This window comes from Triticum urartu, chromosome 5A, assembly GCF_056163025.1.
Source record: "Triticum urartu cultivar PI428250 chromosome 5A, HENAU_Tu73, whole genome shotgun sequence".
Taxonomy (NCBI): domain Eukaryota; kingdom Viridiplantae; phylum Streptophyta; class Magnoliopsida; order Poales; family Poaceae; genus Triticum; species Triticum urartu.
In genome coordinates, this window is record NC_141877.1 from 150,728,105 (window position 1) to 151,304,820 (window position 576,716).

Sequence of the window (576,716 nt, forward strand, 5' to 3'; positions counted from 1 at the left end):
CACCAGATCGAGAGGAACTGAGGAGACAACACGTAGCAGCAAGTAGCACGTAGCAGCACCAGATAGGAGCAGTACGCTCCTTTGTTTTTGACGAAGAAAAGAGCTGGGGCTGGAGAACGGCAGCAGCGGACGAACACCTCAGACTGCACGTCTTGGGCTGCGGCGGGTGACCCAGCAGGCGGGGAGTGGATCGAGGCGACCCGATCTGGAGGGCGCGACCCGATCCGGACAGGCAGATGGATCGGGGCAGCAGCGGCCAGCGGAGAATCAGGTGCGGACGAACACAACGGCGATCAAGAGAGTTGTGGTTGTGCGTACACAGATGAGCAGCAGCAGTCGGCCGGAGAGAGGAGCAGCGGCAATCGACGCCGGAAATTGGAACGAAGAGCACGAGTTGCACGTGCGAAAAAAAAACCCTAGGGCTCTAATACCATGTTAGGAATATGCAACTTGCATTCCCATGAGGCCATAGGCCGATATATATACATGTACAGGTGTGGAACATATGCAGGAAACCCCTTATACAACGGGATAAATACAACGGGGTACATGACTTATATTATAACTCTAACACTATGCATAGAGTTCTGCTATCTGGCGCCAGCTTGATTCTCTTCGTAGTGCTGGGTGTCGTACCTGCCCCTGTTGCCAGGCTGTCCAGGCCAATTTGGAGTTTCATCGCGTCTATGAGTTCTTGTCTCGGCTCCGTAAGGAGTTTGAGCCCCGGCGTGCTCGGTTGTTTGCTCGTGGCCGTATTTCTCTCATGGAGGCGCTTTCTGAGATTCGTGCTGAGGAGACTCGCTTATGTGGTGCTGGTTTGCTGGAGGTTCCCTCTGTGCCCGCTACTCGTGCTCCTACGCCACTTGCTCCACCGACCCCTTCTCGCTCAAGTGCTCCGCCGCTCTTGCCCACTCCTTCTAGAGGCTCAGGTCGCCCCCGTCCACATTGCGCCTATTGCAACAATGATGGTCATCTTGAGTCTCAGTGCTACACGAAGAAGAAACACCTGCGCAAGGCTCGATCATCATCTTCCGGGACTTCGTCATCTACCTCGACAGCTTCAGCCATTGCTTTGACTGAGCAGGATATTCTGAGACTTAAGCGTCTGCTCGCGGCTTCAGGTTCTTCCTCGACGGGTACTGCCGGTTCTGTGACTGATGCTTCCCGCACTGAGCAATCACCCTCTACACAGTCAGGTACATCCCCCTGGGTTCTGGACTCTGGAGCTTCTTTTCATATGTCTTCTCATTCTTCCACTTTGTCCTCTCTTCGATCACTGGATTCTCCTATTCATGTCTTCACTGCTGATGGTACTCCACTTTCTGTTGCTAGTAGAGGCAATCTTACTACTCCTTATTCTGTTCCTGATGTTGCTCATGTTCCTCGACTTACCATGAATTTGTTTTCTGCTGGTCAACTTACGGATTCTGGTTGTCGCGTCATCCTTGACGTTGACTCTTGTTCTATCCAGGATCGTCACACGCACACTCTGGTTGGGGCTGGCCCTCGCCGCCGTGATTCTCAGGGTCTTTGGGAGTTGGACTGGCTTCATGTTCCTTCTGCTGCCACCACCATCGCCAGTTCTTCCGCTTCTGTCGCCTCCGTCACTGGTTCCTTCCAGCAGTGGCATCATCGACTTGGTCATCTGTGTGGTTCTCGGTTGTCTTCTTTAGTTCGTCGAGGCCTTCTGGGGTCTGTCTCAAGAGATGTCTCTTTAGAGTGTCAGGGTTGTCATCTTGGCAAGCAGATTCAGTTACCATATTCACATAGTGAGTCAGTGTCTAAGCGTCCTTTCGATTTAGTCCATTCTGATGTATGGGGTCCGGCCCCTTTCGCTTTGAAAGGTGGTCATAAATACTATATTATTTTCATAGATGATTTCTCTCGTTACACATGGCTTTATTTCATGACTTCTCGTTCTGAGGTGTTGTCTATTTATAAGCGTTTTGCTGCCATGGTTCATACTCAGTTCTCTTCACCCATTCGTGTTTTTCGTGCTGACTCCGCTGGCGAGTATATCTCTAAGATGTTGCGTGGTGTTCTTGCTGAGCACGGGACTCTCTCTCAATTCTCTTGTCCTGGTGCTCATGCTCAGAATGGTGTGGCTGAGCGAAAACATCGACATCTTCTTGAGACGGCTCGTGCATTGATGATTGCTGCCTCTCTCCCGCCTCATTTTTGGGCTGAGGCCGTCTCCACATCCACCTATCTTATCAATATACAGCCTTCCGCTGCTCTACAGGGTGGTGTTCCTTTCGAGCGACTTTTTGATCGTTCTCCCGATTATTCGATGCTTCGCTCGTTTGGTTGTGTTTGCTATGTTCTTCTTGCCCCTCGCGAACGCACCAAACTGACCGCTCAGTCTGTTGAGTGTGTCTTCTTAGGCTACAGTGATGAGCATAAGGGCTATCGTTGTTGGGATCCTATTGGTCGTCGGATGCGTATCTCTCGAGATGTGACTTTTGAAGAGTCTCGTCCCTTCTACCCACGCCCATCTTCCTCGACTTTTTCAGTGCAGGATATCTCTTTCCTCACTTTTCCTGACTCACCTATCACCCCCGCCGAGACTGTACCTCTCCGTTCCACTTCCTCTCCTTCTCCACATCTAGTTGATTTGCAGCTATCATCCTCCCCGGTCTCCTTGCCTAGCATGTCACCGGGTTCTCCACCTTCATCTCCGGTGACTTCCTCCCCGGTCTCCTCTCCCAGCCTGTCACCGGATTCTACACCTTCATCTCCGGTGACTTCTTCGTCGCCACCCCCTGATTCTACCTTGCCGACTCCTCCTTCTATTATTCCATCTTTTCCTCAGCATTACACTCGTCGTCCACGACCAGTCGATGCCTCTGTGGATGGGTCGTCATCTTCCTCTCAGCCTACTTATGGCTTGCGTTCTCGTCCTCGTCCGCCTGTTGATCGCTTTGAATTTCCCACCGCTGGTGCTGCTGTTCTTGAGCCGACTTCTTACCGTCAGGCTGTTGTTCATCCTGAATGGCAGTTTGCGATGGCAGAGGAGATTGCTGCTCTTGAACGCACTGGTACCTGGGATCTTGTTTCTCTTCCTCCCGGAGTCCGTCCGATCACTTGTAAGTGGGTCTACAAGGTTAAGACTCGCTCCGATGGTTCTCTTGAGCGTCACAAAGCTCGTCTTGTGGCTCGTGGTTTTCAGCAGGAGCATGGTCGTGATTATGACGAGACTTTTGCTCCTATGGCTCATATGACCACTGTTCGTACACTTCTTGCCGTTGCCTCTGCACGCCACTGGTCTATATCTCAGCTTGATGTTAAGAATGCCTTTCTTAATGGTGAGCTGCGTGAGGAGGTGTACATGCAGCCACCACCTGGGTATTCTGTTCCTGATGGCATGGTATGTCGTCTTCGTCGCTCTCTCTATGGCCTTAAGCAAGCCCCCCGCGCCTGGTTTGAGCGCTTTGCCTCTGTGATCACTGCTGCTGGTTTTTTAGCAAGTGCTCATGATCCAGCATTATTTATTCACCTTTCTCCTCGTGGTCGGACTCTTCTTCTTCTTTATGTTGATGACATGATCATCACGGGGGATGACCCCGAGTATATTGCCTTTGTCAAGGCCCGTCTCAGTGAGCAGTTTCTTATGTCTGATCTTGGACCTCTTCGCTACTTTCTTGGGATTGAAGTCTCTTCTACCTCTGATGGCTTTTTTATATCCCAGGAAAAGTATATCCAGGATCTTCTTGCTCGTGCTGCTCTTACTGACGAGCGCGTTGTTGAGACTCCTATGGAGCTCAATGTTCACCTCCGTGCTACTGATGGTGATCCTCTCCCTGACCCGACGCGTTATCGTCATCTTGTTGGCAGTGTTGTCTATCTAGCTGTCACTCGTCCGGACATCTCTTATCCGGTTCATATTCTGAGTCAGTTTGTCTCTGCCCCCACCTCGGTTCACTATAGTCATCTCCTTCGTGTTCTTCGATATCTTCGAGGCACGATCTCTCACCGTCTATTCTTTCCTCGCTCCAGTTCTTTACAGCTCCAGGCCTATTCGGATGCTACGTGGGCTAGTGATCCTTCCGATCGCCGTTCACTTTCTGCTTACTGTGTTTTTCTTGGTGGTTCTCTCATTGCCTGAAGACGAAGAAACAGCTTGCAGTTTCCCGTTCGAGTGCCGAGGCTGAGTTGCGAGCAATGGCTCTTTTGACGGCAGAGGTGACTTGGTTACGGTGGTTACTTCAGGATTTTGGTGTTTCTGTCACTACACCGACTCTGCTTTTATCTGACAGTACAGGTGCTATCAGCATTGCACGCGATCCTGTGAAGCATGAGCTCACCAAGCATATTGGCGTTGATGCTTTCTATGTGCGTGCTGCTGTGCAGGATCAGGTTATTGCTCTTCAGTATGTGCCTTCCGAGTTACAGTTGGCGGATTTCCTGACGAAGGCTCAGACTAGAGCACAACATGGCTTTTATCTCTCCAAACTCAGTGTTGTTCATCCACCATGAGTTTGAGGGGGGGTGTTAGAGTTATAATATAAGTCATGTACCCCTTTGTATTTATCCCGTTGTATAAGGGGTTTCCTGCATATGTTTCACACCTGTACATGTATATATATATCGGCCTATGGCCTCATGGGAATACAAGTTGCTTATTCCTAACAGAACTGTGGCAGGAGCCAAAGTGAGATGCTTCTAAGGTTTTTGCAGCACTTGGATAGTGTAATCATGTCACTGTCATTTAGGCCATTGATATACTCCAGACGCAGTTTCTCCAATGCTTTGCACTTCCCCAAGAGAAAACGAAGTCCTATTCCTGGCTTAGTTGCAATGTGTGCCAATGACAAATCCGTCAAACTCTAGCAACAAAAATCATATTTATATGGGTAGTGAGCCACATACGAGAGATCATCACTACCATATATATTCCAGGAACAACTCATGGGGTCAGGGTCAAATTTAAACCTCAGGAGCTTCATCCATCCCGGTCCAAACTTTAGGAGGTCATACTGGCTGATTCCTTTGCAGTTCTCCACAACAAGCTCTTCCAATGACCTCTCACATCCAAGGTTCTCCAGCCAGCCCTCGCTCCCGATTTTCTCACAGTCAATAAGGTGGAGAGCAGATAGAGTCTTGCAACCAACTACCACTGAGAGGATCCCGCCTGAAGTTATTTTTTGGACGGAGTTCAGCCTCAGAGAAATCAATTTCTTGCAATTAACGAGATATCCAAGACCAGAATCCTTTATGCGTGAACAGAAGCTTAAGGTTAGATCAGTTAGCGAGGGGCAGCATGACGAGATCACAAGGAGGCCTTTATTGCCCAACTGATTCCCATGGCCACTGGTCCAACGAGAGTAATCAATTTCCACTTTCCACAAATTGGGGAACCGGGAACACAGTGATGCCAAGGCTTTTCTAGCAGGGTGAAGGCCAGAGCCGACACGGATGGCACCCCTTTGTGATGCCTCAATGGAGTAGAGCTGCTTTGACACAAGGGAAAACGAATTCAGATCACTTCTCTTGGCAACCTTCTTGACAATCTCTGCTAGCAGTGGCTCTGGGAGATCCTCCATCGAGGAAAGCAGCTGTGCTGATGGGTAATCTTAACGTTTAGCAGGTATACATCATACTGCACTGAAATTAGAGACATTAGAGCGAAGCATACGAAGATTATTAGGTTACAGTACCACAGGACATCAAGAAGCATATGTATACCAACAAATGTGAACCTTTCCCTTTTGACACACATACATAAAGAAAAGCAAATATGTGTCCGCAAGAACACTTATCTGTTGAACAGACATAATAGGAAGTGTTTAACTGAGCACTGTGAAAACCACAACATGTAATGAGGACTGAGTTGTCAGTGCTACTTAGACCTGGGAATGTTGCACGCATCAATGGAACCAAAGCTATTAGCTATATCATGCATGCTCTGAGATTTCTAGGTTTGCTTCTTGACATTTACAAAATCAAGGTCAAAAAAGGATCGAATTTTTTAAGCATGTAGGATAATCAGACAGTAGCGAGAACTGATCTCATGAATTTTGACATATTTTACTGTAAACTTTGGAAATGCCGGTGTCTAGATTCAGAAAGAACATTAATTAAAGCATCTGGCATAACTTGCAAAGAACAAAGAACATTAATTCGGGCCTCTGTGAAGTAAACAGTACAAGTAACCTAAAAGCAACAAGATCAAACAAAATCACAACCCTAGGCATCTGGATTGATGGAACGATGCTAGAGAAAACGCCTTCACGAACAATAGGACTAGAATTATTGCAAGCTACAAGATAGTATAACGCCCGTCTGCTGAAATCAAAATTGTAGGGGCCCTAAGTAGCTTACAAAATAGTATAGGGTGTCGCCTTCAGCCCGGCCGGGAGAGAAGAAAGGGACAAGATGACGGCGCGTCGGTCGCGGTCGCGGTCGTGAATTGGGCGGCGGCGGGTGAGAAGGAGTAAGGCAAGAGCAGAGCTCCACTCTAATCTCGGGGGAAGGACCGAATGAGTTCGGCCGCAGATCCTATACAGCGCGTATGGCCGGCCCATTTTGCGGTTTATTTCCCACCGGTTTTGGGAAAGTTCCAGAAGCTTTCCAAAATCCTTTTTTTTTCTCTACCCGTTTTTCTATTTCATTTTTTCTTTCCTACTAATTTATTATGTTTCTTTCGTAACTTTTTATTTATTTTCTTATTGTTTTCCTTTTTCTTTTCTATTTTTTATTCTTTAACTTTTCACTTTTTCGCATTATTTCTTTTCAAATTCATAAACATATTTTTGTTCATTATATTCAAAAAATGTTCAACCATGTAAAAAATGTTCAACAATTTAATTAATGTTCATCAAATTATATTTTTTGTTCATTAGGTTAAAAAAATTGTACATCAAACTAAAAAGATGTTCATCAAGCTCTATTTCTGTTCGTAGTTCTCAAAAAATGTTCATCAAATTCAAAATTTGTTCTTTGAATTCAAAATTTGTTCATCATTTTTTCAAAAAGTTCTTGAATACAACTTTTTTTCATCAAGTTCAAAAATTGTTCATCAAATGCAAAATTTGTTCAAATACAAAAAATTGGTCATCATTATTTAAAAATGCTCATAAAAATGGTTCATAAAAAGTTCATTAAAATTAAAAAAAGATCATTCTTTTGTAAATTACTAACATTTTTGAATTCAAGAATGGTTTTTGACAATTCACAATATTTTGAAAATTTAGAAATTAATCCTGAATTATTTTAACATATAATAAAACAAAAACAGAAAGTAAAAAAATGAAAAAAAACAGTCAGCATCCGTCACGCGCATGGGCTGGCCCAACATGGCGAGCAGGGCAGGGGCGGGGGGGGGGGGGGGGGGGGGGGGGGGTGCGCTGTAGGGAACGTGCTTTCACGACCGAGGCGCCCATGTTGCCAAATAGGAGCGCCCGAGTTTGGTGATGGTCGTCAATGCAAAACAAACCTGGCCACAGCCATAAAAATGCCTAGCACGACACAACCCATGCCGGACCATTTTATATAAGGGTTGTGCCGTGTCGGCCCGAAAGCTTACGTGCGCGGATCGCCCTGCGGCGCCTACTAAAAGGCCAACATGCCTATAGGACGACATTTGTTTATTTTCTGCCTTGTGAGCCGTTTCGGTGAGCTGGTACATGCGACGATCCACGTGACTTCAAGGATGAAGAGGAGCTACTCGATAGTGTTACCGCATATCTAATTTTCAAGTGAATTGTTTGCAACATATTGTAGTGTATATTCATCACATATGGCTGGTACCAATTATGCAAAAACAACTTTGTTCCATTGCTTCTGGTCAATGCTATGCTCAGCAATGATTTGGATCTGCCCCATACAACGGTAGGTCGCGCGTTAGTGTCGTAGCGCGCACCCCTAGAGCTCCCGATCAGCGTATAGGCTAGCCCATTTTGCGGTTTATTTCCCACTGGTTTTGGGAAGAACCTTCGCAAAACAATTTTTTCCTCTACCGATTTTTCTTTTTGTCTTTCTCGTTTTCTTTTCTTTCCTATTTTTCTTTTTATTTTTTCCTTTTTCTTTCTTTTATTATTTTTCTTTCATTTTCTTTTTTCAATTTTTCTTTCCTTTCGGTTTACCTTTTCCTATTCTATTTTTTCTTATTTACCTTTTCACTTTTTTTCTTTTCAAATTCATGAACATTTTTTGTTCATTTAATTTTAAAAAAGTTCAACCATGTAAAAAATGTTCAAAATTTTAAATAATGTTCATCAAATTCAATTTTTTTATTAATCAGATTTAGAAAATGTTCATCAAAATTCAAAAAAAACATGAAGCTAAAAAAGTGTTCATCAAGTTCTATTTTTGTTCATCATTTTCAAGAAAATTTCATCACATTCAAATTTGTTCTTTGAATTCAAAATTTGTTCATCATTTATTAAAAAATGTTCTTGAATACAAATTTTGTTCATCAAGTTCAAAAAATGTTCATCAAATACAAAAAGTTGGTAATCATTATTAAAAAATGATTCATAAAAATGTAAAAATCATTAAAATTAAAAATGTTCATTCCTTTGGTAAATCATAAACTTTTTTTGAATTCAAGAACTATTTTTGATAATTCACAATTTTTTGAAAATTTAGAACATTTTTGTAGTCCCAGATTATTTTAACATAGAATATAACAAAAACAGAAAATAAAAAAGAAAAAGAAAAAGAGAAAATGAAAATAAAAAACAAGGAGTGTCCCGCCCCACGCATGGGCCGACCCAACAGGGCGGGTGGGGGGGTCGCCCAAATAGGGGAACCTGAGTTTGGCGATGGTCGTCGGCGCAGAACAAGAGAAAAGTATAGTTTTCCCCCTCAAATGTGGCTAATCGGATCAAATGCCCCCAAACTCTTAAACCGGTTATTTAACCCCCTCAAATCTGGAATACCGGATAAATCTCCCCCTATAGTGGTTTTGGGGAGGATTCAGATGGTTTTGCCTTTGACATTGTGCTGACGTGGGAGTGCACACCAAAAATTCCCAATTTGCTCGCGCCCGCCTGCAGGCCGCTGTCGGCCGTCATGTCCGCCACGGGCCGCCTCCCTGCGCCCCCACCTTCGGGCGAGCTCCACCCTTCACGTATGACTGCGTCACGTTCTCCACCAGCAGGCCCCGTAGCCGCCGTGAGCAGCACAGCTGTCTTGCCTCCCCTGCTTCGCCTCGCCTACCTCATGTAGTCTCCCACTCTCTGTCACCGGCCGCGTGCGCACCAACGGAGTCCATGACCGACACACCTCTTCGATCTGTTGTCGTCGAGTTCTCCCGCTTATGTTTCTGGATCGGTGGTTGATGACCCACACGTATAGGGGATCTATCGTAGTCCTTTCGATAAGTAAGAGTGTCGAACCCAACAAGGAGCAGAAGGAAATGATAAGCGGTTTCCAGCAAGGTATTCTCTGCAAGTACTGAAATCAGTGGTAACAGATAATTTTGTGATAGGATAATTTGTAACGAGCAACAAGTAACAAAAGTAAATAAAGTGCAGCAAGGTGGCCCAATCCTTTTTGTAGCAAAGGACAAGCCTGGACAAACTCTTATATAGAGAAAAGTGCTCCCAAGGACACATGGGAATATCGTCAAGCTAGTTTTCATCACGTTCATATGATTCGCGTTCGGTACTTTGATAATTTGGTATGTGGTGGACCGGTGCTTGGGTACTGTCCTTACTTGGACAAGCATCCCACTTATGATTAACCTCTATTGTAAGCATCTGCAATTACAACAAAAGTATTAAGGTAAACCTAACCATAGCATGAAACATATGGATCCAAATCAGCCCCTTACGAAGCAATGCATAAACTAGGGTTTAAGCTTCTGTCACTCTAGCAACCCATCATCTACTTATTACTTCCCAATGCCTTCCTCTAGGCCCAAATAATGGTGAAGTGTCATGTAGTCGACGTTCACATAACACCACTAGAGGAGAGACAACATACATCTCATCAAAATATCGAACGAATACCAAATTCACATAACTACTAATAGCAAGACTTCTCCCATGTCCTCAGGAACAAACGTAACTACTCACAAAGCATAATCATGTTCATAATCAGAGGGGTATTAATATGCATATAGGATCTGAACATATGATCTTCCACCAAAGAAACCAACTAGCATCAACTACAAGGAGTAATTAACACTACTAGCAACCTACTAGTACCAATCCCGGACTTGGAGACAAGAATTGGATACAAGAGATGAACTAGGGTTTTGAGAGGAGATGGTGCTAGTGAAGATGTTGATGGAGATTGCCCTCTCCCGATGAGAGGAGCGTTGGTGATGACGATGGCGATGATTTCCCCCTCCCGGAGGGAAGTTTTCCCGGTAGAACAGCTCTGCCGGAGCCCTAGATTGAATCCGCCAAGGTTCCGCCTCGTGGCGGCAGAGTTTCGTCCGAGAAGATGGCTTATGATTTTTTCCTCATCGAAAGACTCCATATAGTAGAAGATGGCCATCGGAGGGCCACCAGGGGGCCCACGAGGTAGGGGCGCGCCCCCCACCCTCATGGGCAGGGTGTGGCCCCCCTGGTGAAGTTCTTGCGCTCGGTACTTTTTATATATTCTAAAAACGTCTTCCGTGAAGTTTCAGGACTTTTGGAGCTGTGCAGAATAGGTCTCTAATATTTGCTCCTTTTCCAGCCCAGAATCCCAGCTATCGGCATTCTTCCTCTTTATGTAAACCTTGTAAAATAAGAGAGAATAGGCATAAGTATTGTGACATAATGTGTAATAAAAGCCCATAATGCAATAAATATCGATATAAAAGCATGATGCAAAATGGACGTATCAACTCCCCCAAGCTTAGACCTCGCTTGTCCTCAAGCGAAAGCCAAAATTGAAAAATATGTCCACATGTTTAGAGATAGAGGTGTCGATAAAAATAAAATACGGACATGAGGGCATCATGATCATTCTTAGAACAACAACTTATATAATTCTTGTCATATAATTTCTTATGCTAGAGTAATAATTCAGTCACAATTTCAAGTATGAATCGTAAACTTCATTGAAAACTAAAAAACTATAATCTCAGTCATTGGAGCAATTGCAATTTATCATAACATAGGACAGAGTCAATATATAAGAGCTTTTCAGCAAGTCCACATACTCAACTATCATATAGTCTTTCACAATTGCTGACACTCGCGCAATACTTATGGGTATGGAGTTTTAATCGGACACAGAGAAAGATAGGGGCTTATAGTTTTGCCTCCCAACGTTTTACCTCAAGGGTAATGTCAACAATAATAGTTCATGAAAACTCACATCCAATTAGCCATATATACCAGGATCTTTCCAACATACTGTGCTTGCCAAAGGATAAAATGTAAAAAGGAAGGGTGAAAATCACCATGACTCTTATGCAAGGTAGGAGATAAAAGTAAACGATAGGCCCTTTGCAGAGGGAAGCAGAGGTTGTCATGCGCTTTTATGGTTGGATGCACAAAATCTTAATGCGAAAGAACGTCACTTTATATTGCCACTTGTGATATGGACCTTTATTATGCAGTATGTCGCTTTTATTTCTTCCATATCACACGATCGTATAAAGCTTATTTTCTCCCACACTAATAAGTCATACATATTTAGAGAGCAATTTTTATTGCTTGCACCGATGACAACTTACTTGGAGGATCTTACTCAATCCATAGGTAGGTATGGTGGACTCTCATGGCAAAACTGGTTTAAGGGTATTTGGAAGCACAAGTAGTATCTCTACTTGGTGCAATGAATTTGGCTAGCATGAGGGGGAAAGGCAAGCTCAACCATGTTGGATGATCCATGACAATATAATTTATCTCAGATGTAAGAAAACATAACCCATTATGTTGTCTTCCTTGTCCAACGTAAACTCTTTAGCATGTCATATTTTAATGAGTGTTCACAATCATAAAAGATGTCCAAGATAGTGTATTTATATGTGAAGAACTCTCTTTCTTTATTACTTCCTATTAATTGCAACGATGACCAAAACCATGTTTGTCAACTCTCAACAACTTTTATTCATCATACTTTTCTATGTGAGCTCATTACTCTCCATAAGATCCATATGATCTCTTTGTTCCCTTTTATTCTTTCTCTTTTCTTTTATTCACTTAGGATCATGGAAAAATAATCAAGCCCTTGACTCAACACTAATCTTTATTATATATAGCTCACGGACTCGATTACATAGAGGGATCATAAAGCAAAACTCAAAACTAGATCATGCCATAAACTTTATTCTACTATATCAAGATATTACCAAAAAGATCGAACTAAGAAAAACGTAAATATAAAAGTGATGGTGATATGATACCGGGGCACTCCCCCAAGCTTGGCAGTTGCCAAGGGGAGTGCCCATACACGATGCTCAGTTCTTCTTTGTTGGTGGAGAAGATGGAGATGATGATGGATAGTCACACATCGAGCGTAAGAGGTCCTCCAGCTTGCGGATAATGCCTTTGAGTGCAACAATATGCTCCTTCAACAAAATATTTTCACGTGTGAGATACTTGTTTTGTATACGAGCTAACTCAATCATCTTGAAAGCTTCGATCTCAGTTGGGGTAAGAAGATTGTGATCAAGTTGAAGGATGTCTTCTGCTGCCGGAGCGTGATCCTCCGTGGCCTTCTTGATCCCTTCATCCTTGTTGATCTCCATGGGTTCTTCCCTCTTCAGCTCTATCTTCATTAGCCAAGCATCGTTGTCACCATTGTTGGAGGAGGGGGACGACATGATGCCTGGCCTTGACGACCCTGACAGGAAACAGCTCGAAACAAGAACATAGGATATTTGTGTGATACAGGAGTCAAAACCTTCGGGAAATTATATAATGATTTTTTACCGACCAAATTACGTGTCGTGTAAGAAAACGGAGTCCGGAAACCGCACGAGGTGCCCACGAGGTAGGGGGCGCGCCCAGGAGGGTAGGGCACGCCCTCCACCCTCATGGAGCACTCGTGTCCTTCCCGGACTGCTTCTTATTTTTCTATTTTTCTAAATATTCCAAACCAAAGAAATATTGCCTTAAAAACTGTTTTGGAGTCAGTTTACTTACCGTACCACATACCTATTCCTTTTCGGAGTCTGAAACGTTCCGAAAAGTGTCCCTTATGTATTCCTCCGGGGTTACGGTTTCAATAACATTGGTTTCAACATTTATGGGATTACCTGAAATATAATGTTTGATTCTTTGACTGTTCACCACCTTCGGATTTGTGCCTTCGAAGTTGTTAATTTTTATGGCACCGGAACGATAGACCTCCTCAATAACGTAAGGACCTTCCCATTTAGAGAGAAGTTTTCATGCAAAAAATCTTAAATGAGAGTTGTATAGCAATACATAATCACCTACATTAAACTCATGCTTTTGTATCCTTTTATCATGCCTTCTTTTAACTTTTTTTAAACAACTTGGCATTTTCGTAGGCTTGGGTTCTCCATTCATCGAGTGAGCTAATATCAAATAACCTCTTCTCACTGGCAAGTTTAAAATCATAATTGAGCTCTTTAATAGCCCAATATGCCTTGTGTTCTAGTTTGAGAGGTAAGTGACATGCTTTTCCATAAACCATTTTATACGGAGACATACCCATAGGATTTTTATATGCAGTTCTATAGGCCCATAATGCATCATCAAGTTTCTTGGACCAATTCTTTCTAGACCTATTGACAGTCTTTTGCAAAATTAATTTGAGCTCTCTATTACTCAATTCTACTTGACCACTAGACTGAGGGTGATAAGGAGATGCAATTCTATGATTAACATCATACTTAGCAAGCATTTTACGGAAAGCACCATGAATAAAATGTGAACCACCATCAGTCATTAAATATCTAGGGACTCCAAATCTTGGAAAAATAACTTCTTTAAGCATTTTAATAGAAGTGTTATGATCAGCACTACTAGTTGGAATAGCTTCTACTCACTTAGTAACGTAATCAACAACAACTAAAATATGTGTATATCCATTAGAAGCAGGAAAAGGTCCCATATAGTCAAAGCCCAAACATCAAATGGTTCAATAACGAGTGAATAGTTCATAGGCATTTCTTGACGTCTACTAATATTACCAATTTTTTGACATTCATCACAAGATAAGACAAACTTACAGGCATCTTTGAAGAGAGTAGGCCAATAAAAACCAGATTGCAATACCTTATGTGCAGTTCTATCTCCAGCATGGTGTCCTCCATAAGCTTCGGAGTGACACTTGCGTAGGATCTGTTCCTGTTCATGCTCAGGTACACAACGTCTAATAGCACCATCTACTCCTTCTTTATAAGGATGTGGGTCATCCCAAAAGTAATGTCTCAAATCATAGAAGAACCTTTTCTTTTGCTGGTATGTGAAACTAGGTGGTATGAATTTGGCAACAATGTAATTAGCATAATCAGCATACCATGGAGCAGTATGAGAAGCATTTATGACATTTAATTGCTCATCAGGAAAGCTATCATCAATAGGTAGTGGGTCATCAAGCATATTTTCTAACCTAGACAAGTTGTCTGCAATGGGGTTCTCAGCTCCCTTTCTATCAACAATATGCAAATCAAATTCTTGTAGCAAGAGAACTGATACGTCCATTTTGCATCATGCTTTTATATCGATATTTATTGCATTATGGGCTGTTATTACACATTATGTCACAATACTTATGCCTATTCTCTCTTATTTTACAAGGTTTCCATAAAGAGGGAGAATGCCGACAGCTGGGATTCAGGGCTGGAAAAGGAGCAAATATTAGAGACCTATTCTGCACAGCTCCAAAAGTCCTGAAACTTCACGGAAGACGTTTTCCGAATACATAAAAAATACTGAGTGCAAGAAGTTCACCAGGGGGGCCACACCCTACCCACGAGGGTGGGGGACGCGGCCTACCCCCCTGGGCGCGCCCCCTACCTCGTGGGCCCCCTGGTGGCCCTCCGATGACCATCTTATGCTATATGAAGTATTTCGATGAGGAAAAAATCATAAGCCATCTTCTCGGACGAAACTCCGCCGCCACGAGGCGAAACCAATCTAGGGCTCTGGCGGAGCTATTCTGCCGGGGAAACTTCCCTTGGGGAGGGGGAAATCATCGCCATCGTCATCACCAACGCTCCTCTCATCGGGAGAGGGCAATCTCCATCAACATCTTCACCAGCACCATCTCCTCTCAAAACCCTAGTTCATCTCTTGTATCCAATTCTTGTCTCCAAGTCCGGGATTGGTGCTAGTAGGTTGCTAGTAGTATTAATTACTCCTTGTAGTTGATGCTAGTTGGTTCAATTGGTGGAAGATCATATGTTCAGATCCTATATGCATATTAATACCCCTCTGATTATGAACATGTATATGCTTTGTGAGTAGTTACGTTTGTTCCTGAGGACATGGGAGAAGTCTTGCTATTAGTAGTCATGTGAATTTGGTATTCGTTCGATATTTTGATGAGATGTATGTTGTCTCTCCTCTAGTGGTGTTATGTGAACATCGACTACATGACACTTCACCATTATTTGGGCCTAGAGGAAGGCATTGGGAAGTAATAAGTAGATGATGGGTTGCTAGAGTGACAGAAGCTTACATCCTAGTTTATGCGTTGCTTCGTAAGAGGCTGATTTGGATCCATATGTTTCATGCTATGGTTAGGTTTACCTTAATACTTTTGTTGTAGTTGCGGATGCTTGCAATAGAGGTTAATCATAAGTGGGATTCTTGTCCATGTGAGGACAGCGCCCAAGCACCGGTCCACCCACATACCAAATTATCAAAGTACCGAACGCGAATCATATGAACGTGATGAAAACTAGCTTGACGATATTCCCATGTGTCCTCGGGAGCGCTTTTCTCTATATAAGAGTTTGTCCAGGCTTGTCCTTTGCTACAAAAAGGATTGGGCCACTTTGCTGCACTTTATTTACTTTTGTTACTTGTTGCTCGTTACAAATTATCCTATCACAAAACTATCTGTTACCACTTATTTCAGTACTTGCACAGAATACCTTGCTGGAAACCGCTTATCATTTCCTTCTGCTCCTCGTTGGGTTCGACACTCTTACTTATCGAAAGGACTATGATAGATCCCCTATATGTGTGGGTCATCAAGACTCTTTTCTGGCGCCGTTGTCGGGGAGTGAAGCGCCTTTGGTAGGTGGAATTTGGTAAGGAAAATTTTATATAGTGTGCTGAAATTTACTGTCACTTGTTACTATGGAAAGTAATCCTCTGAGGGGCTTGTTTGGGGTATCTTCACCCCGACCAGTAGAGCAAAGAGTTGCTCCTCAACCTACTGAAAATGAAAATTAAAATATCTGCTTTGAAATTCCTTCGGGTATGTTAGAAAAACTGCTAGCTAATCCTTTTGCAGGAGACGGAACATTGCATCCTGATGAGCACCTAATATATGTTGATGAAGTTTGTGGATTATTTAAGTTTGCAGGTGTACCCGGAGATGTTGTTAAGAAGAAGTTCTTCCCTTTATCTTTGAGGGAAGATGCATTGACATGGTATAGGCTATGTGATGATACAGGGTCATGGAACTAGAAACGATTGAAATTGGAATTTCATCAGAAGTTTTATCCTATGCATCTTGTTCATCGTGATCGCAATTATATATATAATTTTTGGCCTCGCGAAGGAGAAAGCATCGCTCAAGCTTGGGGGAGGCTTAAATCAATGTTATATTCATGCCCCAATCATGAGCTCTCAAGAGAGATGATTATTCAAAACTTATATGCTCGGCTTTCTGATAACAATCGCACCATGCTCGATACTTCTTGTGCTGGCTCTTTTATGACGAAGACTATTGAATTCAAATGGAATTTATTGGAAAGAATTAAACGCAACTCTGAAGATTGGGACCTCGACAAAGGTAAGGAGTCAGGTATGACACCTAAGTTTGATTGTGTTAAATCTTTTATGAATACTGATGTTTTCCGTAAATTTAGCACTAAATATGGACTTGACTCTAATATAGTAGATTCTTTCTGTGAATCTTTTGTACTTATGTTGATCTCCCCAAGGAGAAGTGGTTTAAATATCATCCTCCCATAGAAGTAAAAGTAGCTGCACCTATTAAAGTTGAAGAAAAGACTATCACTTATAATAATCCTATTGTCCCTACTTCTTATGTTGAGAAACCACCTTTCCCTGTTAGGATAAAGGATCATGCTAAAGCTTCAACTGTGGTTCATAAAAGCAATATTAAAACTTATACACCTCCTGAGCAAGTTAAAGTTGAACCTAATGTTGCTATTGTTAAAGATCTTTTGGCTGATAATATTGATGGGCTTGTTATTTATTTCTGTGATGAAACTGTTAGAATTGCTAAACCTTGTGCTGAAGATAAACCTAGACCTATGGTAGGCATGCCTGTCATTTCTGTTAAAATAGGAGATCATTGTTATCATGGCTTATGTGATATGGGTGCCAGTGCTAGTGCAATACCTATTGGCCTATATAGAGAAATTATGCACGATATTGCACCTGTTGAGTTAGAAGATATTGATGTCACAATTAAACTTACTAATAGAGATACTATTTCACCAATGAGAATTGTTAGAGATGTCGAAGTCTTGTGTGGGAAAACTAAATATCCTGCTAATTTTCTTGTTCTTGGTTCCCACAAGATAGCTTTTGTCCCATTATATTTGGTAGACCCTTCTTAAACACTGTTAATGCTAAGATAGATTGCAAAAAGGATGTTGTTACTATCGGTTTAGATGATATGTCTCATGAATTTAATTTCTCTAAATTTAGTAGACAACACCGTGAAGAAGAGTTACCTAGTAAGGATGAAATTATTGGTCTTGCTTCTATTGTCGTACCTCCTAGTAATCCTTTAGAACAATATTTGCTAGACCATGAAAATGATATGTTTATGGATGAAAGAAGGGAAATAGATGAAGTATTCCTTAAACAGGAACCTATTCTGAAACACAATTTGCCTGTTGAAATCCTAGGGGATCCTCCTCCACCCAAGGGTGATCCCGTGTTTGAGCTTAAACCGTTGCCTGATACTCTTAAATATGCTTATCTTGATGAGAAAAAGATATATCCTGTTATTATTAGTGCTAACCTTTCAGAGCATGAGGAAGAGAGATTATTGAAAACTCTGAAGAAGCACTGTGCCGCTATTGGGTATACTCTTGATGATCTTAAGGGCATTAGTCCCACTCTATGTCAACATAAAATAAATTTGGAAGAAGATGCTAAACCAGTTCGTGATCATCAACGACGGCTGAATCCTAAAATGAAGGAAGTGGTAAGAAAGGAAATACTAAAGCTCCTTGAGGCAGGTATAATTTATCCCGTTGCTGATAGTTAGTGGTTAGTCCTGTCCATTGTGTCCCTAAGAAGGCAGGTATTACTGTCGTTCCTAATGATAAAGATGAATTGATTCCTCAAAGAATTATTACAGGTTATTGGATGGTAATTGATTTCCGAAAATTAAATAAGGCCAGTAAAAAGGATCATTACCCCTTACCTTTTATCGATCAAATGCTAGAAAGATTATCCAAACATACACATTTTTGCTTTCTAGATGGTTATTCTAGTTTCTCTCAAATACCTGTGTCGGCCAAGGATCAACCAAAGACTACTTTTACTTGCCCTTTTGGTACTTTTGCTTATAGACGTATGCCTTTTGGTTTATGTAATGCACCTGCTACCTTTCAAAGATGCATGATGGCTATATTCTCTGACTTTTGTGAAAAGATTTGTGAAGTTTTCATGGACGATTTCTCTGTCTATGGATCTTATTTTGATGATTGCTTGAGCAACCTTGATCGAGTTTTGCAGAGATGTGAAGAAACTAATCTTGTCTTGAATTGGGAAAAATGCCACTTTATGGTTAATGAAGGTATTGTCTTGGGGCATAAAGTTTTTGAAAGAGGTATTGAAGTTGATAAAGCCAAGGTTGATGCTATTGAAAATTGAAAAGATGCCATGTCCCAAGGACATCAAAGGTATAAGAAGTTTCCTTGGTCATGCCGGTTTTTATAGGAGGTTCATTAAGGACTTCTCAAAAATTTCTCGGCCTCTGACTAATTTATTACAAAAATATATACCATTTTTCTTTGATGATGATTGTGTAAAAGCATTTGAAATACTTAAGAAAGCATTGATCTCTGCACCTATTCTTCAGCCACCTGATTGGAATTTACCTTTTGAAATTATGTGTGATGCTAGTGATTATGCTGTAGGTGCTGTTCTAGGGCAAAGAGTTGATAAGAAATTAAACGTTATTCAATATGCTAGTAAAACCCTAGACAATGCTCAAAGAAATTATGCTACTACTGAAAAAGAATTCTTAGCAGTTGTATTTGCTTGTGATAAGTTCAGACCTTATATTGTTGATTATAAAGTAACTATTCACACTGATCATGCTGCTATTAAATATCTTATGGAAAAAAAGATGCTAAACCTAGACTTATTGGATGGGTTCTCTTGTTACAAGAATTTGATTTACATATTGTTGATAGAAAGGGAGCTGAGAATCCCGTTGTAGACAACTTGTCTAGGTCAAAAAATGTTCTTGATGACCCACTACCTATTGATGATAGCTTTCCTGATGAGCAATTAAATGTCATAAATGCTTCTCATACTGCTCCATGGTATGTTGATTATGCTAATTACACTGTTGCCAAATTCATACCACCTAGTTTCACATACCAGCAAAAGAAAAAGTTCTTCTATGATTTGAGGCATTACTTTTGGGATGACCCACATCTTTATAAATAAGGAGTAGATGGTGTTATTAGACGTTGTGTACCTGAGCATGAACAGGAACATATCCTACACAAGTGTCACTCCGAAGCTTATGGAGGACACCATGCTGGAGATAGAACTGCACATAAGGTATTGCAATCTGGTTTTTATTGGCCTACTATCTTCAAGGATGCCTGTAAGTTTGTCTTATCTTGTGATGAATGTCAAAGAATTGGTAATATTAGTAGACGTCAAGAAATGCCTATGAATTATTCTTTTGTTATTGAACCATTTGATGTTTGGGGCTTTGACTATATGGGACCTTTTCCTGCCTCTAATGGATATGCACATATTTTAGTTGCTGTTGATTGCGTTACTAAGTGGGTAGAAGCTATTCCAACTAGTAGTGCTGATCATAACACTTCTATTAAAATTCTTAAAGAAATTATTTTTCCAAGATTTGGAGTCCCTAGATATTTAATGACTAATGGTGGTTCACATTTTATTCATGGTGCTTTCCGTAAAATGCTTGCTAAGTATGATGTTAATCATATAATTGCATCTCCTTATCACCCACAGTCTAGTGGTAGAGTAGAATTGAGTAATAGAGAACTCAAATTAATTTTGCAAAAGACTGTCAATAGGTCTAGAAAGAATTGGTCCAAGAAACTTGATGATGCATTATGGGCCTATAGAACTGCATATAAAAATCCTATGGGTATGTCTCCGTATAAAATGGTTTATGGAAAAGCATGTCACTTACCTCTCGAACTAGAACACAAGGCATATTGGGCTATTAAAGAGCTCAATTATGATTTAAACTTGCCGGTGAGAAGTGGTTATTTGATATTAGCTCACTTGATGAATGGAGAACCCAAGCCTACGAAAATGCCAAGTTGTTTAAAGAAAAGGTTAAAAGATGGCATGATAAAAGGATACAAAAGCGTGAGTTTAATGTAGGTGATTATGTATTGCTATACAACTCTTGTTTATGATTTTTTGCAGGAAAACTTCTCTCTAAATGGGAAGGTCCTTACGTTATCGAGGAGGTCTATCGTTCCGGTGCCATAAAAATCAACAATTTCGAAGGCACAAATCCGAAGGTGGTGAATGGTCAAAGAATTAAACATTATATCTCAGGTAATCTCATAAATGTTGAAACCAATCTTGTTGAAACCGTAACCCCGAAGGAATACATAAGGGACACTTTTCGGAACGTTTCAAACTCCGAAAAGGAATAGGTATGTGGTACGGTAAGTAAACCGACTCCAAAACAGTTTTTAAGGCTATATTTCTCTGTTTTGGAATATTTAGAAAAATAGAAAAACAAGAAGCAGTCCGGGAAGGACACGAGGACTCCATGAGGGTGGAGGGCGCGCCCTACCCTCCTGGGCGCGCCCCCTACCTCGTGGGCACCTCGTGCGCTTTTTGGACTCCGTTTTCTTACACGCTACGTATTTTGTCCGGTAAAAATTCATTATATAATCTCCCGGGGGTTTTGACTCCCGTATCACGCAATTATCCTCTGTTTGTGTTTCGAGCTGTTTTTCTTACAGATCGAGGACGTCATGTCATCTTTAAGTGCCCCAAGGACCAGTTCTTCGAGAAGGTCATCAACCCCTACCTCGCGGAAGTGTTGCAACACCCTCAAACCATTGAGATGCGTGAGGGGTTGTTGCAAATCCGCGATGTTGAGGGACCAAGGAAGACCGGAAGCACAGAGGCAAGACTCGATGCATTGGAGCAAGATGTTTTCAGGTGTCAGGAGATGGTGGAGTGATGACCCACAAGTATAGGGGATCTATCGTAGTCCTTTCGATAAGTAAGAGTGTCGAACCCAACGAGGAGCAGAAGGAAATGATAAGCGGTTTTCAGCAAGGTATCTCTGCAAGTACTGAAATAAGTGGTAACTGATAGTTTTGTGATAAGATAAATTGTAACGAGCAACAAGTAACAAAAGTAAATAAAGTGCAGCAAGGTGGCCCAATCCTTTTTGTAGCAAACGACAAGCCGGAACAAACTCTTATAATAGGAAAAGCGCTCCCGAGGACACATGGGAATATCATCAAGCTAGTTTTCATCATGTTCATATGATTGGCGTTCGATACCTTGATAATTTGATATGTGGGTGGACCGGTGCTTGGGTGCTGTTCTTACTTGAACAAGCATCCCACTTATGATTAACCTCTATTGCAAGCATCCGCAACTACAACAAAAGTATTAAGGTAAACCTAACCATAGCATGAAACATATGGATCCAAATCAGCCCCTTATGAAGCAACGCATAAACTAGGGTTTAAGCTTCTGTCACTCTAGCAACCCATCATCTACTTATTACTTCCCAATGCCTTACTCTAGGCCCAAATAATTGTGAAGTGTTATGTAGTCGACATTCACATAACACCACTAGAGGCTAGACAACATACATCTTATCAAAATATCAAACGAATACCAAATTCACATGACTACTAATAGCAAGACTTCTCCCTTGTCCTCAGGAACAAACGTAATTACTCACAAAGCATATTCATGTTCATAATCAGAGGGGTAATAATATGCATATAGGATCTGAACATATGATCTTCCACAAAATAAACCAACTAGCATCAACTACAAGGAGTAATCAACACTACTAGCAACCTACTAGCACCAATCCCGGACTTTGAGACAAGAATTGGATACAAGAGATGAACTAGGGTTTGGAGATGAGATGGTGCTGGTGAAGATGTTGATGGAGATTGCCCTCTCCCGATGAGAGGATCGTTGGTGATGATTTCCCCCTCCGGGAGGGAAGTTTCCCCGGCAGAATAGCTCTGCCGGAGCTCTAGATTGGATCCGCCTCGTGGAGGCGGAGTCTCATCCCGAAAGGTTCCTTCTTATTTTTTTCTCATCGAAAGACTTCATATAGGAGAAGATGGACGTCGGAGAGCCACCAGGGGGCCCACGAGGTAGGGGGGCGCACCCCCCACCCTCGTGAGCAGGGTGTGGGCCCCCTGGCCTTCATCTTTGGCGAGGATTTTTCTTTATTTATTTTAAGACGTTCCGTGGAGTTTCAGGACTTTTGGAGTTGCGCAGAATAGGTCTCTAATATTTGCTCCTTTTCCAGCCCAGAATTCCAGCTGCCGGCATTCTCCCTCCTTATGTAAACCTTGTAAAATAAGAGAGAATAGCCATAAGTATTGTGACATAAAGTGAAATAACAGTCCATAATGCAATAAATATCGATATAAAAGCATGATGCAAAATGGACGTATCAACTCCCCCAAGCTTAGACCTCGCTTGTCCTCAAGCGAAAAGCCGATAACAATAAATATGTCCTGATGTTTAGAGGTAGAGGCGTCGATAAAAATAAAATACGAACATGAAGGCATCATGATTATTCTCATAACAACAACATATATAGATTTTGTCATATGCTTACTTATGTTCAAGTGATGATCTATCCACAATGCAAAAGTATAAATCATAAACCTTATTGGGCTCCAACAAACTATAATCTCAGTCATTGAAGCAATTGCAATTTATCATAACATCAGAAAGAGTCTATGTCAGAGTTAAAAAGCAAGTCCACATACTCATCTATCATTTAGTCCTCCATAATTGCTAACACTCACGCAATACTTGTGGTTACGGAGTTTTAATCGGACACAGAGAAAGATAGGGGCTTATAGTTTTGCCCCACAACCTTTTAACTCAAGGGTAATGTCAACAGTAATGGTTCATGCTCCCCTACATCCAATTAGATATATATATATATATATCATGTTCTTTCCAACATGCTGAGCTTGCCAAAGGATAAAATGAAAAAGAAAAGGTGAAGATCACCATGAATCTTGCATGGTAGAAGATAATGATAAAGGATAGGCCCTTCGCAGAGGGAAGTAGAGGTTGCCATGCGCTTTTATGGTTGGATGCATAAAATCTCAATGCGAAAGAACGTCACTTTATATTGCCCCTTGTGATATGAACCTTTATTATGCAGTCCGTCGCTTTTATTACTTCCACATCACAAGATCGTATAAAGCTTATTTCCCCCACACCAATCAATCATACATATTTAGAGCAATTTTTATTGCTTTGCACCGATGACAACTTACTTGAAGGATCTTACTCAATCCATAGGTAGATATGGTGGACTCTCATGGCAAAACTGGTTTAGGGATTTTGGAAGCACAAGTAGTATTTCTACTTGGTGCTGAGAATTTGGCTAGCATTAGGGGGAAAGGCAAGCTCAACAAGTTAGAGGATCCATGAAAATATACTTTATCTCAGATATAAGAAAGACATAACTCATTACATTGTCTTCCTTGTCCAACATCAACCCTTTAGCATGTCATATTTTAATGAGTGCTCCCAATCATAAAAGATGTCAATGATAGTATATCTATATGTGAAAACCTCTCTTTCCTTATTACTTCCTATTAATTGCAACAATGACCAAAGCTATGTCTGCCAACTCCCAACAACTTTTAATCATCATACTCTTTCTATGTGAAGTCATTACTCTCAATAAGATCAATATGAACTTTTTGTTTCTTTTTATTCTTTTCTTCTTTCTCTTATTCACCCAAGATCATGGCAAAATAATCAAGCCCTTGACTCAACACTAATCTTTATTATATATAGCTCACGGACTCGATTACAAAGAGAGATCAAAAAGCAAAACTCAAAACTAGATCATGCCATAAACTTTATTCTACTAGATCAAGATACTACTAATAGGATCGAACTAAGAAAACCGATAAAGATAGGAGTTGTGATGGTGATACGATACCGGGGCACCTCCCCCAAGCTTGGCAGTTGCCAAGGGGAGTGCCCATACCCATGTGATTATGTCTCCTTCTTTGTTGCCGGTGAAGAAGGTGGTGGTGATGTTGGCTTAGTTGATGGCTTAGGCTTCTCCCTTAATTTGCGCTTGAGGACGGCATTTTGATCCCTTAGATCATCAATCTCCCACTCCATGGTTAATATCTTTTTGCATAGGTCCTGCTTATTTTCCCGCAAGAGACGAAAAGGGATAAACTCAAACTTGGGTTTCTTTACCCTATCAAGGAGACTTGACTTTTTGAACTCCACGTGCATGTCCCTAGGTTGAGGTAATGGTGCTTCATCTTCATCTGAGCTCGTCTCCTCCTTCCCTTTGGGTTCATAGTCCTCTTCTTCCTCCGTGGTCCATCCATCGTGTTCCACATCTCCATAGACCTTGGGATTTGCTAATTAATCATCCACATAGCTTTCTCCTTCTGAACCCTGGGAAGACATGTTGATTTAATCTGCAACGGGACAGCTCGAAACGAAAACAGAGGATATTTGTGTGATACGGGAATCAAAACCTCCGGGAGATTATATAATGAATTTTTACCGACCAAAATACGTATCGTGCAAGAAAACGGAGTCCGGAAGGCACACGAGGTGCTCACGAGGTAGGGGGTGCGCCCAGAGGGGTAGGGCACGCCCACCACCCTCGTGGGGCCCTCGTGTCCTTCCCGGACTGCTACTTATTTTTCTATTTTTCTAAATATTCCAAAACAGAGAAATATTGCCTTAAAAATTGTTTTGGAGTCGGTTTACTTACCGTACCACATACCTATTCCTTTTCGGAGTCTGAAACATTCCGGAAAGTGTCCCTTATGTATTCCTCCGGGGTTACGGTTTCAATAATATTGGTTTCAACATTTATGGGATTACTTGAGATAAAATGTTAATTCTTTGACCGTTTACCACCTTGGGATTTGTGCCCTCAAAGTTGTTGATTTTTATGGCACCGGAATGATAGAACTCCTCGATAACATAGGGGCCTTCCCATTTAGAGAGAAGTTTTCTTGTAAAAAATCTTAAACGAGAGTTGTATAGCAATACATAATCACCTACATTAAACTCACGCTTTTGTATCCTTTTGTCATGCCATCTTTTAACTTTTTCTTTAAACAACTTGGCATTTTCATAAGCTTGGGTTCTCCATTCATCAAGTGAGCTAATATCAAATAACCTCTTCTTACCGGCAAGTTTGAAATCCTAGTTAAGCTCTTTAACAGCCCGATATGCCTTAAGTTCTAGTTCGAGAGGTAAGTGACATGCTTTTCCATAAACCATTTTATATGGAGACATACCCGTAGGATTTTTATATGCAGTTCTATATGCCCATAATGCATCATCAAGTTTCTTAGACCAATTCTTTCTAGACCTATCAACAGTCTTTTGCAAAATTAATTTAAGCTCTCTATTGCTCAACTCTACTTGACCACTAGACTGTGGGTGATAAGGAGATGCAATTCTATGATTAACATCATATTTAGCAAGCATTTTACGGAAAGCACCATGAATAAAGTGTGAACCACCACCAGTCATTAAATATCTAGGGACTCCAAACCTCGGAAAAATAACTTCTTTAAGCATTTTAATAGAAGTGTTATGATCAGCACTACTAGTTGGAATAGCTTCTACCCACTTAGTAATGTAATCAACAACAACTAAAATATGTGTGTATCCATTAGAGGCAGGAAAAGGTCCCATATAATCAAAGCCCCAAACATCAAACGGTTCAATAACAAGAGAATAATTCATAGGAATTTCTTGACGTCTACTAATATTACCAATTCTTTGACATTCATCACAAGACAAAGACAAACTTACGGGCATCCTTGAAGAGAGTAGGCCAATAAAAACCAGATTGCAATACCTTATGTGCAGTTCTATCTCCAGCGTGGTGTCCTCCATAATTCTCGGAATGACACTTGCGTAGGATCCGTTCCTGTTCATGCTCAGGTACACAACGTCTAATAACACCATCTACTCCTTCTTTATAAAGATGTGGGTCATCCCAAAAGTAATGTCTCAAGTCATAGAAAAACTTTTTCTTTTGCTGGTATGTGAAGCTAGGTGGTATAAACTTACCAACAATATAATTAGCATAATCAGCATACCATGGAGTACTACGAGAAGTACTTATAACATTTAATTATTCATCAGGAAAGTTATCATTAATAGGTAGTGGGTCATCAAGAATATTTTCTAACCTAGACAAGTTGTCTGCAATGGGGTTCTCAGCTTGTAACACCCTCGATGCGACTATATCTCCCACGTGTCGAGGCACGACTTAGAGGCATAATCGCATTGAAGGCATATGTCGCAAGTTAGGCAATCTTCACAACATCCCATGTAATATAGATAATAAAAGGGGAGATAACATAGTTGGCTTACACTCGCCACGTCAATCAAGTACATAAACAACATTACATCAACCAAACACTCATGGCCCGACTACGGCGCCAAAATAAAAGATAACCCAACATGGGACACGGTCCCGATCACCCCCAACTGGGCACCACTACTGATCATCAGGAAAGGAAACATAGTATCGTTGAGAGTCCTCGTCGAACTCCCACTTGAGCTCAAGCGCGTCACCTGGAGCGGAATCATCAGGCCCTGCATCTGGTGTAAAAGTAATCTGTGAGCCACAGGGACTCAGCAATCTCGCACCCTCGCGATCAAGACTATTTAAGCTTATAGGTAAGGCAAGGTAAATATGTGGAGCTGCAGCAAGCGACTAGCAAATATGGTGGCTATCCTGTTCGCAAAAGAGAGCGAGAAGAGGAGGCAAAGCGTGAGCGAGAAACTAGAGAGCAACCTGCGCAAACATTACTCCAACACCGTGTCCACTTCCCGGACTCCGCCGAGAAGAGGCCATCACGGTAACACACTCCGTTGGTTCATTTTAATTAAGTTAAGGTTCAAGTTATCTACAACCGGACATTAACAAATTCCCATCTGCCCATAACCGCGGGCACGGCTTTTGAAAGTTCAAATCCCTGCAGGGGAGTCCCAACTTAGCCCATGACAAGCTCTCACGGTCAACGAAGGAATAGACCTCCTCCCGAGACGTTCCGATCAGACTCGGTACCTCGGTTCTTCAAGACACTTCGACAGGTTAAAACAAGACCAGCAACACCGCCCGAATGTGCCGACAAATCCCGATAGGAGCTACACATATCTCATTCTCAGGGCACACTCAGATGAGACATCCTACGAGTAAAACCAACCCTCAAGTTGCCCCGAGGTGGCTCCGCAGTCTACTCGGTCGGACCAACACTCAGAGGAGCACTGGCCCGGGGGGGGGGGGTTAAATAAGATGACCCTCGGGCTCCGGAAACCCAAGGGAAAAATAGGCTAGGTGGCAAATGGTAAAATCAAGGTTGGGCATTGCTGGAAAAGCTTTAATCAAGGCGAACTATCAAGGGGTTCCCATTATAACCCAACCGCGTAAGGAACGCAAAATCTGGGAACATAACACCGATATGACGGAAACTAGGGCAGCAAGAGTGGAACAAAACACTAGGCGAGAGGCCGAGCCTTCCACCCTTTACCAAGTATATAGATGCATTAAGATAACATGGCAATATAACGATATCCCAACAAGTAAATAAATGTTCCAACAAGGAACGGCCTCCAATCTTCACCTGCAACTAGCAACGCTATAAGAGAGGCTGAGCAAAGCGGTAACATAGCCAATCAACGGTTTGCTAGGACATGGTGGGCTAGAGGTTTGACATGGCAATTTGGGAGGCTTGAAAGCAAGAGGTAGGCATCGTAGCATTGGCATAGCAAAATAGCGAGCATCTAGCAAAGCAAAGATAGTAGTGATTTCGAGGGTATGATCATCTTGCCTGCAAAGTTGTCAGAGTTGACTGGATCCTCGAAAGCAAACTCAACGGGCTCCTCGTTAGCGAACTCGTCTCCCGGCTCTACCCAAACAAGACAAACAAGCAATAAGGACACAATCAACCACGTGCAAAGATCAAACAATATGATGCAAGGACGGTATGCTATGCGGGATGCGATGCGGGGTGCATATGCAAGATTTGACAAGGGATGCATGAACCTGGCCTCAACTTGGAAATCCAAGTGTTCCACTGGAAAGATGAGATGAAATCTCTTGAAAACGATATAAAGAACGCCAGAATCGGAGTTACGGTTTGGAAATGGCAAGCAATTCAAATATGACACCGGTCTGCGATTTACAGCAAGTAGCCATCTAAATGCAATGAGATGAACAAGCTACAACACCCAAACATGGCAACAAAATACATGGCAGGGGTGCATTCAAGATGCTTAACAAAAGTCTAGCACTGAGCTACGGCCAATTTATCAATTAACAGGTTCAAACAAGCATGGCAAAAATGCAAATGGTAAACAGATCTCAGACTTGGTGAAATTAACACTTGTCTGGAATTTCAGATCAGGTAGCACTCTTCGGAGCAACAAAACTACATCCTACAGGACCTGAACATGGCAAAGTAAAGCATGGCATGGAGCTACTCAAAGAGCTTAACAAAAGTCCCTTAGTGACCTTGAGCCAAAAGGGATCAGAAAATACAATTGCAAGCATGTGAACATGGCAAAAACATAATCAGTTCTCAGACTTAGTGAAAACTGGAGCATGCTGAAAACAGATATCAAGTAGGCATGTTTACGAGCTCGATGCACTCACCACGGAGCAAGTCATGATAATCTAAGCATACATCTATCAAGAACACACAAAATGCAAGCTATACATGGCAAGAACAATAACATAGCATGCACGGATCAACTACAACATCATCGGCAAAATCGCTAACTAGTAGACAATCTGCCCAGATTCACAAAGTAGCAAAAGTAGAGCTCGATTGACTCAAGCTAGGGTGCTCCATAATTGCAAACAAAGACATGGATGGATAGAGCACTACAAGATTAACAAAACATCCTTACTGATCATCCTCAAAAGAGGCACGGATCACTAGGAAACAACATGAACATATCGCCATATGAGATAAACAGCTCAAGGACTTAGTGGAAATGCTAAGTCCCTGAAATCAGCATTACCAAGTGCCTCACTTTGCAAGCTCGTTCTAGTCACCACACACATCACAAAAATACAAGGGTTGCACCTCTGGAAAGATGGCAAAACCCTTGACAAAACACATGTAGAGCTCATGGGCATATCATGCACACATTAATCATGGCAAAAATGACAAATATCTAAATGGAGCAGCAGATCTGACAAATATCTCAAGTAGCCCTCTTCTAACGGCATTTCGGGCATCAAGATGAACTCAAATGAAAATGATGCAATGGAATGGAATGATGTACTCTTTGAGATGAACATTTTGATATGCTATATGCCCAAAACGGAGCTACGGATGCAAAGTTACGATGCGATGAACATGGCAATTTGAAATGCAGACTTAGGAAAAATCGACGTCAACCCTAGGGTTTCAGATCTGGATCCGGATCGAGCACGTTTAACGAGGAACGCCGGAACAGGAGCTTGAGGTCGCCGGAGTTTGAAGAAGCTCGCCGGCGCGAGGGGCTTGCCGGATCTAGCTCGTCGGAGGGCGGCGTCGTAGCCGGTGGAGGCCGCGGAGCTCTCCGGGCGGTGGCGCTCGGCGACGGGGCCCGCGGCGGCCGGAGTTGGCGAGGGGGCGACGGTCGCCGGCGTCGAGGCAGGCGAGGCGGCGCCGGCGCGGTTTTCGGCGGAGCAGGGCGGCGCTTGGGCGGTGCGGTGAGCCGGTGGAGGCGGGTGGCGGCGTGGGCCTCGGGGGCCCGACCTGGGCCCGGGCGGGCCGACCGGTGACGAAGTGGGCGTGAGGGCGCGGGCGAATGGGCGGCTGCCACGTGTCGGCGGGCGGCTAGCCGGACATGTCCGTTGGCGCGGATTTTGTCCGGTGCGGCGCGGTGGAAGAGGAGCTAGGTTTTTCGGGAGGAAGGAGAAGGAGAATTTCGGGGGGGGGGGGTCTTTATATAGGCATAAAGGGAGCTAGGAGTGTCCAAATGAGGTGCGGTTTTCGGCCACGCGATCGTGATCGAACGCTCTAGATGATGGAGAGGTTTTTGGTGGGTTTGGGGCCAACTTGGAGGGGTGTTGGGCTGCAACACACATGAGGCCTTATCGGTCCCTCGGTTAACCGTTGGAATATCAAACGAAGTCCAAATGGTACGAAACTTGATAGGCGGTCTACCGGTAGTATACCAAGGCCGCTTGGCAAGTCTCGGTCCAATCCGGAAATGTTTAATCCCCACACATGAAAGAAAGGTAGAAATGACCACCGGAGGAGAACGAAGCGCCGGAATGCAAAACGGACAACGGGGAAAATGCTCGAATGCATGAGATGAACACGTATGCAAATGCAATGCACATGATGACATGATATGAGATGCATGACAACGATAACAACACACGGAGACAAAAACCCGAACCCGAGAAAATAAAATAACTTAACGCCGGAAACGGCAAGAGTTGGAGTACAAATTGGGAAAGTCATATCCGGGGTGTTACACAGCTCCCTTTCTATCAACAATATGCAAATCAAATTCTTGTAGCAAGAGAACCCATCTAATAAGTCTAAGTTTAGCATCTTTCTTTTCCATAAGGTATTTAATAGCAGCATGATTAGTTTGAATAGTTACTTTAGAATCAACAATATAAGATCTGAACTTATCACAAGCAAATACAACTGCTAAAAGCTCTTTTTCAGTAGTAGCATAATTTCTTTGAGCATTGTCTAGAGTCTTACTAGCATAATGAATAACATTTAATTTCTTATCAACTCTTTGCCCTAGAACAGCACCTACAACATAATCACTAGCATCACACATAATTTCAAAGGGTAAATTCCAATCAGGTGGCTGAACAACAGGTGCAGAGACTAATGCTTTCTTAAGTATTTCAAATGCTTCTACACAATCATCATCAAAGACAAATGGTATATCTTTTTGCAATAAATTAGTCAGAGGACGAGAAATTTTTGAGAAGTACTTAATGAACCTCCTATAAAATCCAGCGTGACCAAGGAAACTTCTTATACCTTTGATGTCCTTGGGACATGGCATCTTTTCAATAGCATCAACCTTGGCTTTATCAACTTCAATACCTCTTTCAGAAACTTTATGCCCCAAGACAATACCTTCATTAACCATAAAGTGGCACTTTTCCCAATTCAAGACAAGATTAGTTTCTTCACATCTCTGCAAAACTCGATCAAGATTGCTCAAGCAATCATCAAAAGAAGAACCATAGACAGAAAAGTCGTCCATGAAAACCTCACAAATCTTTTCACAAAAGTCAGAGAATATAGCCATCATGCATCTTTGAAAGGTAGCAGGTGCATTACATAAACCAAAAGGCATACATCTATAAGCAAAAGTACCAAAAGGGCATGTAAAAGTAGTCTTAGATTGATCTCTAGCCGACACAGGTATTTGAGAGAAACCAGAATAACCATCTAGAAAGCAATAGTGTGTATGTTTGCATAATCTTTTTAGCATTTGATCAATAAAAGGTAAGGGGTAATGATCTTTCTTAGTAGCTTTATTTAATTTGCGGAAATCACTTATCATCCTATAACCTATGACAATTCTTTGTGGAATCAATTCATCTTTATCATTAGGAACAACAGTAATACCTCCCTTCTTAGGGACACAATGGACAGGACTTACCCACTGACTATCAGCAACGGGATAAATTATACGTGCCTCCAAAAGCTTGAGTATTTCTTTTCTTACCACTTCTTTCATTTTAGGATTCAGACGTCGTTGAGGATCACGAACTGGTTTGGCATCTGCTTCCAAATTTATTTTATGTTGACATAGAGTGGGACTAATGCCCTTAAGATCATCAAGAGTATATCCAATAGCAGCACGATGCTTCTTCAGAGTTTTCAATAATCTTTCTTCTTCATGCTCTGAAAGGTTAGCACTAATAATAACAGGATATATCTTCTTTTCATCAAGATAAGCATATTTAAGATTATCAGGCAAAGGTTTAAGTTCAAAGACGGGATCACCCTTGGGTGGAGGAGGATCCCCTAAAATTTCAACAGGCAAGTTGTGTTGCAGAATAGGTTCCTATTTAAAGAATACTTCATCTATTTCCCTTCTTTCATTCATGAACATATCATTTTCATGGTCTAGTAAATAGTGTTCAGAAGGATCACTAGGAGGTACGGCAATAGAAGCAAGACCAATAATTCCATCCTTACTAGGTAATTCTTCCTCACGATGTTGTTTACTAAATTTAGAGAAATTGAACTCATGAACCATATCATCCAAGCCAATAGTAACAACATTCTTTTCGCAATCTATCCTAGCATTAACAGTGTTCAAGAAGGGTCTACCAAATATAATGGGACAAAAGCTATCTTGCGGAGAAGTAAGAACAAGAAAATCAGCAGGATATTTAGTTTTCCCACACAAGACTTCAACATCTGTAACAATTCCAATTGGTGAAATAGTATCTCTATTGGCAAGTTTAATTGTGACATCAATACCTTCTAACTTAGCAGGTGCAATTTCATTCTTAATTTCTTCCTATAAAGTATCCGGTATAACACTAGCACTGGCACCCATATCACATAAGCCATGATAACAATGATCTCCTATTTTAACAGAAATAACAGGCACGCCTACTACAGGTCTATGTTTATCTTTAGCACAAGGTTTAGCAATTCTAGCAGTTTCACCTTCGAACTGAATAACATGCCCATCAATATTATCAGACAAGAGATCTTTAACAATAGCAATATTAGGTTCTACTTTAACTTGCTCAGGAGGTGTATAAGTTCTAATATTGCTTTTACGAACAACAGTTGAAGCTTTAGCATGATCCTTTACTCTAACAGGGAAAGGTGGTTTCTCAACATAAGAAGTAGGAACAATAGGATCATTATAAGTGACAGTCTTTTCTTCAACTTTAATAGGTGCAGCTACTTTTACTTCTATGGGAGGATGATATTTAAACCACTTCTCCTTAGGGAGATCAACATAAGTAGCAAAAGATTCACAGAAAGAAGCTACTATCTCAGAGTCAAGGCCATATTTAGTGCTAAACTTACGGAAAATATCGATGTCCATAAAATATTTAACACAATCAAACTTAGGTGTCATACCTGACTCCTTACCTTTGTCGAGGTCCCAATCTTCAGAGTTGCGTATAATTCAATCCAATAAATTCCATCTGAATTCAGTAGTCTTCATCATAAAAGAGCCAGCACATTGATTTAAGCCTCCCCCAAGCTAGAGTGATACTTTCTCCTTCGCGAGGCCAGAAATTATATATATAATTGCGATCACGGTGAACAAGATGCATAGGGTAATACTTTTGATGAAATTCCAACTTCAATCTTTTATAGTCCCATGATCTCATATCATCACATAGCCTATACCATATCAATGCATTTCCCTTCAAAGATAAAGGGAAGACCTTCTTCTTAGCAACGTCATCGGGTATACCTGCAAGCTTAAATAATCCACAAACTTCATGCACATATATTAAGTGCTCATCAGGATGCTTTGTTCCATCTCCTATAAAAGGGTTAGCTAGCAGTCTTTCCATCATACCCAAAGGAAATTCAAAAGGAGTTTCATTTTCAATAGGTTCAGTAGGTTGAGGAGCAACTCTTTGCTCTACTGGACGGGGTGAAGATACCCCGAACAAGCCACTTATAGAATTACTTTCCATAGTAACAAGTGACAGTAAATTTCAGCACACTATATAAATTTTTCCTTACCAAATTCCACCTACCAAAGGCGCTACACTCCCCGGCAACGGCGCCAGAAAAGATTCTTGATGACCCACAAGTATAGGGGATCTATCGTAGTCCTTTCGATAAGTAAGAGTGTCGAACCCAACGAGGAGTAGAAGGAAATGATAAGCGGTTTTCAGCAAGGTATTCTCTGCAAGTACTGAAATAAGTGGTAACTGATAGTTTTGTGATAAGATAAATTGTAACGAGCAACAAGTAACAAAAGTAAATAAAGTGCAGAAAGGTGGCCCAATCCTTTTTGTAGCAAAGGACAAGCCGGAACAAACTCTTATAATAGGAAAAGCGCTCCCGAGGACACATGGGAATATCATCAAGCTAGTTTTCATCACGTTCATATGATTCGCGTTCGATACTTTGATAATTTGATATGTGGGTGGACCGGTGCTTGGCTGTTGTTCTTACTTGAACAAGCATCCCACTTATGATTAACCTCAATTGCAAGCATCTGCAACTACAACAAAAGTATTAAGGTAAACCTAACCATAGCATGAAACATATGGATCCAAATCAGCCCCTTATGAAGCAACGCATAAACTAGGGTTTATGCTTCTGTCACTCTAGCAACCCATCATCTACTTATTACTTCCCAATGCCTTCCTCTAGGACCAAATAATGGTGAAGTGTCATGTAGTCGACGTTCACATAACACCACTAGAGGAGAGACAACATACATCTCATCAAAATATAGAACAAATACCAAATTCACAAGACTACTAATAGCAAGACTTCTCACATGTCCTCAGGAACAAACGTAACTACTCACAAAGCATAATCATGTTCATAACCAGAGGGGTATTAATATGCATATAGGATCTGAACATATGATCTTCCACCAAATAAACCAACTAGCATCAACTACAAAGAGTAATTAACACTACTGGCAACCTACTAGTACCAATCCCGGACTTGGAGACAAGAATTGGATACAAGAGATGAACTAGGGTTTTGAGAGGAAATGGTGCTGGTGAAGATGTTGATGGAGATTGTCCTCTCCCGATGAGAGGAGCGTTGGTGATGACGATGACGATGATTTCCCCCTCCCGGAGGGAAGTTTCCCCGGCAGAACAACTCTGCCGGAGCCCTAGATTGGATCCGCAAAGGTTCCGCCTCGTGGCGGCGTAGTTTCATCCGAGAAGATGGATTATGATTTTTTTTCCTCATCAAAAGACTCCATATAGTAGAAGATGGCCATCGGAGGGCCACCAGGGGGCCCACGAGGTAGGGGGGCGCGCCCAGGGGGGTAGGGCGCGCCCCCACCCTTGTGGAACGTCTTCCGTGAAGTTTCAGGACTTTTGGAGCTGTGCATAATAGGTCTCTAATATTTGCTCCTTTTCCAGCCCAGAATCCCAGCTGCCGGCATTCCCCCTCTTTATGTAAACCTTGTAAAATAAGACAGAATAGGCATAAGTATTGTGACATAATGTGTAATAACAGCCATAATGCAATAAATATTGATATAAACGCATGATGCAAAATGGGCGTATCAGTGGTGATTGCCGGTGAGAGCGTAATCCAGTGTCAAGAACGGAGCATGTTGGCGTAGGCGCAACCTCGGCGAATGTACTTTCCGGCAAGCCTCACGTATAAGCTGGCTACTGCCTTGTGCTTTCCGGTCGGATGTGTCCGAGAGGCGCTCACGTACACAAGCGACAGCCAGGCTGGCAAATGGATCAAATCGCATGTGAAGCTAGCTATAAATGCTTCTGCGAGAGAGCCCGGACGAACGACGCTAGCTGCCTCTTGCAAGAACGGTGGTAGCCCAATCCGGCCAGATGAGGTGGACGAAGGTCCGATCGGGGCGAGGCCGGGAAAGGGCAGCCTCCCGGGAGGAGATGCACGATGTTCTATCCACCGGCGTCGCCGACAATCATGACGGCGGGCCGTGTCCTGCCACTGCATGCAGGGGCGGAGCCACTGGGGGGGCGAGTGTTGGGGAATGTAGTAATTTCAAAAAAAATTCCTACGCACACGCAAGATCATGGTGATGCATAGCAACGAGAGGGGAGAGTGTTGTCTACGTACCCTCGTAGACCGAAAACGGAAGCGTTAGCACAACGCGGTTGATGTAGTCGTACGTCTTCACGATCCGACCGATCCAAGTACCGAACGCACGGCACCTCCGAGTTCAGCACACGTTCAGCTCGATGACGTCCCGTGAACTCCGATCCAGCAGAGCTTCACGGGAGAGTTCCGTAAGCACGTCGGCGTGGTGACGGTGATGATGTTGCTACCGGCGCAGGGCTTCGCATAAGCACCGCTACGATATGACCGAGGTGGAATATGGTGGAGGGGGGCACCGCACACGGCTGGGAGAGATCAACTGATCAACTTGTGTGTCATGGGGTGCCCCCTTGCCCCCGTATATAAAGGAGGGAGAGGGGGAGGTGCGGCCGGCCCTAGGGGTGCGCCTGGAGGAGTCCTACTCCCACCGGGAGTAGGACTCCCCCCTCTTGCCTTGTTGGAAAAGGAAGGGGGAAGGGAGAAAGAGGAAAGGGGGGCGCCCCCCCTTCCTTGTCCTATTCGTACTAGGGGGAGGGGGCGCGCGGCCTGCCCTGGCCGGCCCTCCTCTTCTCCCTTATGGCCCATGTAGGCCCAATAACCCCCGGGGGGGTTCCGGTAACCCCTCGGTACTCCGGTAAAATCCCGATTTCACCCGGAACATTTCTGATATCCAAATATAGGCTTCCAATATATCAATCTTTATGTATCGACCATTTCAAGACTCCTCGTCATGTTCGTGATCATATCCGGGACTCCGAACAACCTTCGGTACATCAAACCACAAAAACCCTAATTACGATCGTCACCGAACTTTAAGCGTGCGGACCCTACGGGTTCGAGAACTATGTAGACATGACCGAGACACGTCTCCGGTCAATAACCAATAGCGGAACCTGGATGCTCATATTGGCTCCTACATATTCTACGAAGATCTTTATCGGTCAGACCGCATAACAACATACGTTGTTCCCTTTGTCATCGGTATGTTACTTGCCCGAGATTCGATCGTCGGTATCTTAATACCTAGTTCAATCTCGTTACCGGCAAGTCTCTTTACTCGTTCCGTAATACATCATCCCGCAACTAACTTATTAGTTGCAATGCTTGCAAGGCTTGAGTGATGTGCATTACCGAGAGGGCCCAGAGATACCTTTTCGACAATCGGAGTGACAAATCCTAATCTCGAAATATGCCAACCCAACAAGTACCTTCGGAGACACCTGTAGAGCACCTTTATAATCACTCAGTTACGCTGTGACGTTTGGTAGCACACAAAGTGTTCCTCCGGTAAACGCGATTATGCAACTCCCGTTTGCCAGAGGAACACTTTGTGTGCTACCAAACGTCACAACGTAACTGGGTGATTATAAAGGAGCTCTACAGGTGTCTCCAAAGGTACATGTTGGGTTGGCGTATTTCGAGATTAGGATTTGTCACTCCGATTGTCAGAGAGGTATCTCTGGGCCCTCTCGGTAATGCACATCACTTAAGCCTTGCAAGCATTGCAACTAATGAGTTAGTTACGGGATGATGTATTACAGAACGAGTAAAGAGACTTGCCGATAACGAGATTGAACTAGGTATGGGATACCAACGATCGAATCTCGGGCAAGTAACATACCGATGACAAAGGGAACACCGTATGTTGTTATGCGGTCTGACCGATAAAAGATCTTCGTAGAATATGTAGGAGCCAATATGAGCATCCAGGTTCCGCTATTGGTTATTGACCGGAGACGTGTCTCGGTCATGTCTACATTGTTCTCGAACCCGTAGGGTCCGCACGCTTAAGGTTACGATGACAGTTATATTATGAGTTTATGCATTTTGATGTACCGAAGGTTGTTCGGAGTCCCGGATGTGATCACGGACATGACGAGGAGTCTCGAAATGGTCGAGACATAAAGATTGATATATTGGAAGCCTATGTTTGGATATCGGAAGTGTTCCGGGTGAAATCAGGATTTTACCGGAGTACCGGGAGGTTACCGGAACCCCCCGGGAGGTATATGGTCCTTAGTGGGCCTTAGTGGAAGAAGAGTAGAGGCGACCAGGGCTGGGCCGCGCGCCCCTCCACCCCTAGTCCGAATAGGACAAGGAGAGAGGGGGCCGGCGCCCCCTCCTTCTCTCTCTCTTTTCCCACCCCACGAATCCTATTCCAACTAGGAAAGGGGGGGAGTCCTACTCCCAGAGGGAGTAGGACTCCTCCTGGCATGCCTCTCCTGGCCGGCCGGCCCCCCTCCCTTGAACCTTTATATACGGAGGCAGGGGCACCCCCTAGAGACACAAGTTGATCCACGTGATCATATTCTTAGCCGTGTGCGGTGCCCCCTTCCACCATAGTCCTTGATAATATTGTAGCAGTGCTTAGGCGAAGCCCTGCAACAGTAGTACATCAAGATCGTCACCATGCCGTCGTGCTGATGGAACTCTTCCCTGACACTTTGCTAGATCGGAGTCCGGGGATTGTCATCGAGCTAAACATGTGCTAGAACTCGGAGGTGCCGTAGTTTCGGTGCTTGATCGGTCGGACCGTGAAGACGTACGACTACATCATGCAAGTTAACGCTTCCATTGTCGATCTACAAGGGTATGTAGATCACACTCTCCCCCTCTCGTTGCTATGCATCACCATGATCTTGCGTGTGCGTAGGAAATTTTTTGAAATTACTACGAAACCCAACAGTGGCATCCAAGCCTAGGTTTTATATGTTGATGTTATATGCACGAGTAGAACACAAGTGAGTTGTGGGCGATATAAGGCATACTGCTTACCAGCATGTCATACTTTGGTTCGGCGGTATTGTTGGACGAAGCGGCCCGGACCGACATTACGCGTACGCTTACGCGAGACCGGTTCTCCCGACGTGCTTTGCACATAGGTGGCTTGCGGGTGACAGTTTCTCCAACTTTAGTTGAACCAAGTGTGGCTACGCCCGGTCCTTGTGAAGGTTAAAACAGCACCAACTTGACAAACTATCATTGTGGTTTTGATGCGTAGGTAAGATTGGTTCTTGCTTAAGCCCGTAGCAGCCACGTAAAACATGCAACAACAAAGTAGAGGACGTCTAACTTGTTTTTGCAGGGCATGTTGTGATGTGATATGGTCAAGACATGATGCTAAATTTTATTGTATGAGATGATCATGTTTTGTAACCAAGTTATCGGCAACTGGCAGGAGCCATATGGTTGTCGCTTTATTGTATGCAATGCAATCGCGCTGTAATGCTTTACTTTATCACTAAGCGGTAACGATAGTCGTGGAAGCATAAGATTGGCGAGACGACAACGATGCTACGATGGAGATCAAGGTGTCGCGCCGGTGACGATGGTGATCATGACGGTGCTTCGGAGATGGAGATCACAAGCACAAGATGATGATGGCCATATCATATCACTTATATTGATTGCATGTGATGTTTATCTTTTATGCATCTTATCTTGCTTTGATTGACGGTAGCATTATAAGATGATCTCTCACTAAATTATCAAGAAGTTTTCTCCCTGAGTATGCACCGTTGCGAAAGTTCTTCGTGCTGAGACACCACGTGATGATCGGGTGTGATAGGCTCTATGTTCAAATACAACGGGTGCAAAACAGTTGCACACGCGGAATACTCAGGTTATACTTGACGAGCCAAGCATATACAGATATGGCATCGGAACACGGAGACCGAAAGGTCGAGTGTGAATCATATAGTAGATATGATCAACATAGTGATGTTCACCAATGAAACTACTCCATCTCACGTGATGATCGGACATGGTTTAGTTGATTTGGATCACGTAATCACTTAGAGGATTAGAGGGATGTCTATCTAAGTGGGAGTTCTTTAAGTAATATGATTAATTGAACCTAAATTTATCATGAACTTAGTACCTGATAGTATCTTGCTTGTTTATGTATGATTGTAGATAAATGGCCCGTGCTGTTGTTCCGTTGAATTTTAATGCGTTCCTTCAGAAAGCAAAGTTGAAAGATGATGGTAGCAATTACACAGACTGGGTCCGTAACTTGAGGATTATCCTCATTGCTGCACAGAAGAATTACATCCTGGAAGCACCGCTGGGTGCCAGGCCTGCTGCTGGAGCAACACTAGATGTTGTGAATGTCTGGCAGAGCAAAGCTGATGACTACTTGATAGTTCAGTGTGCCATGCTTTACGGCTTAGAACCAGGACTTCAACGACATTTTGAACGTCATGGAGCATATGAGATGTTCCAGGAGTTGAAGTTAATATTTCAAGCAAATGCCCGGATTGAGAGATATGAAGTCTCCAATAAGTTCTATAGCTGCAAGATGGAGGAGAACAGTTCTGTCAGTGAGCATATACTCAAAATGTCTGGGTATAATAATCACTTGATTCAAATGGGAGTTAATCTTCCAGATGATTGCGTCATTGACAGAATTCTCCAATCACTGCCACCAAGCTACAAGAGCTTCGTGATGAACTATAATATGCAAGGGATGAATAAGACTATTCCCGACCTCTTCGCAATGCTGAAAGCTGCGGAGGTAGAAATCAAAAAGGAGCATCAAGTGTTGATGGTCAACAAGACCACTAGTTTCAAGAAAAAGGGCAAAGGGAAGAAGAAAGGGAACTTCAAGAAGAACAGCAAGCATGTTTCTGCTCAAGAGAAGAAACCCAAGTCTGGACCTAAGCCTGAAACTGAGTGCTTCTACTGCAAGCAGACTGGTCACTGGAAGCGGAACTGCCCCAAGTATTTGGCGGATAAGAAGGATGGCAAGGTGAACAAAGGTATATGTGACATACATGTTATTGATGTGTACCTTACTAATGCTCGCAGTAGCACCTGGGTATTTGATACTGGTTCTGTTGCTAATATTTGCAACTCGAAATAGGGACTACGGATTAAGCGAAGATTGGCTAAGGACGAGGTGAGGATGCGCGTGGGAAACGGTTCCAAAGTCGATGTGATCGCAGTCGGCACGCTACCTCTACATCTACCTTCGGGATTAATATTAGACCTAAATAATTGTTATTTGGTGCCAGCGTTAAGCATGAACATTATATCTGGATCTTGTTTAATGCGAGACGGTTATTCATTTAAATCAGAGAATAATGGTTGTTCTATTTATATGAGTAATATCTTTTATGGGCATGCACCCTTGAAGAGTGGTCTATTCTTATTGAATCTCGATAGTAGTAACACACATATTCATAATGTTGAAGCCAAAAGATGCAGAGTTGATAATGATAGTGCAACCTATTTGTGGCACTGCCGTTTAGGTCATATCGGTGTAAAGCGCATGAAGAAACTCCATACTGATGGACTTTTGGAACCACTTGATTATGAATCACTTGGTACTTGCGAACCGTGCCTCATGGGCAATATGACTAAAACGCCGTTCTCTGGTACTATGGAGAGAGCAACAGATTTGTTGGAAATCATACATATAGATGTATGTGGTCCGATGAATATTGAGGCTCGTGGCGGATATCGTTATTTTCTCACCTTCACAGATGACTTAAGCAGATATGGGTATATCTACTTAATGAAACATAAGTCTGAAACGTTTAAAAAGTTCAAAGAATTTCAGAGTGAAGTTGAAAATCATCGTAACAAGAAAATAAAGTTTCTACGATCTAATTGTGGAGGAGAATATTTGAGTTACGAGTTTGGTGTACATTTGAAACAATGCAGAATAGTTTCGCAACTCACGCCACCCGGAACACCACAGCGTAATGGTGTGTCCGAACGTCGTAATCGTACTTTACTAGATATGGTGCGATCTATGATGTCTCTTACTGATTTACCGCTATCGTTTTGGGGTTATGCTTTGGAGACGGCCCATTCACGTTAAATAGGGCACCATCAAAATCCGTTGAGACGACGCCTTATGAACTATGGTTTGGCAAGAAACCAAAGTTGTCGTTTCTGAAAGTTTGGGGCTGCGATGCTTATGTGAAAAAGCTTCAACCTGATAAGCTCGAACCCAAAATGGAGAAATGTGTCTTCATAGGATATCCAAAGGAGACTATTGGATACACCTTCTATCACAGATCCGAAGGCAAGACTTTTGTTGCTAAGTTCGGAAACTTTCTGGAGAAGGAGTTTATCTCGAAAGAAGTGAGTGGGAGGAAAGTAGAACTTGACGAGGTAACTGTACTTGCTCCCTTATTGGAAAGTAGTGCATCACAGAAAACTGTTTCTGTGACACCTACACCAATTAGTGAGGAAGCTAATGATAATGATCATGAAACTTCAGAATAAGATACTACTGAACCTCGTAGATCAACCAGAGTGAGATCCGCACCAGAGTGGTACGGTAATCCTGTTCTGGAAGTCATGCTACTAGATCATGATGAACCTACGAACTATGAAGAAGCGATGGTGAGCCCAGATTCTGCAAAATGGCTTGAAGCCATGAAATCTGAGATGGGATCCATGTATGAGAACAAAGTATGGACTTTGGTTGACTTGCCCAATGATCGGCAAGAAATTGAGAATAAATGGATCTTCAAGAAGAAGACTGACGCCGACGGTAATATTACTGTCTACAAAGCTCGACTTGTCGCAAAAGGGTTTCGGCAAGTTCAAGGGATTGACTATGATGAGACCTTCTCACCCGTAGCGATGCTTAAGTCTGTCCGAATCATGTTAGCAATTGCCGCATTTTATGATTATGAAATTTGGCAGATGGATGTCAAAACTGCATTCCTGAATGGATTTCTGGAAGAAGAGTTGTATATGATGCAACCGGAAGGTTTTGTCGATCCAAAGGGAGCTAACAAAGTGTGCAAGCTCCAGTGATCCATTTATGGACTGGTGCAAGCCTCTCGGAGTTGGAATAAACGCTTTGATAGTGTGATCAAAGCATTTGGTTTTATACAGACTTTTGGAGAAGCCTGTATTTACAAGAAAGTGAGTGGGAGCTCTATAGCATTTCTGATATTATATGTGGATGACATATTACTAATTGAAAATGATATAGAATTTCTGGATAGCATAAAGGGATACTTGAATAAGAGTTTTTCAATGAAAGACCTCGGTGAAGCTGCTTACATATTAGGCATAAAGATCTATAGAGATAGATCAAGACGTTTAATTGGACTTTCACAAAGCACATACCTTGACAAGATTTTGAAGAAGTTCAAAATGGATCAAGCAAGGAAAGGGTTCTTGCCTGTGTTACAAGGTGTGAAGTTGAGTCAGACTCAATGCCCGACCACTCCAGAAGATAGAGAGAAAATGAAAGATGTTCCCTATGCTTCAGCCATAGGCTCTATCATGTATGCAATGCTGTGCACCAGACCTGATGTGTGCCTTGCTATAAGTCTAGCAGGGAGGTACCAAAGTAATCCAGGAGTGGATCACTGGACAGCGGTCAAGAACATCCTGAAGTACCTAAAAAGGACTAAGGATATGTTTCTCGTATATGGAGGTGACAAAGAGCTAATCGTAAACGGTTACGTTGATGCAAGCTTTGACACTGATTCAGACGATTCTAAATAGCAAACCGGATACGTGTTTACATTAAACGGTGGAGCTGTCAGTTGGTGCAGTTCTAAACAGAGCGTCGTGGCGGGATCTACGTGTGAAGCGGAATACATAGCTGCTTCGGAAGCAGCGAATGAAGGAGTCTGGATGAAGGAGTTCATATCCGATCTAGGTGTCATACCTAGTGCATCGGGTCCAATGAAAATCTTTTGTGACAATACTGGTGCAATTGCCTTGGCGAAGGAATCCAGATTTCACAAGAGAACCAAGCACATCAAGAGACGCTTCAATTCCATCCGGGATCTAGTCCAGGTGGGAGGCATAGAGATTTGCAAGATACATACGGATCTGAATGTTGCAGACCCGTTGACTAAGCCTCTTCCACGAGCAAAACATGATCAGCACCAAGGCTCCATGGGTGTTAGAATCATTACTGTGTAATCTAGATTATTGACTCTAGTGCAAGTGGGAGACTGAAGGAAATATGCCCTAGAGGCAATAATAAAGTTATTATTTATTTCCTTATATCATGATAAAAGTTTATTATTCATGCTAGAATTGTATTAACCGGAAACATAATACATGTGTGAATACATAGACAAACAGAGTGTCACTAGTATGCCTCTACTTGACTAGCTCGTTAATCAAAGATGGTTATGTTTCCTAACCATGGACAAAGAGTTGTTATTTGATTAACGGGATCACATCATTAGTTGAATGATCTGATTGACATGACCCATTCCATTAGCTTAGCACCCGATCGTTTAGTATGTTGCTATTGCTTTCTTCATGACTTATACATGTTCCTATGACTATGAGATTATGCAACTCCCGTTTGCCAAAGGAACACTTTGTGTGCTACCAAACGTCACAACGTAACTGGGTGATTATAAAGGAGCTCTATAGGTGTCTCCAAAGGTACATGTTGGGTTGGCGTATTTCGAGATTAGGATTTGTCACTCCGATTGTCGGAGAGGTATCTCTGGGCCCTCTCGATAATGCACATCACTTAAGCCTTGCAAGCATTGCAACTAATGAGTTAGTTGCGGGATGATGTATTACAGAACGAGTAAAGAGACTTGCCGGTAACGAGATTGAACTAGGTATGGGATACCGACGATCGAATCTCGGGCAAGTAACATACCGATGACAAAGGGAACAACGTATGTTGTTATGCGGTCTGACCGATAAAAGATCTTCATAGAATATGTAGGAGCCAATATGAGCATCCAGGTTCCGCTATTGGTTATTGACCGGAGACGTGTCTCGGTCATGTCTACATTGTTCTCGAACCCGTAGGGTCCGCACGCTTAAGGTTACGATGACAGTTATATTATGAGTTTCTGCATTTTGATGTACCGAAGGTTGTTCGGAGTCCCGGATGTGATCACGGACATGACGAGGAGTCTCGAAATGGTCGAGACATAAAGATTGATATATTGGAAGCCTATGTTTGGATATCGGAAGTGTTCCGGGTGAAATCGGGATTTTACCGGAGTACCGGGAGGTTACCGGAACCCCCCGGGAGGTATATGGGCCTTAGTGGGCCTTAGTGGAAGAAGAGTAGAGGCGGCCAGGGCTGGGCCACGCGCCCCTCCACCCCTAGTCCGAATAGGACAAGGAGAGAGGGGTCCGGCGCCCCCCTCCTTCTCTCTCTCTCTTTTCCCACCCCACGAATCCTATTCCAACTAGGAAAGGGGGGGAGTCCTACTCCCAGAGGGAGTAGGACTCCTCCTGGCGTGCCTCTCCTGGCCGGCCGGCCCCCCTCCCTTGAACCTTTATATACGGAGGCAGGGGCACCCCCTAGAGACACAAGTTGATCCACATGATCACATTCTTAGCCGTGTGCGGTGCCCCCTTCCACCATAGTCCTCGATAATATTGTAGCAGTGCTTAGGCGAAGCCCTGCAACAGTAGTACATCAAGATCGTCACCACGCCGTCGTGCTGACGGAACTCTTCCCCGACACTTTGCTGGATCGGAGTCCGGGGATCGTCATCGAGCTGAACGTGTGCTAGAACTCGGAGGTGCCGTAGTTTCGGTGCTTGATCGGTCGGACCGTGAAGACGTACGACTACATCAACCAAATTAACGCTTCCGTTGTCGATCTACAAGGGTACGTAGATCACACTCTCCCCCTCTCGTTGCTATGCATCACCATGATCTTGCGTGTGCGTAGGAATTTTTTTGAAATTACTACGAAACCCAACATTGATCACACTATCAAAGCATTTATTCCAACTCCGAGAGGTTTGCACCAGTCCATAAATGGATCGCTGGAGCTTGCACACTTTGGTAGCTCCCTTTGGATCGACAAAACCTTCTGGTTGCATCATATACAACTCTTATTCCAGAAATCCATTCAGGAATGCAGTTTTGACATCCATTTGCCAAATTTCATAATCATAAAATGCGGCAATTGCTAACATGATTCGGACAGACTTAAGCATCGCTACGGGTGAGAAGGTCTCATCGTAGTCAATCCCTTGAACTTGTCGAAAACCTTTCGCAACAAGTCGAGCTTTGTAGACAGTAACATTACCGTCAATGTCAGTCTTCTTCTTGAAGATCCATTTATTCTCAATTGCTTGCCGATCAACGGGAAAGTCAACCAAAGTCCACACTTTGTTCTCATACATGGATCCCATCTCAGATTTCATGGCTTCTAGCCACTTTGCGGAATCTGGGCTCACCATCGCTTCTTCATAGTTCGTAGGTTCATCATGATCTAGTAGCATGACTTCCAGAACAGGATTACCGTACCACTCTGGTGCGGATCTCACTCTGGTTGATCTACGAGGTTCAGTAGTATCTTATTCTGAAGTTTCATGATCATTATCATTAGCTTCCTCACTAATTGGTGTAGGTGTCACAGAAACCGGTTTCTGTGATGTACTACTTTCCAATAAGGGAGCAGGTACAGTTACCTCATCAAGTTCTACTTTTCTCCCACTCACTTCTTTCGAGAGAAGCTCCTTCTCTAGAAAGGATCCATTCTTAGCAATGAAAGTCTTGCCTTCGGATCTGTGATAGAAGGTGTACCCAACAGTTTCCTTTGGCTATCCTATGAAGACACATTTCTCCGATTTGGGTTCGAGCTTATCAGGTTGAAGCTTTTTCACATAAGCATCGCAGCCCCAAACTTTCAGAAACGACAACTTTGGTTTCTTGCCAAACCACAGTTCATAAGGTGTCGTCTCAACGGATTTCGATGGTGCCCTATTTAACGTGAATGCAGCCGTCTCTAAAGCATAACCCCAAAACAACAGCGGTACATCTGTAAGAGACATCATAGATCGCACCATATCTAGTAAAGTATGATTACGATGTTCGGACACACCATTACGCTGTGGTGTTCCGGGTGGCGTGAGTTGCGAAACTATTCCACATTGTTTCAAATGTAGACCAAACTCGTAACTCAAATATTCTCCTCCACGATCAGATCGTAGAAACTTTATTTTCTTGTTACGATGATTTTCAACTTCACTCTGAAATTCTTTGAACTCTTCAAATGTTTCAGACTTATGTTTCATTAAGTAGATATACCCATATCTGCTTAAATCATCTGTGAAGGTGAGAAAATAATGATATCCGCCACGAGCCTCAATATTCATCGGACCACATACATCTGTATGTATGATTTCCAACAAATCCGTTGCTCTCTCCATAGTACCAGAGAACGGCGTTTTGGTCATCTTGCCCATGAGGCATGGTTCGCAAGTACCAAGTGATTCATAATCAAGAGATTCCAAAAGTCCATCAGTATGGAGTTTCTTCATGCGCTTTACACCGATATGACCTAAACGGCAGTGCCACAAATAAGTTGCACTATCATTATCAACTCTGCATCTTTTGGTTTCAACATTATGAATATGTGTATCACTACTATCGAGATTCATCAAAAATAGACCACTCTTCAAGGGTGCATGACCATAAAAGATATTACTCATATAAATAGAACAACCATTATTCTCTGATTTAAATGAATAACCGTATCACATCAAACAAGATCCAGATATAATGTTCATGCTCAACGCTGGCACCAAATAACAATTATTTAGGTCTAAAACTAATCCAGAAGGTAGATGTAGAGGTAGCGTGCCGACCGCGATCACATCGACTTTGGAACCATTTCCCACGCGCATCGTCACCTCGTCCTTTGCCAGTGTTCGCTTAATCCGTAGTCCCTGTTTCGAGTTGCAAATGTTAGCAACAGAATCAGTATCAAATACCCAGGTGCTACTGCGAGCTCTAGTAAGGTACACATCAATAACATGTATATCACATATACCTTTGTTCACCTTGCCATACTTCTTATCCGCCAAATACTTGGGGCAGTTCCGCTTCCAGTGTCCAGTCTGCTTGAAGTAGAAGCACTCAGTTTCAGGCTTAGGTCCAGATTTGGGTTTCTTCTCCTGAGCAGTAACTTGTTTACTGTTCTTCTTGAAGTTCCCCTTCTTCTTCCCTTTGCCCTTTTTCTTGAAACTGGCGGTCTTGTTGACCATCAACACTTGATGCTCCTTCTTGATTTCTACCTCCGCAGCCTTTAGCATTGCGAAGAGCTCGGGAATTGTCTTATACATCCCTTGCATGTTATAGTTCATCACGAAGCTCTTGTAGCTTGGTGGCAGTGTTTGAAGAACTCTATCAATGACACTATCAACAGGAAGATTAACTCCCAGTTGAGTCAAGTGATTATGATACCCAGACATTTTGAGTATATGTTCACTGACAGAACTATTCTCCTCCATCTTGCAGCTATAGAATTTATTGGAGACTTCATATCTCTCAATCCGGGCATTTGCTTGAAATATTAACTTCAACTCCTGGAACATCTCATATGCTCCATGACGTTCAAAACGTCGTTGAAGTCCCGATTCTAAGCCGTAAAGCATGGCACACTGAAGTATCGAGTAGTCATCAGCTTTGCTCTGCCAGACGTTCATAACATCTGGTGTTGCTCCAGCAGCAGGCCTGGCACCTGGCGGTGCTTCCAGGACGTAATTCTTCTGTGCAGCAATAAGGATAATCCTCAAGTTACGGACCCAGTCCGTGTAATTGCTACCATCATCTTTCAACTTTGCTTTCTCAAGGAACGCATTAAAATTCAACGAAACAACAGCACGGGCCATCTATCTACAATCAAACATATACAAGCAAGATACTATCAGGTACTAAGTTCATGATAAATTTAAGTTCAATTAATCATATTACTTAAGAACTCCCACTTAGAAAGACATCCCTCTAATCTTCTAAGTGATCACGTGATCCAAATCAACTAGACCATAACCGATCATCACGTGAAATGGAGTAGCTTTCAATGGTGAACATCAATATGTTGATCATATCTACCATATGATTCACACTCGACCTTTCGGTCTCAGTGTTCCGAGGCCATATGTGCATATGCTAGGCTCGTCAAGTTTAACCTGAGTATTCTGCGTGTGCAAAACTGGCTTGCACCCATTGTAGATGGACGTAGAGCTTATCACACCCGATCATCACGTGGTGTCTGGGCACGACGAACTTTGGCAACGGTGCATACTCAGGGAGAACACTTTTATCTTGAAATTTAGTGAGAGATCATGTTATAATGCTACCGTCAATCAAAGCAAGTTAAGATGCATAAACGATAAACATCACATGCAATCAATATAAGTGATATGATATGGCCATCATCGTCTTGTGCTTGTGATCTCCATCTCTGAAGCACCGTCATGATCACCGTCGTCACCGGCGCGACACCTTGATCACCATCGTAGCATCGTTGTCGTCTCGCCAATCTTATGCTTCCACGACTATCGCTACCGCTTAGTGATAAATTAAAGCATTACAACGCAATTGCATTGCATACAATAAAGCGACAACCATATGGCTCCTGCCAGTTGCTGATAACTCGGTTACAAAGCATGATCATCTCATACAATAAAATTTAGCATCATGTCTTGACCATATCACATCACAACATGCCCTGCAAAAACAAGTTAGACGTCCTCTATTTTGTTGTTGCAAGTTTTACGTGGCTGCTACGGGCTTAGCAAGAACCGTTCTTACCTACGCATCAAAACCACAACGATAGTTTGTCAAGTTGGTGCTGTTTTAACCTTCGCAAGGACCGGGCGTAGCCACACTTGGTTCAACTAAAGTTGGAGAAACTGACACCCGCCAGCCACCTGTGTGCAAAGCACGTCGGTAGAACCAGTCTCGCGTAAGCGTACGCGTAATGTCGGTCCGGGCCGCTTCATCCAACAATACCGCCGAACCAAAGTATGACATGCTGGTAAGCAGTATGACTTATATCGCCCACAACTCACTTGTGTTCTACTCGTGCACAACATCAACGCATAAAACCTGGCTTGGATGCCACTGTTGGGGAACGTAGTAATTTCAAAAAATTTCCTACGCACACGCAAGATCATGGTGATGCATAGCAACGAGAGGGGAGAGTGTTGTCTACGTACCCTCATAGACCGAAAACGGAAGCGTTAGCACAACGCGGTTGATGTAGTCGTACGTCTTCACGATCCGACCGATCCAGGTACCGAACACACGGCACCTCCGAGTTCAGCACACGTTCAGCTCGATGACGTCCCGCGAACTCCGATCCAGCAGAGCTTCACGGGAGAGTTCCGTCAGCACGACGGCGTGGTGATGGTGATGATGTTGCTACCGACGCAGGGCTTCGCATAAGCACCGCTACGATATGACCGAGGTGGGATATGGTGGAGGGGGGCACCGCACACGGCTGGGAGAGATCAACTGATCAATTTGTGTGTCATGGGGTGTCCCCTTGCCCCCGTATATAAAGGAGGGAGAGGGGGAGGTGCGGCCGGCCCTAGGGTGTGCCTGGAGGAGTCCTACTCCCACCGGGAGTAGGACTCCCCCCTCTTGCCTTGTTGGAAAAGGAAGGGGGAAGGGAGAAAGAGGAAAGGGGGGCGCCGCCCCCCGTCTTCCTTGTCCTATTAGGACTAGGGGGGAGGGGGCGCGCGGCCTGCCCTGGCCGGCCCTCCTCTTCTCCCTTATGGCCCATGTAGGCCCAATAACCCCCAGGGGGGTTCCGGTAACCCCCCGGTACTCCGGTAAAATCCCGATTTCACCCGGAATGTTTCTGATATCCAAATATAGGCTTCCAATATATCAATCTTTATGTCTCGACCATTTCGAGACTCCTCGTCATGTCCGTGATCACATCCGGGACTCTGAACAACCTTCGGTACATCAAAACACAAAAACCCTAATTACGATCGTCACCGAACTTTAAGCGTGCGGACCCTACGGGTTCGAGAACTATGTAGACATGACCGAGACACGTCTCCGGTCAATAACCAATAGCGGAACCTGGATGCTCATATTGGCTCCTACATATTCTACGAAGATCTTTATTGGTCAGACTGCATAACAACATACGTTGTTCCCTTTGTCATCGGTATGTTACTTGCCCGAGATTCGATCGTCGGTATCTTAATACCTAGTTCAATCTCGTTACCGGCAAGTCTCTTTACTCGTTCCGTAATACATCATCCCGCAACTAACTTATTAGTTGCAATGCTTGCAAGGCTTGAGTGATGTGCATTACCGAGAGGGCCCAGAGATACCTTTCCGACAATCGGAGTGACAAATCCTAATCTCGAAATATGCCAACCCAACAAGTACCTTCGGAGACACCTGTAGAGCACCTTTATAATCACTCAGTTACGTTGTGACGTTTGGTAGCACACAAAGTGTTCCTCCGGTAAACGCGAGTTGCATAATCTCATAGTCATAGGAACATGTATAAGTTATGAAGAAAGCAATAGCAACAAACTAAACGATCAAGTGCTAAGCTAACGGAATGGGTCAAGTCAATCACATCATTCTCCTAATGATGTGATCCCATTAATCAAATGACAACTCATGTCTATGGTTAGGAAACATAACCATCTTCGATCAACGAGCTAGTCAAGTAGAGGCATACTAGTGACACTCTGTTTGTCTATGTATTCACACATGCATTATGTTTCCGGTTAATACAATTTTAGCATGAATAATAAACATTTATCATGATATAAGGAAATAAATAATAACTTTATTATTGCCTCTAGGGCATATTTCCTTCAGTGAGCGGGGGCCAGACCCCCCCCCCCCTATCGCTCAGCCACCCCCATCGATTTTCAAAGGGGGCTGGCTGTAGAACTTTTGTTAACTTGTGATCTAGTACTGGATCATCAAAGTAATAAGCATATTGATACAAGTAATCAAGCCTCAAGTTGGGAAAAGGCCCAAGCCTAGGAAGCAACCCACGTTGGCCCGTTAGTTAGATGGAAACGTACGTACTTTTGGACCGGATGCATCTGCACCTAGGGACCTGCACCTACAGATCTACTGGATGATCGATTAGTCCTTACTTGGCTGCCAGCCGTCGCCCCCATGCGCTAGGGCATCGCCGGCGTAGCGCGTGTTCGTCGACTGTCGCCCCTGTGTGATAGCGCATCACCAACGTCCAGTGGTGAAGCCGTGAAGGGTGTGTTCGTCGATCGCCGCCCCTCGCCAGCCGTCACTTGCAGCCTAGCTATCAGTCTATGCGCCAATATTAGGATATCCCCATGCCAGGAGATTCAGATTTCACAATCAGGACAGCCGGATCTAAGGTAATCATATTCATATTACGTTTCTTCTGTGGGATATCACATGTTATTACTACTATTACAAGATCTGCATAAAATTCCTAGATGCTAGATGCTATTCGTCTGGACGGGTATAAATTATGTATTGGCTATATATATACATAATAACAACATCATCATATTTTGTTTATATACAAACTGCCGATAATATATTCTGGCACAAATAGAAATTATAGAACAAGTTTGAATCCAAAGTACAATATGAGATTCTGAATTTGTTCCATGTGTTTTTTGGTGTTAGTGCTCATCCAAACTAATAAAAATCTACATGTTTTCTAAGTGGAAAATATATACTATCTCGTGTTTCTTTTGTGTGGTCACTAAATTAAAAATATATATATATATGGTCAATGTCTTCTTCGTCCCCCTATGTTCAAATCCTGGCTCCGTCCCTGACTGCATGTCACCCAAGCCATCGATGTCGTACGACTATACGAGTTCATCCCGGCCGTGCGCGACCTCGCCGCCAGCAGCGATGTGCTGCTGTTCTCATGCACGCTGACGGATGAGACGAAGCACCTGGTCAACCAGGAAGAGATGGAGGCGTTGGGGAAGAACGACATGCTGGTCAACGTCGGCCGCCGCGGGAGCTTCAGGTGCAGTACAGCAGGAGGGCATCATCGGCGGCGGCGCCGCACTGGACGTGTTCGAGAGGGAGCCTGACGTGCCGCCGGAGCCCTTCTCCATGGACAACGTCGTGCTGTCGGCCCATAGGGCGGTTGCAACCTTGACGCTGTTGTCCATCTGCGACGTGATCGAGCTCGTCGTCGGCAACCTTGACGTCTGGAAAGTGTTCACTGTTCGGTCAGCAACCTTTAATCAAAACCGCCTAAAATCCTTCCAAAAACCACTCTAGGAGGAGATTTATCCGGTATTCGAGATTTGAGGGGGTTAAATAACCGGTTTTAGAGTTTGGGGAGTATTTGATCCGATTGACCGCATTTTAGGGGGAAAACTATACTTTTCTCGCAGAACAAACCTGAGCACAGCCATAAAAAGGCCTGGCACGGGGTGGCTCATGTCAACTAAAAGGCCTCGCTCGGGACGACCTTAGTTTATTTTCTGCCTTGTGGGCTAGCCCATTTTGCGTTTTATTTCCCACGGAGTATAGGCCACGATTACTATAATTGGGGGGCTCCTGCTCGGAATATCCTAAACGGCGCCCTCAGCGCCCGTTATAGCGCTAACCGTACAAGGCGCACACCCCTTCTCCGCGTTGGGCCGGCCCATACTCTTTTTCTGTTTATTAAAATAGCAAAAAAGACGCACGAACGTAATCATGATTCGAAGTCGCGATCGCTTCGTTTGCTGTTCAACGCTATAACCAAGAAGGCACTCACCCTTGACATGTTTACTTGAAGCTTTTTCTATCTTTTCATCTTTCGTTGTCTTTTTTTCTTTTTCCTTTTTGCTGGAACCGTTTTTGTTATTTTTTCTTCTATTTTTTTATCATTTCCATTTTTACTTTTTCTGCTAATGATTTTTCGAAAATACATGAATTTTTGTTTCCAATTCATGAATTTTTTCTTAAATTAGATTTTTTTTCTTCAAATTCCATGAACTTCTTTTCAAATTTGAACATATTTTCAAATTTGATGAGCTTTTTTCAAAATCCATGAACTTTTTTCATATTTGTGAACTTTTTTAAAATTCGATGTACTTTTTTTCAAATCAATGAACTTTTATTACTTTCTTTTGTTTCTTTTCTGCTAAATGCGTGAACATTTTCTTCAAATTCGTGATTTTTTATTCAAAATTGATAAACTTTTCTTCAAGATCGATAAACTTGTTTTCAAATTTGATGAACTTATTTTCAGATTCGATGAACTTTTTTGGATTTGATGAACTTTTTTCAAAATCGATGAACTTATTTTTTCAAACTTGATGAACTTTTCTCAAATTTGATTAACTTTTTCATGAACTCTTTTTGAAATCTGTGAACTTTCCTTTTTTTAAAGAAAATCATATTTATCCAAATTGACTTTCCTTTTTTTTAAGAAAATCATGTTTATCCAAATTCTTGTCAATTAATTCCAAAAATAGAATTGATACACAAATAGCGCGGCTACTGTTATTCTTATAATGTTCACGGTGAATTAAATCACCAGTATGTGGATAGTCCAGTGGTTCGCAAGATGCATAGAATAATATAGCGAGCGGGTTCAATTCCTCGCTCAGCTTCTTTTTCGAGCGTTTTGGTTGTGAGCAGCGAGCGCTTCGGTTTTTGCCATGTCATGGGCCGGCCCATATTAGGAAGAGCATGGGCGCCAGAAACTCCACCCAGCGCTGAAGGCGCCGGTTAGGAGCTCCCCTCCTACTCAACGCTTTAAGCGCCCGTTGGCGCTGCCGGCGCTCGCAGCGCGGCGTAACAGGCCGGCCCAGCAATCTGCTAAAAAATCCAACGTGATGAAAAAATGAGTTAGAGATTAAATTTTTTTCCATTGAACATACAAAGGATGAAGGGAGTGCTAGGCAGGCTCGTGCCGTCCACGTGTCGCTATGAATAGTGCACAGCAAATGCATCGAGCGAGAAAAAGATTAGGATTGGGGCCTCTCTCTCCCGTGAAAATATCTTCTCTTTCCCTCATCCCACTACTCTTTTCCGTGCCGCCGCCACCCCCCTTCCTCTCGGCCGCAGCCTCCTCTCCTCCACCTCCACCACCTCCTCCTCCCCTGCCTCTCCTCCGCCCGTGTCTCCTCACCCCCTCCCTCTGCCTCCATGCTCAAAAGGAGGAGCCGTGGTCGCTGCCGCTGCGCCTCTACATCGTCCTCACACGCCGTCATCCTCGCCATTCTGCCGGTGGAGAGCTCCTCCATGATGGCATCCACCGGATCTCGCCGGCCCAGATCCACACGCCTCCTCCTTCCTCGGCAGCTCGTGGAGCCCCATGATGCGCCAACGACGCATGACTACACTCGGCCGTGCTTCCCGCCGCTCCCAGTCACCGGGCGTCGTCCCGCCGACGCGGCCCACCGCACGCTGCCACCAGCGTCTTCTTCATGGCGGTAGAGGCGCAGCTTGGGCCCGGGGACCCTGCCGGCGTGGGTGCGCCGGCGCCAGCTTCGTCTCCATGGTATTCTCTCTTCTCCAATCCCCTCTTTCAATTCCCTCTCCTTCTCTTTCTTATGTACTCTCTCCCTGATAAACAGAGAGGGCCGAATCAGGACGGATCCAAGCTGCCGACGTCTTTGCTGCCATGGACGAGCCCTCACCCAGCGACCAAGGAAGGCAGGAGAAATCCCTCCTCCTTGCATTGTTGCATCACTGCATCCCCATGGTAGTCCAGGAGGAGCTCGACTGCCTGCTTTGAGAAGAAGAGATGGCAGGAGGATGAGGCATGGGCTTGACAAGAAGTGGGTTGGAGCAAGAAGTAGAGCAGACAATGCCCCTCTCTTAATTGGCATCTGCACAGCCAAATCAAGGACCTAAGCTCCTGGTAAGATCCTCTTTCATTTGTTTTCTTTTCCTTCCATGCCTGCATATCTCTAACTTTTATTAGTTTATCCTTCTAATTTGTGTGATTAATTTGTTGGTTATATTGTTGTTACTAGCTCCTGATTTGGGTGATGAACAAATGATTTAGATTTTGTGTGTAAATCTGAGACGCTACATTGGTTTGGAAGTGAATTTGTAACCTTTTGTTTAATTTAATGGCATGCTAAAGCTGATGCAGATGTCCTGTATTTGCTTATGTTGTCCATAGGAACGACCCTCCTATGCCCTGCTCCTCTCGCATTGGCGCAAATTCGGCTCCTCCCCGCCTCTGTCTTCATGTGTGCAGCGACGACCCCGGGAGGAGCTCGAGCCGCAGAGGTGGTCCATGGTGCCGTCGCCGTCATCCTCGGCAGGAGAAGTGTGGGCTACAGAGATGGTCGGATCCATCGGATCCTTGCGCTGCCGTCCGTCCACCCTCGAGGTTCGTCCCTGCATCCTCGCCTCCATCCTCTCTCACCATCATGTACGCCCTCGTGGCCGAACGAGGCAACGTGGAAGCTGTGGTAGCGCAATGACATCTTTCCTTGTTTCTGTACTTGTTGAAACAATCAATGGCCTCTTTTTCCCTGCAGGATAATGTGTTTGTTCAGCTGATCTGTATAGTTACAATACCGGGTTGTTAAGGAGAATGCAGATGATGCATATTCCACGAGTTGCAGACCCCCCAACAGCAAATTCAGTCCTACGTTTTTTATGGTACATATTAATATTTTGCCGTGTCCTTATACTGCTTTGGTCAATCCAAATTGGGTTGGAAAGTCTGTTTTAATTTGGTGTTACCTGTAAATCATTTTATACACTATCTACTCTTCATGATTGAAGTGTAAGTTTTTCTCCATAATTGACTAGAATGAAAGAGGCTTGATTCACATAATACCTAATAGAAGATCACTTTACTTTAGTTATGCAAATTCCTGGAGGGTGTTCCATGGTCGTCATGAGTAGCAGCTACTGATATTGCTGCTTTCACCTCCGCGTCAGCCCCGGGCAAAGCTGCAACCTTCTCTTCCCCCTCCCCCTAATTCTCCTTATTTCTTCATACATTTGGTTATATTCTATTTACATCCCAAAGGTTTACAATTAACTGTACTACTATGTTATTTCATTAGTAGTCAAGAGAAGTATGCATTGTGATACTTAGTGTCGTATTCATTGAATTTTTTTGATCATTCAAAGGTTACACAGAGATGGCTGGCTCCGTCCTGCTCCGGCGATGGCTTCCATCCACCCGATGAACAGGACTACATGGGAGATGTATGATGACCTAGCAAACTCCCGTCTGGTCAGCAGGTACAATGCCCACCTTTGCTCGATTTGTGACTTTGGGAGGAATTGGAGATAGGAGATGCGGAGAGAGGTTGCTGGATGGCGATGCAGGCGTATTAACGCCAACTCAAATGCCTGCAACTTGTGATGAGTGGTGTCGTTTATTTACCTGTGATGTATTAATATCTCTAGAATCTTGGGAAGAAGCTATTCACCATGAGGGTTTTAATTCTATGTCATATTTCATTTAATTTTGCTCAAGTTCGCAGCCTCTCTGTTAGGCACTTTCAGTTTGTAACTCGAAGCATCTCATTTTTCTGGTATTTGCATGTTCAGGTCAAGATGTACATTCTGGCTGGGCCAAATGGCCAGTCCACTGTATATAGTTGCTTCATACTGTCTAAAACTGTTTAGCTGATAAGAACATTTAAGCAAGTTGTGTTTTGTACCATACTGCATTGAAATTTTCATCGAGAAATATTTTAAGACTTCACAGTTATTTCAATCTACCTTCACAAAGTAGAGTAAATGAGAAATTTATTCTATTGGTTACAAATCAGTGACTTCTGGTACTTCAAAGTTTAAAGCAGTATACAGTATGCAATGGTCTGTGGAGTGTAATTGCTGAAATTTCTCAGTACTCCCTTCTGTATTTTGCTTTTTCTTGAGTAAGGCCATACCAAATTATGGTTCAAACTTATGTGTATTCACAAATTGGATGTTGGCCTAACAGAGGTCAAAATGTAAAATAGTCAGGGGGTCTGCTCTCTGCCTCGTGTGGATGCAACGTGCTTGTTGAAATTTAATTCTGTAAAAGAGAAATACTGATATAACACAATGATCAATGTGGAGTAGGATAGTTATAGAGTTCTTCCTCGGTTTTCATTGAGCAAAGATTGGACATGTTTGACTCTTCTGTTGCCATAATTACCTCACTAGGTTTGGAGAAATTTATGATCACCATGCACATCCCCATTACTTCCACTTATGATTTTGTATCTATATGTAAAGTCATTTGTCCTGAAATTCTGTGCAGAAGTATTCTGATACTTTTCCTTATGACCCGGTGGCAGCCAATGAGGGTTCCCCATCCGATGCTTGGTGCGGAGAAGGGGCCGTTCTCCTCTCATGCGAGCAGCCCAAGTGCTGCCTGATCCTTCCGTCCAAGATGGAGGTGGTGAACATCGATGTGGCGACGCCTGATGCGTACACGAGGTCGCTATGTGTTGTGTCTAATGTAATTTGGAACTCCGGAATTTTCATGGCTGAATGTTTGTCTTTGTGCTTGAATTCATTTGTGTTTGATGTACTATGAATTAATGATTAGCTTTCCGATTGACTTGGTTGTGTCTTTTGTCCGAATCAATTGAGAAAAATCTGAATATATAGCTGAATGTGGTGGTTTCACACATTCTGAACGAAGCTCACAATGAGTATACCTTGCTTCTGAAATCATGAGCTTATTTATTCTATGAAAAAGAGACAAAGTTGTAGTATAGTTTGCTCAACAGTGTGTGCAGCAGTATAGATTGAGCAAGGCACAATCTGAGAAGTAGAGCACAAAACTAGAAACAATGTGTGCATCACGTGTATGTTTGCTCAACAGTGTGAGAGTATAAGAATATGCAGTACAGTTTGCTCAAAAATATGTGCATCAGTGCAGACCGAGCAAGGCACAATATGAGAAGTAGAACTCAATATCATATACAGTACTTCTGAATAGCAGTACATCAACAATCAGGAGGAGCTACAAAATTCACACTGAATCAATGAGTGCCGAAGCTACAACTTCAGAAAAATATTTACACGAAAAGTTGTAGCCAAAAACACTATGGGCCTGTTTGGTTTGCAGCATAAGCTTGCCACGCCTAACCTTAGTCGTGCCATAATAATTTAGGCATGTGTTTGGTTTATTGCCACACTTGTGGCTTGCCACATTTTTCTAGACACTTGGTCCACATGTCATAGGCTCAACTTTTTCCCAAATCTTGCCACACTTGTGGTGGCCGTTTTGTAAGCCACACTTTGACTAAGCTTAGTTGTGGCAAAGTTAGCCGTGAACCAAACAGGCCCTATGTTCGACACAATTCCCTCCAGAACATGGCCACTAGCGCCACCCAACTTCAACTCTGCGGCCGGTGTTATAAGCGCGTGCTCTGGCTGCCTCACCTCGCGAGCCTACATGCCGAGGGGGCGCAGTGCGTGGCTGCGCCAGTCATTGGGAGCTCTGGATGTAGCTACCTCACCTTGGGGCCCCTCTCCGCCGAGGAGAGCTTCATCTCTGCAGTCGGTGTTGTCGGAAGGAGGGGGTTATATGCTAAGGATTTTTGGTTTTAGGGATGTTCTGGACAAGTTCATCAAGAATTGTGGGCAACTGAAGGATGATCTGCTCCGGGCAATGGCGAAGCTGCTGGAGCTTGTGGAGAAGGCTCTTACTAACACTGGTAACTGGTGTAGTGGACTTGGTAGAGATTGCACGACAATAAAAGAATTTTATCGTATAATAAATTCCAGCTTCACAGCAGGATCAATGCCTGAAGGCAACAATCTGAACCATACTCTATCGCAGGTAAGATATGTTGCAGAATACCTTGACGGTGCAACTTTACAATCCGAGGATGTTCTACACGAAATGAACAAGCATTATTGGGGATTGGACGATGATATGAAAGGCATGTGCTTTGGCCAATGACAACGCACCAAACACACCCACCGGGAAGAGCTGCTTAGACGATGAGGCCATCTTCAATACCGATGGCACATGCAACGATGACTCTACCTGATGTCCATGACCGCATATCTTAGTCATCATAAGCTAAATGACCAGAGCTATATATATGATGAATCTCTGCCCATGTAACTTGCTTTTTAAAAGCAATGTAAATACACTATCATGATCTGATCTCATGCCTTTGTTTTGGCCTATAAACCTTCCATGCAATGTAATATATAATGCTATGCATGAATATCATACCTAAATATCCATTTCCTTATGTTTCAAAGATTTTATAAACGGTCTTTTAATATTCTTATTTACATGGTTTGAATGCTTGGCTCACGCTCGCCCTTTGCGCCATTGGCGCAATGGGTCATCTAGTTCTTTTAAAGAAGAAAAGGAACTCAAACTCTAGCCGCCAATGCGAACTGCACACCGCGCTAACCACTAGACCATGCTTGCCTTCCTGACGTAAATAGGGGAAACGCATCTAGTTAACCTTAGTTCCGTAGTAGTATTATACCCACTTTAAATTGAATAAAGTAAAACATAAATTTGTAAATAATTCACAAAAACAATGAATTGAAAAAATAAAAAAACTGAAAAACATTCGTAGCAATTGGAAAAGTTCACCATAATGGAAAACATTCATGATTTTGAAAAAAAAAAGTTCACTAATTTGAAAAAAGCATAAAATTGTAAAAAGTTCATGAGTTGTAAAAAAATTCATCAATTTAGAAAATAGTTCAAAAGAGGTAATTGATTTGAAAAAACCTTCACCGATTTTGAATTAAAAAAATTGGAATTTGAAAATAGTTCGCGGGGTATGAAAAAAGTTCATCGATTTTGAATTAAAAAACCACGAATTAGAAAATAGCTCACTGGGTTTTGAAAAAAGTTCATGGATTTCAAAAAAATCACTGATTTTGATGAAAAAAAGTTCATGAATTTGAAAAAATGTTCGTCAAACTTAGCAAAAAAGTTCATTGATTTGAATAAAAGTTCACCGAATTTGAAAAAATTTCATACATTTTTGTAGAAAATTTCATCAAATTCGAAAAAAGTTTATCGACTTTGAATTCATTTCTCTAATTTGAAAAAAGTTCATCAATTCTCAAAAAAGTTCACAAATTTGAAAATTTGTCCATCAATTCTTAAAAAAATACAAAAATTAAGAAAAGTTCACGTATTTGTAAAAAAATAAAACAAAAGAGAAATAGAGAAAAAAAACAAGAAAAAACACGGGCATCGCTATCTAGAAAAAGAATAAAAGTAGTAAAATGAAGTTTGTTGTCTCATTTGTCTTGTTGTTCGAATGGTTGTTGCGTTGCAATGTGAAGTTCTTGGTCTCAGGTTCGACTCTGGCGCAGCGCACTCTCTTTTTTAGGGAGCGCTCCTTCGGAGCCTCTCAACAATCAGCGTCATTTGGCGTGTTCTCAGTCATTCTCCACGTGTCTCGTTTTGGGTGCTTCCTCCGAATTTTGTTTTATTTTTATTTTTTCGCATGCGTTTTCGGCTTTTTAAATGGTATTTTCAGGGTTTTTCGACGTTTTGGTTTTGCACCGGTCTTCCTTAGCTTTTCGACAAAAAAATTATTTTGAAAAAAAAAGTGCACGAAAAACACGTTTTTTTCCTTTCCCGAGAGTCACGGTTTTGCTTTCGTGAGAGGCACGGTTTTACTTTCGCGAGAGTTACGGCCGTGCCTCTCAGAAATTAAAAAAAATGTGTTTTTTGTTGTTTTTTTTCTCTTTCGCGAGAGTCACGGTTTTGCTTCCGTGATAGGCACGGGTGTGTTTTCGCGAGAGTCATGGTCGTGCCTCTCTGAAACGGAAAAAATGTGTTTTCTATTTTTTTTCGCGAAAGTCATGGTTTTGCTTCTGCGAGAAGCACGGTTGTGCTTTTGCGGGAGTCATGGCCGTGCCTCTCGGAAACGGAAAAAACGTGTTTTCTGTTTTTTTCACGAGAGTCGCGGTTTTGCTTCCGCAAGAGGTATGGTTGTGCTTTCGTGAGAGTCACTGCCGTGCCTCTCAGAAACAGAAAAAACGTGTTTTCTTTTTTTTCTTTCACGAGAGTCACGGGTTTGCTTCCGCGGGAGGTACGGTTGTGCTTTCGCGAGAGTCATGGCCGTGCCTCTTCGGAAACGAAAAAAACGTGTTTTCTCTTTTTTTCGCGAGAGTCACGGTTTTGCTTCCGCGAGAGGCACGGTTGTGATTTCGTGAGAGGCACGAGCGTGCCTCTTTTGGAAAGGGAAAAAACCCGTGCTCCCGATTCGGTTTTTTCGTCCGGTTTTTTTATGAAAAAAGTTTGTCAAAACCTATTAACATGGGATCTAGTTTTGAAGATCTCGACGTGAGGAATCGAACGGTGAAAGCGGTTCGAGATTTGGACGCATGGTTTGAGAGATAAAACGTTTTGAATAAACGAATGTATGAAAAAAGGGAAAACTCACAGGTTGCGACAAGTGGCGCGCTACATGGGTGCCACTTGTCGCGACCAGGGGAGTTGGAGTGATCTTTGCAATGAGTACTCCTCAGCGGATGAGACTTGCCTACTCCTCGCGCGTGCGCCCATCCGTGCTCCCGTATACGTGGCTTGATTTGATTGGAATAAAATAAGGCCCGACCCCGTCCCCTTAAAATCAGAGAGAAGATGGTTAGATTAGAAAGAAAAAAAGAAAAAAGACAGTCGTAGGATGAAGAGAGAGCACGAATGGGAGCATGGGGAGGTGAAAGAACATGCGGTGCCCCCATGTTTGGTTTTTGGTAATTGATGACAATCTCTATGGAGTAATGGTTGCCTTGAGTTATATTTGAAGGTTTTGTCCATAGGCTTTTCTTGGAGTACATGTGTTGGTTTCAAGGAGAGTTTGTGTTGACCAAGGTGCTATTAAGGACTTATCCAAAGCTTGGTCATGTGAGAGTTGAGCTTTGCAAGCATGCCTTGAAGAAGAAGATTGTGTGATCAAAGTACATGTGTTGGTTTCAAGGAGAGTTTGTGTTGATCAAGGTGCTATTAAGGAATTATCCAAAGCTTGGTCATGTGAGAGTTGAGCTTATTGCAAGCATGTCTTGAAGAAGAAGATTGTGTGATCATTCATGTTTACCTTCAAGACATCATCCAAATGAAGAGAGTTGGAAAGATTCAAGGTTGATCAAGACTAAGTCAAGAGTGAATCAAGTTGATCAACTCACAAAGCGTAGAAGATGTACCGAGAGGGATCAAGTGATCCCATGGTTTGGTAAACATTGTCCATTGTGCTTTGTGTACTAACCCATGGTTTATGTGAGAGTTCTACGTGGGGTTAGGTACGTGTTCATGGGCTTGCGTCAAGAGGAAGATATCACTCAACCCATGGAGAGGATGACATCAAGTGGTGATCGTCATCAAGATTGCCATGTGCAAGTTTAAGTGGATCATCGTGAAGAGATCAAGTGCTTGAAGCTTGCCGTCCATTATGGTGACGATGGACTTGTGAAGATGTGCGGAAGAGTGGCTCACCCATAGTGGACTATGGGGGAGCAATCATCTAGTCTTCATCGAGCCAACGCAATCAAGAAAGGTGGTCCAACTTAAGGGAGTCAAGATCGTCATCATCTAGCTCAAGTGGATCATGTGCAAGGCAAAGGTTTGCCCTTGATAGGTTTTCTATTTTACCGGTCTCATGGTGGTAGTTTGGAGACCGGGTTATAGGATCGTTTGCCGTACTATCAAGGGGGGCTCTCAAGTTGGTAGCTTGATCGTATCGTTAGTAGAGAGCTCAAACCATTGCATCCTTGCATCATCTTTCTTGGTTCTTGTTTGGTTCTCTTTGTGAGTCTTAGAGCTTATGGTCATCTTGATGACAAGCTTGAGTTCAAAAACGGAGTTCGCATGCATCTTCTATGATGTTTTCGGTGTTGGAGGTTTTACCAGTCTTTTCCGAGGAAGGGTTCTCACCTTTTTCTTATGGGCCTTTTCTCAGTTGCTTCTTATTGACATTTCTTTGAAGATTGTGTTAGCCCTTGTCGCTAGCTTTCCGACAAACTTGGTTTCATCGAATTCGGAGTCCGTTTGCAAAAGTTGTGGCAGTTTTGGTGTTCTGAAAAGGCTGCAGCGGTACTACCGCGAATTGGAGCGGATGTAATGTTTTACTACTGCTCCAGAGCGGTACTACCGCGGCTCCTACAGCGGTAGTACCGCTCCGAACCAAAAACTCGTCCCAAGTCTTGCGGTGGTAGGCCCGGATGTATTTTTTTTAGTACCGCTCGCAAGCAGTAGTACCGCTACCATTTGCGGTAGTACCGTGAGTTCGAGCGGTAGTACCGTGAGGACGAGCGGTAGTACCGTGAGGACGAGCGGTAGTACCGCTCCGGCGGTTCTACTGGCCTTTTGCCTCCTCGCTGTTGTTTTTCAAAGGGGTACTACCGCCCTAGCGGTAGTACCGCTCCTTGGAGCGGTAGTACCGCTCTATGCGGGCTGTGAGCATAACAGTTGGATTTTTCTCCACCTATAAAAGGGGGTCTTCTTCCCCATTGAAGCTTATCCTTTGAGCTCGTGTTCTTCCCCCATTATTGACCTTCTTCCAGCTTGCTAACTCTCAATCCCTCCATGGATTCTTACTAGTTTTTGAGGGAAAAGAGAGAGGAGATCTAGATCCACGTTTCCACCAATCACTTTCTCCTCTAGGTGAGGGGAACCCCTTGGATCTAGATCTTGGAGTTCTTGGTGTACTCCTTTTCATTCTTCCTCTCATTTTCCTCCCTAGCATTAGTTGCTTTGGTGGGATTTGGGAGAGAAGGACTTGGGCACTCCGTGTGCCCTTGCCATTGCATTTCGTGCATCGGTTTGAGTTCACGGTGATACGTGGAAGTGAAGTTTGAGAAGCTTATTACTCTTGGGTGCTTGGGCACCCTAGAGCTTGTTCCTCTTGGGTGCCTTGGCGCCCTAGACGGTTGGTGGTGTTCGGAGCTCAATCATTATGGTGTAAAGCTCCGGGCAAGCGTCGGGGTCTCCAATTAGGTTGTGGAGATCGCCCCGAGCAATTTGACGGGTACCGGTGACCGCCCCCAAGGGTTGCCAAAGTGTACGGGTTCAGTGACCACCCCCAAGGGGTGCCATTTATACGGGTTCGGTGACCGCCCTCAAGGGTCCCTTAGTGGAATCACGGCATCTTGCATTGTGCGAGGGCGTGAGGAGATTAAAGTGGCCCTAGTGGCTTCTTGGGGAGCTTTGTGCCTCCACACTGCTCCAAACAGAGATTAGCATCCGCAAGGGTGTGAACTTCGAGATACATCATCGTCTCCGCGTGCCTTGGTTATCTCTTACCCGAGCTCTTTACTTATGCACTTTACCTTGTGATAGCCATATTGGTTCTTGTCATATATCTTGCTATCACCTAGTAGTTTATCTTGCTTAGCATAAGTTGTTGGTGCACATAGGTGAGCCTAGTTGTTTTAGGTTTTGTGCTTGACAAATTAACCGCTAGGTTTATTCCGCATTTGTTCAAGCCTAAACCGTAATTATTTTAAAACGCCTATTCACCCCCCCTCTAGGCGACATCCACGATCTTTTAATTGGTATCAGAGCCTCGTCTTTCTTTGTTAGGCTTAACTACCTAGAGAGTAAAGATGTCGACTAGGGGATTAGGATTCTCTGACACTCGTAGTTTCGATGGCACAAATTTTGATATTTGGGTAATTCGCATGCTTAACCTCTTTAGGGTCATGGACCCAAATTTAGAGCGAATTGTAGATATGGGTTTTTCTCCTCCGAAAGATCCCCAAAGATTATCTTTAGAGGATGAGAAAAACTCTTATCTCAATGCTCAAGTTTCTAATGTGCTTTTCCATGCTTTGAGCAATGTAGTTATATTTCAACTCATGCTGTTCCGGGATGCTCATGAGTTATGGACAAAGCTTCAAGATAAATATGGTGTGTCCAAGATTTGTGGGGATGATTGTTATCCCTCCTCCTTCGGCCGTGTTGCCTTCTCAACTTGTTCTACTTCACCTACATGTGGATTGCTACAAGGTAATGCTAGGGTGAGTAGTGGTGGTCATTGCAATGATGATAGTGTGCTTGTTCTTGGTGATTCTTCATCACTATCTTATTGCAATGGTCCTTCTTTGGACTTTAACACTTCGAGCACCTTACATGTTTCACTTGCTCGTGTTGGCAGTCCTTGCATATCATGTAGAAATTGCTTTCTCAAACCTAATGATGATATGCTTGCTATGTCTTGTTGCCATGATAAGAATGTATCTATTTCCTCGAGTTGTTGTGCTAACAATGTAGAGGAAACTCAACACTCCATGGAACAAGATGTGGTCTTGAATGGTGCTTCAAGGGATCCTACATCATCATCTATTGCATTTTGCCTTATGGCCAAGGCCTCAAAGGTATCTCCCACTTTGAATCCCAATATATCTTGTGATGATATTGATGATGGCAAGAATGATGATGATGTTGATTATGATGAAGAGAATGATAATGTTGCATCCTTAAATATTAAGGAGGAAATGGTTTTTAAAGCTCTTCATAAAAATAAAATTGCTCATTTCAACTTCATGGAATATATGTCCATTGCCATTGAGGACAAGAAATATATTGAGGATTTGGAATCTCATCTCGACGAGCATGAGGTCACCATTGAGAAAATGGAAGATCATGAGCGTGATTACGCTAATAAGATTGCGGACCTCTCTCAAGCTCTTGAACTTGAACAAACCACCAAGGAATCTCTTGAGGAGGCTTTTGCTCTAGAATTATCTAGATTAAGGGAATCTCATGATAGAGCCCTTGAGGTGGCCAATGATTTTGAAACTAAAAATGAGGAGCTTGAAGTTGCGCATGCTAAACTCCTTGAGGACTTTGAGCACCTCGAAAATGGCTCAAGGGTCATTAAGAGTGAGCTCATCAAACTCACCGAGTCTCATGCTCAACTTAAAGCTTCATATTCAAAAGAGCTTGCCAAGTTGTCTTCTCCTCTTGTTGCTAATGATGATGCTTGTGCTACTAACTCTATCTCTTGTGAAGCATCCATATTAAAGGAGAATGTTGAGCTAAGGGCTCAACTTGAGTTGCTATCTAGCAATTATGGGATGTTGGAAGAAAATCATGTAAAGCTCACAAGCTCTCATGATGATCTTCTAGTATCCCATAATGTGCTAAAGATAGCTAATGAGGCCATGATTGCTAAGGTAACATCTACTGAGCCTCATGTGGATACTAGCACTACTTCTAGTCAAAATGATATGTTGCCATGTGCTAGTCCTTGTAATCCATCTACTCACAATGTTGGTACATCTTGTGATGAATTGCTTTCCTTGCCTTGTTGCTCTAACAATGAAGCTTATACTTCCTCTAGTACTTGTGTTGAGACTAACCATGTAGAGGAAATCAAGGAGCTCAAGGCCCAAGTCACTTCTTTGAAGAAAGACTTGGAAAAGAGTCATGAAGGGAAATTCACACTCAACAATATCTTGAGTGTGCAAAAATCCCCCAATGAAAAAGGTGGACTTGGATTCAACTCCAAGAAGAAGAAGAAGTCCAAGATGAACAAAAGGAAGGGCCAAGAACAAGTCAAGAATTCGGCCAAGATTGTTTTCTTCAAGTGCAAAGTAGAAGGGCATCATGTTAGATCTTGCCCATTGAAGAAGAAGGCCATTAGTGACAAGCAACAAGGGAAGCGGCCACAAGTTCGATCTCATGCTCAACCACAAGTTGAAGAAAGTCCTCTTCCCAAGAATCCTCAAGCTAATGCTTCTCAAGTTGAGAAATCAAGTGAGAAGAAAGTGAAGAGCAGACGTTGCTACTTATGTCGTGAGAAAGGTCACCTCGCCTCTTCATGCACTAGTGGTAACTTATCCAACCCAATTATTATTGATGATATCTATTCTCTTGGGAAGGATAAGGTTGGCAATGTGTTTGCCAAAGTTGTTGGTACTCAAAGTGGTGTCAAGAAGAGAACCATTTGGGTAGCCAAGCCTATTGTGACTAACCTCTTAGGACCCAACTTGGTTGGGGACCAACAAGCTCAAACTTGATCAATAGGTGTTGTTGGAGGGCATTGGAGACTTGGCTACTTTATGAAGAATTAAGGGGACTTCATCATTCTAATTGTCTCAAGACAAGTTATTCGAATTATCAAGTTTCTATCTTATATCCAATGTTTCTCCATGCGGTAACTCGTGCTTAAAGTGTTTACATTGATAGTTACTTACCCCTTTGCATGTTTGGTTTTGTTCCTTGTATGTGTTTGTATATGTTGTGCTTCCAACTTAATTATCTTGAGCAATCAAGTATGCGTGTGTTGGTTTGCACATCATGTACGTGTGTGTCATGCATTGAGCCTTTTGCATCTTGTTTGTATCTTAGTTGGCTCTTGTGAGAGATTAATGGAATATCCCATTATGGGGGAGTGGTGTGCTTTGTGCACCTCACTATCCTATAAATGTGTGTACATGAGTAATACCATCTAGTATTGATATTTCAAGATTATCTAGTCGCTATGTGGTATGTCTTCTCATAAGAAATTCAAATTCTAAATATTCCATTAATTATCTCTTGTTGGATTCTCTTATTACCTCTTGTTAAGTTTTTATTGGTATCACATTATAGGGGAGTAATATGCTATGTGCATATTACAAGCCTAGAAAATGTGTACATTTGAGATATTGTCACCTAGAATTGATATTGTAAATTATATTGTTCCTAGGTGGCGTGTTAGCTCTACAAGTTGCAATTTGCTTTTTGTTTGGTGTGAATATGATGTCGGATATCCTTGTTATCTACCACCGGGAATTATTTCCAAATACTTCTTGTCTTTTGACAATTGATACTCACTTATGTGTGGTAGAAATTATTGATCATCTTTACATTGGCTTTGCTTTTATTTGCTTTATCTCTTGCCTAGGATTGTGTCAACTCCCATTGTATTCCATACCACTTGTGGATCTTGTTAATTTCTTGACCATGTCTAGTGTTTTCTAGATATAATGAAAGTGATGATCCCACCTCGTACATTTTGTATTCAAATGCAAATTCTCTATAATGCACTAGTCTTGGGGGAGCTATCCTATTCTCTATAAAACACTCATCTTGTGATCCTTATCAAGTGTGTGTTTGTGGAAGGCAAGCCGTTTCTTTTTGGTACTTTGTGCCATAATGAAACTTTGTAGAGAGCTTGGTTTGTTTGGAACCATCCTCTCTTTTGGGGGTTTGATATTTTTTTAGTGGATATCAATGGGTATCTCATTCCTTGATGTATCTTTTAATTGATATCCTCCAAGTGATGATTTATTCATTTGGTATCTTTTCTTCTCTTGGTATTTCTTTGTCATTTGGTATCGGTTCTTGAAAGTCTTGAGCATGCATATTTACTTCTTGTAGTTTCTTTGGCATGTTTTCTTTCTTTGACCCAATATATAGGGGGAACTCCACCAAGTCTCAAATTGGATGAGATGTGCACGAAATTCATTTTCATATCTATATGCACATATTTATGTGGAGTTTGTCCTATGTATTGTTGGTGTTTCTAACTCTTTGGTCCCAATGAGTTTGGGTACCATTTTGTTTGTGTTGTTGTTCTAGGAACAATTGGAGATGCATTGGATGCTCGGCTCACTCACAAGGAAGGTGTTTCCACCATGTGCTTATTGGAGTCAAGCTAGGATGATCAATGAACTACCATCTACCTTTAATTGGTATCTACTACATCCTTCCAATGGTATCTCGGTAACAAGTATCATCATCTACTTCATGCACACATTTCTTGCATCAACCTTATGTAGGTTGTATCATGGCATGCTATTCATTCCATCTTGTGATACTTGTTTCCTTTCTCAAAGCATCTCAACAATGATCTCATGTTGCTAGTTGTGATGTCTTTGATGGTTGTGTGGTAGGAATTCATTTATATACAATAAGACCATTAGCCATGTGCTATGCTTCCAAGAAAATATCTTATTGGTATATATATGTATGACTTCCTTTTGGATATCTTGTTCCTTCGTGTTGTAACTATTTCGGGTGTACATCCTTCTTTGTAGATATATATCATCATGATTTCGTCTACCTAGAATCTTATACACTTGAGAGAAATTACATCTCTAGATGATATCCTTTCTTTTACGTCCACCTTGTCTTTCTTGTTATTTCTTTGGTGGCTCCGTGAAAGCTTTTGCCTTGAGTGCGTGTCTTATCTCGTTGCATCTTGTTGCACTCTTGTGTGGTGAATATGTTTTTCCTCATGCTTGTCTTTACGAGGCTTTTGCCATCTTAATTGGTATCCCTCATCTTGATGAAGCTTTCTTTTATATCTTCACCACGGGTTGTCACAAGCATAGTTTTTCTTATATGCTTATTAGTGAACTTGTGACCCCTTTTGCTAGTTGTGTGTGGGAATGACAAGCCTTGCACCATGTATCTCATTAATTCAAGACTATATTGATGCTTAATGCTCATCCATACATTAGTCTTCTCAAGTGCATTGCCTTAACTCACACACATCGGTTTTAGTTGAGCCTATTCTTAAGTTTCCTTTTTACATGTTGCTCAACCATGTGTTTGTTGCAAGTACTAGGCTTTGTTTCCTATTTGCTCACTTGCACTTGTTGTAAGTTTCTGTTGATTTGGGGGGAGCTATGATCCTATTTTGTGCACTTTGTATCCAAATACAAAAATTCTTATGTGTACACAAATCATGGGGAGCTACTCTAGTTTCCTTAGAACACTTCTTTGCTCTTATCATAATATCCTTTATTCATGTGGCTCGTAGGATCATTGGACTAGTTGGTTCAATTGGTATCTTTTGATAGCTTGCTTCAATAGATATCTTTTGATTGCTTGTTTCTCTCTTTGTTATGTCTTTGTGGCATATCTTCCTTTTGCAATCTTTGGGCCTCAATATAGTTTGTCTTCCTCCAAGTATTTACCGTTGGATGTGTGTATTGCATTCCATTCACTTGTTGAGAAATACACAATTTATGGAGGACCACAATCTATATTGGCCCTCTAAGCTTTTCGCCCATTTTGGCAATCGATGCCAATGGGGGAGAAGTTTCAGAGAGTTTCATGGAGAAGCTTTGGTTTATGTTTCCTTATCTTTTGCATCTCATTCGCATGCATTATTGGTTGTTGCATTGCATGGTGATGCATAATTCCTTGTATAAACTCTCTTGAAAGTGATTGTCATTAATTACCAAAATGGGGGAGATTGAAAGAACATGCGGTGCCCCCATGTTTGGTTTTGGTAATTGATGACAATCTCTATGGACTAATGGTTTCCTTGAGTTATATTTGAAGGTTTTGTCCATAGGCTTTTCTTGGAGTACATGTGTTGGTTTCAAGGAGAGTTTGTGTTGACCAAGGTGCTATTAAGGAATTATCCAAAGCTTGGTCATGTGAGAGTTGAGCTTATTGAAAGCATGTCTTGAAGAAGAAGATTGTGTGATCAAAGTACATGTGTTGGTTTGAAGGAGAGTTTGTGTTGACCAAGGTGCTATTAAGGAATTATCCAAAGCTTGGTCATGTGAGAGTTGAGCTTATTGCAAGCATGTCTTGAAGAAGAAGATTGTGTGATCATTCATGTTTACCTTCAAGACATCATCCAAATGAAGAGAGTTGGAAAGATTCAAGGTTGATCAAGACTAAGTCAAGAGTGAATCAAGTTGATCAACTCACAAAGCGTAGAAGATGTACCGAGAGGGATCAAGTGATCCCATGGTTTGGTAAGCATTGTCCATTGTGCTTTGTGTACTAACCCATGGTCTATGTGAGAGTTCTACGTGGGGTTAGGTACGTGTTCATGGGCTTGCGTCAAGAGGAAGATATCACTCAACCCATGGAGAGGATGACATCAAGTGGTGATCGTCATCAAGATTGCCGTGTGCAAGTTCAAGTGGATCATCGCGAAGAGATCAAGTGCTTGAAGCTTGCCGTCCATTGTGGTGACAATGGATTTGTCAAGATGTGCCGAAGAGTGGCTCACCCATAGTGGACTATGGGGGAGCAATCATCTAGTCTTCATCGAGCCAACGCAATCAAGAAAGGTGGTCCAACTTGAGAGAGTCAAGATCGTCATCATCTAGCTCAAGTGGACCATGTGCAAGGCAAAGGTTTGCCCTTGATAGGTTTTCTATTTTACCGGTCCCATGGTGGTAGTTTGGAGACTGGGTTATAGGATCGTTTGCCGTACTATCAAGGGGGGCTCTCAAGTTGGTAGCTTGATCGTATCGTTAGTAGAGAGCTCAAACCATTGCATCCTTGCATCATCTTTCTTGGTTATTGTTTGGTTCTCTTTGTGAGTCTTAGAGCTTATGGTCATCTTGATGACAAGTTTGAGTTCATCGAAAACGGAGTTCGCATGCATCTTCTATGATGTTTTCGGTGTTGGAGGTTTTACCGGTCTTTTTCGAGGAAGGGTTCTCACCTTTTTCTTATGGGCCTTTTCTCATTTTCTTCTTATTGATATTTCTTTGAAGATTGTGTTAGCCCTTGTCGCTAGCTTTCCAACAAACTTGGTTTCATCGAATTCGAAGTCCGTTTGCAAAAGTTGTGGCGGTTTTGGTATTCTGAAAAGGCTGCAGCGGTACTACCGCGAATTGGAGAGGATGTAATTTTTTACTACCGCTCCAGAGCGGTACTACCGCGGCTCCTACAGCGGTAGTACCACTCCGGACCAAAAACTCGTCCCAAGTCTTGCGCTGGTAGGCCCGAATGTATTTTTTTAGTACCACTCACAAGCAGTAGTACCGCTACCATTTGCGGTAGTACCGTGAGGACGAGCGGTAGTACCGCTCCGGCGGTTCTACTGTCCTTTTGCCTCCTCGCTGTTGTTTTTCAAAGGGGTACTACCGCCCTAGCGGTAGTACCGCTCCTTGGAGCGGTAGTACCGCTCTGTGCGGGCTGTGAGCATGATGGTTGGATTTTTCCCCACCTATAAAAGGGGGTCTTCTTCCCCATTGAAGCTTATCCTTTGAGCTCGTGTTCTTCCCCCATTGTTGACCTTCTTTGAGCTTGTTAACTCTCAATCCCTCCATGGATTCTTGCTAGTTTTTGAGTGAAAAGAGAGAGGAGATCTAGATCCACGTTTTCACCAATCACTTTCTCCTCTAGGTGAGGGGAACCCCTTGGATCTAGATCTTGAAGTTCTTGGTGTTCTCCTTTTCGTTCTTCCTCTCATTTTCCTCCCTAGCATTAGTTGCTTTGGTGGGATTTGGGAGAGAAGGACTTGGGCACTCCGTGTGCCCTTGTCATTGCATTTGGTGCATCGGTTTGAGTTCATGGTGATATGTGGAAGTGAAGTTTGAGAAGCTTATTACTCTTGGGTGCTTGGGCACCCTAGAGCTTGTTTCTCTTGGTGCCTTGGCGCCCTAGACGGTTGGTGGTGTTCGGAGCTCAATCATTGTGGTGTAAAGCTCCGGGCAAGCGTCGGGGTCTCCAATTAGGTTGTGGAGATCGCCCCGAGCAATTTGACGGGTACCGATGACCGCCCCCAAGGGTTGCCAAAGTGTACGGGTTCGGTGACCCCCCCAAGGGTTGCCATTTGTACGGGTTCGGTGACCTCCCTCAAGGGTCCCTTAGTGGAATCACGGCATCTTGCATTGTGCGAGGGCGTGAGGAGATTACGGTGGCCCTAGTGGCTTCTTGGGGAGCATTGTGCCTCCACACTGCTCCAAACGGAGATTAGCATCCGCAAGGGTGTGAACTTCAGGATACATCATCGTCTCCGCGTGCCTCGGTTATCTCTTACCCGAGCTCTTTACTTATGCACTTTACCTTGTGATAGCCATATTGGTTCTTCTCATATATCTTGCTATCACCTAGTAGTTTATCTTACTTAGCATAATTTGTTGGTGCACATAGGTGAGCCTAGTTGTTTTAGGTTTTGTGCTTGACAAATTAACCGTTAGGTTTATTCCGCATTTGTTCAAGCCTAAACTGTAATTATTTTAAAACGCCTATTCACCCCCCTCTAGGCGACATCCACAATCTTTTAGGAGGGAGCAGGCAAGCCAGATCTCTCCTCAACTAGTGACTTCGCTCTTTTTATCAGTTCTTCTAGAAAGAAAGGGGAAGATGGGCCGGGCCCAACTAGCCGTGGCCTGCAAGCGCTCGTTTGCAAACGGGCGCATAAGCGCCAAATAGGATTCGCCCTTCTATTTGACGCGCTCTGCGGCAAATTTCTATCGCGACGCACACAAGGGGACCCTAACTGGGCCGGCCCATTTAGGCGTTGTGATGATTTAAAAATACATTGAAATATCAGTATAAGATGGGAATAGAGCCGGCCCATTTAGGCTCAGGAGGCATTCATGCAACGCGAATTCCTAAAGAATTTGCAGCTACGCATCCTATTATTTTCAATGTTTTTCGACCATTCTCTTTGAAAATGTGAGCAATGTTTGAAATAGTAAACAGAAATTTGAAATACTGAACAATTTTTGAACACTTATCAAAACATGTGAATTTTTTTTTGAAATTCGAACACAAAAGAACAATTTTAAAAATTGTGATCAATAATTGGAAAATGTGAACATATTTCAAAATTCGGAACATTTTTGAATTTGATAACAGCTACTGAAAACAGGGAACATTTTTTTGCACTTTTGAACATTTTTTTAAAATGCAAACATTTTATAAATCCCAGTAGATTTTTTCAACACACAAACATTTTTAAAATTTGAGAACAAAATTCAGAAAAAAGGAACATATTTCGATGTTTTCAACGTATTTTGGAAAAGGAAAACAAATTCTGAAAATTTCTGCATTTTTATTAAAACCCAAACATTTATTTTATAAGAAAAAAAGAAAAACACGAATAACTTTATGAAACACAAACATTTTGAAACATGATTTTTTTAAATGGCAACTATTTTTGAAAATTATGAACAAAATTTTAAATTCTGAATATTTTTTTGAAAAATATGAACAAAATATTGAAATTCCGAATATTCTCCAAACTTAGAACAATTATTAAAAGTTGTGAAGAAAATTTGAAATTCCGAACATTTTTTCATAAGCACAAATAAATTGTGAACAATTTTTGAAAACGGAAACATTTTTTGATATTCTGTACATTTTCTGAAAGGTTTTGAAAAAAATTGTACCAAAACATGCCAACCAATTTTTTTAATAACTGGAAGTTTTTTTAAAATCGTGAAGAATATTTAAAGAAGCGATGTTTTTGAATTTAAGAGCAAAATTTGGACTCACAAACATTTTTTGACATTTGAACCATTTTCAACAATGTGCAAAAAATGAAGAAAGAGAAAATATACTCCAAAAAGAAAAAAAGACAGGATAAAAAGGAAAAATAAAGAACAAGAATAAAAATAAACCGAAAGGTGATAAAAGGAAAAATAAAAAACGATAAAACATAAATAAAAAGTAAACATGGTAAAAGAAAATAAATCGGTTCAGGGAGATGATGTTGTACGCAAAGTGCATACGCAAAATGGGCCGGCCCATCGCATCGCTCGGTCGCTTCGGCTGTGTGAAGCGCCGGCAGTTTGACGCAGAGCGCGTCAAATAGGGAATTCCCTATAATTGACTCGAGCCCCTCTTTTACGAAATCACTGGTACCACTCCCACCTTACGCACAACAACGTGCGCCACTTGTCACAACTAGTCAATGTGTACGTGCAATGCACGTTAATTTGGAAGTATATTAGGTGCATGCGGATATTAAGTAGGACACTATTTGCGTGTTATTATGTGATTAACACTATATTTGGCATGAAATTAACTGCACGCTAAACGTGTTGAGCACTCGACATTGAAGCAGTCTAGGTCGTTGCATTGACATGATTTGATGACCGAGATTAATTGGATCTGTCATTTTGGGTCTTTTTATGTATAGATATGTGAGCTTTCTTTTTTGTAGACTCAATTTTTTAATATATATTTTTATTTCTTTAACCGTGCGTCCCAATCTTAAATTATTTTCACCGTTGGACCTATCACGTCGAGATATTTAAAACTAGAACTTATTTTAATACATTTAAAAAAACTCTTTTCACGAAAAAACTAAAAAAAATCAGTGGGAAGCATGTTTTCTTTATCTGTTCATGAAGCACATATATATATGCCTCCACGAGATGAAAATGTGTGCTTGTACATAAAAACACACAAAAAAGTTTCCCTTTCTGAAGAATCACAACTTTGTTTCTCGTGGAAGCAAATCTCTACCTTTGCGAGAAACAAATATGTGCTTCTCGTCAAAGCAAAAAAAAAACTGCACCAAAAAGAACGATTCTTGATTTGTTTTCTTTTTTAGAAGTACAATTGTGCTTCTCATGCAAGCAAAAATGTGTTTCGCATCGAAGCAAAAAAATGCAAAAAAATGATTTCACGATTCTTTTCTTTTTCAAGAAGTACAATTGTGTTTTCGCACAAGCAATTTTTGCCTCCACGAGAAGCAAATATATGCTTCATGTGGAAGGCAAAAAAATCACACATAAAAAATCATGAACTGTTTCCCTTTTCTGACAAGCACGGTTATGCCTCTCGGAGCAAATTTGTGCCTCCATGAGAAAATACAGATGTGAATTGACCAAAAAATTATAAATTTTTGTCTTTCCGAAGAAGCACAGCATTGCTCCTCGCGGAAACAAATCCATACCTCCACGAGAAGCAAATATGTGTTTCTCGTTGAAAAAAAAAACATGTGCAAAGAAAAGCTATTTTTTTTAAATAATACACTTTTTTTTATTTTTTAAAAATATTACGCCTTTTTTATTTTTAAAAATAATACAGCGTCGGCTTACTGCAGGCCGACTGAAGCCAGTCCTACTGCTAGCCGATTAGGGTCAGTCGGCTTCCTGTAAGCTGATTAGTACTAATCGGCTAGCAGTTGGCCGACTGATGCATGGCCCATGCAACGTATCGTGTTTTACGTGTGATAGTACAATTTTTTCTGCTCTCTGCTAGTTCTGCCGCGCGCACTGCACGCAGGGCGTTCGACCCAACGCTCCTCCCGAACCAGCCTGACGTACGCGAACGCAGGCCGACGAACCTGTTGATGACGCAGACCTACAACATACCTAGTCGTGCAGCGTGCAGACGAGTGCCGCCGGAGCTGCGCGGCGCGTGAACGACTCGCAGCTAGCATGTTGCCACAGTCCCACGATGACGACAACTTTAATTTCCGGGCGACGGCCAAGACTCAAACCTGGCCATGCAAGAGCTACCTACGTGCTTACCGTACGTACGTACGTGTGTCATGGGCATCTACCATGCCGTATGTCTATATCTATCTATATATAATATCCCAGTACGTACGTTTCATACCCACTCGATCCCATCACACCACCCACGTACGGGTGAGCTAACTAGCTCTCCCTCCGTACAAACACTACACACGCATGCAAGGTTCGACCGCGCGTGGCATGCGGCGGTATGGCGGCCATGCATCAGCCGGCCAACTGCTAGCCGATTAGTTACTAATCGGCTTACAAGAAGCCGACTGGGCTCCCCCGTGGCCGACTGGGCTACCTTGTGGCTGACTGGCCTCATGTCGGCTAGCAGTAGGCCGACTGGCTCCTGTCGGCCTGCAGTAAGCCGATGCTGTATTATTTTTAAAAATAAAAAACGGCGTAATATATCTGAAAATTAATAAAAAAGTGTATTATTTAAAAAAATAGCCAAAGAAAAGTTCTACGACTTTTTTTTTGCCTTTTTACAGAAATAGTCCTTCCCGTGGAAGCAACTTTGTGCCCCCATGAGCAACAAATCTATGCTTTGGGTGGAATCAAAAAGATTCACGTAAAAAAATGACAAACTTTTTTCCTTGTTCAGGAAACATGAAAGGAAATTTGTGCCTCCACGATGTGCTTCTCGTGAAAACAAAACAAATCATAATTTTAATCCAAAACTTAGATAATACAAGGCGTTGACAGAAAAACTTAAAAAATCTAAAACAAAAAACATGTACAAAAATTAAAAAATTTAAAAATTGGAGGGAGCGCCCAGCACACGATATGTGGCGTCGGCTGGGCGCATCACTTGACGCGTTCTCAGCCCACAAAAGTGACCGTTGCGGTGTACCACTTGACTTGTTGCTATCTTTTGACACAAAATGAAGTGTAGCCTATTGGCTATGCGTTGGAGTGCTCGAAGCATGGTTTGACTTCACTTTGTGTGTTTGGTTTTACATGGTTTGGTTTTTATGATTTTGTATTAATAATTTGATAAATACAGTATGAAATTAAGATACGGTTCCGTTTCAGTATATACCATATTTTTGTAAAAACCAAAGTTGATGCGAACTTGAAAATGACATATAATAATCTACAAATTTTATGACTCGAGACACATACCATTTTATACAGAGTATATAACTATATACAAGTATATATGAATGCATGGATTCGATGATTATGGACGTGCTTAGCATTCTTGTGAAGAGAATTATTATTATTTACAAGAAAAATTGGTGTGCTTAAGTGGAAATCTGGCTCCAGCACAAAACATGACGACTTGTATGACTGTCGCCTCAAGATATAAAAATATATATTCTTACTTTGTTAACCGTTCGGTTTTTTTGGTATATACCATAAAAATCAAAAATCAAAATGGTATGAAAATTTTATACCATACCGAAACGATAAACCATAAATGTCGTAAAATTTGTTTGGTTCGGTTCGGTTTATTTTTGATATGGTTTTTCGGTTCGGTTCTAAAATGCATACAGTGACCTTGAGTCCAAAGCAAGGCATTTTTGCTCTGGGTTTATTTTAGGAAATACTCGAGGGTTATATGATTTTATAAAAAAATAGCATGCATTTTAAAAGGGTCGTGTCGAGGTGGCCTGAAGGCTTTAGGTCAGGGAGCGGCCTGGCACGCTACAGGGTAGGACAATCCATGTATCAACGGAACTTGCCTAAAAAAAATGTATCAACGGAACGGTTCAGATGGTGCTTTTCCCATATCCTTTATAATTTTTTGGGGTATTCGAAGCGAAGCAGATAATAACTGGATGTGGATCCTAATGCGGATTATATCAGACCACGGACTCAGAACAGAACTGGAGCAAACTTGACCGAAAATGGACAAAAAGTATCGCATCATACGTGCCAAGAGACATGCTTTTATTTCTACGTAAATTAAACATTTAGAACTCACTTTGACCAGTTTATAGATCTACACCAGTCTATTTTTTTTTAAAAAACACCCCATATATTAATTAATCCAAAGAAATGTTCTTTACAATCATTCGTTACAGTATACACCACACAGGGCGGAACAGAATTAAAAAGAAGCCCATCGGACCTAGTATCGAAATTTAGCAATCTCATGTGCCACCCCATTGGCAATCTGATTTATCTTTGAAATATTAAAATTTTGGATCATCCTGGATATATTCAAAGCCTCATTCATTAGATCGACCAGAGGGGATCTGTCAATCTTCTCATTTGCAAGAAACGAATATACAAAAGCACAGTCGGTCTCTAAGATAATAGATTGGTGAAGTGTGATACCTATATAAAGTCCTGCGAGGCAGGCGCGGAGTTTAGCTTCATTCACACTGGTACACCGATCAATAAAATCCCAAGAAGAAACAATAATTTCTCCGAAAGAATTACGAGCCACAACCCTCACACTGGTTGCATTAAGACTCTCCACAAAACTGGCGTCAACATTGATCTTAATATGGTTATTTGGGGGAGGTGTCTGAAGGAAATATGCCCTAGAGGCAATAATAAAGTTGTTATTTATATTTCCTTATATCATGATAAATGTTTATTATCCATGCTAAAATTGTACTAACCGGAAACTTAGTACATGTGTGAATACATAGACAAACAGAGTGTCACTAGTATGCCTCTACTTGACTAGCTCGTTAATCAAAGATGGTTAAATTTCCTAGCCATGGAAAAAGAGTTGTCATTTGATAAACGGGATCACATCATTGGAGAATGATGTGATTAACTTGACCCATCCGTTAGCTTAGCATGTTGATCGTTTAGTTTACTACTATTGCTTTCTCCATAACTTATACATGTTCCTAGACTATGAGATTATGCAACTTCCGAATACCGGAGGAACACTTAGTGTGCTATCAAACGTCACAACGTAACTGGGTGACTATAAAGATGCTCTACATGTGTCTCCGATGGTGTTTGTTGAGTTGGCATAGATCGAGATTAGGATTTGTCACTCCGTGTATTGAAGAGGTATCTCTGGGCCCTCTCAGTAATGCACATCACTATAAGCCTTGCAAGCAATGTGACTAATGAGTTAGTTACGGGATGTTACATTATGAAACGAGTAAAGAGACTTGCAGGTAACGAGATTGAACTAGGTATTGAGATACCAACGATCGAATCTCGGGCAAGTAACATACCGATGACAAAGGGAACAACGTATGTTGTTATGCGGTTTGACCAATAAAGATCTTCGTAGAATATTGCTACCTCTTGAGTTTGCGTTGGATTTCCCTGAAGAGGAAAGGATGATGCAGCAGAGTAGCGTAAGTATTTCCCTCAGTTTTTGAGAACCAAGGTATCAATCCAGTAGGAGGCCACGCTCAAGTCCCTCGTACCTGCACAAAACGATAGCTACTCGCAACCAACGCGATTAGGGGTTGTCAATCCCTTAATGGTCACTTACGAGAGTGAGATCTGATAGATATAATATTTTTGGTATTTTTGGTATAAAGATGCAAATGAAAAGTAAAGGCAAAGTAAAAAAGCAAAGCAAGATTAAAGTAATGGAGATTGATATGATGAGAATAGACCCGGGGGCCATAGGTTTCACTAGTGGCTTCTCTCAAGAGCATAAGTATTCTACGGTGGGTGAACAAATTACTGTTGAGCAATTGACAGAATTGAGCATAGTTATGAGAATATCTAGGCATGATCATGTATATAGGCATCACGTCCGTGACAAGTAGACCGAAACGATTCTGCATCTACTACTATTACTCCACTCACCGACCGCTATCCAGCATGCATCTAGAGTATTAAGTTAAAAACAGAGTAACGCCTTAAGCAAGATGACATGATGTAGAGAGATAAATTCATGCAATATGAAATAAACCCCATCTTGTTATTCTCGATGGCAACGATACAATACGTGCCTTGCTGCCCCTTCTGTCACTGGGAAAGGACACCGCAAGATCGAACCCAAAGCTAAGCACTTCTCCCATGGCAAGAACTACCAATCTAGTTGGCCAAACCAAACGGATAATTCGAAGAGAGTTGCAAAGATAACCAATCATACATAAAAGAATTCAGAGAAGATTCAAATATTATTCATAGATAGACTTGATCGTAAACCCACAATTCATCGATCTCAACAAACACACCGCAAAAAGAAGATTACATCGAATAGATCTCCACGAGAGAGGGGAAGAACTTTGTATTGAGATCCAAAAAGAGAGAAGAAGCCATCTAGCTACTAACTATGGACCCGAAGGTCTGAGGTAAACTACTCACACTTCATCAGAGGGGCTATGATGATGTAGAAGCCCTCCGTGATGACGGCCCTCTTCTGGTGGAGCTCCGGAACAGGCCCCAAGATGGGATCTCATGGATACAGAAAGTTGCGGCGGTGGAATTAGGTTTTTGGCTCCTGTTCTGATCGTTTGGGGGTACGTAGGTATATATAGGAGGAAGAAGTACGTCGGTGGAGCTCCGAGGGGCCCACGAGGCAGGGGCGCGCCCTAGGGGGGCCCACCCTCGTGACCGCCTCTCTGATGCCTTGGCGTAGGGTCCAAGTCTCCTGGATCACGTTCGGTGAGAAAATCACGTTCCCAAAGGTTTTATTCCGTTTGGACTCCGTTTGATATTCCGTTTCTTTGAAACACTGAAATAGGCAAAAACAAGCAATTCTGGGATGGGCCTCTGGTTAATAGGTTAGTCCCAAAAATAATATAAAAGTGTAAAATAAAGCCCAATATAGTCCAAAACAGTAGATAATATAGCATGGAGCAATCAAAAATTATAGATACGTTGGAGACGTATCAGGCATCCCCAAGCTTAATTCCCGCTCGTCCTCGAGTAGGTAAATGATAAAAAGAGAATTTTTGATGCGGAGTGCTACTTGGCATAATTTCAATGCAAATCTTCTTAATTGTGGTATGAATATTCAGATTAGGAAGATTCAAGACAAAATTTCATATTGACATAAAAATAATAATACTTCAAGCAAACCAACAAAGAAATTATGTTTTCTTAAAGTCACATGGCCAAAGAAAGTTCATCCCTACAAAATCATATAGTTTAGTCATGCTCCATTTTCGTCACACGAGAATGCTCTCATCATGCACAACCCCGATGACAAGCCAAGCAATTGTTTCATACCTTAATAATTTCAAACTCATAAACTTTCACGCAATACATGAGCGTGAGCCATGGATATAGCACTATAGGTGGAATAGAATAATGATGGGGGTTATGTGGAGAAGACAAAAAAGGAGAAAGTCTCACATGAACGATGCTAATCAATGGGCTATGGAGATGCTCATCGATTGATGTTAATGCAAGGAGTAGGGATTGCCATGCAACGGATGCACTAGAGCTATAAATGTATGAAAGCTCAACAAAAGAAACTAAGTGGGTGTGCATCCAACTTGCTTGCTCACGAAGACTTAGGGCACTTGAGGAGGCCCATTGTTGGAATATACAAGCCAAGTTCTATAATGAAAATTCCCACTACTATATGAAAGTGATAACTCAAGAGACTTTCTATATGAAGAACATGGTGTTACTTTGAAGCACAAGTGTGAAAAAAAGGAATTGTAGCATTGCCCTTTTTTTATTTGGCCTTCCTTTTTTTATTTGGCCTTTTTTTATTTGGCCTTCCTTTTTTATTTTTTTATTTTGGGACAATGCTCTAGTAATGATGATCATCACACTTCTATTTATTTACAACTCAATGATTACAACTCGATACTAGAACAAAGTATGACTCTATATGAATGCCTCTGGCGGTGTACCAGGATATGCAATGAATCAAGAGTGACAAGTATGAAAAATTATGAACGGTGGCTTTGCCACAACTACCATGTCAACTACATGATCATGCTAAGCAATATGACAATGATGAATGTGTCATGATAAACTGGATGGTGGAAAGTTGCATGGCAATATATCTCGGAATGGCTATGGAAATGCCATAATAGGTAGGTATGGTGGCTGTTTTGAGGAAGATATAAGGAGGTTTATGTGTGACAGAGCGTATCATATCACGGGGTTTGGATACACCAGAGAAGTTTGCACCAACTCTCGATGTGAGAAAGGGCAATGCACGGTACCGAAGAGGTTAGCAAGGATGGAAGGGTGAGAGTGCGTATAATCCATGGACTCAACATTAGTCATAAAGAACTCATATACTTATTGCAAAAATCTACAAGCCATAAAAAACCAAAGTATTACGCGCATGCTCTTAGGGGGATAGATTGGTAGGAAAAGACCATCGCTCGTCCCCGACCGCCACTCATAAGGAGGACAATCAAATAACACCTCTTGTTTCAAATTTGTTGCATAACGTTTACCATACGTGCATGCTACGGGACTTGCAAACTTTAACTCAAGAACTTCTCAAATTCACAATTACTCTACTAGCATGACATTGATATTACTACCTCCACATCTCAAAACAATTATCAAGCATCCAACTTTTCTTAGTATTGAACACACTCAAAAGAAAGTTTCACAAATCTTGAATACCAAGCATGTTATTATTAAGCAAATTACCATGCTATTAAGACTCTCAAAATAATTTAAGTGAAGCATGAGAGATCAATAGTTTCTTTAAAACAAATCCACCACCGTGTTCTAAAAAATCTAAGTGAAGCACATAGAGCAAAATTATAATTTCAAAAGATATAAGTGAAGCACATAGAGCAAAACTACTTAACTCAAAAGATATAAGTGAAGCACATAGAGTATTCTATCAAATTCTAATTCATGTATGGCTCTCTCAAAAGGTGTGTACAGCAAGGATGTTTGTGGCATACTAACAACAAAAGACACAAATAATACAAGACGCTCCAAGAAAAACACGTATCATGTTGGTGAATAAAAATATAGCTCCAAGTAAATTACCGATGGAAGTGGACGAAAGAGGGGATGCCTTCCGGGGCATCCCCAAGCTTTGACTTTTTGGTGTCCTTGGATTATCTTGGGGGTGCCATGGGCATCCCCAAGCTTAGGTTCTTTCCACTCCTTGTTCCATAATCCATCAAATCCTTACCCCAAACTTGAAAACTTCACAACACAAAACTTAAAGTAGAAAACTCGTGAGCTCCGTTAGCGAAAGAAAACAAAAAAACCACTTCAAGTTACTGTAATGAACTCATTATTTATTTATATTGGTGTTAAACCTACTGTATTCCAACTTCTCTATAGATTATAAACTATTTTACTAACCATAGATTCACCAAAATAAGCAAACAACACACGAAAAACAGAATCTGTCAAAACAGAACAGTCTGTAGTAATCTGTAGCTAGCGCAAGATCTGGAACCCCAAAAATTCTAAAATAAATTGCTGGACGTGAGGAATTTATATATTAATCATCTGAAAAATAATTAACTAAATATCACTCTCCAAATAAAAATGACAGCAGTTCTCGTGAGCACTAAAGTTTCTGTTTTTTACAGCAAGTTCAACAAGACTTTCCTCAAGTCTTCCCAACGGTTCTACTTGGCACAAACACTAATTAAACACAAAAAACACAACCAAAACAGAGGCTAGATAATTTATTTATTACTAAACAGGAGCAAAAATCAAGGAATAAAAATAAAATTGGGTTGCCTCCCAACAAGCGCTATCGTTTAACGCCCCTAGCTAGGCATAACAAGCAAAGATAGATCTAGGTATTGCCATCTTTGGTAGGCAATCCATAAGTGGCTCTCATGATAGTTTCATATGGCAATTTTATTTTCTTTCTTGGAAAGTGTTCCATGCCCTTTTTTAATGGAAATTGAAATCTAATATTCCCTTCCTTCATATCAATAATCGCACCAACCGTTCTAAGAAAAGGTCTACCAAGAATAATAGGGCAAGAAGGATTGCAATCTATATCAAGAACAATGAAATCTACGGGCAAATAATTCCTATTTGCAACAATAAGAATATCATTAATTATTCCCATAGGTTTCTTAATAGTAGAATCCGCAAGATGCAAGTTTAGAGAGCAATCATCAAAATTACGGAAATCTAGCAAATCACACAAAGTTTTGGGGATAGTGGAGACACTAGCACCCAAATCACACAAAGCATAAAACTCATGATCTTTAATTTTAATTTTAATAGTTGGTTCCCACTCATCATAGAGTTTTCTAGGGATAGAAACTTTCAACTCAAGTTTTTCTTCATAAGAATGCATCAAGGCATCAACAATATGTTTGGTGAAGGCTTTCTTTTGACTATAAGCATGTGGAGAATTTCGCACGGATTGCAACAAGGAAATACAATAAATTAAAGAGAAACTTTAATAATTAAATTCCTTGAAATCCAATATAGTGGGTTTAGCAACATCTAGATTTTTATTTCTTTCAATCCCACTTTCATCAATTTCATCATAAAGATCTAAATACTCCGAATTTTTAGAACGCCTTCTAGGTAAAGGAAGATCATATTCAGTTTTATCAAGATTCATATTGCAAAACAAAGATTTAATAGGAGACACATCAATAACTTTTAGATCTTCATCTTGATTTTCATAGGAATTGGAAAAACACGCTTTAATAAAGGCATCTTTGGAAGCACGCATCCTAGCGGTTCTTTCCTTGCACTCATCAATGGAAATTCTCATGGCTTTGAGAGACTCATTGATATCATGCTTAGGAGGAATAGATCTAAGCTTTAAAGAATCAACCTCAAGAGAAATTCTATCAACGTTCCTAGCCAAATCATCAACTTTAAGCAATTTCTCTTCAAGCAAAGCATTAAAATTATTTTGTGAATTCATAAACTCTTTAACACTATTCTCAAATTCAGAGGGCATCTTATTATAATTTCCATAAGAGTTGTTGTAGGAATTCCCATAATTATTAGAAGGATTACTTGTTGGGGAACGTAGTAATTTCAAAATTTTCCTACGCACACGCAAGATCATGGTGATGCATAGCAACGAGAGAGGAGAGTGTTGTAACGCCCTCGATGCGGCTATATCTCCCACGTGTCGAGGCACGACTTAGAGGCATAACCGCATTGAAAGCAATGTCGCAAGTGAGGTAATCTTCACACAAGCCATGTAATACATAAGGGAAAGAGATACATAGTTGGCTTACAATCGCCACTTCACACAATTACATGAATAAAGCATTACATCATCCAAATACAATCAAGGTACGACTACGGAACCAAAATAAAAGAATAACCCCAAATGCCACAAAGGTCCCCGATCGACCCCAACTGGGCTCCACTACTGATCAACTAGAACGAAACAACACAAAGGACAAGATCTTCATGGAGCTCCTCCTGAGCTTGGTTGTGTCATCTGCACGGTCTCATCGGCACCTGCAAGCTGGTTTTGGAAGTATCTGTGAGTCACGGGGACTCAACAATCTCGCACCCTTGCGATCAAGACTATTTAAGCTTATGGGTAAGGTAAAGGTATGAGGTGGAGCTGCAGCAAGCGACTAGCATATATGGTGGCTAACATACGCAAATGAGAGCGAGAAGAGAAGGCAAAGCACGGTCGATAAAAGTATGATCAAGAAGTGATCCTAGACAACCTACGTCAAGCATAACTCCAACACCGTGTTCACTTCCCGGACTCCGCCGAGAAGAGACCATCACGGTTACACACGCGGTTGATGCATTTTAATTAAGGTCAACTTCAGGTTTTCTACAACCGGACGTTAACAAATTCCAATCTGCCCATAACCGCGGGCACGACTTTCGAAAGTTCAAATCCCTGCAGGGGTGTCCCAACTTAGCCCATCACAAGCTCTCACAGTCAACGAAGGAATAGACCTCCTCCCTAGACGTTCCGATCAGACTCGGTATCCCGGTACAACAAGACATTTCGACAGGGTAAAACTAAACCAGCAACACCGCCCGAATGTGCCGACAAATCCCAATAGGAGCTGCACATATCTCTTTCTCAGGGCACACTCAGATGAGCGCTCCATACAACTAAAACCAAACCTCGAGTTTCCTCGAGGGGGCGCTGCACAGGACTCTAGTTTGGACCAACACTCAGAGGAGCACTGGCCCGGGGGGGGGGGGTAAAATAATGATGACCCTTGAGTCCGCGAAACCCAAGGGAAAAAAGGCTAGGTGGCGAATGGTAAAACCAAAGTTGGGCATTGCTGGAAGAGCTTTACTTAAGGCGAACAGTCAAGGGGTTCCCATTATTACCCAACCGTGTAAGGAACGCAAAATCCGGGAACATAACACCGATATGACGGAAACTAGGGCGGCAAGAGTGGAACAAAACACCAGGCATAAGGCCGAGCCTTCCACCCTTTACCAAGTATATAGATGCATTAATTAAATAAGATATATTGTGATATCCCAACAAATAAACATGTTCCAACAAGGAACAACATCTCCGTGTTCCAACAAGGAACAAACTTCAATCTTCACCTGCAACTAACAACGCTATAAGAGGGGCTAAGCAAGCGGTAACATAGCCAAACAACGGTTTGCTAGGACAAGGTGGGTTAGAGGCTTGGTTCAACAATATGGGTGGCATGATAAGCAAGTGGTAGGTATCGCAACATAGGCATAGCAAAAGAGCGAGCAACTAAGCAAAGCAAAGATAGAAGTGATTTCAAGGGTATGGTCATCTTGCCTGAAATCCCGCAAGGAAGAAGAACGAGTCCATGAAGAAGACAAACGGACGTAGTCGAACGGATCCTCACAAACGTGACGTTATCGAATCCAACCCGAAGAAGCAAACACCGGAAAGAAGCACACAACATAGTAAACAACCACCACATAAACAAGACATGATGCGCAAACAATTATGATGCATGTCCGGTTTAATACGCATGGCATGGCAAAGTGCACAAGCAATCCTACAAATTAAGTGGAGCTCAATATGCAACGGTGCATATTGACGAAACACCACGATAAGTTATTTAGTTCGATCTCGTTTATGTACCCAACAATATTAAATGTTGATTAACATGTCAAGGGAGTGAAGCAAAGTAAAACTACCTATCTAGTCAAGTTTAAATGAGGCCGGAAGCAACGAACAACAATTCCGGAAACTCCTCATATGCATATATTAGGTTTGGTACTGTTCTGCCCTAAACATAATTTAAAGTTTTTAAACATGCAAAGTGATGTCACCATGATAAACTAGGCAAAATTCTACCCCATTTACATATAAAGATTATTTAAATCCGAGCTACGGTTAATTAGTTATGAATTAAATTATTTTAGCAAGTAATTTAAGCAAATTTAAACAAACAGCATTTTAAACATTTTAACATGGCAATAAATTGACATATTATTAATCTACACATAATTTTAAACAAGTTTCATATATAAATTATTTTGAACCGATGCACGGTTTGAGAGTTATTATATGCATGAAGTGCAAGGGTGTTTCTGCAAAACTGGCAATCTCTGGAAAAATCGTTAAATCACAGATCTGGGAAAAAAGGGCTATGGGCCGAAACTGCACATGGGTCAATAGTGCAAAAGGAGAGGGGGCGGCTCACCCATGGGCCTCGGCCCGGTCGGCGGTGAGGGACACAGGCAGGCCGGCTTGCGGCTGGGCCATGAAGAGGAGACCGGTGGAGGCAGATCCAGGCCTCGGGTGCTGCGGTGGCCCACGCGGAGCTGGGCCCTCCCTTGCGCTGGAGCTCGGCCGGATCTACAGGCATTGGAGGGGTGGCAGCCCAGGCGCGCGCTTGCGCGAGGCGCAGTCAACGGGGCGAGCGGCTGCGCTCGTCTTTGATTCAGAGGAAGCGGGGCGCAGCGCTAGTCTTCTCGTTCGAAGCAGAGGAAGCAAGCGGCAAGAACTGCAGCGGCAGGCTTGGCGCGAGACGAACCCAGGCGGACGCAGCAGGCCTCCGGCGAGGTCAGCAGGGCAAGGACGGCGGCGATCGGACGCGGGAGCGGGCGAGGGCAGCAGCTGGGTTCGGATCCGGCAGCCGGTGCCTCGTTGGGGAGCAGAGGACAACCGTGGCCTCGGGTCTCTAGCGATGCGACGACGACGGGGAGGCAGCGGCAAGCTTCATGGGACGGCGCCAGATCAGAAGGAGAGGAGGGCCTCGGCGTTGTCTCTCCGACGAAGCGGCGGCGCGGAGATGGTTCTGGCGAGGATGAGGAGGCAGGAGGCGCTGGAGGACCACTTCAACGGGGACGCGGCGGATCTCGCCGAGGACGGAAGAATTGGAGGCGAGGCGGCCGGGTCCGGTGGGTGGCGGCACCAAGGCTTGCCAGACGGGACGGGCTGGCACGACGGTGACCTGCAGGAGCTTGACGGCGACTGCTGCTACAGAGAAACAGAGAGAGATATGAGCGAGGGACAAGGAGAAAGAAAAGACACGGGAAGATCCAGAGGAGGGGGACGCGACGTTCCTGCTAATTGCCGGCGAGGAGTGACTTGGGGCCTCGGGCACGAGGAAAATCAGCGAGTGGCGCGGGTTGGTTGGCTGCAGAAAACGAGGTGGATCTGGATCGGGGAAGAACCCGATGAGAGAGTGGCGGCGGCTGGGAGGATCCCTAAAAATTAGGGTTGTCCAAAATGGACTAGGGATAGACTATATATATAGTAGGTGGGTTGACTTAGGGGTATATCGTCCCTCTGATCGCAATCGAACGATCACGAATAAAATAGCTAGGAAGTCCAAATAAGAAAACGGTGACGATTTGTAGACATTTGGGGATGATCCGGATCCGACGGTGACGACTGCCCGGGTCGGGTCCGGGACAATTTCGGACGCGCACGAGGAGGGCTGCGGGCTGACGAGAGAGGTTAGGTTGGACTTGGCGGTACATAGTGAGCTGTGTAGACGGTCTCGAGCTGAGAGAAGAGAAGAGAGGGAGGCCCGACACGACTATTTTCCGGAGACCGAAAACGTCCGACGTTAGACCGGCTATACTGCCGCTATAGTAAATCGTTTGGGCGTCAAACGATCTCCGAATGCGATGAAACTTGGCAGGCGGCCTACCTACAACATAACAACACCACATGCCAACTTTGAACCCATTCTGAGAACATTTTCCGGCCACTTATAAAATAATATTTCGGACGTGCCGCGGGCGCGTGCAAGTGTGTCTGGGCTCAGAACAGACAACGGACGGAACTGGGGGAACCCGGACGGATGCAAGTTTTGAAAACATGATGATGCAATGCACATGATGACATGATAAGATGCAACACGCAAGTAGATGACATGGCAACAACCACGAATAACTGGACGACACCTGGCACATCGGTCTCAGGGCGTTACCCACTACGAGAGGATCTCGTGCCGAGATCTAGAATGGCACCGGAGGGAAAACGGAAGAGAAAGAGAAGAGGTAAAACTAAGTTGCTCCTTTGACAAACGAGTGAAACCAAAGAACCTTTAGAAGTTGAACAACTTGAAAGTAAGAATGCAACGAAGTAGAACAAAGTTGAAAGCACTCCGGTAGGGAAGAGGAACAAGGAAGAACAAATTCGTATGACACTCCGGTTCAAACAAGATAGAGGGGAAAAGAATGGTATAATTTGGGCAGCACTTCGAGTGATAATGGAAGGAACTGAACATGATCTTGACAACCAAGATGATTGGTTGAAGAGAGCAACATCACAAAGCCTCTGGAACAAAAGTAAGAATGGTATGGGATGAACGACGAGAGAACAAGATTTTGAGGGAGCACGCTTACAACAAGTGCTAGAACGGAGTTGTTGGAAAACCAACAATGAAAAGAATAAGCTTGATATGGTCTTATGGAATACATCTCAAATTATGAGGTGACAACCTGCCACTCACGGGAAAAGAATTGTATTGATATAGACAAGGAGACGAGAAAATATTTCACCGGGAGGGTAAAAGAAGAACTTGGGTCATTTATAAGCACCATAAATAGCAACAATCCTTAGAGAAAGCTTTAGGTGAAACATGACACCAGATAACTCCAACGAAGAGGTTGGTGGATTTGAGATACCTCATTCTTAACAACATGTGAATCATGAAACATGAACTCAAATTATCAAGAATGACATAATACCAGCTCCAATGATATGGTTGAAAGAATTGCACTCCGGATAGCAAGATGAAGAAAACTTGAGCTCCTCGGAAAAGAATCTTGATGAACACTTCAAGAAGGAATATAAATCCTTGATGAACCATCATGTAGAACCTTCATGAGAACTCCGGTAAACAAAAGGTAACGAAAAGAAAGAGAAGTTGAGAACACAAGGTAAAGCCTTGTAATGATTTAGATGAATCTCCGTGGTGAAATAATTGAGAGAACTTGGAACTCCGGGAAAAGAAAGATGAACAAAAGAAATCAAGAATTTGATGAGCCTCCGGAATAGGGAATTGAGTTCAGCTGATGCAACAAGAATAAGAATTACATTATACCTATCCTTCACCAATTAAATTGATGACAAAAAATGGATTTGGCATACTACTCATTCTCGTATCAAGGATTAAAAGAGATATAACATAAACTTAACGGACCACCGGTAGGATTGAAACAACGAATGAATTGATATGATGAAGAAGGAAGAGAACACTTGAGCGAACCACCGAAAGAATTGAAAATGATCGAAGTAGGGGTGCATCACCGGTAAGAATTAGCAAATGAACGAAGGTGCTTGAGACAAACTAGATACATGAGAACGAAGAGATCAAGAACTGATTAGAGGATATTTGATTGATGCACCGGCAAGATAGGAGAATGATAACTGGAAGCTGAGAATGAATAAACCTGAATTGATGGACTCCGGATAACAAACTGAGAAGACTCTTGAATTACTCCGGATAGGTGAAAAGAATTCTCACGATCAAAACAATTACGAGAGGATGGCAACAAGCTAGAATCACGAATCTTGAAGAGAATGGAGCAAGATTAAAGAGAAACTCTTCTTCGGTCTTCAAAATGACGAGAAACATCACCAAGAATTATTTAGACACTCCGGAAGAATCAAAAAGAAGAGGTTGAGCCAACGATGAAAAGAATTGTGAAAGATCTAGGAGAAATACATATGACTGATGATGAATCATTCTTACGTCAAACTTTAAAAGGAATTTAGGATATCTCCGGGAAATAAGAAGAGTCAGGTAAGATCCTGGGAATAGACCTGTGGGTTAGGGCCCACTCAAAAGAAACAACATTGAAATGATTTAAAAGAGAGGTTGCATCGGTTGAATTAAATGACTTGAATGAGATAACATCCTCGAAAGATCTTGAAAGAATCTTGAATGACAAGACGAACCTTTTGAGAAAATTTGAGCATTCCGGGACAATTGAATAGCGAGAGGTGAAAGATTGAGAATTGCACCAGCATGAGAAAGCATTGAAAACGAGGAAAGGGATATGATCAACACCAAAAGCTTGACTTGAAACCACCGGAGAAGATAAAAGAAACGAAGAATGATGAACTAGAAACTCCGTTAGTAACTTCATGAGAATCACCGGATAAGAACATGAAGGAAATAGAACGGAGGGACCTCCATAATAAAATGGATATTTGATAAAGAAATCCGAGTCCTCGAAGAAAAAGGGTGGGTGGATGGGAAAAACAAAGGCAACTTGGAGACGGATGAAACAAACACCGTTGAGAAGAACTGATCATTGATCTTGCGGAAGTTGAAATGATCGTATCCACTTGAAGAGAAGCACACCGGTTAAAAAGGATTGACATGACAATCTCGATTATCAAGAAGGATTAGTATTCACATAGAAATATGAGAAGACCATTTGGGGAAGGTATGGAATCAACAGTTGACATTGAAGCAACTCGAATACCACAACTCAAAACAAAACAAAGGATTGGCTTGCAGAATAAGCCAGAACAAACATATGATAGAGATTTCGTCCGAAGTTTTCGTGGTGGGGCCTACACGGGCTCGATCGTACAGCACCATCATGTACAGGGCAGTACACATGACATACGAAGCATCCTCGAGTCGGCATAGCCAAGGACTCTTTAAGACACAACGAGACCACTATAAAACCGACCGTGAATAGGCGGACCACTAGACGTCGAACCCCAATTTCATATCATACATCTGTCGGAAAGATATCCTAAGGGCTACTTGAATTCCCACTTATAAACTCCCGAAACTTTCCGGTTATGCAATCAGGTGTTGGGGATACAGGGGAAGCATAATATCTCACCCAAACTAACAAATCCTACATCCAGCTGTATCCATCCTTCAACACATAACCAAGAAACCTTCGGAAATCATCTACCTCAACCTTCGAAAAACATTCGTTATACAAGTTATGGCAATACTCCCGAACTCCCGCCCCAGTACTGGGTGGCGTCGAGGTTATCTCACCAACGAACTGCATAAAAGAGATTTTCGATGTCGGCGTACTAAACTCAGGTATTCCGGAACTGCAACGATAAAATTATGACGACAACACCTCAGAGCTCAACTCCCCGGGACACTTCCACAAAACCCCTGACAGGAGGCACCAAGACAATGTTCTCGTCATAAAACCATCGGAACGATTCCAAGATACCCGCATGATCCTAAATTTTTTTTAGTGAAATTTGAGAAGAGAAGAGTCAAAACTCTACGTCAGGATGCCTTACCAGAGCGATGAAGAGACTGGGAAGTAAAAAGAATTCCTAAACTCTCCGATATATAATTCCTAAAATGACTCAAAACAGTTTTCTAGACGCAACTCGGCCGCTAAAAACGATCAAGCAATGGGGCTCCTAAGGTCGGGGAAGGCTCTGATACCAACTTGTAACGCCCTCGATGCGGCTATATCTCCCACGTGTCGAGGCATGACTTAGAGGCATAACCGCATTGAAAGCAATGTCGCAAGTGAGGTAATCTTCACACAACCCATGTAATACATAAGGGAAAGAGATACATAGTTGGCTTACAATCGCCACTTCACACAATTACATGAATAAAGCATTACATCATCCAAATACAATCAAGGTCCGACTACAGAACCAAAATAAAAGAATAACCCCAAATGCGACAAAGGTCCCCGATCGACCCCAACTGGGCTCCACTACTGATCAACTAGAACGAAACAACATAAAGGACAAGATCTTCATCGAGCTCCTCCTGAGCTTGGTTGCGTCATCTGCACGGTCTCATCGGCACCTGCAAGCTGGTTTTGGAAGTATCTGTGAGTCATGGGGACTCAGCAATCTCGCACCCTCACGATCAAGACTATTTAAGCTTATGGGTAAGGTAAAGGTATGAGGTGGAGCTGCAGCAAGCGACTAGCATATATGGTGGCTAACATACGCAAATGAGAGTGAGAAGAGAAGGCAAAGCACGGTCGATAAAAGTATGATAAAGAAGTGATCCTAGACAACCTACGTCAAGCATAACTCCAACACCGTGTTCACTTCCCGGACTCCGCCGAGAAGAGACCATCACGGTTACACACGCGGTTGATGCATTTTAATTAAGGTCAACTTCAGGTTTTCTACAACCGGACGTTAACAAATTCCAATCTGCCCATAACCGCGGGCACGACTTTCGAAAGTTCAAATCCCTGCAGGGGTGTCCCAACTTAGCCCATCACAAGCTCTCACAGTCAACGAAGGAATAGACCTCCTCCCTAGACGTTCCGATCAGACTCGGTATCCCGGTACAACAAGACATTTCGACAGGGTAAAACTAAACCAGCAACACCGCCCGAATGTGCCGACAAATCCCAATAGGAGCTGCACATATCTCTTTCTCAGGGCACACTCAGATGAGCGCTCCATACAACTAAAACCAAACCTCGAGTTTCCTCGAGGGGGCGCTGCACAGGACTCTAGTTTGGACCAACACTCAGAGGAGCACTGGCCCGGGGGGGGGGGGGGTAAAATAATGATGACCCTTGAGTCCGCGAAACCCAAGGGAAAAAAGGCTAGGTGGCGAATGGTAAAACCAAAGTTGGGCATTGCTGGAAGAGCTTTACTTAAGGCGAACTGTCAAGGGGTTCCCATTATTACCCAACCGCGTAAGGAACGCAAAATCCGGGAACATAACACCGATATGACGGAAACTAGGGCGGCAAGAGTGGAACAAAACACCAGGCATAAGGCCGAGCCTTCCACCCTTTACCAAGTATATAGATGCATTAATTAAATAAGATATATTGTGATATCCCAACAAATAAACATGTTCCAACAAGGAACAACATCTCCGTGTTCCAACAAGGAACAAACTTCAATTTTCACCTGCAACTAACAACGCTATAAGAGGGGCTGAGCAAGCGGTAACATAGCCAAACAATGGTTTGCTAGGACAAGGTGGGTTAGAGGCTTGGTTCAACAATATGGGTGGCATGACAAGCAAGTGGTAGGTATCGCAGCATAGGCATAGCAAAAGAGCGAGCAACTAAGCAAAGCAAAGATAGAAGTGATTTCGAGGGTATGGTCATCTTGCCTGAAATCCCGCAAGGAAGAAGAACGAGTCCATGAAGAAGACAAACGGACGTAGTCGAATGGATCCTCACAAACGCGACGTTATCGAATCCAACCCGAAGAAGCAAACACCGGAAAGAAGCACACAACATAGTAAAGAACCACCACATAAACATGGCATGATGCGCAAACAATTATGATGCATGTCTGGTTTAATACGCATGGCATGGCAAAGTGCACAAGCAATCCTACAAATTAAGTGGAGCTCAATATGCAACGGTGCATATTGACGAAACACCACGATAAGTTATTTAGTTCGATCTCGTTTATGTACCCAACAATATTAAATGTTGATTAACATGGCAAGGGAGTGAAGTAAAGTAAAACTACCTATCTAGTCAAGTTTAAATGAGGCCGGAAGCAACGAACAACAATTCCGGAAACTCCTCATATGCATATATTAGGTTTGGTACTGTTCTGCCCTAAACATAATTTAAAGTTGTTAAACATGCAAAGTGATGTCACCATGATAAACTAGGCAAAATTCTACCCCATTTACATATAAAGATTATTTAAATCCGAGCTACGGTTAATTAGTTATGAATTAAATTATTTTAGCAAGTAATTTAAGCAAATTTAAACAAACAGCATTTTAAACATTTTAACATGGCAATAAATTGACATATTATTAATCTACACATAATTTTAAACAAGTTTCATATATAAATTATTTTGAACCGATGCACGGTTTGAGAGTTATTATATGCATGAAGTGCAAGGGTGTTTCTGCAAAACTGGCAATCTCTGGAAAAATCGTTAAATCACAGATCTGGGAAAAAAAGGCTATGGGCCGAAACTGCACATGGGTCAATAGTGCAAAAGGAGAGGGGGCGGCTCACCCATGGGCCTCGGCCCGGTCGGCGGTGAGGGACACAGGCAGGCCGGCTTGCGGCTGGGCCATGAAGAGGAGACCGGTGGAGGCAGATCCAGGCCTCGGGTGCTGCGGTGGCCCACGCGGAGCTGGGCCCTCCCTTGCGCTGGAGCTCGGCCGGATCTACAGGCATTGGAGGGGTGGCAGCCCAGGCGCGCGCTTGCGCGAGGCGCAGTCAACGGGGCGAGCGGCTGCGCTCGTCTTTGATTCAGAGGAAGCGGGGCGCAGCGCTAGTCTTCTCGTTCGAAGCAGAGGAAGCAAGCGGCAAGAACTGCAGCGGCAGGCTTGGCGCGAGACGAACCCAGGCGGACGCAGCAGGCCTCCGGCGAGGTCAGCAGGGCAAGGACGGCGGCGATCGGACGCGGGAGCGGGCGAGGGCAGCAGCTGGGTTCGGATCCGGCAGCCGGTGCCTCGTTGGGGAGCAGAGGACAACCGTGGCCTCGGGTCTCTAGCGATGCGACGACGACGGGGAGGCAGCGGCAAGCTTCATGGGACGGCGCCAGATCAGAAGGAGAGGAGGGCCTCGGCGTTGTCTCTCCGACGAAGCGGCGGCGCGGAGATGGTTCTGGCGAGGATGAGGAGGCAGGAGGCGCTGGAGGACCACTTCAACGGGGACGCGGCGGATCTCGCCGAGGACGGAAGAATTGGAGGCGAGGCGGCCGGGTCCGGTGGGTGGCGGCACCAAGGCTTGCCAGACGGGACGGGCTGGCGCGACGGTGACCTGCAGGAGCTTGACGGCGACTGCTGCTATAGAGAAACAGAGAGAGATATGAGCGAGGGACAAGGGGAAAGAAAAGACACGGGAAGATCCAGAGGAGGGGGACGCGACGTTCCTGCTAATTGCCGGCGAGGAGTGACTTGGGGGCCTCGGGCACGAGGAAAATCAGCGAGTGGCGCGGGTTGGTTGGCTGCAGAAAACGAGGTGGATCTGGATCGGGGAAGAACCCGATGAGAGAGTGGCGGCGGCTGGGAGGATCCCTAAAAATTAGGGTTGTCCAAAATGGACTAGGGATAGACTATATATATAGTAGGTGGGTTGACTTAGGGGTATATCGTCCCTCCGATCGCAATCGAACGATCACAAATAAAATAGCTAGGAAGTCCAAATAAGAAAACGATGACGTTTTTTAGACGTTTGGGGATGATCCGGATCCGACGGTGACGACTGCCCGGGTCGGGTCCGGGACAATTTTAGACGCGCACGAGGAGGGCCGCGGGCTGACGAGAGAGGTTAGGTTGGACCTGGCGGTAGATAGTGAGCTGTGTAGACGGTCTCGAGCTGAGAGAAGAGAAGAGAGGGAGGCCCGGCGACTGTTTTCCGGAGACCGAAAACGTCCGATGTTAGACCGGCTATACTGCCGCTATAGTAAATCGTTTGGGCGTCAAACGATCTCCGAATGCGATGAAACTTGGCAGGCGGCCTACCTACAACATAACAACACCACATGCCAACTTTCAACCCATTCAGAGAACATATTCTGGCTACTTATAAAATAATATTTCGGACGTGCCGCGGGCGCGTGCAAGTGTGTCTGGGCTCAGAACGGACAACGGACGGAACTGGGGGAACCCGGACGGATGCAAGTTTTGAAAACATGATGATGCAATGCACATGATGACATGATAAGATGCAACACACAAGTAGATGACATGGCAACAACCACGAATAACTGGACGACACCTGGCACATCGGTCTCGGGGCGTTACAAGTGTTGTCTACTTACCCTCATAGACCGAAAGCGGAAGCGTTAGCACAACGCGGTTGATGTAGTCGTACGTCTTCACGGCCCGACCGATCAAGCACCGAAACTACGGCACCTCCAAGTTCTAGCGTCACAGGGCTTCGCCTAAGCACCGCTACAATATTATCGAGGATTATGGTGGAGGGGGGCACCGCACACGGCTAAGAGATCAATGATCAATTGTTGTGTCTTTGGGGTGCCCCCCTGCACTCGTATATAAAGGAGCAAGGGAGGAGGAGGCCGGCCCTAGGAGGGGGCGCGCCAAGTGTGGAGTCCTACTAGGACTCCCTAGTCCTAGTAGGATTCCACCTCCCATATGGAATAAGAAAAGAGGAAGGGAAAAGGAGAAGGAAGGAAGGGGGCCCCCCTTCCCTAGTCCAATTCGGACCAGACCAAGGGGAGGGGTGCGGCCACCCTTGAGGCCCTTTTCCTTCTTTCCCGTATGGCCCAATAAGGCCCAATACGTATTCCCGTAACTCTTCAGTACTCCGAAAAATACCCGAATCACTCGGAACCTTTCCGATGTCCGAATATAGTCGTCCAATATATCGATCTTTACGTCTCGACTATTTCGAGACTCCTCGTCATGTCCCCGATCTCATCCGGGACTCCGAACTCCTTCGGTACATCAAAACTCATAAACTCATAATATAACTATCATCGAAACCTTAAGCGTGCAGACCCTACGGGTTCAAGAACAATGTAGACATGACCGAGACACGTCTCCAGTCAATAACCAATAGCGGAACCTGGATGCTCATATTGGCTCCCACATATTCTACGAAGATCTTTATCGGTCAGACCGCATAACAACATACGTTGTTCTCTTTGTCATCGGTATGTTACTTGCCCGAGATTCGATCATCGGTATCTCAATACCTAGTTCAATCTCGTTACCGGCAAGTCTCTTTACTCGTTCCGTAATACATCATCCTGCAACTAACTCATTAGTTGCAATGCTTGCAAGGCTTAAGTGATGTGCAGTACCGAGAGGGCCCAGAGTTACCTCTCCGACAATCGGAGTGACAAATCCTAATCTCGAAATACGCCAACCCAACAAGTACCTTCGGAGACACCTGTAGAGCACCTTTATAATAACCCAGTTACGTTGTGACGTTTGGTGGCACACAAAGTGTTCCTCCGGTAAACGGGAGTTGCATAATCTCATAGTCATAGGAACATGTATAAGTCATGAAGAAAGCAATAGCAACAAACTAAATGATCAAGTGCTATGCTAACGGAATGGGTCAAGTCAATCACATCATTCTCCTAATGATGTGATCCCGTTAATCAAATGACAACTCATGTCTATGGTTAGGAAACAGAACCATCTTTGATCAACGAGCTAGTCAAGTAGAGGCATACTAGTGACACTATGTTTGTCTATGTATTCACACATGCATTATGTTTCCGATTAATACAATTCTAGCATGAATAATAAACATTTATCATGATATAAGGAAACAAATAATAACTTTATTATTGCCTCTAGGGCATATTTCCTTCAGTCTCCCACTTGCACTAGAGTCAATAATCTAGTTCACATCGCCATGTGATTTAACATCAATAGTTCACATCACCATGTGATTAACACCCATAGTTCACATTGACATGTGACCAACACCCAAAGGGTTTACTAGAGTCAATAATCTAGTTCACATCGCTATGTGATTAACACCCAAAGAGTACTGAGGTGTGATCATGTTTTGCTTGTGAGAGAAGTTTAGTCAACGGGTCTGCCACATTCAGATCTGTAAGTATTTTGCAAATTTCTATGTCAACAATGCTCTGCATGGAGCTACTCTAGCTAATTGCTCCCACTTTCAATATGTATCCAGATTGAGACTTAGAGTCATCTGGATCAGTGTCAAAACTTGCATCGACGTAACCCTTTACGACGAACCTTTTGTTACCTCCATAATCGAGAAACATATCCTTATTCCACTAAGGATAATTTTGACCAATGTCTAGTGATCTACTCCTAGATCAATATTGTACTCCTTTGCCAAACTCAGGGCAGGGTATACAATAGGTCTGGTACACAGCATGGCATACTTTATAGAACCTATGGCTGAGGCATAGGGAATGACTTTCATTCTCTCTCTATCTTGTGCCGTGGTCGGGTTTTGAGTCTTACTCAACTTCACACCTTGTAACACAGGCAAGAACTTCTTTTTGACTGTTCCATTTTGAACTACTTCAAAATCTTGTCAAGGTATGTACTCATTGAAAAAACTTATCAAGCGTATTGATCTATCTCTATAGATCTTGATGATCAATATGTAAGCAGCTTCATTGAGGTCTTTCTTTGAAAACTCCTTTCAAACATTCCTTTATGCTTTGCAGAATAATTCTACATTATCTCCGATCAACAATATGTCTTTCACATATACTTATCAGAAATGCTGTAGTGCTCCCACTCACTTTCTTGTAAATACAGGCTTCACCTCAAGTCTGTATAAAACTATATGCTTTGATCAACTTATCAAAGCGTATATTCCAACTCCGAGATGCTTGCACCAGTCCATAGATGGATCGCTGGAGCTTGCATATTTTTTAGTACCTTTAGGATTGACAAAACCTTCTGGTTGCATCATATACAACTCTTCTTTAATAAATCCATTAAGGAATGAAGTTTTGTTTATCCATTTGCCAGATTTCATAAAATGCGACAATTGCTAACATGATTCGGACAGACTTAAGCATAGATACGAGTGAGAAACTCTCATCGTAGTCAACACCTTGAACTTGTCGAAAACCTTTTTGCGACAATTCTAGCTTTGTAGATAGTAACACTACTATCAGCGCCCATCTTCCTCTTGAAGATCCATTTAATCTCAATGGCTTGCCGATCATTGGGCAAGTCAATCAAAGTCCATACTTTGTTCTCATACATGGATCTCATCTCAGATTTCATGGCCTCAAGCCATTTCGCGGAATCTGGGCTCATCATCGCTTCCTCATAGTTCGTAGGCTCGTCATGGTCAAGTAACATGACCTCCAGAACAGGATTACCCTACCACTCTGGTGCGGATCTCACTCTGGTTTACCTACGAGGTTCGGTAGTAACTTGATCTGAAGTTACATGATCATCATCATTAGCTTCCTCACTAATCGGTGTAGTAGTCACAGGAACAGATTTCTGTGATGAAGTACTTTCCAATAAGGGAGCAGGTACAGTTACCTCATCAAGTTCTACTTTCCTCCCACTCACTTCTTTCGAGAGAAACTCCTTTTCTAGAAAGGATCCATTCAAAGCAATGAATATATTGCCTTCGGATCTGTGATAGAAGGTGTACCCAACATTTTCTTTTGGGTATCCTATGAAGATGCACTTCTCCGATTTGGGTTAGAGCTTATCAGGTTGAAACTTTTTCACATAAGCATTGCAACCTCAAACTTTAAGAAACGACAGCTTAGGTTTCTTGCCAAACCATAGTTCATACGGTGTCGTCTCGACGGATTTAGATGGTGCCCTATTTAACGTGAATGCAGCTGTCTCTAATGCATAACCCCAAAACGATAGTGGTAGATCGGTAAGAGACATCATAGATCGCACCATATCTAATAAAGTACGGTTATGACGTTCGGGCACACCATTACACTGTGGTGTTCCTGGTGGCGTGAGTAGTGAAACTATTTCACATTGTTTTTAACTGAAGGCCAAACTCGTAACTCAAATATTTTACTTCTGCGATCATATCATAGAAACTTTTATTTTTGTTACGATGATTCTCCACTTCACTCTGAAATTCTTTGAACTTTTCAAATGTTTCAGACTTGTGTTTCATCAAGTAGATATACTCATATCTTCTCAAATCATCTGTGAAGATCAGAAAATAATGATACCTGCCATGAGCCTCAATATTCATCGGACCACATACATCAGTATGTATGATTTCCAACAAATCTGTTGCTCGCTCCATTGTTCCGGAGAACGCAGTCTTAGTCATCTTGCCCATGAGTCATGGTTCGCAAGCATCAACTGATTCATAATCAAGTGATTCCAAAAGCCCATCAGCATGGATTTTCTTCATGTGCTTTACACCAATATGACCTAAACGGCAGTGCCACAAATAAGTTGCACCATCATTATTAACTTTGCATCTTTTCGTTTCAATATTATGAATATGTGTATCACTACGGTCGAGATCCAACAAACCTTTTTCGTTGGGTGTGTAACCATATAAGGTTTTATTCATGTAAATAGAACAACAATTTATTCTCTTACTTAAATGAATAACCGTATTGCAATAAACATGATCAAATCATATTCATGCTCAACGCAAACACCAAATAACACTTATTTAGGTTCAACACTAATCCCAAAAGTATAGGGAGTGTGCGATGATGATCATATCAATCTTGGAACCACTTCCAACACACATTGTCACTTCACCCTTAACTAGTCTATGTTCATTCTGCAACTCCCGTTTCGAGTTACTACTCTTAGCAACTGAACCAGTATCAAATACCAAGGGGTTGCTACGAACACTAGTAAAATACACATCAACAATCTGTATATCAAATATACCTTTGTTCACTTTGCCATCCTTCTTATCCGCCAAATACTTGGGGCAGTTCCGCTTCCAGTGAACAGTCCCTTTGCAGTAGAAGCACTTAGTCTCAGCTTAGGACCAGACTTGGGCTTCTTCACTTGAGCAGCAACTTGCTTGCCGTTCTTCTTGAAGTTCCCCTTCTTCCCTTTGCCTTTTCTTGAAACTAGTGGTCTTGTCTACCATCAACACTTGATATTTTTCTTGATTTCTACCTTCGTTGATTTCAGCATTACGAAGAGCTTGGGAATCGTTTCTGTTATCCCTTGCATATCATAGTTCATCACGAAGTTCTACTAACTTGGTGATGGTGACTAGAGAATTCTGTCAATCACTATTTTATCTGGAAGATTGACTCCCACTTGATTTAAGTGATTGTAGTACCCAGACAATCTGAGCACATGCTCACTTCTTGAGCTATTCTCCTCCATCTTTTAGCTATAGAACTTGTTGGAGACTTCATATCTCTCAACTCGGGTATTTTCTTGAAATATTAACTTCAACTCCTGGAACATCTCATATGGTCCATGACGTTCAAAACGTCTTTGAAGTCCCGATTCTAAGCCGTTTAAGCATGGTGCACTAAACTATCAAGTAGTCATCATATTGAGCTAGCCAAATGTTCATAACATCTGCATCTGCTCCTGCAATAGGTTTGTCACCTAGTGGTGCATCAAAGACATAATTCTTCTGTGCAGCAATGAGGATAAACCTCAGATCACGGATCCAATCCGCATCATTGCTACTAACATCTTTCAACTTAGTTTTCTCTAGGAACATATCAAAAATAAAACAGGGGAGCTAAACGCGAGCTATTGATCTACAACATAGATATGCTAATACTACCAGGACTAAGTTCATGATAAATTAAAGTTCAATTAATCATATTACTTAAGAACTCCCACTTAGATAGACATCCCTCTAATCCTCTAAGTGATCACGTGATCCAAATCAACTAAACCATGTCCGATCATCACGTGAGATGGAGTAGTTTCAATGGTGAACATCACTATGCTGATCATATCTACTATATGATTCACGCTCGACCTTTCGGTCTCCATGTTCCGACGCCATATCTATTATATGCTAGGCTTGTCAAGTTTAACCTGAGTATTCCGTGTGTGCAACTGTTTTGCACCCGTTGTATTTAAACGTAGAGCCTATCACACCCAATCATCACGTGGTGTCTCAGCACGAAGAACTTTCGCAACGGTGCATACTCAGGAAGAACACTTATACTTTGATAATTTAGTGAGGGGTCATCTTATAATGCTACCGTCAATCAAAGCAAGATAAGATGCATAAAAGATAAACATCACATGCAATCAATATAAGTGATATGATATGGCCATCATCATCTTGTACTTGTGATCTCCATCTCCGAAGTATCGTCATGATCACCATCGTCACCGGCGTGACACCTTGATCTCCATCGTAGCATCGTTGTCGTCTCGCCAATCTTATGCTTCCACGACTATCGCTACCGCTTAGTGATAAAGTAAAGCATTACAACGCGATTGCATTGCATACAATAAAGCGACAACCATATGGCTCCTGCCAGTTGCCGATAACTCGGTTACAAAACATGATCATCTCATACAATAAAATTTAGCATCATGTCTTGACCATATCACATCACAACATGCCCTGCAAAAACAAGTTAGACGTCCTCTACTTTGTTGTTGCAAGTTTTACGTGGCTGCTACGGGCTTAGCAAGAACCGTTCTTACCTATGCATCAAAACCACAACGGTAGTTTGTCAAGTTGGTGCTGTTTTAACCTTCGCAAGGACCGGGCGTAGCCACACTCGCTTCAACTAAAGTTGGAGAAACTAACACCCGCTAGCCACCTGTGTGCAAAGCACGTCGGTAGAACCAGTCTTGCGTAAGCGTACGCGTAATGTCGGTCCGGGCCGCTTCATCCAACAATACCGCCGAACCAAAGTATGACATGCTAGTAAGTAGTATGACTTATATCGCCCACAACTCACTTGTGTTCTACTCGTGCACAACATCAACGCATAAAACCTAGGCTCGGATGCCACTGTTGGGGAACGTAGTAATTTCAAAATTTTCCTATGCACACGCAAGATCATGGTGATGCATAGCAACGAGAGAGGAGAGTGTTGTCTACGTACCCTCGTAAACCGAAAGCGGAAGCGTTAGCACAACGCGGTTGATGTAGTTGTACATCTTCACGGCCCGACCGATCAAGCACCGAAACTACGACACCTCCAAGTTCTAGCACACGTTCAGCTCGATGACGATCCCCGGACTCCGATCCAGCAGAATGTCGGGGAAGAGTTCCGTCAGCACGATAGCGTGGTGATGATCTTGATGTTCTACCGTCGCAGGGCTTCGCCTAAGCACCGCTACAATATTATCGAGGATTATGGTGGAGGGGGGCACCGCACACGGCTAAGAGATCAATGATCAATTGTTGTGTCTTTGGGGTGCCCCCCTGCACCCGTATATAAAGGAGCAAGGGAGGAGGAGGCCGGCCCTAGGAGGGGGTGCGCCAAGTGTGGAGTCCTACTAGGACTCCCTAGTCCTAGTAGGATTCCACCTCCCATATGGAATAGGAAAAGAGGAAGGGAAAAGGAGAAGGAAGGAAGGGGGCGCCCCCCTTCCCTAGTCCAATTCGAACCAGACCAAGGGGAGGGGTGCGGCCAGCCTTGAGGCCCTTTTCCTTCTTTCCCGTATGGCCCAATAAGGCCCAATACGTATTCCCGTAACTCTCCGGTACTCCGAAAAATACCCGAATCACTCGGAACCTTTCCGATGTCCGAATATAGTCGTCCAATATATCGATCTTTACGTCTCGACCATTTCGAGACTCCTCGTCATGTCCCCGATCTCATCCGGGACTCCGAACTCCGTCGGTACATCAAAACTCATAAACTCATAATATAACTGTCATCGAAACCTTAAGCGTGCGGACCCTACGGGTTCGATAACAATGTAGACATGACCGAGACACGTCTCCGGTCAATAACCAATAGCGAAACCTGGATGCTCATATTGGCTCCCACATATTCTACGAAGATCTTTATCGGTCAGACCGCATAACAACATACGTTGTTCCCTTTGTCATCGGTATGTTACTTGCCCGAGATTCGATCGTCGGTATCTCAATACCTAGTTCAATCTCGTTACTGGCAAGTCTCTTTACTCGTTCCATAATACATCATCCTGCAACTAACTCATTAGTTGCAATGCTTGCAAGGCTTAAGTGATGTGCATTACCGAGAGGGCCCAGAGATACCTCTCCGACAATCGGAGTGACAAATCTAATCTCGAAATACGCCAACCCAACAAGTACCTTTGGAGACACCTGTAGAGCACCTTTATAATCACCCAGTTACGTTGTGACGTTTGGTGGCACACAAAGTGTTCCTCCAATAAACGGGAGTTGCATAATCTCATAGTTATAGGAACATGTATAAGTCATGAAGAAAGCAATAGCAACAAACTAAACGATCAAGTGCTATGCTAACGGAATGGGTCAGGTCAGTCACACCATTCTCCTAATGATGTGACCCCGTTAATCAAATGACAACTCATGTCTATGGTTAGGAAACATAACCATCTTTGATCAACGAACTAGTCAAGTAGATGCATACTAGTGACACTCTATTTGTCTATGTATTCACACATGTATTATGTTTCCGGTTATTACAATTCTAGCATGAATAATAAACATTTATCATGATATAAGGAAATAAATAGTAACTTTATTATTGCCTCTAGGGCATATTTCCTTCATTACTAGGATATGGCCTAGGATTAAAATTCCCTCTATAAGCGTTGTTACCAAAATTATTCCTACAAACAAAATTCACATCCATAGATTCATTATTATTCTCAATGAAAGTAGACAAAGGCATATCATTAGGATCAGAAGAAACACTCTTAGTAGCAAATAATTTCATAAGTTCATCCATCTTTCCACTCAACACATTGATTTCTTCTATCGCATGCACTTTTTTATTAGAAGATCTTTCAGTATGCCATTGAGAATAATTAACCATAATATTATCTAGGAGTTTAGTAGCATCTCCTGAAGTGATTTCCATAAAAGTACCTCCCGCGGCCGAATCTAAAAGATTTCTAGAAGCAAAATTCAATCTGGCATAAAATTTTTGTATAATCATCCACAAATTCAAACCATGAGTAGGGCAATTACGTATCATTAATTTCATTCTCTCCCAAGATTGTGCAACATGTTCATGATCAAGTTGTTTAAAGTTCATAATATCGTTTCTAAGAGAGATGATCTTAGCGGGAGGGAAATACTTAGAGATAAAAGCATCTTTGCACTTGTTTCAAGAATCAGTACTATTTTTAGGCAAAGACGAAAACCAAGCTTTAGCATGATCTCTAAGCGAAAAAGGAAATAGCTTCAATTTAACGACATCATTATCGACATCTCTTTTCTTTTGCATATCACATAAATCAACGAAGCTATTCAGATGAGTAGGGCATCTTCACTAGGAAGGCCGGCGAATTGATCTTTCAGAACAAGATTCAACAAAGCAGCATTGATTTCACAAGATTCAGTATTGGCAAGAGGAGCAATCAGAGTGCTAAGGAAATCATTATTATTAGTATTGGTGAAGTCACACAATTTGGTAGTATCTTGAGCCATTGCGACAAACAAGCAAACAAACTAGCACACGAGCAAACAAGGGCAAACGGGCAAAAGAGGCAAACAGAGAGGGAGGATAGAGAGAGAGAGGGCGAATAAAACGGCAAGGGTGAATTGGGGGGAGAGGAAAACGAGAGGCAAATGGCAAATAATGTAATGCGAGAGATAGGGATTGTGATGGGTACTTGGTATGTTGACTTTTGCGTAGACTCCCCGGCAACGGCGCCAGAAATTCTTCTTGCTACCTCTTGAGCTTGCGTTGGATTTCCCCGAAGAGGAAAGGATGATGCAGCAGAGTAGCGTAAGTATTTCCCTCAGTTTTTTAGAACCAAGGTATCAATCCAGTAGGAGGCCACGCTCAAGTCCCTCGTACCTGCACAAAACGATAGCTACTCGCAACCAACGCGATTAGGGGTTGTCAATCCCTTCATGGTCACTTACGAGAGTGAGATCTGATAGATATAATATTTTTGGTATTTTTGGTATAAAGATGCAAATGAAAAGTAAAGGCAAAGTAAAAGGCAAAGAAAGATTAAAGTAATGGAGATTGATATGATGAGAATAGACCCGGGGGACATAGGTTTCACTAGTGGCTTCTCTCAAGAGCATAAGTATTCTACGGTGGGTGAACAAATTACTGTTGAGCAATTGACAGAATTGAGCATAGTTATGAGAATATCTAGGCATGATCATGTATATAGGCATCACGTCCGTGACAAGTAGACCGAAACGATTCTGCATCTACTACTATTACTCCACTCATCGACCGCTATCCAGCATGCATCTAGAGTATTAAGTTAAAAACAGAGTAACGCCTTAAGCAAGATGACATGATGTAGAGAGATAAATTCATGCAATATGAAATAAACCCCATCTTGTTACCCTCGATGGCAACGATACAATACGTGCCTTGCCGCCCCTTCTGTCACTGGGAAAGGACACCGCAAGATCGAACCCAAAGCTAAGCACTTCTCCCATGGCAAGAACTACCAATCTAGTTGGCCAAACCAAATGGATAATTCGAAGAAACTTGCAAAGATAACCAATCATACATAAAAGAATTCAGAGAAGATTCAAATATTATTCATAGATAGACTTGATCATAAACCCACAATTCATCGGTCTCAACAAACACACCACAAAAAGAAGATTACATCGAATAGATCTCCACGAGAGAGGGGGAGAACTTTGTATTGAGATCCAAAAGGAGAGAAGAAGCCATCTAGCTACTAACTATGGACCCGAAGGTCTGAGGTAAACTACTCACACTTCATCGGAGGGGCTATGATGATGTAGAAGCCCTCAGTGATGACGGCCCTCTTCCGGCGGAGCTCCGGAACAGGCCCCAAGATGGGATCTCGTGGATACAGAAAGTTGCGGCGGTGGAATTAGGTTTTTGGCTCCTGTTCTGATTGTTTGGGGGTACGTAGGTATATATAGGAGGAAGAAGTACGTCGGTGGAGCTCCGAGGGGCCCACGAGGCAGGGGGCGCGCCCTAGGAGGGGGGGGGGCGCCCCCACCCTCGTGACCGCCTCTCTGATGCCTTGGCGTAGGGTCCAAGTCTCCCGGATCACGTTCGGTGAGAAAATCACGTTCCCGAAGGTTTTATTCCGTTTGGACTCCATTTGATATTCCGTTTCTTCGAAACACTGAAATAGGCAAAAAACAGCAATTCTGGGCTGTGCCTCCGGTTAATAGGTTAGTCCCAAAAATAATATAGAAGTGGAAAATAAAGCCCAATATAGTCCAAAACAGTAGATAATATAGCATGGAGCAATCAAAAATTATAGATACGTTGGAGACGTATCAAATATGTAGGAACCAATATGAGCATCTAGGTTCCGCTATTGGTTATTGACCGAAGATGAGTCTCGGTCATGTCTACATAGTTCTCGAACCCGTAGGGTCCGCACGCTTAACGTTCGGTGACGATCGGTATTATGAGTTTATGTGTTTTGATGTACCGAAGGTTGTTCGGAGTTCCGGATGTGATCACGGGCATGACGAGGAGTCTCGAAATGGTCGAGGCATAAAGATCGACATATTGGAAGCCTATGTTTGGACATCGGAATGATTCCAGGTGAGTTCGGAAATATACCAGAGTACCGGGAGGTTACCGGAACCCCCCGGGAAGTACATGGGCCTTATTGGGCCATAGTGGGAGAGAGGAGAAGTGTCGGTGTCAAAACCGGCGGATCTCGGGTAGGGGGTCCCGAACTGTGCGTCTAAGGCGGATGGTAACAGGGGGCAGGGGACACGATGTTTTACCCAGGTTCGGGCCCTCTTGATGGTGGTAAAACCCTACGTCCTTCTTGATTTATTCTTGATAATATGAGTATCACAAGAGTTGATCTACCACGAGATCAGAGAGGCTAAACCCTAGAAGCTAGCCTATGGTATGATTGTATGTTGTCCTATGGACTAAAACCCTCCGGTTTATATAGACACCGGAGGGGGCTAGGGTTACACAAGGTTGGTTACAAAGGAGGAGATATCCATATCCGTACTGCCTAGCTTTCCTTCCACGCCAAGTATAGTCCCATCCGGACACGAGACGAAGTCTTCAATCTTGTATCTTCATAGTCCAACAGTCCGGCCAAAGGATAGAGTCCGGCTGTCCCGAGACCCCCTAATCCCGGACTCCCTCAGTAGCCCCTGAACCAGGCTTCAATGACGACGAGTCCGGCGCGCAGTGTTGTCTTTGGCATTGCAAGGCGGGTTCCTCCTCCGGATATACCACAGAAGAGTTCAAATAAAAGGATAGTGTCCGACCCTGCAAAATAAGTTCCACATACCACCGTAGAGAGAATAATATTTCCACAAATCTAATCCGCTGACACGTTTTGGCAACATGACATCATGCCATGGCTCGGCGATTATTCGAACCGTTTTTCTTTAACTAGCCCCGCACATAACGCGAGGCAGCTTCTTGACACGTCTTGTCAAAGCAGAGATCGTGTTCCCCTTATTACGGGATTCTCATTAATACGGGCGTGGGTAACCCAACCGTGCCATCGATTACGGCGCTTGGGGGATAGGCGAGTTTTACCAGGCTAGTGGGGGCGCATAGTTTTGGCCGCCCTTATAAAGGGATAAGGTTTAACCTTTTTCTAGCCATGTCTTCTTCCTCCTTGCTCATCCATTCTCGCGCACTCGAGCCCCAACGCCCAAGTCCACATCTTTCTCCTCAACCTCCTCCAAACATGTCCGGAGCGGGAGGCAAGTGGATGGCTTCCTCCGTTACGGAGGAACACATCAAAAAGCTGCGCGGAGCCGGATACTTAGCCGCAAATATCGCGCATCGGCTGCCCGCTGTGGGGCAGATCGTTCCTACCCCGGAACCTCATGAAAGGGTAGTTTTCCTCCACCACTTCCTCTGCGGACTGGGGTTTCCCCTTCATCCATTCGTCCGCGGTCTCATGTTCTACTATGGGCTGGACTTTCATGATCTGGCCCCGAACTTCATCCTCAACATTTCGGCATTCATCGTCGTCTATGAGGCTTTCCTCCGCATCCGCCCCCACTTCGGTCTGTGGCTGAAGACCTTCAATATCAAGCCGGAGGTGGTGGGCGGCCAACAAGCAGAATGCGACGGAGCCATGGTGGGAAAGATGCCCAATGTTATATGGCTTGAAGGCTCCTTCGTGGAGACCATAAAGGGGTGGCAATCAGCCTGGTTCTACATCACCGAGCCGCGCGACACCAACTGGGCGGCGGCCCCCGAGTTTCGATCCGGATTCCCTACATGGCTCACTTCCTGGAAAGAGAAGGGCTTGTCGTGGGGTTCATCGGTGGAGCTGGACGGACTCCAGAAATGTATCTGGAACATGACAAGCAAGAAACTCAAGCTTGTCAACATAGTCCAGGTCATGCTCATCCGCCGGATCCTCCCGTGTCAACAACGAGATTTCAACTTGTGGGAGTTCGACCCGGCCCAGCACCAAACTTTGAGCAAGCTCTTCGACACGACGCACAAGGACGTCTGGAGGGTGCTGTTCATGGGTGCCGAGGTTCCTCCCTCTCTCACCGAGGACCGCGGGCTAAGCGCGAAGCGCCGAGCGCATTCGGTGAGTTCTATACATCTGGTAGGATATTTATTTCCCCTAGCTTAACCATGTGCGGGGTCTGAGCTCCATGCGTTTGACATGACTAGGTGGAGACGTCGGGGCAGATTAACTATCCGACCCCTCTGCCTGAAGACACTGCGGACGCTCTCCTGACGGAGATGCTGACTCCGGCTCCTTACAAGGTGCCGGAGAAGACCAAGAAGGCCAAGGGAACCCGAAAGAGTTCCCGGCGCCAGGTGTTATCGGACTCATCGTCCGATAACTCCGCGACGCACTCCTCTCCCGAAGACGAGGAGGAAGATGAAGATGCTCCCCTTTAGTCGGGGGAGACAAGAAGAGGAAGGCCGCCCCCACTGGGGGAGCCGGAGGGTCCAAGAAGGGAAGGACTCTCCTTTCGGACTATTCCACCACCACCGCCGAAGGCGAAGACGAGTGGCTGCTCAGGGCCAAGCCCCTGGCGAAGTCGTAAGTATTCGGATACCAGAGTAACTCATAGCATAACTTTGTCGCACTGCTTCTCCTAACACCGAATTATGATTATGAAGACCGCCCCGAGCCCGTATCGACCTATCCTCGTCGGACGGCTCCCTCGACTCGTTGGATATGGATAGCGATCCACTTCCGACCGCCACCTCCCCTTGCCCTACGGACAACGCCGAGGTGTTGTCTCAAGAGGCAGCGGGTCGAGGGGAGATAGTCCCGGAGGTGCCTCAAGGCGACCTTCCGGACTCCGGGAGCAGAGGGAACAAGGCTCCTGAGGGCTCCGAGTTCGGCCCTCAGCTGAACACCGCGGCGGAACCTCCCGTGGTTCCGGACTCAGGCAGGCGGCCTCCTTCCAAAAGGGGCAAGACGCCTATGCCGGTGACCTCTGTCCATCCAGAGGCACCGGATAATCTGCTGGGAGCGCTTCGCAGTGCTTCCATCGACGAAGAGCACCGCACTATTATGAGTGCGGTGGTCCAGAAGGTTCAGTCTGCAAAGAGAGCACTGACTGAAGCCTGTGCCAGCCTTCTAACAGGCTTTGAGGTAAGTTTTTGAAATATAGGAAAAATATTACCGCATAGACAGTAGCCCCTGATGCTCTGTTCGTTGTTCACAAAGAAAAGCCGAACAGAGGATCAAACAATATCGCAGGAGTCTAATATAAGTATGTCTATGTGCGTATGCAGGCTTCGCTACTGGCCTCTGCCGCACTGACTGCGGAGGTCGCCGCACTGAAGTAGGACCTCAAAGGGTCCAAGGAAGAGCTCGACCTTGTCAAGAGGCAGCTTGAGGAGAACAACGGTAAGTAGTACCTAGTCTATGGATATATATAAAAAGAATGCAGTTGCAAAATGACAGGATTATCGTAAATTTGCCAGGGGCCACGACCGAGGTGGCGACCCTGAAGCAAGCGCTATCCGAGGCCGAAAACAAAGCGGCCAAGGAGCGCACCGAGCGGGAAAGGCATGAGGCACAGGTGGGCGAGGTGCAGCAAGAGCTCCACGCTCTCGTGACGAAGCACGAGGCATTGGAGCTTGACTTGAAGACACGAGAGTCCGAGCTTGCCACGGCCCTTGGGAGTGCAAAGAGTGCCAAGGCCAAAGCCCAAAAGGCCCTCTAGGAGATTGATGTGATGAAGAAGATAGCGACGGGTAAGGCATTCTATATGCAAAGCAAGCATGTGAAAGTAAATTACTTGTTACTTACCTGAATCCGGAGCTCTCCAGGAGCATTTGCAAATTTGCCTCGCAGCGTGTCGGATGCCGTGAAATTTTACTGGGCCGAAGAGGGAAGCTCAACGGAGAAGTTGTTCTGGTCTCAGTATACTGGGACCGAACACCCGGTGCCTATGAGCGACCAGCTAAAGTAGTTGGTCGAGCTACACAAGGCGGCCGAACAGGCCATGTAGGGCTTTATAGTCCGGATGTGGCCTGGCGACGCCCTTCCCAACAGCTACTTCGGCCTGGTGAGGCGGCTTGTGGATGCCTGCCCACGGCTGGAAGTCATCAAGCGGTCCGTCTGCATCGAAGGTGCACGCCGGGCTTTCGCCCGTGTGAACGTGCAATGGGCCAAGCTGGACACCGTGAAGCTGATTAAGGAAGGGCCGCCGGAGGGCAAGGAGCATCGCCACCCCGAGATGTACTATGAGGGTGTCTTGAAGGGTGCCCGTCTCGTAGCGGACGAGTGTACGAAAGATGTAATATTTGAGTAAACTTGCTCGTGTAATCCTATATTATGAAAACTTGTTCATATGCGCTATGCAACGCTTGTTTAAATTTAAAATATTACCTTCTGTTCGGCTGTTTATCAAATCTGAGAGATGGCTAGTCATCGGCTTCTGCCCCCACGCCATGAGTGCTGGGGTGTTTGGGATAAACCTGAGCACTCTTGTTCCCATGTTTGGGTCCTTCGAGGGAGGTGCTCAGCACAACAAACAAGGCAATCAGACTGAAATGCTTTATCACTCTCACTTAGCCATAGAATTCTATAATTTTACATTTCGACGAAGCCCCTAGTATTCGGAAGGCCAAATTCAGGGCGCAATACACGCCTTAAGCCGGACAGGGCCGACTCCTCGCCCTAAGAGGCATAAGTCTTTAGGGACTCGAAACCTCTCGAACAGCGACCAGTCTCTCGCCTTATCATGACAGTCAGTTTTAGCTTTCTCTACTGAGGTGCTTAGCCCAGCAGAACCGGGGCACAATCGCAGTAGTTCTCCCAGTGCTACCTTAGCCGATATAGCGGAACATAAGGTACCAAAACATGAGAGCCGGGCAAACCCAACTATTGACCCAAGACATGATTCGGAGCTGATGCATAGAATGCTATAAGTTCGGGGTGCCGCACTATCGAAAGTGTTTGGACTTCTCACGCCGTATTATGGGGTATGCTTAAGCCCCTAGAGTATTGGTCGTACCAGAGTGTACGGGTGCTGGATGTCATGAATGGACATATATATATACATATATATAAAGGAAGAATGCAATAATAGTCTTAATGCTATGCATTGTTTATTCAAAAAGGTGCGTTAAAGCAGAATGATACATGTAGTGTGATAAGCAAAAAGTAGGACTATGTCCCCTCCAAGGGCAAGCTGAGGAATAGTATTAAAGTAAATATTTCACTCGTTATCGTAATCCACCTGGGAGTTCCATGGTGTGACGTAGCATTCTGCCTCCTTGGTTGCTGCATCATGTGTTCGGCAATCCTGCTGCCGGACAGGGTTTCCAGAGATTAAAGTCCTGAAAGACAAAAATAACTAAGCGGGAAGCCCCTAGTGTGGTTTAAGTCGCGTCTTGGAGCCTGCCGCAGTCGTGCCCCCCTCCCCGCCCATGTCCATGGTATTTTTAATGCGTAATTATGTACGCGTGGCACGGGTTTCGCCGTTTGGCTAGGACCGGGGTGGGGGCCGCATTGCTATGCGAGCTCGGAACGTGCCAGGCGGTCCAGTTGCCGATTACTCCGGGCGCACTTGAAGTTGTCCGGGTCCTTGATCGTCGAACTAGTGGATTGCCTTAAGAGGCTGCTTTGCGCTTCTGCTGCGAGGGCCACAGTCTGCTCCTCCGTTCAGAGAGAGCGCTCTGTGTTTCCATTGACTGTAATGACCCCCTGAGGGACCGACTGGATCAACTCGGTGGGACCGATGTGCTAGGGTTAGGGTAAATCCAAAACTCGGTTTGACCGATTACTCAAACTCGGTGGGACCGATTTGGGTAATAAGTGAAATAGAGAGTTGGCCAACCAAACACGGTGGGGCCGATTGCATATCTCGGTGGGACCGAAAATATTGCAATAGGTAACAGAGAGTTTGCAAGCCCATCTCGGTGGGACCGAGATCCCATCGGTGAGACCGAACTGATTAGGGTTTCTGGCAGTGGCTATGTCAACTGAACTCGGTGGCTCCGGATAGAAAGAATTGGTGAGGCCAAGTTGGATATTTTGGTTGAGGTCATATGTGGATGTGGGAAGGTAGTTGAGGGTTTAGGAGCATATCACTAAGCACTATAAAGAAAGAACCTCATCAAGCAACACCTCATCCCCTCTTGATCGTATTGGCTTTTCCTATAGACTCAATGTGATCTTGGATCACTAAAATAGAAAATGTAGAGTCTTGATCTTGAAGCTTGAGCTAATCCTTTGTCCTTAGCATCTTGAAGGGGTTCCACATCCTTTAGTCCATGCCACTTAATTTGTTGAACTTGTCTGAAACATACTAGGTAAAAGTATTAGTCCAACAAGAGATATGTTGTCATTAATTATCAAAATCACCCAGGGAGCACTTGTGCTTTCAATCTCCCCCTTTTTGGTAATTGATGGCAACATACATCAAAGCTTTAGATAAAGATATAGAGAATAGTAAGTAAAGCTTTGGAAATACATGTAACAAGCATAGGCCCCCCCTACATGTATGCAATCATGTGAATATGGAATATAGAAGCATGTGAGAGCATAACCATGACAGAGTAGCAATGTGTTACATGTATCTTGGCTATATGCATCAGAGAAAAAGATATGAATATGGGAAATGTACCTTCATGCCCATGAGTCCTTCTTGCAAACAGTATGTACATCAGCAAGAATTTCTCATACACATGACTATGATGCATATACTTACCTTGTGGTCTTGAGTTGGCTAGGATGGGATGAGCCTGCGTAAACAAGGTTAGATAACACAGATGCACCCACTAGCTAGAGCAAACAAAAGAAACCACAAGAATACCAAGACTGGGATGACATGTAGAGTGAGTACAGAGTACCATGATAGATATTGACATGTACCCAAAGAGAAAGATATGCAATGAATTTAAGAATTTCCTTTCCCTTGGAAGTCTTGCTCCCCCTGAATCTAGCATGGGATACTGGGAGAAGATAGGGAACAGAAAAACAAAGCTAATGCAAATAAGCACATATGAACATGTCTTTCCCCCAAGAAGACATGTGGCATCTCTCCTCTTGAACATCAAGCATCTGGGGTCCTTGAAGATTACTCTTTCCTGGAGTATTCCCTCCCCCTAGAGATCTCTCCCCCTAGAGATATGATTAAGCTTTGATGTGATCTCTCTCTCTCCCCCTTTGACATCAATTTCCAAGAAGAGTCTTCTGGAATTTGTTGTGAATGGGTTCGGTCCTTGAGTTACAGTACAAAGCATTAAGGTAAATGTGATGCTTGCAGAGGACAAGATTCATTGAGTGGAGCTGGATCAAGAATAAATCATGAATAAATGGCAAAATGTTTTTCCTGTAGTGAAATCGGTGTCACCGAGTTGTATGCTTCGGTTGCTCCGAAAATCTTCTGCTAGACCGGAGACATGAAACCGGTGGAACCAAGTTCATCACAGAGAAAAACACTTGTCACCTCAGCTCACTAGACAAATAAGATCTCACAAAGATTTGCAATGAATTGGATGCAGAAAATGCAGAACAAAAAGCAAAGAAAAGAAACTAAAAGATCTAGATGAAGTTTTTTTTGAAAGGGGAAACAAATATGCATGAGACAAATGCAAGAACACAGAAAAGAACACAAGAGAACTTCATCTAGATTTGGGCGGTGACAAAGTCACCTATGTTAGAGTATATTGACTTAGGAGTCAAGTGAGATCACTTGATCATAGGTCGTACTCATCGTTTAAGCTCAAAATGGGGTTACCATTTTTCGTTTAAGTATCTTGATGTTCTCACATCTTGTCGAGTTGCTTTGACTCATGACTTGGAGTAAAGCTACTTTAAGATGGAATAACATACCTTGGGTAGCGGTGTTGATCTTGATCATGTAGTTGAACTTGTGTGGGTTGCTCAAGGTTGATGTAGCCCATCAAGAGTTGGGAGCATCCTTTGGATTTTGAGTTCATCTACCTACATGGGTTAGTTTTCGCAAGGAAGAGCACTTGTGTATCCAACATGACAATCATGAAACTCAACATAGAATTTGTCAAAGGATATGTCTGAAAGGTTTCGTGCTTCCTTGTCATCAACCACCATTGTGTAGAGATTTGGTGATGTAGAGATTGTTCAAGATGTGAGTGAGTTGCAATCTCATATAATTAGATTCATCCAAGTACCTACAAGGGTTAGATAACATGCAACATGCAAATTTTCAAGACATAAGATAATCGTCATAGGAGAAATATCAAGTGATTAGTCGTAAGCTCAAGTCTTGCATGTATCCAATGGAGTTCCTGCTCCAAGTTTGAAGCATCAATGATGTTCAATTCACCTCTTAACATGTAAAACACTTTCTCATCAAGTGGTTTTGTGAATATATCCGCTAATTGCGTATCGGTGCGAACATGCTTAAGGTTTATGTCACTCTTAGGAACGTGATCTCGAATGAAATGATGACAAACTTCAATATGCTTAGTTCGAGAGTGTTGCACTGGATTGTGAGTGTTGGTGTTCTGGGAACGGGGGTCCCCAGAATTGCCTGCCTGCGGCCTGCGGCGTGGCTCAGGCAGGGGCCCAGCGCGGCCCATCTTCATCAACTCAAGCTCAAGACGCCCGCGAGGGGCCAAGCCTCGCGGGGCGGACGACAGGAAGCTTCCTCAGAGGCGGCCTCATTAGGCCGGCTCGCGAGGAGGCGGAGAGATCAATGCAAGGGTACCTCATGAGGAACCCGTGACGCAAGCCATGACGATCGAGACCAGGCGGGCGCCAGGCGGGCGCCGTCCTGCGCAGTGTCCTTGTTTCCCCTTTGGTGCAAAGGGGGCAAGCACAGGCCAAGGCATCAGGCAAAGGATACCATTCTGGTGCAACGAGACCAAGACCAGCCGGACGGCAGGACAGAGGTCACCGTGGAGCCCAAGATGGCATCATCGCCAGTGCTTTTGGCAGCCGAAGACCACCTTTGGTCAGGATAACTTGTACTAGATGTTCCCCCTCGAAATGGCGAATTGTTGGCGCCCTTCCCGCTCATTATTTGGGGAGAGGCCCAGGGCCTCTTATAACACCCTCGATGCGACTATATCTCCCACGTGTCGAGGCACGACTTAGAGGCATAATCGCATTGAAGGCATATGTCGCAAGTTAGGCAATCTTCACAACATCCCATGTAATATAGATAATAAAAGGGGAGATAACATAGTTGGCTTACACTCGCCACGTCAATAGGGTACATAAATAACATTACATCATCCAAACCCTCATGGCCCAACTATGGCGCCAAAATAAAAGACAACCCAACTTGCGACACGGTCTCAATCGTCCCCAACAGGGCACCACTACTGATCATCAGGAAAGGAAACATAGTATCGTTGAGAGTCCTCGTCGAACTCCCACTTGAGCTCGAGCGCGTCACCTGGAGCAGAATCATCAGGCCCTGCATCTGGTTTAATAGTAATCTGTGAGCCACAGGGACTCAGCAATCTCGCACCCTCGCGATAAAGACTATTTAAGCTTAATAGGAAAAGGTAAGGATAAATATGTGGAGCTGCAGCAAGCGACTAGCATATATGGTGGCTAACCTGTTCGCAAAAGAGAGTGAGAAGAGGAGGCAAAGCGCGAGCGAGAAACTAGAGGACAACCTGCGCAAGCATTACTCCAACACTGTGTTCACTTCCCGGACTCCGCTGAGAAGAGACCATCACGGTAACTCACACTGTTGATTCATTTTAATTAAGTTAAAGTTCAAGTTATCTACAACCGGACATTAACAAATACCCATCTGCCCATAACCGTGGCCACGGCTTTCGAAACTTCAAATCCCTGCAGGGGAGTCCCAACTTAGCCCATGACAAGCTCTCACGGTCAACGAAGGAATAGACCTCCTCCCGAGACATTCCGATCAGACTCGGTATCCCGGTTCTTCAAGACAACTCCGACAATGGTAAAACAAGTCCAGCAACACCACCCGCTGTGCCGACAAATCTCGATAGGAGCTGCACATATCTTGTTCTCAGGGCAAACTGTATAAGCTAAGCGTACGGGAGCCAACGTAACCCAAGTTGCCAAGGGACGGCCCCGCACGGTGCTCTAGGTTGGACCAACGCTCAGGGGAGCACTGGCCCGGGGGGGGGGGTTAAAATAAGATGACCCTTGAGTCCACGAAACCCAAGGGAAAAGGCTAGGTGGCAAATGGTAAAACCAAGGTTGGGCATTGCTGGAGGAGTTTTATTCAAGGCGGACTGTTAAGGGGTTCCCATTATAACCCAACCGCGTAAGGAACGCAAAATCCGGGAACATAACACCGATATGACGGAAACTAGGGCGGCAAGAGTGGAACAAAACACTAGGCGAGAGGCCGAGCCTTCCACCCTTTACCAAGTATATAGATGCATTAAGATAACATGGCAATAAAATGATATCCCAACCAAGTAAATAATGTTCCAACAAGGAACGGTCTCCAATCTTCACATGCAACTAGCAACGCTATAAGAGGGGCTGAGCAAAGCGGTAACATAGCCGATCAACGGTTTGCTAGGAGATGGTGGGTTAGAGGCTTGACATGGCAATTTGGGAGGCTTGCAAGCAAGTGGTAGGCATCATAGTATTGGTATAGCAAAAGAGTGAGCATCTAGCAAAGCAAAGATAGTAGTGATTTCGAGGGTATGATCATCTTGCTGCAAAGTTGTCAGAGTTGACCGGATCCTCGAAAGCAAACTCAACGGGCTCCTCATTAGCAAACTCGTCTCCCGGCTCTACCCAAACAAGACAAACAAGCAAACGAAGCACAATCAACCACGTGCAAGGATCAAACGATATGATGCAAACATGGTAAGCTATGCGGGATGCGATGCGGGATGCATATGCAAGATGTGACAAGGAATGCATGAATCTGGCCTTAACTTGTAAATCCAAGTGTACCACTGGAAAGATGAGATGAAATCGCTTGAAAACGATATAAAGAACGCCGGAATCGGAGTTACGGTTTGGAAATGGCAAGCGATTCAAATATGACCACGTTCTGTGATTTACATCAAGTAGCCATCTAAATGCAACGAGATGAACATGCTACAACACTCAAACATGACAACAAAATACATGGAAGGGATGAATTCATGATGCTTAACAAAAGTCTAGCACTGAGCTACGGCCAATTAATCCATTAACAGGTTCAAACAAGCATGGCAAAAATGCATATGGTAAACAGATTTCAGACTTAGTGAAATTAACACTTGTTTGGAATTTCAGATCAGATAGCACTCTTCGGAGCAACAAAACTATATGCTACAGGACCTGAACATGGCAAAGTAAAGCATGGCATGGAGCTACTCAAAGAGCTTAACAAAAGTCCCTTAGTGACCTTGAGCCAAAAGGGATCAGAAAATACATTTGCAAGCATGTGAACATGGCAAAAACATAATCAGTTCTCAGACTTAGTGAAAACTGGAGCATGCTGAAAACAGATATCAAGTAGGCATGTTTACGAGCTCGATGCACTCGCTACGGACCAAGTCATGACAAGATAAGCATACATCCATCAAGAATAAATAAAATGCAAGCTAGACATGGCAAGAACAATAGCATAGTATGCACGGATCAACTACAACAACCTCGGCAAAATTGCTAACAAGTAGACAATCTGCCCAGATTCATGAAGTGACAAAAGTAGAGCTCGATTGACTCAAGCTAGGTTGCTCCATAATTGCAAACAAAGACATGGATGGATAGAGCACTACAAGATTAACAAAACATCCTTACTGATCATCCTCAAAAGAAGCACGGATCACTAGGAAACAACATGAACATATGGCAATATGAGATAAACAGGTCAAGGACTTGGTGGAAATGCTAAGTCCCTGAAATCAGCATTACCAAGTGCCTCACTTTGCAAGCATGTGCTAGGCACCACACACATCACAAAAATATATGGGTTGCACCTCTGGAAAGATAGCAAAACCCTTAACAAAACATATGTAGAGCTCAGGGGCATATCATGCACACAATAATCATGGCAAAAATGACAAATATCTAAATGGAGCAGCAGATCTGGCAATTATCTCAAGTAGCACTCTTCCAACAGAATTTCGGGCATCAAGATGAACTCAAATGAAAATGATGCAATGGAATGAAATGATGTGCTCTCTGAGACAAACATTTTGATATGCTATATGCCCAAAACGGAGCTACAGATGAGGAGTTACGACACGATGAACATAGCAAAAAAAATTAGGGTTAGGGAGAAAGTCAACCGAGTTTTGGATATCAGATCCAGATCGGGATCCGGGCGCGATTTACGAGGTTCGCCGGAGCTGTGGGAGACGGCGGCCGGACTTGACGCTTGGAGGATCCGGCGACAAGGGGAGGAGGAGGCCGGAGCCAGCGGTGGCGATGGCGGCCGCGGTCGGCGGACGGCGGTGAGGCGGCGGCCGACGGGCGAGGCGGCGCGTCGGGCGGGCGCGCAGAGGCCGGCGTCGAGTGGCGGGGCGACTGGCGTCGGCGGCCGCGGTCAGCGGCGGCTCGGAGTGGCCGGGCGCGGGGAAGACGCGGGCGGCGCCGGCTGGGGAGGCTCGGCCCAGTCGGGCGGCGGGAGGGCCGGCCACGGGCCTTGCGGGCCCGTGCGGCGCGGCGATGTGGGCACGGACGGTGGCGAACAGGGTGGCGACACGTGGTGGCGGCGAGGTTGGGCGGACACGTCCGGCACCGGCGGACGCTGTCCGGCGCGCGGAGGGAGAGGATCTGAGGTTAGGGATGGAGGGGATCCGGGATTTTTAGGAGGGGTTCTTTATATAGACATTGAGGGAGCTAGGAGTGTCCAAATGAGGTGCGGTTTTCGGCCACACGATCGTGATCGAACGCTCTAGATGATGGAGAGGGTTTAGCTGGGTTTTGGGCCACTTGAGTAGAGGAAGAAGGAGTAGCATCTCTGACTCGCTTCTTGGAAGCATCACACCTCAGTTGAGCGGCCTCTTGCTTCAATGCCATGTTGTAGAACTCATCGTACCTCAAGGGCTCAAAGAGAACAAGAGCTAGCTGAATTTCTTCTTTGAGACCACCCCTGAACTGGTATATCATGCTCTTCTCATCAGGGACGTCCTGCTTGGAAAAGCGGGCGAGCTTCTGAAACAACTTGTTGTAGTCATAGACAGACAAAGAGCCTTGCTTCAGGTTGCGGAATTCCTCACGCTTGCTTTCAACCACGCTCTGAGGAATATGATGAGCTCTGAAATCTTGACGGAATTCATCCCAAGTAATTACACGTCCACCTCTGGAATCCTTGTACTGCTGGAACCTTTCTGCAGCTTGATCTTTGAGTTGGAAGGAAGCGAACTTGACAAAGTCCTCAGGCCTGACGTTACTGCACTCGAAATGCTTGCACAGATCCACAAGCCAATCGTCAGCATCGGTTGCCTCAACACAATTGCTGAAAGTCTTTGGCCCATTAGCAAGGAACTGGTTGAGTGTAGCAAAGTGATTTTGATTGTTGCCTTGGTTCCCTTGGTTGCCTTGATTACGCTCTTGGAGAATTTGCATGATCAACTGTGTGTTTGCATTGGTTTGCGGCCATCACAGCTTGCCATGCCTCCGGAGGAGGTGGAGGTGGTGGCGGATCAGGATTCGGAGTCGTGCGTGTTGGAGGAGCCATCCTGAAGAGATTGACATCCATTAGCACATTGATAGACAAATATTGAAGCTGAATCCAACGGAATGAAAATTGCAACATATAGTCTTCACATCCGAACAAAATGAACGAATGCATTCCTGTTGAAATGGTCACATATCCATAAATTGAGAAGCCACGTAGAATTTAGGTAGAGAAATAAATCAACAAGGTACGGATCAAGAACGAATAATCGGTAAGAAATCCCAATCTCAAACCAAATATCCGTGGAAGAAGAACTAGAGCTACAAGAATTCCCACCTATGGAACTCCCGAACCTTTCCGGTTATGCAATCAGGTGTTGGGGATACAGGGGAAGCATAATATCTCACCCAAATCTAGCAAATCCTACATCCAGCTATATCCATCCTTCAACACATAACCGAGAAAACTTCGGAAACCATCTACCTCAACCTTCGAAAAGCATCCGTTATACAAGTTATGGCGATACTCCCGAACTTCTGCCCCAATATTGGGTGGCGTCGAGGTTATCTCACCAACGAACTGCATAAAAGAGATTTTTGATGTCGGCGTACTAAACTCAGGTATTCCAGAACTGCAACGATAAAATTATGACGACAACACCTCAGAGCTCAACTCCCCGGGACACTTCCACAAAACCCCTGACAGGAGGCACCAAGACAATGTTCTCGTCATAAAACCATCGGAACGATTCCAAGATACCCGCGTGATCCTAAATTTTTTTTAGTGAAATTTGAGAAGAGAAGAGTCAAAACTCTACGCCAGGATGCCTTACCAGAGCGATGAGGAGACTGGGAAGTAAAAAGAATTCCTAAACTCTCCGATATATAATTCCTAAATGACTCAAAACATTTTTCTAGACACAACTTGGCCGCTAAAACAAACAAGCAATGGGGATCCTAAGGTCGGGGAAGGCTCTGATTACCAACTTGTAACACCCTCGATGCGACTATATCTCCCACGTGTCGAGGCACGACTTAGAGGCATAATCGCATTGAAGGCATATGTCACAAGTTAGGCAATCTTCACAACATCCCATGTAATATAGATAATAAAAGGGGAGATAACATAGTTGGCTTACACTCGCCACGTCAATCAAGGTACATAAATAACATTACATCATCCAAACACTCATGGCCCGACTACGGCGCCAAAATAAAAGATAACCCAACATGCGACACGGTCCCGATCACCCCCAACTGGGCACCACTACTGATCATCAGGAAAGGAAACATAGTATCGTTGAGAGTCCTTGTCGAACTCCCACTTGAGCTCGAGCGCGTCACCTGGAGCGGAATCATCAGGCCCTGCATCTGGTGTAATAGTAATCTGTGAGCCACAGGGACTCAGCAATCTCGCACCCTCGCGATCAAGACTATTTAAGCTTATAGGTAAGGCAAGGTAAATATGTGGAGCTGCAGCAAGCGACTAGCAAACATGGTGGCTATCCTGTTCGCAAAAGAGAGTGAGAAGAGGAGGCAAAGCGCGAGCGAGAACTAGAGAGCAACCTGCGCAAGCATTACTCCAACACCGTGTTCACTTCCCGGACTCCGCCGAGAAGAGACCATCACGGTAACTCACACTATTGATTCATTTTAATTAAGTTAAAGTTCAAGTTATCTACAACCGGACATTAACAAATACCCATCTGCCCATAACCGTGGCCACGGCTTTCGAAACTTCAAATCCCTGCAGGGGAGTCCCAACTTAGCCCATGACAAGCTCTCACGGTCAACAAAGGAATAGACCTCCTCCCGAGACATTCCGATCAGACTCGGTACCTCGGTTCTTCAAGACACTTCGACAGGTTAAAACAAGACCAGCAACACCGCCCGAATGTGCCGACAAATCCCGATAGGAGCTGCACATATCTCTTTCTCAGGGCACACTCAGATTGTCTTAGGTACGGGTAGGCCAGCCCAGAGTTGCCCCTGGTGGCCACCGGCAGCTGACAGGTGGACCAACACTCAGAGGAGCACTGGCCCGGGGGGGTTAAAATAAGATGACCCTCGGGCTCCAGAAACCCAAGGGAAAAAGAGGCTAGGTGGCAAATGGTAAAACCAAGGTTGGGCATTGCTGGAAAAGCTTTAATCAAAGCGAACTATCAAGGGGTTCCCATTATAACCCAACCACGTAAGGAACGCAAAATCCGGGAACATAACACCGATATGACGGAAACTAGGGCGGCAAGAGTGGAACAAAACACTAGGCGAGAGGCCGATCCTTCCACCCTTTACCAAGTGTATAGATGCATTAAGATAACAAGATAATATAATGATATTCCAACAAGTAAATAAATGTTCCAACAAGGAACGGTCTCCAATCTTCACCTGCAACTAGCAACGCTATAAGAGGGGCTGAGCAAAGCGGTAACATAGCCAATCAACGGTTTGCTAGGACATGGTGGGTTAGAGGTTTGACATGGAAATTTGGGAGGCTTGAAAGCAAGTGGTAGGCATCGTAGCATTGGCATAGCAAAAGAGCGAGCATCTAGCAAAGCAAAGATAGTAGTGATTTCGAGGGTATGATCATCTTGCCTGCAAAGTGGTCAGAGTTGACTGGATCCTCGAAAGCAAACTCAACGGGCTCCTCGTTAGCGAACTCGTCTCCCGGCTCTACCCAAACAAGACAAATAAGCAACAAGGACACAATCAACCACGTGCAAGGATCAAACAATATGATGCAAGGATGGTATGCTATGCGAGATGCATATGCAAGATTTGACAAGGGATGCATGAACCTGGCCTGAACTTGGGTATCCAAGTGTGCCACTGGAAAGATGATAGTAAATCGCTTGAAAACGATATAAAGAACGTCAGAATCGGAGTTACGGTTTGGAAATGGCAAGCAATTCAAATATGACACCGGTCTGCGATTTACAGCAAGTAGCCATCTAAATGCAAAGAGATGAACAAGCTATAGCACCCAAACATGACAACAAAATAAATGGCAGGGATGCATTCATTATGCTTAACAAAAGTCTAGCACTGAGCTACGGCCAATTCATCCATTAACAGGTTCAAACAAGCATGGCAAAAATGCATATGGCAAACAGATTTCAGACTTAGTGAAATTAACACTTGTATGGAATTTCAGATCAGATAGCACTCTTCGGAGCAACAAAACTACATGCTACAGGACCTGAACATGGCAAAGTAAAGCATGGAATGGAGCTACTCAAAGAGCTTAACAAAAGTCCCTTAGTGACCTTGAGCCAAAAGGGATCAGAAAATACAATTGCAAGCATGTGAACATAGCAAAAACATAATCAGATCACAGACTTTGTGAAAACTGGAGCATGCTGAAAACAGATATCAAGTAGGCATGTTTACGAGCTCGATGCACTCACTACGGAGCAAGTCATGATAATCTAAGCATACACCCATCAAGAATACACAAAATGCAAGCTAGACGTGTCAAGAACAATAACATAGCATGCACGGATCAACTACAACATCCTCGGCAAAATCGCTAACAAGTAAACAATCTGCCCAGATTCACGAAGTAGCAAAAGTAGAGCTCGATTGACTCAAGCTAGGGTGCTCCATAATTGAAAACAAAGATATGGATGGATAGAGCACTACAAGATTAATAAAACATCCTTACTGATTATCCTCAAAAGAAGCACGGATCACTAGGAAACAACATGAACATATGGCAATATGAGATAAACAGGTCAAGGACTTAGTGGAAATGCTAAGTCCCTGAAATCAGCATTACCAAGTGCCTCACTTTGCAAGCTTGTGCTAGGCACCACACACATCACAAAAATATATGGGTTGCACCTCTAGAAAGATGGCAAAACCCTTAACAAAACATATGTAGAGCTCAGGGGCATATCATGCACACAATAATCATGGCAAAAATGACAAATATCTAAATGGAGCAGCAGATCTGACAATTATCTCAAGTAGCACTCTTCTAACAGCATTTCGGGCATCAAGATGAACTCAAATGAAAATGATGCAATGGAATGAAATGATGTACTCTCTGAGGCGAACATTTTGACATGCTTTATGCCCAAAACGGAGTTACGGATGCAAAGTTACAATGCGATGAACATAGCAAAAAAATTAGGGTTTCGGGGCAAAAAGTCAACCCCGAGATTTCGGATCTCAGATCCAGATCGGGACCTCGCCGGAGTTACTGTGCATGCACGGAAGTCGAGGACGCCGGGGTACTTGGAGCTCGCCGGAGACGGAGGAGATCGCCGGAGAGGGACTTGAGGCGTGGAGGAGGAGGCCGGAGGGAGGCGGAGCCGGCCGGTGGCGGCGGGACGGCGGCGCTCACCGGCGCGGGCGGTGGCCGGCCCGGTGCGGCGGCGCTTGCCGGCGCGGGGTGGCGGCCGCCGGCAAGGAGGCGCGGTGGTGCGGGCGGAGGGAGAGGCGGCTTGGCGGCGCGGAGGGAACGGCCCGAGAGGGCCCACGACGGGCTCGCCGGGCCGCGCGGCGGTACGGACGGCGGTGACATGTGGCGTCACGCCACTGGTGCGGAGCGGCGGCGCGACTTCGTCCGCCCGGGGCGGACGTGTCCGGTGGCGGCGCGAGGAGTTTTTTAGGGTTTCGGGGGGGAGGAAGAAGAAGAATGTCGGAGGGGTCTTTAAATAGGCATAGGAGGAGCTAGGAGAGTCCAAATGAGGTGCGGTTTTCGGCCACGCGATTGTGATCGAATGCTCTAGATGATGGAGAGGGTTTTGGTGGGTTTTGGGCCAACTTGGAGGGGTGTTGGGCTGCAACACACACGAGGCCTTTTCGGTCCCTCGGTTAACCGTTGGAGTATCAAACGAAGTCCAAATGATACGGAACTTGACAGGCGGTCTACCGGTAGTAAACCAAGGCCGTTTGGCAAGTCTCAGTCCAATCCGGAAATGTTTAATCCCCACACACGAAAGAAAAGTAGAAATGACCACCGAAGGAGAACGAAGCACCGGAATGCAAAACGGACAACGGGGAAAAAGCTCGAATGCATGATATGAACATGTATGCAAATGCAATGCACAAGATGACATGATATGAGATGCATGACAACGATAACAACACACGAAGACAAAGACCCGAACCCGAGAAAAATAAAATAACTTAACGCCGGAAACGTCAAGAGTTGGAGTACATATTGGGAAAGTCATATCCGGGGTGTTACAACACTCCACCACTATGAAAGGATCTCGTCCCGAGATCTAGGACTGAAAGAACGCCGGGTACTCAGAACGGAGGTGATCCTCGCGTTCCCAGGTAGCTTCACGGTCGGAATGGTGTGACCACTTGACTTTGAGGAATTTGATTGACTTGTTGCGAGTCTTGCGTTCAGTCTCTTCAAGAATAGCAACTGGGTGCTCACGATAGGAGAGATCTTCTTGGAGCTCAATGTCCTCGAAGTTGACGGTGCGGTCAAGAGTCTTGAAGCACTTTCGGAGCTGAGAGACATGGAACACGTCATGAACATTTGCAAAGTTTGAAGGAAGCTCGAGTTGATAGGCGAGATCGCCTCTCTTGCTAACAATCTTGAAAGGTCCCACGTATCTGGGGGCAAGCTTCCCTTTGATACCGAAGCGACGAGTACCTTTCATAGGAGAGACACGGAGGTAAACATGATCTCCGATCTCGAAAGCCAAATCACAGTGCTTACTGTCATAGTAGCTCTTCTGGCGGGATTGGGCTACTTTGAGGTTATCTTGAATGACTTTGCACATTTCCTCTGCCTCTGTGATTAAGTCATTTCCGAGAAGCTGACGTTCACCGGTTTCAGACCAGTTGAGAGGGGTACGGCACTTCCTGCCATACAGAATTTCAAATGGGGCCTTGCCCGAACTTGCTTGAAAACTGTTGTTGTAGGAGAATTCAGCATATGGAAGACAATCCTCCCACTTCATGCCGAAGGAGATCACACAAGCCCTGAGCATATCTTCAAGAATCTGGTTGACACGCTCGACTTGACCGCTAGTTTGAGGATGGAAAGCTGTGCTGAAGCGGATGTTGGTGCCCATGGCCTTCTGAAAGGAATCCCAAAACTTGGAGGTAAAGATGCTGCCACGGTATGAAGAAATCACTTGAGGAATACCATGCAGAGAGACAATTCAAGAGGTATAGAGTTCCGCCAATTGAGCTGCAGTGATTGACTCTTTGATAGGCAGAGAGTGAGCCACTTTGGTGAGTTTGTCGATGACAACGAATATAGCATCATTGCCATGCTTGGACTTTGGAAACCCAGTCACGAAGTCCATTTCAATGTGGTCAAACTTCCATTCTGGAATGGCAAGAGGTTGGAGTAGACCAGCTGGCCTTTGGTGTTCTGCCTTCACTCTTCTGCAGACATCACACTCATTCACGAATTGAGCAATCTCTCGCTTCATTCGAGTCCACCAATAAGCCTGCTTGAGGTCTTGATACATCTTCGTACTCCCAGGGTGGATGGAGAGGAGAGAATTGTGAGCCTCGTTCATGATCACTTTACGAAGGTCACCTTTGGGTACAACAATACGACCCTCGAAGAAGAGAGTGTCCTTGTCATCAAGGCGGTAGCACTTGTACTTAGGTTGACTCTTGGCAATCCCAATCTTCACCTTTTTCACCATAGCATCAAGAAGCTGAGCTTGGCGAATCTGGTCTTCCAAGGTAGGAGAGACTTGAAGGTTGGCGAGGAAACCTTGAGGAACAACTTGCAGATTAAGTTTGCGGAAAGCTTCACAAAGCTCGGGTTGATAAGGCTTGAGAATTAGACTGTTGCAGTAAGCCTTCCTGCTCAATGCGTCAGCAATCACATTGGCCTTGCCTGGAGTATACTCAATACTCGGATTATACTCTTGAATCATTTCGACCCATCGAGTTTGCCTGAGGTTGAGATTAGGCTGAGTGAAGATGTACTTGAGACTCTTGTGGTCAGTGAAGATGTCCACTTTTCTTCCCAATAAGAGATGTCTCCAAGTCAAAAGAGCATGCACAACTACCGCCAACTCGAGATCATGAGTGGGGTAGTTCTTCTCATTGGGCTTCAATTGGCGAGAGGTATAAGCAACAACTTTCTTCTCTTGCATCAACACCGCGCCAAGACCTTGGAGAGAGGCATCACAAAAGGCCTCATACGGTTTGGATTCATCAGGCGGAGTCAGAACTGGAGCAGTGACCAATTTCTCTTTCAAAGTGTTGAAAGCAATGTCACACTCCGGAGACCAAACGTACTTGACGTGCTTCTGGAGAAGATTAGAGAGAGGCTTCGCGATCTTAGAAAAGTTTTCAACGAATCTTCGGCAATAGCTTGCGAGACCGAGGAAGCTACGGAGTTGCTTCATGTTCTGAGGAGGTTCCCAATTCACAATTGCAGACACCTTCTCAGGATTCACCGCAATGCCCTTGGCAGAGATGATATGACCAAGATAAAGAACCTCATTGAGCCAAAATTCGCACTTGGAGAACTTGGCGTAGAACTTGTGTTCCCTCAGCTTGTCGAGTACCAAACGCAAGTGCTTGGCATGATCTTCCTTGTTCTTCGAGAAAACCAGAATGTCGTCGAGATAGACCAAAACGAAGTCATTGGTGTAGGCATTGAAGATTAAATTCATCATGCGAGAGAAAGTCGGAGGAGCGTTGACGAGGCCAAAATACATGACAGTGTATTCATATGAACCATAGCTTGTCCTGAAAGCCGTCTTGGGAATATCTTGCTCATGGATTCGAATCTGATGATAACCCATACGGAGATCAAGCTTGGAGAATACTTGGGCACCTTTGAGTTGTTCGAAAAGCTCATTGATGTTGGGAAGTGGATATTTGTTCTTGATGGTTTTCTTGTTCAATGGACGGTAATCAACACAAAGTCGGTCCGTTCCATCCTTCTTCTTCACAAAAAGAACACCACAACCCCACGGAGAAGAACTAGGACGGATGAGACCCATTCTCTCTTGAATATCGAGTTGCTTCTTCAGCTCCTTCAACTCTTCAGGTCCGAGCTTGTAAGGACACTTGCACACAGGTTCCGTGCCAGGCTCAAGATCAATAATGAATTCAACTGGCCGGTGCGGAGGCATTCCTGGAAGCTCTTCTGGAAAAACGTCTTGATATTCGCAAACGACTGGAATTTGCGAGATGGCATCCAGTTCACCCTTCTCATTGAGAGAAAATAGACGGATGGTATCGTCATTCGCGGCAAAGACAATTACATCCTCAGACAAATGAGTCAATTGAATCTGCCTGGCTGCACAATCAAGCTGAGCCTTGTGTTTAGAAAGCCAATCCATCCCGAGAATAAGATCAATATCCGAGTTACCAAGAACCATTGGGGAAGCTAGAAACTTGAAATCACCCATCATGATAGAAATATCCAGGACTATTGAAGTAGCCCTCATAGACTTAGCCGGAGAAACCACTCCCATAGGTTTACCCAACATTTGTGAAACGAAGTCATGCTTGGAAACAAATGATCTTGACATGAAACAATGCGATGCACCAGTGTCAAAAAGAACTTTTGCAGGAAAAGAGTTAACTGGAAAGTTACCCATGATGACATCTGATGAGTCCTCTGCCTGAGCTGCATTCAGCAAGTTGACCTTGGCGTGCTTGGGGTTATGCTTGACCACAACTGTACTTGTCGATCTCACAGGAGGAGGAGGAGGGAGACGCCTCTGGTTGAAGCACTTGTTGGCATAGTGACCCTTCTGTTGGCACTTGTTGCACGTGACCTCTGAAAGCGGACGGTGGTATGGAGCACTCGATCTTGGAGCTTGAGATGAAGTCTTGTTCTGAAAGCCAGGGTTGGGTGGGTGGGAAGATCCACTGCCACCTTTGCTCTTCTGCTGATACGGCTGACGGAACGGAGGAGGAGGAAGCCAATACTTCTGCTGCTTGGCCACTGGAGTAGAGGAAGAAGGAGTAGCATCTCTGACTCGCTTCTTGGAAGCATCACACCTCAATTGAGCGGCCTCTTGCTTCAATGCCATGTTGTAGAACTCATCGTACCTCAAGGGCTCAAAGAGAACAAGAGATAGCTGAATTTATTCTCTGAGACCACCCCTGAACTGGTATATCATGCTCTTCTCATCAGGGAAGTCCTGCTTGGCAAAGCGGGCGAGCTTCTGAAACAACTTGTTGTAGTCATAGATAGACAAAGAGCCTTGCTTCAGGTTGCGGAATTCCTCACGCTTGCTTTCAACCACGCTCCGAGGGATATGATGAGCTTTGAAATCTTGACGGAATTCATCCCAGGTAATCACACGTCCACCTCTGGAATCCTTGTACTGCTGGAACCATTCCGCAGCTTGATCTTTGAGTTGGAAGGAAGCGAACTTGACGAAGTCCTCAGGCCTGACGTTACTGCGCTCGAAATGCTTGTACAGATCCACGAGCCAATCGTCAGCATCGGTTGCCTCAACAAAATTGCTGAAAGTCTTTGGCCCGTTAGCAAGGAACTGGTTGAGTGTAGCAAAGTGATTCTGATTGTTGCCTTGGTTCGCTTGGTTGCCTTGATTGCGCTCTTGAAGAATTTGCATGATCAACTGTGTGTTTGCATTGCTTGCGGCCATCACGGCTTGCCATGCCTCCGGAGGAGGTGGAGGTGGTGGCGGATCTTGATTCTGATATTGATTGGTGCTCTTAGCGGGAGCCATCCTGAAGAGGTTGACCACCGTTAGCACATAGACAGATAAATGAAGCTGAATCCAACGGAATGAAAATTGCAACATATAGTCTTCACATCCGAACAAAAATGAACGAACGCATTCCTCTTGAAATGGTCACATATCCATAAATTGAGAAGCCACGTAGAATTTAGGTAGAGAAATAAATCAACAAGGTACGGATCAAGAACGAATAATCGGTAAGAAATCCCAATCTCAAACCAAATATCCGTGGAAGAAGAACTAGAGCTACAATAATTCCCACCTATGAAACTCCCGAACTACTACTGATCATCAGGAAAGGAAACATAGTATCGTTGAGAGTCCTCGTCGAACTCCCACTTGAGCTCGAGCGCGTCACCTGGAGCGGAATCATCAGGCCCTGCATCTGGTTTAATAGTAATCTGTGAGCCACAGGGACTCAACAATCTCGCACCCTCGCGATCAAGACTATTTAAGCTTAATAGGAAAAGGCAAGGATAAATATGTGGAGCTGCAGCAAGCGACTAGCATATATGGTGGCTAACCTGTTCGCAAAAGAGAGCGAGAAGAGGAGGCAAAGCGCGAGCGAGAAACTAGAGGACAACCTGCGCAAGCATTACTCCAACATCGTGTTCACTTCCCGGACTCCGCCGAGAAGAAACCATCACGGTAACTCACACTGTTGATTCATTTTAATTAAGTTAAGGTTCAAGTTATCTACAACCGGACATTAACAAATTCACATCTGCCCATAACCGTGGGCACGGCTTTCGAAAGTTCAAATCCCTGCAGGGAAGTCCCAACTTAGCCCATGACAAGCTCTCATGGTCAACGAAGGAATAGACCTCCTCCCGAGACGTTCCGATCAGACTCGGTATCCCGGTTCTTCAAGACAACTCCAACAATGGTAAAACAAGTCCAGCAACACCACCCGCTATGCCGACAAATCCCGATAGGAGCTGCACATATCTCGTTCTCAGGGCACACCGGATAAGCTAAGCGTACGGGAGCCAACGTAACCCAAGTTGCCAAGGGACGGCCCCGCACGGTGCTCTAGGTTGGACCAACGCTCAGGGAAGCACTGGCCCGGGGGGGTTTAAAATAAGATGACCCTTGAGTCCACAAAACCCAAGGGAAAAGGCTAGGTGGAAAATGGTAAAACCAAGGTTGGGAATTGCTGGAGGAGTTTTATTCAAGGCGGACTGTCAAGGGGTTCCCATTATAACCCAACCACGTAAGGAACGCAAAATCCGGGAACATAACACCGATATGACGGAAACTAGGGCGGCAAGAGTGGAACAAAACACTAGGCGAGAGACCGAGCCTTCCACCCTTTACCAAGTATATATATGCATTAAGATAACATGGCAATAAAATGATATCCCAACCAAGTAAATAATGTTCCAACAAGGAACGGTCTCCAATCTTCACCTGCAACTAGCAACGCTATAAGAGGGGCTGAGCAAAGCGATAACATAGCCAATCAACGGTTTGCTAGGACATGGTGGGTTAGAGGCTTGACATGGCAATTTGGGAGGCTTGCAAGCAAGTGGTAGGCATCGTAGCATTGGCATAGCAAAATAGCGAGCATCTAGCAAAGCAAAGATAGTAGTGATTTCGAGGGTATGATCATCTTGCCTGCAAAGTTGTCAGAGTTGACTGGATCCTCGAAAGCAAACTCAACGGGCTCCTCGTTAGCGAACTCGTCTCCCGGATCTACCCAAACAAGACAAACAAGCAAACGGAGCACAATCAACCACATGCAAGGATCAAACAATATGATGCAAACATGGTAAGATATGCGGGATGCGATGCGGGATGCATATGCAAGATGTGACAAGGAATGCATGATCCTAGCCTTAACTTGGAAATCCAAGTGTGCCACTGGAAATATGAGATGAAATCGCTTGAAAACTATATAAAGAACGCCGGAATCGGAGTTACGGTTTGGAAATGGCAAGCGATTCAAATATGACCACGTTCTGCGATTTACAGCAAGTAGCCATCTAAATGCAACGAGATGAACATGCTACATCACTCAAACATGAAAACAAAATACATGGCACGGATGCATTCATGATGCTTAACAAATGTCTAGCACTGAGCTACGGCCAATTCATCCATTAACAGGTTCAAACAAGCATGGCAAAAATGCATATGGTAAACAGATTTCAGACTTAGTAAAATTAACACTTGTCTGGAATTTCAGATCAGATAGCACTCTTCGGAACAACAAAACTATATGCTACAGGACCTAAAAATGGAAAAGTAAAGCATGGCATGGAGCTACTCAAAGAGATTAACAAAAGTCCCTTAGTGACCTTGAGCCAAAAGGGATCAGAAAATACATTTGCAAGCATGTGAACATGGCAAAAACATAATCAGTTCTCAGACTTAGTGAAAACTGGAGCATGCTGAAAACAGATATCAAGTAGGCATGTTTACGAGCTCGATGCAGTCACTACGGAGCAAGTCATGACAAGCTAAGCATACATCCATCAATAATACATAAAATGCAAGCTAGACATGGCAAGAACAATAGCATAGCATGCACGGATCAACTACAACAACCTCGGCAAAATTGCTAACAAGTAGACAATCTGCCCAGATTCACGAAGTGACAAAAGTAGAGCTCGATTGACTCAAGCTAGGTGCTCCATAATTGCAAATAAAGACATGGATGGATATAGCACTACAATATTAACAAAACATCCTTACTGATCATCCTCAAAAGAAGCACGGATCACTAGGAAACAACATGAACATATGGCAATATGAGATAAACAGGTCAAGGACTTAGTGGAAATGCTAAGTCCCTGAAATCAGCATTACCAAGTGCCTCACTTTGCAAGCTTGTGCTATGCAGCACACACATCACAAAAATATATGGGTTGCACCTCTGGAAAGATGGCAAAACCCTTAACAAAACATATGTAGAGCTCAGGGGCATATCATGCACACAATAATCATGGCAAAAATGACAAATATCTAAATGGAGCAGCAGATCTGACAATTATCTCAAGTAGAACTCTTCTAACAGCATTTCGGGCATCAAGATGAACTCATATGAAAATAATGCAATGGAATGAAATGATGTACTCTCTGAGAAGAACATTTTGATATGCTATATGCCCAAAACGGAGCTACGGATGCAAAGTTACGATGCGATGAACATAGAAAAAAAATTAGGGTTTCGGGGCAAAAAGTCAACCCCGAGATTTCGGATCTCAGATCCAGATCGGGACCTCGCCGGAGTTACTGTTCATGCAGGAAGTCGAGGACGTCGGGGTACTTGGAGCTCGCCGGAGACGGAGGAGATCGTCGGAGAGGGACTTGAGGCGTGAAGGAGGAGGCCGGAGGGAGGCGGAGCCGACCGGTGGCGGCGGGACGGCGGCGCTCGTCGGCGCGGGCGGTGGCCGGCCCGGTGTGGCGGCGCTTGCCGGCGCGGGGTGGCGTCCGCCGCAAGGAGGCGCGGTGGCGCGGGATGAGGGAGAGGCGGCTCGGCGGCGCGGAGGGAACGGGCCGAGAGGGCCCGCGACGGGCTCGCCGGGCCACGCGGCGGGACGGGCGGCGGCGACACGTGGCATCACGCCACTGGTGCGGAGCGGCGGCGCGACTTCGTCCGCCCGGGGCGGACGTGTCCGGCGGCGGCGCGACTTCGTCCGCCCGGGGCGGACGTGTCCGGCGGCGGCGCGAGGAGGTTTTTAGGGTTTCGGGGGGAGGAAGAAGAAGAATTTCGGAGGGGTCTTTAAATAGGCATAGGAGGAGCTAGGAGAGTCAAAATGAGGTGCGGTTTTCGGCCACGCGATCGTGATCGAACGCTCTAGATGATGGAGAGGGTTTTGGTGGGTTTTGGGCCAACTTGGAGGGGTGTTGGGCTGCAACACACACGTGGCCTTTTCGGTCCCTCGGTTAACCGTTGGAGTAGCAAACGAAGTCCAAATGATACGAAACTTGACAGGCGGTCTACCGGTAGTAAACCAAGGCCGCTTGGCAAGTCTCGGTCCAATCCGGAAATGTTTAATCCCCACACACGAAAGAAAAGTAGAAATGACCACCGGAGGAGAACGAAGCGCCGGAATGCAAAACGGACAACGGGGAAAAAGCTCGAATATGAGATGCATGACAACGATAACAACACACGAAGACAAAGACCCGAACCCGAGAAAAATAAAATAACTTAACGCCGGAAACGGCAAGAGTTGGAGTACATATTGGGAAACTCATATCCGGGGTGTTCCACCTCTATAAATAGAGCTAGCCACCATAGAAGGAGGAAGGACCACAACGGCTGGAAATCTGGTAGAACCATAGCAAAGAGAGAGAGAGGCGACTGAACTCACCCTAGCAGTTCATCGCACCAGCTCAAGAACACCTCTCGCAAGGCTGTTCTTCCCTTGTACTGTCCATCATCAGCCCCAGAGGCAATCCACCACACCACACACTGGAGTAGAGTATTACACCTCAACGGTGGCCCGAACTAGTATAAACCTCGTGTCTCTTGTGTTGTTCATCATTTTCATCTTAGTTCGCATGAGAGGATTGGACGTAGATCGGTAGGGGAGAGATCTCCGCGCGCACCCCAGTGTTCGAACCTCAAGGGTCTGCCGGAACCCGAAACCCGACATTTGGCGCGCCAGGTAGGGTTGCGCCGGAATCTTCCTTCCGCTGTTCGCGTGTGATCTTCCGTCGTGTCCATGGCTGACTCTCGTCGGGCTCGCGCCGAGCGCCGGGCTGCTCACGCCGCTCGCGTCGCCCAGACGGCGCCCGTCGGCGCCCCCCCCCCTCGTCGTTCCCCGTCGCCTGCCACCAACGCCGCCACCGGCCCGGCGGGGAACGAGCAGCAGGCCTCGTCCCAGCACCCCTCGGTGCGGCGGGATGGCCGCACCGCCACCACGTCGCTGACTCCAGCTGGCTCGTCGTCCCACACCCGTCGCGCACCCATGGATGCGCACGCCTCACTGCTCTTGGCGCGGGAGCTCTTGCACTATCGCCCCGTCGACGACCTCTACGAGGACTGGCTCGCCCGCATCACTGAGCTCGTCAGTGCCGCAGGGGGCTCCCCCTTGCGGTCCCTCTCGCTGCCTCGCCCTCCGTCCCGTGCAGGGGGCGAGGATCAGGAGGCGCCTCCGCCGCCTCCTCCCCAAGAAGGTGCCTTGGCTCCAAGGCGCGCAGCCCTAGGGCGAGACCCTCCACGTCCGGCACCTGCGCAGCAAGAAGGGAGCTGACAAGAGATCCCACGTCCCCGGGAAGGTGCTCGCGCGTTCCCAGCGCCGGCGCGCCAAGATCGCGCCCCAGCGCCTCCACGACAAAACCCCGCGCTACTCCTAGTGGCAGCGCGTGGTGACCCACAAGAACGAGTCCAGCACCAGCAAAGGACGCCGGTGGCCACGGCGGGCTGCCTCGCCTTCACCCCCGAGCTGCGCGGCGTCACATGGCCAGGCAAGTACAAGCCTGAACTCCCTCCCCGCTACGATGGCACAGCGGACCCCGCGGAGTTCCTGCAGCTCTATGAGTTGGGCATCGTAGCCGCCAACGGAGACGAGAAGGTCATGGCGAATTGGTTCCCCATGGCGCTCAAGGACGGCACCCACTTCATCGCCAACTTCCAAGGCACTCACGACCGACCCCCGGCCGTGAGCGACCTGCGCCGCATCAAGCAACAGCCAGGAGAAACCCTGCAGAAGTACATCCAGCGCTTCAACTACGCTCACCTCAAGATCCCCAAGGTGACCGAAGAAGCCATCATCTCAGCCTTCTCCGACGGCGTGCGCGATGTCAAGATGAAGGAAGAGCTAGCAATCCATGAAGACCTGTGCACATCCCTGGAGCTGTTCAACTTGGCGACCAAGTGCGCCAGGGCTGAGGAAGGGCGTCTCTCCCTCCTCGAGCTCCCGGCATCCGACCCGGAAGAAAAGAAGCTCAGGGCCAAGGACGAAAAAGCAAGGGGGCTGCCGTGCTAGCAGCGGAACCGGACACCAAGCGAGGCAGGGATCAGCCTGAGTCATCCAAGGGCGGACGATACTGCTTGTACCACGACCTCCACACCCACAACACCAACGAATGTCAAGAGCTCAGAGCCGTGCAAGATGGGCGAATCGGCCGACGCCCAGAGCACAACGATAGGGGCTATGGCCGAGGAGGAGGAAGAGGCGGTGGACGATGGGAAGACCGTGGCCCTTGCCAGGGATGGCATGACCGCCCTCGCGAGGACCGCTGGCAGGACCAGCCTAGCGAGGGTGGCTGGAGGGACCAGCCTCGTGAGGACCGTCCCCACGGCAACGCAGGCCTCCCTCCTCTGCCGCCTCCACCCAGGAGGAACGAAGACCAACACCAAGATGATGGGGCTGGGGGCTTCCAAGAGCCGCGTGCAATTGCTTGCATCTTGGGCGGCGCCCAGGACCTAGCTTCACAACGCATCTTCAAGCAGTTTGCTCGCGAGGTGAATGCAGTCCTTCCCAAGCTTGAGGCCACGCGCCCTCTCAGGTGGTCTTCGTGTGCGATCACATTCAGTTTCGCAGACCAGCTCAAGTGTGCGGCAACGCCCGGAGTCCTCCCGATGCTTTGCTCCCCAGTCATCAGCAACGTGCAGGTCACCAGGACCCTCATCGATGGCGGGGCAGGACTCAACGTCCTGTCCGTCGAGACGTTCGACAATCTCCAAGTGCCATACGACCAGCTTCAGCCGACCAAGCCTTTCTCAGGAGTCACCGACGGTTCCACTGTTCCAATTGGGCAGGTTCACCTTCCGGTCACCTTCGGGGAACGCAACAACTACCGCACCGAGCTCATCGACTTCGACGTCGCTCAAATCCGCCTGCCGTACAATGCCATCCTCGGGTACCTAGCCCTAGCCAAGTTTATGGCAGTGACTCACCATGGTTACAATGTCCTCAAGATGCCAGGAAGCGGTGGAGTCATCACCGTACCCTATGCAGAAAGGGACGCAGTGTGCTCGCTCAAGCGTGTGTTCCAAGCCGCAGCAATCGAAGACCCAGATCGCAGGAGCGGGGGGCCTCCCGAGGCGACCCTCAAGAAGAAGAAGACCTCACCTGGCCAGAGCCACAAGGAAGCAGGCACCTCCGGAGGTATTGCGTCAGGATTCGCGCCCGATCAGGGAGCGCTGCCCTCTCGCGCATAGGAAGGCGCGCCCGGCGCCCTCCTCAGGCAGGGCTCGGGGCTCTCTCTTGGAGAGCCACCGACCTTGCCAAGGTCGCGGGGGAGGCGCTCGGGCACCACTTGGAGGGGTGCTTTCAGGCACGCTTCCCTCAGAAAGGTACAAGTCAAAGGAGACAAAACCCTCAGGAGTTCATCGCAAGGAATACCCAAGAGCTATAAGAGTCTAGAGTCATGCGCGGCAGCCGCCTCTTACCTGCCGTGGCCCCACATCCAGGCGAGAATGGGGGACTGCGCGTCTGTGTCGACGTACCAGGGCTCAACCGAGCTGCGTCCCAGGAGCGCATATGGCCTTCGGCCATAGGGCGCTACGTGGGACCACCCCACAACTACGTTCGCATGCCCTTCGGCCTGCCGAGCACGGTCACCGCACATCAGCACCTGTTGAGGAGCATTCTGGAGGCTCAGGAGGCCAGGCATCGCGCGGTCCTGGCGGAGGTGGCGATGATCCCTGAAGACCTGCGCGTGCCACCAGAGCCTCCCGAGGCCCCTGGGCCTGGGGGCTCATGAGGGCCGACGTCTTCACCGCGCATCGCTCACTTCCTCAGCATCACTTCGTCTTCAACAGTACCAGGTGACATCTTTCAGAGTTCTACTTTCAGCTGGGAGCGCCCACAGGGCTGCACCATTCCCAGTCCCTGTGGGTCCGTCCCCGCGGCATGTATCCATTTTGGTTATGCTCTTTACTTACTCTATCGGGGGCGCCCCTCGGGCTGCATCATCCCCACGCCGCTCGGGCCCGACCCAGCGGCGGTTGCTTTTACCTGCGCTTGCTTGAAATTGGATTTCCTCCTATGTGCTTAACATTCCTGACCTAATCACCTGCTCGATCGACGCCTATTTGAAGAGCCGCTCGCTCTGGCACGGCGCGTGCGCACGGGTCCGTCCCTGAAGCGTTGATAAACCTGAGTGGTCGAGCTCTGGCCGCGGCAGCCCCGCACGGCGCCACCTCACCAGGCCCTCAGTGCCCTGACCGCTCCCTCGGAGTGACCATAGGTTAGCCGGTGACCGTAACGACAAGCCTTGTTTCTCCTCATGATTGGTGTGCAGGACCTACTCCAGGAGCAACGTTGGGGGCATCGTGAGCTCTCTCTCCCTTTCTTCGGCACGGACCGCTTGCATGTTAAAAGGGGGGTACCTGAGAATCATGACTCATGGGCTCTTACTGGCTCTCCAGCCCTCCCCCTAGCCTTGACCCACGGCATCGCGACCTGTCATACCAGCGGCGGCTGAGCTCGCTCGAGGGCCGGGACCTGAGGACATAGAGCGTTAAGGAAAGTGCGGGGGAGTGGGAAGAAGCTCGCGAGGGCCTAGCCCAGCAGCACCTCAACCACCGCCTCTCGGGCCAGGCGCCTCTCCGAGGAACTACGTCAAACACACAAGATAAGTCGCGCCGTCGCAAAAGCTAGACCAACGCGGCGCTAAATCCCCGCCCAGTGCAACTCTGTCACGGCGACGCTACCTTCCTTTCTCGCCCAGCAAGGATTGCTTGAGCGCTAAAGGGGACCTCCCGAGCATCGCGACTCAGGGGCTCTTACCGGACCTCGGGCCGCTCACCTCCTGGCCTTGACCACGGCATCGCGACCTGGCATACCAACGACGACTGAAGCTTGCCTGGGGACTGGGACCTGACAGCGTAGAGTGCCAAGTCCTCGTGAGGATAGAAAGGGGGAGCTTAGCCGGAACAGAACGGACACCTCATGCTAATTCATATTAAGGATATAGTAATTACAAAAGCACGGCAGACGCCTTACATACCCCCGCATGGTGTTGCTTTAATTCCTTGCAGGGAACAAAAGGTGCTAACCCTAAGGAACGCTACTTGCTAGCACCTCCCCAGGCGACGCCATCATCAACAGTGGGTTGCCCAGTGCCGGCGCCAACCCCATCCAGATTAGTGGCGTCGGTGGCCTGAGGCAGCTGCCTCACTCCGAGCGCGACGTGAGCTCGAAGGCTCGTAGCTGTCGTCGCTCGTCTCCGGGGTCGCGAGGAGTTCGGGGGAGCCACCGAAGCCCGCAGTCCCTCCGCTGCCTCCTGAGGAGCTGCAGGAGGACCAACGGGCGGGGCTGGTCCTCGCCAGTTCGTCACCACTGCCGCTTCCCTTAGGGCAGCATTCCAGCCGGCGTCCTTCTGCATCAAAGACCTTGAAGAACATCAAGGAGGCGTCGTCGTATTCAAGATGGATCACCAAGGAGCTGTCCGCGCGATAGACTCGGGCAATATCACCCCAGCCCTGGGTCATGAAGACCTTTCCCGGAGCGACGACCGCGACCTCCGCTCCGGTTGCAGGGGTGCCACAGTCGGCGTGCTACAGCCAGAGCTCCAGGGCCCCGCTCGGCGACATCTCAAAGGCGAAGGAGTGAGGAAGGCGAATCCACGAAGTTGGAGGCATGGCGGCGTGAAGCACAAGCTCGCGAGAGGAGCGCTCCGCGTGGACTCGGGGGGGGGGGGGGCGACACGCACCACTGTGACTTGCCGGCATCAGCGGCGACGCTGTCAGTGTTGCTTGGCACCCTCCCCCCTGGGGCCTATGACGCGGGCGTGCAAGGGCAGCGGAAACCCAGGCGGCGGCCGCTCGTACCACGGCCTCGACACCACCTGCCAGGCGCCTTCGTCCCGGTGACAAAGGATTGGCCGCTTCTTCGGCGGGAGGGGGTCAGGACCCTCTCTGGGGGCCTTTCCCTTCTCCTCAGCTGAAAACCGGTGGATCGGTGCCATTGGCGCAAGAGGAAGAAGAAGAGGAGGAGTGACGGAAAGGGGTGAACTGGCGAAGCTCACGCGGCCCCGCATTTATAGCCAGGGAAGGCCAACCGCTGGGCATCATGACCTCAGGTAATCGTGACCCGTATCTTTGCATGCAGGGACCTGTCAAGTCGTGCAGTTGCCGAGGCGTCATGGGAAGTGCAAACGCCCACACCCACGCCCAATCAACCGCCACGCGGCGCCCAAGGCCGCAGGCTGTTAGGGCCCGCGGCGCTTCGCACTTGCCCCTTCGCTTCTCTGCTAAGCCAAGCCCGTGCGCGCCTTGGGCCTGGGGGCTACTGTCGGTGTTCTGGGAACGGGGGTCCCCAGACTTGCCTACCTGCGGCCTGCGGCGTGGCTCAGGCAGGGGCCCAGCGCGGCCCACCTTCATCAGTTCAAGCTCAAAACCCTCGCGAGGGGCCAAGCCTCGCAGGGCGGACGACAGGAAGCTTTCTCAGAGGCGGCCTCATCAGGCAGGCTCGCGAGGAGGCGGAGAGATCAATGCAAGGGTACCTCGCGAGGAACCCGTGACGCAAGCCATGACGATCGAGACCAGGCGGGCGCCAAGCGGGTGCCGGCCTGTGCGGTGTCCTTGTTTCCCCTTTGGTGCAAAGGGGGCAAGCACAGGCAAGGCATCAGGCAAAGGTTACCATTCCGGTGCAACGAGACCAAGACCAGCCGGACGGCAGGACGGAGGTCACTGTGGAGCCCAAGACGGCGTCATCGCCAGTGCTTTTGGCAGCCGAAGACCACCTGTGGTCAGGATAACTTGTACTAGATGTTCCCCCTCGAAATGGCCAATTGTTGGCGCCCTTCCCGCTCATTATTTGGGGAGAGGCCCAGGGCCTCTATAAATAGAGCTAGCCACCATAGAAGGAGGAAGGACCACGACGGCTGGAAATCTGGTAGAACCATAGCAAAGAGAGAGAGAGAGAGAGGCGACTGAACTCACCCTAGCAGTTCATCGCACCAGCTCAAGAACACCTCTCGCGAGGCTATTCTTCCCTTGTACTGTCCATCATCAGCCCTAGAGGCAATCCACCACACCACACACTGGAGTAGGGTATTACACCTCAACGGTGGCCCGAACCAGTATAAACCTCGTGTCTCTTATGTTGTTCATCATTTTCATCTTAGTTCGCACGAGAGGATCGAACGTAGATCGGTAGGGGAGAGATCTCCGCATGCACCCCAGTGTTCGAACCTCAAGGGTCTGCCAGAACCCAAAACCCGAAAGTGAGCAATCTTGATAGCACTTTCATTGTCACAAAGTAATGGAACATGTTTCACGTAAATCCCATAATCCTTAAGAGTTTGGGTCATCCAAAGTAATTGAGCACAACATGAACCAGCGGCAATGTATTCCGCTTCGGCGGTGGATAAGGATACCGAGTTTTGTTTCTTGGAAGACCAGGACACAAGAGATCTACCAAGGAATTGACAAGTACCCGAAGTGGACTTTCTATCAACCTTGTCACTGGCATAGTCCGAGTCGGAGTAGCCAACAAGATCAAAGGAAGCCCTCTTTGGATACCAAATGCCAAAATTTGGTGTATGTATTAAGTATCTCACTATCCTCTTCACGGCCTTAAGATGACATTCCTTAGGAGCAGCTTGATATCGTACACACATGCACACACTTAGCATGATATCGGGATGCGAAGCACATAGATATAATAATGAACCAATCATAGAGTGATAAACCTTTTGATCAACCGGTTCACCATCTTTGGTCAAATCAGGATGTCCACTAGTAGGCATGGGTGTAGTCATACCTTTGCATTCTTGCATATTGAACTTCTTGAATAAGTCCTTGGTGTACTTCGTTTGAGAGACAAAGGTGCCTTCCTTAGTTTGCTTGATTTGCAAACCAAGAAAGAATTTGAGTTCACTCATCATAGACATCTCAAACTTCTCCGACATTAGCTTCCCAAACTTTTCACTAAAATGAGGGTTAGTTGACCCAAATATAATATCATTGACATAAATTTGGCATTCAAATAGTTCTCCATTAACCCTTTTAGTAAAAATAGTAGAATCTATTTTTCCAATTTCAAAGCCTTTTTCAATAAGGAACTTGGTCAAGCATTTATACCATGCTCTAGGAGCTTGTTTAAGACCATAAAGGGCTTTGTGAAGTTTGTAGACATGATTAGGTTTCTTAGGATTGACAAAGCCGGGAGGTTGCTTAACATAAACTTCCTCCTCAATTTCACCATTCAGAAAAGCACTTTTAATGTCCATTTGGTACAAGGTGATATCATGGGGATTAGCATAAGCAAGTAAGATGCGAATGGACTCAAGTCTAGCAACGGGAGCATATGTCTTACCATAGTCCATACCTTCGACTTGTGTGTAGCCTTGGGCGACGAGACGTGCTTTGTTGCGAACCACTTGTCCATCTTCATCTTGCTTGTTGCGAAACACCCATTTGGTACCGATGATGTTGTGGTTGTTGTCGGGCTTCTCGACCAATGTCCACACTTGATTTCTCTCAAAGTTGTGTAGGTCTTCATGCATAGCATTTATCTAGTCTGGATCTTCCAATGCTTCTTCAACCTTCATAGGTTCAATGCGAGAGATGAATGAATAGTGTTCACAAAAGTTAGCTAAACGAGTTTTTGAGCGAGTGATTCTCCCGGTTTGGATATCATTATAGATTTGCTCCACGGGATGATCTTTAGCAATTCTTGCTCGAACTCATGAAAGCTTTTGCTTGGGTCTTGGTTGAACATCTTCTTCATCTTGTTCTTCTTCATTGTTAGCGTTGTCGTTCTCTTGTCGTGGTGGAGAAGGAGGTTGTTGACGTTCGTCTTGGTGCACTTCCTCGTTTTCTTCATCTTGGTGTGTCCCACTCGTGGATGCTTCCGTATCAACTCTTCGTTCACCTTGTCGTGAGGTAGAAGCTTCCACTTGGATGGATGAGGTACTCTCCTTTATCTCCGTTGGACGAATCTTGCCAATAGACAAGTCTTGGATTGCTTCCAAGGGATCTTTGTCTCATACATCAATTGGCAATTGCTCTACTTGCGAGCCATTAGATTCATCAAACTTCACATCTACCGTTTCTTCAACCTTTCGGGTGAAATTGTTGTAGACGCGGTATGTGTGAGAGTTTGAGCCATAACCAAGCAGGAAACCTTCATGAGACTTAGGAGCAAGTTTAGAACGACGATGCTTATCAAGAATGTAGCACTTTGAGCCGAATACTCGAAAGTATCCAACTTGGGGTTTGTTACCGGTGAGGAGCTCGTATGCCGTCTTGCCGAGTAGCTTGTGAAGAGACAAGCGGTTTGTTGCATGACAAGCTGTCTCAACCGCTTCCGCCCAAAAGTGTTTTGGCGTCTTGTACTCATCAAGCATCGTTCTTGCCATCTCGATAAGAGTCTGGTTCTTCCTCTCAACGACTCCATTTTGTTGAGGTGTGTACGTAGCCGAGAACTCATGTGCGATCCCTTCTTCGTCAAGAAAGGTGTCTACATTTGTGTTCTTGAACTCCGTTCCGTTGTCGCTCCGAACCTTCTTGATCTTCATGTAGAATTGATTTTGGGCCTTCCTAGCAAAGTTTTTGAAGATATTTTGGACCTGCAATTTGTCATCAAGAGAGAACACCCACGTAAATCTTGAAAAATCATCAACTATGACTAGACCAAATGAGTTACCACCGAGACTCTTGTAGGCATTTGGACCAAAGAGATCCATGTGAAGTAGCTCGACTGGTCTTCTTGTGGTCATGATGTTCTTAGCGCGATGACTTCCTCCAACTTGTTTCCCTGCTTGACAAGCACTACAAAGTCTATCCTTGTCAAATATGACATCGTTAACGCCAAGGATATGATTTCCTTTAATGAGTTTGTCAAGGTTTCGCATGCCCACATGGCCTAGCCTTCTATGCCACAACCAGCCTTTAGAAGATTTAGCAATTAAGCAAGTTCTAGGTTGAGCCTTTTTAGTGAAATCAACAATGTAAAGATCTCCTCTACGTATACCAGTAAAGACCATTTTATGATTATCTTTACGAAACACTTGGTAGTCTACTTCAGTAAATAGGACATTGAAACCGAAATCAGCAAGTCTAGATACTGAAAGTAAGTTGTAGCCAAGAGATTCAACGAGCATGAAATTTTGTATGGAGCTATCATGTGAGATGGCCACCTTACCAAGGCCAACCACCTTACCCTTTGAATTATCACCAAAAGTGACATACTTTCGAGGGACGTCATTTCCAGCAAGCTCACGGAACATGTCTTTATCTCCGGTCATATGATCAGTACATCCACTATCAAGGACCCATTCCTTTCCTCCAGCCATGTAGCCGTGAAGATTTGACATAAGACCAAAGTGTCTCATCGCATCATCGAGATCATAGTCACTATCATCATCCTCATCAGAGTATCCATGTTCAACATCATCTTGTGATTGATCAATTCCTAGAGAGGGTAATTCATTAGATAAATGATCATTTCTATAGTTATCTTTATGAATTCTAATAGCTCTGGAAATGATATTGCTAATGATTCCAACATCTCCTTTGGCACTCGTAAGATTAGTAAGCTCAAATAAGCAGTCACCAAATTTGGGATCATTGGAACTCATCTTAATCAAGGCAATAGACTTATGGAGGATTTCATCTAGATCTTTCAAGGAATAATTTGGAAAGAGTTCCTCAAGAAATTTCCATATGGTGTAGGCACACTTAAGAGTAGGCAAACATCCAATCAAGTTTCTAGGCAATCCTCTAGTGATAAGATTAATAGTTCTAAGATTGCGAATCATGTCAATTGACTCATCAAGGGTAGGATGCATGGGATCAACATGAGGTGCACAAGGGCTAGCAATATACTTGTTCAAGTGATATTCATTGAAAATCTCAAGCATTTCATTTTTCCACTCATGAAAATATTCTCCATCAAGAATAGGCACTCTACGTTTAAGACTCCCCAAAGTAGACTCATCCATCTTCCTCCAGTGGTGTTTAAACCAAGGCAATGGAGACCAAAGCTCTGATACCAATTGAAAGGATCGAGAAGAGGTGTCTAGAGGGGGGGTGATTAGACACTAAGTACCAAAAGTTGCAGTTTTTAATTTCTTTAAGTTGAAGTGGAGTTTTGGCACAAGTTTAACAAACACAATACATATCAAGCAAGCATGCAAAGAGTATATGAGCAGCGGAAAGTAAAGCATGCAACTTGCAAGAATGTAAGGGGAAGGGTTTGGAATATTCAAACGCAATTGGAGACACAGATGTTTTTGTCGTGGTTCCGATAGGTGGTGCTATCGTACATCCACGTTGATGGAGACTTCAGCCCACGAAGGGTAACGGTTGCGCGAGTCCATAGAGGGCTCCACCCACGAAGGGTCCACCAAGAAGCAACCTTGTCTATCCCATCATGGCCATCGCCCACAAAGGACTTGCCTCACTAGCGGTAGATCTTCACGAAGTAGACGATCTCCTTGCCCTTACAAACTCCTTGGTTCAACTCCACAATCTTTGTCGGAGGCTCCCAAGTGACACCTAGCTAATCTAGGAGACACCACTCTCCAAGAAGTAACAAATGGTGTGTTGATGATGAACTCCTTGCTCTTGTGCTTCAAATGATAGTCTCCCCAACACTCAACTCTCTCTCACAGGATTTGGATTTGGTGGAAAGAAGATTTGAGTGGAAAGCAACTTGGGGAAGGCTAGAGATCAAGATTCATATGGTGGGAATGGAATATCTTGGCCTCAACACATGAGTAGGTGGTTCTCTCTCAGAAAATGTGTATTGGAAGTGTAGGTATGTTCTGATGGCTCTCTCCACGAATGAAGAGTGGGTGGAGGGGTATATATAGCCTCCACACAAAATCTAACCGTTACACACAATTTACCAATCTCGGTGAGACCGAATTGAGAAACTCGGCCGGACCGATTTAGCAAATCTAGTGACTGTTAGGGTTTTCGGTGGGACCGACTGGATCAACTCGGTGGGACCGATGTGCTAGGGTTAGGGTAAATCCAAAACTCGGTTTGATCGATTACTCAAACTCGGTGGGACCGATTTGGGTAATAAGTGAAACAGAGAGTTGGCTAAGAAAACTCGGTGGGGCCGATTGCATATCTCAGTGGGACCGAAAATATTGCAATAGGTAACAGAGAGTTTGGAAGCCCATCTCGGTGAGACTGAGATCCCATCGGTGAGACCGAACTGATTAGGGTTTTTGGCAGTGGCTATGTCAACTGAACTCGGTGGCTCCAGATAGAAAGAATAAGTGGGGCCGAGTTGGATATTTTGGTTTAGGTCATACGTGGATGTGGGAAGGTAGTTGAGGGTTTTGGAGCATATCACTAAGCACTATGAAGCAAGAACCTCATCAAGCAACACCTCATCCCCTCTTGATAGTATTGGCTTTTCCTATAGACTCAATGTGATCTTGGATCACTAAAATAGAAAATGTAGAGTCTTGATCTTGAAGCTTGAGCTAATCCTTTGTCCTTAGCATCTTTAAGGGGTTCCACATCCTTTAGTCCATGCCACTTAATTTGTTGAACTTGTCTGAAACATACTAGGTAAAAGTATTAGTCCAATAAGAGATATGTTGTCATTAATTATCAAAATCACCCAGGGAGCACTTGTGCTTTCAAGGACCATGGGTCGAACTTTGGGGCGACTGGCTCCAACGCATGTACGTCCCTGAGCGCACGCTTCCGCTCCCTCTTGGGGATGTGGGTTGCGTATATCATGTTCACCGTCCGCACTTGTGGGGGGAACCTCTTCTGTCCTCCACCGTTCGGCTGCTGGGGCTCCTCCTCGTCATCGCTATGTGGCCCCTTATCTTTGTTTTCGGCATTTAACTTGCTGGCCTGCTTGAACACCCAACAATCCCTGTTGGTGTGGTTGGCTGGCTTGTCGGGGGTGTCGTGTATTTGACACGAGCGATCGAGTATGCGGTCCAAACTGGATGGGCCCGGAGTGCTTCTTTTGAATGCCTTTTTCTGCTGACCGGGTTTAGAGCCTTTGAATCTGGCATTGACTGTCGTATCCTTGGTATTGTCGTTGTTAATGTGGCGCTTATGTTTGTTGCGACGTGATCTGCTGTTGCCGTCCTTGGTATCCGAAGTACCATGGTTCTTTGATATGTTATTACTGCGAGCCAGCCAACTATCTTCTCCCGCGCAAAAGCGGGTCATGAGTGTCGTGAGGGCTGCCATAGATTTCGGCTTTTCCTGACCAAGGTGCCGGGCTAGCCACTCGTCGCGGATGTTGTGCTTGAAAGCTGCTAGGGCCTCTGCATCCGGACAGTCGACGATTTGATTTTTCTTTGTTAGGAACCTTGTCCAGAATTGCCTGGCCGATTCCTTTGGCTGCTGAATTATGTGGCTCAAGTCATCGGCATCTGGTGGTCGCACATAAGTGCCCTGAAAGTTGTCGAGGAATGCGGCTTCCAGATCTTCCCAACAGCCAATGGACTCTGTTGGCAAGCTATTGAGCCAATGCCAAGCTGGTCCTTTGAGTTTGAGTGGGAGGTATTTAATGGCGTGTAGATCATCACCACGTGCCATGTGGATATGTAGGAGGAAATCCTCGATCCATACCGCAGGATCTGTTGTGCCGTCGTATGATTCTATATTTACGGGTTTGAAACCCTCTGGGATTTGATGATCCATTACTCCGTCTGTGAATCATAAGGGGTGTGCGGCGCCTCTGTACTGGGCTATATCGTGGCGCAGCTCAAATGAGTCTTGCCCGCTGTGTTCGGCCCGGCCGGACTTACTTCCGGCGTGACGATTATCGTCTCGCATAGTGGCGCGCCCCCGTGATCCGTAGATCGATCTTGCGTGTTTTGCTTTGTCCTCCAATACATCTCACAGGTCTGGCGTATTTCTCCATGCCTTTTTATTTGAATGGCGTCGGGGTGCGGGCTGAGCTTTTGGCTGGAATGTTTCTCTGTCGCGCCCACGAGGTGGCCGATCAGCCGCATCATACGCCGGGGATGTAGGTTTCGGCGCTTCCTCCTCCAGTCGGGGTAGCAACCTGTACTTTGGGTAACTCTTGGAGGGGCGTTCGAGTTTATATTCCTCGGCCGCCAGGACTTCAGTCCATCTGTCAGCTAGCAAATCTTGATCAGCTTGAAGCTGCTGCTGCTTTTTCTTAAGGCTATTTGTCGTGGCTATAAGCCTGTGCTTGAAGCGCTCTTGTTCGACGGGATCCTCTGGCACAATGAATTCGTCGTCGTCGAGGCTTGCCTCGTCTTTGGAGGGAGGCATGTAATTATCATCCTCCTCTTCTCCATCTGTCGCTCTCTCAGGAGGGCTGGCCTCTCCATCCTCCTGCCCTAAATCTTGCTGGAGGGGATTGTTGCCGTCTTTGGCACGGTCCGGAGTGCTATTATCTCCTGTGTTGGTATCACCACTTTTGCCTTGGCGGGACTTAGAGCGGCGCCGCTGACGCCGGTGCTTGGGTTGCTTCTTGGAGGGGTCATCCTCCGTTGTCTCGTCGCCATTGCCTTCTTTGGGTGTGTCCACCATGTATATATATCATATGATGAGGTGGCTGTCCAGTGCCCTGCGGGCAGTGGTTCCTCTTTGCCTCCCGCATCGTCGCCCATACCGTCGATGTCTTCGGAGTCGAAGTTGAGCATGTCGGTTAAGTCATCGACTGTGGCTACTAAGTGGGTGGTGGGTGGGCGGCGAATTTCTTCGTCATCCGCATCCCAATCCTGCCGGACATAGTTCGGCCAGGACTCTCCTGACAAGGAGAGAGACCTTAATGAGTTCAGTATGTCGCCAAAGGGCGAGTGCTAAAAAATATCCGCGGAGGTAAACTCCATGATCAGCGCCCAATTGGATTCGACAGGAACGGGCGCAGGCGGTTCGGAGTCCATGGCCGGAGAAGGATCCGGCAGTTTGACAACACGGCTCTCATGAAGGGTAAGGTCGATATTCGGCTCAATCGCCGTTGAGGATACGACCTCTGTGACGGGGTCTATCCACCCGTACATGGATGGCGTAACTGGCTCCGAATTGAGGCTCAGAGCGGCCGCCGGTGCGATCTCCTGAATACGGTCTGATGGCAGAGCTAAATCGTACTCATCGTGACCGCGCGGCGCACAAGGCAGGGGCTCGAATCCGTCGAAGATCAAGTCTCCGCGGATATCGGCCGTGTAGTTTAAGCTTCCAAATCTGACCTAGTGGCCAGGGGCGTAACTTTCGATCTGCTCCAGATGGCCAAGCGAGTTGGCCCGCAGTGCGAAGCCGCCGAACACAAAGATCTGTCCGGGGAAAAAAGTCTCACCCTGGACTGCATCGCTATCGATGATCGTAGGAGCCATCAAGCCTAATGGCGACGACACAGAGGAACTCTCAATGAAAGCACCAATGTCGGTGTCAAAACCGGCGGATCTCGGGTAGGGGGTCCCGAACTGTGCGTCTAAGGCGGATGGTAATAGGAGGAAGGGGACACGATGTTTTACCCAGGTTCGGGCCCTCTTGATGGAGGTAAAACCCTACGTCCTGCTTGATTTATTCTTGATAATATGAGTATTACAAGAGTTGATCTACCACGAGATCGGAGAGGCTAAACCCTAGAAGCTAGCCTATGGTATGATTGTATGTCGTCCTATGGACTAAAACCCTCCGGTTTATATAGACACCGGAGGGGGCTAGGGTTACACAAGGTCGGTTACAAAGGAGGAGATATCCATATCCGTACTGCCTAGCTTGCCTTCCACGCCAAGTAGAGTCCCATCCGGACACGAGACGAAGTCTTCAATCTTGTATCTTCATAGTTCAACAGTCCGGCCAAAGGATAGAGTCCGGCTGTCTGGAGACCCCCTAATCCCGGACTCCCTCAAGAAGGGAGCCAAGGAGGGGGCGCGCCCCCAAGCCCAATCCGAATTGGGTGGGGCCCGGCCCCCCCTTTCCTTTCCCCCTCTCTCCCCCTTCCTTCCTCTCCTAATCCAACTAGGGAAGGGGGGATCCTACTCCCGGTGGGAGTAGGACTCCCTTGGGCGCGCCATAGAGGGTCAGCCCTACCCCTCCTCCACTCCTTTATATATGGGGAGGGGGGCACCCCATGGACACACAACTTGACAATTGTCTTAGCCGTGTGCGGTGCTCCCCTCCATCATAATCCACCTCGGTCATATCGTTGCAGTGCTTAGGCGAAGCCCTGTTCTGGTAGTGTCATCATCATCGTCATCGCACTGTCATGCTGACGAAACTCTCCCTCGACACTCAGCTGGATCTAGAGTTCGCGGGACGTCTCCGAGATGAACGTGTGCAGATTGCAGAGGTGCCATACCTTCGGTGCTAGGATCGGTCAGATCATGAAGATGTTCGACTACATCAACTGTGTTGTCATAACGCTTCCGCTTACGGTCTACGAGGGTACGTGGACAACACTCTTCCCCTCTTGTTGCTATGCATCACCATGATAGATCTTGCATGTGCGTAGGAATTTTTCTGAAATTACCACATTGCCCAACAGTGGCATCCGAGCCAGGTTTATGCGTAGATGTTATATGCACGAGTAGAACACAAAGGAGTTGTGGGCGTGGGTACATATATACATATTGCTTGCCATCACTAGTTGATTCTTGATTCAGCGGTATTGTTGGATGAAGCGGCTCAGACCGACATTACGCGTACACTTATATGAGACTAGTTCTACCGACGTGCATCGCACGCAGGTGGCTGGTGGGTGTTAGTTTCTCCAACTTTAGTTGAATAGGATTCTGTCGGGGATATACCCTGCGGCGTAACCCGGCCGGAAGTATAACCAGGCCGAACTTGGCGATTCACCGGCGACCCGCACAGACCAGACGGTTTACAAGCAACCTGACTGAACATTATGATTCACTGGTAACCAGGCGGGCAGGACAGACGGTGACAAGGCCCAAGGCCCAGAATGCCGGTTCATGTTATAAACAGGGTTCTTTCTGAAGATCAAAAAGCAATCACTATACCGTGTTGTGGTTTTTCATGCGTAGGTAAGAACGGTTCTTGCTCAGCCCGTAGCAGCCACGTAACACTTGCGACAACAAAGTAGAGGACATCTAAATTGTTTTTGCAGGGCATGTTGTGATGTGATATGGTCAAGACATGATGTTAAATTTTATTGTATGAAATGATCATGTTTTCTAACAGAGTTATCGGCAACTGGCAGAAGCCATATGGTTGTCGCTTTATTGTATGAAATGCAATCCCCATGTAATTGCTTTACTTTATCACTAAACGGTAGCGATAGTCGTAGAAGCAATAGTTGGCGAGACAACAATGATGCTTCGATGGAGATCAAGGTCTCAAGCCGGTGACGATGGTGATCATGACGGTGCTTTGGAGATGGAGATCAAAGGCACAAGATGATGATGTCCATATCATATCACTTATATTGATTGCATGTGATGTTTATCCTTTATGCATCTTATTTTTCTTAGTTCGGCAGTAGCATTATAAGATGATCTCTCACTAAATTTCAAGGTATAAGTGTTCTCCCTGAGTATGCACCTTGCTACAGTTCGTCGTGCCGAGACACCACGTGATGATCGGGTGTGATAAGCTCTACGTTCACATACAACGGGTGCAAGCCAGTTTTGCATACGCGGAATACTCGGGTTAAACTTGACGAGCCTAGCATACGCAGATATGGCCTCGGAACACTAAGACCTAAAGGTCGAGCGTGAATCATATAGTAGATATGATCAACATAGTGATGTTCACCATCAAAAACTACTTCATCTCACGTGATGATCAGACATGGTTTAGTTGATATGGATCATGTGATCACTTGGATGATTAGATAGATGTCTATCTAAGTGGGAGTTCTTAAGTAATTTGATTAATTGAACTTTAATTTATCATGAACTTAGTACCTGATAGTATTTTGCATATCTATGTTGTTGTTGATAGATGGCCCGTGCTGTTGTTCCGTTGAATTTTAATGCGTTCCTAGAGAAAGCTAAGTTGAAAGATGATGGTAGCAACTACACGGATTGGGTTCGTAACTTGAGGATTGTCCTCATTGTTGCACAGAAGAATTACGCCCTGGAAGCACCGCTAGGTGACAAACCCGCTGCAGGAGCAACGCCAGATATTATGAACACCTGGCAGAGCAAAGCTGATGACTACTCGATAGTTTAGCGTGTCATGCTTTACGACTTAGAACCAGGACTTCAACGACGTTTTGAACGTCATGGAGCATATGAGATGTTCCAGGAGTTGAAGTTAATATTTCAAGAAAATGCCCGGGTTGAGAGATATGAAGTCTCCAATAAGTTCTACAGCTGCAAAATGGAGGAGAATAGTTCTATCAATGAACATATACTCAGAATGTCTGGGTACCACAACCACTTAACTCAGCTGGGAGTTAATCTTCCTGATGATAGTGTCATTGACAGAGTTCTTCAATCACTGCCACCAAGCTACAAGAGCTTCGTGATGAACTATAATATGCAAGGGATGGATAAGACGATTCCCAAACTCTTCACAATGCTAAAGGCTGCGGAGGTAGAAATCAAGAAGGAGCATCAAGTGTTGATGGTCAACAAGACCATCAGTTTCAAGAAAAAGGCTAAAGGGAAGAAGGGGAACTTCAAGAAGAATGGCAAGCAAGTTGCTGCTCAAGTGAAGAAGCCCAAGTCTGGACCTAAGCCTCAGACTAAGCGCTTCTACTGCAAAGGGACTGGTCACTGGAAGCAGAACTGCCCCAAGTCTTTGGCGGAGAAGAAGGATGGCAAAGTGAAAGGTATATTTGATATACATGTTATTGATGTGTACCTTACTAATGCTCGCAGTAGCACCTGGGTATTTGATACTGGTTCAGTTGCTAATATTTGCAACTCGAAACATGGGCTACGGATTAAGCGAAGATTGGCTAAGGACGAGGTGACGATGCGCGTGGGAAATAGTTCCAAAGTCGATGTGATCGCCGTCGGCACGCTACCTCTACATCTACCTTCAGGATTAGAATTAGACCTAAATAATTGTTATTTGTTGCCAGTGTTGAGCATGAACATTATATCTGGATCTTGTTTGATGCGAGATGGTTATTCATTTAAATTAGAGAATAATGGTTATTCTATTTATATGAGTAATATCTTTTATGGTCATGCACCCTTGATGAGTGGTCTATTTTTACTAAATCTTGATAGTAGTGATACACATGTTCATAGTATTGAAGCCAAAAGACATAAGTTTAATAATGATAGTGCAACTTATTTGTGGCACTGCCATTTAGGTCATATTGGTGTAAAGCGCATGAAGAAACTCCATGCTGATGGGATTTTGGAATCACTTGATGCTTGCGAACCATGCCTCATGGGAAAGATGACTAAGACTCCGTTCTCCGAAACAATGGAGCGAGCAACAGACTTGTTGGAAATAATACATACTGATGTATGCAGTCAGATGAGTGTTGATGCTCACGACGGGCATCGTTATTTTCTTCCCTTCACAGATGATTTGAGCAGATATGGGTATATCTACTTAATGAAACATAAGTCTGAAACATTTGAAAAGTTCAAAGAATTTCAGAGTGAAGTGGAAAATCATCGTAACAAGAAAATTAAGTTTCTACGATCTGATCGTGGAGGTGAATATTTGAGTTGTGAGTTTGGCCTTCATTTGAAACAATGCGGAATAGTTTCGCAACTCACGCCACCTGGAACACCACAACGTAATGGTGTGTCCGAACGTCGTAATCGCACTTTATTAGATATGGTGCGATCTATGATGTCTCTCACTAATTTACCGCTATCATTTTGGGGTTATGCTTTAGAGATGGCTGCATTCATGTTAAATAGGGCACCATCAAAATCCGCTGAGACGACACCTTATGAACTGTGGTTTGGCAAGAAACCCAAGTTGTCGTTTCTTAAAGTTTGGGGCTACGATGCTTATGTGAGAAAGCTTCAACCTGATAAGCGCGAACCCAATCGGAGAAATGTGTCTTCATAGGATACCCAAAGGAAACTATGGGGTACACCTTCTATCACAGATCCGAAGGCAATATATTCGTTGCTAAGAATGGATCCTTTCTAGAGAAGGAGTTTCTCTCGAAAGAAGTGAGTGGGAGAAAGTAGAACTTGACAAGGTAATTGTACCTACTCCCTTATTGGAAAGTAGTTCATCACAGAAATCAGTTCCAGTGATTCCTACACCAGTAAGTGAGGAAGCTAATGATGATGATGGGCTTTTGGAATCACTTGATTATGAATCAGTTGATGCTTGCGAACCATGACTCATGGGCAAGATGACTAAGACTCCGTTCTCCGGAACAATGGAGCGAGCAACAGATTTGTTGGAAGTCATACATACTGATGTATGTGGTCCGATGAATATTGAGGCTCATGGCAGGTATCATTATTTTCTGATCTTCACAGATGATTTGAGCAGATATGAGTATATCTACTTGATGAAACACAAGTCTGAAACATTTGAAAAGTTCAAAGAATTTCAGAGTGAAGTGGAGAATCATCGTAACAAAAATAAAAGTTTCTATGATATGATTGCAGAAGTAAAATATTTGAGTTACGAGTTTGGCCTTCAGTTAAAAACAATGTGAAATAGTTTCACTACTCACGCCACCTGGAACACCACAGTGTAATGGTGTGCCCGAACGTTATAACCGTACTTTATTAGATATGGTGCGATCTATGATGTCTCTTACCGATCTACCACTATCGTTTTGGGGTTATGCATTAGAGACAGCTGCATTCACATTAAATAGGGAACCATCTAAATCCGTTGAGACGACACCGCATGAACTATGGTTTGGCAAGAAACCTAAGCTGTCGTTTCTTAAAGTTTGAGGTTGCAATGCTTATGTGAAAAAGTTTCAACTTGATAAGCTCTAACCCAAATCGGAGAAGTGCGTCTTCATAGGATACCCAAAAGAAAATGTTGGGTACACCTTCTATCACATATCCGAAGGCAATATATTCGTTGCTTTGAATGGATCCTTTCTAGAAAAGGAGTTTCTCTCGAAAGAAGTGAATGGGAGGAAAGTAGAACTTGATGAGGTAACTATACCTGCTCCCTTATTGGAAAGTAGTTCATCACAGAAATCTGTATCTGTGACTACTACACCGATTAGTGAGGAAGCTAATGATGATGATCATGTAACTTCAGATCAAGTTACTACCGAACCTCGTAGGTAAACCAGAGTGAGATCCGCACCAGAGTGGTACGGTAATCCTGTTCTGGAGGTCATGTTACTTGACCATGACGTACCTACGAACTATGAGGAAGCGATGATGAGCCCAGATTCCGCAAAATGGCTTGAGGCCATGAAAGCTGAGATGGGATCCATGTATAAGAACAAAGTGTGGACTTTGGTTGACTTGCCCGATGATCGACATGCCATAGAGAATAAATGGATCTTCAATAAGAAGACTGACGCTGACGGTAATGTTACTGTCTACAAAGCTTGACTTGTTGCAAAAGGTTTTCGACAAGTTTAAGGAGTTGACTATGATGAGACCTTCTCACCCGTAGTGATGCTTAAGTCTGTCCGAATCATGTTAGCAATTGCCGCATTTTATGATTACGAAATTTGGTAAATGGATGTCAAAACTGCATTCCTTAATGGATATCTTAAAGAAGAGTTGTATATGATGCAACCCGAAGGTTTTGTCGATCCAAAAGGTGCTAACAAAGTGTGTAAGCTCCAGCGATCCATTTATGGACTAGTGCAAGCCTCTCGGAGTTGGAATATACGCTTTGATAGTGTGATCAAAGCATATGGTTTTATACAGACTTTTGGAGAAGCCTGTATTTACAAGAAAGTGAGTGGGAGCTCTATAGCATTTCTGATATGATATGTGGATGACATATTGTTGATCGAAAATGGTACTGAATTTCTGAATAGCATAAAAGGATACTTGAATAAGAATTTTTCAATGAAAGACCTGAAGCTTTCTTATACATTGGGCATAAAGATCTATAGAGATAGATCAAGACGCTTAATTGGACTTTCACAAAGCACATACCTTGATAAAGTTTTGAAGAAGTTCAAAATGGATCAAGCAAAGAAAGGGTTCTTGCCTGTGTTACAAGGTGTGAAGTTGAGTCAGACTCAATGCCCGACCACTGCAGAAGATAGAGAGAATATGAAAGTCATTCCCTATGCTTCAGCCACAGGTTCTATCATGTATTTAATGCTGTGTACCAGACCTGTGCCTTACTATTAGTTTGGCAAGGAGGTACCAAAGTAATCCAGGAGTGGATCACTGTACAACAGTCAAGAACATCCTGAAATACCTAAAAGGACTAAGGATATGTTTCTTATTTATGGAGGTGACAAAGAGCTCGTCGTAAATGGCTACGTCGATGCAAGCTTTGACACTGATCCGGATGACTCTAAGTCACAAACCAGATACATATTTTTATTAAATGGTGGACCTATCAGTTGGTGCAGTTCCAAGCAGAGCGTTGTGGCGAGATCTACATGTGAGGCAGAGTACATAGCTCCTTCGGAAGTAGCAAATGAAGGAGTCTGGATGAAGGAGTTCATATCCGATCTAGGTGTCATACCTAGTGCATCGGGTCCAATGAAAATCTTTTGTGACAATACTGGTGCAATTTCCTTGGCAAAGGAATCCATATTTCACAAGAGAACCAAGCACATCAAGAGAGGCTTCAATTCCATCTGCGACCAAGTCAAGGAGGGAGACATAGAGATTTTCAAGATACATACGGATTTGAATGTTGCAGACCCGTTGACCAAGCCTCTCTCACGAGCAAAATGATCAGCACCAAGACTACATGGGTGTTAGAATCATCACAATGTAATCTAGATTATTGACTCTAGTGCAAGTGGGAGATTGAAGGAAATATTCCCTAGAGACAATAATAAAGTTGTTATTTATATTTCCTTATATCATGATAAATGTTTATTATTCATGCTAGAATTGTACTGACCGTAAACTTAGTACATATGTGAATACATAGACAAACAAAGTGTCACTAGTATGCCTCTACTTGACTAGCTCGTTAATCAAAGATGGTTAAGTTTCCTAGCCATGGACAAAGAGTTGTCATTTGATAAACGGGGTCACATCATTAGAGAATGATGTGATTGACTTGACCCATACGTTAGCTTAGCACGATGATCGTTTAGTTTACTGCTATTGCTTTCTCCATAACTTATACATGTTCCTATGACTATGAGATTATGCAACTCCCGAATACTGGAGGAACACTTAGTGTGCTATCAAACGTCACAACGTAACTGGGTGACTATAAAGATGCTCTACAGGTGTCTCCGATGGTGTTTGTTGAGTTGGCATAGATCGAGATTAGGATTTGTCACTCTGTGTATCGGAGAGGTATCTCTGGGCCCTCTCGGTAATGCACATCACCATAAGCCTTGCAAGCAATATGACTAATGAGTTAGTTATGGGATGTTGCATTACGGAACGAGTAAAGAGACTTGTTGGTAATGAGATTGAACTAGGTATTGAGATACCAACGATCGAATCTCGGGCAAGTAACATACCGATGACAAAGGGAACAACGTATATTGTTATGCGGTTTGACCGATAAAGATCTTCGTAGAATATGTAGGAACCAATATGAGCATCCAGGTTCCACTATTGGTTATTGACCGAAGATGAGTCTCGGTCATGTCTACATAGTTCTCGAACCCGTAGGGTCCGCACGCTTAACGTTCGGTGACGATCGGTATTATGAGTTTATGTGTTTTGATGTACCAAAGGTTGTTCAGAGTCCCGGATGTGATCACGGGCATGACGAGGAGTCTTGAAATGGTTGATACATAAAGATCGATATATTGGAAGCCTATGTTTGGACATTGGAATGGTTCCGGGTGAGTTCGGGAATATACCGGAGTACCGGGAGGTTACCGGAACCCCCCGGGAAGTACATGGGCCTTATTGGGCCATAGTGGGAGAGAGGAGAAGGGAGCCTAGGAGGGGGCGCTCCCCCAAGCCCAATCCGAATTGGGGGGGGGGGGAAGCCCCCCTTCCCCCCTCTTCCCCCTTCCTTCCTCTCCTAATCTAACTAGGGAAGGGGGGGAATCCTACTCTCGGTGGGAGTAGGACTCCCTTGGGCGCGCCATAGAGGGCCAGCCCCCCCTCCACTCCTTTATATACGGGTAGGGGGGCATCCCATGGACACACAAGTTGACAATTGTCTTAGCCGTGTGCGGTGCCCCCCTCCACCATAATCCACCTCGGTCATATCGTTGTAGTGCTTAGGCGAAGCCTTGTTCCGGTAGCTTCATCATCATCGTCATCACGCCGTCGTGCTGACGAAACTCTCCCTCGACACTCAACTGGATGTAGAGTTCGCGGGACGTCTCCGAGCTGAACGTGTGCAGATCGCGGAGGTTCCATACCTTCAGTGCTAGGATCGGTCGGATCGTGAAGACGTTCGACTACATCAACTGTGTTGTCATAACGCTTCCGCTTACGGTCTACGAGGGTACGTGGACAACACTCTTCCCCTCTCGTTGCTATGCATCACCATGATAGATCTTGCGTGTGTGTAGGATTTTTTTTGAAATTACTGTGTTCCCCAACAGTGTCCACATCACATTATCTTTAAACAGTGTAAAATCAGCTACGACACTGCTCACTTTCTCATTACCTTTGTTGCTAGCATCCATCTGAACATTGTCATTATTGGATGTGAAGGTGGCCCAATAGTTGCCCCAAAAAAGTGCAGAGGTATTAACAAATTCTTTCCCCTTCCCAAAAATTAAATCATTTCTCAAATTCCATGCTCACCAGAAAAGAAACAAGATTTACTCCCTCTGCTGCACGCTCAATTGAGCCAACAAAATCAACAACCAATCTAGTCCTGAGCACTTGAAAACATCTTCATCCGGAATATTGCACAACTCTCTCAATGTCAGTCGTAGAGCACGCGCTTTAGAATAAGTCACTAGAGCATGAAAAATGTCTTCGTCTTCTACACCACAAATAGAACATGTACCTGAATCAGTTTGATGATGCTTAACTCTATTCATCTGGACCGCCAAGCTATTAGTTGCAACTCGCCACGCAACAATCCTGATCGTCTGAGGGATATTAGCCTTCCAGATTAAATCCCAAATCCCCCTTTCCCCCTTTGGTTCGCTACTAGATTGGCCAAAGGTGTCCTGACTATCCTTCAATTTAAGCGCAAAATTATACACACTTTTAACAGAAAATATACCATTCTTCTCATGGTGCCACGCAATACAATCCCCATCCCTAGAGGCCTGAATATGAGTCTTAATAATTTCCTCCGCATCATATGGGTAGAAAAGATACTTAACCAAATTTTCGGCCCAACACTTATGTCCGCTCATGAATAAATCAGATACCCACTTCAACCTGGTACTATGCCTTCTAGCTGAAATTTTTAGGCTATGCCTGTTGGAGATATGCCCTAGAGGCAATCATGTATGATGATATTTCCTATGTGTTTATGAATAAAGATAGTCCGTGGAAATTATCAATGATGTGTATCAGCAAGTACGTGACTTGTTTGTGGGACTATGCATTGTATGATGACTGTCCTAAAAGGTCCCTAGTCGAAAGGGCTGTATGGACGCGCAGCCAACTAGACTAGCATATGACACGGTCAATGGCTTGGTCTCACTAGCCATGGAGCATTGGATGCTAATCGGATAATATGGACTTGGAAGGATCTGGTCGGATTCGACGTAGTTGGATCCGAGTCGAGATAAGGTCCGAGTCGGACAGACCCAACTATGAGACGCAGCGATATGTCATCTATGAGTCTCTAGTACAACATATGTTCTATGTCCTAAGACCTGAGCTGACGCATGTACTCGGGATGGTGACAGACTTGCTTTGGGCCGACCAAACGCTACTCCGTAACTGGGTAGTTATAAAGGTAGGTTTGGGGTTTGTCCAGAACCATGCTGCGAGACATGGTCGAGCAAGATGGGATTTGCCCCTCCGATCAGGAGAGATATACTCTAGGCCCCTCGTGTGATCCGACCAAGATAAGCATGGCCATGCGACAAGGATTATGAGATAATACGGTTTGTGGTCGGCATCACTGAAATGAGAAAGAGGTCGGGCTAGCACAAGGATGACAGACTCGCCTTGAGCCCGACAAAATATATCGTGTGGGAAAAGGAATGGAAATATGATGTACAGGTTCGCCTAACCAGCTTCATAGTCTGTTTGGTGTTCAACATGCCTTGCTAGAGGCCGCTACCAACTGTGCAGTTCGGAGGTGATCTGAACTGCGACCAAGCCGGCTTGAACCTAAGGGGTCACGCGCTTAAGGGAAGAAACCTACGAGGTCGGATTCGAGGACACTGGTCGGATGTGATCCGAGCTGTATTCGGATTGTGGCCGAGTAGATTATGGGCTTTAGGGTCCGTGCGAGGCCCATGTGTTGAGCCCGTGACGGACACCTATATAAAGTGGAGGTGCCGCACACTCACGCGATTGATCGCTTCGGCGCTGTCACTAGGGTTTGCATGTGTTGCGAATAGACACCTCCACTCGCCACCGGTTGTGTGATCGGACCTAGCAGTCTGCCGCACAACGTTCCTCCTGCACGTGCAGATACCGTTAGAGGCGGTGCAGTTGCGCCGCTCCGGCGAATCTGTATGTGGGAACGGACTACCGGTTGTATGAGGGAGATCGGACGAGGAGGAGACGATCCACGCGGACGCGCTGCCCCAACTCTTCTTTCGCTGCACGGCACTGCGTGTCTAGTGGTAACGAACTGTGATCCATCTCCCGTAGCATGTTCTTGGTAGTTCTGCGCGTAGGGAAATTTTAATTTGCAGTTGACCCACCCTACCGTAGAACCCAACAGTGCCTCCTAGGTATCCAATTATCTCTCCAAATATTAATACTCGATCCATCACAGACCCGCCAGATGATCCCCTTCTTTAGGAGTTCCAGACCATGAGCAATACCTTGCCAAGTCACCGAAGTAGCATGCGGAAACACCGTATCCAGAATATGTCCTTGAGGACAATAATTTGCCTTCATCAACTTCGCACACAACGAGTCGGGATAAACCACCAGCCGCCACGCTTGTTTGGCCAAAAGCGCTTGATTAAAAAGTTCGAGATCACGAAATCCCATGCCACCTTTACCTTTAGGTCTAGTTTGTTTGTCCCACGCCAACTGATGCATTTTTCTTCTATCTTCTTCATCTCCCCATAAAAAAATCCTTATAATCTGGGAAAACTCCTCACAAAGAGAAACCGAAAAATTGAAAATCCCCATAGCGTACACTAGCAGGGCTTGAATTACTGTTTTGATCAAATCTTCCTTGACTCCTAAAGATGCATATTTTTCAATCCAGTCAAAAAGCCTTTTAAAAAAATTGTCTTTAGTATACTGAAACTTACCAGCCTTCATTCTACCCTCTGGGACCGGTAATCCAAGATATCTATCCTCAAACCCCTCCACAGTAATATTTAAGATAACCATAATAGTCACTTGTTTCTCCAAGCTGCACTTTTTCCCAAACATGATGGAACACTTCTCAGGGCTCAATAACTGTCCAGTTCCCTTCTCATATATCGTCAGAATATTTTTAATTGCCAGAGCTTGATCGAGAGATCCCTTGAAAAATAACAGACTATCATCTGCAAATAATAAGTGAGAAATGCCAGTCTATTGGATATGACCAACTAGCATATTTAAGTTACATTTACAATAAGCAAAGAACCTTCTTGTGCTTGAAACAAATTTCACACCTGTATAACAATCTAACCTTAAAATCAGTTCTTTGGAACAAATGGTATGAAAATACAACACCAGTAAGAGACAAGAGGATGTGCTGATGGGTTGCAACCCTGGTAGGAAGTTGTTTGGACGGCGAAGCATCGACGGTGCATCATGACCCAACATGGCTGCTTCCAGTATCTGCACAACAATATCCTCATTTGTGCCAACAAGAATTTGGTTATATCACTACTAAGGAAAAGCCTAGCAGTAGCGCGGGTTTTAGGACTATCAGTAGCGCGGGCAGGAGCGCTACTGGTACGGCGCCACAACTAAAGGTTAGCAGTAGCGTTGGTTAACCCATGCTACTGCTACACCGACTTAGTAGTAGCGCTTTCTCGACGCGACGCTACTGGTAATTATTAGTAGCGCTTCTCCCAGCCCGTGCTACTACTATTATTCCGTATTTTATTTCTTTTTCTATTTCATGTTGCATTCATACACCTCTATACAAGTTTTCATACAGCAGCAATTTAGAGATTGTTTTTACATCATAATGAGTTATTACATCATTGGGTGAAAGAACCGTGGACTAGTTTCAAGTGGATGGACATCCACTTGAAACTAATCTGCGGTTCTTTCACGCAGTGATATAATAAATATCATCATCATCATCATCATCATCATCATCATCATATCATTAACAACTTATCATCATAATACATCATTGTCATATAACACCTCCTCATGATCATCGTTTTGATCGATGAGACATCACATCGCAAGTTGGTCGCTAGTCATAATCACAACTACTCCTCATCATCAACTCTAACACATTGTACCACATAATAAATATATTGTACCTCATAGGACCTACTACATTCTCTTAGGACCTACTATATTCTCTAAGGTAAAATAGCAAAAAACAAGATAGCCCCCTGGCTCTCCATTATGGAGAATTCAGATTATCCTGTCTCCAATTCTTGCCTTTCGCTTAATGTTGCTTCCAAGAACCTCCTTACGAATGTCCAAACATTTTTTCCACTCTTTGATTAGCATGTGTTCACCGGTTTCAGAAATCCGATATGCACAAGTGAGATCCGTAGGATGACCTGGCTGTATGTTCAGAACTTCAAGGCGACCATTGTAATACATCAGATGAGGCACACAATCCATCGGGATTTTCTGTTGAAAAACATAGTAATAACTTCGTAGTTAGCAATGATGTACTAGTTTTAGAAGTATGCAAAAGATGCACGAATGTCGTAATAGTAAAAAATCTTACCAGGGTATCTCCATAGAACTTATCGTGGTTCAACACGTACACTAGTGGCACGTATTCACCATAATTTGGAGGAGTTCGATAATAGGTATTGTAATTCTCAAAGAAAGTACAAAATGCGATCAGATTATTTTTCTCCTTATAAGTTAATTCAGAGCCATCGGTGTAGTGGGTTTTGTCTACCATCTTCCGCACATTCTTTGAAGAATGAAAATAAGTTGTCAATGGAAATAAGCTGTCAACTATTTTGAAATAAACAATATAAATTAGTTAATAATTATGTTTGAGAAACTCACATAGCGGTAGAATCGGAAGAGCATCAACAAGGACCTGAATGTCCATATTGTTTTGCTCGATGTAAGGATCACCAAGATCCATGGTGACAATCATACCCTCATAAAACCATACATTTTGCAAAGTGCCTCCCAATTTTCGCAACCAAAATGGGTTACACTCCGAGAATTGTACAGATTTACTTCAAAATCCATATCATGATGGGCCCTTAGGTGTATTTTCTTTGTTTCAAAATTTTCATGGTCTTCAAAACCCTGCCTCTCCAAGACATAGCATCTTGCATGGCATGGGATAAGCTAGTCGAATTGTAAAAGATGAAAATTAGACGTTGAAATAGTTGAAGTCATGCTTAATTACAAAAAAAACACTTGTCGTCGTTGCGTACCGTTTCAACGTCGAAGATCTCCTCGAGCTTAATGCTGAAGCGCCGATCATCGTCCAGGTGAGGGCACCTGTCGCACAGACCTCGATCGTCGTGGCACCAGCTGCACTCCCCCGGGAGACTTTCGTCATCCGAGTACGACATTTCCTACGTTCATAATTCAAAAATTAAACTTGTACAATTAAATATATGTACTAAAAACCTAAATTAGATCATTATTTTCCGAGAAAATCTAGGCCACTCGATATTTCCTACATATTCTAGCACAAGTCATGCCAGAATTCACGGAAAAATCCGGCATGACCTTTACTAAAAAAGGATAAATCGAGCGCCTGAAATTTCCCGGAATGGAAATTAATCAACACTCCGGCAAAACATAGGCCACTTGGAGGTGTAACCTGAACAAGACCGACCACTTGGGCAACCACATATCCTATTTGAGCAACACAGGATATACATGTTTTTATCTACATCATATATATCTTATAGGACTCATATTGATATGGAGATTTGGCTGGTCTCACCTCGAGGTCGGAGGGGGTCGATGACGGGGACGACGGCGGGGATGATGGAGGGGCTCCTTGATTTCTGCAAAAAGCAAAAACCCTATAAGTTATCACTAATACATCTCGAATAATTGCTTAAAATAAAAATAACAACAAATATGACATGTTCAACTAGTTCTATTAATTCAACTAGTTCTTACTAAATATAAACTTACTATAAATAGAAAAAAACTAGTTCTTTCTAAAATAAAGTAGTTCAACTAGTTTATTAATTTACTTACTAATTATTTTAAACACTTACTAAATAAACTAGTTCTATTAAGCACTTACTATAAATAAACTAGTTCTATTAAACACTTGCTAAAAATTCTACTACCCTAGTTCTACCCTAAATTTTCTCACTTCTATTTTATTCAAAACACCTAAAATAGTCAAAAAAATTATTCTATTAAAAAACCTACATTCTACAATGTCTACATTCTAAAATCTACATTTAAATTACATACATTTTGCAAGAACAGAGACAAGGGAGGGAGGAGAGAGGAGGGGGAGGGGCGGCCGGAGGAGGGGGGGAGGGGCCGGCCGGAGGAGGAGGAGGGAGGGGCGGTGGGAGGAGGGCTGCCGGCGGAGGAGGGAAGAGGGAGGAGGGGGCGGCAGGAGGCGGAGGGAGGAGGGCGCGGTGGGAGGAGGAGGGAGGAGGGCGCGGTGGGACGAGGATGGAGGGAAGGAGGGAGTACCTCGGTGGAGGACGGACGATGGCGACGGCGGACGACGGGTATCGGCGTGGGCGAGAGTGATTGAGAGGGAGAGTGAGTGAGAGAGGGTCGGCCGCGTGAGGAGGATAAGGTAGGGTTAGTAGTAGCGCGTGTGCGAGAAAAGCGCTACAGCTAAGGAGAATAGCAGTAGCGCTGGGCGAGGATACGCGCTACTGCTAAGTTGGGCTAGCCATGTGCGCCCAATTCAAACATAGCAGCAGCGCTTTTTGCTAGTACGCGCTACTGCTAAAGTTATAGCAGTAGCGTGGTTTATTTACAAGCGCTGCTACTAAGTAGCAGTAGCGCATGATTTTGTCCAGCGCTACTGCTAAGATACTTTGTATAACGTTTTCCCTAGTAGTGTATATATGGGCACAAAACATGAAAGTGAAGTTTACATATTTGTCAGTGATCGAAGAGGTGATTTTGAGAATTTTGTGGAATTGTTAGATAACAGAATATTTGACAAAATTAAGAATAATTCAAGTTGCCTTACATCGATTTAGATGGCATGTGAGGTACATTTGCTCAAAGCTTTAGGTGTTGGATCATAAAAAACAACATGCTGGTGTGACAACATCCAAATCATTGCTGAGCACATCATTGACCAAAAGCAATGGAACAAAATTGTTTTTTTGTATAATTGCTACCAGCCATATGGTTTCATGTGATGAATATACACTACAATATGTTGCAAACAATTCACTTGAAAATTAAATATGCGGTAACACAATCGAATAGCTCCACTTCATCTTTGAAGTCGCCTGCATTTTTTTCTGTCCAATTTGATCGGTTTTGTTCATCTTTTTGGCCTCATTTTTTCTTTTTCTGTCCATTTTGGATGGTTTTTATTCTTTTTAAATTATGTATTCACTTTATTTTTCATGAACTTTTCTTTTACAAATTCACGCACTTTTTCCTAATTTGTGAACTTTGTTTCAAGTTCGTGATTTTTTTTCCAAATTCATGAATATATTTGTATTCAAGAATATTTTTCAAATTTGCGAATATTTTTTTACCTTTTCCAAACTCTCACGAATGTTTTTTATTTGCATTGTTTTTCTTCCAAATTTACGATCTTTCTCAAATTATAATTTTTTATTTTTTTCGAACTCTTAAATATGTTTTTGTATTCACGGACATTTTTCATATTCATTATTTAAAGAAATATGAACCTTTTTCATATTCACGAACGATTTTGAAATTCATGTATTTTAAAAAATGTTTGTAATTTTTCAAGTTTGTGAACTTTTTCTAGTTTTGTAAAATTTCTTAAATTCATGATTTTTTTCAAAATTATGATCCTTTCCAAATTCATGTATGTTTTTAAGAAATTTGTGATGTCTTGCAAATATGTGAATATTTTTTTGTATTCATGAAACATTTACAAATTTGTTATTTTTAAATTTTTTGAATCTTTTGCAAATTCACAAACTTTTTCCAAATTCGTGAACTTTCTAAAAATGTGTGAACTTTTTCCAAATTATTGGAACCTTTTTCCAAATTCTTAGACTTTTTAATATGCCTTTTTTGTATTCATGAATATATCTTTCCAATTCACGAACCTTTTTCAAATTCATGAACCTTTTCCAAATTTGCAAGCTTTTTTAATTCATGAAAAAAAACTCATGAATAGTTTTCCGAATTTGTGCTTTTTGAAATTGCATGATGTTTTTAGAAAGTAGTCAGTCAACAACCTTGGTCAATGGTCATGGGAAAGTTAAGGGCAAACCAACGAACGAGCAATCCAACAACTGACCGAGCGAGTCGATGGAGAGCCAACGCGCTAATGGGTCACATCACCGTGAATTCTGCGCCAGCGCCTTGGAGCTTCCAGGTGTCTCAAGCACTAAGAGGAGGCCTCACATCCAAACTGGTGTGTGGATATTTAGAGGCCGCTTTGTATGACAAAAGTGTCTAGTCCACGTGGTCTAGACTTTTACATGCACTTTAAGGTACCGGAGATGCCCTAAGAGCAAGTCTAATAAGGTACACTTAGGACGTGTTCGGATCCTCCCCAGCTTTATAAAACTCCACAGATTCAACTTCTCCTCGCTTCTAGCTTCAGGTAGCGATTCCAGGAGCGTTCTGGACATCGGCAACTTCTCCCGCAGCTGCAGCCCAGTTGAGAGGGCTGTGGCCTGTTAGGCGTAGGTTGGGCCGGCTGGATGCAACCCATTTAGGATGGGCTAGCTATTCGATCGAGGATCGGAGCTGGGCTGACCTTGCTTCTCTTTTTTACATGCAGGAAGGAGCAACTTCGTGAATTCAGCTTCTTAGGCTAAAACCATTCGGGACAATTTCATCTGTGAAGTTTTCAAAGTGTGAAGCCGGAGGACATTAGAACAGGCTCTTAGTAGACTGTAAATATTAAGTTTTTTGCTGAGTTGGATGACATGAAAGATCAGAGAGAAGAGAAGCGGGTTATAGATTAACATCGAGCTGCAACACAGGCTTCAAAAAATATTGTGAGAATGTGAGGTGGGTTAGATATTAATAAAGTAGTGGTCACGCTGTATCATAATATGAGACATTTGTTGAAACTGTGTAGTGTTAAAAAAGGTTTTATATTATGAGATAGAGGGAATATTTCTTAATAACATACTAACATATTGACTATTAAATTGGCTATGAACAACGTGTCAATTTCATATAACCGGTTTTTCTACAATCATATAACCGGTTGTTGCCTATGTGTTTGGACTATCAAAGCTAGGAGACAGGCACCTTGTACAAAGAATCTGACAAAGTAACGGCGCCCAAACGGGCACGCTCTCTGCAATCGGTTGGAACTTGCAGCGTAATACTACGAGTGGCTGAACTGGTCTTGATATTGAGTCAAATTCTCACACCAGATTCTGTCAAAAAAAAAAAATCTCACACCACATCAGATTGTAGATGCAAGACGACTCTTCTCACGGACGGGCCTGGTCGTCGATGGATTGATAGAATATGTTCCATTCGACAGTCACCAGAATACCGACAATAATGTACTAGCACGTATGCACTACAAAGTTTGCTTGTTAGAGCATCTCCAACGGCAGCAACGCGCGCGCGAGGTAAACGCAGTCTTTAGCACGCGTGGGGCGTTTTGCCGCGCTCCAGCGACGACAAAAAAACCACGCGCGCGGGAACCGCTTGCGCGCGCGCGAAAAGACGCCAGCTCGCGCGCCATCTTTTGCGCGCCGCTTCCGCCGCGCCTATAAAGTGCGGCGCGCGCCACGCGTCTCTCCACGCCTCCTTTTCTTCTCTTCCTCTCTCTTTCTGCCACGCGCCGCTCCAGCACCCCGCCACCGACGCGCCGCCATGCCGCCACGCCGCCGAGGAGCGTCCGGCTACCGCGGCGTCCGTCTGCGCCCCAACGGCGGCTACTACGCAGAGATACGCTGCGGCGATCTCCGGCTCGGTCTCGGCACGTACGGGACGGCGCGAGGCCGGCCGCGCGTACGACGCGGCGGCGTGGCGCCTAGGCCGGCCGCGCGGCCAGATGAACTTCCAGGATGTCTACACGCTTCAGCAAGCGCTCGACCGTGCCCCGCCGCCTCGTCTGAACACGGCACAAGACCGTGCGGAGCACGCCGAGCGGCAGCGCCGCCTCCTCGTCGCCCAGAAGGACGAGCGGGTCATGGCGGAGTGGCGCCACGCCACCCGGAGAACGTCGCCTACGAGCAGTCCTACTGGGCAAGGCGTCGCGAGGAGGACACGCGAAGGCGCCACGAGGCGCGGTTGGACAGGCGTCGGCGCAAGGCGTTGGCGAACGCGTAGTCCGATCTCGTTGAAGCAGGTGGGCAGTCGTTCTTCACGCCGGATGATGATCGGTGGTTGGACATCTGGCTGGATAACTCGGACGACACCGCCGAGGAAGATGACGATAGTGATGATAGCGACTTAGACTAGTTTTTTTATGCAATCTATCTCGTGTTTTATCATTTGTCGTTTTTAATTATTATGCAATCTATGTTTCAGATGTAAAATACCTTTCTATCGTTGAAATCTACGCAATCTATCTATTTTTCAATAGTCTAGAATGAGCGCGCGCTGCTTTTTTGCGCACTGCTGGAGCGGTGCGCGCGCTACATTTTAGCGCGGCTGTTGGAGCGGACGCAGCGCGCCACGCCAAACCAGCCGATCCGCGCGGGGCATGTGTGTTTTTTGCGCGCGGCGCGACCGGCGCCCGATGGAGATGCTCTTAGTAGTACTGATCTGGCAGATATACGTGTGTGTATTCATGCGGTTCTTCTTACCTAGGAGTCTGTCAAAGAGGGCCATATGCAGATTGGTTGCGATGTCACCGTACGTCCTTCTCAAGGCTACTATTAAAACATGGCTTTCGTTCAGGAATCAGGATCAAATCTGATTAGCTATCTATATAATGATTTTGTCAAAGGTTGGTGGCGCGCCGGTTGTCGGCTTCCACGAGGAGGTGGTTGTCACTGTCGCAGCAGGCCAGAATGAAGGGAGGCAGGTTTCAGGCGGGAAGGGGACTGCAAGTTGCACGCCCACTTGCGCGGAAAGGGCGAGGAACATACCAGACCGGGCCAGTTGACCACTTGTAGCCGCCCCACTGCCGGTGCTTACTGGAGCTCGGATTTATGTGCTTTCCAGTTGTTTATAGGTCATGAGTTCAGTTCACTGTACATGCCTCGAGACGCTTGAGATAGATCAACGGCCGAGTCGTCCTAGGGTTAGGGTTTGCCCGGCTAGAAACTAGAGCGGGCGGTGCTTATAAAATAAGCTAGAGGATATCCCATGGGTTGCTGTGAGAATTGAATGACGTAAACTTTTGATTTATATTTAGAATACATATGATTTATTATATTCCCACCATTTCTAAATATAAGTCTTTTTAAAAATTCAAATATGAATTACAGATGAAGCAAAATGAGTGAATTTACACTCTAAAATATATTTATATACATCCCTATGTAGTCCATATTGAAATCTCCAAAAAGACTTATATTTAGATTTGGATGGAGTATTTGATTATGTATAGTTGTAACAATATTTTTTAAATATAAGTAAAATAATTGCGGAAACATTTTTCATGCATGGTTGACCTTCGTGGTCGGTCTTTTTTCCTATATGATTGTGTTTTGAGGTGAGTCTTATCTCATTCATTATTGTATGATGAGGTGGCATGCTTATGTTTAGTTAAATAAGTTTGTGGGAGCGACTCTTAGGACTCCTATATAGGAATTGTTTCGTTTCTTTGGAAGGAAGGTCGAGGCCCGGCCATGATGTCCACAACCATCATCATTCATGGAAGTCATGGCATAAAAACAAAACCGATGCTCCGAAGATGCTACTTCAAAAGCATTATGTATTTTATGTTTTTTGCCATGACTTCCACAAATGTGATTTCATGCTGAAAATTTAATAAGCACTCAAAACATTCCTTAATGTTTGCCACAAAAAAATCAGAAGTTTTTTCAATAATTTTTTTTTTACTATTTATGCAAGAGCATTTGAGCTTGAGCTCAGAGTAGGACTTCAGCTAACAAATGGACTACATAGCATATACAATGACAACCGAATCATTTCAAGATATGAAATTTATGAACTTATGGCTAACTCAACTTTTTCAGTAACCTTCAAGAAGGATAAATGCCTTCGACGCCCATTTCGCCATGTCTGGGCGGAGAAAACTAGTGTGAGCATCCAAGGAGACACGATCCTCGAGATCCGCTAAAATGGTCAGACCCCGGTGCTGCACCATCCCAAAAAGTGTGAGTCTCCTAGTGTTTGGAGCCCGGGATGATTTCGTGCCTCCCAAACACGCTTCCAGGAACCCCCTCGATCATCAACACCAGCTAGTCGCCCCCCTCCCACGGGAGGGATGTATGGTCAACCATCAAGCCTCGGTTGCCCGGATAGGAACTCACATAGTCGTCTGGTGTGACCATCGAAGGGCCTACCCCTCTAAAGCGACCCTTGCCGCCTGGGGTCATCATGACTGACGCGTGACGGCTGGTGATGCCTCATTTATTGGACCTGTCATCTTTTGGGCCCTTTTAGCTTCTGCCACTCTTAAGGACGGTGTGACAGTTCTCGCTCATCCTCAGTGACGATCGGATTTGATGGAATAGTCCGAGGCATGGCATTACATCGCTACAGGACGATGGTGATATGTCTCACATGTGTCTACTTTCAAACACTTTTGCTGTCATTTTGGCCTCTAAGTTGCATGATTTGAATGAAACTAAGCCGGACTGGCACTATTTTCAGCAGAACTACCATGATGTTATTTTGTGCAGAAATAAAAGTGCTTGGAATTGGACGGGAATTTTGGAGAATGATTTTAGAATATTAAGGATTTATGGAACAAATATGGACCACATGGGGGGGGGGCTAGCCCTCTCACGGCAGGTGGCGCGTCCACCCCCTTGGCCGCGCCATGTGAAGGTGTGGGGCTCGTGGCCACCGCCTTACTATGATTCCACTGCCATAAATTCATATATATACATAGCCGCCACCACCTCCTGTATTTCCTTTAGATATCTGATCTGGGGTATGTTTTTGGCTTTGGATGGGGGGATTCATCGTCGTTGTCACCACTAACCCTTCTCCATCAACAATTCATGATGCTCATATCCATGTGTGAATAATTCTTCAGTAGGCACATGGAGGTAGATGTGAATTAAATTAGAATTCTTATGTATTCGATGTGAGTTTTGTTAGGGCTTGATGCCTAGTATCCACTATATTGTGAGATTGATATTGTTATGACTTTGCTATGCTTAATCCTTGTCATTAGGGTCCGAGTGCCATGATTTAGATCTGAATCCTCTATATTTTTATGAATATATTTGTGTTCTTGATGATATCTGCAAGTTGTATGCACCTGTTATCGTTCTGAACCCTAGCCCCGGAAGTGACAATAATTGAGATATCGACGGGGATGACTTTACCATGAGGATTGCATGTATTCACCATATGTTAATGCTTTGTTCTGGTTTTCTATTAGAATGAGCACCTTAATTACCCTTAATTTCCATTAGGATCCTACCATCATGGGAGGATAGGACAAACATCTTGTGCGATTTCTTATCGCAAGCGCATGCAAGTATTTATGAAATGCATGCCTACATATGATTGACGAATTGGAGTTAGTTTGTTGTCGCTCTATGTTATGACTGTTGCATACTGAACCCCGTCCAAACCAAACCTACTATCTACTTCCATGTCTACCTTTTCTATTATTGTTGCTCTCATTACAATTACTATTGTTGCATTCTGCTACTACTCTGCAATACTGGTATTGTTACCACTATTATCATTTTATCACTACTGCTATCAAACTACAGTGTTACTACTAAATTGTTGCAAGCAAGATATCTATACAAGTGTGGTTGAACTAACAACTCAACTTCTAAGGCTTATAAATATTCTTTGGCTCCCCTTGTGTTGAATCAATAAATTTGGGTTGAAATACTTCCCTTGAAGACTGTAGCGATCCCTGATAGCCCAGAAGTATAGGGGGTCATTTGTAGCCTTTTTCGATATGTAAGAGTGTCGAACCCAATGAGGAGCTAAAGGTAGAATTAAGATTCTCTTCAAACGAGTTCCTGCTAGTCCTCGAGTAGGTAAATGATAAAATAAAGATATTTTTTGATGTGGAATGCTACCCAGCACAATCTGGAACAAAAAGTATAATCATGGCATGAATATTAGATACAAGTGATTCAAGGCAATATACTATCATTTGACATAAAGACATCAATACTCAGGCATACTCACAAACAATCATGCCCTTCAAAATAAAGAATGCTAGCTCTACAAAATCATATAGCTTAGCATGCTTAGTCTTCCTAGCATAAAGTATAAATCATGAGCACCCCGGTGCCAAACCAAGCAATTGTATCATACTTTTTCTCGCTTCAGCCTTTTCAATTTCACTCAATACATGAGCGTGAGCCATGGACTTGGCACTTTGGATGGCAAACAGAATGATGATTGGGGTTATAAGGGAAGACAAAAGTGGAGATAGTCTCACACAGATGATGCTGATCGTTAGGCAATGGAGAGGCTTTACAATCAATGTCAATGTGAGGAGTAGGTATTGCCATGCAACAAACGCACTAGAGCTATAAGTGTATGAATGCTCAGTACTAAAACTAAGTGGGTGTTGGAAATATGCCCTAGAGGCAATAATATTTTATTATTATATTTCCATTATTCATAATTAAGAGTTTATATTTCATGCTATAATTGTTATGATCCTGGAATATGCGATTCAGTGGAAAAATCATAAGCATGTATGAAATGATAAACGGTAAATAATAGGTTCCCGGTCTTGCCTAAGAGACTGGCTCAAGTGTTGTTGGTGATCATATTTTCCGAATCTTAGGATATCGTTAAGTGTAACGATAGTCCTAAAAAAACATTGAGGGTGTGACGTTAGAAGAATGATCATATTGAATCGACCCAATACTTGTTTGTTATACTATGAGATTATATCATCTGAAATCATCTGTTATAACACTAAGTGTTAGCATGTTTTTTACTTCCTCAGACCATGAGCGTGTCTCAGGTCACTTAATACCAGACGGTGGACTTTGGGGTTTCTCAAACATCATCTGTAACAAGGTGATCATAACGACAACTTTCAGGCACACCGGAAAGTTTGACAAGTGACCAGACAGCTCAAGAGTGGGATTTGCTCCTCCGACGATGGAGAGATATTCTTAGTCTTAGGACCCTCTAGGTGTGATGACATCCATCATCATCTGGCTAGAAACAGGTGACTACATCACGGGGATGCCGTAACACGTCAACGAGAAAGAAGAACAAAACCGGTAACGAGAGCAATGGTATATGCGCATGGTGATGACTCAGGAGGATACAGATGCACACCGGGTTTTGTAAAGTACCGCGAAGCAAAGGGAAACATCACATTATAACCAAAGGTTCACTTGAATATCATTCGTGTAATCATGGGGACCAATATGGATGTCGACGGTTCCACTATCGGACATTGAACGAAGGGGTTTCGTTCATGTCTATGGTTTACCAAACCTATGGGGTCACAAGGTTAAGGTAATCATGATCTACTTAGTGTTAGTAGGATGGGAGTGATGAGAATATATTTGTGTAATTGTTTCATTAATATCCGAAATAGTTCTGAGAGGTTCCGGAAGCGTTTCGGGGTCACCGGAATAGTTTCGGTGAATATCGGGTAATACCAGGTATTACCGAATAATTATATATAGGTGATTTTTTTCGAGAATGTTAAATTATATATATAATACTATAAAATATTTAGAGAATTTTATATTAAATTTAAATATCAATGGGCCTTAAAAGGCCAAGAGGTGGAAGGCAACTTGCGCCACAAGGGCCCAAGTAGGAAGGCGCCCCTCCCTTTCCTTGTGGGGGGTGATACATTTCCAGCGTATCTATAATTTTTGATTGTTCCATGCTATTATATTATCTACCTTGGATGTTTTATATGTATTAATACGCTATTTATATCATTCTTGGGACTAACCTATTAACCTAGTGTCCAGTGCCAGTTGCTGTTTTTTCCTTGTTTTTGTCTTTTATAGAAAATCAATACCAAACAGAATGAAACTTTTTGAGGATTTTTCTTGGACCAGAAAACAACCACGAAGCTTTGGGAAGAAGCTAGAAGACCCATGAGGGGGCCACAAGCCCTAGGGCCGCGCCCCTAGGCTTGCGGGCCCCTAGTGGCTCTCCTAACCCTAACTCTAGCTCTATAAATACCCAAATATTTCCCTTACATCATAGGGCACACTAAAAATACTTTTCCACCGTCACAAGCTTCTGTTCCCGTGAGATCCCATCTTGGGGCCTTTTCCAGCACTCCGCCGGAGGGGGATTCGATCACGGAGGGCCTCTACACTAACCTTGTTTCCCTTCCGATGATGTGTGAGTAGTTTACCACAGACCTACGGGTCCATAGCTAGTAGCTAGATGAATTCTTCTTCTCTCTCTCTTTGATCTTCAATACAATGTTCTCCTCGATGTTCTTGGAGATCTATTCGATGTAATCTTCTTTTGTGGTGCGTTTGTTGAGATCCGATGAATTGTGGATTTATGATCAGATTATCTATGAATATTGTTTGATTATTCTCTCAACTCTTTTATGCATGATTAAGATAGCTTTGTATTTCTCTCTAATCTATCGATTTGGTTTAGCCAACTAGATTGGTTTTTCTTGCAATGGGAGAGGTGCTTTGTGATGGGTTCAATCTTGAGGTGTCCTCACCCAGTGACAGTAGGGGTAGCAAGGCACGTATTTGTATTGTTGCCATTAAGGATAAAAAGATGGGGTTTTTACCATATTGATTGGATCTACCCCTCTACATCATGTCATCTTGCTTAAGGAGTTACTCCGTTCTTATGAACTTAATACTCTAGATGCATGCTAGATAGTGGTCGATGTGTGGAGTAATAGTAGTAGATGCAGAATCGTTTCGGTCTACTTGTCACAGACATGATGCCTATATTCATGATCATTGCCTTAGATATCATCATAACTTTGCACTTTTCTATCAATTTCTCAACATTAATTTGCTTACCCACCGTATGCTTTCTTCAAGAGAGAAGCCTCTAGTGAAACATATGGCCCCCGGTCTATTTTCCATCATATTATTTTCAGATCTATAAAACCCGAAACCCAAAAATAACTTTCTGCAATTTATTTATATTCACTTTATTTTTCTTTCTACTTATCTTTTATATCTCTCTATTAGATCTCACTCTTGCAAGTGACCGTGAAGGGATTGACAACCCCTTTTTCGCGTTGTGTGCAAGTGTTTGTTAGTTTGTGCAGGTGCATCTATTGGGGACTTGCTTGTACCTCCTACTGGATTGATACCTTGATTCTTAACTGAGGGAAATACTTATCTCTACTTTGCTGCATCACCCTTTCCTCTTCAAGGGAAAAATCAACGCAAGCTCAAGAAGTAGCAGGAATAATTTCTGGCGCCGTTGCCGGGGAGGTTCTACATCAAGCCTACCAAGTACCAAGATAGATTGATTTGTATGATTTCGGATAAATAGATCTCTTGATAAATCAAAATAAATTAAATAAATAAAAAGTGTAGCAAGGTATTTTTGGGTTTTTAGAATAATAGATCTGAAAACAAAAGCAAATAAAAATAGATATCAAAGAAAATATGATAAACAATAGACCCGAGGGCCATAGATTTCACTAGTGGCTTCTCTCGAGAAAATAGCGTATGACGGGTAAAAAAATTACTGTTGGGAAATTAATAGGACCTCAAATAATTATGACGATATCCTGGCAATGATCATTATATAGGCACCACGTCCAAGATTAGTAGACCGACTCATGCATGCATCTACTACTATTACTCCACACATCTACCGCTTTCCAGCATGCATCTAGTATATTAAATTCATGGAGAAACGGAGTAATGCAATAAGAATGATGACATGATGTAGACAAGATCTATTCATGTAGGAATAGACGCCATCTTGTTATCCTTAATAGCAACGATCAATACGTGCCTTGTTGCCCCTTCTGTCACTGGGAAAGAACACCGCATGATTGAACCCATCACAAAGCACCTCTTCCCATGGCAAGAAAAATCGATCTAGTTGGCCTAACTAAACAAAATATTCGAAGAAGAAATATGAGGCTATAAGTAATCATGCATATAAGAGATCAAAACTCAAATAACTGTCATGGATAAAATAGATCTGATCATAAACTCAAAGTTCATCGGATCCCAACAAAGACACTACAAAAAAAGTTACATCAAATAGATCTCCAAGAGACCATTGTATTGAGAATCAAAAAGAGAGAAGAAACCATCTAGATACCACCTACGGACCCGTAGGTCTACAATGAACTACTCACACATCATCGGAGAGGCACCAATGAGGATGATGAACCCCTCCGTCATGGTGTCTAGATTGGATCTCGTGGTTCTGGAACTTGCGACGGCTGGAATTGTGTTTCATCGGCTCCCTTAGGGTTTCTGGAATATTTGGGAATTTATAGGGCGAAGAGGCGGTGCGGGAGGCCACCAAGGTGGGCATAACCCACCAGGGCGCGCCTGCGCCTCCAAGCGCGCCCAGGTGAGTTATGCCCCCCTTGGGGCACCCCTCTAGTACTTCTTTGGCCCATCTTGTGTCTTCTGGTCCAGAAAAAATCTCCAAAAAGTTTCGCTGCGTTTGGACTCCATTTGGTATTGATTTTTGGCGAAGTAAAAAACAAACAAAAAACAACAACTGGGCACTAGGCACTATGTTAATAGGTTAGTCCCAAAAATGATATAAATTTGCTATTAAATGATTATAAAACATCCAAGAATGATAATATAAAAACATGGAACAATAAAAAAATATAGATACGTTGGAGACGTATCAACACCCCCAAGCTTAATTCCTGCTCGTCCTCGAGTAGGCAAATGATAAAAACAGAATTTTTGATGTGGAATGCTTCCTAACATGTTCATCACATATTGTTTTCTTTTGTAGCATGGACATATGGACTTTTATATGGTTCAAAGCAATAGTCTAGTTTTGACATGAAGATTTCAATACTTAAGCATATCAACAAGCAACCATGTCTTTCAAAATATCAACACTAAAGCAAGTTATCCCTAGCCGATTATGCTCAATCATTGATCCATTCAAGAAACACACTCGCATATTAGATACACCCAATGCTCAAGTACGATCATAGTGCCCCTTAGTTGGTGCTTTATGAGAGAAGATGGAGACTCAAAATAAAATTTGCCTAAAGTAAATAGAAAGGCCCTTCGCAGAGGGAAGTAGGGATTTTTAGAGGTGCCAGAGCTCAAAGCGAAAAGAAAATAGAGATAAAACATTTTGGGAGGCATACTTTTCCCGTCAACGAAAACGATCGGGTAATTCCCAACACTTTCCATGCTAGATACTCCCTCCGTTCCAAAATAGATGACCCAACTTTGTACTAAAGTTAGTACAAAGTTGAATCATCTATTTTGGAATGGAGGGAGTATATCATAGGCGGTTCCCAAACAGAAAATAAAGTTTATTCCTTTTCCACCATTCTTTCACTTTCCATGGCTAGCCGTATCCATGGGTGCATTCCATACCAACAATTTCCAAGGAATTTATTATTTGACAACATCAAGTAAATTTATTTTCATTTCGGGACTGGGCATCCCTAATACCTTTTCCGTACTCTCATGCAACGACAAGTGAATAAACACTCATCTTGAGAATAACACATCTGGCATGGAAAATATTGGCCACCCCCTGTCGCTTCATGAGCGATACGAGCACACAAACGGGAAAATTATTTTGAAAATTAGAGATGGCACATACAAATTTTCTTAGAGTGGCACGGAAATACCGCATATAGGTAGGTAATGGTGGACTCATATGGAAAAACTGGTTTAAAGGGTTTTGGATGCACAAGTAGTAATCATACTTAGTACAAGTCAAGGCTAGCAAAAGATTGAGAAGAAACCAACCAAGAAATGAAAAATCTCATAAGCGAGCATGAAGCATAACTAACACCGAATAATGCACCACAGGTAGGATGTAATTTCATTGCATAACTATTGACTTTCGTGCTTGCATAGGGAATCACAAACCTTAACACCAATATTCTTACTAAAGCATAGTTACTCATCAACATGACTCACATATCACTCTCATCGTATCTCAAAAATATTACAAAGAATCAAGTTTATTTTGTCCAATGATCTTCATGAAAGTTTTTATTATATCCCTTTTGAATATCTATCACTTTGGGACTAATTTCATATGTTGCTTTTGATAAGCTCAAACAAATCTAAGTGAAGAACATGAGCATAATTTTTTTTTGTCTCTCAAAATAATATAAGTGAAGCATGAGAGAATTTCTTCAAAATTTTACTAACTCTCAAATAAATTTAAGTGAAGCATGAGAGCATTTCTTCAAAAATGATAAAGCACACAGTGCTAAGAAAGATATAAGTGAAGCAATAGAGCAATTCCATAGCTCAAAATTTTAAAGTGAAGCATAAAGAGCAATCATAGCATAATTTTGGCTCTCCCAAATAGGTGTGTCCAGCAATGATAGATGACACAAACTAAAAAGTAAAACAAGCAAAGACTCATATAATACAAGACGCTCCAAGCAAAACTCATGATATGTGATGAATAAAAATATAGTTCCAAGCAAAATACCGATGGTCGTTAGAAGAAGGAGGGGATGCCACTCGGGGCATCCCCAAGCTTAGTTGCTTGTTTCTCTTTGGATAATAACTTGGGGTGCCATGGGGCATCCCCAAGTTTAGGATCTTCTTACTCCTCATTCCTTCATCCATCGTGATCTCACCCAAAACTTGAGAACTTCTGATAGAGGTGAAGGTGTCCCAATGTTTCGATGAGATAGCTATCGTTTTCTAAGGGAGTCGACTTTGACAATCCGACTACGAACGTGCGCAGACGTTGCGCCTTAGCAATCGCTAAACCAACTTCCGAGGGGTTATTGATCACGCCGGAGCACGATCAACCTGACCACAAGGGTCTATTTCCTACGAGCAAATGAAGAACAAGCAAGAAACTGAGATTGCAATCAGGATATTGCGAATATAAGAGGAAAGATTTATTAATGAAGGTGGGGTTCTGTGATGTCTTGGTCTGGTCATTGAACACTAACGAAGTACGCGAAGTTGCAGCTATGGCGAACTTTTAATCTAAACAAAACCCAAAGTCTAAACGACGCCCTAAGGGCTGTATATATGGAGTAAGAGGGGGGAATTTCTTAACCCTTGGAGGAGGGGTCCGAAACCAACCCTAACTCTTGTTTCCCCACACATACGGACTCTAAAAATAGTCTATACTTAAGTATTTCGAAATTACATGGGCCTAGCCCAAGAATAAGGTGACGCAACACCTAGAATAGCCTCTGGATGAAATTTATGAAGTGGCATCTTGTATATTTCGTCCAAGGCTTCATGCACTCCTTATGGTGGCTTCAAAGTCCTGAAATCATCACTTGTAACTCCGTTCTTGTTCCCCTTGCACATGCCATCATCTCCATGCTTGGTCTTGCTGCAGTGTTCATCCCTCTTATCCATGCCAGACCCTTCATTTGTAAGCAAAACAAATGTATCCAATTTAGGCAGCATCATATTCTCATGAACATTAGAATCATTACCAGTATTTGATAATTTAATTGGCGCGCGCGAGCTCTAGTAAGTGGTCCAGTATGTACAACAGCAGGGGCTGTGGGTGTAACAATGGTATTGATGCCTTCACAACTCCCTTTGTATGGAACAAATTATGCCTTTGATTTTGCTCAGCTTGTGTGACCTGCACACTCAAAACACGTTGAGTAACTAAACATTCATACTTGTCAGCATCTTCAGGAGCCATGTATTGCATCTCATGTTCAGAATCATCTCCACCGTGTTCTTCACGTGTAATAAGCGCCAAAGTCTCCTCATCATAGTCACTAGCGGACTCATACCCACCATCCTCAGTAGCAATCATCACACGCTGAGATTTGCATTCTCTCGCAAAATGTCCTCTTCCTTACAACGACGGCAAATAATATCACTTGTGTGCCATGTTGATCCATGGAAGAAGAAGAACTCTGTGCAGGCCCAATAGGTGTGCTCTTGCCAGATAATAGTGGTTGTGCCTGCTTCCTTGTATCACGACTGGAGGTAACAACTGATGGAGGTGTCGGTGCAGTAGAATGTGTGGTAGTAGAGGATGCACACGGTGTCCATGATGAAGGTCGACCTGCAGAAAAGTTAGTCCGCGCCAATGCCTGTCGATCCTGCACTTCATGTTCAGCTTTACAAGAAAGATGGAATAAACAAGTGATATTATTATACTCCTTATACTCTAGAATGGTCTAAATCTCTCTATTTAATCCACCCATAAAACGTGCAATCATAGCTTCATTCTCCTCAAAAATACCACATCTAATCATACCAGTTTGTAATTCCTGATAATATTCTTCTACAGAATTTTTTCCTTGTCTTAAGCACTGCAATTTTTGAAGTAATTCACGTTGATAATATGGTGGAACCCAACGAGTACGCATATCAGTTTTCAAAGCAGCCCAAGTAGCCGGAATAGGATATAATATACAATGTTCAGACCACCATACACATGCAAAACTAGTGAAAGCACAAATAGTAGGAGCAACACGTCTCTCCTCGGGATATTGTAAACATGTAAAACGTGGTTCAGTTTCTAACTCCCAAGTAAGATATATATCAGGAACATATCTACCCTCAAATGGTGGAATATTCAATTTCAGTTTAGGAAGATGGTCATGATCTCATACCTGAGCTGGTAATGCAGCCCTACCATTGCGATTATTTGCATGTGGACGACCTGGTGCTGGTGGTTGCACGTAGTTCTGATTTTGATCAACCTCATCCTCGTAATGGCCCGCATAATCATCCTCCTCAACGGCAGCAGCAGGAGCCACAGAAGCATCAACATCAGGTGCAGTGGCACCAGAAGTTTGACTAGGCTCAATGGGAACGCGCAGTGCTCATCCCACTTGATTTGGAAGGCGACGTTGTTGTTGTAGAGGTGCGATAGGTGCAGCCGGCGGTGTTTGTGGAAGACGCGCGAGCAATTCATTAAACTTGTTATCGAGATTTGTTTTGAACGTCTTCTCAATTCCATCTATCTTCTCCATGGCCTCTTCAAATCTGTTTAGCACATCTTGCACCTGTCCACTCATCATTTGCTGAAATTTATCATGTAGCTCTTTGTTCGTCATGTTCTCCCAATCAGTCTCACCGGCTTGTGATCCTGCCATGGTTAGCAGCAATAGAAACACACAGGAATATGATCCTACAGACTACTAGGAAGTGGTGGTGGTGGTGGTGTATCACAAATCCGGCAAGCGAATCTCAAATTCTTATCAGTTCTTACCCAACAGCAGGTGGTGATCGGCAACCGTTGTAGTAAAAACTCTCAAAGATTGGACAGAGCGATTGCCAGGTGGTGTCAAACGCATGATGTAGATGTATGTGGAGCTGGGAAGGCTTATGATATGGTAGCAAAAATGTCAGCAATAATCAATTCAGAGATGCAAAGTTGAATAAATGCTCAATGACAGTACTGTGCCGGTCCTAGGCTAGACCGTACTAGAGACGCGAGCCTAGAACATGAACAAAATCACGGCGTGGCACGCAAACAAGGGAGGAGCTCTGAATTTTTTTCACCTTTTCCTCTCTTTTTTTGCTCCGCAACATTTTTTTTTCCGAAAAATTCTACAAATGGTCTAAAAACTGCCTAGCCAAAATTTTCCAGACTTAGTTTCTTTGAAACTGGAACTAATTTTCTACTATGGGTAACACGGAAGTTCGGGAATCCTACTCTGTCACGACTCAGAGTATGGCATGATCTAGAAATCAAAAACAAAGCTACAAATACTGGACTCGGATTGGTGGGAGAGATGAATCTGGTGGAACTCGGACTGGTTGTTGTATATGGCGATGGTATATCTGAACTCGGATTGGTGGTGGTATATGGCGATGGTATATGTGCACTCGGATTGGTGGTTGTATATGGAGATGGTATATGTGGACTTGGATTGGTGGTTGTATATGGCAACGACGATGTATATGGTGGGGTGGTGGTATATGGCAATGATGATGACGATGGTGCAATGGCGTGACAACCTATGAACATAACTCAAAACTCTAAGGGACTAGACGCTAAGACCAGCAACTCGACACGATGATGCAACCGCAAATTCAACAAAGCAAAACTCTAAAAATACTATGCAAAGGCTCAGATTGGTTCGGATATGATGACCTAACCCTATTTTTTTGGCTTTTTCCTGGACTATAGGTATGAAGAACAGACTCAATCTAAACTACGAAAAACTGTAAAATCTCACCGAGCAACCTGGAAATCTGATACCACTTGATAGAGGCGAAGGTGTCCCGATGTTTCGATGAGATAGCTATCGTTTTCTGAGGGAGTCGACTTTGACGATCCGACTACGAACGTGCGAAGACGTCGCGCCTTAGCAATCGCTAAACCAACTTCCGAGGGGTTATTAACCACGCCGAAGCATGATCAACCTGACCATGAGGGTCTATTTCTATTGGTATACAAAAGCAGGGGCCTTTCTGTACCCCTTTACTTGTGCACGGGCAGTCGTAGCCACACCTGCGCCCATGCTTGGCAGGGCAAAGGAAGGAAAGGTACAAGGCTCCCAAGGCAGTACTCAAGTTAGAGGCGCGAAGAGCAAAAGGACAAGGTAGACTTCCGCCGGCAAGGCCCTTGCTGGGGCGGCCTACATAGCCCCGGTAAGAGCCTTGCCGGGGCGACTTGCCCAATACCAGCAAGGCCGCCGCCCTTGAGCCTGAGAGTTCTGACACCATCAACAACATCAAGACCAAGACTCGGGGGCGCCTGCATGGTGGCATGCAGATCTTTGTGAGGACCAAAGGCCTGCAAATCTAGATAGAAACCAGAAGACGAAGGCCCCCGGCAAGATCCTTGGCGGGGACAGACGAAGACCCCCGGCAAGACCCTTGCCAGGGACGGCCACAAGACCCCGGCAAGACCCTTGCCGGGGGCATCTACAGGGCCGAGGCTAAGTCCGCGCCTGCCAAAGTTTTGCTGCCCCACGCCTGTTCCAACGCGGCGACCAGCCCGCCAACTAGGCAAGCGCCAGCGTGGCAGCATGCAGCTTCTAGGCCAACTAGTCAAGCACCTGCGTGGTGGCATGCGGATCTTCATGAAGACCCCATCACCGTACCAGCTCAGCAACCAGCCAACCAGCATGGCGCTGCATGCCTCGTCAGCTTGGACGCGCGTCGAAGCAAGGCGAGGCGGCGACAGACGGGACGAGCTTCGTTGCCGTCCTTGATAAAGCAAGAGGGCACGTAGGCAGCGCATTAAATGTGTTTGTCCTACAGTGCCAGGTGATAAACTTGTACACTTTAGATACTTTCCACCTCCTGTGTGCCACTGTGGCGACCCCTTTGACATATAAAAGTAGGCCCGAGGCATACCGAGGAAGGGTTCAAACTTTTTGGACTGGGCATGCACCCCAGCTAGTTCAAGAGCTAAAGAACACCAAATATACACAAAAGCAGGACTAGGGTTTTACACATCATTTGCGGCCTGAACCTGGGTAAGAATATCCCCTCGCGCTGATCCTTTAGACCTGCTCTTTGCACAGCTCCACGCCCTGCCAACTGTAGAAGGGATTCCCTGGGATCCCATAGGTGTCGTTTCCCCGACATATTTGGCGCGCGAGGCAGGGGGCGCTGAGGCTGTGAAAATCTAGTCTAGAAGTTAGCGCATTGATTTCTTCATCGCCATGGCTCCCAAGAAGAAGGCGACCACAACGATCGGTTCGTCTAGAGCCGAACCGCCCGTACCAGCGCGGGCGGGCGACGGAGCGGCCGTGGATGGTGGCGGAGGCGTGGCCCGCGAGCATCCATGACACTCTGGCAATCGGAGCCAGGCGAGCGGCATCGTTTGTGCCCAAGACGACGAGCCGCACACCGCTGGGTCCAGGGTGGCGCCGTGCTGCCGATGGAAGGCGTTGCGACCTCCAAGACGCCCCAGCCGGCACCCGCGCCGTGATGAGCAACGCCGCGATGTCGGTGCCCTCGGGCACCGCCATGGGAAGAGCCCTTTGCGTTACTCTTGAGATGCACCGGGCCAGCATGCGCACCCAGATGCTGGCGGAAACGACACACGACCGCGAGACCATGATAGAGCTCCTTATAACGTGGTTAGAAGTTGGAGCGCGTCAGGTCCATGCAGCTTTCGCCGCCACCCACGCCAGTGGAAGCGTTGGCACGCGTGCAATTGCTCCTCGACTTTCCTCCTGCCGTGGAGAAGCTCGATGAGTGGAGAGCCACCATTCGGAGCCTCATAAGTTTCGCCAATAAAGATGAACCGCAACCAGCGGGACCCTCGTGCCGGTACTCTGTCGAGCCGTTTCACACCGGCGGTAGAAGGACCGGAGACTCTGCGACCACGGTGCACTCTCCTCCCCCACACCCGCAATAGCAGCCGCTGGCTCGTCGGGCCGACGCCCGTGACAATGTTTCCACAGCGTCATCTAACCCGCGAGCCCACCGCGACCAACGTCAAGTTCTTCGGGAGCGAGCCTAGGAAGATGCTCGGACCACTATCGAGCGGCAGTGGGAAGCGTGCCATCAGTCAGATAGGCGCGCAGGGCCCACTATGGACCACCCAACACTGGGGGGGGGGTTCCGGTGACGTACCTTACGAGGTGGGTTGTCCAACCTTTATCCGTGAGCTGTGGAAGTTCCAGTGGCCCACTCATCGCACATTCAAGCCTGAGGTCAGAGAAAAGTACAACGGCAAGACTCATCTGTCGGAGTTCCTCAGCATCTACACTATCGCGATGCAAGCTGCCGGGGCTCGCGACAACAAGGTGCTCGCCAACTACTTCCCGTTGGCACTTAAGCCCAACGTCATGTCATGGTTGATGCACCTGCCAGTGGATTCCATTTCTTCTTGGTCAGATATGCGCCACGAGTTTGTTGGCGCCTTTACCGGAGGCCACCAAGCTCCTGGTTAGGCGAGTGATTTGCATGTCATCCCCCAGAAGGACGGCGAAACCCTGCGCAAGTACATACAAAGGTTCAGCCGTGTGTAGTACAACATCCCAGATGTTCATCCCATCGCCGTCATCAGTGCATTCCATCAGAATGTGCGCAACCACAAGATGTGTAAGGAGCTAGCGATGAACAAGGTTAAGGATGTAGCCGAGCTTTATGTTCTGGCCGATAGATGTGCTCGGGCTAAAGAAGGGAGGAAGTACCCCGGCAAAGATGCCGGTGCGGAAACTGACTCCACAGACAAAGACGCCGTCGCCCTGGCAAAGAAGGGCCGACGCTGCAATAGGAAGCGTAAGGGCAAGACCGTGCTTGCTGTCAAGGGATCCGGTGACCCCGGCGCCGCTAAGAAGGCCAAGGTTGACTACCCCGGCAAGGAAGTTGCCGGGTGCGCCGCCTGCTGGGCCTTGGCAGCTGCCGACAAGACGAGAGGCTCCGACAAGCAGTACTCCAAGATCCATCGCACCAAGGGCCATGACCTCCAGAATTGTCGGTAGGTTGAGCTACTTGCAGAGAAGCAAAAAGCTGAGTATGAGAGGCGCGATTAGGAGAAGGGCCAAGACGGTGCTGAGGGGTCCGGCAAGAAACGTGGTGGTTGAGGAGGTCGCCGCGACAAGGATAATCAACAAGAGAGGCCCGCTCGGGGCCGCGACAAGAAGGAGGGATACGATGATCATGATGAGGACGACGAGTCCGGTGAGCATGAGTTCTAGAAAGCTACAGAAGCCATGTGCATCGACGGCGGCGCCTCGTTGCACGCCTCTCACCGCCATATGAAGCAGTGGGCGCGTGAAGTCACTGCGGCGGAGCCATCGTTCGATGCCCAATGGCCACTGAAGTGGTCCATCACACCTATCATTTTTGACACCAAGGTTCACCCTGATCGCACAACTGCGGTCGGGTGTTTACCATTGTTGGTTTCACCAACAATATGCAACTTCAAGGTGACAAAAGTGCTAGTTGACGGTGGGGACGGTCTGAACTTGATCTCGCCCGCTGTGATCGAGAGGCTGCAAATCCCCGATGGTATCTCGAAGAGACGGGCACATTTCAGGGGGTCAACCCGGGGAGGAGTTAGCCGAAGTGTAAGATCGCATTGCCCGTTACATTTGGAGGCAAGCTGAACCACAGGACATAGAAGATTGTTTTTGATGTTGCCAAGATCCCCTTGCCCTATAATGGGATCCTCGGCTGCCCAGCGCTGGCCAAGTTTATGGCGGCATCACATTACGCCTACACCTTGTTGAAGATGCCCGAGCCGATGAGCATCATCACCGTCCCCTTCGACAAGAAAGACGCACTCATCTGCGCCGACCAACTCTACCAAGAGGCAGTTGCAGCAGCTGCCGCCAAGGCCTTGTTCCTGCCGCTGAGACCTCATGAGGGAAGAAAACCGACAAGGCCTCTGCCCCTGCTGGCAAGGCCCCTTCTGGCAAGACTTCTGACCCCGGCTAGGACTCTTGCACCTCCTCCGGCAAATGCGCCTCTTCGGAGCGCCGCGTTCCCGTTGAGGACGTGCTCGAGAGCTCCGCCAGCGGGAGCAAGAGGTCCAAGGCGGCCCCACCAGAAACCAAGAAGGTCCCCGTCAAGGGGGGTGGCATGGGTGGAGCTTTTACCATAAGCTCCAGCCGTGAGAGCAAATAGGTAAGCGCGCTCGTCGCCTTCCTGCAGGCGAATGTCGACGTGTTTGCATGGCGAGCGTCCGACATCCCCAGCATTCCGAGGGAGGTGATTGAGCACCACCTTGCTGTCTATCCCCATGCGCGGCCCATCAAGCTGAAGGTCAGGAAGCAAGCTTTGGAGCGACAAGAGTTCATCATCGAGGAGATCAGGAAGTTGGAGGCGGTAGGCTTGGTTAGAGGAGTGCTCCACCCCACGTGGTTGGCCAATCTAGTGGTAGTGCGTAAGGCAAATGGGAAATGGAGGCTGTGTATTAACTATACAGATATCAATAAAGCCTGTCCAAAGGATCCCTTCCCTCTGCCGCACATTGACCAGATAGTGGACTCCACTGCCGGGTGTGATCTGTTGTCGTTCCTCGATGCCTACTCAGGATACCACCAGATCTTCATGATGAAGGAAGATGAAGAAAAGACTGTGTTCATCACCCCTCGTGGTACGTACTGTTTTGTACGGATGCCTTTCGGGTTGAAAAGCGTTGGTTCGACATTTTCCTGAGCAGTCCAGATTGGTTTTGAGCCCTAGCTGCATAGAAATATGGAAGCTTATTGAAGGAAATATGCCCTAGAGGCAATAATAAAGTTATTATTTATTTCCTTATATCATGATAAATGTTTATTATTCATGCTAGAATTGTATTAACCGGAAACATGATACATGTGTGAATACATAGACAAACAGAGTTTCACTAGTATGTCTCTACTTGACTAGCTCATTGATCAAAGATGGTTATCCTAGCCATAGAAAAAGAGTTGTCATTTGATTAACGGGATCACATCATTAGGAGAATGATGTGATTGACTTGACCCATTCCGCTAGCTTAGCACTTGATCGTTTAGTTTGTTGCTATTGCTTTCTTCATGACTTATACATGTTCTTATGACTATGAGATTATGCAACTCCCGAATACCGGAGGAACACTTTGTGTGCGACCAAACGTCACAACGTAACTGGGTGATTATAAAGGTGCTCTACAGGTGTCTCTGATGATACTTGTTGAGTTGGCATAGATCAAGATTAGGATTTGTCACTCCGATTGTCGGAGAGGTACCTCTAGGACCTCTCGGTAATACACGTCACTATAAGCCTTGCAAGCATGATAACTAATGAGTTAGTTATGGGATGATGTATTACGTAACAAGTAAAGAGACTCACCGGTAACGAGATTGAACTAGGTATTGGGATACCGACGATCAAATCTCGGGCAAGTAACATACCGATGACAAAGAGAACAACGTATAGTGTTGTGCGGTTTGACCGATAAAGGTCTTTGTAGAATATGTAGGAGGCAATATGAGCATCCAGGTTCCGCTATTGGTTATTGACCGGAGACATGTCTTGGTCATGTCTACATAGTTCTCGAATCCGTAGGGTCCGCACGCTTAAAGTTCTGTGACGATCAGTTTTATGAGTTTATATGTTTTGATGTACCAAAGGTAGTTCGGAGTCCCAGATGTGATCACGGACATGATGAGGAGTCTTGAAATGGTCGAGACATAAAGATTTATATATTGGAAGCCTATATTTGGATATCGGAAGTGTTCTGGGTGAAATCAGGATTTTACTGGAGTACCAGGGGATATCGGAACCCCCCAGGGGTTTAATGGGCCAAGATGGGCCTTAGTGGAGAAGAGGAGGGGCGGCCAGGGCAGGCCGCGCGCCCCCTCTCCCTCTAGTCTGAATTGGACAAGGAGGGGGGGCCCTTTCCTTCCTCTCTCCCTCCCGCTTCCCCCCTTCTCCTACTCCAACTAGGAAAGGAGGGAGTCCTACTCTCGATGGGAGTAGGACTCCTCCTGGCGCGCCTCCTCCTGGCCGGCCGCCTCTCCCCCTTGCTCCTATATATACGGGGGCAGGGGGCACCTCTAGACACACAAGTTGATCATAGAGATCTCTACAGCCGTGTGCGGTGCCCCCCTCCACCATAATCCACCTCGGTCATACTGTAGCGGCGTTTAGGCGAAGCCCTGCTGCCATTGCTTCATCAACATCGTCACCATGCCATCGTGCTGATGAAACTCTTCCTCGAGCTCTACTGGATCATGAGTTCGCGGGACGTCACCGAGATGAACGTGTGCTGAACGCGGAGGTGCCGTTCGTTCGGTACTGAGGATCGGTCGATCGTGAAGATGTACAACTACATCAACCGCATTGTCATAACGCTTCCGCTTAACAGTCTACGAGGGTACGTGGATGGCACTCTCCCCTCTCGTTGCTATGCATCACCATGATCCTGCGTGTGCGTAGGAATTTTTTTGAAATTACTGCGTTCCCCAATAGTGGCATCCGAGCCTGGTTTTATGCGCTGATGTTATATGCACGAGTAGAACACAAGTGAGTTGTGGGCGATACAAGTCATACTGCTTACCAACATGTCATACTTTGGTTTGGTGGTATTGTTGGATGAAGCAGCCCGGACCGACATTACGCGTACGCTTACGCGAGACTGGTTCTACCGACGTGCTTTGCACACAGGTGGCTGGCGGGTGTCAGTTTCTCCAACTTTAGTTGAACCGATGTGGCTACGCCCGGTCCTTGAGAAGGTTAAAACAACACCAACTTGACGAACTATCGTTGTGGTTTTGATGCGTAGGTAAGAACGGTTCTTGCTCAGCCCGTAGCAGCTACGTAAAACTTGCAACAACAAAGTAGAGGACGTCTAACTTGTTTTTGCAGGGCATGTTGTGATGTGATATGGTCAAGACATTATGTTATATTTATGGTATCAGATGATCATGTTTTGTAACGGAGTTATTGGCAACTGGCAGGAGCCATATGGTTGTCGCTTTATTGTATGCAATGCAATCACCCTGTAATTGCTTTACTTTATCAGTAAGCGGTAGCAATAGTCGTAGAAGATATAGTTGGCGAGATGACAACGATGCTACGATGGAGATCAAGGTGTCGCGCCGGTGACGATGGTGATCATGACGGTGCTTCGGAGATGGAGATCACAAGCACAAGATGATGATGGCCATATCATATCACTTATATTGATTACATGTGATGTTTATCCTTCATGCATCTTATTCTCCTTTGTTTGATGGTAGCATTATAAGATGATCTCTCACTAAATTTCAAGATAAAAGTGTTCTCCCTGAGTATGCACCGTTGCCAAAGTTCGTCGTGCCGAGACACCACGTGATGATCGGGTGTGATAAGCTCTATGTCCATCTACAATGGGTGCAAGCCAGTTTTACACACACAGAATACTCGGGTTAAACTTGACGAGCCTAGCATATGCAGATATGGCCTCGGAACACTGAGACTGAAAGGTCGAGTGTGAATCATATAGTAGATATGATCAACATAGTGATGTTCACCATTGAAAACTACTCCATTTCACGTGATGATCGGTTATGGTTTAGTTGATTTGGATCACGTGATCACTTAGATGATTAGAGTGATGTCTATCTAAGTGGGAGTTCTTAAGTAATATGATTAATTGAACTTGAATTTATCATGAACTTAGTCCTGGTAGTATTAGCATATCTATGTTGTAGATCAATAGCTCGCGTTTAGCTCCTCTGTTTTATTTTTGATATGTTCCTAGAGAAAACTAAGTTGAAAAATGTTAGTAGCAATGATGCGGATTGGATCCGTGATCTGAGGATTATCCTCATTGCTGCACAGAAGAATTATGTCCTTGATGCACCGCTAGGTGGCAGACCTATTGCAGGAGCAGATGCAGATGTCATGAACGTTTTGCTAGCTCAATATGATGACTACTTGATAGTTTAGTGCACCATGCTTAACATCTTAGAATCGGGACTTCAAAGACGTTTTGAACGTCATGGATCATATGAGATGTTCCAGGAGTTGAAGTTAATATTTCAAGCAAATACTCGAGTTGAGAGATATGAAGTCTCCAACAAGTTCTGTAGCTAAAAGATGGAGGAGAATAGCTCAAGCAGTGAGCATGTGTTCAGATTGTCTGGGTACTACAATCGCTTGAATCAAGTGGGAGTTAATCTTCCAGCTAAAATAGTGATTGACAGAATTCTCTAGTCACCATCACCAAGTTATTAGAACTTCGTGATGAAGTATAGTATGCAAGGGATGACGAAAACGATTCCTGAGCTTTTCATGATGACGAAATCGATGAAGGTAGAGATCAAGAAAGAGCATCAAGTGTTGATGATTAACAAGACCACTAGTTTCAAGAAAAGGGCAAAGGGAAAGAAAGGGAATTTCAAGAAGAACGACAAGCAAGTTGCTGCTCAAGTGAAGAAGCCCAAGTCTGGACCTAAGCCTGAGACTAAGTGCTTCTACTGCAAAGGGACTGGTCACTGGAAGTGGAACCTGTTGGAAATATGCCCTAGAGGCAATAATAAAAGCATTATTATTATATTTCCTTGTTCATGATAATTGTCTTCATTCATGCTATAATTGTGTTATCTGGAAATCGTAATACATGTGTGAATAACAGACACCAACATGTCCCTAGTAAGCCTCTAGTTGACTAGCTCGTTGATCAACAGATAGTCATGGTTTCCTGACTATGGACATTGGATGTCATTGATAACGAGATCACATCATTAGGAGAATGATGTGATGGACAAGACCCAATCCTAAACATAGCATGAGATCGTATAGTTCGTTTGCTAGAGTTTTTCCAATGTCAAGTATCTTTTCCTTAGACCATGAGATCGTGTAACTCCCGGATACCGTAAGAATGCTTTGGGTATACCAAACGTCACAATGTAACTGGGTGACTATAAAGGTAGACTACGGGTATCTCCGAAAGTGTCTGTTGGGTTGACATGGATCAAGACTGGGATTTGTCACTCCGTATGACGGAGAGGTATCGCTGGGCCCACTCGGTAATGCATCATCATAATGAGCTCAAAGTGACCAAGTGTCTGGTCACGGGATCATGCATTACGGTACGAGTAAAGTGACTTGCCGGTAACGAGATTGAACGAGGTATTGGGATACCGACGATCGAATCTCGGGTAAGTAACATATCGATTGACAAAGCGAATTGCATACGGGGTTGATTGAATCCTCAACATCGTGGTTCATCCGATGAGATCATCATGGAGCATGTGGGAGCCAACATGGGTATCCAGATCCCGCTGTTGGTTATTGACCGGAGAGTCGTCTCGGTCATGTCTGCTTGTCTCCCGAACCCGTAGGGTCTACACACTTAAGGTTCGGTGACGCTAGGGTTGTGAAGATATGTATATGCAGTAACCCGAATGTTGTTCGGAGTCTCGGATGAGATCCCGGATGTCACGAGGAGTTCCGGAATGGTCCGGAGGTAAAGAATTATATATAGGAAGTGCTGTTTCGGCCATCGGGACAAGTTTCGGGGTCGCCGGTATTGTACCGGGACCACCGGAAGGGTCCCGGGGGTCCACCGGGTGGGGCCACCTATCCCGGAGGGCCCCATGGGCTGAAGTGGGAGGGAACCCAGCCCATAGTGGGCTGGGGCGCCACCCCCCCTAGGGCCCATGCGGCTAGGGTTGAGGGGAAACCCTAAAGGGGGCGCCCCCTTGCTTGGGGGGCAACCCCCCACCCTAGGCCGCCGCCCCCCTAGTAGATTCCATCTACTAGGGCCGGCGGCCCCCCTAGCACCCCTATATATAGTGGGGGAGAGGAGAGACTTCAGACCCCAGCCCCTGGCGCCTCCCTCTCTCCCCGTTACGTCTCTCTCTCTCGTAGTATAGGCGAAGCCCTGCTACTGTGACGCCCTGCATCCACCACCACGCCGTCGTGCTGCTGGATCTTCATCGACCTCTCCTTCCCCCTTGCTGGATCAAGAAGGAGGAGACGTTCCCCGTCCCGTACGTGTGTTGAACGCGGAGGTGCCGTCCGTTCGGCGCTTGGTCATCGGTGATTTGGATCACGTCGTGTTCGACTACATCATCACCGTTCTTTGAACGCTTCTGTGCGCGATCTACAAAGGTATGTAGATGCATCTGATGACTCATTGCTAGATGAACTCCTAGATGGATCTTGGTGAGACGAGTAGGAAAATTTTTGTTTTCTGCAACGTTCCCCAACAGTGGCATCATGAGCTAGGTCTATGCGTAGTTCTTCTTGCGCGAGTAGAACACAATTTGTTGTGGGCGTAGATTTGTCAACTATCTTGCCGCTACTAGTCTTTTCTTGCTTCAGCTGCATTGTGGGATGAAGCGGCCCGGACCAACCTTACACGTACGCTTACGTGAGACCGGTTCCACCGACTAACATGCACTAGTTGCATAAGGTGGCTGGCGGGTGTCTGTCTCTCCCACTTTAGTTGGAGCGGATTCGATGAACAGGGTCCTTATGAAGGGTAAATAGAAGTTGACAAATCACGTTGTGGCTTTAACGTAGGTAAGAAGACGTTCTTGCTAGAACCCTAATTCAGCCACGTAAAACTTGCAACAACAATTAGAGGACGTCTAACTTGTTTTTGCAGCAAGTGGTTTGTGATATGATATGGCCAAAGTTGTGATGAATGATGAAAGATCTATATGTGATGTATGAGATGCTCATGCTATTGTAATAGGAATCACGACTTGCATGTCGATGAGTATGACAACCGGCAGGAGCCATAGGAGTTGTCTTTATTCTTTTATATGACCTGCGTGTCATTGAGAAACGCCATGTAAATTACTTTACTTTATTGCTAAACGCGTTAGCCATAGTAGTAGAAGTAATAGTTGGCGAGCAACTTCATGGAGACACGATGATGGAGATCATGATGATGGAGATCATGGTGTCAAGCCGGTGACAAGATGATCATGGAGCCCCAAGATGGAGATCAAAGGAGCTATGTGATATTGGCCATATCATGTCACGTTTATTAATTGATTGCATGTGATGTTTATCATGTTTTGCATCTTGTTTACTTAGAACAACGGTAGTAAATAAGATGATCCCTCATAACAATTTCAAGAAGTGTTCTCCCCTAACTGTGCACCGTTGCTAAAGTTCGTCGTTTCGAAGCACGCCGTGATGATCGGGTGTGATAGATCCTTACGTTCACATACAACGGGTGTAAGACAGTTTTACACATGCAAAAACACTTAGGGTTAACTTGACGAGCCTAGCATGTACAGACATGGCCTCGGAACACAGAAGACCGAAAGGTCGAGCATGAGTCGTATAGAAGATACGATCAACATGAAGATGTTCACCGACGTTGACTAGCCCGTCTCACGTGATGATCGGACACGGCCTAGTCAACCCGGATCATGTAATACTTAGATGACTAGAGGGATGTCTAATCTAAGTGGGAGTTCATTAATAATTTGATTAGATGAACTTAATTATCATGAACTTAGTCTAAAATATTTTACAATATGTCTTGTAGATCAAATGGCCCACGTAGTCCTCAACTTCAACGCGTTCCTAGAGAAAACCAAGCTGAAAGACGATGGCAGCAACTATACGGACTGGGTCCGGAACCTGAGGATCATCCTCATAGCTGCCAAGAAAGATTATGTCCTACAAGCACCGCTAGGTGATCCACCCGTCCCACAGAACCAAGACGTTATGAACGCTTGGCAGACACGTGTTGACGACTACTCCCTCGTTCAGTGCGGCATGCTTTACAGCTTAGAGCCGGGGCTCCAAAAGCGTTTTGAGAGACATGGAGCATATGAGATGTTCGAAGAGCTGAAAATGGTTTTTCAAGCTCATGCCCGGATCGAGAGATATGAAGTCTCCGATAAATTCTTCAGCTGTAAGATGGAGGAAAATAGTTCTGTCAGTGAGCACATACTCACTATGTCTGGGTTGCATAACCGCTTGTCTCAGCTGGGAGTTAATCTCCCGGATGATGCGGTCATTGACAGAATCCTCCAGCCGCTTCCACCAAGCTACAAGAGCTTTTTGATGAACTTCAACATGCAGGGGATGCAAAAGACCATTCTTGAGTTGTTCTCAATGCTGAAGTCAGCGGAGGTAGAAGTCAAGAAGGAACATCAAGTGTTGATGGTCAATAAAACCACTAAGTTTAAGAAAGGCAAGGGTAAAAAGAACTTCAAGAAGGACGGCAAGGAGGTTGCCGCGCCCGGCAAGCAAGCTGCCGGGAAGAAGCCAAAGAATGGACCCAAGCCTGAGACGGAGTGCTTTTATTGCAAAGGGAAGGGTCATTGGAAACGGAACTGCCCCAAATACTTAGCGGACAAGAAGGCCGGCAACACCAAAGGTATATTTGATATACATGTAATTGATGTGTACCTTACCAGTACTCGTAGTGACTCCTGGGTATTTGATACCGGTGCCGTTGCTCATATTTGTAACTCACAGCAGGAGCTGCGGAATAAACGGAGACTGGCGAAGGACGAGGTGACGATGCGCGTCGGGAATGGTTCCAAGGTCGATGTGATCGCCGTCGGCACGCTGCCTCTACATTTACCTACGGGATTAGTTTTAAACCTCAATAATTGTTATTTAGTGCCAGCTTTGAGCATGAACATTGTATCGGGATCTCGTTTAATTCGAGATGGCTACTCATTTAAATCTGAGAATAATGGTTGTTCCATTTATATGAGAGATATGTTTTATGGTCATGATCCTATGGTAAATGGTTTATTTTTAATGAATCTCAAGCGTATTGCTACACATATTCATAGTGTGAGTACCAAAAGATGTAAGGTTGATAATGATAGTCCCACATACTTGTGGCACTGCTGCCTTGGTCACATAGGTGTCAAACGCATGAAGAAGCTCCATGCAGATGGACTTTTAGAGTCTCTTGATTATGAATCATTTGACACGTGCGAACCATGCCTCATGGGTAAAATGACCAAGACTCCGTTCTCAGGAACAATGGAGCGAGCAACCAACTTATTGGAAATCATACATACTGATGTGTGCGGTCCAATGAGTGTTGAGGCTCGCGGTGGCTATCGTTATGTTCTCACCCTCACTGATGACTTGAGTAGATATGGGTATGTCTACTTAATGAAACACAAGTCTGAAACCTTTGAAAAGTTCAAGGAATTTCAGAGTGAGGTTGAAAATCAACGTGACAGGAAAATCAAGTTTCTACGATCAGATCGTGGAGGAGAATACTTGAGTCACGAGTTTGGCACACACTTAAGAAAATGTGGAATAGTTTCACAACTCACGCCGCCTGGAACACCTCAGCGTAACGGTGTGTCCGAACGTCGTAATCGCACTCTATTAGATATGGTGCGATCTATGATGTCTCTTACCGATTTACCACTATCCTTTTGGGGCTATGCTTTAGAGACTGCCGCATTCACTTTAAATAGGGCTCCGTCGAAATCCGTTGAGACGACACCGCATGAATTATGGTTTGGGAAGAAACCTAAGCTGTCGTTTCTAAAAGTTTGGGGATGCGATGCTTATGTCAAGAAACTTCAACCTGAAAAGCTCGAACCCAAGTCGGAAAAATGCGTCTTCATAGGATACCCAAAAGAAACTATTGGGTACACCTTCTACCTCAGATCCGAAGGCAAGATCTTTGTTGCCAAGAATGGGTCCTTTCTAGAGAAAGAGTTTCTCTTGAAAGAAGTAAGTGGTAGGAAAGTGGAGCTTGATGAAGTATTACCTCTTGAACCGGAAAATGGCGCAACTCAAGAAAATGTTCCTGAGGTGCCTGCACCGACTAGAGAGGAAGTTAATGATAATGATCAAGATACTTCTGATCAAGCTCCTACTGAAATTCGAAGGTCCACAAGGACACGTTCCGCACCAGAGTGGTACGGCAACCCTGTCTTGGAAATAATGTTGTTAGACAACGGTGAACCTTCGAACTATGAAGAAGCGATGGCGGGCCCGGATTCCGACAAATGGCTAGAAGCCATGAAATCCGAGATAGGATCCATGTATGAAAACGAAGTATGGACTTTGACTGACTTACCCGTTGAACGGCGAGCCATAGAAAATAAATGGATCTTTAAGAAGAAGACAGACGCGGATGGTAATGTGACCATCTATAAAGCTCGGCTTGTCGCTAAGGGTTATCGACAAGTTCAAGGGGTTGACTACGATGAGACTTTCTCACCGGTAGCGAAGCTGAAGTCCGTCCGAATCATGTTAGCGATTGCCACATTCTATGATTATGAAATATGGCAAATGGACGTCAAAACGGCATTCCTTAATGGTTTCCTTAAGGAAGAATTGTATATGATGCAGCCGGAAGGTTTTGTCAATCCTAAGAATGCTGACAAGGTGTGCAAGCTCCAACGCTCGATTTATGGGCTGGTGCAAGCATCTCGGAGTTGGAACATTCGCTTTGATGAGATGATCAAAGCGTTTGGGTTTACGCAGACTTATGGAGAAGCCTGCGTTTACAAGAAAGTGAGTGGGAGCTCTGTAGCATTTCTCATATTATATGTAGATGACATACTATTGATGGGAAATGATATAGAACTCTTGGACAGCATCAAGGCCTACTTGAATAAGAGTTTTTCAATGAAGGACCTTGGAGAAGCTGCTTATATATTAGGCATCAAGATCTATAGGGATAGATCGAGACGCCTCATAGGTCTTTCACAAAGCACATACCTTGATAAGATATTGAAGAAGTTCAATATGGATCAATCTAAGAAGGGGTTCTTGCCTGTGTTACAAGGTATGAAATTGAGCTCAGCTCAATGTCCGACCACGGCAGAAGATATAGAAGAGATGAGCGTCATCCCCTATGCATCAGCCATAGGTTCTATTATGTATGCCATGCTGTGTACCAGACCTGATGTAAACCTTGCCGTAAGTTTGGTAGGAAGGTACCAAAGTAATCCCGGCAAGGAACACTGGACAGCGGTCAAGAATATCCTGAAGTACCTGAAAAGGACTAAGGAAATGTTTCTCGTTTATGGAGGTGACGAAGAGCTCGTCGTAAAGGGTTACATCGACGCTAGCTTCGACACAGATCTGGATGACTCTAAGTCACAGACCGGATACGTGTATATTTTGAATGGTGGGGCAGTAAGCTGGTGCAGTTGCAAGCAAAGCGTTGTGGCGGGATCTACATGTGAAGCGGAGTACATGGCAGCCTCGGAGGCAGCACATGAAGCAATATGGGTGAAGGAGTTCATCACCGACCTAGGAGTCATACCCAATGCGTCGGGGCCAATCAAACTTTTCTGTGACAACACTGGAGCTATTGCACTTGCTAAGGAGCCCAGGTTTCACAAGAAGACAAGGCACATCAAGCGTCGCTTCAACTCCATTCGTGAAAATGTTCAAGATGGAGACATAGAGATTTGTAAAGTACATACGGACCTGAATGTAGTAGATCCGTTGACTAAACCTCTCCCTAGAGCAAAACATGATCAACACCAGAATTCCATGGGTGTTCGATTCATCACAATGTAACTAGATTATTGACTCTAGTGCAAGTGGGAGACTGTTGGAAATATGCCCTAGAGGCAATAATAAAAGCATTATTATTATATTTCCTTGTTCATGATAATTGTCTTTATTCATGCTATAATTGTGTTATCCGGAAATCGTAATACATGTGTGAATAACAGACACCAACATGTCCCTAGTAAGCCTCTAGTTGACTAGCTCGTTGATCAACAGATAGTCATGGTTTCCTGACTATGGACATTGGATGTCATTGATAACGAGATCACATCATTAGGAGAATGATGTGATGGACAAGACCCAATCCTAAACATAGCATGAGATCGTATAGTTCGTTTGCTAGAGTTTTTCCAATGTCAAGTATCTTTTCCTTAGACCATGAGATCGTGTAACTCCCGGATACCGTAAGAATGCTTTGGGTATACCAAACGTCACAACGTAACTGGGTGACTATAAAGGTAGACTACGGGTATCTCCGAAAGTGTCTGTTGGGTTGACATGGATCAAGACTGGGATTTGTCACTCCGTATGACGGAGAGGTATCGCTGGGCCCACTCGGTAATGCATCATCATAATGAGCTCAAAGTGACCAAGTGTCTGGTCATGGGATCATGCATTACGGTACGAGTAAAGTGACTTGCCGGCAACGAGATTGAACAAGGTATTGGGATACCGACGATCGAATCTCGGGCAAGTAACATATCGATTGACAAAGGGAATTGCATACGGGGTTGATTGAATCCTCGACATCGTGGTTCATCCGATGAGATCACCGTGGAGCATGTGGGAGCCAACATGGGTATCCAGATCCCGCTGTTGGTTATTGACCGGAGAGTCGTCTCGGTCAAGTTAATAATGATAGTGCAACTTATTTGTGGCACTACCGTTTAGATCATATTGGTGTAAAGCGCATGAAGAAACTCCATGTTGATGGGCTTTTGGAATCACTTGATTATGAATCATTTTGATGCTTGCGAACCATGCCTCATGGGCAAGATGACTAAGACTCCGTTCTCCGGAACAATGGAGCGAGCAACTGACTTATTGGAAATAATACATACTGATGTATGCAGTCCGATGAGTGTTGAGGCTCGTGGCGGGTATCGTTATTTTCTGACCTTCACAGATGATTTGAGTAGATATGGGTATATCTACTTGATGAAACATAAGTCTGAAACATTTGAAAAGTTCAAAGAACTTCAGAGTGAAGTGGAAAATCATCGTGAAAAGAAAATAAAGTTTCTACGATCTGATCGCAGAGACAAATATTTGAGTTACGAGTTTGGTCTTCAATTAAAAGAATGTGGAATAGTTTCACAAAATCGTGCCACCTAGAACACCACAGCATAATGGTGTGTCCGAACGTCATAACCGTACTATTATTGGATATAGTGCAATCTATGATGTTTCTTACCGATTAACCACTATAGTTGTGGGGTTATGCATTAGAGACAACTGCATTCACGTGAAAAAGGGTACCATCTAAATCCGTTGAGACGACACCGTATGAACTGTGGTTTGGCAAGAAACCAAAGTTGTCGTTTCTTAAAGTTTGGGGTTGCGATGCTTATAGGAAAAAGTTTCATCCTGATAAGTTGAAACCCAAATCGGAGAAGTGTGTCTTCATAGGATACCCAAAGGAGATAGTTGGGTACACCTTCTACCACAGATCTGAAGGCAAGACATTCGTTGCTGAGAGTGGATCCTTTCTAGAGAAGGAGTTTCTCTCGAAAGAAGTGAGTGGGATGAAAGTAGAACTTGATGAGGTAACTGTACCTGCTCCCTTATTGGAAAGTAGATCATCACAGAAATCTGTTTCTGTGACTCCTACATCAATTAGTGAGGAAGCTAATGATGATGATCATGTAACTTCAGATCAAGTTACTACCGAACCTCGTAGGTCAACCAGAGTGAGATCCGCACCAGAGTGGTACGGTAATCCTGTTCTGGAGGTCACGTTAATTGACCATGACGAACCTACGAACTATGAGGAAGCGATGATGAGCCCAGATTCCGCGAAATGGCTTGAGGCCATGAAATCTAAGATTGGATCCATGTATGAGAACAAAGTATGGACTTTTATTGACTTGCCCGATGATCGGTGAGTCATTAAGAATAAATGGATCTTCAAGAGGAAGATGAACGCTGATAGTAGTGTTACTATCTACAAAGCTCGAATTGTCGCAAAGTGTTTTCGACAAGTTCAAGGTGTTGACTATGATGAGATTTTCTCACTCGTATCGATGCTTAAAAGTCTATCCGAATCATGTTAGCAGTTGCCGCATTTTATGAAATCTCGTAAATGGATGTCAAAACTGTATTCCATCATGGATTTCTTAAAAAGAAGAGTTGTATATGATGCAACCAGAAGGTTTTGTCGACCCTAAAGGTGCTAACAAAGTGAGCAAGCTCCATCGATCCATCTATGGACTGGTGCAAGCATCTCGGAGTTGGAATATATGCTTTGATAAAGTGATCAAAGTATATGGTTTTATACAGACTTGCGGTGAAGCCTATATTTACAAGAAAGTGAGTAGGAGCACTACAACATTTCTGATAAGTATATGTGAATGACATATTGTTGATCGGAAAGAATGTAGAATTTTCTAGAAAGCATAAAGGAGTATTTGAAAGGAGTTTTTCAAAGAAAGACCTCGATGAAGCTGCTTACACATTGAGCATCAAGATCTATAGAGATAGATCAAGATGCTTGATAAGTTATTTCAATGAGTACATATATTGACAAGATTTTGAAGTAGTTCAAAATGGAACAGTCAAAGAAGGTGTTCTTGCCTGGGTTGCAAGGTGTGAAGTTGAGTAAAGACTCAAAACCCGACCACAGCAGAAAATAGAAAGAGAATGATAAGTCATTCCCTATGCCTCAGTCATAGGTTCTATAAAGTATGCTATGCTGTTTACCAGTCCTATTGTATACCTTCGCATCTTTCTGGCAAGGGAGTACAATAGTGATCTAGGAGTAGATCACTGGACAACGGTCAAAATAATCCTTAGAGGACTAAGGAAATATTTCTCGGTTATGGAGGTGATAAAAGAGTTCGTCGTAAAGAGTTACATCGATGCAAGCTTTTTACATCGATCTAGATGACTCTAAGTCTCAATCTGGATACATATTTAAAGTGGGAGCAATTAGCTAGAGTAGCTCCGTGTAGAGCATTGTAGACATAGAAATTTGCGAAATACATACGGATCTGAATGTTGCAGACCCCTAGACTAAACTTCTCTCACAAGCAAAACATGATCACTCTTTGGGTGTTAATCACATAGCGATGTGAACTAGATTATAGACTCTAGTAAACCCTTTGGGTATTAGTCACATGGACATGTGAACTAATCACATAAAGATGTGAACTAGATTATTGACTCTAGTGCAAGTGGGAGACTGAAGGAAATATGCCCTAGAGGCAATAATAAAGTTATTATTTATTTCCTTATATCATGATAAATGTTTATTATTCATGCTAGAATTGTATTAACCAGAAACATGATACATGTGTGAATACATAGACAAACAGAATGTCACTGGTAAGCCTCTACTTGACTAACTCGTTGATCAAAGATGGTTATGTTTCCTAGCCATAGACAAAGAGTTTTCATTTGATTAACGGGATCACATCATTAGGAGAATGATGTGATTGACTTGATCCATTCCGTTAGCTTAGCACTTGATCGTTTAGTTTGTCGCTATTGCTTTCTTCATGACTTATACATGTTCTTATGACTATGAGATTATGCAACTCCTGAATACCGGAGGAACACTTTGTGTGCTACCAAACGTCACAACGTAACTGGGTGATTATAAAGGTGCTCTACAGGTGTCTCCGATGGTACTTGTTGAGTTGGCATAGATCAAGATTAGGATTTGTCACTCTGATTGTCGGAGAGGTATCTCTGGGCCCTCTCCGTAATACACATCAATATAAGCCTTGCAAGCATGATAACTAATGAGTTAGTTACGGGATGATGTATTACGGAATGAGTAAAGAGACTCGCCGGTAACGAGATTGAACTAGGTATTGGGATACCGACGATCAAATCTCGGGCAAGTAACTGTTGGGGAACGTAGCATAAATTCAAAATTTTCCTATGTGTCACCAAGATCAATCTATGGAGCCATCTAGCAACGAGGGAGGAGTGGATCTACATACCCTTGTAGATCGCGCGCGGAAGCATTCAAGAGAACGGGGTTGATGGAGTCGTACTCGTCGTGATCCAAATCACCGATGATCCTAGCGCCGAACGGACGGCACCTCCGCGTTCAACACACATACGGAGCAGTGACGTCTCCTCCTTCTTGATCCAGCAAGGGGGGAGGAGAGGTTGATGGAGATCCAACAACACGACGGCGTGGTGGTGGAAGTAGCGGGATTCCAACAGGGCTTCGCTAAGCGCTGCGGGAGGAGGGAGATGTGTCACGGGAGGGAGAGGGAGGCGCCAGGCCTTAGGTATAGTTGCTCCTCCTTTTCCCCACTATATATAGGGCCAAGGGAGAGGGGGGAGGCGCAGCCCTTGCCCCTTCTTCCAAGGAAGGGTGCGGCCAAGGGGGGAGGAGTCCATCCTCCCCAAGGCACCTCGGAGGTGCCTTCCCCTTTTAGGACTCTCCCCTTTTTCTCTTCTCTTGGCGTATGGGCCTCTTGGGGCTGGTGCCCTTGGCCCATGTAGGCCAAGGCGCACCCCCTACAGCCCATGTGGCCCCCCGGGGCAGGTGGCCCCACCCGGTGGACCCCCGGGACCCTTCCGGTGGTCCCGGTACAATACCAGTGACCCCGAAACTTGTCCCGATGGCCGAAATAGCACTTCCTATATATAATTCTTTACCTCCGGACCATTCCGGAACTCCTCATGACGTCCGGGATCTCATCCGGGACTCCGAAAAACTTTCGGGTTACCGCATACTAATATCTCTATAACCCTAGCGTCACCGAACCTTAAGTGTGTAGACCCTGCGGGTTCGGGAGATATGCAGACATGACCGAGATGACTCTCCGGTCAATAACCAACAGCGGGATCTGGATACCCATGTTGGCTCCCACATGTTCCACGATGATTTCATCAGATGAACCACGATGTCAAGGACTTAATGAATCCCGTATACAATTCCCTTTGTCTAGCGGTACGATACTTGCCCGAGATTCGATCGTCGGTATCCCGATACCTTGTTCAATCTCGTTACCGGCAAGTCTCTTTTACTCGTTCCGCAACACATCATCCCGTGATCAACTCCTTGATCACATTGTGCACATTATGATGATGTCCTACCGAGTGGGCCCAGAGATACCTCTCCGTTTACACGGAGTGACAAATCCCAGTCTCGATTCGTGCCAACCCAACAGACACTTTCGGAGATACCCGTAGTGCACCTTTATAGTCACCCAGTTACGTTGTGACGTTTGGCACACCCAAAGTATTCCTACGGTATCCGGGAGTTGCACAATCTCATGGTCTAAGGAAATGATACTTGACATTAGAAAAGCTTTAGCATACGAACTACACGATCTAGTGCTATGCTTAGGATTGGGTCTTGTCCATCACATAATTCTCCTAATGATGTGATCCCGTTATCAATGACATCCAATGTCCATGGTCAGGAAACCGTAACCATCTATTGATCAACGAGCTAGTCAACTAGAGGCTTACTAGGGACATGGTGTTGTCTATGTATCCACACATGTATCTGAGTTTTCTATCAATACAATTCTAGCATGGATAATAAACGATTATCATGAACAAGGAAATATAATAATAACTAATTTATTATTGCCTCTAGGGCATATTTCCAACAGTCTCCCACTTGCACTAGAGTCAATAATCTAGTTCACATCACCATGTGATTAACACTCACAGGTCACATCGCCATGTAACCAACATCCAAAGAGTTTACTAGAGTCAATAATCTAGTTCACATCACTATGTGATTAACACTCAATGAGTTCTGGGTTTGATCATGTTGCTTGTGAGAGAGGTTTTAGTCAACGGGTCTGAACCTTTCAGATCCGTGTGTGCTTTACAAATCTTTATGTCATCTCCTAGATGTAGCTACCACGTTCTATTTGGAGCCATTTCAAATAACTGTTCTACTTGGAGCTATTCTAAATTGTTGCTCCATTATACGTATCCGGTATCTCTACTTAGAGCTATCTGGATAGGTGTTAAGCTTGCATCGACGTAACCCTTTACGACGAACTCTTTTACCACCTCCATAATCGAGAAAATTCCTTAGTCCACTAGTTACTAAGGATAACTTTGACCACTGTCCTGTGATCCATTCTTGGATCACTCTTGTACCCCTTGACTGACTCATGGCAAGGCACACTTCAGGTGCGGTACATAGCATAGCATACTGTAGAGCCTATGTCTTAAGCATAGGGGACGACCTTCGTCCTTTCTCTCTATTCTGCCGTGGTCGAGCTTTAAGTCTTAACTTCATACCTTACAACTCAGGCAAGAACTCCTTCTTTGACTGATCCATCTTGAACACCTTCAAGATCATGTCAAGGTATGTGCTCATTTGAAAGTACCATTAAGCGTTTTGATCTATCCTTATAGATCTTGATGCTTAATGTTCAAGTAGCTTAATCCAGGCTTTCCATTGAAAAACACTTCCCAAATAACCCTATATGCTTTCCAGAAATTCTACATCATTTCCGATCAACAATATGTCAACAACATATATTCATCAGAAATTCTATAGTGCTCCCACTCACTTCTTTGGAAATACAAGTTTCTCATAAACTTTGTATAAACCCAAAATCTTTCATCATCATCAAAGCATACATTCCAACTTCGAGATGCTTACTCCAGTCCTCAGAAGGATTGCTGGAGCTTTGCATACTTATTAGCATCTTTCAGGATTGACAAAACCTTCTGGTTGTATCACATACAACCTTTCCTCAAGAAAATCGTCGAGGAAACAATGTTTTGACATCCTATCTGCAAGATTTCATAAATAATGCAGTGATCGCTAACATAATTCCAACAGACTCTTAGCATCGCTACGGGTGAGAAAGTCTCATCGTAGTCAACTCCTTGAACTTGTCGGAAAACATCTTAACGACAAGTCGAGCTTTCTTAATGGTGATACTTATCATCATTGTCCGTCTTCCTTTTAAAATCCATATGTACCTAACAGCCTTACGACCATCAAGTAGTTCTTCCAAAGTCTACACTTTGTTTTCAAATATGGATCCTCTCTCGGATTATATGGCCTCGAGCCATTTATCGGAATCCAGGCCCACCATTGCTTCTCCATAGCTCGTAGGTTCATTGTTGTCTAGCAACATGACTTATAAGACAGGATTACGTACCACTCTGAAGTAGTACGCATCCTTGTCATCCCACGAGGTTTGGTAGTGACTTGATCTGAAGTTTCATGATCACTATCATAAGCTTCCACTTCAATTGGTGTAGGTGCCACAGGAACAACTTCCCGTGCCCTTCCACACACTAGTTGAAGAGACGGTTCAATAACCTCATCAAGTCTCCACCATCCTCCCACTCAATTCTTTCAAGAGAAACTTTTCCTCGAGAAAGGACCCGATTCTAGAAACAATCCCTTATTGCTTTCGGATCTGAGACAGGAGGTATACCCAACTGTTTTGGGTGTCCTATGAAGATGCATTTATCCGCTTTGGGTTCGAGCTTATCAGCCTGAAGCTTTTTCACATAAGCGTCGCTGCCCCAAACTTTTAAGAAATGACAGCTTAGGTTTCCCTAAACCATAGTTCATACGGTGTCATCTCATCGGAATTACGTGGTGCCCTATTTAAAGTGAATGTGGTTGTCTCTAATGCCTAACCCATAAACTATTGTGGTAATTCGATAAGAGACATCATGGTATGCATCATATCCAATAGGGTGCAATTATGATGTTCGGACACACCATCACACTATGGTGTTCTAGGCTGTATTAGTTGTGAAACAATTTCCACAATGTCTTAATTCTGTGCCAAACTCACAATTCAGATATTCATCTCTATGATCATATCATAGATATTTTATCCTCTTGTCACGACGATCTTTCAACTTCACCCTGAAATTACTTGAACCTTTCAATAATTCAGACTCGTGATTCATCAAGTAAATATACTCAACATCTACTCAAATCATCTGTGAAGTAAGAACATAACGATATCCACTACATGCTTCAGCACTCATTGGACTGCACACATCAAAATGTATTACTTCCAACAAGTTGCTTTCTAGTTCCATTTTACTAAAAACGAGGCTTCCAGTCATCTTGCCCATGTGGTATGATTTGCATGTCTCAAGCGATTCAAAACCAAGTGAGTCCAAACGATCCATTTGCATGGAGTTTCTTCATGCATATACACCAATAGACATGGTTCGCATGCTTCAAACTTTTCAAAAACGAGTGAGCCCAAAGATCCATCAACATGGAGCTTCTTCATGCGTTTTATACCGATATGACTCAAATTGCAGTGCCACATTTGTGTGGTACTATCATTACTATCTTTTGGCATGAACATGTGTATCACTACGATCGAGATTCAATAAACCATTCATTTTAGGTGTAAGACCATTTGAAGGTATTATTCAAATAAACAGAGTAACGATTATTCTTCTTAAATGAATAACCGTATTGCGATAGACATAATCCAATCATGTCTATTCTCAACGCAAACACCAAATAACAATTATTTAGGTTTTAATACCAATCTCGATGGTAGAGGGAGCGTGCGATGCTTGATCATATCAACCTTGGAAACACTTCCAACACATATCGTCAGCTCACCTTTAGCTAGTCTCCGTTTATTCCATAGCTTTTATTTCGAGTTACTAACACTTAGCAACCGAACCGGTATCTAATACCCTGGTGCTACTAGGAGTACTAGTAAAGTACACATTAACACAATGTATATCCAATATACTTCTATCGACTTTTCCAGCCTTCTCATCTACCAAGTATCTAGGGTAATTCTGCTCCAGTGGCTGTTCCCCTTATTACAGAAGCACTTAGTCTCGGGTTTGGGTTCAACCTTGGGTTTCTTCACTAGAGCAGCAGCTGATTTGCCGTTTCATGAAGCATCCCTTTTTGCCCTTGCCCTTCTTGAAACTAGTGGTTTCACCAACCATCAACAATTGATGCTCCTTCTTGATTTCTACTTTTGTGGTGTCAAACATCGCGAATATCTCAAGGATCATCATATATGTCCCTGATATATTATAGTTCATCACGAAGCTCTAGCAGCTTGGTGGTAATGACTTTGGAGAACCATCACTATTTCATCTGGAAGATCAACTCCCACTCGATTCAAGCGATTGTTGTACTCAGACAATCTGAGCACAAGTTCAACAATTGAGCTTTTCTCCTTAGTTTGTAGGCTAAGAAAATCGTCAGAGGTCTTATACCTCTTGACGTGGGCACGAGCCTGAAATCCCAATTTCAGCCCTCGAAACATCTCATATGTTTCGCGATGTTTCAAAACCGTCTTCGGTGCCTCAACTCTAAACCGTTTAACTGAACTATCACGTAGTTATCAAAACGTGTATGTCAGATGTTCGCAACATCCACAGACAACGTTCGAGGTTTAGCACACTGAGCGGTGCATTAAGGACATAAGCCTTCTATGAAGCAATGAGGACAATCCTCAGTCTACGGACCTAGTCCGCATAATTGCTACTATCAACTTTCAACTAATTTTTTTTCTAGGAACATATCTAAACAGTAGAACTGAAGCGCGAGCTACGACATAATTTGCGAAGACCTTTTGACTATGTTCAGGATAATTAAGTTCATCTTATGAACTCCCACTCAGATAGACATCCCTCTAGTCATCTAAGTGATTACATGATCCGAGTCAACTAGGCCGTGTCCGATCATCACGTGAGACGGACTAGTCAACATCGGTGAACATCTTCATGTTGATCGTATCTACCATACGACTCATGCTCGACCTTTCGGTCTTCTGTGTTCCGAGGCCATGTCTGTACACATGCTAGGCTCGTCAAGTCAACCTAAGTGTTTTGCGTGTGTAAATCTGTCTTACACCCGTTGTATGTGAACGTTTAGAATCTAACACCCGATCATCACGTGGTGCTTCGAAACAACGAACTGTCGCAACGGTGCACAGTTAGGGGGAACACTTTCTTGAAATTTTAATGAGGGATCATCTTATTTACTACCGTTGTTCTAAGTAAACAAGATGTATAAACATGATAAACATCACATGCAATCAAATAATAGTGACATGATATGGCCAATATCATATAGCTCCTTTGATCTCCATCTTGGGGCTCCATGATCATCTTGTCACCGGCATGACACCATGATCTCCATCATCATGATCTCCATCATCGTGTCTCCATGAAGTTGTCACGTCATCTATTACTTCTACTACTACAGCTAACGGTTAGCAATAAAGTAAAGTAATTACATGACGTTTATGTTGACACGCAGGTCATAAATAAATTAAGACAACTCCTATGGCTCCTGCCGGTTGTCATACTCATCGACATGCAAGTCGTGATTCCTATTACAAGAACATGATCAATCTCATACATCACATATATCATTCATCACATCCTTCTGGCCATATCACATCACATAGCATACCCTGCAAAAACAAGTTAGACGTCCTCTAATTGTTGTTTGCACGTTTTACGTGGCTGCTATGGGTTTCTAGCAAGAACGTTTCTTACCTATGCAAAAACCACAACGTGATATGCCAATTGCTATTTACCCTTCATAAGGACCCTTTTCATCGAATCCGATCCGACTAAAGTGGGAGAGACAGACACCCGCCAGCCACCTAATGCAACTAGTGCATGTCAGTCGGTGGAACCGGTCTCACGTAAGCATACGTGTAAGGTTGGTCCGGGCCGCTTCATCCCACGATGCCGCCAAATCAAGATAAGACTAGTAAGGCAAGCATATTGAACAAAATCAACGCCCACAACTACTTTGTGTTCTACTCGTGCATAGAAACTACGCATAGACCTAGCTCATGATGCCACTGTTGGGGAACGTAGCATAAATTCAAAATTTTCCTACGTGTCACCAAGATCAATCTATGGAGTCATCTAGCAACGAGGGAGGAGTGGATCTACATACCCTTGTAGATCGCGTGCGGAAGCATTCAAGAGAACGGGGTTGATGGAGTCGTACTCGTCGTGATCCAAATCACCGATGATCCTAGCGCCGAACGGACGACACCTCCGCGTTCAACACACGTACGGAGCAGAGACGTCTCCTCCTTCTTGATCCAGCAAGGGGGGAGGAGAGGTTGATGGAGATCCAACAACACGACGGCATGGTGGTGGAAGTAGCGGGATTCCAACAGGGCTTCGCTAAGCGCTGCGGGAGGAGGGAGATGTGTCACGGGAGGGAGAGGGAGGCGCCAGGCCTTAGGTATAGTTGCTCCTCCTTTTCCCCACTATATATAGGGCCAAGGGAGAGGGGGGAGGCGCAGCCCTTGCCCCTTCCTCCAAGGAAGGGTGCGGCCAAGGGGGGAGGAGTCCATCCTCCCCAAGGCACCTCGGAGGTGCCTTCCCCTTTTAGGACTCTCCCCTTTTTCTCTTCTCTTGGCGCATGGGCCTCTTGGGGCTGGTGCCCTTGGACCATGTAGGCCAAGGCGCACCCCCTACAGCCCATGTGGCCCCCCGGGGCAGGTGGCCCCACCCGGTGGACCCCCGGGACCCTTCCGGTGGTCCCGGTACAATACCGGTGACCCCGAAACTTGTCCCGATGGCCGAAATAGCACTTCCTATATATAATTCTTTACCTCCGGACCATTCCGGAACTCCTCGTGACGTCCGGGATCTCATCCGGGACTCCGAACAACTTTCGGGTTACCGCATACTAATATCTCTATAACCCTAGCGTCACCGAACCTTAAGTGTGTAGACCCTGCGGGTTCGGGAGATATGCAGACATGACCGAGATGACTCTCCGGTCAATAACCAACAGCGGGATCTGGATACCCATGTTGGCTCCCACATGTTCCACGATGATTTCATCGGATGAACCACGATGTCAAGGACTTAATCAATCCCGTATACAATTCCCTTTGTCTAGCGGTACGATACTTTCCCGAGATTCGATCGTCGGTATCCCGATACCTTGTTCAATCTCGTTACCGGCAAGTCTCTTTTACTTGTTCCGCAACACATCATCCCGTGATCAACTCCTTGATCACATTGTGCACATTATGATGATGTCCTACCGAGTGGGCCCAGAGATACCTCTCCGTTTACACGGAGTGACAAATCCCAGTCTCGATTCGTGCCAACCCAACAGACACTTTCGGAGATACCCGTAGTGCACCTTTATAGTCACCCAGTTACGTTGTGACGTTTGGCACACCCAAAGTATTCCTACGGTATCCGGGAGTTGCACAATCTCATGGTCTAAGGAAATGATACTTGACATTAGAAAAGCTTTAGCATACGAACTACACGATCTAGTGCTATGCTTAGGATTGGGTCTTGTCCATCACATCATTCTCCTAATGATGTGATCCCGTTATCAATGACATCCAATGTCCATGGTCAGGAAACCGTAACCATCTATTGATCAACGAGCTAGTCAACTAGAGGCTTACTAGGGACATGGTGTTGTCTATGTATCCACACATGTATCTGAGTTTTCTATCAATACAATTCTAGCATGGATAATAAACGATTATCATGAACAAGGAAATATAATAATAACTAATTTATTATTGCCTCTAGGGCATATTTCCAACAGTAACATACCGATGACAAAGAGAACAACGTATAGTGTTGTGCGGTTTGACCGATAAAGATCTTCGTAGAATATGTAGGAACCAATATGAGCATCCAGGTTCTGCTATTGGTTATTGACCGGAGACGTGTCTCGTTCATGTCTACATAGTTCTCGAACCCGTAGGGTTCGCACGCTTAAAGTTCTGTGATGATTGGTTTTATGAGTTTATATGTTTTGATGTACCAAAGGTAGTTCGGAGTCCCGGATGTGATCACGGACATGACGAGGAGTCTCAAAATGGTCGAGACATAAAGATTTATATATTGGAAGCCTGTATTTGGATATCGGAAGTGTTCCGGGTGAAATCGGGATTTTACCGGAGTACCGGGGGTTACCGGAACCCCCCGGGGGTTTAATCGGCCAAGATGGGCCTTAGTGGAGAAGAGGAGGGGCGGCCAGGGCAGGACGCACGCCCCCTCTCCCTCTAGTCCGAATTGGACAAGGAGGGGGGGGGCGGCGCCCCCCTTTCCTTCCTCTCTCCCTCCTCCTTCCCCCTTCTCCTACTCCAACTAGGAAAGGAGGGAGTCCTACTCCCGATGGGAGTAGGACTCCTCCTGGCGCGCCTCCTCCTAGACAGCCGCCTCTCCCCCCTTGCTCCTTTATATACGGGGGCAGGGGGGCACCTCTAGACACACAAGTTGATCATAGAGATCTCTCCAGCCGTGTGCGGTGCCCCCCTCCACCATAATCCACCTCGTTCATACTGTAGCGGTGTTTAGGCGAAGCCCTGCTACGGTAGCTTCATCAACATCGTCACCATGCCGTCGTGCTGACAAAACTCTTCCCCGAGATCTACTGGATCGTGAGTTCGCGGGACGTCACCGAGCTGAATGTGTGCTGAACGCGGAGGTGCCATACGTTTGGTACTGAGGATCGGTCGATCGTGAAGATGTACGACTACATCAACCGCGTTGTCATAACGCTTCCGCTTAACGGTCTATGAGGTTACGTGGATGACACTCTCCCCTGTCGTTGCTATGCATCACCATGATCTTGCGTGTGCGTAGGAATTTTTTTGAAATTACTGCATTCCCCAACACTTATATGGATGATATAGTAGTCAAAACCATGGAAAAGGCCACACTCGTGTAGGATCTGGAGGAAACATTTGCCAACCTGCGCAAAATCAACCTCAAGATCAACCCAGAGAAGTGCGTGTGAGGGAGTCCTGGATTAGGGGATCTCCGGACAGCCGGACTATATCCTTTGGCCGGACTGTTGGACTATGAAGATACAAGATTAAAGACTTTGTCCCGTGTCCGGATGGGACTTTCCTTGGCGTGGAAGGCAAGCTTGGCAATACGGATATGTAGATCTCCTCCCTTGTAACCGACTCTGTGTAACCCTAGCCCCCTCCGGTGTCTATATAAACCGGAGGGTTTAGTCCGTAGGAAAACATACAATCATACCTTAGGCTAGCTTCTAGGGTTTAGCCTCTACGATCTCATGGTAGATCAACTATTGTAATACTCATATCATCAAGATCAATCAAGCAGGAGGGCCCGAACCTGGGTAAACATCGTGTCCCCTGCCTCTTGTTACCATCCGCCTTAGACACACAGTTCGCGACCCCCTTCCCGAGATCCGCCGGTTTTGACACCGACATTGGTGCTTTCATTGAGAGTTCCACTGTGCCGTCACCGTAAGGCTCGATGGCCCCTTCGATCATCGGTAATGATGCGGTCCAGGGTGAGGTTTTCCTCCCCGGACAGATCTTCGTATTCGGCGGCTTCACACTGCGGGCCAATTCGCCTGGCCATCTGGAGCAGATCGAGAGCTACGCCCCTGGCCATCAGGTCAGGTTCGAAAACCTAAACTACACTGCCGACATCCGCGGGGACTTGATCTTCGACGGATTTGAGCCCATGTCAGGTGCGTCGCACAATCACGACGAGCATGATTTAGCTCTGCCGTCGGACAGTGTTTGGGAGATCACACCTACAACTACTCCGGCCTTCAATCCGGAGCAAATTGCGCCATCCGAGGACGGAGGGATAGACCCCGCCATGGAGGCCGCACTCTCAGTGGAGATGGAGCCGGATACTGACTTCACTCCTTACGAGAGCCGTGTTGCCGAACCATTGGATTCATCTCCGGCCACGGGCTCCGAGCCGCCTGCGTCCGTGCCTATCAAATCAGATTGGGCGTCGATCACAGAGTTCACCTCCGCGGATATCTTTCATCACTCACCTTTCGGCGACTTGCTAAATTCATTAAGGTCTCTCTCCTTGTCAAGAGATCCTCGGCCGAACTATGTCCGGCTAGAATGGGATGCGGACGACGAAGAAATTTGCTGCCCACCCACCACCCACTTAGTAGCCTCTGTCGACGATTTAACCGGCATGCTCGATTTCGACTCCGCAAACATCAACGACATGGACGATGATGCAGGAGAGGAACAGGAACTAGTGCCCATAGGGCACTGGAAAGCCACTTCATCACATGACATATACATGGTGGATACACCCAAAGAAAACGATGACGAGGAATAGGAGGAGACAGCGGAGGATGACCCCTCCAAGAAGCAAACAAAGCATCGGCGTAGGCGCCGCTCCAAATCCCGTCTTGGCAAAAATAGCGATAACAGCGCAAGAGAAAATAACACTCCAGTCGACTCCAGAGGAAATGACGACCATATTGCCCCGGCGGCAGAGCACGATGAAGCTGCAAACGGCGAACATAGTACGGATCTGACGTCCGAACACGGCGACGCCGAGGATAAACCTCATCAAACCCCCTTGGGGGAGGAAAACAGTCCAGACGAAGATGCACACATCATCCCGGAAATGCACTTGGAACAAGAGAACATCTGCAGAAGGCTTATTGCCACAGCGAGGAGTCTGAAGAAGCAGAAGCAAAGGCTTAAGGCCGAACAAAATACACTCAATAGCAAGTGGAACAAAGTGCTCGACAACGAAGAAAAGTATGGTGGAGGTTACCACACAAAGAGATATCCAAAGCGGAAGCTATTACCCGAATTCGATGATGATGCCTTAGAGCCCATACAGCCGAAAAATAAAACGGCCAACCGGTCGGATCAACCACCTTGTGACCGCGATATAGCGGCTAACAAGGCCGCACATAAGTCAACACACGATCTACGTGAAGACTTGCACCAAAAAACTAGTATGACCAGATCCATCTATGGATCTAGGAAGCGCGCTCCGGCACAAAATCAAAACCGAATACTACAACCGTCCGAACGCCATGATACATCCAAATACAGGGGTGCCGCACACCCCCTATGTTTCATCGATGAGGTGCTGGACCACGAATTCCCAGAAGGATTCAAACCAGTGAACATAGAGGCGTATGACGGGACCACAGACCCTGGGGTCTGGATTGAGGACTTTATCCTCCATATCCATATGGCTCGCGAAGACGATCTCCATGCCATCAAGTACTTGCCCCTCAAGCTTAAAGGACCAACTCAGCACTGGCTGAAAAGCCTCCCCGAAAACTCAATTGGAAGTTGGGAGGAGCTCGAGGACGCTTTTCGGGCTAATTTTTAAGGGACCTATGTCCGACCTCCGGATGCAGATGATTTAAGTCATATAATTCAACAGCCCGGAGAGTCAGCCCGAAAGCTTTGGAACAGGTTTCTCACTAAGAAGAACCAAATCGTCGACTGTCTGGACGCCGAAGCCTTAGCAGCTTTCAAACACAGCGTCCGAGACAAATGGCTCGCCAGACACCTCGGCCAAGAAAAACCGAGAACAATGGCAGCCCTAACAAGCCTCATGACCCGCTTTTGCGCGGGCGAAGATAGCTGGTTAGCCAGCAGTAGCACCAGCGACCCAAGCACATCCGAAGTCAGGGATGGCAATGGAAAACCAGGACACAGTAAATGCAAGCGTCGCAATAGAGAATACATCCCAGATAATACGGCGGTAAACGCGGGATTCAGGGGCTCTTGACCAGGTCAGTGGAAAAAGCCTTTCAAAGGCAGCAGAGATGGACCGTCTAGCCTAAACAAGATTCTCGACAAACTATGTCAGATTCATGGCACCCCCGATAAACCTGCAAATCACACCCACAGAGAATGCTGGGTCTTCAAGCTGGCCGGTAAGCTAAACACCGAACACAAGGGGGGGGGGAGACACCAAGCGAAGACGAGGACGAACCTCGACAGCAAAGCACTGGAGGACAGAAAAAATTCCCACCAGAGGTTAAAACAGTAAACGTGATCCATGTGATGAAGAGGAGAAGCAAACATGCACTCCGAGACATACGCGCCATAGAGCCCGTCACCCCTAAGTTCAACCCCTGGTTGGCCTGCCCAATCACTTTTGATTGCAGGGATCACCCGACAAGCATCCGGCATGAAGGATTAGTTGCCTTGGTGATAGACCCAATAATAAACAGATACCATCTCACACAAGTCCTTATGGACGGCAGCTGTGGTCCAAATCTGATATATCCGGACACAGTCCGCAAAATGGGGATAGACCTGACAAAAATCAGCTACAGCAATACTACCTTCAAGGGAGTAATACCAGGCCCAGAGGCACGTTGTACGGGCTCTCTATTACTAGAGGTTGTATTTGGTTGTTCCGATAACCTCCGAAGCAAAAAGTTAACTTTCTACATCGCTCCATTCCGAAGTGGCTATCAAGCACTACTCGGAAGAGCGGCTTTCGCTCATTTTAATGCAGTACCGCATTACGCTTCTCTCAAGCTTAAGATGCACGGTCCACATGGCACCATCACAGTTAGTGGAAATATTGAGCGTTCTCTACGCGCGGAAGAACATGCGGCGGCTTTAACAGCCGAGCACTAGACGGCCTGACCAACCAGAATAACTGACAGGTCGTCAAGACCACGGACACGGTTTGACGAGTCTGGCACATCACTGCATATACATGAGATTGGTTTGATGGTTAAACCCTCATAGACGGTACCAAGGGCTTCCCGCGTGTAATCAGGGCTAGTTCGGCTCAACTTGACTTATCTTGAATTTTAATGGCTTATTGATAATAACCAATTTTATGGCACGACAACTTTCACCTAAGTTCTTATCTTTTACAGATGACAATCGTGCTACACCCGTCGAGGACACGGCACAATGGAGACACAGGCGCAGACGTGCAGCAGGGACCCGCTCAAAGGTTTCTTTTCAGATTAAGACCCTGTGTAAACCTTTTTTACTGTCTCTTGTTGATTCACATCCTCTAGATGCTCAATACAACCGAGAAGGATGCTGACGTTATTGGCATGTGGCCACGTCAGGATATTGCACGTACCTGGACACTCGGGTTTTATTATTAAGGGCATTGTTCAGCCCGACATATGTTATAAATACCGAATACCTTAGGGAGTGTTCGGCGTCGCGAGTTTGGCCTTATATGCATCAGCTCCGAATCATGTCTTTGGTCAAATGTTGGGTTTGCCCGGCTCCCGTGTTTTGCTACCTTACGTTCCGCTCTATCGGCTCAGGCGGCATCGGGAGAACTACTGCGGTTGTGCCCTGGTTCACCCGGATGAGCACCTCAATAGAGAAAGCCGAAAACTGACTGTCATGATAAAGCGCGAGACTGGTCAACCACTCGATGACTTAGCGGAATCTTCGGGATTCCTCCGCATTAACGAAGGGCCGTTTCCCGGTCATGTACGTACACACCCCATATTCGGACGAGCGCGGAAGTACCAGGGGCTATATAGTAGGCCCACCGTCAAACTCCTATGGCTAAGTGAAAGTGTTAAAGCAATATAGTCTGATTGCCTCGTTCGCTGCGCTACCACCTCCTTTATGGACTAAGACGTTGGATCAAGTGTGAATACACATTTTTTGCAAACACCCCCGCATTATATGTGTGGGGGCTGAAGCCGATGACTGCAAACTTTCAGGTTATATGCATATATACATAAACGGCCGCACATGAGGCATCATAATACTTTCAGGCAAAAGTATAAACACAACCTTTTCAATAAAACATTGTTTTTACAATGGGAATACATGTCACTAGAACATAATATTCTTCGAGCACTGAGCCTCTATCGAACGAGCGCCTTCAAGGACTTCTTCAAAGTAGTGCTCGGCAGATACTCGGCCCATGGCCGAACCCTGTGTTGCGATAGTGGTGGCCTCCATCTCTGCCCAGTATGTCTTGACACGGGCAAGTGCCACCCGCGCACCCTCTATGCACTCCGACCTCTTCATAGCGTCGATGTGCGGCACAACACCAATGAATTGTTGCACTAAGCTAAAGTAACTATTCGACCTTGGCCCTTCCGGCCATAGATGATCCACAACAGACCTCATGGCAAGTCCGGACAACCTATGGAGCTCGACCCACTCGGCCATTCGCTCATTCAACAGCAGCGGACGCACTGGAGCATGGAACTGTGACCAAAACAGCTTTTCCACTTCACGTTCTTTTTGATCCTTGAAGTACTCGGCCGCATCAGCAGCACTTGCTACCAAATCCACATATGCGTCTGCAGAACTCCATAGTTGATCAAGAGGGGCATACTTCGGATCTCCGAACTTAGTCCGTAACAAAAAGGGCTTCCCAGCCGCGATATCTCCATCTTGACGCAGCTCCTCCTTCGTCGCTCTGATTTTGGAGCGGGCTTCCTTGGCTACTACCATGGCCTTCTCCAGGTTTGTCGCCTTCGCTCGGTGTTCTTTTTCAAGAAGCTGGTAATGGTCGGTGGCATCTTTCAACTCAACGGCCATCTTGGCCATTCTTTGCTTGCTCTGGCAATGCGCGGCCTGTTTGGCCCTCAGCTCTTTGATCGCCTTTAGAGCGGCCGCATCGCTATTTCTGGCTTGTTCCTTGGCTCGGGCAAGTTCCGCCCGAAGGGTCTCCACGGTGGCAGCTCCATCTGCAGTCACAACATATTAAAGATACTGGCATCATGCTCCTCTTACTATGTGTTGATCACCGAAGAAATCACATACCCTGTGCCTCGTCGAGCTGCTTGTTGACAAGCACGATGTCGGCATCTGCTGCATCAAGTTGCCGCTTCAGCTCGGCAAACTCACTAGTCTGGCTAGCCATCAGACCTTCAGCCACCTGCACATGAAGGAAGTTTGATTATTACCTGGGACTATGATCATCTGTTTGCCGCCGTTCTCGACAGCAACCAGAGTCTCAGGGGATACTATCTGCATAGGGCACACCTAACATGTGCGGTAGTGTCAAAAACATACACTATTTCACGTACCTCAAAGCCTTTCAGCAGACTCATAAAAGCTTCATGCAACCCGCTTTCGGCGGATGAAATCCTTTCAATCACCGTACTCATTAGCGTACGATGCGCTTCTAAGATGGCCGCTTGCTCCAGAAGACCCCTCAGTGCGTCCGACCGCACACTGTATGGTTCTTGATTCTTTCTGTTGCTCTCTTTAGGAGCAGCCTAATACTGAGGACTTCGGGTGGCCAAAGGATTACCCTCTGGCCTTGGCAGATCAGGAGAAACCCTCCGCGACGACACTTCAGGGTCGCCCGCCTCATGAGGCGGGGTGGCAGGGGGAGGTGTTTCGCTCTCCATCATCTCCGGAAGAAGATCCCCCGAAGACGAACTCTGTCGAGAAGGGCTATGACCCAAACTGCAAGATATATGCTTCAGTTATTATCTTCAGAAGTAATGTAGGATATTTTTACTATTAAATACTTTTTGTTTACTTACATCTCGGTAGAGGGCTGATCCCCTTGCGGACACTGTGCGACAAGAGTACCCTCCAAAGTAGGACCCTCTGGCGAAGATTTCTTCCCCTGTTTGGAAACCTTTGTTTCCGGGTCTTCAGAGGTGGTCCTCTTCCTTCCTTGGGGAGAGGGAATTTCAGATTCTTCTCCCTGGTTATCCTCCTTCGCGGAGGTGCTAATTCCCCTGTTTTGGATGAATAATGAGCGAGGCCCACTTCCAGCCTCTTTATTCTCCCCTTTATCTTCCCCTGAGGGCGCCTAATAAGGCGCCGGCTCGAGCATTCTGGCTAGTACTGGATTTGCTGAACCTTCGGGAAGGGGGGTCGAACACCTGATCATCTTCGCCTTTGTTACCCAGTCCTGGTCAAAGAGCGACTTTTCAGAATGAGGTTATGATAAATAAAAAGATAATGTGTTTGGCCACGGGCTTACTTACTTGGGTATCTGGGCGACTGCAGCTCAGACCCGCATCCTCGGTGGTGTCCGGACACCTTATTTGTGGTCTGAAGAACAATTTGTACATCTCTTCGAGCGTCATGCCGAGGAAGTGCTGAATAATTCACGGTCCTTCCGGGTTGAACTCCCACATATAGAGGGGTCGACGTTTTCACGACGAGACCCGACGAACTAGCATGACTTGCATTACCGAGACCAGGCTGACATCTCTCTCGAGGAGATCTCAGATGCGACTCTGCAATATCGGCACATCATTTACTGGCCCCCAGTACAGCCCCTTGTTGATCCATGATGTCAGTTGTGGTGGGGGGCCCGAGCGAAAGGCAGGCGCGGCTACCCACTTGGCACTCCGTGGAGCTGTGATATAAAAACACTCCCGCTGCCATAAACTGGACATCTCTGGGAAGGAACCCTCTGGCCATGGAACATCAGCGCTTTTGCTTATTACGGCACCTCCGCACTCTGCGTGTCGCCCCTCGATCATCTTCGGCTTCACATTGAAGGTCTTGAGCCATAGGCCGAAGTGTGGGGTAATGCGGTGGAAGGCCTCACACACGACGATGAACGACGAGATGTGAAGGAGGGAATCCGGGGCCAGGTCATGGAAATCCAGCCCATAATAGAACATGAGCCCCCTAACAAAGGGATCCAGAGTTAGGCCTAGCCCTCGGAGTAAGTGAGAGATGAATACAACGCTCTCGCTGGGTTTGGGAGTGGGAATGACCTGCCCTCGAGCAGGCAACCTGTGCCAGATTTCGCCGGTCAAATATCTGGCCTCTCTTAGCTTCTTGATGTCCTCCTCTGACAGAGGAAGGCATCCACCGACCTTGAAGGTTGGATCCGGACATGGTTGAAGGTCTGAAGCGCCTGACCTGAGCCTTGGGTGTTGGAACTCGAGGCGGGGGAAGGATTCGATTGAGTACGAGAGGGAAAAAAGGACGGGCCTTGGCCTCTTCATAAAGAGGGCGAATATCAAGCGTCCTCCTCGTGGCCGTTTGGGACTTGCCTAAAATCGAGGAGTCATACCAACGGGCACGATTGGGTTACCCACGTCTGTATTGATGAGAATCCTGTAATAAGGGGGACACGATCTCTGCTTCGACAAGACATGTCAAGAAAACCGCCTCGCAATATGTGCAGTGCTAGTTGAGAAAAGCGGTTCGAATAAAGACCGGGCCATGGCATAATGTCATGTTGCTAAACGTGTCAGCAGATTAGATTTGTGGAAATATTATTCTCTCTACGGTGGTATGTGGAACTTATTTTGCAGAGCCGGACACTATTCTTGTGTTCAAAATCTTCTATGGAGTATTCGGAAGAAGAACCCACCTTGCAATGCCGAAGACAAATCTGCGCGCTGGACTCATCGTCATTGAAGCCTGGTTCAGGGGCTACCGAGGGAATCCTGGATTAGGGGGTCTCCAGACAGCCGGACTATATCCTTTGGCCGGACTGTTGGACTATGAAGATACAAGATTTAAGACTTCATCCCGTGTCCAGATGGGACTTTCCTTAGCGTGGAAGGCAAGCTTGGCAATATGGATATGTAGATCTCCTCCCTTGTAACCGACTCTGTGTAACCCTAGCCCCCTCCGGTGTCTATATAAACCGTAGGGTTTAGTCCATAGGACAACATACAATCATACCATAGGCTAGCTTCTAGGGTTTAGCCTCTATGATCTCGTGGTAGATCAACTCTTGTAATACTCATATCATCAAGATCAATCAAGCATGACGTAGGGTATTACCTCCATCAAGAGGGCCCGAACCTGGGTAAACATCGTGTCCCCTGCCTCCTGTTACCATCCGCCTTAGACGCACAGTTTGGGACCCCCTACCCGAGATCCACCGGTTTTGACACCGACAGCGTGTTCAGCATCCCATCCGGCAAACTTCTTGGATTCTTTGTGTCTCAACACGGAATCGAAGCAAATCTCGACAAGATCAAAGCGATTGAGCAGATTGAGGCACCAAGACGAGTCAAAGACGTCCGTAGGCTTGCCGGCTGCATTGCTGCTCTAAGTAGGTTCATCTCCAAATCTGCTGAGCGCGCCCTCCCCTTTTTAAAGTTTTGAAAAAGGCGGGTCCAATGAAATGGACTCCGGAGGCAGAGGCAGCGCTGCAAGATTTGAAGAGGTGCCTCTCCTCCACGCCAATACTAGTCGCGCCTAAGCCGTAAGAGCCGTTGCTGCTGTATCTAGTTGCGACAAATCAAGTGGTCAGTGCTGCGCTAGTGGCGCAGAGGGAACATGATGAAGAGGTAGCGGCAGCGGCGGAGCCATCAGATGATAGACCAGAGCATTCCCCGGCAAGGCCTGATGCCGGCAAGGTGGAACCCCCGGCAAGGCCCGGTCCCGACAAGACAGAGTCTGCGCAAGTAGGCAAAGTCGAACAGAAGAAGAAGGTGATGCAACACCCAGTTCATTTTGTCAGTCCCCTCTTGCAGGTGGCTAGATCAAGATATTCTGGTATACAGAAGCTACTTTTCGGCTTCCTTATGGCCTCGAGAAATCTGCGTCACTATTTCCAAGCGCATGAGATCAACGTCGTCACCCGCCTCCCTTTGCAACAAATCTTGTACAACCCAGATGCAACCGGGAGGATTGTGGAGTGGGCGTGGGAACTGTCGAGCTTTGGCCTCAAGTCTGAGAGTACTTCAACAATCAAGACCCAAGCCTTGGCAGAGTTCATAGCAGAATGGACCTCAATGCCCGATGAAGAAATTCAAGAGACCACCCTTCCCGGCAAGGAGACGAGCCGTGATTGGATTATGTACTTTGATGGGGCTTTCTCGTTGCAAGGTGTTGGTGCCGGCGTACTCCTCGTCACACCCACTAGAGAGCGCCTCAAGTATGTAGTCCAGAAGCACTTTCCCCGGGGAAAATCGATGGACAACACTGCAGAGTATGAAGGATTGCTTGCTAGTCTCAGGATCACGGCAGACCTCAGAATTAGAAAGGGACAATTGCATTTTTGCCCCTAGTTGGAACCTACCCACAGGGTTTGCCCTTACTTTTCAACTCTGCTTAGTTTTGCCCTTAGATTTGCCCCCGAGGTCACCCGAATGCCCTTTGACCATTTAACCAATAGTTTGAAAATTCATAAGAAATTCATATGAACTTAGAAAAATGCAAATAAGATATCAAAATGTTCGGACAAACATTACCTTTATGTGCATATCATTTGCACCAAGGACAAAAGTACCGTTTAAACCACCTGAGATAATTAATGTTATTAACATCATTAAAAATAAAAAGGTAGAAAAATACTTTTTTCATGAATAAAAATTACATGCAAATCCAAGTGATCTTATCTAAACATCCTGATATACTTTTTGCATTTTTCTTAGTTCATATCAACTTTTTATGAATGTTCAAACGAGTTTGACCATTATTTTGAAACTTCATAACATGTTGATATGAACCCAGAAAAATGCAAATAAGATACAAGGATGTTCAGAAAACTTCACCTGCATTTGCATGTGATTTTTATTCCTGAAAAAGTATTGTTTATACCTTTTATTTTTAATAATGTTAGTAACATTAATAACCTTAGGTAGTTTAAACGGTAATTTTGTCCTGAATGCAAATGACATACACATAAAGTTAATGTTTCTCTTGACATTTTGATATGTTATTTGAATTTTTCTGAGTTCATATCAATTTGCTATGAATTTTCAAAGTATTCGTCAAACGGTCAAAGGGTATTCGGGCGACCTCGGAGGAAAATCTAAGGGCAAAACTGAGCAGAGTCGAAAAGTAAGGGCAAAACCCGTGGTTAAGTTCCAACTAGGGGCAAAAATGCATTTGTCCCAATTAGAAAGCACATCGTCAGGGGTGATTCACAGCTTCTCGTCAAGCAAGTTAACAAGGATTACCAGAGCCCGTTGATGGAGGCCTATGTGGATGAAGTGAGGAAGTTGGAGGAGCGTTTTGATGGTCTACAAGCAGAGCATGTTCCCCGAGCGGAGAACAACATTGCCGATGATTTGTCAAAACGCGCTGCCCTCAAGTTGCCCGTGGAACCAGGTACCTTTGTGCTTCAATTAACCTAGCCATCCATTGAGCCATCGGCAGGATAGAACAAACGAAGGAAGGAGGGCCCTGACAAGTACTTTCCCGCTGAGCTCCTGGAGCCCCCGGCAAGGAAGTTGCCGGGTACCCCAAGCTTTCTGGGGAGCAGCAACCTTCGATAGGGCCCCAAGCCCTTACCGTAGAGGCAACTGCCCCTACGGCCGAAGATGAGCCTTTGGTCCTTGCCGTCGAGCCCAGGCTCCGGCATGGGCACACTGTATCGCCCGTTTCCTCCAAACAGGGGAACTCCCTGAGGAACAGGAAGAGGAAGAGAAGGTAGCCCGATGGTCCAGTGTGTACCAGTTTGTGGATGATGCCCTATACAGAAGAAGACCGAACGACGTGAAACTGAAGTGCATTCCTCGGGAGGACGGAATGGAGCTGTTGGCAGAGATACATGGAGGCATGTGTGGCTCCCACATAGGGTCAAGAACCCTTGCTGGCAAAGCGTTCCGGCAAGGTTTCTTCTAGCCCACTGCTCTCCAGGATGCAACTGCACTAGTAACCAAGTGTGAAGCGTGCCAGTTCCATTCAAAGAAGCTTCATCAGCCAGCCCAAGCCCTTCAAACAATCCCTCTTTCCTGGCCATTTTCGGTATGGGGGCTTGAAAAACTGGGCCCCTTTCCCCGTGCTGTCGGGGGCTTTGAGTACTTGTACGTCGCAATCGACAAGTTCACAAAGTGGCTGGAAGTGGAACCGGTGAGAAAGGTGACAGCGCAATCAGCCGTCGAGTTTTTCAAGGGACTAGTCTGCCGTTTTGGTGTGCCAAATAGGGTCATCACTGACAATGGCACACAGTTCACTAGCCGCACCTTCATGCAATACATCCAAGACCTCGGCAACAAGGTTTGTTTTGCTTCTGTTGCTCATCCCAGAAGTAACGGCCATGCTGAGAGGACGAATGCAGAAGTGTTGTGAGGCCTCAAGACCAGAACTTTTGACAGGCTACACAAGTGCGGAAGGCACTGGATTGATTAATTGCCAATAGTTCTTTGGTCGAGCCACTGGCCAGGCACCCTTTGCCCTGGTATACGGGGCAGAAGCAGTTCTCCCCACGGAACTCATATACGGGTCACCTCGAGTGCTCGCTTATGATGAGATTGAGTAAGAGCAGTTGCGCCAAGATGATGCGATGCTCCTTGAGGAAGATCATCTTCAGGCTGTTGTGCGAGCCGCTCGCTACCAGTAAGCCTTGCGCTACTACCATAGCCGCAAGGTTCATGCGCGAAGCCTTGAGGAAGGTGACCTTGTTCTTCAGCGAATCCAATCTGCCAAGAGTTCAAACAAGTTGACGCCAAAGTGGGAAGGCCCTTATCGGGTAATACGAGTCACCAGGCCCGACGCAGTCTGCCTGGAGACCGAAGATGGCATTCCGGTGAGCATTTCCTGGAATATCGAACATCTTCGCAAGTTTTATCCCTAAGGCGCGGTTGCCGGGAGCCCCGACAACCCCCTTTTGTACTAGCCTTGCTGGCAAGGCATGTAACCCTATGTACAAAGCCAGACGCAGACCCTATGCGCAGTCAGGGAAAGAAAACCCTTAGTATGTACAGTTTCCCGTTGATTTCCATGTTTATGTGTATATGTATATGCATGCTTGTTGATACGTCTCCAACGTATCTATAATTTTTGATTGTTCCATGCTATTATATTATCAACGTTGGATGTTTTATATGCATTTACTTATATCTTTCGGAGTAGTTTGTCATTTGCTCTAGTGCTTCACTTATATCTTTCTAGAGCACGGTGGTGGTTTTATTTTATAGAAATAGATGAACTCTCATGCTTCACTTATATTATTTTGAGAGTCTTTTAGAACATCATGGTAATTTGCTTTGGTTATGAAATTAGTCCTAATATGATAGGCATCCAAGATGGGTATAATAAAAACTTTCATAAAAAGTGCATTGAATACTATGAGAAGTTTGATACTTGATGATTGTTTTGAGATATGAAGATGGTGATATTAGATTTGTTCTAGTTGTGCAATTGTGAAATTGATAAATACTTGTGTTGAGGTTTGCAAGTCCCGTAGCATGCACGTATGGTAACCGTTGTGTAACAAATTTGAAACATGAGGTGTTCTTTGATTGTCATCCTTATGAGTGGCGGTCGGGGACGAGCGATGATCTTTTCCTACCAATCTATCCCCCTAGGAGCATGCGCTTAATGCTTGGTTTTTGATGACTTGTAGATTTTTGCAATAAGTATGTGATTTCTTTATGACTAATGTTGAGTCTATGGATTATACGCACTCTCACCCTTCCACCATTGCTAGCCTCTCTTGTACCGCGCAACTTTCACTGGTACCATAAACCCCCTTATATCTTCCTCAAAACAGCCACCATACCTACCTATTATGGCATTTCCATAGCCATTCCGAGATATATTGCCATGCAACTTTCGACCGTTCCATTTATTATGACACGCTTCATCATTGTCATATTGCCTTGCATGATCATGTAGTTGACATTGTATTTGTGGCAAGGCCACCATGCATAATTTCATACATGTCACTCTTGTTTCATTGACCATCCCGGTACACCGTCAGAGGCATTCATATAGAGTCATACTTTGTTCTAGTATCGAGTTCTAATATTTGAGTTGTAAGTAAATAAAAGTGTGACGATCATCATTATTAGAGCATTGTCCCATGTGAGGAAAGGATGATGGAGACTATGATTCCCCCACAAGTCGGGATGAGACTCTGGACGAAAAATAAAAAAGGGAAAAATCCATAAAAAAGAGAAGGCCAAAAAAATAAGAGAAAAAGAGAGAAGGGGCAATGCTACTATCCTTTTACCACACTTGTGCTTCAAAGTAGCGCCATGATCTTCATGATAGAGAGTCTACTATGTTGTCACTTTCATATACTAGTGGGAATCTTCATTATAGAACTTGGCTTGTATATTCCAATGATGGGCTTCCTCAAAATGCCCTAGGTCTTCATGAGCAAGCGAGTTGGATGCACACCCACTTAGTTTCTTTTGAGCTTTCATACACTTATAGCTCTAGTGCATCCGTTGCATGGCAATCCCTACTCACTCACATTGATATCTATTGATGGGCATCTCCATAGCCCGTTGATATGCCTAGTTGATGTGAGAATGTCTTCTCCTTTTTGTATTTTCCACAACCACCATTCTATTCCACCTATAGTGCTATGTCCATGGCTCACGCTCATGTATTGCGTGAAGATTGAAAAAGTTTGAGAACATCAAAAGTATTAAACAATTGCTTGGATTGTCATCGGGGTTGTGCATGATTTAAATATTTTGTGTGATGAAGATAGAGCATAGCCAGACTATATGATTTTGTAGGGATAGCTTTCTTTGGCCATGCTATTTTGAGAAGACATGATTACTTTGTTAGTATGCTTGAAGTATTATTATTTTTATGTCAATATTAAACTTTTGTCTTGAATCTTATGGATCTGAATATTCATGCCACAATAAAGAGAATTACAGGGATAAATATGTTAGGTAGCATTCCACGTCAAAAATTCTATTTTTATCATTTACCTACTCGAGGACGAGCAGGAATTAAGCTTGGGGATGCTTGATACGTCTCCAACGTATCTATAATTTTTGATTGTTCCATGCTATTATATTATCAACCTTGGATGTTTTATATGCATTTATATGCTATTTTATATGGTTCTTGGGACTAACCTATTAACCTAGATCCTAGTGCCAGTTTCTATTTTTCCCTTGTTTTTGAGTTTTACAGAACAGGAATATCAAATGGAGTCCAATTGACGTGCCAATTTTTGACGATTTTTTATGGACCAAAAGAAGACCCCAGAGTAAAAGAGTTGGGACAGAAGAGTCCCGGAGCGTCCACGAGGGTGGGGGCACGCCCACCCCCGGGCGCGTGGGCCTACCTCGTGGACGACTCGGGCACCTTCTTGACGTGAAGTCGACGCCAAAAATTCCTATAAATATAGAAACCTCCAGAAAATAACCTAGATCGGGAGTTCCACCACCAGAAGCCTCCGTAGCCACCGAAAACCAATCTAGACCCATTCCGGCACCCTGCCGGAGGGGGGAATCCCCCTCCAGTGGCCATCTTCATCATCCTGGCGCTCTCCATGACGAGGAGGGAGTTGTTCACCCTCGGGGCTGAGGGTATGTACCAGTAGCTATGTGTTTGATCTCTCTCTCTCTCTCTCGTGTTCTTGAATCGGCACGATCTTGATGTATCGTGAGCTTTGCTATTATATTTGGATCTTATGATGTTTCTCCCCCTCTACTCTCTTGTAATGGATTGAGTTTTCCCTTTGAAGTTATCTTATCGGATTGAGTCTTTAATGATTTGAGAAGACTTGATGTATGTCTTGCCCGTGCTTATCTATGGTGATAATGGGATATCACGTGATCCACCTGATGTATGTTTTGGTGATCAACTTGCGAGTTCGATGACCTTGTGAACTTATGCATAGGGGTTGGCACATGTTTTCGTCTTGACTCTCTAGTAGAAACTTTGGGGCACTCTTTGAAGTTCTTTGTTTTGGTTGAATAGATGAATCTGAGATTGTGTGATGCATATCGTATAATCATACCCACGGATACTTGAGGTGACACTGGAGTATCTAGGTGACATTAGGGTTTTGGTTGATTTGTGTTTTAAGGTGTATTCTAGTACGAACTCTAGGATAGATTGAACTGAAATAATAGCTTCGTGTTATTTTACTACGGACTCTTGAATAGATCGATTAGAAAGGATAACTTTGAGGTGGTTTCGTACCCTACCATAATCTCTTCGTTTGTTCTCCGCTATTAGTGACTTTGGAGTGACTCTTTGTTGCATGTTGAGGGATAGTTATATGATTCAATTATGTTATATTCTTGAGAGAACTTGCACTAGTGAAAGTATGAACCCTAGGCCTTGTTACCAAGCATTGCAATACCGTTTTCTCTCTCTTTTATCATTAGTTACCTTGCTGTTTTTATATTTTCATATTACAAAAACCTTTATCTACCATCCATATTGCACTTGTATCACCATCTCTTCGCCGAACTAGTGCACCTATACAATTTACCATTGTATTGGGTCTATTGGGGACACAAAAGACTCTTTGTTATTTGGTTGCAGGGTTGTTTGAGAGAGAGCATCTTCATTCTACGCCTCCCACAGATTGATAAACCTTAGGTCACCCACTTGAGGGAAATTTGCTACTGTCCTACAAACCTCTGCACTTGGAGGCCCAACAACGTCTACAAGAAGAAGGTTGTGTAGTAGACATCACTTGTCCAGGATATTGTACTGACTTTTGATTCCAACAAGTGTTAATGGACCGCCAAGGTTCCATGCTCTTGCCCTCTCTTCCTTCTAGCCGTGGCAAGGACGCTCGATCCCGCCAAGGACCCAACTCCGGCAAGAAGTTGAGAAGACCGCCCGGCACGGTGATCCCCGGCAAACCAAACAGATAAATTTTACCTCTTGCCCATTCATGTTCATAACATGTGACTTGTGCATTAGAAAACCTTGCCACTCTCTTTTAAAAAACTCGGGTGCTCCCATCCCCAGCCCGAATGCTGCTTCGGTCGGAATGGTCATAGTATCCCTTGCTAAAAGGAGATTGATGATACGTCTCCATCGTATCTACTTTTCCAAACACTTTTGCCCTTGTTTTGGACTCTAACTTGCATGATTTGAATGGAACTAACCCAGATTGACGCTGTTTTCAGCAGAATTGCCATGGTGTTATTTTTGTGCAGAAATAAAAGTTCTCGAAATGACCTGAAAATCAACGGAGAATATTTTTGGAATATATAAAAAATACCCGCGAAAGAATCAAGGCCAGGGGCCCACACCCTATCCACGAGGGTGGGGGCGCACCTACCCCCTGGGCGCACCCCCTGCCTCGTGGGCCCCCTGACGCTCCACCGACCTCAACTCCAACTCCATATATTCATGTTCGGGGAGAAAAAATTCAGGGAGAAGTATTCATCGCGTTTTACGATACGGAGCCGCCGCCAAGCCCTAATCTCTCTAGGGAGGGCTGATCTGGAGTCTGTTCGGGGCTCTGGAGAGGGGAATCCGTCACCATCGTCATCATCAACCTTCCTCCATCACCAATTTCATGATGCTCACCGCCGTGCATGAGTAATTCCATCGTAGGCTTGCTGGACGGTGGTGGGTTGGATGAGATTTATCTTGTAATCAAGTTAGTTTTGTTAGGGTTTGATCCCTAGTATCCATTATGTTCTGAGATTGATGTTGCTATGACTTTGCTATGCTTAATGCTTGTCACTAGGGCCCGAGTGCCATGATTCCAGATCTGAACCTATTATGTTTTCATGAATATATGTGAGTTCTTGATCCTATCTTTAAAGTCTATAGTCACCTATTATGTGTTATGATCCGTTAACCCCGAAGTGACAATAATCGGGATACTTACCGGTGATGAACGTAGTTTGAGGAGTTCATGTATTCACTAAGTGTTAATGCTTTGGTCCAGTACTCTATTAAAAGGGGCCTTAATATCCCTTAGTTTCCAATAGGACCCCACTGCCATGGGAGGGTAGGACAAAAGATGTCATGCAACTTCTTTTCCATAAGCACGTATGACTATATTCGGAATACATGCCTACATTACATTGATGAACTAGAGCTAGTTCTGTTTCACCCTATGTTATAACTATTGCATGAGGAATCGCATCCGACCTAATTATCCATCCGACCTATTTCTTGAGGACAAGCAAAAGTTTAAGCTTGGGGGAGTTGATACGTCTCCATCGTATCTACTTTTCCAAACACTTTTGCCCTTGTTTTGGACTCTAACTTGCATGATTTGAATGGAACTAACCCAGACTGACGCTATTTTCCGCAGAATTGCCATGGTGCTATTTTTGTGCAGAAATAAAAGTTCTCGGAATGACCTGAAAATCAATAGAGAATATTTTTGGAATATATAAAAAATACCGTCGAAAGAATCGAGGCCAGGGGGCCCACACCCTGTCCACGAGGGTGGGGGGGCGCCCCTGCCCTGTGGCCCCCCTGACGCTCCACCGACCTCAACTCCAACTCTATATATTCATGTTCGGGGAGAAAAAAAATCAGGGAGAAGGATTCATCGTGTTTTACGATACGAAGCCGTAGCCAAGCCCTAATATCTCTAGGTAGGGCTGATCTGGAGTCCGTTCGGGGCTCCAGAGAGGGGAATCCGCCGCCATCGTCATCATAAACCTTCCTCCATCACCAATTTCATGATGCTCACCGCTGTGCGTGAGTAATTCCATCGTAGGCTTGCTGGGCGGCGATGGGTTGGATGAAATTTATCATGTAATCGAGTTAGTTTTGTTAGGGTTTGATCCCTAGTATCCATTATGTTCTTAGATTGATGTTGCTATGACTTTGCTATGCTTAATGCTTGTCACTAGGGCCCGAGTTCCACGATTTCAGATCTGAACCTATTATGTTTTCATGAATATATGTGAGTTCTTGATCCTATCTTGCAAGTCTATAGTCACCTATTATGTGTTATGATCCGTTAACCCCGAAGTGACAATAATCCGGATACTTACCGGTGATGACCGTAGTTTGAGGAGTTCATGTATTCACTAAGTGTTAATGCTTTGGTCCGGTACTCTATTAAAAGGGGGCCTTAATATCCCTTAGTTTCCAATAGGACCCCACTGCCACGGGAGGGTAGGATAAAAGATGTCATGCAAGTTCTTTTCCATAAGCACGTATGACTATATTCGGAATACATGCCTACATTACATTGATGAACCGGAGCTAGTTTTGTGTCACCCTATGTTATAACTATTGCATGAGGAATCGCATCCGACATAATTATCCATCACTGATCCATTGCCTACAAGCTTTTCACATATTGATCTTTGCTTAGTTACTTTTCCGTTGCCACTGTTACAATCACTACAAAACTGCTATTGTTACTTTTGCTACCGTTACTGCTACTATCATATTACTTTCTACTAAATACTTTACTGCAGATATTAAGTTTTCCAGGTGTGCTTGAATTGACAACTCAGCTGCTAATACTCGAGAATATTCTTTGGCTCCCCTTGTGTCGAATCAATAAATTTGGGTTGAATACTCTACCCTCGAAAACTGTTGCGATCCCCTATACTTGTGGGTTATCAAGACTATTTTCTGCCGTCGTTGCCGGGGAGCATAGCTCTATTCTTTGAGTCACTTGGGATTTATATCTGCTGATCACTATGAAGAACTTGAAAGATAAAAGGACCAAGATTTTTCCCTCAACTACAAGGGGAGGTAAGGAACTGCCATCTAGCTCTGCACTTGATTCACCTTCTGTTTTGAGTAAACTTGCGACACCTATTCCCGCTATTCATTCTGATATGTGGCATGTTATTGATGATGCCACTTCTGCTTTGCATGATACTTATGATGAAACTACTTCTATGCTTGGTAATACTGTGCCACTAGGTGAATTTCTTGATGAACAACTTGCTAGGGTTAGAGAGAATGAAATTATTGAAACTGATAATATTGATGAAAGTGATGATGAAGATTCTCCCCCTAGATATGACTTGCCTGTTGTGCCTGAGGGCTATGTTATGGATGAAGAAACTGCTAGAGACTTTCTTGCTTGCAATGCTAGAATGAAACATGACCCTACTTTTTCTACTTCACCTATCTTCATTACCGATAAGGATTATGATTTCTCTGTCGATCCCGAGTTAATTACTTTGGTTGAATCTGATCCTTTTTATGGCTATGAATCTGAAACTGTTGTGGCACATCATACTAAATTAAATGATATAGCCACCATGTTCACTAATGATGAGAAAACTCGCTATTACTTTATCCTTAAGTTATTTCCGTTCTCATTAAAGGGTGATGCTAAAACACGGTTTAATTCTCTTGATCCTGGTTGTGTGCGTAGTCCCCAGGATATGATTTATTACTTCTCTGCTAAATATTTCCCCGCTCATAAGAAACAAGCTGCCTTAAGGGAAATATATAATTTTGTGCAAATTGAAAAAGAGAGTCTCCCACAAGCTTGGGGGAGGCTTCTCTGATTACTTAATGCTTTGCCTGATCATCCTCTCAAGAAAAATGAAATACTTGATATCTTTTATAATGGACTAACCGATGCTTCCAGAGACTACCTGGATAGTTGTGTTGGTTGTGTTTTCAGGGACAGAACTGTTGATCAAGCTGAATTTCTATTGAATAATATATTGAGCAATGGAAATGATTGGACACTTCCTGAACCAAATCCTAAGCCAAATCTGAAGAAAAGGGTATTCTATTTCTCAGTCCTGAAGATATGCAAGAGGCAAAGAAATCTATGAAAGAAAAAGGTATTAAAGCTAAAGATGTTAAGAATTTACCACCAATTGAAGAAATTCATGGTCTTGATAACCCGACACAGGTAGTAAAGGTAAATTCTCTCTATAGATTTGATGAAGGTGATATTCCTCGTTATAAGTCTGCTAGCCAATGCTTATATGAGTTTGATAATTTTATTGTTAAACAAGAAAACTTCAATGATTATGTTGGTGGATGATTGAAACGCAATGCTGATATGCTTGAACACTTGAGTGATTATATGTCTAGAGTTAAAGGTGAACTTAAACTTATTAGTAAACATGCTTCTATGGTTACCACTCAAGTAAAACAAGTACTTAAGGCTTAGAATGATTTTCTCAATGAATTAACTAATAAGAAAAATGAAAAATGATAATGTTGTTAGAGTTATGACTAGAGGGGGTAAAATGACTCAGGAACCTTTGTATCTTGAGGGCCACCCTAAGAGAATTGAGCAAGATTCTCAGAGAACTAATGATGATGCACCTAGTTCTTCTAAGAAGAAGAAAAAGAAAAATGATAGGACTTTGCATGCTTCTAGTAAACCTGTTGTTGACACACCTGAGAATCCCAATTATATTTCTATTTCTAATGCTGAAACACAATCTGGCAATGAACATGAACCTAGTGATAACGTTAATGATGATGTTCATGTTGATGCTCAACCTAGCAATGATAATTATGTAGAGATTGAACCTTCTATTGATCTTGATAACCCACAATCAAAGAATCAACGTTATGATAAAAGAGACTTTTTTGCTAGGAAGCACGGTAAAGAAAGAGAACGATGGGTTCAGAAACCCATGCCTTTTCCTCCTAAACCATCCAAGAAAAAGGATGATGAGGATTTTGAGCGCTTTGCTGAAATGATTAGACCTATCTTTTTGCGTATGCGTTTGACTGATATGCTTAGAATGAACCCTTATGCTAAGTACATGAAGGATATTGTTACTAATAAAAGAAAGATACCGGAAGCTGAAATTTCCTCCATGCTTGCTAGTTATACTTTTAAAGGTGGAATACCAAAGAAACTAGGAGATCCCGGAGTACCAACTATACCATGATCCATTAAAAGAAACTATGTTAAAACTGCTTTATGTGATCTTGGAGCCGGTGTTAGTGTTATGCCTCTCTCTTTATATCCTAGACTTGATTTGAATAAGTTGACACCTACTGAAATATCTTTGCAAATGGCTCATAAATCAACTGCCATACTTGTTGGTATTTGTGAGGATGTGCCTCTTGTGGTTGCAAACATTACTATTTTAACAGACTTTGTTATTCTTGATATTCCCGAGGACGATAGTTGTATATTATTCTTGGAAGACCTTTTTTGAATACTACAGGGGATGTTATTGATTGCAACAAAGGCAATGCCACTTTTCATGTTAATGGTAATGAGCATACGGTACACTTTCCGAGGAAACAACCTCAAGTCCACAGTATCAATTCTATTGGGAAAATTTCAACAATTACTATTGGAGGTTTTGAATTTCCTTTTCCTACTATCAAGAAGAAAATATGATATTCTTATTGTTGGGCATGTGCATATCCCAGTAGAGGTAACCTAGTGTTATTCGAAATTTCTTCGGTTTCATGCGATTCGGAATGAGTTTGTTAACAAGACTTGATCAACCTTGTTAGTGGATTCCTTTTGATGAGCATGATATGGATGAAGTTAGAAAGCACAACTCTCTGTACCCTCCTTTTACTTTCTGTTATTTAATTTCAATAAAGCAAAAATAATATTTTCTGTCTGTTTTCTGAATTATCATTGCAATAAAAAATACCCTGAAAATAAAAGTTCTCCAAATGCCCTAAAAATTTAATATGATTTTTTCCAGAATATTTAATAATTATTGGCACCGGGAACACACCAGGGGGACCCACCATGTGCCCACGAGGGTGGAGGGCGCACCCACCCCCCTGGGTGGCCCCTGCCTCGTGGACCCCATGTGGGTCCCCTCCACTTATTCTTGCACCCACACACTTCGTCTTCCTCTAGAAAAAAAATCATCCACTAGCTCAAATCCGTGTTTTAGCTCATCTTGCTGCCATTTCCGATCTCCTTGCTCAAAGCTCCATTCACAAAACTGCTTTGGGGGATTGTTCTTCGGTATGTGACTCCTCCAATGGTCCAATTAGTTTTTGTTCTAGTGCTTTATTTATTGCAAATTTTTGCTGCTTAAGTGACCCTGTTCTTGAGCTAGCATGTCAAATTTTTGTGGTCAAAAGTAGTTTTAATGCATGATATAGCCTTTAGGCACTTCTAGGAGTAGTTGCTATCAATCTTGTTGAGTTTGCTTCACTTTTATTTTTGAGTCACTAAAAATTTCAGAAATTTTTCAGAGGAAGAAATATGTTTAGAAAAACGTTCCAAGGTGGTTCTTCAAAGAAGCAAGGACCCAGGCCCGCAATACGTGAGCCGGACTATGAACTACCAAGAGAAGCTCAAGTGCGGCCTTTTGAATGGCTGTCAGAAAATTTCATGGTCCAAGCAGGAATTAAGGAGGAATTCGACGCATGTGTGCGTAATGCTGAACTTGAGGGCTTCGTGTCAGATAAGTTCCCCCAATATTATCACCTAACTAATTCCTTTGTGAGAAGATTTAAATTTACATCATCATGCAATTCTCACACTGTCCTGTTTGATCTCTATGATAAATCTTATGCCATGGACTTAGAAGATTTTAATACTTCTTGTAAACTCCTGCAGTGGGGTAGTGTTAGTGAACCTCGCAAATCTGAATTTAAAAAATTTCTTGCTAGTATCACTATGGGAGAATCTAGAAAAATAACAGAAGCTACCATAGGGAGCATTCACTTTCCTGCCAAACATTATTTTGCTCTCTTTATAGGTAGATGCATCAATGGTAAGGATGAAGCATGTCACATGTGTGTCCCCGATCTTAGTGCTCTCAAGAGTGCTGTATTAGGAGATAAACAATACAACATGGGGGCCATTGTTGCACGTAGGTTGCATAATAACAGTATTATTGGAGACTTGTTCGATGGAATTTATGCAACACGTTTAGCTAATTTTCTTGAGATACCCATACATGAGAATTATATTGAATTGCCTCCTGCTTATCTAGATTATAATGCCATGGTGCATCATCAGTTTGTTGAGAGGAACGATCAGTTCCTCCAGTACCGACAAATCTTTGACAGATGACGCACTGTCAGTGTTGCTCTCCCTGCTCCTATTTTCTTTGAATTTCAGACAAAATGGAGATATGTTATAACCTTGGAGGAGGCGAACTAGTACGAGAGGAGGACGGAGGCAGCCCGCCTCCAAGCTGCAGCTCGTGAGGCAATAGCTGTTGCATCCCAGTATGACCCCAGTTGCAACTTTGGATTTCCGATTTCCACCAGGCCAGCCGTGGCCATAGACCAACTTAGGCCAAAATCCTAAGCTTAGGGGAGTACGTATTTCTCACTGATATTACATTCATGTTCACACACTCATGCTAGTTGTCGGTGCTCATACTTTTTCATTGTATCATCCATGCTAGTTTATTTTCTTTTCTTGCATTCTTCTTGTGTGTTTGAAAAACCTTAAGAAAAAAAAACAAAAAATTAGTTGTAGCTTTTAGCTCGTTTACTTTCCATGCTTGTAGTAGTAGTAATAAAAAAGAAAACCCAAAAAGATTTCTCGTTCTTCTTTTGCTTGTTGGGAGCTTTCCCGTGTAAACAGTTTTATTTATTTCCTTTGGGGTCGAGAGGGGAAGACCATAATGAAAATGTTGAGTGGCTCTCATATGCATTATTGTTGATCTAAAAAAGAGCCCATATTACCTTGTCTTCTCCCTTGTATTGAATGCTTGCAGATTCCAGCTTAGTCCAATGCACGTGCACTATTATTCTTAATCACACGATTCGGTCGTGCAAGTGAAAGGCAATAATGACGATATATGATGAACTGATTGAGATGAGAAAAGATGGTATGAACTCGACCTCTCTTGTTTTTGTAAATATGATTAGTTCACCGTTCCTGATTCAGCCTATTATGAATGAAACATGTTTGCAATGAAAATTAGAGATTATAGTTGCCCATGCCATGCTTAATTTGCTAGGAGTTTATAATGGTTTACCTTGTGTGCCAACATGCTATTAAAATGGTTGTGATGTGGTATCATAGGGTGGTATCCTCCTTTGAACGATTCGAGTGGCTTGACTTGGCACATGTTCACGCATGTAGTTGAAACAAAATCAACATAGCCTCCATGATATTTATGTTCACGGTGAATTATATCCTACTCATGCTTGCATTCAGTGTTGATTAATTTGAATGCATGTTCATGACTGTTGTTGCTCTCTAGCTGGTCGCTTCCCAGTCTCTTTCTAACCTTCACTTGTACTAAGCGGGAATACTGCTTGTGCATCCAACTCCATAAACCCCAAAAGTTATTCCATACGAGTCCACAATACCTTCCTACATGCGGTATCTACCTGCCGTTCCAAGTAAATTTGTATGTGCCAAACTCTAAACCTTCAAATAAAAATTCTGTTTTGTATGCTCGAATAGCTCATGTATCAACTAGGGTTGTCTGTATCTTCCATGCTAGGCGGGTTATTCTCAAGAGGAGTGGACTCTGCTCCTCACACACGAGAAAATGGCTGGTCACCGGATGCCCAGTCCCATGCTCAAACCAAATCAAAATAATTGCAAACAAAACGCCCCCAGGATTGTTGTTAGTTGGAGGCACCCGTTGTTTCGGGCAAGCCATGGATTGATGCTTGTTGGTGGTGGGGGAGTATAAACTTTACCATTCTGCTTGGGAACCCCCTATAATGTGTGTAGCGTGGAAGATATCAAGATCTCTCGGTTGTTATGTTGACAACGAAAGTATACCGCTCAAAATATTATTCATCTCTATTTCAAAATCGAGCTCTGGCACCTCTACAAATCCCTTCTTCCCTCTGTGAAGGGCTTATCCATTTACTTTTATGTTGAGTCATCATCCTCTTATTTAAAAACACCAGTTGGAGAGCACGGCTGTCATTTGCATGTATTATTATTAGTTTACATTGAATATGACTGGATCTCTTTTACCATGAATTACAATTTCTAGTTAGCCCTTGATCTTCAGGGGTGCTCTGCATTTTTGTTTTGTGGTCTCAGAAAGGGCTAGCAAGATACCATCTTGTTATATCATATTATGATTGTTTTGAGAAAGTGTTGTCATCCAAGATTTATTATTATTGCTCGCTAGTTGATTATGCCATTGATATGAGTAAACATGAGACCTAAATGTTATTGTGAATATGGTTAGTTCATAATCTTTGCTGAAAACATGAATGCTAGCTTTACATTACAACAACAAGAGCAAACCGAGTTTGTAAAAGTTTTTCTTTATCACTTTCAGTTTATCAACTGAATTTCTTGAGGACAAGCAAAAGTTTAAGCTTGGGGGAGTTGATACGTCTCCATCGTATCTACTTTTCCAAACACTTTTGCCCTTGTTTTGGACTCTAACTTGCATGATTTGAATGGAACTAACCCAGACTGACGCTATTTTCCGCAGAATTGCCATGGTGCTATTTTTGTGCAGAAATAAAAGTTCTCGGAATGACCTGAAAATCAATAGAGAATATTTTTGGAATATATAAAAAATACCGTCGAAAGAATCGAGGCCAGGGGGCCCACACCCTGTCCACGAGGGTGGGGGGGCGCCCCTGCCCTGTGGCCCCCCTGACGCTCCACCGACCTCAACTCCAACTCTATATATTCATGTTCGGGGAGAAAAAAAATCAGGGAGAAGGATTCATCGTGTTTTACGATACGAAGCCGTAGCCAAGCCCTAATATCTCTAGGTAGGGCTGATCTGGAGTCCGTTCGGGGCTCCAGAGAGGGGAATCCGCCGCCATCGTCATCATAAACCTTCCTCCATCACCAATTTCATGATGCTCACCGCTGTGCGTGAGTAATTCCATCGTAGGCTTGCTGGGCGGCGATGGGTTGGATGAAATTTATCATGTAATCGAGTTAGTTTTGTTAGGGTTTGATCCCTAGTATCCATTATGTTCTTAGATTGATGTTGCTATGACTTTGCTATGCTTAATGCTTGTCACTAGGGCCCGAGTTCCACGATTTCAGATCTGAACCTATTATGTTTTCATGAATATATGTGAGTTCTTGATCCTATCTTGCAAGTCTATAGTCACCTATTATGTGTTATGATCCGTTAACCCCGAAGTGACAATAATCCGGATACTTACCGGTGATGACCGTAGTTTGAGGAGTTCATGTATTCACTAAGTGTTAATGCTTTGGTCCGGTACTCTATTAAAAGGGGGCCTTAATATCCCTTAGTTTCCAATAGGACCCCACTGCCACGGGAGGGTAGGATAAAAGATGTCATGCAAGTTCTTTTCCATAAGCACGTATGACTATATTCGGAATACATGCCTACATTACATTGATGAACCGGAGCTAGTTTTGTGTCACCCTATGTTATAACTATTGCATGAGGAATCGCATCCGACATAATTATCCATCACTGATCCATTGCCTACAAGCTTTTCACATATTGATCTTTGCTTAGTTACTTTTCCGTTGCCACTGTTACAATCACTACAAAACTGCTATTGTTACTTTTGCTACCCTTACCGCTACTATCATATTACTTTGCTACTAAATACTTTGCTGCAGATATTAAGTTTTCCACATGTGGTTGAATTGACAACTCAGCTGCTAATACTGAGAATATTCTTTGGCTCCCCTTGTGTCGAATCAATAAATTTGGGTTGAATACTCTACCCTCGAAAACTGTTGTGATCCCCTATACTTGTGGGTTATCAATTGACGAGGGGCTGGACCCTTTGTCTGTAATCCAACAGATGTGATTCTCCGGCAGGCGTAGAAGGCACAGACAAGACGGCTTGCCGCGAGGACGCGTTTATTTGCATTAAGGAGGCATTTCGCCTCTGCACGAACGTATACGTGCACGGGTTCCTAGCAAGGCTGGTCTTTTTCATTGACATGCTTATACAAGTACGAATGTTATGGGACACAAGCATGGGCTCGAGAGATGACATTACTTAGAAATTAAGATTTGGCAAGTGCTTACAAGTTAAAAGAAAGATAAGTGCCCCGTGATCTCCGTTCTTGGCCCTTTCCTCCCAGGTGCGATAGGTTAAGGCAAAGAAGGGGCGACGGGGAACACGCCGATGGAGAGCATGGCGGGGATGACCCTCGGCAAGGCGCGTGGCCGAGGGAGGAGGGCGATGCAGATGACGATAGTGCCGCCAACGGTCAACCGGAGTCGGAATCGCCGTCTGTAGGATCGAGAAGAGGTGTCTAGAGCAGGGTGAATAGACTCTTAGCAAGAAAAGTTACAGTTTTTAATTTCTTTAAGTTGAAGTGGAGTTTTGGCACAAGTTTGAACATTCACAATACCTCTCAAGCAAGCATGACAAGAGTATATGAGCAGCGGAAAGTAAGTCATGCAAGTTGCAAGAATGCAAAGGGATGGGATTCGAGTGTGCAAACGCAATTGGAGACACAGAGATTTTTGGCATGGTTCCGATAGGTGGTGCTATCATACATCCACATTGATGGAGACTCCAACACACGAAGGGTAACGGTTGCGCGACTCCACGGAGGGCTCCACCCACGAAGGGTCCACGAAGAAGCAACCTTGTCTATCCCACCATGGCCATCGCCCATGAAGGACTTGCCTCACTAGGGTAGATCTTCACGAAGTAGGCGATCTCCTTGCCCGTACAAACTCCTTGGTTCAACTCCACAATCTTGACGGAGGCTCCCAAGTGACACCTAACCAATCTAGGAGACACCACTCTCCAAGAGGTAAGAAATGGTGTGTTGATGATGAACTCCTTGCTCTTGTGCTTCAAATGATAGTCTCCCCAACACTCAACTCTCTCTCACAGGATAGGATTTGGTGGAAAGATGATTTGAGTGGAAAGCAACTTGGGGAAGGCTAGAGATCAAGATTTATGTGGTTGGAATGAAGTATCTTGACCTCAACACAAGTGTAGGTGGTTCTCTCACAGGAAATGTATGTTGGAAGTGTAGGCATGTTCTGATGGCTCTCTCCATGAATGAAGAGTGGGTGGAGGGGTATATACAGCCTCCACACAAAATCTAATCGTTAGACACAAATCACAAACTCGGTGGGACCGAATCATACAACTCGGTCAGACCGATTTAGTACATAATGTGACCGTTAGGCTTTTCGGTGGGACCGACTTGATCAACTCGATGGGACCGATGTGCTAGGGTTAGGTAAAGCCTCATCTCGGTTGAAACGATTACACAAATTCGGCGGGATCGATTTTGGTAATAAGCTAAACAGAGAGTTGGCCAAGCAAACTCGGTGGGACCGATGTCATGTTTCGGTGAGACCGAAATTAATGCAATAGGCAACAGAGAGTTTGCAAGCCCATCTCGGTGAGACCGAGATCCCATCGGTGAGATCGAATTGATTAGGGTTTCTGGCAGTGGCTGTGTCAAGAGAACTCGGTGGCGCTGGATAGAAAGTTTCGGTGGGGCTGAGTTTAACTTTTGGTTTGGGATATATTTCGATATGAGGGTTGTGGAGCATATCACTAAGCACTTTGAGCAAGAACCTCATTAAGCAACACCTCATCCCCTCTTAATAGTATTGGCTTTCCTATGGACTCAATGTGATCCTTGATCACTAAAATGAAAAATGTAGAGTCCTGAGCTTTGAGCTTGAGCCAATCATTTGTCTTCATCATCTTGAAGGGGTCCCACACCCTCTAGTCCATGCCACTCCACTGTTGGACTTATCTGAAATATGCTAGATGAAAGTATTAGTACAACAAGAGATATGTTGGCATTAATTACCAAAATCACCCGGGGAGTACTTGTGCTTTCAATCTCCCCCTTTTTGGTAATTGATGACAACATACATCAAAGCTTTAGATAAAGATATAGAGAATAATAGGTAAAGCTTTGGAAAGACATGTAACATGCATAGGCTCCCCCTATATGTATGCAATCATGTAAATATGGAATATAAGAACATGTGAATGCATAGCATGCCAGAGTAAGCAATGTGTTACATGTATCTTGGCTGCATGCATCAGAGCAAAAGATGTAAATATAGGAAATGTACCTACATTCTCATGAGTCGTTCTTGCAAACAATATGTACATCAACAAGAAGTCCTCATGCACATGAGTGTGATGCATATACTTACCTTGTGGTCTTGAGTTGGCTTAGGAGAAATGAACCTGAGTAAACAAGGTTAGATAACACAGATACATCTACTAGCCAGAGTAAACAAAGAAACCACAAGAGTACCAAGACTGGGATGACATGTAGAGAGTGAGTACTGAGTACTCTATTGGATATAGACATGTCCCCAAAGGTAAAGATATGCAATGAATTCAAGGATTTCCTTCCCTTAGATGTCTTGATCCCCCTGAATCTTGCTTGGGATACTGGGAGAAGATAGGGAACAGAAAATCAGAGAAATGAAAAAAAAACAAATGCAAACAATCAAATATGAACATGTCTTTCCCCTCTTAAAGACATGTAACTTCTCTCCTCTTGAACACCAAGCATCTGGGGTCTTTGATGTGATACTTTTTTCTCATTGAAGAACTCTGTCCCCCTATAGAAATGATTAAGCTTTGATGTGATCTCTCTCTCCCCCTTTGACATCAATTTCCAAGAAGGGTTCTTCTGGATGTTTCTTACAAATGGGTTTGGTCCTTGAGTCACAAAGCAAAGCAGCAAGTCAAATGTGATGCTGGTAGAGGACAAGAATCATTGAGTTGAGCTGGAGTAAAAAGAATGCAGGAACAAGTGACAAGTTGTCTTTCCTATAGTGAAATCGGTTGCACCGAGTGGTGTGTTCCGGTTGCCCCGAAAGAGTTCGGTTGGACCGAATACAACAAACTGGTGTGATCGAGTTTATCATAGAGAGAACAGTTGTCACCTCAGCTCACTAGACAAGAGAGATCTCACAAGGATTTGCAAGGAATTGGATGCAAGGAATGCAGAACAAAACAAAGAAAAGAAAATCTAGATGAAGTTTGCAAAAACTCAAGGAAACACTAGAGAACTTCATCTAGAATTGGGCGGTGACAAAGTCACCTATGTTAGAGTATATTGACTGAGGAGTTAAGCAAGAACACTTGATCGTAAGTCATACTCATCGTTTAAGCTCAAAATGGGGTTACCATGTTTTGTTTAAGCATTTGATGTATTCACATCTTGTTGAGTTGCTTTGACCTATGTCTTGAGGTAAAGCTTCTCTAAGATGGAATGACATACCTTGGGTGGTGGTGTTGATATTGATCATGTAGTTGAACTTGCGTGGGGTGCTCAAGGTTGATGTAGCACAAGAATGGTTGGGAGCACCACTTGGAGTTGAGGTCATCTACCTACATGGGTCAGTTTTGCAAGAAAGAGGACTTGTGTATCCAACATGACAATCATGAAATTTGATACATATAATTTGTCAAAGGATATGTTGAAGGGTTTTGTGCTTCCTTGTCATCAACCACCGTATTGTAGAGACTTGGTGATGTAGAGATCTCTCAAGATGGGAGTGGGTTGCTATCTCATAGATTTAGATTCATCCAAGTACCTACAAGGGTTAGATAACATGCAAGGGTGCAAATATATCCAAGACATATGCATATCATCATAAGAGAAATATCAAGGATTTGTCATAGATTCATGCCTTGCATGTATCCAAATGAAGTTCCTACTCCAAGTTTGAAGCATCAATGATGTTCAATTCACCTCTCAAATTGCAAAAGACTTTCTCATCAAGTGGGTTGGTGAATATATCCGCCAATTGCTTATCGGTACGAACATGCTTAAGATCAATGTCCCCTTTAGCAACATGATCTCGAATGAAATGATGATGAACTTCAATATACTTAGTTCGAGAATGTTGCACGGGATTGTGAGCAATCTTAATAGCACTCTAATTGTCACAAAGCAATGGAACATGTTTCAATTGATCCCCTAATCTTTAAGAGTTTGGGTCATCCAAAGTAACTGAGCACAACATGAACCAGCGGCAATGTATTCCGCTTGGGCGGTGGATAAGGATACCGAGTTTTGTTTCTTGGAAGACCAAGAGACAAGAGATCTACTAAGAAATTTACAAGTACCCGAAGTGGACTTTCTGTCAACCTTGTCTCTGGCATAGTCCGAGTCGGAGTAGCCAACAAGATCAAAAGACGACCTCTTAGGATACCAAATGCCAAAATTTGGTGTATGTATTAAGTATCTCACTATCCTTTTCACAACCTTAAGATGACATTCTTTGGGGGCCGCTTGATATCGTGCACACATGCACACACTTAGCATAATATCGGGACAAGAGGCACATAGATATAACAATGAACCGATCATAGAGCGGTAAACTTTTTGATCAACCGGTTCACCATCCTTAGTCAAGTCAAGATGTCCACTAGTAGGCATGGGAGTTTTCATACCTTTGCTTTCTTTCATGTTGAACTTCTTGCATAAGTCCTTGGTGTACTTTGTTTGAGAGACAAAGGTGCCTTCTTAGTTTGCTTGATTTGCAAACCAAGAAAGAACTTGAGTTCACTCATCATAGACATCTCAAACTTCTTCGACATTAGCTTTCCAAACTTCTCGCTAAAATGAGGGTTAGTTGAGCCAAATATGATATCATCAACATAAATTTGACATACGAATAACTCACCATTAACCCTTTTAGTAAAAAGAGTAGAATCTATTTTTCCAATTTCAAAGCCTTTTTCAATAAGGAACTTGGTCACGCATTTATACCACGCTCTAAGAGCTTGTTTAAGACCATAAAGGGCTTTGTGAAGTTCGTAGACATGATCGGGTTTCTTAGGATTGACAAAGCCTGGAGGTTGTTTAACATAGACTTCCTCCTCAATTTCACCATTTAGAAAAGCACTTTTAATGTCCATTTGGTATAAAGTGATATCATGGCAATTAGCATAGGCAAGTAAGATGCGGATGGGCTCAAGTCTAGCAACGGGGGCATATGTCTCACCGTAGTCCATACCTTCGACTTGAGTGTAGCCTTGGGCGACTAGACGAGCTTTGTTGCAGACGACTTGACCATCTTCGTCTTGCTTGTTGCGAAACACCCATTTGGTACCGATGCTGTTGTGGTTGTTGTCGGGCTTCTCGACCAATGTACACACTTGATTTCTCTCAAAGTTGTGTAGCTCTTCATGCATGGCCTTTATCCAATCCGGATCTTTCAATGCTTCTTCAACCTTCATAGGTTCAATGCTAGAGATGAATGAATAATGTTCACAAAAGTTAGCCAAACGAGTTTTAGAGTGAGTGATTCTCCCGGTTTGGATATCATTGTAGATTTGCTCAACGGGATGGTCTTTGGCGACTCTTGCTCGAACTCGTGGAAGCTTTTGCTTGGGTTGGGGTGGAACATCTTCTTAATCTTGTTCTTCTTCTTCTTGGCCTTCTTCATTGTTGACGTAGCCATTCTCTTGTCGTGGTGGAGAAGGAGGTTGATGAGGTTCATCTTGGTGTACGTCCTCGTTTTCTTCATCTTGGTGTGTCCCACTCGTGGATGCTTCCAGGTCAACTCTTGGTTCACTTTGTCGTGAGGTGGAAGCTTCCACTTGGATGGATGAGGTACTCTCCTTCACCTCCGTTGGACGAATCTTGCCGATAGACAAGTCATGAATTGCTTCTGAAGGGTCTTTTCTCCTACATCAATTGGCAATTGCTCTACTTGCGAGCCGTTAGATTCATCAAACTTCACATCTACCGTCTCTTCAACCTTTCGGGTGAAATTGTTGTAGGCCCGGTAAGTGTGAGAGTTTGAGCCATAGCCAAGTAGGAAACCTTCTTGACATTTAGGAGCAAATTTAGAACGATGATGCTTATCAAGAATGTAGCACTTTGAGCCGAATACTCGAAAGTATCCAACTTGGGGTTTGTTACCGATGAGGAGCTCGTATGCCGTCTTGCCGAGTAGCTTGTTAAGATACAAGCGATTTGTTGCATGACAAGCTGTCTCAACCGCTTCCGCCAAAAAGTGTTTGCAGTCTTGTACTCATCAAGCATCGTTCTAGCCATCTCAATAAGAGTTCGGTTCTTCCTCTCAACAACTCCATTTTGTTGAGGTGTGTACGTAGCCGAGAACTCATGTGAGATCCCTTCTTCGTCAAGAAAGGTATCCACATTTGCGTTCTTGAACTCCGTTCCGCTGTCGCTGCGAACCTTCTTGATCTTCACTTCAAATTGATTTTGCGCCTTCCTAGGAAAGTTCTTGAAGATCTGTTGGACCTGTGATTTATCATCAAGAAAGAACACCCACGTAAATCTTGAAAAATCATCAACTATAACCAGACCGGATGAGTTACCACCGAGACTTTTATAGGCATTGGGACCAAAAAGATCCATATGAAGTAGCTCGAGCGGTCTTTTCGTGGTCATAATGTTCTTCACGGGGTGACTTCCTCCAACTTGTTTTCCTGCTTGACAAGCACTACGAAGTCTATCCTTGTCAAATATAACATCTTTTACACCAAGGATATGATCACCTTTAATAAGCTTATCAAGATTTCGCATGCCCACATGACCTAGCCTTCTATGCCACAACCAGCCTTTAGAAGATTTAGCAATTAAGCAAGTTCTAGGTTGAGCCTTTTTAGTGAAATCAACAATGTAAAGATCACCTCTATGTATATCGGTAAAGACCATTCTATGGTTATCTCTACGAAACACTTGGCAATCTACTTCAGTAAATAGGACATTGAAACCAAAGTCGGCAAGTCTAGATACGGAAAGTAAATTGTAGCCAAGAGATTCAACGAGCATAACATTTTGTATGGAGCTATCCTGTGAGATGGCCACCTTACCAAGGCCGACCACCTTACCCTTTGAGTTATCACCGAAAGTGACATACTTTCGAGGATCGTTGTTTTCAGCAAGCTCACGAAACATATCTTTGTCTCCGGTCATATGATTAATACATCCACTATCAAGGACCCATTCCTTTCCTACAGCCATGTAGCCGCGAAGATTAGCCATAAGACCAAAGTGTCTCATCGCATCATCAAGATCATAGTCACTATCATCACCCTCATCATAGTATCCATGTTCAACATCGTCATGTGATGGATCAACTCCTAGAGAGGGTAATTCATTAGAAGTGTGACCATAACAATGTTCATCTCTATGGATTCTAATGACTTCGGAAATGATATTGCTAATAATTCCAACATATCCTTTTGCACTCTTAAGATTAGTAAGCTCAAATAAGCAATCACCAAACTTGGGATCATTAGAACTCATATTACTCAAGGCAATAGACTTATGAAGAATCTCATCTAGGAATTTCAAGGAATAATTTGGGAATCGTTCCTCAAGAAATCTCCATAAGGTGTAGGCACAATCAAAAGTAGGCAAGCTAGCAAGCAAGTTTCTAGGCAAATCTCTAGTGATTAAATTGACCGTTCTAAGATTGCGGATCATGTCAGTAGACTCATAAAGGGTAGGATGCAAAAGATCAACAATGCGAGCACAAGGAGTAGTAATGTACTTGGTCAAATGATATTCATTGAAGATCTCAAGCATCTCATTTTTCCACTCATGAAAATACTGTCCATCAAGAATAGGGACTCTATATCTAAGACTCTCCAACGTAGACTCATCCATCTTCCTCCAAAGGTGTTTAAACCAAAGCAATGGAGACCAATGCTCTGATAACAATTGTAGGATCGAGAAGAGGTGTCTAGAGGGGGGTGAATAGACTCTTAGCAAGAAAAGTTGCAGTTTTTAATTTATTTTAGTTGAAGTGGTGTTTTGGCACAAGTTTGAACATTCACAATACATCTCAAGCAAGCATGACAAGAGTATATGAGCAGCGGAAAGTAAGTCATGCAAGTTGCAAGAATGTAAATGGATGGGATTGGAGTGTGCAAACGCAATTGGAGACACGGAGATTTTTGGCGTGGTTCCGATAGGTGGTGCTATCGTACATCCACATTGATGGAGACTTCAACCCACGAAGGGTAACGGTTGCGCGAGTGCACGGAAGGCTCCACCCACGAAGGGTCCACGAAGAAGCAACCTTGTCTATCCCACCATGGCCATCGCCCACGAAGGACTTGCCTCACTAGGGTAGATCTTCACGAAGTAGGCGATCTCCTTGCCCGTACAAACTCCTTGGTTCAACTCCACAATCTTGACGGAGGCTCCCAAGTGACACCTAACCAATCTAGGAGACACCACTCTCCAAGAGTTAAGAAATGGTGTGTTGATGATGAACTCCTTGCTCTTTTGCTTCAAATGATAGTCTCCCCAACACTCAACTCTCTCTCACAGGATAGGATTTGGTGGAAAGATGATTTGAGTGGAAAGCAACTTGGGGAAGGCTAGAGATCAAGATTTATGTGGTTGGAATGAAGTATCTTGACCTCAACACAAGTGTAGGTGGTTCTCTCATAGAAAATGTATGTTGGAAGTGTAGGCATGTTCTGATGGCTCTCTCCACGAATGAAGAGTGTGTGGAGGGGTATATATAGCCTCCACACAAAATCTAATCGTTACACACAAATCACAAACTTGGTTGGACCGAATCATACAACTCGGTCAGACCGATTTAGTTCATAATGTGACCGTTAGGCTTTTCGGTGGGACCGACTTGATCAACTCGGTGGGACCGATGTGCTAGGGTTAGGGTAAAGCCTCATCTCGGTTGAACCTATTACACAAATTCAGCGGGACCGATTTTGGTAATAAGCTAAACAGAGAGTTGGCCAAGCAAACTCGGTGGGACCGATGTCATGTTTTGGTGAGACCAAAATTAATGCAATAGGCAACAGAGAGTTTGCAAGCCCATCTCGGTGAGACCGAGATCCCATCGGTGAGATCGAATTGATTAGGGTTTCTAGCAGTGGCTGTGTCAAGAGAACTCGGTGGCGCCGGATAGAAAGTTTCAGTGGGGCCGAGTTTAACTTTTGGTTTGGGATATATTTGGATATGAGCTTTGTGGAGCATAGCACTAAGCACTTTGAGCAAGAACCTCATTAAGCAACACCTCATCCCCTCGTAATAGTATTGGCTTTCCTATGGACTCAATGTGATCTTGGATCACTAAAATAAAAAATGTAGAGTCCCGAGCTTTGAGCTTGAGCCAATCATTTGTCTTCATCATCTTGAAGGGGTCCCACATCCTCTAGTCCATGCCACTCCACTGTTGGACTTATCTGAAATATGCTAGATGAAAGTATTATTCCAATAAGAGATATGTTGACATTAATTACCGAAATAACCCAGGGAGCACTTTTGCTTTCACCGTCCTCCTACCCGCTACCCTCGTCGTCGCCGTCGCTGTCCTCCTCGTCACTATCGCCGGAGGAGGACGTTTCGTTGTCGACGGAGCTCTCCACGCAACACCTTAAGCGGGTTCCCAAGTGCCCGAAGACCTTGACGGAGAGCAGGCCATTCTCCATTAATTTGAAATGGAGAATGAGCCCCTCCGACAGGCTATAGGCGAGGGCAAAGGTCTACCACCCACGGCGGAGATACATGACATGAGGGACGGGGAAGTCGATGTCGACCCGCATGCCGCCATTCCCGCAGCTCCTCATATGTAGCCTCAAGGCCTGCGGCGGGTCAAGCTCCATTACCCGAGCAAACGGGGTGGGGAGGCGGAGGTGACCGCACACCGGCTTGTACAGCCTGATGAAGAACTCGCAGGGCTGGTCTCCGACATGGCCCTCCATTGGGGGAAGGGCCGCTGGCGGAAGCGCAGCCGGTGCGCCGCCCCATCCTCCTCTCCCCCAAGCGCCACAGTGGCATCGGACTCAACCCCTCCCTCTTCCTCTCACAACAGGCTCTGCTGCCATGAGCTCCGGAGGAGGGGGACACGCTGTCGAGCAGAAGCCCTCGTCATCGCCACTGGAGCACCGGCGCGGCCTCTCACCATGGCGAAGGGAAGAACGGGATAACGCTGGAAGGATACGAATGCATAAAGATACTGTCCCTCTCCCCTTTTTATAGAGGGGCGGGGCCGGGGCTCGGCCCGCCAACCTAAGGGAGGCCGCCCCACTCAACGAATCCGGTTGCTGGAGGCGCAGGGAATCAGGACCGACCCACTGCTCTAATCAGCAACTCCTGGCTTCCCGGCTCGGCATTAATGCCCGTGCCCTCCATATCCGCCACCTACCCTCCCTGAGGCATGGGGGACACGTGGCGGGTAGGCCGGGATTAAGAAGGCAAATGGAACGACCGTTTCCCGCCCCGTGATCATGGAGCGCGAGCGCCATGATGGCCATGACCTGAGTCCACTTTATAAATGGGCCGCGCCCCTGTGGCTTCATCTTTTTTATGGGGAAGACATGGGCCGCCTCTTTACTATTCACCGTGATATGACGCAAGCACGCTGCAGCCTTCCCACGCACGACCCCCACATCACGCACTCAACGCGGGTCATGGGGAAGCGCAAATGGCGAGGAAGTTACTATGGATAAAACTCTGCCACGCGTGCCCGCAAACCGTTCTGGGCCTAGCCCAATAACACTTTGCGCTTATGTGTGGCCCAGGCCCGAGAGCTACTGCCGGTGTACAAAAGTAGGGGCCTTTTTGTACCCCTTTACTTGTGCACGGGCAGTCGTAGCCACACCTGTGGCCATGCTTGGTGGGGAAGAGGAAGGAAAGGTACAAGGCTGCCAAGGCAGTACTCAAGCCAGAGTCGCGAAGAGCAAAAGGACAAGGTAGACTTCCCCCGACAATGCCCTTGCCCGGGAAGCCTACATAGCCCCGGCAAGAGCCTTGCTAGGGCGACTTGCCCAATACCAGCAAGGCCGCCACCCTTGAGCCTGAGAGTTCTGACACCACCGACAACATCAAGACCAAGACTCGGGGCGCCTGCATGGTGGCATGCATATCTTTGTGAGGACCAAAGGCTTGCAAATCTAGATAGAATCCAGAAGACGAAGGCCCCCGGCAAGATCCTTGCTGGGGACAGATGAAGACCCCGGCAAGACCCTTGCCGGGGACGGCCACAAGACCCTGGCAAGACCCTTGCCAGGGGCATTTGCGGGGCCAAGGCTAGGCCCACGCCCGCCAAAGTTTTGCTTCCCCGTGCCCGTTCCAACGCGGCGACCAGCCTGCCAACTAGGCGAGCGCCTGCGTGGCAGCATGCAACTTCTAGGCCAACTAGTCAAGCACCTGCGTGGTGGCATGCGGATCTTCGTGAAGACCCTGTTACCGCACCAGCTCAGCAACCAGCCAGCCAGCATGCCGCTGCATGCCTCATCATTTTGTACGTGTGTCGAAGCTAGGCGAGGCGGCGACAGACGGGACGAGCTTCGTTGCCGTCCTCGATAAAGCAAGAGGGCATGTAGGCAGCACATTAAATGTGTTTTTCCTATGGTGCCAGGTGATAAACTTGTACACTGTAGATACTTTCTACCTCATGTGTGCCACTGTGGTGACCCCTTTGACATATAAAAGGAGGCACAAGGCGTACTGAGGAAGGATTCAGACTTTTTGGACTGGGCATGCACCAGCGCTAGTTCGAGAGCTCAAGAACACCAAATATACACAAAAGCGGGACTAGGATTTTACGCATCATTTGCGGCCCGAACCTGGATAAAAATCCCCTCGCGCTGATCCTTTAGACGTGCTCTTTGCACAGCTCCATGCCCCACCAACCATAGAAGGGATTCCCTGGGATCCCATAGGTGTCGTTTCCCCGACAATTTCCTGCGAGCAAACGAAGAACAGGCAAGAAACTGAGATTGCAATCAGGATATTGCAAATATAAGAGGAAAGCTTTATTAATGAAGGTGGGGTTCTGTGACGTCTTGGTCTGGTCGTTGAACACAAACGAAGTACGCGAAGTTGCAGCTATGGTGAACTTTCAATCTAAACAAAACAAAAAGTCTAAACGACGCTCTAAGGGCTGTATATATGGAGTAGGAGGGGGGAATTTCATGGCCCTTGGAAGAGGGGTCCGAAAGCAACCCTAACTCTTGTTTCCCCACACATACGGGCTCTAAAAACAACCTATACTTAAGTATTTTGAAGTAACATGGGCCTGGCCCAAGAATAAGTTGCCGCAACACCTAGAATAGCCTCTGGATGAAATTTATGAAGTGGCATCTTGTATATTTCGTCCAAGGCTTCATGCACTCCTTATGGTGGTTTCAAAGTCCTAAAATCATCACTCGTAACTCCATTCTTGTTCCCCTTGCACATGCCATCATCTCCATGCTTGGTCTTGCTCTAGTGTTCATCCTTCTTATCCATGCCAGGCCCTTCATTTGTAAGCAAAACAAATGTATCCAATTTAGGCAGCAGCTTGTTCTCATGAACATTAGACTCATCACCAAGAAACGAAAGTACCTGATAATTTAATTGGCGTACGCGAGCTCTAGTAATTGGTCCAGTATGTACAACAACAAGGGCTGTAGGTGTAACAATGGTATTGATGTCCTCATCAACTTCAATCACACAAAACTCAACAAAACCTTCATGAGATCCGTTAGTATAACAAAGCAAATCACTACTCTAAGTACTGTTGCAAACCCATTCATATTTTATTTTTGCATTATATCTACTGTATTCCAACTTTGCTATGGCTTATATCCCCCGATAAAGTCCATAGATTCATCAAAATAAGCACACAATGCAAATAAACAGAATGTGTCAAAAACAGAATAGTTTGTAGCAATCTGAAAACTACGAATACTTCTGTAACTCCAAAAATTCTAAAAAATTGGACAATGTGGGAAATTTGCATATCAATCTTGTTTACAAAAATCAGGATTTTATCGCTCTTTTGTGATTTTTAATAATTCTGTGACTGGCGCACAAAGTTTCTATTTTTCAACAAGATCAAATCAACTATCACCCAACATGATGAAGGAAATATGCCCTAGAAGCAATAATAAAGTTGTAATTTATATTTCCTTATATCATGATAAATGTTTATTATTCATGCTAGAATTGTATTATCTGGAAACTTAGTACATGTGTGAATACATAGACAAAACAGGGTGTCCCTAGTATGCCTCTACTTGACTAGCTCGTTAATCAAAGATGATTATGTTTCCTGACCATAGACATGTGTTGTCATTTGATGAACGGGATCACATCATTGGAGAATGATGTGATGGACAAGACCCATCCGTTAGCTTAACATAATGATCGTTTAGTTTTATTGCTATTGTACCCCATAGACACACAAGTTGATCTTTAGCCGTGTGTGGTGCCCCCCTCCACATTTTTTACACCTCGGTCATACTATCGTAGTGCTTAGGCGAAGCCTTGTATTGGTAACTTCATCATCACCGTCAACACTCCGTCATGCTGACGAAACTCTCCCTCGGCCTCAACTAGATCAAGAGTTCGAGGGCCATCACCGAGCCAAACGTGTGCAGATCGTGGAGGTGTCGTGCGTTCGGTACTTGATCGGTTGGATCGCGAAGACGTTCGACTACATCAACCACGTTACTGAATGCTTCCACTTTCGGTCTACGAGGGTACGTAGACACACTCTCCCCCTCTTGTTGCTATGCATCTCCTAGATAGATCTTGCGTGATCGTAGGATTTTTTTTGAAATACTGCGTTCCCCAACAGTGGCATCCGAGCCAGGTCTATGCATAGATGTTATATGCACGAGTAGAACACAAAGAGTTGTAGGCGATAATAGTCATACTGCTTACCAGCATGTCATACTTTGATTCGGCGGTATTGTTGGATGAAGCGGCCCAGACCGACATTACATGACCACGTTCATGAGACTGGTTCTGCCACCGTGCTTTGCACACAGGTGGCTAGTGGGTGTCTATTTCTCCAGCTTTAGTTGAATCGAGTTTGACTATGCCCGGTCCTTGTTGAAGGTTAAAACATCACACTTGACAAAAAATTGTTGTGGTTTTTGATGCGTAGGTAAGAACGGTTCTTACTAGAAGCCCGTAGCAGCCACGTAAAACTTGCAACAACAAAGTAGACGACGTCTAACTTGTTTTTGCAGGGCATGTTGTGATGTGATATGGTCAAGACGTGATGATATAAATTGTTGTATGAGATGATCATGTTTTGTAGAAGTTATCGGCAACTGACAGGAGCCATATGGTTGTCGCTTTATTGTATGAAATGCAACCACCATGTAATTGCTTTACTTTATCACTAAGCGGTAGCGAGAGTCGTAGAAGCAATAGTTGGCGAGACGACAACGATGCTGTGATGGAGATCAAGGTGTCAAGCCGGTGACGATGGTGATCATGACGGTGCTTTGGAGATGGAGATCAAAGGCACAAGATGATGATGACCATATCATATCACTTATATTGATTACATGTGATGTTTATCCTTTATGCATCTTATTTTGCTTAGTATGGCAGTAGCATTATAAGATGATCTCTCACTAAATTTTATGGTACAAGTGTTCTCCCCGAGTATGCACCGTTGCTACAGTTCATCGTGCCGAGACACCATGTGATGATCGGGTGTGATAACCTCTAAGTTCACATACAACGGGTGCAAGGCAGTTTTGCACAAGCAGAATACTCAGGTTAAACTTGACGAGCCTAGCATATGCAGATATGGCCTCGGAACACTGAGACCGAAAGGTCGATCATGAATCATATAGTAGATATGATCAACATAGTGATGTTCACCATTGAAAACTTCTCCATCTCACGTGATGATCGGACATGGTTTAGTTTATATGGATCACGTGATCATTTAGATGACTAGAGGGATGTCTATCTAAGTGGGAGTTCTTTAGTAATATGATTAATTGAACTTTAATTTATCATGAACTTAGTACCTGATAGTATTTTGCATGTCTATGTTGTTGTAGATTAATGGCCCGTGCTACTGTTCCTTTGAATTTTAATGCGTTCCTAGAGAAAGCTAAGTTGAAAGATGATGGTAGGAATTACACGGACTGGGTGCATAACTTGAGGATTATCCTCATTGTTGCGCAGAAGAATTACGTCCTGGAAGTACCACTAGGTGCTAGGCCTGTTGCAAACGCTACTAATGATGTTAAGAACGTCTGGCAGAGCAAAGCTGATGATTACTCGATAGTTCAGTGTGCCATGCTTTACGGCTTAGAACCGGGACTTCAACGACATTTTGAACGTCATGGAGCATATGAGTTGTTCCAGGAGTTGAAGTTAATATTTCAAGCAAATGCCCGGATTGAGAGATATGAAGTCTCCAATAAGTTCTACAACTGCAAGATGGAGGAGAATAGTTCTATTAGTGAACATATACTCAGAATGTCTGGGTACCACAACCACTTGACTCAACTGGGAGTTAATCTTCCTGATGATAGTGTCATTGATAGAGTTCTTCAATCACTACCACCAAGCTACAAAAGCTCCATGATGAACTATAATATGCAAGGGATGGATAAGACAATTCCCGAGCTCTTCGCAATGCTAAAGACTGCGGAGATAGAAATCAAGAAGGAGCATCAAGTGTTGATGGTCAACAAGACCACTAGTTTCAAGAAGAAGGGCAAAGGGAAGAAGGGGAACTTCAAGAAGAACGGCAAGCAAGTTGCTGCTCAAGTGAAGAAGTCCAAGTCTGTACCTAAGCCTGAGACTGAGTGCTTCTACTGCAAAGGGACTGGTCACTGGAAGCGGAACTACCCCAAGTATTTGGCGGATAAGAAGGATGGCAAAGTGAAAGGTATATTTGATATACATGTTATTGATGTGTACCTTACTAATGCTCGCAGTAGCGCGTTGGTATTTGATGCTGGTTCTGTTGCTCATATTTGCAACTCAAAACAGGGGCTACGGATTAAGCGAAGATTGGCTAAGGACGAGGTGACGATGCGCATGGGAAATGGTTCCAAAGTCGATGTGATCGCGGGCGACACGCTACCTCTACATCTACCTTCGGGATTAGTTTTAGACCTGAATAATTGTTATTTGGTGCCAGCGTTAAGCATGAACATTATATCTGGATCTTGTTTTGATGCGAGATGGTTATTCATTTAAATCAGAGAATAATGGTTGTTCTATTTATATGAGTAATATCTTTTATGGTCATGCACCCTTGATGAGTGGTCAATTTTTATTGAATCTCGATAGTAGTGATACACATATTCATAGTATTGAAACCAAAAGATATAAGTTTAATAATGATAGTGCAAATTCTTTGTGGCACTGCCGTTTTGGTCATATTGGTGTAAAGCGCATGAAGAAACTCCATGCTGATGGGCTTTTGGAATCACTTGATTATGAATTACTTGATGCTTGCGAACCATGCCTCATGGGCAAGATGACTAAGACTCCATTCTACGGAACAATGGAGCGAGCAACAGACTTATTGGAAATGATACATACTGATGTATGCGGTCCGATGAGTATTGATGCTCGCGGCGGGTATCGTTATTTTCTGACCTTCACAGATGATTTGAGCAGATATGGGTATATTTACTTGATGAAACATAAGTCTAAAACATTTGAAAAGTTCAAATAATTTTAGAGTGAAGTGGAAAATCATCGTAACAAGAAAATTAAGTTTCTACGATCTGATCGTGGAGATGAATATTTGAGTTATGAGTTTGGTCTTCATTTGAAACAATGCGGAATAGTTTCGCAGCTCACGCCACCTGGAACACCACAGTGTAATGTGTGTCCGAACATCGTGACCGTACTTTATTAGATATGGTGTGATCTATGATGTCTCTTACCGATTTACCACTATCGTTTTGGGGTTATGCTTTAGAGACGGCTGCATTCACGTTAAATAGGGCACCATCGAAATCCGTTGAGACGACACCATATGAACTGTGGTTTGGCAAGAAACCCAAGTTGTTGTTTCCTAAAGTTTGGGGCTGCAATGCTTATGTGGAAAAGCTTCAATCTAATAAGCTCGAACCCAAATCGAAGAAATGTGTCTTCATAGGATACCCAAAGGATACTATTGGGTACACCTTCTATCACAGATCCGAAGGAAAGATATTCGTTGCTAAAAAAGGATCCTTTCCAGTGGAGTTTCTCTCGAAAGAAGTGAGTGGGAGGAAAGTAGAACTTGATGAGGTAATTGTACCTTCTCCCTTATTGGAAAGTAGTTCATCACATAAATTAGTTCTAGTGATTCCTACACCAATAAGTAAGGAAACTAATGATAATGATCATGAAACTTCTGATCAAGTTACTACCAAACCTCGTAGGTCGACCAGAGCAAGATCCGCACCAGAGTTGTACGGTAATCCTGTTCCGGAGGTCATGTTACTTGACCATGACGAACCTATGAACTATGAGGAAGTGATGATGAGCCCAGATTCTGCAAAATGGCTTGAGGCCATGAAATCTGATATGGGATCCATGTATGAGAACAAAGTGTGGACTTTGGTTGATTTGCCCGATGATCGGCAAGCCATGGAGAATAAATGGATCTTCAAGAGGAAGACAGACGCTGATAGTAGTGTTACTATCTACAAAGCTTGACTTGTCGAAAAGGTTTTTTTGACAAATTCAAGATGTTGACTACGATGAGATTTTCTCACTCGTATCGATGCTTAAAGTCTGTTCGAATCATGTTAGCAATTGCCACATTTAATGAAATCTGACAAATGGATATCAAAACTACATTCCTTAATGGATTTATTAAAGAAGAGTTGTATATGATAGAACCAAAAGGTTTTGTCAATCCTAAACATGCTAACAAAATGTGCAAGCTCCAGCGATCCATCTATGGACCGGTGCAAGCATCTCGGAGTTGGAATATACGCTTTGATAAGTTGATCAAAGCATATAGTTTTGTACAAACTTGCGGTGAAGCCTCTATTTACAAGAAAGTGAGTGGGAGCACTACAACCTTTCAGATAAGTATATGTGAATGACATATTTTTGATCGGAAATGATGTAGAATTTTCTGGAAAGCATAAAGGAGTGTTTGAAAGGAGTTTTTCAAAGAAAGACCTCGGTGAAGCTGCTAACATATTGGGCATCAAGATCCATAGAGATAGATCAAGACGCTTGATAAGATTTTTCAATGAGTACATACCTGACAAGATTTTTGAAGTAGTTCAAAACGGAATATTCAAAGAAGGAGTTCTTGCCTGTATTGCAAGGTGTAAAGTTGAGTAAAACTCAAAACACGACCATGGCAGAAAATAGAAAGAGAATGGAAGTCATTCCCTATGCCTCAGCCATAGGTTCTATAAAGTATGCTACGTTGTGTACCAAACCTATTGTGTACCTTGCCATGAGTTTGGCAAGGGGGTACGATATTGATCCAGGAGTGGATCACTTGACAGCGATCAAAATTATCCTTAGAAGACTAAGGAGATATTTCTCGGTTATGGAGGTGATAAAGAGTTCGTCGTAAAGAGTTACGCCGATGCAAGCTTTTACACCAATCCGGATGACTCTGAGTCTCAATCTGGATACATATTGAAAGTGGGAGCAATTAGCTAGAGTAGCTTCATACAGAGCATTGTAGACATAGAAAAATTTGCAAAATACATATGGCTCTGAATGTGACAGACCCATTGACTAAGCTTCTCTCACAAGCAAAACATGATCACACCTTAGTACTCTTTGGGTGTTAATCACATAGCGATGTGAACTAGATTATTGACTCGAGTAAAACACTTTGGGTATTAGTCACATGGCGATGTGAACTATTGGTGTTAAATCACATGGCGATGTGAACTAGATTATTGACTCTAGTTCAAGTGGGAGACTGAAGGAAATATGCCCTAGAGGCAATAATAAAGTTGTTATTTATATTTCGTATATCATGATAAATGTTTATTATTCATGCTAGAATTGTATTAACCAGAAACTTAGTACATGTGTGAATACATAGACAAAACAGAGTTACCCTAGTATGCCTCTACTTGACTAGCTCGTTAATCAAAGATGGTTATGTTTCCTGACCATAGACATGTGTTGTCATTTGATGAACGGGATCACATCATTAGAGAATGATGTGATGGACAAGACCCATCCGTTAGCTTAGCATAATGATCGTTTAGTTTTATTGCTATTGCTTTCATCATGACTTATACATGTTCCTCTGACTATGAGATTATGCAACTCCGGAATACTGGAGGAACACCTTGTGTGCCATCAAACGTCACAACGTAACTGGGTGATTATAAAGATGCTCTACAGATGTCTCCGAAGGTGTTCGTTGGGTTGGCATAGATCGAAATTCAGATTTGTCACTCCGTGTATCGGAGAGGTATCTCTGGGCCCTCTTGGTAATGCACATCACTATAAGCCTTTCAACCAATGTGACTAATGAGTTAGTCACGGGATGATGCATTACGGAACAAGTAAAGATACTTGCCGGTAGCGAGATTGAACTAGGTATTATGATACCGACGATCGAATCTCAGGCAAGTAACATACCAATGACAAAGGGAACAATGTACGTTCTTATGCGGTTTGACCGATAAGGATCTTCGTAGAATATGTAGGAGCCAATATGAGCATCCATGTTCCGCTATTGGTTATTGACCGGAGATGTGTATCAGTCATGTCTACATAGTTCTCGAACCCGTAGGGTCCGCACGCTTAACGTTCGATGATGATTTGTATTATGAGTTATGTGATTTGATGTACCGAAGGTTGTTCGGAGTCCCGGATGAGATCACAGACATGACGAGGAATCTTGATATGGTCGAGACATAAAGATTGATATATTGGACCATGTTATTTGGACATCGGAAGTGTTCCGGATAGTTTCGGATAAAACCGGAGTGCCGCAGGGGTTACGGGAACCCCCAGGGAAGTAATGGGCCTTTGTGCGCTTTAGGGGAGAGAGAGGGCATCAGGCAGGAGGTGGCGCCCCCAAGGGGATTCCGAATAGGACTAGGGCAAGGGGGCGCGGCCCCTCTTTCCCTGTCCCTCTCCCTCTCATTCCTTCTTCTCCTACTTGGACTAGGAAAGGGGGGGGATTCCAACTTGGAGTAGGATTCCCCCTCTTGGGCGCGCCCCTTAGGGACGGCTGGCCTCCTCCTCCCCTCCTTTATATATATGGGGGAGGGGGGGACCCCATAGACACACAAGTTGATCTTTAGCCGTGTGTGGTGCCCCCCTCCACAGTTTTACACCTCGGTCATATTATCGTAGTGCTTAGGCCAAGCCCTGCATCGGTAACTTCATCATCACCGTCAGCACGCCATCGTGCTGAAGAACTCTCCCTCGGCCTTAACTAGATCAAGAGTTCGAGGGACGTCACCGAGCTAAACGTTTGCAGATCACGGAGGTGCCATGCGTTCGGTACTTGATCGGTTGGATTGCGAAGACATTCGTCTACATCAACCACGTTACTAAAAGCTTCCACTTTTGGTCTATGAGGGTACGTAGACACACTCTCCCCCTCTCATTGCTATGCATCTCCTACATAGATCTTGCGTGATTGTAGGAATTTTTTTGAAATACTGCGTTCCCCAACACATGATCCCAAAGGCTTTGCTTGCCACAAACACTAATTAAAACATAAAAACACAATCATAACAGTAGCATAATTGTGCAAACACTCAAGAAGAGAAAGAAAAAGGCAAGAATAAAATTTATTCACTGGGTTGCCTCCAAACAAGCGCTATCGTTTTATGCCCCTAGCTAGGCATAATGCATAGATTCAAGTGTTATCATCTGTGGTTTCGAATTCCTTAATCACACAACCAAAATTCCTTGAGGAAATAGCATATAAATTTTCAATAACAACACTCCTAGGAACGATATTGAGAAATTTATTCCAGCAAGTAGGATCTTTTATCACTTCTATAAAATCGGGTTGAATACTAATCATTTTAAGATCTCCCTTAGTGTTACTAGAAATGTCGCCCTTGTTCTTAGTGGCTTGAGTAAACTTGAAAAATTTTACGGTAGTTTTTTCAATAGTTTTAACGGAAGAAAATGCGGAACTTAAGTTACTAAAATTTTCTTCCAACTTATCAATCCGAGAGGGGCTCTCTTCAATTCTTTTATTGATTACCATTTCCTTTTCTTTTATAAGTGTCAAAACCTCTCCCACTTTTGACCCAAATTTATTAGCAAGATTATGCATTCTTTTATCCAAATTTTCAATTTGTTCCTCAATAATCATCTTCTTTTCAATAGCATCTAATCTTTGCATAACATGCTCGAGAGTCAAATCTGTGTCATTAACAATGATAGGTGGTGAACCCACTAGATTTCCCATAGCATTGAAAGCAGCCAAAGATGGACACATCAAGAAATTCCCACTAGTAATCATATCAAGGACGAATCTATGCCAAGTGGTAATGCCCACATAAAAACTATGAAGAAGAACAACAGTAAATTGCTTATGAATAGATCTATTATGAGCATTGAAAATTCTATACCAAGCATCTTTTATATTCTCCCCTCCCCTTTGTTTAAAATTAAGAACCTCATTTGCAGGGGTACAAGCAATAGAGGAAGAACTATCCATAATGACAAAGCAAGCAAGATTGCACACAGAAACCGATCTGACGAGAAAACAATGAACGAAAAAGAGGGCGAATAAAATGGAAATTTTTTGTGAAGTGGGGGAGATGAAAATGAGAGTCAAATGGAAAATAATGGAAATTGCAAGGAGATGAGATTTGTGATTAGGAACCTAATAGATGTCGATAATGTCTCACCGGTAACAACGCCAGAAATCCTTTCTTGACGGCTCATGTCGCGTCAATTTTTTCCCGAAGAGGAAGGGATGATGCAGCACAACTACGGCAGGTATTTCCCTTAGTGATGAAACCAAGGTTATTGAACTAGTAGGATAATCAAGAAACACTATGTAAACGGCACCTGCACACAAAGAACAAATACTTGCAAGCCGACGCGAAAGAGGGGTTGTCAATCCCTCCTGGGTAAAAACATAGATTGATTTGTGTGATTTTGGATAAATAGATCTCTCGATAGAACAAAATAAATTAAACAAACAAAAAGTGCAGCAAGGTAATTTTGTGTTTTTAGAATAATAGATCTGAAAACAAAAGCAAATAATAATAGATCTCAAAGCAAATATGATAAAGAATAGATCCGGGGCCATAGATTTCACTAGTGGCTTCTCTCGAGAAAATAGCATACGACGGGTAAACAAATTACTGTTGGGCAATTGATAGAACCTCAAATAATTATGATGATATCCAGGAAATGATCATTATATAGGCATCACGTCCAAGATTAGTAGACCGACTCCTGCGTGAATCACCTACTATTACTCCACACATCGACCGCTATCTAGCATTCATCTAGGGTATTAAGTTCATGGAGAAATAGAGTAATGCAATAAAAACGATGACATGATGTAGACAAAATATATTCATGTAGGAATAGACCCCATCTTGTTATCTTTAATAGCAACAATCAATACGTGTCTTGCTCCCCTTCTATCACTGGGAAAGAACACCGCACGATCGAGCTCATCACAAAGCACCTGTTCCCATGGCAAGAAAAATCGATCTAGTTGGCCTAACTAAACGAAAGATTCGAAGAAGAAATACGAGGCTATAATTAATCATGCATATAAGAGATCAAACTCAAATAACTTGCATGCTCAAAGTTCATCAGATCCCAACAAACACACCGCAAAAAGAGTTACATCAAATAGATCTCCAAGAGACAATTGTATTGAGAATCAAAAGGAGAGAAGAATCCATCTACTTACTGCATGCGGACCCATAGGTCTACAATATACTACTCACACATCATCGGAGAGGCACCAATGAGGATGATGAACCCCTCCGTGATGGTGTCTAGATTGGATCTTATGGTTCTGGAACTTGCGGTGACTAGAATTGTGTTTCGTTGAATCCCTTAGGGTTTCTGGAACATTTAGGAATTTATAGGGCAAAGAGGCGGTGCGGGAGGCCACCGAGGTGGGCACAACGCTCCAGGGCATGCCTGGGGGCCCAGGCGCGCCTTAGTGGGTTGTGCCCCCCTCGGGGCACCCCTTTGGTACTTCTTTGGCCCATCTTGTGTCTTATGTTCCGAAAAAAATCTCCAAAAAGTTTCGCTGCATTTGGACTCCATTTGGTATTAATTTTCGGCGAAGTAAAAAACAGGCAAAAAACAACAACTAGCACTAGGCACTATGTCAATAGGTTAGTCCCAAAAATGATATAAAGTTTCTATTAAATGATTGTAAAACATCCAAGAATGATAATATAAGAACATGGAACAATAAAAAAATTATAGATACGTTGGAGACGTATCAGCATCCCCAAGCTTAATTCCTGCTCATCCTCGAGTAGGTAAATGATAAAAACAGAATTTTTGATGTGGAATGCTGCCTAACATGTTCATCACATATTCTTTTCTTTTGTAGCATGGACATATGGACTTTTATGTGGTTCAAAGCAATAGTCTAGTTTTGACATGCAGATTTCAATACTCAAGCATATCAATTAGCAACCATGTCTTTCAAAATATCAACACTAAAGCAAGTTATCCCTGGCCCATTATGCTCAATCATTGATCCATTCAAGAAACACACTCGCATATTAGATACAGCCAATGCTCAAGTACGACCGTAGTGACCCTTAGTTGGTGCTTTATGAGAGAAGATGGAGACTCAAAAGAAAATTTGCATAAAGTAAATAGAAAGGCCCTTCATAGAGGGAAGTAGGGATTTGTAGAGGTGCCAGAGCTCAAAGCGAAAAGGAAATAGAGACAAAACATTTTGGGAGGCATACTTTTCCCGTCAACGAAAACAAGCGAGTAATTCCCAACACTTTCCATGCTAGATATATCATAGGCGATTCCCAAACATGAAATAAAGTTTATTCCTTTTCCACCATTCTTTCACTTTCCATGGCTAGCCGTATCCACGGGTGCCTTCCATACTGTCGGGGGGATGTACCCCGGGTAGCCTCGTCAGCACCCAATAAACATTTCAAGACATCGGGGCTAGCAAAGCCCCTCATGCCGACTAGCCACGCGACCGGCTCCCTGGGCCAGCTAGAACCACGCGGCCAGCTTCCAGAAGATGGCGCACTCCTAGAAGGTGGCTTTGGGGGCAGGCGGCTTCCCAGCAGCCGCCCCCTCCTCCCCCTCGGAGTCTGCACTCAGCCACCACAATGAGACGGGGCAGGGCTACAGTGTCGCCTGCTCCCCCGAATCCCGGAGGGACGTGGCTACAGTGCGCACTGACCAAGCGGCCACCTACCCGCACGACGTGGGACTATAGCCATATGACGCATGATGCGGCCCTCGTCAGCAAGGACCCCGCTATAGCAAAAGGCAATCAACATGGTCCGTAGGTGGCGGGCCCTACCCATCCGCCGGATTCTCGGCAGCTGGCGGAGAACCCGGTGACCTTAGACACTGACGTCCGGGTCCTACACTCGGTCGTATTAGCATTGTACCCCTGGGGGTCGGCCTATAAGACCCCCCCGGGCTCACCCATGCAAAGGTTTCAGCTCTCATTCCACACACACCATGGCTAGGAGAAGAGGGAAAGCCCTGCCCTTCTTCCTCCTCTAGCAATAAAGCTCCAGGAGCAACTCTGTATACCATCGATCATAGTCATCGCAACAGGACTAGGGGTATTATCTCACTGGAGAGCCCCGAACCTGGGTACGTCTCATGTGCTCCCGAGCTCGTGCTCACTCTCGCTTCCGGAACCTGATGACATCCTCATGGCTCCACCCACGATAAGCCACCCCCTAGCATCTAACGTGAGATTACCACGACAGTTGGTGCCCACCATGGGGCCATCCATGGCGTCTGGAGAGTTTTGTTCCGGACGGGACCCACCCTTCCCTCCGGCGAGCGCGTCATGTCTGGCTTGATCAACCAGCCCGATGCGTTCGTTTGCGCTTGCACCGACATTGATGTCTACTACGCAACCTTCTTCTTGTAGGCTCGTGTTGGGCCTACAAGCGTAGAGTTTTGTAGGACAGTAGCAAATTTCCCTCAAGTGGATGGTCTAAGGTTTATCAATCCGTGGGAGGCGTAGGATGAAGCTGGTCTCTCTCAAACAATCCTGCAACCAAATAACAAAGATTCTCTTGTGTCCCCAACACACCCAACACAATGGTAAATTGTATAGGTGCACTAGTTCGGTGAAGAGATGGAGATACAATTGCAATATGGATGGTAGATATAGGTTTTTGTAATCTGAAAATATAAAAACAGCAAGGTAGCAAGTGGTAAAAGTGAGCAAAAACGGTATTGCAATGCTTGGAAACAAGGCCTAGGGTTCATACTTTCACTAGCTCAAGTTCTCTCAACAATGATAACATAATTAAATCATATGGCAATCCCTCAGCGTGCGACAAAAGTCACTCCAAAGTTCCTATCGCGGAGAACATAAGATGAAATTGCTTGTAGGGTACGAAACCACCTCAAAGTTATTCTTTCCGATCAATCCATTGAGCTATTCCTATAAGTGTCACAAACAGCCCTAGAGTTTGTAGTAAAATAATACCATATGACACACATCAATCAACCCTCACTACAAAAAAATACACTTCCATGATGATACGTGTTTGTCACAGTAGGTCACGTTTTCTGTCATGCATGTCCATCCATGACGATTTTATGACATAATCAAGATAGTCATACATGTGCTGTGGTAGAAGTGTTCCATGACATTACCAAAATAATCATCACAGAAGTGTCCACTTCCATGACGATAAATGCGCGTCATCGAAGTCCTTTCGTCAAGGGTAACCGACACATGGCATCCACCGTAATGGGTCGCCTTAAGCTATCGGGTCCGGTTTTGGATCCGATAACCCGCTAACAGCCACGACCAATGGCGATTTTCCACATGTAAAATTCTCATTAGCTGATGGAACCACGTGTCACCTCCGCGTTGGCACAGATGTCACTCATCTAGTGGGCAAGATGCGCCTATGATATGTTGACATGTGGACCGGCCAAAAAGTGGCCCATAAATATTAAATGGGCCAGCCCAACTAAAGGCCCACAAGATTTTGCAACCATAATGGGCTGGTCCAGCTAAAGGCCCACAAGATTTTGCAGACCATAATGGGTCGGCCCAGCTAAAGGCCCACAAGACTTTGCAAACCATAATGGGCCAGCCCAGCTAAAGGCCCACAAGATTTTGAAGACACTAGTGGGCCGGCCCGTTAACAGGCTACCATGTTTTGGGCCAAATGCCGGCCCATATTTGATTCGGTCCATTAACAACCTGCGACGTTCTGGGCCTAATAAGGGCCAATATGAGATCCGCCCCATTAATAGCCTACCATGTTCTGGGCCATATTACGGCCCATATCAGATCCAACCCTTTAAGAGCCTTTGGGCTAGATTATGGCCCATATCAGATTCGGCTCGTTAATTGGACGCTATGCTTTTGGGCTCACTTGAGGCCCGGTTAGGATTTCTGTTTGCTAAAGGCCCATTTAGTAATACAGCCTGATATTAGTTTCAGCCTCTTAAAGGCTCGTCATATAGTTGGGCCTAACTATGGCCCGCTTTGCATTCGGCCTGCTGACAACCGATAATCTGATTGGGCCAAACAAGGACCGAGACAATTTTGGCGTGTTAACAACCCGTAATGTGATTGGTACAATCATGGCCCGGGGTCTATTTCGGCCTGCTGTCGGCCCATGAGCTGTTCGACGCATTTCAGGCCCAACCTACTTTTCAGCCTACTAAAAGCCCATTGAATTTTCTTGCGAAAATAGGACCGGTGGTTTACTCGGCCTATTAAAGGCCCGATACTACTAGTGAGCCAGTTTACATTTAGGCCTGTTAACGGACCTAGATGACTGGGCCCATGATGCGGCCCATACATAGTGATTTGCATGATGTCCCGATTATGTACTATAATTTTATGTTTGGCCGGTTTACTTTTCTTGGAGCGAAGATATTATATATGTACAGTAAAATAACTGTAGCATCGTGAATAAGAAAAAACCTAGACTATACAATAAAGAAATTACAGCATATTACATCCACTGGGCATCAAAGTTCGCCACTATGATAATAAAGCACAAGTAGACAACAGATTACATCCACTGGGCATCAAAGATCACCACAAGTGCAAATAAACACATCGACAAAATAATATACAAAACCGACAACACTTCAATAGAGTTCAACAAAGGTTAGCCCTGCTCGGGAGCTGCAGCGTTAGCAACTGAGCAAGCTGATGAGACTGTGCTTGTTTGACGCTTATATCCTCCTCACTCTGAAACAGAAACAAACAGCAGCTGACAGGTTTTGCACATATAAGTATCAGTGCTGACAATTCATCACATTTCTTATTGGCGAATAAAGTGACACAATTTAAAATAGCATTAACACAATATGGTATTGTTCAGGTTAAGACATGGCAGTAAATGACATTGTGAAGGAGTTAGCAGCTTCGCAACACCACTGGATTACAGATCAAGAACGCATAAGTATCAATGGATAGTGTGTCGTAAATTTATCCCATTTCAGAATGGCAAATAAAGAGACGGCTTAAATAATAGTAGAATGATATGACATTGTTCATAAATAAGACATTGCAGAATATGACATTATGCTGTAGTGGGTAGGTTCACCACACCACTGCATTACGGATCAAGAACAGAAGCATACATGCAGTGCAAAAGAAGATCACTTGCTCTGTATGGTTTAATTTACATGGTATATATGAAGAAGGAACTTGGTTGTACAACTGAATACTTAAATTGAGAAGGACAAAGTTTTGTTTATGAACTACATAATAAACTTTAAACATGCAATTTGATGCAAACACCAAAAATAAACAGGTGTTGCAGTCATGCCTAACCAAATATACACACCAAAGTTTGAAGGCTTGAGAAGGACAAAGTTACATTAGTGGTGAAGACCGGCTCTATAAAGCCCTTGTCCATGCTGATTGTGGGGGGGGGGGGGGTGAGGGAGTCCTGGATTAGGGGGTCCTCGGACAGTCGGACTATATACTTTGGCCGGACTGTTGGACTATGAAGATACAAGATTGAAGACTTCGTCCCGTGTCTAGGTGGGACTCTCCATTGAGTGGAAGGAAATCTTGGCAATTCGGATATGTAGATCTCCTCCCTTGTAACCGACTCTGTGTAACCCTAGCCACCTCCGGTGTCTATATAAATCAGAGGGTTTAGTCCGTAGGACAACAACAATCAGAATCATAGGCTAGCTTCTAGGGTTTAGCCTCTACGATCTCGTGGTAGATCAACTCTTGTAATACTCATATCATCAAGATCAATCAAGCAGGACGTAGGGTATTACCTCCATCGTGAGGGCTCGAACCTGGGTAAACATTGTGTCCCCTGCCTCCTGTTACCATCCGCCTTAGACGCACAGTTCGGGACCCCCTACCCGAGATCCGCTGGTTTTGACACCGACATGGGGGGGATTCAAGAAGTTTACCACATAATCTTCTTCATAAGCATTGCCTTTACCCTACATTTTATTAAGATTAAATATAGATGTGATAATATAAGAAAAATGGAGAATATTTAAGATAAGATGAAGAGTGATGATTCATAACCAAGTAGCTATAGATGTAAGTATTGGGATACATGCCAAAGGTACAGCCAAGAGCAATGCAGAGCTAAACTTCTTCAGTACCATCGGTGTTATCCAACCTTATGGTAAGAGTAAATATAGATCTGATGTGTAGAAAATGGAGGGCAAAGGAAAATAAGCTGCAGAGTGATGGTACATGAACAACTAGTCGTCAGTAAAAGTACACTGATAAAGGACAACAAGTACTTACAAGAACAATGCAGAGATAAAATTTTTCATTGGCATTGGATATATTCTACACTAATGTAACCATTCATACATATCAGATAATTTGAAGCGAACAATTGATAAGCAAGCTATCATGCATACTGCTGTCACATAATGAACCAGGTATGAATGCAAGTACAGTGATACAGGACATCAGGTACTAACAAGAGCAAAGCAGCGGACAACATATTTGTGATATCATGTCATCCTTTTCAAACCGGAATTCTTCTTCGAGCAGATTTCCTGCAAAAGGGATACGTAAGGGACATGCGGAAAAGTAGAAGTTCAAATTGTCATGTGATATCATATACAGTACCTCATCCTGGGAACGAGACCAGTGCATAACAAGGGTTTTCCATTCAATGTCTTCTAAATTTAGCACATGAGACTTCACCGGAAATTCGTTTGTAGACTTGCCATCAAAGTGTGATTTCCTTCGGTAACACCGATACTTTTGCAATGCTTCCTTGAAAAGCGCAAGTAAGCTTTGCTTGTCATGACTATCCAGGTTGACCATCGCCTACTTACAACAATGTAATGTAAATCATTGATGTGTTCAATCAGCAGAAAACAGGAAAAAAATCACCATGAATAATAGCACTTACACGTAAGTGGGATAGGAAGATGTGAAAATGGTGTTTGTCTTCACTACAATCTTCCCATGATGGGACTATATGCACGTAGTCCCTAACAACATTGAAAGCATTGTCTTTAAACTGGGAATAACTAGAATGGGGTTCCAATTTGCAGGAATTAGCCGACTCTGCAGTTGGGATAGGTCTTTGTTCGGTGGACTTGCTGTACTTTTTGCTGGAGTGGGATTTTTTTGCGGTACGGCTGGTGCTATGGCACCTAAAATCGGCATACCTTTTGCTGGAGTATGGGTCATGTGTGGTGGGGCTAGTGTTATGGCTAGTGAAATATGGGTATAGTCTGCTGGAGTCGGTCCTACGTTTTGTGTCACTAGTTGTAGGGCCAATATAAGTGGGGTGTTGTTTGATTTCTCTGGCAGCACCACGTTTTTCAAGGACTTTGCTGATGCTCCTTCAGGTTCGGCAATCTCCCTCTTCCTTTTTGATGTCTGATGCACAAGAACAACATTTTAGTGGAAAAACATGGTATGATGACTGATGGAATATGTATTGATAATGGATGGGCATGGCATCTTGACATATATGATGAGTAAACTCAGAAGATGGCGATGCAACAAAGTAGAAGAAATGCAAGACACCTTATCCCAGATACGCGCAATCAATAAAACCTTGCCAAATTAGAATAGGCACCCTTATGGGTGAATAGGACATGCTATCTGCCTTCGACTCCTCGAGGTTAGAATAGTCATTAGGATCATATTCTAAATAAGAATCTGCAGGTGGGGAGCATATGAGTTTCATTGCATCCAGAATGGCACTCATTGCCTTGGTGCCAATTTTGTAAGTCGTTGCAGTGTTCCACAATATTATTCTGATGCGCGGATTCCAATATTCACTGTGATTACGTATAATATCTAAGAAGCATGAAAACATAAATAGTAGTGAGATTATCTTTGTAATGCAGGGGATATTCTAATATAGGGGCTCCTTGTAAACCCTTGTGTGCTATCACCGGATTCTGATGAGAGAGCCCATGTGTGCTGTAATATGGTGCGTGCATTAATATAATCTGGCACAAGTACACAAAAAATAGGCTCCAGAAGTAAGGATAGTTGGCAGATGATTGGTTCATAATATATACTATATAGAGAGTTTATTGCCAAACCATGATGACAAGAGCACACAACAACTAGGCAGGTCGTAGTGTACATAAAAGGGGTACACCATAACCAGCATATATAAATCGGGAAAGTGGAACTGGCTAGAAAATATGGTGTTGTATTGCCGCTACTTATTGAAAGACCATCAATCATGTACATGCCAGCTCAATCAGCTGTTGACTCCAGTGTGTGTGTGCAGTGTGTGTGTGTGTGTGTGTCAGATATTGAGAGAAATCAAACCTATGGAGAGAATGTGTGTGTATGTGACGGAAAGCTACATGCTAAATAGGGTTTTCACATAGAGATTGTGCATGCAAGATTGAGAGCGATGTGCGGGTCTTGAGGTGGGCAGTGGCCGGGTGAGGGTGTCAAAATGTGTGTGTTGATGCATGTGTTACATTCGATCGTGCGAGGGATGGATGAATCGAGAGAGATGGTTGTTGTGTTACAAATGATCCTCTCTGTCTCTCTCTTGCACACACACAAGTACAAATAGAAGACCATTCTCTCATGTATACACAACATATCAGCATCTCTCTATGTCTCACTCATGCATGATCATTTGCACATTCACACCTCTCTATGTCTCTATCACACGCACACCGTTCCATATTGCCCTTCCGCCACAACACACATATGAACACATACACACGTTCTCTCTCAGTCACACACACAGAATCAGTATTAAAAAAACTAGGGCGCACCTAAAACGTCCAAATCCAAATAAGCACGAACTGAAGCTAAATTCAAATATATGGAAATATTGTAGCGCAAATAACTTTTCCAGGAAAAAAAGAAGAGTAATATTCGGGGATTGTTTTCACACACACAAAAAGGTTCGGTGGATGTCCTTCAGGCGCGACATGGTGACGCACCATTCGTTCGACTGCGCGGCCGCGGTGCACGCGCTTGCATAGGATTTCGCATCGATACTGTGCTAACTAGTATGGTAGAATAAGCGCTGCCTCAGTCTAAAGTTACGTGTACTAGTATGGTGTTCTTTTAAGTTTGACCAACCCTATATAAAACTAAACTAAGCTCCCATACGCGCGCTCATCAATATGCCAGCGCCGTGGTTGCGCATGCCGACGCTCACCTGCTCCGGCCGACCATCTTCGTCCATCACCGCCGTGTCCTCGCCATCCCCGTGCTATCGAAGGCTCGCCCGCTCACATCGTCTGCAGTCCCTCCTCGTGATGTCGCCGCGCTGCCAAGCACGCAAGCAGCTGGGGGAGTCGCGTCTATGCCCGCAATGTATGAAGAGGAGGACGAGCGCGTGCTCCAGCACACCGGCAAGCAGGAGCTAGCGTGTCATTGTCGAATCCGCCCGCGCAGAGGAGGCGCTTATGGTGGCTATCGCGGCGGAAGCCGGTCGCGCCCGCGCCGAGCCCGCAAACCGGGTGCGGACGTGAAATCTACCATCCAGACCTTGAATGCCACGTGGATCCTGCAATCTGAAGGAACAATTTGGGCCAGTCGACTCTTGTGAGCCGTTGGATGCAACATGTACGACCAGAAGGGCTTCTTCAACCTCCGTAATTGATGCACTATTCATCTTCTCTCTCAGGCATCGAGCCACCAGCCCGCCACACGCCTAACCGCTGCCGCCCCGCCCTCCCTTGAACCGCCTGACACCACCATGCTCCCCCCACCATCGCCATCCATTTAACCCCGGGAACGATCCATTTTTTCCGGCAAACTGCATTCCACACCCAAGACTCATAAGATAGATCATGGGCACCTGCCACCCTAATATAGATACTGGGGTAGCTTCTCTGCCGTCTTCTTCCTTCGCTCTGTCAAACTTCTTTCACAAATCGACTGACCCAAATTATAATACTAGTACATATTAAGTACAGTAGGAACATGAAGATAAGAGGAGTAGTACCAACTACAAGAAGAAAAGTAGTAAGAATTACTAGTACTACTGTACGTACTAAAGAGTTCAAATAATGAGAAAGAACATAAATGTAGTTCTGCTGGGGGCTCAACACAACACACCCCTGAAATAAAACTAAGCAACTAGTCCGCTTGACACTGCAGTAGAACCAGCATGAGCGATGGCACCGCCACCTTACTCGGAGTCCGAGTCCACATCATCGACTTCGTCCTCGTCCCTCTTCCTCTTCCTCTTCGTCGACACTTCTTTGGTTGAACCGAACACTGGGCTCTGCTTCTTCATCCAACCCTTGTAGATATTTAAACAAAGGTAGGCATCCGTTGCTGCATACATGATGTGATCTTCATCTATTGTCTTCGACTCCCATGCACGTTGAAACTCCTGGTGAGGTTTCTTCAGTTGAGTGTACGAAGGATCAATCATGGCTGCCGCCAGGGTCAGCATTGAAGGCTGAGAGGAGGACACCAGGCTTGCCTTCTAGAGATCGTAGGGCTAGCCTACAACGAGGCCTATCTGACCCAGGACTATCCTGTCGTTCGTAAAGTCTACAGTAATGAATTTCAGTCTTTTGTCCTTGAGGAAGAACTCAAAATCCTGGCACCTAACGTCGGTATGGCATATGTGGTAGACCAAGCACACATTATGTACGCAAACCTGGATCATGGCGGGCTTCTTATTCTTTGCCTCCTACAGAAGCTTCTCGCTTTTCAGGACTGTGGTGTACTCAACATCTAGCCCAACGACCCACTCATCCTTTGAACTTTGGAACATGCGTAGGAAGCGAGCAAGGCATGCTTCCACCGTCGTGGATCTATAGGTGTAGATGACGATGAACTCATCGCCGGTGATGGTTCTAACCTGGTACTCAGCGGTGATCATGGAGATTTGGGAGGCCATGGATTTTGGAGGCGGGTTAGGAGAAGTTGAACTGGTGTAATGTGAAAGGACGGGACGACTGGGAGCGAACTGTTGTAAGGTAGAAGACGGGGACAAGTAGGGCATGCGAACGGCGTGGGGTGGTTGGCTTGCCCGGTGGATAAACGATTGCATGGCCCCAAAGAGTTCTCGAGTACTATGCGGGACCCACTAGATGTCATGTCTACTAGACTCATATCGTAGGCCTGACGGTATAGCTTCTGTGTGTTCGCACGCCATGCTGGCGCGTGGGGACTGGATGTAACTTCACTTAATTCTGTCAACCATCACGCCTCCCACGACCTTCGCCTCCCTCGCGCGGTCGCGCCCTTTGAGACTTCGGACGGCTATAAATGAGCATTTTTTTCCTACTCCGCATGCATGATACTTCCTCTGGTCCTTTTTACTCTGCGTAAGATTTGTGTCAAGTCAAAGTTTGCAAAGTTTTTGACCAAATTTATACTAAAAATATCAATATCTACAATACCAAATATATATTTTATGAAACTACATTTCATAATGAGTATAAAAATATTGATTTGACATTGTGAATGTTGATACATTTTTCTATAAGTTTGGTCAAAGTAAAGGTACATTGACTTTAGACAAAACTTATATGCACGATGAAGACTAGTTACTCCGTCCAGGTGCGTGCCTTGTCCTAAATAGTCATCACAGCAAGGTTAGCTATTAGAGTACTACTACCTCCCTTCTAGTTTAAAGGGCTCGATTCAAAAATTTCACCTACTCTTACCAAGATAGAGGCGGTGGAATAGTTTTTGTAGTCTGCAAAAGTACTCAATTAATGCTCTCGTTCTTCACAAAAAATGTGTTTACCAATGCATTATCGCATTGCATGCATGCATGAACACTAGTCAAAGATTTTTACATGCACTAGCAAGATGCCCATGCGTTGCACGGAACATCAAGATGCATTTGTATGGGTTGTTTATCTTGTGGGAGAAAAGGATGAACGAGGGAAGGCCTTATCTGCAAATATGGAGAGGAGTGCGGGTAAATTTTCATAGTTTTCTTCCTATCCATTAGATATAGATCAGACGGCCTATATTGCAGGATGGTAGGCACACCATAATCACCAACTCTGCTTTTCATAATAGTAGAGAGTATAGATAAGTTAATATTATCTCTAGGCTATTCATAGTGGAAAGTATCATATACTAGTATCATGTGCATGGCACTAGTGTATGATACGGGACTACCTTTATAGTGCCATGCATGACACAAAGTAGCATAGTATTTTAACATGATATGGTATCTATCTATGTTACTCTAACCCTCCTCTCTTCTTTAATTATTTTCCACATCAGCATGTTTGCTATTCCCGTGTGCATGATACCAGCTAATATACCACATTATACCACCACTATGGTCAGCCTTAATCATCACATGCAATAATTTACTGCACCTTGAAATCTGAACATGTGTGGGACGTGTATGTTTCTAATGACTTGAGACTATACCTAGCCCGACATGCAAGAGGACTTATTATGCATCGTTCCCCATACCTGCCGGAAGCCCGTTCATATCCAAATCTTTTCCTCTCCATGTGCGAAAACAATCTGCCTGCTTGACTCTCCTCCCTCCGGCAGTCCCACCACTTCACCCCTTGTGGAAAAAATCTGCATGCATGACTCTCCTCCCCCACGCTCGTCCAATACGTTGTAAACAGCAATATTTCCACCCCTTCCATCCCCCACAATTTACTCCAACAAATATGCCCATGTAGTTGTTACTTTAATCACGCAACATATCTTACGGGGCACTGCTTCAGTTACTTAACTGCAGGTGCATTGGGTCACTGACATGTGGGCCCAACAGGCATCTGGCCCACATGTCAGTGACGCAACTACACTTGCAGCTAAGTCACTGAAGCTTAGTCCATATCTGACGTAGGTGTGCCATTGCTCGCTATAAATACTGCACCTCCCACGACATTCAGAAGAACGCTCATGTTCATCGCTATCTCCTCCCCCTCCTTCTCACGTCGACCACCATGGCATCGCCCCTCCCAAGCCATAGGCGCCCCTCGCTACACCACGTGGACGGTCACGCGTCACCATTCTGTTCCTCGCCGCCACTAGTCGAGGAGGATGTGTTGGCGTTCCCAGTCTCGCCAGCACGCGCATCGGAGGACGCATCGACTCCCCGCTACGAGGAGAACGTTGCGCCGCCCGCCGAGCCCCCCAACCTTGAGGAGCTTTGGAAAGAAATGGATGTCGCCTTGTGGGAGGCTTTGCCTCCGGCAGAGCGCGCCAAAATAGAGGCGGAGAAGAAGGCCAAGGAAGAGAAGCGCGCCGCGAGGCATGCTGCCTGGCAGGCCTATGTCGCGTCCGAGAGAGTGAGGCAATTGGCTCTGTGGCAGTAGGCTCGTGCGAGGGCCATGAGGGTGGCAGAGGACGCACATGCCAAAGCTCTGAGTGCAGTCGGGCCCAAGCGCCTCATCTATGCTTGGCGGTACGTGGACCAGGTGCACGTTTCCATCAAGGAGGAGTACCTGTTGGCGGCAGATCACCACACCGATTAGATCGCGCTCGCCCACCGGCAAGCCGCCAATCAGCAGCTCGCGAGTTGCGAGGCTGAGGAAGAGGCATTGTGTCGGCGCGCTGGGAAACGGCCGCGCACCAGGACACTCGTGGCGCGTCGCAAGCGCTCCTGCGAGCGCCGTGGCATTTATTAGGAATAATTTAGTTTCGTAAGGCAATCTCATTAGTTTTGGGACACAAATGATAAATCCCGAACGTTTGGGAATTATTAGCATCCTTAATTAAGTATGTAAAAGGAAAAGTTTGGAAACATTGTGTATCCGTACGCATTTTGTAAGTACGTGCATATAGCACAAACTTTACTATATATATATATATATATATATCTCGCACTACACGTATCTCTCTATATATGCTTGCAAGCTATGCTACTACTATTACTTATGTACGTGCAAATGCACATTTTAACATTACGATGCAGTTTTTGTAAAAGTAGAAAAACAACACTAGTCAAACTTGTGAAACGATTCAATGCAAAAGAAATGCAAAAATGCTCGTTTGATTGTTTACTTTTAGCTTCCTTCTCTGTGGTTATTTCTCTATCGTACTCTGTACGGACTATCTCACCTGTCGGGAAGGCATGCAAATTCCCAAACCTCTTCCTACACCTTGTATCGATTTTGTTGTGCCGTGCAATTGGAATTCCAACTTGAGTACTATTACTAGGAGTATCAGCGACCAATTCTTTTAGGCTTCTAGATTAGTAATCCCATAACTACTACCTCCGTCTTGGTTTATTGGTCCCCATTGTAATCTGTGTCAAATTTTGACCATAAATTTAACAAATGAAATGTTTATGCATGTCACCCAAAATTATATAACTTTTGTAGACATGCACTAACAATTTATCAGTTAAATCTTTGGTCAAAATTTAGCACAAATTACAATGATGACTAATAAACTAGGACAAAGGTAGTAGTTTAGAAGCCCAAATAAATGAGTGAGGCGCCTTGTATTACTCTCCACCATGACTAGTCTTATGGAAAAAGCTGGGGAAGAGACGGCTTATTTTTTAAGCCGCCAAAAGAACTGGCCCTATGAGTAGTAGCTAGGGATACTAGGAGTAGTAGTTAGGGATACCGCTACCTCTTGAGCACTTGCGTTGGTTTTCCCTTGAAGAGGAAAGGGTGATGCAACAAAGTAGCGTAAGTATTTCCCTTAGTTTTTGAGGACCAAGGTATCAATCCAGTAGGAGGCCACGCACGAGTCCCTCGTACCTACACAAACAAATAAATCCTCGCAACCAACGTGATAAGGGGTTGTCAATCCCTACACGGTCACTTACGAGAGTGAGATCTGATATATATGATAAGATAATATTTTTGGTATTTTTGTGCTAAATATGCAAAGTAAAATAAAAGACAAAGGAAATAACTAAGTATTGGCAGATTAATATGATGGAAGATAGACTCGGGGGCCATAGGTTTCACTAGTGGCTTCTCTCGAGAGCATAAGTATTCACGACGGGTAAACAAATTACTGTTGAGCAATTGACAGAATTGAGCATAGTTATGAGAATATCTAGGTATGATCATGTATATAGGCATCACGTCCGAAACAAGTAGACCGGCTCCAGCCTGCATCTACTACTATTACTCCACACATCGACTGATATCCAGCATGCATCTAGAGTATTAAGTTCAAGAGAATAGAGTAACGCTTTAAGCAAGATGACATGATGTAGAGGGATAAACTCATGCTATATGAAATAAACCCCATCTTGTTATCCTCGATGGCAACAATACAATATGTGCCTTGCTGCCCCTACTGTCACTGGGAAAGGACACCACAAGATTGAACCCAAAGCTAAGCACTTCTCCCATTGCAAGAAAGATCAATCTAGTAGGCCAAACCAAACAGATAATTCAAAGAGACTTGCAAAGATAACCAATCATACATAAAAGAATTCAGAGAAGATTGAAATATTTTTCATAGATAAACTTGATCATAAACCCACAATTCATCGGTCTCAACAAACACACCGCAAAAGAAGATTACATCAAATAGATCTCCACAAGAGAGGGGGAGAACTTTGTATTGAGATCCAAAAAGAGAGAAGAAGCCATCTAGCTAATAACTATGGACACGTAGGTCTGAGGTAAACTACTCACACTTCATCGTAAGGGTTATGGTGTTGGTGTAGAAGCCCTCCGTGATCGATGTCCCCTCCGGCGGAGCTCCGGAACAGGCCCCAAGATGGGATCTCGTGGATACAGAAAGTTACGGCGGTGGAATTAGGGTTTTGGCTCCGTATCTGGTAGTTTGGGGGTACATAGGTATATATAAGAGGAAGGAGTACGTCGGTGGAGCAATAGGGGGCCCACGAGGGTGGAGGGCACGCCCAGGGGGTAGGCGCGCCCCTACCTCGTGGCCTCCTGGTTGATGTCTTGACGTAGGGTCCTAGTCCTCTGGATCATGTTCGTTCCAAAAATCACGTTCCCGAAGGTTTCATTCCGTTTGGACTCCGTTTGATATTCTTTTTCAGCGAAACCCTAAAATAGGCAAAAACAGCAATTCTGGGCTGGGCCTCCGGTTAATAGGTTAGTCCCAAAAATAATATAGAAGTGTATAATAAATCCCAATAATGTCCAAAACAGAATATAATATAGCATGGAACAATAAAAAATTATAGATACGTTGGAGACGTTGGAGACGTATCAGATACTAGGAGTAGTAGCTAACGATCGAGTGTACGAGATGAACTGGACAAAGTAAATGCGGAGAGATGAAATGCAAATAAGACGGGGGGATGTCATGGTTGCTTGTCCGTTTATTTTACCAGGCCACTTATTACTGGGAGTGGTGGGGTTTTGTGATATGATGGCTTCACTGTCGTGCCACGAGTGGGGTGATACTCCCGTGTAGCGCCGCCCTCTACACTAGTACTACCTCAGTCGTGGTTTATTAGTCCCCCATTGAATTTGACTGAAGATTTAACTGAAAAAATGTTAGTGCATGTCAACAAAAACTATATCGTTGGATTCGTATTTGAACATAGTTTCCAATGATATAAGTTTTGGTGACATGCATGAGCATATCGTACAATATAATGTTAGTTAAATTTATGGTCGTATTAATATATAGTAAGGTGCCCGTGCGTTGCACGGAACAGTGAAATGCATTGATCGGCGAGTTGTTTATTTTGACAAAGTATGTGGGGGTCATCTCATGTGTAACGAGTATCGATAGGTTTCTTCGGTTATTATTTCTTCTCTAGAGCTCACAAACATCTAGGTGAAATAGAGAAAAAAGTATCTTTTGCAAACAAAAGCGTTCAAGTGTTCAACCTGCATCCAAAACTTGTGAAGAAATAACACTTATTGTGCTTTGCAAGAAATGATCTTTAAGAATTAGTTTTTGAGTATCGATTTTGTTTACTTTTTCTAGACCACCATGAATGTACTCCCTCCGTCTAGGTGAATAAGTCATCTTAAGTTGTACACCGTGACCAAGAATGAGGGGAAAATGAGATAACTTAATGTTTATTTGCTAATTAATAGCATTGCATGCAATGAAATAACCATTGCATGTCGTGTTTGGTAGTCTTGAGTCACTGAAAACATGCATGCCCCACATCTCTTATTGGTTGATATGTCAAGAAACAAGAAAAGAGGTGGGAGTTAATGCACCACGTGTCGTGGGTTTGTCACGGCAGATGTCCTCGTGGAAGGACTTAGTCGTGGAGCCATCGCTATGGGTTAGCTCAAAGGGGTTAAACCGGACAAGGGGACACGAGGGGTTTTATACTAGTTCGGCCCCTTCGATGAAGGTAAAAGCCTACGTCTAGTTGTGATTGGTATTGCTAGGGTTTCGATGACCAAGGAGCGAATCCGCTTTTCCTGGCTCCCGAGTTATTGTCTGTTCCCCTCAAACCGCCGCCGGGTCGTCCCTTTATATACATAGGTTGACGCCCGCCGGTTTACAGAGTCCCGAGGCCGGGTCATAGAGGTGTCCGGCTCGGTCTCTATTCCTCTAACTTACAATACAAGTTTATATGATAAGGTCAGTTCACATCTACAGGCTTTAACCCGCCATTGGGCCTTGGGCCTTCGTAAAGTACCACCATCTTCATATCTTCATGGGCTTCTATCTTCATGGAGCTAACCCGACCACTCCTAGCTGGGTTACCTCCAGTAACCATATCCCCAACATTAGGCCCCAGATTGATTTGAACTTGTTCATGTCAATCTTCAATACTTAGAAAAATTCTTGCCCTGGCACCTTCGTATAAATCTGGTAAATCGCCGTGACGTCATCCTTTAAATCCGCAGTAAATCATTATGACATCATCTGCCCGTTGAAGCCGAAGATACCCTTCATTAATGAATGTTAAACCCTCGAGGTGACATCCTTATTAACTATCCATTTCCAGCTCCTCGATTTACGCACCTATCGCTTATCGGTTCACCTTATAAATAGGACCACGGGCCCTTCTCTTTTTCCCCTCCGTCTCCTTCACCTCTTCTTCCTCCTTGCGACATCTCTGTCCCTGAGCGCCGCCGCCGCCACCGAGCTTTGCCTCTGTCTCTCCGCCGGCCGCTGCATCAACTTGGTTGCACCAGAAAGCTGCGGCGCTCCTTCGTTGATTCATCCTCTGTAAGTCTTTCCCTTTCCCCCTTTGTAGATCTGTTTAGGGTTCCCTCATTCTTCGCAGTTCATCAAAGTTCATCAGGGCTCGAGTGCGGCTCTGTTCCTCCTTATCTATGGATAAAAACTTCAAGCTTGATATATTGCTCGTAAGGGCTTACTTTCCGCTACCACAACAAACCTTTTGTACGCAAAAAACTGATCTGAACCATTACGAACTGCTTTGGGTCCAACCCTTTTAGGTCAAAATATTTTTGCTTTCCTGTCTTTTAGTAGATCCAAAATTTCCATGTCCCCTTGTGGAACCTGTTTCACCTTACTTAGTCATTTTTATCTTGGATTTGTATCCTCGTTACCACATAGGAGGTTTACCTTTGTAAAAACAACCTATCACATACCATTAGTCCCCTGGTAAACCGGCAAACCCTTTTACATCCGTTGTTATAATCCGGTTTAACAACATGTGTATACCTTTGCTCTGATATGACCTTGTCATTCATTATTGTATCAGCCTCCGGTTTACGCAATTTTACATAGTTGTGTATCTTTATTCCGTCGCACCTTGCGTACCACCATGAATGATTTGTAAACTGGTTTTTCCTTTTCAGCTTTTCGTTCGCAATGGCCAAATAGTTTTATGCTTGCAACTAGGTTCCTTCCCGGGTTACCGAAGAACAGTTGAACGGAATGGTCAATATTGGCACCTTGCCTAAAAAAACTAAGATTCAGTGGCGAGTTCCAGGAACAGAGAATCCTCCTACCCCGAGGCAGGGTGAGGTAGTGATATTTGTCGACCACATAGGTCGTGGTTTCAATCCGCCCGGGTCAAAGTTTTTCTGAGATGTTCTTGCCAGTTTCCAACTCCATCCTCAAGATATTGGACCCAACTCGGTGTCCAATTTATGCAACTTCCAAGTCTTCTGTGAAGTGTACTTACAAGAAGAACCAACTGCTGAGTTGTTCCTGGATTTTTTTCATCTGAACCGGCGCACAGAATTTGTAAACGGTCCCAACACTGAACTTGGTGGCGTCTCTATTCAAAAGCGGAAAGAAGTTGAATTCCCTCATGCCAAGCTGCACAGTCATCCTAAGGACTGGAACCAGACTTGGTTCTACTGTAAGGATAACTCTCCTGAAGATGAGAACCCTCTGCCAGGCTATCGTGACCACCGGCTTTCCAACACTCATCCATTGCCGCAACGTTTGAGTTCTGCGGAATGGGCCGCATATGCCCCTCAACTCACCAATCTCCGAGCCTTTACGGCCAACAGTTTATCGGGCGTCGACTTTGTGCGTTGTTGGATATCTTGGAGCATCTTGCCATTAAGGCGCCGCTCCAGTTTAATGTGTGAGTACACCGGTGAAGTAGAAGACCCCCAACGCCACATCAACATTCAGTTAACCGACGAAGAGGTCACTGAAGGTGTTAAGAAATTTTTGAATGAATCGGAATCTGTCTATCGCCGAACCGGCTTGAACCCCTTCTACACACAAAACAAACTGCCTGCTGTAAGTACTATCCTTCCTTTTTATCTTCGACATCTTTTTAAATTGTTCAACCCGTAAACATTCTTCTGTTTGTTTATAAACAGGGTGATGATCCATTCTGGAAGAGGAAACCCGTAGATAAAGCGGCGAAGCCATCCCGCCCCAAAACAAAAGTCGTCAAGAGAACCTCAAAGCGGAAAACAACTGATTGGATCAACATGGAACTTGATGAAGATGCAGATGAACCGGAAGTTGAGGTAGAACTTGACTCACTTGGCTCCCTTTTCATGCACCTCATTAACAATGATCTTTATCAGGAGGACGTGGAAGGCAGCCAGGCTGATGATGTAGAGGTAATTACCCTTTCCTCCGGTTCAGACTCTATGACAACACAAAAAACCCATCAAGCAGTTCGGAAAGTAAGCTTTTCTCATCCTCTTGCTTACTTGGATCCAACATTTATTTTGAAGACACAGCAGCACGAGGCTCGCCAGAAAACCCAGCACAACGGCCAACAGGTCACTTTGGCCGGTTTACCTGACACCCCGGTTCGGAAGCGCCGATCTGAGGTCTCCCCCACTTTTGATAATTCTTATCCCAAGGCAGGTTATTTCCGACAACCTCTTAATCCGTCCGATTCAAATTATCAGGTGACACCTCCCTCATCCTCTGGTGAGTCAACAGCGACCCAACTCCATCCTCTTAAAACTGTAGCTGGGTAAGTACTCAAACCCTTTCTTCCAATGTTTGCATATCTTGAATAGTATGCTTAATTTTCACCTCTTTTATTTTTGTTTGCAGAGCCAAAGCCAGACCCAGCAAAAAAGCTCGGGTGAACAATCCGTCTGAAGACCAGGTGGTTCTTGAACAGGGGCAAACAGGTGAACCGGAGCAAAATGGTGAACCGGAGGGTCCCCATCCTGAAGCTACCTTTGATGAGCCACCCCTCAAGATCAGAATATCGATGAACAAACAGAAGCTGACACTGTTGTTCCTGATACTGAACCGGCAGCTCCAATCCGGGCTAGTCCGGTGAGAGTTAGTGGCACTCCACCATCACCCGTAAAAACCACCGGAGGCCAAGGAGATGATGTTATCATTACTGGCATGGGCCACAGCTCTACTGGCCATCCTGTAATCTTGGCCAAACATAGTGCCAGAGAAGAGCGTGCTGCCATGGAGAAGGGTAAATGGAGCACTGATTTGTCAAGTTATGCTCATCTCAGCGCTGGAGAACTCCACTCTGGTTTTTTAAACCGTCTGCACTCAAACCGTGATTATGAAGCCGATTTGGTGAACTTGATGAAGGAACTCTATGAGGTATTTTCATCTCCTTTCATTTCTTGATTCCAAAGTCTAAACATCAGCCCAAGTAGCCCCCAAGGGCCATTTTATGATGTTAATCTTAAACCGGGACTTTGTAATACCTTAATCCTTACATGCCGATCCTCAATATGTCAAGTCCTCAGTAAAAACAAAACCGATACTTTATCAGTGTAGTTATGTAGCTTTCCTCGGTGTAGCCTCCAAGGGCCGGTTTAGCTTTGCGAGGTAACCCGGGTCCTGAATCCATGCATTAGTTTCAAACAGATGTACATTAGCCCCCAAGTGTTAAGGATAATGCTTGCATTGTACTTGAGACTTGTGAAAGACTTGTTGATAATAGAGAAAATAGGCATTATCCCCCAAGTACGAAGTGCATAACTTGTTATACGCTTAGTACTTAGAAAATACATATCCTGTTGTTGACATATCTTCGCCTTTGCAGGCCGAGCTAAGTAATAGGGATGCTCGAATCGCTGATCTTCAAGAGAACATGAAGTCCCAACAAGGAGAGGCTTCGAAAGCTAAGGAGGAGCTGACCAATGCCCTGGCAGCTATGGAGAAGTTAAAAGAGACTTTTAACAAGGAGCATGCTGACTGAGAAACCGAAAAGGCCAGTTTAACCAAGAAAGTCGAAGACGCAGAAGCAGCCCTGAAGCCAGTTGTAGACGAACTGACCGGCTTGAAGTGGCAGATCGACGCCATGACGTCCGTTGTGTTTGGTAAGTACCTCCTTATGCTGTTTGTCCAATTCATGAGATCTTATCATTTACCAGTTTGATGATATTAAACCATGACAGGCACTCGTATTGCTCATCTGGGTGCTGACATGCGTATGAAGCTTAAAGTGGCTTACACCTTAATAGAATAGCTATACTCTGTATCCCAGCGTGCTATTTGTACTGCATCCTACAACAAACCGGCGCCATCACTGATAAAAGAAACCCTTGAGAAGCTGGCCATGCTACCAGCCCGGATTACAGAACTGAAGAAGGCAGCCGCGAGATCAGGAGCGCTGACCGCACTAATCCGGGCCAAGGCATGGATTCCGGATCTTGAAGCGGATGACATCATTAAAGGATATCCAGGTGTGAAGGAGGATGGTTCAAACTTCAACAATGATGACCTCCGAAGGCTGACAAAGGAGATGCGGCCAATAGCCAGCAAACTGGCGGAGGACACAGAATTATCTCATTTCCAGCCGGTTTACGATGCTGAAGGAAAGAGACAACCTGCCAAAATCCATGAAGTCAAAGAACTTGTGCCTCCAATCCGTAAGCATACTTACGCTCCTGACATTAACCCCTCCAGCCTTATCCATGAAGAAGCCGTGTTTCAAGCTTTAACCGGAATCGATTGGTCAACGGTTGATTTCCAGCATCTGGGGAGGGATGAAGAAGAGGTGATTGCACCAAATGACCCTCAATCGTCAAGCCGTCCCGATGAAGCATCTTAAACCAGCAGCCGGTTTATCAGCTACTGTGTGCCACTACTTGAAACAATTATTCAATTGGAGCCGTTTTGAAGCTACTTGTAATAGGATAGTAGAAACACCTTTATCTATCATGCCATCGAGCATGCTTTGTGTTGCTTGATATTGTGAAAACTTGCTCCACTTTTGGAATCTATTTATGCATAATCCTTTATATTCCTGCATATAAGAACTAGAAAGAGTCCTAGTGGTTTACCACTAGACGGGTCATGATGCTCAAAAGCCATACATAACTTGGATGGATATCCAAGATTTTATTTAAACCAGATAAGATAAATACTATCTGTGACATACCTCATTTAGCTGACCAACTGCTTTTATGATAAAGGTGAAGAACACCAGTCCATAGCATTGTCAATTCATTGCCCTTTTGCCGGTTCATATAGAAACCATTTGGAGCTATAATAGCTGCATAATATTGGTGATATATAATCAAAAACCAGACCGGAAGAATATTCTGCCGATTTAAAACTGATCATGTACTGACAACTAAGTGTTGAGAGGCATGCCGGGTTGGAAAGAAACACCGGTTTATCAGAAAAAATATATTTATAAATCGCTTATAAAAAATCACAAAGAAAAAATATACAAGGCTTTTCATGGGTTGCCAGGCCCTAAATCGAGGCTTTTCTTGGGCTGCCAGGCCGCTGAGTTAAACCGTTTTGCAAAGCCTGTTAAGATGGACCTCAATCTTTAACCAATAATCTGTTTAACTTTGATAAGTTCAGGGTACATGGGATTGACTTGTCAAACGTTCGATGGGTCATACCAGGTTTACCTGGACGGAATGGCTTACTTAAAGAGGCAGGATAACCCGGAGTTTTAGGTGAATACACCTAGCTTCCAAGCCTGGCTTGATAGCCTATTACAAGGTTTCAAGCTCACTGTTATTTGAGAAGCAAGGAGCCCCCAGGTAATATGTGAGCCATGCTCAGAGGTTACCTATGTTTGAACTGTGCTTAATGCAACAGATTCTCTTTGGCTCCACATAATTTCCTTTTGGCTTAAAGCCTATCAAGAGGTGTACCTATGGTGTGAAAATAACCAAGCCCCCTAGTGATATCCCTTTTTGGTTTTAAACCGATCAAGAGGTGTAGCTATGGTTCAAATATGACCAAGCCCCCTAGTGACTTTCTTTATATCCGTGCAGCTGTAGAGGCCGGTTTAACAAAACTCCGCTTTGTTAGTAAAAGCTCTTTGTAGGCTCTCATGATGTAAAAAAGAACAGAGACCCTGCTTTATTCGAGGCTCCGATTTATTATATAATATATACATTGTCATATGTATGTACATAAGAAGAGCCTGTGGCTCAAGTATAGTAAGGCCGAAGAAGAGCTATAGTCCACGGTCGCTTGGTCTCCTCCTCCGATTTACGTGAGTCTTTGTGCTCTCGAACATCAATGAGGTAGTATGACCAGTTGTGCAGATTCTTGCTAACCACAAAAGGCCCTTCCCAAGGTGGGGATAACTTGTGCATATCAGTCTGATCCTGGATGAGCCGGAGCACCAGATCGCCCTCTTGAAAGGTTCTGGTCTTAACCCGGCGGCTGTGATAACGTCAGAGATCTTGTTGATAAATCACCGAACGTGCTGCTGCGAGATCAGCTCTTCATCTAACAGGTCCAGTGAGTCCTGATGTGTCGTCTCATTATCAGCTTCAATATAAGCTGTCATACGGGGCGAGTCGTGACGGACGTCACTAGGAAGAACTACATCCGCTCCATAAACCATGAAGAAAGGCGTGTAACCCGTAGATCTTTTAGGTGTGGTGTTGATGCTCCATAACACAGAAGGCAACTCCTCTACCCAACAACCCGGTGTCCGCTTCAAAGGAACCATGAGCCGGGGTTTAATACCTCTCAAAATTTCTTGATTTGCCCTCTCTGCTTGACCATTAGATTGGGGGTGAGCCACCGATGCTATATCAAGCCGGATGTGCTCACGTTGGCAAAATACCTCCATCTCTCCCTTTGACAGATTAGTACCATTATCAGTTATAATACTGTGTGGAAAGCCAAACCGTAATATCACCTTTTTGATGAACTGAACCCCATGCCCGCATCACACTTACTGACTGGCTCTGCTTCCACCCATTTGGTGAACTTGTCAACTGCCACTAACAAGTGGGTTTTTTTGTCCTTGGATCGCTTAAAGGGTCCAACCATATCGAGCCGCCAAGTCGCAAACGACCAAGTTATTAGAATCATCCTCAACTCCTGAGCCGGAATATGAGCACGACGTGCAAATTTTTGACAACCGTCACATCTTTTGACTAAATCCTCAGCATCAGCATGAGCTGTTAACCAATAGAAACCATGAGGAAAAGCCTTCCACCAATGATTTTGAACCGGCGTGATGACCGCAATCTCCTTCGTGGATTTCTCGTAAAATCTCACAACCCTCTTGAGGACATACACAAGGCTGAATTGCTCCTGTGACACTGTAACGATGTAACTCCCCATTGACTATGGTCATCGACTTGGAACGCCGGATTATCTGACGGGCCGAAGTTTCATCCTCTAGCAACTCGCCCCGGTTCATGTAAGCTAGGTACGGGATTGTCCAATCCGGTATAACATGCAAAGCTGCCACCAATTGGGCCTCCAGGTCCGGAATAGCCAACTTCTTCTCTATTGGTATCTTCACCGACGGGTTATGTAGTACGTCAAGGAAGACATTTGGTGGGACCGGTTTACACTGAGAGCCAAGGCGGCTTAAAGTGTCCGCCGCTTCATTCTTTCGCCGGTCTATATGGTCAACTTGATAACCCTTGAAGTGACCAGCCACCGTGTCCACCTCTCGTCGATATGCAGCCATGAGTGGGTCTTTAGAATCCCAAGTGCCAGACACCTGTTGAGCCACCAGATCCGAGTCACCAAAGCACTTAACCCGGCTTAAGTTCATCTCCTTAGCCATCCGAAGACCGTGGAGTAAGGCCTCATACTCAGCTACATTGTTAGTACAAGGGAACATTAAACGGAGGACATAACAAAACTTGTCACCTTGTGGGGAAGTTAGTATGACTCCAGCCCCCGAGCCCTCCAACTGTCTGGATCCATCAAAGTGAATAGTCCAATACGTGTTATCTGGCTTTTCCTCTGGTGCCTGCAACTCTGTCCAATCATTGATGAAGTCCACGAGTGCTTGGAATTTAATTGCTGTGTGAGGTGTGTATTTGAGCCCGTGAGGTCCAAGCTCAATAGCCCACTTGGCAATTCGGCCAGTTGCGTCTCTGTTTTGAATGATATCTCCCAGAGGGGCTGAACTAACCACTATGATAGGATGTCCCTGAAAATAATGTTTGAGCTTCCGGCTTTCCATAAATACTCCATACACCAGCTTCTGCCAATGTGGATACCTCTGCTTTGATTCAATAAGCACCTCACTGATATAATAAACCGACCGTTGAACCGGATATTCCTTTCCAGCCTCCTTGCGCTCCACAACAATAGCTATGCTAACATCTCTGGCATTAGCAGCCACATACAGCAGTAAGGGCTCTTCATCGATTGGAGCTGCAAGCACAGGCGGTTCAGCTAACTGCCTCTTCAGATCCTCAAACGCTTTATCAGCCACCTCGCTCCAGACAAAGTCATCCGTTTTCTTTAGCATCTGATATAAAGGGATAGCTTTCTCCCCGAGACGACTGATAAACCGGCTCAAAGCCGCAATCCGGCCGGCCAAACGTTGAACGTCATTGTTACACCCCGGTTTAGCCAAAGATGTAATTGCTGGAATTTTTTTCGGATTAGCCTCAATGCCCATGTTTGACACCAGAAAGCCCAAGAGTTTGCCTACCGGGACACCAAAGACACAGTTGTCCGGATTGAGCATCATCTTGAAAACCCGGAGGTTGTCAAAGGTTTCTCTCAGGTCATTTATCAATGTTTCCTCTTTCCTGGACTTTATCACAATATCATCCACATATGCATGAACATTGCGCCCAATCTGCTTATGGAGAAAATTCTGAACACAACGTTGATAAGTCGCCTGGGCACTCTTGTGCCCAAAGGGCATGGAGACATAGCAGAAGGCTCCAAAGGGAGTTATAAAAGCTGTCTTCTCCTGGTCCTTAACTGCCATTTTGATCTGATGGTAACCAGAATAAGCATCCAAAAAACACAAGCGGTCACAACCCGCCGTAGCATCAATAATCTGATCAATACGAGGGAGGGCAAAGGGATATGCTGGGCAAGCCTTGTTCAAGTCTGTGTAATCCACACACATACGCCAAGTGCCCTTTTTCTTGAGAACCAGCACCGGATTAGCGAACCATTCCGAGTGAAAGACCTCCACAATAAATCCTGCGGCCAACAACCGAGCTACCTCACCAATAGCCTTGCGCCTTTCTTCGTTGAAGCGGCGGAGAAACTGTCTGACCGGTTTAAACTTAGGATCAATGTTAAGTGTGTGCTCAGCGAGTTCCCTCGGTACACCTGGCATGTCAGAAGGCTTCCATGCAAAGATGTTCCGGTTCTCACGGATGAACTCGATGAGCGCGCTTTCCTATTTGGGATCCAGGTTAGTGCTGATGATAAACTGCTTGGATGAATCGCCAGGAACAAAATCAACCATCTTAGTATCTGTGGCCGATTTAAACTTCAATGCAGGATCGTGTTCCGTAGTTGGCTTTTTCAAAGAAGTCATATCTGGCGGATCAACCTTGTCTTTGTAAAACTTCAGCTCTTCCGTGGCACAAACCGACTCAGCATAAGCCGCATCACCTTCCTCACATTCCAAAGCAATATTCCTGCTCCCATGTACTGTGATGGTCCTCTTATGACCTGGCATCTTAACATGCAGATAAACAAAACACGACCTTGCCATGAACTTGGCGTAAGCTGGTCGCCCAAACAGAGCGTGATATGGACTTTTGATTTTTACCACCTCAAAAGTCAATGTTTCTGATCTTGAATCATGATCATCTCCAAAAGCCACCTCTAGGGATATCTTGCCCACTGGATATGCAGACTTACCGGGCACCACACCATGAAAAACGGTGTTTGACGGTTTAAGATTCTTATCTGTCAACCCCATACGATGGAAGGTATCATAATATAGAATGTTGATACTACTTCCCCCATCCATGAGCACCTTGGTGAACTTATACCCCCCCAACCTGAGGTGCCACCACTAAGGCTAGATGACCCGGATTGTCAACCAGGTGTGGGTGATCCTCTCTACTCCATAAAATGGGTTGCTCAGACCAGCGCAAATACTGAGGCACAGCCGTTTCAACAGAGTTCACGGCCCTCTTGTGAAGCTTCTGATCACGCTTGCACAAGCTAGTGGTGAAGACATGATACTGCCCACTCTTTAACTGCTTCGGATTGCTCTGGTAACCCGACTGCTGCTGCTGCTGGTTCCCCTGATGGTTATAACCTCCCTGGTTGCCCTGGTTCCCTTGATTGCTGTGTTCGATTTGATTGCCCTGAAATCCTGAACCGGAGCTGCCGCCTCCGTAACCCGGCCCGTGAAAACCACCTCCTGAACCACCGGGCTGGCCATTGTCATACTGAAACATATTGGAATTCTTGAATTCTCGCATGATATAACAATCCTTCCAAAGATGTGACGCTGGCTTCTCCTTTGATCCATGCTTTGGACAAGGTTGATTTAACAAGCGCTCCAGGTTGGGGCCTGAACCTCCGCCCCTCTGGGGCTGCTTGCCCTTGCGGTGCTGACCGTTATCCTGAGCATTGGTGTTAGCCACAAAGTCCAAACTATTGCCGGCCTTGCGCTTACGATTATTCCCATGACCTGCCGGGTTATGTTGCTGCCCCTTGGCATTGCCGTTTTTCTTTCCTTTCCCCGGTTTATCCTCCTCTGAGTCAGGGTCTTTGGTATATCTGAATCGGCATACTTAACCAAAGCGGACATAAGCATTGACATATCATTGCAGTGACGTTTGAGCCTTCCTAACTTCTGTTTGAGTGATAGAAACTGGCAATTACCCTCCAACGTTAACACTGCGGTATCCGCATTAATGCGATCCGATGAATGCAGAATAGCTGAGACCCGCTTCACCCAATGGGTTGTAGACTCCCCATCCTCTTGGACACAAGCGGCCAGGTCTACAATTGACATCGGCTGCTTACAGGTATCCTTAAAATTCTGGATAAACCGGTGCTTCAACTCGACCCATGATCCGACAGAGTTAGCTGGTAAGCTCTTCAACCAAGTACGAGCTGTCCCTTCCAACACCATAGTGAAGTATTTAGCACACACCGCTTCGTCCACATCTAACATCTCCATTGCCATCTCGTAGCTTTCAACCTATGCCTCTGGTTGCAAATCGGCGGTGTAATTAGGTACTTTACGAGGGCCTTTGAAATCCTTGGGCAGTCGCACATTACGCAAAGCGGGGGTGAGACACGGCACCCCTAAGGAACTGAATACCACACCTGGCTCTACTGAAGCGGTAGGGTGAACCGGAGTAGGTTGACGGGCTCCATGCAGAGCTGCTAACTCGGCCTCTCGACGTGCACGACCATGATCCACCACATCCTGCGCATTAGCACCTCCACCTGCCGGGTTGTGCCCTCGCGACGAGTTACGGCGACGTGCACTGCTTGACACGGCCGGTTCATCCTCAATGTGCCTGCTGTAGCCCCGGCTCGGACGGGGGGTGGAATGAATCCTCTCATGACTATGCGAATAAGCCTGCTGCTGGTTTAAAGCTGTTTGAAGGAGCTCTCTGGCCCGTCGTGCCTCAATCGCAACTGGTGACTCGCTGTCGGTTGGGAGGGCTGCCAATTGTGAAGCGGCGGCCACAATGTTGTCCAACGGGTTGGAGTAATGCCCGGGGGGCGTCGGAACATACCGTGCACAATGTTGTTCTGACGAGGCGGGTCCATCATGCGCGGGTGAACCGGCGCTCCTGTTCCCGGCGCCTCCGTCCGGTTTAATACTAGCTGGTTACTAGTTCCTGCTCCTAGCGTGCTGAAGAGATTTCTTGGCTCATAACTCGGTGGGAGATGCGACCGATATCTTCTTCTCATGACTTCCTCTGAGGCATTCTGATCCAGCCTAAGCCGGTAGGCCTGAGCTTCCAACTCGGCCCATTCTGTAGCCATCCTAGCGTTCTCTGCTGCTGGGTCCGCTTTAGCCTGAGTTATCTGATCTTTCACCTTTGCAATCTCCGCATTGTGCTGATCCCGGGCTGCTGCGTCCACCTCCGCGGCCATGAATGTTGCCAAAGCGTCGAACAAGTCAGACAGAACTTGAGCCGGAGGTGGTGCAGAGCCCCCTACTCTTGCCGGCGTGGCTGTTGCTGAACTAGAGAGCATTGCTGCGGAGGTTGATGAGTGGGGTGTTGATTGTGTACTGGCCATGAAGATAGCAACCCGGTTTGGCAGATCAAGGGGGTCCGAAATACTGTTGCCATCGGAACCTCCGCTAATCCGGCCGTCCTGCAACTGATATAGTGATTCGGTTTCTCCAGTTGAAGACTCGTCATCAGAGCACACAATGGTTTCTTCGGCAGATGCCGGTCCATCCTCATGTTCTGCTCCATGGATGACACCTACAAAAACATGCCTTGCTGCGGGCTGAACCGGGGAAGGGCTTGCACACTGATCCGTCTCGATGATGTCGACGCAGGTGTCCGGCTCAGGGCCCGATTCGTCGATCTTGCCGATGAAGACGTGAATCCCACCAAAGGGGACCCGGTACCCATATTCGATTGAACCGGCCTCGGGGCCCCATCCTACGTCGTCGATGTAGAGCTTGCCGCGACAACTCTTCGTCATCCGGCCCACAGCGTATCCCTTGAGTCCATCAAAGCTGCCCTTCAAGAACTCGAAACCATCGTGCGATGGCCCCATGGTGGGCGCCAACTGTCGTGGGTTTGTCACAGCAGATGTCCTCGTGGAAGGACTTAGTCGTGGAGCCATCGCTACGGGTTAGCTCAAAGGGGTTAAACCGGACAAGGGGACACGAGGGGTTTTGTACTAGTGCGGCCCCTTCGATGAAGGTAAAAGCCTAAGTCTAGTTGTGATTGGTATTGCTAGGGTTTCGATGACCAGGGAGCAAATCCGCTTTGCCTGGCTCTCGAGTTATTGTATGTTCCCCTCAAACCGCCGCCGGGTCGTCCCTTTATATACATAGGTTGATGCCCGCCGGTTTACAGAGTCCCGAGGCTGGGTCATAGAGGTGTCCATCTCGGTCTCTATTCCTCTAAATTACAATACAAGTTTATATGATAAGGTCGGTTCACATCTACAGGCTTTAACCCGCCTTTGGGCCTTGGGCCTTCGTAAAGCGCCACCATCTTCATATCTTCATGGGCTTCTATCTTCATGGAGCTAACCCGGCCACTCCTAGCCGGTTTACCTCTAGTAACCATATCCCCAACACCGCGCCTAAGTGTTTTGGGATTATTTGGTTTTCTTAAGGTGACTTAGAGCGAGTACAATAAGGTACAATCCGCAGGCTGTAAGAAGTAAAGTAATATTTCTAATGCTTAGTTGGAGGAGAGAGGATAGGAGAGAGAATGTAAGCGGGCTCTCATGCAAGAGCCAGCTGTAGCACGAGCTCCTAGGCACTATGTGAGAGTGGAAAGTGGGCCATGTATTAATAAAGTAGCACCGACTTATAGCTAATTGTTATACATGTTGGCTACAGATGAAATGGCACTTTCTTATAGTCAACAGTTGTCTATACTATTAAGTATTAACCATGCTCTTATACACCTAGACGGAGGGATTAAATCAAGATGACTTGGAAGGGGGCAGAGGAGATGTAAGAAATGGTTCATCATAAGTCTTTCACCAGTATTGTAGTAAAAATTCTCAATTAATCTCATAAATGGCAAGAGAGAACTCTAATGGAGCAAAATCATATATGGAAGATTCTAGACTAAACCATAAACAGATACACTTTTATTCAAGCATGATACTCTAATAGAGTAAGATCATGCAAGGAAGGTTCTATACTATATAAATAAGAAGTCTCCACATGCATACACAACGGATTACACTGAGCGAAGACTAATGATCAACATTTAACTTCGTAATGCATATGTCCAGGTGAAGCTCCTTGGAGTCCCCATGCACCATCTTGGGGTGAAAATCATACCATGGGTCTTCCATGTCCACATCACCGGGAATGGAGCAGCTCGGCACAGTCCCAGTCAGCATGATGGAGCTGGTGTGGGCGCCCATGTACCTCTAAGGGGTAGTAACAGTGAGCACGCACCCATACACCGGCCCCATATTAGTGTTAGCGGTGTTGCCACTGACGCACACTACAGAGACGGGGCGGTGGCCTGCGCGGGCCTTGCCGGTGCCCACGGCCAAGAGGAAGACGTTGCTGTCCTGCTCCGCGACTAGCAGGTGGCGGTGATTCTCCAGCGACTCCAGCACGGCGAACAATTAGCATGTCTCGTACTTGATGTTCACCGCCACAGGCCAGTAGTGATCGACGGACGGTGCCATGAGGTGATGCACGAGGCTCACCGGCGAGCCCTCAAACGGCAGCGTGCACTCATAGCAGTAGCAGGGCGCGTGTGTGCATCTGGAACTATGCTCTGCCAGCGAGTGCTGGTCGACGTACCTCTCGCAGCCGAAACTCTTGTAGACGCAGGGCACCTTGGAGGCATCGACCAGGCCATCCATGAAACGGGAGTGGCTGTAGGGGACATTGCGCTAGTTGAATATATGAGCAAGTTACTATGAGATTTAATCCAAATAAGCACAAAATAAATCATGACGGCTATAACAAACATTAAACTAATCATGTGGACTAGCATAGTAGATGAACAGATCGAATCTAGGACACAGACTAGAAACATGAATTCTACTATGATTTTGAATAGGAAGGGCAGAAACATACGGTGCAACGGTAGCAGCACCATTGGCGTTGAGGTTGTCGCCCATGTAGTTGAGGAAGAGGTTGCCGAGGTCAGGGAAGAAGTCGTCGTTGGTGAAGTCGTTGCTACCAGTAGTCGCGCGAGTGCGCTCCCCAAATTCCAACAGCGCCAGCCGAATGGAGCGCAGGAGGGAGTGGCTGTAGGGGACGTTGCGGCTGCCAAATGGAGCGCAGGAGTAGCACACGAAGCAGTAGATGGTGCTCCTCCCTAGTCTCTATCTCTACTCTTATGAAAAACTGAGTTAGTGATGATGGTGTGCCCGCCATCTTGTAAAATAGACCGTCTGATCTATAGCTGACGGATAGAAAGAGAACTATGACAATATCACAAAAGATACCTGCACGTGTCTCCACATTTACAGATAAGGCCTTGCCTCGTTCATCCTTATCTCCGACAACCTCATTGCTGAGCAATTAAAAAAGGAAGTCTCTAGAACAATCTGGCAAGGTGGTCGCTGCCGGCGCCGTCCATCCCCATGCCTCCGCCCAGTCCGACCACCAGTCACCACCATGCCCCGCTCCTCCTCACCTTACCTCTCATCTTTCTCGAGATATTATTTTTCGATGAAATTCTCGAGATACCATTTTTCCGATAAAATTCTCGAGATATCATTAGTTTTTACACATGGGATTACTCCTCCATTGGTCAGCCACAACAGGTGTTTTCTAAAAAAATGCATCTTGATGTTCCGTGCAATGCACGGGCATCTTGCTAGTTTGCATATAATTCCAAACACCACGTAGACATAGTCTTTGACCATTTTACAACTATGTTAGTATCATTGTTAGTGGTCAGCCGGTGCAAGTTATAGTCCCGGGTGTTTTAACCCTTTTTAGTAATGATATCTGGCGATTGTTCGCCACGAGCTCAATCCTGGCGAATCCCACGTAACCATCAGATTTCCATCCAGCGGTGGCCTATATTTAAGCCGTAGTATTTAACAAAACTGCCACCCTTACACACGTAACGTAACTACCTTGTGGGCATTTGCAACGGCCATGTCTCCCAGCGAACGTTTGTTGGGGATTGGAGTTAGCACCGATGGCGGTTCGTAGTCGTTCCACGCTTGGGCATTGAAGTTTGTAACTATTTTGGATTAGAATATACTACTCCTCCAGTGCTAGTAGTAAGTAGAGCAGAGTCCTACTCATCTATATGCAAACTAGGCCATAGTAGTAGGTACTGTAGGGAGTACTAATACTGTGATCACTCAAGCAAGTTGTCTGGCATCGATATGACCCTACGCTGCTGGTATGTGTCTCGTAAGTCAAGCGGCGTGCTGTAGTCATCATCACCTATCCACTTCCCGCAGCACATATTCGCTTCCCCATCTTTGTCCGCACATAATTGTCCAATCTTCCATCCCCGCTAAGGCGCCTCCCCCTCTTCCGAAACCCAAGCACTAATAATGGCAGAACCGAGCAGCGTCCACCGAAAGAGTGGCTGGAATTCACTCCCCACAGAGGTAATCAAGCTCATTGTTTCACGTGTGGACAATCTCAGTACCATGTCGCTCGCCGTGTACTCGTATGGGCTGTACCGTTTACTCAAAGTCCTCGTGTCGGAGCTTTTTAAGCCAACTCCTTGCTCGCTGATGCCGCCTGATCTTCAGAAACGACGTGTCATGCAGCATAATGATCGTAGGGTGGAGAGCATCAACCCCCTTGACTGCGATCCGATCCCCGTCACCCTCAACTACATTAACGGCATGTACTGGGTCGGCATGCACACGTCTTGGATGGTGCTCGTCGACGGTCGCGGCTGCTGGATGCTCGTGGAGGTCTACACCCGGTGATTGATCCCCCTTCCTTCGATTAACACTGCACTGCTTTGGCACAGCGGCCCAGAATACTCGTAATCTTACAGTAGCCAACATGATACCAGGTTTGATTTGTTCAAGGTTGTAATCTGCCAAGTGACCACAAGATCTGCGAATTATAAAGACTTTAGGCTAATTGCGTTCTTCAACCGCGGTCTCGCCTATCTGACAGGTCACTATGGTAAGTTGATAAATTTGCATGTCCATCGCAGGATCATACATTCTCCATGGTTCTCTGATGCCATTGAACACAAGGGCTTCATTTACGCCGTCGACTCCTTCTATGGCTAGACGTATTGCTGGCCTACTCCAATCATTGCTACAAATGGCTGTTACAGAAGTATGTTACTTTCATATGATATCATGATGGCTTGCTTATATTACTTTCAACATTTTCTGAAAAATATTCATGCTCATAACATGTTGTTCACAAGATTGACTACAGTACGAGCCCTTTTTTATTTGACTCCAACTTGATATGATGTTGTAGGCCGCCTGGTGTCCCTACCCATCGATACATCTCCAACGTATCTATAATTTTTTATTGTTCCATGCTATTATATTATCTATTTCGGATGTTTTATATGCATTAATATGCTATTTTATATGATTTTTGGGACTAACCTATTAACCTAGAGCCGAGTGCCAGTTTCTATTTTTTTCCTTCTTTTAGAGTTTCGCAGAAAAGGAATACCAAATGGAGTCCAAACGGAATAAAACTTTCGCGATGATTTTTCTTGGACCAGAAGACACCCAGGAGACTTGGAGTGCAAGTCAGAGGAGCCTAGAGGCGGCCACAAGGATGGAGGGCGCGCCTCCCGACCTTGTGGGCCCCTCGTAGCTCTCCTGACCTAATTCTTCCTCCTATATATACTCTTATACCCCAAAAACATCCAAGGGAGCCACCAAAACCACTTTTCCACTGCCACAACCTTATATACCCGTGAGATCCCATCTTGGGACCTTTTCCGACATCCTGCCGGAGGGGAAATCGATCACGGAGGGTGTCGGTGTCAAAACCGGCGGATCTCAGGTAGGGGGTCCCGAACTGTGCGTCTAGGCCAGATGGTAACAGGAGACAAGGGACACGAAGTTTTACCCAGGTTCGGGCCCTCTCGATGGAGGTAAAACCCTACGTCCTGCGTGATTAATATTGATGATATGGGTAGTACAAGAGTAGATCTACCACGGGATCGAGGAGGCTAAACCCTAGAAGCTAGCCTATGGTCTGATTGTTGATGTGTACATTGTCCTACGGACTAAAAACCCTTCGGTTTATATAGACACCGGAGAGGGTTATGGTTACACAAAGTCGGTTACAATGGTAGGAGATCTTCATATCCGTATCGCCAAGCTTGCCTTCCACGCCAAGGAAAGTCCCTTCCGGACACGGGACGGAGTCTTCAATCTTGTATCTTTGTAGTCCAGGAGTCCGGCTGAAGGTATAGTCCGGCTATCCGAACACCCCCTAATCTAGGACTCCCTCAGTAGCCCCTGAACCAGGCTTCAATGACGACGAGTCCGGCGCTTAGATTGTCTTCGGCATTGCAAGGCGGGTTCCTCCTCCAAGTACTTCATAGAAGATTTTGAACACAAAGATAGTGTCCGGCTTTGCAAAACAAGTTTCCACATATTGCCATAGAGAGAATAATATTTACACCAATCTAATCTGCTGACGTATTCTGTTGCGTGTCACACCACGGCCAAGCCTTTATCTGAGTCGTTTCATTATCCCACCTCAGTGCGTCATGCGAGGCGTTTTCCTTGGCACGTCTTGTTAAAGCAAAGATCGTGTCCCCTTATCCCGGGATTCTCATCAATACGGGTGTGGGTAACCCAACCGCTTCTAGGACTCCTAGATTATAGGCAAGTCCAAACGGGCACGGAGAGGACGCTTGATATTCACCCTCTTTATAAAGGGGACAAGGCTTTTATTTTTCCCTTCCGTGCTCAATCGAATCCTTCCCCCACCTCAAGCTCAAACGCCCGAAGTTCAGGTCAGGTGCCCAGAACCTTCAGTCATGTCCGGATCTAGCCTTCAAGGCCGATGGATGCCTTCCACCGTCATGGAAGAAGACATCAAGAAGTTGAGGGAGGCCAGATATCTGAATACCGAGATTTTGCATCGGCTGCCTCCCCGAGGGCAGGCCGTCCCCACCCCCGAACCCAACGAGAACGTCGTGTTTGTTTCCCACTTCCTCCGAGGCCTAGGCCTTCCCCTGGATCCTTTCGTCAGGGGTTTGATGTTTTACTACGGGCTAGATTTCCATGATCTAGCTCCGGACTCCTTTCTTCATATCACGACATTTATTATCGTGTGCGAGGCCTTCCTCCGGGTTACCCCTCACTTTGGCCTATGGCTCAAGACCTTTGAAGTGAAGCCGAAGCTGGTCGAGGGGCAACATGCAGCGTGTGGAGGTGCCTCAATACGCAAGATGATGGGAGCTCCGTGGCCCAAAGGTTCCATACCAGAGGTGTCTGAATTGTGGCAACAGGAGTGGTTCTACATCACGGCTCCTAGAAGTGCCAAGTGGGCGGCCCCCCTGTTTTCTGCTCAGGCCCCCCACCACAGCTGATGTCATGGATCAGCAGAGGTCTGAGCTGGGGTCCAGTCAAGGACGTGCCTATACTGCAAGACCGCATTCGAGATCTCTTCAATGGAGATTTCAGTTTGGTTGCGATGATACAGGTTATGCTGGTTCGTCAAGTCCAGCCTTGCAAACGCCGGCCTCTTCGCCTGTGGGAGTTCAACCCCGAGGGACTGCGTGCCATTCAAAATTTTCTCGGCCAGAGGCATGAGGAGATGTACAAGTCATTCTTCAGACCTCAGACGGAGTGTCCGGAAATCACCGAGGACGTGGGCCTGAGTAGTGACCGCACCGCCGAACAGGTAAAGCATCTTCCGGCCGAACATACTTTCTCTACTTTGTTATGAAGTTATTTATGAGAGTTCACTTTTTGACTAGGACTGGCTAACAAAGGCGAAGTTGATTCGGTGTTTGGCCCCCCTCCCTGAGGGTTTGGAAAATCCGGTATTGGAAAAGATGCTCCAGACCGCACCTTGCCCGGAGCCTTGAAGGAAGATACTGTGGAGGATAATGCGGGCGGACGCGGGCCCCCAACGCTGCCCATTCTAGCTGAGGGAGCGAGCGTCTCCATGAGGGAAGGTGACCAGAAGAGGAAAAGGACTGCGCCCGGGGATTAGGAAGCCGAAGCTTCCAAACGAGAGAAGAAGTCTCCCACAGAGGGTCCCACCTTGGGGGGCGCTGTTGCCGCACAAAGTCCGCGGGGGGATCAATTCTCCCACGAGTCGTAAGTGACCCGAAATACTTCTAATAGTACAGATATGCCATTTTTTCTTCTGAGAAAATAACCACCACATATATTTTGCAGTTCGGGCCTTAGCCCCTCTCAAATGAGCTCATCTTCGGGGGATCTTCTTCCAGAGATGATGGAGAGCAAAACGCCTCCTCCGGACTCCTCCGCTCCAGAAGCGGGCGACCCTGAAGTGTCATCGCGGAGGGCCTCTCCGAGTCCAGTGAGGCCAGAAGATAATCCTATTGACCCCCGAAGCTCCCAGTGTCCGGCTCCCGAGGGGAGCAGACAAAAGAGTCCGGCCCCGTCTAGTGTGCGATCGGATGTTCTGAGGGAGTTGGTCGGGCGAGCGGCCATCTCAGATGAACATCGTGTGATGATGAATACAGTGATGGAGAGAATATCGTCCGCCGAAAGCGGATTGCATGAAGCTTTTATGAGTCTACTAACAGGCTTTGAGGTACGTAAAAGAATGTATGATAATCCTGCACATGCTAGGTGTGCCCTGTCTAGGTAGTAGCCCCTGAGACTCTGGTTGTCGTCAGAAACGACGACCAATAGAGGATCATGTTTCCAGGAAATAACCATAATGCCTTTATGTGCAGGTGATGGAAGCTCCGGTATCTAACCGGACTAGCGAGTTTGCCCATTTAGAACGGCAGTTGGATGCAGCAGAAGGCGACGTCGAGCTTGTTAACAAAAGGCTTGACGAGGCACAGGGTAAGTGTCAATATCTGGTAAATGCCACATAGGAAGAGCAGCATGATGCCAGTATCTTAAATATGTTGTGACTGCAGATGGAGCTGCCACTACTGAAGCCTTGCGGGCAGAACTTGCCCGAGCCAAGGAACAAGCGAGGTTAGGTAATGCGGCTGCTGTGAAGGCGGCCAAAGAGTTGCAAGCCGAGAAGGCCGCGCATGGCGAGACCCGAGACAAGATGGCCAAGATGGCTATAGAATTAAAAGCCACCGCCGACCGTTGCCGGGTTCTTGAAAAGGAAAACCAAGCGAAGGCTGCTGCAACGAAAAAGGATCTCCGCTCTGCAATGAGGGCAAAGAAGGAGGAGCTACGGGAAGCCGGGGATATTGTAGCTGGGAAATCCTTTATGTTGCGGAGGAAATTCGGAGATCCACGGTAAGCCCCTCTGGATCGGCTGTGGAGTTCGGAGAATGCGTATATGGATTTGGCGGCGAGCGCTGCCGATGCGGCCAAGTACTTCCAGGGTCAGACGGACCGTGGAGTAGACCAGCTGTTTTGGAGACAATTCCATTCTCCCGAGCGTCCACTTTCATTGACTGACCAATTAGCCAAATGGGCCGAACTAAGTAGGTTGTCCGGACTCTCTATAAGGTCTGTTGTGGATCAGCTATGGCCGGGAAGGCCAAAACCGAATAGCTATTTCAGCTTGGTGCAGCTGGTCCTTGACGTGGTGCCGCGCATTAATGCGATGAGGAGGTCGGCGTGCATAGAGGGCGCACGGATGGCCTTTGCCCATGTTAAGGCATATTGGGCGGAGATGGATGCTACCAATGTTGCAGCGCGGGATTCGGCTATAGGTCGAAAGGCTGCCGAGCACTACTTTGAAGAAGTTCTTTAGGGTGCTCGTTTGATAGAGACCCAGTGCTCAAAAAATATTATGTTTGAGTGATATGTAATCTCATTGTAAGCGAAATGCTTTTATAAACTTTTATGAGGCTATTTTTATACTTTTGCCTGAAAGTAATATGACGCCTCCAGGGCGGCCGTTTATGTATACATGTGTATAACCTGAAAGATTGCAGCCGTCGGCTTCAACCCTCACGCATATGATGCGGAGGTGCTCGCAAAAACACGCATTCACACTTAACCCAACGTCTTGGTCCTATTAAGGAGGTGATAGCGGAGCGAGCGAGGCAACCGGACTATAATGCTTTAGCACTTTCACTTAGCCATAGGAGTTTGACAGTGGGGCTACTAGATAGCCCCTGGTGGCTCCGCACTCTCCCGATCTCGGGGTGCGTGCATGCCTGGCCAGGAAAACGACCCTTCGTTAAGGCGGAGGAATTCTAACATTCCCACAGGTCATCGAGTGGTTGACCAGTCTCATGCGATATCATGACAGTCAGTTTTCGGCTTTCTCTACTGAGGTGCTCGTCCGGATGAACCAGGGCAAAATCGCAGCAGTTCTCCTGGTGCTACCTTAGCCGGCAAGGCGGAACGTAAGGCACCAAAACACAGGAGCCGGGAAAACCCAACATTTGACCAAAGACAATGATTCGGAGCTGATGCATATAGGGCCAAACTCGCGACGCCGAACACTCCCTAAGGTATTCGGTCTTTGTGGTATAAACCGGGCCTTAATATTGGCCTTTGTAAGAAGCCCCGTGTGTCCAGGTACATGCATTGGTCTGGCGTGGACACATGCCAAGACGTCAGCATCCTTCTCAATGGTGGATATGTATCAACAAGAGACAGTAAAAAAGGTTTACGCAGGGTCTTAGTCTAAAAAGAATCCTTGGAGCGGGTCCCTGCTGCACGTCTGCGCCTGTGTCTTCGTTGTGCCGTATCCTGGACGGGTGTAGCACGATGATCGTATGTGAAAGAGAGGAAGTTAAGTGAAAAAGTTGTCGTGCAAAAGGATAGTTTTCAAACAAACCATGTATAATTCAAGATGATAAGAAATTGCCACTTGTCTGCGCGTGTTGAACCCCTTGTATTGACAAATAGGGGTGTGACCACTTATTTCCGTATAAATAGCGGCGTCGGACTTGATTAGTTGTATCTGAGGTCTTGACGACCAATTGGATGCTTTCACTTGTCCGGGCACCTTTAGTGTGCAGCGGCCAAGGCAGCCTCACTCTCTTCGGCGCGTAGAGATCGCTTGATATTTCCGTGCACTGTGATGATGCCACGTGGACCGGGCATCTTGAGTGTGAGGGAGGCGTAGTGTGGTATTGCGTTAAAGCGAGTGAAAGCTTCGTGTTCGAGCAGTGCTTGATAGCCACTTTGAAACGGAGCGATGTGGAAAGTTAAATGCTCGCGACGAAAGTTATCGGAGGAGCCGAATGTAACTTGTAGTAGGAGGGAGCCCGTACAACGAGCCCCTGGCCTGGCGTTACTCCTTTAAAGGTAGTGTTGCTATGGCGAATTTGCGTTGGGTCTAACCCCATCCCGCGGATTGTATCCTAATATATTAGGTTTAGGCTACTACTGCCGTCCATCAAGACCCTTGTGAAGTGATATCCGCCAAGTACTGGGTCTAATACCAGGGCAGCCCATCCTGCGCGTCAGATACTTGCTGAGTAATCGCGATGGTCGAAAGTGATCGGTTGAGATGACCAGTGGCAGGACTTCGTGGTGATAGGCACTTGGGTATACTTTCCTGGGAGTGTCGCCTTGTTTTTCCCTTGATCACGTGTAACACGTTTACTGTTTTGACTTCTGGTGGAAATTGCTTTTGCTCCCCTGGGTCTTGCTTGGGGGGCTCGTCCTCGTCTTCACTTGGTGTATCCTCCCCCTTATGTACGGCGTTGAGCTTGCCAGACTGCTTGAAGACCCAACATTCTCTGTGGGTATGATTAGCAGGTTTACCAGGAGTACTATGAATCTGACATACTTGGTCCAGAATTTTGTTGAGGCTGGACAATTCATCCCTGGTGTCTTTAGGGCGCGGCTTTTGTCCTGGCCGAGAGCTTTTGAATCCGTCATTTATTGCCGTGCCCTTCATGATGTCTTCCTTATTCCGACGTTTGTTATTGCTGTTGCGCCGTGATTTCCTGTTTCCATCTCTAACTTCAGATGTACTGGGGTCGCTGGTGTTGCACCTGGCTAGCCAGCTGTCCTCTCCCGCGCAAAAGCGGGTCACGAGGTTTGTTAATGTGGCCATCGTTCTCGGCTTATTTTGGCCGAGGTGTCTGGCGAGACATTCATCACGGATGCTATGCTTGAAAGCCGCTAAGGCTTCGGCGTCCGAACAGTCGACAATCTGGTTCTTTTTAGTAAGAAACCTGTTCCAAAGCTTTCGGGCTGACTCTCCGGGCTATTGAGTTATATGACTCAAATCGTCCGCATCCGCAGGTCGGACATAAGTCCCTTGAAAATTTGCCCGAAAGGCGTCTTCGAGCTTTTCCCAACTTCCAATGGAGCTTTCAGGGAGGCCTTTGAGCCAGTGACGAGCTGGCCCTTTGAGCTTGAGGGGTAGGTACTTGATGGCGTGGAGATCATCTCCTCGAGCCATATGGATATGAAGGATGTAGTCCTCAATCCAGACCCCAGGGTCTGTTGTTCCGTCGTATGCCTCTATGTTTACGGGCTTGAATCCCTCTGGAAATTCGTGGTCCAGCACCTCATCGGTGAAACATAGGGGGTGTGCGGCACCCCTGTAGCTGGGTGTACCGCGTTGTTCGGATGTTTGTTGTGTTGCATTGTATGCTGGGGCGCGCTTGCATGGTCCATAGATGGATCTTGTTGCACCGTTCTTTGGGTGCGAGCCCTCGCATTGGTTGCGCATTGTATGGTGAGCGACATTGTATGTCGCTCTGTGTTGGTAGAGGGTTCTTCCATCCGACCAGGTGGCTGTTTTGATATTTGGTTGTGGGGGGTCTGAGGCCTCCTCATCGAATTCGGGTAGCAGCTTCCGCTTTGGGTAGCTCTTGTAGGGGCGATTGTCGCCGTACCTTGCTGCTGTGTTAAGTATTTTACTCCATCTGATTTGGAGTGTGTCTTGCACGGCCTTGAGCCTTTGCTTCTGCTTTCTCAGACTCCTCGCGGTGGCGACAAGCTTTTTACGGGCAGTCTGCTACTCAGGGTGCCTGTCTGGCGTTATGTCGTCCGGACCATGATCCTTCATAGGATTTGTTTGTTCGGTTTGATTATCCGGATTGCCGTTGTCCAGCAGCGGTTCGCCCTGCTCCAGCGCTGGGTTTGTGTGATCACTATTTATGTCGGGGCGGGATTTGGGGCGGCGCTTGCGTCGCCGCTTTGACTGCTATTCGAGGGAACAAGCCTTCGGTGCGTCCTTCCGCTCCTCGTCGTCATCTTTTGGTGCGTCCACCATGTATACGTCATGTGACGAGGTGACGTTCCAGGGCCCAATAGGCGCTGGTTCTTCATCGTCTCCTTCATCGGCGTCCATACCGTCGATGTCTTCGGAGTCGAGGTCGAGCATGTCGGTTAAGTCGTCGACAGTGGCTACAAAGTGGGTGGTGGGTGGGCTTTGAAATTCTTCATCGTCCGTACCCCAACCTTGCTGACCGTAATCCGGCCAGGGCTCTCCTGATAAAGACAGAGACTTCAGTGACTTCAGGATATCGCCGAGAGGCGAGTGCTGAAAGATGTCCGTGGTAGTGAACTCCATGATCGGTGCCCAATCGGATTCGATCGGCAGGGGCGCGGAGGGTTCAGAGTCTGAAAAGGAGTCCGGCTCCTTGGAGTCACGAGTCTCGCAGAGTACGGGGCTGGTGTTTGGCTCAATCGCCATTGGGGTCACAGCCCCCGAGGTGGCATCCAACTGTCCATCCTCGATCGGCATAGTTGGCTCCGAATTAAGGGTCGGGGCCGACGCGGGTGCGGCCTCCAGGGCTCTGTTTGGCGGCAGAGCTAAATCATGCTCGTCGTGACAGTGCGGCGCGCTTGGCAGTGGCTCGAATCCGTCGAAGATCAAGTCCCCGCGGATGTCAGCCGTGTAGTTTAAACTTCCGAATCTGACCTGACGGCCGGGGGCGTAGCTTTCGATCTGCTCTAGACGGCCAAGCGAATTGGCCCGCAGTGCGAAGCCACCGAAGACGAAGATCTGTCCGGGGAGGAAGGTCTCACCCTGGACTGCATCGCTATTGATGATCGTAGGAGCCATCGAGCCTGATGGCGACGACACAGAGGAACTCTCAATGAAAGCACCAATGTCGGTGTCAAAACCGACGGATCTCGGGTAGGGGGTCCCGAACTGTGCGTCTAGGCCGGATGGTAACAGGAGACAAGGGACGCGAAATTTTACCCAGGTTCGGGCCCTCTCGATGGAGGTAAAACCCTACGTCTTGCTTGATTAATATTGATGATATGGGTAGTACAAGAGTAGATCTACCACGAGATCGAGGAGGCTAAACCCTAGAAGCTAGCCTATGGTCTGATTGTTGATGTGTACGTTGTCCTACAGACTAAAAACCCTCCGGTTTATATAGACACCGGAGAGGGTTAGGGTTACACAAAGTCGGTTACAATGGTAGGAGATCTTCATATCCGTATCGCCAAGCTTGCCTTCCACACCAAGGAAAGTCCCTTCCAGACACGGGACGGAGTCTTCAATCTTGTATCTTCATAGTCCAGGAGTCCGACTGAAGGTATAGTCCGGCTATCCAAACACCCCCTAATCCAGGACTCCCTCAGAGGGCTTCTACATAAATACCATTGCCTCTCCGATGAAGCGTGAGCAGTTTACTTCAGACCTATGGGTCCATAGCTAGTAGCTAGATGGCTTGTTCTCTCTCTTTGATTCTCAATACAAGTTATCCTTGATGTTCTTGGAGATCTATTCGATGTAATATTCTTTTGCGGTGTGTTTGCCGAGATCCGATGAATTGTGGATTTATGATCAGCTTATCTATGAATATTATTTGAATCTCCTCTGAATTCTTATATGCATGATTTGATATCTTTGCAAGTCTCTTCGAACTATTGATTTGGTTTGGCCAACTAGATTGGTTTTTCTTGCAATGGGAGAAGTGCTTAGCTTTGGTTTCAATCTTGTGGTGCTAGATCCTAGTGACGGAAGGGTAACCGACACGTACTATATTGTTGCCATCGAGGATAAAAATATGGGGTTTTCATCATATTGCTTGAGTTAATCCCGCTACATCATGTCATCTTGCTTAATGTGTTACTCTGTTCTTATGAACTTATTACTCTAGATGCAGGCAGGAGTCGGTCAATGTGTGGAGTAATAGTAGTAGATGCAGAATTGTTTCGGTCTACTTAACACGGACTTGATGCCTATATTCATGGTCATTGCCTTAGATATCATCATAACTTTGCGCTTTTCTATCAATTGCTCGGCCGTAATTTGTTCACCCACCGCAATAACTTCTATCTTGAGAGAAGCCTCTAGTGAAACCTATGGCCCCTGGGTCTATTTTACATCGTATTAGTTTCCCATCAACTTGCCAATTTCTATCGCCGTTCCCTTAATTTGCAATCTTTTACTTTCCGTTCCATAAACCAAAAATACCAAAAATATTACTTTACCGTTTATCCATCTCTATCAGATCTCACTTTGCGAATAACCGTGAAGGGATTGACAACCCCTTTGTCGCGTTGGTTGCAAGTCGGAGTTTGTTTGTACAGGTATTCGGTGGCTTGTTACGTAGTCTCCTACTGGATTGATACCTTGGTTCTCAAAACGGAGGGTAATACTTACGCTACTTTGCTGCATCACCCTTTCCTCTTCAAGGGAAAAACCAATGCAAGCTCAAGAGGTAGCAAGAAGGATTTCTGGCGCCATTACCGGGGAGATCTACACCAAGCCAAGACATACCAAGTACCCATCATAAACTCTCATCTCTTGCATTACATTATTCGCCATTCGCCTCTCGTTTCCTCTCCCCCACTTAAAACGATTCTCGAAAAGATATGCCTTTTCTTCGCCTCTCTTTCGTTCGTATTCTTTGTTTGCTCGTTTGTCGCCACTATATCTAAAACTGGGGATTTATCGCGGAAAATATTGAGGAGAATCTTGAAACTTTCTCTATGGATCCCGGAGCTGAAAAGCCTCCTAATTACAAAACTAAAATCTTTCGTATAGGAGACGGTAATTTTATAGAGAAAAGTATTATTCAAGAATTCTTTGATTGTATCGGATCCTTGCCTATTAATAAAAGAACCATTCTTTTTTAGACAAATTGTTATGTTGACGCTATTGTGATGCTTGTCGAGAAATTAGAAAGAAAATTCGTGCATCTTCATCCTGCTTTGCAAACAGTGTTTTATGAACTCCCTAAAATCAATCACCCTATAGCTAAAAATATTGCCACCATTATTCTTATGCGTGAATTTGATGTTATTATCCAAGAGGCTAGGGATATTTTTGATTTCTGTAAAAAGGATGTTGAACATCGTCCAATCATAGACATACTTCATGATAAAGAAACTATGCATAGTTTGGAATCTAGGAATTGTCAATCTTATAGTGAAAATCTTAGGAAAAGGGTTCCCCATTCTGAGATTTCTCAAGCTTTGTATCTTGAAAATTTTGAAGAATTTTATTGGAGAACTAGAGGAATTTATGTAGGATTTAATACGGATTGGTTGAATAAAATGATGAAGGAACCCGTTAGAAACGAGCTACGTATTTCATATGATGATATTTACAGGGATGATCCCGATTACGAATTTATGAATGTTAAGATTACCAACCAAAGTCCCTTTCACGATCTAAGTCATCGACTAGGAGGGAGATAAAAGAAAGAATAGAATTACTTAGATGAGTTGTGGAAGACTTGATGAGAAAAGAACTGAATTCCGAAGATGAGAATACTTAGATCTATTCGTGTTTTTATTCCTAGCTAGGAGCGTTAAACAATAGCGCTTGTTGGGAGGCAACCCAATTTTATTTTTGTTCTTGCTTTTTAGGTCCTGCTTTGCTTTGAATAAATCATCTAGCCTCTGTTTAGATGTGGTTTTGTGTTTTAATTAGTGTTTGTGCCAAGTAAGACCTTTGGGATAGCTTATGGTAATAGTTTTTTTTGACTGTACACAGTAGGGCAAAACCCCACTGCAATTTCTATATTATATCAAAAGAACAAAGGTCCAGCAATACAAAGGCTTGAGATAAGCCAAAAGAAAAGAAAATAAAACAAAAACTACCTATAATTACAAGACAAGGCTATCAAGCCAAGAACAAAAGGCCCTATCTTAGCTCTTTTTTATTCTAAATCTGAGCAAGTTGAGATCCTCCAAGAAGATGACTTTCCACCTCTGAATACTAGGTCGAATGGCCTGAAAGATGAGATTATTCCTTGAAATCCAAACAGCCGAAGAAGCTAGGATGATGATTTCCATGAAGAAAGGCATATGAAGTTTCTGTCTGAGGTCAGCAAAAGCTTCAAGCACTGAAACATTGGCCTATCTTGAGGGACAAATCAGGTCCCAACACTGGGCTGCAAAGGGGCAGGTCCAGAAGAAATGCTGAAGTGTTTCCTCCTGTGAACAATAATTTCAACACAGTTATAGTTATCCAGATGAAAAGTTTTCCTTCGAAGAAGATTCCTAGTATTGAGCATGTCATGAAGGAGGCTCCAGAAAAACACCTTGTGCTTTGGCTGACTGGAGCTATTCCAAATCCAATTGAACTGTTGAGGCACTATTTTGAGTCCCATCATATTTTATAGGCCTTAGCAACTGAGAATTGCTCATTTCCCCAAATTTAACTCCAGGTATCTGTGCATTCTAGAAATTCAGAAACTCTTAAAGCCATACAAATGTCTTCCATAGCTTCAAATTCTTGGAAAGCTTGCATAGTCAAGGGTAAATGGTACAAATCCTCCAAAAATTCAGTGTGTATGATGGTGTGTACAGTAGTATTCCTGTTCTACACAAAGGAGAAGAGGTGAGGGAACATGTCTTGCAGACAGGCAGTGTGCCATAAGTCAGACCAAAATAGAGCACTTTTTCCATCTCCTATGTTACATCTGGCCAAAGATTTGAAGTTATCAGTGAGCTTAAGGTTTGCCTTCCACCAAAAAGATCTAATCCAACTACTGGCAGGAAGCAAACCATTGCTGTAATAGGATTCCCGGATCAAGTTAACCCATGGAATGTTCTGTCTATTATAAAAGTTGTGCAGATTCTTAAGTAACAGAGCTTTTTTTGGACAAAGATATCCATCACACCCAAACCTCCTTGATCTTTTGGTCTGCAGACAGTGCTCCAGGCCACCATGGCAGGCCTGTGATCCTCTAGGTCTGGGTCTCTCCAAAGGTAATGCCTCAATAATTTGATGGATTGAGTTTTGATGGTGACCTGCACATCAAGACATCCCATGAGATAAATCAAAATAGAATTTAAAACAGATTTCGCCAGCAACAATCTCCCAGCCATGTTCATGAAGGAAGACAAGCCCACAAGTTTCTTCTGTAGCCTTGTGACAAGAGGGAAGCATTGCTCAACAGTAGGTTTATGAAGACCCAAATGTGCTCCCAAGTATTGTATGGGGAAAGTTTCCTTTTTACATTGAAAAGTGTTTATCAAAATCTCAACTTTCTCATCTGATACATTGATTGGGATGAGGCTTGATTTATTTTAATTTGCTTTGAGGCCAGTAGCATATGCAAAAGTATTAAGAAGGGCTTTGAGGCAGTGAAGTTGCTTTGCATCTGCTTGAAGGAGAACCAGAGTGTCATCTACATACTGAACTATGGGGAAATCAGGACAGGATACCACTTGCAAAGGTGAAATAATTAGGCCCAGTTGCATGTCCCTATTGAGGGTTGACTGAAGTAGATCTGCAGAAAGCACAAATAGAAGAGGTGACAAAGGGTCTCCCTGTCTGACTCCTCTAAGACAATAAAACTTTTTGCCAGGTACACCATTGAGCAAGGTAGCAGATGAAGCAGAGGTGAACAACATTTCGATCTAGTTAATCCATATGTCTCCAAAACCTTTGGCTTTTAAAATATCTAGAATTGCCTGGTGTTCAATGGTGTCAAAGGCTTTTCAAAGTCCAATTTAAGCACAATAATATCTTCCTTGTATTTGTGGCATTGATGCAGGTATTCATAGGCCCAACCCAAACAGTCATGGATGGATCTCTCTTTGAGAAATCCATATTGGTTAATGTGCACCAATTGTAGAATCACTTTCTGCAACCTGTTTGCCAACAGTTTAGTGACAAGTTTGAGACAATAGTTAAGGAGAGAGATTGGCCTGTAATCATTTGCTGTCAATGGGGTACTTCCTTTAGGAATAAGGGTAATGTATGAGGTGTTTAAACTTTCAAGTGATATTTGCCCAGCATGAAAAGCATATATGAATTTGAGCACATATCCTTTAATAATGTCCCAACAAGATTTAAAAAATTCATTGTTAAAACCATCAGGACCTGGGGATTTGTCCAGTGGGAGTTCTTTGACCACATCATTAACTTCTCCTTCAGTGAAAGGCAATTCCAGGTTATCAAATATAGCAGAATCTTGTCTCTGGCCAAATAAGGAATCCAAATCAAAGTGCATAGAGGTTTTATGTGAAGTACCCATTCTTTTCTTATATGTTTCTCAGAGTATTGCAGCTTTCCCAGCATGATCATATATGTCAACTTGGTCATCATTTTGGAGCACTGCAATGTGATAATGCCTGTAGTTGATAGAGGCTTTAGTATGAAAAATTTGGTGTTCTCATCCCCAAACTTGACTCCCTTAATTTTTCCCCTTTGCTTCCAGTAGATCTTTTGTTTTTTTAAACAAATGAGCAGATGTTCTTTATGAATAATCCTCCAGTTCCACTCATAGACGTCCAACTCTCTGAACTCCTAAAAAAATCCCACAAAAAGATGAGCTCATTTATCTTTGCAATTTGAGATTTAAGACATGATAAAGATCTGGCCCATAGCTTCAAAGCTCTCCTTAAGTTCTTAAACTTAGCATTCAAAATTTTGATAGCATCTAGATTTCCCATAGGGATACTCCAAGCAGCAGCAACCACCTGTTTAAAATCTGAGTGTTGCAACCAAAATTTTTCAAATCGAAAAACTCTTGCTTTTGGGACAGAAGTACCAATCTTTATTACACATGGCAAATGATCTGATATAGGCTTTGCAAGAGGGAGAACAATGGTGTTTGGGAAAGAGGTCATCCAAGAAGCAGATGTAAAAAACCAGTTAAGCTTGACCAAAAGAGGATCTTGCTGCATGTTACTCCAGCTGAATTTTCTACCATGCAAAGGCAATTCAACTAATCCTTGGTTGCTAATTGCCTCATTCAACAGGAGCATATCATTAACATCTCCACCAGGTCTGTTTCTATCTGAGGGAGCCCACATAAAATTGAAATCTCCCATGAGAATCCAGTCCACATCAGCAGGCATGTGAATATTCAAGAACCAATTAATGAACTCAATTTTGTCATGTGGATCACATGGCCCATATATGTTGGTGAGAATCCAGGATTGATTTGAGAATAGACTGGTGAATTGGATGGAAAGAGAGAATCTATTTTGTGCAATAACTTCACCAGCAAACTGAGAACCATTCCAAGTAACTAGAAGACCCCCTGATGCTCCAACAAAAGGGAGGAAAGAAAATTTGTTAATTCTTTTAGGACAATTTTTTTATGTAGGCAGGGTCAAAGATCTCTCTTCTTGTTTCTTGAAGACACAAAATATTGCAGTCACTCTCATGTATTTTCTACCTTATGTCCAACCATTTGTCCTCGGAATTCACCCCTCTAATATTCCAGTTAAGAATGTTCCAGTTTCTGTTTTGTGTTATTCATAGAAACAAATATGATTTTTGCACCAGTAACCAAGCTCCAGCACTTGATCAACAAATATAAGTGAGAAAAGCTGGCACAGGACCCTAAGCCACACCACATCACATGACCAGCAGAACATCCAATAACCATACATCACAGAAGTGCTATTAAGATAGTACATCACCAGGTAAACAAGTTCTATGAAGTGCCAATAGCCAAGGTTTACACCATACAGTAGGATATCCAAAATAGAAGAAGAAGGACCAAACACACTATTCCTCAAACCACAGCTCCAACTGAGGTTAGCAATCATAATGGAGACATGGAAGTGTTCTCTTCTCCTTTGGCCAAGGGCACCTTGGCCAGCTCATCTTCTTGCCTTCTTCTTGGCTTCTTAACCAACTTGTCCTTCAGCTCCCTCTCAGCAACCTTACAGAAAGAGGCAGTGAGATTTTTAACAACTGACTTTTGAGTGATGGGAGGGACAACATTACAAGGTAGACATTTATTATTTGAGCAGGAGTTTCTTTTGCAGCCAACATTATCCTTTTTAATTCTATCACTCCTCCTTACCTCAGTTTCTATTAGGGGAGTTTTTCCACTCCTTCTCTTCCTTAAATTGTCAGGACCAAAGGGTTGCAGTAAAGCATGGGAATCCACATCTTGCATGTTGGAAGCCACATCAATATTCTCCTTATCCTTGTCCTTGGCAAGCTATTCCTCAAGGACCATTACCTGACAAATAGGTGCATGTGAGGCAGGACACTTATCAGGTATGTGAAACAGTATAGCTTATTCCATGTTCTCCACAGCAGAAAAAAGCCCCCACATTCTAGACTTTAGCATATTAACAGTCTAATCAAACTTATCAGGAGATAAGAGCAGGTGGAAAATAAAGTTAAACCAACTTATAGGAATGTTGGCAGAAAAGGAGCTCTTATTTTCCAAGGATTCCTCTTGGAAGTGTTTCTTCCACAGCAATAGGCCTTCTTCAGAGACAACATGACCATGATTAGCAGTAGCAGCAAGCTGAATTCATTTCAAACCAAGAAGAGAGGGTGCCATGCTAAAATGCTCATTAATTTGATTAACCCAATTACCTTGAAGCCCAGACTGAAGATCCCCAATGTTTGCAACTATCTTAAGGCTTCCTCTAGAAGTATTGATGTGTCCAAAACTACAATGAATGGCTTCGCTATGTTGCTCAGAAATTAGCACTGAATCTCCCAAAGTTAAGACAGGAACCAAGCCAGTCTCCAAGGCAGAGCCCACTTGCAGAATAGGGGAGTGAGCACCCAAATCTTGAGATTCAGAGGCGCAGGGACAGCCACCTCATCATTCCTAGGGGGATTACTGACTGCAACTTGTTGCAACTAGTTTGCAACATCTTGATCAGGAAGATCCACAACAATCGGTGCAACAACCACATTCTGCTCTTGCAGCATATGAGGCTCCTCATCATTTGATTGATATGCCTGAATTATGTTCTGGAGGCCATTAGAAATCACAATGGTAGGAAGAGGGGTAACACTACATGCTCAGTAGCCCTAAAAAGAATATTCCCAGCTGGTACATGTGGGAAAAAGAAGTTTGAATTATCACCTTCAGAGAAAGACATGTCTTAAGACAAGCTACTGTTGCTAGCAGTAGGAAGCAGTTCTTCTCCATCTGCCCAAGCCATCTCTTCTTGTTGCACAACATCCAAAAGATCATCAAGGGCTCCATTCTGGTTATCCTATTGAGGCTCATTCCAATTATCCTCTTGTGCCCAGTTATCCTCATTTTGAACATCCATATGGTCATTGTTGAGAGCAGCATTATGGATACCAACTCCAGGCTCAGCAATCTCAGGCAAAGGATGTGGGTCCACATTGTTAGGGGGAATAGGAACCTCATCTGATGGGCCCCCACCAAGGAGCTCACTAGCCAGTACCTCAATCGAAGAATACCAACCATCTTCCTCAAATTCGTCCCCTTCAGACCATCTCATACTTTTGGGGATGATTTCCAGATTCATAACTCGAGCTTTGACCACAATACGCCCCATGTGATCGTCCTCCTTGTCCCAGGAGATCATACGACCAAACTTACTAATAGCACAAGCCAAATCACCCGTGTTGTGAAAGTCAAATGGAACTCCTATCAGAAGTAACCACACGGTCCTATTGAAATGGACCTGCCTATGGTTTCTGCCCTCATCATGCTTCACGAAGGAAATGAACACATCGCCAAACTCATGCGGGCTATTGAGCACCAGTTTATCCCTATATCTAACCCTCGTAAGACGCACATATGCTTCTCCAAAAGGGCACTGCTGGACGTCCCGCAAACCCAACTGCCTATGCTCAACTATAAACTCTTCAAGAACATCTCTTACATTGGGGAAAGGAGCATCTACGGGGAGTGGATGGATGGTTGCAATCGCCCAATCTTCATGGCGACGAGGGCGTTGTGGAAGCACCACCCGAGCTACCCCATTGCGGCCCGCAATCTATTGAATATCGAAGCCGTGTGGAACAAAGGGGCGCGGGTCTATCAGAATTTTGGCCATCGGAGCTGTCGCACGAGCACACACTGTCGGAGTCGAGCTTGAGGTGACGGGAGCAGAGTTTGGGCACTGTGGAGAAGAAGAGGAGCACTGCGGAGAAGTTGAGGAGGAAAGTGCAAATCGAGGCTGAAAATTAGGGAAGGATCCCAAACAAAGCTCGCTAAAAGAGGAAACCACCGAAGGGTCGCGGGCTGGGCCAACAGACTTAAACCAATCCTGGACCGCATCCAGGTCCCAGGCCTCATTAGGTGGGCTGGGGAAAGATGCAAATCGGAGGAAAGGAAAAAGCCTAGGTAGCCGTTTCTCATGACACTCCCTGGCAAAGTGGCCCACCTGGCCACAAGCATAGCACTAAAGCCAGCCATTTGAAAAACCCGGATTGCCGCCCTGTGAAACCGCAGCGTGAACCTCTCCTGAGGTATTAACATTCTGCATTAAGGATTCATTATTGTCCAAGACCACATTATTCCTAGAATTCGGAATATTCGCGAGGCGAGAAAAAACCGATGACCGGAGTTGATCGCTGGAGACATTATCGGCGGCAGCTCATGGGCGCGGACCACTAGTAACCAAAGTCCAAGATGCATCCTCTTCATGATAAAAAGTTGCTCTTCACGCATCCAGTTGGGGCCCCCAAAACCCCAAAGATTAACAACCAATTCAAAATCCTTCTCAACCACACGGCCATGACTATAGATTTCGAAACCCACTGCCTAGGACGCAATAGAAAACTTGAAGGATCTGTCCTTGAGGTGATGCACGCGAAACCCTTGAGGATACCCACCAAAATAAGATTGAAGAGTGATGCTAACCATGTGAAAATCCAACCAGAAACGAGCACGACAGAAAGAAACCACCAAAGTGAACTCCCGTTGATGAAAACCAGAAGAAAACACCACAGGATGACCAAACTTTTGCCTCATCGAGTGCAGAAAATCTTTACCTATAGCAAAGTTGAGAGATGGAGGATCCATGGCCATCTTCCCTGCCCCTTCTCCTCTAGCAAAGAAGCAAAAAAGTGGTGGCTGCCACCCTCAGAGTGACAAGTGGCAGAGAGGTGGTGGCCGCCGGGGCCGGAGTAGCCACCGGTGGGAGGGGAGGTGCCCGCCGGGGCCAGAGTGGCCACCGGCGATGGGAGCCTAGGAGAGGAGAGGAAGCATGGACTAGACGCTTATGGTAATAGTTGATTTGATCCTGCTAAAAACAGAAACTTTTACGCCCAGGATATTAGTTTTCGTTTTTAACAGAAGTGCGATAAAATACTGATTCTTTTTGAAGAGGATTAATAACCAATTATGTAGGACTTCCTAATTTCTCAGAATTTTTGCAGTTACAGAAGTATTTGAAATATCCACATTGCTACAGATTGTTCAGTTTTTGACAAATTCTGTTTTTCGCGTGTTGTTTGCTTATTTTGATGCATCTATGGCTAGGGGTATAAACCATGGAAAAGCTGGAATATAGTAGATATTACACAAATATAAATAAAGAATGTGTTCACAACAGTACCAAAAGTGGTGATTTATTTTCTTATACTAACGGAGCTTACTAGATTTTATGTTGGAGTTTTGTGTTGTGAAATTTTCAAGTTTTGGGTAAGGATTTGATGGACTATGGAATAAGGAGTGGCAAGAGCCTAAGCTTGGGGATGCCCAAGGCACCCCAAGGTAATATTCAAGGATGTCAAAAAGCCCAAGCTTTGGGATGCCCCGGGAAGGCATCCCCTCTTTCGTCTTCGTCTATCGGTAACTTTACTTGAGGCTATATTTTTATTCACTACATGATATGTGTTTTGCTTGGAGCGTCTTGTATGATTTGAGTCTTTGCTCTTTAGTTTGCCACAATCATCCTTGCTGTACACACTTTTTGAGAGAGACACACATGAATCGTGATTTATTAGAATGCTCTATGTGATTCACTTATATCTTTTGAGCTAGGCAAAAATTGCTCTAGTGCTTCACTTATATCTTTTTAGAGCACGGTGGTGGTTTTATTTTATAGAAATTGATGAACTCTCGTACTTCACTTATATTATTTTGAGAGTCTCTAAACAACATGGTAATTTGTTTTGGTTATAAAATTAATCCTAATATGATAGACATCCAAGAGGTATATAATAAAAACTTTCATATAAAGTGCATTGAATGCTATGAGAAGTTTGATTCCTTATGATTGTATTGAGATATGATCACTAAAAAAAGACACATCCGTGACATTTTGGGCCGAATGAATTTTTTTCTGTCTTACTTATGACACTTCTATGACGATAATTCTGACAAAACCCGGTATCATCATAAATGTGGTGGGCTCCTACTTCTATGAAAAAAAATCATGACAGAAAATAGGCTTTTCCTCCTGGGCGGGCCGGAGACGCAGCTGCATGACATTCTTTGGGCCGTCCATGACGGGAAAAACCGTGGTAGAAGCGAGGGCGAGGAAAATATCAGGGAGTTCCCGGTTACGGTGGGTGGTCGGGGGCCGAGGGATGCACGTTTCTCCTGTATGTACACGTGTGTGTGCGAGGCATTGGGCTCTAACTGAACCCAAGCAAGGCGTTGGGCTCTAACTGAACCCGAGCGATTGCACTGCAGGCTACACGTTACTGAACCCGAGTGATCGATCTATCCCTTGCTGTTAACTGAACCCGAGTGATTCCTTCGCCACTGCTGCTAACTGAAGCCGATTGAACACTCTTGCCTCCTTCCCTTGATGAACAGTGAGCATTGTTGAGGGGGTTCGGATGAATAGTTCCCGGTGGGGGGTTGGATGAACATGACCCCGTGGTAGTAGAGGGCGTTGCTGCTAGATGAACAGTACCCCGATCGATCGAGCCGGTGAATGAACAGGGCCCCGTGGAGGGCTGGATGAAAAGTAGCTGGTGGAGGGCTGGATGAACAATAGCCCGTGGAGGGGTGGTTGAACAGGACCCCGTGGAGAGGGCTAGTTGAACAGTAGCCGGTGGAGGAGCGCGCGGTGGAGGCTGGACGAACAGGAGCCCATGGATGAATAGTCGCAGGTGGAGGCCGGAGGAGGTCGATGGTGGATGAACAGTAGCCCGTGGAGGCTGGAGGAGGTCGACGGTGGAGATGAACAGTATCCCGTGGAGTCCCGTTTTGCGGTACGCCACACCCCTCCTAATGAACAGGACCCCCGTTTCGACCGTAGCGCTCCAACACAAGTCCGTTTCCTCCATTTTGTGATACGCCACTCCCCTCCCGATCAACAGGACCCTGTTTCGACCGTAGGAGGTCCGTTTCCTTCGTTTTGCGGTATGCCAGACCCCTCCCGATGAACAGGATCCCGTTTCGACCGTGGCCAGTCGAACACAAGGCCGTTTCCCCCGTTCTGCGGTATGCCATGCCTCGTTTCCATCGACTGTTCTGTCCAAGCCGGTTGGCTCCCGATGAACAGCACGTGTTCTGTTTCCTCCCGATGAACACGACGGATTCCATTGCCTGCCCATGAACACGACGATGACGCAGTTTCTCCGTTCCGACCCAGCCATGTACACGAGCCCTGGGCGTATGTATGCGTGAGTAGGCGTTCGAGACCCCGCCCGTATGTACGTACGTGGCCATATTTTCTTTCTTGCACCATGGACGCTATACATATGTGTACATGCTACGTGCGCGCCTCTACTACGACACGTGCCCTTCCTTACACGGCCACGATTCATCGTTGCAGCCTGCAGACAGACCGATCGTATGTACGTACACGTTCGCGACCAGAATGACAAAGCTACATACGCTTCGACTAGGTGGGTCCCGACTATCACGCACTTCCTTCCGTGTGAAGATGTAGCTAGTGGGTCCCAGCAGTCAGGGGGGCGAATTTTTTTTACCCGTAATATGTGCGCACTTCCTTGCGTGCGAAGATATAGCGGGTGGGTCCTAGCAATCACGGGGAAACGTTTTTTTTGCAAAATACGATGGACCGTCTAGTGGGTCCCTGCTATCAGGTGGAGTAATCATTATTTTCCGCGTAATAAGGAGGCACTTCCTTGTTGCGGCCATGGACCGAGCTGTCAGCCTCTCCATGTAGAGTACTCTTCCGATGGAAGTCGTTCGTTGACCACATTGACCATGCCGCGCCGAGAGCACCAGGGCGGTGGACAATGGCGAGGCCTAGGAAGGGGATGACATGGAGTCGGGCAAGACACGGTAGTGGATGCCCACACGGAGGGCAGTACGTGGGTTGACTACTTCGGCTGCGGTGTGAGGCTGTCGTCGTCGGAGAATAACAGGAGGTTTGGGTGAGTATAGAGGGATGGCATGGCTAGCGGTGGTAGCACAACCGGCCACGGGAGGCAGCAGCAGGCGGCACGACCGACGCTTGTTTGGGCGGCTAGAGCAACAAGACCAGAGGTTGAGGAATCACTACGGCCGTTGGATGGACATCATACAGTCACTAGAGCTAGAATCGTTCATACTGACTAAGTTGACAAAGCCCTTCGTCTCCGTCATCTTAGTAGGCCCACAAGTCAGCCTCCCATTATGGTGGGTCCCAGCTAGCGGGGGGAGTATTCATTTTTTGTGTGTAATAACGAGGCACTTCCTTGCGTGCGAAGATAAGCTGGTGGGTCTGACCTCTCAACGGGGGAACGTTTTTTTTCACGAAATACAGAGGCCCTTCCGGTGGGTCCTAGCTGTCGGGTGGAGGAATCATTATTTTGCGCGTAATAAGGAGGCATTTCATTGCCTGCGGTCGTGGACCAAGCTGTCAGCCTCTCCAGGTACAGTCCATTTCCGATGCATGTCGTTCGTTAACCACGTTGACCAGGCCGCACCGAGAGAACAAGGGCGGTGTACGACGGCGATGCCTAGGAAGGGAAACGACACTGAGCTAGGGAAAACTCGGCATTTGTTTCCCACGCGGAGGGGAGTGCGAGGGTTTACTGGTTTGTCTGCCGTCGCCGGAGAATAACAACAGGTGTGGGTGAGTAGAGGGATGGCTAGGCCTGCAATGGGAGAACGATGGGGCGGTGAGGCCTGTGTGGCAGCATAGCCGGCCGCGGGAGGAGGGAGCAGGCAGTCCCGCCGACGCTAGTTTGAGCGGCTGGAGTAGGAAGAGCAGAGATTGAAGAAGCACGACGGCCGTTGGATGGACATCCAATAGTCACTGCTCTCAATTGTTGACTAAGTTGACACGACAGTAAGTTGACACGGCGTTTGGGCGGCTGGAGCAAGAAGACCAGAGGTTGAAGAGGCACTACGGCCGTTGGATGGACATCGTACGGTCATTGGAGCTAGAATCATTCATATTGACTAAGTTGACAAAGCCCTCCATCCCCGTCAACTTAGTAGGCCCACAAGTCAGCCTCCCACTATGGTGGGTCCTAGCTAGCAGGGGATATTCATCTTTTTGTGCGTAATAAGGAGACACTTCCTTGCGTGCGAAGATATAGCTGGTGGGTCTAACCTGTCGGCGGGGGGAACATTTTTTTCATGAAATACAGAGGCCCTTCTGGTGGGTCCCATCTGTCAGGTGGAGGCATCATTATTTTGCGTGTAATAAGGAGGCCTTTCCTTGTGTGCGGCCGTGGACCCAGCTGTCAGCCTCTCCACGTACAGTCCACTTCCGATGGATGTCGTTCGTTGATCGTGTTGACCACGCCGCGCCGAGAGCACCAGTGCAGTGGACGACAGCGAGGCCTAGGAAGAGAATGACACGGAGCTAGGGAAGACTCGGCAGTTGTTTCCCACACGAAGGGGAGTACGAGGGTTTACTGGTTTGTCTGCCGTCGCCGGAGAATAACAACAGATGTGGGTGAGTAGAGGGATGGCTAGGCCAGTGATGGGAGTACGGTGGGGCGGGAAGAGGGAGCAGGCAGTCCCGTCAGCGCTTGTTTGAGCGGCTGGAGTAGGAAGAGCAGAGATTGAAGAAGCACGACAGCCATTGGATGGACATCCAACAGTCACTGCTCTCGTATGTTGACTAAGTTGACACGGCGTTGCGTGTGCGTCAAGCTTATTTTTTAGGAAAGCATACGCGTCAACCTGTAGCAGGCGGACAAGTCAGCCTCAAATAAGTGGAAAACATCATACAACCCATCTGCCATTATTTCTAATAATTTACAGCCCATTTGCCAATTCTTAAGAATTTTATTGGAGCCCATCTTCTTTTTTTTTGAGCATATGGAGCCCATCTTCTTTTTGTTAGCATTACACCCCATATTGTGGCCACAGTTGAAAATTATAGGAAATTTTGCATATTTCGATGCGGTCAACTGTTTTTAATCCCGAAATATCGATTCACATTCAAACTATTTTGAAAAACAATTTATATAAATATAAAATCCAAATAATTGTCCACGCATAAAAATCAGTGGAATTTAAAATCTTGTAATTAAAAAAAATTGTAACTAATTCCCGGTTTGATGTGTTTAAAAAATGTATTGCCCATTTCTGGGCAAACCGAATGAAACTCTCCTCATCTTGAAATATTTGCAGCCCAGCAGGGCTGATAAAGCAAGTAGGCCTCGTTTGGGTATTTCTCGAAAATAAATAGAATTGGGCTAGCCATTTTCAGCAAGAAAAAACACAATTGGGCTCATGATGTGGTAAACATAAATAAAACCCTGGCTAGATGGGCCACATCCCCCGCATAGCCCTGTTGATAACCTGATCCCTCGCTAAAACTAGTATAAATAATAACTGCTTATTCCTAAAAAAGTAAATAACAACTGAGCGACCTGCCGGGTCCCTGGTGTCAGGCGCTCGTTGTGTAGTAATTCTCTCATTTATTGACTACGTTGACAATGGCGTGAGGCCCAGATGTCCAACCAATTGGAGGAACCATTTTTTGGGCTTATAATAACGAGGCACTTGCTTGCGTACTGCCATGACGCTGGTGGGTCCCTACTATCATCCTCTCCACGTACGGCCATATCTTTGTTCCTCTCGGTTGTTGACGGCGTTGACAACGCAAGAGGGCGGCACACCACACACGGCGAGCGAACCAAGTCCGAGGATGATGGCGAGGCCTCGGACGGAACGAACAGGAGCCGTGGAAGATGCGCCGGTCCAGTCGCTGGGGGATGGGAGTACGAGGGTTGACTGGTTCGGGTATGGGTGCGCGTTGGGGCTGACGTCGCCGGAGAATAACAGGACGTGTGTGGGAATAGAGGGAGGACTGGCCAACGTTGGAGGGTACGGTAGGGCGGCGGAGGCGCAGCCAGCCATGGGAGGCGGGAGCAGGCGGAGCCGATGGGGTGGTTTGGTTTGGGCGGCTGGAGGAAGAAGACCAGAGATAGAAGATACACGACAGATGTTGGATGTCAATCCAAAGGCTGATAGGCAGCATCGTTTGTTGACTATCTAGTAAGTCGACACCACCTTGGATAGGCCATTTCCTCGTGGGTCCCAAATGTCGGAATCCAAATATGTCACGGTCATGCAGCCTTTTCTATGAAAATTTACAACCCATTTGGTGTGCTAGTTCTAAATAAGTTTGTGGGTGCTGGTGGGGGCTAATCACTTGGCTTCTGTAATGCACAGTGAGCTCAAGCAGCCGACGAGAGTGATGTTATTTCCCTTGGTTGGGATTTGTTATAATATTTCACTCTAAATTAAACGAATGGCAAGCCAGTTGCCTTGTTTTAAAGAAAATATGTCAGTCACAGCCGAGTTGAAAAGGGCAAGAACATCTAAATCTAGCTTACGAACTGTACAAAAGCACGAGGGTTAATCCTTCATCAGGTTTAGACAAAACCCAGGTTGAAAAGGGCAACAACATCTAACTCCAGCACTGTTTTCGGCAGTCACAGTCAAATGGATCGGTCAGGTCCATAGAATGAACATCCTGGGTCGTAAAATTTACTGGATTATGACCACAATATGTTTAAATAGAAGCCTGGATCGTTTAGAGGCTCTTTTGCCACCTGAAACTCCTTTTTTTTGCTCTTCGACATACCCATCCGTCAAAACCATGCTGCTGATAAACTTAAGCTTGATGAACAATAGTAACCTCGCATTCAGCAGGAAGAATGTGACAAATCTTGTGTTTGCATGGTTGGCTACAAATCGTTCTAGCGTTATTGTCTTCAATCGAATGTCATGAGAAGTGAGAAAATCCCAGTGCTTACGAATACACCGATTGGTTATAACTTTCTTACCCTGTCCAGTTGCCTAAATAGACATGAAGATTGAAAACAGTTAAGGTCTAAAAAGAGTGTGGAAAGAGCAACAGTTGAATGGTTAATTCTAGTTTACTATATGCGGGCTTCCAATGTGCGTGAAATTATCACCTTTATATACAACTTCTCCAGACATGGAAAGCATTATAGCAAGACAATATCTTGTTCAGATCAAAACTATTCATTTGGATATATAAGATCTTGACAGAATCCAGCACCATTGATAGGCTATCCATGGAGAAACTCTTCATTGAGCATAGAACATAATATTAGTACAGAATGTGTACTCCGAGATGATATATAACTTATGCGCAGAAATTTAAAATGCAGCTTATGGTTACAAGTGTAGATGATAATATAAAGTACCTGAAGAACTGTGGAGCCAAACACCATCTTGAAATGAGAACATAGATCATGTATTACACCCAAGGTCTCTAGTTTAGGTGTAGAGAGGACGGTTATTTGCAACGGTGAATAACTAGAATCAAGGATCAACCTTAGAAGTGAAGGGGCATCTTGGATGATGAGCTACCTTCCATCAAAATAAATTCCAATTCTTACAAGGTTAGGCGACTTTATTTGGAGACAACCAATTCTAACTCTGAAAACAAGCACCAAGCACTCCAGGGCAGGGCAACTGGAGTGGATGATGCTATGCAATGAGGCCTCCGATATATGAACCCGCACAAGTGAAAGTTTCTTGAGAAATGGGAGTCGAAGGTTTAGTACCAGATTGTCTGGTAGGTCACACAGCGCAAAGATGGCGGTGTGGAGAGAGGAGGAAAATCGCGAGATGGACATCGGTGCTGAGGGCACAGGTAGATGGCGTTTGGTATCTTGTAAGTGATTTCCAAGGGAATAGTAGAACTCAAGCAGCTGTAGTTCTGTGAATTCAGGGGATTTCAGCCAGGCGTCCATCGTGCAGGGCATGGTATGCTTGCTCAGGTAGCATGATAGGATGCAGAGGCTTTGAACGGAGCCCTGGTGGGAGGAGATGATGGCTCTGGGGATTTCAAAATCATTGAAGAGAGATAGCTGACGACAGTCGAGATTAAGGGGCACGGCGCGCCATAGAGGGCGCCACCGAATTGAGAGGAAATGGGTGCGGTAGCAATCCTTGGTGGGGAGAAGCGAGATGATCTCCCAAGGACGGCGTCTGGGAGATCGCTGATGAGGTCCACCCGAGATTCTACGGGTTCCTGGGATCCGGTGGGGGCGGGGTCGCCGCTTCTCCCCGCGTTGCGGGGTGCGGGATCTACAACAGGCGTCGCCGCTAGCAGGAGCCTCATCTTCTTGGCACCGGGGTCAGCCGACTCCATTTTCCTCGAGGGTGTCGCGTCACGCTCGTGGATTTGAGTAGAGTAACGAATGATGAGCCTAGTTGTAGTTCGAGTGAAGAAGAAGGGGAGCTGGGTTTTTTCTGTAGTAGTGAGGAAGAAGGGGAGCTGGGGTTTTCTATAGGAGTGAGCTGAGGAATTTGGGGGTACGAGTGGAGCGAGCTGATGTGAGGTGGGTGGGAGTGAGGAAGAAGAAGAGCACCTAGGTTTTTTTGGGGGGCGGTGTGCTGGGTGTGGGTAGCACCTCTCATTAAGTAAATATATGGGCTTTTGAATTGATTTTATTATCTATTAGGGTGGATGGGCTGTTTTGTCTTGGGCCCAGAGAAACAAGTACTACTAGTACAATGGAGACACTCTACAACTACCAGAAAAACAATTACTACTAGTACAGTGGATACACTACCACTTCTGGCTCCTCCTAGGTCATCAAAACGTCTCCCTCTACTGAATGCCATTTTACTTTTGTTCACCGACATGCGGGCCATGCCACGCGCAGGGCCAAATGCCATCCACCAAATTAGAAGGTATTATGCAGGCGGAGAGTCACCCCGGTCGTAGCGCAGCAGTAACGAGCCATCGTATCACAAAACCCCACCTCCCCGCAGTCTAACTTTGACGGGCAAAGCAACCATCATTTCACTCTTCGCTGAATCCCCTTCTCCCTCACTGTCTTCAAGAAAGCCAACACTCGCATCTGCCACTGTTCTTCTCTCCCAACGAAGGGAAGGTAAGCGGATCCGTAATATTGGTATATTTTCGTTCAAAGAAAAGAAGGAACTTTTGCAAAGCACTAACGGATCCTCACTCTCTTTTTTGCTTCATTGTCATTGCGATTGTGTTTTCCCTTTAGTGGTCTCCTAGTATTCGTCAGTTTCATGATGGACCAAGGAGAACCAGGAAAAGATCTATCGATATTGGAGCAGACGCGGGAGGCTGATCCCCACGAGACAGAGAGCTCCAAGATGGTGGAGGCAGCCACCGAGCCGACCCCACATACGCTCACGACCACTACTGGGATGGTCAACGCCCCGTTTGAGGTTACAACCCCCGTCGCACTACAGGAGCAGTTTTCCCCCTTCGAGGATGTGTCCCCCCCCCCCCCCCGCTGAGCTGCCCAAGGTGATTTTCTTCTTTGCTGATCTCAATTGTGGTTTTTTATCTAAGTATTTGGTGATGAATAATGCAAAATTTTATTAGCTTCGATGCCATGCTATACATAGTGGTTTAAATAACTTGTGTTTCTTATACTAGAAAGTAATTCAGAATTTGTTTCTGTTTTAGTTAGAGCACTGATGCAGACTAGGATTGTGTGGTTGTACATGTCACTCTCTATGAGGCGGATGACCTGAATATACGCACTAGGAAAACAGAGTTCTTAGGCTGTTGGATCCTGGAAGCCATTTGCACTTGTACTGATGTCGAGTTGTATTCCAGCCTCACTATTGTCAGGCGTGTTGTCCAGGGTGTACCGAAGCACAAGAAGTTCAAAGCTACTCCGTTGTTTGTGAGGCATACTGTTCTTGTCAAGCTTATGCAGGAAGATGACGTGGCATGCCTCCACAAACAAGTTTATGAGTGGCAAGGCCACAAGGTTATCTTCATGAAGGTTCATAGGATTCAGATGCTGCTGGACGTCCTCGATGATGTTTATGGCAAGGTCCGTCTTGTGTCCAGCCCAAATTAGATCGAGGCATGAAATAGTTGCCCCAGCTAGTGTTTAATACTAGTTTGGATTGTGTCTACTTATCCGAACCTTGCCTATTATCGAGCCCTTTGGGCTAGTACTCTGTTTGAATCCGTCTATGGGAACTGCTGCTACTTTTGTGTGCCCGTGAATCATGTGAGAACCATCATAATTGTTGCCGAAACAGATGCGTCCTCACTAGTTTTTTTAGGAATATGGCACGGTAAGACATAAGTTGTCACGGTTTATCATACGAGCAGTGTGTGTTTGATGAAATAGAGTACTCATTCGAGAAATGTGCGCCGATGTATACAAAAATACTTGTAAACACTGTTGGTGCTACCCCACTTGTAAGCAGTTGTGCAAAACACTGCACATTGGCACAGCTCGCTTCAACACTAGGCTATCGACCAGCTAACAATCAATAATCTGCTGTCTGACATATAAGCAACTACGTATCTTGTTACAGTGGTTCATGCAGTTAACTGAGGCCACAAAGTAAATTCCAAACATTCACACGCTAGTCCAGCGTTCATGTGGAACACTCACATTAAACTCAGCTTCATAAAAAACTTGAAAAGCATAAGTTAAGCAATTTTATACATCTCAATGATTCATAGAACATAACAAACATATAACTAGTTCACAACAAAAGACAAAGTTGTGAGAAGGTTTACAAATCAGGAAAAATCAAGCAAGGCTTCTCTAAGCAAAGGGCCTCCCTAGGCAGGCTTAAATTTCCTAGAGTTCACCCTGGTTTTTCCTGGAGTTCACTCTCGAATGCTGAACTGAACCATGTAGTGTACTGACAAGGTGAAATTCTTGTGCATTCCACTAGATTTAAGAACCACTACTTGAAGAAATAAGCAGACCACAATGCCTCTTGTCCGTGCACCTGTCCCAAAAACGTCCGTGCAGTCGTGCCAGCTAGTCCTCAGTCCATGGATCAACTCATAGAAAGTGCATTCCAGACTAGGATGTAGTTGTTTTCGCTCGTCCCTGCACTGCAATCATGAAGTAAAACACATGAATCAGCTTCTTTTAGATTGGGTTGGTCATTCCACCTAGTTAGAACTAATGTAGGAATACCTGGAACACTAGTGGTTAGAGGACGACATCTAGGAATAGCCATCTCATTTTGTGCAGTTGTACTAAAACTGAGGTGTGTACTTTTGATTGCGCAGATAGAAACGATATGGAGACAGACATCCCTGTTTGCGCAAGTAAGAAATAAGGTTATTTAAACAGTGATAGATATTTGCAGTGGCGTATGATTAACAATAGCATATATTGTGTTATAATTGGCACTAGACTGACAGTATGAAAGTGCCCTTAAGTAAGTAGCATCACATCACATCAACAGTTCCACTAAATTAACATGCAGAACAATAGGATTAGTATTGTTGTCATGAGATTAGCAAATGGTCAGTAAATGTGCAATCAAATTTGTGCAGTTCCACTAGGATTAAGCAATGTTAGCGATGTGAGATTTAAGTGTAACTGCAACAACACAATTCATGGGAAATAAAGCAAGACGGAAGCACTTCATAAAATGGTGGTGGCATTGCTTCAATTTATCGATGGCACTAGACCATAACTTATAGTGACATTAGGTGGTATTGCTTAATGCTTCATGTGATTTTACATTAATGGTAGCGACATGGGCGTAGGAACAGCAGGGGCATAAAGTGGTGAGGCAGATGTGGTTGCTGAGAGCGGCAAACACTCAGGCAACATGTTTGCATTTGTCCCATTTTTTATCTCCTCGGTGACATTTTCCTATGTGAGCATAGGAAATCTAAACCTGCTCATTCTAATTTGAGTTGTCCCCAACACCCCTCACTTTCTTTCCTTTTTCAACCAAGAGACAGGTCCACTTCCCCACCCTTCGCCATCCACCATGCTTTCTTCACCTTTTCAACCAATAGACCGGTTGGGTAGCCAGTATCTACTACTTACCCCCGTTTCCTCTTTGAACCAAGTCCTAGATTCATGCTACAGCTTTCCCACTTTCTTCCCTGTTTGAACCAACTCTTAGATTCGACTGTATGAACCAGCCTTACCTCTAATAATAGTAAAAGTCTAGGTGGCCTTGGAACAGCCAACGAAAGTAGAAAAAGATCCACACGCAGCCATGTGGGGAGCTAGGGCAGTAGAGTAAGGCAGGTTTCAAAGGAATATATACTTGAGGGTCGTCGGCATGTGGCAAAGACAGTGTTGGGAGGCCGCATCTTCTACACAATACCACAGGGAGGAAGAAGGGGTCGGAGGCCCTCCCAAGCCGGCGCTCTCCCGGAGAGAGCGGCACGACCGCCGATCGGGATGCGCGGGCAGCCGTTTGTCTCCTCCCTCGCCGACGACGACAGCGTGAATGATGCACCTACACCCCTACCCCGGTCGAGGTGGTCCGGCCAGATTTGTGACCAGCTGTGAGTAGAGAGAGTTTGTGGCCACCTATGTCTTGCTTAGATCTGGAGAGCACGAGAGAGTGAAAGAGAGGAACCCCAGTAAAGCAAGCGCTAAGGCTCCTGCTTATATATATAGTGGAGTGATTTTGTTGTACCAGCTTCAAAAAAATGCGCTCCTACGTGTACAAGCGAGTGGGTGTGAGAGAACTAGTGTGTGCGCGCACCACTTATCTTCGTGAGAGTACAATATACTATGCCCAAAGAACGTTCGCCACAAGAGTAATAGTATAAGTGTGTGACGTGTGAGCTAAAATAAAAGGTGTGATGCGTCTTTTGTTTTTTAGAAGTTCTGAGGGTAGGGTGTGAAGAGCACATATGTGTGTGACGTCTACCTGCAGATAGACAGTAGGTGTGAGAGGACTCGGGAGAGTCGTGACTCGTGAGGGTGCACGTTTGCGTGAGAGAGAGGGGGCACGTATCAATGCAATGCATGTGTCCGTAAATCATTATCCGAAAAACGTTCGCCACAAGCCATTTCCTGAGGAACCCTTAGTTCTGCATCCGACAGTGTCAGTTTTGCCATGTCATTTAACAGAGCAGCCACTCCTCCTACACACAAATCTTCCACGTGAGTGTTAGCAACGGCCGCATGCTCCTCCCTCCGTTCCAAAATGCAGTGCATATAGATTTATTGAAAAATCGAACCTCGCAAGCTTTTACCGAGTTTTCGTGTACCAAAATGCACATATAGAATACCCAGTATATATCATTTCATTCATCTTCGAGAGGTAACTATAAAGATGGGGGAGGAATCTACAAAGAAAGACCATCGTATCACCTGTAGAAATTTCAACCATCCTGTAGGATTTCGGGTTCCGGCAAAACCCTTGAGATTCGAACACTAGGGTGCGCACGAAGATCTCCCCCCTCTAGGTCGCACACTCAATGATCTCACGGCCTAGCTCGATAGACCCAAAGAACATGAGACGCAAGATTTATATTGGTTCGGGCCACCGTTGTGGTGTAATACCCTACTCCAGTGTGGTGTGGCGGATTTCCTCTTGGGCTGAGGATGAATAGTTACAAGGGAAGAACAGCCTCTTGAGGAGAGGTGTTCTTGTCCTCGGTGAACTTGTGTGAGGCTAAGGATGGAATGGCTCTGATCCCAGATCTGATCAGATCATCTCCTAGCTATGGTGGTGGCTAGTCCTATTTATAGAGGCCCTGGTCCTCTTCCCAAATATTGAGTGGGAAGGGATCCCACAACGGCCAATTTGATGGGGGACAGCTTGTATAATCTATCCTAACAAAAGTAGTCTTTGCCTACCAAAGGCTCTGGTGGTGATGTCATCTTGGGCTCCACGGTGACCTCCGTCCTGCCGTCCTGCTGGTCTTGGTCTTGTTGCACCGATATGGAAACCTTTGCCTGATGCCTTGGAACTCCTCGCCTGTGCTTGCCTCCTTAACACCAAATAGGAAATGAGGACACTGTGCTCACTGGCGCCCGCCTGGTCTTGATCGTCATGGCTTACATCATTGGAACCTCATGAGGTTCGCCTTGCCTTAATCTCTCCGCCCTTCGTGAGCCATCCTGGTGAGGCCACCCCTGAGGAGGTCTTGTGTCGTCCGCCTCGCGAGGCTTGGCCCCTCGCGAGGGTCTTCGGTGTTTGCTGGTGAAGATGGGCCGTACGGGGCCGCTGGAGGAGCCACGCTGCGCGCCGCAGGCAGGCAAGTCTGAGGACCCCCGTTCCCAGAACGCCGACAGTAGCCCCCAGGCCCAAAGCGCGCTCGGGCTTGGCTTTGAGGCGAAGCCAAAGGGCAAGTGCGGAGCGCTGCGGGCCCCAACAGCCTGCGGCCTTGGTCGACGTGTGGTGATTGATTGGATGTGGGCGTCTCCGCTTCCCCACACTGCCTCGGCAACTTCCCGGCTTGACGGGTCCTTGCTGCATGTAGGAAAAAGATCATTATTACCTTGGATCGTGGAGGCCGGCAGTTGGCCTCCCCTTGGCTATAAACGGGAAGTGGGGGCGGAGCCCCCATCACCCGTCTCTTCTTTGCTTCTCCCGCTTCTTCTTCTTCCTTGCTCCACTCCTTGCTGGTGTAGTCATGGCGCCGATTCGGAGGTTCTCGGCCGCGGAGAAGGGCAAGACTCCCCTCAACGAGCCCGAGCTGCTCCCGCTGAAGAAGAGGAGGTCCCATGGCAGAGGAAGAGGCTCGCGTCCTTTCTTTAGCCGCGCTGACGCGCGTCTTCAGCCACCTCCATCTTCACGATCCTGCCACCCGCCTTGACGAGCTGCTGGAGCCTATGGACGACAAGCGCTACGCAGCTGCCGCTGCAGCCGTGAAGGGTTAGGTGGAGGCCCTGATGCAGAAGTTCCACGCCTTCGCCCCCGCACCTTCGACCGGAGGTACTGGTGAAGGCAAGGCCACCCAGGAGGGGGGGCCTCTTGCGAGCGCCGGCGGTGTCCAGGGATTACTTGCTTGCGTCTCCTTTCCTGTTTAAACTCCTGCAGCATGTATCGTGCCTCATGGAGGCGTTTAAACTTGTGTTTGATACTCGGAGAACAATATATCTTGTAATATTTGCTTTGAGATTTTGCGATTTCCTTCCCATTTGCTTTACGTTCTACGTCGGCAGAGCCCGACCCCGCGCATACCTCAGCCGCCATTGGGCCGACCGGATCACTAGGACGGATCAAGGAGTGAGGGGCTACGTGGTCAGTTAGGCTCCCGAGTCGTGATGCTCAGGAGTCCCCCTTGTCGCACAAACATCTTGTGGAAAGGGGATGCAAGGGTAGGTCTAGTGTTCTACGTCGGCAGGGCCCGACCCCGCGCATACCTCAGCCGCCATTGGGCCGACCGGATCACCAGGACAGACCAAGGAGTGAGGGGCTACGTGGTCAGTTCGGCTCCTGAGTCACGATGCTCAAGAGTCCCCCTTAACATTCAAACGACCTTCAGACCTTAGCTCCACTTGGGAGGGTGCGCGACGACCAGGTCCGAGTGACCTGGCGGGGTGGCGTACGCTTGGATGTGACCCGAGCACAGCCCCTGTGCCCAACCCCCTCGCACGACTCTCCCGAGGGGAGGTGTTGCGATGAGGCCGGACACCGAGCCCAGAGGCTCCCTGAGGTTGGTACGGCTGTGAGGCCGCCATCAGTTGTTTATCACTAGGACGGACCATGGTGCTTCCGCATTTGCACGGGCATAGCCGCTCCTCGGCAGTGTTGACTGCCAGCATGGAGCATGGTACTTCCACTTGTATGTGGGAGGGGACTCCCTACTGTGAAGAGCCCCCAGGGCGTGTACAGCTCCGCCCTAACACATGGCTTGCATGGGAGGGCTGGAGGAGGTGTATCTGGGCACTCGTGAGCCAGCGCGGGACTCACGAGGCTGTACCTCAAGGTGGGTTGCGCCTGGTCTTGGTTCTTGACGGCTGTGGCAATCTTGCGAGATGGTTAGACAACCTGCGCCGAAAGGATTTCCTGAGGCTATCGCACGAGAAGGCCAAGCACCAACGAGCCTAGGAGGTGACGTGAACGGAGCCGGCCCGCTAGACAGAGCTCAGCCGTTGGATTTGTCGACGTTGTAGGGACGGGCCCGAGCACAGACGTCATGCCTAGCCTTCTTATGCGAAGGATCCTGAAGAAAGACAATTGGCGTGTGGCTCCCTTTATGGGTGACAATCAAGCAGGTCATAACCATAGATAGATTATGCATGAGAAGCAAACTGGCACATGTAAACGCAAGAATGATACATGCCACTGGGTTGGACCCGAGCAGCCTGGGGTTAATGCTGCCCAAAGGGCGCTCCCAGCAGAGTGAATTGAAGATGCAAGCAGATGCATGCCGCAGGGACGGACCCACGCGGCATGGGGATGATGCAGCCCAGGGGGCGCTCCTAGCTAAATGAACTTGCAAAGATGTCACCTGGTTTGGATGCTGAAGGGGTGTTGGGGTAGCTGAAGGCGCGTAGCGGAGAAGTCGCCCCTCACGAGCCGCCGGGGCCCTGAGCCTCGGGAGGCTGTGGAGGCCCGGGCGGCCTCCGGAGGACCGTATCCATCTCCGCCAGGACTGCGTGATGCCTCACCTCCTGACCCACCGTGACGCTCCGCAGGTTGCGCTAGAAGGTAGCAGCCATGCTCGCTAGACCGAACGGCATGCGAACGTAGCTGTGAGGCGGGCCCTCACACCGGCATGTATGCGAGAGCCAGAAGCGCTCCTGAGATGCAGCCCGATTGAGCCCTGGGATGTCGTAGCAGACGTGCAGCTCACCACCCTCGCCTGGGTGGGGAGCAACACCAGGTGGGCAGCGGTCGCCGCGTAAGCTCCTGAGATGCCTTGTCGATGAACTCCTGAGGGCCAGGCACTCTTCGCCTGGCACCCTCCTGAGGGAAACGTACCACGAAGCACACCTCCACGTGGTGCCCGAGCGCCTCCCTCATGATGTTGTCCAGGTCTGAGGCCCTCTAGAAGAGAGCCCCTGAGCCCTGCCCGAGGACGCCGCTAGGCGCGCCTCCCTATGCAAGGGAGAGAGGCACCCCAGGCGCGGGCATAGATCCTGAAGTGGTGCCACCGGAGGTGCCGCTCCCTTGAGGCCCAGTGTGGAGCAGCTGCTTCTTCTTCTTGGGGTTGGCCTCAGGAGGGTACTGCGCTGCGTTGCTGTCGGGGTCTTCGAGTGATGCAGCTTGGAAGGCGCGCACGAGGGAGCACACCACGTCTCTTTCTTCACAGGGGATGGTGATGATTCCGCCGCTTCCGGGCATCTTGAGGACTTTGTAGCCATGGTGGGCGACTGCCATGAATTTGGCCAGTGCTGGTTTCCCGAGGATGGCATTGTACGACAGACGGATGTGGGCGACGTCGAAGTCGATGAGCTCGGTGTGGTAGTTGTCGTGCTGACCGAAGGTGACAGGGAGGTGAACCTGCCCTATTGGGGTGGTAGAGTCGTCAGTCACTCCTGAGAAAGGCTTGGTAGGCTGGAGCTGATTGTATGGAACTTGAAGGCTGTTGAAGGTCTCGACAGACAGGACATTGAGCCCTGTGCAGCCTTCGATGAGGGTCTTGGTGACTTGGACATTGCTGATGACGGGTGAACAGAGCATCGGGAGAACGTCGGCCGTTGCTGAGCACTTGAGCTGGTCCGCCAAGCTAAAGGTGATGGCGTACTTGGACTATCTGAGTGGGCGTGTGGCCTCGAGCCTGGGGAGGACCGCGTTCACCTCGCGAGCAAACTGCTTGAAGACTCGTTGAGAGGCTGGGGCTTGAGCTCCGCCCAAGATGCATGCGACAGCTTGTGGCTCTTGGAAGCCCCCATCCCCCTTGTCCTATTGATGGTCATCGTTCCTTCTTGGCGGCGGCGGCGGAGGGAGACCAGAGTTGCCCTGAGGATGGTCCTCACGAGGCTGGTCCCTCCAGGCGCCCTCACGAGGTTGGTCCTGCCAACGATCCTCACGAGGCTGGTCGCGCCACTCTTGGCGGGGCCCACGGTCGTCCCAACGTCCTCCACCACGTCCACCTCCTCGGCCATAGCCCCGGTCGTTGCGCTCGGGGCTTCGACCGAAGCGTCCATCTCGAATGGCCCTGAGCTCTTAGCAGTCATTAGTGTTGTGCGTGCGTACGTTGTGGAAGGTGCAGAACGTGCGGCTGCCCTTGGACGACTCAGGAAGATCTCGGCCGCGCTTGGTGTCTGGTTCTGCCACGAGCATGGCCACTCCTTTGCGCTTCACGTCCTTGGCCTTGGCCTTCTTCTCCTCTAGATCCACAGCAGGGAGCTCGAGGAGGGAGAGGCGCCCCTCCTCATCTCTTGCACACTTGGTCGCAATGTTGAACAGCTCCAAGGTCATGCACAACTCTTCATGGATGGCGAGCTCCTCCTTCTTCTTGACGTCGCAGACGCCGTCGGAGAACGCTGAGATGATGGCCTTGTCCGTTACCTTGGGGATCTTGATTCGCGTGATGTTGAAGCACTGGATGTACTTCTGCAGGGTCTCTCCTGGTTGTTGCTTGATGCGGCGTAGGTCACCCGCGACCGGGTGGCGGTCGCGAGTGCCCTGGAAGTTGGCGATGAAGCGGTCGCGCATCTCATCCCAGGAGGAAATCGAGCCTGGGGCAGGTTCAGGAGCCATGAGCGGGCGCCGTCCTTGAGAGCCATGGGAAAACAGTTCGCCATGACCTTTTCATCATCATTGGCCGCTTCGATGCTCAGCTCGTGGAGCTGTAGAAACTCCGCAGGGTCGGGGGTGCTGTCGTAGCGCAGAGGCAGATCTGGCTTGAACTTGCCCGACCAGTATACGCTACGCAACTCAGGAGTGAAGGCGCGTCAGCCCGCCGTGACCACCGGGGCCTGTCATGGAGGCAGAGCTTGGTCGTGGTGCCCCTGCGCCGCCACGGCATTCGGCGCATGGCCCTGTCGCAGCAAGCAATCCTGGCGCGGCGGAGCTGGGAGTGGTGGAGCATTTTCTTGTGGACGGGGAATCTCTTGGCAGCTTCTTTCTTCGTGCACGGGCACATGGCACGTTGAGTCGCGCCGCTGGGCCACGCATCTTGGAGCGAGGATGCCGTCTTGAGGCGAGGGACGCTGAGGTGCTCCCTGAGCCTCACGCCTCAGCGCAAGGGTGCCATCTTGTTGTGGAGGAGGCGGAGGCGCTCTGTGAGCCACATCGCCCGCAGCTGGGGTGGGCGAGGCAGCGAGAGGGATGGTGTAGGAGAGCCTCCCGAAGCACTGACGAGCTCGGCGATGCGGCCTAGCCAGTCCTCGTAGAAGTCGTTGACTGGAAAGTAGCGCAGGAGCTCGCGCGCCATGAGCAGCATGGCCTGCGCATCCGGAGGTGCGCGGTGAGCGTGAGATGACGAGCCGGCCGGAGTCAGCGACGGGGTGGCGGTGTGGCCGTCACGGTGAACAGAGGGGTGCATCAAAGAGGCTTGCTGCTCATTTGCCACCGGACCGGTGGCAGCGTTGGTGACGGGTGATGGAGAACGACGGGGAGGCCTGCCTACTGGGCCGTCTGAGCGACACGAGCGGCGAGAGCGGCCCGGCGCTCCACGCGAGCCCAGCGAGCATCAGCCATGAGCTTGGTGGAGTAACGAAGCATGGATCGACGAAGAAGAAGACTTCGGCGCACCCCTACCTAGCGTGCCAAATGTAGGATTTCGGGTTCTGGCAAAACCCTTGAGGTTCGAACACGGGGGTGCATAAGAAGATCTCCCCCCTCTAGCTCGCACACTCAACGATCTCACGGCCTAGCTCGACGGATCCAAAGAACATGAGACGCAAGATTTATACTGGTTCGAGCCACCGTTGTGGTGTAATACCCTACTCCAATGTGGTGTGGTGGATTGCCTCTTGGGCTGAGGATGAACAGTTACAAGGGAAGAACAGCTTCCTGAGGAGAGGTGTTCTTCTCCTCGGTGAACTTGTGTGAGGCTAAGGATGGAATGGCTCCGATCCCAGATCCGATCAGATCATCTCCTAGCTATGGTGGAAGCTAGTCCAATTTATAGAGGCCCTGGTCCTCTTCCCAAATATTGAACGGGAAGGGATCCCACAACGGCCAATTTGATGGGGGACAGCTAGTACAAGCTATCCTGACAAAAGTAGTCTTCGCCTGCCAAAGGCTCTGGTGGTGACACTGTCTTGGGCTCCACGGTGACCTCCGTCCTACTGGTCTTGGTCTTGTTGCACCAATATGGAAACCTTTTCCTGATGCCTTGGAACTCCTCTCCCACGCTTGCCTCCTTAACACCAAAGAGGAACCGAGGACACTGTGCTCGCTGGCGCCCGCCTCGTCTTGATCGTCATGGCTTACGTCATTGGAACCTCACGAGGTTCGCCTTGCCTTGATATCTCCACCCCTCGCGGCCAGCATGCTGGGGCCACCCCTGAGGAGGTCTTGCGTCGTCCGCCTCGCAAGGCTTGGCCCCTCGCGAGGGTCTTGGATGTTTGCTGGTGAAGATGGGCCGTACGGGGCCACTGGAGGAGTCACGCTGCGGGCCACAGGTAGGCAAGTCTGGGGACCCCCGTTCCCAAAACGCCAACACATCCTTTGGTGTGGAGGAATATCATAGGAACTCTATATGATATGATTTTTATAGGATTTTTTCCTTTAGATCCAATTGGTTCATAGGAATAGATTCATATACTCCACATTTCAAAAGAAATAAACATGATATCATTTTTATAGATTTAGAGCCACTTGGTTCATATGAATGGATTCCTATACTCCCACAATTTCAAAGGAAAATAAACATTAGCGTGTATTAAATAGAAAAGTTCCTATGATGTGAACCAAATGACATCTCTTTTCTAATCCCTCCTCATAGGAATTGAGATACATGTCACCTCTAGATTCAATAGAAACGTTCCTATGATGTGAACCAAATGACATCCCTTTCCAATCCCTACTCATAGGAATTGAGATACATGCCATCTCTTTCCCTAAAACTTCCATGTATACATCTTCTATTCCTAAATAGCTAGTCCAACCCACTAGTAGCTTTTTTCCTAGACATGCAACTATGGCACAAGAACACGTCATGCGTGCAAGTCATAAATCACATTGTTTTTTATATTCTATGCATGCAAGAACCACATCATCAATTCGTGCATGTTACTCATAAGTTATTTCTTGCATTAAATTTTACATTGACAATGTATGTGCTGGTCATGTGCACACATATGTAGTTCACATTCACATTTTTGTTAGAAATGCCATACTTTTAACTGCAATTCATTTTTCTCTTTGTACTCCCTCTGTCTAGGTGTGTAAGTCATCTTCCGTAAACCAAATAATCCCAAAACGCTTTGGCACGGTACATTAACTCCCTTCTCGTTTCTTGTTTCTTGACATATCAACCAATAAGAGATGTGGGCCGTGCATGCTTTCCCAAAACACAAGCACTTCTTTGTTCTAGAATCTTCTGTATCATAATTGCCCAAACTATTTTTTTCTAAATGAATTTCCATTATTTGTTTTTGACTTTATGCTTTACAATGCACAATCCCATGAATCTTAACCTTTTTATAAAACTAATTGATTTTGAATGAGATTAACTATAAGAACTAAACGGACATCTACATCATGCATATATGACTCAAAGCTTTACATGCTATAGTGTGTATTTATTCATAATTTGGTTTCCAAATCTCATGCGTTCAATGCATGTGTACCTTACTAGTTTTAGGTAGAGTAGCAAATTTCACATGGCCGCGGGTATAGCAAAATGTAGGGCCCATGCATCATTGCCTTTCGGTCGAACCTACGTCTACAATTTTTTGTATGTATATCTCCACTGGTCCCCAAACCCAAAATGCTGCCTCGTTCCCGTAAAACCAAGCGGCCCACACATATTAAGGTGTCGACTCGAACTTAATCCCTCTCCCGTTTACTATGATGTGGCCCCACATGCCGTAGTACTCCTACAAACCTTACCGCCACAAGCATCGTTGGTTTTCTTCAAGAGCACGAGGGAGAAGCGGATTTGTAGTGGAGGCGCTTTAAAAAAAATGGATTTGTAGTGGAGGCCCCTACCCTAGGGTGCACTAGGTAGCTTTCGCACACATCATTGGTTTGCTCTTTTCTTCATGCTCTTGCGCCCTAGAGTAAAATGATGGTTTCTTTGTCTATCCAGCTTAATGCGGGAAAGGTGGGGCTTTGTGATGTGACCCCTCATCACTCATTTACTACTACTGCGATGCTACGACCGGGGTGCCTCCAAGTCCAACCGCTGCTCTGAACTATAATTTGGTGCATCGCACATGGAACAAGATGGTGGATGAGCCACATGTCGGCCAAAGGGGTCCTGTTAAGTGTGTCACCATTTCGTGTGCATACTGACCTTGCTTGAGGCCTCATTCGGTTTGGAGGATTTTCGTAGGAATAACATAGGAACAAGGATTCCGGAGGAAAATTTCCTATATATGCATTCGGTTTATAGGAAATGCAAATAGGAATTTTGTAGGAATACTACTCATTTCCTGTGTTTTTGGAGGAAACTACACATCCACTCAAAGCTCATTTTGCGCGTAGGAATGAGGCAAGTCAATTCCTTAGGATGGCAAGTGTCATCCTATCAAATTCCTATACTACTCCTAATTCCTATGTTCTGATTTCCTCCAAACCGAATGAGCCCTGAGTTGCTACGCCAACACGACAGGAGCAGCCTACCACTTGGTTTTGCTCCTTGCTGAATCCCGACTATATTGATCTAACTAGTAATGTGCCCGTGCATTGCAACGGATCTGAAATAGAATAATACATGTTCACAAACTTGAAAGAAAAGCACTATAATTTGGTGTATATATCACTAAAAATATACTCGTATTAGGTTTCACTCAAAATATATTCCTTGTGGCTGTTTTGATGAGGTGGGGGAGGGATGTGGTTGGTTTCAAGATACTAAGGGGTTTCTGCAAATTGGAGCAGAGGAGTGGGGTCTTGTTGCAAAAATGCCACGACTTACATCATAGTCGTTAGATGCAGATGTGATGGTCAAAAATGACGGATGGCAGACACACCATCATCACCAACTGAGTCTTTTATAGGAGTAGAGAAAAGATACATACTGTACTACCGTCTCAGTCTCGGTTTATAGGGCGCACACGTAGTTCTCGGTCATCCATTTGACTAACTAAATCTGAGTAACTATGTCACAAGAAGTATATCATTCGATTCTTAAGCGGATGTAGTTTCTAAACATATACTTTTCTTCACATATATAGCCAGTTAAATTCTCAACCTAGAATGACGTGCATGCCGTGTAAACCGATATGATGGCAGTAGTAAAAATGAGGTGATTTTACCGAGTGATGGGCAGGGGAGCATGGCCTGTCATGCGGTCCCACGTGTCATGATGTACCAAGGCGATCCGCGTTTCCCTCGTGAGGCAGAACAATGACAGAAGCAATACTACATGGTTTTCTTTAAGGAGATGATGGTGAAGCTAAGTGTGAAATAATGGTTGCTTCGTCCATCTGGGAAGGTGCGACATTGTGATTTGACGTCTCATTGATCATTACTACTACTGGGGAGGTAAGACTGGGGTGCGTCCCCCCTACTGTTCTGCACTGCTATTTGGTGCATGACACATCGACCCGGTTGCTATATGTCCCACATGTCGGTGAGAGGAAGTACAAAATTCATGAAAGCGAGTGTCGACGGAGGAGTACAACACAACTTGGTTTTTGCTGCTTCGCGCGATCCATCGATACAAACCCGGACTAAAAAAGGCGAGGGCGGGTATTTTCCCGCGTGGCAGGCAAGGGAGTTTGGCATAGTCTGTTCGAGGCAATGAGGCAGGAAGGGAGACAAGCAAATAAAGGTTGAGCGACTTAGTTTTGGGAAAATCTGATTTTACGGAGTACGTACCCACTATGGAGGTAGTATACTACTTACTACTCCCTCCTTTCTGGTTTATACGGCTCGTCTAAGAAAATCTTTTTTCTGGTTTATAAGTCTCAATTCTACTAGTAGTAGTAGTACCATCACATGTTGGATTTCGAGGTGCATTAAATCACCCGATGCAAGCATTGTCAAGAGAAAACTCACCAATGCATGTAGAAGTTCATGGAAATTTAGTGGTCATGCATGCATTCGTTCTAATTAATGCCTCGGTAAACATAACTTCTTGAGAAAAATGAGCATACATTACTTGTGCAAACTACGAAATTAATTCCACCACTCACCGTCTACCTTGGTTGGAGAGATTTTGAAATTGAGCCATAAGACTACCCACAATGGGAGTAACATAGGTGGTAACAACACACTTATCTAGGAAAAATAGATGATGTGGTATGTAATTAATGAAGAAAGAGAGGCATGTGGTAACATAGCTAGTTACCGTAACATCACACATATCAAGAAAAGACGAGTCTACAACCTAATAAATGAAGTGATGCATGACACAATACATACGTTACTACCCACTGTGGAGATAGTAACATAGACTAGTAACATATGCATGTTACTACTCTAAGTTACTCCCCAGTGTGACTAGTCTAAACTGGCAAGGTGGGAATAGTAACATAGCCTAGGGTAGCTTGCTGCACCACGGACTCCAAGGAAATTACTGTAGTAGTACTACTCCTATATACTACTCCAAGGAAATTGAGCCATAAACTGGAAATGAGGGAGTACTACTAAAAGACATATATTCCAAACAATATGATAATCTCTCTAACCAAGGTAGGGACGAGGAGTAAACGGAGGGAGTAGTAAAAAGTTATCCTCGTCCTGCGAGCCACCGCGCGTGTGGGCGAGGGAGTGGGCATAGGCGTAGTAAGCAAGCTTCACCTCGTCCTGCGAGCCACCGCGCCCGTGGGCAGGGGAGATGGCGTAGTAAGAAAGCCTCTCCTTGTTCTGTGAGTTGACGGGACACATCAAAAGTAATACTTACATATAGAGCATCTCGAGTGTACAGAACCTTGCCTCTAAGGTAGGCCCCATATGACGCGTCAAGTTGCAATTTGTTTGTTCACCCATGGTAGACGATCCTCTATCAAGTGGACAACCAGTATACGTGTCAAATTACCAACTGGTCTGCCTTTTCGTACAGAAATGAGCTCCATCGTGTACCCGCGCGGGTGTGGCTGGGAAAGAGACGGGAGTACGTGCGTCATGCGTGCACCTCTTCTCTTCGTGCACGTACCCCACCTACGTGGGTGTGTGTGAGAGAGATACAAACCTAGACATAATGCACCGTCCATCCCCATGCCTCCGCCCAGTCCGACCACCAGTCACCACCATGCCCTACTCCTCCTCACCTTATCTCTCATCTTTCTCGAGATATCATTTTTTCGATAAAATTCTTGGGATACCATTTTTTCCATGAAATTCTCGAGATATCATTAGTTTTTAATTACACATTAGATTACTCCTGCATGGGTCAATTAAAGTAGGTGTTTTGTAAAACAATGCATCTTGATGTTCCGTGCAATGCACGGGCATCTTGCTAGTCCATGAAAACAACACATGGCAAAATTTCACGCCGAACGAGGGATTTGAATCTGCTGGGAGGGGCTGTTTGGATTTTGCCCGGGGTAGCAAAAATATTGGCGACCCTTTTGTCCACCGGTGCCTTTGCCACCGATGAACGAGGAATGGCTCGGGTGCTCATGCATCCTCCAGCGCGCACGTTGGAGACGAGCTCGCGCGGGCTGTGTTTTTTTTTGTCCCACCATGCCGCCCGAGCCGGCCGCAGACCGACCGGCGACCCCCATATTACACCATCCAACCGTAGCCGCACACATTCTGACAGCAAGTCAACCGACTGGACAAAATTCATGCAAACACGGCGATATTTCTCATAAACAATGACGGAATTCATATAAAATACCGGATTTTCATACAAACATTACGGATTTCATTACATTCCAATCAACTAAGCGGTGCTAGTTCTGGACAGCACAGGTATATAATACCTGGCCTAAATGGTCGCCCACCGATCCATTTCTGTTCCTCATGTCCGGCAGCATGATCACCGGACTGCCGAGAGCCCCGGAGGTATATGCTTTAGCGCAAAGGACGGCTCGCTTCCACGCTGCCCAAATGATATGGTTGGCTGATGGCCAAGATGATGGTGGAAGGGGGCTTCTCCGCTTCCGTGGAGCCCATGCGGGGTCTACGAAGGTCCTCCCAACAAAATGATCTGGCAAGACACATGTTGTGTACGCCGGCGTCACCTCCGCGGTGGCCTTCATGGGACCCAAGCGGCGGCGGCCTCCTGTGTTCTACTTCTCCTCGATGATGGTGGCGGACGCAGAGGCGCTGGCCATCGACTCGTCGCTCTCTGCGCACCCGGCTTCTATCTCTGCTTGCATGGCGCGGTCGCCAGCATGGGAGTCTCGGCCACAGAAACGGGAGACGCAGTCGAAGACACGGGAGGCGCGGTACAAGGCGGCGGCATGGACGGCAACGATGACGCCCGTGCACCGCTCCTCGTTGAGCTGGCCTGGAGCGGCGAGTTGCTGAACCGCGCATTGGCTTGGGGCAGCAACTAGCTCCATCGGGCGTGGGGAGGGAGGTGGATCAGCGAGCTCCATAGCTCGTATCCGGCGGGCTCGGTGGGCCACCCAGCCGGCTTGGATGCGGGATAACTACTCTTCGTAAGCCATTGTAAGAGTGGACAAAATGGTGAAGGAGGAGATAGGGGAGCGGCGGAGGGGTGCGATTCTTGGCCGGCGTTTGGCCTCGTTTAAATAGGAGATTAAATAGACGGCAGATGGGATGAGCTTGGTCGGCGTTGCGTTTAATGCCAGCCTGGTCATGAACGGACGTGTGTCCAGAGTGGGTTTCTCCACTTCCACACGGGTTTCATGGAGGCGTTTGAATGCGGCAAGGAGGCGTGTTCAGCCGGGCGTGCATCGAGTGGCGCCCTCGACTCTGACGTACGACACCGCGCCGTTCTTCCACTGATGTGTGGGCTCTTTGGGTACATGGCTTGCATGTCAGTGACCCAACGCAGGCAGCGCACGACAAAAGAACTTTTGGTGGGCCAGGGCGGTCAGAAGCAGGCACTTCATAAACCGATGATTGTTCATTGAGTGTGACATCATCTACATCTAGATAAGCCTACTATATAATGTAAGAGAATTTTAAATTTTTCATATATACGCTGATAGCCCATTCGATACGTTGTGATTCAGAAAGACCGCTCCAAACATCAATGTTCTGCTTATCACAGATAAGATTGATTAAACCTTGCAAAAAAGGATTAGATTGATTAGTACCCATAACAATCCATGTCCTTAATAAAGGGTTCATGCACGTATAGGTTGAGCGTGTGTCTTGCGTCGTGTGCGGTGTGCATGCAGGCGTGCGAGTGTTCCGTGCGTGCATGTGTATATTTCAGTGTTGCATGCATGTGTGTGTATGTGTATGTGTCAGTGTTGCACGCCTCCATGTGTCCGTGTGTTCGTTATGTGTACGTGTCAGTGTTGCATGCCTGCATGTGTGCGTGTGTTCATGCGAGTGTTGCGTGCGTGCATGTGTATGTGCCGGGTGAGGCTACATATCAGTCGACTGGCTTTTTCATCTCTGGTCAGTAGATTTTCCAGCCGTTGGATACGAAATCAAGGGCCTGCAGTTTATCTTCAACCTCCACCCCCTGAGCCGCCAGCCACCGCCGGCTGAACCGACGGCCGCCGCCACCCGCGGCAAGCCCGCGCGGCCACGCCGCCCCGCTTGCCCCGAAACCACTCCCCACGGTCGGTCCGCCACTGCCCCGGCCAGCCCTCTAGCCCCCCTGCGCCGAGCTTTTTCTCTGGCGATCCCCACGCCACCGCCCAATCACCGCGCCCCCACCGTCGGCGACTGCCAACCAGAGGTCTCACGACTTCGAATCCCCACCGACCACTAATTTATTACCATTTATGTCCTTCATATACACGCTGACGGGTGGGCCCTATGGTAATGTGTGCTGCTAAATGTGGACTGTTTGACTGGTCAATTGATCGTGTCATCAACAAATTATGGAGTTGTATGGTGAGCTAGTGACCGTATGATCACCCTAAAATGTATTTTATTAACACAGTACAAACTCAAACTACCATTTCTTTCCTTCATATACGCGCTGACAGGTGGGCCCCATGGTTACGCGCTCTGATGGTGCAACACTAGTTGCTCTATGTGGAACGTTTGACTGGTCAATTGATTGTGTCATCAACAAAATACGGAGTTGTATGGGTGAACCAGTGACCGTATAATCACGACATGTATTTTTTAACACGGTACAGACACAAGCGCTCATATATAGGCGCAAGCACTCACCTCTATAATCGCACACACGCAAACCCTACCCCTATGAGCACCTTTGAGAGAGTGAGCCAGCATATGATCTTGAGATTTTACGAAGTCACCATAGGTGCCTCGTAGTCGAGTGGAATGTCTCCTCCCACCAAATGCACATCGCTGGAAAAATACTGAGATTAACCCAGGATAAATGCGAGCACCAGGACTTTAACGCTGGTGGGCTCGAGAAACCACTATCCTCCTAACCATCCAACCACAGGTTGGTTAGCACCACAAAATGTATGTGTTGACCGTGATGAGATTATTCTGAAGTCCAGTGACCATATCGTGCTTTCACTTCAAATACAATGACCGTAAGTGTCATCAACAAAATACGAAGCACGCATCAAATACAATGTCCATCAGTGTCATCAACAAAATACAGAGACGTATCGTGAGCTAGATACCGTATGATCACCACGAGAATATATAGGGTGACCGTAATGAGCATATTCTGAAGTCCACCGACCGTATAGTGCTTTCGCTTGAAATACAGTGACCGTCACGCGTGAATGTGTCATGGGCATGCATACTTTTAGAGGGCCGAGAGATAGTTTGTGTGCGTATGTGAAAGTAGTGTAGAAAGAGGGGGTCTCCAGTGGAGACAAGGAGAGATATGCCCTTCGTTTCTCTTTCCCGTGACTAATGTTTTAGGAAAAAATATAAACATTCACAATGCAGAACAAGTATTTTTGGATGCACCATGCAATTAACTTTCATATATAACATTGTACTATTGTATATGCTTATTTTCTTAGTGGTCGATTGCGTGTGTGGTGTGGTGTGCACATCATTTCTAGTTGGGGTGGGCACATCATTTCTAGTTGTGGTGGGTCAACATGAGGACTCATGGGTCGGTTCCATCCTGCGCCACATAGGTTGGACCAAGACGCATTATACGAAGACCCATGTGGAGGACTCGGCGTACAACACAAAGCTACCAGAGTCATGGAGGACTCTATCCCCGCTAGTGATAAGCCGAATATATATGATTTGTAACCCTAGGCCTCGAGTATGTTATAGAAGCCTCGGGGCTAGTTCGTCGATAGTATACACACACGCACAATACCTGGTATTCATGTGTACTTTGTACACACCCCTATCACTAATATATAGTACCAGGAGTAGGCTTTTTCCTCAACTGCAAGGGTCCGAACTTGGGTAAAACTTTGCCTCGTATTACTATCCAGCCTAACAGTCAAGGATATCCTACCGAATGATCTGATGGAATCATATCTGCCAACTACTAACAGAGAGGTGTGTCTGGGGGCAATGTGTGCAAGAGAGGCCTAAAGATAAAATGTGTGCGGGAGACACATATTCACATATATGTGTGTATAGAGGGCTAGTAGAGACTGTGCATGTGTATATATGCACGTGAGAGAAATGGTGTTTTCCAACTAAGATTAGTGAAAAGAGTGGTACATAGTAGTCAGAAAGAGAGAGAGAGAGAGAGAGATACAGAGGGAGTGTGTGCGTGAGACACCCTGACACCCGGGAGAGATTATGAGCAAGTATGAAAGAGAAATGCCGATGTATAAAGTGTGTGCACTTATGCGTTAGATAGAGAGAGAGATATATAGCGCGTTTGTGAGAACGGGCCGAGGCATAGGGCATCTACGTGTAAAAGGAGATTCTATGCATTAAATTAAAATATAAATGGCATTATTATTTTTGGATGAGATCATGAATTTTGCAATTTGTGTATGAACGAAAATCGGTCTATCAGACACCCATACTCTATTGAATTCTAACATGTGCATGTGTTTATTTCATATTATCGATCCATGGAGTGAGAGCAGTTTGAAATACAGGCAATGCATTGCTTTTACAATTCATATATAAACATTAATTAGTGCACTCAATGTTGTTAGTGTGAAGCACTTTATACATTTGTCACTTACATGGATACATTCCAAATTCCTAGCTACGAAATAGAATACACGTTGAATTCAACATAAAGGGGGTTTCAAAGATTCGAATTCATAGGAAGTGCATTCATCTATTTGAACCCGAGATAATTGCATTTGTAAATCATATCTAAATGGGGGCATCAATCTTTGTTGTGCGTTTGAACATGCTATATATTCATACGCATGTCTAACTATTTTTTTTGCAACCAAGGAGATTATATCTGGAACCATGCATGAACTGAGGTAAGTTGCATATTTTTTAATATATACTCATGAACAATGTATATTTAAATGTACCCCCTACATTCCAAAATAATCGTACTTTTAGGATTTTCAAGAGTAAAGATTTGTGAAGTTTGACAAATCCTGAAAGTTCAATTCAAGAGAACCGAAAACATTAATGCTTCTGCTCCCAAATATTGAACGAAGCGCCAAATAAGCCTCTGGTCACCCGAAACCGCGCGAGACTAATGTTTGGTGGTAGGAAATTACTGTCCTGACTCTGGCACGTGTAGCCTATCGGCCCGATGTCCAAAGGTCTAAACCGGGGTAGGTTTGTAAATTCACCAAGACGCCAGTCTCAACCGCCTCCGAGAAGCATTCATTCGCCGTGGGCACCTAAACACCCATGCGCTCGGCCGAAATATTTCCGCCCACCATTTGGGACACCTGAGATTATTGTCCTACCCCCAACCCACAATATGTCCAAAATTTTAGATGGGGGCAAAGTTTGTAACTTTCCCCAAATTTCAAACAAGCGCGTCCCAAACCGAAACATTGTTCACCCTTAGTCCCCTCCCTCCGTTTCCCCATTCATACTTCGTGGGAGCCAAAACGCCCTCTCCACCAGCCGCGAAACCCCTGCCTCCTCCGTCCTGCACCCCATCGCGCCCAATCCATCGCCACCCTCCTCCATCATGCCAGAGCTGGGACCCCGACTTTGTTTTCCAATGCAACCGCAACCGCAACACCCTTAAGGACTTAGCAGCTGAAGCCGAGGCAGAGCTGCCTCCACGACGCCGACGCCGATGTGCGCCATACCAGAACCACTTCGACCACGCCATCCTGCGCCTCACCACTGCCGCTCCGCTGTCACAACCATCCATCGCACCGTAGCTGTTCCCGCTACACCGTCGTTCGCCGCCTCGAATCCGGTTTCCCGCTGCCAACAGATGGCCACTGCACCACACTCAACAACTTGGCCATGGGTTCGTCTAAGGCTCCACCGTCCTCCACAACTTCTCATTTGCAGCGAACCACAAGAAGATCGTTGGAAAAACAGAAGGAGGACACAGCACTGCCAGCAGAAAGAGGTACTCCTCTTCCCTTATTCGTGCAAATCTTACGTCTCTGCTCACACCGTATTCATCCCACGAAAGACACTAGTTGAGCGCTTCGTACTTCATCTTCTTCGTGATACTAAATGCACAAGGTTTCCTCCCATTTACTATTTCACCTTTGCTAGAAGTCAGTAGCCCGCCTGGATTTCAATTCAGGGTCAGTCGAATAGCAATCAAAAGAAGCAGCACCCGCTTAGGCGCGCGGGGCACCTATTCCGCCTATTCGCCGGGGAAGCGGAGCATCGGTGTCTATCATAGGGGCGTGGGCGCAGGAGGTGCTTGCGCCCGACCTGGAGGTCGGCGGGGCTTGAAGGGATGGTCGGGGTGGTGCCAAGCATAGCGGTGCTGTGAGGTCGAGGGGAGGGCGGAGGCAGGGGACTAGGCCGGTGGTCACTGGCGTTTCAAGGAAGATCGTAACACTGACTGGCTAGAGGTAGATGAAGGCGATCTGCCCGTTCTTTGTACATCGGACGGTGCAAAACAAAAATGGACTGACCTATTTATTTTCAGTCGACTGCTATTTTCATAGGACCACACCTTGTGGTGTGCCGGAGGAGCATCTGCATCTCCCAGCCATCCCCATGCTCATATTTCAAAATCCTAGAATCTAGTAATTTTGTGTGCCATGCATGTTGTAGATCTATCATATGTCTCCCGTCATTTAATTCTCACCGACCTGTTATCTGCTACCTTTACACTGTACTACTTGTGCACACACTTCACCCATACTCACAGTATTGTTTTTTTATGCATCGGTATTTCAGACTCTGACACGGTGTTGATGATACAAAAAAGAAAAGACAGAAGTCGCTCCAGTGTAATTCGAAGATAAGCACTAAGCGTCCCAGCGCTCTAAAGGGTGCAATGCCAGCATATGGAGATAGTAAACGTAGCTCTGCAGTTGATGATCTCAATTGCCACACACAACCATCCCAAGTGCTTGCTTTAACTTTGCCCTATCAAATTTGGTTGCTTGTTGCATATGGTGTCTAGCTTGTATTGCTTCCAATTTGGTTAAATTGCATCAGCTTACTTTACACATTATACCTTTGATAATGGCATGCCTTCCTGTTTTTGATACATACTACATATGTCTATTAACCATGTTCATACATCAAACTAATGCTCTTTTGTATCCCTCATCAACCACTTATGACGAGACAGTCACCCCAGTGGGTTACTGTGAGACGCGCTACTCGTTTAAAGAGTGCAGTGTCATCCTCCCCACATGATTCTTAAGAAACAGCAAGGCTAAATGAAGATAGTCAATGTAGCTCTCTAGTTGATGATCACAATTCCCCCACACCACCATCACAGGTGCTTGCTCTTACTTGACAGTGTGATATGTGGTTGCATGTTGCATATGGTGTCTACCTTGTAATGCTTCTAATTAGGGTAAATTGCATCTGCTTAGTTAACACATTATACCTGTGAATATGACACGTGTTCCTGTTTTTGGTACATATTACGTCTTTCTATTAACCATGTTCTTAATCAAACTACTTTTCTTGTGTATCCCTCAGAAATCACTTCTAATGAGACACCTTCAAGTTGACAGTGTAATATTTGTTGCATCTTGCATATCATTTGAAACATGTATTGCCTCTAATTTGTTGAAGTGCCACTTATAATGAGACACATCTAACTTGGTAGAGTGACTTTGATTGGATCTTTCATATGGTGTCTAGATTGCATTGCTTCCAATTTGTTGAAATGCCTTCTGCTTAGCGTTTTTCGTACATATTCCATCCTCCTACAATGTGGTTGCCATAAATAAAGTTGTGTTCGTCAGTATCATGCATCAATGAATTTGGAAGTGCGAATTTCATTCCTTTTTCTTGTGTGTTTACTTGACAAGGCAAAATCTAAAAGGACAAAGGCACGGAATGATGGTGGTCCTCTAGAGCAACCGAAACAGATGATCTCTGCAGATTCTCCTACTACTCCTACTGCATTGCAAGTTCCAAATCTCATCTCCCCTACTCCACAACCCTAGGTGCTTGCTATAACATGGCAGTGTGATATCTGGTTGCATGTTGCATATGGTGCCTAGCTTGTATTGCTCCTAATTTGTTAAATTGCATCTCCTTAGCTTACACATTATACATGTGAATATGACACGCCTAGAGAAAAATAGGCACATCTAGAATACCAATTGCACATCATTGGATACATAATGAGTTGTATTTTCAGATTGTACATGTTTGGTATTGTAGATTTAGACAATTTTCTCTATACACTTGGTCAAAGTTCACAAAGTTTGACTTTCAGAAAAATGTACAGGCACTACATTGTGGAACGGAGGGAGTATTGCTTCTAATTTGGTCAAATACATTTGTTAGGCCACCCTTTTAATTTGGTAGAGTGATATTAGTTTCATATTTCATGTGGTTTCTAGCTTGCATTGCTTCTAACTAGTTCAAACACTTTGTGCTTAGTTTACACTTTATACATCATACATGTCAATATGTCATGCCGTCCTATTTTTCATACATATTCCGTCCTCTTATCATGTGTCTGTCTTACATGAAAGTAGTGCTCATCAGTACCATTCATCAATGAGTTCCAAAGAGCAAATTTTATTCCTTTTTCTTGTGGGTTTGACTTGACAAGGCAAAATCAAAAAAGAGGAAGGAAATGACTAAGGAAGGCGATGATGGTGGTCCTCTGCAGCAACATAAAAGGAGCATCTGTACGGATTCTCCTTGTATTGCTAGTGTATTACAAGTTCCAAGTCTCCGCTCCCCTACTCCACCATCCATGGTGCTTGCTCTAACTTGGGAGTGTGATATCTGGTTTCATGTTGCATATGGTGTCTAGCTTGTATTGCTCCTAATTAGTGTAAACTGCATGTGGTTAGCTTACACATGATACGTGTGAATATGACACGCTTTCCTGTTTTTGGTACATACTATATCTGTCTATCACACCATGTTCTTACATGAAACTACTCTTCTTATGTATCCTGTGTCAGTCACATATGATGGGACACCTTTAAGTTGGCGGTGTGATATTGGTTTGCGTCTTGAATATGATTTCTAGCATGTAGTGCTTCTAATTTGATGAACTCCACCTATGACGAGACAGTTTTAACTTGGCAGAGTGATATTGATTGCACCTTCCATATGGTGTCTAGCTTGCAGTGCTTCTAATTTGTTGAATTGCCTTCTACTTAGTTACCACATCATAGGTGTGAATATGTCAAGACGTCTAGTTTTTCGTACATATTCCATCCTCGTATCATGACTTTTCCTTTCACCAAAGTAATGTTCATCAGTATCATGCATGAATGAGTTCTGAATAGCGAATTTTATTCCCTTTTCTTGCTGGTTGGACGTCACAATGCAAAATCAATAAAGCGGAAGGAAATTGGTAAGGCATGGGATGATGGTGGTCCTTCTGAGCAACTGAAACGGAGGGTCTCTACAGATTCTACTCCGCCATCCTCCCAACGAGATTTGCAAGACAACGCAAGGCTAGATAGTCAACGTAGCTGTGTAGATGATGACCACATCTCCCCTACTCCACCATCACAGGTGCTTGCTCTAACTTGGCACTATTATATGTGGTTGCTTGTTGCGTATGATGTCTAGCTTGTATTGCTTCTAACTTTGTTGAATTGCATCTGCTTAATTTACACATAATGCATGTGAATATGACACCTATTCCTGTTTCAAGAACATACGTGTAGATGATGAGCACATCTCCCCTACTCCACCATCACATGTGCTTTCTCTAACTTGGAATTGTTATATGTGGTTGCGTGTTCCATATGATGTCTAGTTTGTATTGCTTCTGATTTTCTTGAATTTCATCTGCGTATCTTACAACTTATACCTGCAACGATCACTTACCCATAAGACACATTTAACTTGGGAGTGTGATGTAGGTTGCATATTGCTTTGTCTTCTAGCTTGTACTGCTTCTAATTTCTTGAAATGGCACTTACAACAAGACACTTTTTACCTGATAGTGATATTGGTTGCATGTTCATATGGTGCCTAGCTTCCATTTCTTATAATTTTGTTGAAATGCCTTCTGCTTATTGTTTTTCATACATATTTGATCCTTCTATCATATGTCTGAATATGCAATGCTTTATTTTTTTGTATATATTCCATCCTCCTATCCTGCACTTGCCTTACATCAAAGTAGTGTTCGTCTGTGTCATGCATCAACCAGTTATGCAGAGCTAATTTTATTCATCTTCTTTTGGTTTTGACTTCATAAGGCAATATCACAAAATAGGAAGGAAAAGAGTAAGTTGGGGGATGTTGGTGGTCCTCCGGACCGACGCAAATAGAGACTCTCTAGATTTTCCACTGCTACTGCTAATGAAGTTGAAGTCCCAAGTCTACATGATGAGTTCATCTCCCGTACTCCACCATCACAGGTGCTTGCTCTAAGTTGATAGGTAATAATTGGTTTCATGTTGCATATGTTGTCTAGCCTGTATTTCTTCTATTTTGATTAAATTGCACCTGCTGAGTTTATACGTTATACATGTGCATATGACATGCCTTTCTGTGTCTAGAATACACTACATCTATCAATCATACCATGTTCTTACATCAAAGAACTGTTGAGGGAGTCCTGGATTAGGGGGTCCTCGGACAGCCGGACTATATACTTTGGCAGGACTGTTGGACTATGAAGATACAAGATTGAAGACTCCGTCCCATGTCTGGCTGGGACTCTCCTTTGCGTGGAAGGCAAGCTTGGCAATTCGGATATGTAGATCTCCTCCCTTGTAACCGACTCTGCGTAACCCTAGCCCCCTCTAGTGTCTATATAAACCAGAGGTTTTAGTCTATAGGACAAGAAATAATCAGAATCATAGGCTAGCTTCTAGGGTTTAGCCTCTATGATCTCGTGGTAGATCAACTTTTGTAATACTCATATCATCAAGATCAATCAAGCATGACGTAGGGTATTACCTCCATCGAGAGGGCCCGAACCTGGGTAAACATTGTGTCCCCTGCCTCCTGTTACCATCCGCCTTAGACGCACAGTCCGGGACCCCCTACCCGAGATCCGCCGGTTTTGACACCGACAACCGCTGTTGTGTATCCCACATCATTCACTCATGATTGGACGCTTTTAACATGGCAGTTTGATAGTGGTTGCATCTTGCATTGATTTCTACATTGTACTACTTCTAATTTTTTGAAATGACACTTTTAACTAGGCAGAGTGATATTGGTTGCATCTTTCATATGGTGTCTAGCTTGCATTACTTCTATTTTCTTGAAAATCCTTCTGCTTAGTTTACACATCGTAGCTGTGAATATGTCACGCCATCCTGTTTTTCTTACATATTCCATTCTCATACGGTTGTCATACATCAAAGTATTGCTTGTATGTATCATGCATCAATGAGTTCTGAAGAGCAATTTTATTCTTTTGTGTTGTGGGTATGCCTTGACATGGCAAAGTAAAAAAAAGAGCAAGGAAAAGAATATAGTAGGGAATGGTGTTACTTGTTGGGTGAAAGGGAAAAGGATCTGCCCTCGAGATTCTGCTAGTACTTATAGTGCAGTAGAAGGTCCCAGCCCATCGGCTAAATCTACAAACACACTATCGACAAACACACTATCACCAGCTCCTGATGTGCACTAACACTTTCCATATTCGTTGTTCAACTAGCACCATGGCGCAAGTGGAAATAGACATCAGGGATAATGCTTGACAAATTAACAAAATCTAAAGGAGAAAGAATGGAAATCCATTTTGAGGCAGGTTTAAAAAGGCCACGTGATGCTACAGAGTTAGCCAAGTTAGTATCAGAGGCAGCCATTGTCGTTAGGTGTCATGCACGTATCCTCCCAACGTGGATCTAGTACAGGAATGAGAAAGACAATACCCAGTTTAACACCTTCCTTGACCATTTATCCGTAAGTAATGTTATTCATCGCAATTTGTAATATTGTCTTGCTCTGTGCCATACTTTCTAGCTTCCTCCTAATAAGACTCACATTCTTTTTTCAACAGATGAGGTTCAAGTTGGATCCAAAAGATGATGCAACTAAAAAAGCATGCACTCATGTTTTCAGTCTTCTCTGCGACAGTATCGGTACCACCTTAGAAAATCTCACTTTGAAGGCAAGGCTAACAATGAAATCGCCCAAACATCTCCAGTGGAATATATTACACATGAAGACTAGACAACCCTTGTTAAACACTGGTCTGATCCAAAGTATCAGGCAGGGTATATGTATTTGATCAGACCACATATTGAACTTGTATTTATGTATGTGCCTTACAAGTGTATATTCTTCTAGGCTAACTATTTGAAGAACAAGACCAGCCGTTCTAAAGTGAAATTCCAACAGACAACAGGATCTCGTAGCTATAATGCACACTGCGAGGCTCTTGTAAATAGCTGCTACTTCCTTCTTTTTTCTGTGGCATATTATCATATCTGTATTGACTTGTTCCAAATACAGAGGAAAACCCATGCGGACCAAAAAGAACCTGAACCGAATGCAGTACAAATCTTCAAGGATTGCCACACCAGCAAGATGAAGGGCATGAGCACACCAGTTCATGCCGCTGTTCTAAGTCCTTACTCCTCCTACATTTGAACTGATTGGTACTATGATGTGTTCATTTGACTACTTCGTTTGCAACCAATGTCAGTTACTCTGTTCACTTTTATACACAGTTGTCTTAATGTATCATTTCACCTTACATGGTTTAAAAGAGATGAAGGATATTCTTTTGGTCTTGATCTGTAATCTAGTTGTGATGTTCACGTGCGCACACAATGTATAATAGCATGTTTGTTTTATATATGTTTGCCCATGTAATGAATGATGTCTCTTTATCCTACTTTAAACCATATCTCTTTATCCTTAGATGTAAACGAATGTGAGGAAATAGACAATACAGTAGGCATGCTACATGGACATATGTTCCAAAAGTGATTTTATTATGTAGTTGGCACTATAATACATGCTAATGTATTACAATAGTTCACCAAAATAAGTTATGTATAAAGGTGAAATCTACTTTGTTTGTTTTTGTCTCATTTGTAACTTATCTGGTACATTAATCTACAAGTTCAAACTTTCAGCAAGCTATGGAACAAATGATTGAACAGCCACAACCACCTAAAGGTGACATGGCTACCACAGGCACAATGTCACCTCTTGCTGCAGTGCGTCAGTATCTCTCCACTAACAGTGCAAAAGGCACCTTCCTGCGTAATTCTGATTTGGTTGTCAAGGTAACCTCGTCCAAATAGCCTACTAAACAAAATCTTCCGGCTAGACAGAGTGATATATCTGTGCTCCAGACACAAGTCCAATCCCTAATGGACGTTGTGTCGGAAACAAAAATAGTGGTTGACTAATGTCGTGAAGATATGAATGGTTTTGAAACCAGACTATCAGAAATTTCCTTCGTTGTTCAAGAGCAATGGTGGAAAAAGGGGAAGATCGTGCTGCTCCATCATATTCTGCAGCCTGAAACATAAGCACTCAGGTCAAATGATTTGTGCTTTTATACATCTGATGGCGCTTTTATCTGCAAGGAATGTAAACTTTATGCCAACAGGCCTTTTGTTGTATGGTTGGAATTTATTTCGTTGTGATGATCATTTATGATGCTGCCAAAGGTTGCAGTAATTATGATGCTATTTTTGTATAGTGTAGGTTTATCTTAGTAATGTATTCGCTCGAAAGCTTCGTAGGAGACCAACATGCCAACATTCGTCGGGCCGAAATTCTGGGCCGAAATTTGCATGTAGCCCGCTAAAAATATCTGGGCCTAAATCAGCATAAGCTTTCATATTTTTCTGGTAGGCCCGTGCCCATAGTGGGCCTTTAACTAGCCTAAATATAATTTGGGCCCTCAGTAATAATAGGCCGTTTACATGTGGAAATATCTCGATCCCATAAAAAACATGGGCCTTTAGTAGGCCGAAAGTAAGATTGGGCCTTGATTGTGCCAAATAACCCACTAGTCTTAGCAGGCCGAAATGGTAGCCCATTTACAATGCGGATCGTCCACAGGAGTGGTACGGTAATCATGTTCTTGAAGTCATGTTACTAGACCATGATGAACCTACGAACTATGAGGAAGCGATGATGAGTCCAGATTCCGCAAAATGGCTTGAGGCCATGAAATCTGAGATGGGATCCATGTATGAGAACAAAGTATGGAGTTTGATTGAATTGCCCGTTGATCGGTGAGCCATTAAGAATAAATGGATTTTCAAGAGGAAGACGGGCACTGATAGTAGTGCTACTATCTACAAAGCTCGAATTGTCGCAAAAGGTTTTCGACAAGTTCAAGATGTTGACTACGATGTGGTTTTCTCACTCGTAGCGATGCTTAAGTCTGTCCGAATCATGTTAGTAATTGCCACATTTTATGAAATCTGGCAAATGGATGTCAAAACTGCATTCCTCAATGGATTTCTTAAAGAAGAGTTGTATATGATGCAACAAGAAGGTTTTGTCAACCCTAAAGGTGCTAACAAAGTGAGCAAGCTCCATCGATCCATCTATGGACTGGTGCAAGCATCTTAGAGTTGGAATATATACTTTGATAAAGTGATCAAAGCATATGGTTTATACAGACTTGTGGTGAAGCCTGTATTTACAAGAAAGTGAGTGGGAGCACTACAGCATTTCTGATAAGTATATGTGAATGACATATTGTTGATCGGAAATAATGTAGAATTTTCTGGAAAGCATAAAGGGGTGTTTGAAAAGAGTTTTTCAAAGAAAGACCTCGATGAAGCTGCTTACACATTGAGCATCAAGATCTATAGAGATAGATCAGGACGCTTGATAAGTTTTTTTAATGAGTACATACCTTGACAAGATTTTGAAGTAGTTCAAAATGGAACAGTCAAAGAAGGAGTTCTTGCTTCTGTTGCAAGGTGTGAAGTTGAGTAGACACTCAAAACCCGACCACAGCAGAAAATAGAAAGAGAATGAAAAGTCATTCCCTATGCCTCAGTCATAGGTTCTATAAAGTATGCTATGCTATTTACCATTCCTATTGTATACCTTAGCATGATTCTGGCATGGGAGTACAATAGTGATCTAGGAGTAGATCACTGGACAGCGGTCAAAATTATCCTTAGAGGACTAAGGAAATATTTCTCGGTTATGGAGGTGATAAAAGAGTTCGTCGTAAAGAGTTACCTCGATGCAAGCTTTTTACATCGACCTAGATGACTCTAAGTCTCGATCTGGATACATATTGAAAATGGGAGCAATTAGCTAGAGTAGCTCCATGCAGAGCACTGTAGACATAGAAATTTGTGAAATACATACGGATCTGAATGTTGCAGACCCGTAGACTAAACTTCTCTCACAAGCAAAACATGATCACTCTTTTGCTGTTAATCACATAACGATGTGAACTAGATTATAGACTCTAGTAAACCCTTTGGGTACTAGTCACATGGAGATGTGAACTAATCACATAAAGATGTGAACTAGATTGTTGACTCTAGTGCAAGTGGGAGACTGAAGGAAATATGCCCTAGAGGCAATAATAAAGTTATTATCTATTTCCTTATATCATGATAAATGTTTATTATTCATGCTAGAATTGTATTAACCGGAAACTTAGTACATGTGTGAATACATAGACAAACAGAGTGTCACTAGTATGCCTCTACTTGACTAGCTCGTTGAATCAAAGATGGTTAAGTTTCCTAGCCATACACATGTGTTGTCATTTGATTAACTAGGTCAAATCATTAGAAAATGATGCGATTGACTTGACCCATTCCGTTAGCTTAGCACGATGATCGTTTAGTTTGTTGCTACTGCTTTCTTCATGACTTATACATGTTCCTCTAACTATGAGATTATGCAACTCCCGAATACCGGAGGAACACTTTGTGTGCTACCAAACGTCACAACGTAACTGGGTGATTATAAAGGTGCTCTACAGGTGTCTCCGATGGTACTTGTTGAGTTGGCAAAGATCGAGATTAGGATTTGTCACTCCGATTGTCGGAGAGGTATCTCTGGGCCCTCTCGGTAATGCACATCACTATAAGCCTTGCAAGTAATGTGACTAATGAGTTAGTTGCGGGATGATGCATCACGGAACGAGTAAAGAGACTTGCTGGTAATGAGATTGAACTAGGTATTGAGATACCGACGATCGAATCTCGGGCAAGTAAGATACCTATGACAAAGGGAACAACGTATGTTGTTATGCGGTTTGACCGATAAAGATCTTTGTAGAATACGTAGGAGACAATATGAGCATCCAGGTTCCTCTATTATTTATTGACCGGAGATGTGTCTCTATCATGTCTACATACTTCTCGAACCCGTAGGGTCCGCACGCTTAATGTTCGATGACGATCGGTATTATGAGTTTATGTGTTTTGATGTACCGATGGTTGTTCGGAGTCCTGGATGAGATTAGGTACATGACGAGGAGTCTCGAAATGTTTGAGACGTAAAGATCAATATATTGGAAGGCTATATTCGTACATCGGAGAGGTTCTGAGTGGTTCAGGTATCTATCAGAGTACCGGAGAGTTATGGGAATTCGCCGGGGAGTATATGAGCCTTATTGGGATTTAGGGGAGAGAGGGGGCTGCCTAGGGCAGGCTGCGCACCCCCCAAGGCCTAGTTCGAATTGGCCTAGGGGGAGGGGCGGCGCCCCCTCCATCTTTCTCTTCTCTCTTCCCCTTTCTTCTTTCCTACTCCTACTACATGGAAGCGGGGAATCCTAATCCCGGTGGGAGTAGGACTCCCCAGGGCGCGCCATAGTAGAGGGTCGGCCCTCCCCCTCCTCCACTCCTTTATATATAGGGGACGGGGCACCCCATGGACACACAAGTTGATCATTGATCTATAGCCATGTGCGGTGCCCCCCTCCACCATAATCCACCTCGGTAATATCATAGCGGTGTTTCGGCGAAGCCCTGTTTCGGGAGAAACATTATCACCGTCATCACACTGCCGTGCTGACGAAACTCTCCCTCAAAGTTCTACTGGATCGTGAGTTCACGGGACGTCACCGAGCCGAACGTGTGCAGATCGCGGAGGTGTTGTACCTTCGGTGCTGAGATCGGTCGATCGTGAAGACATATGACTACATCAACCGCGTTGTCTTAATGCTTCCGCTTACGGTCTACGAGGGTACGTAGATGATACTCTCCCCTCTCGTTGTTATGCATCACCATGATCTTGAGCGTGCCTAGGAGTTTTTTTGAAATTACTACGTTCCCCAACACTTCCGCATATATATTCTCAAATTTTCCCAAACCAACCAGCAGAGCCACGAAAACACTTCTACACCACCGCAACCTTCTGTAGCCGTGAGATCCTGATACGTCTCCAACGTATCTATAATTTTTGATTGCTCCATGCTATATTATCTATTGTTTTGGATTTTATTGGGCTTTATTATCCACTTTTATATTATTCTTGGGACTAACCTATTATCCGGAGGCCCAAACCAGAATTGCTGTTTTTGCCTGTTTTAGGGTTTCGAAGAAAAGGAATATCAAACGGAATCCAAACGGAATGAAACCTTCGGGAACGTGATTTTCTCAATGAACAAGACCCGGGAGACTTGGACCCTACGTCAAGAAAGAAAAGAGGAGGCCACGAGGTAGGGGCGCGCCTACCCCCCCCCCCCCCCCAGGCGTGCCCTCCACCCTCGTGGGCCCCCTGTTGCTCCACCGACGTACTCCTTCCTCCTATATATACCTGCGTACCCCCAAATGATCAGATACGGAGCCAAAACCCTAATTCCACCGCCGTAACTTTCTGTATCCACGAGATCCCATCTTGGGGCCTGTTCCGGAGCTCTGCCGGAGGGGTCATCGATCACAGAGGGCTTCTACATCAACACCATAGCCTCTCCGATGAAGTGTGAGTAGTTTACCTCAGACCTACGGGTCCATAGTTATTAGCTAGATGGCTTCTTCTCTCTTTTTGGATCTCAATACAATGTTCTCCCCCTCTCTTATGGAGAACTATTCGATGTAATCTTCTTTTTGTGGTGTGTTTGTTGAGACCGATGAATTGTGGGTTTATGATCAAGTCTATCGATGAATAATATTTGAATCTTCTCTGAATTCTTTTATGTATGATTGGTTATCATTGCAAGTCTCTTCGAATTATCAGTTTGGTTTGGCCTACTAGATTGATCTTTCTTGCAATGGGACAAGTGCTTAGCTTTGGGTTCAATCTTGTGTTGTCCTTTCCCAGTGATAGTAGGGGCAGCAAGGAATGTATTGTATTGTTGCCATGGAGGATAACAAGATGGGGTTTTCTTCATATTGCATGAGTCTATCCCTCTACATCATGTCATCTTGCTTAAGGCGTTACTCTGTTTTTAACTTAATACTCTAGATGCATGCTGGATAACGGTCGATGAGTGGAGTAATAGTAGTAGATGCAGGCAGGAGTCGGTCTACTTGTCTCGGACGTGATGCCTATATACATGATCATACCTAGATATTATGATAACTATGCTCAGTTCTGTCAATTGCTCAACAGTAATTTGTTCACCCACCGTAGAATACTTATGCTCTCGAGAGAAGCCACTAGTGAAACCTATGGCCCCCGGGTCTATCTTCATCATATTAATCTCTTACTACTTAGTTTTTTACTTTTCCTTTATTTTACTTGGCATATTTATCACAAAAATACCAAAAATATTATCTTATCATATCTATCAGATCTCACTCTCGTAAGTGGTCGTGTAGGGATTGACAACCCCTATTCGCGTTGGTTGTGAGGATTTATTTGTTTTGTGCAGGTACGAGGGACTCACGCGTAGCCTCCTACTGGATTGATACCTTTGTTCTCAAAAACTGAGGGAAATACTTACGCTATTTTGCTGCATCATCCCTTCCTCTTCGGGGAAAACCAATGCAGTGCTCAAGAGGTAGCAAGAAGGATTTCTGGCGCCGTTGCCTAGGAGGTCTCCGCAAAAGTCAACATACCAAGTACCCATCACATACCCTTATCTCCCGCATTACATTGTTTTCCATTTGCCTCTCGTTTTCCTCTCCCCCACTTCACCCTTGTCGTTTTATTCGCCCTCTCTCTCTATCCTCCCTCTCTTTCTCTATTTGCCTCTTTTGCCTGCTTGCTTTTTGTTTGCTCGTGTGTTAGTTTGCTTGCTTGTCACGATGGCTCAAGATAATACTAAATTGTGTGACTTCACCAATACCAACAACAATGATTTTATTAGCACTCCGATTGCTCCTCTTACCGATGCTGAATCTTGTGAAAATACTGCTTTGCTGAATCTTGTCATGAAAGATCCGTTTTCTGGCCTTCCTAGTGAAGATGTCGCTACCCATATAAATAGCTTCGTTGATTTGTGTGACATGCAAAAGAAGAAAGATGTGGATAATGATATTGTTAAATTGAAGCTATTTCCTTTTTTGCTTAGAGATCGTGCTAAAGCCTTGTTTTCGTCTTTGCCTAAAAATAGTATTGATTCATGGAATAAGTGCAAAGATGCTTTTATCTCTACGTATTTTCCTCCCGCTAAGATCATCTCTCTTAGAAACGATATTATGAATTTTAAGCAACTTGATCATGAACATGATGCACAAGCTTGGGAGAGAATGAAATTAATGATACGTAATTGCCCTACTCACGGTTTAAATTTATGGATGATTGTTCAGGATTTTTAAGCCGGATTGAATTTTGCTTCTAGAAATGTTTTAGATTCGGCCGCGGGAGGCACTTTTATGGAAATCACTTTAGGAGAAGCTACTAAACTCCTAGATAATATTATGGTTAATTATTCTCAATGGCATACTGAAAGATCTACTAATAGAAAGGTGCATGCGATAGAAGAAATTAATGTTTTGAGTGGAAATATGGATGAACTTATGAACTTATTTGCTAATAAGAGTGTTTCTTCTGATCCTAATGATATGCCCTTGTCTACTTTGATTGAGAATAATAATGAATCTATGGATGTGAATTTTGTTGGTAGGAACAATTTTGGTAACAACGCGTATAGAGGAAATTTCAACCCTAGGCCTTATCCTAGTAATCCCTCTAATAATTATGGTAATTCCTACAACAATTCTTATGGAAATTATAATAAGAATCCCTCTTATTTTGAATCTAATATTAAAGAATTTATTACTTCACAAAAGAATTTTAATGCTATGATTGAAGAAAAATTGCTTAAGATTGATGATTTGGCTAGGAACGTTGATAGAATTGCTCTTGATGTTGATTCTTTGAAACTTAGATCTATTCCACCTAAGCATGATAGCAATGAGTCTCTCAAAGCCATGAGAATTTCCATTCATGAGTGCAAAGAAAGAACCGCTAGGATACCTGCTAAGAAAGATGCCTTTATAAGAGCGTGTTCTTCTAGTTCCTATGAAAATAAAGATGAAGATCTAAAAGTTATTTATGTGGCCCCTATTAAATCTTTGTTTTGCAATATGAATCTTTATAATGATGGGACTTAATATGATCCACCTTTACCTAGAAGGCGTTCTAAGAATTCAGAATTTGTCGATCTTGATGCTAAATTTGATAAAAGTGGTATTGAAGAAATTAAAACCCTAGATGTTGCTAAACCAACTATTATGGATTTCAAGGAATTTAACTATGAAAATTGCTCTTTGATTGATTGTATTTCCTTGTTGCAATCCGTGCTGAATTCTCCTCACGCTTATAGTCAAAATAAAGCGTTTACTAAACATATCGTTGATGCCTTGATGCAATCTTATGAAGAAAAACTTGCATTGGAAGTATCTATCCCTAGAACAATTTATGATGAGTGGGAACCAACTATTAAAATTAAAATTAAAGATCATGAATGCTATGCTTTATGTGATTTGGGTGCTAGTGTTTCCACGATTCCAAAGACTTTGTGTGATTTGTTAGGTTTCCGTGATTTTGATGATTGCTCTTTAAACTTGCACCTTGCGGATTCCACTATTAAGAAACCTATGGGAACAATTAATGATGTTATTATTTTTGCAAATAGGAATTATGTGCCCATAGATTTTATTGTTCTTGACATAGATTGCAATCCTTCATGTCCTATTATTCTCGGTAGACCTTTCCTTAGAACGATTGGTGCAATTATTGAAATGAAGGAAGGAAATATTAGATTCCAATTTCCATTAAGGAAAGGCATGGAACACTTTCCTAGAAAGAAAATTAAATTACCTTATGAATCTATTATGAGAGCCACTTATGGATTGCCTTCCAAAGATGGCAATACCTAGATCTATTCTTTCTTGTTATGCCTAGCTAGGGGCGTTAAACGATAGCGCTTGTTGGGAGGCAACCCAATTTTATTTTTATTCCTTGATTTTTGCTCCTGTTTAGTAATAAATAATTTATCTAGCCTATTTTTTGGTTGTGTTTTTTGTGTTCAATTAGTGTTTGTGCCAAGTAGAACCGTTGGGAAGACTTGGGGAAAGTCTTGTTGAACTTCCTATAAAAAACAGAAACTTTAGCGCTCACGAGAACTGCTGTCATTTTTATTTCGAAAGTTCTATTTAGTTAATTATTTTTGCAGATTATTAATAGATAAATTCCTCACGTCCAGCAATTTATTTTAGAATTTTTGGGGTTCCAGATCTTGCGCTAGAAACAGATTACTACAGACTGTTCTGTTTTTGACAGATTCTGTTTTTCGTGTGTTGTTTTCTTATTTTGATGAATCTATGGCTAGTAAAATAGTTTATAAACCGTAGAGAAGTTGGAATACAGTAGGTATAACACCAATATAAATAAAGAATGAGTTCATTACAGTACCTTGAAGTGGTCTTTTATTTTCTTTCGCTAACGGAGCTCACGAGATTTTCTACTTTAGGTTTTGTGTTGTGAAGTTTTCAAGTTTTGGGTAAAGATTTGATGGATTATGGAACAAGGAGTGGCAAGAGCCTAAGCTTTGGGATGCCCATGGAACCCCCAATATAATCTAAGGACACCTAAAATACAAAGCTTGGGGATGCCCCGGAAGGCATCCCCTCTTTCGTCTACTTCTATCGGTAACTTTACTTGGAGCTATATTTTTATTCGCCACATGATATGTGTTTTTCTTGGAGCGTCTTGTATGATTTGAGTCTTTGCTTGTTAGTTTACCACAATCATCCTTGCTGTACACACCTTTTGAGAGAGCCATACATGATTTGGAATTTGTTAGAATACTCTATGTGCTTCGCTTACATCTTTTGAGTTATATAATTTTGCTCTAGTACTTCACTTATATCTTTTAGAGCACGGTGGTGGATCTGTTTTATAGAAACTATTGATCTCTCATGCTTCACTTAGATTATTTTGAGAGTCTTAATAGCATGGTAATCTGCATAAAATCCTAATATGCTAGGTATTCAAAGTTAGTAAAATTTTCTTAGGAGTGTTTTGAATACTAAGAGAAGTTTGATACTTGATGATTGTTTTGAGATATGGAGGTAATAATATCAAAGTCGTGCTAGTTGAATAGTTGTGAAATTGAGAAATTCTTGTGTTGAAGTTTGCATGTCCCGTAGCATGCATGTATGGTAAACGTTATGCAACAAATTTGAAACATGAGGTGTTATTTGATTGTCTTCCTTATGAGTGGTGGCCGGGGACGAGCGATGGTCTTTTCCTACCAATCTATCCCCCTAGGAGCATGTGCGTAGTGCCGAGGTTTTTGATGACTTGTAGATTTTTGCAATAAGTATGTAAGTTCTTTATGACTAATGTTGAGTCCATGGATTATACGCACTCTCACCCTTCCATCCATGCTAGCCTCTTCGGTACCGTGCATTGCCCTTTGTCACATTGAGAGTTGGCGCAAACTTCGCCGGTGCATCCAAACCCCATGATATGATACGCTCTTTCACACATAAACCTCCTTATATATTCCTCAAAACAGCCACCATACCTACCTATTATGGCATTTCCATAGCCATTCCGAGATATATTGCCATGCAACTTTCCATCATTCCGTTCATCATGACACATTCATTATTGTCATATTGCTTAGCATGATCATGTAGTTCACATAGTATTTGTGGCAAAGCCACCGTTCATAATTCTTTCATACATGTCACTCTTGGTCCATTGCATATCCCGGTACACCGCCGGAGGCATTCATATAGAGTCATCTTTTGTTCTAGTATCGAGTTGTAATCATTGAGTTGTAAATAAATAGAATTGTGATGATCGTCATTTTCTATAGCATTGTCCCAAGTGAGGAATAAATAAATAAAAAGGGAAAGGCCATAAAAAAAGAGAAGGCCCAAAAAATGAGAGAAAAAGAGAGAAGGGACAATGTTACTATCCTTTGCCACACTTGTGCTTCAAAGTAGCACCGTAATCTTCATGATAGAGAGTCTCTTGTTTTGTCACTTTCATATACTAGTGGGAATTTTTCATTATAGAACTTGGCTTGTATATTCCAACAATGGGCCTCCTCAAATGCCCTAGGTCTTCATGAGCAAGCAAGTTGGATGCACACCCACTAGTTTCTTTTGTTGATCTTTCATACATTTATAGCTCTAGTGCATCCGTTGCATGTCAATCCCTACTCCTTGCATTAACATCAATCGGTGGGCATCTCCCTAGCCCATTGATTAGCCTCATTGATGTGATACTTTCTCCCTTTTTGTCTTCTCCACATAACCCCCCTCATTTCTATTCCACCCATAGTGTTATGTCCATGGCTTGCGCTCATATATTGCGTGAAAGTTTATAGGTTTGAGATTACTAAAGTATGAAACAATTGCTTGGCTTGTCATCGGGGTTGTGCATGATGAGAGCATTCTTGTGTGATGAAAATGAAACATGACTAAACCATATGATTTTGTAGGGATGAACTTTCTTTGGCGATGTTATTTTGAGAAGACATAATTGCTTAGTTAGTATACTTGAAGTATTATTATTTTTATGTCAATATGAAATTTTGTCTTGAATCTTTCGGGTCTGAATATTCATACCACAATTAAGAAGAATTACATTAAAATTATGCCAAGTAGCACTCCGCATCAAAAATTCTGTTTTTATCATTTACCTACTCGAGGACGAGCAGGAATTAAGCTTGGGGATGCTTGATACGTCTCCAACGTATCTATATTTTTTGATTGCTCCATGCTATATTATCTACTATTTTGGACATTATTGGGCTTTATTATCCACTTTTATATTATTTTTGGGACTAACCTATTAACCGGAGGCCCAGCCCAGAATTGTTGTTTTTTGCCTGTTTTATGGTTTGGAAGAAAAGGAATATCAAATGGAGTCCAAACGGAATGAAACCTTCGGGAACGCGATTTTCTCAACGAACAAGGCCTGGGAGACTTGGACCCTACATCAAGAAAGAAAAGAGGAGGCCACATGGTAGGGGGCGCGCCTACCCCCCCCCCCCCCAGGCGCACCCTCCACCCTCGTGGGCCCCGTGTTGCTCCACCAACGTACTCCTTCCTCCTATATATACCTACGTACCCCCAAGCGATCAGATACGGAGCCAAAACCCTAATTCCACCGCCGTAACTTTCTGTATCCACGAGATCCCATCTTGGGGCCTGTTTCGGAGCTCCGCCGGAGGGGGCATCGATCACGGAGGGCTTCTAAATCAACACCATAGCCTCTCCGATGAAGTGTGAGTAGTTTACCTCAGACCTACGGGTCCATAGTTATTAGCTAGATGGATTCTTCTCTCTTTTTGGATCTCAATACAATGTTCTCCCCCTCTCTTGTGGAGAACTATTCGATGTAATCTTCTTTTTGCGGTGTGTTTGTTGAGACCGATGAATTGTGGGTTTATGATCAAGTCTATCTATGAATAATATTTGAATCTTCTCTGAATTCTTTTCTGTATTATTGGTTATCTTTGCAAGTCTCTTCGAATTATCAGTTTGGTTTGGCCTACTAGATTGATCTTTCTTGCAATGGGACAAGTGCTTAGCATTGGGTTCAATCTTGTGGTGTCCTCTCCCAGTGACAGTAGGGGCAGCAAGGCACTTATTGTATTGTTTCCATCAAGGATAACAAGATGGGGTTTTCTTCATATTGCATGAGTCTATCCCTCTACATCATGTCATATTGCTTAAGGTGTTACTCTGTTTTTAACTTAATACTCTAGATGCATGCTGGATAGCTGTCGATGAGTGGAGTAATAGTAGTAGATGCAGGCAGGAGTCGGTCTACTTGTCTCGGACGTGATGCCTATATACATGATCATACCTAGATATTATGATAACTATGCTCAATTCTGTCAATTGCTCAACAGTTATTTGTTCACCCATCGTAGAATACTTATGCTCTTGAGAGAAGCCACTAGTGAAACCTATGGCCCCCGGGTCTATCTTCATCATATTAATCTCCTACTAAGTTTTTTCCTTTGCTTTTTTACTTTGCCTTTATTTTACTTTGCATCTTTATCACAAAAATACCAAAAATATTATCTTATCATATCTATCAGATCTCACTCTCGTAAGTGGCCGTGTAGGGATTGACAACCCCTATTCGCGTTGGTTGCGAGGATTTATTTGTTTTGTGCAGGTACGAGGGACTCGCGTGTAACCTCCTACTGGATTGATACCTTGGTTCTCAAAAACTGAGGGAAATACTTATGCTAGTTTGATGCATCATCCCTTCCTCTTCGGGGAAAACCAACGCAGTGCTCAAGAGGTAGCAGATCCCATCTAGGGGCCTTTTCCGGTGTCCTACCGGAGGGGGATTCGATCACGGAGAGCTTCTACATCAACACCGTTGCCCTTCCGATGAAGCGTGAGTAGTTTACAACAGACCTACGGGTCCATAGCTAGTAGCTATATGGCTTCTACTCTCTCTTTGATTCTCAATACCATGCTCTCCTCGATGTTCTTGGAGATCTATCTTATTTAATACTCTTTTTGTGGTGTGTTTGCTGAGATCCGATGAATTGTGGATTTATGATCAGCTTATCTATGAATATTATTTTAATCTCCTCTGAATTATTATATGCATGGTTTTATATATTTGCCAGTCTCTTCGAACTATCAATTTGGTTTGGCCAACGAGATTGGTTGTTCTTGCAATGGGAGAAGTGCTTAGCTTTGGGTTCAATGTTGCGGTGCTTGATCCTAGTGACAGAAGGGGAACCGACACGTATTGTATTGTTGCCATCAAGGATAAAAAGATGGGGTTTACATCATATTGCTTGAGTTTATTCCTCAAAATCATGTCATCTTACTTAATGCGTTACTTTGTTCTTCATGAACTTAATACTCTAGATGCAGGTAGGAGTCGGTCGATGTGTGGAGAAATAGTAGTAGATGTAGGCAGGAGTCAGTCTACTTGATACGGACGTGATGCCTATATTCATGATCATTGCCTTAGATATCGTCATAACTTTGCGCTTTTCTATCAATTGCTCGGTAGTAATTTGTTCACCCACCATAATATCTTCTATCTTGAGAGAAGCCTCTAGTGAAACATATGGCCCCCGGGTCTACTTTCCAGCATATAAGTTTCGGATCTACAATTTTAGTTTCCTATTTACTTCCTTTGCAATCTTTTACTTTCCGTTCCATAAACAAAAAATACCAAAAATATTACTGTATCGTTTATCCATCTCTATCAGATCTCACTTTGCAAATAACCGTGAAGGGATTGACAACCCCTTTATCGCGTTGGGTGGAAGTTGGTGTTTGTTTGTGCAAGTATTCGGTGACTTGTGCGTTGTCTCCTACTGGATTGATACCTTGGTTCTCAAAACTGAAGGAAATACTTACTCTACTTTGCTACATCACCCTTTCCTCTTCAAGGGAAAACCAACGCAAGCTCATGAAGTAGCAGGAAGAATTTCTTGCGCCATTGCTAGGGAGATCTACGCCAACTCAAGACATACCAAGTACCCATCATAAACTCTCACCCCTTGCATTACATTATTTGCCATTCGCCTCTTGTTTTCCTCTCCCCCACTTTTTAAATGATTTTCCAAAAGATTTTCGTTTTCTTCGCCCCTCTTCCGTTCTGTAACGCCCTCGATGCGGCTATATCTCCAACGTATCGAAGCACGACTTAGAGGCATAACCGCATTGAAAGCAATGTCGCAAGTGAGGTAATCTTCACAACAACCCATGTAATATAATAAGGGAAAAGGATACATAGTTGGCTTACACTCGCCACGTCACACAAATATCATAAATACCATTACATTCATCCAAATACACTCAAGGTCCGACTACGGAACCAAAATGAAGATAAACCCCAAATGCCACATAGTCCCCGATCGCCCCCACTGGGCACCACTACTGATCATCTGGGAAAGACACGTAGTATCATCCTGAGTCCTCATCGAACTCCCACTTGAGGTCAGTTGAATCTCCTGGAAAGGTATCATCGGTCCCTGCATCTGGTTTTGGAAGTAATCTGTGAGTCACGGGGACTCAACAATCTCACACCCTCGTGATCAAGACTATTTAAGCTTATAGGAAGGGTAAAAGTATGAGGTGGAGCTGCAGCAAGCGACTAGCATATTTGGTGGCTAACATACGCAAATGAGAGCGAGAAGAGAAGGCAAAGGCACGGTCGAACAACTATGATCAAGAAGTGATCCTAGAACAACCTACGTCAAACATAACTCCAACACCGTGCTCACTTCCCGGACCCCGCCGAGAAGAGACCATCACGGTTACATACGAGGTTGATGCATTTTAATTAAGTTAAGCTTTAGGTTTTCTACAACCGGACATTAACAAATTCCCATCTGCCCATAACCGCGGGCACGGCTTTCGAAAGATCAAATCCCTGTAGGGCTGTCCCAACTCTCCCATCACAAGCTCTCACGGTCAACGAAGGATATTCCTTCTCCCAAGACAATCCGATCAGACTCGGAATCCCGGTTACAAGACATCTCGACAATGGTAAAACTAAACCAGCAAAGCCACCCAGATGTGCCGACAAATCCCGATAGGAGCTACACATATCTCGTTCTCAGGGCACACCGGATGAGCCAGTCGTCGGGTAGGCCAGCCCAGAGTTGCCCCTGGTAGCCCCGGACATCGCTCAGTTGGACCAACACTTAGAGAAGAATTGGCCCGGGGGGGTTAAAATAAAGATGACCCTTGAGTCCGCGAAACCCAAGGGAAAAAGGCTAGGTGGCGAATGTTGGGCCATGCTGGAAGAGTTTTATTCAAGGCGAACTGTCAAGGGGTTCCCATTATAACACAACCATGTAAGGAATGCAAAATCAAGGAACATAACACCGGTATGACGGAAACTAGGGTGGCAAGAGTGGAACAAAACACCAGGCATAAGGCCGAGCCTGCCACCCTTTACCAAGTGTATAGGTGCATTAAAATAGACAAGATATAATAATGATATCCCAACAATAAACATGTTACAACAAGGAACAAACTCCAATCTTCACCTGCAACTAGCAACACTATAAGAGGGGCTGAGCAAAGCGGTAACATAGCCAAACAACGGTTTGCTAGGACAAGGTGGGTTAGAGGTTTGACATGGCAATATGGGAGGTATGATAAGCAAGTGGTAGGTATCATAGCATAGGCATAGCAAAAGAGCGAGCATCTAGCAAGCAAACATAGAAGTGATTTCGAGGGTATGGTCATCTTGCCTGCAAGGTTCTCTGAGTTGGCTTGATCCTCGTAAGCGTACTCAACGGGCTCCTCGATCACGTACTCGTCTCCCGGCTCTACCCAAAACAACAACAACAACAAGCAACAGGGTGAACAATCAACCACGTGCAATGCACAAACAACATGATGCAAAACATGGTATGATATGCGGGATGCGATATGTGATGCATATGCATGATTGGGAAAGGAATGATTGATTGGAAAACCAAGAGTGCCACTGGAAAGGGTAGTTTATTTCGGTTGAAATCGATATAAAGATCGCCGGAATCGGATGCACGGATTGGAAATGGCAAGCAAAACAGGCACCGATCTGCGATTAACAGCATGAGACCACCTAAATGCATCATAAACAACATGCTACAGCACTCCAACATGACAACAAAATACATGGCAGGGATCCACTCAAGATGTTGACAAAAGATGAACACTGAGCTACGGCTAATTCACTCAATAGCAGGTTCAAACAAGCATGGCAAAAGTGCAAAAGATATCAGGTTTCAGACTTAGTGAAATTAACATCAAGTCAGGAATTTAACATCAGGAAGCAATGTTTAGAGCATGAAAACTACATGCTAAAGGAACATATCATGGCAAAGGAAGGCATGGCACGACGCTACTCAAAGCATACAACAAAAGTCCCTTACTGACCATCAGCCAAAAGGGATCAGAAAATACAATGGCAACCACATGAACATAGCAATTATCGTTAACAGATTTATATTTGGTGAAAAACTGGAACATGGCAAAACAGATATCAAGTAGGCATGTTTACGAGCTTGATGCACTCACCACAAGGCATTGCGTGACAAACTAAGCATACACCCAACAAGTAGACATGGCATAGAAGCTAGACATGGCAAGAACAACAAATTAGAATGGATGGATCAACTACAACAAGCTCGGCAAAATTGCTAAACGTGTCAATAATCTGCCAGGAACATTTTATAGCAAAAGTAGAGCTCGATTGACTCAAGCTAGGGTGCTCCATAAATGCAAACAAATACATGGATGGATAGATCACCACAATATCTACAAAACATCCTTACTGATCATGCTGAAAAGATGCACGGACCACTCGGTAACAACATGAACACATGGCATAAAAATAAGGACAGGGCAGAGACTTAGAATATTTCTAAGTCCCTGGAATCAGCAACATTAAGTGACCTACTTTGCATGCTTGTGCTAGTCACCACAGATATCACAAAAATACATGGCATACACCACTGTAAAGATGGCATGTCATACTTCAAAACTCATGTAGGGCTCAAGATCCTAGCATGCACATATTAATCATGGCAAAAATGACAAATGAGCAAATGCTAATACAGATCTGAAACTAACATCACATAGCCCTCTTCCAACAGCATTTCGGGCATCAAGATGAGCTCAAATGAAAATGATGCAATAAGATGAAACGAAGCACTCGTTGAGACGAACATTTCGATATGCTACACGCATGAATCGAAGCAACGGTGATGCAGTTATGACGTGATGAATATCGCATAAAAATACTGAGAGGGGGAGAAGTCAACCCCGATCTAGGGTTCTTCCGGATCCAGATCTGGCGACGGGCACTGTAGCAGCTCGAGGATCGCCGGGAAATGGAGCCGCGGTGGCCAGACTTGCCGTCGGGGATCGCCGGAGAGGCGGGGAGGCGACGGGACGGCGGCCTCGGGCTCTCCTGGCCACAGCGGACGTCGGCGGTGAGCTGGGGCGAGAAGGCGGGCGGCGGAAGGAGGCGTGGCGAGCTCCCACTCCGGCGAGGTCGCACGGCGGCCGGAGCATGTGCGGCGGAGGGCGGCGGGCGGCTCGGCGTTGCGAGCGATGGAGGCGCGAGGAGGCGCGAGGAGGCGGGCGGCGCTGGCCGGATGGGCCCGGGGGCCGGATGCGGCGGGCCGCGGCGGCGATGTGGGTGCGCCCGCCACGTGTCAGCGTCTGGTTGGTCGCGGGCGTCGGCGGGGAGGTGTCCGGCACGGGCAGACAATGTCCGGCGCGCAGAGAGGCGATTTTTAGGGTTTCGGTGAAGGAGACCCGGGATTTGGAATGGGGGTTCTTTATATAGATGTAGAGGGAGCTAGGAGGCTCCATATTAAGCACGGTTGGCGGCCACGCAATCGTGATCGAACAGCCTAGGTGATGGAGGAGGTTTAGGTGGGTTTTGGGCCACTTTGGAGGGGTGTTGGGCTGCAACACACACGAGGCCTTTTCGGTCCCTCGGTTAACCGTTGGAGTATCAAACAAAGTCCAAATGGCACGAAACTTGACAGGCGGTCTACCGGTAGTAAACCAAGGCCGCATGACATGTCTCGGTCCAATCCGAAAACGTTTAACACCCGCACATGAAAAGAGGTAGAAAGGGACACCGGAGGACATAGGAGCGACGGAATGCAAAACGGACAACGGGGAAAATGCTCGGATGCATGAGACGAGCACGTATGCAAATGCAATGCACATGATGACATGATATGAGATGCATGACAAAGACAAAAACACCCGCAGACAAAAACCGACAATGAGAAAATAGAATAACTTAGTGCTGGAAATGGCAAGAGTTGGAATACAAATATGGCAAGTTACATCTGGGGTGTTACAACACTCCACCACTAAGAAAGGATCTCGTCCCGAGATCTAGGACTGGAAAAACTCCGGGTACTCAGAACGGAGGTGATCCTCGCGTTCCCAGGTGGCTTCACGGTCGGAATGATGTGACCACTTGACTTTCAGGAATTTGATTGACTTGTTGCGAGTCTTGCGCTCAGTTTCTTCAAGAATAGCAACGGGGTGCTCACGTTAAGACATGCCTTCTTGGAGATCAATCTCTTCAAAGTTGATGATGCGGTCAGGAGTCTTTAAGCACTTGCGGTGTTGAGACACGTGAAACACGCCGTGCACGTTTGCAAAGTTGGATGGATGCTCAAGTTGATAGGCGAGATCGCCTCTTTTGCTGATGATCTTGAAATGACCCACGTATCTAGGGGCAAGCTTCCCTTTGATACCGAAGCGACGAGTAACTTTCATTGGAGAGACGCGGAGGTAGACATGGTCTTCGATCTCGAAAGCCAAGTCATGATGCTTGCTATCATAGTAACTCTTCTGGAACGATTGCGCGGCTTTGAGATTATCACGAATGACTTTGCACATTTCTTCTCCCTCTGTGATCAAGTCATTTCCGAGAAGTTGACGTTCACCAGTCTCTGACCAGTTAAGAGGAGTACTTCACTTCCTGCCATAGAGAATCTCGAATGGGGCCTTGCCTGAACTCGCTTGGAAGCTATTGTTGTAGGAGAACTCGGCATATGGAAGACAATCTTCCCACTTCATACCGAAAGAGATGAGGAAAGCCTTGAGCATATCTTCAAGAATTTGATTTACTCGCTCGACTTGGCCACTGGTTTGAGGATGAAAAGTTGTGCTGAAGCGAATGCTGGTGCCCATGGCCTTCTGAAAAGAATCCCAAAACTTGGAGGTGAAGATGCTGCCATGATCTGAAGATATCAACTACGAAATGTCGTGCAGGAGACAATCCTGGAGGTATATAGCTCTGCCAACTGAGCTACTGTGATAGATTCTTTGATAGGAAGAAAATGAGCCACTTTAGTGAGCTTGTCGATGACAACGAAGATAGCATCATTGCCACGCTTGGACTTTGGAAATCCAGTCACGAAGTCCATCTCAATATGGTCAAACTTCCATTCTAGAATGGCAAGAGGTTGGAGGAGACCAGCTGATCATTGGTGTTCTGCTTTCACTCTTCTGCAGACATCACATTCATTCACGAACTGAGCAATCTCGCACTTCATTCGAGTCCACCAATACGACTGCTTGAGGTCCTGGTACATCTTTGTACTTCCAGGGTGGATAGAGAGGAGTGAATAGTGAGCCTCGTTCATAATGACTTTACGAAGGTCACCATTAGGCACAACAATGCGATCCTCGAAGAATAGAGTAACCTTGTCATCAAGATGATAGCACTTGTACTTGGGTTGACTCTTGGCAATTCCAATCTTCACCTTCTTCACCATAGCATCAAGAAGTTGAGCCTCGCGAATCTGATCTTCCAGAGTAGGAGAGACTTGGAGGTTGGCGAGGAAACCTTGAGGAACAACTTGAAGGTTGAGTTTGCAGAAAGCTTCACAAAGCTCGGGTTGGTAGGGCTTGAGAATCAGACTGTTGCAGTAAGCCTTCCTGCTCAAAGCGTCAGCAATTACATTGGCCTTGCCTGGAGTATATTCGATACTCGGATTATACTCTTGAATCATTTCGACCCAACGAGTCTCCCTGAGGTTGAGATTAGGCTGAGTGAAGATGTACTTGAGACTCTTATGATCAGTGAAGATGTCCACTTATCTTCCCAATAAGAGATGTCTCCAAGTTAAAAGAGCATGGACAACTCCCGCCAACTCGAGGTCATGAGTGGGGTAGTTCTTTTCATTGGGCTTCAACTGGCGAGAGGTATAGGCCACAACTTTCTTCTCTTGCATCAACACTGCACCAAGACCTTGAAGGGAAGCATCACAGAAGACCTCAAATGGTTTGGATTCATCAGGAGGAGTCAGAACTGGAGCAGTGACTAACTTCTCTTTCAGGGTGTTGAAAGCGATGTCACATACAGGCGACCAGACATACTTCACATGCTTCTGGAGAAGGTTGGAAAGAGGCTTCACGATCTTAGAGAAGTTCTCAACGAACCTTGACAATAGCTTGCGAGCCCAAGGAAGTTGCGGAGTTGCTTCACGTTCTGAGGTGGTTCCCAATTCACAATTGCAGACACCTTCTCAGGATTAACAGCTATGCCCTTGGCGGAGATGATATGCCCAAGGTAGAGAACCTCATCGAGCCAAAACTCACACTTTGAAAACTTCGCATAGAACTGATGTTCTCTGAGTTTATCCAGAACCAATCGCAAGTGCTTGGCATGATCCTCCTTGTTCTTGGAAAAGACCAAAATGTCATCGAGGTAGACCAAGATGAAGTCATTTGTGTAGGCGTTGAAGATGAAGTTCATCATGCGAGAGAATGTTGGCGGAGCGTTGACAAGGCCGAAAGACATGACAGTGTATTCATATGAACCATAGCTTGTTCTGAATGCCGTCTTGGGGATATCTTCTTCACAAATGCGAATCTGGTGATAGCCCATACGGAGACCAAGCTTGGAGAATACTTGAGCACCTTTGAGTTGTTCGAAAAGCTCATTGATGTTGGGAAGTGGGTACTTGTTCTATATAGTCTTCTTGTTCAATGGACGGTAGTCGACACAAAGTCGGTCCATTCCATCCTTCTTCTTGATGAAAAGAACGCCACAACCCCATGGAGAAGAACTAGGTCGGATGAGACCCATACGCTCTTGAATATCGAGTTGTTTCTTCAGCTCCTTCAACTCTTTAGGTCCAAGCTTGTAAGGACGTTTGCAAAAAGGTTCCGTGCCAGGCTCAAGATCGATGACGAATTCAACTGGCCGGTGCGGAGGCATTCCTGGAAGCTCTTCTGGAAAGACGTCTTGATATTCGCAAACGACTGGGATTTGAGAGATGGCATCCAACTCGCCCTTCTCATTGAGAGAAAACAGTCGAATGGTATCATCACGAGCGGCAAAGACAATTACATCCTCAGACGAATGAGTCAATTGAATCTACCAGGTAGCACAATCAAGGTGAGCCTTGTGCTTAGAAAGCCAATCCATTCTGAGAATAAGATCAATATCCGAGTTACCAAGGACCACTGGATAGGATAGAAACTTATAGTCGCCCAACATGGTAGTAACATCCGGGATCATAATGCTTGCATTCATGAATTAACACGGAGAAACAACTGATAACTGTCTAGGCAAATCTTGTAAAGGCAACTCATGCTTAGATACAAATGGTCTTGAAATGAAACAATGCAATGCACCAATATCAAAAAGGACTTTTGCAGGAATATTGTTAACAGGAAGATTACCCATGATAACATCTGACGAGTCCTCTGCCTGAGCTGCGTTCATCAAGTTGACCTTTGCGAACTTGGGGTTATGCTTGACCACTGCAATGCTGGAAGATCTCACAGGAGGAGGAGGAAGACGCCTCTGATTGAAGCATTTGTTGGCATAGTGACCCTTCTGCGGACACTTGTTGCGCGTGACCTCCGAGAGCGGACGGTGATACGGAGCACTTGATTTTGGAGCTTGAGATGAAGTCTTGTTCTGAAAGCCTTGGTTGGGTGGGTGGGAAGATCCATTGCCACCTTTGCTCTTCTGCTGATAAGGCTGAGGGAACGGAGGAGGAGGAAGCCAATACTTTTGCTGCTTAGTTGCCACTTGAGTTGAGGAAGAAGGAGTTGCATCTCTGACTCGCTTCTTGGAAGCATCGTGCTTGAGTTGTGCAGTCTCTTGTTTCAGTGACATGTTGTAAAACTCATCGTACTTCTGAGGCTCGAAAAGCACGAGAGCAAGTTGGAGATCTTCTCTGAGGCCACCTCTGAACTGATAAATCCTGCTCTTCTCGTCGGGGACGTCCTGCTTAGCGAAACGAGCGAGCTTCTGGAACATGATGTTGTACTGATAAACAGACAAGTTGCCTTGCTTCAGGTTGCAGAATTCCTCACGCTTGCTCTCAACAACACTCTGAGGAATATGGTGAGCTTTGAAGTCTTGACGGAATTCATCCCAGGTAATCACACGACCTCCTCTGGAATCTTTGTATTGCTGAAACCATTCTGCAGCTTGGTCTTTGAGTTGGAAGGAGGCAAACTTGACAAATTCCTCAGGCCTGACGTTGCTGCACTCGAAATGCTTGCCGATATCCACGAGGCGTCTGTTGCCTCAACACAGTTGCTGAAGGTCTTTGGCTGGTTTGCGAGGAACTGGTTGAGTGTAGCAAACTGATTCTGATTGTTGCCATGGCCATGATTCCCTTGGTTGCGCTCTTGCAAGATTTGCAAAAGCATCTGCGTGTTTGCATTGGTAGCGGCCATCACAGCTTGCCATGCCTCCGGAGGTGGAGGTGGTGGTGGCGGATCAGGATTTGGAGTCGTACACGTTGGAGGAGCCATCCTGGAGAGGGTGACATCCGTTAGCATCTTGGCAGACAAATATTGAAGCTGAATCAAATGGATTGAAATTGCAACATATAGTCTTAGCATCCGAACAAAATGAACGAATGCATTCCAATTGAAATGGTCACACTTCCATAAATTGAGAAGCCACTTAGATAGAGGTAGAAGAATAAAACAACAAGGTACGAACATGAACAAATACTTGGTGAGGATTACTCAATCACAAACCAAATATCCGCGGAAGAAATGCTAGAGCTACAAGAATTCCCACCTATGAAAGTCCTGAACCTTTCCGGTTATGCAATCAGGTGTTGGGGATACAGGGGAAGCATAATATCTCACCCAAAGCTAGCAAATCTACATCCAGTTGTATGCATCCTTCAACACATAACCAAGAAACCTTCGGAAATCATTTACCTCAACCTTCTAAAAGCATCCGTTATACGAGTTATGGCAATACTCCCGAACTCCCACCCCAGTACTGGGTTGCGTCGAGGCTACCTCACCAACAACTGCATAAAAGAGATTTTCGATGTCGGCGAAACTCAGGTATTCCAGAATTGCAACGATAAAATTGTGATGACAACACCTCGGAGCTCAACTCCCCGGGACACTGCCACAACCCCTAATTGTCAGGAGGCACAAAGAACAATGTTCTCGTCACAAATCGATCGAAACGATTCCAAGATACCCGCGTGATCCTAAAAAATTTTAGTGAAATTTGAGAAGAGAAGAGTCAAAACTCTACGTCAGGATGCCTCACCAGAATGACGAAGGGACTGAGGAGTAAAAGAATCCTACTCTCCGATATATATAATTCCTAAATGACTCAAAACATTTTTCTAGACTCAACAACGCCAATGATTCGATCAAGCAGGGGGCTCCTAAGGTCGGGGAAGGCTCTGATTACCAACTTGTAACGCCCTCGATGCGGCTATATCTCCCACGTGTCAGAGCACGGATTAGAGGCATAACCGCATTGAAAGCAATGTTGAGGTAATCTTCACAACAACCCATGTAATATAATAAGGGAAAAGGATACATAGTTGGCTTACACTCGCCACGTCACACAAATATCATAAATACCATTACATTCATCCAAATACACTCAAGGTCCGACTACGGAACCAAAATGAAGATAAACCCCAAATGCCACATAGTCCCCGACCGCCCCAACTGGGCACCACTACTGATCATCTGGGAAAGACACGTAGTATCGTCCTGAGTCCTCATCGAACTCCCACTTAAGCTCAGTTGAATCTCCTGGAAAGGTATCATCGGTCCCTGCATCTGGTTTTGGAAGTTACCTGTGAGTCACGGGGACTCAGCAATCTCATACCCTCGCGATCAAGACTATTTAAGCTTATAGGAAGGGTAAAAGTATGAGGTGGAGCTGCAGCAAGCGACTAGCATATTTGGTGGCTAACATACGCAAATGAGAGCGAGAAGAGAAGGCAAAGGCATGGTTGAACAACTATGATCAAGAAGTGATCCTAGAACAACCTACGTCAAACATAACTCCAACACCATGTTCACTTCCTGGACCCCGCCGAGAAGAGACCATCACGGTTACATACGCGGTTGATGCATTTTAATTAAGTTAAGCTTTAGGTTTTCTACAACCAGACATTAACAAATTCCCATCTGCCCATAACCGCGGGCACGGCTTTCGAAAGATCAAATCCCTGCAGGGGTGTCCCAACTCTCCCATCACAAGCTCTCACGGTCAACGAAGGATATTCCTTCTCCCAAGACAATCCGATCAGACTCGGAATCCCGGTTACAAGACATCTCGACAACGGTAAAATTAAACCAGCAAAGCCACCCAGATGTGCCGACAAATCCCGGTAGGAGCTGCACATATCTCGTTCTCAGGGCACACCGGATGAGCCAGACGTCGGGTAGGCCAGCCCAGAGTTGCCCCTGGTAGCCCCGGACATCGCTTAGTTGGACCAACACTTAGAGAAGAACTGGCCCGGGGGGGTTAAAATAAAGATGACCCTTGAGTCCACGAAACCCAAGGGAAAAAGGCTAGGTGGCGAATGCTAAAACCAATGTTGGGCCATGCTGGAAGAGTTTTATTCAAGGCGAACTGTCAAGGGGTTCCCATTATAACCCAACCGTGTAAGGAACGCAAAATCAAGGAACATAACACCGGTATGACGGAAACTAGGGCGGCAAGAGTGGAACAAAACACCAGGCATAAGGCCAAGCCTTCCACCATTTGCCAAGTATATAGGTGCATTAAAATAGACAAGATATAATAATGATATCCCAACAATAAACATGTTCCAACAAGGAACAAACTCCAATCTTTACCTGCAACTAGCAACGCTATAAGAGGGGCTGAGTAAAGCGGTAACATAGCCAAACAACGGTTTGCTAGGACAAGGTGGGTTAGAGGTTTGACATGGAAATATGGGAGGCATGATAAGCAAGTGATAGGTATCGTAGCATAGGCATAGCAAAAGAGCGAGCATCTAGCAAGCAAAGATAGAAGTGATTTCGAGGGTATGGTCATCTTGCCTGCAAGGTTCTCTGAGTTCGCTTGATCCTCATAAGCGTCCTCAACGGGCTCCTCTATCACGTACTCGTCGCCCGGCTCTACCCAAAACAACAACAACAAGCAACAGGGAGAACAATCAACCACGTGCAATGCACAAACAACATGATGCAAAACATGGTATGATATGCGGGATGCGATATGTGATGCATATGCATGATTCGGAAAGGAGTGATTGAACCTGGCCTCAACTTGGAAAACCAAGAGTGCCACTGGAAAGGGGAGTTGATTTCGGTCGAAATCGATATAAAGATCGCCGGAATCGGATGCACGGATTGGAAATGGCAAGCAAAACAAATATGGCACCGATTTGCGATTAACAGCACGAGACCACATAAATGCATCATAAACAACATGCTACAGCACTCCAACATGACAACAAAATACATGGCAGGGATCCACTCAAGATTCTTCACAAAAAATGAACACTGAGCTATGGCTAATTCACTCAATAGCAGGTTCAAACAAGCATGGCAAAAGTGCAAAAGATATCAGGTTTCAGACTTAGTGAAATTAACATCAAGTCAGGAATTTAACATCAGGAAGCAATGTTTAGAGCATGAAAACTACATGCTAAAGGAACATATCATGGCAAAGGAAGGCACGGCACGACGCTACTCAAAGCATACAACAAAAGTCCCTTACTGACCATAAGCCAAAAGGGATCAGAAAATACAATGGCAACCACATGAACATAGCAATTATCGTTAACAGATTTATACTTGGTGAAAAACTGGAACATGGCAAATCAGATATCAAGTAGGCATGTTTACGAGATCGATGCACTCACCACAAGGCATTGCGTGACAAACTAAGCATACACCCAACAAGTAGACATGGCATAGAAGCTAGACATGGCAAGAACAACAACATAGCATGGATGGATCAACTACAACAAGCTCGGAAAAATTGCTAAACATGTCAACAATCTGCCAGGAACATTTTATAGAAAAAGTAGAGCTCGATTAACTTAAGCTAGGATGCTCCATAAATTCAAACAAATACATGGATGGATAGAGAACCACAATATCTACAAAACATCCTTATTGATCATGCTCAAAAGATGCACGGATCACTCGGTAACAACATGAACACATGGCATAAAAATAAGGACAGGGAAGAGACTTAGAATATTTCTAAGTCCATGGAATCAGCAACATTAAGTGACCTACTTTGCATGCTTGTGCTAGTCACCAAAGATATAACAAAAATACATGGCATACACCCCTGTAAAGATGGCATGTCATACTTAAAAACTCATGTAGGGCTCAAGATCATAGCATGCACACATTAATCATGGCAAAAATGACAAATGAGCAAATGGTGATACAGATCTAAAACTAACATCACATAGCCCTCTTCCAATAGCATTTCGGGAATCAAGATGAGCTCAAATGAAAATGATGCAATAAGATGAAACGAAGCACTCGTTGAGACGAACATTTCGATATGCTACACGCATGAATAGAAGCAACGGTGATGCAGTTATGACGTGATGAAGATCGCATAAAAATACTGAGAGAGGGGGAGAAGTCAACCCCGATCTAGGGTTCGTCCGGATCCAGATCTGGCGACAGGCACTTTAGCAGCTCGAGGATCGCCGGAAAATGGAGCCGTAGTGGCTGGACATGTTGTCGAGGATCGCCGGAGAGTAGGGGAGGCGACGGGATGGCGGCCTCGGGCTCTCCTGGCCACGGTGGACGTCGGCGGCGAGCCGGGGTGAGAAGGCGGGCGGCGGAAGGAGGCATGGCGAGCTCCCACTCCGGCGAGGTCACGCGGTGGCTAGAGCAGGTGCGGCGGAGGGCGGTGGGCGGCTCGACGTTGCGGGCGATGTAGGCGCGAGGAGGCGCGAGGAGGCGGGCGGCGCTGGCCGGATGGGCCTGGGGGCCGGATGCGGGCTGCGGCGGGCCGTGGCGGCGATGTGGGCGCCCCGCCACGTGTCGGCGTCCGGTTGGTCGCGGGCATCGGCGGGGAGGTGTCCGGCATGGGTGGACAATGTCCGGCGCGCAGAGAGGGGATTTTTAGGGTTTCGGGGATGGAGACCCGGGATTTGGAATGGGGGTTCTTTACATAGAGGTAGAGGGAGCTAGGAGGCTCCAAATTAAGCATGGTTTGCGGCCACGCGATCGTGATCGAACGGCCTAGGTGATGGAGGAGGTTTAGGTGGGTTTTGGACCACTTTGGAGTGGTGTTGGGATGCAACACACACGAGGCCTTTTCGGTCCCTCTGTTAACCGTTAGAGTATCAAACGAAGTCCAAATGGCACGAAACTTGACAGGCGGTCTATCGGTAGTAAACCAAGGCCGCATGACAAGTCTCGGTCCAATCCGAAAACATTTAACACCCGCACATGAAAAGAGGTAGAAAGGGACACCGGAGGACATAGGAGCGCCGGAATGCAAAACGGACAACGGGGAAAATGCTCGGATGCATGAGACAAGCACGTATGCAAATGCAATGCACATGATGACATGATATGAGATGCATGACAAAGACAAAAACACCTGAAGACAAAAACCCGACAACGAGGAAATAGAATAACTTAGTGCCGGAAATGGCAAGAGTTGGAATACTAATATGGCAAGTTACATCCGGGGTGTTACACGTTCGTTTACCTTTTGTATGCTCGTGTGTTGGATTACTTGCTTGTCACGATGACTCAAGAGAATATCAAACTGTGTGACTTTTCCAACACTAATAATAATGATTTTATTAGTACTCCGATTGCTCCCGCTACTAATGCGGAATCTTGTGAAATTAATGCTGCTTTGCTGAATCTTGTTATGAAAGATCAATTTTCCGGCCTTCGTAGTGAAGATGTCGCATCCCATCTAAACAATTTCGGTGATTTGTGTGATATTAAAAATAAAAAATATGTGGATAATGATATTGTTAAATTGAAGCTATTTCCATTCTCACTTTGAGTTCGTGCTAAAACTTGGTTTTCATCTTTGCCTAAAAATAGTATCGATTCATGGAATAAGTGTAAAGATGCTTTTATTTCCAAGTATTTTACTCCCGCTAAGATCATCTCCCTTAGGAACGATATTATGAATTTTAAGAAACTTGATCATGAACACGTTGCACAATCTTGGGAGAGGATGAAATTGATGATACGAAATTGCCCTACGCATGGTTTGAATCTGTGGATGGTTATACAAAAAGTTTATGCCGGATTGAATTTTTCTTCTAGAAATCTTTTAGATTCGGTCGCGGGAGGTACTTTTATGTAAATTAATTTAGGAGAAGCTACTAAAATCCTAGATAATATTATGGTTAATAATTCTCAATGGCATACCGAAAGATCTTCCACTAGTAAAAAAGTGCATGCGATTGAAGAGATTAATGTTTTGAGTGGAAATATGGATGAGCTTATGAAATTATTTTCTATCAAGAGTGCTCCTATTGATCCAAATGATATGCCTTTGTCTACATTGATTGAGAATAATAATGAATCTATGGATGTGAATTTTGTTGGTAGGAACAATTTTGGTAATAACGCGTATAGAGGTAATTTTAATCCTAGTCAGTTCCCTAGTAATTCCTATAATAATTATGGTAATTCCTACAACAACTCTTATTGAAATTATAATAATATGACCTATGAATTTAAGAATAGTGTTAAAGAATTTATGAGTTCGCAAAATTGAAGAAAAATTGCTTAAGATTGATGATTTGGCTAGGAACGTGGATATAATTTCTCTTGATGTTGATTCTTTGAAACTTAGATCTATTCCCCCCAAGCATGATATCAATGAGTCTCTCAAAGCTATGAGAATTTACATTGATGAGTGCAAGGAAAGAACCGCTAAGATGCGTGCAAAAAAGGATTGGTTTATAAAAGTGTGTTCTTCTAGTTTCCGTGAAAATAATGATGAAGATCTTAAAGTGATTGATGTGACTCCTATTTAATCTTTGTTTTCCAATATAATTATTGATAAATATGGGACTGGAGATGAGTCGACTTTAGTTAGACGGCGTCCCAATGATTCAAAGTTTTTAGATCTTGACGCAAAAATTGATAGAGGTGGGATTGGAGAGGTCAAAACTTTAGGTAGTGATGAACCCACTCTTTTGTATTTCAAGGAATTTAATTATGATAATTGTTCTTTAATATATTGTATTTCCTTATTGCAATCCATGTTAAATTCTCCTCAAAACAAAGCTTTTACTAAACATATCGTTGATGCTATGATGCAATCCTTTCAAGAAAAGCTTGAATTGGATGTTTCTATCCCTAGAAAACTTTATGATGAGTGGGAACGTACTATTAAGGTTAAGATTAAAGATTATGAGTGACATGCTTTGTGTGCTTTGGGTTCTAGCGTTTCCACGATTCCAAAAACTCTTTGTGATGTACTAGGTTCTCGTGAATTTGATGATTGTTCCTTAAATTTTTATCTTGTGGATACCACTATTAAGAAACCTATGGGAAGGATTAATGATGTTCTTATTTTTTCAAATAGGAAGTATGTGCCCGTATATTTCATTCTTCTTGATATATATTGCAATCCTACATGTCCTATTATTCTTGTAGTCCTTTCCTTAGAACAATTGGTGCAATTATTGATATGAAAGAAGGAAACAATATAATTCAATTTCCGTTAAGGAAAGGCATGGAACACTTCCAAAGAAAGAATAAAATTGCTTTATGAATCTATTATGAGAGCCACTTATGGATTGCATGCCAAAGATGATAATATCTAGATCTACACACTGTTTTATGCCTAGCTAAGGGCGTTAAACAATAACGCTTGTTGTGAGGCAACCCAATTTTATTTTTTTTGTTTTTAATTTTTAGGTTCTGTTTTGCAATAAATCATTCATCTAGACTCTGGTTAGATGTGGTTTTGTGATTTAATTAGTGTTTTTTCCAAGTAAGACCTTTGGGATAGCTTACGGTGATAGTTGATTTGATCTTGCTGAAAAACAGAAACTTTTGCACTCGGGAACAAATTTCTCATATTTAGCAGAAACATGATAAAATACTTATTATTTTTGAAGAACATTAATAAACAAATTTCTTAGGTCATACTAATTTTTTAGAATCTTTGGAGTTACAGAAGTATTCGAAATATCCAGATTGCTACAAACTGTTCTGTTTTTGACAGATTCTGTTTTCTATGTGTTGTTTGCTTATTTTGATGAATCTATGGCTCGTAACAGCGGGTAGGAACCATGGAGAAGTTGGAATACAGTATATATTACACCTATATAAATAAATAATGAGTTCACAACAGTACCAAAAGTGGTGATTTATTTTCTTATACTAACGGAGCTTATGATATTTTCTGTTGAGTTTTGTGTTGCGAAGTTTTCAAGTTTTGGGTAAGGATTTGATGGACTATGGAATAAGGAGTGGCAAGAGCCTGAGCTTGGGGATTCCCAAGGCACCCCAAGGTAATATTCAAGGACAACCAAGAGCCTAAGCTAGGGGATGCCCCGTAAGGCATCCCCTCTTTCGTCTTCGTCTATCGGTAACTTTACTTGAGGCTATATTTTTATTCACCACAAGATATGTGTTTTTCTTGGAGCGTCTTGTATGATTTGAGTATTTTCTTTTTAGTTTGCCACAATCATCCTTGCTGTACACACCTTTTGAGAGACACACGCATGAATCGTGGTTTATTAGAATACTCTATGTGCTTCACTTATATCTTTTGAGCTAGGCAATTTTTCTCTAGTGCTTCACTTATATCTTTTTAGAGCACGGTGGTGGTTTTATTTTATAGAAATTTATGAACTCTCATGCTTCACGTATATTATTTTGAGAGTCTCTAAAAAACATGGTAATTTGCTTTGGTTATAAATTTAGTCCTAATATGATAGGCATCCAAGAGGGATATGATAAAAACTTTCATATAAAGTCTGTTGAATACTATGAGAAGTTTGATTCCTTATGATTGTTTTGAGATATGAAGATGGTGATATTAGAGTCGTAGTAGTGAGTGGTTGTGAATTTTATAAATACTTGTGTTAAGGTATGTGAGTCCCGTAGCATGCACGTATGGTGAACCGTTATGTAACGAAGTTGGAGCATGAGATATTTTTTGATTGTCTTCCTTATGAGTGGCGGTCGGGGACGAGCGATGGAATTTTCCTACCAATCTATCCCCCTAGGAGCATGCGCGCAGTACTTTGTTTCGATGACTAATAGATTTTTTTCAATAAGCATGTGAGTTCTTTGTGACTAATGAGGAGTCCATGGATCATACGCACTCTCACCCTTCCACCATTGCTAGCCTCTCTAGGCCGTGCAACTTTTGCCGGTACCACAAACCCACCATATACCTTCCTCAAAATAGCCACCATACCTACCTATTATGGTATTTCCATAGCCATTCCGAGATATATTGCCATGAAACTTTCCACCGTTTCGTTTATTATGATACGCATCATCAGTGTCATATTGCTTTGCATTATCATGTAGTTGACATCATATTTGTGGCAAAGCCACGGTTCATCATATTTTATATATGTCGCTCTTGATTCATTGCACATCCCGTTACACCGCCGGAGGCATTCATATAGAGTCATATCTTGTTCTAGTATCGAGTTGTAATTTTTCAGTTGTAAGTAAATAGAAGTATGATGATCTTCCCTTTTTCAGAAAATTGTCCCATGTGAGGAAATAAAAAAAGAAAAAAAAATAAAGAAAGAAAAAACAAAAAACAAAAAAGGAAGAAAAAAATAAAAAAAGAGAGAAAAAGATAGAAGTGGCAATGTTACTATCCTTTTCCTTACTTGTGCTTCAAAGTAGCACCATGATCTTCATGATAGAGAGTCTCCTATGTTATCACTTTCATATACTAGTGGGAATTTTCATTATAGAACTTGGCTTGTATATTCCAACGATGGGCTTCCTCAAAGTGCCCTAGGTCTTCATGAGAAAGCAAGTTGGATGCACACCCACTTAGTTTTCTTGTTGAGCTTTCATAAACTTATAGCTCTAGTGCATTCGTTGCATGGCAATCCCTACTCACTCACATTGATATCTATTGATGGGAATCTCCATAGCCCGTTGATATACCTAGTTGACGTGAGACTATCTCCCTCTTTTTGTCTTCTCCACAACCACCTTCTACTCCACCTATAGTGCTATGTCCATGGCTCACGCTCATGTATTGCGTGAAAGTTGAAAAGGTTTGAGAACATCAAAAGTATGAAACAATTGCTTGGCTTGTCATCATGGTTGTGCATGATTTGAATATTTTGTGTGATGAAGATGGAGCATAGCCAGACTATATGATTTTGTAGGGATAAGCTTTCTTGGGCCATGTTATTTTGAGAGGACATAATTATCTTGTTAGTATACTTGAAGTATTATTGTTTTTATGTCAATATTAAACTTTTGTTCTGAATCATACGGATCTGAACATTCGTGGCACAACAGATAAAATTACATAGATAAATATGTTAGGTAGCATTCCACATAAAAATTATGTTTTTATCGTTTACCTACTCGAGGACGAGTAGGAATTAAGCTTGGGGATGCTTTATATGTCTCCAACGTATCTATAATTTTTGATTGTTCCATGCTATTATATTATCTATTTTGGATGTTTTATATGCATTATTTATGCTACTTGATATTATTTTTGGGGCTAACCAATTAACCTAGAGCCCAGTGCTAGTTTCTGTTTTTTCCTTGTTTTAGAGTTTCGCAGAAAAGGAATATCAAACGGAGTCCAATGAATGAAACTTTCGCGATGATTTTTCTTGGACCAGAAGACATCCAGAGGACTTGGAGTACACGTCAGGGAAGCCACGAGGCGGCCACAAGGATGGAGGGGGCGCCCCCCACCCTTGTGGGCCCCTCGTGACTCCACCAACCTATTTCTTCCACCTATATATTCTCAAATATTCCCAAACCAACCATGAGAGCCACGAAAACACTTTTCCACCGCCGCAACCTTCTGTATCCGTGAGATCCCATCTAGGGGACTTTTTCGGCGTCCTATCGGAGGGGGATTCGATCACATAGGGATTTTACATCAACACCATTGCCCTACCTATGAAGCATGAGTAGTTTACCTTAGACCTATGGGTCCATAGCTAGTAGGTAGATGGCTTCTTCTCTCTCTTTGATTCTCAATAGCATGTTCTCCTTGATGTTCTTGGAGATCTATCCAATGTAATCTTCTTTTTGCGATGTGCTTGTCGAGATCCGATGAATTGTGGATTTATGATCGGATTATCTATGAATATTATTTGAATCTCCTCTAAATTCTTATATGCATGATTTGATATATTTGCATGTCTCTTCAAACTATCGATTTGGTTTGGCCAACTAGATTGGTTTTTGTTGCAATGGGAGAAGTGCTTAAACTACTACAGGATGCTGCTAACGCGACACTACGATCAGAGACCCTTTGACGAAACTATGTGTGATGCAATAATCGCAAACGGTGGTGTAAAACCGTCAAAAAGGTGCAAAACGTTTGTGATGGAGGATGCATCAAACACGGTTCAGATTTTAGTTGTGTGTGCGATGTAGGGCACACGGTTCAGTTCAATTAACTGTTTGCGATGATGAGGAACAAAAGAAACGGGCAACCATATGAAGGTGTGTACGATATATAGCATACGGTTCGCTCGGATGAACTGTTTGAGATTAGGCAACACAAAAGAAACGGTCAGCCAGATCAAAGGTGTGTGCGGTATACAGCATGCAGTTCACTTGGATGAACTGTTTGTGTTGAGACAAGAGAACAGAAACGGATCAATATAACAAGATGTGTGTGATGCGCAGCAAACAGGTCTGTAATCAAAAATGTGTGCAAAGACCGATAATAACATAGACAGTTGCTGCTAATAAGACGTGTGTATTGTGCGATGGGGTTGCATAATCAAATTAAACATCCACTTACATAGGTGGCTACTACACACATGCCATTTCAACACACCAATAAAGTAAACTATATATTACATGCATGATTAACTAGCATAAACGATCATCTGATCATCATCTACTTCTTGTGACGCTTGCTCTGCTTGTGGCTCGATCCGGGCTCGTCGATTTGGGTAACGATGCACTTCCTCGTGTCAACGATCCGCCTGTGCATCTCGTAGCATGTGTACATGCTCTTGGTCGCGAACCTGAGGTGAGGTTCATCCAGTTGCCGCATCCAGGCCCTGTGCCAGGATAGGGGACTTGTTCTCTGGGCATACTGCTTCATCTTTTCATAGTAGGGGTCGATGATGGCCGAGGCGAGTTCGACTAGGGAGTCCTTCTTCGTGCTTCCCCAGACCCTATAGTGGTCACGGATTTCGACAAGGTTCTTGTAGGCCAAGCCTGTAACACTGAGCGCTTTTACATCGTCAGTGGTTTCCACCGTGGCGAACTTGTAGTCGGTGCTGTTGGCAAACCTATTGAAACGGTCGCAAGGCTTTGTGGCCGTGCAGTAGTGGTAGATGAGGATATGATGGAGCACACACAACTGGGCGACAACAACCTTATGATCTATGTCGCGACAACCGGCGGTGTACTGGAGGTCGATGTAGACCACCTTGTACTTGTCTCGAGCAAGCAACTGCTCAACGCTATTGATGTAGTCGTCAACCATGGCCGGGTCGATGGTGTACACCACCGAGAGATCCGTCTCCGTCGCGTGGATCTCCACTCTATGCTAACTGAATTCCATTGAAGCGCCGCTAGACATCCCCTCTCTATGTGTCGTCGTGGGTGTGCTTGTTGTGTTCTGGGGTGCGATCGAAAGGTTGAAGAGACTAAGGTTATAATGGCCGCGGGAATTAAAGGGAAGCCGTACGGCCAGGAATATCGGCAGGCCCTGATGGAAGTTCTAATTTGCAGCGCGTAACTCCATCGTGCCGCACGTAACTGCATCATGTGGCAACGCGCGCGGCGCAAGCGCATGCTTATGGGGCCCCCGACGTGATCGTGCGCACGCTCAACCGCTGGCAGAGCATGCGTGGAGGGACGCGAGCAGAGCACTTCGCGGTCGCCTCAACGGCGAGCAACCTTATATAAATAGTAGTTGAACATGCAAGGAAAAGGTGTCCACAAGCCCAGCATGCCGAAGGATGCGAGCAGAGCGCGCCATGGCGCCTAACGGCGAGCACAGCGCACTGCAGCGCCTAACGGCGAGAACAGCTTGCCGAGGGACGTGAGCAGAGGCTGGCACAGTGATAGGTGGCAAATAAGACGAACTATGCGAGCGATGTCGGAGACATCAAGCACGAATTAGATTAGAGTTGCGTGTGCGATACATGGCATACAGTTGATCCATCTGAGCTGTTTGTGATGGAATAAGCCATGTGTGTTGCCAGCAAACTCTTGCTGGTATCTAACCTTAAATTTAACCAAAAAAGTGTTAATGCATGTTATAGAAATTATATAATTGGAAACTATGTTCAAATATGAATCCAACTATATAATCTTTGGCGACATGCATTCGTATTTTATTAGTTAAATCCTACTTATAAACCAGGACGGGGTATAGTAGGTAATTAAGCCACAAACATTTTTTTATTAACCGTATGTGTACGTGGCCTTTCGTCCTCCTCTCGCACGTCTTGTCACCCCACTACCGCAGACGACTTATAGCGCAAGCTTGCGCAGCGCGCGCGGGCGTTCTTTTGGCCAAATAGTGGCGCCAATGAATCATCGGTGAGCCCATTCCCGCGCAACCTCGTAGGTTCCCGCGCAAACTTCTCGCCTGACTCAGTGAAATCCCCCAAAATCCCAATGCTTACCGGCCTGCTATATAAACCCTCACGGCTGGCGAGTCCTGCGTCGCATTTTCCCCTCCCTCCCCATAGCTTATCTCGTCTGCTTCTCCCACAATCGCCAATGGCACCGGTCCGTCATCGTCGCTCAGCCACTCCGCCGTCATCAGAGGACAGCTCCAACCGGGAGGCTACACCGTGGCGGCGGCGCAGTCCCCGGCATAGTGTAGTGGGTGTGGTGTCCCTATTTGAAAGTGCGTTATATCGACTAGAGGGGGGGTGAATAGGCGATTTTTATGAAATTCTTCACTGAGGAATGTGCCGGTGAGGAAATTCCTTAGCGAAGAACTACTAGCAGCGGAATAAGTACTCAAAAGTAAACATGACAGAATACAAGCATAGTCATCATGATGAAATGAAGACAGGCACAGAGTACAGGAAGCGTAATCACAGGATAACACAGGATGAAGACAAACAGACTGAAGAAATTGAACTGGGGAAATTGAGAAAGTCTTTCGTCAAAGTCTTTAAACACAGATATGAACAAACACACAACACAGTTATGAGGAAATGAAAGAGTTGAGGAAATAAAACCAATAAGCTTGGTGAAGACAATGATTTGGTAGACCAGTTACAACTGCTGTCTCAGTTGTACGTCTGGTTGGAGCGGCTAAGTATTTAAACTCGAGGACACACAGTCCCGGACACCCAGTCCTGAACACGCAGCTCAGGACACCCAGTCCTCACCGTATTCTCCTTGAACTAAGGTCACACAGACCTCATCCAATCACTCGTGGTAAGTCTTCAGGCGACTTCCAAACCTTCACAAACTTGGTCACTCGGCGATCCACAATTCCTCTTGGATGCTCTAGACCATGACGCCTAACCGTCAGGAAGAAGCACAGTCTTCAAAGGTAACAAGCGTCGGATCCATGCAGGATCAATCTCTTCAGTGATGCTCAATCACTTGGGGTTTGTAGGTGTTTGGGTTTTGGGTTTTTGGTTTTTCTTCACTTGATGATTTGCGCTCAAAGTCCTCAGAGGATGGGTTGCTCTCAAATGACAAGTGCCAGTTTCTCTCGAAGCAGCCAACCATCTAGTGGTTGTAGGGGGCGGCTATTTATAGCCTAGGGAGCAGCCCGACATGATAAGACATAAATGCCCTTCAATGATATGACCGTTAGGTGGATGGATATTTTGGGATAGCTGGCGCATAGCACATCAATGGTCGGAATTTTGAGTAGTAAAATCCTCAGGGCTATCATGTTCCTCACTGTGTAGGCAATCTGCACTGGAGAATTCCTAACTCCTCAGTCAGGACAAATTCCTCAGAGACCAGAAGAACTTCATCTCTGTCACTGAAGAAATTGACTGAACTGTATGAGATTTCCAATGGCTTCACTCGAAGGGATTGGTAGGTGTAGGATTTTGAGTTGAGCATCACATGGAAATTTTTCCTTAGTATTTCCTCGACCCCCTTTAACAGTACGGTGTTTCCTATGACTCAAGAAAGAGAAAAACAAAACTATGAAAATGAAAGTCTTCAAGCTTCATATTCCTCGCATGAATATCAAGTCTTCATGGACACACCAATTTCTTCACTTTCAAAGTCTTCATGAAAGTCTTCAAAAATACCAAAATCTTCAGTTGAAGATATTCATTTTTAGGGGCCGACTTTTCCTATAAATATCAAACTCCTCATAGACTTATAGACCTGTGTACACTCACAAACGCATTAGTCCCTTAACCTATAAGTCTTCAATACACCAAAATCACTAAGGGGCACTAGATGCACTTACAATCTCCCCCTTTTTGGTGATTGATGACAATATAGGTTAAGTTTTCAACGGGGATAAACATATGAAGTGTAACTATTGATATTGAGGAATTTGATTGCAAGATATAGAAGAACTCCCCCTGAAGATGTGCATAGTGTGGAATTTGCTTTTGAAGCAATGCACACTTGAAGAGTTGAATCATGGAGATCTCCCCCTATATCTTGTAATTCATACACACATTTAACATATAAGATGAAGAATTTGAAATGCATGATGAAATATGGTGCCTGATGAAATTCAGCATGCGTGCAATAATATTAACGAGGAATAAGCATGCAGAATAGTGCATCAAAAGTATCAGAGCATAGTGCATCAAAAGTATCAGAGCACCATCGGGTTTAAGATTACAACTCGATCCAATAAAGTTTCAAAAGAACAAGAGTTGTAACTTAGCAAAAAAAAACAAACGCCCATATAGTAGACCCGCTTGAAGACTAACTCATATTTCTCCCCCTTTGTCATCGAATGACCAAAAGGATCAAAAATGAGGACTAACGCCCCTAAAGATAATCATGTTGAAGAAGGAGCGCCATCATTGTTGGGGTCGTTTGTTGATGTAGGGCCTACCGCAGTGGCATCCAAATCTTCATGTTCATCAGTGTCGCGCGATGAAGAATATGAGCTGGCCACCAGAGAAGGAACCTGGACCTTCTTGAATTTCTTCGGTGGAGGTGCAGACCAGTCAAAATCTTCTTTGAGACCCATGTTCTTAAGATCTTCTTCACCATACAGATGTGACAGGATTGCCTAGGTGCGACCGAAGACTTGATGGAGGTAGTAGTGGTTTTTCTTCACTGCATTGTGTGTGGCAGTCATGTTGTGAAGAAGTGAACCAAACTGATGCTTAACCCATTTGTGTTTTCGATCCACCTTCTGGTGAAGACTAAGCAGAAGTTCATGGTTAGTCATCACACGTGGAGCAGTGGCTTGAGGAGTGGACTTAGGTGCATTGGCAGAGTCATGTGTGGCAGAGTCATCATTGGTGGAATAAGATACAGCTTTGCGAAACTGGCCATCCAATGGACAAATGCCTTCATCTATTACAGCTGGTGCTTTGCCCTTTCCATCAACTGAGGAATATGTCTACTTGAGGACTTCAATTGGGGGCAAGTAGCTGAGGTGATTCTGGAAATCAGCTTTGTAGTTGAGTGAAGACCTTGTCCTGAGGAATCTCATAATCCAAGGTGCATAAGGCTTCAGCTCAAACGGAGACAGTGCAACATTGGCCATAGTCCTCATGAAGAAATCATGATAATTGACAGGAATGCCATGAACGATGTTGAATACCAGATTCTTCATGATGCCAACAATTTCCTCATTAGATGAGTCATGGCCTTTGATGGGACTGATTGTCCTCGTAAGAATACGATAGACAGTTCTGGGCAGGTACAGCAATTCCTTCACGAGGAATTTGGTTCTTGGTGCTTGACCTGGCTTCAAAGGTTTCATCAGCACCGGCATGTAATGATGTGTGAGCTCAGGTTTATTGTAGATGCAGCGAGCTTGTTCAAGGGGAGGACTGAGTGGTAGAGCACGAAGCAATTTAGAGGCTGGTGCAGTGTAGTGAGTGTTTTCAGACATCCAGTCCAGCACCCATTAATTCACATCTTCAGCATCTCCGGTGATGTGCAGCGTTGCATAGAATTGAACAATCAGTTCTTCATTCCAATCGCAGATGTCAGAGCAAAATTTTAGCAGTCCAGCGTCGTGAAGAACACTAAGGACTGGTGTGAAACACGGCAGAGATTCCATATCCACGTGAGGAATATGCTCATGGTAGAAGATCTTCTCCTTGTTGAACAACACTTAGGAATAGAAATTGTCTTGACTAGCAGTCCAGAAACGTCTCTTCCTAATGCGAGCAGAGTCATATGGGTTGTAATCTTCAAAGAATACGTGCTCACCGAAGAAATCATCAGCCTTGAACTTTTGCTTGCGTGAGAATGGATCCTTTGGCTTCGGCAGAGGAGTGTCAGTGAGTTGCATCACGACCTCAGGAATCTCAATCGCAGGTTCTTCAGGCTGAGGAATTTCTGGTTCCTCCTCAGTGGCAGTCTGTGTCGTTGGTTGCTCAGCAGAAGCAGTTTCTTCAGCGCTAGTGGCTGGAATTTCCTCATGGAAAAATGCATTGGGATGAGTTTCTTCAGAGCCCATGTGAACAGTTTGTGTGGGGGACTGAGGAATTTGTTGTAGAGGGGTGAACATTGGAGAGTTTGGATGCTGACCTTCCCAGAATTCATCACTGATTACGGATGTGCAGCAGCCAATGTCCACATCTTCATCTTCCATTTCTTCAACGCCAACCTCTTCAGCTGTGAACTGAGGCATAGGTGAGGAGATGATAGGTGTTGAAGGGATCGCATCCACTTCAATTTCTTCATCCAATGGTTTAGACGAAGCAGTAGAAGGAGTTTCTTCATCAGATCCGCTGGGGATCACATATTCTTCATCAAAAGGAACAAGGTCCTTTGATGGCCTGGTTGAGATGGGAACAACATCGACCGGATTTGCAAATGAACTTGTCATAGGCTTCATTTTCTTCGGAGCTGAAGAATCTGAAGCAGTTGATGCTTTCCTTTTCTTCACTACAGCACACTCTGCAGCCTTGGTCTTCTTCACATCTGATGCAGATGGAAGGATTGGAGTTGAAGTTGGTGCAGGAGGAGCTGAGGAATCTGGTTGATTTTCTTCAGGCACAACTGATGAAGTTGCCCTGAGTTCTTCAGTTTCTTCAGGAACACCACTAGTGGGTGCCCTGGCAATTTCTTCAGCGGCTGGAATGTAGTCATCATCCCTGGAACTCACATTATCTTTAGCAGCCTGATTGTCATCAGCGGTGCTGGCATTTTCTTCAGTAGGCTGAGCAGATGCTTCAGCCTAAGGAATTTCCTGTTGCATTGGGGCTGCAACATTGGAAGTGAAGTTGTCCGCAGGTTTCACAAAACGAACCTTGGCTCCAAGCCAATCAGCGCGATATGCGTCAAAGTCATCACTGAGTTTCTTAATCTCAGTCTGAATAGTGACAAGTTCTTCAGTTGTCATAGAGACAATGTTTTTCTTCAGATAGCGCTCTTTCTTGTACTGCGCTTTCTTGATCTGCCTGGCCTTCTCAAATTTCCACTTTTCTTCTTGAATGAAGTGGGTCAGCATGTGACTCCGGCCAGGAGTCAGCTTGAAGTTAGGCAAGGGAGTGTTGGGGTCCTTGTGCCAATCATCAATGTAGTCGAGGATCAGCTTGAGATCCAAAAGCAGTGGCACCTCTGATCCCTTGGCTCTAGCGGCCCTGACTTGCCTGTCTCTGATGATTTCTGCAAGTTCATCATCATCAGCTTCGTCTTCATTAGACGGCACTTGGAAAGCGACTTGCTTCTTTTGAGGACTTGGGCGAGGACCTCGACCAGTAGTGGCCTTTGTCTTCAGCAGTGAGGGGCCAGCTGAGGAACTTGGTGCAGCTGAGGAACTAGCTGAGACACCTAAGGCAATGGAGATGCCGGCAGTCCTTTGGCATGAGGCGAGATGCACAGGTGCTGAGGATTTAGTTGGAACAGCTGAGGGCTTTGGCGGAGGAGCTGAGGACTTTGGAGGAACATGAGCAGCATGAGGAATTGGCTGTGAGGGCTTTGATGATTCTGGCCGTGAGGGCATTGCTGATTCTGGCCGTGAGGGCATTGCTGAGAAACTTGGCCTGCGCATAGGCTTCTTAGACATAGCCTTCTTTGGCTTGACAGCAGAGGCCTCAGCAGAGGCAGCAGCAGCATCAGAGTCTTCATTGAATTTCCTCACTGCTTCTCTGGCTTGCTTATCCAACTTGGCTTGGCGCTTGGCCCATTCATCAGGATAGTCCTCACCGCGCTTGAGGCTGGTGGGATCTGCTATCTGGCCAGGTGCCAATGGAGCTCTTGGGCCTGGAGGATTGAGTGCGAATTTCTTCATGTACTTAGGAGTGACATATCTGTACTCCCTCCATTCTCTTGCCCATCTCCTCTCTATCCTTTGTTTGCGCACTTTGCGCTCATTCTTGGTTTCCTCAGTAGGTGTGCAGTACCAGCATATATGTCGTCAGGGATCTCAAACGCTGTATTTACCTCAGGCATCTTTCCTCCTTTCTGTGGCCTTTTACCATCAGCCATTTTCTTCAGTTGAGGAATTTGAACAATCAAATTCTCTGAAGAAGTATGCAACTTTTCTTCGAGGAATGTTGCAAATGAGTTAAGTTGATGAGAACCTATTGATTCAGCAGCTAACATGTGTACATGTGAACAGAGTATAGTTGCGAGGAATTTGGAGAGGTCATATGCGTTCTCCGAAGGTTTTTCAAAAAGAACAAGTTTGAGGAATTTGACCAGATGAGTCTTGAAGATTTTCACTAAGCGTTCTTTGTCTTAGGTTCCAGAGTTGTAGATCGAAGATCCACACAATTGAGGAATCTTGAAGAAAAATGATGCTTAGAGAAACGAATCAAGAACAGATGACTTGTGAGGTTTTAGTGTGTGAAGATATGAAGAAAAACACTTTTGAAGATTTTGTAGATAATCAGTCGAATCAACGAGGGCAGTAAAAGTAACTTTTAATTACCCTAGATGAAGAACACGACGAACAGTGAAGTGGAGAGGTGAAGTTCGTCTGTGTAGATCTTCCACGCCCTAACTCGGCGGAGGAAGATAGCTACGGCGACGGCAGAGTGAAGATTTCCGCGGTCGGCGCGAGTACGTCGGCGATGAGATCGAGGCAGTGAAGCTCTTCCTCACCGGCGGCGATGAAGTAGCGGCGGCGCTAGGGTTTGAGAAGCTCGAGCTGGAGAGAGAGGTCGAGCAGAGTAAAAGATGTGAGGAAGGGAAGGGGGGTATTTATAGCCACGGTGAAAAACTGCTCGCCCGAAGAAATTGGACGAACGTGCCCCTGACCCTTCTCATTCGCATGACATGTGTCACCCACGTAGTGAGAGGTGGAGATCGTGTTAGATCGTGGGTGAGTGGATAAGTGTATCATGGGATGCGGAACGGTTTGAGCGGCAAAGCCGAAAATTTCGATAAGATAGGTTTTAAAGTTCCGTTCGCAATTTTTTCAGCTGACAAGGACACAGTGAAGATTTTGAACGAGTTTCAAATAGAACGCACATGAAGAATTTGTGAACAGATTGGGTTGAGTATAGCGTAGAGGGGAAGGGTCCGATCACATGCACTTAGCAGAAAACCAACTTGAAGAAATAGCAATAAGTGAATGATGTAGAGGACATAAACTTATATATATATAGCCAATGAAGAAAAAACGACAGAACCAGTGAAGACTATGCAAAGTTGAAGAATATGAATAATTTGAGAAATTTCAACTTTTGGTGGTGGCGTGACCCACCGTATAATAATGATGATTTCAGACACCGCGTACAATTATCGTAGGGTTCTGAGAATCAAATTCTTCATTAATTTCTTCACACTAAGAGTGTTATTCTTCATTGATTGAAGAAAAACGTGTCTTCATGTGTTGCACATCTAAGTCATCAATTTTTCATAAGTGTTAGGATGAGTGTCTTCGAGTGCTGAACTGGGTTGTGAGCAATCTTGATGGCACTCTCATTGTCACAGAAGAGAGGCACATTCTTCATGTTGACGTCGTAGTCCTTGAGAGTTTGCTTCATCCATAGCAATTGGGCACAGCAAGAACCAGCGGCAATGTACTCAGCTTCAGTAGTAGATAGTGATACGCAGTTCTGTTTCTTCGAGGACCAACAGACCAAAGATTGTCCAAGGAAATGACATGTACCAGATGTTGACTTGCAATCCACACGATCACCAGCATAGTCAGAGTCAGAATATCCAAAAAGATCAAAAACCGAGCCCCTGGGGTACCATAATCCAAGTGTTGGTGTGTGAGCTAGATATCGAAGAATATGCTTGACAACCTTATGGTGTGATTCCTTCGGTGTAGCTTGAAATCGGGCACACATGCAAACACTAAGCATTATATCTCGCCTAGATGCACATAAGTACAATAAGGAACCTATCATGGAGCGGTATACCTTATGATCGAAGTCAATACCATTTTCATCAGTGCACAGGTGGCCATTTGTGGGCAAAGGAATTTTGATGCCTTTGCAATCTTGCATGCCGAATTTCCTCAGTACATCCTTGAGGTATTTCTCCTGAGATATGAATATGCCATTGCGTTGTTGACGAATTTGAAGACGTAAGAGGAATTTCAACTCTCCCATCCTAGATATTTGATATTCTTCGCTCATCATATAGGCAAATTCATCACTATAACGTTGGTCAGCACAGCCAAAGATAATATCATCAACATATATTTGGCACACAAACAATTCACCATCATAAGATTTAGTGGAAAGAGTAGGGTCGAGTGAACCGGGTTTGAAGCCTTTCTTCATGAGGAGTTCCTTCAAGGTATGATACCAAGCCCGTGGGGCCTGCTTGAGGCCGTAGAGGGCCTTGTTGAGTCTCAAGACTTTGTCAGGATTCTTTGGATCTTCAAAACCTGGGGTTGAGCAACATATACTTCTTCCTCAAGCTTACCATTAAGGAATGCACTTTTCACATCCATTTGATATAAAGTGATATCATGATGGTTAGCATAAGCAAGTAATATGCGAATAGCCTCAAGTCTAGCAACAGGTGCAAAAGTTTCATCGAAATCAATTCCTTCAACCTGTGTGTAGCCTTGAGCTACAAGCCGTGCCTTATTCCTCACCACAAGGCCATTTTCATCTTGCTTGTTGTGGTAGATCCACTTTGTGCCGATGATATTGTGCTTGCAAGGATCTGGACGTTTGACCAGTTCCCAGACATTGTTGAGCTCGAACTGATGTAATTCTTCTTGCATGGCCTGAATCCACTCAGGCTCCAGAAATGCTTCATCTACCTTAGTGGGCTCTATAATAGAGACAAAAGCATAGTGCCCACAAAAGTTAGACAAATGTGAAGCTTTTGAGCGTGTGAGAGGACCTGGCGCTTTGATGTCATTGATGATCTTTTCAACTTGCACTTCTTTTGCAATGCGAGGATGAGCTGGTTGTCGTTGAAGAATTTGATCAACGTTTTCTTCAGCACCATTTTCTTCAGCATTTTCTTCAGGTGCATTAGCCCGACGTTCTTCATGTTCTGGAATGAATTCTTCAGCAGATTCTTCAGTAGGAATGACATCCTCAGTAGCCTTGAACTTGATCGTTTCCTCAGGTGCTGGTTCATCTATCACAGTAGGTAGATGCTCTCTTTGCGAGCCATTAGTTTCATCGAACCGCACATCTATAGTTTCAACAACTTTGTGAAGAACGTTGTTGAAGACTCTGTAGGTGTGTGAGTCCTTTTCGTAACCAAGCATAAAACCTTCATGTGCTTTCGGTGCAAATTTTGAGTTGTGATGAGGATCTCTAATCCAACATTTATCACCGAATACTTTGAAATAACTTACATTGGGTTTCTTATCAGTGAGGAGTTCATACGCAGTCTTTTTGAAGAATTTTTGAAGATATACTCTGTTGATGATGTGGCACATAGTATCAATTGCCTCAGTCCAGAAACGATGAGGCGTTTTGTATTCATCAAGCATAGTGCGAGCCATCTCAGCAAGAGTCCCGTTCTTGCGCTCCACGATGCCATTCTGCTGAGGAGTGTAAGGAGCAGATAACTCATGAGTAATACCAAGTTCATCAAGATAGTCATCGAGACCAGAATTCTTGAACTCAGTGCCATTGTCACTTCTGATGTGCTTGATCTTCACACCAAAGTTGGTTGAAGCCCTCGAGGAAAATCGTTTGAAGACTTCCTGCACTTCATGTTTGTAAGTAACAAGGTGTACCCATGTGTAGCGAGAATAATCATCAATAATAACAAAGCCATATTGAGATGCTTCATTTGAAATAGCAGAATAATGATTAGGACCAAAGAGATCCATGTGAAGCAATTCAAACGGGCGAGTGGTGGTCATGATAGTCTTTGCTGGATGCTTGGCCTTCGTCATCTTCTCAGCTTCACAGGCTCCGCATAGGTGATCCTTGAGGAATTTGACATTCTCGATGCCAATGACATGCTTCTTCTTTGCAAGCGTGTGCAAATTCCTCATGCCTGCATGACCAAGTCGTCGATGCCAGAGCCAACCATCTGAAGCTTTTGCAAGTAAGCACACGGCTGGTTGTGGTCCTGTAGAGAAATCAACAATATACATGTCTCCTCTCCTAAAGCCTTTGAAGACTTTGGAATTGTCAGCTTCCATAACCACAACACAACGGTACTTGCCAAAGACAACAACCATATCAAGATCACAAAGCATTGAGACAGACATAAGGTTGCATCCTAAGGACTCAACAAGCATGACTTTGTCCATGTGTCGATCCTTTGTAATCGCAACCTTACCTAGACCCAATACCTGACTTTTGCCTTTGTCACAAAGATGATATGCTTCAGATGCGACAGAGATAATGGAGCATCCATCAATAGATTCTTGTCACCAGTCATGCGGTTTGTACATCCACTATCGAGGACCCACTCAGTGGCTTTGGTTTGATCATCCTGCAGACGAATTAGTGCAGCTTACAAACTCATATACTTCATAAGTGAAGAATATGACATCAATTCATCAGGTCAATTTCATCAAGTAAAAGAACCGATAAAGCAATATGAGGACGTGACAAATGAAAGTTCATTTCTTCATGATTAGTCTACGTCCTATCAAGCATGCTCAGGTCTCCAACAAATTCTTCAGACGATTACGTGCGTCTGGAGACCTGACCCTGCAGAAGAGATTAGTTCTTTTTCTTCACCACCCACATCTGAAGGGGTGGCAAAGAGTTCATCATTCTGCGAGCTCCATACGAGAAGGATGGCATAGAAGCCAGTCCATTTCGTTTCACATAAGAGGGGTTAGAGTAAGCATAAGAGTATGCAGAGAAATTCTTCGAGGACTTATGGACATAATGATTTGAAGAATAATGCATATATCCATAATCCTTAGATCTTCCATGCAAAACAGACGGGTTAGCACGATGATGTTCATATGAGGACTTTGATCCATATGAAGAATTTGGTCCATATGAGGAATTTGATCTGGGGTTCCTATTCTTCACAGGTGGCTTCATGATGACATTCACCTGGAGATTTTCAAGGCATCTTTTGGGAACCCAGATTTTCTTCATCGGGGAGCCGCTCCTGCAGTTAGTGCCAACATATCTAGCAAATACTTCACCATTCTAATTTTTGAACATTTTATAGTTGGAGTCAATTGACTCATCATCAGAATGAGGAGATTCACATGCAAATCCAGATAAGTTAGATGGATCAACTGGAGGTCCCTTTGCAGCAACCCATGTAGTTTTGGGGTACTGCTCAGGCTTCCAATATGTACCATCAGCATTGAGTTTCCTCTCAAAGGCGATACCCCCTTTCCTAGGGTTCCTGTTGAGGATCTGCTTTTTAAGCACATCCAAAGAGCCTGATGCCCTTTGAGGCTTTTGTACATGCCTGTCGTGTACAATTCCTTCAGCCCTGCATCGTCAGTGATACTAGCAATGTCCTCAGATGAGGAATTAGTGATAGCAGAGGCATGTGAAGAATTTGAAACATTAGCAGCATTTGAACATTCAGGTGAAGAATTAGCAGATTCACGTTCAATGCACTTCAAGCATGGAGGAACAAATTCTTCCTGAGAAGCGCTGATTTGTTGAGAAAGTAATGAATCGCGCTCCTTTTGAAGATCTTCATAACTCACTCTTAGCTTCTCAAGGTCTTGCTTTCTTTGAAGAAATTCATAAGAAAGCTTCTCATGGTCGGATAAGAGAGTGTTATGATGACTTTAAAGATTGTCAAACCTAGTCTGAAATATCTGAAGATTTTCAGTCAGGGCTTTAGTGCGATCCATTTCTTCACCCAACATATCATCACTTTTGTCTAGCATGTTTTGAACCTTTTCTAAAGCCCTTTGTTGTTTTACAGCAATCTTAGCAAGTTTAGAATAGCTGGGCTTAAGATTTTCATCAGATTCATTCTCACTTGATTCAGATGAGGTATATTTGAGTACCTTGGCACCCTTTGCCATGAAGCAGTAGGTGGGAGCGTAGTCATCATCCCCTTCATCAGCTTTGTTGGTGAGGTTATTTTCTTCAGTGTTGAAGATAGACTTGCTGACGAATGCAGTAGCGAGAGCTAGGCTCGCCACTCTGGATTCGGACTCCTCAGATGACTCCTCTTCCTCATTTTCTTCAGATTCAGCCTCAGAGTCCATTTCCTAGCCAATGAATGCCCTGGCCTTCTTGGAGCTGCTCTTCTTGTGATGTGAAGGCTTTGAGGATTTTGATGATGAAGATTTTGAGGATTTCTTATTTTTCTTCGCATCATCAGAACTGTAATCCTTGTATTTCTTCTTCTTTGATTTCTTTTCCCAATGAGGACAGTCTTGAATGTAATGACCAGGCTTCTTGCATTTGTGGCAGAGCCTCCTCTTGTAGTCACTTGATGAGGAATCATTGCTCCTTGAGGGTCTTCCAAGGCGACCACGTCTTGAGAACTTTTGGAACTTCTTCACGAGTAGAGCCAGATCATGTCTCAGTTCTTTAGGATCACCAAGGCTGCTATCAGAGTCTTCATCTTCGGACTCAGATACTGCCTTGGCCTTTAGTGCACGTGATCTGCCATAGCTTGAACCATAGAGATCTCTCTTTTCAGCAAGTTGGAACTCATGAGTATTTAGCCTCCCGAGAATATCAGTGGGATCAAGTGACTTGTAATCAGCACGTTCTTGTATCATCAATGCCAGAGTGTCAAATGAGGAATCAAGCGATCTCAGCAATTTCTTCACCACCTCATGGTCGGTGATGTCAGTGGCACCAAGTGCTTGAAGCTCATTTGAGATGTCAGTGAGGCGATCGAGGTTTGTTGAACATTTTCATTGTCGAGTCTTTTGAAGTGGTTGAAGAGATTGCGAAGAACATCAACTCGAGAGTCACGCTGAGTTGAAACTCCTTCATTCACTTTGGACAACCTGTCCCAGATAAGCTTTGCTGTCTCCAAAGCACTCACTCTGCCATACTGTCCTTTGCTCAGATGGCCACATATGATATTCTTCGCTTGAGAGTCGAGTTGCTTGAATCTCTTCACATCAGCAGCATTCAGATAAGGTGTGACTGAGGGAACACCATTTTCCACAACATACCAGAGATCGTTATCAATTGCTTCAAGATGCATTCGCATCTTATTCTTCCAGTAGGGGTAGTCCGTCCCATCGAAGGTAGGACACCCAGCAGAGACCTTGATCATACCTGCGGTCGACATAACTAAACCTCCAGGCGGTTAAACCAAAATCACACAGAACAAGGGAGTACCTTGCTCTGATACCAATTGAAAGTGCGTTATATCGACTAGATGGGGGGTGAATAGGCGATTTTTATGAAATTCTTCACTGAGGAATTTGCCGGTGAGGAAATTCCTTAGCGAAGAACTACTAGCAGCGGAATAAGTACTCAAAAGTAAACATAACAGAATACAAGCATAGTCATCATGATGAAATGAAGACAGGCACAGAGTACGGGAAGCGTAATCACAGGATAACACAGGATGAAGACAAACAGACTAAAGAAATTGAATTGAGGAAATTGAGAAAGTCTTCAGTCAAAGTCTTCAAACACAGATATGAACAAACACACAACACAGTTATGAGGAAATGAAAGAGTTGAGGAAATAGAACCAGTAAGCTTGGTGAAGACAATGACTTGGTAGACCAGTTCCAACTCCTGTCTCAGTTGTACGTCTGGTTGGAGCGGCTGAGTATTTAAACACGAGGACACACAGTCCCGGACACCCAGTCCTGAACACGCAGCTCAGGACACCCAGTCCTCATCGTATTCTCCTTGAACTAAGGTCACACAGACCTCATCCAATCACTCGTGGTAAGTCTTCAGGCGACTTCCAAACCTTCACAAACTTGGTCACTCGGCGATCCACAATTCCTCTTGGATGCTCTAGACCATGACGCCAAACCATCTGGAAGAAGCACAGTCTTCAAAGGTAACAAGCTTCGGATCCACGTAGGATCAATCTCTTCAGTGATGCTCAATCACTTGGGGTTTGTAGGTGTTTGGGTTTTGGGTTTTTGGTTTTTCCTCGCTTGATGATTTTCACTCAAAGTCCTCAGAGGATGGGTTGCTCTCAAATGACAAGTGTCAGTTTCTCTCGGAGTAGCCAACCAGCTAGTGGTTGTAGGGGGCGGCTATTTATAGCCTAGGGAGCAGCCCGACATGATAAGACATAAATGCCCTTCAATGATATGACTGTTAGGTGGATAGATATTTTTGGACAGCTGGCGCATAGCACAACAACGGTCGGAATTTTGAGTAGTAAAATCCTCAGGGCTATCATGTTCCTCACTGTGTAGGCAATCAGCACTGGCGAATTCCTAACTCCTCAGTCAGGACAAATTCCTCAGAGACCAGAAGAACTTCATCTCTGTCACTGAAGAAATTGACTGAATTGTATGAGATTTCCAATGGCTTCACTCGAAGGGATTGGTAGGTGTAGGATTTTGAGTTGAGCATCACATGGAAATTTTTCCTTAGTAGTTCCTCGACCCCCTTTAACAGTATGGTGTTTCCTATGACTCAAGAAAGAGAAAAACAAAACTATGAAAATGAAAGTCTTCAAGCTTCATATTCCTCGCATGAATATCAAGTCTTCACGGACACACCAATTTCTTCACTTTCAAAGTCTTCATGAAAGTCTTCAGAAATACCAAAATCTTCAGTCGAAGATATCCATTTTTAGGGGTCGACTTTTCCTGTAAATATCAAACTCCTCATAGACTTATAGACCTGTGTACACTCACAAACGCATTAGTCCCTTAACCTATAAGTCTTCAATACACCAAAATCACTAAGGGGCACTAGATGCACTTACACTATTGGGTGTGTGCGGAACACCCACCACACGCTTTGCCGCCGCTGCCCGTCGGCAGCTGTTGCCAGCCACCGTTGCCGCCACACCACCGTCGAAAGCTAGGGCCATCTCCCGCTCCTCCGCTGTGGCTCGAAGGCGGGAGGTGGCCGTTGTGGCTGCCACCCCACTACCGGCCACCGTGGCCATCACCCGCTCCGCCACCACGGCCCGAAGGCAGGAGGTGGTGGTCATGGCCGCCACCCTATCATCGGCCGCCGTGGCTGCCAGCCACCTTCGACCGCCGGGATCTTACCCGCTCCAGTGCCGCGGCCCGAAGAGGGAGGCAGAGGTGGAGGCCCGCAGGTGCGTCAGCGACCTTGCGCGCTACATTGAGTTCCTGTCGGAGGAGGAGGAGCGCCTCGTCGAGCACACAAAGAGCCTTACCGCAGTCGTGGCCGCAGCACACGCCGACGCAGAGGCGAGGAATCAGGAGATCTACGAGCAGTCCGGTCCCTTCGAGAGGGATCGTCTAGAGCAGTAGTGGGCGTTCGAACTGGTGAGCATCGTTGAACGTGCAGCAGCGGTAGGCACCGTATTACATTTGTCCAGCTCATCGATAGGCTCCTCCTCCTCCTCTACCTATTATTGAGCGTGCTCGACAGAGGAGAGGCTGCCGGAAGTAGCACAAAGCCCCTCTAACTATAGATGTGTGGTGAACTGTACAACGTACTTAAAATTAGCTAGTATATATAGTTGAACTAGCTATTTCAGTACATGGTTGGCTACAATTGGGGAAAAGTTTGGTCAGTTCAGCTGTCGAGTTGAACTGTTTGTATAAATTAAGAACGCCTGCTTAATCCATGTATGAAATCTATGCTTAATTACTGAATTTTAGCTGCAAAAATTAGATAGTGCTAGTGATTTTTAGCTGCATATTTTGACAAATCGCAGTGTTACAAGGATTGACAAATGGCAATGTTACTAGATCAACAAATGTCAATCTTACTAGTTTGACAAATGGCAACATACCCAATATGACAGATACAAATCTTACCAAATTGTTTGTATGTCGTTGCACACGGGCCATCCAAAACAACTGTTTGCGTTGAAGGGATGCACAAATCCTGCGATACGAATTTTCCCTGGAATTAAGGGGGAAGACCATAGCTCTCACTTCGCATACGGGTGTTCTATCTAAAATGTTTGCGATCAAGAGCTGCAGAAATCCTACTCAGCACATTTTCTCTTGTCTTCCTGGGGAAGCTGTCAGTTTGCATACGGGTGTTCTAACTAAAACATTTGCGATCAAGAGCTGCACAAATCCTGCATGGCGTACGGCTCGCATGCTTCCCGGTGAGCCTCTGTGACATACAGTTCACACGCTTCCCGGTGAGCCCCCGCATTGGACTACAGCTCGCACGCCTCCCGTTTAGTCAAGCACTCAAGCACCTGTCCGCAAGACACCTCCTAGCCATTGAAAGATTGACGCACTGTGTCACATGAATGGTTAACAGAACGCACACAATTTATATGCACTGGAGCATGTGCATGTAGTTCAAATTTGAATTATGCACATAAAATGCCTAGAAAAGCCAGTTAATGTATAAAAATGTCCAAACGAACCCAGAAAAAATCCAATATTAAACAAAACATTCTTGTTGTTCTATGTTGACACTAGAATTTTTTTGAAAGCAATAAGAGGCAATGGATATCGTTTCGTCCCCAAAGGTGGCACGTTCCCTACTGAAACTATCACGCTTGTTGTGAGAAGCTCTGGTTTGTGAGACGCTTATACCCAAACCTGCCCCAAATGGGACAAAAATTTTACCATGGCATGTTGATGCCGCTCCATGATAGCATGCCAAGTTTCATGAATTTCAGACGATTTTTTGATTTACTAGAATTTAAAAACCAGGTATCTCAATGTTTGCGGCCAAGTGACGGTGGCAGGGTGTTTGAAATTCATTCCCATTTCTTGCATGGGATCTAAGCATCGAACCAAGGACACATATTCTATTTTTCAACCAGTTTATATGCACTGGAGCATGTGCATGTAGTTCAAATTTGAATTATGCACCTAAAATGCCTAAAACGAAGTTAATGTATAAAAATGTCCAAACGAACCCCGAAAAAATTCCAAAATTAAACACAACGCTCCTGTTATTCTATGTTGACACTAGAAAAAAAATGAAAGCAATAAGAGGCAACGGCTATTGTTTCGTCCCCAAAGGTGGCACATTCCGTACCGAAACCATCACGCTTGTTGTGAGAAGCTCTGGTTTATGAGACACTTATACCCAAACCTGCCAAAAATGGAACAAAAAATTTACCACGGCATGTTGATGCCACTCCATGATAGCACGCCAAGTTTCACGAATTCCAGACAAGTTTTGGATTTACTAGAATTTAAAAACCAGTTATCTCAATGTTTGTGGCCGAGAGACGGTGGGAGGGTGTTTGAAATTCATTCCCATTTCTTACATGGGACCTAAGCATGGAACCAAGGACACATGTTTGATTTTTCAACCAGTTTATACGCACTTGAGCATGTGCATGTAGTTCAAATTTGAATTATGCACCTGAAATGCCTACAAAACCAAATTAATGTATAAAAATGTCCAAACAAACCCCGAAAAATTCCAAAATTAAACACAACACTCATGTTGTTCTATGTTGACACTAGAAAAATTTTGAAAGCAATAAGAGGCAATAGATATCGTTTCGTCCCCAAAGGTGGCACGTTCCCTACTGAAACCATCACGCTTGTTGTGAGACACTTATACCCGAACCTTCCCCAAATGGGACAACAAATTTACCACGGCATGTTGATGCCGCTCCATGATAGCATGCTAAGTTTCATGAATTTCAGACGAGTTTTGGATTTACTAGAATTTGAAAACCATGTATCTCAATATTTGCGGCCGACTGACGGTGGTAGGGTGTTTGACATTCATTCCCATTTCTTGCATGGGACCTAAGCATGCAACCAAGGACATATATTTGATTTTTCAACCAGTTTATATGCACTGCAGCATGTGCATGTTGTTCAAATTTGACTTATGCACCTGAAATGCCTGCAAAACCAAGTTAATGTATAAAAACGTCCAAACGAACCCTGAATAATTCCAATTTTTTGATGACACACCTATAGTTGCATGTTCACTACAGATAAAAGTTCTAGCAATTCAAACACCATCCTTTGCAGTTGTGACCCCATTATGTAATTCAAATCAAGACAAAAAAATCAAGTAGATCGCACACAGTTTATTATCACCAACCGTGTGAGATGCAGCACAAAATTTCTTGGAGCACCGTCAGAGTGTGAAGCACACTAGCCCGCTCCTCAAAATATCATTTCACTGTTCAATCGTCGCCGGTGAAAGATGGGGACGTGGACCCGTGTTGTGAGGGCAACTTCGACGGCCCACTCCGGCGAGAGCGCGGCCGCAACCGCTAGGCGCGTGCTAACAAGCTTCATGAGGGTGACCGCAATCTACGTCCGGGCGGCCAAGGCAGCCCAAACGGCTGTTGTTGCCTCTCAGACAGCGGCAGCAGCATCTGCCTCGGGGATAGCAATTGGCGAGAGCGACACATCAGCTGTCTATTCCGAAGTGCCGGCCTTAGCCCTGATGGAGGGCGCCCACAACCATGTCGAGGCCATCCACGTGCAGCTCGTGGCGGTCACCGCACTAATTGAACGAAGCTTCTCCAACAATGATCGGCAACCCACGGCTGAAGAGTTGGCAATCACTGAGAGAGTTCAAGCAGCCGTCCGTTCCTGCGCGGCATACCTTGCCACAAACGGAGCCCGCCAAAACCCAGATCGCGGCCGCCCGCGACCAGCTCGTGGCGGCCTATTCCAAAGATTTGGCGGATGCGGATGGCGAGATGCTTGCGGAGTATGGTGCAATTGATGCCATGGAGCCCCTTCCCTTGGAGACCGTCGGGCGCGAGCTGGACATGGAGGCGGCGGCGAAGATCGATGAGCACCAGCCGTAGTAGTACTCTTTGTTTTGTTTAATTAAGAGCGCCGGTCTTTAATTTTTTAGAGTTTTTTTTAGGTCAGTTAGCTCTGTTTAATTGCTGAACTTGCTCAATTAAGAAGTGTGGGTGTGATGAAGTCTCCTTTGTGTACCCAAATTATGCAATTACGTGGATGACCACTGTAGCCAGGGAAATTCGAACCAAATTTTCTGACATTCATACTCATCACACACGGGTTAAGCTATATGAATCGTTTGTCATGTTCACATATCGTACACTGATCTGAACAAGGGACCATGTCTGATGACACTTTGCGCGCCAGTTTTTTCACTGAAGCGATTCCAATTTTCGGCTTCCACGGAAATATCTACCTCCCCGCCCCCTCTACCTTACCAAAAGCCACATTTCACATGTTTCTGCCTTCCTTTCGAAGTTGAAACCTTCACTCCTTGCTTGCAGCGTCGCCTCCTCGCCGGCGACCCTCCTTCACGCTACTCGGCCTCGCCTATCCAGACAGGTAATCCACACCCGACCCCCATCCTCCTCCTCCTTCCACATCCCACAAGCCCCGTCCGCCGGCGCGAGCGCGACACCTTCCACCCAAATCACTAACCCCTCCACCAAATAAGCGCCACCCTAAGCCATGGTGCACGCAGTATAGCCAGGATCTCAAGGAGCATTTGGCAGCGGAGAAGCAAATCGCGGCCGCACGCGCGGATCAGGTCGCGATGCCTGCCATTTGTGCCGACCCCCAGATCTTGGAGGAGCACCTTGCCATTTTCTAGATACGCCGGCTAAGCATGCTCGGTTTACCCGTTGTGTGTGCTACTCCTGCCTTTCCTTCACAAATTCTAGTGAATTCTGCTATCTAATTTTACCATGCAATCTATTGCTCTAGTGTATATGTTCTATATGTCGTGCGGTGTGGTGCTCACTTATTAACTGTTTTGTTAATTAGTTGTCGTCTTCAGTTAACTGTTTGGTTCAATTCTGTAAATGTGATGTTCAATTCTTCAGGCTGCAATTTGGTATTGTCTTCCATGAGAGAAATAAATTGAATTATCTTTACAAAATACCTGAGAAACGAATAAAATTGCTATATTTCCAAGTTGTCAAGCATGCTTGGTTTGGTTATACATTGTGCAATGTGGTGCTCAGTTAACGTTTGGTTCATTTGTAATGTGGTGTTTAGTTAACTGTTTGGTTCAATTCTGCGATGCGATGTTCAATAGTTGTGGGTGCATTTTGTTATTGTATACCATGTGAGGAATAAATTTAATTTGGCTGTAGTAAATAAATGAGAAACAAATACAATTGCTACAATTGGTTGTAGTTAACTGTTTGGTCAACTGTCTGATATTCTATTAGGAGTATGTTATATTGTGCAATGTGGTGCTTAGTTAATGTTTGGTTCATTTGTTGTGGTATTTAGTTAAATGCTTGGTTCAATTCTGCAATGTGATGTCCAATTGTCGTGGGTAGAATTTTGTATTGTTGTGCATGTGAGGAATAAATCGAATTTGGTTGCACTTAATACATGAGAAATATATACAAGTGCTATATTTCCTAGTTCTTAATCATGCTTGGTTTGGATAAATGTGTTTTCCATGTGGATTGAATTAATCTGATGAATCTGCGATGTGCTTATTTTTCATCAACATATTTTACTGATAGCATGCGAACCTTTACTTAACCTGATGACTAACTACCTTCTATGTGTTGCAGGGAAACAATGGTAAGCACTAAGGTTTACAATCAAGGTTAGCACGTGCATGGTCCATTGTCTAATAGCACATTATTGTGCAATTGCGGGAACCATTCTAATATTTTGGTTTTTAACAATTTGGTCTTGCACATGTAGGTCCTGCTGTTAGAGGTTTTCACCCACAGTTTGACCCTTTTTGCATATGGGGAAATGAGTTGTCCATGAATATCAGTCAAGTCAAGAAACTAAGAAAGATTGTTAGGATAAAGAAATTAGTGACAAAAAACAACAATATCTTTGTCTACACAATGAAGAAGACATCAATTCACTACATGATGGTACTAACTATTATACCTTGCCTTTTTTTATTCCTTTGCCCCATTTCCAATATAGAGACGATATTTTCACACATCCTTGTTTCCAGGCCTTTCCAAAGCAGTTCACTGATGATTACCTCTCAAACCACCTGTATGGTCAAGAGGCGAGGAAGGTATTCATACAACACCCACGGTTCAATATTGAAGTGTTCCTGAAGAGGACGAAGGATGAACGGTCAATCATCCACAGGCACTAGCCTAAAGTTACAAAGACATTCAACATCAATGAATGCTCAATATTCGCCTTCTGCTTCAGCAGTTTTCCACATGAGATACATATGTCTATGTACCATCTATGATGCTAATTTCGAAAGGTTATAGATGTTGCATGTGAAACTTGGGGCTGATGTAGTTGTGTAATGGGGTAGTTGAGTGCTGAAGCTATATGATGTTGTACTCTGATGTATTTCAATTATGAAAATGAAATATATTGTGTGCTTAATATGAAATGTCAATTAGATTAATAAATGGATAATTAATAATTGGATAATTATCCTGTAAATTGGGTTTTTCTATTGCAAACGGTTATTGAGAAAACACCATGTGTGATGCATTCAATAATGCACACAGTTTCTAGGAATAAACCATGTTGGATTAATGAACAATTACACACAACCTTCTCTTGAAAACTGTTTGCGTTAGGCCACCTTTCGCAAATGTTTACGACATAAAAACTATCTGTGATGGACAGCCTTTGCCACACAGTTTCTTTTACGCACCGTGTGTGATGCATTCAATAATGCAAACGATAAAATTGTTAGTATCGTGTGCAATGGCTACGCTATCACAAACGATTTAACAGGAAAAATTGTGTGTGATGTACCTGTGAACGGAAATGTTTTCCTTGGAGCGACTATGTGGGATGTACATACGAACGAAAACGTTTAGCAGGGACTGACTGCGTGGGATGTATTTGCAACAAGATACAATTTTGCCTGTGTAATTGTATTTTTTAGCTCTAATGTATGTATTTCCGTATTTGAGCGCTCGCCGGTCGCACACGAACTCATTTTGCCGAGCGAGTGTGCCAGGAGGGCCATATCCCCGACGGTTTCGGGGTCGTGTGGGAAGGACCCCCTACTGCCCTCACTCACTAGGCGGCGGTTCCAAATGTCGCCGCGGAAATGGGTTAAAACCGTTTGTATAGCACCTTGCTATACTAGTGTTAGCTTTGGTTCAATCTTGCGGTGCTTGATCCCAGTGACAGAAGGGGAACCGACATGTATTGTATTGTTGCCATCAAGGATAAAAAGATGGGGTTTACATCATATTGCTTGAGTTTATTCCTCTACATCATGTCATCTTACTTAATGCGTTACTCTGTTCTTCATGAACTTAATACTCTAGATGCAGGCAAGAGTCGGTCGATGTGTGGAGTAATAGTAGTAGATGCAGGCGGGAGTCGGTCTACTTGATACAGACGTGATGCCTATATTGATGATCATTGCCTTAGATATCATCATAACTTTGCGCTTTTCTATCAATTGCTTGGCAGTAATTTGTTCACCCACCATAATATTTTCTACCTTGAGAGAAGCCTCTAGTGAAACTTATGGCCCTCGGGTCTACTTTCCATCATATAAATTTCAATCTACAATTTTAGTTTCCTATTTACTTCCTTTGCAATCTTTTTCTTTCCGTTCCATAAACCAAAAATACCAAAAATATTACTTTACCTTTTATCCATCTCTATCAGATCTCACTTTGCAAATAACCGTGAAGGTATTGACAACCCCTTTATCGCGTTGGGTGCAAGTTGCTGTTTGTTTGTGCAGGTACTAGGTGACTTGTGCGTTGTCTCCTACTGGGTTGATAACTTGGTTCTCAAAACTGAGGGAAATACTTACTCTACTTTGCTGGATCACCCTTTCCTCTTCAAGGGAAAAACCAACGCAATCTCAACAAATAGTAGCCAACACACGATTCTAGCAGCAGTGACTGTTGAATGTCCATCCAACGACCGACGCGCTTCTTCAATCTCTGATCTTCCTGCTCCAGCCGCCTAAACCAGCGCCGGCGGGACTGCCTGCTCCCTCCTCTTGTGGCTGGCTGTGATGCCGCACAGGCTTCACCGGCCCACCCTACTCCCTCTGCTGGCCTGGCCATCCCTCTACCCACTCGCACCTCCTGTTATTCTCCAGTGGCGGGAGCCTCACGCTGCAGCCGAATCAGTCAACCATCATACTCTCCTCAGCGTGGGCATCGACTGATGTGTCTTCGCCGGCTCCGGGTCTTTCCATTCCTAGTCCTCACAGTCGTCCACCGCGTTGGTGCTCTAGGCACGGCGTGCTCAACATTCAACAAACGACAGCCATCGGAATAGGGATTTACATGGAGAGGCTGACAGTAGGGACCCCCTTGGTCCATGGCCGCATGCAATCAACTACCTCCTTATTACGCGAAAAAAATGATTCCTCCCACTAACAACTTGGGCGCACCGGTTCGGAGGATGGCATGTGGGCCTACTAAGTTGACGCGTACGTAGGGCTTTGTCAACTTAGTCAACAAACGATTCTAGCTGCAGCGACTCTTGGAATTTAATTGAACGGTCCTGTTGCTTCTTCAATCACTGCTCTTCTTGCACCAGCCGCCCAAACCAGTGCCGGCGAGACCGCCTGTCCTACCTCTAGTGGCCGACTGTGCTGCCGCGCAGACCTCACCACCCCACCCTACTCCCACTGCTAGCCAGGCCATCTCTCTACTGTCTACTCACCCACAACCCGTGTTATTCTATGGCGACGGCAGCCTCATACCGCGGCCAAACCAGTCAACCCTCGTACTCCTCTCCGCGTGAGCATCCACTGCCGCCTCTTCCCCGGCTCCATCAGGAAGGGTCTGGCATACCGAAAAACGGAGGAAATAGACTCGTGTTCGACCGCGTACGGTGAAAACGGGGTCCTATTGATCGGGAGGGGTGTGGTGTACCGCAAAACGGAGGAAACTGACTTGTGTTAGAGCGCCTACGGTCGAAACGGTGTCTTGTTCATCGGGAGGGATGTGGCGTACCACAAAACGAGACTCCACGTGCTATTGTTCTTCCACCATCGACTTCCTCCAGCCTCCAACTGCTACTGTTCATCCACCATTGACTTCCTCCAGCCTCCACCAGCTATTTTTCATCCACGGGGTCCTGTTCATCCAGCCTCCACCAGCTACTGTTCATCCAGCCCTCCACGGGGGCCTGTTCATCCAGCCTCCACCGGCTACTGTTCAACCAGCCCTCCACGAGGTCCTGTTCAACCAGCCCCTCCACGGGGTCCTGTTCAACCAGCCTTCCACGTACGGGGTCCCTCCACCGGCTACTGTTCATCCACCCCCACCTCCTCGATCAAGGTCCTATTCATCCAGCGGCAATGACCTCTACTACCACGGGATCCTGTTCATCCAACCCCCACCGGGACTGTTCATCCAACCCCCACGGGGAACTGTTCACCAAGAGGCAGCTTCGATCGGCTTTAGTAAGTAGCAGTAGCGAAGGAATCACTCGGGTTCAGTTAACAGCAAGGGATCGATCAGGGTTCAGTAACGTAGCTAGTGCAATCGCTCGGGTTCAGTTAGAGCCCAACGCCTCGCACACACGCACGTACGTGTACGAGAGAAACGCACAAACCTCCATGCATCGCTCGGCCCCAACCACCCATCGTAACTGGGAACTCCTTGAAATTTTCCTCGCCCTCGCTTCTACCATGATTTTTTCCGTCATGGATGGCCCAAAGAATGTAATGTATCTGCGTCTCTGGCCCGCCCAGGATGAAAATCCCATTTTCTATCATGACTTTTTGTCATAGAAGTAGGAGCCCACCACATCTATGATCATACTGGGTTCTGTCACAATTATCGTCATAGAAGTTTCATAAGCATGAAAGAAAAAAAATCGTTTGGCCCAAAATGTCATGGATGTGTTTTTTTTGTAGTTCCTAATGTCACCTAGATACTCCAATGTCACCACAAGTATCCATGGGTCAATTATACGATATGCATCAAACAACTTCAGATTCATAATATTCAATCCAACACAAAGAACCTCAAAGAGTGCCCCAAGATTTCTACCGGAGAAACAAGGACGAAGACGTGCATCAACCCCTATGCATAGATTACCCCAATGTCACCTCGGGAATCCACGAGTTGAGTGCCAAAACATACATCAAGTGAATCAGTAGAACACCCCATTGTCACCATGGGTATCCCATGCAAGGCATACATCAAGTGTTCTCAAATCCATAATACTATTCAATCCGATAATAGTGAAACCTCAAAGATAAAACTCAATTCATCACAAGAAGATAGAGGGGGAGAAACACCATATGATTCAACTATAGTAACAAAGCTCGCAATACATCGAGATCGTGCCAAATCATGAACACGAGAGACAGAGGGGGAGAGAGAGATCAAACACATAGCTACTGGTACATACCCTCAGCCCCGAGGGTGAACTACTCCCTCCTCGTCATGGAGAGCACCGGGAAGATCCGGTGATGGTTTCCCCCTCCGGCAGGGTGCCGGAATGGGCTCCCGATTGGTTTTTCGTGGCTTCAGAGGCTTGCAGCGGCGAAACTCCTCGTCTAGGTTTCTTTCTGGGGGTTTCTAGATTTATAGGAGCTATGGAGATGCCCATCAATAGATATCAATCTGAGTGAGTAGGGATTGCCATGCAACGGATGCACTAGAGCTATAAGTGTATGAAAGCTCAAAAAGAAACTAAGTGTGTGTGCATCCAACTTGCTTGCTCACGAAGACCTAGGGCAATTTGAGGAAGCCCATATTTGTAATATACAAGCCAGGTTCTATAATGAAAAATTCCCACTAGTATATCAAAGTGACAAAATAGGAGACTCTCTATGATGAAGATCATGGTGCTACTTTGAAGCACAAGTGTGGTAAAAGGATAGTAGCATTGCCCCTTCTCTCTTTTTCTCTCATTTTTTTATTTTGGGCTCTTGGCCTCTTTTTCTCTATTTTTTTCTTCTCTCCTCTTTTTTAATTTTTCGTCTGGAGTCTCAACCCGACTTGTGGGGGAATCATAGTCTCCATCATCCTTTCCTCACATGGTACAATGCTCTAATAATGATGATCATCACACTTATATGACTCTATATGAATGCCTCCAATGGGGTACCAAGATGTGCAATGATCAAGAGTGACATGTATAAAAATTATGAAAGGTGGCTTTGCCACAAATACGATGTCAACTACATGATCATGCAAAGCAATATGACAATGATGAAGTGTGTCATAATAAACGGAACCGTGGAAAGTTGCATGGCAATATATCTCGAAATGGCTATGGAAATGCCATAATAGGTAGGTATGGTGGTTGTTTTGAGGAAGGTAATAGGTGGGTGTATGGCACCGGTGAAAGTTGCGCGGTACTAGAGAGGGTAGCAATGGTGGAAGGGTGAGAGTGCGTATAATCAATGGACTCAACATTAATCATAAAGAACTCACATGCTTATTGCAAAAGTCTATTAGCTATCGAAACAAAGTACTACATGCATGCTCCTAGGGGATAGATTGGCAGGAAAGGACCATCGCTCATCCTCGACGGCCACTCATAAGGAAGACAATCAATAAATAAATCATGCTCCTGGAATCACAAACTTTAACACAAGTATTTCTACAATCCACAATTACTCACTAACATGACTCTAATATCACCAACCTCATATGTCAAAACAATCATAAGGAATCAAACTTCTCATAGTATTCAATGCACTTTATATGGAAGCTTTTATTATATCCCTCTTGGATGCCCATCATATTAGGACTAAATTCATAACCTAAGAAAATTACCATGATGTTTAGATACTCTCAAAATAATATAAGTTAAGCATGATAATTCATCAATTTCTATGAAATAAAACCACCGGTGTGCTCTAAAAAGATATAAGTGAAGCACTAGAGCAAATGACAAACTACTCCAAAAGATATAAGTGAAGATCAATGAGTAGTCGAATAATTATGTGACTATGTGAAGACTCACTAACATTTAAGAATTTCAGATCATGGGATATTATTAAAACATCAAGCAAATCATAATAAAATAAAATGATGCTCCAAGCAAAACATATATCATGTGGTGAGTAAAAATATAATTCCAAGTAAGGTTACCGATGAACGAGGACGAAAGAGGGGATGCCATCCGGGGCATCCCCAAGCTTAGGCTCTTGGTTGTCCTTGAATATTACCTTGGGGTGCCTTGGTCATCCCCAAGTTTAGGCTCTTGCCACTTCTTATTCCGTAGTCCATCAAAACTTTACCCAAAACTTGAAAACTTCACAACGCAAAACTCAACAGAAAACTCGTAAGCTCTGTTAGTATAATAAAGCAAATCTCTACTTAGGTACTGTTGTGAACTTATTCTAAATTCATATTTGTGTTATATCTACTGTATTCCAACTTCTCCATGGTTCATACCCTCCGATACTACTCCTGGATTCATCAAAATAAGTAAACAACACACGAAAAACAGAATCTGTCAAAAACAGAACAGCCTATAGTAATCTGGAAACTTTGCATACTTCTGTAACTCCAAAAATTCTGCAAATTTAGGAAAGCCTGAGAAATTTGTATATAAATCTTGTTAAAAAATAATCAGGACTTTATCACGCTTCCATAAAAAATGAAAATTATTTTACTGGGCGTAGAAGTTTCTGTTTTTCAGCAAGATCGAATCAACTATCACCGTAAGCCATCACAAAGGTCTTACTTGGCACTTTATTGAAACAAAAGCTATAAGACATGATTACTACAGTAGCATAATCATGTGAACACGCAAAAACAGTAGAGATAAATATTGAGTTTTCTCCCAACAAGAGCTTTTCTTTAATGCCTTTCTAGCTAGGCACGGTGATTTCAATGACGCTCACATAAAAGATAAGAATTGAAACACAAATAGAGCATCATGAATCATATGGCAAGCACATTTAACTCTAACCCACTTCCTATTCATAGGTATTTTGTGAGTAAACAATTTAAGAGAAAGAGAATCAACTAGAATAGGAAGGCAAAACAAGCATAACTTCAAGATTTGCAACATGTAGAGAGGAAACTTGATATTATAAAGATACATACAAACATATGTTCCCCTCCCATAAAAAAATTTCAGTAGCATCATGAATGAATTCAACAATATAACTATCATGAGGTACATAGTCCAATTGAAAATTAAAATCATGATAACAAGTTTCATGGTTATCATTATTCTTTATACCATACATGTCATCACAATAATCATCATATATAGCAACTTTATTCTCATAATCAATTGGAACCTCTTCCAAAATAGTGGATTCATTACTAAATAAAGTCATGACCTCTCCAAATCCACTTTCATCAATATAATCATCATAAATAGGAGGCATGCTATCATCATAATTAATTTTCTCATCAAAACTTGGGGGACAAAAAATATCATCTTCATCAAACATATCATCCCCAAGCTTGTGGCTTTGCATATCATTAGCATCATGGATATTCAAATAATTCATACTAACAACATTGCAATCATGCTCATCATTCAAACATTTTATTGACTTCTTTGGCACAATTTTCATTTCCATCATTTGCACGAAAGACATTAAAAATATGAAGCATATGAGGCAACCTCAATTCCATTTTTTTGTAGTTTTCTTTTATAAACTAAACTAGTGATAACACAAGAAACTAAAAGATTCAGTTGCAAGATCTAAAGATATACCTTCAAGCACTAACCTCTCTGGCAACGGCGCCAGAAAAGAGCTTGATGTCTACAATGCAACCTTCTTGTTGTAGACTCGTGTTGGGCCTCCAAGCGCAGAGTTTTGTAGGACAGTAGCAAATTTCCCTCAAGTGGATGAACTAAGGTTTATCAATCCGTGGGAGGCGTAGGATGAAGATGGTCTCTCTCAAACAACCTCGCAACCAAATAGCAAAGAGTCTCTTGTGTCCCCAACACACCCAATACAATGGTAAATTGTATAGGTGCACTAGTTCAATGAAAAGATGGTGATACAATTGCAATATGGATGGTAGATATAGTTTTTTGTAATCTGAAAATATAAAAACAGCAAGGTAGCAAGTGGTAAAAGTGAGCGAAAACGGTATTGCAATGCTTGAAAACAAGGCCTAGGGTTCATACTTTCACTAGTGCAAGTTCTATCAACAATGATAACATAATTAAATCATATGGCAATCCCTCAACGTGCGACAAAAGTCACTCCAAAGTTCCTATCCCAGAGAACATAAGATGAAATTGCTTGTAGGGTACGAAACCACCTCAAAGTTATTCTTTCCGATCAATCCATTGAGCTATTCCTATATGTGTCACAAATAGCCCTAGAGTTTGTAGTAAAATAACACCATATGACACACATCAATCAACCCTAATGTCACCTAGATACTCCAATGTCACCACAAGTATCCGTGGGTCAATTATACGATATGCATCAAACAACTTCGGATTCATAACATTCAATCCAACACAAATAACCTCAAAGAGTGCCCCAATATTTCTACCGGAGAAACAAGTACGAAAACGTGTATCAACCCCTATGCATAGATTACCCTAATTTCACCTCGGGAATCCGCGAGTTGAGTGCCAAAACATACATCAAGTGAATCAATAGAACACCCCATTCCCACCACGGGTATCCCACGCAAGACATACATCAAGTGTTCTCAAATCCATAATAGTATTCAATCCGATAATAGTGAAACCTCAAAGGTAAAACACCATATGATTCAACTATAGTAACAAAGCTCGAGGTACATCAAGATCATGCCAAATCAAGAACACGAGAGAGAGAGAGAGAGAGAGATCAAACACATAGCTACTGGTACATACCCTCAGCCCCGAGGGTGAACTACTCCCTCCTCATCATGGAGAGCGCCGGGATGATGAAGATGGCCACCGGTGATGGTTTCCCCCTATGACAGGGTGCCGGAACAGGCTCCCGATTGGTTTTTCATGGCTACAGAGGCTTGCGGTAGGGGAACTCCCCAGCTAGGTTTCTTTCTGGGGGTTTCTGGATTTGTAGGAATTTTTGGCATTGGTTTCACGTGAGGGGGGTCCACGAGTGAGTGACAAAGCAAGGGGGTGCGCCCTCCACCCTTGTCATTGACTCGGGACTCTTTTGGCCCAACTCTTGTGCTTCGGGGGCTTCTTCTGGTCCATCAAAAATTACCGTAAATTTTTAGCTCGTTTGGACTCCGTTTGATATTCCTTTTCTGCAAAACTCAAAAACAAGGAAAAACATAAACTAGCACCGGGCTCTAGGTTAATAGGTTAGTCCCAAAAATAATATAAAATAGCATATAAAACATCCAAGATGGATAATTAATAGCATGGAACAATAAAAAACTATAGATACGTTGGAGACGTATCACGAATCACCCGACGCGGGAGCCGTGTGCCCCGCGAGTTGCCTCCTCGACCTCTTCAGGAAGCTCATCCTCTCCGATGCGGTTGCCACCGATGGGTACCCCAGCGACATGGTGATCATCGACGACTCGCTCCCTCCTGTCGCTAGCGACACCTCTGCCAGCACCCTCGATGCTGGCGTCTTCGTGGAGGTGACAGTCACTGGCGACAGCCAGGACACTAGTGGGGCCGACGGGGACCCATTGGGAGCAGCAATGCGGGACCTGGCTGCTCCTGTCGGCTCCGACGTCAGCCCGCCAGCACTAGAAGAAATTTGCGTCAAGCGCCTCGACAGCGCCACTGATGACCCACAAGTATAGGGGATCAATCATAGTCCTTTCAATAAGTAAGAGTGTCAAACCCAACGAGGAGCAGAAGGAAATGACAAGTGGTTTTCAGCAAGGCATTGTCTGCAAGCACAGAAATTAAAAGTAACGAGTAGTTTGATAGCAAAATAATTTGTAACGAGCAAGTAACGATAATAGTAACAAAAGTGCAGCAAGGTATCCCAATCCTTTTGAGGCAAAGGACAGGCCAAAACGATCTCTTATGATAAGCAAAGCGTTCTTGAGGGTACACGGGAATTTCATCTAGTCACTTTCATCATGCTGGTTCGATTTGTGTTCGCTACTTTGATAATTTGATATTTGGGTGGACCGGTTCTTAGGTTTTGTTCTTACTTGAACAAATCTCCTACTTATGATTAACCCCCTCACAAGCATCCGCAACTATGAGAAAAGTATTAAAAATACAATCTAACCATAGCATTAAACTTTTGGATCCAAATCAGAACCTTACGGAATAGCGCATAAACTAGGGTTTAAGCTTCTATCACTCTTGCAACCCATCATATAATAACTACTCCACAATCAATTCCCTTAGGCCCAAATATGGTGAAGTGTCATGTAGTCGACGTTCACATGACACCACTAAGGGAATCACAACATACATACCATCAAAATATCGAACACATATACAATTCACATGATTACTTGCAACAAGATTTCTCCCGTGACCTCAAGAACGAAAGTGACGACTCACAAATGATAATCGTGCTCAAGATCAGAGGGGTATTAAAAAGCATATTGGATCTGAACATATAATCTTCGACCAAATAAACCATATAGTAATTAACTACAAGATGTAATCAACACTACTAGTCACCCACAAGTACCAATCTATAGTTCCGGTACAAAGATTGAACACAAGAGATGAACTAGGGTTTGAGAGGAGATGGTGCTATTGAAGATGTTGATAGAAATTGCCCTCCCCGAGATGGGAGAGTTTTTGGTGATGACGATGACGATGATTTCCCCCTCCGGGAGGGAAGTTCCCCCGGCAGAATCGCTCCGCCGGAGGTTAAAAGTGCTCCTGACCAAGTTCCGCTTCGAGACGGTGGTGCTTTGTCCTGAAAGTCCTCTCCTTATTTTTTTTCTAGGTCAAAATGACTTATATACCAGAAGAGGGGCACCGGAAGTGGGCCGAGGAGGCCACAACCCACCAGGGCGCGCCTAGGCTCCCTGGCGTGCCCAGGTGGGTTGTGCCCACCTGGTGGGCCCCCTTTGGTACTTATTGGCTCCCATATTTCTTATATATTCCATAAAAATGACTCGTAAAGTTTCAACTCATTTGGAGTTTTGCAGAATAGGTAGCCTGGCGTAGCTTTTTCAGGTCCAGATTTTCAACTGTCGAAATTCTCCCCCTTTGTGTGTACCTTGCATATTATGAGAGAAAAGGCTTAGAAATACTCCAAAAATCAACATTATACATAAAAACAATATAAATAACAGTAGGTAAACATGATGCAAAATGGACGTATCGGCCACCAAGATGGCGGCTGAGGGAGTCCTAGATTAGGGGGTGTCCGGATGGCCGGACTATACCTTCAGCCGGACTCCTGGACTATGAAGATACAAGATTGAAGACTTCGTCCCGTGTCCGGAAGGGACTTTCCTTGGCGTGGAAGGCAAGCTTGGCGATACGCATATGCAGATCTCCTACCATTGTAACCGACTTTGTGTAACCCTAACCCTCTCCGGTGTCTATATAAACCGGAGGGTTTTAGTCCGTAGGACAACATCCAAAACAACAATCATACCATAGGCTAGCTTCTAGGGTTTAGCCTCTCCGATCTCGTGGTAGATCTAATCTTGTACTACCCATATCATCAATATTAATCAAGCAGGACGTAGGGTTTTACCTCCATCAAGAGGGCCCGAACCTGGGTAAAACTTCGTGTCCCTTGCCTCCTGTTACCATCCGGCCTAGACGCACAGTTCGGGACCCCCTACCCGAGATCCGCCGGTTTTGACACCGACATTGGTGCTTTCATTGAGAGTTCCTCTGTGTCGTCGCCGTTAGGCTTGATGGCTCCTATAATCATCAATAGCGATGCAATCCAGGGTGAGACCTTCCTCCCCGGACAGATCTTCGTCTTTGGCGGCTTCGCACTGCGGGCCAATTCACTTGGCCATCTGGAGCAGATCGAAAGTTATGCCCCTGGCCGTCAGGTCAGATTTGGAAGTTTAAACTACACGGCTGACATCCGCGGGGACTTGGTCCTCGACGGATTCGAGTCACTGCCGAGCGCGCCGCACTGTCACGACAAGCATGATCTAGCTCTGCCGCCGAACAGTGCCCTGGAGGCCGCACCCGCATCGGCTTCGACCCTTAATTCGGAGCCAACTGCGCCGATCGAGCATGGGCGGTTGGACGCCGCCTCGGGGGCTGCGATCCCAACGGCGATCGAGCTGAACACCAGCCCCGCACTCCGCGAGACTTGTGACTCCAAGGAGCCGGACTCCTCTCGGGACTCCGAACCCTCCGCGCCCCTGCCGAACAATCCGATTGGGCGCCGATCATGGAGTTTACAGCCACGGACATCTTTCAGCACTCGCCTTTCGGCGATATTCTAAAGACACTAAAGTCTCTCTCTCTATCAGGAGAGCCCTGGCCGGACTACGGTCAGCAAGGTTGGGATACGGACGATGGAGAAATTCAAAGCCCACCCACCACCCACTTTGTAGCCACTGTCAATGATTTAACCGACATGCTCGACTTCGACTTCGAAGACATCGACGGTATGGACGCCGATGCAGGAGACGATGAAGAACCAGCGCCTACTGGGCCCTGGAAAGCCACCTTGTCATATGACGTATACATGGTGGATGCACCAAAAGATGACGACGAGGAGCGGAAGGACGCACCGAAGGCTTGTTCCCTCGAGAAGCAGTCAAAGCGGCGACGCAAGCGCCGCCCCAAATCCTGCCTCGACAGAAATAACGATCACACAGACCCAGCGCTGGAGCAAGGCAAACCGCTGCCGGACAACGGCAATCCGGATAATCAAACCGAACAAACAAATTCTATCAAGGATAATAGTCCGGCCGACATAACGCCGGACAGGCACCCGGAGTAGCAGAATGCCTGTAAAAGGCTTGTTGCCACTGCGAGAAGTCTTAAAAAGCAGAAGCAAAGGCTCAAGGCTGCGCAAGACACACTCCAATTCAGATGGAGTAAAATACTCAACACAGCAGCGAGGTACGGCGACAATCGCCCCTCCAAGAGCTACCCAAAGCGGAAGCTGCTACCTGAATTCGATGAGGAGGCCTCAGACCCCCCACAACCAAATATCAAAGCAGCCACCTGGCCGGATAGACGACCCCTCTACCAACACAGAGCGGCATACAACACCACTCACAATACAACACGCGACCCATGCGAGGGCTCGCACCCAAAGAACGGCGCAACAAGATCCATCTATGGACCACGCAAGCGCGCCCCAGCATACAATGCAACACAACAAACATCTGAACAACGCGGTACACCCAGCTACAGGGGTGCCGCACACCCCCTATGTTTCACCGATGAGGTGCTAGACCATGAATTTCCAAAGGGATTCAAACCTGTAAACATAGAGGCATACGACGGAACAACAGACCTTGGGGTCTGGATTGAGGACTACATCCTTCATATCCATATGGCTCGAGGAGATGATCTCCACGCCATCAAGTACTTACCCCTCAAGCTCAAAGGGCCAGCTCATCACTGGCTTAAAGGCCTCCCGAAAGCTCCATTGGAAGTTGGGAAGAGCTCGAAGACGCCTTTCGGGCAAATTTTCAAGGGACTTATGTCCGACCCCCGGATGCGGACGATTTGAGTCATATAACTCAACAGCCCGGAGAGTCAGCCCGAAAGCTTTGGAATAGGTTTCTTACCAAAAAGAACCAGATTGTCGACTGTCCGGACGCCGAAGCCTTGGCAGCTTTTAAGCATAGCGTCCGTGACAAATGGTTTTCCAGACACCTCGGCCAAAATAAGCCGAGAACGATGGCCGCATTAACAAACCTCATGACCCGCTTTTGCGCGGGTGAGGACAGCTGGCTAGCCAGATGCAGCACCAGAGATCCCAGTACATCCGAAGTTAGAGATGGAAACGGGAAATCATGGCGCAACAGCAATAACAAACGCCGGAATAAAGAAGACAGCACGAAGGGCACGGCAGTAAATGCCGGATTCAAAAGCTCTCGGCCAGGTCTGCAAAAGCCGCCCTCTAAAGGCACCAGGGATGAACTGTCCAGCCTCAACAAAATTCTGGACCAAGTATGTCAGATCCATAGTACCCCTGGTAAACCTGCTAATCATACCCACAGAGAATGTTGGGTCTTCAAGCAGTCCGGCAAGCTCAACACCGTACACAAGGGGGAGGATAGACCAAGTGAAGACGAGGATGAGCCCCCCAAGCAAGACACTGGGGAACAAAAGAAATTTCCACCAGAAGTCAAAATAGTAAACATGTTACATGTGATCAATGGAAAAAACAACGCGGCACTCCCAGGAAAATATACCCAAGTGCCTGTCACCGCGAAGTCCTGCCACCAGTCGTCTCAACCGATGACTTTCGACCATCGCGATTACTCAGCAAGTATCCGACACGTAGGATGGGCTACCCTAGTATTAGACCCAGTAATTGGCGGATATCACTTCACACGAGTCTTGATGTACGGTGGCAGCAGTCTAAATCTAATATATCAGGATACAATCCGCGGGATAGGGTTAGACCCAACAAAAATTCGCCATAGCAATACTACCTTTAAAGGAGTAATGCCAGGCCCAGGGGATCGTTGTACGGGCTCCCTCCTACTACAAGTTATATTCGGCTCCCCCGATAACTTCCGTCATGAGCATTTAACCTTCCACATCGCTCTGTTCCAAAGTGGCTATCAAGCACTGCTCGGACGTGAAGCTTTCGGTCGCTTTAATGCAATACCACACTACGCCTCCCTCACACTCAAGATGCCCGGTCCACGTGGTGTCATTTCAGGTGAAGGAAATATCAAGCGATCTCTGCGTGCCGAAGAGAGTGCGGCTGCCTTGCCAGCCGCACACTAAAGGCCCCCGGACCAGCGAAAGCATCCAATAGGTCGTCAAGACCTCAGACACAATTAATCAAGTCCGGCGCCGCTATTTATACCGAATAAATGGTCACACCCCTATTTGTCAATACAAGGGGCTCAATGCGCGCAGACAAGTGACGATCATCGTGCTACACCCATCCAGGATACGGCACAACGGAGACACAGGCGCAGACATGCAGCAGAGACCAGCCCCAAGGATTCTTTTTAGATTAAGACCCTGCGTAAACCTTTTTTACTATCTCTTGTTGATACATATCCACCGTTGAGAAGGATGCTGACGTCTTGGCATGTGGCCACGCCAGAACAATGCACGTACCTGGACACAAGGGGCTTCTTACGAAGGCCATTATTTAGGCCTGGTTTGTACCACAAAGACCAAATACCTTAGGGAGTGTTCGGCGTCGCGAGTTTGGCCCTATATGCATCAGCTCCGAATCATTTTCTTTGGTCAAATGTTGGGTTTGCCCGGCTCCTGTGTTTTGGTGCCTTACGTTCCGCTTTACCGGCTAAGGTAGCACCAGGAGAAGTACTGCGATTGTGCCCTGGTTCATCCGGACGAGCACCTCAGTAGAGAAAGTCGAAAACTGACTGTCATGATATAGCGTGAGACTGGTCAACCACTTGATGACCTGTTGGAATGTTAGAATTCCTCCGCCTTAACGAAGGGCCGTTTTCCGGCCAGGCATGTACGCACCCCGGGATCGGGAGAGTGCGGAGCCACCATGGGCTATCTAGTAGCCCCACTATCAAACTCCTATGGCTAAGTGAAAGTGTTAAAGCATTATAGTCCGGTTGCCTCGCTTGCTCCGCTATCACCTCCTTAATAGGACTAAGACATTGGGTTAAGTGTGAACGCATGTTTTTTGCGAGCACCTCCGCATTATATGCGTGGGGGTCGAAGCCGACGGCTGCAATCTTTCAGGTTATACACATGTATACATAAACGGTCGCCCAGGAGGCATCATATTACTTTCAGGCAAAAGTATAAAAATAGCCTTATAAAAATTTATAAAAGCATTTCGCTTACAATGAGATTACATATCACTCAAACATAATATTTTTTGAGCACTGGGTCTCTATCAAATGAGCACCCTCAAGAACTTCTTCAAAGTAGTGCTCAGCAGCCATTCGACCTATGGCCGAATCCCGCGCTGCAACAGTGGTAGCATCCATCTCCGCCCAGTATGCTTTAACACGGGAAAATGCCATCCGTGAGCCCTCTATGCACGCCGACCTCTTCACCGCATTAATGCGCGACACCACATCAAGGAGCTGCTGCACCAAGCTAAAATAGCTATTCGGTTTTGGCCTTTCCGGCCATAGCTGATCCATAACAGACCTCATGGCGAGTCCGGACAACCTATTCAGTTCGGCCCATTCGGCTAATTGGTCAGTCAATGAAAGCGGACGCTCGGGAGAATGGAATTGTGTCCAAAACAGCTGGTCCACTTCAAGGTTCGTCTGACCCTGGAAGTTCTTTGCCGCATCGGCAGCGCTCGCCACCAAATCCACATACACATCCTCCGAACTCCATAGCCGATCCAGAGATGTATACCGTGGATCTCCGAACTTCCTCCGCAACATAAAGGATTTCCCAGCTACAATATCCCCGGCTTCCCGCAGCTCCTCCTTCTTCGCCCTCATAGCAGAGCAGATGTCTTTTCTCGTCGCAGCAGCCTTCTCAAGGTCCGATGCCTTCGGTAAGTTTTCCTTTTCAAGAACTCGGTAACGGTCGCCGGCGGCTTTTAATTCTATGGCCATCTTGGCCATCTTATCTCGGCTCTCGCCATGCGCGGCCTTCTTAGTTTTCAACTCTTTGGCCGCCTTCAAAGCAGCCGCATTACTAAACCTCGCTTGTTCCTTGGCTCGGGCAAGTTCTGCCCGCAAGGCTTCAACAGTGGCAGCTCCATATGCAGTCACAACATATTAAAGGTACTGGCATCATGCTGCTCTTACCCTGTGCCTCGTCAAGCCTTTGGTTAACAAGCTCGATGTCGGCGTCCGCCACATCCATCTGCCGTTTTAAATGGGCAAACTCGCTAGTCCGGCTAGCCACCGGAGCTTCCATCACCTGCACATAGAGGCAGTACGGCTATTACCTGGGAATATGATCCTCTATTCGTCGTCGTTTCCGACGACAACCAGAGTCTCAGGGGCTACTATCTACACAGGGCACACCTAGCATGTGCAGGACTATCATACATTATTTTATGTACCTCAAAGCCTGTTAGTAGACTCATAAAAGCTTCATGCAATCTGCTTTCGGCGGACGAGATTCTCTCCATCACCGTATTCATCAGCACATGGTGTTCATCTGAGATGGCCGCTCGCCCCACCAACTCCCTCAGAAGATCCGTTCACACACCAGACAGTGCCGGACTCTTTTTTCCGCTCTCTTCGGGAGCTGGACACTGGGAGCTCCGGGGGTCAATGGGATTATCTTCTGGCCTCATCGGACCCGGAGAGGCCCTCCGCGACGACACTTCGGGGTCGCCCACTTCCGGAGCGGAGGAGTCCGGAGGGGGCGTTTCGCTCTCCATCATCTTTGGAAGAAGATCCCCCAAAGACGAGCTCATTTGAGAGGGGCTAAGACCCGAACTGCAAAGATATATGCGGCGGTTATTTTCTCAGAAGAAAAAGATGGCATACCTGTACTATTAATGTATTTCGGGTCAGTTACGACTCGCTGGAGAATTGATCCCCCGCGGACTTTGTGCGACAAAAGCACCCTACGAGGTAGGACCCACTGTGGGAGACTTCTTCTCCCGTTTGGAAGCTTCGGCTTCTGAATCCCCGCGCGCAGTCCTTTTCCTCCTTCGGTCGTCTTCCTTCATGGAGACGCTCGCTCCCTCGGTTAGAATGGGCGGCATTGGGGGCCTGCGTCCGCCCGTGTTATCCTCCCCAGTATCTTCCTTCAAGGGCTCCGGGCAAGGTGCGACCTGGAGCATCTTTTCCAATACCGGATTCTCCAAACCCTCAGGGAGGGGGGCCAAACACCGAATCAACTTCGCCTTTGTCAGCCAGTCCTAGTCCAAAAGCAAACTCTGAGAAATAACTTCGTAACAAGTGAGAGATAGTGCATTCGGTCGGAAGATTCCTTACCTGTTCGGCGGCGCGGTTACAACTCAGGCCCACGTCCTCGGTAATTTCCGGACACTCTACCTGAGGTCCGAAGAATGACTTGTACATCTCCTCGTGCGTCAGGCCAAGGAAATTTTGAATGACATGCGGCCCCTCGGTATTGAACTCCCACAAGCGAAGGGGCCGGCGTTTGCAAGGCTGGACTTGATGAACCAGCATAACTTGTATTACCGCAACCAAAATAAAATCTCCATTGAAGAGATATCGAATGCGGCTTTGCAGTATAGGCACATCCTTGGCTGGACCCCAGCTCAGACCTCTGTTGATCCATGACATCAGTTGTGGTGGAGGGCCCGAGCAGAAAACTGGGGCGGCCGCCCACTTGGCACTTCTAGGAGTCGTGATGTAGAACTACTCCTGTTGCCACAATTCAGACAGCTCTGGAATGGAACCTTTGGGCCATGGAGCCCCCGTCATCTTGCATATTGAGGCACCTCCACATGCTGCATGTTGCCCCTTGATCATCTTTGGCTTTACTTCAAAGGTCTTGAGCCACAGGCCAAAGTGAGGGGTAACCCGGAGGAAGGCCTCACACACGACAATAAATGTCGTGATATGAAGAAAGGAATCCGGAGCTAGATCATGGAAATCTAGCCTGTAATAAAACATCAAACCCCTGACGAAAGGATCCAGAGCAAGGCCTAGACCTCAGAGGAAGTGGGAGACGAACACGACATTCTCGTTGGGTTCAGGGGAGGGGACGGCCTGCCCTCGGGTGGGCAGCCGATGCACAACCTCGGCGGTCAGATATCTGGCCTCCCTCAACTTTTTGATGTCTTCTTCCGTGATGGAGGAAGGCACCCATTGGCCTTGAAGGCTAGATTCGGACATGATTGAAGGTTCGGAGCACCTGACCTGAACCTTGGGTGTTTGAGCTTGAGGTGGGGGAAGGATTCGATTGAGCACGGGAGGGAAAAAAGTAAGAGCCTTGTCTCTTTATAAAGAGGGTGAATATCAAGCATCCTCTCCGTGGTCGTTTGGACTTGCCTATAGTCTAGGAGTCCTAGAAGCGGTTGGATCACCCACGCCCGTATTGATGAGAATCCCGGAATAAGGGGACACGATCTCTGCTTTAACAAGCCGTGCCAAGGAAACCGCCTCGCATGTGCTGAGGTGGGATAATAAAATGATTCGAATAAAGGCTTGGCCGTGGTGCGATGTCGCACTACAGAATATGTCAGCGGATTAGATCTGTGTAAATATTATTCTCTCTATGGCCATATGTGGAAACTTATTTTGCAGAGCCGGACATTATCTTTGTGTTCAAAATCTTCTATGAAGTACTTGGAGGAGGAACCCGCCTTGTAATGCCGAAGACAATCTGCACGCCGGACTCGTCGTCATTGAAGCCTGGTTCAGGGGCTACTAAGGGAGTCCTGGATTAGGGGGTGTCCGGATGGCCGGACTATACCTTCAGCCGGACTCCTGGACTATGAAGACACAAGATTGAAGACTTCGTCCCGTGTCCGGAAGGGACTTTCCTTGGCATGGAAGGCAATCTTGGCGATACGCATATGCAGATCTCCTACCATTGTAACCGACTTTGTGTAACCCTAACCCTCTCCGGTGTCTATATAAACCGGAGGGTTTTAGTCCGTAGGACAACAATCATACCATAGGCTAGCTTCTAGGGTTTAGCCTCTCCGATCTCGTGGTAGATCTACTCTTGTACTACCCATATCATCAATATTGATCAAGCAGGACATAGGGTTTTACCTCCATCAAGAGGGCCCGAACCTGGGTAAAACTTCGTGTCCCTTGCCTCATGTTACCATCCGGCCTAGACGGACAGTTCGGGACCCCCTACCCGAGATCCGCTGATTTTGACACCGACAGCGGCCATGAAGCGACGCACTGAGGCTAACCAGCACGAGATTGACTGCATAGCGGGCGGCACGCCGGCTACAGGCGAGCCCAGCCGAGCCGGCGCCCTATGGGAACGCGGCGTGGCCATCGCTAGCATGCTGGGAGTCGGACGTCCAATCTGTGACACCCCATTACAAAACCTGTGCGTCGCGTAGGCGGCAACAGAAGAACTCGAGACCCTGGAGGGTAATAAGCAGTGCAGCAAGATGGACCGCCTCAAGGTGATCCTCAACCCTGCGAACGCGCAGCAAGACGCGTGCAACCGCGTGGCGGGAGCCGGCCAGCAGGCCAAAAACCCTCCACCCCGCCACGAGAATGGAGCGACCTCCCGGTCCCCTAGTGGCGGTGGTCGCGGCCAGCAGAACCCGGAGCCGGCAGCTAGCTGCAGCCGGCGCCCTCATGAGACGGTTGTGAATAGTCGGCTGATGTCTATTACGCAACTTTATTCTTGTAGACTCGTGTTGGGCCTCCAAGCACAGAGTTTTATAGAACAGTAGCAATTTTCCCTCAAGTGGATGACCTAAGGTTTATCAATCCGTGGGAGGTGTAGGATGAAGATGGTATCTCTCAAACAACCCTGCAACCAAATACAAGAAATCTCTTGTGTCCCCAACATACCCAATACAATGGAAAATTGTATAGGTGCACTAGTTCGGTGAAGAGATGGTTATAAAAGTGTAATATTGATGGTAGAAATATATTTTTATAATCTGAATAAATAAAAACAGCAAGGTAGCAAATAGTAAACGGGCACAAAAATGGTAGGGACATTTACATCTATGCCCTTAACTCGAACCCACTACTCAGTTTTTCCCCTAATTTTTAGGTATGCTCAGTTTTGCCCCTCCGCCGTTAGTTTCACTTATAGAAATGCCCTTCTCTGCTGTTACCGTCCGGTCAAAGGTCTTTGACCGTCCTGAAAAAATAGCAAAAAAAATCAAAAAAAATATGAAATTTGGTGGGATCGAAGATAGTCATGTCCGCAAGGTGCGTGCACATTTTCATGCCGTTCGGACACTCCAAGAGCTCGTGTCAAAGGAAAACATAAATTTTGTATGCATGCGAGCAGTAAATTCAAAAAAATAGAAAAAAATCAAAAAATATGAAAGTTCGTGGGACTGAAGATATTCAGGTTCGCAAGATGTGTGCACGTTTTTGTTGTGTTTGGACATCGTAGGAGCTCGTGGAGAAAAAACACAAATTTTAGCTCAAAAAAACTTTGAAAAAATGCAGTATTTTGTTTTTTTTCTCTAGAGCGCCTCGTACGTCATTTGATCACCAAAACATGCAAGCACCTTGTGCACTCAAGCCTCTTTGACGCCAAATAAATTCAATTTTTTTTGAACTTTTTTGCTATTTTTTCGAATTTACTATTCATAGGTATAAATTATTATTTTTTTTCCTTTGCCACGAGCTCCCAGAGTGTCCAACCAACACAAAATTGTGCACGCGCCTTGCGGACATGACTATCTTCGATCCCACCAAATTTCATATTTTTTTGATTTTTTTTGCTATTTTTTCTGTATGGTCAAAGTACTTTGACCGGACGGTAACGGCGCAAAAGGGCATTTCTGTAAGTGACACTAACGGCGGAGGGGCAAAACTGAGCATACCTGAAAATTAGGGGCAAAACTGAGTAGTGGGTTCGAGTTAGGGGCAGAACTGGAATTGGCCCAAAATGGTGTTGCAATGCTTGAAAATGAGGCCTAGGTTCCGTACTTTCACTAGTACAACCTCTCAACAATGCTAATATAATTGGATCATATAGCCACCCCACAAAGTGTGATGAAGAATTAATACAAAGTTCCTATCCAGCGGAGAACATAAGAACAAATTGTTTGTAGGGTACGAAACCACCTCAAAGCTATTCTTTCCGTTTGATCTATTCAAGAGTCCGTACTAAAATAACACAAAGCTATTATTTCTGTTCGGTCTATCCTAGAGTTTGTACTAAAATAACACCAAAGCAAATTCATATTAATAATACTCAATCAAACACAAAGAACTTCAAAGAGTGCCCCAAGATTTCTACCGAAGAAACAAAGACAAGAACATGCATCAACCCCTATGGATAGATTACCCCAATGTCACCTCGGGAATCCGCGAGTTGAGTGACAGAACATATATCAAGTGAATCACTACGATACCCCATTGTCACCACGAGTATTCAATTGCAAGACATATATCAAGCGTTCTCAAATCCATAAAAATATTCAATCCGATAACAACGAAATCTCAAAGGGAAAAACTCAATTCATCACAACAAGATAGAGAGGGGAAAACACCATATAATCCGAAAATATTAACAAAGCCCGCGATACATCAAGATCATGACATCTCAAGAATCACGAGAGAGAGAGAGATTAAACACATAGCTATTGGTACAAACCCTCAGCCCTGAGGGTGGACTACTCCCTCTAAAGGAAATATGCCCTAGAGGCAATAATAAAGTTGTTATTTATATTTCCTTATACCATGATAAATGTTTATTATTCATGCTAGAATTGTATTAACCGGAAATGAAGTACATGTGTGAATACACAGACAAACAGAGTGTCACTAGTATGCCTCTATTTGACTAGCTCATTAATCAAAGATGGTTAAGTTTCCTAACCATAGACATGAGTTGTCATTTGATAAATGGGATCACATCATTAGAGAATGATGTGATTGACATGACCCATCTGTTAGCTTAGCACTATGATCGTTTAGTTTATTGCTATTGCTTTCTTCATAAATTATACATGTTCCTATGACTATGAGATTATGTAACTCCCAAATACCGGAGGAATACTTTGTGTGCTATCAAATGTCACAACATAACTGGGTGATTATAAAGATGCTCTACAGGTGTCTCCGATGGTGTTTGTTGAGTTGGCATAGATCGAGATTAGGATTTGTCACTCCGATTGTTGGAGAGGTATCTCTGGGCCCTCTCGGTAATGCACATCACTATAAGCCTTGCAAGCAATGTGACTAATGAGTTAGTTGCGGGATGTTGCATTACAGAACGGGTAAAGAGACTTGCCAGTAATGAGATTGAACTAGGTATTGAGATACCGATGATCGAATCTCGGGCAAGTAACATACCGATGACAAAGGGAACAACGTATGTTGTTATGCAGTTTGACCGATAAAGATCTTCATAGAATATGTAGGAACCAATATGAGCATCGAGGTTCCGCTATTGTTTATTGACCGGAGATAAGTCTTGGTCATTTCCACATAGTTCTCGAACCCTTAGGGTCCGCACGCTTAACGTTCGATGACGATATGTATTGTGAGTTATGTTATTTGATGTACCGAAGATTGTTCGGAGTCCCGGATGTGATCACGGACATGACGAGGAGTCCCGAAATGGTCGAGACATAAATATTGATATATTGGAAGGTTATGTTTGGACACTGGAAAGGTTTCGGATAGGTTCAGGCATTTTCCAGAGTACCGGGGGGTTACCGGAAACCCCCGGGGGTTTAATGGGCCTTCATGGGCTTTAGTGGAAGAGAGGAGGATGCAGCCAAGAGCAGGGGCGCCCCCCAAGCCCAATCCAAATTGGGAGGGGGGCCGGCCCCCTTTCCATCTCTCCCTCTTCCCTTTCCTTCCCCTCCTAGTTGGACTAGGAAAGGAGGGAACTTACTGCTAGTAGGAGTAGGATTCCCCCCTTGGGGCGCACCCCATGAGGCTGGCCAGCCCCCTCCTCCACTCCTTTATATACGGGGGAGGGGGCACCCCATAGACACACAAGTTGATCTCTTAGCTATGTGCGGTGCCCCCCTCCACAGATTTCCACCTCGGTCATATTGTCGTAGTGCTTAGGCGAAGTCCTGCATCGGTAACTTCATCATCACCGTCACCACGCCGTCGTGCTGACGAAACTCTCCCTCGGCCTCAGCTGGATCTAGAGTTCGAGGGATGTCACCAAGGTGAACATGTGTAGATCGCGGAGGTGTCGTGCGTTCAGAACCTGATCGGTTGGATCGCGAAGACGTTCGACTACATCAACTGTGTTACTTAACGCTTCCGCTTTCGGTGTATGAGGCTTTGTGGACTCACTCTCCCGCTCATTGCTATGATTCTCCTAGATAGATCTTGCGTGATCATAGGCAGTTTTTTTTGAAATACTACATTCCCCGACATTGGCATCCGAGCCAGGTCTATGCGTAGATGTTATATGCACGAGTAGAACACAAAGGAGTTGTGGGTGTGGGTATATACATATTGCTTGCCGTCACTAGTTGTTTCTTGATTCGGTGGTATTGTTGGATGAAGCGGCCTGAACCGACATTACATGACCGCGTTCATGATACTGGTCCTACCGACGTGCTTTGCACACAGGTGGCTAGAGGGTGTCAGTTTCTCCAACTTTAGTTGAATCAAATTCAATGAACAGGGTTCTTTCTGAAGATCAAAAAGCAATCACTATACCACGTTGTGGTTTTTATGCCGTAGGTAAGAACGGTTCTTGCTAGAAGCCCATAGCAGCCATGTAAAACTTGCAACAACAAAGTAGAGGACGTCTAACTTGTTTTGCAGGGCATGTTGTGATGTGATGGTCAAGACGTGATGATATATAATTTGTTGTATGAGATGATCATGTTTTGTAACAGTTATCGGCAACTGGCAGAACCCATATGGTTTTTTTACTGGAAACTATAGGGAGAACCCCCCCCCCCCACACAGCATTTTACTTTTATTCAAAAAATATAATACAAAGTATAAAGATTGCAAGGGGTAACCAAAACATAAAAGAAAGAAAAAAGGGTACTAAACTACTAGGAAAACAAAAAGAACCTCAAGGGGGTAAGAAGGAAATCCACTTTAGGAGGTCCTCCTTGTAGCTAGCCTTGACTCTGTGCTGCATGAGTGTAATATCATGGATAAATGCACTTCTCCATTTATTAAAACTCTTCCTATCATGCCTGAACACTCTTGCATTCCTGACTATCCAGATGTGCCAACAAGCAACAAAAACAACTTCAGTAAAAAAGGCTGAGCAAGTCTTGTTTAGCTTGCATAACAATAGCATACATGTCATCCCCAGGTGACCATGTAATTTGCAGATAGTTCCATATTCTCACACTAAAGTTACATTCAAAAAACAGGTGGTTTATGGTCTCTCTAGTCCTCAAGGGACAAAGAAGGTAGTTAACCCCATCATCAAGATGCCAATGTCTTCTTTCCACCATATCTTTGGTATTGAGCCTGTCCATGATTAACATCCAGGCAAACCTTTGATTTTCATTGTGTAGGAGGATTTCCATATCCAGAGAAGAAGAGGGTTAAAAGACATGTTAGAATGCATGAAAAAGTAGAACAGCTTGGGCTTGAATGCATTACATGTCCCCTGCCAGAACCAAGTGTCTTTTTGCTCCACTTCTCTACCACAGGAGACCATAAGATCTTGTACAGTCAAGAACTCCTGATATGCCTGAGCAGATAGAGGTAAATGGAACAAATTAATCATATCATGCGACTGGAAGGCCTCAGAGACTGTGATCCATGGATCTTTCACATAAGAGAAGAGCCTAGAGAACCTTAATTGCAAAGGTGCAACTGAATCCCCAATCTTCCACTTATCAGACCAAAACAGTGCAGAGTTCCCAGAGTTGACTTGAATCCAAGTTGTGTTCCTGTAATGATCCAACAACTTGCAGATATCCTTCCACCAAAAAGAACCACAAATATCAGTCCCCTGAGGAACAGAAGAGTGATAGTATGTGTCCCACCCATGGTAAATTAGCTCGATTTAAAAATTTGTGCAAATGTTTGAGCAATAGAGCCATGTTCTGAACACCCAAGTTCAAAATTACCAGCCCACCTTTATTTTTAGGCCTACAAATGAGGTCCCAAGCTGCCAAGGATGGTGATGGCACATCCCTGTGCTTTCTCCATAGACACTGCCTCTGAATTCTCTCTAATTGCTTTAATATTCCTGCAGGAGCAAGCAAGCTACCAAGATAAAAGATGGGCAAGGAAGACAGAGCAGAATTCAGGAACTGAAGCCTTTCCCCTTGATTCAGAAAGGAAGAACTAGCTGTCATCCTTCTTTTCATACAGTCAACAAGTGGCATAAAATCCACCATTTTAGGCCTGGAAGTACCAACTGGCAGGCCAAGATAAGTGAATGGCATTTTACCCACTTGACAACCAAAAGCAGCAGCCAAACCAATGATAGAGTCCTCATCAACCTTTATGGGCACCATAGAGGACTTGTGATAGTTGACAACTAACCCAGTTGATGTGGAAAAAACTTGCAACATGTCTTTCAGAGCCAGAAGCTGATTTTTATGTGCAGGTAAGATGATTAGGGTATCATCGGCATATTGCACTATTGGATAGTCCTGATCATGGCATGGTATAGGCAGCTGTAAAATTCCCCTCCTGAACATATCATTTACCACTGACTGTAACAGATCAGCAGCAATAACAAAGAGTAAAGGTGAGAGACAATCTCCTTGCCTAACCCCTTTCTCACAAAGAAACTGCCTACCAGGCACACCATTTTGAAGAACAGATGATGTCCCAGTAGAAAGCAACTGCTTGACCCAGGAAATCCATTTTTGATTAAAACCTTTGAACTTGAGGATCCGTAGAATAGCTTCATGTTCAATTGAGTCAAAAGCCTTTTCAAAATCTAGTTTAAGAATTATTATAGGCCTCTTGGATTGGTGACATTGGTGTAAATACTCCATAGACCAACCAATACAGTCCTGAATAGTCCTACTCTTAATAAAACCATACTGATTCTTATGAATGCATGCCATGATGATCTTCTGGAACCTATTAGCAGCCATCTTAGATAAAAACTTAAGACCCATCCCTGTCAAAGAAATTGGCCTATAATCTCCAACCTCTTCAGGAGCCAGCTTCTTAGGTATCAAGGTGATATAGGAGCCATTAATATTTTCTAGATTTGCAGTTCCGGAATGAAAAGACTCAGCCAACTCATAAAAGTCATGACAGATGATGTGCCAGCACTTTTTAAAGAACAGTCCATTAAAACCATCAGGTCCATGAGCTTTTTCAATGGGCATATGTTTGACTCTATCATCCATTTCCTCCTTTGTGAAAGACTCAGTAAGAAAATCCAACCCATCAACTGGTTTTAGCAAGTTGCTGAGGTCAAAACCCATGACAATACCAGAAGAAATTCCCATTCTATTCTTGAAACAATTCCAGATAATTCCCTCCATCTGAGACTGTTGAGAAACCACTGACCCATCAGTATCTTTCAAAGATGCAATAGAGTTTCTTCTATGTCTCTCAGTAGTCATTGCATGAAAGAATTTTGTGTTCTCTCCTGACAGTTTAATATACCTGATTGTACACCTTTTTTCCAATATAGATATTGAAAATGCAAAAGGTTTTCCACATGCAATTTTACCACCTTTCTGAAGTTGAATTCAGGTCTGAATAAAGGCCTTAGCTCCTCAAGCCCATCAAGACACAGTATGACCTCATTACATTTGGATATCAAAACTTTAAGCTTAGAAATATTCAGTTGGCACTTTTTAAGAGCTCCTCTTAAACACTTAAATTTATCAGCAATCCTGGCAGTAATGTGAGATTTATTAGAGGGTTTCTGCCATGACTGCTGAACACATTCCATAAACCCCTCCAGCTCCACCCAATAATTTTCAAAACAAAATATTTTAGATTTGGGGATAGAGGTCTTGATTGTGACCACACATGGCACATGATAAGAAGCAGTTCTGGCCATGGGCAAAACTTCAGTCATGGGGTATGAAGTAATCCAATCAGCAGATGTGAAAAACCAATCCAACTGCTCTAATAATGGATTATCTTGCATATTAGACCATGTGTAAGATCGACCCTTGAGAGGCAGTTCCAGTAGTCCAAGGTGAGCAATGATTTCATTAAAAATAAAAATATCATTCAGACCCCCCAGGAAAATTCCTGTTATCAAGTGATCTTATGAAATTGAAATCTCCCACCACTAGCCAATTTTCCCCCAAAGGTATTTGCAAATTATACAGCCAATTGACAAAGTTATCCATGGCTTCCCCTTGACAAGGGCCATACACAGATATTAAGGACCACTTCTCATTATTATGATTGGAAATGAAGTGAACTAGGATTGCAAAAGGCTGTATCTCAATCACAGTGCCCCAGAAAATAGAGGAGTTCCAAACAACCAGAATTCCCCCAAAAGCTCCAACAAAGGGGGAGAAAGCAAAACTATCAAATCTTTTAGGGCAAAAAGACCTAATAGACCTAAAATCAAAAGAAGCACACTTGGTTTCTTGAAAGCAAGCAATAGCACACTGACTCTCATCCAACTTCTGCCTGACAGCTTTTTGCCTTACATCTGAATTCAATCCTCTAACATTCCAGCATAACACACTCCAGTTCTTACATTCATTACTCATTAAAACATATATGAGTAGAGAATAAAGTCTGATGGCACTTAATGCCAGCAAAGACAAGAGTAGCATAGATCCAACATAACATAAATAAACCATTACAGGGCCATCAAAAGACCACAACCCTGATAGTTGAAGACCAAAATAAAATAGTTGCCACCCCCCACAAACTAAAAGTCCATTACACATTTGCACCATTGTTAGGAGTAGCAGAGGGATCACCAATAAGCTTCTCCGTAGTAAGAAGATCATCTGTTATGCCAAGCTCATTTCCAATCTGCTGCAGCTTGCTAATCGGAGTTGGAGGTGGAAGATCATCAAGTTGTTCACCCTGCAGGTTCTCAGACACAGTTGCAGAGAAAGGCTTGGATTTTGGCTTCCTCTTCTTGGACTGCATGGGCAGCTCCTGAAAGACTGGCTTGAAACCATCTCTCTGCAGAGACCCTCTGGTGCACCTCCTAACAGATGTCTCCACAATAGGAGTAAGCGCCAAGGTATTCCTTGGCCTTCTGCTCTTTCTCTGTTCCTGTGATGATGTAGCATCACACATTGTAGGAGAAAAATGGTCAAAAAACATTACCTCTTTGTTAGAGGATTCTTCAGTAGATGGAAAGAGGGGCCTTACCACAGGCCTATGTTCCTGTTCAGGTGCCTGATACATCAATCTTGGCACATCAAAAGTCAAATCCCTACTTCTCTTGGAAAGCACATTAGATTGAATAGGCAGCATCTCAATGGATCTGTTTAGCTGAAAGCTTGCATCAGATTGCGGGAATGCCTCAAAATTCCTTCTGAAAGCCAACTCTGGAGGCAGCCCAGGCCCAAAGAGAACTTTTTCTATGGCAACAAAAGGCTCCTCAACAGCAGCAACTTCAAAAGTGTTCTGAGCAGGAACAAGAGGTTTGTAGACTACTATGGCCCAATCTTCAGGGTTATAGGCAGGCTCCTCCACAATAGGTTGCTCCGCATTCTACTCTACATAAAAAACCAGAACAAATTTTGGCTGAATTTTTTGCTCAACAGAGCCAGAGAAATCTTCCGAGAGATCCATAACCATGGTCTGCTGCTCAGCTTGCATATCATCTTGAGCAATCTCATATTCCTCACCCCAAACAGCATTGCCCCAGTTGTTGTCACCCATGTTCGGATGCTCCAGAGGGGGAGGTGGCACATCATTCCAACCCATAGCCGGGTAAGGGGGCAATACGAAAGGAGGGAGCTCTGGAAAAGGCACACCAAGCAGAGGGCATGGATTTCCATTTATAGGACCCATATGGTTGTCGCTTTATTGTATGAATTCCAATCGCCATGTAATTGCTTTACTTTTTCACTGAGCGATAGCGATAGTCGTAGAAGCAATAGTTGGCGAGACGACAACGATGCTTCGATGGAGATCAAGGTGTCAAGGCGGTGATGATGGTGATCATGACGGTGCTTTGGAGATGGAGATCAAAGGCACAAGATGATGATGGCCATATCATATCACTTATTTGATTGCATGTGATGTTTATCCGTTATGCATCTTATTTTGCTTAGTTCAGCGGTAGCATTATAAGGTGATCTCTCACTAAATTTCAAGGAACAAGTGTTCTCCCTAAGTATGCACCATTGCTACAGTTCGTCGTGCCGAGACACCACGTGATGATCGGGTGTGATAAGCTCTACGTTCACATACAATGGGTGCAAGCTAGTTTTGCACATGCAAAATACTCGGGTTAAACTTGACAAGCCTAGCATATGCAGATATGGCCTCGGAACACTGGGAACAAAAGCTCGAGCGTGAATCATGTAGTAGATATGATCAACAAAGTGATGTTCACCATTGAAAACTACTCCATCTCACATTGAAAACTACTCCAGCCCAGGACCACTATGGAGACTGCATACATGGTTTGATCTTTTTCGTTACTGACTCATAGCGCAGCGGGAAGTAGAGTCGACGACGATCGGCGGTGCAGATCCCCGCAGCTAGGATTTACAATAGGTTGCTCAGCATTCTGCTCTACATCAAAAACAAGAACAAAATTTGGCTGAATATTTTGCTCAACAGAGCCAGAGAAATCTTCAGAGAGATCCGTAACCATGGACTGCTGCTCAGCTTGCATATCATCTTGAGCAATCTCATCTTCCTCACCCCAAACAGCATTGCCCCAGTTGTTGTCACCCATGTCCGGATGCTCCAAAGGGGAAGGTGGCACATCATTCCAGCCCATAGCCGGGTAAGGGGGCAATACGAAAGGAGGGAGCTCTGGAAAAGGCACACCAAGCAGAGGGCATGGATTTCCATTTATAGGACCCATATGGTTGTCGCTTTATTGTATGAATTCCAATCGCCATGTAATTGCTTTACTTTTTCACTGAGTGATAGCGATAGTCGTAGAAGCAATAGTTGGCGAGACGACAACGATGCTTCGATGGAGATCAAGGTGTCAAGGCGGTGATGATGGTGATCATGACGGTGCTTTGGAGATGGAGATCAAAGGCACAAGATGATGATGGCCATATCATATCACTTATTTGATTGCATGTGATGTTTATCCGTTATGCATCTTATTTTGCTTAGTTCAGCGGTAGCATTATAAGATGATCTCTCACTAAATTTCAAGGAACAAGTGTTCTCCCTAAGTATGCACCATTGCTACAGTTCGTCGTGCCGAGACACCACGTGATGATCGGGTGTGATAAGCTCTACGTTCACATACAATGGGTGCAAGCTAGTTTTGCACATGCAAAATACTCGGGTTAAACTTGACGAGCCTAGCATATGCAGATATGGCCTCGGAACACTGGGAACAAAAGCTCGAGCGTGAATCATGTAGTAGATATGATCAACAAAGTGATGTTCACCATTGAAAACTACTCCATCTCACATTGAAAACTACTCCAGCCCAGGACCACTATGGAGACTGCATACATGGTTTGATCTTTTTCGTTACTGACTCATAGCGCAGCGGGAAGTAGAGTCGACGACGATCGGCGGTGCAGATCCCCGCAGCTAGGATTTACAATAGGTTGCTCAGCATTCTGCTCTACATCAAAAACCAGAACAAAATTTGGCTGAATATTTTGCTCAACAGAGCCAGAGAAATCTTCAGAGAGATCCGTAACCATGGACTGCTGCTCAGCTTGCATATCATCTTGAGCAATCTCATCTTCCTCACCCCAAACAGCATTGCCCCAGTTGTTGTCACCCATGTCCGGATGCTCCAAAGGGGAAGGTGGCACATCATTCCAGCCCATAGCCGGGTAAGGGGGCAATACGAAAGGAGGGAGCTCTGGAAAAGGCACACCAGGCAGAGGGTGCGGGTTTCCATTTATAGGACCCATATGGTTGTCGCTTTATTGTATGAATTCCAATCGCCATGTAATTGCTTTACTTTATCACTAAGCGGTAGCGATAGTCATAGAAGCAATAGTTGGCGAGACGACAACGATGCTTCGATGGAGATCAAGGTGTCAAGGCGGTGATGATGGTGATCATGACGGTGCTTTGGAGATGGAGATCAAAGGCACAAGATGATGATGGCCATATCATATCACTTATTTGATTGCATGTGTTGTTTATCCGTTATGCATCTTATTTTGCTTAGTTCAGCGGTAGCATTATAAGATGATCTCTCACTAAATTTCAAGGAACAAGTGTTCTCCCTAAGTATGCACCATTGCTACAGTTCGTCGTGCCGAGACACCACGTGATGATCGGGTGTGATAAGCTCTATGTTCACATACAATGGGTGCAAGCTAGTTTTGCACATGCAAAATACTCGGGTTAAACTTGACGAGCCTAGCATATGCAGATATGGCCTCGGAACACTGGGAACAAAAGCTCGAGCGTGAATCATGTAGTAAATATGATCAACAAAGTGATGTTCACCATTGAAAACTACTCCATCTCACATGATGATCAGACATGGTTTAGTTGATATGGATCACGTGATCACTTAGATGATTAGAGGGATGTCTATCTAACTGGGAGTTCTTAAGTAATATGATTAATTGAACTTTAATTTATCATGAACTTAGTACATGATAGTATTTTGCATGTCTATGTTATTGTAGATAAATGGCCCGTGCTACTGTTCCGTTGAATTTTAATGCGTTCCTAGAGAAAGCTAAGTTGAAAGATGATGGTAGCAACTACACGAACCGAGTCCGTAACTTGAGGATTATCCTCATTGCTGCACAGAAGAATTATGCACTGGAAGCACCGCTAGGTGCCAAACTCGCTGCAGGAGCAACTCCAGATGTTATGAACGCCTGGCAGAACAAACCTGATGACTACTCGATAGTTCAGTGTGCCATGCTTTACGGCTTAGAACCGGGACTTCAACGATGTTTTGAATGTCATGGAGCATATGAGATGTTCTAGGAGTTGAAGTTAATATTTCAAGCAAATGCCCGGATTGTGAGATATGAAGTCTCCAATAAGTTCTACAGCTGCAAAATGGAGAAGAATAGTTCTGTTAGTGAGAACATACTCAGAATGTCTGGGTACCACATTCACTTGACTCAGCTGGGAGTTAATCTTCTGGTTAATAGTGTCATTGACAGAGTTCTTCAATCACTGCCACCAAGCTACAAAAGCTTCATGATGAACTGTAATATGCAAGGGGTGGATAAGACTATTCCCGAGCTCTTCGCGATGCTAAAGGTTGCAGAGGTAGAAATCAAGAAGGAGCATCAAGTGTTGATGGTCAACAAGACCACCAGTTTCAAGAAGAAGGGCAAAGGGAAGAAGGGAACTTCAAGAAGAACGGCAAGCAAGTTGTTGCTCAAGTGAAGAAGCCCAAGTCTGGACCTAAGCCTGAGACTGAGTGGTTCTACTGCAAAGGGACTGGTCACCGGAAACGGAACTTCCCCAAGTATTTGGTGGAAAAGAAGGATGGCAAAGTGAAAGGTATATTTGATATACATGTTATTTATGTGTACCTTACTAATGCTCGCAGTAGCGCCTGGGTATTTGATACTAGTTCTGTTGGTAATATTTGCAACTCAAAACAGGGGCTATGGATTAAGCGAAGATTGGCTAAGGACGAGGTGAAGATGCGTGTGGTAAATGGTTCCAAAGTTGATGTGATCGTCGTTGGCACGCTACCTCTACATCTACCTTCGGGATTAGTTTTGGACCTGAATAATTTTTATTTGGTGCCAGCGTTAAGCATGAACATTATATTTGGATCTTGTTTGATGCGAGACGATTATTTATTTAAATCAGAGAATAATGGTTGTTCTATTTATATGATTAATATCTTTTATGGTCATGCTGTAGGGTAACACATCAGAAAACAAAAAATTCCAACCTACGCACCAGCCCAGGACCACTATGGAGACTGCATACATGGTTTGATCTTTTTCGTTACCGACTCGTAGTGCAGCGGGAAGTAGAGTCGATGACGATCGGCGGTGCAGATCCCCGTAGCTAGGGTTTACAACCTCCCAACCATGAGGATGTATACCCTCATCTGCTCCTCAGACAGCCCTCCGGGAGGCGGTCGAATAGCCCCCCGGACGGTGTCGCGGACAGCCCTTTGGGAGGACCTTCGAAACTCGAACGGTCACTCGGACAGCCCTTCGGGAGGACCTTCAAACTAAGACCAAAACTATGATCTCTCTACAGAGTTGCACACATACGGTGTCATCTATCCGGCATGGCTTCGTCGTCCAGAACTAGTTCCTGCCGGAACCCAGACAGCCTTTCGGCTCTACGAAACTATTTCGCGGGGAGGGAGAGAGAAGCCAGATCATTGCATGGCACTTGTATGTGAGAAGGGATGGGGAGAATGGCAGCCCCTTCTCCTCCTTTTATAGGCCAAGGCAAGGGGTGGGGTGGTGGAGGAAATACCAAAACACCCATGCTACATGTCCCACATGAAGGGTGAAATGGCAACTCAAGTGGGGCACCAAGGGGACACCATGGAGGCACCCCCTTGGCCAGCCACAACATTAAACCCTCCCATGGGGGGCAACAAGCCACCAACTACTCTCCTAGAAACATGGGTGCTCCCTAGACAAAAAGCCACCAAACATATAACCCCCGATTCGTGGGATCTTGTCCCCTCGTGCTGAGACAAGATGTTTTCTGCGAAACATTTTTTTATAAAAATTCTGGAAGGTCCCAGAACATTTCTGGCACCCTCTAAAATTCTTCCGGGCATGATCCGAAACATTTCCAGTGTGGTGATTTTTATCAGCGAAAAGCAACAACGGCGGTTACGGCAGCTCTCGAACATTTTCGGTTTTTCTCTCCGAAAATTCCCAAAAGTTCCCAGACCAATTCTAGGGCCCTCTAAGAATTTCCAGGCGAGTGCCGAAACCATTTTGACCTAATAATATATTTCGAAACAACTTTTTATTTTTACCGAAACTCTTTCGGTGTTCTCTCTCCAGAACTCTTCCGTTGTCTCCGAAACTTTTCCGGTGACTTTCTCTCACACTCCCTGTCTAGTATTCAGCAGATAGATGACCCTTAAGCGTGTGACCCTATAGGTTCGGTGAAGTATAGACATGACCTGGAGGCCCTTCCGATCAATGATCAACATCGGAGCCGTGGACACCCATATTGACCACTATACCCACACGAATGAATATTCGAGTGAACCTCTAGTTGCCGTGTGCTATTCATGTTGCTTCATGATATGTTACAAATACCTGAGGTGATATTTACTTGCATCCCCGTGGATCAATGACTTCTCCACTATTCTAGTTACCTCGTTACCTGTTTTGTTCTCTTTTCTCGTTTCCGTGTTGCGGCATCCCTGTGATCAAATCACACTGTGTCTGGCCAGACGATGATGGATACCGTAACACCGAGAGGGCCCGAGAATATCTCTCCATCGTCGGAGGAGCAAATCCCAATCTTGAGCTATCAAGTTACTTGACACACTTTTCCATGAACCCGTAAGTCGCCGTAATAGCCACCCATTTACGGATGACGTTTAACAGACCCCAATGTTCATGAAGCAAGTATGAAGAAACTCGATACTCTCATGGTCTAAGGAATTATGCAAACGTTAACCATCTCTATGTTATGTACCATTAACTTGTGACGAACAAATCTCACAGCATAACATCAATCCGGGTCGATTCAACACAAATGTTCTCTTAACATTGTGCCCTCAAAGTTGCTCGCAAACACATGCCCATGACCAGGATAACAGAATCATCATGCAACACTTGAGCTAGTCTTAGAGGCCAGACTAGGAATACTTCTTACCGTTTATTATTCCACACGTGCATATGAGTCTTCCTCCAAGCCTCATGCTATTGCAGACTCGAGAACCATAGCAGTTATAGCATGGAACATAAACATAATTATGAACATGGAGATAAGTGATAGCATTTATTATTGCCTCTAGGGCATATCTCCTACAAACTCCCACTTGTACTAGAGTCAATAATCTAGTTAATGCTAATGCACTTTACACCTATGGCATACCGGTGTAAAAATTGCTTCGCATGTGGTATAGCCTGATTTTCATCAGATCTGACAACTTCAGTTCCGTGTCTATCTCTGCATATCCTCGCGTTTTCACGCTTTCACAAAATTCATATTTTGTGCGGACTTGGCTTTTATGTATGTGAATCACAGGTCGAACCTGGATTCCTCAGACTGAGTTATGGAGAAACTACCTGCAGTAGTGTCCCATTGACAAAAGCCATCTTGGAACCATACTAAGTTCATGAATGAACTATATGATTCAACATCTTGTTTGTCGCTTCTAAAGCGTCAACATACTTAGTCATTTGTTATAGAATTCGCCACAGTATCTCGTTGGGAACAATTTCCAACTACCGTGCCACCATATTGTGTATTACACAAAACCCTTAACTTAAATCAAAAATTGCATGGAGAAAAGATGAAGACTGTATCGATGTAACATTTTACAATGAACTCTTCATGATCCCCGCTTGCAAGAAAACATATCATCAGTACTTACTCTAGTACTCAATGACATCTTTCACTGTTGTCCATATCATCAGTACTTTGATCACTTTAGTATCCATACTCGCAACACCTTGGGAGTACCGTACATATCTGGTTGTTTTACATACCATGGAGTACATGATTAATCCAAACACAAAAGTGTGTGGAATCTGCATCATGTATTTTTCTCATCAGTGTTTTGGGACACCGAGTCTTGCAAAAAACTCTTCCATGTGACTCCGGCAAGCATCACTCCTTGGCGGTTTTAATTGCTAAAAGGTTTTAGAACCTTGTCAATATGTATTCATTGCTTAGCCCTATTAGGTAAATCTATCGCCATAGATCATTATGCCTAATATTGAGGCTATTTAGCCTAAGCACTTCAAAATAACTATTTTCAAATGAAGTCCTAATTCGTGTTAAGAAATTTATTTCCAATTAACAATGTGTCAAGCACACAAGGTTTTTAGAAATATTATTACACTCCCACTTACTTTCTTGAATTACAAGCATATTCGTTACCCATTGATGAAGTCAGAACCCTTTCACCATTTCATCAAAGCACGAAGATTCAAACTCCATTTTTCTCTCTTCTGTCGATCGCTGGAACTCTGAAGTTTCCACCCTTACTAGCATCCTCTGGATAGACAAAATGCCTTGGACTGTAACACATGCAAGTCCTTGGATTCATTTCCATCAGATGGAAATCCTATTGTCATCCATGTTTCATATCTCATGATTGAAATATGTATTAATTGCTAGTTCAACCCGAACCGACTTTAAGCATCGCTACGATGAAAACAACCTCATTGTAGTCAACTCTTGAACTTGTTATTTCAACAAGTCGAGATTTATGGATAAAATATTTTTATCCGTATCAGTTTTAAGTTCCAAAAATATTTGTTAGACTCTAAGTCTTCCGAAAGGTGTATCAAGGTTTTAATCTTGAATCACTTATATGGAAACTAACTCGGGTTGTATTTGCATTTAGCCAATTCCGGAGTCAGGGCCCATCAACGCTTCCTTGTGTATCGTAGGTATAATGTTGTATAACAACAATATCTCGTTTGCACACCTGAGAGGTTTGCACGAGCCTTGCCTACGTGGTTCAGCAGTAAGGTCGACTGAAGTTCATACATTTTATTGTAGAGACTTCCGTATCAGTCGCAGTAGGAAACTCTGGAATTACTTTCAAGGTCTCTTTCCTTCGATCTGATGACGAAGATACTGTTTATCTCGTCGAGTTGCACTATTCTCCCACTCACCTTTTTGAAAGAACCATTCTCTTTAAAAGCACACCGTTTCGTGGCAAAACTATTTGCCTCGGTATAGTGAGGGGGGAATACCCAACATTTTGGTATAACCTACAAAGTAGCACTTGTCTGATTTGGATTAGGTTTGTAACCTTTTACACAAGCCCCATATTCCAAATGTTAAGAAAAGATATAACATGGTTGGGTGTACCATACCATGGCTTCATTTCATTAGACCCGATGTAGATCTTTTAAGTGTAAAAGCCGCAGTCTCTAAAGCATCACTTTAAAAGGGATAATGGCAAATTTATTTATGTCATCTTTGACCTTACCATGTCATAAATGGTTCAATTACATCTCCATGGACTTTCCACTTGCAGTGGTGTTCCGGGAGGTGCAATTTATGAAACCCCTTTCAAAACTCATCAGACATTCGCTAAACATGTAATCAAATATTCCTTTGTGCAATCAAATTGCAGAAACATAATTTTCTTGTTACAATAACTTCTACTTCATTTTTGAAAACCTTTCGAATGATTTCAAAAGATCCAGACTTACGTCTCATCAATTAAATATCCATATATCTACTTGAGTCATTTCTGAAGATAAATAAATCCACCACTTGCAACAACATTTATTGAACTACACACATCAAAATGTATGATCACCAATAAGTTTGTTGCTCGTTCCTTATGGCCTGTGAACGGTATTTCAGTCACTTCACTTTTCGGAGGAAAGTTGCAAGTGTCAGATGATTCAAAATCAAACGACTTCAAAATCCATCATAATGGAATTTTTCCTTGCGGGTTTCTCCAATGTGACCAAATGCAGTGCCACACATGTGTGGTATTCTCATAGTCTCACGACATTTAGCGTCAGCGTTATGGATCTATCATATTACCATCAATATTCATAACATACATCCCATATTGGATGGAAGCATGACCCTTCATGTTATTCATAATACTTAACAACAATTGTTGGTTTTATGAACAACTCTTTTGCAACAAACATTGTGCAATGGGCTAGAGTGTATGAAACTCTAAAATAAATTATGAAAGTAAACCCAGAGGTATTGTATTATTATAAATATTCATAACATACATCTCATTCATAATGAAAGTATGGCCCTTATGTTATTCATAACATAGAACATAAAAAGTTCTCTTATGAACAACCTTCTTGCAAGATACCTTATGCAATGGGCTAGAGTTTGTAAAACTCTAAATGAATTATGAAAATAAATACAGACGGCAATACACCGTTGGAAGGTATAGTAACATTTACTATGTTCCATGTGTATACCTTAACCTCATTTCTGGCTAGTCTTTTTAGGCCATAGTAGCTCTTACATTGATTCGCAACAGAATGCAATCGAGCGGGTATCTTTGTGATTAACTCACAATACCCAAGAATTAGTGATTAACATGTTTAACCATAATTCCCAAGAACTATATCTTTGACGAGCCTACTATACATCAAAAACTTGTATGACATTCATACATGAGCTGGATATTCCAGTCATCTTTCTTTCTGCCTTTATACTTCTAATAGTTTAACTTTTAGTATTTCTCCTACTCGCAAAAGAAGCACCCAACTTAAGAGTGGCATTAGCCCCAGACTTCCTAGGCGTGTAAGTCATGCTAACACCCTTTGGACACTTCCTTTCTCTTTAAGTTGTTGTTTTATTCACCTTTCATTATATGACAGGCGTTCTTCTGGATCCCTTTCCCAACAGTCAAATGCATAGTAAACACTTTTACTAATACTTGCAAACAAACATTGCTTTGTTCGTATCTGAAAATAATTTTCAGTTCCATGAATATCATATAACTATCCCAACTTTCGAAGTTTCGGTTTTATGGAAGCAAACATATTCCACTTGACCATAACAGAATTCTAGCTTTTGGATCGAAGGACGAGAGTCACATGATCCATAGCATTAGCGGGAGGATACAGAAAGCATGCGATAGGACAAAGTCCTACTCGGCACTTTTGAGGACAATCCTCACATTACGTTACCAATCATAAAGTTTTAACCAGATATTTAACAGCTATTCAATTTTAACAGGGAAGGTGGAAACGCGAGCCATTATTCTACAACTATTTTGCAAGAAACACTTAGATAATGTTCATAATTAATTGCACTAAGAATTAAACATGTTAATTCAACAGTGCGCTCCCACTCAAATCAATATCTCTCATAATTGATTTTGAGTGATACAAGATCTAGACTTCAATTCATCGCCATAGAATCATCATCTCATAACGGGAATTTTAATCGGTAGGCCAACTTGGCGATCACATCTCTATGTGACTCTTGCTCATCTTTCGATGTGTGTGTTCGGAGCTCAGGACGATCCTGCCATGAACGTCAAGACAACCAAGTTATCTTGCTGCGAGGTCTGACCTCACCCGCCTCACACTTCTCTAATCGTTCGTACCCATGCATCCATGGCGCACCCCGAAAAGATAGGTGCCATGACGGTGCTACACTTGGGAGACCACTAACTACTTGATATTTTAGTGAGAGATCACCCTAATAAAAAGCGACTACCGCGCAATCAAGAAGGGTGCATCATAAGGGATAAACATCTCAGGCAATTCATAATATCATGATATGGTATAGCCCTTTCTGACGGAGAAGTCTTTCATTTCTTTGTCTTCGGCATTCACGTCGGTGTTCACCTTCAGGAAGATTGCCACCACCTTGTCGATGCACCAGATAATATTGCTATCTCTATAGCTAATAAAATAAGTGCACTACTTAAGGTGGACACGTAGGTCATTAAAGTGACAATCATATGGCTCCAACCATCATGCCGAATTATGACACGCAGGTCATGTTAATTACATCATATAGTCATCTCATACATAATCAAATTGAATATGAGCATTGCTATACCACATCACATGCACATCCTGCAAAACCAAGTTAGACGCCTCTAATCGGTTTATGCAAAATTTTATTTTACGTGGCTTCTAAGGTTTTGACTTAAACCGCAGCTACCAACGTTTTATCATCAAGTATGATTATTAAAGTTGCTAGATTAACATCTCGGGGTGTATGAAACACGAGATAATTAAATCTCGAGCCCCATACTAAACTTCGTCATACGCATGACCCCAGTGCAGATCATATAGCAATGCCCTTTCATCTGCGAATTTCATCTTTCTTTTGACTATGGCAGAACCCAAAGAACTGATAGCACTTCCATGATCAATCAGGATCACGGATTGCCAGAACTTTGTCAAATTCCACCATGATGTCTCGAGATTGAGCAAACGCAAATTCTAGGGAAGCAACAAGAACGTCGGGTAACAGATTTCATCTATCACCCGCATAAATAATTTTCCGCAATAGATCTCATCTACTACCCAATTATATTATGCAATACCCATACTTCTCCCTGTATTCTCGATCAAAACCTGCATCTACGCATAGCACGGCTCTTGATGCCACTGTAGGGTAACACAGCAGAAAACAAAAAATTTCTGACCTACGCACCAGCCCAGGACCACTATGGAGATTGCATACATGGTTTGATCCTTTTCGTTACTGACTCGTAGCGCAGCGGGAAGTAGAGTCGATGACAATCGGTGGTGCAGATCCGCGCAGCTAGGATTTACAACCTCCCAGCCGCGAGGATGTATACCCTCATCTGCTCCTTAGACAGCCCTCCGGGAGGCGGTCGAATAGCCCCCCGGACAGGACAGCCTTTCGGGAGGACCTTTGAAACTCGAACGGTCACTCGGACAGCCCTTCGGGAGGACCTTTGAACTAAGACCGAAACTACGATCTCTCTACAGAGTTGCACACAAACGGTGTCATCTATCCGGCAGGGCTTCGCCGTCTAGAACTAGTTCCTGCCGAAATCCAGACAGCCTTTCGGCTCTACGAAACTATTTTACGAGGAGGGAGAGAGAAGCCAGATCATTGCATGGCACTTGTATGTGAGAAGGTATGAGGAGAATGGCAGCCCCTTCTCCTCCTTTTATAGGCCAAGGCAAGGGGTGGGGTGGTGGAGGAAATACCAAAACACCCATGCTACATGTCCCACATGAAGGGTGAAATGGTAACTCAAGTGGGGCACCAAGGGGACACCATGGACGCACCCCCTTGGCCAGCCACAAAATTGCCCCCTCCCATGGGGGGGCCAACAAGCCACCAACATGTCTCCTAGAAACATGGGTGCTCCCTAGACAAAAAGCCACCAAACATGTAACCCCCGATTCATGGGATCTTGTCCCCTCGTGCTGAGACAAGATGTTTTCCGCGAAACATTTTTATAAAAATTCTGGAAGGTCCCAGAACATTTCTGGCACCCTCTAAAATTCTTCTAGGCATGATCCGAAACATTTCCAGTGTGGTGATTTTTATCAGCGAAAAGCAACACCGGCGGTTACGGCAGCTCCGGAACATTTTCGGTTTTTCTCTCCAAAAATTCCCAAAAGTTCCCAGACCAATTCTGGGGCCCTCTAAGAATTTCCAGGCGAGTGCCAAAACCATTTTGACCTAATAATATATTATGAAAAAACTTTTTGGTTTTACAGAAACTCTTTCGGTGTTCTCTCTCCGGAACTCTTCCGTTGTCTCCGAAACTTTTCCGGTTACTTTCTCTCAGACTCCCTGTCTAGTATTCAGCAGATAGATGACCCTTAAGCGTGTCACCCTATAGGTTCGGTGAAGTATAGACATGACCTGGAACCCCTTCCGATCAATGATCAACATCGGAGCCGTGGACACCCATATTGACCCATATACCCACACGAATGAATATTCGAGTGAACCTCTAGTTGTTGTGTGCTATTCCTATTGCTTCGTGATATGTTACAAATACCTGAGGTGAGATTTACTTGCATCCCCGTGGATCAATGACTTGTCCACTATGCTAGTTACCTCGTTACCGGTTTTGTTCTCTTTTCTCGTTTCCGTGTTGCGGCATCCCTGTGATCAAATCATACTGTGTCTGGCCAGACGATGATGGATACTGTAACACCGAGAGGGCCCGAGAATATCTCTCCATCGTCGGAGGAGCAAATCCCAATCTTGAGCTATCAAGTTACTTGACACACTTTTCCATGAACCCGTAAGCCGCCGTAATAGCCACCCATTTACGGATGACGTTTAACAAACCCCAAAGTTCATGAAGGAAGTATGAAGGAACTCGATACTCTCATGGTCTAAGGAATTATGCAAGCGTTAACCATCTCTGTGTTATGTACCATTAACTTGTGACGAACGAATCTCATAGCATAACATCAATCCGGGTCGATTCAACAAAAATGTTCTCTTAACATTGTGCCCTCAAAGTTTCTCGCATCGACATGCGCATTACCAGGAAAACAGAATCATCCTGCAACACTTGAGCTAGTCTTAGAGGCCGGACTAGGAATACTTCTTACCGTTTATTATTCCACACGTGCATATGAGTCTTCCTCCGAGCCTCGTGTTATTGCAGATTCGAGAACCATAGCAGTTATAGCATGGAACATAAACATAATTATGAACATGGAGATAAGTAATAGCATTTATTATTGCCTCTAGGGCATATCTCCTACAGACTCCCACTTGTACTAGAGACAATAATCTAGTTAATGCCAATGCACTTTACACCTATGGCATACCAGTGTAAAAATTGCTTCGCATGTGGTATAGCCTGATTTCCATCGGATCTGACAACTTCATTTCCGTGTCTATCTCTGCATATCCTCGCGTTTTCACGCTTTCACAAAATTCATATTTTGTGCGGACTTGGCTTTTATGTATGTGAATCACAGGTCGAACCTGGATTCCTCAGACTGAGTTATGGAGAAACTACCTGCAGTAGTGTCCCATTGACAAAATCCATCTTGGAACCATACTAAGTTCATGAATGAACTATATGATTCAACATCTTGTTTGTCACTTCTAAAGCATCAACATACTTAGTCATTTGTTATAGAGTTCGCCACAGTATCCTGTTGGGAACAATTTCCAACTACCGTGCCACCATATTGTGTATTACACAGAACCCTTAACTTAAATTGAAAATCGCATGGAGAAAAGATGAAGACTGTATCGATGTAACATTTTACAATGAACTCTTCATGATCCCCGCTTGCAAGAAAACATATCATCAGTACTTACTCTAGTACGCAATGACATCTTTCACTGTTGTCCCACGATCAGTACTTTGATCACTTTAGTATCCATACTCACAACACCTTGGGAGTATTGTACATATATGGTTGTTTTACATACCATGGAGCACCTGATTAATCCAAATTTTATTTTCTCCTCTTACTGATTTACCGCTATTGTTTTGGGGTTATGCTTTAGAGACGGTTGCATTCACGTTAAATAGGGCACCATCTAAATCCATTGAGATGACACCATATGAACTTTGGTTTGGTAAGAAACCCAAGTTGCCGTTTCTTAAAGTTTGGGGCTGTGATGCTTATGTGAAAAAGCTTCAACTTGATAAGCTCGAACCCAAATTGGAGAAATGTGTCTTCATAGGATACCCAAAGGAGACTGTTGGTTACACCTTCTATCACAGATCCGAAGGCAAGATATTCGTTGCTAAGAATGGATCCTTTCTAGAGAAGGAGTTTCTCTCGAAAGAAGTGAGTGGGGGGAAAGTAGAACATGATGAGGTAACAGTATCTGCTCCCTTATTGGAAAGTAGTTCATCACAGAAATCAGTTCCAATGATTCCTACCCCAATTAGTGAGGAAGCTAATGGTGATGATCATGAAACTTATGATCAAGTTACTACCGAACCTCGTAGGTCAACAAGAGTAAGATCCGTACCAGAGTGGTACAGTAATCCTATTCTGGAGGTCATGTTACTTGACCATGACGAACCTACGAACTATGAGAAAGCGATGATGAGCCCAGATTCCGCGAAATGGCTTGAGGCCATGAAATCAGAGACGGGATCCATGTATGAGAACAAAGTGTGGACTTTGGTTGACCTGCTCGATGATTGGCAAGCCATAGAGAAAAAATGGACCTTTAAGAAGAAGTCCGACGCTGACGGTAATGTTACTGTCTACAAAGCTCGACTTGTTGCGAAAGGTTTTCGACAAGTTCAAGGAGTTGACTATGATAAGACCTTCTCACTCGTAGCGATGCTTAAGTTTGTTCGAACCATGTTAGCAATTACTACATTTTATCATTATGAAATTTGGCAAATGGATGTCAAAACTGCATTCCTTAATGGATATATTAAAGAAGAGTTGAATTTGATGCAACCAGAAGGTTTTGTCGATCCAAAAGGTGCTAACAAAGTGTGCAAGCTCCAGCGATCCATTTATGGACTGGTGCAAGCATCTCGGAGTTGGAATATACGCTTTGACAGTGTGATCAAAGCATATGGTTTTATACAGACTTTTGGAGAAGCCTGTATTTACAAGAAAGTGAGTGGGAGCTCTATAGCATTTCTGATATTATATGTAGATGACATATTGTTGATTGGAAATGATACTGAATTTCTGAATAGCATAAAAGGATACTTGAATAAGAATTTTTCAATGAAACACCTCGACGAAGCTGCTTATATATTGGGCATAAAGATCTATAGAGATAGATCAAGACGCTTAATTGGACTTTCACAAAGCACATACCTTGATAAAGTTTTGAAGAAGTTCAAAATGGGTCAAGAAAAGAAAGGGTTCTTGCCTGTGTTACAAGGTGTGAAGTTGAGTCAGACTCAAAGCCCGACCACTGTAGAAGATAGAGAGAAAATGAAAGTCATTCCCTATGCTTCGGCCATAGGTTCTATCATATATGCAATGTTGTGTACCAGACCTAATGTGTGCCTTGCTATTAGTTTAGCAGGGAGGTACCAAAGTAATCCAGGAGTGGATCACTGGACTGTGGTCAAGAACATCCTGAAATACCTAAAAAGGACTAAGGATATGTTTCTCGTTTATGGAGGTGAAAAAGAGCTCGTCATAAATGGTTATGTCAATGCAAGTTTTGAGACTTATCCGGATGACTCTAAATCACAGACCGGATACGTATTTTTATTAAATGGAGGAGCTGTAAGTTGGTGCAGTTCCAAGCAGAGCGTCGTGGCGGGATCTACGTACAAACCGGAGTACATAGCTGCTTTAGAAGCAGCAAAGGAAGGAGTCTGGATGAAGGAGTTCATATCCGATCTTCGTGTCATACCTAGTGCATCGGGTCCAATGAAAATCTTTTGTGACAATATTGGTGCACTTGCCTTGGCAAAGGAATGCAGATTTCACAAGAGAACCAAGCACATCAAGAGACTCTTCAATTCCATCCACGATCAAGTCAAGGAGGGAGACATAGAGATTTGCAAGATACATAGGGACCTGAATGTTATAGAGCCATTGACAAAGCCTCTCTCACAAGCAAAACATGATCAGCACCAAGACTCCATGGGTGTTAGAAACATTACAATGTAATGTAGATTATTGACTCTAGTGCAAGTGGGAGACTGAAGGAAATATGCCCTAGAGGCAATAATAAAGTTGTTATTTATATTTCCTTATATCATGATACATGTTTATTATTCATGCTAGGATTGTATTAAGCGAAAACTTAGTAAATGTGTGAATACATAGACAAACAGAGTGTCACTAGTATGCCTCTACAAGACTAGCTCGTTAATCAAAGATGGTTAAGTTTCCTAATCATAGACATGATTTGTCATTTGATAAACAGGATCACATCATTGGAGAATGATGTGATTGACATGACACATCCGTTAGCTTAGCACTACGGTCATTTAGTTTATTGCTATTGCTTTCTTCATAACTTATACATGTTCCTATGACTATGAGATTTTGTAACTCCCGAATACCGGAGGAACACTTTGTGTTCTATCGAATGTCACAACGTAGCTGGGTGATTATAAAGATGCTCTACAGGTGTCTCTGATGGTGTTTGTTGAGTTGGCATAGATCGAGATTAGGATTTGTCACTCCGATTATCGGAGAGGTATCTTTGGGCCCTCTCGGTAATGCACATCACTATAAGCCTTGCAAGCAATGTGACTAATGAGTTAGTTGCGAGATGTTGTATTACGGAACAAGTAAAGAGACTTGCCGGTAACGATATTGAACAAGGTATGATGATACCGACGATCGAATCTTGGACAAGTAACATACCGATGACAAAGGGAACAACGTATGTTGTTATGCGGTTTGACCGATAAAGATCTTCGTAAAATATGTAGGAACCAATATGAGCATCCAGGTTCCGCTATTGGTTATTGACCGGAGATGAGTTTCGGTCATGTCTACATAGTTCTCGAACCCGTAGGGTCCACACGCTTAACGTTCGATGACGATATGTATTGTGAGTTATGTGATTTGATGTACCGAATGTTGTTCGGAGTCCCGGATGTGATCACGGACATGATGAGGAGTCTCGAAATGGTCGAGACATAAAGATTGATATATTGGAAGGTTATGTTTGGACGCCGGAAAGGTTTCGGATAGGTTAGGGCATTTTTCGGAGTACCGGGGGGGGGGGGTTAACGGAACCACCCGTGGGGGTTAATGGGCCTTCATGGGCTTTAGTGGAAGAGAGGAGGAGGCAGCCAAGAGGAGGAGCGTGCCCCCCAATCCCAATCTGAATTGGGAGGGGGGAGGCCCCCCTTTCCTTCTCTCCCTCTTCCCTTCCCTTCCCCTCCTAGTTGGACTAGGAAAGGGGGGAACCTACTCCTAGTAGGAGTAGGATTCCCCCCTTGGGGCGCACCCCATGAGGCCGGCCGGCCCTCTCCTCCATTGCTTTATATATGGGGGAGAGTGGCACCCCATAGACACATAAGTTGATTTCTTAGCCGTGTGCGGTGCCCCCTCCACAGATTTCCACCTCGGTCATATTGATGTGGTGCTTAGGAGAAGCCCTGCATAGGTAACTTCATCATCACCATCACCACGACATCATGCTGATGAAACTCTCCCTTGGCCTCAGCTGTATCTAGAGTTCGAGGGACGTCACCGAGATGAACGTGTGTAGATCGCGGACGTGTCGTGCGTTCCGTACTTGATCGGTTGGATTGCGAAGATGTTCGACTACATCAACCGTGTTACTTAATGCTTCCGCTTTCGGTCTACGAGGGTACGTGGACTCACTCTCCCCGCTCGTTGCTATGCTTATCCTAGATAGATCTTGCGTGATCGTAGGCAATTTTTTTTGAAATACTACGTTCCCCAACACCCTCCTCATCGTGGTGGTTGATATGTCTCCGTCGTATCTATAATTTTTGATTGTTCCATGCCAATATTATACAACTTTCATGTACTTTTGGCAACTTTTGTTACTATTTTTGGGACTAACATATCGATCCAGTGCCAGTTCCTGTTTATTGCATGTTTTTTGTTTCGCAGAAAATCCATATCAAACGGAGTCCAAACGGGATAAAAACTGACGGAGATTTTTTTTGGAATATATGTGAATTTTGGGAAGTGGAATCAACGCGAGACGATGCTCGAGGGGGCCATAAGGCACGGGGCGCGCCCCTGACCCTCGTGGACACCCCATAAGGCGGTTGGTGCCCTTCTTTCTCCGAAAGAAAGCTAATATCCGGATAAAAATAGTGTCCAAATTTCAGCCCAATCGGAGTTACGGATCTCTGGGAATATAAGAAATGGTGAAAGGGCAGAATCTGGAACGCAGGAACAGAGAGAGACAGAGAGACAGATCCAATCTCGGAGGAGCTCTCGCCCCTCCGCCGCCATGGAGGCCATGGACCAGAGGAGAAACCCTTCTCCCATCTAGGGAGAAGGTCAAGGAAGAAGAAGAAGGGGGGCTCTCTCCTCCTCTCTCCCGGTGGCGCCGGAACGGCGCCGGAACGCCATCATCATCACCGCAATCTACACCAACAACTTCACCACCGCCATCACCAACTCTTCCCCCCTCTATGCAGCGGCGTAACCCCTCTTTTACCAATTGTAATCTCTACTTAAACATGGTGCTCAACGCTATATATTATTTCCCAATGATGTATAGCTATCCTATGATGTTTGAGTAGATCTGTTTTGTCCTATGGGTTAATTGATGATCGTGAATGGTTTGAGTTGCATGTTTTATTATTGGTGCTGTCCTATGGTCCTCTCCGTGTCGCGCAAGCGTGAGGGATTCCCGTTGTAGGGTTTTGCAATATGTTCATGATTTGCTTATGGTGGGTGGCGTGAGTGATAGAAACATAGACCCGAGTAAGTAGGTTGTTGCGTATGGGATAAAGAGGACTTGATGCTTTAATGCTATGGTTGGTTTTTACCTTAATGATCTTTGGTAGTTGCGGATGCTTGCTAGAGTTCCAATCATAAGTGCATATGATCCAAGAAGAGAAAGTATTTTAGCTTATGCCTCTCCCTCATATAAAATTGCAATAATGATTACCGGTCTAGTTATCGATTGCCTAGGGACAAATAACTTTCTTGTGTGGCAAAATGCTCTCTAATAAAACTAACTTAGTTGTGTATTTATCTAAACAACCCCTACTTTTTATTTACACGCTATTTATTATCTTGCAAACCTATCCAACAATACCTACAAAGTACTTCTAGTTTCATACTTGTTCTAGGTAAAGCGAACGTTAAGCGTGCGTAGAGTTGTATCGGTGGTCGATAGAACTTGAGGGAATATTTGGTCTACCTTTAGCTCCTCATTGGGTTCGACACTCTTACTTATCGAAAGAGGCTATAATCGATCCCCTATACTTGTGGGTTATCAAGACCTTTTTCTAGCGCCGTTGCCGAGGAGCAATAGCGTGGGGTGAATATTCTCGTGTGTGCTTGTTTGCTTTATCACTAAGTAATTTTTATTTGTTGTTATAATTTGTTCTCTATCTTTAGTTATGGATATGGAGCACGAAATACCAAAAACAATTAGGTGTACTTGCTACTCATGGAGATGGGAAACCTCCTAAAACCCTTGATGCTCAATATGTGAAAGATATTATGTACTACTTTGATAATCCTGAGAAAACCCCATTCAACCTTATAATGGGAGTAACGTTGGATCAACGTGAATACTTTAGGGTTATCGCTTGACTCAAAAAGGGAAACTATTATGGGATCAAATTTATATGTTGCATTGGTATGCTCGACAACTATGCTTGAGATATGATTATACTTGTTGCTCTAGGATGAAGGCTACACACATTCCCTTTTCATGTGAATTTAATGATGATGAAACCTTGGCTTCTTATGCTAATGGTATATATGATTATTATGATGTGGAACAAATAGAAGAATTCGTTGCTTTTATGGGTGCTTATGAAAATGAATCTTTGTTTAAAGAGTTCGAAGATTTTGATGATTCAGTTTATAGACCTGAAAATTTAGCTATCCTTAAATATTGCTATGAGAACTATAAATACAATTATGATATTGATGAATTTATTTAGAAAGTCTCCGCTGTCTGAGAAGAGACTAATATTTTGCAGGAGTCTATGGAAGAAGAAGTTGATGAAAATGTGAGCTCATTGGATGAAAAAGATGATGAGGAGAGCGAAGAACAAAAGGAGGAAGAGCGGATTAGCTACCCATGCCCACCTTCTAATGAGAGTAACTCTTCAACTCATACATTGTTTAATTTCCCTTCGTGCTTACCGAAGGATGATTGCTATGATGATTGTTATGATCCCGTTGATTCTTTTGAAATATCCCTTTTTGATGATGCTTGCTATGCTTATGACCAAGATGCCAACATGAATTATGCTTATGGAGATGAACTTTCTATAGTTCCTTATGTTAAACATGAAATTGTTTCTATTGCACCCACGCATGATAGTCCTATTATCTTTTTGAATTCTTCCGACTACACTATATCGGAGAAGTTTGCCCTTATCAAGGATTATATTGATGGGTTGCGTTTCACTACTACACATGATGATTTTGATAGATATAATATGCATGTGCTTGCTGCTCCTGCTTGCAATTATTATGAGAGGTGAACTACATCTCCGCCTCTCCATGTTTCCAATATGATAAAATTGCAAGAAATTGTTTATACTATGCATTGGCCTTTACTATGTGTGCATGAATTGTTCTTTTATGGCATGCCGATGCATAGGAAGAGAGTTAGACTTCTTTTTTGCATGATATATGTTACTTTGTGCTCACTACTAAATCACAAATCAATTTTAATTAAAATTGGCTTTGATATACCTTGGGATCCGGGTGGATTCATTACTTGAGCACCTTATGCCTAGCTTAATGGCTTTAAACAAAGCGCTGCCAGGGACACAGCCCGGAAGTTTTGGAGAGTCATTTATTTCTGTTGTGTGATTTTATAAAGTTTAAAAACAAGAATAATGTGCCAAGATTTGCCTTTAGGATGTTTACATTGCTTGTTGGTTTGTGCGGTGCAGAACAGAAACTTTGGTTGTAGTGCGCGATTTTACATTTTTTATTAGAACGTCAAACGGTTCTAAAACTTTTTGCACTGTCTTTCTATACAAATTGTTTATTTTCCTAATTTTGTCAGAATTTTTGGGGTACCAGAGGTATGGTGAATGTTCAAATTACTACAGACTGTCCTGTTTAAGACAGATTCCATTTTTGATGCATAGTTTGCTTGTTTTGATGAAACTATCGATTTCTATCAATGGATTAAGCCATGGAAAAGTTATATTACAGTAGCTACATTCCAAAAAAATATGAATTTGTTTTCAACGGTACTTAGAGTAGTGATTTGCTTTATTATACTAACGGATCTTACCGAGTTTTCTGTTGAGTTTTGTGTGGATGAAGTGTTCGAAGATCGAGGAGGTCTCAATGTGAGGAGAAGGAGAAGAGGCAAGAGCTCAAGCTTGGGGATTCCCAAGGCACCCCAAGTAAATATTCAAGGAGACTCAAGCGTCCAAGCTTGGGGATGCCCCAAAAGGCATCCCATCTTTCTTCAACAAGTATCGGTATGTTTTCGGATTCGTTTCATTCAGGCGATATGTGCAAATCTTGGAGCATCTTTTGCATTTAGTTTTCACTATTATTTGATGCGCCATGCTGGTATGAGATATTCCACGGTTGATTTATAGAATTCTCTTTGCACTTCACTTATATCTTTTGAGTATGGCTTTATAGAATGCTTCATGTGCTTCACTTATATCATTTGAAGTTTGGATTGCCTGTTCTCTTCACTTAGAAAACCGCCATTTGTAGAATGCTCTTTTTCTTCACTTATATTTGTTAGAGCGTGGGAATATCTTTTGTATAAAGAATTAAACTCTCTTGCTTCACTTATATCTATTTAGAGAGATGACAGGAATTGGTCATTCACATGGTTAGTCATAAAATCCTACATAAAACTTGTAGATCACCGAATATGATATGTTTGATTCCTTGCAATAGTTTTGCGATATAAAGATGGTGATATTAGAGTCATGCTAGTGGGTAGTTTTGGATTGTAGAAATACTTGCTTTGAAGTTTGTGATTCCCGTAGCATGCACGTATGGTGAACCGTTATGTAACGAAGTTGGAGCATGAGGTATTTATTGATTGTCTTCCTTATGAGTGGCGGTCGGGGACGAGCGATGGTCTTTTCCTACCAATCTATCCCCATAGGAGCATGTGCATAGTACTTTGTTTCGATGACTAATAGATTTTTGCAATAAGTATGTGAGTTCTTTTTGACTAATGTTGAGTCCATGGATTATACGCACTCTCACCCTTCCATCATTGCTAGCCTCTTCGGTAACGTGCATTGCCCTTTCTCACCTCAAGAGTTGGTGCAAACTTCGCCGGTGCATCCAAACCCCATGATATGATATGCTCTATCACACATAAGCCTCCTGATATCTTCCTCAAAACAGCCACCATACCTACCTATCATGGCATTTCCATAGCCATTCCGAGATATATTGCCATGCAACTTCCATCATCTTCATATACATGACTTGAGCATCATTGTCATATTGCTTTGCATGATCGTAAGATAGCTAGCATGATGTTTTCATGGCTTGTCCATTTTTTATGTCATTGCTACGCTAGATCATTGCACATCCCGGTACACCGCCAGAGGCATTCATATAGAGTCATGTCTTTGTTCTAGTATCGAGTTGTAATATTGAGTTGTAAGTAAATAAAAGTGTGATGATCATCATTATTAGAACATTGTCCCATGTGAGGTTATCAAAATAAAAGTGGCCAAAGAAGCCCCCCAAAAAAGAGAGAGGCCAAAGAAGCCTACAAAAGAAGAAGAAAAAAAGAAGAAAAAAAGAATAAAAAAGAGAAAAAATAAAAAAAATGAGAGAAAAGAGAGAAGTGACAATGTTACTATCCTTTTACCACACTTGTGCTTGAGAGTAGCACCATGTTCTTCATATAGAGAGTCTCTTGAGTTATCACTTTCATATACTAGTGGGAATTTTCATTATAGAACTTGGCTTGTATATTCCAACGATGGGCTTCCTCAAATGCCCTAGGTCTTCATGAGCAAGCAAGTTGGATGCACACCCACTTAGTTTCAGTTTGAGCTTTCATACAATTATAGATCTAGTGCATCTGTTGCATGGCAATCCCTACTCCTCACATTGACATCAATTGATGGGCATCTCCATAGCCCATTGATTAGCCGCGTCAATGTGAGGCTTTCTCCTTTTTGTCTTCTCCACACAACCTCCACCATCATATTATATTCCACCTATAGTGCTATGACATGGCTCACGCTCACGTATTGCGTGAAAGTTGAAAAGGTTTGAGAATGTTAAAAGTATGAAACAATTGCTTGGCTTGTCATAGGGGTTATGCGTGATTTGAATATTTTGTGTGGTGAAGATGGAGCATAGCCAGAATATCTGATTTTGTAGGGATAACTTTCTTTGGCCATGTTATTTTGAAAAGACATGATTGCTTTATTAGTATGTTTGAAGTATTATTATCTTAATGTTAAATGATATACTATTGATTTGAATCACTCGTGTCTTAATATTCATGCCATGATTAGATTACATGATCAAGATTATGCTAGGTAGCATTCCACATCAAAAATTATCTTTTTATCATTTACCTACTCGAGGATGAGCAGGAATTAAGCTTGGGGATGTTGATACATCTCCGTCGTATCTATAATTTTTGATTGTCCCATGCCAACATTATACAACTTTCATATACTTTTGGCAACTTTTTATACTATTTTGGGGACTAACATATTGATCCGGTGCCCAGTGCTAGTTCCTATTTGTTGCATGTTTTTGTTTCGTAGAAAATCCATATCAAACAGAGTCCAAACGGGATAAAAACCGACAAAGATTTTTTTTGGAATATATGTGAATTTTGGGAAGTGAAATCAACACGACACGATGCTCGAGGGGCCCACGAGGCAGGGGTCGCGCCCTAGGGGGCAGGCATGCCCCTGACCCTCGTGGACACCCCGTAAGGCAGTTGGTGCCCTTCTTTCACCGCAAGAAAGCTTATATCCAGATACAAATCATGTCCAAGTTTAATCCCAATCGGAGTTACGGATCTCCGGGAATATAAGAAACGGTGAAAGGGCAGAATCTGGAACGTAGAAACAGAGAGGCAGATCCAATCTCAGAGGGGCTCTCGCCCCTCTGCTGCCATGGAGGCCATGAACCAGAGGGGAAACCCTTCTCCCATCTAGGAAGAAGGTCAAGGAATAAGAAGAAGAAGGGGGGCTCTCTCCTCCTCTCTCCCGATGGCACTGGAACGCCGCCGGGGCCATCATCATCACCGCAATCTCCACCAACAACTTCACCACCGCCATCACCAACTCTTCCCCCCTCTATGTAGCGGTGTAAACCCTCTTTTACCCGCTGTAATCTCTACTTAAACAAGGTGCTCAAAGCTATATATTATTTCCCAATGATGTATGGCTATCCTATGATGTTTGAGTAGATCTGGTTTGTCCTATGGGTTAATTAATGATTGTGATTGGTTTGAGTTGCATGTTTTATTATTAGTGCTGTCCTATGGTGCTCTCCGTGTCACGCAAGCATGAGGGATTCCCGCTGTAGGGTGTTGCAATACGTTCATGATTTGCTTATGGTGGGTGGCATGAGTGATAGAAACACAGACCCGAGTAAGTAGGTTGTTGCGTATGGGATAAAGAGGACTTGATGCTTTAATGCTACGGTTGGGTTTTACCTTAATGATCTTTAGTAGTTGCGGATGCTTGATAGAGTTCCAATCATAAGTGCATATGATCCAAGAAGAGAAAGTATGTTAGCTTATGCCTCTCCCTCAAATAAAATTGCAATAATGATTACCGGTCTAGTTATCGATTGCCTAGGGACAAATAACTTTCTTGTGTGACAACAAGCTCTCTACTAAAACTAACTTAGTTGTGTGTTTATCTAAACAGCCCCTAATTTTTATTTACGCGCTCTTTATTATCTTGTAAACATATCCAACAACACCTACAAAGTATTTCTAGTTTCATACTTGTTCTAGGTAAAGCGAACGTTAAGCGTGTGTAGAGTTGTATCGATGGTTGATAGAACTTGAGGGAATATTTGTTCTACCTTTAGATCCTCGTTGGGTTCGATACTCTTACTTATCGAAAGAGGCTACAATTGATCCCCTATACTTGTGGGTTATCAGTGGCCACCGGAGATGATTCCCCCCTCTGGCAGGGTGCCAGAACGGGGTCTAGATTGCTTTTCGGTGGCTACAGAGCCTTGCAGTGGTGGAACTTCTGATCTAGGTTAACCTCGACGGTTTTTGAAATATTTTGAATTTATAGGGTAAAGAGGGGGTGCGGGAGGCCACCGAGGTGGTCACAACTCACATGGGCACGCCTGGGCCCCCAGGCGTGCCATGGTGGGTTGTGCCCCCTCAGGGAACCCCCAGGTGCTGCTCTGGCCCATCCTGGGTGTTCTGGTCCATAAAAAATCTCCAAAAAGTTTCGCGGTGTTTGCACTCCGTTTAATATTGATTTCCCGTAATGTAAAAACAAGCAAAAAACAGCAACTGGCACTAGGCAGTGGGTCAATAGGTTAGTCCCAAAAAATGATATAAAGTTGCTATAAGATGATTGTAAAACATCCAAGAATGATAATATAACAGCATGGATAGTTCATAAATTATAGATTCATCGGAGACATATCACTGGCAAGTTCCTCCGAGGGCGGAGGGTTGGCACCAACAAGAGGAATGTCTGCCTCCCCCCTGCTACCTCTTGAGCACTGCGTTGGTTTTCCCTTGAAGAGGAAAGGGTGATGCAGCAAAGCAGCGTAAGTATTTCCCTCAGTTTTTGAGAACCAAGGTATCAATCCAGTAGGAGGCCACGCACGAGTCCCTCGCACCTAAACAAACAAATAAACTCCTCACAACCAATGCGATAAAGGGGTTGTCAATCCCTTCACGGTCACCTACGAGAGTGAGATCTGATAGATATGATAAGATAATATTTTTGGTATTTTTATGATAAAGTTGCAAGTAAAATAAATGGCAAAGGAAATAACTAAGTATTGGAAGATTAATATGATGGAAAATAGACCCGGGGCCATAGGTTTCACTAGAGGCTTCTCTCGAGAGCATAAGTATTACGGTGGGTGAACAAATTAATGTCGAGAAATTGATAGAATTGAGCATAGTTATGAGAATATCTAGGTATGATCATGTATATAGGCATCATGTCCGAGACAAGTAGACCGACTCCTACCTGCATCTACTACTATTACTCCACACATCGACAGCTATCCAGCATGCATCTAGAGTATTAAGTTCAAGAGAACAGAGTAACGCTTTAAGCAAGATGACATGATGTAGAGGGATAAACTCATGCAATATGATATAAACCCCATCTTGTTATTCTCGATGGCAACAATACAATACGTGCCTTGCTGCCCCTACTGTCACTGCGAAAGGACACCGCAAGATTGAACCCAAAGCTAAGCACTCCTCCCATTGCAAGAAAGATCTATCTAGTAGGCCAAACCAAACTAATAATTCGAAGAGACTTGCAAAGATAACCAATCATACATAAAACAATTCAGAGAAGATTCAAATATTGTTCATAGATAAACTTGATCATAAACCCACAATTCATCGATCTCAACAAACACACCACAAAAGAAGATTACATCGAATAGATCTCCACAAGAGAGGGGGAGAACTTTGTATTGAGATCAAAAAAGAGAGAACAAGCCATCTAGCTAATAACTATGGACCCGTAGGTCTGAAGTAAACTATTCACACTTCATTGGAGAGGCTATGGTGTTGATGTAGAAGCCCTCCGTGATCGATACCCCGTTCGGCGGAGCTCTGGAAAAGGCCCCAAGATGGGATCTCGTGGATACAGAAAGTTACGGCGGTGGAATTAGGGTTTTGGCTCCGTATCTGGTAGTTTGGGGGTACGTAGGTATATATAGGTGGAAGGAGTACGTCGATGGAGCAACATGGGCCCCACGAGGGTGGAGGGCGTGCCTGGGGGGTAGGTGCACCCCCTACCTCGTGCCTTCCTGGTTGATTGCTTGACGTAGGGTTCAAGTCCTCTGGATCATGTTCGTTCCGAAAATCACATTCCTGAAGGTTTCATTCCGTTTGGACTCCGTTTGATATTCTTTTTCTGCGAAACTCTGAAATAGGAAAAAAACATCAATTCTGGGTTGGGCCTCCGGTTAATAGGTTAGTCCCTAAAATAATATAAAAGTGTATAATAAAGCCCAATAATGTCCAAAACAGGATATAATATAGCATGGAACAATCAAAAATTATAGATACGTTGGAGACTATCACCCCCCGCAGGTAGAGGCTGGCTTCTCTGACGTTGGTTGACCACCCGACTTTGGGGGCCGGCTAGGCCCCCGCGAAGCAGTCGGTGAAAATGCCTCTCATCGCCGGATCGAGCAGCTGGCTCGGTCCCTGGCAATGGAAGATGAGGACATAGTCGGCCCGGCTTGTTTCGGCCCCCGCATCCGCGACGAGCCCTTCCCCATAGGGTTCTCGCTTCCTCGCAACACTCCCAAGTACAATGGCGCCGTGAAGCCAGAAGATTGGTTGACCGACTATGCCACAGCAGTCAGCATAGCAAACGGCAACAAACGCGTTGCCATGAGGTATGTTCCGCTCCTGTTGTTGGGCACGGCCCGGACATGGCTGAACAGCCTCAAGGCCAACAACATCAACAATTGGTTGGACTTTAGTGGAGTCTTCGTGCACAACTTCGACAACACCTACAAGCGCCCCCAAGCCTCACCATCTATCCATGTGCGTCAAGGGCCCGAATGAGTCCACTCGCGACTACCTAACGCACTAGAACGAGTTGCGCAACTCCTGTGAGGGGGTGCACGAGGTGCAGGCCATCGAGTACTTCACCTCCGGGTGCAGAGAGGGCACCCTGCTCAAGCACAATCTTGTGTGATGAGCCAGCTACCTTGGATGAGCTCTTGGTTGTGGCGGACAAGTACACGACGGCCGAATCTTTCATGAACACAGAGATCTGGATTGACATGTCCGAGAACGTGATCCCACCGGCTTCTCTGGCGCCGACTGGTGACTCCAACCGGCGTCAGTAGCCGAATGACAACAAGCGCAAGGCCCAGCAGCTGGCTTCTAACAGCCGGCAGGTGGTAACCGTCGAGGACCAACATCCGACAGGTCAACCCGAGCCCAAGCATCCGCGGGGCGAGAAGGGTGCCTGGCAGTTGACCTTCTCCTTTCAGTAGGCCCTTGACGCTCCATGCAAGTTACACAGCGGCGCAAAGCCATCCAACCATGCAACCCGGCAGTGCAGCTGGCTCACCCGAATCACTAAGGGTGAGGGCTTGCCGCCTCCTCAAGCTGGCCCGGCGGCTCCGGCTCGTCAACAGCCGGCCCGCCCTGTCGGCATGCTCCAAGATGATTTCCCCAACAAGAGCGCACTTACGTCGTCTTCACAAGTGAAGCCGGCAACAAGTATAGTCGGCGTCAGCAGCACCGCGAGGTGAATGTTGTTATTCCAGAGGCCCCCAGATTCATGCACTGGTCCGAGAGGCCCATCGCCTGGAGCCAAGATGACCATCCAACCGTGATGTCTTCGTCGGGTGCTTACGCCATGTTGATGTACTCCACCTTCTCAACCGAGAGGCGGGCGTGCCGCTTCTCCTGGATCCTGATAGACGGCGGCAGCAACATCAATATCCTCTACCACGGTGCCATTGAAAAGCTGGGCATCAAGGAGAAGCAACTCGAGCCCAGGCCGTGTTCCATTGCATTGTCCCTGGGCTTTCCTGCTCTCCAATCAGCAAGATCAAGATCGATATCCTGTTTGGTGACAAGACCCACTTCCGCCGTGAGCCTATCAGGTTCGAGGTGGTCGACTTGGACAGCCCCTACCACGCGCTCCTGGGCGGCCGGCAATGGCCAAATTCATGGTGGTTCCGCACTATGCGTACCTGAAGATGAAGATGCCGGGTCCAAAGGGCATCATCACCATTGTCGGTGACTACAAGAAGTTGCTCAAGTGCGCCACAGCCAGCTCCCGGTTGGCTGAGTCCCTCATCATTGCTGAAGAGAAGCGCCTCCTAGACCGGGTTGTGGCCATGGCCAACAAGCAGCCGGCCATGCCGACTAACCCCAAAGAAGCTGAAGCCGAGGGCTCCTTCTAGCCGGCTAAGGAAACCAAGAAGATCATCTTGGACCCGGCGCACCAGGAGCAGTACGCTGTCGTGGGGTCCAACCTCGATAGAAAATAGGAAAGCAAGCTTGTCGACTTCCTCTATGAGAATCGGAATATCTTTGCATGGTCCCCCAAGGACATGTCGGGTGTTCCGAGGGAGTTAGCTGAGCACAAGCTACGTGTGCGACCGGATGCTAAGCCGGTCAAACAACCCCTCCGCCGCCTATCAGAAGAGAAGAGAAGGATCGTTGGTGAAGAGATCGCCCGACTTCTGGCAGCTGACTTCATCATGGAAGTGTTATACCCGGAATGGCTTATTAACCCAGTCCTCATCGTGAAGAAAAACAACAAGTGGCACATGTGTATCGACTAGGCGAGCCTGAACAAGGCCTACCCAAAGGATCCGTTTGCCTTGCCCCGGATTGATAAAGTGATCGACTCCACGGCCGGCTGCGTTGCTGTCCTTTTTGGACGCCTATTCCGGCTACCACCAGATCAAGCTGGACCCGACCGATCAACTGAAGACCACCTTCATCACCCCTTTCAGCGCATTCTGCTACATCACCATGACGTTTGGCTTGAGGAATGTCGGCGCCACCTTCCAACGCTGCATGCAGAAGTGCCTCCCGCTACAACTCGGCAGGAATGCCCATGTCTACGTGGATGAGATAGTGGAGAAGACGGAGAAGCATGGCACCCTTTTGGAGGATCTCAAGGATACCTTCGCCAACCTGCACCGTTTCCAAATCAAGCTCAACCCAGAGAAGTGTGTTTTCAGGGTGCCAGCCGGCCAGCTCCTTGACTTCCTTGTTTCTAAGCGTGGCATAGAGTGCAACCCCGTGAAGATCAAGGCCATTGAGCAGATGAAGAAATCGACCAAGCTGCGGGACGTCCAGAAGTTCACCCGGTGCCTGGCGTCGCTTAGCCGATTCGTCAGCCGGTTGGGCGAGAAGGCCCTCCCTCTGTACCAACTGATGAAGAAGACCAAGTGCTTTGAGTGGACTGAACAGGAGGATGAGGCGTTCCTCCAGCTCAAGCGGATGTTGTCCATGCCGCCTGTTCTGGCCGCTCCAACTGCCAAAGAGCCAATGCTCCTCTACATATCGCCGCCACCAACCAGGTCGTCAGCATGGTGATTGTTGTCGAACGCCCAGAAGCCAGCAGGGCACAGCCGGTCCAGAGGCCGGTCTATTACTTGAGCGAGGTGATGTCCCGCCTCCAAGCAGAACTAGCCCCACTACCAGAAGATGTGCTACGGCGTGTACATTGCCACCAAGAAGCTAAAGCAGTACTTCCAGGAGCACTCCATCACGGTTGTCTACATCGTCCCTCTTGCCGAGATCATTGGCAACCGAGATGCCTCGGGCTGGGTGTCCAAGTGAGCCATCGAGCTGGCTCCCCACAACATCCACTACCAGCCTAGCACCGCCATCAAGTCCCAAGTGCTGGCCGACTTACTTGTCGACTGGGCCGAGACCCAGTACCTGCCGCCAGCGCCGGATTCCATGCATTGGCGGATGCACTTCGATGACTCCAAGATGCACACCGTTTTCGGAGCCGGCATCGTCCTCACCTCTCCTAAAGGCGACAAGTTGAATTACACGTTCAAGATCCACTTCACCGCCTCCAACAATGTAGCTGAGTACGAGGCACTTGTCCATGGGCTCTGGCTGGCCAAGGAGATCGGCATCCACCGCATCCTATGCTATGGTGACTCGAACCTTGTGGTCTAACAGTCCTTTGGTGACTGGGACGCCAAGGACGCCAACATGGCCAGCTACTGCTTCCTCATCCAGCAGATCAGCAGGCACTTCGATGGGTGCGAGTTCATCCATGTGCCACGGACCAACAATGATGCAGTCGCCGCCCTGGCACAGATTGGTTCTACCCGACAGGCCATTCCAGCCGGCGTCTCCCTTGAGTGCTTGCACATGCCGTCTATCCAACCTTCGCCGAAATCAGAGTCCATCTTCGTGTCGGCTGACCCTGGAGCAGCCGGATCCGGCTCGGGGACTTCAGCAGCCAGCCCGTGGACTTCTGTAGGCGGCCCAGGGGCTGCATCATCTAAAACCGGCTCGGAGACTCTAGCACCTGGCCCGGGGACTGTTGTAGCTAGCCCAGGGACTTCCACGATGCAACAAGGAGCGGCTGGCTCCAACCCACCGCCTCCCAGCCCGGCCACCCTAACACCGGCTGCTGTCATGACAGTGGTGGATGCACCGTCTTGGGCGTAGCCCATACTCAACTTTCTGGTGAGCAGCTAGCTCCCAGCCAATGAAGTGTCTGCCCGCCAGCATCAACAAAGAGCTCGTCAGGCGTAGCGCGACCGGTGTCTTCCAGCGCTGTGTCGAGCCAAAGCAGGGCATTGCCATCCTCAAGGACATCCATCAAGGTGAATTTGGCCACCATGCCACCTCCAGAGCCCTCATTGCCAAATCTTTCTGCCATGGTTTCTTCTGGCCGACTGCTCTGGAGGATGCCAAGGAGTTGGTCCGAAAGTGTAAGGGGTGCCAATATTTCAGCACCAAGCAACACCAGCCGGCCTCAGCCCTCAAGACCATTCCCATCACCTGGTTGTTTGCCGTATGGGGGTTGGACATGGTGGGCCCATTCAAGATAGCACGCGGTGGCATGACCCATTTGTTGGTTGCCGTGGACAAGTTCACAAAGTGGATCGAGGCGAGGCCAATCAATAAGCTGAATGGCCCCACAGCCATCACATTTGTCATAAATATCACCGTTCGATACGACATCCTGCACAACATCATCACCGACAACGGCATGAACTTCGCCAAAGGCGCCTTGGCTCGTTTCTGCGCAGCACAGGGCATCTGACTGGAACTCACGTCAGTTGCTCACCCGCAGTCAAACGGCCAGGTGGAGCGGGCAAACAACCTCATTCTATCCGGCATCAAACCACGGCTAGTCGAGCCACTGGAGCACTCGGTCGGCTGCTAGATCATGGAGTTGCTGGTCGTCCTTTGGAGTCTCCGTACCACGTCAAACCGATCAACCGGCTTCACATCTTTCTTCCTTGTGTACAGGGCCGAGTCCATCATCCCAACGGATATCAAGTTCGACTCGCCTTGCATCACCCTGTCCACAGAGGTGGAAGCAAAGGAGGCACGAGAAGACAGCGTCAATCTGCTCGAAGAGGCCCGGCTGCTAGCACTCAGCTGGTCTGCCATCTACTAGCATAGCCTGCACCGCTACCATAGCAAGAAGGTCAAGCCGCTTGCTTTCTGCAAGGGTGACCTCGTGCTCCAACTGATCCAGCGATCAGCCGGCCAGCACAAGCTTGCTGCTCCTTGGGAGGGGCCCTTCATCGTCAGCAAGGCCCTGGGCAATGACTCCTACTACGAAATTGATGCACATAAGCCCAGGGTACGCAAGAGAGACACCGCCGGTGAAGAGTCGGAGCGCCCATGGAACGCGAACCTTCTCCGCCCGTTTTACAGTTGATGCAGTGTATGTACCATGCTATCTTTTGTACTAAGTAAAGACAATAGGTAACCTGAGGTGCACTCGGGGGCTACCTTTATATCTCTATGATAAAACTTTTCCTATGTATGAGTATTTCCTCTTCCGCCCTGCCCATGTCCGGTTGTTGGAGTCGAGGCTCCGCAGACCCAAGAAAGATTCAAACTCTGGGGTGCGTGCGAAGAAATCAATCTCCCGAGCCTACCAACTCATTGCTCCCACTGCCTAGCTCGATAAACAGGAAAGGAAAGAGACACGGTAGTTTACCCAGGTTTGGGCCACCTTGCGGTGTAAAACTCTACTCCTGCCTTGTGGTGGATTTGCCTCGAGGTGGGCTGTGGATGAACTAGTACAGAGGAAGAACTACCTCAGGAGGTCTGTTCTTGTGTTGGGGTGTGCTGGTGAGGAAGGAGTGGCTTCGATCCCCTCCCATGGTGGTGGCTAACCTGTATTTATAGTGGCCTTGGTCCTCTTCCCCCAAAATTAAGGCGGGAAGGGATTCCACAACGACCAAGTTTGAAGGGAGACAAATAGTACATCCTATCCTGACGAAAGGTGGTCTTCGCGTGCAAAGCTTCTGATCGGGACATCATGGTGGGCTCGGTGATGACCTCCGTCCTGCTGTCCTTGCGGTCTTGGTCTTGTAGCACGAAAATGGTAACCTTTGGCTGATTCCTCGGGACTCTGCGCCTGGGCTTGCCTCCTTAGCACCAAAGAGGAAACCTGCACTACTGCGCCCGCTGGCGCCCGCCTGGCCTTGGTTGTCATGGCTTGTGTCATCCGGACCTCACGAGGTGGGCGCCTGCATAGAAATCTCCGCTCCTCAAGAGCCAGCCTAGGGAGGCTGCTCCCTCTAGAGGTCTTGGTGTCGTCCGCCTCGCGAGACTTCGCGAGGGTCTTGTGTTGTCGATGCTGAAGGTGGGCCATACTTGCCCGTTGTCGGTGTCAAAACCGGCGGATCTCGGGTAGGGGGTCCCGAACTGTTCGTCTAAGGCGGATGGTAACAGGAGGCAGGGGACACGATGTTTACCCAGGTTTGGGCCCACTTGATCGAGGTAATACCCTACGTCCTGCTTGATTGTTCTTGATGATATGAGTATTACAAGAGTTCATCTACCACGAGATCAAAGAGGCTAAACCCTAGAAGCTATCCTATGGTATGATTGTATGTTGTCCTATGGACTAAAACCCTCTAGTTTATATAGACACCGGAGGGGGCTAGGGTTACACAAGGTCGGTTACAAAGGAGGAGATCTACATATCCGTATTGCCTAGCTTGCCTTCCACGCCAAGTAGAGTCCCATCCGGACACGGGACAAAGTCTTCAATCTCGTATCTTCATAGTCCAACGGTCCGGCTAAAGGATATAGTCCGGCTGTCCGGAGACCCCCTAATCCAGGAATCCCTCAGTAGCCCCTGAACCAGGCTTCAATGATGATAAGTCCGGTTCGTAATATTGTCTTCGGCATTGCAAGGCGGGTTCCTCCTCCGAATACACGATGGAAGAGTTTGAATACAAGCATAGTGCCCGACCCTGAAAAATAAGTTCCACATACCACCGTAGAGAGAATAATATTCCCAGAAATCTAATCCGTTGACACATTATGACAGCATGACATCACGCCATGGCCCGGTTTTTATTCGAACCGCTTTTCTCAACCAGCTCCGCACATATCGCGAGGTGGTTTTCTTGACACGTCTTGTCAAAGCAGAGATCGTGTTCCCCTTATCACGGGATTCTCATCAATACGGACATGGGTAACCCAACCGCGCCATCAATCATGGTGCCTGGGGAATAAGCGGTTTTGCCAGGCAAGTGGGGAGACACATCGCCTCTTCCGCCCTTATAAAGGGACAAAGATTTACTTTTTTCACCCACGCCTTCTTCCTCCTCGCTTACCCATTCCCGCACACTCGAGCTCTAGCGCCCAAGCTCGCGTTCTTCTTCTCAAACCACTCCAAGCATGTCCGGAGCAGGAGGCAAGTGGATGGTCTCCTCCATCACGAAGGAAACATCAAAAAGTTACGGGAAGCCGGATACCTGGCTCCGGATATCGCGCACCGGCTGCCAAATGCGGGGCTGATCGTCCCAATGCCTGAACCCCATGAGCGGGTAGTTTTTCTTACCCATTTCGTCCATGGACTGGGATCTCCTCTCCACCCATTTGCCCGCTGGCTCATGTTCTACTATGGGCTGGATTTTCATGATCTGGCCCCCAATTTCATCCTCAACATCTCGGCGTTTATCGTCGTGTGTGAGGCCTTCCTCCGCATCAGGCCCCACTTCGGCCTATGGCTGAAAACCTTCAATGTCAAACCGAAGGTGGTGGGTGGCCAGCAAGCAGAGTAAGGCGCCATGGTAGGCAAGATGCCTAATGTCACCTGGCTCGAGGGCACCTATGTGGATACCATAAAGGGGTGGCAATCGGGGTGGTTCTACATCACCGAGCTGCGTGACTCCAACTGGGTGGCGGCCCCCAAATTTTGATCTGGAATCCCCATGCGGCTCACCACCTGGAAAAAGAAGGGCCTGTCCTGGGGTTCTTCGGTAGAGCTGACAGGACTCCAGACCTGCATCCAGAACATGACGAACAAGAAAATCAAGCTTGTCAACGTGATCCAGGTTATGCTCTTCCGCCGGATCCTTCCGTGTCAACGACGGGCATTTGTTTTGTGGGAGTTCGACTCAGCCAAGCACCAGACGCTGCGAGAGCTCTATGACACGACGCACGAGGACGTATGGAGGGTGTTGTTCAAGAGCGTCGAGATTCCTCCCTCCCTCACCGAGGACCACGGACTCAGTGCTAAGCGCCGTGCCAATACGGTAGGCTTTTATATCTCTCAGGGTATTTATTTGCCCCGGTTTAGTTATGTGTTGGATCTAAGCTTCCATGTCATTAACAGGACTGGATAGAGACAGCGGAGCAGCTTGATTGCCCAGCCCCCCTGCCGAAGATCCTGCAGACGCTCTTCTAACGAAGATGCTGACTCCGGCACCTTACGAGGTGCCAGCAAAGAAGGCCAAGAAGAAGGCCACAGGGACCCGAAAGGGTCTCCGGCGCAAGGTTGTATTGGACTCATCGTCTGATGACTCTGACGCGCACTCCTCCCACGAAAACAAGGAGGAGGAGGAGAAAGTTCTCCCCCCCAGCCGGGGGTGACAAGAAAAGTAAGGCCGACCCATCCGGGGAGGCGGAAGGGTCCAAGAAGGGAAGGACCCTCCCTCCGTACTGTGCCACGACGGCTGCCGACAGCGGCGACGAGTGGCTATCCAGGGACAAGCCCCTGGCGAAGTCATAAGTGTATGGACACCATAGTACTTCATGGTATGTTTTATTGCACTGCCTCTCCTCATGCCGAACATGATAATGCAGTCCGTCCCAAGCTCATCTCGACGTACCCTCGTCGAGCATCTGTTTGGACTCGCCGGATATGAACAGCGGTTCTCTTGCGACCGCTTCCACCCATCGCCCTACAGACAACACCGAGGTGTTGTCTCAAAAGGCATCGAGCCAAGGGGAGGTGGTCCTGGGGGCGCCTCATGGCGACTTCCCGGACCCTGGGTACCAAGGGAGCGAGGCTCCTACGGGCTTCAAGTTCAGGCCCCAGCCGGACACTACGCCGGAGACTTCGACGGTTCCGGACTCCAGCAGGCGGTCCCCCATCAAGGGGGGCCAACCATCCGTGCCGGTGTCCTCTGTCCAACCAGAGGCACCGGACAACCTACTGGAAGCGCTTTGCAGCGCTTCCATCAAAGAAGAGCACCGCACTATCATGAGTGCGGTGGTCGAGAAGGTTCAGTCCGCCAAAAACAGACTGACTGAAGCTTGCGCCAGCCTCCTAACAGGCTTTGAGGTAAGCAATCAAAATATAAGAAAATATTACCGCATAGATAGTAGCCCCTGATTCTCTATTCGGCGTTCGCGAAGAAAAGCCGAATAGAGGATCAAATGATGACTCGGGAGTCTAATTAGATTATGTCTATGTGTATGTGCAGGCTTCACTGCTAGCCGCTGCCGCACGTACTGCGGAGGTCTCTGCGCTGAAGCAGGACCTAAAGCGGTCCGAGGACGAGCTCGGCCTTACCAAGAGGCAGCTCGAAGAGAGCAAAGGTAAGAAATATCCCTGTCTATATAGTTAAAAAGAAGTTCGGGTGTAAAGTAATAGGATCATCTTGGATTTGTTAGGGGCCACGACCGAGGTGGCGACCCTGAGGAAGGCATTGTCCGAGGCCGAAGACAAAGCAGCCAAAGAACACATTGAACGGGACAAACAAGAAGCCCGAGTAGGCGAGGTGCAGCAAGAGCTCGAGGCTCTCGCCAAAAAGCACGAGTCCTTGGTGCTTCACTCTAAGACGCGAGAGTCCGAGCTCGTGCAGGCGCTTGAAAGCGTCTGGAGCGCCAAGGCCGAAGCCCACAAGGCCCTCCAGGAGATTGACACGGTGAAGAAGATAGCAGCGGGTAAGGCATTCATTATGCAAAGCAAGCACGTGAAGGAGACTTCCCTTTTTCTTACCCGAGTTCGGAGCTCTCCAGGAGCGTTTGCATATCTTCCCCGCAGTGTACTGGATGCCGCGGAGTTTTACCGGGCTGAGGAGGGGAGCTCAATGGAAAAGTTGTTCTGGTCTCAGTATACTGGGACCGAACACCCCATGCCCTTGAGCGACCAGCTGAAGCAGTTGGTCAAACTTCACAAGGCGGCCGAATAGGCCATGAGGGGCCTTATAGTCCGGATGTGGCCTGGCAAGCCCCTGTCCGGCAGCTACTTCGGTCTGGTGAGGTGGCTTGTGGAAGCCTGCCCACGGCTTGAAGTCATCAAGCGGTCCGTCTGCGTCGAGGGTGCACGCAGGGCTTTTGCCCGGGCGAAGGTGCACTGGGCGAAGCTGGACACCATGAAGCTGGTGAAGGAGGGGCCGCCGGAGGGCAAGGAGCATCGCTGCCTCGAGAATTACTATGAGAGTGTCCTGAAGGGTTCCCGCTTAGTGGCAGATGAGTGTGCCAAGGATATAATTTTTGAATGAACATGCCCGTGTGATCCTGTAATATGAAACGATTTTGTTTGCACCATGCGACGCTTTCTTAATTTAAAATATTACCTTCTATGCGGCCGTTTGTAAAATCTGAGAGTTGGCCAGTCGTCGGCTTCTATCCCCATGTCACTAGTACTGTGGTGCTCGGGATAAACCTGAACACTCTTTACCCCAATTTTGGGTCCTTCAAGGGAGGTGTTCAGCGCAACAAACCAGGAAATCGGACTATAATGCTTTATCACTCTCTGAGGGAGTCCTGGATTAGGGGGTATCCGGATAGCCGGATTATATCCTTTGGCCAGACTGTTGGACTATGAAGATACAAGATTGAAGACTTCGTCCCGTGTCCGGATGGAACTCTCCTTGGCGTGGAAGGAAAGCTTGGCAATACGGATATGTAGATCTCCTTCCTTGTAACCAACTCTGTGTAACCCTAGCCCCCTCCGGTGTCTATATAAACCGGAGGGTTTAGTCCGTAGGAAGGACAACATACAATCATACCATAGGCTAGCTTCTAGGGTTTAGCCTCTCAGATCTCGTGGTAGATCAACTCTTCTACTACTCATATTATCAAGAACAATCAAGTAGGACGTAGGGTATTACCTCCATCAAGAGGGCCCGAACCTGGGTAAACATCGTGTCCCCTGCCTCCTGTTACCATCTTCCTAGACGCACAGTTCGGGACCCCCTACCCGAGATCCGCCGGTTTTGACACCGACATTGGTGCTTTCATTGAGAGTTCCTCTGTGTTGTCACCATAAGGCTGGATGGCTCCTTCAATCATCGATAGCGATGCAGTCCAGGGTGAGACTTTTCTCCCCAAACAGATCTTTGTATTCGGCGGCTCCACACTGCGGGCCAACTCGCTCGGCCATCTGGAGCAGATTGAGAGCTACACCCCTGGCCACCAGGTCGGGTTTGGAAGCATAAACCACATGGCCGACATCCACGGAGACTTGATCTTCGACGGATTCGAGCCCTTGCCGAGTGCGCCGCACGGTCACGATGAGCATGATTTAGCTCTACCATCAGACAGTGTTCGGGAGATAGCACTGGCGACTGCTCCGACCCTCAATTCGGAGCCAGTTGCGCCATCCAAGGACGGGTGGATAGACCCCGCCATGGAGGCCACACTCTCAGTGGCGATAGAGCCAGATACTAACTTCACCCCAAACGAGAGCCGTGTCACCGAACTGCCGGATCCTTCCCTGGCCACGGACTACGAACCGCCTGCACCCGTGCCTATCTAATCCGACTGGGCGCCGATCATGGAGTTCACCTCCGCGGATATCTTTCAGCACTCGCCCTTCGGCGACATACTGAATTCATTAAAGTCTCTCTCCTTGTCAGGAGATTCCTGGCCGAACTATGACCGGCAGGATTGGGATGCGGATGACGAAGAAATTCGCCACCCACCCACCACCCACTTAGTAGCTACTGTTGATGATTTGACCGACATGCTCGACTTCGACTCCGAAGACATCGACGGTATGGACGATGATGCAGGAGACGAATAGGAGCCACTGCCCACAGGGCACTGGATGCCCACTTCATCATATGATGTATACATGGTGGACACACCGAAAGAAAACGACGACGAGGAACGGAAGAACGCAGCGGAGGATCGTTCCCTCGAGAAGTAGTCAAAGCGGCGGCGTAAGCGCCGCTCCAAATCCCGCCTCGGTAGAAACAGCGATCATATAGACCCAGCGATAGAGCAGGGTGAGTCAGCGGATGACAAACACGGCATTGAACCACCGTCCGACCATGGCAACACGGAGAATCAAACCAAACAACCCGACTCCGGCGAAGATAACAGTCCGGATGACATCACACCGGACAGGCACCCGGTGCAACAGAATACCCATCAAAGGCTTGTTGTCACTGCGAGGAGTCTGAAAAAGCAGAAGCAAAGGCTCAGGGCTGCACAAGACACACTCGGAATTAGATGGAGTAAAGTACTCAACACTGCAACAAAATACGGCGGTACTCGCCACACAAAGAGCTACCCGAAGCGAAAGCTGCTACCTGAATTTGACGAGGAGGCCTTAGAAACCCCGCAATAAAAAAACAAAACAGCCATCCGGTCGGATAGACGACCTCGTGGCCAACTTAGAGTGGCAAACGACACCGCACACAAGCCAGTACGCGATCCACGTGAGGGCTCGCATCAAAAGGACGGCGCAACCAAATCCATCTACGGGCCAAGCAAGCGCACTCCGGCACGCAATGCAACACAACAAAAATCCGAACACCACAGTACACCCAAATACAGGGGTTCCGCACACCCCCTATGTTTCACCGATGAGTTGCTGGACCATCAATTTCCAGAGGGATTCAAACTCGTAAACATAGAGGCGTACGACGGAACGACAGACCCTGGGGTCTAGATTGAGGACTACATCCTCCATATCCACATGGCTCGAGGAGACGGTCTCCACGCCATCAAGTACTTACCCCTCAAGCTCAAAGGGCCAGCTCGGCACTGGCTTAAAAGCCTCCCCGAAAACTCCATTGGAAGCTGGGAAGAGCTCGAATACGCTTTTCGGGCAAATTTTCAAGGGACCTATGTCCTACCACTGGATGTAGACGATTAAAGTCATATAACTCAACAGCCCGGAGAGTCAGCCCGAAAGCTTTGGAACAAGTTTCTCACTAAAAAGAACCAAATAGTCGACTGTCCGGACGCCGAAGCCTTAGCAGCTTTCAAGCATAGCGTTCGAGACGAATGGCTTGCCAGACATCTCGGCCAAGAAAAGCCGAGAACAATGGCAGCATTAACAAGCCTCATGACCTACTTTTGCGCGGGCGAGGACAGCTGGTTAGCCCGATGCAGCACCAGCGACCCAAGTACATCCGAAGTCAGGGACGGAAACAGAAAACCACGACGCAGCAAAAACAAGCGCTGGAATAAAGAAAACAACCCGAAGAGCATGGCGGTAAACGCTGGATTCAGAAGCTCTTGGCCAGGTCAGCAAAAGCTGCCCTCCAAAGGCAACAGAGATGAACTGTCCAGCCTAAACAAGATTCTGGATAAAATATGTCAGATACACAACACCCCCGATAAACCTGCAAATCACACCCATGGAGAATGTTGGGTCTTCAAGCAGTCCGGCAAGCTCAACACCGAAAAAGAAATTCCCACCAGAAGTCAAAACAGTAAACGTATTACACATGATGAAGGGGAGAAACAAAGCGGCACTCCTAAAGACACGTGCCCTAGGGCCTATCACCGCGGAGTTCTGCCACTGGTCGTCCCAACCGATCACCTTTGACCATCGGGATTACTCAGCAAGTATCCGGCATGCAGGATGGGCTGCCTTGGTGTTAGAACCGATAATTGATGGATACCACTTCACACGAGTCCTGATGGATGGTGGCAGTAGTTTAAACCTGATATATCAGGACACAGTTTGCAAAATGGGGATAGACCCAAAAAAAATTAGCCATAGCAATACTACCTTTAAAGGAGTAACGCCAGGCCCAGAAGCCCATTGCACGGGCTCCCTGCTACTAGAGGTTATATTCGGCTTTCCCGATAACTTCCATAGCGAAAATTTAACCTTCCACATCGCTCCGTTCCAAAGTGGCTATCAAGCACTACTCGGACGCGAAGCTTTCGCTCGCTTTAACGCAATACTGCATTACGCTTCCCTCATGCTTAAGATGCCCGGTCCATGTGGCATCATTACAGTAAATGGAAATATTAAGCGCTCCTTGCGCGTGGAAGACCATGCGGCTGCCTTGGTAGCCGCACACTAAACGGCCTCACCAACTAGAGCATCTGACAGGTCATTAAGACCACGGACGCGGTTAGACGAGTCTGGTGCAGCTATATATAATTGATACAGGTTTGATGGCTATACCCCTAGAACAATACAAGGGGCTCAACGCGTGTAAACAAGTGACAATAAGGCTGAACTTTACTCATCTTGAACTGTACATGGTTTATTTAGTATAACCTACCTTTTGCACGACAACCTTTCAGCTAAGTTCCTCTCCTTTACAGATGACCATCGTGATACACCCGTCCAGGATATGGCACAATGGAGACACAGGCGCAGACGTGCAGCAGGGACCCGTTCCAAGGATTCTTTTTAGATTAAGACCATGCGTAAACCTTTTTTACTATCTCTTGTTGATACACATCCCCCGGATTCTCAGTACAATTGAGAAGGATGCTGACGTATTGGCATGTGGCCACGTCAGAATATTGCACGTACCTGGACACCGGGGGCTTATTACAAAGGGCATTGTTTAGCCTAGTTTACATCATAAAGACCGAATACCTTAGGGAGTGTTCGGTGTCGCGAGTTTGGCCTTATATGCATCAGCTCCGAATCACATATTTGGTCAAATGTTGGGTTTGCCCGGCTCCTGTGTTTTTCTACCTTACGTTCCGCTCTATCGGCTAAGGCGGCACCAGGAGAACTACTGCGATTGTGCCCTGGTTCATCCGGACGAGCACCTCAGCAGAGAAAGCCGAAAACTGACTGTCATGATATAGCGTGAGACTGGTTAGCCACTCGATGACCTAGCGGAATCTTCGGGATTCCTTCCCCTTAACGAAGGGCCATTTCCCGGCCAGGCATGTACGCGCCCCGAATTCGGATGAGCGCGAAGCCACCAGGGGCTATGTAGTAGCCCCACTGTCAAACTCCTCTGGCTAAGTGAAAGTGTTAAAGCATTATAGTCTGATTGCCTAGTTCGTTGCGCTATCACCTCCTTAATGGACCAAGACGTTGGATCAAGTGTGAACATGCGTCTTCTGCGAACACCCCCGCATTATATGCGTGGGGGCTGAAGCAGACGACTGCCATCTTTCAGGTTATATACATATATACATAAACGGCCGCATAGGAGGGATCATAGTACTTTCGGGCAAAAGTATAAATACAGCCTTGATAAACTCAATAAAACATTGTTTTTACAATGGGAATACATGTCACTCAAACATAATATTCTTCGAGCACTGAGCCTCTATCAAACGAGCGCCTTCAAGAACTTCTTCAAAGTAGTGCTCGGCAGCCACTCGGCCTATGGCCGAACCATGTGCCGCAACAGTGGTGGCATCCATCTCCGCCCAGTATGTTTTGACACGGGCAAGGGCCATCCGCGAGCCTTCTATGCACACCGACCCCTTTACAGCATCGATGTGTGGCACAACACCAAGGAATTGTCGCACTAAGCTAAAGTAGCTATTCGGCCTTGGCCCTTTCGGCCACAGATGATCCACAACGGACCTCATGGCAAGTCCGGATAACCTATGGAGCTCGGCCCACTCGGCCATTTGCTCATTCAATAGTAGTGGACGGGCTTGAGCATGAAACGGTCACCAAAATAGTTTTTCCACTTCGTGATCTTTCCGATCCTTGAAGTACTCGGCCGCATCAGCAGCACTTGCAGCCAAATCCACGTAGGCGTCCGCAGAACTCCATCGCCAGTCCAGAGGTGCATACTTCGGATCCCCGAACTTAGTCTGCAACAAGAAGGGCTTCCCAGATACAATATTCGCAGCTTGATGCAGCTCCTCCTTCGTCGCTCTAATTTTGGAGCGGGCTTCCTTGGCAGCAACCCGGGCCTTTTCCAGGTCCGTAGCTGTCGGTGTCAAAACCGGCGGATCTTGGGTAGGGGGTCCCGAACTGTGCGTCTGAGGCGGATGGTAACAGGAGGCAGGGGACACGATGTTTTACCCAGGTTCGGGCCCTCTTGATGGAGGTAAAACCCAACGTCCTGCTTGATTATTCTTGATAATATGAGTAGTACAAGAGTAGATCTACCACGAGATCGGAGAGGCTAAACCCTAGAAGCTAGCCTATGGTATGGTTGTCTGTTGTCCTACGGACTAAAACCCTCCGGTTTATATAGACACCGGAGGGGACTAGGGTTACACAGAGTCGGTTACAAGGAAGGAGATCTACATATCCGTATTGCCAAGCTTGCCTTCCATGCCAAGGAGAGTCCCATCCGGACACGGGACGAAGTCTTCAATCTTGTATCTTCATAGTCCAACAGTCCGGCCAAAGGATATAGTCCGGCTATCCGGATACCCCGTAATCCAGGACTCCCTCAGTAGCCCCTGAACCAGGCTTCAATGACGATGAGTCCGGCGCGCATATTGTCTTCGGCATTGCAAGGTGGGTTCCTCCTCCGAATACTTCATAGAAGATTTTGAACACGAGGATCGTGTCCGGCTCTGCAAAACAAGTTCCACATACCACCATAGAGAGAATAATATTTCCACAAATCTAATCTGCTGACGTACCCCGTAGTGTGACATCACACCACAGCCAGGTCTTTATTCGAATCATTTTTCATAACTTATCTCAGCGTGTTTCGCGAGGCGGTTTCCTTGGCACGTCTTGTCGAAGCAGAGATCGTGTCCCCTTATTACGGGATTCCCATCAATACCGGCGTGGGTAACCCAACCGCGCTACCAATTACGGCGCTTGGGGGATAAGCGAGTTTTACCAGGCTGGTGGGGGCGTGCATAGTTTCGTCCGCCCTTATAAAGGGATAAGGTTTCACCTTTTTCTACCCACGCCTTCTTCCTCCTTGCTCATCCATTCTCGCGCACTCGAGCTCCAACGCCCAAGTCCACATCCTTCTCCTCAACTCTCTCCAAACATGTCCGGAGCAGGAGCAAGTCGATGGCCTCCTCCCTCACGGAGGGACACATAAAAAACTACATGGAGCCAGATACTTAGCCACGGATATCGCGCACCGGCTGCCAGCCGCGGGGCAGGTCGTCCCTACCCCGGAACCTCACGAAAGGGTGTTTTTCCTTCCCCACTTCGTCCACGGACTGGGGTTTCCCCTCCATCCATTCGTCCGCGGCCTCATGTTCTATTATGGGCAGGACTTTCATGATCTGGCCCCGAATTTCATCCTCAACATCTCGGCGTTCATCGTCGTGTGCGAGGCTTTCCTTCGCATCTGGCCCCACTACGGCCCGTGGCTGAAGACCTTCAATATCAAGCCGAAGGTGGTGGGCGGCCAACAAGCGGAATGCGGCGGAGCCATGGTGGGAAAAATTCCCAACGTTACATGGCTCGAGGGCTCCTTCGTGGAGACCATAAAGGGGTGGCAATCGGGGTGGTTCTACATCTCCGAGCCGCGCGACGCCAACTGGGTGGCGGCCCCCGAGTTTCGATCTTGAATCCCCACGCGTCTCACTTCCTAGAAGGAGAAGGGCCTGTCCTAGGGCTCATCGGTGGAGCTAGACGGACTCCAGAAGTGTATCCGGAACATGACAAGCAAGAAACTTAAGCTTGTCAACATAGTCCAGGTCATGCTCTTCCGCCGGATCCTCCCGTGTCAGCAACGGGATTTCAACTTATGGGGGTTCGACCCGGCCCAACACCAGACTCTGTGCGAGCTCTTCGACACGACACATAAGGATGTCTAGAAGGTGCTATTTAAGGGCGCCGAGGTCCCTCCTTCTCTTACCGAGGACCGCGGGCTAAGCGCGAAGCACCCTGCGAATCTGGTAAGTTCTGTACATCTGGTAGGGTATTTATTTCCATTGCTTAACCATGTGCGGGGTCTGAGCTCCCTATGCCTTTGACAGGACTGGGTGGAGACATCAGAGCAGATCAACTGTCCGGCCCCTCTGCCCGAAGAACCTGCGGACGCTCTCCTGACGGAGATACGGACTCCGGCACCTTATGAGGTGCCGGAGAAGACCAAGAAGAAGGCCAAGGGAACCCGAAAGAGTTCTCGGCACCAGGTGGTATCGGACTCATCATCCGATAACTCCGAGACGCAAGCCTCCCATGAAAATGAGGAGGAGGAAGATAAAGACTCTCCCCCTCCAGCCGGGGGAGACAAGAAAAGGAAGGCCGCCCCAACCAGGGAGGCCGAAGGGTCCAAGAAGGGTAGGACTCTCCTTCCGGACTGCTCCACCACCGCTGCCGTAGGTGAAGACGAGTGGCTGCTCAGGGCCAAGACCCTGGCGAAGTCGTAAGTATTCGGATACCAGAGTAACTCATAGCATACCTTTGTTGCACTGCTTCTCCTAACGTCGAATATGATTATGCAGTCCGCCCCGAGCCCGTATCGACGTATCTTCGTCGGACGGTTCCTTGAACTCATCGGACATGAACAGTGATACACTTCCAACCGCCTCCTCCCCTTGCCCTACGGACAATGTCGAGGTATTGTCTCAAGGGGCACCGAGCCGGGGGGAGATAGTCCCGGAGGCACCTCAAGGCGACCTTCCAGACTCCAGGAGCAAAGGGAGCAAGGCTCCCGGGGGTTCCATGTTCGGCCCTCAGCCGGACACCGCGCCGGAACCTCCAGTGGTTCCGGACTCGGGCAAGCGGCCCTCTTCCAAGAGGGGCAAGCCGCCCGGGCCGGTGACCTCTGTTCATCCAGAGGCACCGGACAAGCTACTGGGAGCGCTTCGTGGCGCTTCCATCAACGAAGAGCACCGCACTATTATGAGTGCGGTGATTAAGAAGGTTCAGTCTACCAAGAGCGGACTGACTGAAGCCTGTGCCAGCCTTCTAACAGGCTTTGAGGTAAGTATTTAAAATATAGGAAAATATTACCGCATAGACAGTAGCCCCTGATGCTCTATTTGGTGTTCACAAAGAAAAGCCGAATAGAGGATCAAATAATATCTGCAGGAGTCTAATATAAGTATGTCTGTATGCGTATGCAGGCTTCGCTGCTGACATCTACCGCACTGACTATGAAGGTCGCTGCACTGAAGCAGGACCTCAGGCGGTCTGAGAAAGAGCTCGGCCTTGCCAAGAGGCAGCTCGAGGAGAACAAAGGTAAGTAATACCTTGTCTATATAAAAAAGAAAATGTGGTTGCGAAATGACAGGATCATCATGAATGTGCCAGGGGCCACGACCGAAGTGGCGACCTTGAAGCAAGCATTGTCCGAGGCCGAAAACAAAGTGGCCGAGGAGCGCACCGAGCGGGAAAAACAAGAGGCACGGGTGGGCGAGGTGCAGCAAGAGCTCCAGGCTCTCGTGAAGAAGCACGAGGCTTTGGAGCTTGACTCGAAGACGCGAGAGTCCGAGCTTGCCGCGGCCCTCGAGAGCACAAAGCATGCCAAGGCTGAAGCCCAAAAGGCCCTCCAGGAAATTGAGGCGATGAGGAAGATAGAGGCGGGTAAGGCATTCAATATGCAAAACAAGCATGTGAAATTAAATTACTTGTTACTTACCCGAGTCTGGAGCTCTCCAGGAGCATTTGCATATTTGCCCCACAGCGTGTCGGATGCCGCGAAGTATTACCAGGCCAAGGAGGGAAGCTCGACAGAGAAGTTGTTCTGGTCTCAGTATACTGGGACCGAACACCCGATGCCTATGAGCGACCAGCTGAAGCAACTGGTCGAGCTGCACAAGGTGGCCGAACAGGCCATGAAGGGCTTTATAGTCCGGATGTGGCTTGGCGACTCCCTTCCCAATAGCTACTTCGGCCTGGTGAGGCGTCTTGTGGATGCCTGCCCACCGCTAGAAGTCATCAAGTGGTCTTTCTGTATCGAGGGTGCCCGCCGGGCTTTTGCCCGTGCAAAGGTGCACTGGGCCAAGATAGACACCGTGAAGCTGGTGAAGGAGGGGCCGCCACAGGGCAGGGAGCATCGCCACCCCGAGATGTATTATGAGGGTGTCCTAAAGGGTGCCCGTCTTGTGGCGGACGAGTGTGCGAAGGATGTAATTTTTGAATGAACTTGCTCGTGTGATCATGTATTATGAAAACTTGTTCATATGCGCTATGGAACGCTTGTTTGAATTTAAAATATTACCTTCTGTGTGGCTGTTTATCAAATCTGAGAGATGGCCAGTCGGCGGCTTCCGCCCCCATCCCACGAGTGCTGGGGTGTTCGGGATAAATCTGAGCAATCTTTTGCCCATTGTTGGGTCCTTCGAGGGAGGTGCTCAGCACAACGAACAAGGCAATCGGGCTATAATGCTTTATCACTCTCACTTAGCCATAGAAGTCTACAATTTTAAATTTTGGCGAAGCCCCAGTATTCGGAAGGCCGAATTCGGGGCGCTATAAACGCCTTAAGCCGGACAAAGCCGACTCCTCGCTCTAAGCGGCATAAGTCTTTAGGGACTCGAGACCTCTTGAACAGCGACCAGCTCTCGCCTTATCATGACAGTCAGTTTTAGCTTTCTCTACTGAGGTGCTTAGCCCAGATGAACCGGGGCACAATTGTAGTAGTTCTCCCGGTGCTACCTTAGCCGATATAGCGGAACGTAAGGTACCAAAACATGGGAGCCGGGCAAACCCAACTATTGACCCAAAACATGATTCGGAGCTGATGCGTATAATGCTATAAGTTCGGGGTGCCGCACTATCTAAAGTGTTCGGACTTCTCACGCCGTATTATGGGGTATGCTTAAGCCCCTGGCGTATTGGCCATACCAGAGTGTACGGGTGCTAAATGTCATGAATGAACATATATATATAAAGAAGAATAGAGAATGCGATAATAGTCTAGTGCTATGCATTGTTTATTCAATAAGGTGCGTCGAAGCAGAATGATACAAGTAGTGCGATAAGCAAAAAGTAGGACTATCTGACATGTCCCCTCCAAGGGCAAGCTGAGGAATCGTATTTAAAGCAGGTATTTCACTCGTTATTAGAAGCCACCTGGGAGTTTCGTGGTGCAACATAGCTTTCTGCCTCCTTGGTTGTTGCATCGTGTGTCCGGCAATCATACTGCCGGACAGGGTTTCCAGAGATTAAAGTCCTGAAATAGAGAAAAATAACAAAGCGGGAAGCCCCTAGCGCGGTTGAGCCGTGTCTTGGGGCGTGTCGTAGTCGTGCCCCCCTCCCCACATGTGCCCATGGTATTTTCAATGCGTAATTATGTACGCATTGCACGGATTTCGCCGTTTGGCTGGGACTGGGGCGGGGGCCGCATTGCTATGCGAGCTCGAAACGTGCCAGACGGTCTTGTTGCCAATTACTCCGGGCGCGGTTGAAGGTGTCCGGGTCTTTAATTGCCGAACTGGTGGATTGCCTTAAGAGGCTGCTTTGCGCTTCTGCTGTGAGGGCCGCAGTGTGCTCCTCCGTGCGGAGAGAGCGCTCTCTGTTTCCATTGACTGTGATGACCCCCCGAGGTCCTGGCATCTTGAGCTTGAGGTATGCATAATGCGGTACCGCATTGAATCTCGCAAATGTGGTTCGCCCGAGCAGTGCATGATAGCCACTGCGGAACGGGACTATATCAAAGATTAACTCCTCGCTTCGGAAGTTATCCGGGGATCCGAAGACCACTTCTAGTGTGACTGAGCCTGTGCAATGGGCCTCTACACCTGGTATGACGCCTTTGAAGGTCGTTTTTGTGGGTTTGATCCTTGAGGGGTCTATACCCATTTTGCGCATTGTGTCCTGATAAAGCAGGTTTAGGCTGCTGCCGCTGTCCATAAGGATTCGAGTGAGGTCAAATCCGTCAATGATTGGGTCTAGGACCAGTGCGGCGAATCCGCCATGATGGATACTAGTGGGGTGGTCCCTACGATCGAAGGTGATCGGACAGGAGGACCATGGGTTGAACTTTGGGGCGACTGGCTCCAACACATATACGTCCCTTAGCGCACGCTTCCGCTCCCTCTTGGGGATGTGGGTTGCGTATATCATGTTCACCGTCCGCACTTGTGGGGGGAACCTCTTCTATCCTCCAGTGTTCGGCGGCCGGGGGTCCTTATCGTCATCGCTATGCAACCCCTTATCTTTGTTTTCGGCATTTAACTTGTCGGCCTGCTTGAACACCCAACAATCCCTGTTGGTGTGGTTGGCTGGCTTGTCAGGGGTGCCGTGTATTTGACATGAGCGATCGAGTATACGGTCCAAACTGGACGGGCCCGGAGTGCTTCTTTTGAATGGCTTTTTCCGCTGACCGGGTTTAGAGCCTCTAAATCCAGCATTGACTGTCGTATCCTTGGTATTGTCGTTGTTGATGCGGCGCTTGTGTTTGTTGCGACGTGACCTGCCATTGCCATCATTGGAATCCGAAGTACCATGGTTCTTTGATATATTATTGCTGCGAGCCAGCCAGCTGTCTTCTCCCGTGCAAAAGCGGGTCATGAGTGTCATGAGGGTAGCCATAGACTTCGACTTTTCCTGGCCAAGGTGCCGGGCGAGCCACTCATCGCGGATGTTGTGCTTAAACGCTTCTAGGGCCTCTGCATCTGGACAGTCGATGATTTGATTTTTCATTGTCAGGAACCGTGTCCAGAATTGCCTGGCCGATTCCTCTGGCTGCTGAATTATGTGGCTCAAGTCATCGGCATCTGGTGGTCGCACATAAGTGCCCTGGAAGTTGTCGAGGAATGCGGCTTCCAAATCTTCCCAACAGCCGATGGATTCTGCTGGCAGGCTGTTGAGCCAATGTCGAGCTGGTCCTTTGAGCTTGAGTGGGAGGTATTTGATGGCGTGTAGATCATCACCGCGGTCCATGTGTATGTGCAGGAGGAAGTCCTCGATCCATACCGCAGGATCTGTTGTGCCGCCGTATGATTCAATATTTACAGGTTTCAAAACCTCTGGGATTTGGTGATCCATTACTTCATCTGTGAAGCATATGGGGTGTGCGGCGCCTCTGTAGTGGGCTATATCGCGACGCAGCTCAAATGAGTCTTGTCCGCTGTGTTCGGCCCGGCCGGATTTACTTTTACTGTATCTGGCGTGACGGTTATCGTCTCGCATAGTGGCGCGCCCTCGTGATCCGTAGATCGATCATGCGTGTTTTGCTTTGTCCTCCAATATGTCGCACAAGTCTGGCTATTTCCCCGTGCCTTGTCATTTTTATTTCAGTGGGTGAAATGCCTCTCTGTCGCGGCCACGAGGTGGCCGATCAGCCGCATCATATGCTGGAGATGTAGGTTTTAATGCTTCCTCCTCTAGTCGAGGTAGCAGCCTGCGCTTTGGGAAACTCTTGGAGGGGCGTTCGAGTTCATATTCCTCGGCCGCAAGGACTTCAGTCCATCTATCAGCTAGCAAATCTTGATCAGCTTGAAGCTGCTGGTGCTTTTTCTTAAGGCTATTTGCTGTGGCTATAAGCCGGCGCTTGAAGCGCTCTTGCTCGACGGGATCCTCCAGCACGACAAATTCGTCATCGTCGGGGCTTGCCTCGTTTTCGGAGGGAGGCATGTAATTATCATCCTCCGCCTCTCCATCTGCCGCTCTCTCAGGAGGGCTGGCTTCTCCATCCTCCTGCTCTAAATCTTGCTGGAGGGGATTGTTGTCGTCTTCGGCACTGTCCGGAGTGCTATTATCTCCTGTGCCGGTGTCACCGCTTCTGCTTTGGCGAGACTTAGAGCGGCGCCACAGACGTCGGCACTTTGGTTGCTTCTTGGAGGGTTCATCCTCTGTTGTCCCGTCGCCATTGCCTTCTTTGGGTGTGTCCATCATGTATATATCATATGATGAGGTGGCTGTCCAGTGCCCTGTGGGCAGTGGTTCCTCTTCGTCTCCCGCATCGTCGTCCATACCGTCGATGTCTTCGGAGTCGAAGTCGAGCATGTCGGTCAAATTGTCGATAGTGGCTACTAAGTGGGTGGTGGGTGGGCGGCGAATTTCTTCGTCATCCGCATCCCAATCCTGCCGGACATAGTTCGGCCAGGACTCTCCTGACAAGGAGAGAGACCTTAATGAGTTCAGTATGTCGCTGAAGGGCGAGTGCTGAAAGATATCCGCGGAGGTAAACTCCATGATCGGCGCCCAGTCGGATTCGATAGGCATGGGTGCAGGCGGTTCGGAGTCCGTGGCCAGGGAAGAATCCGGTAGTTCAGTGTCACGACTCCCGTGAAGGGTAAGGTCGATACTCGGCTCGATCGCCGCTGAGAATACGGCCTCCGTGGTGGGGTCTATCCACCTGTCCATGGATGGCGCAATTGGCTCTGAATTGAGGGTCGGAGCGGTTGCCGGTGCGGTCTCCTGAACACTGTCCAATGGTAGAGCTAAATCATGCTCATCGTGACCGTGCAGCGCACTCGGCAGGGGCTCGAATCCGTTGAAGATCAAGTCTCCGCGGATGTCGGTCGTGTAGTTTAAGCTTCCAAACCTGACCTGCTGGCCAGGGGCGTAACTCTCGATCTGCTCCAAATGGCCAAGCGAGTTGGCCCGTAGTACGAAGCCGCCGAATACAAAGATCTGTCCGGGGAGAAAAGTCTCACCCTGGACTGCATCGCTATCGATGATCGAAGGAGCCATCAAGCCTAACAGTGACGACACAGAGGAACTCTCAATGAAAGCACCAATGTCGGTGTCAAAACCGGCAGATCTCGGGTACGGGGTCCTGAACTGTGCGTCTGAGGCGGATGGTAACAGGAGGGAGGGGACATGATGTTTTACCCAGGTTCGGGCCCTCTTGATGGAGGTAAAACCCTACGTCCTGCTTGATTATTCTTGATAATATGAGTAGTACAAGAGTAGATCTACCACAAGATCGGAGAGGCTAAACCCTAGAAGCTAGCCTATGGTATGATTCTCTGTTGTCCTACGGACCAAAACCCTCCGGTTTATATAGACACCAGAGGGGGCTAGTGAGGGAGTCCTGGATTCAGGGGTCTCCGGACAGCCGGACTATATCCTTTGGACAGACTGTTGGACTATGAAGATACGAGATTGAAGACTTCATCCCATGTCCGGATGGGTCTCTCCTTGGCGTGGAAGGCAAGCTAGGCAATACGGATATGTATATCTCCTCCTTTGTAACCGACCTTGTGTAACCCTAGCCCCCTCCGGTCTCTATATAAACCGGAGGGTTTTATTTCGTAGGACAACATACAATCATACCATAGGCTAGCTTCTAGGGTTTAGCCTCTCTGATCTCGTGGTAGATAAACTCTTGTACTACTCATATTATCGAGAATAATCAAGCAGGATGTTGGGTTTTACCTCCATCAAGAGGGCCCGAACCTGGGTAAAAACATCGTGTCCCCTGCCTCCTGTTACCATCCGCCTTAGACGCACAGTTCAGGACCCCCTACCCGAGATCCGTCGGTTTTGACACCGACATTGGTGCTTTCATTGAGAGTTCCTATGTGTCGTCATCATTAGGCTTGATGGCTCCTTCAATCATCGATAGCGATGCAGTTCAGGGTGAGACTTTTCTCCCCTGATAGATCTTTGTGTTCGGCAGCTTTGCACTGCGGGCCAACTCGCTTGCCCATCTGGAGAAGATCGAGAGTTACGCCCCTGGACACCAGGTCCGGTTTGGAAGCTTAAACTACACGGCCGATATCTGCGGAGACTTGATCTTCGACGGATTCGAGCCCCTGCCTAGTGCGCCACACGGTCACGATGAGCATGATTTAGCTCTACCATCGGACAGTGATCAGGAGATCGCGCCGGCAACCGCTCCGACCCTCAATTCGGAGCTAGCTGCGCCATCCATGGACGGGTGGATAGACCCCGCCACGGAGGCCGTATCCTCAGCGGCGATCGAGCCGAGTACTGACCTTACCCTTCACGAGAGCCGTGATGCCAATCTGTCGGATCCTTCCCCGGCCACGGACTCCGAACCACCTGCGCCCATGCCTATCAAATCCAACTGGGCGTCGATCATGGAGTTTACCTCCATGGATATCTTTCAACACTCGCACTTCGGCGACATACTGAACTCATTAAGGTCTCTCTCCTTGTCAGGAGAGTCCTGGCCGAACTATGTCCAGCGGGATTGGGATGCGGATGACGAAGAAATTCGCCGCCCACCCACCACCCACTTAGTAGCCACTGTCGACGATCTGACCGACATGCTCGACTTCGACTCGGAAGACATCGACGGCATGGACGACGATGCAGGAGGCGAACAAGAACCACTGCCCACGGGGCACTGGACAGCCACCTCATCATATGGCATATATATGGTGGACACACCCAAAGAAGGCAATAGCGATGGGACAGCGGAGGATGACCCCTCCAAGAAGCAACCCAAGCGCCGACGTCAGCGTCGCCACTCTAAGTCTCGCCAAAGCAAAAGCGGTGACACCGGCACAGGAGATAATAGCACTCCGGACAGTGCCGAAGACGAGAACAATCCCCTCCAGCAAGATTTAGGGTAGGAGGATGGAGAAGCCAGCTGAGGGAGTCCTGGATTAGGGGGTGTTCGGGTAGCCGGACTATACCTTCAGCCGGACTCCAGGACTATGAAGATACAAGATTGAAGACTTTGTCCCGTGTCCGGATGGGACTTTCCTTGGCGTGGAAGGCAAGCTTGGCGATGCGGATATTCAAGATCTCCTACCATTGTAACCGACTCTGTGTAACCCTAACCCTATCCGGTGTCTATATAAACCAGAGGGTTGTAGTCCGTAGGCAATCAACTCCATACACAACAATCATACCATAGGCTAGCTTCTAGGGTTTAGCCTCCTTGATCTCGTGGTAGATCTACTGTTGTACTACCCATATCATCAATATTAATCAAGCAGGAGTAGGGTATTACCTCCATCGCTAGGGCCCGAACCTGGGTAAAAAACATCGTGTCCCTTGTCTCCTGTTACCATCCGGCCTAGACGCACAGTTCGGGACCCCCTACCCGAGATCCGCCGGTTTTGACACCGACATTGGTGCTTTCATTGAGAGTTCCTCTGTGCCGTCGCAATCAGGAAGGATGCCTCCTCCCGTCTTTAAAGACGGCGTCGTTGCTAACGGAGCCTTGGCTGTCGGCCAAACTCTCCGGCTAGGTGGTTTCCTCATGACCGCCTGTTCGGCTGTTGTGCCGACGGTGACCTCTCGGGTCATCAAAAGCAACCTACACGTCAGCTCGGAGCTCGTCGTGCAGCTAGATCCAATGGAGCTCTCTTCCGTAAACGAGCTCTTGGATCGCATCGCCGCCCTGGGGGTCGCTACGGATAACGACCAGGTTGGGCTTAAACCCGATCTAAGAGAAATTAACTCTCCCCAAGTCACCCACCACGTCGCCGTGGTAGAGGCGCAGTACGGCGACCCTTCATCTATTTTAAGGACTAGCTACGTCTGAATTCCCGACCCCTCCAAGCCGGATACCCGCGGAGGGGAGGATGTAACTCAAGACCTGAGCTTAGGATTAGGCAACGGGCTAGATTCGTTGGACAACATCCAAGAATCCGAACTTCAGAGTTCGGAAACTCTTCGGCCCCCGAATCTTGGATTGGGTGAGGTTTCAGATTCAACGACAGCCGCCCACCCGAACATAAGCGATCTCTCCCAAATCAGGCAGAGGCCCGAGGAAACAGTACATCATTACTGGGCCAGATTCCTCCTGGTTATGAACAGGATAAAGGATTGCCGCGAAGGAGACGCAATCTCAATTTTCTGCAGTAATTGCACAGACGAGGGAATCCTTAACGCCGTAAGTCATCGTGATATTACACGCTTCGCTGACTTGGCATCCATAGTACAAAAATACTGTGCGGTGGAAAGCGCCTGGAAAACCGAAATAAAATTTTGGGATAATCCGGCCTTGGATAGTAATCCCGTCCGAACTAAGAGGGTGCATCATCATAGGACACCCGGGATAAACACCAAAAAGCCAAAACCCTCTACAGGGCATGGAACCATACTGGAAAGGTGGCTTGATGGACCCTATAGAATTCACAGTACAGAGGACGCCCCACCAACTCACAGCCTTAGAGCATGTTGGATACTCCAGCAGGTGGCCAAAATTGGCGAGGACCTCTTAATTCTGGAGGCCACAGAAAGCCAGCCCGAGGACACCAGTACCGTTCTCACAGTCTTCGAGACTTTCGCATCAAACAATATGCGAAAAAGAACACTCCGTAGCCTCGCCGAAGTCTATCAAGTTGCAACAATAAATCCATGGAGCGACACTGCTATTACCTTCAACGCAAGTGATGAACCTAGATTCCGAACAGCCCGAGCACCAGCCGCATTGGTCCTCAGTCCCATAGTGGACGGCTTTCGCCTCACCAAGGTGCTCATGGATGGAGGCAGCGGACTGAACCTCATCTATGAGGAAACCCTTCAAAAAATGGAAATAGACTGGAACCGCATCGAGCGAAGCAGCACAACCTTTAGAGGAATAATCCCCGGTCGGGAAGCGCACTGCACAGGAAAAATCACACTAGATGTGGTGTTTGGCACGCCGGATAATTACAGGTCCGAAGAAGTCACATTTCAGGTGGCCCCGTTCAAAAGCGAATATCACGCTTTACTAGGGCGGGAAGCATTCACAATCTTCCAAGCAATACCCCATTACGGGTACGTGAAGCTTAAGATGCCCGGGCCGAACGGAATTATCACTCTAGCTAGTGATCCGGACATAGCACTCCGCACCGAAAACAAGACGACCGCATTAGCCCTTGAGGCATTATCCGAAGCCTTAGCTGCCGAGGAACTAACTACGCTACGCTCCACGGTTAACAGGGATGATGTGATACTCGACAAGAGATCCAAATCCACATCCTTTAAGCCAGCTGACGAAATAGTCAAATTCTAGGTCCATCCAACAGACCCCAATAAAACAGCTTCCATCGGGGCACGATTGAACCCTGATATAGACGCCGCACTACGAGAGTTCCTACGAGAGAACTGGGACATTTTCGCCTGGCACCCTTCAGACATGCCAGGGATCCCACGCAGGCTGGCCGAACGCAGCTTAAATATCCTAAAAGGATTCAAACCTGTCAAACAAGCCCTTCGGCATTTTTCCGAACCCAAGCGACAGGCTATGGGAGAGGAGCTAGCCAAGCTATTGGAGGCCGGATTCATTAGAGACATAAAACATCCGGACTGGCTAGCAAACCTGGTGATGGTACCAAAGAAGGACAAATCCTGGCGCCTGTGTGTCGATTTTAAAGACCTTAACAAGGCTTTCCCAAAGGGTCCCTTCCCCCTCCCCCGTATCGATCAAATTATCGATGCCACCGCAGGACACGATTCGCTGTGTTTCCTCGACGCATACTCCGGTTACCATCAAATCAAGATGGCAGAACCAGACCAAGCCACAACAGCATTCATCACACCATACGGCCCATTCTGCTTCAACACAATGCCCTTCGGGCTGAAAAACGCCGGCGCAACATATCAGCGCATGATCCAGACATGTCTGGCAAACCAGATCGGCAAAACAGTGGAGGCGTATGTGGATGATGTGGTCGTCAAATCAAGACATGTCGAATGTCTAGTAGACGACTTGAGGCTTACATTCGATAACCTCCGAAAATACGACATCAAGCTCAACCCGGAAAAATGCATCTTCGGCGTCCCAGCCGGAAAGCTCTTGGGCTTCATTGTATCCGGTAGAGGAATTGAAGCAAATCTAGCCAAGATCCGAGCTTTGTCACAATTGGACATCCCAAAGGACCTCAAACAAATACAAAAATTAACCGGATGTGTGGCGGCTTTAAGCCACTTCATCTCCCGCTTGGGAGAAAAGGCACTACCCCTCTATCGCCTCCTTCGGCGTACCGAACACTTCGAGTGGACGGATGCCGCCATGGCCGGACTTGATGAAATAAAAGCCATATTGGCAACAAACCCAGTCCTGGCCGCGCCGAACACCGGCGAACCAATGTTATTGTACATTGCAGCAACACATCAAGTTGTCAGCCTAGTGCTCGTTGTCTAGCGGGAAACAGATGGACACAAATTCCCCCTTCAAAGGCCGGTCTACTACGTGTCCACTGTCCTCACTCCATGCAAATCACGGTAACAGCATTACCAAAAGATTGCATACGTGGTATTCATGGCATCCCGGAAGCTACGACACTACTTTCAAGAGTGTTCCATAACAGTTGCCTCGGAAGTACCACTCAACGATATTATCAACAACCGCGATGCAATGGGCCGGATTGCAAAATGGGCCATCGAGCTTCTCCCGTTCGATATGACCTATAAGCCACGGCGAGCTATTAAATCGCAAGTTTTGGCCGACTTCATCGCAGAATGGACGGAGGCCGAGCACCCTAAAGAGTACGGCACATATTCAAACTGGATTATGCATTTCGACGGCTCCAGAATGTTGGCTGGACTAGGGGCTGGCGTCGTCTTGACGTCCCCCACAGGAGACACAGTCCAATATGTGCTCCAGATCATGTACACGGATTCCAACAATGCAGCCGAATATGAGGCCCTCCTACATGGTCTCCAGATAGCAGTATCCATGGGTATCCAGCGCTTAGAGGTACGCGGGGACTCAAACCTCGCGATATCCCAAATAAATGGAGACTTCGACGCCAAGGACCCAAAAATGGCAGCTTACCGCAACGCCGTCCTAAAAATGTCAGCTCGGTTCGAAGGGCTGGAGTTTCACCATATAGCCCGAGAAAACAATCAAGCAGCGGATGTCCTGGCACGCATCGGAGCAAAACGCGATGCAGTCCCCCCAACATCTTTTTAGAAAGATTGTTCAAGCCATCCGTAGCATGGGAGGGGGAACCCGCAAATAACAGCCCGGACCCAGCCGCACCACTCGACGCCGAACAATCTGACACAATTGGAGGATCTGCCAATGAAATTACACCTTCAGCCCACGTAATAATGGTGGTTATCGCCTCATGGACAGAACCATTCCTAGCCTACCTTACTAGGCAGGAACTCCCGGAGGACCAAAACGAGGCCCGCTGCATAGTGCGGCGATCTAAAGCCTATAGAGTCCATGAGGGAGAGCTTTATAAGAAAAGCACTACCGGAGTCCTTCAAAGGTGCATCTCCGAAGAGGAAGGGCGGAACCTTCTGGCTGAAATTCATGCCGGACTCGGTGGTCACCACGCCGCTGCTCGGTCCCTTGTTAGCAAGGCTTTCCGTACAGGCTTTTATTGGCCGACGGCCCGGGGAGACGCTCAGGACCTAGTCCAACGATGCGCTGGTTGCCAACTTTTTGCCAACCAAAGCCATATGCCACCCACCGCACTCCAAACTATACCCATCACCTGGCCTTTTGCGGTCTGGGGGCTTGACATGGTCGGACCCCTTAAAGGTGGGACCGATAGGAAAAAATACTTACTGGTCATGGTGGATAAGTTCACCAAATGGATAGAAGCCAAGCCTGTTAAAACGGCCGAATCCGGACCTGTGATAGACTTCATATCCGGGGTTGTACACCGTTATGGCGTCCCCCACAGCATCATAACCGATAACGGTACAAACTTTACCGCCGACGAGGTAAAACTCTGGTGCAAAAACATGGGCATCAAGCTCGATTATGCTTCCGTCTATCACCCACAAACCAACGGCCAGGTCGAACGTGCAAATGGTCTTATCATGAGCGGCATTAAACCCAGACTGGTGCGGTCCCTCAAGGAATCTAACACGCACTGGGTAGAGGAGCTCGACTCCGTGCTATGGGGGCAGTGGAGCACGCCAAATTGCACCATCGGATACACACCATTTTTTATGGTGTACGGCGCAGAGGCAGTTCTGCCCTGCGACATAATTCATGACTCACCTAGAGTGCGCATGTACGAAGAAAGAGAAGCCGAGCTCGATTGGCAGGACAACTTGGATGCCTTGGAGTAGGAGCGTGACATGGCAAAAGCCCGTTACGCATTTTATCAACAGCAGGCCCGAAGATATCAAAGCAGAGAAGTACGGGCCAAAAATTACAATGTTGGCGAACTAGTTCTACGCCTGCCGGATAAGAAAAAGGACAAACTCAAGCCCAAGTGGGAAGGTCCATTCATAATCGACCAAGTCCTGACTGGTGGGGCGTACCGCCTGCGAGATGCGTCGGATAACCGACTCGAGCCGAACCCGTAGAACGCCACCCGTCTCCGAAGATTCTATGCCTAGCGCCGGACTCTGTGTTCGTCTCCTTCCTCTATCCATTTTTTGCATTTTTCTGTCTTACATTTCTCTCCTTCCCCTCTTTTCTTTTATAGCCCTTAAAGGCTCATCTAGTGACGCGCCACTCGCGCTCATTAAACCTGGGGGCTTCTTTAACAGAAGCTTATTTATACGGGCTTCACGCCCAACACATGCATCAAACTTCCGCATGTACCTTTTTCTTCACCATTATATGCATCGATATGACTTAAGTTTTGGCCAAGCTGGGTTGCCTAGCTCCTGTGCTTACCCCTACATTCCCGATTGTTCGGCTAGGCGGTAAAGGGAGCACCTCTGCGATTGTTACTGCCGGGTCAGCCGGATGTGTACCTCAAACTGGGTGAAGCCGAAAGCTAGCGTTCTTAAGGGAATATTCGGTCGATGAGATAAAAGATGATATTTTTACTCATTTTATGTGCCCCCAGATGCATTTTTCTGCGTCTTTTTACACAGTCCGGACATGCACTTTAGGGCATGCCTCCCAGCGAAAGGAACCCCTTACGGAAATATTCTCTCTAGAAGATGTTTCTTACTAACCATGTAATATAACATAACTAGTTGGGCACTTGTCTGATAAAGCACTAATGATCCCTACGCCTGGTCTCCACGCATACCATGGTTCTTATATAACCGCTATGGTATTCGGACACACTCCGGACCGCCAGGCCCCGAGGTTGAAGCGAAAAGGTCGGCAACGACAAACGATCTACAGTCCGGCTAGAAGGCATTACACATGTCAATTCAAAATTACATAGTCATTCTGACTGATTGTATTCCTCTTCTATACCATCTAACAAGCTGTCTAATTTACAGTCCTGCTGGGAATACTTCGCGGCCAACTCTACTTGGCCGTATACTAAGCTTACAGGGATCTCCTTCCCGTCAGGCCCCACTGGTCCGACCTCGGCCATGTGGTTTGGGTCAGACTTCGTAAAAAGGGTCTTCACCATGGCCCAGGCCTCCCTAGCGGCTTGTCGGCAGGCCGATATCTTCCACAACCGGAAGCGCTGCCGAGCTCCCTTCAGCTTCTCCGCAAGCTCTCCAAGGCCCTCGGGCATGGAGTGGGCAGGCCATAAGGCTTGGGCAACGCCTCCCATCACCTGCCGAATTCGCTCGTGCAGTTGCATGAGTTTGGGAAGAAGGTCACCCGTAGAACCGGGCATCTCCTCTGCAGGATGACCTGTGAGCATACCTACAGACATTACTCTGTTAGTCGACTTCCTTGCCAAACTCTTTTTTCAAAAGTTCGTTCAAGCACTTACTAAATATGCCGTGTCGAAGTCGTCGATTCTCCTTCGTGGAGTCCAACAGCTGGCCACGAACATCTTTAAGTTTGACGTCCAGCCTGGTGTTGGCATCCTGAAGATCATTCTTCTCTCGCCTTACCTTTGTCAACGTACTCTCACCGGCCTTTAGCCGGCGTAAGAGTTGTTGCTTTTCCGGATCGAGTCCGGCGCCATCTGCAACATGATTTGTCAGATTTGCACCCACACCACACAATACTAATCTTTCGAAGTGTATCTTACCTGAGGGGGTCTCTTTGGGCTCCCCTGTTGCGGCTAGTGCGGCCTCGAGTTGGGCCTTGCACTTTTCCAGCTCCTGGGACAGTACAGTATTCTTCTCTGTAAGAACCTGCATATTAAATGATCCTTAAATCAGTTGCTCTAACTGTTTCAAGTCTCGGGGGCTACTGGTACATATATATTTGACCAAAATTTTCTTACCCGTATGTCTTTTACATACTGTTCCGTGGCTCTAGCTAAACCATTTTGAGCGACACGGAGGTACGCATCTCCCGAATTAAAGGCATCTAAAGCCTCTTGGGAGAAACAAGCGTCGCGTAGAACTGTCCGGCGATGCCTGTGGTTCATGGCACTCTCCACTTCAGAATTTGTGGCAGACAGCCTGTCCGCATCCTCTGTCGGAGGAGCGTCCGGTGCGCGCCTTGTGCTCGCCTCCGCTTCCTGGCCAGACGCTGGAGCCTGGCTGGTGGAGGCGCGATTGGCAACCTCTCCGGATGTAGTCCGGCGAGGTCTCTTTGTTCCGAAGATAGCACGAACGTTAATATGCCCTGATAGAATAACACCAGGGAAACAGAGGGTGCGCTATACCTTTGCGCCGGCATCTCAGTCCGGACTACATTCCTTTTTGCCCCACGGGGCCCTGCGGCCCCTCGTTGGCTAGCCGCCGCAGGTTCGGCCTCCTGCCTCGGAAATCTCCCCTGCAAAACACGGTTGTCGTCAGAAACACCGGAATTCGTGAGAGTGGAATCTCTCTCAAGGGAATGAGACTCTGGTTTCTGTCACCTGGGAGGCCGGGATTAACCCTGGGTAATCAGCCGTGATGGCTACCAAGGTATTGTCCTTGCTTAGCTGATGGAACACCCCGTCGATAAGCTCCACCGATATGTCCGGATCCTCTTCGGAGTCCGGATCGAGGGACTATTCTGGGTCCTCGGGCTGTGGAGGGCGGCTATTTATATCCTTTACCACCTGTCGCAGTTCCTGCATTGAAGTCGTTAGACTACATATCTAACCGTGGGAGTATAAAACGAACGGGCAAGCGCAGTTGTTCACTTACCCAACTTGGAGGATCGTACATAGTAAATCCGGCCCGCGGGTTGACGCGGAGGAATTCCTCCTTTTCTCCCTTGTACAAAGAGGATAAGATCTTTACTAGAGCGGCAGCTGAGGCCGGCCCCTTACGACCGTAACGGGTGGCGTCATCCCCCCCATTGAAATCCCACATGGGGTGGCCTCTATATTGAAGTGGCTGCACCCCCCTCATAATGCATGCGGCCATGACTCCAATCATGGTTAGTCCGGAATGAGCCAACAGTCTTATCCGGCCCATCAGGTAAAGGACGTGTCTGTCGCTTTCTCCCTGAGAGCTCCGCAGACGCCAGCTCAAGCGTTTCTTCAATGGAGCACTGTTGAACTCAGGGAGACTGACCCGGATAGGGTCTGGTAGCGGGACGTCATCTATGTAAAACCATTCCGAAGGCCAGTCCTCGGACGCCTTCTTTGGGGTTCCGGATAGGTATCCGGTCCCGGCGATGCGCCATACTTCGGCTCCGCCCACTTGGTATATAGACCCCTCTTTAGAACGGGGCACCAGGCAGAATAACCTCTTCCACAGCGCGAAATGAGCCTCAACGCCTAAAAATAGCTCGCAAAGGGCGACGAAACCCGCAATATGCAATACGGAGGCGGGCGTAAGATTGTGCAGCTAGAGGCCGTAGAACTCTAGAAGCCCGTGGAGAAATGGGTGAATTGGAAATCCCGGTACCCTTATTAGATAGGGGACGAGGCACACCCGCTCTCCGTTAGAAGGATTGGGGGTGCTCTCCGCTTGTTTTCCTCCATTGTAGGTGGCAAGACCGGCTCGGACAGGGACCATGTATGCCTGAGGGAGAAATCCCTTGGCCTGAAGTGACGCTAACTCGCTATGCGGGATGGTGCAACTCTCCCAGTCCCCGGGTTTGGGACCGGAGGAGCGAGGGGAGGAGCTGCGACGGCTGGTCATGTTGGAATGGACCTTTGCTGGAAGCGCTCTGATGATAACTCGCGGAAAGGAGAAGATGTGGTTTGGACCTAAATCCCCAACCCGTTAAATACGCGGCTCGTTTATGCGGCTAGGGGTGTGGATGTAAAAACACCCCGGCTTTTCGCATTCGTTTGACACGTGGAAGACGGCCATTATTGGGCGTGGAAGCCGAGGAGCACTACATTATAAAATCGGACATTATTCCTACAGGTACACAAGATTTGGAGAAGAACCCGCCTTGCAATGCCGAACAATCTGCGCGCCGGACTCGTCGTCATTGAAGCCTGGTTCGGGGGCTACTGAGGGAGTCCTGGATTAGGGGGTGTTCGGGTAGCCAGACTCCGGGACTATGAAGATACAAGATTGAAGACTTTGTCCCATGTCCGGATGGGACTTTCCTTGGCGTGGAAGGCAAGCTTGGCGATGCGGATATTCAAGATCTCCTACCATTGTAACCGACTCCGTGTAACCCTAACCCTATCCGGTGTCTATATAAACCGGAGGGTTGTAGTCCGTAGACAATCAACTCCATACACAACAATCATACCATAGGCTAGCTTCTAGGGTTTAGCCTCCTTGATCTCGTGGTAGATCTACTCTTGTACTACCCATATCATCAATATTAATCAAGCAAGAGTAGGGTATTACCTCCATCGAGAGGGCCCGAACCTGGGTAAAAAACATCGTGTCCCTTGTCTCCTGTTACCATCCAGCCTAGACGCACAGTTCGGGACCCCCTACCCGAGATCCACCGGTTTTGACACCGACACCAGCCCTCCCGAGAGAGCAGCAGATGGAGAGGCGGAGGATGATAATTACATGCCCCCCTTCGAAGACGAGGCAAGCCTCCTCGATGATGAATTCGTCATGCCTGAGGATCCCGTCGAACAAGAGCGCTTCAAGCGCCGGCTTATAGCCACGGCAAATAGCCTTAAGAAAAAGCAACAGCAGCTTCAAGCTAATCAAGATTTGCTAGCCGACAGATGGACTGAAGTCCTTGCGGCCGAGGTATATAAACTCGAACGTCCCTCCAAGAGTTACCCAAAGAGGAGGTTGCTACCCCGACTGGAGGAGGAAGCACCAAAACCTACATCTCTAGCGTATGACGCGGCTGATCGGCCACCTCGTGGCCGCGACAAAGAGGCATTTCAGCCAAAAGCCCAGCCCGCACCCTGACGCCTCTCAAATAAAAATGTCAAGCATGGGGAAATACGCCAGACCTGCAAGATGTATTGGAGGACAAAACAAAACATGCAAGATCGATCTAGGGATCACGAGGGCGCGCCACTATGCGAGACGATAACCGTCATGCCGGATACAGTAAAAGTAAATCCAGCCGGGCCGAACACGGCGGACAAGACTCATTTGAGCTGCGTCGCGATATAGCCCAGTACAGAGGAGCCGCACACCCCCTATGCTTCACAGACGAAGTAATGGATCACCAAATCCCAGAGGGTTTCAAACCCGTAAATATCGAATCATACGATGGCACAACAGATCCTGCGGTATGGATCGAGGACTTCCTCCTGCACATCCACATGGCCTGCAGTGAAGATCTACAAGCCATCAAATACCTCTCACTCAAACTCAATGGAACAGCTCGGCATTGGCTCAATAGCCTGCCAGCAGAATCCATTGGCTATTGGGAAGATCTTGAAGCCGCATTCCACGACAACTTCTAGGGAACTTATGTGCGACCACCAGATGCCGATGACTTGAGCCACATAATTCAGCAGCCAGAGGAATCGGCCAGGCAATTCTGGACATGGTTCCTGACAATGAAAAATCAAATCGTCGACTGTCCGGATGTAGAAGCCCTAGCAGCTTTTAAGCACAACATCCGCGACGAGTGGCTCACCCGGCACCTTGGCCAGGAAAAGCCGAAATCTATGGCAGCCCTCACGACACTCATGACCCGCTTTTGCGCAGGAGAAGACAGCTAGCTGGATCGCAGCAATAATATATCAAAGAATCATGGTACTTCGGATACCAAGGATGGCAATTGCAGGTCACGTCGCAACAAACACAAGTGCCGCATCAACAACAAAAATACCGAGGATACGGTAGTCAATGCCGGATTTAAAGGCTCTAAACCCGGTCAGTGGAAAAAGCCATTCAAAAGAAGCACTCCGGGCCCGTCCAGTTTGGACCGTATACTCGATCGCTCGTGTCAAATACATGGCACCCCCGACAAGCCAGCCAACCACACCAACAGGGATTGTTGGGTGTTCAAGCAGGCCGGCAAGTTCAATGCCGAAAACAAAGATAAGGGGTCACATAGCGATGACGAGGAGGAGCCCCGGCCGCCGAACACCAGAGGACAGAAGAGGTTCCCCCCACGTGCGGACAGTGAACATGATATACGCAACCCACATCCCCAAGAGGGAGAAGAAGTGTGCGCTAAGGGACGTATATGCGTTGGAGCCAGTCGCCCCAAAGTTCAACCCATGGTCCTCCTGTCCGATCACCTTCGATCGTAGGGACCACCCCACTAGTATCCGTCATGGCGGATTCGCCGCACTGGTCCTAGACCCAATCATCGACGGATTTCACCACACTCGAGTCCTTATGGACGGCGGCAGCAGCCTAAACCTGCTTTATCAGGACAAAGTGCGAAAAATGGGTATGGACCCCTCAAGGATCAAACCCACGAAAACGACCTTCAAAGGCGACATACCAGGTGTAGAGGCCCATTGCACATGCTCAGTCACACTGGAAGTTAATCTTCGATATAGTCTCGTTCCGCAGTGGCTATCATGCACTGCTCGGGTGAACCGCATTTGCGAGATTCAATGCGGTACCGCATTATGCATACCTCAAGCTCAAGATGCCAGGACCTCGGGGGGTCATAACAGTCAATGGAAACACAGAGCGCTCTCTCCGCACGGAGGAGCACACTGCGGCCCTCGCAGCAGAAGCGCAAAGCCACCTCTTAAGGCAATCCACCAGTTCGGCGATTAAGGACCTGGACACCTTCAAGCGCGCCCGGAGTAATCAACAACAAGACCACCTGGCACATTCCGAGCTCGCATAGCAATGCGGCTCCCGCCCCAGTCCCAGCCAAACGGCGAAATCCGTGCCACGCATACATAATTATGCATTGAAAATACCATGGGCACAGGTGGGGAGGGGGGCACGACTACGACACGCCCCAAGACGCGGCTCAACCACACTAGGAGCTTCCCGCTTTGTCATTTTTTCTCTTTCAGGACTTTAATCTCTAGAAATCCTATCCGGCAGTATGATTGCCGGACACATGATGCAACAACCAAGGAGGTAGAAAGCTACATCGCACCATGGAACTCCCAGGTGGCCTCTGATAACGAGTGAAATACTTGCTTTAAATACCATTCCTCAGGTTGCCCTTGGAGGGGACATGCCAAATAGTCCTACTTTTTGCTTATCGCATTACTTGTATCATTCTGCTTCGACGCAGCTTATTGAATAAACAATGCATAGCACTAGACTATTATCGCATTCTCTATTCTTCCTTTTTTACATATATGTAAATCCATGACAATTAGCACCCGTACACTCTGGTACGGCCAATACGCTAGGGACTTAAGCATACCCCATAATATGGTGTGAGAAGTCCGAACACTTTCGACAGTGCGGCACCCCGAACTTATAGCATTATATGCATCAGCTCCGAATCATGTCTTTGGTCAATAGTTGGGTTTGCCCGGCTCCCATGTTTTGGTACCTTACGTTCCGCTATATCGGCTAAGGTAGCACTGGGAGAACTACTGCGATTGTGCCCCGGTTCAGCTGGGCTAAGCACCTCAGTAGAGAAAGCTAAAACTGACTGTCATGATAAGGCGAGAGCTGGTCGCTGTTCGAGAGGTCTCGAGTCCCTAAAGACTTATGCCACATAGAGCAAGGAGTCGGCTTTGTCCGGCTTAAGGCGTGTATAGCGCCCCGAATTTGGCCTTCCAAATACTAGGGGCTTCGCCAAAATTTAAAATTGTAGAATTCTATGGCTAAGTGAGAGTGATAAATCATTATAGTCCGATTGCCTTGTTCATTGTGCTGAGCACCTCCCTCGAAGGACCCAAAAATGGGGAAAAGAGTGCTCAGGTTTATCCCGAACACCCCAGCACTCGTGGCATGGGGGCAGAAGCCGACGACTGGCCATCTCTCAGATTTGATAAACAGCCGCACAGAAGGTAATATTTTTAATTCAAACAAGCATTGCATAGCGCATATGAACAAGTTTTCATAATACAGGTTCACACGAGCAAGTTCATTCAAAAATTACATCCTTCGCACACTCGTCCGCCACAAGACGGGCACCCTTCAGGACACCCTCATAATACATCTCGGGGTGGCGATGCTCCTTGCCCTGCGGCGGCCCCTCCTTCACCAGCTTCTCAGCGTCCATCTTGGCCCGGTGCACCTTTGCACGGGCAAAAGCCCGGCGGGCACCTTCGATACAGACGGATCGCTTGATGACTTCCAGCCGTGGGCAGGCATCCACAAGCCGCCTCACCAGGCCGAAGTAGCTGTTGGGAAGGGAGTCGCCAGGCCACATTCGGACTATAAAGCCCTTCATGGCCTGTTCGGCCGCCTTGTGCAGCTCGACCAGTTGCTTCAGCTGGTCGCTCATAGGCATCGGGTGTTCGGTCCCAGTATACTGAGACCAGAACAACTTCTCCGTCGAGCTTCCCTCCTCGGGCTGGTAATATTTCGCGGCATCTGACACGCTGCGGGGCAAATCTGCAAATGCTCCTGGAGAGCTCCGAACTCGGGTAAGTAACAAGTAATTTACTTTCACATGCTTGCTTTGCATATTGAATGCCTTACCTGCCGGTATCTTCCTCATCGCCTCAATCTCCTGGAGGGCCTTTTGGGCTTCAACCTTGGCATTCTTTGCGCTCTCGAGGGCCGCGGCAAGCTCAGACTCTCGCGTCTTCGAGTCAAGCTCCAAAGCCTCGTGCTTTTTCACGAGTGCCTGGAGCTCTTGCTGCACCTCGCCCACCCGTGCCTCTTGCCTTTCCCGCTCGGTGCGCTCCTTGGCCGCTTTGTTTTCGGCCTCGGACAGCCCTTACTTCAAGGTCGCCACTTCGGTCGTGGCCCTGGCACATTCATGATGATCCTGTCATTTAACAACCACATTTTCTTTTATATATAGACAAGGTATTACTTACCTTTGCTCTCCTCGAGCTGCCTCTTGGCAAGGCCGAGCTCTTTCTCGGACCCCTTGAGGTCCTGCTTCAGTGCGGCGACCTCCGCAGTCAGTGCGGCAGAGGTCAGCAGCGAAGCATGCATACGCATACAGACACACGTATATTAGACTCCTGCAGATATTATTTGATCCTCTATTTGGCTTTTTCTTTGTGAACACCAAACAGAGCATCTGGGGCTACTATTTATGCAGTAATATTTTCCTATATTTTAAATACTTACCTCAAAGCCTGTTAGAAGGCTAGTATAGGCTTCAGTCAGTCTGCTCTTGGCGGACTGAACCATCTTGATCACCGCACTCATAATAGTGCGGTGCTCTTCATCGATGGAAGCACCGCGAAGCGCTCCCAGCAGGTTGTCTGGTGCCTCTGGATGGACAGAGGTCACTGGCACGGGCGGCTTGCCCCTTTTGGAAGGGGGCCGCCTGCCCGAGTCCGGAACCACTGGAGGTTCCGGCGCGGTGTTCGGCTGAGAGCCGAACTTGGAGCCCCTGGGAACCTTGCTCCCTTTGCTCCTGGAGTCCGGAAGGTCGCTTTGAGGCGTCTTCGGGACTGTCTCCCTCCGGTTCGGTGCCCCTTGAGAAAATACCTCAGCATTGTCCGTAGGGCAAGGCGAGGAGGTGGTTGGAAGTGTATCACTATTCATGTACAACGAGTCCAAGGAACCGTCCGATGATGATACATTGATACGGGCTTGGGGCGGACTGCATAATCATATTCGACGTTAGGAGAAGCAGTGCGACAAAGGTTAGCTATGAGTTACTCTGGTATCCAAATATTTACGACTTCGCCAGGGGCTTGGCCCTGAGCAACCACTCGTCTTCGCTGTCGGCGGTGGTGGTGGAGCAGTCAGGAAGGAGAGTCCTTCCCTTCTTGGACCCTTCGGCCTCCCCGGTTGGGGCGGCCTTCCTTTTCTTGTCTCCCCCGGCTGGAGGCGGAGAATCTTCATCTTCCTTCTCCTCGTTTTCACGGGAGGAATGTGTCTCGGTGTCATCGGACGATGAGTCCGATATCACCTGGCGCCCAGAACTCTTTCGGGTTCCCTTGGCCTTCTTCTTGGTCTTCTCCAGCACCTCATAAGGGGCCGGAGACCGCATCTCCGTCAGGAGAGTGTCCGCAGTGTCTTCGGGCCGAGGGGCCGGACAGTTAATCTTCTCCGATGTCTCCACCCAGTCCTCTCAAAGGCATGGGAGCTCAGACCCCGCACATGGTTAAGCTATGGGAAATAAATATCCTACCAGATGTACAGAACTTACTGAATTCGCAGGGCGCTTCGCGCTTAGCCTGCGGTCCTCGGTAAGAGAAGGAGGGACCTCAGCGCCCTTGAATAGCACCCTCCAGACGTCCTTATGCGTCATGTCGAAGAGCTCATGTAGAGTCTGGTGCTGGGCCGGGTCGAACTCCCATAAGTTGAAATCATCTTGTTGACATAGGAGGATTCGGCGGAAGAGCATGACCTGGACTATGTTGACAAGCTTGAGTTTCTTGCTTATCATGTTCCGGATACACTTCTGGAGTCCGTCCAGCTCCACCGATGAGCCCTAGGACAGGCCCTTCTCCTTCTAGGAAGTGAGCCGCGTGGGGATTCCGGATCGAAACTCGGGGGCCGCCACCCAGTTGGTTTCGCGCGGCTCGGTGATGTAGAACCACCCCGATTGCCTCCCCTTTATGGTCTCCACGAAGGAGCCCTCGAGCCATATAACGTTGGGGATTTTTCCCACCATGGCTCCGCTGCATTCCGCTTGTTGGCCGCCCACCACCTTCGGCTTGATATTGAAGGTCTTCAGCCACAGGCCGAAGTGGGGCCGGATGAGGAGGAAAGCCTCGCACACGACGATGAACGCCGAGATGTTCAGGATGAAATTCGGGGCCAGATCATGAAATTTCAGCCCATAATAGAACATGAGGCCGCGGACGAATGGATGAAGGGGAAACCCCAGTCTGCGGACGAAGTGGGGGAGGAAACCACCCTTTCGTGAGGTTCCGGGGTAGGGACGACCTGCCCCGCGGCCGGCAGCCGGTGCGCGATATCCGTGGCTAACTATCCGGCCCCACGCAGTTTTTTGATGTGCCCTTCCGTGACGGAAGAAGCCATCCACTTGCCTCCCGCTCCGGACATGTTTGGACAGAGTCGAGGAGAAGGATGTGGACTTGGGCGTTGGAGCTCGAGTGCGCGAGAATGGATGAGCAAGGAGGAAGAAGGCGTGGGTGGAAAAAGGTGAGACCTTATCCCTTTATAAGGGTGGACGAAACTATGCGCCCCCCCACTAGCCTGGTAAAACTCGCTTATCCCCCAAGCGCCGTAATTGGTGGCACGGTTGGGTTACCCACGCCCGTATTGATGAGAATCCCGTAATAAGGGGAACACGATCTCTGCTTTGACAAGACGTGTCGAGAAACCACCTCACGTTATGTGCGGGGCCGGTTAAAGAAAAATGGTTCAAATAATAACCGGGTAATGGCGTGATGTCATGCTGCCAAAACGTGTCAGTGGATTAGATTTGTGGAAATATTATTCTCTCTACGGTGGTATGTGGAACTTATTTTGCAGGGTCAGACACTATCCTTGTATTGAAACTCTTCTGTGGTGTATTCGGAGGAGGAACCCGCCTTGCAATGACAAAGATAGCACTGCGCGTCGGACTCATCGTCATTGAAGCCTGGTTCAGGGGCTACTGAGGGAGTCCTAGATTAGGGGGTCTCCGGACAGCTGGACTATATCGTTTGGCCGGACTGTTGGACTATGAAGATACGAGATTGAAGACTTCGTCCCGTGTCCGGATGGGACTCTCCTTGGTGTGGAAGGCAAGCTAGGCAATACGGATATGTATATCTTCTACTTTGTAACCGACCTTGTGTAACCCTAGCCCCCTCCGGTGTCTATATAAACCGGAGGGTTTTAGTCCGTAGGACAACATACAATCATACCATAGGCTAGCTTCTAGATTTTAGCCTCTCTGATCTCGTGGTAGATCAACTCTTGTACTACTCATATTATTGAGAATAATCAAGCAGGACGTAGGGTTTTACCTCCATCAAGAGGGCCCGAACCTGGGCAAAACATCGTGTCACCTGCCTCCTGTTACCATCCGCCTTAGACGCAGAGTTCGGGACCCCCTACCCGAGATCCGCCAGTTTTGACGACAGCTAGGGTTACATAGAGTCGGTTACAAGGAAGGAGATCTACATATCCGTATTGCCAAGCTTGCCTTCCACGCCAAGGAGAGTCCCATCTGGACACGGGATGAAGTCTTCAATCTTGTATCTTCATAGTCCAACAGTCTGGCCAAAGGATATAGTCCGGCTGTCCGGATACCCCCTAATCCAGGACTCCCTCAGTCGCCTTCGCCCGGTTTTCTTCATCAAGAAGCTGGTAACGGTCAGCAGCATCTTTTAACTCTATAGCCATCTTGGCTATTTTTTCTTTGCTCTCGCAATGCGCGTCCTGTTCGGCCCTTAACTCTTCGGTCGCCTTTAAAGCGGCCGCATTGTTACTCCTTGCTTGCTCCTTGGCTCGGGCAAGCTCTGCCCGAAGGGTCTCCACGATGGCAGCTCCATCTGCAGTCACAGCATATTAAAGATACTGGCATCATGCTGCTCTTATTATGTGACAATCACTAGAAAAATCACTTACCATGTGCCTTGTCAAGCCGCTTGTTAACAAGCACGATGTCGGCATCTGCCGCATCCAGCTGCTGCTTTAGTTCGGCAAACCCATCAGTCCGGCTAGCCACCGGAGCCTCAACCACCTCCACATAAAGGCGGTCTGGTTATTACCTGGGACTATGATCCTCTGTTTGCCGCTGTTTTTGACGACAACCAGAGTCTCAGGGGCTACTATCTACACAGGGCACATCTAAAAATGTGCGGTACTGTCAAAAATGTACATCATTTCGTGTACCTCAAAACCCGTCAGTAGACTCATAAAGGCTTCATGCAACCCGCTTTCGGCGGACGAAATCCTTTCAATCACCGTACCCATCAATGTGCCGTGCTCTTCTGAGATAGCCGCTTGCTCTAGCAGATCTCTCAGTACGTCCGACCGCACACCAGACGGTGACGGACTCTTTTGATTGCTCTCTTCAAGAGCCGGATACTGAGGACTTCGGGTGGCCATAGCATTACCTTCTAGCCTTGCCGGATCAAGAGAAACCCTCCACGACGACACCTCGGGGTCGCCCGCCTCATGAGGTGGTATGGCAGGGGGAGGCGTTTCGCTCTCCATCATCTCTGGAAGAAGATCCCCTGAAGACGAGCTCTGCTGAGAAGGGCTAAGATCCAAACTGCAAGTTAAATGCCTCGGTTATTTTCCTCAGAGGTAAAGCGAGATATTTTCATTATTAAGTACCCTTTTACTTACAGCTCGGTGGAGGGCTGATCCCCTTGAGGGCATAGTGCGGCCAGGGTATCCCCCAGGGTAGGACCCTCCAGCGGAGATTTCTTCCCCCGTTTGGATACCATTGTCTCCGGGTCCTCAGAGGCGGTTCTCTTCCTTCCCTGGGGAGAGGAAGTTTCAGTTCCTCCTCCCCTGCTAACCTCCTTCGCGGAGGTGCTAGCCTCCTTGTTCCCCCCTTCATCCTCTCCTGAGGGCGCTTGATAAGGCGTTATCTCCAACATCCTGGTTAGCACGGGATTTGGTGAGGTCTCAGGGAGGGGGTCGGACACCTGATCAACTTTGCTTTCGCTATCCAATCCTGGGTCAAAGAGCGGCTTTTTCAGGGCAATGTTGCGATAAATAAATGGACAGTGTGTTCGGATGCGGGGCTACTTACTTGGGTATCCGGGAGATTGCAGCTCAGACCTGCATCCTCAGTGATGTTCGGACACATTATTTGTGGTCCGAAGAACAATTTGTACATCTCTTCGTGCGTCATGCCAATGAAATGTTGAATAGTTCGCAGTCCTTCTGGGTTGAATTCCCACATGCGAAGGGGCTGGCATGTGCAAGGCTGGACTTGATGAACTAGCATAACTTGTACTACCATAACCAGACTGAAATCTCTCTCAAAGAGATCTCGGATACGGCTTTGCAGTATTGGCACGTCCTTGGCTGGACCCCAGCTCAGCCCCCTGCTGATCCATGACATCAGTTGTGGTTTTACATCACAGCTCCCCGAACTGCAAGTTAAATGCCTCGGACACAGGCATCCATCGACCTTGAAGGTTGGATCTGGACATAGTTGAAGGTCTGAAGTGCCTAAACCTGAGCTTTGGGTGTTGGAACTCGAGGCGGGAGGCGGATTCGATTAAGATCGAGAGGGAAAGGCCTTGTTCCCTTTATAAAGAGCGTGAATATCAAGCGTCCTCCTCGCCGTTTGGGCCTTCCCTAAGATCTAGGAGTCCTACCAATGGGCACGGTTGGGTTACCCACGTCCGTATTTATGAGAATCCCGTAATAAAGGGGACACGATCTCTGCTTCGACAAGACGTGCCAGGGAAACCGCCTCGCGAAACACGCTGAGATTGGTTATGAAAAACGATTCGAATAAAGACCTGGCTGAGGTGTGATGTCACACTACTGGGTACGTCAGCATATTAGATTTATGGAAATATTATTCTCTCTACGGTTGTATGTGGAACTTGTTTTGCAGAGCCGGACACGATCCTCGTGTTCAAAATCTTCTATGAAGTATTCAGAGGAGGAACCCGCCTTGCAATGCCGAAAACAATCTGCGCACCGGACTCATCGTCATTGAAGCCTGGTTCGGGGGCTACTGAGGGAGTCCTGGATTAGGGGGTATCCGGACAGCCAGATTATATCCTTTGATCGGACTATTGGACTATGAAGAAACAAGATTGAAGACTTTGTCCCGTGTCCGAATGGAACTCTCCTTGGTGTGGAAGGCAAGCTTGGCAATACAGATATATAGATCCCCTTCCTTGTAACCGACTCTGTGTAACCCTAGCCCCCTCCGGTGTCTATATAAACCGGAGGGTTTAGTCCGTAGGAAAGACAACATACAATCATACCATATGCTAGCTTCTAGGGTTTACCCTCATAGATCTCGTGGTAGATCAACTCTTGTACTACTCATATTATCAAGAACAGTCAAGCAGGACGTAGGGTATTACCTCCATCAAGAGGGCCCAAACCTGGGTAAACATCGTGTCCCCTGCCTCATGTGACCATCTGCCTAGACGCACAGTTCGGGACCCCCTACCCGAGATCCGTCGGTTTTGACACCGACACTCTCACTTAGCCATAGAAGTCTATGATTTTAAATTGTTGGCGAAGCCCCTGGTATTCGGAGGGCCAAATTTGGGGCGCTATACACGCCTAAGTCGGACAAGGCCGACTCCTCGCCCGAAGCGAAAAAAGTCTTTAAGGACTTGAGACCTCTCGAACAGCGACCAGTCTCTCGCCTTATCATGACAGTCAGTTTTTGGCTTTCTCTACTGAGGTGCTCGTCCCGAAGAAGCGGGACACAATTGCAGTAGTTCTCCCACCGCTACCTTAGCCGATATAGTGGAACGTAAGGTACCAAAGCATGGGAGCCGGGTGACCCAACATTTGACCAAAGACATGATTTGGAGCTGATGCATATAATGCTATAAGTTCGGGGTGCCGCACTATCGAAAGTGTTCGGACTTCTTGCGCCGTATTATGGGGTAAACGAGGACCCCTGGCGAACTGACCGTACCCGCACGTGCGGGTACGGATTGTCGTAAATGGACATATAAGAGAATGAGAAAAACTTAAATAATGCAATGACAGATTAATGATATGCATTGTTATTTAAATGATACGCCGAAGCGTACTTGGTACAAGTAGTGCAATAAGCATAAAGTAGGACAATTCGAAATGTCCAGTCCCAGGGCAAGCTACGCATAAATAGTGAAAAGCGGGTATATCAATTATTACTAGAGACCACCTGGCGGTTCCCGTGTTCATCTTAGCTTCTTGCCGCCTTGGTTGTTGCTTCTGGAATGTGTCCGGCAATCGTACTACCGGAAAGGGCTTCCACAGAGTTAGGCCCTGAAAGAGAAAAGGAATGTCAAAGGTATACTGCCCCTAGTGTGGTTAAGCCACAATGCGGGGCGTGTCCTGATCGTGCCCCGCCTATGTCCATGGTATTTTCAGTGCCTAATTATGTACGCGCGCCATGGATTTTGTCGCATCACTGGAACTGGGACGGGGGCCGAATTGCTAGGCGAGCTCTGATCGTGCCAGGCGATCCTGTTGCAGCTTGTTCCGGACTAGCTTGAAGGTGTCCGGGGGCCGTGACGCTGAATGAGTGGTCTGCCTGAATAGGCTGCTTTGTGCTTCTGCTGCAAGGGCCGCAGTGTGCTCCTCCGTATGGAGCAAGTGTTCTGTGTTTCCAGTTACTACTATGAACCCGTGAGGTCCTGTCATCTTGAGCTTGAGGTGTGCGTAATGCAGCACTGCATTGAATTTTGCAAATGTTGTCCGTCCGAGCAGTGCATGATAGCCACTGCGAAACAGGACGATGTTGAAGATTAACTCTTCGCTTCGGAAGTTATCCGGTGATCCGAAGACCACTTCCAGTGTGATTGAGCCTGTGCAATGGGCCTCTACACCTAGGATGACACCTTTAAAGGTGGTTTTGCTGGGTTTGATCCTCGAGTAATCGATACCCATTTTTCGCACTATATCCTGATAAAGCAGGTTCAGGCTGCTGCCGCCGTCCATAGGGACTCGAGTGAGGTGAAATCCGTCATTGATGGGGTCTAGGACCAGTGCAGCGGATCCGCCATGACGGATGCTAGTGGGGTGGTCCCTGCGATCGAAGGTGATCGGACAAGCAGACCATGGGTTGAACTTTGGGGCGACGGGCTCCATCGCATAGACGTCCCTTAGTGCACGCTTCTGCTCCCTCTTGGGAATGTGGGTTGCGTATATCATGTTCACCGTCTTCACTTGTGGGGGAAACCCCTTCTGTCCTCCTGTGTTCGGCGGCCGGGGCTCCTCCTCGTCATCGCTATGCGGCCCCTTGTCCTTGTTCTCGGCATTTAACTTGTCGGCCTGCTTGAACACCCAGCATTCTTTGTTGGTGTGATTGACTGGCTTGTCGGGGGAGCCGTGGATTTGACATGAGCGATCCAGTATGCGATCCAGACTGGACGGAGCCGAATTATTTCATTTAAATGGCTTTTTCCGCTGACCGGATCTAGAGCCTCTGAATCCGGCATTGACTGTCGTATCTTCGGTGTTATCGCCGTTATTGCAGCGCTTTGGTCTATTACGACGCTGCCTACCGTTAACATCTTTGGTATCCGAGGTATCCGGATTCCTCGATGTGTTGTTGATGCGAGCCAGCCAGCTGTCCTCGCCCGCGCAAAAGCGGGTCATGAGTGTCGTGAGGGCTGCCATAGATTTTGGCTTCTCCTGGCCAAGGTGGCGGGCGAGCCACTCGTCGCGGATGTTATGCTTGAATGCCGCTAGGGCCTCTGCATCCGGACAGTCTACAATTTGATTTTTCTTAGTCAGGAACCGTGTCCAGAATTGTCTGGCCGATTCCCCTGGCTGCTGGGTTATGTGGCTCAAGTCAGCAGCATCCGGTGGCCGCACATAAGTGCCCTGGAAGTTGTCGAGAAATGCGTCTTCCAGATCCTCCCAACTGCGGATGGAATCTGCTGGCAAGCTATTCAGCCAATGCCGAGCTGGTCCTTTGAGTTTTAGTGGGAGGTACTTGATGGCATGTAGATCATCACCGCGAGCCATGTGGATGTGAAGGAAGAAATCCTCAATCCATACAGCAGGATCTGTTGTGCCATCGTATGATTCGATATTTACGGGTTTGAAAACCTCCGGGAATTCATGATTCATAACTTCATCATTGAAGCATAGGGGGTGTGCGGCACCTCTGTGCCGGGCTATATCCTGACATAGTTCATATGAGTCTTGTCTGCTGTATTCGGCCCGGCCGGATTTACTCTTGGTGTATCCGACGCGACGATCATCATCCCGTGTGGGCGCACGTGCCCGTGTCCCGTATATTGACCTTGCGATTTTTGCCTTACTGTCCAAGATGTCTCGCAGGTCCTCTGTGTTGCCCCGGGCCTTAGTATTTTTGACTGAGTGGCGACGGGGTGCGGTCTGAACTTTAGGCTGAAACGCCTCTCTGGCTCGGCCGCGTAGTGGCCGGTCAGCCGCATCGTACACTGGTAAATGAGGTTTCAATGCTTCCTCCTCAAGGTGAGGTAGTAACCTGCGTTTTGGGTAACTCTTGGACGGACGCTCGAGTTCATGCTCCTCGGCCGCAAGGACTTCGGTCCACCTGTCTGCTAGCAAGTCTTGATCAGCTTGAAGCTGTTGCTATTTTTTCTTTAGGCTATTTGCCGTGGCCATAAATTGGCGCTTGAAGCGCTCTTGCTCGACGGGGTCCTCAGGCATGATAAACTCGTCGTCGCCGAGGCTCGCCTCATCTTCGGAGAGAGGCTGTAATTGTCCTCCTCCGGTTCTCCACCTGCTGCCTGCTCTAGAGGGCTAGCTTGTTCGTCCTCTAGCTCTACATCGTGTTGGAGGGGATTGTTGTTGTCTTTGGTGCTATCCGGAGTGTTATTATCTCCTGTGCCGGTATCACTGCTCTTGCTGTGGCGGGACTTAGAGCGGCGTCGCTGGCGTCGACGCATGGGTTGCTTCTTGGAGGGGTCATCCTCCGTTGTCTCGTCGCCATTGCCTTCTTTGGGGGTGTCCACCATGTATATATCATAGGATGAGGTGGCGGTCCAGCGCCCCGAGGGCGGTGGTTCCTGTTCGTCTCCGGCTTCGTCGTCCATACCATGGAAGTCTTCGAAGCCGAAGTCGAGCATGTTGGTTAAGTCGTCGACAGTGGCTACTAAGTGTGTGGTGGGTGGGTAGCGAATTTCTCTGTCGTCCGCATCCCATTCTAGCCGGACATAGTTCGGCCAAGGTTCTCCCGACAGGGAGAGAGACCTTAATGACTTTAGCACATCTCCGAAAGGTGAGTGCTGAAAGATATCCGTGGAGGTGAACTCCATGATCAGCACCCAGTCGGACTCGACGGGCACGGATGTGAGCGGCTCGGAGTCCGTGGCCAAAGATGAATCCAGTGGTTCGGCGACACGGCTCTCGTAAGGGGTGAAGTCAGTATCCAGCTCTATCGCCACTAAGAGTGTGGCCTCCATGGCGGGGTCCATCCCTCCACTCTTGGATGGCGTGACTTGCTCCGGATTGATGGCCGGAGTAGTTGCGGATGCGATCTCCCGAACATTGTCCGACGGCAGAGTTACGTCATGCTCGTCGCGACTGTGCGGCGTGTCCGACATGGAGTCAAATCTGTCGAAGATCAAGTCTCCGCGGATGTCGGCCGTGTAGTTCAAGTTTCCAAATCTGACCTGATGGCCAGGAGCGTAGCTTTCGATCTGCTCCAGATGGCCAAGCGAATTGGCCCGCAGTGCGAAGCCGCCGAATACGAAGATCTGTCCGGGGAGAAAAGCCTCACCCTGGACCGCATCGCTAGCGATGATCGAAGGAGCCATCAAGCCTTATGTTGACGACACAGTGGAACTCTCAATGAAAGCACCAATGTCAGTGTCAAAACCGGCGGATCTCGGGTAGGGGTCCCGAACTGTGCGTCTAAGGCGGATGGTAACAGGAGGCAGGGGACACGATGTTTACCCAGGTTCAGGCCCTCTTGATGGAGGTAATACCCTACGTCCTGCTTGATTGTTCTTGATGATATGAGTATTACAAGAGTTGATCTACCACGAGATCAAAGAGGCTAAACCCTAGAAGCTAGCCTATGGTATGATTGTATGTTGTCCTATGGACTAAAACTCTCCGGTTTATATAGACACCGGAGGGGGCTATGGTTACACAAGGTCGGTTACAAAGGAGGAGATATACATATCCGTATTGCCTAGCTTGCCTTCCACGCCAAGTAGAGTCCCATCTGGACATGGGACGAAGTCTTCAATCTCGTATCTTCATAGTCCAACAGTCCGGCCAAAGGATATAGTCCGGCTGTCCGGAGACCCCCTGTCGGTGTCAAAACCGGTGGATCTCGGGTAGGAGGTCCCGAACTGTGCGTCTAGGACGGATGGTAACAGGAGACAGGGGACACTTTGTTTACCCCAGGTTCGGGCGCTCTCGATGGAGGTAATACCCTACTCCTGCTTGATTAATATTGATGATATGGGTAGTACAAGAGTAGATGTACCACGAGATCAAGGAGGCTAAACCCTAGAAGCTAGCCTATGGTATGATTGTTGTGTATGGAGTTGATTACCTACGGACTACAACCCTCCGGTTTATATAGATACCGGATAGGGTTAGGGTTACACAGAGTCGGTTACAATGGTAGGAGATCTTGAATATCCGCATCGCCAAGCTTGCCTTCCACGCCAAGGAAAGTCCCATCCGGACACGGGACAAAGTCTTCAATCTTGTATCTTCATAGTCCAGGAGTCCGGCTGAAGGTATAGTCCGGCTACCCGAACACCCCCTAATCTAGGACTCCCTCAGTAGCCCCTGAACTAGGCTTCAATGACGACGAGTCCGGCGCGCAAATTGTCTTCGGCATTGCAAGGCGGGTTCCTCCTCCAAGTCCTTCATAGAAGATTTGTAAACACCAAGAGTAGTGTCCGGTTCTGCAAAATAAGCTTCCACATATTGCCATAGAGAGAATAATAATATTAACACAAATCAAATCTGCTGACGTATTCCGCAATGCACTATCACACTACGGCCAAGTCCTTTACTCGAATCGTTTTTACTTTTCCACCTCAGCATGTTTTGCGAAGCAGTTTCCTTGGCACGTCTTGTCAAAGCAGAGATCGTGTGCCCCCTTTATGGGATTCTCATCGATATGGACGTGGGTAACCCAATCGTGCCAGTTAGCATGTTTTCTCGATTAAAGGCGAGTCCCAAACGGTTACGGGGAGGGCTCCTGGTATTCGACCTCTTATAAAGAGACCAAGGCCTTACTCCCTTTTCCAATCTCAAACGAGTTCGCCCGTCGCTTCGAGTTCCAACACCCTAGGCTTCAGATTCTAGGCGCTTCGGACCTTCGACAATGTCCGGTTCCGACCTTCAAGGCCGATGGATGCCCTCCTCCATCATGGAGGAGGATGTGCTAAAGTTGAGAAAGGCTAAGTTCTTGACCGCCAAAATTCCGCATAGGTTCCTGCTCAAGGGCAGGCTATTCCCAATCCCCGACCTGGTGAGAGCGTAGTGTTCATGTCTCACTTCCTTCGGGGGTTAGGCTTCCCGATGGATCCCTTCGTGAGGGGGTTGCTGTTCTATTACGGGCTAGAATTTCATGACTTAGCTCCAGAGTCCATCCTCCACATTTCCTCATTCATCGTTGTGTGCGAAGCGTTCCTCCGTGTTACTCCTCACTTCGGTTTATGGCTCAAGACTTTTGGAGTGGAGCCGAAGATGATCGAGGGACGGCACGCAAAGTGCGGAGGTGCTGTCATCAGTAAGAATGCCGATGCTCCATGGCCCGAGGGCTCTTTTCAAGAGGAGCTCGGCTTGTGGCAACGAGAGTGGTTCTATATCACCACTCCCAGGAGTGCCAAGTGGGTAGCGCCTCCTGCCTTTTGCTCGGGTCCCCCACCACGGCTAGCGTCATGGGTCAACAAAGGATTAGATTGGGGGTTATCCAAAGACGTGCCCCTGTTGCAGGGCCACATTAGGGATCTCTTAAAAGGAGACCTCAACCTGGTCAAGGTGACGCAGGTCATGCTGATTCGCCGAACATTGCCCGGCAAACGTCGCTCCCTTCGTCTGTGGGAGTTTAATCCGGAGGGACCACGAGCTCTCCAGCATTTTATGGGCGCAACGCCCGCGGAGATGTATAGACTGTTCTTCAGATCACAAGAGATGTGTCCGGATTTAACCAAGGACGCAGGCCTAAGCTGCAATCGCCCGGATACTCAAGTAAGCAACCTTGTGCCCGGACCTTCTATCCGTATAATTGTCTTGCCCCTAAAAGAGTTGTCCTTTTAAACAGGAGTGGATAGCAACGGCGAAGCTGATCAGGTGTCCGGCTCCCCTTCCTGAAACCAGGCCGGATCCCGTGCTGGTCAGGATGCTGGAGATAATGCCTTTGGAGGGGGAGGATAAGGAAGCTATGGCCTCCTCGAAGGAGGCTGCTCCGAAGGGAGGAACTGACAATTCCTCTCCTAAGGGGAAGAAAAGAGCCGCCTCTGACGACCCGGAGACCATGGCCTCGAAACGGGGGAGAAAATCCTCGTCAGAGGGTCCGACGCCGGGGAGTTCCTCGGCCGGACCACGCCCTCAAGGGGATCAGCCCTCCAGCGAGCCGTAAGTAAAGAGAGGTTTTCCTTTTGAGGGATGAGAGAAATCCTTGATTTAAATCTGAGAAGACTAACCAAAATTTTACCTTATAGCTCGGACCTCAGCCCTTCTCAGCAGAGCTCATCTTCGGGGGATCTTCTTCCGGAGATGATGGAGAGCGGGACGCCTCCCCCTGCCGTACCGCCTAGCGAGGCGGGCGAACCTGAGGTGTCGTCGCGGAGGGTTTCTCCGAATCCGGCAGGGGCGGAAGATAACTATGTGGCCCCCCAAGGCTCTCCGCGTCCGGCCTTCGAAAGAGGTCATAGGGCAAGTCCGGCACCATCTGGTGCTCGGCCGGAGGAACTAAAGATTCTGCTGGGGCGAGCTTCTATCTCAGAAGAGCACCGTGCATTAATGGGCACGGTGATTGAAAGGATTTCATCCGCAGAAAGCGGGTTGCATGAGGCCGTCAAAAGTTTACTGACGGGTTTTGAGGTACGTTAGATAATGTACACTTTTGTCAGTTGCGCATAAATAAGATGCGCCCTGTGTAGATAGTAGCCCCTGAGACTCTGCGCGTTGTCAAGAAATGACGGCACACAGAGGATCATAATCCTAGGTCTAAGATGTCGCCTTTGAATGTAGGTGGCGAGGTGTCCGGAATCGAGCCGAACTGATGACGTGGCCGAACTAAAGCGGCAACTGGACGTGGCAGATGCCGACATCGCACTTGTCAACAAGCGGCTTGATGAGGCTCAAGGTATGTAATTCTTCGGGCGGCGTTAGGCAAGAGGAGCTTCATGCCAGTGTCTTACAATGTGTGTGCTTGATGCAGATGGTACGGCCGCCATGGAGAATCTTAGGGCAGAACTTGCCAGAGCTAAGGAGCAAGCCAAAAAAAGCGATGTAGCTGCCGATAAGGCCCTTGAAGAGCTGAGAGCCGAACAGGCTTCTCACTGCCGAAGTAAAAGAAGAGATGGCCGAGAAGTTAAAGAGCGCTGCAAACCATTGCGAACTTCTTGAGAAAGAAGACCGGGCGAGACAGACGGATTTAGAGAAGGCCGTTGCAGATGCCAAGGATGCTCGCTCTGCGATGAGAGCTGCGAAAGAGGAGCTGCGTCAGGCCGAACAGATTGCGGCTGGAAAGCCCTTTATGCTGCGGAGGAAGTTTTGTGATCCAAAGTTTGCTCCGTTGGACCGGATGTGGAGTGTGGAGGACACCTATCTGGATTGGGCAGCAAGTGCTGCTGATGCGACCGAACACTTTCGAGATCTAGAAGATCACGAAGTGGAAAAGCTTTTCTGGTCACAGTTCCACAATCCAGAGCGTCCACTGGCAGTGGACGATCGCCTAGCCCAATGGGCCAAACTGAATAGATTGTCCGGACTCGCCATGAAGTATGTCATGGGTCATCTGTGGCCTGGGAGACCGGAGCCGAAGAGTTATTTCAGCTTGGTGCAGCAATTCCTTGACGTGGCGCCGCGTATAAATGCAATGAAGAGGTCAGCATGCATAGAGGGCGCACGGATGGCTCTTGCCCGTGTTAAGACATACTGGGCAGAGATGGAGACCACCGTTGTTGCGTCCCGAGATTCGAACAAAAGCCGAGTACCTTCCGAGCACTATTTTCAGGAAGTTCTTGAAGGCGCTCGTGTAATAGAGACGCAGTGCCCGAAAGATGCTATGTTATGATAGCATATGTAATTATAAAGTAATATTTTGATAAATTGTAGTGGCCTTTTTTATACTTGTGCCTCCAAGTATTGTTAACACCTTCTATGCGGCCGTTTTAAGATATATATATATATATGTATATATATAGAATCTGAAAGATGGCAGTCGTTGGCTTCAGCCCCCACGCACATAGTGCGGGGGTGCTCGCAGAAGACGCATTTTCACACTTAACCCAACGTCTTGGTCCTACAAAGGAGGTGATAGCGCAGCGGGCCAGGCAACCGGACTATAATGCTTTAACACTTTCACTTAGCCATAGGAGTTTGAAAATGAGACTCTTTAGGTAGCTCCTTGGTGGCAACTGTGCTTGTCCGAATTCGGGGCGCGTAAGTGCCTGACCGGGAAGCGGCCCTTCGTTAAAGCGGAGGAATCCGATAGAATCTGATCGGTCATCGAGTGGCTGACCAGTCTCACGCTACATCATGACAGTCAATTTTCGGCTTTCTCTACTGAGGTGCTCGCCCTGGACGAACCGGGGGCACAATCGCAGTAGTTCTCCTGGTGCTACCTTAGCCGATAGAGCGGAACGTAAGGTAGCCGAACTCAGGAGCCGGGCAACCCAACATTTGACCAAAGACATGATTCGGAGCTGATGCATATAATGCCAAAACTCGCGACGCCGAACACTCCCTAAGGTGTTCGGTCTTTATGAGTGCGGTACAAACAACACTCTTTATTAAAAAAAGCCCCTAGTGTCCAGGTACGTGCAAAAATTCTGACGTGGCCATATGCCAAGACGCCAGCCTCCTCCTTGGTTATATTAGAAAGAAAAAACCAGGGGATGTGTAGCAACAAGAGACAGTAAAAAAGGTTTACGCAGGGTCTTAATATAAAAAGAATCCTTTAGGACGGGTCCCTACTGCACGTCTGCGCCTGTGTCTCCGTTGTGCCGTATCCTGGACGGGCGCCGCACGACGTTCATCTGTAAAAGAGAGGAACTGAGTTGAAAACGGGTCGTGCCGAAAAAGTTTTAAAATAAGCAAAGTATAAATTAAGATGTATAAGTTTGAGCTTTATTGTCTCTTATTGTAAATGCGTGGAGCCCCTAGTGCGGGGGTATATGGCTTCTAGGCCTGTATCAATGATGATTTTATGCCGAACTCGTCTATCCGCGTTCGTGGTCTTTAAATGACCTATTTTGAAGTTTTTTGGCTGGTGAGGCCATTTTGCTGTGGGGCTGTCAAAGCGGCCGCACAGTCCTCCGGTTGGGGAGGCGCACTTTAGTGCTTCCCCTTCAAAGAGATGATGCCTCGTGGACCGGGCATCTTAAGCGTAAGAGATGCATAATGCGGTATTGCGTTAAAGCGAGCGAAAGCTTCGCGTCCTAGTAGTGCTTGATAGCGACTTGAGAACGGGACGATGTGGAAGGTCAGCTTTTCACGACGTAGGTTATCGGCAGAGCCGAATGTGACTGTGAGCCGGAGAAAACCCGTACAATGGGTGTCCGGACCAGGTATTACTCCTTGAAATGAGGTTTTGCTGCGGCGGATTCTTGCTGGGTTTATCCTCATGTGCTGGATTGTATCCTGATATATCAGGTTTAGTCCACTGCCGCTGTCCATAAGGACATTTGAAAACTTGAGTCCGCCAATTATTGGATCGAGTATCAAGGCAGTCCAGCCTACATTCTTGATATTCCTATAATAATCTAGCTAATCGAAGATGATCGGTTTTGACAACCAGTGGCAGGACCCTTTGGGCCGTGTGGTGCGTACCTTTAGGGGCGCCGCACGTTTTGTTATGTGAAGTGAGTTCACTGTTTTTACTTCTTGTGGGAAGTTCTTTTGTTTCCTGGTGTTCTGCTTTTGGGGTTCGTCCTCGTCTTCGCTTGGCGTGTCGAGCCCCTTGTGTTCGGCATTGAGTCTGCCGGATTGTTTGAAAACCCAGCGGTCTCTGTGGGTATGGTTAGCAGGCTTCCCGGGAGTACTGTGTATCTGACATATCCTGTCCAGGATTTTATTTAGGTTGGATGGATCGTCCCTGTTATCCTGGGGGCGATTTTTCTTGATTTTGTCGTGAGCCTTTGAATCCGGCATTGACTGCCGTGCTCTTCGGACTTTTGTCCTTAGTCTAGCGACGGTCCTTGTTGCGCCGTGGTTTTCCGTTTCCATCCCTGGTTTCGGATGTATTTGGGTCGCTGGGGTTGCACCTTGACAACCAGCTGTCCTCCCCTGCACAAAAGCGGGTCATGAGGCTTGTTAGTGCGGCCATTGTTTTTGGCTTTTCTTGGCCGAGGTGTCTGGCGAGCCATTCGTCTCGGACATTATGCCTGAAAGCTGCTAAGGCTTCGGTGCCCGGACAGTCGACTATCTGATTCTTTTTAGTGAGGATCTATTCCAGAACTGCCGGGCTGATTCTCCAGGTTGTTGAGTTATGTGACTAAGATCGTCTGCATCCGGAGGACAGACATAGGGTCCCTTGAAAGTTTGCTCGGAAAGCATCCTCGAGCTCCTCCCATCTTCCAATTTTGTTTTCCGGAAGGCTTTTAAGCCAATGCCGAGCTGGCCCTTTAAGCTTAAGGGGTAGATATTTTATGGCGTGGAGATCATCTCCTCTAGCCATGTGTATGTGGAGGATATAATCCTCGATCCAGACTCCAGGGTCTGTTGTTCCATCATATGCCTCTATGTTTACGGGTTTGAATCCCTCTGGGAATTCATAGTCCAGGACCTCATTGGTGAAACATAGGGGGGTGCGGCGCCCCTGTATTTGGGTATGCCGGATTCTGATGATGGCTTCATAGCGTTGCTTATGAGAGCTTGCTTTCTTGGCCCATAAATGGACCTGACTAGGCCATGATGCGAATCCTTAAGTGGGTCGCATGCCGATTTAGGTGCGGCGCCGCTTACCGCTTTATGGGGTCGTCTATCTGACCATGTGGCTTTTTCATTTTTTGAATGCGAGGGCTCTAGGGCCTCTTTGTCGAATTTAGGCAGTAGCTTTCTTTTCGGATAGCTTTTAGTGCGGTGACTGTCGCCGTACTTATCTGTTGTATTGGTTACTTTGCTCCATCTAATCCTGAGTGCATCTTCCGCTGTTTTTAGCTTCCGCTTCTGCTTTTTTAGGCTGCGTGCAGTTGCAACGAGTGTCTTGTGGAGATTCTTCTGCTCCATAGGTTTATTCGGCGTGAGGTTGTCTGGAATGACATTTTCGCCGGAGGAGGGATGTTTGGTTTCTCTATCCGTGTTTCCCAGTTCGGACGGTTGCTCTAAGGCCTGCTCGTGGTCTACCGGCTCGTCCTGCTCTATGGCTGGGTTTTTGTCGAGGCGGGGCTTGGGTCGGCATTTACGCCGACGCTTTGATTGCTTTTCGGGGGGTCGATCTCCCGTCCCATCCCCTTTTTCCTCGTTGTCGCTTCCTTTAGGGGTATCCACCATGTACACATCATGGGATGAGGTGGTTGTCCAATGCCCTATGGGCGTTGGTTCGTCGGTATCTCCTGCATCGTCATCCATGCAATCGATGTCTCCGGAGTCGCAGTTGAGCACGTCGTTTAAATTTTCGACAGTGGCTACCAAGTGGGTGGTGGGTGGGCTTTGAATTTCTTCATCGTCCGTATCCCATCCTCGCTGACCGTAATCCGGCCAGGGCTCTCCTGATAAAGAGAGAGACTTTAGAGAATTTAGGATGTCGCCGAAGGGCGAGTCCTGAAAGATGTCCGCGGCGGTGAACTCCATTATTGGCGCCCAATCGGGTTCGATCGGCAGGGACGCGAGGGGTTCGGAGTTCGGAGAGGAATCCGGCTCCTTGGAGTCACGGGCCGTGCAGAGTGCGGGGCTGGCGTTTGGCTTGATCGCCTTTGAGATTATAGCCCCCGAGGTGATGTCCAACCGCTCACCCTCGATCGGCGCAGCTGGCTCCAAATTAAGGGTCAGAGCCGGTGCGTTTGCGGCCTCCAGGGTACTGTTCGGCGGCAAAGCTAGATCATGCCCCACGAGACAGTGCGGCGCGCTTGGCTGTGGCTCGAATCCATCGAAGATCAAATCTCCGCGGATGTCTGCCGTGTAGTTTAGGCTTCCAAACCTGACTTGATGGCCAGGGGCGTAGCTTTCGATCTGCTCCAGGTGGCCAAGTGAATTGGCCCGCAGTGCGAAGCCGCCGAAGACGAAGATCTGTCCGGGGAGAAAAATCTCACCCTGGACGGCATCGTTGTTGATGATCAAAGGAGCCATCGGGCCTAAAGGCGACGACACAGAGGAACTCTCAATGAAAGCACCAATGTCGGTGTCAAAACCGGCGGATCTCGGGTAGGAGGCCCCGAACTGTGTGTCTAGGCCAGATGGTAACAGGAGACAGGGGACACTTTGTTTTACCCAGGTTCGGGCCCTCTCGATGGAGGTAATACCCTACTCCTGCTTGATTAATATTGATGATATGGGTAGTACAAGAGTAGATCTACCACGAGATCAAGGAGGCTAAACCCTAGAAGCTAGCCTATGGTATGATTGTTGTGTATGGAGTTGATTGCCTACGGACTACAACCCTCCGGTTTATATAGATACCGGATAGGGTTAGGGTTACACAGAGTCGGTTACAATGGTAGGAGATCTTGAATATCCGCATCGCCAAGCTTGCCTTCCACGACAAGGAAAGTCCCATCCGGACACGGGACGAAGTCTTCAATCTTGTATCTTCATAGTCCAGGAGTCCGGCTAAAGGTATAGTCCGGCTACCCGAACACCCCCTAATCCAGGACTCCCTCACCCCCTAATCCAGGACTCCCTCACCCGTCGTGGGAGCCACGCTGTGGGCCGCAGGCAGGCAAGTCTGGGTACCCCGGTTCCCAGAAAGCCGACACCGGTCAATGGGCCTGGGGGATTGCTGACTTGGCCAAGTCGACATCATTCGAAGTCAGCTCAAGTAATGTGCCGATGCCAAAGCCCTCTGTTCGCCCCAGCCACAGCTCGCAGTGCGATTGTCCGGCTAGGAAGAGCCAAAGGCCGGAAATGATGTCCACATGAGAAATGACTAAGGAAGAACGCTGATTCAGGCTAGGCCGGCCTCTCGCCTCCCCCGTCCGGCTGCTCAGCAGCCGGCCTACTGGCTTCTTGCTTGACAAGAATACGCTTTAAGTGGCTGAAGTAATTTGCCTTTTCTAAATGGACAAGTCCCTGACCTGGCCACAGACCGCAGCGCGGCTGTCCGGTTTGTAGGGCGGCAGCCAAAGGAACACGACAAAGGAAAAAGGCAAAGAAAGCAAAGGCAAAATCGAGTTAGAACCCGGCAAAGCACACAAGCATGCGGGGAAAGTAAATCCATTTGCATTTCAAAAGGCCCGCAGCTGGCATTTGATGACCCACAAGTATAGGGGATCTATCGTAGTCCTTTCGATAAGTAAGAGTGTCGAACCCAACGAGAAGCAGAAGGAAAAGACAAGCGGTTTTCAGTAAGGTATTCTCTGCAAGCACTGAAATTATCGGTAACACATAGTTTTGTGATAAGGTAATTCGTAACGGGTAACAGGTAATAAAGGTAAATAAGGTGCCGCTAGGTGGCCCAATCCTTTTTGTAGCAAAGGACTGATACCTCTTGAGCATGCGTTGGTTTTCCCTTGAAGAGGAAAGGGTGATGCAGCAAAGTAGCGTAAGTATTTCCCTCAGTTTTTTAGAACCAAGGTATCAATCCAGTAGGAGACTACACGCAAGTCGCCTAGTACCTGCACAAACAAACAAGAACCTCACAACCAACGCGATAAAGGGGTTGTCAATCCCTTCACGGTCACTTATGAAAGTGAGATCTGGTAAAGATAATAAGGTAAATATTTTTGGTATTTTTGTTGTATAGATTGAAAAGTAAAGATTGCAAAATAAAATAAATAGTAAACTAGAATTGTAGATCGGAAACTCATATGATGTAAAGTAGACCCGGGGCCATAGGTTTCACTAGTGGCTTCTCTCAAGATAGCATGTACTATGGTGGGTCAACAAATTACTGCTGAGCAATTGATAGAAAAGTGCATTGTTATGAGAATATCTAGTCATGATCATGAACATAGGCATCACTGTAACACCCCGGATGTAACTTTCCCAATTTGTACTCCAACTCTTGCCGTTTCCGGCTTTAAGTTATATTTATTTTTCTCGGGTTCGGGTCTTTGTCTCCATGTGTTGTTTCGTTGTCATGCATCTCATATCATGTCATCATGTGCATTGCATTTGCATACGTGTTCATCTCATGCATTCGAGCGTTTTCCCCGTTGTCCGTTTTGCATTCCGGTGCTTCGTTCTCCTCCGGTGGTCTTTTCTAGCTTTCTTTCATGTGTGGGGATTAAACATTTCCGGATTGGACCGAGCCTTGCCAAGCGGCCTTGGTTTACTACCGGTAGACCGCCTGTCAAGTTTCGTATCATTTGGACTTCGTTTGATACTCCAACGGTTAACCGAGGGACCGAAAAGGCCTCGTGTGTGTTGCAGCCCAACACCCCTCCAATTTGGCCCAAAACCCACCAAACTCTGCTCCATGTCCTAGAGCGTTCGATCACGATCGCATGGCCGAAAACCGCACCTCATTTGGACTCTCCTAGCTCCACTTATGCCTATAAATACACCCCCTCCGTTTTCGGATCTCCCCTCTCCCCGAAACCCTAAAAAAATCGTCTCCGCGCCGGCCGGACACGTCCGCCGCCGACCCCCCGCCCAATCGCTGTGCGCCACGTCACCGGGCCACGCCCCACTTCGTCGCGCCGCTGTCGAAGCCCGCAGGGCTCGCGGGGAGCCCTCCTCGGCCCGCGCGCCCGCAGCCGCCAGCGCCGCCCCGCGCCTCCTCGCGCCCGCGCCCGCCGGCCGGAGCTCGCTGCCCGACGGAGCTCGCTGCCCGCCGGAGCTCGCCGCCCGCCTCCGCTCGCCGCCCGCCGCCCGTGCCGCGCCTCGCCTCGGTTCCTCCGCCGCCGCCTGGGCGCACCGGCGACCGCGCCCGCTCGCCGGACTTCGCCGGCCGGGTCGCCGGCGCCGTCCCGCACCGCCACCGCCGTCGGCCATCGCCGGCCTCCTCAGCCCCGGGACGGATCCGATCCGGGAGTGGGATCAGATCCACCCACTCCCCGATCCAAACGCAGCCCCGCCGCCCGGATCCCGCCGTCCCGGGATACCCTCGTCCCGTTGACTTTTTGCACAGGGTATAAATTTCGTCTAAGTCCTGAAATCTGCAGATCCAAGTGCCTCTGTCCGCGGCTCCGTAACTTTGCATCTGTAGCTCCGATTCATGCATATAGCATATCAAAATGTTCACCTCAGAGAGTACATCATTTCATTCCATTGCATCATTTTCATTTGAGCTCATCTTGATGCCCGAAATGCTGTTACAAGGAGGCTTCATGAGTTAATTGTCAGATCTGCTAGTTCATCTTAGACTTTTGTCATTTTTGCCATGATTGATGTGTGCATGCTATGCCCGGGAGTCCTTCATATGTTTTGTTAAGGATTTTGTCTTCTTTCCATAGGTGCAACCCATGCATTTTTGTGATGTGTGTGGTGACTTGTGCAAGCTTGCAAAGTGAGGCACCCGGTAAATCTGTTTTCAGGGACTTTGTAGTTTTCACTAAGTCTGGGATTATTTAGTTCATGATGCCATATGTTCTCGCTGTTTCCTGGTGATCCGTGCCTCTTTTGAGGATGATCAGTAAAGGAGTTTTGTTAATATTGTTATTCTCTATCCATGCATGTCTTTGTTTGCAATTATGGAGCACCCTAGCTTGAGTCAATCGAGCTCTACTTTTGCTTCGTTGTGAATCTGGGCAGATCGTCAACTTGTTTGCGATTTTGCCGATGCTATTGTAGTTGATCCGTGCATGCTATGCCATTGTTCTTGCCATGTCTAGCTTGAATTTTGTGCCTTATTAATGGATGTATGCTTGCCTTGCCATGACTTGCACCGTAGTGAGTGCATCGAGCTCGTTTACATGCCTTCGTGAGTTATGTTTCAGCATGTCCCAGTTTTCACTAAGTCTGAAAACTGATTATGTTTTTGCTATGTTCGTGTGCTTGTTAGTATATTTTGTGATCCCTTTTGGCTCAAGGTCACTAAGGGACTTTTGTTAAGCTTGTTGAGTAGCTCCATGCCATGTCTTTCTTTGTCATGTTCAGCTCCTGTAGCATGTTGTTTTGATGCTCCGAAGAGGGCTTCATGATCTGAAATTTCAGACAAGTGTTAATTTCACTAAGTCTGAGATCTGTTTTGCATTTGCGTTTTTGCCATGCTTGTTTGAACCTCATAATGGATGATTTGGCCGTAGCTCAGTGCTAGACTTTTGTTAAGAATCTTGTGTGCATCCCTGCCATGTATTTTGTTGTCATGTTTGGTGGCTATAGCATGTTCATCTCATTGCATTTAGATGCCTACTTGCTGTAAATTGCAGACCGGTGTCATTTTTGAATCGCTTGCCATTTCCAAATCGTAACTCCGATTCCGGCGTTCTTTATATCGTTTTCAAGCGATTTCATCTCATCTTCCCAGTGGCACCCTTGGAATTCCAAGTTGAGGCCAGATTCATGCATTTCCTGTCATATCTTGCATTTTGCATCCCGCATCGCGTCCCGCATAGCATATCATCGTTGCATCGTCTTGTTTGATTCTTGCACGTGGTTGATTGTATCCTTGTTGCTTGTTTGTCTTGTTTGGGTAGAGCCGGGAGACGAGTTCGCTAACGAGGAGCCCATTGAGTTTGCTTTCGAGGGTCCAGTCAACTCTGACAACTGTACAGGCAAGATGATCATACCCTCGAAATCACTACTATCTTTGCTATGCTAGTTTGCTTGCTCTTTTGCTATGCCAATGCTACGATGCCTACCTTTTGCTTGTCAACCTCCCAATTGCCATGTTGAACCTCTAACCCACCATGGTCCTAGCAAACCGTTGATTGGCTATGTAACCGCTTTCTAAGCCCCTCTTATAGCGTTGCTAGTTGCAAGTGAAGATTGGAGGCGTTCCTTGTTGGAACATTTATTTACTTGTTGGGATATCATTATATTGCTATGTTATCTTAATGCATCTATATACTTGGTAAAGGGTGGAAGGCTCGGCCTCTCGCCTAGTGTTTTGTTCCACTCTTGCCGCCCTAGTTTCCGTCATATCGGTGTTATGTTCCCGGATTTTGCGTTCCTTACGCGGTTGGGTTATAATGGGAACCCCTTGATATTTCGCCTTGATTAAAGCTTTTCCAGAAATGCCCAACATTGGTTTTACCATTCGCCACCTAGCCTTTTCTTTCCCTTGGGTTCTGCAGACTCAAGGGTCATCTTATTTTAACCCCCCCCCCCCCCGGGGCCAGTGCTCCTCTGAGTGTTGGTCCAAACCGTCAGCCGCCGGTGGCTACCAGGGGCAACTCTGGGCTGGCCTACCGGAAGTTTGGACAATCTAAGTGTGCCCTGAGAATGAGATATGTGCAGCTCCTATCGGGATTTGACGGCACATTCGGGCGGTGTTGCTGGTCTTGTTTTGACCTGTCGAAGTGTCTTGAGTTACCGAGATACCGAGTCTGATCAGAACGTCTTGGGAGGAGGTCTATTCCTTCGTTGACCGTGAGAGCTTGTCATGGGCTAAGTTGGGACTCCCCTGCAGGGATTGAACTTTTGAAAGCCGTGCCCGCAGTTATGGGCAGATGGGAATTTGTTAATGTCCGGTTGTAGATAACTTGAACCTTAACTTAATTAAATTGAATCAACTGAGTGTGTTACCGTGATGGCCTCTTCTCGGCGGAGTCCGGGAAGTGGACACGGTGTTGGAGTAATGTTTGCGCAGGTTGTTCTCTAGTTTCTCGCTCGTGCTTTGCCTCCTCTTCTCGCTCTCTTTTGCGAATAAGTTAGCCACCATACTTGCTAGTCGCTTGCTGCAGCTCCACTCATATTTTACCTTGCCTTACCTATAAGCTCAAATAGTCTTGATCGCGAGGGTGCGAGATTGCTGAGTCCCTATCGCTCACAGATTACTATTACACCAGATGCAGGGCCTGATGATTCCGCTCCAGGAGACGCGTATGAGCTCAAGTGGGAGTTCGACGAAGACTCTCAACGATACTACGTTTCCTTTCCCGATGATCAGTAGTGGTGCCCAGTTGGGGGTGATTGGGACCGTGTCGCATGTTGGGTTCTCTTTTATTTTTGGCGCCGTAGTCGGGCCATGAGTGTTTGGATGATGTAATGTTACTTATGTTCTTGATTGACGTGGCGAGTGTAAGCCAACTATGTTCTCCCCCTTATTATTCATATTACATGGGATGTTGTGAAGATTGCCTAACTTGCGACATATGCCTTCAATGAGATTATGTCTCTAAGTCGTGCCTCGACACGTGGGAGCTATAGTCGCATCGAGGGTGTTACAAGTTGGTAATCAGAGCCTTCCCCGACCTTAGGAGCCCCATTGCTTGATCGTTTTTAGCGGCCGAGTTGTGTCTAGAAAAATGTTTTGAGTCATTTAGGAATTATATATCGGAGAGTTTAGGAATTCTTTTTACTTCCCAGTCTCCTCATCGCTCTGGTAAGGCATCCTGACGTAGAGTTTTGACTCTTCTCTTCTCAAATTTCACTAAAAAAAATTTTAGGATCACGCGGTATCTTGGAGTCGTTCCGATGGTTTTATGATGAGAACATTGTCTTGGTGCCTCCTGTCAGGGGTTTAGTGGAAGTGTCCCGGGGAGTTGAGCTCTGAGGTGTTGTCATCATAATTTTATCGTTGCAGTTCTGGAATACCTGAGTTTAGTACGCTGACATCGAAAATCTCTTTTATGCAGTTCGTTGGTGAGATAACCTCGACGCCACCTAGTACTGGGGCGGGAGTTCGGGAGTATCGCCATAACTTGTATAACGGATGCTTTTCGAAGGTTGAGGTAGATGGTTTCCGAAGTTTTCTTGGTTATGTGTTGAAGGATGGATACAGCTGGATGTAGGATTTGCTAGTTTGGGTGAGATATTATGCTTCCCCTGTATCCCCAACACCTGATTGCATAACCGGAAAGGTTCGGAAGTTTCATAGGTGGGAATTCTAGTAACTCTAGTTCTTCTTCCACGAATATTGGTTTGAGATTGGGATTTCTTACCGATTATTCGTTCTTGATCCGTACCTTGTTGATTTATTTCTCTACCTTAATTCTACGTGGCTTCTCAATTTATGGATATGTGACCATTTCAAGAGGAATGCATTTGTTCATTTTGTTCGGATGTGAAGACTATATGTTGCAATTTTCATTCCGTTGGATTCAGCTTCAATATTTATCTGTCAATGTGCTAATGGTGGTCAACCTCTTCAGGATGGCTCCTCCAACGCGCACGACTCCGAATCCTGATCCGCCACCACCTCCACCTCCTCTGGAGGCATGGCAAGCTGTGATGGCCGCGGCCAATGCAAACACTCAGCTAATCATGCAGATTCTTCAAGAGCGCAATCAAGGCAGTCAAGGGAATCTAGGCAGCAATCAGAGTCACTTTGCTACACTCAACCAGTTCCTTGCTAACGGGCCAAAGACTTTCAGCAATTGTGTTGAGGCAACCGATGCTGACGATTGGCTTGTGGATCTGTGTAAGCATTTCGAGTGCAGTAACATCAGGCCTGAGGACTTTGTTAAGTTCGCTTCCTTCCAACTCAAAGATCAAGCTGCAGAATGGTTCCAGCAGTACAAGGACCCCAGAGGTGGACGTGTTATCACTTGGGATGATTTCCGTCGAGATTTCCGAGCTCATCATATTCCGCAGAGCATGGTTGAAAGCAAGCGTGAGGAATTCTGCAATCTGAAGCAAGGCTCTTTGTCTGTCTATGATTACAACAAGTTGTTCCAGAAGCTCGCCCGCTTTGCCAAGCAGGACGTCCCAGATGAGAAGAGCATGATATACCAGTTCAGGGGTGGTCTCAGAGAAGAAATTCAGCTAGCTCTTGTCCTCTTTGAGCCTTTGAGGTACGATGAGTTCTACAACATGGCACTGAAGCAAGAGGCTGCTCAGTTGAGGTGTGATGCTTCCAGGAAGCGAGTCAGAGATGTTACTCCTTCTTCCTCTACTCAAGTGGCCAAGCAGTAGAAGTTTTGGCTTCCTCCTCCTCCGTTCCGTCAGCCATATCAGCAGAAGAGTAAAGGTGGCAGTGGTTCTTCCCACCCACCCAACCCTGGCTTTCAGAACAAGACTTCGTCTCAAGCTCCAAGATCGAGTGCTCCGTATCACCGTCCGCTTTCAGAGGTCACGTGCAACAAGTGCCAACAGAAGGGTCACTATGCCAACAAGTGTTTCAACCAGAGGCATCTTCCTCCTCCTCCTCCTGTCAGATCGGCAAGTACAACTGTGGTGAAGCATAACCCCAAGCATGCCAAGGTCAATTTGATGAATGCAGCTCAGGCAGAGGACTCGTCAGATGTGATCATGGGTAACCTTCCTGTTAATGATAAACCTGCAAAAGTTCTTTTTGACACTAGTGCATCGCATTGCTTCATCTCGAAACCTTTTGCATCTAAGCATGAGTTGACTTCCCAAGTTATGCATAAACCGTTAGCAATCGTCTCTCCGGGTAAATGTTTGCTTGCTAATCACGAGATTCCGAATATTTCTATCATGATGGGTGATTTCAAGTTTCTGGCTTCTCCAATGGTTCTTGGTAACTCGGATATTGATCTTATTCTTGGGATGGATTGGCTTTCTAAGCACAAGGCTCAGCTTGATTGTGCAGCCAGGCAAATTCAATTGACTCATTCGTCTGAGGATGTAATTGTCTTTGCCGCTCGGGATAATACTATCCGTCTGTTTTCTCTCAATGAGAAGGGTGAAATGGATGCTATCTCTCAAATTCCAGTCGTTTGCGAATATCAAGACATCTTTCCAGAAGAGCTTCCAAGAATGCCTCCGCACCGGCCAGTTGAATTCGTTATTGATCTTGAGCCTGGCACGGAACCTGTGTGCAAACGTCCTTACAAGCTCGGACATGAAGAGTTGAAGGAGCTGAAGAAGCAACTCGATGAGCAAGAAAGAATGGGTCTCATCTGGCCTAGTTCTTCTCCGTGGGGTTGTGGTGTTCTTTTTGTGAAGAAGAAGGATGGAACAGACCGACTTTGTGTTGATTACCGTCCAGTGAACAAGAAGACCATCAAGAACAAATACCCACTTCCCAACATCAATGAGCTGTTCGAACAACTAAAAGGTGCCCAAGTATTCTCCAAGCTTGATCTCCGCATGGGTTATCACCAGATTCGCATTCGTGAAGAAGATATTCCCAAGACAGCATTCAAAACAAGCTTTGGTTCATATGAATACACTGTCATGTCTTTTGGCCTCGCCAACGCTCCTCCGACGTTCTCTCGCATGATGAATTTCATCTTCAATGCCTACACCAATGACTTCGTTTTGGTCTATCTCGACGACATTCTGGTTTTGTCGAAGAACAAGGAAGATCATGCCAAGCACTTGCGTTTGGTTCTCGATAAGCTCAGAGAACATCATTTCTACGCCAAGTTCTCCAAGTGTGAATTTTGGCCCAATGAGGTTCTTTATCTTGGTCATATCATCTCTGCCAAGGGCATTGCCGTGAATCCTGAGAAGGTGTCTGTAATTGTGAATTGGGAACCTCCTCAGAATGTGAAGCAACTCGCAGCTTCCTCGGTCTCGCAAGCTATTGCCGAAGATTCGTTGAAAACTTTTCTAAGATCGTGAAGCCTCTCTCAAATCTTCTTCAGAAGCACGTCAAGTACGTTTGGTCTCCGGAGTGTGATATTGCTTTCAACACTTTGAAAGAGAAATTGATCACTGCTCCAGTTCTAACTCCGCCTGATGAATCCAAGCCGTACGAGGTCTTTTGTGATGCCTCTCTCCAAGGTCTTGGCGCAGTATTGATGCAAGAGAAGAAAGTTGTTGCTTATACATCTCGCCAATTGAAGCCTAATGAGAAGAACTACCCCACTCATGATCTCGAGTTGGCGGTAGTTGTGCATGCTCTTTTGACTTGGAGACATCTTCTATTGGGAAGAAAAGTGGACATTTTCACTGATCACAAGAGTCTCAAGTACATCTTCACTCAGCCTAATCTCAACCTCAGGCAAACTCGATGGGTCGAAATGATTCAAGAGTATAATCCGAGTATTGAGTATACTCCAGGCAAGGCCAATGTGATTGTTGACGCTTTGAGCAGGAAAGCGTATTGCAACAGTCTGATTCTCAAGCCTTATCAACCCGAGCTTTGTGAAGCTTTCTACAAACTTAATCTGCAAGTTGTTCCTCAAGGATTCCTCGCCAACCTTCAAGTCTCTCCTACCTTGGAAGACCAGATTCGCCAAGCCCAGCTCCTTGATGCTATGGTGGAAAAGGTGAAGATTGGGATTGCCAAGAGTCAGTCCAAGTACAAGTGCTACCGCCTTGATGACAAGGACACTCTCTTCTTCGAGGATCGTATTGTTGTGCCCAAAGGTGACCTCCGTAAAGTGATCATGAACGAGGCTCACAATTCTCTCCTCTCCATCCACCCTGGGAGCACGAAGATGTATCAGGACCTTAAGCAAGCTTATTGGTGGACTCGAATGAAGCGCGAGATCACTCAATTCGTGAATGAATGTGATGTCTGCAGAAGAGTGAAGGCAGAACACCAAAGGCTAGCAGGTCTCCTCCAACCTCTTGCCATTCCAGAATGGAAGTTTGACCACATTGAAATGGACTTCGTGACTGGGTTTCCAAAGTCCAAGCGTGGCAATGATGCTATATTTGTTGTCATCGACAAACTCACCAAAGTGGCTCATTTTCTGCCTATCAAAGAGTCGATCACTGCAGCTCAATTGGCGGAACTCTATGCCTCTCGTATTGTCTCTCTGCACAGTATTCCTCAAGTGATCTCTTCAGACCATGGCAGCATCTTTACCTCGAAGTTTTGGGATTCTTTCCAGAAGGCCATGGGCATGAACATCCGCTTCAGCACAGCTTTCCATCCTCAAACAAGCGGTCAAGTCGAGCGTGTCAACCAGATTCTTGAAGATATGCTCAGGGCTTGTGTGATCTCCTTTGGCATGAAGTGGGAGGATTGTCTTCCTTATGCTGAATTCTCCTACAACAACAGTTTTCAAGCAAGTTCGGGCAAGGCCCCTTTTGAAATTCTGTATGGCAGGAAGTGCCGTACCCCTCTAAACTGGTCTGAAAACGGTGAACGTCAGCTTTTGGGTAATGACTTAATCACAGAGGCAGAAGAAATGTGCAAAGTCATTCGTGATAACCTCAAAGCAGCCCAATCCCGTCAGAAGAGCTACTATGATAGTAAGCACCGTGATTTGGCTTTCGAGATCGGAGATCATGTTTACCTCCGTGTCTCTCCTATGAAAGGTACTCGTCGCTTCGGTATCAAAGGGAAGCTTGCCCCTAGATATGTGGGACCTTTCAAGATTGTCAGCAAGAGAGGCGACCTCGCCTATCAACTTGAGCTTCCTTCAAACTTTGCAAATGTTCATGATGTGTTCCATGTCTCTCAGCTTCGAAAGTGCTTCAAGACTCCTGACTGCACCGTCAACTTCGAGGACATTGAGCTCCAAGAAGACCTTTCTTATAGTGAGCACCCAGTTGCTATTCTTGAAGAGACTAAACGCAAGACTCACAACAAGTCAATCAAATTTCTCAAGGTCAAGTGGTCACACCATTCCGACCGTGAAGCTACCTGGGAACGCGAGGATCACCTCCGTTCTGAGTACCCGACGTTCTTTCAGTCCTAGATCTCGGGACGAGATCCTTTTGTAGTGGTGGAGTGTTGTAACACCCTGGATGTAACTTTCCCAATTTGTACTCCAACTCTTGCCGTTTCCGGCGTTAAGTTATATTTATTTTTCTCGGGTTCGGGTCTTTGTCTCCGTGTGTTGTTTCGTTGTCATGCATCTCATATCATGTCATCATGTGCATTGCATTTGCATACGTGTTCGTCTCATGCATTCGAGCGTTTTCCCCATTGTCCGTTTTGCATTCCGGTGCTTCGTTCTCCTCCGGTGGTCTTTTCTAGCTTTCTTTCATGTGTGGGGATTAAACATTTCCGGATTGGACCGAGACTTGCCAAGCGGCCTTGGTTTACTACCGGTAGACCGCCTGTCAAGTTTCGTATCATTTGGACTTCGTTTGATACTCCAATGGTTAACCGAGGGACCGAAAAGGCCTCGTGTGTGTTGCAGCCCAACACCCCTCCAATTTGGCCCAAAACCCACCAAACTCTGCTCCATGTCCTAGAGCGTTCGATCACGATCGCGTGGCCAAAAACCGCACCTCATTTGGACTCTCCTAGCTCCACTTATGCCTATAAATACACCCCCTCCGTTTTCGGATCTCCCCTCTCCCCGAAACCCTAAAAAAATCGTCTCCGCGCCGGCCGGACACGTCCGTCCGGGCCGGACACGTCCGCCGCCGACCCCCCGCCCAATCGCTGCACGCCACGTCACAGGTCCACGCCCCACTTAGCCGCGCCGCCGCCGAAGCCCGCACGGCCCGCGGGGAGCCCTCCCCGGCCCGCGCGCGCGCAGCCGCCAGCGCCGCACCGCGCCTCCTCGCGCCCGCGCCCGCCGGCCGGAGCTCGCCGCCCGCCGGAGCTCGCCGCCCGCCGGCCGGAGCTCGCCGCCCGCCGCCGCTCGCCGCCCGCCGCCCGCGCCACGCCTCGCCTCGGTTCCTCCGCCGCCACCCGCGCTTCTCGCCGCCGCCTGGGCGCACCGGCGACCGCGCCCCCTCGCCGGACTTCGCCGGCCGGGTCGCCGGCGCCGTCCCGCACCGCCACCGCCGTCGGCCATCGCCGGCCTCCTCAGCCTCGGGCCGGATCCGATCCGGGAGTGGGATCAGATCCACCCACTCCCCGATCCAAACGCAGCCCTGCCGCCCGGATCCCGCCGTCCCGGGATACCCTCGTCCCGTTGACTTTTTGCACAGGGTATAAATTTCTTCTAAGTCCCGAAATCTGCAGATCCAAGTGCCTCTGTCCGCGGCTCCGTAACTTTGCATCTGTAGCTCCGATTCATGCATATAGCATATAAAAATGTTCATCTCAGAGAGTACATCATTTCATTCCATTGCATCATTTTCATTTGAGCTCATCTTGATGTCCGAAATGCTGTTAGAAGGAGGCTTCATGAGTTAATTGTCAGATCTGCTAGTTCATCTTAGACTTTTGTCATTTTTTCCATGATTGATGTGTGCATGCTATGCCCGGGAGTCCTTCATATGTTTTGTTAAGGATTTTGTCTTCTTTCCATAGGTGCAACCCATGCATTTTTGTGATGTGTGTGATGACTTGTGCAAGCTTGCAAAGTGAGGCACCCGGTAAATCTGTTTTCAGGGACTTAGTAGTTTTCACTAAGTCTGGGATTATTTAGTTCATGATGCCATATGTTCTTGCTGTTTCCTAGTGATCTGTGCCTCTTTTGAGGATGATCAGTAAAGGAGTTTTGTTAATCTTGTTATGCTCTATGCATCCATGTCTTTGTTTGCAATTATGGAGCACCCTAGCTTGAGTCAATCGAGCTCTACTTTTGCTTCGTTGTGAATCTGGGTAGATCGTCAACTTGTTTGCGATTTTGCCGATGCTATTGTAGTTGATCCGTGCATGCTATGCCATTGTTCTTGCCATGTCTAGCTTGAATTTTGTGCCTTCTTAATGGATGTATGCTTGCCTTGCCATGACTTGCACCGTAGTGAGTGCATCGAGCTCGTTTACATGCCTTCGTGAGTTATGTTTCAGCATGTCCCAGTTTTCACTAAGTCTGAAAACTGATTATGTTTTTGCTATGTTCGTGTGCTTGTTAGTATATTTTGTGATCCCTTTTGGCTCAAGGTCACTAAGGGACTTTTGTTAAGCTTGTTGAGTAGCTCCATGCCATGTCTTTCTTTGTCATGTTCAGCTCCTGTAGCATGTTGTTTTGATGCTCCGAAGAGGGCTTCATGATCTGAAATTTCAGACAAGTGTTAATTTCACTAAGTCTGAGATCTGTTTTGCATTTGCGTTTTTGCCATGCTTGTTTGAACCTCATAATGGATGATTTGGCCGTAGCTCAGTGCTAGACTTTTGTTAAGAATCTTGTGTGCATCCCTGCCATTTATTTTGTTGTCATGTTTGGTGGCTGTAGCATGTTCATCTCATTGCATTTAGATGCCTACTTGCTGTAAATTGCAGACCGGTGTCATTTTTGAATCGCTTGCCATTTCCAAACCGTAACTCCGATTCCGGCGTTCTTTATATCGTTTTCAAGCGATTTCATATCATCTTCCCAGTGGCACCCTTGGAATTCCAAGTTGAGGCCAGATTCATGCATTTCCTGTCATATCTTGCATTTTGCATCCCGCATCGCGTCCCGCATAGCATATCATCGTTGCATCGTCTTGTTTGATTCTTGCACGTGGTTGATCGTATCCTTGTTGCTTGTTTGTCTTGTTTGGGTAGATCCGGGAGACGAGTTCGCTAACGAGGAGCCCATTGAGTTTGCTTTCGAGGGTCCAGTCAACTCTGACAACTGTACAGGCAAGATGATCATACCCTCGAAATCACTACTATCTTTGCTATGCTAGTTTGCTTGCTCTTTTGCTATGCCAATGCTACGATGCCTACCTTTTGCTTGTCAACCTCCCAATTGCCATGTTGAACCTCTAACCCACCATGGTCCTAGCAAACCGTTGATTGGCTATGTAACCGCTTTCTAAGCCCCTCTTATAGCGTTGCTAGTTGCAAGTGAAGATTGGAGGCGTTCCTTGTTGGAACATTTATTTACTTGTTGGGATATCATTATATTGCTATGTTATCTTAATGCATCTATATACTTGGTAAAGGGTGGAAGGCTCGGCCTCTCGCCTAGTGTTTTGTTCCACTCTTGCCGCCCTAGTTTCCGTCATATCGGTGTTATGTTCCCGGATTTTGCGTTCCTTACGCGGTTGGGTTATAATGGGAACCCCTTGATATTTCGCCTTGATTAAAGCTTTTCCAGAAATGCCCAACATTGGTTTTACCATTCGCCACCTAGCCTTTTCTTTCCCTTGGGTTCTGCAGACTCAAGGGTCATCTTATTTTAACCCCCCCCCCCCCGGGGCCAGTGCTCCTCTGAGTGTTGGTCCAAACTGTCAGCCGCCGGTGGCTACCAGGGGAAACTCTGGGCTGGCCTACCGGAAGTTTGGACAATCTGAGTGTGCCCTGAGAACGAGATATGTGCAGCTCCTATCGGGATTTGTCGGCACATTCGGGCGGTGTTTCTGGTCTTGTTTTAACCTGTTGAAGTGTCTTGAGTTACCGAGATACCGAGTCTAATCGGAACGTCTTGGGAGGAGGTCTATTCCTTCGTTGACCGTGAGAGCTTGTCATGGGCTAAGTTGGGACTCCCCTGCAGGGATTGAACTTTCGAAAGCCGTGCCCGCGGTTATGGGCATATGGGAATTTGTTAATGTCCGGTTGTAGATAACTTGAACCCTAACTTAATTAAAATGAATCAACTGAGTGTGTTACCGTGATGGCCTCTTCTCGGCGGAGTCCGGGAAGTGGACACGGTGTTGGAGTAATGTTTGCGCAGGTTGTTCTCTAGTTTCTCGCTCGTTCTTTGCCTCCTCTTCTCGCTCTCTTTTGCGAATAAGTTAGCCACCATACTTGCTAGTCGCTTGCTGCAGCTCCACTCATATTTTACCTTGCCTTACCTATAAGCTCAAATAGTCTTGATCGCGAGGGTGCGAGATTGCTGAGTCCCTGTGGCTCACAGATTACTATTACACCAGATGCAGGGCCTGATGATTCCGCTCCAGGAGACGCGTATGAGCTCAAGTGGGAGTTCGACGAAGACTCTCAACGATACTACATTTCCTTTCCCGATGATCAGTAGTGGTGCCCAGTTGGGGGTGATTGGGACCGTGTCGCATGTTGGGTTCTCTTTTACTTTTGGCGCCGTAGTCGGGCCATGAGTGTTTGGATGATGTAATGTTACTTATGTTCTTGATTGACGTGGCGAGTGTAAGCCAACTATGTTCTCCCCCTTATTATTCATATTACATGGGATGTTGTGAAGATTGCCTAACTTGCGACATATGCCTTCAATGCGATTATGTCTCTAAGTCGTGCCTCGACACGTGGGAGCTATAGTCGCATCGAGGGTGTTACAATCACGTTCGTGTCAAGTAGACCGAAATGATTTTGCATCTACTACTATTACTCCACACATCGACCACTATCCAGCATGCATCTAGAGTATTAAGTTCATAAGAATAGAGTAACGCATTAGGCAAGATCACATGATGTAGAGGGATAAACTCAAGGAATATGATATAAACCCCATCTTTTTATCCTCGATGGCAACAATACAATACATGTCGGTTCCCTTTCTGTCACTGGGATCGAGCACCGCAAGATTGAACCCAAAGCTAAGCACTTCTCCCATTGCAAGAAAGACCAATCTAGTAGGCCAAACCAAAATGATAATTCGAAGAGACTTGCAAAGATATCAAATCATGCATATAAGAATTCAGAGAAGAATCAAATATTGTTCATAGATAATCTTGATCATAAACCCACAATTCATCGGATCTTGACAAACACACCGCAAAAAGTATTACATCGAATAGATCTCCAAGAACATCGAGGGGAACATTGTATTGAGATCCAAAGAGAGAGAAGAAGCCATCTAGCTAATAACTATGGACCCCAAAGGTCTATGGTAAACTACTCACACATCATCGGAGAGGCTATGGTGTTGATGTAGAAGCCCTCCGTGATCGAATCCCCCTCCGAAAGATCGCCAGAAAAGTCCCCAAGATGGGATCTCATGGGTACAGAAGGTTCCGGCGGTGGAAAAGTGGTTTCGTGGCTCCCCTGGATGTTTTCCGGGTATAACAGTACATATAGGCGAAAGAAGTAGACTGGTGGAGCTATGAGGGGGCCATGAGGGTGGGGGTGCGCCTACCCCCTGGGCGCACCGCCCTACCTCGTGGCCGCCTTGTTGCTTCCTTGACCTCCACTCCAAGTCTCCTGGATTGCGTTTGTTCGAAAAAAGATCCTCGCGAAGGTTTCGTTCCGTTTGGATTTCGTTTGATATTCCTTTTCTGCGAAACACTGAAATAGGCAAAAAACAGCAATTTGCACTGGGCCTTTGGTTAGTAGGTTAGTCCCAAAAATAATATAGAAGTGCATATTAAAGCCCATTAAACATCCAAAACAGATAATATAATAGCATGGAACAATCAAAAATTATAGTTACGTTGGCAAATATGGTGGACTCTCATGGCAAAACTGGGTTTAAGGATATTTGGAAGCACATGTAGTATCTCTACTTGGTGCAAAGAATTTGGCTAGCATGTGGGGGAAAGGCAAGATCAACATGTTAGATGATCCATGACAATATAATTTATTTCGGATATAAGAAAACATAACCCATTACGTTGTCTTTCTTGTCCAACATCACCTTTTTAGCAAGTCATGTTTTAATCAGTGCTCACAATCATAAAAGATGTCCAAGATAGTATATATGTGTGTGTGTGTGTGTGTGAAAACCTCTCTTTCTTTATTACTTCCTATTAATTGCAACGATGACCAAAACTATGTTTGCCAACTCTCAACAACTTTTATTCATCATACTGTTTATATGTGAAGTCATTACTCTCCATAAGATCAATATGATCTCTTTATTTCTTTTTATTCTTTCTCTTTCCTTTTATTTTTATGCCCTCAAGATCATAGCAAGATAACCGAGCCCTCGACTCAAGAAACACTAATCTTTATTATATATAGCTCACAGACTCGATTACATAGATAAGGATCAACACAAAACTCAAAGCTAGATCATACTAAACTTTATTCTACTAGATCAAGATATAACCAAAAGGATCGAACTAAGAAAAACAGTAAAGATAGAAGTGTGATGGTGATACGATACTGGGACACTCCCCTGAGCTTGGCAGTTGCCAAGGGGAGTGCCCATACCCGATACTTTGTTCTTCTTTGGTGGTGGTGATGATGGAGTTGTTGATGATGTAGGCTTGTCGTCCATCTTCCAAGGCATAGGCTCACCATCATAGAAGGATGATTGAGTCTCCGAGATCCTCAAATCTGCAGCCAAACTCGTCCTTTTGAATCTATATTCATACTCACAGTTGTGGTTTTGCAGGTCATAGATCTGGGCTTGGAGGTGCTCGATTTTCTCGTGAAGCTTGAAGATGGTCTCCCCAATGTTCTTGGCATCCAGCTTGTGGTTGTTGGTGAACTCCACGATCATCATGTGGTTGGCGTCGAGTCCGCGTTCCACCATCCCCTGGCACTTGAAAACTTGTTGCTCCATTGCTTCGAGTCTTGTCTCCACGCTTCCAGTCCTCCTTGGTCCCTCAACATCGCGGATGTGCAGCACCCCCTCACGCAACTCAATGGTTTTAGGGTGTTGCAGAACCTCCGCGAGGTAGGGTTTGATGACCCTCTCGAAAAACTTGTCCTTGGGGGCGCTTGAAGACGTCATGGTGATCTAAATCTGTTAGAAAAATAGCTCGAAACAAAAGTAGGAGATATTTGTGTGGTACGGTAGTCAAAACCTTTAGGAGATTATATAATGAATTTTTACCGACCAAAAGAAGTATCGTGCAAGAAATAGGAGTCCGGAGGGCATACGAGGTGCCCACGAGGCAGGGGGCGCGCCCTCCACCCTCGTGCACGCCTCGTGTCCTTTCCGGACTGCCTCTTATTTTCCTATTTTCTTAAATATTCCAAAACGGAGAAAAATTGCTATTAGAACTGTTTTGGAGTCGGTTTACTTACCGTACCACATACCTATTCCTTTTTGGAGTCAAACATTCTGGAAAGTGTCCCTTATATACTCCTCCGGGGTTACGGTGTCAATAGCATTAGTTTCAACATTTATGGGATTACCTGAGATGTAATGTTTGATTCTTTGACCGTTCACCACCCTCGGATTTGTGCCTTCGAAGTTGTTGATTTTTATGGCACCGAAATGATAGACCTCCTCAATAACGTAAGGACCTTCCCATTTAGAGAGGACTTTTCCTGCAAAAAATCTTAAACGAGAGTTGTATAATAGAACATAATCACCTACATTAAACTCATGTTTTTGTATCCTTTTATCATGCCATATTTTAACTTTTCTTTAAATAGTTTGGCATTTTCATAGGCCTAGGTTCTCCACTCATCAAGTGAGCTAATGTCAAATAGTCTCTTCTCGCCGGCAATTTTGAAGTCATAATTGAGCTCTTTAATGGCCCAATATGCCTTATGTTATAGTTCGAGAGGTAAGTGACATGCTTTTCCATAAACCATTTTATATGGAGACATACCCATAGGATTCTTATATGAAGTTCTATAGGCCCATAATGCATCATCAAGTTTCTTGGACCAATTCTTTCTAGACCTATTAATAGTTTTTTGCAAAATTAATTTAAGCTCTCTATTACTCAGTTCTACATGACCACTAGACTGTGGGTGGTATGGAGATGCAATTCTATGATTAACATCATACTTAGCAAGCATTTTACTAAAGGCACCATGAATAAAATGTGAAACTGCCATCAGTCATTAAATATCTAGGGACTCCAAACCTCAGAAAAATAACTTCTTTAAGCATCTTAATAGAGGTGTTATGATCAGCACTACTGGTTGGAATGGCTTCTACCCACTTGGTAACGTAATCAACAGCAACTAAAATATGTGTATACCCATTAGAGGAAGGAAACGGTCCCATATAATCAAAGAGCCAAACATCAAATGGTTCAATAACAAGTGAATAGTTCATAGGCATTTCTTGACATCTACTAATATTACCAATTCTTTGACATTCATCACAAGACAAGACAAACTTACGGGCATCTTTGAAAAGAGTAGACCAATAAAAACCGGATTGCAATACCTTATGTGCAGTTCTATCTCCAGCGTGGTGTCCTCCATAAGCCTCAGAGTGGCACTTGCATAGGATCTGTTCTTGTTCATGCTCAGCTACACAACATCTAATAACACCATCAACTCGATCTTTATAAAGGTGTCGGTCATCCCAGAAGTAATGTCTTAAATCATAGATTTTTTTTCTTTTGCTGGTATGTGAAACTAGGTGGTATAAATTTAGCAACAATGTAATTATAATAATTAGCATACCATGGAGCAGTACAAGAAGCATTTATGACAGCTAATTGTTCATCAGGAAATCTATCATCTATAGGTAGTGGGTCATTAAGAACATTCTCTAACCTAGACAAGTTGTCTGCAACGGGGTTCTCAGCTCCCTTTCTATCAATAATATGCAAATCAAATTCATGTAGCAAGAGAACCCATCTAATAAGTCTAGGTTTAACATATTTCTTTTCCATAAGATATTTAATAGCAGCATGATCAGTGTGAAATAGATACTTTAGAATCAACAATATAAGGTTTGAACTTATCACAAGCAAATACAACTGCTAAAAATTCTTTTTCAGTGGTAGCATAATTTCTCTCGGCACTGTCTAGAGTTTTACTAGCATATTGGATAACATTTAATTTCTTATCAACTCTTTGTCCTAGAACAGCACCTACAGCATAATCACTAGCATCACACATAATTTCAAAGGGTAAATTCCAATTAGGTGGCTGAACAATAGGTGCAGAAATCAAGGCTTTCTTAAGTATTTCAAATGCTTCTACACAATCATCATCAAAGACAAAAGGAACATCTTTTTGTAAGAGATTAGTCAGAGGCCTAGAAATTTTTGAGAAGCCTTTAATGAACCTCCTATAAAAACCGGCATGACCAGGGAAACTTCTTACACATTTGATTTCCTTAGGACACGGTATCTTTTCAATAGCATCAACTTTAGCTTTATCAACTTCAATACCTCTTTCAGAAACTTTATGCCCTAAGACAATACCTTCATTAACCATAAAGTGGCACTTCTCCCAATTCAAGACAAAATTAGTTTCTTCACATCTCTGCAAAACTCAATCAAGGTTGCTTAAGCAATCATCAAAAGAAGTTCCATACACGGAGAAATCCTCCATGAAAACCTCAACAATCTTTTCACAAAAGTCAGAGAATATAGCAGTCATACATCTTTGAAAGGTAGCAGGTGCATTACATAGACCAAAAGGCATACATATAAGCAAAGGTATTGAAAGGGCAAGTAAAAGTGGTCTTTTCCTGATCCTCTTTCGACACAGGTATTTGAGAGAAACCAGAATAACCATCTAGAAAGCAAAAATGCGTATGTTTGGATAATCTTTCTAGAATTTGATCAATAAAAGGTAAAGGGTAATGATCCTTTCTAGTAGCTTTATTTAATTTGCGGAAATCAATTACCATTCTATAACCTGTAACAATTCTTTGTGGGATCAAATCATCTTTATCATTAGGAACAACGGTAATACCTGCCGTCTTAGGGACACAATGGACAGGACTCACCCACTCACTATCAGCAATAGGATAAATTATACCTGACTCCATAAGTTTTAGTATTTCATTTCTTACCACTTCTTTCATCTTAGGATTTAACCATCGTTGGTGATCAACAACCGATTTAGCATCTTTCTCCAATTTTATTTTGTGCTGGCATAGAGTGGGACTAATGCCCTTAAGATCATCAAGAGTATATCCAATAGCAGCACGGCGCTTCTTCAGAGTTTTCAATAATTTCTCTTCTTCCTGCTCTGAAAGGTTAGCACTAATAATAACAGGATATATCTTCTTTTCATCAAGATAAGCATATTTAAGAGTATCCGGTAATGGTTTAAGCTCAAACGCGGGATCACCCTTGGTTGGAGGAGGATCCCCTAGAATTCAACAAGCAAGTGTGTTTCAAAATTGGTCCATGTTTAAAGAATACTTCATCTATTTCCCTTCTTTCATTCATAAACATATCATTTTCATGGTCTAGCAAAATATTGTTCTAAAGGATCATTAGGAGGCACAGTAATAGAAGCAAGACCAATAATTTCATATTTACTAGGCATTCTTTATCATGGGGTTGTCTACGAAATTTAGCAAAATTAAAATCATGAGACATATCCCCTAAACCAACAGAAACAATATCCTTTTTGCAGTCTATCTTAGCATTAACAGTATTCAAGAAGGGTCTACCAAATATAATGGGACAAAAGTCATCTTGCGGGGAACCAAGAACAAGAAAATCAGTAGGATATTTGACTTTCCCACACAAGACTTCAACATCTCTAACAATCCCAACTGGTGAAATAGTATCTCTATTGGCAAGCTTAATAGTAACATTATTATTTTCTATCTCAGCAGGTGCAATATCATGCATAATTTCTTTATATAAGGTATGAGGTATTGAACTCGCACTAGCACCCATATCACATAAGCCATGATAACAGTGATCTCCTATTTTAACAGAAACAACAGGCATGCCAACAACAGGTCTATGTTTATCTTTAGTATCGGGTCTAGCAATTCTAGCAGCTTCATCACAGAAGTAAATAACATGGCCATCAATATTATCAACCAAGAGATCCTTAACCATAGCAATACTAGGTTCAACTTTAATTTGCTCAGAGGGTGTAGGTGTTCTAGTATTGCTCTTACGAAGCACAGTTGAAGCTTTAGCATGATCCTTCATTCTAACAGGAAAAGATGGTTTCTCAATATAAGCGGTAGGAACAATAGGATCAACATTATAAGTGATAGTCTTTTCTTCAACTTTAATATGTCAACTACTTTTACTTCAATGGGAGGATGATATTTAAACCAATTATCCTTAGGGAGATCAACATGAGTATCAAATGATTCACAGAAAGAAGCTACTATCTCAGAGTCAAGTCCATATTTAGTGCTAAATTCACGGAAAGCGTCGGTATCCATGAAAGATTTAACACAATCAAACTTAGGCATTATACCTGAATCCTTACCTTCGTCGAGTTCCCAATCTTCAGAGTTGTGTTTAATTCTTTCCAATAAATCCCATTTGAATTCAATAGTCTTCATCGTAAAAGAACCAATATAAGAAGTATCGAGCATGGAGAAATTATTGAGAGAAAGCCGAGCATAAAAATTTTGAATAATAATTTCTCTTGACAGCTCATGATTGGGGCATGAATATAACATTGACTTAAGCCTCCCCCAAGCTTGAGCAATACTTTCTCCTTCGCGAGGCCAAAAATTATATATATAATTACGATCACGATGAACCAGATGCATAGGATAAAACTTCTGATGAAATTCCAATTTCAATCGGTTGTAGTTCCATGATCCAATATCATCACATAGCCTAAACCATGTCAATGCCTTTCCCTTCAAAGATAAAGGGAAGACCTTGTTCTTGATAACATGCTCGGGCATACCTGCAAGCTTAAATAATCCACAAACTTCATTAACATAGATTAGGTGCATATCAGGATGTATGTTCCATCTCGTGTAAAAGGATTAGCTAGCAATTTCTCTATCATACCCGAAGGAATTTCAACATAAACATTTTTATTAGGTTCATTAGGTTGAGGAGCAACTCTTTGGTCTACTGGTCGGGGTGAATATACCCCGAACAAGCCCCTCAAAGGATTGTTTTCCATAGTAACAAGTGACAGTAAATTTCAGCACACTATATAAATTTTTCCTTACCAAATTCCACTTACCAAAGGCGCTTCACTCCCCGGCAACGGCGCCAGAAAAGAGTCTTGATGACCCACAAGTATAGGGGATCTATCGTAGTCCTTTCGATAAGTAAGAGTGTCGAACCCAACGAGGAGCATAAGGAAATGACAAGCGGTTTTTAGTAAGGTATTCTCTACAAGCACTGAAATTATCGGTAACAGATAGTTTTGTGATAAGATAATTCGTGACAGGTAACAAGTAATAGAAGTAAATAAGGTGCAGCAAGGTGGCCCAATCCTTTTTGTAGCAAAGGACAAGCCTAGACAAACTCTTATATAAAGGAAAGCGCTCCCAAGGACACATGGGAATTATCGTCAAGCTAGTTTTCATCATGCTCATATGATTCCCATCCGTTTCTTTGATAATTTGATATGTGGGTGGACCGGCACTTGGGTACTGCCCTTCCTTGGACAAGCATCCCACTTATGATTAACCCCCTTTGCAAGCATCCGCAACTACGAAAGAAGAATTAAGGTAAACCTAACCATAGCATGAAACATATGGATCCAAATCAGCCCCTTACGAAGCAACGCATAAACTAGGGTTTAAGCTTCTGTCACTAGAGAAACCCATCATCTACTTATTACTTCCCAATGCCTTCCCCTAGGCCCAAACAATAGTGAAGTGTCATGTAGTTGACGTTCACATAACACCACTAGAGAAGAGACAACATACATCTCATCAAAATATCGAACAAATACCAAATTCACATGACTACTTATAGCAAGACTTCTCCCATGTCCTCAAGAACAAACGTAACTACTCACAAATCATATTCATGTTCATAATCAGAGGGGTATTAATATGCATAAAGGATCTGAACATATAATCTTCCACCGAGTAAACCAACTCGCATCAACTACATGGAGTAATCAATACTACTAGCAGCCCACATGTACTAATCTGAGGTTTTGAGACAAAGATTGGATAGAAGAGATGAACTAGGGTTTGAGAGGAGATGGTGCTGGTGAAGATGTTGATGGAGATTGACCCCCTCTCGATGAGAGGACCGATAGTGATGATTTCCCCCTCCCGGAGGGATGTTTCCCCAGCAGAACAGCTCTGCCGGTGCCCTAGATTGGTTCCACCAAGGTTCCGCCTCGAGACGGTGGCGCTTCGTCCCGAAATCTTCCTTCTTATTTTTTCCAGGGCGAAAGACACCTTATACCAAAAGATGGGCATCGGGGACCTGCCAGGTGGCCCACGAGGCAGGGGGCGCGCCCAGGGGGTAGGGCGCGCCCCCACCCTCGTGGATGGTGGATGGCTCCCCTCTGGTGCTTTCTTCGCCCAATATTTTTAATATATTCCAAAACTGACTTTCGTGGAGTTTCAGGACTTTGGGAGTTGTGCAGAATAGGTCTCTAATATTTGCTCCTTTTCCAGTCCAGAATTCCAACTGTCGGCATTCTCCCTCTTCATGTAAACCTTGTAAAATAAGAGAGAAAAGGCATAAGTATTGTGACATAATGTGTAATAACATCCCATGATACAATAAATATCGATATAAAAGCATGATGAAAAATGGACGTATTAGCATTCATCAAAGTTCAAAGTACACCCCTAGTGGGTGGAACTGCGCGTAACTAACTTTGTTCTTAAGCACAAGACAGAAAAAATGTAAACAGTAAGGGCCGCCTAGGCCGGAGGTACTACGGGCTGCTCAGACGAGTCGACGGTGGCTGTAGCACTGGCTGGCGGGGCCTCCAGCTGGTTGGTCCCAGTCTGGTCGGCGGCGGCGGCCGACGTAGTCTCCCGCTATTCGTCGCTGGCGCCGGATCGGGCCGCTTCCGGCTGGTCGCTCCGTCATCCAGCGCGACGCCGCCGCCTTCCTCGTCCTCGTTCTCCTCCGCAGTTTTGTTGCTGGAAGCGATCTCCTCCGCCGGGTTCTTCGCCTCGTCCGGGTTCAGCCCGAACCAGGACGGTGGCACCTCGGTGCCGTCTTCTGCCTACTCTGGGATGAAGACGTCGCCGTTGATGTACTCGGCGAGGGCCGACGCGCGAATGGTGATCTCTTTGCGCTCTAGCTCCAACTCCGGTGTTGCCTCCTGGCGGAAGGTGGCCAGATGCGCCATGCTGACGTTTGGATACCATGCCTTCAGGAACTCCTACGCCACCTTGCTGTTGGCCCGTGCCGCGGCGCCCTTCCAAGCATCGAGTTGCTCCCACGCCACCTCCAACAAGTCGACGGTCTGGCTAGGAGTCTGGGGGACCTGCACACCCGGCCAGAGCCCCTCCAAGACCTGCCCCGGCGTGCTGAAACTGGCGGAGCAGCTGGCGCACCGGCACAAGGCGCAGCCGAACGTGCCAAAACTGTTCGCCCAAGTTCTGGGGCCGGTCCGGCGCAATCTCTACGCCCTCCTACCTCCGCCTCGATCGCCTGGCCGATGGCACCGGTGTGGTCCGGGAAGAACTCTTCTTAAAAAGAAACAAGAGAATGAGAAGCCAGCTTCCAGCAATAGCCGGCAGCGAACCAATCAAGAAAGAAAGAAGTTTTACCTTCGAGCGGGTCCTCAATCACCTCATAGCCCTCCGTGCAGGAGGCCACCAAGGTGGGCACAACCCACCAGGGTGCGTCTGGGCCCCCAGGCGCGCCCAGGTGGGTTGTGCCCCCCTCGAGGCACCCCTCTGGTACTTCTTTGGCCCATCTTGTGTCTTCTGGTCCAAAAAAATCTCCAAAAAGTTATGCTATGCTTGGACTCCGTTTGGTATTGATTTTTGGCGAAGTAAAAAACAAGCAAAAACAGCAACTGGCACTGGGCACTATGTCAATAGGTTAGTCCCAAAAAATGATATAAAGTTCCTATAAGATGATTGTAAAACATCCAAGAATGATAATATAACAGCATGGAACAATCAAAAATTATAGATACGTTGGAGACATATCAAGTATCGGGGGGTATGAACCATGGAGAAGTTGGAATGCAGTAGATGTTACGCCGATATAAATAAAGAATGAGTTCACAACAGTAGCAAAAAGTGGTGATTTATTTTCTTATACTAACGGATCTCATGAGTTTTCTATTGAGTTTTGTGTTGTGAAGTTTTCAAGTTTTGGGTAAAGATTTGATGGAATATGGAATAAGGAGTGGCAAGAGCCTAAGCTTGGGGATGCCCAAGGCAACCCAAGGTAATATTCAAGGATAACCAAGCATCTAAGCTTGGGGATTCCCCGGATGACATCCCCTCATTTATCTTCAATCCATCGGTATTACTTGAGGCTATATTTTTATTCACCACATGAAATGTGTTTTGCTTGGAGCATCTTGTATTATATGAGTCTTTGCTTTTTAGTTTGCGACAATCATCCTTGTTGTACACACCTTTTGAGAGGGACACGCATGAATCATGATTTATTAGAATACTCTATGTGCTTCACTTATATCTTTTGAGCTAGGCAATTTTGATCTAGTGCTTCACTTATATATTTTTAGAGCGCGGCGGTGGTTTTTTTTTGTAGAAATTGATGAACTCTCATGCTTCACTTATATTATTTTGAGAGTCTTAAAAATAGTATGGAAATTTTTTTAGGTTATGAATTTGGTCCTAATATGATGGGTATCCAAGAGGGGTATAATAAAAACTTTCATAAAGAGCATTGAATATATGAGAAGTTTGATTCCTTGCATTTGTTTTAAGATATAAAGATGGTGATATTAGAGTCATGCTAGAGAGTAATTGTGGATTAGTAGAAATACTTGTGTTAAAGTTTGTGATTCCTGAAGCATGCACATATGGTCTATCGTTATGCGATGAAGTTAGAACATGATTTATCTTCGATTGTCTTCCTTATGAGTGGCGGTCGGGGACAAGCGATGGTCTATTCCTATCAATCTATCCCCCTAGGAGCATGCATATTAGTACTTTGCTTCGATGGCTAATAAATTTTTGTAATAAGTATGTGAGTTCTTTATGACTAATGTTGAGTCCATGGATTATACATACTCTCACCCTTCCACCATTGCTAGCCTCTCTAGTACCACGCAACTTTCGCCAGTGCATTAAACCCACCATATACCCTTCCTCAAAATAGCCACCATATCTACCTACTATGGCATTTTCATAGCCATTCTGAGATATCTTCCATGCAAATTCCACCGTTCCATTTATTATGACACATACCATCATTTCGTATTGCTTTGCATGATCATGTTGTTGGAATAGTGTTTGTGTCTTGGCCACCGTTCATATTTTTTATACATGTCAAGGTAGATCATTGCACATCGCGGTACACCGCAGGAGGTGTTCATATAGTCATATATTTGTTCTAGTATTGAGTCCTAATTCTTGAGTTGTGAGTAAATAAAAGTGTGATGATCATCATTATTAGAGAATTGTCCCATGAGAGGAAAAAATGATGGAGTCAATGATTCCCACACAAGTCGGATGAGGTCCAGACTTATCTTTCACTAATAATAAAGCACAGATTGACACTGTCGGGTTCACCATCGCGTCCTTTTTACACAAAAGGTCCATGTCGTTTTGGACAATTGAACCCGTAGTCCCTTTTTAAGTTAGAAAACGTTTCATTCATAAATTTTACAAAGCAAAACCTGTAGTTTTTGGTATTAATCTCGTGGTACTTTCTAAAGCGCACTAGTTGTAAAAAAAGAAAGGAAATAACTTCTATCTTCTTCTATTCGTGCCTTCCCTCACCTCCCTTTCGCAGTCGCCAGGAGGAGCTCAATCCGATGTCGCGTCCAGCACGGTTGGCTAGAGGAGAAGGCGACGCAGTGAGGGACTAGCTCATCCCGGTGGAGGCGCACCGGATCCGCCAGTCCATGTCCGCTCCACATCTGCCCCAACCTCCATCGGAAGTGCTGGAGAGGGTGGAGGCGCATAGGTGTTGCTCGCCTACCTCTCAGTCAAAATTAAGAGATGTGGGAGGATGGTGGGCATGTGGAACGGGGCGCCCCCAAAGCATTCGGGAGAATTTCTTTCCCCACCATGCGCGGCCACCTGTCCTCCTCCTATCACCACTCCGGAGGGGCGCTGACGACTCCCACGGGATCCGGATGTCCATGGGCCTGGACATTGGGTAGTAGTTGCGGAGGACGGGGTGAACACTGAGGTGGGTACTAGCTGGCTCTATCGTTGCTAATTTTTATGTTCTGTGTGCGGGAGGCGTTTTCGGTTTGCAGCGTCCATGTGGTTGTGCACTAGGTGTGATTGAAACGGACTTACACGGGGCTTGCGTCGCCGCTGGTGATCTTACATTGTTGTTGTTCGTGGCGATTAGAATGGGTATAGCGCCAGCGATTGCATCTGTTTGCTCCTGCTAGGACACGGGATTGTCTGTTGTGTCTGCCTTTGCGAGATTTGCGACTGTTGGGATGGCAGTTGGTTCATCCATTGTTGGTCACTCCTTTATTGCGTGTTAAACTAAATCTCGGTAGGATTTTATGTTTTGTTGCTCTGTGCAAAATCTAGTAGGACTAATTTCATGTAGGCACTAGAAGACTACTTGGTAGCTCTTCTAGGATTGGTGAAAGAAGGCGAGTAATTGCTAAAATTTGAAGTTTTGTTTGTGTTTTGGTTTTGTTGGTTGACAATTATTTTTATTCTTTTGTTTCATGGATGATGTAAAATGTGCAGGTGGTGAGTTGAGGCTCAGCATACAGTTTGTTTGGACTAACCAAGAGGATGAGGTATGTTCCTTTCCCAAGCTAAGTGACACGTGTCAAGTTTTCTGTTATATCATTACCTGTTAGTGCTTAGTTAAACTGCATGAAACAGCCATAGCAGATGGATGGTATTAGGTGTTGTTTTGTTTCTTGCCGATGCATTCAGAGTGCAGATGTGCCACTTTAGATTTCTTTCTTGAAGGCAGCTAACTACTTGGACCACACAAGTCAACAAGTTCTGCCACAGATACCATCAAAACTGAGGTTGCTCTTAATAAAGTAGCTCACCATATAACTTTAAGATTTTTCCCACATGAAAATGATGATAATTTTAAGACACTGAAATTCAGAACCTCTATTGAAACTATTTTATAGTAGCATATATGAACTTTAGGAGACAATTCCCTGTTTACCTGGCCAACTAAAATCTCAAAAATCTTAGCCTACAAGTGCAAGTGAACAACTTGGATCACTCATGATATTTGATGTGCTATACTTCTGACTGAAATATGTAGTGTAGAGCAAACTATCCGTTTATCCAAAAATTGGTGTGACCAGCTCGGGGTGGGTAGCGGGGTATCTGTATGTTTATGTTGATAGTTGTCGAGGATTTGTGGGGTGTCATATGTGTTTTCTATGCCCCCGTTGCTAATTTTGATGCTTTGTTGTACTGGTATTGCATATATAGAGAGGTCTGGTGCAGCGAGGTGGAGGAGGATCTCCAACATAGATGCCCAGGAGGAGGAGAGGCCATGGTGCTTGGTGTGCACTCTGCTAATGGGAGTTCATGAGGACGAGCATTGGGGACGGCCAGGATTACGATGAGGGTGAGACATCGAAGCCGACGTCGGCAATTGTGACCGTGACTGCGACCTACCGTGTTGCCCCTTGTGTTTCTGACCTGCCGCGCTTCGGTTTCGGCATCTGCCGTTCCAGTCAATCCCCTCTAGGAGCCTTCAGGTGAGCAAGCAATTTCCACTACACCAAAAAGTAGACATCCGGAGGCTCGACTGCTTGGGCGGAAGCTTTGCTGGATTGACATGCAAATGCATTTTTCATCCTCTCTTAATGCAGACCATGAAAATAGGCTTATTTCAGTTACCACATATTTTAGAATTTTTCTCCTTACTATCATCTCTACTTTCTTGTTAGATTAAGCAACAACGAATATGCGCACTAATACGTCTCCAACGTATCTACAATTTTTATTGTTTCATGCTATTATATTATCCATCTTGGATGTTTTATATGCATTTATGTGCTACTTTATATTATTTTGGGACTAATCTATTAACCTAGAGCCCAGTGCCAGTTTCTGTTTTTTCCTTGTTTTTGAGTATTACAGAAAAGGAATACCAAATGGAGTCCAAACGAGCTGAAACTTTACGATGATTTTTTATGGACCGAAAGTAGCCCACAAAGTATCGGAGATGGACCAGAGGAACCATGAGGCATCCACAAGGGTGGGCCCCCCTAGGGCTTGAAACCGACGCCAAAAATTCCTATAAATGCAGAAACCCCTAGAGAAAAAAACCTAGATCGGGAGTTCCGCCACCGCAAGCCTTTGTAGCCACGAAAAACCAATCGGGAGCCCGTTTCGGCACCATGCCGGAGGGGAAAACCATCACCGGTGGCCATCTTCATCATCCCGGTGGTCTCCATGATGAGTAGGGAGTAGTTCACCCTCGGGGCTGAGGGTATGTACCAGTAGCTATGTGTGTGATCTCTCTCTCTCTCGTGTTCTTGATTTGGCACGATCTTGATGTACCGCGAGCTTTGTTATTGTAGTTGGATCATATGGTGTTTCTTCCCCCTCTACCTTCTTGTGATTAATTGAGTCTTCCTCTTTGAGGTTTCCTTATGTTGAATTGAGTATTGGATTTGAGAACACTTGATGTATGTCTTGCGATGGGATATCTATGGTGACAATGGGATGTTCTATTGATTCACTTGATGTATGTTTTGGCACTCAACTCGCGGATTCCCGAGGTGACATTGGGGTAATCTATGCATAGGGGTTGATGCACATTTTCGTCCTATGTTCTCCAATAGAAACTTTGGAGTGACTCTTTGTTGCACATTGAGGGATTGCCATATGATCTAATTATGTTATCATTGTTGAAAGAACTTGCACTAGTAAAAGTATGAACCCTAGGCCTTGTTTCCAAGCATTGCAATAACGTTTTTGCTCACTTTTGTTACTAGTTACCTTATTGTTTTTATATTTTCAGATTACAAAAACCTATTTCTACCATCCATGTTACACTTGTATCATCATCTCTTCGCCGAACTAGTGCACCTATACAATTTACCATTGTATTGGGTGTGTTGCGGACACAAGAGACTCTTTGTTATTTGGTTGCAGGGTTGTTTGAGAGAGTCCATCTTCATCATACGCTTCCCACGAATTGATAAACCTACGTCATCCACTTGAGGGAAATTTGCTACTGTCCTACAGAACTCTGCGCTTGGAGGCCCAACACGAGTCTACAAGAAGAAGGTTGTGTAGTAGACATCACGCACTATCCTACCATTTTTGCTCCCAGTTATGGGGCCATATATATGTTAAAACAAGAGTATGTGTGCTCTGCTATTCTGCAAAAATCAAGCATGCAGTCTCATGTGATCATTTCATTGCTAATGTTGGTTTTCTCTCTCTAGATCACTAATGATACTATGCTTGCATGAGACCATGAAACAAGCAATAATCTATCTTAAAAATATGTGTCCAGGCATATAATGGTTCAACAACTTTCAAGCTTTGACTATGGCTATGTAGCACGCTCACAAGACAAGAGAATAATGCCTCTTAAGGTTCTGACCATGAGATTCATGAATTAGCACAATTTTGTTCTCATGCATGACTGCAAATATGAGAAGTTTTTACTTTTTTTACTGATGAAGGCATTTATCCGAGCTATGCCGCCTCTTATCAAACTCGAGCTCGACTGTAACACCCACGATGCGGCTATATCTCCCACGTGTCGAGGCACGTCTTAGAGGCATAACCGCATGGTGGTTTTGTCGCAAGAGGGGTAATCTTCACACAATCCCATGTACTGAAGAAGAAAGGGATAAAGAGTTGGCTTACAATCGCCACTTCACACAAATAACAAGTTAAACATACATCATTCACAGCGCAATCAAAGGTCTGACTATGTAACCAAAATAAAGGAAGACAACCCCAAATGCTAAATCCCCGATCGTCCCAACTTGGCTCCACTACTGATCATTAGGAAATGAAACATAGTAATGACCCAGATCCTCGTCAAACTCCTACTTGAGTTTGGTAGCATTGCATGCACTAGTATCATCAGCACCTGCAACTGTTTGGAAGTATCCGTGAGTCATGAGGACTCAGCAATCTCACACCCGCAAGATCAAGACTATTTAAGCTTATGGGTAGCAGGTGGTAATGAGGTAGATCTGCAGCAAGCGCTAAGCAAAAATGGTGGCTAACATACGCAAGTAAGAGTAAGATGAGAAGCTACGCAACGGTCAAAAAGCTATAAGTGATCAAGAAGTGATCCTGAAACTACTTATGTTCAAACATAACCCAAGACTGTGTTCACTTCCCGGACTCCGCCGAAAAGAGACCATCACGGCTACACACGCGGTTGATTCATTTTAATTAAGTTAAGTGTCAAGTTCTCTACAACTGGATATTAACAAATTCCCATCTGCCTCATAACCATGGGCACGGCTTTCGAAAGTTTATACCCTGCAGGGTTGTCCCAACTTAGCCCATCACAAGCTCTCACGGTCAACAAAGGATATTCCTTCTCCCGGGAAGACCTGATCAGACTCGGAATCCCGGTTACAAGACTTTTCGACAATGGTAAAACAAGACCAGCAAAGCCGCCCGATGTGCCAACAAATCCCGATAGGAGTCGCACGTACCTCATTCTCAGGGCACACCGGATGGGCCAGACGTCAGGTTGGCATAGACCCTGGTTGCCCAGGGGGCACCGGACATCGCCCAGGTTGGACCAACACTCGGAGGAGCACTGGCTCGGGGGCTTAAAATAAAGATGACCCTTGAGTCTGCAGAACCCAAGGGAAAAGGCTTAGGTGGAAAATGTTAAAACCAAGGTTGGGCCTTACTGGAGGAGTTTTATTCAAGGCGGACTGTCAAGGGGGTCCCATAATCCCAACCACGTAAGGAACGCAAAATCAAGGAACATAACACCGGTATGACGGAAACTAGGGCGGCAAGAGTGGAACAAAACACCAGGCATAAGGTCGAGCCTTCCACCCTTTACCAAGTATATAGATGCATTAATTAAATAAGAGATAAGGTGATATCCCAACAGTTATCCATGTTCCAACATGCAACAAACTTCAACTTCACCTGCAACTAGCAATGTTGTAAGAGGGGCTAAGCAAAAGTTGTAGCATAGCCAAACAACGGTTTGCTAGGAAGGTGGGTTAGAGGCTTGACATGGCAATATGGGAGGCATGATATAACAAGTGGTAGGTAACGCGACATAGCGATAGAACGAACAACTAGCAAGCAAAGATAGAAGTGATTTTGAGGGTATGGTCATCTTGCCTGAGATCCCGCAAGGAAGAAGAATGAGTCCATGAAGAAGACAAAAGGATGTAGACAAACGAATCCTCACAACTCCGGAACGAAACTTAAGCTAACGAGAGGAGCAAACCGGAAAGAAACAAGAAACATGGTAAACACACAAGCATAACCATGGCATGATGCACAACCAAGGATGATGCATGTCCGGTTTAAATATGCATGGCATGGCAAAGTGCCCAAACAAAACTACAAGTTAAGTGGAACTCAATATGTAACAAGTTGCATATTGACGAAACACCACATTCGATTATTTAGTTCACTCCCGGTTATGTACCCAACAATATTAAATGTTATTAAACATGGCAAGAGGTGAAGCATATGAAAACTACACATTTAAGCAAGTTTAAATGAGGCCGGAAACAACAACAATTCTGAAAAATCCTCATATGCATATAGCAATTTAATGCAAACAACAATTTTAACCATTTTAAATGTTGTTATCATGATGCGGATGGCATTTGCAAGTTCTATGCAATATTTATGAAAATGTTGACATGAGCATATTATGAAGCATTTGCCACCATGGTGGAAAGAAATGGTGCCATGGCGATGAATCCGAAAATGATGCCACAGCAACATATCGGTTCCGGTAGCTCATGGAGATACCGGTGCACAAGGAAATGTGACGGGAGCGTGTCATGCAAGGATGGTGGGGTGATCCTGGATACCGGGTTCCCACGGATCGACGGCGTGGCAACAAGGAGGAACAACTAACGTTCACGGGCGGATACAACATCCAAACATGCATCTCATACAACTCATGCATTCATCCATGGGCGGTCATTCTCTGCGGTTATACCTTTGAAGCATGCATTCGGGGTGGTTTGGGTCAAGCAGTGTAGTCGTTCACGGTCGTCGTGGGAAGTAGTGGTACTCGGCAATGGTAGTGGAAGTAGTTGTTCACGCGACGGTAGTCGAACTTGCTGCTTGTGGTACACGGGTTTTCGGCGACGGTAGTGGTACACGTTTCATAGCCGTTCGGGTCATCGTTAAAGGAACTTGACGAATTTGGATCCCTTCAGGGTTGTCGTGGTACTTGGGGTCTTCGGACCTGCTGGTCTCGACGAAACAAAGGGGTACTTGGCGATTGACGGACGTCGTGGTACTTGTCGGTCCGGGTCTTGGCATATCCGGGTTCTATCCACGTAGTGGTACAGTGCGATGGCCTGGAGCGGCACTGATCCAGTCAACGCAGCGGGTCTTGGTGATGTCCGATGGGTCTCGTTTGTGGCCATGGTACAGTGGCTCCGTGAAAACAATAGAGCCAGATGGATGCAAGGGCATGGCAGTGGCGGGTCAGAGCACTTGACAGGATCCGAAGCCAGCAGGTGCTCGAGGACAGGGGCGCTCGGGGCAGCGGCGAGAGCTTGCAGGGGGCAGGGCTCGCAAAGGAGGTGGAACAGAGGAGGTTGGCGAGTGGCAAACTTGGTTGCTCTGGACGATGGCGGCGCGAGCTTGCAGGTCGGAGCAGGGGCGACAGAGCGGAGCAGCTTGGACGGTGAGGGACTTGAGGCCGTGGGGGTCCGGTGGCGCAGTCACCAGCGGCGATAGTGGAGGCACTGGCCTGCTCCAGCGGGCGGTGGGGAAGGTCGGGGCTGCGTAGCAGCCATGGATGGGTGGCCTTGGTGAAGGGCGCAGGGAGGAGAGGAGGCCCGACGAGGAAATCTGACGAAGGGGGCCAAGGAGGACGCAGAGGGCTTGCCAGCGGCGAGCAAGGTCACTGGGGTGCAGCCTCGAGGGAAGCAGCACTGTTGTGCGTGGTGTGCATGTGTTGTGTGTGTGTGTATGTGCATGCAGGGCCGGCCCTGAGGGGGGGCAGGGGGGCGGTCGCCCCGGGCCCCCAAAATGGAGGGGCCTTGCCTTGGCCCAAAATTTTCTAATGGATGGATGGTTGGGCCTCATGCAGCACGCTGGAACATACGCACGCAGCAAGGCAAGAGGCCGCGATTAATTCGTTCCTAAGTTGAGTATGTGCACGCGAAAATATAGGAACTGATCGATCTCCCTTGATTCCCTTCCTATTCCATCACGCACGCATTCATGCAGCAGTGCTCAAATTCCCATTTGTGGCCGTCGAGGCTTCGTCTCTTCGCTCGACGCTCCTTTTCTCTTTTCTACTGAATCGAATATACCTCCCTAATTCAGATCGTTCACCGATTTCAATTCTCTGGCGCCGTCGCAACACCGCTTTGCTCTCCATTCATAAATGATTCAACCATCCGAGGTATATCTTATATTATTGTTGTGGTTCCTAGTCTTCTATAGATGAATAGCCGGCACATCAGCATTGTCCAACAATTGCCAATTGTTGCAAATTTTTATTTATTTTCAGTGTTATCAATCATAGTGCGGAAATATTCGTAATTTTTTCAAGACAAATAAAGGTGCTTCAACTACTTCATCATTGAACCTAAGGATAAAAGTGATGCAAAATATTTTTTTGATGCACTTGGTCGCTTTGAGGTCTTAGTTCGTATGATTATTTGGCATGGTATTGTATCTGCTGTAAATAAAGTGAGTAATCTGTTGCAATCGTCAGACATGTGCTTTGACTCTGCTTTGAATCAAATACAAGGTATTTTTGAGAAGTGCGGTGAGGGTTTTTCTTCTAGTTTAATCATTGCTAAAGGTAATGCAACTGAAATGGGTGTAGAGCCATTGTTTCAAGTAAAACATTGTGCTACGTGGAAACAACAGTTTGGCGAAAGTGACTATCAAGGAAAAAATTCTAGAAACTGACAATACTTTCCAAGTTAAATATTTATTTTAGTTGATATAGCAATCACTTATTTGAAAGATAGATTTAAAGAACACATAATATTTAAAGATATATTTAGTTTTTTATTGACCTCGGGCACCCTGAAGTTGAATCATATTGAACCTGAGAAATTGAAGATCATGAGATTCACTTTGCCGAGTGGTGTAACGTCATCTATGGAGATATTCGAGCATGTTAGAGAAGTTTAATGTCACCCTAATATCTGAATTGTTTATTGCACCTTATTTATTGTGCCTATGATGGCTGACAGAAGCTTTTCAAAGACGAAATTACCGAAGACATATCTTAGGTCAACAACGACTCAAGTGTGGTTAAATTTTTTAGCAACATTATGCATCGAGAAGAAATTATTGGATTATATTAATGTCGACCTCATCATAAGTGACTTTGCATCAAGGAATGTTAAAAGAAATTTTGAAGGTAATATGTATAAATTATTTGGTATACATACTAATTTTGAATGCATTTAATGAAGTATATTTGATAATATTTCAAAAGCATATGTATATTCATTTTCATTGTTATGATGTCTATATTAAAGGCCCCAAGTATAAGTCTTGCCCCGGGCCCCCAAAATGTCAGGACTGGCCCTGTGTGCATGCAGCGCACAGGGAGAGAAGGAGACGATGGGGAGAAGGAGAGGGATCGAGAGAAGGGGGAACGGGCAGATGGGGTGCGGCGCATGTGGGGTTTGGGTAGTGGCAGCGCTGAGGGAAGGAGGGGATCGAGAGGGGGAGAGGCTGAGCGAGGCTAGGGTTACCGCGGGGGCTCTAGGGGATGGTTGGGCCAGCCTGGAGAAAATGGGTCGGCCTCGCTGGGCAGACAAAGAAAAGAAAAAACAGAAGGAGAAAGAGAGGGAGAGTTGAGTGGACCCAAAGAAAAACGGAAAAAGGTTTGAATTTATTTGAAGGATCAAATAAATTTGAGTCGAGCTCAAACTTGGAATGTGGCTACTTTGACATATTTCAAAGCTCCAAAAGAAAAGTGGAGTGAACGGAAAATAGCGCATGGATGGAAATATTTGGAGAAGGAAGGAATTTAAAATGCAAGTTTGTTTATGGGTATCTCCAAATTAATGGAGTATTTTAATATAGCTCCCGAATAATATTGGAAGGCTTTGGTATGTTTTAAAGAGAACTTCACCATGTGAATTCCCTCGATTTAAATGGATCAAGGATCCATGCAATTTATTTAGTTGAGTTTAAAAAAAGAAATGACACGATGGCATGATGGCATGATGCAATACAAAATAAATAGAGCAAGCAAAATGAAACACACGGTGATCACGAAATATATGGAAGCCTTCTGGAGCGTCGGTCTCAGGGTGTCACATCGATGCTCCGTCTGCAGTCGAGCACAATCCACGCATGATCTCCTCCCAGCTTTCGACATGTTATTCTTGCATGGAAGGCTAAGCTATCTCCACGAGCTCCTTTTTCTGTCCTAGCTCTTCCCTACCCTGGCAAAACCAAATGCTACCATCTTGTTCTTTTGGCATGCTAAAACTTATGTGAGTTCATCGTCATGGATAGATTAGTAAGAATGAGATTAGGATCTCTACACTAGAGAGGATGAGGAGCTATATGGGCTATGAAATGTTGCTTGAGGTGTGGTTCTGGGATCAGCTACTATTCAAATTACAGCTCCCTTACTTAATACTCCCTCCATAAAGAAATATAAGAACATTTAGATCACCACTGACACTGACGATACTTGGAGCATGTCCAGAAGTAGCAGTAGGCACATGTGGCACCACTTCTTGGTAGATTTTGTCCATTTACTTTTTGTATCCTTTGAATTTGAATATTTTGTGCAAGATTTTAGTTTGAATCTTCTCAAATTAATCTTGTACTCTTTGAATTTAAATAATGTTTCATATCTTACTAAGTCTTTTTGTATTGCAAGTATTTTTTTCGTCAAATTCCCTTATGATTCTCAAACATACTGATAATTTTTGCAGGGTTCTATGGTACAACATCATGTTATACTCTTACACCTATGTGAAACTTTTACCTACTAATAACTGCCTATTTAATCTCCAATGGATCATCCTATAAATAAGCGAGCAACTGAGCTAGATGTTCACGGTTGAGTGCCCGAACCAAGGCTCGAAGTCAACTTAGGTCTGAGTTTTCTGGAAGTTCTTAACTTGCTATTATGGAAATTAAGTACCTAAATTCTTCTTTATATTTTTGATATACTAAATGTTTCTCGTGATATTCCTGCCATTTATGCTTTTCCTTGTCGGAAGTAATTTGGGAGGGGGAAAGAACGTCAAGTTTGCTTTTTAGTAGTATGTAACAAAATATCTAGGTGGATTTTGTTTTCGAAGAATTACCGAGGTACATCAAAATGGCATTGTTGTCATGTACAAGCTCCTTGAATGGACCCGTATTAGCATTACAACATTAATTTTATTGTGAATAATGCATCTGATGAAAAAAATATTGGGCACAGTTTATTTCCTGTCAAATAAAACATTTTGTCGTTCATTTCCTTCAACCAAAAAATTTAAAGGGAAGAGAAAGAAGTATGATGTTGATGGGATATGGACCCCGTCTTTTAGGGATGATCAATCTTGCAAGGCAATAGAGGTCATGGTTATTGAAGAGATGAAGCTCTAGAAAAGTTCTGTTGGCAAATAATTGAAGCAATTGGATGAAATTAACATGCTAATGGCTTGAATTGTCCTCAGCTTTCCCATGAAACATTTTCTGATGATGGTTGATGGTTATTTAAAGTTTCATCATCTTGATACCTTTGTATGAAACCCTTAAAACATATACACAAGTTTGCAATAATGTTTTTCTTAGGAAGAACAGTAAAAAACATAGGTGAAGACGTGTTTGGATTGGAAAGGCAGAGATAGTGGACAAAGGAAAGAAAAGACGCTCTTGCTAAAGGGATATGTTTGATACAATTGATGTTGAACCAATAATTTTTTTATTATATCCCAGTTGCAACGCACGGACATTTGTGATAGTTATAATAAAAAAGAGGCCAAGGAGCCCAAAATAAAAAAAGGCCAAAGAGCCCAAAAGAAAAAAAAGAAAAAAATGAGAGAAAAAGAGAGAAGGGACAATGTTACTATCCTTTTGCCACACTTGTGCTTCAAAATAGCACCATGTTCTTCATGGTAGAGAGTCTTCTATTTGTCACTTTCATATACTAGTGGGAATTTTTCATTTTAGAACTTGGCTAGTATATTCCAATGATGGGCTTCCTCAAATTGCCCTAGGTCTTCGTGAGCAAGCAAGTTGGGTGCACACCCACTTAGTTTTATTTTGAGCTTTCATACACTTATAGCTCTAGTGCGTCCATTGCATGGTGATACGTCTCTGATACATCTCCAACGTATCTATAATTTTTTATTGTTCCATGCTATTATATTATCATTCTTGGATGTTTACAATCATTTTATAGCAACTTTATATCATTTTTTGGGACTAACCTATTGACATAGTGCCCAGTGCCAGTTGCTGTTTTTTGCTTATTTTTTACTTCGCAGAAAATCAATACCAAACAGAGTCCAAAAGCAGTGAAACATTTTGAAGAATCTTTTTGGGCTAGAAGTTACAGGATGGGCCAAAGAAGTACTAGAGGGGTGCCACGAGGGGGGCACAACCCACCTGGGCGCTCCTGGGGGCCCAGGCGCGCCCTGGTGGGTTGTGCCCACCTCGGTGGCCTCCTGCACCGCCTCTTTGCTCTATAAATACCCCAATATTCCAAAAACCCTAGGGGAGGTGATGAAACATAATTCCAGCCGCCGCAAGTTCCAGAAACCACATATCCAATCTAGACACCATCACGGAGGGGTTCATCATCCTCATTGGTGCCTCTCCGATGATGCGTGAGTAGTTCATTGTAGACCTACGGGTCCGTAGTTAGTAGCTAGATGGATTTCTCTCTCTCTCTTTTGATTCTCAATACAATGGTCTCTTGGAGATCTATTTGATGTAACCCTTTTGCAGTGTGTTTGTTGGGATCCGATGAACTTTGAGTTTATGGTCAGATCTATGTTTTTATCCATGAAAGTTATTTGAGTCTTTTGATCTCTTGTATGCATGATTACTTATACCCTCGTATTTCTTCTTCGAATTTTTGGTTTAGTTAGGCCAACTAAATTGATTTTTCTTGCCATGGGAAGAGGTGCTTTGTGATGGGTTCGATCTTACGGTGCTCAATCCCAGTGACAGAAGGGGAAATGACACGTATGTATCGTTGCTATTAAGGATAACAAGATGGGATCTATTCCTAACTGAGTAGATCTTGTGTATGTCATGTCATCGTTCTTATTGCATTACTCTGTTTCTCCATGAACTTAATACACTAGATGTGTGCTAGAGAGCAGTCAATGTGTGGAGTAATATTAGTAGATGCAGGCAAGAGTCGGTCTACTAATCTTGGACGTGATGCCTATATAATGATCATTGCCTGGATATCGTCAGGATTATTTGAAGTTCTATCAATTTCCCAACAGTAATTTGTTTACCCACCGTATGCTATTTTTCTCGAGAGAAGCCACTAGTGAAATCTATGGCCCCCGGGTCTCTTCTTTATCATATTTGCCTTCGAGATCTATTTTTATTCGCTTTTATTTTCAGATCTATTAATCCAAAAACCAAAAATACCTTGCTACTATTTATTATTATTTATTTTCTCTTGCATTCCCTCAAGATATATTTATCCAATCTACTACAATTTTACCTATCTTTTAGCCGGGAGGGATTGACAACCCCTCTTTTACGTCGCGTTGCAAGTATTTGTTCTTTGTGTGCGGGTGTTGTTCATGTAGTGTTGCGTGGTTTGCCTACTAGTTCGATAACCTTGGTCTCATCACTGGGGGATATACCTACCGTAGTTGTGGTACATCATCCCTTCCTCTTTGGGGAAATACTGACGTAGTTCAAGCCGCATCAAAAGGAATTTCTGGCGCCGTTGCCGGGGACATCATCAACATCTACCAGGTTCCTAATCACAAATCTCATCTCCTTGCAATTTACATTATTTGCCATTTACCTCTCATTTTCATCTCCCCAACTTCACAAAAAATTGCCATTTTATTCGCCTCTTTTCATTCGCATTTCTCGTTGGAGTTTTTGTTTGCTAGGATTTGTCACCATGAGTGACTTTGGTACGGCAGAAACAGATGATGGCCTAACTCCTAAAAGTGGATGATCGGGCAATATGGATGCTAAAACTTTTGTTTTGGGGCATGGGAATGTTATAGGAAAAGAACGTGTCTTAGAATTTTTCAATGCTAGATGTGTTATTCTCAAGATGAGTGTTTATTCACTTGTTATTGCACGAGAGTACAGCAAAGGTATTAGGGATGCCCAGTCCTGAAATGAAAAATGAATTTACTTTATGTTGTCAAATAATAAGTTCCTTGGAAAGTGTTAGTATGGACGGCAACGTGGATTTGGTTAGCCGTGGAATGTGAAAGTATGGTGAAAAAAGGAATAAACTTTATTTTCTGTTTGGGAACCGCCTATGATATATCTAGCATGGAAAGTATTGGGAACTAATCAATCGTTTTCGTTGAGAGGAAAAGCATGCCACTCAAAATGTTTTTATCTCTATCTTTTTTGTTTTGAGCTCTGGCACCTCTACAAATCCCTACCCCCCCCCTCTGCGAAGGGCCTTTCTTTTACTTTATGCAAAAAAAATTATTTGAGTCTCCATCTTCTCTTATAAAGCACCAACTAAGGGGCACCATGATCGTACTTGAGCATTGGGTGTAGCTAATATGCGAGTGTACTTCATGAATGGATCAATGATTGAGCATAATGGACTAGAGATAACTTTCTTTAGTGTTGATATTTTGAAAGACATGGTTGCTTGTTGATATGCTTGAGTATTGAAATATTCATGTCAAAACTAGACTATTGCTTTGAATCATATAGAAGTCCAAATGTCCATGCTACAAAGAAAATAATATGTGATGAACATGTTAGGCAGCATTCCACATCAAAAATTATGTTTTAATCATTTACCTACTCGAGGACGAGCATAAATTAAGCTTGGGGATGTTGATACATCTCCAACGTATCTATAATTTTTTATTGTTCCATGCTGTTATATTATCATTCTTGGATGTTTTACAATCATTTTATAGCAACTTTATATCATTTTTTGGTACTAACCTATTGAGAAGTGCCCAGTGCAAGTTACTATCTTTTGCTTATTTTTTACTTCACAGAAAATCAATACCAACGGAGTCCAAATGCAGCGAAACTTTTTGGAAAAAAATTCTGGGCTAGAAGACACAGGATGGGCCAAAGAAGTACCAGAGGGGTGCAACGAGGGGGGCACAACCCACCTGGGCACGCCTGGGGGCCCAGGCACGCCCTGGTGGGTTGTGCCCACCTCGGTGGCCTCCCACACCACCTCTTTGCCCTGTAAATGCCCCAATGTTCCAAAAACCCTAGGGGAGGTAACGAAACACAATTCCAGCCGCCGCAAGTTCCAAAACCACATATCCAATCTAGACACCATCACGGTTGGGGTTCATCATCCTCATTGGTGCCTCTCCGATGATGCATGAGTAGTTCATTGTAGACCTACGGGTCCGTAGTTAGTAGCTAGATGGCTTCATCTCTCTCTCTTTTGATTATCAATACAATGGTCTCTTGGAGATCTATTTGATGTAACTCTTTTTGTGGTGTGTTTCTTGGGATCCGATGAACTTTGAGTTGATGATCAGATCTATGTTTTTATCCATGAAAGTTATTTGAGTCTTTTGATCTCTTATATGCATGATTACTTATAGCCTCCTATTTCTTCTTCGAATCTTTGGTTTAGTTAGGCTGAGTAGATCATTTTTTTCTTGCCATGGGAAGAGGTGCTTTGTGATGGGTTTGATCTTATGGTGCTCAATCCCAATGACAGAAGGGGAAATGACACATATGTATCGTTACTATTAAGGATAACAAGATGGGGTCTATTCCTATATGATTAGATCTTGTCTACATCATGTCATCATTCTTATTGCATTACTCCATTTCTCCATGAAATTAATACACTAGATGCATGCTGGATAGTGGTCGATATGTGGAGTAATAGTAGTAGATGCAGGCAGGAGTCGGTCTACTAATATTGGACATGATGCCTATATAATGATCATTACCTGGATATTGTCATGATTATTTGAAGTTCTATCAATTGCCCAACAGTAATTTGTTCACCCATCATATGCTATTTTTCCTGAGAGAAGCCACTAGTGAAATCTACGGCCCCCGGTCTCTTCTTTATCATATTTGCCTTCCAGATCTATTTTTATTCACTTTTATTTTCAGATATGTTAATTCAAAAACCCAAAAATACCTTGATGCAATTTATTATTATTTATTTTATCTCGCGTTCCCGTGAGATCTATTTATCCAATCTACTATGATTTTACCTATCCTTTATTCGAGAGGGATTGACAACCCCTCTTTTACGTCTGGTTGCAAGTATTTGTTCTTTGTGTGTAGGTGTCGTTCACGTAGTGTTGCGTGGTTCTCCTACTGGTTCCATAACCTTGTTCTCATCACTGGGGGAAATACCTATCGTAGTTGTGCTACATCATCCCTTCCTCTTTGGGGAAATACCGATGTAGTTCAAGCCGCATCAGTCTCCAATGTATCTATAATTTTGATTGTTCCATGCTATTATATTATCTGTTTTGGATGTTTTATATGCATTAATATGCTAATTTATATTATTTTTGGGACTAACTTATTAACCTAGAGCCCAGTGCCAGTTTTTGTTTTTTCCTTGTTTTTGACTTCTAGACAAAAGGAATATCAAACGGAGCCCAAATGGAATAAAACTTTATGATGATTTTTCTTGGACCAGAAGAAACCCACGAGACTTGGAGAGGAGGCCAGAAGACCTACGAGGTGGCCACAAGCAGTGGGGGCGCGATCTCGGGGGCGCCCCCCATTCTTGTGGGGCCCTTGTAGACCCTACAACTGTAATTCTTGCTCCATAAATACCCAAATATCCCCCCTATACCATAGGGCGCACCAAAAATACTTTTTTGCTGCCGCAAGCTTCTGTTCCCATGAGATCCCATCTTGAGGCCTTTTTCGGCACTCTGCCGGAGGGGGATTCAATCATGGAGGGCCTCTACATCAACCTTGCTGCCCTTCCAATGATGTGTGAGTAGTTTACCACGGACCTACGGGTCCATAGCTTAGAGCTAGATGGCTTGTTCTCTCTCTTTGATCTTCAATGCAATGTTCTCCTCGATGTTCTTGGAGATCTATTCGATGTAATCTTCTTTTGCGGTGCGTTTGTTGAGATCCGATGAATTGTGGATTTATGATCAGATTATCTATGAATATTATTTGAGTCTTCTCTGAACTCTTTTATGCATGATTAAGATAGCTTTGTATTTCTCTTTGATCTTTCGACTTGGTTTAGCCAACTAGATTGGTTTTTCTTGCAATGGGAGAAGTGCTTTGTGATGGGTTCAATCTTGCGATGTCCTCACCTAGTGACAGTAGGGGTAGTGAGGCACGTATTTGTATTGTTGCCATTAAGGATAAAAAGATGGGGGTTTTTACCATATTTATTGGATCTATCCCTCTACTAATGTCATCTTGCTTAAGGCGTTACTCCGTTCTTATGGACTTAATACTCTAGATGCATGCTGGATAGCGGTCGATGTGTGGAGTAATAGTAGTAGATGCAGAATCGTTTCGGTCTACTTGACACGGACATGATGCCTATATTCATGATCATTGCCTTCGATATCGTCATAACTTTGCGCTTTTATATCAATTTCTCAACAGTAATTTGTTTACCCACTATATGCTTTCTTCAAGAGAGAAGCCTCTAGTGAAACCTATGGCCCCCGGGTCTATTTTCCATCATATATTTTCAGATCAATAAACCAAAAAACCCAAAAATACATTGCTGCATTTTATTTATATTTACTTTAGTTTGCTCTTTTATTTATCTTTTATACCTATATCTATTAGACCTCACTCTTGTTCGTCACCCTGAAGGGATCGACAACCCCCTTTTCACGTTGTGTGCAAGTGTTTGTTAGTTTGTGCAGGTGCATCTATTGGGGACTTGCTTGTGCCTCCTACTGGATTTATACATTGGTTCTTAACTAAGGGAAATACTTATATCTAGTTTGTTGCATCACCCATTCCTCTTCAAGGGAAAAATCAGCGCAAGCTCAAGAAGTAGCAGGAAGAACTTCTCGCGCCGTTGCCGGGGAGGTTCTACATCAAGCCTACCAAGTACCTATCATAAACTCTCATCTCTTGCACTTGCATTATTTGCCATTTGCCTCTCGTTTTCCTCTTGAAGGAAATATGCCCTAGAGGCAATAATAAAGTTATTATTTATTTCCTTATATCATGATAAATGTTTATTATTCATGCTAGAATTGTATTAACCGGAAACATAATACATGTGTGAATACATAGACAAACAGAGTGTCACTAGTATTCCTCTACTTGACTAGCTCGTTAATCAAAGATGGTTATGTTTCCTAACCATGGACAAAGAGTTGTTATTTGATTAACGGGATCACATCATTAGTTGAATGATCTGATTGACATGACCCAATCCATTAGCTTAGCACCCGATCGTTTAGTATGTTGCTATTGCTTTCTTCATGACTTATACATGTTCCTATGACTATGAGATTATGCAACTCCCGTTTGTCGGAGGAACACTTTGTGTGCTACCAAACGTCACAACGTAACTGGGTGATTATAAAGGAGCTCTACAGGTGTCTCCAAAGGTACATGTTGGGTTGGCATATTTCAAGATTAGGATTTGTCACTCCGAATGTCGGAGAGGTATCTCTGGGCCCTCTCGGTAATGCACATCACTTAAGCCTTGCAAGCATTGTAACCAATGAGTTAGTTGCGGGATGATGTATTACGGAACGAGTAAAGAGACTTGCCGGTAACAATATTGAACTAGGTATTGGATACCGACGATCGAATCTCAGGCAAGTAACATACCGATGACAAAGGGAACAACGTATGTTGTTATGCGGTCTGACCGATAAAGATCTTCGTAGAATATGTAGGAGCCAATATGGGCATCCAGGTCCCGCTATTGGTTATTGACCGGAGACGTGTCTCGGTCATGTCTACATTGTTCTCGAACCGTAGGGTCCGCACGCTTAAGGTTTCGATGACAGTTATATTATGAGTTTATGAGTTTTGATGTACCGAAGGAGTTCGGAGTCCCGGATGAGTTCGGGGACATGACGAGGAGTCTCAAAATGGTCGAGACGTAAAGATCGATATATTGGACGACTATATTCGGACTTCGGAAAGGTTCCGAGTGATTCGGGTATTTTTCGGAGTACCGGAGAGTTACGGGAATTCGCCGGGAGAAGTATTGGGCCTTATTGGGCCATACGAGAAAGAGAGAGGGGCTGCCTAGGGCAGGCCGCGCGCCCCCCAAGACCTAGTCCTAATTGGACTAGGGGGAGGGGCTGCGCCCCTTCCTTGTTTCCTACTCCTACTACATGGAAGGACTCCTAGTTGGACTAGGAAAGGGGGAATCCTACTCCCGGTGGGAGTAGGACTCCCCTAGGGCGCGCCATAGAGAGGGCCGGCCCTCCCCTCCTCCACTCCTTTATATA

General features: G+C 45.5%; 2 protein-coding genes across 2 annotated transcripts in view; one reads left to right on the plus strand and one right to left on the minus strand.

The window, feature by feature from the left end:
- The window catches only part of LOC125530445 (uncharacterized), a 12,823-nt gene extending 6,299 nt beyond the window's left edge, over positions 1-6,524 (minus strand). Inside the window, exon 1 of the mRNA XM_087523542.1 lies at positions 6,322-6,524. Within this exon, the coding sequence (XP_087379668.1) occupies positions 6,322-6,524 (203 nt within the window). The remainder of the gene's footprint in view (positions 1-6,321) is intronic.
- A 49,971-nt stretch (positions 6,525-56,495) lies between these two features.
- Positions 56,496-58,448, plus strand: LOC147970642 (uncharacterized). The gene is made up of 4 exons (XM_087522683.1): positions 56,496-56,563; positions 57,044-57,157; positions 57,470-57,500; positions 58,170-58,448. The coding sequence occupies exons 1-4, from the start codon at positions 56,496-56,498 to the stop codon at positions 58,446-58,448; spliced, it is 492 nt and encodes a 163-aa protein (XP_087378809.1).
- Positions 58,449-576,716: the final 518,268 nt, after the last annotated feature.

Bases quoted from the DNA above. Each gene is read 5' to 3' on its own strand.
- LOC147970642 (XM_087522683.1), top strand. From the start codon at position 56,496: ATGCAGATGATGCATATTCCACGAGTTGCAGACCCCCCAACAGCAAAT. The intron at 56,564-57,043 runs GTACATATTAAT...GATCATTCAAAG, and splicing joins TCAGTCCTACGTTTTTTATG to GTTACACAGAGATGGCTGGC. The intron at 57,158-57,469 runs GTACAATGCCCA...TTGCATGTTCAG, and splicing joins AACTCCCGTCTGGTCAGCAG to GTCAAGATGTACATTCTGGC.